This window comes from Myotis yumanensis, unplaced genomic scaffold (genome assembly GCF_028538775.1).
Source record: "Myotis yumanensis isolate MYYU_CA2020_CCGP unplaced genomic scaffold, mMyoYum1.0.hap1 SCAF_1, whole genome shotgun sequence".
In the NCBI taxonomy this organism is placed as follows: domain Eukaryota; kingdom Metazoa; phylum Chordata; class Mammalia; order Chiroptera; family Vespertilionidae; genus Myotis; species Myotis yumanensis.
Window position 1 is genome coordinate 112,996,263 of NW_027223752.1, and position 576,716 is coordinate 113,572,978.

General features: G+C 46.2%; 1 protein-coding gene and 9 pseudogenes across 8 annotated transcripts; 8 read left to right on the plus strand and 2 right to left on the minus strand.

Annotated features, from left to right (window-relative positions):
• The first annotated feature begins 115,188 nt into the window (after positions 1-115,188).
• On the plus strand, positions 115,189-115,834 carry LOC139005005 (succinate dehydrogenase [ubiquinone] cytochrome b small subunit, mitochondrial-like; annotated as a pseudogene).
• A 3,622-nt stretch (positions 115,835-119,456) lies between these two features.
• LOC139001495 (U2 spliceosomal RNA) lies at positions 119,457-119,664 on the minus strand (annotated as a pseudogene).
• A 2,315-nt stretch (positions 119,665-121,979) lies between these two features.
• LOC139005016 (nucleus accumbens-associated protein 1 pseudogene) lies at positions 121,980-123,501 on the plus strand (annotated as a pseudogene).
• Positions 123,502-149,073: 25,572 nt separating this feature from the next.
• LINGO1 (leucine rich repeat and Ig domain containing 1) lies at positions 149,074-424,274 on the minus strand. 8 transcript variants are annotated; one of them, XM_070429862.1, is made up of 3 exons: positions 423,923-424,274; positions 388,650-388,764; positions 149,074-151,824 (listed from the first exon to the last, which is right to left on the minus strand). In XM_070429862.1, the coding sequence occupies exons 2-3, from the start codon at positions 388,665-388,667 to the stop codon at positions 149,968-149,970; spliced, it is 1,875 nt and encodes a 624-aa protein (XP_070285963.1). In that variant the 5' UTR covers positions 388,668-388,764; positions 423,923-424,274; the 3' UTR covers positions 149,074-149,967. The 8 variants fall into 8 exon arrangements, with proteins under 8 accessions (XP_070285963.1, XP_070285972.1, XP_070286000.1 ...); XM_070429871.1 differs by lacking the exon at positions 423,923-424,274 and adding an exon at positions 423,600-423,683; XM_070429899.1 differs by lacking the exons at positions 388,650-388,764; positions 423,923-424,274 and adding an exon at positions 168,944-169,145.
• Positions 276,887-278,020, plus strand: LOC139005028 (ubiquitin recognition factor in ER-associated degradation protein 1-like; annotated as a pseudogene).
• On the plus strand, positions 317,213-321,232 carry LOC139005039 (tubulin polyglutamylase TTLL5 pseudogene; annotated as a pseudogene).
• A 35,385-nt stretch (positions 424,275-459,659) lies between the features above and the next one.
• LOC139005048 (ras-related protein Rab-2B pseudogene) lies at positions 459,660-460,255 on the plus strand (annotated as a pseudogene).
• An 87,027-nt stretch (positions 460,256-547,282) lies between these two features.
• Positions 547,283-548,371, plus strand: LOC139011933 (mitotic spindle assembly checkpoint protein MAD2A-like; annotated as a pseudogene).
• Positions 548,372-563,963: 15,592 nt separating this feature from the next.
• Positions 563,964-564,482, plus strand: LOC139005056 (peptidyl-prolyl cis-trans isomerase-like 3 pseudogene; annotated as a pseudogene).
• Positions 564,483-570,473: 5,991 nt separating this feature from the next.
• On the plus strand, positions 570,474-570,564 carry LOC139001501 (U2 spliceosomal RNA; annotated as a pseudogene).
• The last annotated feature ends 6,152 nt before the right edge of the window (positions 570,565-576,716 follow it).

Sequence of the window (576,716 nt, forward strand, 5' to 3'; positions counted from 1 at the left end):
TAATTTCTTCTTTGATGTCATCGGTAACCCAATCAATATTTAATAACATGCTATTCAGCTTCCAAGTGTTTGAGTATTTTGGGTTGTTTTTATTGTAGTTTATTTCTAACATTATGCCATCGTGGTCTGAGAAGATGCTTTTTATGATTTCAATCTTCTTGAATTTGTGGAGAGTTTGCTTGTGACCCAATATGTGGTCTATTTTTGAATATGTCCCATGAGCACCTGAGAGGAATGTATATTCCGCAGCTGTTGGGTGAAGTGTTCTGAAGATGTCAATTAAGTCCATCTGATCTAGTGAGTCATTTAGGATTGCTGTTTCTTTGCTGATTGTTTGTCTAGCGGATTTATCCAGTGATGTCAGTGGTGTATTAAAGTCCCCTACTATGATTGTATTATTGTCGATCTCTCCCCTGATATCTTCCAGAAGTTTTCTTATGTATGTGGGTGCTCCTGCATTGGGTGCATATATGTTTACCAGGGTTATATCTTCTTGTTGTATTGATCCCTTTAGTATTATGAAGTGTCCTTCCTTATCTCTGGTTATGGCCTTCACTTTGAGATGTATTTTGTCAGATATAAGTATTGCTACCCCAGCTTTCTTTTCCTTTCCATTTGCATGCAAGACATTTTTCCATCCCTTCACTTTCAGTCTGTGTGAATCCCTTCTAATGAGGTGGGTCTCTTGTAGACAGCAGATGTATGGGTCATGTTTTTTTATCCATTCAGCCACTCGATGTCTTTTGGTTGGAGCATTTAGTCCATTTACATTTAAAGTTATTATTGAAAGGTACTTGTTTGTAGCCATTTCTTTTTTTCTGTGTGTGTGGCTGTTTTCTTTCTGAGCTTGATATTTCTTCTTTTTACACCAGTCCCTTTAGCATTTCTTGCATTGCTGGCTTGGTGGTGATAAACTCCCTTAGCCCTTTTTTGTCTGTGAAGGTTCTTATTTCCCCTTCAATTTTGAATGATAGCCTTGCTGGATAGAGTATTCTTGGATTCAGTCCTTTGCTTTGCATCACTTTGTAGATTTCCGTCCATTCTTTTCTGGACTGATGTGTTTCTGTTGAGAAATCATTTGCTAATCTAATGGGAGCTCCCTTGTATGTTACTTTCCGTCTCTCTCTTGCAGCCTGTAAGATTCTCTCTTTATCCTGAACATTTGCCATGGTAATTATGATGTGTCTTGGTGTGGGTCTTTTCGGGTTCACCTTGTTTGGGACTCTCTGGGCTTGTGTGACTTTTTTCTTCCCCACCTCAGGGAAGTTTTCTGATATTATTTCTTCGAATAGGTTTTCTAATCCATGTTCATCTTTCTGTTGTTCTGGCACCCCTATTATTCGTATGTTGTTTCGTTTCATGTTGTCCCAAAGTTCCCTTAGGCTCTCCTCCTGTCTTTTAATTTTTTTCTCCATTTGCAGTACAGTTTGAGTGTGTTTTGCTTCCTTGTCTTCTAATTCACTAATTCGGTCCTCCGCTTCTCCCAGTCTACTGTTGATACTTTCAATGGTGTTTTTTATTGCAGTTATGTCGCTCTTCATTTCTTCTTGGGACTTACTTAAGTTGTTGATTTTTTCATCTGTTTCTTCTAGCTTCTTGCATAAGTAGTTGAGTTTTTCATCTGTTTCTTCTTAAACATCTGGTGCATGTACTCTAGGAACCTTATTCTGAATTCTTTTTCCGTCATGTTGCATATCTCTGTCTCACTTAGCTGCTTTTCTGGCAAGTCCTCCTTTTCTTTCCTTTGGGGGTTTCTTTTTCTACCCATGTTTGATCTCACTGACATGACTAGTTGTTGAGTCGTTCAGTGGCTGGACCCTGGGTGGCAGTGGCTGCTCCCTGGGTGGCAGTGGCTCCTCGGGCTGTGGTTGCTCCTTCGGCGGTTGTGGTAGCAGCGGCTCCTCTGTTGATAGCAGAGCCTCTGGTGGGTGCTGTTCACAGTTGTGGTGGCTCTTCTGGCTGGTGGAGGGAGGCTTCACACACAGCAACTGTTCCCCAGGCAGAGCGTGTGGTGATCAGGAGGCCGCTGTTGCTTGAATCTGCTGCGTTGATTTAAAGGCACAAAATACAACACAACAAGGCACAACGTACCAGGCACTGAACACTATTGTATTTACTATATTACTAACCCCAAATAAAGGTGGCCACCCGAGCTAATAGAGTTGGGAGATAAGGGGGAAAGAAGAGCAAAATGTAGAAGAGAAAAAAGAAAGAAAGAAAAAAAGGAGTACAAAAATGAAATTGGAAAAAGGGAGGGGAAAAAGAGGAGGGAAAAAAACAAAACAAAACAAAAAAAAAGTAAGAAAGGAGAATGAAGTATAAAAGGGGAAGAGACTATTTATATGAGGAGAAAACTCCTATAGGTCCGCCACTAATACCAACAAATTACAGCAACAGATTCCTGGAGATGAATACAAACTACAAACAACCAATAATATCAAGAGACGCAAGGGGAAACAGAAGCACAGAAATAACCGGGGGGGGGGGGGGGAGGGAGGGGCAGGAAAATAAAAAGAATAAGCAGTCTAACCTCTCAAACAATCCTAAAAAACAAAACAAAACAAAAACAAAACAAAACAAAAAACCCCAATATACTCGTCAATCAAGCAAACAACAATAAAACAATAGAGAGAGAAAAGAAGAAGAAGGAAAAAAAAATTGGATAGTGAAGGAAGATAAGGGAAAGGTGTATAAGGATTTAGAACAGGGGATTGGACGTAGGATATATAAGCAGGGTTAAATTTTGACAGGGGGTAAAAAGAATAGGGAAAATCAAAAGCTGGAGTAGGGTAAGAGAAACAGGACAGCAAAAGGGAAAAAGTGGGGAAGATTGTTTAGCACAGAGGCAAATTGAGGAAGAGAAAAATGTTGCTAAAGGAACGATGAAAATATAATGGAGAACATTAGTCCGAAAATAAAATAAAGACAAAATAAAATGACACTTTAAAAAATGATAAAATGGTAGCGGTAATAATACTAGTTAAAAATAAAAATGTAGTAGCTGAAGGGGCAAAATCAGGTGATGGAGAAAAAGAAAAAAGAAAAAAAAGAAAAAAAATGTTTTCTTAGTTAAAAGGAGAAAAAGTAATTTAAAAAAATAACAATAAAAATGTGGAGTAATGCAGGTGCTTCAGATCTTCTACTCTTCTTATTGGCATGCCCGGAATTCAGGAGAATGTTGAGTTTCCCTCTGATACACTGTTCCTCCGTGTTGTAAGCCACAGTCCTGTTTTTAAGGCCGGCTGTAAAGTCCCCTTATTGCCTTATCTGTATTTACAGAAGAGTCAGTTCGTGGCTCCGCCTCTGGGTGGCAGTGTGTCTGGATTGACCTCCGAGGCTATAAGTTCTCTCTGACCAGGAGTTTTCTATTGTACCTGAACCAGCTCCGCCCAGAGCAGGTTCCCCAGGCGACACTCCCAGCTCTGTTTCCCAGGCTCCCCAAAAACAATCTTCCCCTACAAGCTCTGCTAGTGACCCCAACTGGGCAATCACATGTACTGGGGTCAACAATTAAACTCACAGAAGTAAGAGGAAGTGTGCAAACAAGAGCCTGGGAAGCTGTTCGAACTCGCAGGGTTCCACCCTCCAGAGCTGCACGGAGTGTCTGCGCGGAGTGTCTGCGCGCGCTCAAGCCCCTGGCAACAAGTAGCCGGCTATCAGGGAAACTCTGAGGCAGCCCTTTTGCATCCAGTCCAACTATGGGCTCATTTATAGTGTTACCTTCTGGCAGCAGCCCTGCGGGAGCCCTCCCCACTTGCGAGTCATGCTGGCCTCTATGGGCGCGGATTTTGGAGTGCGTAGATTTCCCCCTGTGCCCGCGCACGCGTTCCTCGCTCCAACCTGAACTGCAAACCGCACCTTTGGGGTAAGTCTAACCTTTCCGTGGAGGGGTGCAGGTCTCCTCTGGCCTCTTGCAGTCGCGCTGCTTGCGAGTCGTTGCCTCCGGGTTAGTAGCCGATCTCTGGATGCCGGTAACCGCTTCCCAAGATGGCGCGGTCTCGCCGCTGCGCTGGTGCCCAGGGGGAAGTTTCAGCCTCAATCTCTAACCATCCACATTTTTTAGGAGTTCTCTGTCTTTCCTGGCTGCAGACTGTCTCTCAGCTGAACCTCCCCAGCTTGATCGGGCTGATTGTTACCCGTTTCAGCTGCTCGCCCCTATCTGCTCCGGGACAAAGCACCAACACGTCCGTCTAAGCCTCCGCCATTTTCCGAACTCCCCCCTGGGCTTTTGTTTGTTGGGAGTTTTATGATTATTGCTTCTATTTCATCAGTTGTTATTGGCCTATTCAGGTTTTTGGATTCTTCCTGATTCAGTTTTGGGAGACTGAATCAGGAAGATTCAGTCCTGATTTTTTAAAGAATTTTTCCATTTCATCCATGTTGTCCAGCTTGTTGGCATATAATTGTTCATAGTATTTTCTTACAATTCTTTGTATTTCTGTGGTGTCAGTGATGACTTCTCCACTTTCATTTCTGATTTTATTTATTTGGGTCCTCTCTCTTTATTTCTTGAATAGTCTGGCTAACAGATAATCATTCTTGTTTATCCTTTCAAAGAACCAGTTCTTGGTTTCACTGATTTTTTTTAGTCTCTTTGTCATTTCTTTCTGCTCTAATCTTTATTATTTCCTTCCTTCCACTTACTTTGGAATTTTCTAGTTTGTCCTCTTGCTAGTTCTTTAAATTGTATCATTAAAACATTTATTATTAATTTTTCTTGTTTTTTGAGGTTGGCCTGTAGTGCTATGAACTGCCCTCTCACGACTATTATTGCTGTGTCCCAGAGATTTGGGGTTCCTGTGTGTTCATTTTCATTTATATCCAGGAAGTTTTCCATTTCTTTCTTGATCTCGTTGGTAATCCATTTATCCTATATAATAAAGAGGTAATATGCAAATTAACCCTCACACCTCACAAGATGGCTGCCTATGACCAGGCCAGCAGGGGGATTAGTGAAGAACGACCAAATGACTGAACAGCAGGCTGCGTGGGGTGACCAGGCTGGAAGAGGGGGGCAGTTAGTGGCAATCAGGTCAACATGCAGAAGCAGTGAGGGATAATCAGGCAGGCAGCAATGGGGGGGCAGTTAAGGGCAACCAGGCAGGCAGGCAGGTGAGTGATTAGGAGCCAGTGGTCCAGGATTGTGAGAGGGATGTCCAACTGCTGGTTTAGGCCCAATCAAGACCCCTCAGGGGATGTCCCACTGCTGGTTTAGGCCCGATCAACAGTCCGAATCCCCTGAGGGGTCCTGGACTGGAGAGGGTGCAGGCTGGGCTGAGGGGAACCCTTCCCACTCCCATGCATGAATTTCATGCACTGGGCCTCTAGTTGTTTAATAACATGCCATTTAGCCTCCATGTGTTTGAATGATTTGGGTTTTTTTACTGTATTTGATTTCTAATTTCATGCCACTGTGATCGAGAAGATACTTGATATGATTTCAATCTTCCTGAACTTGTAAAGACTTGTTTTGTGTCCTAACATGTGGTCTATCTTTGTGAATGATCCATGTGCACTTGAGAAGAATGTATATTCTGAAGCTTTGGGTAAAATGTTCTATAAATGTCAATTAAAGCCATCTGATCCAGTGTGCCCTTTGGAGTCACTGTTCCTTGTTAATTTTTTGTCAGAAGATCTATCCAGTAAAGTCAGGGGGTATTAAAGTCCCCTACTATGAATGTATTATTGTTGATCTATCCCTTAAAGTCCTCTAGAAGTTTTTTTTTTTATATGTTTAGGTGCTCCTATGTTGGGTGCATATATGTTTACCAGGGTTATATCCTCTTGATGTATTGATCCCTTTAGTATTATGTAGTGACCTATGTGATACATCACATAAACAAACTGAAAGACAAAAATCACATAATCCACTCATCTGCTGATGGGCACCTAGGCTGTTTCCAAATCTTAGTTATGGTAAATTGTGCTGCTATGAACATAGGGGTGCATATATCCTTTCTGATTGGTGTTTCTGATTTCTTGGGATATAGTCCTAGAATTGAGATTACTGGGTCAAATGAGAGTTCCATTTTTAATTTTTTGAGAAAACTCCACACTAGTGGTTCTCAACCTTCCTAATGCCGTGACCCTTTAATATAGTTCCTCATGTTGTGATGACCCCCAACCATAAAATGATTTTTGTTGCTACTTCATAACTGTAATTTTGCTACTGTTATGAATCATAATGTAAATATCTGATATGTAAGATGTATTTTTATTGTTACAAATTGAACATAATTAAAGCATAGTGATTAATCACAAAAACAATATGTAATTATATATTGTGAAACATTTATTTCTAATTACAAATAAATGAATTTTGTCTTGAAACATGGTGTAGCATGGGTAACAGTCTTAATATTACAACAGTAAACTACATTGCTACATTTTGCGACAGTATCGTAAAAAGGCAACGTCAGTGCAAAGGTTGAGATTGCTTCTTTCTCACCAGATCAGAAATTCTCAGGGCAGTCTTTGCAAGAGCACAATGAAGATCATCTTCCACAAGTCTACTTCTGTATTTAGACTTGATAACCAACAAGCTGGAAAACACTGTTTCACATATATGTTGTTGGAAGTGGAAGAAGGCGCAACACAGTCTCAGACAGAACAGGATATGACTGCAAACACTTGATCCAGAATTTTGTAACTGGCATTGTAGAGAAATCAGTTCTTGCTGCATCGTTGTTAATAAGTTCAATGAACTCCTCTTGTGCTGTTTCAGGAACATCTTCAACTTTGACTGTGAATGGGCTTCTGGCAAGTGCAAATGGGGTGTCAGGTAGATTTGGAAAGTACGATGAAATTTCGTCTGCAAGCATGTGCAAGTGTTCTTTCACAGCAATTATCGTAATCCTTTTGTCTGGTTCAATGTCATGTTCCTCAAAGAAAGCAGATAAGGTAGGCAATATGTAAATTTTATTTTCATACAATTTATTTTTTTTTGCCAAAGCTGAAGTTTTATTTGGAATGATCGAATCTTTTCAGACAAATGGAGGCATGTTGCATTTGGTCCTTGCAGTGATAAATTTAACTCATTCACTATGGCAAAGGTGTAAACCAAGTAAGCTATTTTCTGCAGTTCACTTTTATCGCCTAAAAGTGCTTTTAACTGCGGTCTTGCTTTCTGATTAAAAAAAGTTTTGAGAAGGAATTGATTTAGGAGAGCCAAGATGGTGGCGGAATAGGCAGACGAGTCCCAGGGCTTGTCCTGGAGAAAATGGAGTGAGCAGCTGAAACTAATAACACCCACCACGAATTGGCAAAGTATACTCAGCTGGTGAGACAGTTTGCAGCCGGGAAGGGCAGAGTTCCCCTGGAAAGGTAAAAACTAGGGATCTGGGCAGGAAAGTTTGCCAGACCTCTGAGCCCAGAGGGTTAGAGGGAGACCGTGCGGGACACAGCCACTTCTCTTGGGACAGGCACAGCCTCTGACTGTGGAAAAGAGATCTGTGGGACTGTTGGCGACGGGGGATTTGAGATCCAGGTTCCTAATTATGGAGGACTGAGCCTAAAAGGGGCAGCCTGAAGCGCTGACCAGATCATGCAGTGCCGGTAAGAGAGGAGCTTACAGAGACTCAGCCTTGCCCGTTTCTGGGTCCGGCGTTTGTTTGTTTGTTTTCACTGAACCCTGTTCATAGGACAATTCGGATACAGACACTCACCTGTGCTGAAGAGCAGGAGAAGGTGCGGATGAGTGGAATCTGGGGAGAGGCTGGGGAGAGAATGGGGGCCAGGAGAAGTGGCAACAAATTGAGTGCTGAGTCACCTCTGAGCCCAGGACTTGGGCAGCCATTTTCTCCTGAGGCTAAACCCTCCCTCCAGGCCCCAGGCAAGGAATACAGCCACACCCAGATTCCACCCTGAATGAGATGAAGGATTAAAATAATCTGCTTAGTCCCTGGGAGTTAACAAGGTCTGGCCTATAGAGGGGCTTTCAGTCCGAGCAACAACAACAACAACAAAAAATCACAGACACTCCAGAAAACTGGGATCTTAAGCCAGCCAAAGGAATGACATTTCAATTTTTCATTTTTATTTTTTTATTATTATTTTGTTAGCTTTTTTCTTTGTTCTCCTTTTTTTGTTTGTTCCTTTATTTCCTACTTCTTTTCACATTATTTTTTCAACCACGTGAGCAGCAGACATGTGAGCGGCATGCTCTTGTCCAGGGAGCATCAGCCCCATGAGCAGCCTGCCTCGAGCATAAGAGCAGCAGCCTCATGTGGCCAGCCCCTGTCCAAGGAGCAGCAGCTGTGTGAGTGACCCGCTTCCCCGTCCGAGGAGCAGCAACAATGTGAGCAGTCCAACATGTCTGAGGAGCAGCAGCCGCACGAGCTGCTATGTCTGAGGAGCGGCAGCCCTGCACAGCCCGCCCACATCCAAAGAGCAGCAGCTGCGCACACCCTGCACTAGTCCGAGGAGCAGCAGCTGCACAAGCATCTTGCCCTCCTCCAAGCAGCAGGAGCCGCATGAGCAGCCTGCACCCATCCGAGGAGCAGCAGATCTGCGAGCCCCATTCAAGGAGCAGCAGCAGCCCACCTCGGTCTGAGGAGTAGCAACCACACAAACAGACCGCCCATGTCCGAGGAGCAGCAGCCCTGCACAGCACACACCGGCTCGAGGAGCAGAGCCACAACAGCCTGCACCTGTCCAACGAGCAGCAGCCGGATGAGTGGCACATCCCCGTCTGAGGAGGAGCAGCCACACGTGCAGCTCACTCCCATCCAAAGAGCAGCAGACTTGCAAGCAGCCCACCCCCATCTGCGGAGCAGACTTGCAATCAACCTGTCCAAGTCCTAGGAGCAGTAGCCCCACAGGCAGCCCACCACATCAGAGGAACAACAGCAGTGTGCAGCCAGCCTCCATCCAAGGATCAGCAGCCACGTGAGCAGTCCTCCCCAGTTCAAGGAGTAGCAGCTGTGTGTGTAGCCCACCCCCATCCAAGGAACAGCAGCTTCGTGATCAGCACACCCTCTATCTGAGGAACAGCAGCTGTGAGTGAAGCCTCCTCCCACCAGGCAGAGGAGCCACCACAGCTGTGAACAGCACCCACCAGAGGAGCTGCTACCAACTGAGGAGCAGCTGCTACCACAACCACCGGAGGAGCAACCACAGCCCGAGGAGCCACTGCCACCCAAGGAGCAGCCACTGAATGACTCAACATCTAGATATGTTGGTGAGATCAAACATGTGTAGACAAAGAAACCCCCAAAGGAAAAAAAAGGAGGACTTGGCAGAAAAGCAGCTAAGTGAAACAGAGGCATGCAGCATGACAGAAAAAGAATTCAGATTAAGGGTCCATGAATGCATAAACCAGATGGAGGAAAAAAATCACAACTTATTCAAGAATCAAGAAGAAACAGATGAAAAAATCAATAAATTATGTAAAAATCAAGAAGAAATAAAGAGTGATATAGCTGCAATAAAAAACACCATTGAAAGTTTCAACAGTAGACTAGGAGAAGCGGAGGATCAAATTAGCGAATTAGAAGACAGGGAAGCAAAACACACCCAAACTGAACTGCAATTGGAGAAAAAAAATAAAAGACAGGAGGAGAGCCTAAGGGAGCTATGGGACAACATGAAATGAAACAACATACAAATAATAGTGGTGCCAGAACAACAGAAAGAGGAACAAGGGTTAGAAAACCTATTTGAAGAAATAATATTAGAAAAAATTCCCTGAGGTGGGGAAGAAAAAAGTCACACAAGCACAGAGAGTCCCAAATAAGGTGAACCCAAAAAGACTCACACCAAGACACATCATAATTACCATGGCAAATGTTCAGGACAAAGAGAGAATCTTAAAGGCTTCAAGAGAGAGATGGAAAGTTACATACAAGGGATGTCCCATGAGATTATCAAATGATTTCTCAACAGAAACACATCAGGCCAGAAAAGAATGGATGGAAATTTACAAAGTGATGCAAAGCAAAGGACTGAATCCAAGAATACTCTATCCAGCAAGGCTATCATTCAAAATTGAAGGGGAAATAAGAAGCTTCACAGACAAAAAAGGCTAAGGGAGTTTATCACCACCAAGCCAGCAATGCAAGAAATGCTAAAGGGACTGGTGTAAAAAGAAGAAATAAAAAGCTCAGAGAGAAAACAACCACACAAAAAAAGAAATGGCTACAAACAAGTATCTTTCAATAATAACTTTAAATGTAAATGGTCTAAATGCTCCAATCAAAAGACATCGAGTGGCTGAATGGATAAAAAACCATGACCCATATATTTGCTGTCTACAAGAGACCCATCTCAGAATAAGGGACTCACACAGACTGAAAGTAAAGGGATGGAAAAATATCTTTCAGGCAAATGGAAATGAAAAGAAAGCTGGGGTAGCAATACTTATATCGGACAAAATAGACCTCAAAGTGAAGGCCATAACAAGAGATAAGGAAGGCCACTTAATAATACTAAAGGGATCAATACAAAAAGAGGATATAACCCTGATAAACATATATGCACCCAATGCAGGAACACCCAAATACATAAAAAAAAATCTCCTGGAAGAGAGAAGAAACCAAGATGGAGGCATAGGTAAACACCAGAAATTGCTGCCTCACACAACAAATTCAAAAATACAACTAAAAGACAAAACAGACATCATCAAGAACCACAGGAAGGCTGGCTGAGTGGAAATTCTACAACTAGAAGGAAAGAGAAAAGCACACTGAGACTCAGAGGAGGTGCAGAAGTGCAGAGGTACGGAGGTGCACGCGGCAAGAGCTGGCAACTAAGGACACGGCTGTCTTTTTTAATCGGGAGGGAGTCACAAGCCCCCGACTGCTCTGAACTCCAGTTCCGGGTAAGTCTCTGGGGACCCAGACTCATATGGGGAGGAAATGAACTGTCTGGCAGCGGGCAGAACTCGGAACTCGAGGGCAGCTTTCTCTCAAAGGTGGTTGCAGTGATTACCCGGACACTGAGACTCGGGGCCCCTTAGGGCACGGCTGAGGATCAGCCATAGCTGCTTGCTCCAACCTGTTGATTCCCTGAGACCCCGCCCCACCCAAGCTGTGGCAGAAGCTTTTGCATATGAATGGCCTGGCCCTTTGCAATCTGAAAATTATCTAACAAATTGCAGCTGGGCCAGACAGACCCAGAACTTCCAAGAGAAGGCCCAAGGCCCCACAGCAGCTTGCATTGCTTCACAGCTGAGCCTCATTTGGGCACCTCCAAACCCCAAACAAGGAAGGGGAATGTGCAGATCTCTTCGTAGCTCCTGCTGGTAGGCCTCAGGCAGAGGCTAAATTAGCACCTCCTTAGATCCAAGAGCCAGTGTACCCAGTGGTCACAGTGGGACCATCCAATTACAACTCCTAAGATCCATAAGGGATACACTCAGAGGGAAGACTCAGTGAGCACCAAAGCCCCACTGAAGCAAGTCTTGCCTCATAAGGGTGTCTTCAGCATAGAAGTTCTACCACCGTAGACACAGCTGACTCTCACAGCCAAATGGACTGGAGGTAAATTTGTCCCAGTGATACCTACAACAATCAAGGCTTAACTACAACAAGACTGTGCACAAAGCTCACAAAGAGGTGCACCAAGAGTGTCCACCTCAGGTAATTGGGGAGGCTGAGCCACTGGGCCCTATAGGACACCTAGCACACAAAGCCACTCTACCAACACAGGGAAGCATAAAAAATGTGGAGACAAAGAAACAGGTCACAAATGACAGAAATGGAGGAAAGCAAACGACTGGATATAGAGTTCAAAACAACACTTTTAAGGTTTTTCAAGAACTTCCTAGAAACCGCAGATAAATTTAGTAAGACCCTCAAGAAGTCTGGTGAGACCACCGATAAATATAGTGAGACCCTCAAGCAATCTAGTGAGGCCCTTGAGGTTATGAAAAGGGACCGACTAGAAATTAAGCATACACTGACTGAAATAAAGAACATTATGCAGAGTTCCAACAGCAGACTAGATGATCCCAAAAATCAAGTCAAAAATTTGAAATACGAAGAAGCAAAAAACACCCAACCGGAAAAGCAAAGTGAAAAAAGAATCCAAAAATACGAAGATAGTTTAAGAAGCCTATGGGACAGCTTCAAGTTGAATTATAGGGGTGCCAGAAGAAGAGAGAGAGCAAGATATTGAAAACCTATTTGAAGAAATAATGAGAGGAAACTTCCCCTACCTGGTGAAAGAAATAGACTTACATGTCCAGGAAACGCAGAGAACCCCAAACAAAAGGAATTCAAAGAGGACCACACCAAGACACATCATAATTAAAATGCCAAGAGCAAAAGACAAAGAGAGAATCTTAAAAGCAGCAAGAGAAAGACAGTCAGTTACCTACAAGGGAGTACCCATACGACTGTCAGCTGATTTCTCAACAGAAACTCTGCAGGCCAGAAGGGAGTGGCAAGAAATATTCAAAGTGATGAATGCCAAGAACATACAACCAAGATTACTTTATCCAGCAAAGCTATCGTTCAGAATTGAAGGTCAGATAAAGAGCTTCACAGATAAGGAAAAGCTAAAGGGGTTCATCACCACCAAACCAATATTATATGAAATGCTGAAAGGTATCCTTTAAGAAGAGGAAGAAGAAGAAAAAGGTAAAGATACAAATTATGAACAACAAATACACATCTATCAACAAGTGCATCTAAAAATCAAGTGAATAAATAATCTGATGAACAGAATAAACTGGTGAATATAATAGAATCATGGGCATAGAAAGGGAGTGGACTGACTATTCTAGGGGGATAACAGGGTGGTGGGGATGCGGGAAGAGACTGGAAAAAAATCGTGCACCTATGGATGAGGACAGTGGGGGGGGTGGGTGAGGGCGGAGGGTGGGGTGGGAACCGGGTGGAGGGGAGCTATGGGGGGAAAAAAGAGGAACAACTATAATAATCTGAACAATAAAGATTTAATTTAAAAAAATAACTCCTGGAAGATATCAAGGGAGAGATTGACAACAATACAATCATCGTAGGGGACTTTAATACACCACTGTCATCACTGGATAAGTCCTCTAGACAAAAAATCGGCAAAGAAACAGCAATCCTAAATGACTCACTAGGTCAGATGGTCTTAATTGACATCTTTAGAACATTTCACCCCAAAGCCACGGAATATATGTTCTTCTGAAGTGCTCATGGGACATTCTCAAAAATAGACCACATATTGGGTCACAAACAAAGTCTCCCCAAATTCAATAAGACTGAAATCATACCAAGCATCTTCTCAGACCACAATGGCATAATATTAGAAATAAACTACAAGAAAAACAACTCAAAATGCTCAAACACTTTGAAGCTGAATAGCATGTTATTAAATATTGATTGGGTTACCAATGAGATCAAAGAAGAAATTAAAAACATCCTGGAAACTAATGACAATGAAAACACAACCATCCAAAACCTATGGGACACAATGAAAGCATTTCTGAGAGGGAAGTTTATAGCTCTACAGGCCTATCTCAAAAACAAGAAAAAATGGTAGTAAATCATCTAACTCTACATCTCAAAGAACTAGAAAGAGAGCAACAAGATAAGCCCAGAGTGAGCAGAAGGAAGGAGATAATAAAAATTAGAGCAGAAATCAATGACATAGAGACCAAAAAAAACAATACAGAAAACCAATGAAACCACAAGCTGGTTCTTTGAAAGGATAAACAAGATTGATGAACCTCTAGCCAGGCTCACCAAGAAGCAAAAAGAGAGGATCCAAATAAACAAAGTCAGAAATGACAGAGGGGAAATAACAACAGACCCCACAGAAATACAAATGATTGTTAAAAAATACTATGGACAACTCTACTCCAACAAACTAGACAACCTGGAGGAATTGTACATATTCCTAGAAAAATACAACATTCCAAAACTCAATCAGGAAGAATCTAAAAATCTCAACAGGCCAATAACTATGGAAGAAATTGAAGCAGTCATCAAAAAGCTTCCAGCAAACAAAAACCCAGCACCAGACGGCTTCACAGGGGAGTTTTACCAAACATTCAAGGAAGAACTAAAACCTATCCTCCTCAGACTACTAAAAAAAATCCAAGAGGAAGGAACACTTCCAAGCTCATTCTATGAAGCCAGCATCACCCTAATACCAAAATCAGGTAAAGACAACACAATGAAAGAGAATTACAGGCCAATATCCCTCATGAACATAGATGCCAAAATGCTCAACAAAATCTTAGCAAATCGGATCCGGCAGTACATCAGAAAGATCATACACCATGACCAAGTAGGATTTATCCCAGGGATGCAAGGATGGTACAATATCTGCAAATCAATAAACGTGATACATCACATAAACAAATTGAAAGAAAAAAAACACATAGTCATATCAATTGATGCAGAAAAAGCATTCAACAAAATCCAACACCCATTTTTGATAAAAACTCTCAGCAAAGTGGGAATAGAAGGATCATACCTGAACATAATAAAAGCCATATATGACAGGCCCACAGCCAACATCATACTCAATGGACAAAAACTAACACCATTTCCCCTAAGAACAAGAACAAGACAGGGATGCCCACTCTCACCACTACTGTTCGGTATAGTACTGGAAGTATTAGGCATTGCAATTAGAGAAGAAGAAAAAATAAAAGGCACCAAATTGGAAAAGAACAAGTAAAACTGTCCTTATTTGCAGATGACATGATATTGTACATAAAAAACCCTAAAGACTCCATCAAAAAACTATTAGACCTAATAAATGAATTTGGCAATGTAGCAGAATACAAAATTAACGCCAAGAAATCTATGGCATTTCTATACACCAATAGTGAACTTACAGAAAGAGAGACTAAAAAAACAATCCCATTTACCATCACACCAAAAAAATTAAGATATCTAGGAATAAACTTAACTAAAGTCGTAAAAGAACTCTACTCAGAAAACTACAGTACGTTGAAAAATGAGATAGAGGAAGACATAAACAGATGGAAGAACATACCATGTTCTTGGATTGGTAGAATCAACATCATCAAAATGTCCATACTACCCAAAGCAATCTATAAATTCAACACACTTCCCATTAAAATATCAATGGCATATTTCACAGACCTAGAACAAACTCTCCAAAAATTCATCTGGAATAAAAAAAGACCCCGAATAGCTGCAGCAATCCTGAGAAAGAACAAAGTAGGTCGGATCTCAATACCAGATATCAAGCTGTATTACAAAGCCACTGTTCTCAAAACTTCCTGGTACTGGCACAAGAACAGACATATAGATCAATGGAATAGAATAGAGAGCCCAGAAATTGACCGGAACCAATATGCTCAATTAATATTTTGCCGGGAGCCGGTCCATCCTTGCTGCTTGACACAGTCGCTGCAGGAAAGAAACATCTGCACAGCATATGTTTCAATGGACCTGGCATATATAGCATACTGTTCTTAATATGTTTGCTCCCTTTAAGCGCCATGTGTTTTAACCAAGGTCACCTCTCCGAGAAAGGTTGTTTCCCCAGGTGGGGATCTTTCCCTGAGGTTAGGGAGGGGATACAACCCCTTAATTAAGTGCCAGGCGGGTAGTTAAGCTACATAATCTTTACTCCCTGGAATGGAGATAAGAAATGTATATGCCCTAACCTTTGTAATAGAAATTGACAGGATTAAAATCGGCTGGTATAAATACGGATGTAACAAGACAATAAACATCAGATCCCCATCAGATCCTCATCAGATCCTAACCAGAACCTAGCCAGAGAACATGGCAAAAGATCCTGTACAGAACCTGGCTACAGAACTTCACTGGAGAACCTAGCAAGAAAATGGCAAAAGAACCTGCATAAAACCTGGCTAAAGATCCTGGTGACAGAACCTGCCTGGAGAACCTAGACAGAACATGGCAGGAGAACCTGGAGAAGCTGGATGGAAAACCTAGCAAGAGAACATGGCTACAGAACTTGGCTGGAGATCCTGGCTAGAGAACCCAACTCTACTGATGAACTGAACACTGCCTTCATGTCATTCCTTCTTCGCCGACTCCGTCCACACCTTTGGGGACCCCTGGACCCACTGGGATTGGACCCCAGCAACTGGCGCCCGAACAGGCGCCCAACGTGGGGCACGAAGGTAAGTCCCCCCGTACTTGGGACGTACTTGGGATGGATAGGACTGCACCATAGGGTGCTGCAGACCCCTCCTATAGAGGATAAGTAGGGTAAGCGGGTAGTTAGTACAAAACTTAGATTGACAAGATGGGTCATACTGAGTCTAAAGAAAAAAGACTGTGTTAATCTTTTAATGCATCTGCTTGCTAGCAGAGGAGTTGAGATTACTCCCAGTCAGATAGAAAGTTTTATAGAATATGCATGTCAATGGGTTCCTGAGGATGGAACTGTTAATTTAACAACTTGGACTAAAATAGGAGAGCAATTTATGAATTATCACACCTTCCATCCGCAGGACCAGAAGGTCCCGGAAAATGCCTTTCCCCTCTGGAATTTAATTCGTGGCATCTTGGCACCAGAGGCAGAAACTATTGAACGTTCTCAAACTTTAAATAGTCCCTCGGATCCACCTAGAGAAGACACATCATTATTGTCTCCAGCTCAATCTAAGAGCAATTTAGCTATGCCTACTGATCGGAAGGAGAATAAATATTATAAACATGATCATTGTTCCTTTCCAGTCAGTAGAGAGGAGAGAGGCCCTCCCATTCAAAACAGGCTCCCTAAATTAGAAAGGAAGCCTAAACCAGGTCCTGCAGCTCCTAGGAGCTCCATGTCTAAATTTCAAAGGGTGATAAGAGAAGCTGAAGCTAATGGAGATCTTGAGTTCTCACTCTGCTTCCCAGTTGCATATGAGAATGAGTTTGATGAGGACGAAAGCCCCACCTGGGAGGCTATACCTTACAAAATACTTAAAGAATTAAAATTGGCCTGCTCTGAATATGGACCTCTAGCTCCTTACACACTAACCTTGGTAGAAACCCTAGCCAATAAATGGATGACTCCTTATGATTGGTCACAGTTTTGTAAATCCTGTCTCTCAGGAGACAATTACTTATTATGGAAAACTGAATATGATGATCTTGCTAAGAAAGCTGTAGCCACTAGCAAAAAATCCAGAGGAGGAGTAACCCTAGACATGATATTAGGAGAAGGTGATTTTAACACGGCTCAGGAGCAAATGTATATGCCCAAAGAGGCACTTATTAAAGTAACCAGTTGTGCAGTAAATGCCTGGAAATCCCTACCTTATACAGCAGGAAAAACAACCTCCCTTACAGAGATTAAACAGAAGGTCGAGGAACCATATCAGGATTTCCTTTCTCGCCTCATACAGGCAGTCAAGAGAGTAATCAATAATGAAGAGGCTGCCGATATCCTAATCAAACAACTGGCTTTTGAAAATGCTAATAATACCTGTCAGGCTTTATTAAGGCCAATTCGCAGAACGGGAACTATAAATGATTTTATAAAACAGTGTGCTGATGTAAGTCCAGCATTTATACAGGGTGTAGCTATAGCTGCAGCTCTCAAAGGGGAGACATACCCTCAATATGTACAGGGCATAGGACAAGCCAGCAATAATACAGGTAATAAAAGAAATATGAACTGCTACTCTTGTGGCTTATCTGGGCACTTTAGCAGAGAATGCCCAAATAGAAATAATAATACTCAAGCCAGATGGCAAGCTCCTCGACAGCCTGGAAATACATCAGGGAATAATATTAATCCTCCAAAAACCGTTTGTCCCCGATGTCAGAAAGGATTCCATTGGGCAAAGGAATGTAGATCGAAATACCATAAAAATGGTCGGCCTTTAAATTCTACAAATCGCTCCCAAGGAGGTTATATCCCATCACCTCAATTGGGAAACTTGAGAAGGGGCCGGCTCCAGGCCCCTGCAATAATAGGGGCATCGACCCTCAACCCCTCTGCTGCAAATTTCAATCCGTCAGTGACCTCTTCAGAGCAACCCCAGGCAGTGCAGGATTGGACCTCCATTCAACCACCCACGCAATACTAACCCCAGACTCGCCAGTAGCAGCCATTCCTACAGGAGTGTCTGGGCCGCTGCCTGAGGGAACTGTAGGATTAATATTAGGGCGGAGCTCCACTTCGTTACAGGGGATCTTCATCATCCCAGGAGTTGTTGATGCAGACTACACAGGAGAAATACAGATTTTACTTTCCCCACCCACCACAACTATATAGATTCAGCCCAACCAGAGAATTGCCCAATTACTCCTGTTACCAATACATAAAATAGGGACAGCTGTTACCCAGGAAGCCAGAGGGGCCGGAGGCTTTGGATCTAGTGATGCAGCATTTTGGATACAAGAAATCCATGCTACTAGACCTACAAAAATTTTACAAATTCAGGGAAAACCAATTGAAGGCATATTGGATACAGGAGCAGATGTTTCCTGCATAGCAGGGAAGGATTGGCCCTCTTCGTGGCCCACACACACCACCTCCACTTCCCTAGTAGGACTAGGCAAGGCATCTAATGTAAAAAAGAGTTCTCAGATTTTAACTTGGGCTGATGAAGATCAACATTCAGGAATATTCTGTCCCTATGTAATTACGACTATCCCCTTTACATTATGGGGAAGAGATATCTTGTCTCAAATGGGAGTTCTATTATATAGCCCCAGTGATAGAGTAACATCACAGATGCTAGACATGGGATTTAATCCAGAAAAGGGATTAGGAAAAGAAAGTAATACCTCACACTCCTCGACAGGATTTATAATTGGGGCCATTGCCCATAAGACTGCTGATCCCATAGTCTGGAAATCATCACAACCAGTATGGGTCGAGCAATGGCCCTTAACATCTGAGAAAATATCAGCAGCCCGACAATTAATTGATCAGCAATTAGCAGAGGGACATATAGAGCCATCAAATAGTCCCTGGAACACACCCATATTTGTAATAAGAAAGAAATCAGGCAAGTGGAGACTTTTGCAAGATCTAAGAGCCATAAATGACACCATGGAAGATATGGGCTCCTTACAACCTGGATTGCCCTCCCCTGTGGCAATTCCACAGGAGTATTGTGTTGTTGTTATTGACTTACAGGATTGTTTTTTTACTATACCTCTTCACCCAGCTGATTGTCAAAGATTTGCATTCAGCATACCATCAGAAAACTTTAAACAGCCTTATCAGAGATATCAATGGAAGGTTCTCCCACAAGGGATGAAAAATATTCCTACATTATGTCAAAAGTTTGTAGATCAGGCATTGCAAGTTATTAGAAATTTTCAGATCTATATCTTATTCATTATATGGATGATATTTTAATAGCTCATAAAGATCGGGCTACTTTACAGGAAATTCTTACTCAGACCGTCCTTGCTTTAGAAGAACATGGTCTAAAAATAGCCCCAGAAAAGATTCAGACTGAACCTTCTTTTTCCTACTTAGGCAGAATATTACATACCTCTACTATCACCCATCAGCCTTTACAATTAAGAAAAGATCATTTAAACACATTAAATGATTATCAGAAACTATTAGGTGATATCAACTGGGTCAGGTCATATCTAAAAATAACCACTCTTGACTTAAAACCTCTATTTGACATTTTAAAGGGAGATTCTAACCCTAAGTCTCCCCGACAATTAACTGTAGAAGGAGAAAAGGCTATAGCAAAAATAGAACAGGCCATCAATAAACAGCAACTACAGTATCTAGATTATTCCAAATCTTGGACCTTAATTATTCTAGCCACTAAATATACTCCTACAGGATGTTTATGGCAGGAAGGACCATTAGAATGGATACATTTACCTGTCACTCCTAGGAAGATTGTACCATCCTATCCCTCCCTAGTGGCCACTCTCATTATCAAAGGTAGACGACGCAGTATCGAACTCTTTGGAAGAGAAGTTACTGAGATAATAATACCTTATAAAAGAGAACAATTAGACACACTATTACAATTTGAAGAAGAGTGGCAAATAGCTATAGGTAACTTCCCAGGACAAATTTTACATCATTTGCCAAGATCACCTATATTGCAATTTCTCTCCCTACATCCGTTTATATTTCCTATTAAATGTTCAAAAGAGCCATTATCACCTCCTGCCTCCTTAGTATTCACAGATGGCTCCTCTAATGGTAAGGCAGTAACAATCATTGACTCAATAAGCCATGTTCAACAAACCCTAGAGACGTCAACCCAGAGAACAGAGCTTTTGGCAGTCATTTATGCCTTTGAACAATTTCAACAGGTTCCCTTTAACTTGTACACTGACTCTCAATATATAGTTAAATTATTTCCTCATATTGAGACCGCCTCTCTCCCACAAGGAAGAACAGCCATTTTCTCTTTGTTAACTCAGCTACAAACTTACATTCATAAACGAGAAAAGGCTTTCTATATTGGACATATTAGAGCTCATTCCTGTCTACCAGGACCCTTAAGCGAAGGAAGTTATCAGGCGGATCTACTAACTCACCCAATAGTTTGTACAGCTCTAGAAGAAGCCCGGCGGTCTCATGCCATTCATCATCAAAATGCTTCTGCTCTCCGTCTATATTATCGCATATCTAGAGAAGCTGCTCGAAGTATTGTGCGTGACTGCGGCCATTGTCCTACTCATTTTCCTAGCCCTGCTACTGGAGTTAATCCAAGAGGACTTAGACCCTGTGATTTATGGCAGATGGATATTACTCATGTCCCATCTTTTGGCAAACTTTGCTATGTGCATGTTTGTATTGATACCTTTTCTCATGTTATCCTTGCTTCTGCACGTACAGGAGAAGCCTTTAAAGATGTAAGTCAACATTTATTCCAATGTTTTTCCTACCTAGGAATACCAAGGGCACTTAAAACAGACAATGGGCCTGCCTATACCTCTAGAGCTTTTAAAAACTTATGCTCTACATTCGGCATCGCACATACTACAGGAATACCTTACAATCCTCAAGGCCAAGCAATAGTAGAAAGGGCTCACCAAACTTTAAAAACACAAATTAAAAAAGTACAAGAAAATGAGTTTAAATATTCCTCTCCTCATCATGTTCTACAACATGTGCCTCCTTTTTGTCTGTCCTTATGTTCCAGCTTTGCCCCACATCTCCTATCCTTTTTCTTTTTTTTTCTTAATCTGACTACTTGTTTGCTGGTTCTTTGGCCTTTCTCCTTCTCTCCTGAACACAGCCTTTTCTAGAATCTCCCTACCCTACTGTTCCAGGAAGGGCACCTCCCTTTTCTGCCGTGACTGGGGGTGTCTGGTATATGTCCCATACAGGAGTTGTCTTGTGCCAAGAGCCTGACATCCTGGGCTGAGAAAGCCCTGTCCCGGGACTCTCCTTTGTCCTATATTGGCCCCTCTTTCCCTTGTGTCAAGAGGGACCCTCTTCTCACAATCCAATTGCCCACAGCTGTTGCCTGAGTTCTCTGTTAATGCTGAGGTCACGGTGGCTGGTACCATGGATCTGTCTCTCGCCCAATGGAGTGATCTGGGTTCTCTCTGGAGAACGAATAGAGACTTGGCCCAGCTCAGATCGGGAACAGAAAGAGACTTGGTCCAGCTGAGATCAGTACCTAGATAAGAGACCTGGCTGACAGCAGCTGCCCTCTCACTGCAACAGGACTTGTTTCCCATTTCTACCTTGGACCACAGGGAAAGGGGCAGATGAAGGAAAGGGCTGTGTCAGGATGCTGCCTTCTTCCCTTTCTTCTCCTTCTTTTTTCTAAACATTTCCATGCCTTGTAGTTCTTTTGCTTTCTTTTCTTTTTCTCTCTACTACCCTCCATCCATAACAGCTGACCCAGAGCACACAGCTTACTCTTCCTTGGACACCGACACCACCATCAAGCACGGCCCTGATGGACCCTTTGATGCAGCCCTTCAACTCGCTGACACGTCGGGAAGCCCGTCGCCAGTGATGCTGCCCGCTAGCCAGACCAACAAGGACAACCAAACCAACAACTTGAGGACAGCTGAAATCTCTTGACTGAAGAGGCCGGCAACCTCCTAAGGAACGGGGCTCCTTGTGCGCTTCATCCACTATGTTTATAGCTATGCTTGTTGTCATTGCTTGCCAGTCTTCTTCCGAGTCTTAAACAGCACAATCTGAGAGGTGGCCGCTGATTTGCATGTGCTATCATTTAAAAAATAAAAAAGGGGGAATTTGCCGGGAGCCGGTCCATCCTTGCTGCTTGACACAGTCGCTGCAGGAAAGAAACATCTGCACAGCATATGTTTCAATGGACCTGGCATATATAGCATACTGTTCTTAATATGTTTGCTCCCTTTAGCGCCATGTGTTTTAACCAAGGTCACCTCTCCGAGAAAGGTTGTTTCCCCAGGTGGGGATCTTTCCCTGAGGTTAGGGAGGGGATACAACCCCTTAATTAAGTGCCAGGCGGGTAGTTAAGCTACATAATCTTTACTCCCTGGAATGGAGATAAGAAACGCCCTAACCTGTGTAATAGAAATTGACAGGATTAAAATCGGCTGGTATAAATACGGATGTAACGAGACAATAAACATCAGAACCTCATCAGTTCCTAACCAAAGCTCCGACCAGAACTTTGGCTGGAAATCCTGGCTATAGGTCCTGACTAGGCTGCTGATCAACTGAAGGCTGTCTTCTTGTCATTCCTTCTTCGCCGACTCCGTCCACACCTTTGGGGACCCCTGGACCCGCTGGGATTGGACCCCAGCAATATTTGACAAAGGAGGTAAGAACATACAATGGAGTCAAGATAGTCTCTTCAATAAATGGTGTTGGGAATATTGGACAGATACATGCAAAATGAAACTAGACCACCAACTTACACCATACACAAAAATAAACTCAATATGGATAAGGGACTTAAATGTATGACGGGAAACCATAAAAATACTAGAAGAATCCAAAGGCTACAAAATCTCAGACATATGCTGAAGCAATTTCTTCACCGATACAGCTCCTAGGGCTTTGGAAACTAAAGAGAAAATAAACAAATGGGACCACATCAAAATAAAAAGCTTCTGCACAGCAAAAGAAACCATCAACAAAACAACAAGAAAGCCCACTGCATGGGAGAACATATTTGCCAATGTTATCACCCATAAGGGTTTAATCTCCAACATTTATAGGGCACTCATACAACTTAACAAAAGGAAGATAAACAATCCAATCAAAAAATGCGCAAAATGCTCTAACTGGTTTGGCTCAGTGGATAGAGCATCGGCCTGGGGACTCAAGGGTCCCAGGTTCGATGCTGGTCAAGGGCTTGTACCTTCGTTGAGGGCACATCCCCAGTGGGGAGTGTGCAGGAGGCAGCTGATCGATGTTTCTCTCATTGATGTTTATAACTCTCTATCCCTCTCCCTTCCTCTCTGTAAAAAATCAATAAAATATATTTTTAAAAAATGGGCAAAGGACGTAAATAGACACTTTTCAAAAGAGGACATTCAGAAAGCCAAGAGACATATAAAAATATGCTCCAAGTCACTAATCATCTGAGAGATGCGAATCAAAACAACACTGAGGTACCATCTCACACCTGTCAGAGTGGCTATCATCAACAAATCAACAAATGACAAGTGCTGGAGAGGATGTAGAGAAAAAGGAACCCTCCTGTACTGCTGGTGGAATGCAGACTGGTGCAGCCACTATGGAAGACAGTATGGAGTTTCCTCAAAAAACTAAAAATGGAACTCCCATTTGACCCACTGATCCCACTGCTAAGAATATATCCCAAGAAACCAGAAACACCAATCAGAAAGGATATATGAATCCCTATGGTCATAACAGCACAATTTACCATAGCTAAGATTTGGAAACAACCTAAGTGCCCATCAATAGATGAATGGATTAGAAAACTGGTACATCTACACAATGGAATACTATGCTGCTGTAAAAAAGAAGGAATTCTTACCATTTGCAACAGCATGGATGGAACTGGAGAGCATTATGCTAAGTGAAATAAGCCAGTCGGAGAAAGATAAATATCACATGATCTCACTCATCTACACTAATAAAAGAGAAATATGGTAATTAGCGTACTACCGCTACCCTTTTCATTGGCTAATCAGTGAGTATATGCAAATTAACTCTCAGCCAAGATGGCGGCTGGCAGCCAGGCACTGAAGTGAGCATGAGGCTTGCTTGCTGTGGACTCCAACGTTCCCCGCCTCACTTGCTGGCCTCTGAGCTACAACTCTAAGCTACAACTCTATGTACTATGTTGCAAATAAGAAGCTAAACAAAACACCAGAAATCAGCCGGACTGAAATCCAGCCGGACCGAAATATTGTATCCATGTTTTCAGCAGCGAGGCCTCAGATCTAAAGCTGGCCCAGAATAAAAAAAAAAAAAAAAGAAAAGAAAAGAAGGAGTGGTTGGGAGCTTTAGCCACTCCCCAGCCGGAAAACAGCCCTCAGCCCCTCACCCAGACTGGCCAGGCACCCCAGTGGGGACCCCCACCCTGATCCAGGACACCCTTCAGGGCAAACCAGCTGGCCCCCACCCGTGCACCAGGCCGCTATCCTATATAGTAAAAGGGTAATATGCCTGCCTGCACCGGGATCAGCATGACAGGGGGCAGCGCCCAAACCCCCTGATCGCCCTCTGTGTGTGACAGGGGGCGGGGCCACAACCTCCCTATCCGCCCTGCTCTGTGCCTGATAGGGGAGAGCTCCCCAATCCCCTGATTGCCCTGCGACTCTGTGTTTGACAGGGTGCGGCGCCCCAACCCCCTGATCAGCCATGCTCTGTGTGTGACAGGGTGCGGTGCCCCACCCCCCTCCCCCCCATGGGCCCTGCTCTGTGTGTGACAGGGTAGAGCCATAACCTCTCCATCGGCCCTGCCCTGAGTGTGACAGTGGCGGTGCCCCAACCCCCTGATTGGCCCTGCTCTGTGGGTGATAGAGGGTGGCGCCCCAACCCCCTTCCATGGGCCTTGCTCTGTGTGTGACAGGGTAGAGCCATAACCTCCCCATTGGCCTTGCCCTGAGTGTGACAGGGTGCAGCGCCCCAACTCCCTGATCCACCCTGCTCTGTGTGTGACAGGGGGCGGTGCCCCAACTCCCCTATCGGCCCTACTCTGTGAGTGACAGGGGGGAGCTCCTCAACCCCCTGATCGACCCTGCTCTTTGCGTGACAGGGGGGAGCTCCCCAACCCCCCAATCGGCCCTACCCTGAGGGTGACTGAGAGTGGCATCGCAAACTCCCGATCCACCCTGCTCTGTGCATGACAGGGCGGCGCCCCAACTCCCCAATTGGCCCTGCTCTGAGCCTGACCAGGGGCTGCACCTAGGGATTGGGCCTGCCCTATGCCACCTGGGAGCAGGCCTAAGACAGCAGGTCGTTATCTCCTGAGGGGTCCCAGACTGCGAGAGGGCACAGGCCGGGCTGGGGGATCCCCCTCCCCCCCCCCCCCCCGAGTGCACAAATTTTTGTGCACCGGGCCTCTAGTTTATGTATAATAAAGACCATTATAAACTGATGAACAAAAATAGATTCAGAGGCAGAGCAGCATTAAACAGATTGTCAAACTACAGTAGGAAGGCTGGGGAGGCTTGGGGGGTGGGTAATAGATCAACTGAAGGACTTGTATGCATGCATATAAGCATAACCAATGGACACAAGACACTGGCGGGGGGGGGGTTGGTAGGGGAGGCTGGGTGAAGGTCAAAGGGAAAAAAAGACAAATGTACTACTCCTTGTAATATTTTAAGCAATAAAAAACATGTTAAAAAAATTTATACAAGAGTAGGCCTTCCTTACCCTGGCTGCCAGCACCAGCTTCCCTCTGGCACCGGGGACCCAGGCTTCCTTGCGGTTGCTAGCAGGCATCTGGGACCCGGGCTTCGCTTTGGCCCCTGCTTCGTCCAGAAGGACATCCTGAATGACATCCAGTCTAATTAGCATATTATCCTTTTATTATTATAGACTAGAAGCCTGGTGCACAAAAATTTGTGCACTCGGGGGGAAGGAGGGGTCCCTCAGCCCGGCCTGTGCCCTCTCGCAGTCTGGGACCCCTCAGGAGAAAATGACCTGCTGGCTTAGGCCTGCTCCCGGGTGGCAGAGGGCAGGCCCAATCCCTAGGTGCAGCCCCTGGTTGGGCTCAGAGCAGGGCCGATTGGGGATTTGGGGCACCGCCCCCTGTCATGCACAAAGCAGGGCGGATTGGGAGGTTGTGATGCCACCCTCAGTCACGCTCAGGGTAGGGCCGATTGGAGGGTTGGGCACCGCCCCCTGTCACACTCAAGGCAGGGTCGATAAGGAAGTTGCGGCGCCACCCCCTGTCACTCACAGAGCAGGGCCCATCAGGGGGGTTGGGGCGCCGCCACTCTCACACTCAGGGCAGGGCCGATGGGAAGGTTATGGCTCTACCCTGTAACACACAGAGCAGGGCTCGTGGGGAAGGGGGGGGAGGGTTGGGGCGCTCCATCCTGTCACACACAGAGCCGCAGGGCGATCAGGGGGTTGGGGAGCTCCCCCCTATCAGGCACAGAGCAGGGATGATCAGGGGGTTGGGGCGCCTTCCCCTGTCACGTACAAAGCAGGGCGGATTGGGAGGTTGTGATGCCACCCTCAGTCACGCTCAGGGTAGGGCCGATTGGAGGGTTGGGGCACCACCCCCTGTCACACTCAAGGCAGGGTCGATGGGGAAGTTGCGGCGCCACCCCCTGTCACTCACAGAGCAGGGCCAATCAGGGGGTTGGGGTGCTGCCCCCTGTCACGCACAGAGCAGGGTCCATCAGGGGGGTTGGGGCGCCGCCACTCTCATTCAGGGCAGGGCCGATGGGGAGGTTATGGCTCTACCCTGTCACACACAGAGCAGGGCTTGTGGGGAAGGGGGGGGGGAGGGTTGGGGCGCTGCATCCTGTCACACACAGAGTCGCAGGGCGATCAGGGGGTTGGGGAGCTCCCCCCTATCAGGCACAGAGCAGGGATGATCAGGGGGTTGGGGCGCCTTCCCCTGTCACGTACAAAGCAGGGCGGATAGGGAGGTTGTGGCCCCGCCCCCTGTCACACACAGAGCCGCAGGGCGATCACGGCGTTTGGGCGCTGCCCCCTGTCAAGCTGATCCCAGTGCCGGGAGGCCTTGTGGCTCCGTTGATCCCAGTTCTGGGAGGCATATTACCCTTTTACTATATAGGATAGAGGCCTGGTGCATGGGTAGGGGCTGGCTGGTTTGCCCTGAAGGGTGTCCTGGATCAGGATGGGGGTCCCCACTGGGGTGCCTGGCCAGCCTGGATGAGGGGATGATGGCTGTTTGCAGCTGGTCACACACCCTTCAGGGTGGGGCTCGCCACTGGGGTGCCTGGCCAGCCTGGGTGAGGGGCTGAGGGCTGTTTTCAGGCTGGTGGGTGACTGAAGCTCCCAACCGCTCCTTTTTTTCTTTTCTTTTTTTATTCTGGGCCAAGGCCTCTGCTGCTGAAAGCAGGTATCTGGTTTGTTTCCGTTCTATAATTGAAACACTGTATCATCTCCAGCTCTGAGATCCCGGCCAGCTGAAAGCTGGTTTCTGGGGTTTTGTTTAGCTTCTATATTTGTTACAATGTTTCAAACTGCCAGCTCAGAGGCCGGCAAGGCAGGCGGGGAACGTTGGAGTCCTCCTTCACTGAAGCAAGCAAGCCTCATGTTCGCTTCCAGCTGCCTGGCTGCTGGCCGCCATCTTGGCTGGCAGTTAATTTGCATATCGCCCTGATTAGCCAATGGGAAGGGTAGTGGTCGTACGCTAATTACCATGTTTCTCTTTTATTAGATAGGATTGGAAATAAGCAGAGTTAAAAAAAATAGTAAGGAATGCTGGTAAGGATGTGGAGAAAAGGGAACACTAGTTCACTGCTGGTGGGATTTTGGATTGATGCAACCACTGTGGAAAACAGTACGGATTTTCCTAAAAAAATTAAAAATGGAACTGCCATTTGACCCAATGATCCCACTTCTGGGAATATATCCTAAAATCCCCAAAACACCAATTAGAAAGAATGTATGGCCTTGACCAGTTTAGCCCAGTGGATAGAGCGTCGGCCTGTGGACTCAAGGGTCCTGGGTTCGATTCCGGTCAAGGGCATGTACCTTGGTTGTGGGCACATACCCAGTAGGGAGTGTGCAGGAGGCAGCTGATGGATGTTTCTCTCTCATCGATGTTTCTAACTCTCTACCCTTCTCCCTTCCTCTCTGTAAATATCAATAAAATATATTAGAAAAAAAAAAGAATGTATGCACCCCTATGTTCATAGCAGCACAATTTATAATAGCTAAGATCTGGAAACAGCCCAAGTGCCCATCAGTAGATGATTGGATAAAAAGGCTGTGGGACATTTACACTATGGAATACTATGCAGCAGTAAAAAAAAAAAAGAGAGAGTGACCTCTTACCCTTTGGAATAGCATGGATGGACCTGGAAAATATTATGCTAAGTGCAATATGCCAATCTGAGAAAGAAAAACATAATATGATCTCATTTATTTGTGGAATCTAATGAACAAAGTGAATTGACCAAAAATATAAGACCCACCCTAGCTGGTTTGGCTCAGTGGATAGAGCTTTGGCCTGAGGACTGAAGGTTCCTGGGATCAATTCCGGTCAAGGGCACATGCCCAGGTTTCAGGTTCAATCCCTAGTGGAGGGGCATGCAGGAGGCAGACACTCCATGATTCTCTCTCATCATTGATGTTTCTCTCTCTCTCTTTCTCTTCCTTCCTCTCTGAAATCAGTAAAAATATATATTTTTTAAAAATAAGACCTGAAGCAGGGAGGCATGGGACAGGCTGATATACCTCAATGTGAGGTTTGGGGGACGAGAAGCAATAAACCAAAGAGCTTATATACTTACTAGTGACCCAGTGCACGAATTCGTACCCCAGTAGGGTCCCTCAGCCTGGCCTGTAGGATCCAGCCGAAACCAGCTCTTCGACATCCACCAAAAGGTTCTGGATTACATGATCGGGGCTGGGGAGGGCCACGGGAGGTTGGCCAACCAGGGAGGGACCGCAGGAGGTCTCCAGGGCATGTCAGGCTCATCTTGCTCAGTCCCTATTGGCTGGACCCCAGCAGCAAGCTAACCTACTGGTTGGAGCATCTGCCCCCTGGTGGTCAGTGCATGTCATAGCGACTGGTCAACTATCTGCCCCCTGGTGGTCAGTGCATGTTATAGCAAGCAGTTGAGCAACCTTAGCATATCATTAGCATATTACGCTTTGATTGGTTGAACAGACAAACAGATGACTGGACACTTAGCATATTAGGCTTTTATTATACAGGAGGATATGCATAGCCCACCCGGGCAATACGATAGTGAAGACTTGGGGGAGGGAGTATGGGCTAGGAGGAGAGGGGTAAAGGGAAGAGAATGGGAGATACCTGTAATGCTATCAACAATAAAAAATATATTAAAAATATTAAGGAAATGGTTTGGGTTGCAGTGAATGGTGTTTTCAAGAGAAAATAAATCTAATCAGGTGTCACTTAAAAAAAATTAGCCTGCTATATTTGGTGAAACATTTAATTAACTCACCCCTAATGCCTTGGCAAGGCCTGACCAAATGATTTTGTGGGCCTTATACAGCCTTCGGGCCGGACGTTCCCCACCCCTGGTTTAGGCCATTATGGTTTTTGTCTTTGTTAGCAGCAGGCAAATGTAACTTCAAATTGATTCAAAATGTTACCCTGAAAAAGAGTATAGTCAAATAAGCTTGCCCTGGCTGGTTTGGCTCAGTGAATAGAGCGTCGGCCTGCAGACTGAAGGGTCCCAGGTTCGATTCTGGTCAAGGGCATGTACCTTGGTTGTGGGCACATCCCCAGTAGGGGTGTGCAGGAGGCAGCTGATCGATGTTTCTCTATCATCGATGTTTCTAACTCTCTATCCCTCTCCCTTCCTCTCTGTAAAAAATTAATTAAATACATTTTTTTAAAAAATAAGCTTGAGAAATATCAAGTTCAACAGAGTCTTTCTTGCAGGACTTTCCAGAGCCTTTGAATGCTAACCAATTTTGGGGAACTTTCAAGCAGGGGATGTAGTATGCCACATTTCCCAACCTTGTTTGTCACGGCACACTCTATGTGTGTTAGGTGGTAGAGGTTTGTGTATGTGTATGTATGAGTGTGAATGTATGCATAATGTGCTTGAGTATTGCTTGAGGTTGTGTGTGAACTATGTATGTGAGGTGTGTGGTATGTGTGTATCTGGTTTTAAGTACGTGAGTATATATGGGGGGCTGTGAGGTGTGTGTGGGGGGATATGTGGTTTGCCATATACTAGTATATGTGGTGTCTGAATGTGTGGGGAGTGTTCTTGTGGTGTGTGTGTGAGTGTGCGTGGTTCTCCTGCCATGGCCTGTATAACTTGTGGTCCAGCCATGTCAAACTTGCCACCTCCAGAGCCTATTACTCTTCTCTACTTGCCTGGAATGCTCTTCTCTGCCTCTTCACTCGAATTCTGCTCAGAAGTTACCTTCTTCAGGAAGTCTTCCCTGACTTCCTAGGTTGCAATGAGTGCTTCTGGTAGGCTCCCCTAGGCCCCGTCTATGGCTCTCTTCCTCCACTGAGTGATCACCATGTGTTTCTACATCTTCTCCTGAATGAACTCTTCAGGGGGAGGAACTCTGTACTAAGTGAGATGATCACTATAGCAACTCCCCTGTTTCTCGCTGGGGCTCAGTTTTTCCCATTTGTAACATGAGGGGCACAGGACAGTGGTCTTTGGGGATACTTTTCACTGGTAAGGGTGGCTAAATCTGGGCTGTTAGAAGGAGACCGAGGACAGTCTAGACCATCTTTGCCCACCCCAACCTCCTACCTCCCACCGCTCTGAGTTTCAGAGACCTGATTGTGAGGGCCAAGTACTCATTGTGTGGTCCTCAGTTCCTCATGTTAAATGGGGAGAATAACTGTTGTGACCTGACTATTCAGCCTGCCTATTCAGCCTTGGATGGCAGCCAGACCAGGCTTTTTCATCAGGAACATCAGAACTCAAGTTGGCTAAGGGAACAGCTTGGCTAGGCTGCTGCCCTGTGGGCTCAGGGGTCCCTGGGGTTCTGCTGCCCTCCAGTGGCCAGAGGCCTCTGGGCACTTACAACTTGTGAATTCTGGTTAATTCAACTGGCATCTGTCCCACCCTAGGATGGATGGAGATGCTGAAACCCAGAAAGTGAATGGGACTTGTGGGTTGTTGTGAAGCAAGTCAGGAGCAGTGCCTGGACCAAAACCTATGCCTCCTGGCTCCTGGCACTTCTAAGCTCAGGGTAGTGCTTGTCCTATTTCATCACTTCTTCTTCACCTGCTAGGCCTGCCTCACCTGGAGACCACCTGGGTAGTGAGCCACACCCTGCTGGCTACTCTCAGCATTGGCTTCCGCTGATCCTCTGGGAAATGTTCCCCTTGCCCGCCCAGGGGCCCTCTCTGATTGGGGGCTAGTAACAGGGGCTGGGAGGGGTGCCTAACCCCATCCTTTCTTAATTAAATACTTAAAATAGAGGCCCAGGTTATGATTGATGGACAGAGAAGAGCTAATTACCCTGGAGATTAAAGGGCTGTAAATAAGTTAATTATTTCCTTTGCTCACCTCTCTAACCTCGTTACACTTCTAAATGAATAGCAATATTGATCTTGGATCTGATTTTGGTATTACTCAGCCTGAGCAGGTTTAATTAGGGTTTGAAAATGCTGCAGTGCCTCTTCCTTTTAGCACAGGAAATTAGCTTTGGGTTTTACTTACATTTCACAGCCAAGTCCTCAACAGACAGAACTAGAACTTGGTGCAGCAATGCCTGATGCTCCCTAACTCCTGCCCTGCCCTGGCTCTCTCCCTGCCCACAGCAGTGCTAACCAACTCCTCACCTCTCATATCCCAGGAAGAGGTGGTAGGAAGGCCATCAGGGTCAGCTAGTTTAGCTTCCTCTGGTCACAACTGAGGGTTTGGGGGCTCAGATACAACATAGAAGGGCCCTGCATCATCTGGCAAGGTGGGGGCACGTCTGGGACCTGAAACTGTCCTTGATTCCCAGACCTTGATGGCTCCCTGTCTGAATAAATATGTCTTCTTCAGGTGCCCAAGGAGCCACCCCTACTTTCAGCTCCCTCCTGCCTCTCCTTTTCTTAGGGCCATATGGAACAAAGGCTGCCAGCCCAAGACGGGAGCAGGGACAGGACACCTAGAACTGGTCTGCCTATTTCTGAGCCCAAGCTTTTCTCCTCTGAACTTGACAATCTGTTTTATGTCATTCCTTGCCACCTCCCCCAGTATGAGTCATCAAGAGCAAGGAGTTATGGGGCTGGAGATGGGGTTCATGGATGAGGTAGCCTTGGCAGTATCAGGGGGTCTCCTTTGGGCAAACTCAGACATCTAAGCCAGCCTGACTTGGCCCAGCAACTGGGATTAGGAGGAGGGTAGACAATAAGAGTCCTGCGGGGGCTTGGTTTCCTGACCTCACCCCACCAGTTCTGAGAGGGGAAACTGGCATTCCCAGCCAGTTCCTGCCACCCATCCTGAGTGGGCTGCCTCTGGAAAACAAGTGGCAGTGCCTATCCTGCCAGTCCAGCTCCAGGATGGGAGTGGGGATGAGGCATGACTGCTTTCCTGCCCTTGTGACCCTTTGCTGAGAGGCAGCCGATCAAGCAGCTCCACCTGCTTCAGAAAAGGATTTGCGTTCACTGAGCACCTCCCACATACCAGCCTCAGGCACTTGAGGTATCTTACCTCCAAGAATCCTCCCAACAGTCTTATATGTCACCATTTCACAAATGAGAAAACAGGCTCAGAGAGGTTGAGCACCTTGCCCAAGGTCACACAGAGGAACTAACAAATCGAAACCAGGCTTTCCTGGTTCCAAAATGGAAGCCTCACACATACCAGGCCCAAGCCTTGTACTGGCTATAAGGGATCCTAGTAATTTGGAACTCAAAATCCATGTGAGGGACCCCATGGGATGTCATGTGGCTCCACCCAAGGGGGTCAGCAAGGAACCCAATAGGGAGTTTGTGTGACCTTTGGGAGAAATAGACAAGGTGTCAGTTTTCTTGCTCTCTCGTGCAGTGGCCCCAAGGTCAGGAGACCCCATCATTCCTTATTTAGAAGCAAGCACAGAGCCCCAGGACATGGAGGTTGCCCAGGTAATCCAGCCTGATTACCAGGCCTAGTGAAACTTCATTAGGATGCTAAAGGAGGCACTCTAGGAGTTAGGCCTGAATGTCATCAATGAATGCCTTTCATGACCTAGTGTAAGCCAGGCTGCCACCTCTGAGAAGGTTCCTGTTAACATGGAGAGGCATGAAGGGTCAGGGAGAATGCACCCACTCAGGATCAGAGCAGTTGAGGGAAGACTCCCCCTGCATTCCAGAAAGGGAACCTGACAAAACGATCCATTGCACCTGTCTTGGAGACCCTTAGTCTTGCCCCACCAGCAGAGCAGACATGTCTAAGAGTAAAGTGGAGGCTGGGGGTGCCCAGGGAGAAGATGGAGGGGCTGCTTGCACCTGGAGCACCCTTGATGGCAGGGCTTATTGCTCTGACCCTGGGTTTGGCCAGTGCTGGGTGAAGTCAGGCATTTGAAGCATGAGAAGGTCTCTCTGGGGCCATAAATCCCATTGCTCAGGAGAGCAAGCCCACAAAGCTGTTGTGACAGCAGTTACTAAATTAAGTGGCCATCAAGGAGCTAAGTGAGGCTGGCTTCATTAGGATTTATGGCCTCCCTGCCTCATTTACTTGCTCGGTCAGCATGGGCCTTCCCCAGTATCTGCCTGTATGAAGGAGGTCCATTCCTGGAGCCCAGGAACTTCTAACATGTGGGAGAGCCAACTGGTATAGCCATGTCTGGGTTTTCAGGAATTAGGGGCCTTTTGGGGTGGGGTCCTGGAGCCACACCACTGCTTGTCTTAGTGCTCAGAAGAGGAGGGCAAGGCCCAGAGAGGGCATGAGGTCATGTGAGGCCTGGCCCAGTCTCTGGTTCCCAGATGACACAGCCAGACTTCTTTCCTCATGATTCTGCTCTAACTGGTTGCCTCTGATACCCTCCTGGCCTGGGCTTAGCTTGTCTCCTTACTCCCACCACCTACCATGTTCCCTGGCCCTCTTGCAAGCTGTTTCTCCTAGGCCTTGATTTTCTCCTGGAGCCTAGTCAGTGGTGACAGAGAAGGAGGCAGGGGGTTGGCTTTGTCTTGCCTCATTCTCATATAAGTGTGCTCATAAACACACACACACACACACACACACACACACACACACACACACACAGTTGGGTAGCAACACACATGTGCCAAAATTTCAGGTCATTTTAGGGTGAGTCTATGCTTGGGGCATTTTATCTACAGAATCCACTAACCTGGACATTGTCAGTTGTTTACTTGGAACAAACAGAACATCAACGATGACAATGAAGAAGTAATACACATAACATAAAATGTGGGACTGGAGTCCTTTGACCAGCCTGTTCTGTGCAATGATCTGGTCTAGGACTCTAGGTTCACAGGAAATCTTAGCCAATAAAAGTCCAGAAAGTCTGACCCTCCCTACCTGGTTCCCCACCCTGGGTCCTCAACAGGTTCATGGCCAAGCCAGAGAGCAGGACCTGCCCCCTTCCCTGACGCTCCTTCCTGGAACCCTACTGGATCACATTAGCTCAAGGAAAAGTGAATTGTAGGTGGCTAGTGACTAATCCTCAAATAATAAAGTTATACCCAGCTCAAAGATGTCCTTCAGCAGAAGCATGTGTTGGCTCTGGAGCCTGCCAACTAACTCAGGTGAGTTGTTTGCATGGCCTCACCTAATGGTCAGTTTCTGGGCCCTAGATAGCACCTAGATCAACCCACCCCCATGCTACACCCTGCTACCTCTGCCTAACTTGGTTCTTTGAGGCCTTGAGGGCACAGTTTCACAGTAGATTCTCTTCTAAATCAAGGCTGTCAGGAAGGTCTCACCCTGATCCTGGTCCCTGCAGGCTGAAGTTCCAGCCAACTTTTCCAAACCCTTCTCTTTCTACTCCTCCATATGCACAAGATCAAGTGTTGCTGTTGTCATGTGTACCTTGTACTTATTCTCCTCCTACCTTCTGCTCAAGTTGGCTCCTCCTCCTGGAGGCACTGCCCCTCCAACTCCACCTCTGATCGTCACCATACCCAAGGCCCTGTCAGACGTGGCTTAACCATGTAGTTTCCCCCTGGAAGGGGTCTGGCCTATGTGATGCTAGATGTGGACATCCTAGGCTTTCCTTTTAGTTGAAAGAAGGTTGATGTGGGATGAATATGAACAAAAGGCCCATTTGCCCTGTTAGGTCCTTAATAACTTCATCAGTAAAATAGGGAGAGTTGCCCTGCCCCTGTCCTTGGTGATCCTCAGGCCTAGAAAAGAGGAGTCAGCATGGGAGAAGAGGGAAACCCAGTGCAGAGCATGTCTGGTGTACTAGTATAAGGATGGGATTGGGGGTGGGTGGGAATTCCTGAGCCAGGACCTGCTGGTGAGAAAACTGGAGGAGTTAGAGCAGAGAAGATAGGCTGTCTCTGTTCTAGGGCCTGTGAACAGTGAGGTTTATAAACAAAGGCAAGCAGGGGAGGCCCTGGGTCTGGGAGAGGACATAGGAGCTGTGTATGTGTGTGTGTGTGTGCTGTGTCTACGTGTGTGCATAGTGCACTTTGCTGCTGTTAAATGTGCCACAAGCAAATGTGAGCATACATGTGTGCCCATGTGTATTTGTATGTAAATGTGAATATACTAGTATATGTGTTTCTATGCCTGTGCATGTGATGTGTTTGTGTACCGAATGAGTATGCATATATGTGTGATGTGTGTATATGTGCAACAAGTATATGTGATTTGTATATATAGTGTGAAGGATGTGTGTATGAAGTGTGCATGTGTGTATGTGTGAGATGCATACCCCTGTGCCTGTGAGCATTGAGATTCCTTGCCTGGCACCCTTGGCCCTGGACCTGCCAGCTGGGCCCCCATAGTCCACAGTTGCCCATACATATGTAGACAGAGACCCTCACTGCCCCCTACATAGGCCACTTTTCACTTTTCTCCTGGGAGAGCACCCCAGCCCCTCTCAATGTCCCTCTCATCCAAGATGCTGGATGGGCCTAGAACAGTGATGGTGAACCTTTTGAGCTCAGCGTGTCAGCATTTTGAAAAACCCTAACTTAACTCTGGTGCCGTGTCACATATAGAAATTTTTTGATATTTGCAACCATAGTAAAACAAAGATGTATATTTTTGATATTTATTTTATATATTTAAATGTCATTTAACAAAGAAAAATCAACCAAAAAAATGAATTTGCATGTCACCTCTGACACGCATGTCATAGGTTCGCCATCACTGGCCTAGAACCTGGGGTCCATTGCATTTCCTCCTCTGGATGCCCCATTACTTTTAACAAAGACGGAAATCTCCAGAACACAGGTCCTTTCCCCACTTCTGTAACCAATTCCAGATTTTGCACAACCCTTTCACTCCAAACCCCTTGCTGGAGAGAGCCCTGATCCCATTGCCCAAAATGAAAAACAGAGACGGGGAGAGAAGTGTAGCAGAGAATTTGCAACCAGCAGCCGAGAAGTCTCCAGGGAGGTCCCCAACCCACTGACTCAGAGTGTAACATGTCCCAGAACCATCTTGGGGAGCTTGGGTCTGTTCCCCTTGGGCCCATGGCCCTTCAAGTGACTGCCTGTTTCCTATAGTCCCTTCATTACCTATGCTTCCCACCTCATGGGAAACATGATGGATGGGTGACAGAGAGAAAGTCAGCTTGCTCCCCCACCTCCTATCCTTGGGGGGCCAACTGCCTCCACTCCCAGGGGTGCCTTTGAGCCTGGACTGAGAAGCAGGGTGGCCACGGCCCTCTTATTTTTTTCCCCATCCCTAGGTCCCACTATGAATGTCCAGGAATTCCTCTAGGTCATAATATCCCCTTTCCTCCACCTGCTTCTCTAGGCTCTGAGACTGGTGAGGTTCTTCACCCATTATTTACTGATGCCTGGCTCTCACCACCCTGCAGAACTTGGGCACCTTTCTGAGGGGCAGAAGATGGAGGACTTAGGCCCTGGGACTTTGACGGTCTCCCTGTCCTGGAGGTAGGAGGCCAGCAGATATTACATACATACACACACACACACACACACACACACACACACACACACACACCAGTGAGATGATGGGGAAATGGGCCTGGTGGGGGTCTGAGGCAGTGGCAGATTCAACCTTGACAAGGGAGAGCACCAGAACAGAGCATGTGGGGAACGCCCATTCAGACTAAGGGACTAGGCAGAGGTGGAGGTCTGGCCCATCCTAAGCCAGTGCTAGTCCCAAGGGCTAGAGCTGAAGAGGGAGCAGACCTGGGCAGATGCTGAGAGAAGGGAGATGGAGAAGAGAGCCAGAGGAACAGTGTGTGTGGGAAAAAGCCTGCCAAGGGCAGCAGCAGCTTTGAGGAAGTGGTGAGGGGAAGGAGGGGCTGTTGGCCTGGCCAAGTGGGCTGAGCTGGATCTCAAAGCTCAGAATGTGTTCTGAGAATGCTGGTATCTCCCTCCCAGGGGTGTTAAAAAGAAAAGATGTTGTACATCAAGGGCAGGGTAGTGGGACAAAGTGAGCTGGTGTCTCCTCCCTGTGGCTACCTAGTGAATGGGAGAGACCATCACAAGTGTCACGTTCTTCATTTTCAATGGACTCTAAATCCATACCTACCACTGGAGTCTTCCTCTACCAAGGGAACAGAGAGCTGTCCTGGTTTCAGGGTCCAATTAGGGATTGACCATTGGCCAGTTCCTAGCACCTGAAATCCAGTGGCCCCACCATTTGGCTGCTGAGTCTTGCAGTGGTGGGACAACCATGTGCTGAGTAGGCTCTATGCCCACTGACAACTTCACACCTTCCAGCAGCCACCTCAGTTAGGTGTGTCACCTGTGCCAAAGTATGCACATGCACGTTTGTTAGTTCTAGGTGCATATGTGCTGTGTGTAGGACCTGCGCCTCCAGCCTCAGTAACCCTATCACTCCAGCAAAAGCTAGGCATGCTCTCCTTACAGTCCCTCAGCCTCTCTGACCCCACTCCTACCCCCACCCTTGGCTCACAATTTTCCTGCTAGCATGCCTTCTGAACCACCACAAAGCCACAAGATGCCTGTGTAAGAATTAGCAAAAGGCACACCTTCCTCCACATGGTCTTCTGCTGTCTGTTGGAAAGTTGGCACACTAAATACACATATCTATGATGAACTGCAGCTGTGAAATAAGGACCTTAACACTCTCCCTACCCCTTCTCTAGGTTTCCCCAATCCACCGTGTTCTTCCACAAAGTCCTATCTAATCACCCATCTCTGGGACCGCCACAGCCCCTTCTATGAAGTGACCAGATCTTGGTGAGAGCAGTGATAGCCTTGGTGTCTTGTCTAAAAGCCAGGTTGGAGGGTTGTGGAGTCCATTTTAATAGTGGGCTTGGCTTCCTCTGAGGCCAGCCTCTTGCAATCCCATCACACCCAGAGAGGGCACATTCTGGGGAACTCAGCCCCATCTCCTCCAGTACCTAAGAGGCATTGGGGGTCAGGCAGCAGCTGGGTCATGGGTAGGTTCATGAAGCCAGACTGTGCCAAAGACCCCTTGGCTGCCCTCCCACTTCCTCCTAGAAACCAGTGCTTATAGACCACAGTATCTACACCTGATTATCTAAAATACCCAGCCTCTCTGGGGTTAGACATCCTGCGTCAGAAATTCAGCAGAGCTCCCTACATATCTAAGGAAACTCCACTTGGGCCCAGGTGTCATCAGCAATCTGGTGGAGAAACTCGGTCAGCCCCAGTGGACTTGGCTCTGATCCCTTTGGAAGGAAAGTGGGAAATAAAACAGAGGTGAGGGACAGATGGGAAAATTAATTTCCCAACCCAGAATGTGAAGGTACCACCCCAGTAGCCACTGCCATCATGGAAAATAAAAGTTGCTGGCTTTGTTTTTCACCCTCTCTTTCTAAACAATTTGATGTTTTATTCTCTCATCATAAAACTCTCTATTCTCTGCTAATGGCAGAATAATAAAAATTATCATTTATAATGTGTGAGTGAGAGGCCAAGATAGTTGCCCAGGCGAGGAACAAAAGATCATTATAAAGGTGTCAGTCTTGTTTATGGTCCTTTATCAGTGAGGGAAAGAGGGGGAGAGAGATATACCACCAGCACACAGTTTAAAAACAGCCTACCAGTTTGGTTGGGGAGTGTAAATAATTTTACTTTTCAGCTGTTTTTAGATATTTCAAAATATACACCCTCCAGACCTGGAGAGTATCATGCTTAGAGAAATAAGCCAGCCAGAGAAAGACAAGTATCACATGATCTAACTCATATGTGGAATCTAATGAACAAAATAAATGGATGAATGGAGTGGAACCAGAGACATGGAAGCATAGAACAGAGTGTGGAATCTTGGAGGGAAGGCAGGAGAGAGTGGGTGGGAGGTGATCAACCAAATAACTTGTATAGGCCATGGACACAGACAATAGAATGGTGAAGGCGTGGGGTGGGGAGTGGGGGCTGGCTGGAGGGTGTCAATGGGGGAAAAAGGAGACATATATAATATTTTCAACAATAAAGATTCAAATATATAGTAGAGGCCTGGTGCACAGGATTTGTGCACTGGTGGGATAGCCTGTTGCAGGAAGATTCCTGCAAAAATAGGGCTTCCTCTGGCCTATTCCTGCAAGAATAGGGCTTCCTTCTCCCTTCTCTGCTGCCTCACTCCCTCCTGTCTCCGCTGCCTCAGCTCCACTCCTGTCTCCGCTGCCTGGGCTCCCTCCCTTCTCTGCCGCTTCACTCCCTTCTGCAGTGCTTGTCTTCCTTCTACACTATCTTCAGTCTTTGCTCCACACCTGCATATGCAAATTAACCACCATCTTTGTTGGGTTAATTTGCATATTCATCCTGATTGGCTGGTGGGAGTAGCGGAGTGACACCAATTTGCATGTTTCTCTTTTATTAGTGTACTAGAGGCCCCGTGCACAAAGATTTGTGCACTCGGGGGTCCCTCAGCCCATCCTGTGCCCTCTCGCAGTCTGGGACCCCTCCGGGGATGTCCACCTGCTGGCTTAGGCCTGCTCACTGGGGGATTGTGCCTAAGCTGGCAGTGATACATCCCTTGGGGGATGTCCACTTGCCAACGGGCCAAAGCTGCAGTTGAACATCCACAGAGCTGCTGAGGAGGCAGGAGAGGCTCCCACCATCGCCAATGTGATGCCTTCAGCCTGGCTTGTGGCTGAGCAGAGCTCCCCCTGTTGGAGTGCACTGACTACCAGGGGGCAGCTCCTGCATTGAGCTTCTGCCCCCTGGTGGTCAGTGTGTGTCATAGTGACCAGTCATTCCCAGTCGTTCTGCTGTTAGGGTCAATTTGCACATTACCGCCCTAACGGGTTTGGCTCAGTGGATAGAGCATCGGCCTGTGGACTGAAGGGTCTCAGGTTCGATTCTCGTCAAGGGCATGTACTCTGGTTGCGTACACATCCCCAGTAGGGGGTGTGCAGGAGGCAGCTGATCGAAGTTTCTCTCTCATCGATGTTTCTAACTCTCTATCCCTCTCCCTTCCTCTCTGTAAAAAATCAATAAAATATATTTGGGGAAAAAAATTGCATGTGCACATTACCCTTTTATTATATAGGATAGAAGCCTGGTGCACAGGTGGGAGCCAGCTGGTTTGCCCTGAAGGGTGTCCCAGATCAGGGTGGGCAGGGGACCCCCAGCTCCCTACGATCGCCCACGTCGCCCCTGCTCGCGATCGCTGGCTCTGCCCATGCTCACGCCTAACACCTCTGGCCAAGGCATTAGGCCTGGGCAAGAGACCCCCAGCTCCCCACCATCATCAACTCGGCCCCTGCTCCCTGCAATTGACTGCTCCGCCCTAATGCCTCTCACCCAGGCATTAGGCCTGGGCAGGGGGCCCACAGCTCTCCAAGGGACCTCCTGCTCCACCCCTTCCCAGGCCTAACGCCTGTGGCCAAGGCATTAGGCCTGGGCAGGGGACCCCAAGCTCCCACCATCAGCGACTGTGACCCTGCTCCCCATGATCACTGGCACTGCTCCTGCCCAGGCCTAATGCCTCTGGCCAAGGCATTAGGCCTGGGCAGGGGACCCCCGCAGCTGCAGCCTCCCAAGATCATGGGCTCCACCCCTACCCCGGCCTTGCGCTTCTGCGTTGGGCCCGGGCAGCGGGGACCCCCAGCTGCAGCTGCCCCTGCCCCGGCCTAACACCTCCTCTGGCTGAGGCGTTAGGCCTGGGCAAGGGACCCCCCCAGTTGCAGCCGCCTGCGATGTGGGCTCCACCCCTGCCTGGGCCTTACTCCTCTGGCTGAGGCGTGAGGCCCCGGCAGTGGGGACCCCCAGCAGCAGCTGCCCCTGCCCAGCCTAACGCCTCACTAACTCCTCTGGCCGAGGCTTTAGGCTGGGCTGGGGACCCCCCCCCCCCCGCAGCTGCAGCCGCCCCCCGATCGTGGGCTCCGCCCCTGTCCGGGCCTTACGCCTCTGGCTGAGGCGTGAGGCCCGGGCAGTGGGGACCCCCAGCTGCAGCTGCCCCTGCCCAGCCCAACGCCTCTGGCGGAGGCGTTAGGCCCGGGCAGTGGGGACCCCAGCTGCAGCCGCCCCTCCCGGGCCTTTTGCCTCTGGCGGAGGCGTTAGGCCGGGGCAGAGGATCCCCCAAGCTGCAGCCACCCCCTGATGGGCTCCGCCCCTGCCCGTGCCTAATGCCTCTGGCCGAGGCGTTAGGGCAGCGGGGACCCCCAGCTGCAGCCGCCCCCCCACCCAGCTGCAACCGCTCCCTGATCGTGGGCTCCGGGCAGCGGCTGCAGCCACCCGGAGATCCCTGGCTCCACCTCTGCCCAACTCCCATTGCTGGCTCCACCCCTACTTCCTGCTATCACTGGCCAGAGCGGCAAAGGCCAGGATTCTCCGATCATGGCTGGGGGGCAGATGATAAGCAAGAATAATAGAGAAGGGAGAACCAAGATGGCAGCATAAGGTATAAACTTGTATATGCTGCCCCCCACAACAACATTAAAACTACAACTATAAGACAAAGTTGCTATCATCCAGAACCACAGGAAAGCTGGCCGAGTGGAAGTTCTACAGCCAGAAGGAAAGAAAAAAGCTCATTGAGACTGGGTAGGAGGTGCAGAGGCGCCAAGAACAGAGGTACAAAGGTGCGTGCGAGGCGGCTGCACCTGGGTGAGTGTTTTTTTTCAATCGGAAGGGGATACAAGCTCTCGAATGCACTGAACTCATTTACGGCGAGACTCTGGGGTCCCAGACTCCTACAGGTAGAAACTGGACTGTCTTGCAGCGGGTCGGAACGTGAGGGTGGCTTTCTCACAGAGCTGCTTGCAGGGATCATTGGTGCTGTGGGGGCGCGGGACTCAGAGACGCAGAGGGACGGGACGCAGAGACGTGGAGTCGTGGTGACATGAGGAATTGTGGAGAGGCTGACGACGGCCATTGCTGTTTGCTCCGCCCTGGTGATTCTCTGAGACCTGCCCCACTCAATTTACATCCCCAACCAAGCTGTGAGCAGCAGCGCAAAGGAATCACCTGCACTTTTGCAGCCTAACCTAACAAACTGCAGCTGGGTCAGAGAGCTCCAAAACTTCCAAACCCCAAACAAAGAGGTGGAATCACACAGTGGTTGACTTGGAGATCCAGGAGCCAGGGCACCCCTGGTCAGATACCAAATTTCAACTCCTCACATCCATAAGGGACACACTCAAGAAGCAGAGTCGATGAGCAACAAAGCCCCACTGAAGCAAGTCCTACCCCACAAGTGTGTCTCCAGCACAGCAGTTCTTCCACTGTAGACACAGTGGGTCCTCTCAGTCAGCCAAAAATGTGGAGAAAAAGAAACATGTCACAAATGAAAGAAATGGAGGAAAGCAAACTAATGGAGGACATAGAGTTCAGAGCCACAGTTATAAGGTTACTCAAGAATCTTCTACGAACCTCCGAGGAACTTTGTGAGACTTTCAAGGATCTTAATGAGAATGCCAAAAATATGGAAAAGGACCAGTCAGAAATTAAACATACACTTGTTATGCCCAGATTCCAAGATCCCCAAAGACCACACTAGGAGCCAGCCAGCTAGAAGCAAAAGCAGAAGGTCCTTTTATTGGGGGCTAGTCAACCCAGCGACCAGAAGCAGAGTGCCCCCGCCTGGGAAAAACCGGGTTTTAATACGGGGGTGGAGCGAGGAGATTGTGGGCCCTGCCGATTGGCCAGGCGCAAGCCGGGTCTTGTTACACAGGATGTGGTCATATCTACGGCGTGCACTTCCCTTGATTGTCATTGGTTAGTTTAAAATCCTGGGCGTGGCCAGCAGAGGCCTGGGCTTCCGGGAAGAAGGCCACACGTGGCCCCAACATGGAGGATACAGGCAAGATGGAGGGCATAGCTCTCGCCCTTTCATTCCCCCCTTTGTCTTGGAACTTCCGGCTCAATCATGAGTCGGACTGCATTTCTATTCCACCATTGCTAGAGGCCTGTACTGGGCATATCTTAACAAATGGTCTGGTGGAGGGGAAAGAAACCATTTTAGCTTTAACAACTTCTATTGAAATAGGACTTTTCTTCTTAAAATTCCTCCATGGCTATTGAAAAGCCAAATCGAGATTAATTTATCTACTGTCCTGATGTTTGCATAAACACAACAAGAATGGTAGAAACTGGTCTTATTGAATTTATGCAAAGAGATGTATTGCCATGATTTATTTAGCATTGCCAGATTTTGGAGGAATTATATAAGGAGAAAAACATATTGATTTATTCTAAGATTTTCTGACTTTCTTTGCTAATTCCTTTTCATGGATTTAAAACAAAACAGCAACTGTTGGTATGAAACTTTCTTTTTATGCATAACCATGCCTTAGATTTTTATTCTAACCAGGCCTTTCCTAGCTTCACTACCCCTGACATGGGCATGGTCAAGCAGGCTGCCAACTGTCAACTGTCTCTCAACAGTGACCAAAACCTGATGGGCACCGTTCCCTGCTCAGTTGGGCACCTGCCCTCTTGGCAGCTAGGCACCCTTTACTTTTGGGGGTCACCCCACACAGTTCTCTTTCAGGATAACCAATATACATTCAAACCTGCAAGAGAATTAAAGGTCAATATAACATATCAATACAATGAAACATAATATTGGCATTATGGCCGCTTCAGGCAGCCAAATCTTCCGCTACTAAACATGTGATACTAAAGTCTATTCTTGATCTTCCTATAAATTGTCCCGGTCTCTTTGGAGCCATGTCCATGAAGATGCAGGCATCATCTAAGTCTATTGTGGGGGCTCCTGGCGACAGGAGTGATCGCGAGTCATGTTACCAGCATCAGGCAGGTGGAGCACGCCATAGCTTGAGCTTGAGCGGGTTGCGTTGATCTCGATCGACGCTCCATTTGGTGATGAAGTCTTTTTGGACCGTGGATGGGTCTGCTGACCGGACATGAGTGTGATGGATCCAGGTCGAGACGCCGTCTACCTTGAGAGCAGTGGGGGTCGTTAGCACCACAGTGTAGGGACCCTTCCAACGTGGCTCAAGAGTTTCTTGATGATGCCTTCTGACGTAGACCCAATCTCCTGGTCTGTGTCGATGAGAAGTTGGGGTTGGGCTGGTCTCATAGATGGCGCGGAGGTGTGGCCAAATGTCCTCGTGTGCCCTCTGGAGCCCTCTTAAGGAAAGAGATAGTTCTTGATTTTCAAATTCAGCGAGAAAGTCAGCTTTAAGGTTAGGAATGATAGGGGGTGGCCTGCCAAACATGATTTCATAGGGAGTAAAGCCCAGGGTGTAAGGGGAGTTCCTTACCCGGTAAAGGGCATACGGTAGGAGAGCCACCCAGTCCCCGTCAGTCTCCATGGTTAATTTGGTAAGGGCCTCTTTTAGAGTTCTGTTCATTCTCTCTACCTGACCTGAACTCTGGGGTCTATAAGCACAATGTAGTTTCCAATTTGCCCCAATAGCCCTGGTTACTACCTGCGTTACCTGTGAAATAAAGGCTGGCCCGTTGTCGGATCCTATCATAGCAGGAAAACCATACCTGGGTAAGATGTCTTCCAGCAGCTTCTTGGCCACTGTCTGAGCTGTTTCATGCTTGGTTGGGTATGCCTCTACCCATCCAGAGAAGGTGTCTATAAATACTAAAAGATATTTATAACCATACTTCCCTGGTTTAATTTCAGTGAAGTCGACCTCCCATTGTGCTCCAGGTTTGGTGCCTCTGAGCCTGGTCCCTCTTTTATTTGATCCAACCCTTGCGTTTGTGAGTTGACAGGTCTTGCAGGCAGACACAACCTGATATATCTTGATATTCTGCTGGTGAATTTTGATCCTGGCATGTTGGATTAAGTCCTTCATTTTCCGGGTTCCCAGGTGCATATGTTTTAATATCGTGTCCCCAAGCCAGTCCGGCAGTATAAGTTCTCCTTCTGGTGTATGCCACCATCCCTTTATTTCCTGGGCTTTGGGGAGCTTTTTGATACGTTGCAACTCCTCCTGGGAGTACTTGGGCTGGTCTGGTAGGACTGGGTCCCCTGGGTCTGGTAGTTGTAAGGCCATGGTAGGGACCAAGGTAAGGGCTACTGCCTTTGCAGCCTGGTCAGCTTTTTGGTTACCTTTCGCTACCAGGTCATCGGCTTTTTGGTGTCCCTGGCAGTGGATTATGGCTAACTTGGCAGGAAGCCATAAGGCCGAGAGCAGGTCGAGGATTTCCTGTTTATTTTTTATTGTCCGTCCCTCTGCTGTCAATAGCCCTCTCTCCTGGTAGATTGCCCCGTGAACATGAGCTGTAGCAAATGCATAACGGCTGTCTGTGTAAACGTTAAGCCGTTTTCCAGCCCCCAGTGTCAGTGCCTTGGTGAGTGCAATGAGTTCTGCTCGCTGAGCTGATGTCCCAGGGGGCAGAGCCTCCGCCCACACAGTGTTCGTGTTGGTAACCACCGCCGCACCCGCATACCTGCATCCATCTCGCACGAAGCTGCTTCCATCCGTGAACCAGGTGGCCTCTGCATCCGGGAGGGGCCGATCGGTCAAGTCCTTCCGAAGTCCATGTACCTGCTCCAGGATTCCCGCACAGTCATGTAGTGGGACATCTAGGTCAGGGTCAGGTAGCAGGGTAGCAGGGTTGAGGGCCGCACTGGGATGGAACCGCACTCTAGGGGGGTTGAGCAGCAAGCTTTGATAGTGGGTCATGCGAGCATTGCTCATCCACCTATCAGGAGGCTGTTTTAGGACCCCTTCAATGGCATGCGGGGTTGTGATCCAGATCTCCTGTCCCAGGGTCAGTTTGTCAGCATCCTTGACTAAGAGTGCGGTTGCTGCAATGATTCTTAGGCACGGTGGCCAGCCGGCGGCTACAGGATCCAGCTTTTTAGACAAATATGCTACTGGGCGACTCCAGGGGCCTAAAGCCTGGGTTAAAACCCCTTTTGCTATTCCTTTGCGCTCATCTACAAAGAGGCGAAAGGGTTTTGTAATGTCTGGTAGGCCCAGGGCTGGAGCAGCCAAAAGAGCTTTCTTTATCTGATTAAAGGCAATTTCTTCTGTCTCAGTCCATTTAAAGGCCTTCCCCTCCTTGGTGGCTTCATATAGGGGCCTGGCAATCTCAGCAAAACTTGGTATCCAGAGGTGGCAATAGCCAGCCGATCCTAGGAACTCCCTCACCTCCCTCCGGGAGGCGGGAGCAGGGATTTTCAAGACTGTCTCTTTTCTAGCATCTGACAACAGCCGCTGTCCGCCCTCCAGTATGTACCCCAGGTAACTCACCCTCTTTTGGCATATCTGAGCCTTCTTCGCAGAGGCCCGGTACCCTAAGGTCCCTAGGGTGGCCAGCAGATCTTTGGTCCCTTGCTCACAATCTTTGGTGGTATCGGCAGCAATCAGGATGTCATCTACGTACTGAAGGAGGGTGAGATTGGGGTGCTCTCTCCTGTACTCACCAAGGTCTTCATGCAGCGCCTCGTCGAAGATGGTGGGTGAATTCTTGAATCCTTGGGGCAATCGCGTCCAGCTTAATTGTCCACTGTAGCCTTCCTCTGGGTCGTGCCACTCGAAGACAAATAGGGGTTGGCTTTGAGGCGCTAGCGGCAGGCTGAAAAAGGCATCCTTCAAATCTAGTACAGTATACCAGACTCTAGAGGGTGCCAGAGAGCTTAGGAGAGTGTATGGGTTAGGAACGGTTGGGTGTATATCCAGGACTCTTTTATTTACTTCCCAGAGGTCCTGGACTGGTCGATAGTCATTCGTGTGGGGCTTTCTGACCGGCAGGAGGGGGGTGTTCCAGGCAGATTGGCATGGAACCAGTACCCCTAGGCTTCGCAGTCTCTGGATGTGAGGCTGGATTCCCTTCCGAGCCTCCAGGGACATAGGGTACTGTTTTACTCTTATCGGGCTTTCTCCTGGTTTTAGCTCTACCAGGGTTGGGGCCCTGTGGGCGGCCAGTCCTACTCCCCCCGTCTCTGCCCAGGCTGTGGGGAATTCTTGCAGCCACCTGTCCATATTGTTCTCTACTGGGGGCGCCCCCTGGTGTAGGTGATATTCATCCTCCAGTCTCAGAGTCAGAACCTGGATGGGGTGGCCTTCGCCATCGGTAACCTGAGGACCCCCTTGTCTGAAGGTTATTTGGGCTCCAATCTTGGTTAGCAAGTCCCGTCCTAAAAGGGGGTAGGGGCACTCCGGTATTACCATGAAGGAATGGGATACCCGGCCCGTTCCTAGATCTACTGTTCTTCGGGTAGTCCATGAATACTGGCTCATGCCAGTTGCCCCTTGCACCCAGGACTTTTTATTAGCTAGCTTCCCCTGAGGTGTGCGGAGAACCGAATGTTGTGCTCCAGTGTCGACAAGAAAGTCAACAGGGGTCCCCTCCACTCTAAGAGTTACCCTGGGCTCGGGGAGGGGGTCCGAACCCCGACTCCCCTAATCACTCAGTCCTCCCAGCTCCAAGACCTCCACCCGGTCCGTTTTGTTTCCCTTTTTACCGGCCTTCTTTGGGCATTCTCGGACCCAGTGCCCTATCTCTTTGCAGTAAGCACACTGGTTCCGTTGCAGCTTCTTTCTCCCACCCTGGGTGGTTTCCTTACCTCTTTCTTGGCAATCAGCAAGCTGGCAAAGGCGGCGGGTCTGCTCCTCAGGGGACTCCGTGGTGGTGGCTAGCAGAATCTTGGCCAGGTTTCGGGTCTGCTTGTCACTGGCAGCCACCATGGTGTGGGCTCGCCTATCCTCAGGGGACTCTCGGTTATTGAACACCTTCTCTGCCACTGCCAGTAAATCCTGAAAACTCTTTTCTCCTAATCTATCTATTCTCTGCAGTTTTTTTCTAATGTCCATGGCTGACTGGTTTATAAAACTCATGATTACAGCTGCCTTATTCTCAGGGGCTTCTGGATCCATGGGGGTGTAGGTGCGATATGCCTCCATGATCCGTTCTAGAAAGGCAGCTGGAGACTCATCTCTTTCCTGCTGTACATTCCCTACCTTGGTCAAATTGGTGGGGTTCCTAGCAGCCCTACGGAGACCCCCCATTAGAGTCTGGCGGTAAACCGAAAGCCTCTCCTTACCTTCTGCTGTGTTGAAATCCCATTCAGGCCTAGTTAAAGGGAAAGAGACGAGGAATCGAAGATGGCGGCTTAGGTAAACACCGGCTATGCCGCCGTAAACAACCACTTCAAAAATACAACTAAAAGACGGAACGGACATCAACCAGAACCACAGGAAGGCTGGCTGAGGAGAGACTCTTCAACTAGAAGGGAAAACAACAGCATTACGAGGCTCCGAGGAGGCGCAGTGTGGAAAATTTAAAGGTATGGTGGTGCGGCGGTGTGCATGCAAAGCGGGCTGGTGGTTGAGGACGTGGTTGTCGTTTTCAATCCGGAGGGAGTCTCAGACTCCGGGCTACAGATCCGGGCGAGTCTCTAGGGACCCAGACTCAAACGGGAGAAGTGGGACTGTCTGGCTACGGTCCCTCCGAGGTTTGCAGCGGTTGCGAGGACAGAGAGGCAGAGTCCCTGGGGACGGACTGAGAGCAGCCATAGCTGCTCCCTCCCCCCGCCCTGTTGAGCCCGCCCCACCCAAGCCCTGCGCAGAGCCATTTGCTGATCGCCTCAGGCAAAGGCTGGATTAGCGCCTCCCCAGAGGACTGAAGTTTTCCACACAGCTGATTCCTACAGTCAGTCGGCCTGGTGGTCAAATCCCTCTAGTGTTAACTACAACAATTAAGGCTTGGCTAGAACAAGACTGAGCACAAAGACCACAAGGGGGTGCACCAAGAAAGCATAAAAGATGCGGAGACAAAAAAACATGACAGAAATGGAGGATATGGAGCTAAAAATCGCAATTTTGAGGACTTGCTATAAATTTGAGCAGAGCCTCACGAAAACTAATGAGACCCTCAATGCTACGATAAAGAAATTAGAAAGTAAGCATACACGGACTGAAATAAAGAATATTATACCCAATAGCAGACCAGAGGAGCACAAGAATCAAACCAAAGATTTGACAAAAAACACCCAACTGGAAAAGCAAAATGAAAAAAGAATCCGAAAGTGTGAAGATAGTGTAAGGAGCCTCTGGGACAGTTTCAAGCGGTCTAATGTCAGAATAATTGGGGTGCCAGAAAATGAGAGACAGCAAGATATTGAAAACCTATTTCAAGAAATAATGGCAGAAAACTTCCCCCACCTGGTGAAAGAAATGGACTTACAGGTCCAAGAAGCACAGAGAACCCCAAACAAAAGGAATCCAAAGAGGACCACACCAAGACACATCATCATTAAAATGCCAAGAGCAAAAGACAAAGAGAGAATCTTAAAAGCAGCAAGAGAAAGAGACTCAATTACCTACAAGGGAATACCCATACGACTGTTAGCTGATTTCTCAACAGAAACTTTGCAGGCCAGAAGGGAATGGCAAGAAATATTCAAAGTGCTGAATACCAAGAACCTACAACCAAGATTACTTTATCCAGCAAAGCTATCATTCAGAATTGAAGGTCAGATAAAGAGCTTCACAGACAAGGAAAAGCTAAAGGAGTTCATCACTTCTAAACCAGTATTACACGAAATACTGAAAGGTATCCTTTAAGAAGAGGAAGAAGAAAAAGGTAAAGATACAAATTGTGAACAACAAACATGCATCTATCAACAAGTGAATCTAAGAATCAAGTGAATAAATAATCTGATGTACAGAATGAACTGGTGATTATAATGAATCAGGGACATAGAAAGGGAATGGACTGACTATTCTTGGGGGGGAAAGGGGAATGGGAGATTCGGGAAGAGACTGGACAAAAATCGTGCATCTATGGATGAGGACAGTGGGTGGGGAGTGAGGGCGGAGGGTGGGGCGGGAACTGGAAGGAGGGGAATTATGGTGGGGGGGGAAGAGGAACAAATGTAATCTGAACAATAAAAATTTAATAAAATAAAAAAAAAAGAAAAAGAAAGAGACATCTATCTGGGCCTGGTTTGTGGTTGGATTTCCATCTACACCAGGAACCATCTTCCGGGCCTCACTGAGGATCCTTTCTCTTTCTTCCGTTGTGAACAGAACCTGTAAAAGCTGCTGACAGTCTTCCCATGTGGGCTGATGGGTGAAAAGAACAGAATCTAGCAAGTCAATAAGTCTCCCCAGCTTTTCGGAGAACTTAGGGTTCTATGCCTTCCAGTTATACAAGTCGCTAGTTGCGAAAGGCCAATAGAAATGGGGCTGGTTGCCATCCGCATCCGGGGCTCCAGCGGCCCGTAAGGGCAGGGTCTTGATAGTGAAGTCGGGTGCTGTGACAGACAGTTCCCGCTGAGCTCTTTGCCGGGTGAGAGGCAGGCCTCCTACTGGAACCGGAACCGGGGCCACTCCTGGAACCCCGCCCCTAGGCACTCCCGGAACTCCGCCCCCAGGCACTCCCGGAACTCCGCCCCCAGGCACTCCCGGAACTGCGTCAGCTTCCCGCCACAGGGCAGGATCAAATCTCTCCGGCATCCTGTGGAAATGATATGGGGGAGGAAGAATTAACTCTTCTCCAGTTCCCCCCTGCAAAACCGGGTAGCGGGGAGCTGGAGCTGACGGCAGGGTGGTTTTTTTCTCCTTCCTCTTCTCTGCTTCCTGCAAGGCAAGAATGGGTTCTGGCTCCGGAGGGTGTGGTGGTAGGAAGGGCCTAAGCCAAAATGGTGGATTTTTTCACGAGGTCCTGCCGAGTAACAATGTAAGAGAGTTGACCAGGATGTCCCTCTTGGGCTGGGAGACGACGTCCCTAACCCGGCGGATGGTGGGGAGATCGAAAGTCCCCTCCAACGGCCACCCGACATTAAAAGTTGGCCACTCCCTGGAACAAAAAGTCTGCCACCGGTCCTTCCAAACCTCCGCACTGAGGTTGCTGGCCCTTCCCTCTACCTCTTTAAAATGATAGACCATAATGCTTAAAGGAGTAGGTTGAGTCTGTCTCATAATGTCTATCCAGTAAATCCACAAAATAAAACCAAAAAAACACAAACACAGACAACTAAGGGGCCCTAAAATACAGTATTCCAACTCCATGGAAGCGAAACCAAAATAATCTTCCAACTCCATGGAAGCAAAATCCGAAAACGATGGCTGTGCGCCAACCAGCGGGAGCCACCCGCCTGTCTCAGATTAAGGGGCTTCTACAGACCTTCCGACTCCACGGAAGCAAAGCTACTTCTACAGACCTTCCAACTCCGCGGAAGCAAAGCTACACCCCTTCAGATGGAGGGCCGGGGCGTCCCCTGACTCCTCCTGCCCTTGATCCTGGTGCGTCCACGATCAATGTGGGCAAATACAGATTTCAGAAGTGAGCTCACACAGCACAGAAACAAACAGATACAAACATAAACGACAAATACCACTGTCAGCCAAGTCCTCCGAGCTGGGGGTCCCTGAATGGGGTTTGAGGATAGCGGACGAGCCCCAAAATGTTATGCCCAGATTCCAAGATCCCCAAAGACCACACTAGGAGCCAGCCAGCTAGATGCAAAAGCAGAAGGTCCTTTTATTGGGGGCTAGCCAACCCGACTCCGCCTCAGGCCAGCCCAGCGACCAGAAGCAGAGTGCCCCTGCCTGGGAAAAACCAGGTTTTAATAGGGGGGTGGAGCAAGGGGATTGTGGGCCCTGCTGATTGGCCAGGCGCGAGCCGGGTCTTGTTACACAGGATGTGGTCATATCTACGGCGCGCACTTTCCTTGATTGTCATTGGTTAGTTTAAAATCCTGGGCGTGGCCAGCAGAGGCTTGGGCTTCCAGGAAGAAGGCTGCACGTGGCCCCAACATGGAGGATACAGGCAAGATGGAGGGCATAGCCCTCGCCCTTTCACACTGACTGAAATTAAAAATAATATACAGAGATCCAACTTCAGACTAGAGGATTGCAAGAATCAAGTCAAAGATTTGAAATAAGAAGAAGCAAAAAACACCCAACCAGACAAGCAAAAAGAAAAAAGAATCCAAAAATATGAAGATAGTGTAAGGAGCCTCTGGGACAACTTCAAATGTACCAACATCCAAATTATCAGGGTGCCAGAAGAAGAGAGAGAGCAAGATACTGAAAGCCTATTAGAAGAAATCATGACAGAAAACTTCCCCAACCTGAAGAAAGAAATAGACTTACAAGTCCAGGAAGCGAAGAGAACCCCAAATAAGAGGAATCCAAAGAGGACCACACCAAGACTCATCATAATTAAAATGCCAAGGGCTAAAGACAAAGAGAGAATCTTAAAAGCAGCAAGAGGAAAAACAGTTAGTTACCTACAAGGGTGTACCCATACGACTGTCAGCTGATTTCTCAACAGAAACCATGCAGGCCAGAAGGGAGTGGCAAGAAATATTCAAAGTGATGAATAGCAAGAACCTACAACCAAGATTACTCTACCAAGCAAAGCAATCATGTAGAATTGAAGGTCAGATAAAGAGCTTCACAGACAAGAAAAAGCTAAAGGAGTTCATCATCACCAAACCAGGATTAAATGAAATGCTGAAGGATATTCTTTAAGAAGAGGAAGAAGAAGAAAAAGGTAAAGATAAAAATTATGAACAACAAAGTAACAACAAATAAATATCTATCAAGTGAACCTAAAAATTAAGTCAGAATAAACTGGTGAATATAATAGAAGTAGGGGCACAGAAAGGGAGTGGACTGAGAATTCTTGTGGGGAAGGAGGTGTGGCGGGTGCGGGAAGAGACTGGACAAAAATCTTACACCTATGGATGAGGACAGTGGCAGGGGGTAAGGGCATGGGGTGGGGTGGGAACCAGGTGGAGGGGAGCTATGGGGGGAAAAAGAGGAACATTTGTAATAATCTGAACAATAAAGATTTATTAATTAAAAAAAAAGAATAATAGAGAAAAGAAAGCAAAATGCTCTGGTGCCATTAGCCTAAGAAGGAAAATATCACATAATTAGGCTGGTTTTTGTTTGCCTTTGTGGAGAGAAGGATGAGGGGGTTCTGGTTGGGGGGGGTGGGGACTGTGCCTAGAGGATGGGCCCATTTACCAGGGCAGGGGTAGGGGCCACTGAGATGAGGACTCAGAGTTGGGCCTCTGGGATCCTTGAGCCTCCCATGCCCCAGTCCCTGGGCCTCAAGTGACTTGGAAAGGGGGATTGGAGATTGGAATGGGAACAGGAAAGAAATGGGACTGAAACACAGAGCTCAGAGGTCTCCTTGCTAAACCTAATTTGCTACTGTTTGTTTATAGTTCCCTGTTTCTACTCAAGTCACAGAAACGCTCCTGTAATAGCTATAAAATTACACACTTGCAGCTAATTCGGGTATGACTCTTGGCAGAGCAACAATGTTTTGTTTTGTTTTTTTTTTAATACATTTTATTGATTTTTTACAGAGAAGAAGGGAGAGGGACAGAGAGCTAGAAACATCGATGAGAAAGAAAAATCGATCAGCTGCCTCCTGCACGCCCCCCAGTGGGAATGCGTCCGCAACCAAGGTACATGCCCTTGACCGGAATCGAACCCGGGACCCTTGAGTCCGCAGGCCGACGCTCTATCCACTGAGCCAAACCGGTTCGGCAGAGCAACAATGTTTTAAGGAAAAATAAACAAGGCCTGAAGTAATAGCCAGCAGGAATACAAATCAGCAGCAATTTGACTTACACCCCACTTCCCATGCAGCAACTCATGCACTCATCACTCTCTCCACCCATGTGCTAACTCACACAAGGCCCAGGACACAGGCCAGCCTTTCCCAGTCCTTACAGGGCCACTGGAGGGGCCTCTTACCACAGCTCTAATCTGGAAATGGGCCAGGTCCTTTTTTGTTCAGGCCCAGGCTACTACCCTATTCTGCCTCCTCTGTGGTACACCCATCTTCCTTTCTCCCTTAGCTAAGGAGGTTCAGACCACCAGATCATTCATTCATTCATTCATTCAACATATGTTCCTTTAGCACATACTTTGTGCCAGGGACTGTGCTCTAGTGGTGAGAAAATCAAGACATGGGTTCTCTCTTGTCTGGTGTAAGAGACTGACATTAGACAACAAAATGTGTAAATACATGTATAATAATAGCAAGCTAGGATCAGTGCTCTAAAGGAGAATAACAGTGTGAAGTGGGAGAGGAGGAAGGAGGACATGATTGGGGTGCAGGAAAGATCTCTGTTAGGGAAAGGAAAATCCTATTTGAGTTGAGACCTGGAAGTGGGAGTTTTCTAGGTGCAGAGTGGGGAGTAAAATAGTCCAGGTAGAGGGATCAGCATGGGCAAAGGCCCTGAGGCAGAAAGTCCAGTGTGCTAGTGAACAGGGAGCATGGAGTATAAGAGAGTGTGAGCATGTGAGCTATGCTGAAAGCAAGAATTCCAGGCCCCTACTCCTCCTCTCCCCTCTCCTCTTGAGAAATGGGGTAGAGGGTGACCTTGATCTGAGAGGCAGGAGGCCCTGGTTTGGCAGAGTCCCAGACTCTGCCTGGTACCCAGGCTCCCTTTCTGAGGACTCAATAACCCCATGAGGTGTTGCCTGGCCTGCCTGGCCATTTGGCTTACCTCCAGTATCTTTTAGCCCCAAGCTCCACTGTGCTCCATGGTTGTCCACCTATGTGTGGGGGAGACATGTTTGCTCATGTGCATCTATATTCTATGTTCCTGAGTGCAAATGAGTGCATAAAAAGTATGCACAAATGTGTACACTTGTGCGCATTGTGTTGCATGGGCTTGAATATGTGTGTGTACAGGTATAAGAGCATGAGGGGAGAGGCGACCTTAAGCTGCAATATAAATAGCACCCTCCTAAGGCCCAACTCAGTCTCTTCCCCAGCGAATTCCCATCCATCTCCCCCTTTCCCCATGGCAAGACTCTTCTGTCCTTGTGCTCCTGCAGCTGGAATTGCATCCACTGTCCTGGGGTTGGGCCACGGGCCTTCTCTGGGTGGCTCAGACTGACAACTAGCTATCCTGGAAGAGGTGGTGGCTGCCCCTTGTCTTTGTCAGGTTGGTGGGCTGTGCTGGGAGTAGAGACCCAAGAGTCCCAAGACTGCTTGTACTCTGAGGCAAGTGTCCACTCTGGCCTGCGGTTGCTGAGGGAGAAGTGTGCTCCAGCAACACCTAGATGGACCCTATGCACCCTGGACAAGGTCTGGCTTATGCTTCCTTATCTTTTGGCAAATCTCAGGGAAGGAGAGGATGCAAGTTAAGTGACCTCATAACCAAGGACATCTGGCTAAGGAAGGCCTTGTTATAGATTGTTGAAGGAAATTTGGCTTGTACACTACAAATTTTCTAGATTCCAGGTCTAACCTGTCACTGACAAGTCCTTTGATGCTGATCAGCACCTCCATTCAGGGCCTCAGTTTGCTCATCCATAAAACTGGGTAAGGGGGACTGGATGAACCCTGAGGGCCTGTCCTGCTCTAATGCTTTGTTGCATAACTGAGGCGGAGGAAAGTGGCCCTTGGTCACTGAAGACCAGAGCAGTGGCATGTGTAGGGGGCAGGAAATCCAGAAGCAGTCCCAAGACCCTACCCTCTACAAATGCACTTGCACATCCCTGCATTGCTCCACAGTTGCAGTGTGGAGAGCCTCTCCCTAAAACATCCACGGTCACAACAACTGTACTCTGTGCCTTCCCAAGTGTGCAGGCCTGGAGAGACAGGTGCTAAGCATCTCAAGCTGAGAGCTGTTAGAGAAGCTGATGTGGACAGCTGGCTCTCCCCACCCTGGCTGGCCATCCTCAAGCAGCGTCCACCTTTCCACCTTCCCAGCTTCTCTACTGCACCTAATAGGACTCAGGAGACCGTGGACTGAGGAGTAACCTCAGATTTTTATATATTACTAGTAGCCCATTGCACAATATTGCACAGTAGGCTGCCCACTGCTTCCACAGGAGCTGGCAGGAACCGCAGTGCACTGCCCGGAGCTGTGCTGCCTCCACCGGAGGCAGGAGGGAGCCGCACTTATTCCATGGGAGGTGGGAGGGAGTCACGCCACTTCTGCTGGAGCATGGAGGGACTCGTGCAGATTCCATGGGAGGGGGAAGGGACTGGCGCTGCTTCTGCAGGAGGCAGGCCTGCTGTCTCCTCTCAAGGCCTGCGCTCAGCTGTGGAGGCTGCAGGCCAGCCCCCTGTCCCTGTCCATGTCTGTTCTGGCTGGACTGCCTCCAAGCCTTCGCGGGCCCGGGGCGGGAGCTGCCTCCAAGCCTTTGCAATCAGGATCACAGGCCACAGGCAAAGCAGCTCCTGGGTCCAGGGGGTGCTGCCTTGCCTGCGGCCCGGCTTTCTGATCGCGATCACCAGCTGGGGGCAGGCAAAGGCACCCTGGTTCTCCAATCCAGGGCCGGGGGCAGGGCAAAGGCGGCCCCCAGGGCTGCCTTTGCCCTGCCCCCCAGCTCTTGCCTGCCACCTGGGTTTCCGATCTCTTCTGTCCTTCCCCTTTTGCCTCCCATCATTGAGCCTATGTATGCAAATCAACCGCCATCTTTGTTGGTGGTTAGCCGCCATCTTTCTTGGCAGTTAATTTGCATATCACCCTGATTAGCCAATGGGAAGCGTAGCGAAGGTATGGTCAATTACCCTGTTTGTCTTTTATTAGATAGGATTGTGAAAAGGTCATATCTTCCCACATTTCAATTATTTAAAAAATATAGCACAGTATAGAGCAAAAATCTGCCCTGCTACTCTCTGCTATGTGAGGCCTGCTTTTAGTTTCCTGTGTGCTCTTTCAGGCTTTCATCTGCACATACAAATGAGCAGGTTTTTAATGGATGACAAAATGATTCAGGGGCTTTCGAATCAATGTGGGCTGGGCTGTCTGTCCCTGCCCCACCTCAAGCCCAGAGCTGCAACCAACACACAATGATAATCAATAGGGCACTTTCAAATACTTATGAAACACTGATGGATTTTTCTCAGTTCAGAGTTGTAGCTTTCTTGGAATTAGGCTTGATTAGCCAGAAAGTTTTTCCTGGGCCATTATCATTCCTGTTGTGCCCAGGACCTGTGGGCCTGGCTGCTTCTGCCATGTTAGCAGGAGAGAGAGAGAGAGAGAGAGAGAGAGAGAGAGAGAGAGAAACATCTATGAGAGAGAAACATCAGAGAAACATCAACATTTATTGGCTGCCTCCTGCACGCCCCCTACTGAGGATGAGTCTACAACCCGAGCATGTGCCCTGACTGGGAATCAAACCGGTGACCTCTTGGTTCATGGGTCACCACTCAGCTACTGAGCCACACCAGCTGGGCCATGTCACCTTCTTGCTGGCAGCTCTCAGCTGCTCTGCCTTGAGGGCTGATGGAGGAGGGCACAGAGGCCATGCCTCAGATTAGGCAGGGACAGAGGACTCAGCAGATTTGCTGCGGGCTTGGGCAAGTCCACCCCTCCCCTAGCCTCACTTACCTGATTTGGAAAATGAGAACTTGGGCTAATTAATGAGTTCCATTTGTGCTCAGTGCTCAAGGGGACACTCCAAGGCTACCCAGACTGGAGCTCCTAAGTGCAGGCCAGGTCTTCTCTTCTTCCTTTATCGCTTTCCCCCCATTCCCGCCCCCCTCCCCTGCCCCCAGCCCTCTAGTATCCCCAGACACAGGAAAAAACTTGGGTTAGGTTTGGGCTCTTCTTCATATTATGACAGAATCAAGGCACTGTTATGCTGGAAATGGCTCTTTCCATGGGCCCAAGGGAGTCAGGACCTCTGGACCTCATCTGAACATACCACTGCTTGATGACGTCTTCATGGGAGGGCTGGGGGTAGCAGCTGTTACAAAGCTGCTGGGGTCCAAGTTGAGAACATGGCTGATGGGAAGTTGTGAAAACAGAGCTGATGTTTCTGCAACCCTGAGGTCAAAAACAAGGCAGCACAGAAAGCTAATGAGCTTGGCTGTGATGGGTGGGGTAAGGAGAGCTGGAGGCAGAGGGTGCGTGTGTTTGTGCAGCCAGGATGGAGCCAGGCAGGGGTTCGTTCACCTGGCTCAAGGGGGTCTTAGAGTGGAGTTTCCTGACCCCTGTCTAGCCTTTTGAAATGTGTGTGTGTGTGTGTGTGTGTGTGTGTGTGTATTTACTTTTATGGCCTTATAAACTTAAAAATATTTTAAAATATATTCAAGTAACATGAATACAGACTACATTTTTACCACAAAAACTTGAACAACATACCAGCATATCAAATGGGAGGTTTCCTTTCTCTACCCAGCACCTTCCACTGTTCAGCATCATTAAGTTTGATATGTAGCTTACAGACTCTCCCCCACATATTACATTTACACACAAAATATCTACATGTACACAGATGATACATACATAGGATCCTACTTGACATATCTTATTCTGGAAATTACTTTTCCCCATAAGCTTAGGGGGTCTTTTTGTCACCATACAAGTTTTGTGCCAGGAACTGGCCCTGCCTGGGCACAGTCCAAAACCATCAGTATCTTGACTTGCTTTGGAAAGAATTCAAGAACCAGATGGAGTAAGAGTGAAAGCACCTTTTATTCAGGTAGAGAAAGAAAGAGGCCAGGACGTGGGTTCCTGGAAACAGAATCAACAGAATCAGGGGTTGAGCCTCCTGCTGCTCCTCCCCTGGCTGCAAGTGTCACAGGGCACCACTGAGTGGACACAGTGGACACAAGTGGAGTGTGCACTGGGTCAGCCAGTTCTTGGGATTTTATGTGTTTTCAAGGGTCATTTTTTTCTGAACTTCGTGGCACCAAATTCAGTCTCTGTCTTCTGAGTGGGAAGGGCTTTGTTCCTATTATAGTCTGCTAGAGGCCCAGTGCATGAAATTCATGCACTGGGGGGGGGGGGGTTGTCCCTCAGCCCAGCCTGCACTCTCTCCAATCTGGGACCCCTTGGGGGATGTCCTGCAGTCGGACATCCCTTTCACAATCCAGGACTGCTGGCTCCCAACCGCTCACCTGCCTACCTGCCTGATTGCCCCTAATCGCTTCTGCCTGCCAGCCTGATCACCCCCTAACTGCTCCCCTGCCAGCCTGATCAATGCCTAACTGCTCCCCTGCCAGCCTGATTGCCCCTAACTGCCCTCCCCTGTCAGCCTGGTCACCCCTAACTGTCCACCCTGCCAGCCTGCTCAACCCTAACTGCCCTCCCCTGCCAGCCTGGTCGCCCCAACTGCCCTCTCCTGCTGGCCTGGTTGGCCCCAACTGCTCTCCCCTGCAGGCCTGGTCACCCCCAACTGCCCACCCCTGCTGGCCATCTTGTGGTGGCCATCTTTTGACCACATGGGGCAGCCAACTTGTGTGAGAGCATGATGGTCAATTTGCATATTGCCTCTTTATTATATAGGATTCTGGAAGTGTCATGGCATTCGCCCCACCCCATTCAGCCCCCCTCCATCTACTTGTGGCGTCGGTTTTCAAAATGGTGGTATAATGAGCTTTGGGGTGGGCCTCTGGTCAATTTTCCCTCCATCTTGGAATGATCTGGTTTTAGCCAGTCCATGCTGTTGACTTCTGTGACCCTGTAGGAGTTTTCTGCCATAAACTGTTTCTTTTTTATCATGCATTGAGGTGGGGGTTCTGATTAGAAGACCTGTGATGTATGCTTCTACTTCCACATTTCACATTCCACATTCTACTTCCCTAACTTCTTTCTATCCTGCCTCATTTTCATGTTGTTATATGTAGATCTACCTTACTCCTTTTAACTGCATCCAGGTATTTCTTACAAAGGTTGGGCCTTAGTGCTCTTAACAATCCCCTTCTTGATGGGCATTCAGCTTGTTTCCAGTTTTGCTGTTACAGTGATTCTGGAAACATGATCCTGCTCTCCTGGCCTAGCTCGGACCTCCCCTCAGTCCCCAGGTGCACAGGGCTCACCTGGCCAAAGGAAAATGTTTGATCTACAATGGCCCTTAGTAGGTGTGCTTTCTCCTGTGGGAGAAACAGAATGCTGATCCCAAGGGCTGACCCACATGTGGTGGCATTTCAGGCAGTGAGATGAGGTGGTGAAGTTAATAAAGCTGCCCCTCATCTCACATCATGTCTCCCACTACCTCCTCTCTCCAGAGAGAGAAACAGAGTCTCTGTGGGTGGAGCTGGGAGTGGATATGTCACTGACAGTTTCGAACCAGACTAGTCAGAGGGGAGCTTGGGGTTTGACTTGGACTTGATGAGTGCACTATTCGAGGTCACAAGCCAGAGTAAAGAGTTGGGTGCCTACTTTCTCTGAGTGCTTATGATGTGCCAGGTGCTGTGCTGGGGGATTTGGATACTATTTTGCTTCAATCCTGCATGGTAACAATTCTGTTACAGATACTGTAGCTCAGGTGAGATGTCTTGCCCCAGGTCACATAGCCACTCTGCCTGACTGTACAGCCCAAGTCCTTCCATCGTCCCTGGTTGTCTCCATTTGGCCTTTTGGCTCCCTGCTTGATGATGCCAGGTTTGGAGCCCCATAGCCACTTGCCACCATGGAACTGTCAGGTAAGGTGTCAATGGTGATTGCTGGACTATAAGCCTCACTCAGGAGAGCAGGGGTCACTATGGAGCTAGCCGGAGCTCATCCCATCCTAGAATTACCTGGTTAAGTGAGAAGCAGGCCCTGGAATTGGGACAGACATTGGGAGAGTCAGGCAGAGGCCAGGTATGCACAGATTAGTGGCACTGAAGTTAAAAGCATATGCTACCCCAGAAGAGGTTCCACATCTGTTAACTAAATCACAATATCCAGAGGGTTCCTGGTATAGGGGAAGAATGGTGGGGCCCTAGTTAGAATCTCTACCTGACTCAGCATCCAATCTGCTTGGGGGCTGGCCCTGAACCTCCCTAAGGCCTCTCAACACCTCCAGTTGGACAACACCTCCAGTTGGACTCCCCTTCCAGTCCCAGGAGAGAGCAAGGAATTCTGGGAGGCCCAGCTAGTGGTGCTCTCAGAGGGTCCCTGGGATCCAGAGGACAAAGAATAGGAGAGCTGGTTCCTACCTTAGGGAGCAGGAAGTGCTGAAAGAAGTGAAGTGCGATACAAAGATAAATCTATCTCTCTTTTTCCTCTAGTGGAACTTGGCAGTGAGGAAACATGTACCATGGAGAGCTGGGGCTCCATGTGTTGGGTGCTGAATGCTTCTGCTGCCCTGGTGATACAGGGGCCCAGCTCTGTGCTGGTCCACAATGGGGAAGATAAAGGAGCCCTTCCCTGTCCTTAGAGAGTTCTTGCCAGGCCAAGCCACAGGATTTGGACTCTGGGCTGCAAAAGTTCAGGGATGGAAGCAGCCCTGAAGCTTGGATCCATCAATGAATGAGGCCCTGACATTGGCAGATGGTTTTAGCATCACATAGACAGGGCAGCCATTCTGAAGGAGGGGGAGTGAAACTGCACTGAGCAGGTCTCCTTGCCCTGGTGCCAGTCACTCCTGGATACTCCCCCTCCCCCATCACTTACTGGATGTGGAACTATGAACAGCTGACTTTGCCTCTCCGTACCATAGTCCCCTTGCCTATGAAATCGGAATAATAATAGATTCTGACCCAGAGGGCTATTGTGAGAATTCCAATTGTTTATAATGGTGCCTGGCCCAAAGCAACTGCTATTGCAGTCACAGAGGAGGTTCCACTTCTCTGGGAACAGGAGTTCAGCATGGGTTTATAAACTGCTGGATTATCTAATTCCTGGGCTCCAGCATCCCCACCAAACTTTGACCAAACTTTGCAGGCTTTTAGCCCCAAATTCTTTGATAACTAACCCCATCACAGAGACCAGGTGGAATCTAGGTACAGTGATGATTAGGAGCAATATTTGGGGCCTGAGGGAAGGCAGGAAGTAAGTGAATGGTCACCTACTTTGAAGATGCAGAAGTTCAACCCTTTTGGGAGGTGGTGGGTGGGTAGGTCAGATGGAGTCAATCAATAGCTTCTCAAGGGATGGAGCAGGTCTATTTCCTGGTCTGGACCTTTATCTCCTCATATGTACAATGGGAAGGGGATGGCTGGGCCAGGTGACCAAAAAGGCCCAGCTGTCAGGGGTTGTCTCTGAGCTGGCAGTCCAGGGCAGAAGCCAGTTGTAGAAGGTTGATTAGAGGGTTGACCTTTGAGAGGGCACCGCAGAAGGAAGGGTGGCAAGAAGCTGGGATAAGGCAGACTTTGTCCTTCCCTTCTTGCTGCCCAGTGGGTGATAGCACCTCCATTCCCTGAAGGAGACTGAGGTTGACTGACAAGAAGGCTTCAGGGCCAGGCTGTCAGCAAGTGCCCCCCTGACACCTGTGTAGATAATTTGCATAAAATTTGCACAAATCTACATAGTTTAGGAAGCAGCCAGTGCTCATCTTGGGCAGTTCAATTTGCTGTGATTTTATGAGCTTTGAAGTAACACTTTCTTCTACTGCCCATTTCCCCTCCTGCTTTCCTTTTCTGAGTCTGACCTGTCAAATCCTGCTGCCTCTGCCTATCTTTCCAAGGCTGGAGGATAGGCCTCTCAGGCTTGCTTGGATCCCCAGAAAGGGCCCTTCAGCACCTGCTGAGTACAGTTGTTTGTGAGCTTGACATTGGTCTTGGTTCATCCATCCAACAGGCCTTCATAAAAGAGCTTTGAGGAGCCTGTGAAAGCTCTAGTTCAGCAGTTCTCAACCTGTGAGTTGCGACCCCTTTGGGGGGGTCGAACGACCCTTTCACAGGGGTCGCCTAAGACCATCGGAAAACACATATATAGTTACATATTGTTTTTGTGATTAATCACTATGCTTTAATTATGTGCAATTTGTAACAATGAAATTGGGGATCACCACAACATGAGGAACTGTATTAAAAAGCATCGCGGCATTAGGAAGGTTGAGAACCACTGCCTTAAGCCAACCTGGAAGGGACCTTATCCAGTTGTACTAACTTCCCCTTCAGCTCTAAAAGTTGCAGGACTGAACACTTGGATCCACCACTCCCGGGTGAAAGCAACTCACCAGCTGGACAATCAGCATCCAGAGTGGAAGGTAACCTCTGACCTGAACCACCCCCTGCAGATCATCTTCAAGAAGATGGCAGATCAGGCTGACCGACCTGACTTTGGTATTTCTGGATACCAGTATCGCTGGATCCCCAGACTGGTACTGGGAGGAGAACTTCTCTGCCCTTGCTACTCCGAACTATTATTACGACCCCCTTGGGGAAGATGATGAAGATCAGCATGCTATACCCCCCTTTTCATCGCCACCCTCCCACCTTCAGCAGGAAATAGCTAGAGCAGTTGGTGACCTTATCTCCAATTCCTGAGTCTTCTGTAATCCCAAGGCTAAGGCTAGCTTGTGGAACAAGAGCGGGGAATGAGAAGGAAAACAGGGGGGCAATTTGGAGGGCTTATTTCTTATTTCAGTATCTAGTTAAACAGTAATCTTACTTCCCCATTCTAACTGACTTGGACAGAGCTACAAAGCCCAACCCGAGGAGTTCTCTACAAGAAGATATATATATATACACATATCCCCACATTGGCAGTTCAGGCTTTGGATCAGAGTCCCCTGGACTAGCAGCGCTGCATAATAAAGGTAACTTTCCTGATTCCACTGGGTGCTGGCTGTCTTTAGCCTGGGCCATTTGACACAACAATAGGGAGCAGAGTCCAGCTCTGTCCAGTGTGAGCTCCAAACTCAGAACTTTCCACTGAAAGCCCATCAGGGCTATGTTTCTCTTAGTCTCTGTTTCCTCATCTGTAAAGTGGGTATGACATCAGTGCTACAGGGACCCTGGTGAGGAGGCAATGGTTAATGAAGCCCCTGGCAGGAACTCTGCAACCAAAAGGTGAGGTGGTCATATCCATTCTTCCACCAGCTGAACCCAGCTCTGACCCAAGCATGCTGTTTCCTGTGCAGCAGGAAGCCTTCTCCTATCCATGCCTTATAAGCCTCCTTCCTTCCACCCCTTCTAGCTAAAATACTCCACTGGTAGTTATGATCTGGCTCCCTCTGGCCTGGGCAGCTGCCCTCCACCCACCTTCACTATTCAGCTAAGGCCCATTCTCCTTGTGGATGAGAAAAAAAAAAAAGGCCACATGCTAACCTGATAAGCTCAGGGAAGACCTGCATGGCAGTCTTGCAAACTCAAAGACCTAAAGTAACCACAAAGGATGGTCTAAAATTAAAACTTTAACTAAAAGCAGTTTATAGTGGATAGTCATGTCCTAGGCCAGTATCTTCCCTGACAAAGGTCAATCTTTACCTTAACTGGCCTATTTTCTTTTTGCATCTAAGATAACATCCTTATGAAATGTCAGAGTAACTTATAACTTCCCTTTGTCCAGACCCCTCAGGGCACAAGCAAATGTGTCTGGATGCTAGGACTGAGACCATAAATTCCTTCATTGCTGTTATCATGTTAATTGTTGACTGTTAACTATCCTGTACACACCTAAGTAAAGGAAATATGTGTCTATCATTTTACTTTTTATCCATTCCCAGAAGTTCTCTTTCCCCAACCTCCTTTGCTTTCTCCAAGCTGTCTAATCTATCACCAATGTATTTCATGTAACCCATTTATGTCTTCTCCTTTGAATGTAATGTATAAAACAAGGTGGAAACTGCCATTCTCCAGAGCAGGGGTCCTCAAACTTTTTAAACAGGGGGCCAGTTCACTGTCCCTCAGACAGTTGGAGGGCTGGACTATAGTTTAAAAAAAAAAACTATGAACAAATTCCTATGCACACTGCACATATCTTATTTTGAAGTAAAAAACCAAAATGGGAACAAATACAGTATTTGTATTTGCATGTGGCCCCCGGGCCGTAGTTTGAGGACCCCTGCTCCAGAGCATTAACTCAATCCATTGAGATTCTGCTTCCTGCCAATTGTCAACAGTTTGGCTCAAATAAACTCACAAAAATTCTTTATAGGTTTGAATGTTTTTATGTTAACATCCTGAAGACCCACCTTCCTCCTCCATCTTCCTTCACACATTCAGTCCACCCAAGTCTGCTAGGGCTGCAGCCTCACCCTCCCATTCTCCCAGGCAGTGAGGATAGGACTCTGGTTTAGAGGACATTTTTCTCAAGCCCTAGCTTCTATAGTTTTATTTGATCCTCCCCATACTTACGGCAGCATGGGTGATATTCTGCCCATTGTACAGATGGTGGTACAGAGGTACAGAGAGAGGAAAGGACACAATACAATACAAAAACCCAGGTCTTCAAGGCTCAAATCCCACTGCTATGTGCTGTACCACCTTAAACTGCCAAGGGAGCCATGTAAGCCAACATCAAGTAAAGCAGAGCAGAGAGACAGTGTCCTCATGAGAGCATTTGAGCCTCTAGATCAGTGGTTCTCAACCTTCTGGCCCTTTAAATACAGTTCCTCATGTTGTGACCCAACCATAACATTATTTTCGTTGCTACTTCATAACTGTAATGTTGCTACTGTTATGAATCGTAATGTAAATATCTGATATGCAGGATGGTCTTAGGCGACCTCTGTGAAAGGGTTGTTCGACCGCCAAAGGGGTCGCGACCCACAGGTTGAGAACCGCTGCTCTAGATCCAACTGTGCTTAAAGGCACAATGGTTTAACTGCTCTGGGTCTCTGGACCCTCATTTGTAAAACAGAGAAGTTGATGATGATTGTATCTTTTCATGGGTCGTTGAGGATTCAATGAGTAAAAACACTTAGCCCATAGCTAGACTCATCATGAGTGTTTGGCAAGTGTTGGCCCTTCCTTAAGGCAGAGTCCCCATGAGGAGGAGGAGCCCTGGCTCTGCCAGACCCTGGCAAAATTGGCAGGATCTTCCCCACTGTGAAGCACAGAGTATGGGCAGGGCTGGGAGCTATAGGCCTGAACTACAGCCTTCATTCTGTCCTGGCCAGCACAGGGACCTGAATGAGTAGGAAGAGTACTGAGCATGGGAGGGAAGACTCAGCAGTCCTGGCCCAGGAGTGCAGTGGTGGGCTGCAGTTGATGAGGAAACATGTTAAACTGGAGGTTTCTCTATCTATAATTACTCCCTTCCTCTCAGCCTTCCTAGCTCTAAAGAGCCAGTGCTCATTCAGCATTTGTTAGAAGGAAATCCAGGGTCTTCCCTGCCTACCTCCTATCAAAGCTAAATTACAGTAACTGCCATTCCTTACCCAGGTGGCCACTGCAAGTCCTTTCTGCTCCACATCCACAGAGAGTGTTATATTGTAAATCAGAGAGCTGAACATAAGACACCTTAGTAAACCAAATTAGTTTGGAGTCTTTATTACGCTAGCAGTCTCAGAGGAGCTGTCTCTCAAAGTCTGAGCAAAATAGCATGGAGGAAATTTTCCCTTTATACCTTCCTAGCTTCTTTGTCTCTCAAATATGAAATGGGGCTTCTGGACCTTTAGCAGGCGTTGCAAAAAAAAACCCCCAAAAAACCAAAGCAACAACAAAAAAAACCCTATGTTCTGGGATGGGGCAGTGAGACTATATCTCAAGGCCTGGCCTGGCGCCAGTATTGATAATTCCATCTTGGGGTTGTATGGTTTATGGCCTTTACAAAATGGGAGGATGCTTAAGTAAACAGGTCTTGCAGGACCAGATAAGTGAGCTCATTTCCCCTATTATGAGAGCAAGTGTGTTTGCAGAAGCCAAGAATAGCAAAGTTAATTCACAGAACAAAGAAATTTTTTCAAACAGTATTTTTACAACATAGAGGTTACTGGAACAAGATGGCTTATGCTTTGCCCTAACTGGTTTGGCTCAGTGGATAGAGCATCGGCCTGAGGACTGAAGGGTCCCAGGTTCGATTCCAGTCAAGGGCATGTACCTTGATTGCATACACATCCCCAGTAGGGGGTGTGCAGGAGGCAACTGATAGATGTTTCTCTCTCATCGATGTTTCTAACTCTCTGTCCCTCTCCCTTCCTCTCTGTAAAAAATCAATAAAATATTTTTTTTTTTAAAAAAGATGGCTTATGCTTCAATAGCACTACTTGCCCAGCTGATGTTACCCTGCCAGTACCCTCACCTCCTTGTCTTTGCCCTCCCCCTTGTTGTAGGGCTGTCTCTTCCCCAGTCCCAGGTGGCATGTGCCCTGCACCTGGCCAATGAGATTCTTCTGACCACTGTGATTGGTTCAGCTTTGGGCACATGATCCAAGCTAAACCAGTAAGACTGCATTGTCAACCTAAGTGTGGAACTGATGGGAAGAAGCCCTAATTTTAGTTATTTTTTAATAGATTAAAAAAATCCTTTTTCCTTTCTTTATTTTTTTAAAATATATTTTTATTTATTTCAGAGAGAAAGAGAGAGAGAGAGAAACCTCAACCCCTCACTGGGGATCAAGCCTGTAACCCGAGAATGTGCCCTTGACTAGAATCGAACCTGAGATCCTTCCACCTACAGGCTGATGCTAGTCTATCCACTGAGCCAAACTGTCTAGGACCTTTATTCATTTTTAGAGAGAGTGGAAGGAAGAAGGATAGAGAGATAGAAACTGATGAGAGAGAAACATCATTGATTGGCTGCCTCCTGCATGCTCCCTATTGGGGATCAAGCCTACAACCCAGGCATGTGCCTTGACAGGGAATCAAACCAGTGACCTCTTGGTTCCTGGGTTGAAGCTCAACCACTGAGCCACACCAGCCAGGCAAGAAGCTCTAATTTTTCTGGACTTGGAACTGGTAGCATGTAACACTGGAGCTTTCAGGGGCCATGACAGCTAGGGAGCCAGTTTAAGCCAACACCAAGGAAAGCAGAGCAGAGAGACAGTGTCCTCATGATAGCATTTGAGCTTCTAGATCCAATTGTGCCTGAAGTCCATATATCCTTGGATTTCTCAGTTACATTAGCTAACTAATCCTCTCCCACTCTTTTTGCTTTTGCTTAAGTCAATTGGAGTTGAGTTAGTGTCATTTGTACCCAAAAGAAATTTGTCTAATCCAAGAATGAAAATGTTGAAAGGACAGGGAGGAGACCCTATGGCACAGTTGTAGGGACATCCATCTAGGCCAGTGGTTCTCAACCTTGGCTGCACATTAGAATCACCTGGGAATCTTTTTAAAATCCTGATTTCTGGGCCTCATCTTCCAGAAATTCTGTTTCTTTGTTATGGGGTGGGGCCACAACATTAGTAACAAAGAAACAGAATTTCCCGAGGATGAGGCCCAGAAATCAGGATTTTCAAAAGATTCCCAGGTGTTTCTAATGTGCAGCCAAGGTTGAGAACCACTGATCTAGACCAAGCATGTCAAACTCAAAGGCTAACACGGGACAAATAAACAAGGTTTAAGTTTATGTGGGCCACACAAAAAAACCAAAAGCTTCAATTTTCATAGAAATGTAGGTTTATTTCGATAGAGACATGCTGAATACAAAGAGCTAAAATAAATGAGTAATCGTTAACATAAAATAATAGAACATTTTAATAAAAATTAATATTTTTTTCTTGAACATTAACTTATCAAACACGGAATAACTTCACAAATTAATAAGTGTTACGTAAATAAATCTATTTTTCTTGTTCTCCGAAAGCAAAATATTTCCTCTTGCGCACACCAAACAAGTCAGTACAAAACTATTGAGGTGACAATCTGCTGCTAAAATATTTGCTGCTAATATTAGTGGAGAGAAATGGTGGCACGTAAGGGAAATGAATGCAACATGATTATAGTAATCAGTCATTAGCGAACATTGTAGTTCATTATTAATAATTATATATAACAGGATATTGTAAAAATTAAGTTACGAAATTTTTATTAAAACATTTCTTACATACCGTTATATTTGCTGGGCTGCAAAAAAATTCGCTGTGGGCCACATGCAGCCTGCTGGCAGTGAGTTTGACATGCTTGATCTAGACCAGTGGTTCTCAACCTTCCTAATGCCGTGACGCTTTAATACAGTTCCTCATGTTGTGGTGACCCCCAACCATAAAATTATTTTTCCTTGCTACTTCATAACTGTAACTTTGCTACTGTTATGAATCATAATGTAAACATCTGATATGCAGGATGTATTTTCATTGTTACAAATTGAACATAATTAAAGCATAGTGATTAATCACAAAAACTATATGTAATTATATATGTGTTTTCCGATGGTCTTAGGCGACCCCTGTGAAAGGGTTGTTCAACTCCCAAAGGGGTCACGACCCACAGGTTGAGAACCACTGCTCTAGATCTTCAAAGGGAGCCTGTCCACAATGCTGAATTCCTATGGGTCCTACAGGACCCTGCCTTGCATTGTTCTGTGCACAGAGGAGGCAGCGCTGAGAGGCTGAGGCGCATAAGGAGTGGAGATGGGCAATTAGATACTATGTGCTTAACAAGGCTTCTAGAGCCTTCTTCCCTAAATGGGTAAGTTCATGCTGCTGGAGAACTACTCTATGAGCTAACTGTTCTGGAACATAGACCCTATGATCTGGAAGTATCCACCAACCTTCCTTTGTCCTCTTATCTTCTTCTTACTGGGCCCATTCTTCTTTTTGAGGGGTGTATTTCAGAGGTTCAGGTAATTCAGGAGCCAGCATGATCTGCGATGGCACCGCCCACTCCTTAGCAGCTAGCCTTGTTGCTGTGTCTGCAGGACGGTTCCCTTCTGACACTGAATCTTTTTCCTGCTGATGTCCTTTACAATGGATGACTGCTACTTCCTTGGGCTCCCAGACTGCTTCTAGTAACTTCAAGATCTCATTCTGATTTTTTATTCCTTTTCCTCCAGCCATCAGGAGCCCCTTTTCCTTATATATGGCCCCACGGATATGCAAGGTAGTGAAGGCAATAGTGCGAGTCAGTGTAGTTCTAAGGCTCTGACTAAGGCCCAAAGTTCTGCCCTTTGTGCTGACCATCCTTTAGGCAGGGCCTGTGCCTCTATTATTTCAAAGTTTGATACCACTGCATACCCAGCTCTTCTTTTTCCTGCATCTAGGACTAAGTCCGAATTCTGTAGAGGCCTGTCTGTTAGACCTGGCCGGCTGGAGTAAACCTCCTCTAGGACTTCTCGGCAATCATGCTCAGGGGTTTCCTCTGGTTGAGTCATTCAGTCAGAGGAATCAGCCAATGTTGCCCCTTAGCTTCCATGATGGTGACAATAGCATGAGGCACTTTAACATATAAGTTCTGTCTTACCGTAGAGTGAGCTTATCTTCCTCTTTGACTAATAAGGCTGTGGCTGCAAGGTCCCTGAAGAAACCAGGTCAATCTGTTTGGAGAGGTAGGCTACTGGCCTCTGCCAGGGTCCCAACTCCTGAGTCAGAACTCCTAGGGCAGTGATGGCGAACCTTTTGAGCTCGGCATGTCAAAATTTTGAAAAACCCTAACTTAACTCTAGTGCCGTGTCACATATAGAAATATTCATAATTTTTTTTGACATTTGCAACCATAGTAAAAAAAAAGATTTATATTTTTGATATTTTATATATTTAAATGCCATTTAACAAAGAAAATCAACCAAAAATATGTATAAAATGAACAAAAACAAAAAACAATAATAAAAACAATGATAATCAAATGGTACGAAAACTAGAAATTAGTGACTTTTTTGGTGCTGAAGTTTGTCTGCTAATTCTTCGATTGCAGGTTCATACTTGGTGCACTTCAAGGCCAAGCAAGCGCCACTAACTTCATCTGTTAGCCGGTTTCTTTTGTTTGTTTTAATATTATTTAATGCTGAGAACAAAGTCTCACAAAAATATGTTGATGAAAAAATTGTTAGCAAAGCCATCACTAGATTTTTTATGTCGCTAAAAGTGTCAGGTACTCTGTTCCAAGCACTCAAAATTTCTTGTTCGTAGTTGCACTCTTCATTATTCAAACGATTTCATTCCAGATTTTCAAGTTTCGACCTTAAGTCGACAAACACATGAGTCCAAATGCTACCTTGAAAATCTGCAAGTTGCATCTCTAAATCGTCAATTTGCATCCATTGGAAATCCTTTAATTCCAAAGTACTGTAAACAACTCTACATCCGGATACTTAATTATTTTAATGGTCTGTTCTAGGCTTCTAAATTGGTTGAATCTTTCGCTGAACTGTTCAAATAACGAGTTTAATATATTCTGGCACATAAGTATGGACTCCATTACACTTGTTGTAGTGGCCTTCTCGAAATACTTTTTTATCTGAGGAAAATACTTATAAGTTTTAGTTTCAATATCTCGCTTGAAAATTTTAAGTTTACTTTCAAAAGATTTGATGTATCCAAACATAACGTCAATACTTTTGCCAAAACCTTGTAACTTAAAGTTCAGTTCATTCATATGAACAGAGAGATCTGTAAAAAACATCAAATTGCTGACCCACTTATGATCATTGATCTGAGGAAAGTTTGCCAGATCCTTATTCTCAATAAATACCGTAATTTCCTCAAAGCACTCCACAAATCGTGTAAGTACTTTACCTTGACTCAGCCATCTCACATTATTGAACAGCAGTAGTCCACTGTAGGTTGAATCAACTTCCTGTAAAAGTGCAGAAAATTCTCGCTTGTGAAGGAGTCAAGAAGCTATAAAATTCACAATTTTTGTTACAACTGACATTAAATCATTCAATTCTGAGAATCCCGATTTGGCACACAACACCTCCTGATGGATAATGCAATGAAAAGGTACAAGTGGATGTCTAATAGCTTCCATAAACAATTTCAGGAATTCCACATTTTCTCCCACCATATTTGGTGCCCTATCTGTCATGACTGACACAATTTTAGAGATATCAATGTTTAGGTCACTGAATGTTTTATAACAACCTTACATATTTCGTTTCCTGATTTACTTATTGGCACTGATTCTAACTTTATCAACTCTTCTCTCATTGTGAGACCATCAGAATATCTAGCAATAATGGCCAACCAAGCATTTGATGTAACATCAGTAGTTTCATCAAGAGAAATCAAAAAATATTTACAACTATTTACGTCTTTTTTTAATTGATGTACGTTTTTGTTAAGATCTATTATTCTGTCTTTGATAGTATTTCTATTGAGTGGTAACTCAGAAATTCTTTTAATAATATCATCTTTATTTTTCATATCGTGAAATAGAGCTGGCGCACATCTTAGAAATGTTTCCTTAATAAATTCTCCATCACTGAGGGTTTTCCCATGCTGAGCTATGGAGTGAGCCATACAGTAACTTGCTGATGTTAAATTTGTAGAGCATCTTAAAAATTTAATGATGGAATTTGATTGACTTTTATAGAGGTGTAGCTGCCTAGAAATGCATTCCTTCCTTTCATCGATACTTTTTTTCAAGAGCTGACAATGATTAGTTTCAAAATGTCTCTTTACATTCCTTGTTCTGCTTACTACCGTTTCATTACACAGTATGCACAATGATCTGTTGTTTCTGTCGACAATCCTGCACATCTCGGTCCATATGTCTTGAAAGGGTCGGCTACTGCTACTTCCACTTCCTTTATCATTCAATCTTGCTTTTTTATTTTTTTGATTCTCCATCACAAGGCTGCAAAAATAAATAAATATAAATCATGGCGTTTTTTATAAAAGGTTGATAGGTTTCTTACCTATTAACTTTTTGCAGTGTTGTTGCACTGACTCCTGCTGCAAACAATTCAAAGATAGTATGTATAACCAACAAATATAAGGTGTTGTAATCAATTATCCAACACGCAGAATGTCTCGTCGAGCACTGTTGCACTGTATATCTTTTTCTTCTAACCCTCCCACTCCTGTCTCCTAACGAACATGGAGATCAAGTGCGTCCGTTTGCCGAATGCACCCGAACGCACAGGAATCTTACCTGAGGCACATGTTGACAATAATGAGGCCGTTTCCAGAACTGGGCATTTTGTCACTCGAGTAAAAATAAAATGTCATGAGTAAAGATTAATCTCTTTATAGTGCAATTCTTAACCTTTTTATATTAATGTCAATATTGGAACAATGTATCTTGGATGTTTTCACTATGTATCTTTGCTACGCAACGCCAATGTACATGTTTACATCCGGTTTTAGAATTGCATTATTGATCATGAGTAACGTGAGTAATACTATTACTCGAGTGATGCCCAACTCTGGCCATTTTGAGAGACAAATATTTGAATTATGCAATTTTTTGTCTGTGTCGATGCGTGTCACCCAAAATGAGTTCATAGATTCGCCATCACTGTCCTAGGGCTACCCTGTTGTAGAGTCCCCAAGTCACATCTAGGAGCCCTAAGGCCAGTGCCTCAGTGAGCTTTGCCTCTATGGTTGTGAAGGCTTTTTCCTGCTCAGGACCTCAGTTAATGGGTGCCTGTGGGAAGCTGCCTATTGTCTTCTCTAGCAGAGAGTTGTGGGCAAGGAGCCCAGAATGCTGGTGACCCTTGAAGCCCTGGCAAAGGGCAGGGCTATGCACCCACTGTTTAGTCCAGACAACGGTAGCGGAAGAAACTTCCCCACCAGATAGTCATGTAATTCCTTACTGATAAGATTGTCTGTTACTGGAACTTGCCTGCCTAAGGCCTATAGGTGTATCCCAAACTGAATAAAAGGATGGCAAGGCCTGAGCACAAACGGAGCCCATCCGCTTGGGATGGGCTCTTGCCTGGCCCCCCAATTTCCAAATTATTATTTCTTGTCTCATCTCTTTCATTTGTGTGTGGCCCCTCTTCCAGAGCCCAAACCCTGAACCACATGGGACATGGGGGGACATTCACATCTGGTACCTCAACAGGAAATCTGGAAGAGAAGACTTCGCCTAGAGTGAAAAACGATGATTTTTTCAACCAATAGGTGGGGACACCGGATAGGTGTGGATATTCACTGCACGCAAAGCCCACGGATGTTAGGTCAAAGGGGAGCCCAGGAGCCCATACATGCCACCACAAAGCAGATGGTGGTGGAGATAATGGATCCCTCCCTGGAATCCATAATGACCCCCACACAGATACTGGCTCCTTCTTGGAATCCGCGATGACCCCCGCAGCGGGAACTTCCTCAGCTGTATACCGTGAGGAACCTCGTGGCGGGAACTTCCTCAGCTCATGCCCCTGCCCCTCACCAAACACCTGTATAAAAAAGAAATGCCTCCCTCCTTGTTGGCGCAAATCCACTGGCCCTGCCTTTGGGGCCCTCGGGTCTCGCCCTAGAACTAGGATTAAAACCTTCTCTTTTCCCTTTTTTGACAGGCTTGATTCTCTTTTGTTTCCTGCGTCACGAACCTAACAAGGCCTGCTGTAGAAATTGCAATCTGTAAGTAGAATGGGAACGTGTTTCTTCTTAGCCAGGCTAATGGGGCAGAATTCATCAAAAGGGGAGAAACTTTATTGTCGGCTTTTGGTCTGTATGCTTAAGGATAAAGGTATTAAAGTTTCAGAAGGTATTCTCTTACAGTTTTTGCATGATGTTATAGACCATAACCCTTGGTTTCCTGAAAAAAGTACATTAGATCCTGAGTGTTGGGAAAGAGTGAATCAAAATTTGAAAAAAGCTCAGCAGCAGGGAAAGAACTTGCCTCCAAACTGTTTCACCTTGTGAAACACGGTATTTCATTTGCTAGAGCCTTTAAGAGAGGCCAAGGAGGATATATCTCCTCCCCTTGCACCCTCCACTCCTAAAGAAGAGCAAAAAGAAAAGAAAAATTGGAGGAATGGCCTTCATGGCCCCCTCCACCTCCATGTCCTAATCCTGAAATGTTTAATTCGCCATTAATAGAATCACCTGTGAAAAGAGCTATCTGAGAGGGATTACAGGAGAAATTATGAATAATATTTCTGAAGCATTCTTAGCTCATTATGATTGGTATTCTCTGGCTCGTGCAACTCTGGATGGAGGAGATTATTTACTATGGAAGGGAGAATTTTTGGAAAAATGTCAGGAGCAAGCCCACACAAACCACGGACTGAATGCTCAAATAACTTATGAAAAGCAAGCAGTGTGTTTGGGGTACCTATGTTAATATTTTGCATGCAGAAATTAGAAAAATGCTGACTCTGAAATTAAACTGAGTGAGTATATGGGAAGCATATCTTGATTTGGAAATTAGAAGCTTCTAAGGAAAAGCATAGAAAATAAATTTCTTCCAATAAGATGGAAATTAAAAAAAATTTTTAGAGACTGTCTCAGAATTATTCTGAAGTTAATAAATGTCTACACCCCATTTTTCCCCATAGGAAGCATGCCTCTGATTTATCTTCATAGAAGATTCCACCAGACAAAGGGAGGTAGAGGCAACTAGAAAAGACCCCAGCCCATTTTTATGTTTATTTTTGAATAGTCCATTGGGGATATACTGAAATTCTAGAGAGGGGCAGTTCCTGAACCAGGGACAAATGACACTGCTTTGGTAATTTTTAATGCTGGACATTCTCTGGTGTAAACTTTTAGTGTGTTCTGTGCACCTGTATAAAAGTGTTGATGTTTTTTGTGTCTCTTTGTTGTTGTTCAATTTGTTTAAAGAAGAGGCAAGTGGGGTTCAAAGTGTGAGAGAGATTGCAAGAACGTCCCAGCAACTGCCGAGAATTCTTTATCTTGGGGGCTCTTCTTGCTCTCCCTCTCAGGGTTCAGCCACCAGAAACAGCTAGTGAGATTTCTGTTTGTCTGCAATATAATTTTGGCTGTCTATCTTTTAGGGAATTTGGTTTGCTCTTCCCTTGTTTATTGTGAGAATAAACAAATCATCTTTTCTGTCATAGAACAGTTTAGACAGCCACCATTTTAGACTGCCTGACTTGGCAGCCGCCATGTTGGCCACATCGCTTGCCACTCCCTTGGCTGCCACCATCTTGAAACAGCAAAGGCCAGCCCCTCCCTTTGAATTAGCCAATCAGGAAAGACCATGCACCTGAGCTCCAATCAAGAGCAAGGGACAGTTCACGTGCATTGTTAAGGCATCTGCTTCAGAAAGGAACTCGCAAAGATTCAGAGTCAAGTTCAAACAGGAAACTTTCAGGGTGGTAGCATGTGTCCAGTCAGGGACATCGGGCAAGCCAAGAGTCATAATCCCTTAATATATATAAATAAACCAAAGGGGGTACTCTTTAAAAATATAATTCTAAGCTTAATAAAAAGGAGAATTTTGAAAACTTTGAAATCTCTTCTGCTAATATTTACAGGGTAAACTAAAGATTGTTGTTAAAATACTAAATCTGACAATAATTACAGTCACCATAAATGAAAAATCACTTGAAATATATGGCTTTGCGGCAGTATTTGTTAAAATCTCAAAAAGCATCCATGTTTGTTACATTTATTGCTTGATGTAAAAAAGAAAGAAAAGTGTCTGGAAGGAAATAAAAAGAGGTTTCCTTCAAATGTCTAACTGTAATTAAATGTCAATATATTGGGCCTCATAAGCTAAAGTAAGTAATTTGTGTTTTTGCCTCCCTAAACAAAGTTTATGTAAAGTTACCCAAAGACTAATAGCAGAAATTTAATTAATGTCATTTACTGTCCATAACTTAAGACAAGTAAAGTTAAAAAATAAATCTTATTTCAGATTGATTTAAATTGGCTAATTAAAATGAATATTCATAAAAACTTTGTTGTACTGGGCAGGAAACTGTTCCTGAAGCATTAACTAATTTTTCACTAATAGTTCATCTCATAATAAACTTGCTTGACATGCAATGAATACAAAGCAGTCATATTTCTGTGCATAAAATTAAAAAGTGGTCAAGACTGCATAGCAAGATTTCCAAAAGCCTCTTAATATTATTTAAATAAAAAAAAGAAGGGGGATAGTAGGATAATCCCCTATGAGTAAATTACATCAAAAAAATTTTTACTTTAAAAATTATTTTTCACTTGTAATACTGAAAACAAGACACCCATGAAAACAGACATGGTGTCAAAATAAGCCAAAGAAAAATGGTTTGGGCACAATGAAAAGACAGGATCACAAGTCTAATTTATAGAAAAGATTTCTTTATTAACCTTTGGTCGAGAATATGTTTGTATATTTCCAGAAAACTCCTCTATGCCCGTTTGGATTCCTGCAACAATGAATCCTAGAGAGGAACTGACAACATGCTGAAGACAAGAAGAGAAACAGTTGAGAGATGGAGATGGTGAAGACGCCTTGCCATACTAGCAGTCAGCAGTATGGCAAGTGCATCTCTGCAGGTTGCCCAGGATCAAGCCAGAGAAGCTCGGACCTGCATTGCCACCATTTGCCCACCACCCAGAATAGCATATAATTACTGGCATGTACACATGAACTGTTGGACATTGAAATTGGGACTCAAAAAACTGTTGGCCTAGAAATAAACTTACTATAAACTGATTTCTTGGATGCCTGGCTGCAATTTAAAAAGGACGTGAAAGAATTTAACCCCTTCCACTGGACATGCTTGCATTTGCCTCTCAGCATAACCACTATTTCTTGTCTCATTTTTGTTCTCATATGTTTATTTCTACTCTGCAGATGCAGAATGAAGAGTCTTAAAAGGACTCAAGCCCTTCAGGCAGCATTCACCTTTCAAGATTTTTTAAGGAAAAGAAAAGGGGGAGATGTGGGAAGCCGCCTATTGTCTTCTCTACCAGAGAGGTGTGGACAAGGACCCAGAATGCTGGTGACCCTTGAAGCCCTGGCAAAGGTCAGGGCTATGCACCCACTGTTTAGTCCAGACAATGGTAGCGGAAGAAACTTCCCCACCAGATAGTCATGTAATTCCTTACTGATAAGATTGTCTGTTACTGGAACTTGCCTGCCTAAGGCCTATAGGTGTATCCCAAACTGAATAAAAGGATGACAAGGCCTGAGCACAAACGGAGCCCATCCGCTTGGGATGAGCTCTTGCCTGGTCCCCCAATTTCCAAATTATTATTTCTTGTCTAGTCTCTTTCATTTGTGTGTGGCCCCTCTTCCAGAGCCCAAAAGCTAAACCATGTGGGATGTGGGACATTCACAGGTGCCATTTCCTTTCCTTTAAAGGCTTCATAGAGTGGCTTAGCTAGATCTGAAAATCCTGGGATCCAAGTTGGACAGAACCCTGCTGCCCCTAGGAATTCCCCAATCTGTTGCAGGGTGCTGGGGACTGGTATGGCACATAAAGGGGCTTCCTTTTAGTGCCCAGTCTTCGTTTCCCTCGGGTGATTCAGAAACCTAGGTATTTGACTTCCTCTGACAGTTTTGAGCCTTCCTTTTGGACACCCGGTAACCTGTTTCAATTAAGAGTCTTAGAGGATCTCGTGTTCCTTCCCAACACTGAGTTCGAGTGGAACTAGCCAGTAGGAGATCGTCTACATATTGGAGTAGAATGCACCCCTAGTCTTTTCCTGGAAATTTGGACAAATCTGATGCTAGTGCTCCATAAAAGAATCGGGGAGGTTCTTGAATCCTTATAGCAGTCTGGTCCAGGTGCACTGTTCCTTAACCCCTGTGGTGGTGTTTTCCCACTCAAAGGCAAACAGGGGCTGACTGGAGGATGCCAGCTGAAGGCAGAAAAAGGCCGTCTGCCCAGACAAGTGGGAATTCCTTCTCCAATTCATGCTTTAATGGCTCTGTCCAATAGAGGGACTGGGAATTCTGGCAAATACAAGAATTTATGAACCACCTGGTGTCTGCCTAGCTGACATTGGTGAGGGTGGCAGAATGGTCTGCAGCTGTGGTTCCTGGTAGCTCTGATAATGGTGACCTCCCATCCTGAGAGGGGAGCTACTTTCTGAGTAACTACTGAGTGTTCTGCCCCTGTATCAACCATAAAGTTCACAGTCTGGCCCCCAATTTTCATTTTGACCATGGGCTCATGGGGGCCCAGTTAGAAAGAGCCCAGTCTGTCCTAGTCGGAGTCAGTTGCTGCTAATCTGATGAGGTCTGCCTCAGGTGGCTCTGGCTGATAGCAGCTGGATGGTTTGGATGGCCTTGCCTGCCTATTCTGGCAGCTCAGACATTCATTCTTCCAGTGTCCTAATCCTTTACAACAGGCACACTGGTCCCGTTTAAGATCCGTCCTTCCTTTTTCTAACCTGGTTCCTTGCTGTCTCCCTTTCTTTCCTGCCTGAGGGTTCTGGAAGTTAGTTTCTATGACAGCCACAGTGATCAGGATTGCTTGCAATCGACCCAGGTGGGCTTATGGGTCTGAAAAATTGGGCTTGTAGGAAGGTGGAAGGAGGTGGTGTATCTAAGCTTCCCTGACCAGGCAAAGGAGCACTGAGTGTCACTTGAGGCCCATATAGAGGTAGTAAAAGTGGTGGCACTTCCTCAGGGGGTTCCTGTAGAACAGAGGGCTGAGTTTCCTTCTGAGGGACCTGCTTCTGTTCTCCTACCACTAAAACCTTACTCTGTCCCTTCTTACACACAGAGTCGGATCCAAGGAGGCCTGTCCCAAGCTATTTCTAGCCATTGAGCTATGTAAGAAAACTGATCAGGATGACCAGGGTCACCCATGATGACCTCAAAGAGGGTCCTGACAGTTGGGACAATTAGGGTTCCCTCTGAGGGCCAACCCACACCATAGGCTGGCCATTCTAATTCACAGGCTTTTCTTAACTTCCAGGGAAGTAGATTCACACTATAATCCCCAGCAAATTATTTCTGTAATACCCAATATTCTACATATTATAACTAATAAATATTGGTTATAATTATATTTGACAAAGGTGCCTATGTACCTTCAGTATAAAATTTTCCTTCATGAAAGAGAAAATAAACATTTGAGGCATTTCAGAGCCTATTGGGATGATCTAAAGTGAATTCTAGGTCAAGAGAAGAGTTTCTTAAAATTTAAACTCTTGAAGGATTGTCAAACTTGATTTTACAAAAAGATTATATATCGAAGTGTATTAGACACAAACATTCTTATAACTTTCAGAAATAACCACCTTAAAAACTACCTTATTTCTTCTTCAAAATGCATTTTTATGCCTATGCTTTCTCTATTTCACCAAAGCCATACTTTCCTTCTAGTTAGAATTCATAACTTTAATTTTTAGGTGACATGGAAATAGTTAACATTCCTCAGATAAACAATACATTTATATTTTAGGAGAAATTTCAAATAAAATACAAGACTTATTTATTAACAGGTTTAACTTCATCCTCTAGATTCTCCAGAGAAGGTACACTCAGATTAATTAATGCTTCAGTATCATTTAACCCAGCAATGCTCCAAAGCCTTTAAGTTATCAAAGACATTAGAAAATTATGTATAGGCCTATATTTATAAACCAGTGAAGAGTAAACTGAAGTCTGTAAAATACATACAGACAGAAATCTCACTAGCATAAACTAGACTTTCTCCAAATGAATGCCCCAGAGGCTGCTCTTGTCAGCAGTGTCCCCAAAAGCCAGCGCAAATGACACTTCATGGTCAGGGAACCACAATGTTGTGGCTAATGACCCAGGAGAATGACAGCCAGCACCCAGAGGAATCAGGAAGGTAAACCTTTATTATGCAGCACTGCTAATCCAGGGGACTTTGATCCAAAGCCTGAACTGCCAATGTGGGGAGGTTTTGATATATATCTTCTTACGGTGGGCCTCTCCAGGTGGGCTTTGCAGCTCCACCCAAGTCAGTTAGAATGGGGAAGTAAGATTACTGTTTAACTAGATACTTAACTAGGCTATAAGCCCCCAAAGTTGCCCCCCCCCCCCACCATTTTCCTTCTCACTATGATTTGGGACACACAGATAGATGCCTGACTTTTGCACATTGTCATACTGTTTTCCAAGAGGTTGGGCATCGAGCCTTCCTTGGAGGTCTCAGGAGCTCCTGTTAGTGTAGGTAGCTAGTTAATATTAATAAAGGAAGGAAGCAAAGGGAATTAGACATTAAGCATAATAAACCAAGAAGCTGAATCAAACAATATCCTGCTTCACTAGGAAGTTGCAGCATTCATAGGCTCCCCAGGGGACCACTGTCTCCTCTACTTTTGGGACCTGGGACCTAATGCCCTAAGTGGTCAGGAAGGGTAATTTCTGGTCATGGATTACTAAGGGAGAGATAAAATAATAAAGGAGAAATTCCTCTGCTAAGGCATGCACAGTAGAAACCAAGATGGCAGTCATAAAGGGGAAGTGCCTAGCCTGGGAAAAGGATTGGATTGGATAAAGGACACAAAACCCTGGGAGTTCCAGGAAATGGATTGGTTATGAAGAGGGCCTAGAACAAGCCCACCAGGAATTGGGAAATTAATTGGTTAGTTTGAAAGAATGCCTCGTTTTTCCCAAGCCCAAGGTAATATAACCAAAGCTTAACAAAGCTCTTTCCCTCAGGTAACACAAGTTTGTTTGCTTGTTTATTTGAATGTTCTCTCTCCATAGCAGCCAGGTGGCCTGGCAGCTGCAAGAGCTCCAATAGTGAGTCTGGGTACTGGGTAGAGCAATGCAGCACTGGCTGAAGTGCACAGAATTTCTGTACCTGGCCTACATCTGGACTTGAGGAAGACAAGGCTGGACTTCTTCCACAGCAGGATTGATGGATATGAGACACTGGGAACCTGTGGATAGTCTTTTGTTTTTATTCCAATAAATCTTACCACTACATTTCATCCTCCCATACATGGGTCTCCAAAATGCTTTTCTTGCAACTCTGTGGAAGGAACCCATTTCAACTGACAACATTCCCAGAAAAGGAAGTGTTATGCCCAGATTTCAGGATCCCCAAGAAACCACATCAGGGAGCCAGCCAGTCCGATGCAAAAGCATAAGAGTCTTTATTCGAGCTAGCTCGGCTCCCCCACCTTGCCGACACAGCGACAGGAAGCAGAGAGAGATAACTCTGTGTGGAGACGGGTTATATAGGGGGAGTTGGAGGAAGAGGAGGAGAAAGGACTGTGCTCTGCCGATTGGCCAGGCACAAGTCTGTGTCTTGTTCCTGGGTGTGGCTAGCAGAGGCTTAGACTTCCGGGAAGAAGCTCCTTGCCAAGCACGTGGCCAAGGTAAGATGGAGCACTTACCCTGGGGCAAGGTGGAGGGCGTAGCCCTTACCCTGAGGCAAGGTGGAGGGCGTAGTCCTTACCCTGGGGCAAGGTGGAGGGCCTAGCCCTTACCCTGGGGCAAGGTGGAGGGCCTAGCCCTTACCCTGGGGCAAGGTGGAGGGCCTAGCCCTCGCCCTTTCAGGAAGAAAACCCACTTGGGATTGAAGAGAACCAAAGTTTTGCACCCTGAAGCAGCCTTTGGGGGAAATTGATTTTAAGGTATTTATTAAGAAATAAGACTCATGCCCTAACCGGTTTGGCTCAGTGGATAGAGCATCAGCCTGCGGACTGAAGGGTCCCAGGTTTGATTCCAGTCAAGGGCATGTACCTTGGTTACGGGCACAACCCCAGGAGGGGGTGTGCAAGAGGCAGCTTATCAATGTTTCTCTCTCATCGATGTTTCAAAATCTCTATCCCTCTCCCTTCCTCTCTGTAAAAAAATCAATAAAATATATATTTAAAAAAAAAAAGAAATAAGACTCAGAAAGAACACTGTGACCCTACCTCCTTCTCTGCCCAAGAGATTCAGGCAGAGAAACCTGCTTCAGGAAGGAAATCTTAGGGTGTTCACCTCAGCCTAATTTAAATTAAGTACGATAAATAGGAGGTATTCAGGCAGGTTCCTGTTAGATAGATATCCCATGTATCCCATTGTTTCTGAGTCACCTAACAAGAATTTGCCTGCCAAGTGTAGGGATGGGGAAAAAGGTCTTCCTTTTTCTTTGCTGTGGCCTTCCACAATTTATGAGAAACACCTGGTAATTAAACCCCAAGATTGTTGGCTCCTCTAATTCAAACAGCTCCTCTGTTCAAACTGTAAGACAAGATAAGTTACTCTCAAGGCTACATTCTTGCATACACCTCTTCCCTGCTGTTTTTACAACTCAGGGATAATTAGTAGAAAGTTCCCTTCCCACCTCCCCTTCAAACAAGCCTCGTTTGAACTCTTCCTAACTTTTGTTCTGACAATGTTTTACAGGCTTTGGAGAAATACTGATAAGACATCTCCATAGGACATCTGCCCGATTGTCTTCTGAAGAACTAACAAATTACAACCCCTCCCCCATGTCTGTTCAATTTCAACCCACTCAAAATCCCCCTCCCTTCCTTATCACTTAACACCAGCAGCCATTACCCTTTAAAATTCAGGCCATTGTTTACTTATTGCCTTTGTATTGATTACCAATGAACTGGCCCCTTTCCACTGGGGAAAGTAAAATAAACTTCCTCTCTGCATCTCTTTTTTTAGTTGTGAATTCTTTCATAGCCCATATCACTGGCCAAAGCCCTAACATCATATATGTTCTTCAATCATCCATTCTCACTTCTGAAATCTAATATCTCATTTCCTGCTTTTCTCCTTCATCCAAAAAATGTCTTATACACCCACTGTGTGCAATTTTCATGCCTATGTGAATTCAAAATGTGCATGTATTAAAAACTTGATTTTCTCCTGTTAAATTATCTCTGTTAATTTGATAATTAGCCTAGCCAGAAGAACTTAGAAGGTGGGAGAGAAAGTATTAATTTTTTTTAGCCCCCACAGGATTATCAACAGTCCCAGCCTTTCCCAGAAGAGCCATAATGAGGTTCAGGAATTTTCTACCAGTCACTTTAGTGTTCAGGTGACAAACTGCTTCTTAAGGTGGTGAGCTCCCTATTCTTCAGGGTGTGCAATCAAAGGCTGGATGCTATCTGGGTCTAGGCTATTGCAGTTAGGATTGCTGCCCTGCATTAAGGTGTCCTGCCCCCTTCCAGTGTACTTACCAATTCTGAGGAAATTCTTATCTTCCTAATGGTGAAATTGCTGGTGGGCCAGTTGACAGGAATGTGTGGGGGAGGAGGGTTGCATTCACCCAGAGCCCCTTCAACTTCACTGCATTGGGATTGCCTCTCTTTTTCTGTGTATGCCTGTTTCTGCCCCCAAGTTTTCTTTAGAAATAGTGTGGACAGATCCTCATAGAAATAGCCAATACACCCTGTGAGTACCCAGGATAGCTGCTTAGAGCAAGAGAGGAAGAAAGAGGCCAGGGTCTGCAGGCCTAGCCAGTCTCCCCAGCCATGCTGTACAACCTGAGCCACTGAGCTTGTTTGTGAGCTGCATGTGTCTCCCTGGGAAGCCACTAATCCAATTCAGGCATTCTGTCTCTTGGGGGCAGCTTCCAGAGGATCATCATACCCCACATAGGAAACATTTGGGGTACTTCTTGATTTCAACAATGGTTTCTGATTCCAGGCTCTGAGCAGCTGTCTGAATTTGCTTCCAAATCTTGGGTTCCATAGATACCAGTTTGCAGGGCCAACTAGTGGCTACCTTGTCAACACAGCAAATATTTGGGCCATCCAGGCTGGTCTATACCCCTCATCCTGGGTTTAGTGAGACCCTAAAAGGTATGCATCCCTGTGGGCTTTGCCTATTTTTAAAAATATGTGAGTGCGTAGTAAAAATAAATTTACTTGGCAAAGCCTTTCTGCTGCCCTTTCTCCAGGGTTTTCTATTTGGGAACTTGGGTAGGCAAGTGGGGTGTAGGCAAAGATATGGAGGAAATGGGTAGAAGGCAGCAGTGGAAAGAGGAAGCTAGAGCTTTGGTGTGTGGTGTGAGAAGGCCTGGATATAAACCTGGTTCCCTGACCTTTGGCAGTAGGAATGAGCAGACCACCCCACCTTAGATCTGCTGTGTCACTGAGAGTTTCCCCATATAGTCCCTGGCCTGAAGCATCCCCACCTGATCTGTCCAATTAAGCCTTGCTCCTCCCAATGCTTCTCATACCATGCCTCCAATCTGACCCTACTCGGTCACCCCATCTTTTTCCTGGATGCCTCACTGGTCCACTTGACCTCTCTAACTCAACCTCTGCACCAGAGCCAGAGACCTTGCACTAAAATGCAAATCCAATTCCCTCATAATATCCTGCTCCAAACCTGCTCCACAAGTTCCCTAGCTCCCCTGTTTTCTCTCCCCACTCCCCTGCAAGCCCCTCTCCTCAAGCCATTTGCCATTGTCTAAAACATCTTTCTTCTTGCCTCAAGGTCCTTGTCATGAGTGTTCCTTTGGATACCAACCCCCTACTCCTCCTCACCCTCCCAGTGTCCACATGACTACTTCCAGTGCCTTCTTGAGGATATTCAGTTTGGGCTAGCTCCTCTGGCATTCCTGGTATGACACTAAACTTTGAGCAGTGATATTTTTTGTTTTGTTTTTTGTTTATTAGTTTGTTTTGTTTTTACTGGTCTATCTCAACCAATCCCTGTGCCCATTCCACCCTGCCCTGGTTCTATCTATAGTGCATGGGGAGCACCTTGGTGTGTTATCAGAGAAACAGGGGTTATAAGCTTCCCCACTGGATGCTGGTGATGGGATATTTATGATATCTCAAGAAAAACTTTTCTTAGACTCACATGGGAGGATAAGCAATTTTTATTTGTGTGGAATTACATCCCTGAGTTTCCAAAGTCCCATTCAAGTCATAGAAGAAGTAGCTCTCTAGTGAGTCTAAAGCTTTACTTCCTGGTGAAGATTACCATATGACATGCCTATAATATTCAGCCTTACCTTTTCTCCTTTCCAGTTAATTATAATGGTATCTTCCCTCCCCTCTCCCCCCGAGAGAAAAGGAACCTCTTGTAATTTTACAAAGGAGAAATGAATGGCCTCCATCTTCATATAACTGTTTCCTACTGTCAAGGGGCATACTCCTGCCTATCCCAAGGCTGAGAGGTTTACTCTAACAGAGGAAGGAGGGAGCAAAAGGGAAGAGAAATTCTAAAAAATCTAGGTCAGTCCAGTGAGCCTTGGAGGTGACATAGGTGATGTCCAGGAGGATGGTGCTGCTGGACAAGCTGGCATCCTTGTTGTATTCTAGAAATGACAAACTTGACAAGAAAGTTAAAAGACAATTCAGAAGTCAGGAGATTTATAGCAACTAAAGGTCTAGTGAGAGGTAAAAACCCATATAAGGAGAAAGATTAACTTACAGTATCCTCGATTAGGTTGGAGGAGTGGCTTCCCTGGAGGGAGGTATGCTGTACCTGTCTGAAGCCCTTCTCTTCACCATACTTAACCCAAACTAAGCTAAGAGAAATATTTTAAGGTTCTCCCATGAGAAACTGTGGGCCTTTTTTGTTTGAACCATTTGGGCAGAAAAGGGAAAGCAGTTTCAAGTGGAACCAATAGACCATCCATGTTTCATTGACTCAACCATAAGTCCAAACTGTTGAGTTTCATTTTCAGGACAGATTAATGCAGATAGCTTCTACAATGAGGCTTATATTGTGTGTATAATTAGTCAGGTAAATAAGGACATAGGCATACATTCTATGAGAACAGAAGGAAACAAAACAGAGGTTAATGCAAACCAGTTGAGAAGATTTCCAGATGCAAGGCTTTCGCTGGAATGAAAGCAACCAGTGACAGTCTGATAGACTGTCTATAAGATCTCTGGTGATGTCATCAGGTGCTGAGTTCTGTATTGCATACTCAGCCTTAAAAACAACACTTTGAAGATAGTTAACTGTATTAGAGTCCAATATTCACAATTAGGCATTGTGGTTTTCACTGAAACACAACTTTACTCTCTAAGATTACCCTCATTTTCAAAGAGACTGCATTAAGTCCAGTTTTAGTTTGGCATGATTATTTGCATAAACACAAGGTTAGTAATTAATCAAATTGATCACATAGACTCTTTTATTTTTTTAAATATATATTTTAACTTTATTGAGGTACAATTTACATGCAGTTAGGTGTACAAATTTTAAGTGCATTAAGAGTTTGTTTCATTGCAGAGTAATATCAGCTGTGTAAACATGCTACATTGTGTTTATTCATATTTGATAGGTAATTGGGTTATTTCCAGTTTAGGACTATCATAAATAAAGACATTATGAACATTCTTTCATAGTCTTTTTATGGAATTTGAATTTATCTTTAATAAATAATTATTAATGGGTCTCTTTCTTATACTTGTATATGGCTGCATTCTCATGTCCTCACATAGTCACCTCTGGGTTGGTGTGCTGTCTGTGTCCAGATTTCTCCTTTTTATAAAGACACCTATTGTATTATATTATGGCCCACCCATATGACTTTATTTTACCTAATTACCTCTTTATTTTTTATTTTTTTTAAAATATATTTTATTGATTTTTTTACAGAGAGAAAGGGAGAGTGACAGAGAGTTAGAAACATTGATGAGAGAGAAACATCAATTTAGCTGCCTCCTGCACACTCCCCACTGGGGATGTGCCCACAACCAAGGTATATGCCCTTGACCGGAATCAAACCCGGGGCCCTTCAGTCTGCAGGCCAACGTTCCATCCACTGAGCCAAACCAGCTAGGGCACCTAATTACCTCTTTAAATGCTCTACACACAGACTCTTTTAAATTTGCTTTGCTGGAATCTTTCGTGAGAAATTTTTAGATTGACCTTTAGTGAGTAGTCAGCCCCTCAGGGTGGAGAAGCCAAGCCACAGCTGCCATCAGACTTTGCCTGCAATACCTGTAAGTTGGGTCAAGTCCTCAAATCCTTGAGGTCCCCAAAGGTGTCTTGAGGTTCCTTCCTTGCTATCTTTCAGGAGAGCAACCTTCATTCCTTCCCTGGAAAGACTGTCATGAACCACGTGACAAAGCAAGATATTAGGCCATTTCTGCAAATAGCTTTTGATTGGCCTCAGAAGACAATCTCAATTCCTTAAGGCTTTCTGGTAACTTCCAGAGTCAACCCATGTCTTCCTTAGACATGATATTCTAGTCAAAGTTGTGGTTAATAAGACCACACAGCTTGGAACTTATTAGATTTATACAAAGAAATATATTGCCATGACTCACTCATAAAAAATTGCCACATTCCGGTGGGATCAGGTAGGGAGAAAAAGCTAAAAGTAAATAATTAGCATTCCCTAGATTGGCAAACACATTCCATAACTTTTAGAAACATAGGTTTCTTTACTGGCAAACACGTTGACATTTTAAGAGACTTACTTCTATGGAAACAGGTATACAGCAAAATTTGCTGATTTAGCAATTCGTTGATTGGCTCAGATAGCTGAGGCTCAGGTAGCATCTACTCCTTAGAATCTGCATTCCAACAGATAGTTCAGATAAGAGTCCTTGGAGACCAGGTATTAGCATTTCAGAGGCAGATGGTCCTTTCTTTGAAAAACCCAGAATAAAATTCCTTGCCAGAGTAGGTAATGTACTCTTAAGGAATGGAGACTGTATAACTATTGATTTCTGGGAGAAGAACCTAAAAACCTTTTATCCTCTTTTATTCCTTTAAAAGAGAGAGATTTGATAGCTGAGAGAGGCATGAATGTCTTCTATGCTCCTTAGCTCTCTGTCATAGAGCAGAATCCAAGGGGCCGATGACACTTTAGCTGCTTTGGCATACCCAGCTGTCCTACATAAGGCAACTGGGGGATTGCATTCATTCACAGCCTGAAGCCTCTTCCCACACCTGGGACAGAGACCCTTCCTGAAATGATATAATTGTTCAGGTGTGAGGCCTTTAACTCCACATGGAACATTCTGAGGCTTCTGACCTTAATGGAGGTCTTCATCCCTATGTCTGTCTTCGATAGAAAAAGTCTGGCTCTTTTAACTTGCCTTTATTAGCTGGCTAGCAACCTGTTGCTGTCTCTTATATTTCTAACAGTCTTTGTCCCTTAAAAGGCTTGGCTGTGGGAGACAGCTTCCCTTAAGAGGGGAATGAGCATTCCCTGTTAATTTGGCTGGACAAAATTTAACATCCCTGGCCCTGGGTTTAAATTCTGTTTCCAGTCAGTTTTCAAGATTAGGTAATAAAAACCTTTCATTTCTCTGAGCATCTGTATATTTGAGGTTTTTTTCGTATTAGCTGTACCTGTGGAAAAACCATTACTAACAAGCATTAACATTTGTATGAATAAAAACATAAGTTATGCTTGCAGAAGAAACATAATATTAGCAACAAGCAGTAAGTTAAAAAGATTTGCAGCAGTTCAGTCCTGTTGCCTGGTTACAACTTTTATCCCAAGCAAGATGGCTGCCAGGGGTGGAACTTCCGCTCTCCAGCAAAATGGCTGTCATGGTGGTTTCAATGGTAATTTCCGCCTTTAAGCAACAGGTTGCGGCTGCGGTGGTTCCCGCCCCTTTGGGATGAGCAGAGAGGGTGGGGCCATGGCAGCGGGCAGTGCCTGCGGCAGCTTTCTCTGGGTTCAGTCTTCCTGTGCTGCCCCAAGGTCCAAGCCCGCACCCCCCACCCGCTCCTGCCACCGCACAGCCGGCAGACTGCTGGGGTGCGGGAAGAGGGGAAATCCCCTGGCAGCGGTGTGGGGAGGGGGCAGCAAGGTGTGAGCCGCCGCACACGCTGTGTCTGCGTGAAGGGGAAAGGCGGGGAGAGGCAGCGGGAACCAGGCTGCGACCGCGGCTTGAGAGACTCCTGCAAACCGCCCGGGCGGGGGCGGGGCGGCGGGGCCTCCCGGCTGGGGAACTTGCAGGGCGGGAGGCAGAATTCTGCCGGTGTCATTCCGCTCCCTCCCCAGCACCGCAGGCTGGAAATCCAGAGGGAAGACAGGAGTCAGGGCCTTAAGCCCCAGGCTGGGGGCACGGGTTTCAGGCGCCAGGGTAAATGTCAGAGCAGCAGCAAGTGGGTGCCGGCTTCCGGCATTTGGGCTGTGAGCGATTTCTAAGCCCTCTCCCCCACTCCCTAGCCTGGGGGCTCAGCACTTCCGATGCGTGGGCCGGGCTCCCGAGACCTTGCAAACCAGCTTTCCGGAGTGGAGGCGAGCAGTCCACAAAGGGGAACGAATCTGTGTGCCCCCCCCGCCCCCCGACCAGGCACAGAACCCCTGGAATTGGTGTTCAATGTGTGCGCATCTTTCTTTCGCCCGCAGGCCCGCCCAAGCATCCCACCTCCCACTCCGCCTCCAGCCCTCTCTGTGGCGCTGGCGGCGCTGGCGGCGCTGAGGGAGCATGAGCACTGTCGCCACCATTTCCTGGGGCAGGGGCAGCCACTGCGGCTGTCGCTGGGCACCGCACACCTACAAAACCAGTTTGGGATCTGGGTCTGAAACAGCAGCATCCCAGGCAGCGACAGGCAGAGAAAAGAAAGCAAATTGCCCATACAGGGATTAGAATAGGGGAGAGAGACGGAGATGAATTATAGAATTCCCAGAATAGGGAAGTTAAATTCTATTTCTCACCAGGGTCCCAGTCAGCCTCTATTTCTTCTGCTGTTTAGCCCTCCAAGTGCTGGTTTGGAGGCTGCAAGTGGGAGGGAACAGAGAAGAGATGCTTTCCACACTTTCCATACTTTAATCCTCTTATGAGGTCCCTTCATGGTCACCATTCTGTTATCAGAGAAATTGGGGTGTTCTCTTCCCCACTCAATGCTGGAATAGGGTCCTTATGCTATGTCAAGAAAAAGAATTTTCTGAGACATGGGAGGATGAGTGATTTTTATTTGCATGGAATTATACCCCTAGGTTTCCAAAGTCCCAATCCAAACATAGAAGTGCAGCTGGGGTTTCAGGAAAGCTAAAAGCAAAGCCAGTGTACAGAGGTGGTGTTCCATGTTGCAGCTGGGTCCAGTTCAGCATCAAGCTAATAACAGTCCATTAGTCCATTGTGTGTGGCCCCAAGCACACCCTGAGCAATAAGAGTCCCAAGAGCATAAGAGAAACCAAGAGCACAAGGGAGTGAGTTTCTTTGTTCAGGGGATCAAATATCCCAAATTTCATGCCCTTACAGTGACACTGCTCATTCTGGCCAATGACCTGTTCTCAGGTGTGACTGACAAGTACATTCCCAACATCACCCCAACTTTACTAGGCATGTGTTTACTTTCCCTGTCCAGTTCCTTCCCCCAGCGATCTGCAGGGAATAGAGCCATGGCTCCCTGAGGACTATAATGTTTTAGCTTTCTGGTGTTGCCCGAATGGCATGCTTATAATATTTGGCCTTCCCTTTGCTCCTTTCCTGTTATTAATGACTAGGTTAATTATAACGGTATCAGGTGCAGGGACTAAGGTAAGGCCACTGCTAGCCCATACAGTGCCTTTGTGCAGATTAGAAAGAGTCATATCTTCCTCAGTGTAGATGCAGTCCCACACCAGGATGCAGGGTTTGGCCAGTAGAGCAGGAGCTGCACGTGTGCCCTTCTTTTTCCCCCAGCTGGCACTGCGATTTTGGACTCAGTTGGTCATGACTGTGTCCCCAAGGATGGTGTTGCTCCTGGCTCAGCATGGGTGTTTAGAGGAAGCAGGTTGAGTTGAACTGGAAGGACCATGTCCCTCACAGGGGCTGTGTCTCCAGGCTCTGCCCTGGGCTGGTCCTGGATCTTAGGGGGTTGTTTCCTTCCTGGAGTTGGGTGTTTCCTGCTGCACTGGGGCTCTCAACTGGGTCTGTCCAGTTCTCTGTTCATCGTAGTAGGTGCTTATTCTCACAGATTGAGTTCATTTCATTCCTGTTGTTGAGATTGTCCAAACAGAAACCATGGTTGGAGTTGGCAGGCAGGGTGTCTGGGACATGGAGAGCATGGGGAATGTGAGACAGGAGGGGGCTAGAACCCAGGGAAGGAAGATGCAGTTTCTGGGACCAGCCACTGTGGCCCGAGGTGCTGGCTTGAGACAGAGGAGCCAGGGTCTGGGGTCCCGCTCAGCTTTCCCCAACCCCAACCTTCTCTGTCACAGGCTATAGCTGCCTCCAGGGGACTTTATGAGATGTCTAGATGACTCTGACCCATCTATCCTGTCTTGTGAGGGGAGCATGTGCCCAGCTCACTGGAGCAGAGAAAGAGATGGTAAACTGCCCACTCCTCGAGCATCTGTCGGGGAGAATGATGACCCTGCAATGGCTCCCATCACAGAGAAAAAAACCAAAGCCTTCACAATGGCCTACATGGTCTTCTTAGTTTGTCCCCATCCCCTCTAGGACCTCATGTTTTCCACTCTCCCCTCACTCCTCCTCCCCACTCAATTTGCTTCCACCAGACTGGACTCTGATGTCCCTCCTACATGCCAGGCATGCCCCATCTCAGGGCCTTTGCACTTGCTGTTCCCTCCATCCCAGATTCTTCTAGCTCAGGATGCACAGGACTCACTCTCTTACCCCTTTTATATCTATACTCAAGGGTCACCTTCTAAGTGAGGCCTTCCCTGACCATTTGTTTAAATTGCACCCCCTTCTCCTTAATTTTTTTTCCATAACAGCTATCACCATGTTAAATATAATTTATTTTACTTTCCTATTTTGTTTTGGTGTTGGTCTCCTAGAATGTAAGTTCCATGAGGTCAGGCACTTTTCACTGCTCTATCTCCAGTGCCTTGCAGAGGGTAGCTCAAATGAATGAAAGTTTATAGAAGGAAAAAAGAGTGAATAAATTACAAGAGTGATAAAGATGGCAGCTGCCATATGTGGGCTTCCACCTGGGCCAGCCCTTGGCATCAGTCATCTCCTCAAATCCTCCCAATACTCCTCTTCCTCACATACTAATGAGGCTCGAGAGGTAAAATGACCGCCCCAATGTAATTCAGTCAGCTGGTAACAAAGCCAAACTAGTTGGACCCCAAGTCTCACATGTACCTTTAGTGTAGCCACTACAGCAGGGAGGGGCTTCCCCAGGCCTGCCCTGGTATATTCCATCTGGAGGCTCACTTGGCTTTGGCCTTGGGTCCTGGCAGCAATGGGTCAGAGCCTTGGGCTCAGGAGCAAGGAGGGGATATGTGAGCACTGTATTCTGTTCCAGCAGCCTGTGGACCCATCTTTTCTGTCCCCTGTAAGGTCCCTGCATGGTCAGGCCATCTGACAATCCCCCCACCATGGTTGGCCCACATCAATGTCCCACTTGCAGCTTCCCAAGAGGTAACTTTAGAGACTCAACTTTACCTCTCCCTTCTTCTCCTTTGTCCCACCTGCCTGCCATTTCTGCAGCACATCAAATACTTTCTGACTCAACCAATTTCTAAATCCACTTGGCACTCTTTCTTCCTATATTAGCCCCCAGTCCCCCATTCCCCACTATCCTCTGCTATCACCTCCTCCAGCAGGGGCCCCAGAGAATGTTGTATATTAAATAATTTTGTGAAATCGAATAAAAATTTGACTCAGGGCAATGTCATTACAGGAAAAGGAAATGGTGGATCTTCCCCAGTGCAGAAAAAATGTGAAGAAGAAAAACCCACCAGCAACCCACCAGTGCCTACACTGTGTGCACCCACATCCCTGTGTGCATGCACCATCCCGATGCGTGAAATGTCCTACACTTGCACACACGCATGTATGTACACGGACTTTGTGTATATTATTGGCAAGTCCCTGGCATCCTCTAGGCCTCAATTCTGCCTTCTGTGTAGTGGGGCCTTGAGTGCTGAACTCAAAACCCTACCAGACAGGAGACTCCATAGCCTGGTGCCTGTTCACATCTGTGTCAGTAGTCATGTCACCTAGTGGAAGTGACTGCTTTGCTTCACAGAGCATAGAGAATTGAGTCTAATGCCCCAGCCCCCTCTGAGGCCCACCCCTAATATTTGTGGGTGTAAGAGGAAGCCCATGTACATACATCTAGGTATTTTAATTATAAATCAAACTAGCAAACAGTTAAATAAAACATGTCTTAGGCTCCTACCTTGACAAATATACCTTCACAGCAACCTGAAAGGTTGGGTTTAAAAACCTAGACTTGTTGGAAAGAGCTTGCCCTTAGATTCTAGTCCCAGATCCTGGCCTGCTCCTCCCCTGTCCCTCTGCCCCTGGCTCTGTTCCAACCTGAAAAGGCCCTTGCTCACAAACATGGGCACAGATACCCTGCCTGTAAGGCCACACTCTGTCCACACCCCATCCCCTGCATATAGCCTCTTGTACACTTCTCAGGCCTCTTAGAAGGGTTGGCCCAGGGAAGAAGCCTCTCATAACAGAGATTCCAAGGACAAGCAGAGCCTTCAAAGTGCAGAGCTCAGGACAGAAGCCTACCTTACCTGAGTTTAGGATGATGTCAACCATCTCCCCACTCTGGGTAAGAGTAGAAACAGGGGTCATTCCCTGGACCCTGACAAAGCCTCTGATTTTAGCTCAGCATCTGCCTTAGGCCCCTTTTCCCCCACACTGCCCTCCAGAGGCTCCCTCTGTGGCTGAGCACAGTATGTATGTTTTTATTTATTTACTTGAATTTATTGGGGTGACATTGATTAATAAAATTATGCAGGTTTCAGGTATAAGTTCTATAATACATCATCTGTATACTGTATTGTGTGTTCATCACCCTAGGTCAAGTCTCCTTCCATCACCATTCATCTACTTTTTACCTTCTTTCCTCCGCTCCTCCCCTCAGCAATCACCATACTGTTATCAGTGGGCACAGCATTTAAAGCAGTGATGGTGAACCTTTTGAGCTCGGCGTGTCAGCATTTTGAAAAACCCTAATTTAACTCTGGTGCTGTGTCACATAGAGAAATTTTTTGATATTTGCAACCATAGTAAAACAAAGACTTATATTTTTGATATTTATTTTATATATTTAAATGCCATTTAACAAAGAAAAATCAACCAAAAAAATGAGTTCGCGTGTCACCTCCGACACGCGTGTCATAGGTTTGCCATCACTGATTTAAAGGGTACATGCGAGGGAGACTCTGGGCACACAGACATGCCTTAAAGTGTGGGAAAGTTCTGCACACCTGCCTCATTCAGGGATGTGGGTGGAAGCTGGCCATGGGGACACAGATGGAGAGGGATATCCAGCTGGGCATTCACACTGGGGAGAGGCCAGGGCTTTCTGAACCAAAGGGTCAGAGCAGCTGTGTCTGTGGGAGGAGCTGTCACCACTCCAGTCCTCCAGTCGGTGTTTAGATTCTGCTCCAAGGATGTCCCAGGCTGCCAGAAAGCCTCAGTGTCAGTGGTCTGGAAGACCAATCCATTAACCCATTGGTGCCCACTGCACCACTGCAAGGAGGAGAATCCTGAATGCAACTGAGGGAAGATACAGCCTTGTTCTGATTCATTTCCACATCCACAAAATAGAGTAGTGACACTGGCCACTCTGAGGTTCTTGGAACAGTTACAGGGGCTGCATCTCTGATATGAATGGGGGGGCAGAATAGAGCCCCCCTTTCCCTCTCTTCTCCAGCCCTGTCCCCACTTCTGCCAGAATCGAGGAAGCTGTTTACCCCTCTGACATTTACATAAGCCTGTCCTTCCCCTCCTTCCAAAGGACATCTGAGCCTCCATCTGGACTGACAAGGTAGTCTTGAGGATAGGGCTGGGAAGCTGCCTAGCCTGACCCTCTCCTCAGGGTCCCAGGGCCAGCAGTCTAGAGTTCTTGCTCTCCCCCAGGCTAATGGGGAAAGAGAGACTAGGGAGGGAAGTAAAATATAGTCTCAAGGACTGTGGGTAGGCTCCCACTCCATGGAGCCTCTCCTCTCACTCACAGCCAGCTTCCCAGGGCGAGGAGGCACTGACGCTGCATAGATCCACCATAATCCCACCAGCTTCTTATGGAGTTAGGGCCCAGGATTGTTCAGTATCCTGCACACCCATCTCCCTCCTACTTGGCCTTCTGGGCCCTGACCCTGTGGTGTCCCTGTCCCAGGATCTGTGATGAGAAGGGGGCAGGGCCTGCTCTCTGTAATTCCCAAGCTCCTGGGCAGTGCCCTGAGGCCTGTCTGCCCATGTAGGTGCAAGGCTAATGGCAGAGAGGTGCAGGAGGGGCCACACCTCCTGTGGCTGTCAGCCCTGGTAATGTCCTTGATTGAGGCCAGATGGCCATCAGAGTGGCTTTGGCTTCCAGAAGAATAATCACTCTTGCCTCTGTTCATAGGCCTGGGGCTCGCATAGGGACTGTGTCTGAGGCTGTCATGAAGGACCCTACAGCTCAGAAATGGCCTTTGGACAATGAACAATGTTGCCAAAAAAAGAGAAGAAAATCTTTATTGAGTACCTTCTATGTGCTAAGCCCTGAGCTACTATTATCTCATTTAAAGTTCAAGGTAAACCTGTAGGGAGTTGGTATTGTGCTCATTTTGTAGGTGAGGAGATCAGAAGTTATATGATGTTCCAAAGTGCACTGTGTTCAGATGCCATGAGGCCTTGCCTTACCCCTTTCATCCCATGCATGCCTACCCCACAGCTTCCCATACAAATATTTCAAAGTCTGTGCTGAGAGCTCTCTTTGGCCCAGGAGCTAGTTTGGCCCACTGATGAGTTACCCCAGCAATGCCAGGAACTATCACCCCTGGGAGCACCTCAAACAAGGTACTGGAGTGGATAAATACTCCAGCTCCTTGCCATACCCTAGGACAAATCTAAGGTGTGCTCTATTTGGTCCCTCAGAGGTTTCCAAGAAGACTAGATCTCAGTTGCCCACAGCAGTCACCTATTGTGGCTTCCTTCCTTTCTCCATCTTGCTTCCCCCCTCCCCTCCCAGTACTTCCTGGGATCATTTTCCAAATAAACTATTCACACTCAGATCTTTGCCTCAGTGTCTGCTTCTGGGGGCACCCAGCCTGAGATAGTCTTGCATGCAGTGAGTGCCAATTAGAACTGGATCCCTGGGGGGAGAGAAGACATTTTATGACCCACAAAAGCAAAGCTTATGTGCCTATCTCATCCCTTCCTGCAGAGTTCTATATTTCCCTCAGGACCTCATTTTCATTCAGGGTGGGGTTCCTCTGGCTCCCACGGCAGAGAACTCACCAGGCTGAAGGTTCTCTCCTCTGTCCCCCAGTAGGCGGTGAGTCCTGGGAGGGTGGGGACTGGGACCTGGTACAAGTGTGGCACCCAGAAGATGCTCAGAACTGGCTTTTTGAGTGAATGAGGTTGGTGGCCATGCACTGGGGGCTCAGGATCAGGGTTTGGTCACTTCCAGGAAGGATCTGGCTGGGATGGGAGGGAATACCTTCCCATTACCAGCCCAGGGATGCTTTTCATGGCTAATCCTATCTAATTAGTTGTCACTCCATCACAAAGATGGCCACTCCCATAGCCACAAGATGGCGGTGCCCAGTCTCCTCAGCCCTGCCGCTGAAGTGTCCAGGCCTGTTGGCCAGGCAGGTGGCGCGGGAGGCACTGGGGGTCCCCTGCCCAGGCCAGAGGCCTCGGCCAGAGGCTGCAGTGGGGCAGGGGCAGGGGCAGAGCCAGCGATCACAGGGGTCTGGGGGTCCCCTGCCCAGGCCTGCAGCCTCAGAGGCTTCAGGCCTGGGCAGGGGTGGGGACTGGGATCGGAGGGGTCTGGAGGTCCCCTGCTCAGTCCTGCAGCCTCGGCCAGAGACTGCAGGCCTAGGCAGGGTCGGAGACCACGATCGGAGGGGCCTGGGCAGGGGCAGAGCCAGAGATCGGAGTGAACTACAGAGGAAACACCTTTTGTGACCGCTCATTGGCTAAGCTCCCTGTATGCCACTGGTAATATTCTTAGTAATTTGGGTAATAAGAATCCAAAAAGGTGATCTAGGGTTTTTCTACCACACTCCAAAAAAAAAAAAAAAAAAAAAAAAAAAAACAACAAAAAAAACAAAGGTCTGCTGCTGGAGGGCTAAGAAATGTCATATCCTGCAGGCTTCTCCCTGGCCGGGGCCCAGGTCAGGGCTCATGCAGGAGGCAACCAAAGTGTTCCTCTCACTTTGATGTTTCTCTCTGTCTTTCCCTTTCTCTTCCACATTCTCTAAAAATCAATGGAAACATATCCTCAGGTGAGGATTAAAAAAAAGAAAGAAAGAAATGTCATATCCTATGAAAGACATCGTGAAAATGCCTAAAGAAATTTGTCATTTTTTCATGGTGAAGGGACTGGAGTCCGTGTTGATGAAAACACCTTGGTGGCTGTGGTGACTGGCAGTGGCTGCAGCAGTGGGGTGATGGGGCTGGTGCCTTCCCCTCATCAACCTGGTTACCTCCCACAAAGGGAGGCCAGACTGTGGCGTAGGCCCACTCCCTGAGGAGAGCAGGGAGTGGGACTAAGCCATCAGTAGGACATCCCCTGAGGGCTCCCAGTATGTGAGAGGGGGCAGGCTGGGCTGAGGCCCCCCCCCCAGTACACAAATTTCGTGCACCAGGCCCCTAGTGAGGAAATAAGATTTCTGTTTCATTCAACAAAAACTTAGCACTTTCTAGGAATTGAGGACACAATAGTAAACAAAAGGAACAAAAGTCCATCATGCTGTCATGAAGTCTGGGATTTAGTGGAGACACAGTCAATAAACCAGATAAACAAATAAACTATATGTCTGTTAAATATTAACAATTGTTAAGGATCAAAATAGATCAGGGCAGGAGAATAGAAAGTGTCAGGAGTGGTGGTTATAGACCTACAATTTTTGGGTGGCCAGGAAGGGCTTCACTGAGGAGGTGATGTTTAAGTAAGATCTAGAGGAGGTGAGGAAAGAGGTGATGTAGGGAAAAGTAAATCAGGCAAGGGGAAACAACAACTGCTCTAGGGTGGTGATATGACTGAGGTGGAGGAGTAATGGGGCTCACATGGTCATAATAAGGACTGGTTTGTACTCTGAGTGAGGTGGAAGCCATGCAGGCTCTGGACAGAGAAGAGACAGGACCTGACTTGGGTTTTAACCAATCAGTCTGTCCCCTGGGGGGGGGGGGGGGCGGGCGGGGGAAGAGGCCAGGGTAGAAGCAGGCAGTTTCCTTGGTAAGGGCCACATATACTATGAGGAAGCACAGTAAAGATTGCTGGTAGGGAGATGATTTTATGTCACACATGGCCACACCATCATGTCACTTGGTAAGAATGTTACCTGATTTCAATTACTTTCAAAGGCTCCAGGAAACACTGAGAATGTCTCTGGTTGGTAGTGGTATGCCTTCAATGCCTCTAATTCTCAAAAACCTCCTTCCCTTGCACACCAAATGACAGACCTCAGACTCAAGGACTCCTAGCTTCTGTGCCAAGTTAATATTTTAGAATGTGGTTTTGTTTTTTTATTGTATTTGGTTTTACACTTACCTTCTATTTATGAATATGAGACTGAATTTCCTCTTAAGTTACTCATAGAAATGTTTCTTTTAAAATAAAATTATCTAACTAAAAAAGGTATGTTGGCTTAAAAATATTCAGAGAATAATATAGATAGTATAAAGGTTCAGCAAAAGTTGTGGGGTAGAATCTGAGTGAATGTAGTTTGGGAATCTCTGAGCTAAGGGGAGAGCTTGTTTTTAACTGGGCACTACCTGGCACCTCCCCAGATGTGCTAAGGCTCTATGGCTCTGAGTGATGCCTCCACTGACCAACCCTGCTCTCTTGACCTTCCTCCCATCCTGTTCTGGTGAGGGAAGGTGGACCAAGGGGTAAGAGCTGGGAGATGGGGTGCCATACAGGGCAGGGCTAAGTCAGAAAATGGGGCTGAATCCTCCCCTTGCCCCTTTGAAACAGATGCCTTTGGCATCTCTTCCAAGCTGAGAGTCGGGGAGAAGGCTTTGATATGAGGTTTGCAAAACCTGAGGGAGGAGGCTGAAGAGTACTTCAATAGCCATGATGATGGCCACCTCTCTTCCCCTCCCACAGCCAGCCTCCTGTCACATTTTCTTAGCCTTCTCTTTAATCTCAATTTGACCTTTCTCCACAGGTGGATGGTAGATCATCCTTAAAAGTTGGCACAAACTAGAAGGGAGGTAGGCACAGAGGGGATGTCTCTAGGAAAAATGTTTGTTTTTGCCCCAGTCTTGTGGTCTAATCAAGAAAGGTGGGCCTGGAGCCCTCTTGCCCTGCCCAGAACAAGTATGGTTCAGGCCAGGCCAGTTTAGCTGGGGCTCGTCATTTTGAGCAGGGTCACCGTCACAGCTGGGCTTCCATTCTCCTGCTCATGCACTTGCACTTGGTCCCTGTGACTTAAAGTTTAGGATTCAGAATGAGCATGCTCAGCACCTCCTATTCCCCAAGCAAGATTCTGATGCTTTCACAGATATCACCCTTTTTGAAAGACTCCTTCCAAGATTCCAAAGCTGTTTTGGCATCTCTAATGGAGTTTTGGCTAGAGAAGATCAATGTGGCCTTGCCAGACCACTGCTGCCTGCCTATCCTTGCTGTCTTGGTTTTTGTCCTTGGGCTTAGCCCTCTCCCTCATGGTCAGAGTCCCAGTGTGTTGTTCAGGCTCCTGGATCCCTTACTGGTCCCACCCAGGATGTCCACATCCAGGAAGGACCAGGAGGATGGAAAACATCCAGATTGTCCATCTCCCTTTACTTGGCACTTAGGCACCCAGTCTCCTGCTCAAGTGCATCCCTTTGGCTCCTATTCAGCTGTCTGAGTTTCCCCTACACATATGCCTCCAGCTAGAATATTCTAGCTCTGGCTCTTCCATCAGCTTACTACATCAAACAAGAGTGTAAGGAGTAGGGATGGACATTAGACAGATGCCCCAGCTGAAAAACTCCAGATTGGCTGGCCTGTCCTCACCCACCTTGTTCCTTCATCTGGACTCTTACAAAGCCTCAGCAGCTCAGCCTCTCCAAACCCTCCCCTGATGCCTCATGGTGTCTTCAACACCTGTTACTCAAGGCCTGGGGCCATCTCAGCTGGTTATTGAGGTCCCATATGGCTTCCCAGAGGGGCTTCCTATTCATATTTTTTTCAGATAGGTTGGAAAGAGGGTACTATTCCTTCATGGTCCCGGAATTTGACATATAAGTCTGGGTTGGGGTGATCAGAGAGGTTTTCCTGCCAGCTGTGCCCTCTTTTCTCTTGAAGAGATGGGTTCCTGGGTTAGCAGTTTCTTCTTGGAACTGACTGAAGGGCTTCACTGCTCTCAAGACCTCTACCTCTAGGATAGCTGGGAGACAGGATATCAAATTTCTAGAATGTTGTGGAGCAGCCCTGTCTGGGTATCTGGAATGACAAAGTGAAATCCCAGGAGCCTTCCTGACCCAAGGAATTGTAGCAAAGCAAGATTCAAGGCCAAAGGTCAAGAGGACGGCCAGTGGGTTACGGGGTGTGGGAGGGGAGAAAAAATAGCAAACCCAGGAAGGTAGTGTGGCAGCTGGGGTGTGAGCAGCTGCAGAGTTTTACCAGAACATTCCATATCACCAGGGTCAAGAATTTAGATATTCTACAAAAGTGAATGTCAAGGACATGCAAAGGAAATAGGTCCCAACTATGGTTCATCCAGGTGGAAAATCCTGGATAGCCCTGGGTTGGGGCAAATGAAATCAGACAAAGTTCTGCCCATAGCATGGACAGTGGAGGGGAAGAGATGCCAGGCAGCATATTAGTCCAACTCAATCAAGAGCTCTTCAAATGAGACACTTCTAAGGCACTGATGTTCTACACTTCAGTTTTAAGCAACTTTGTAACTAAAAGAACCTAAGATGTGACTATAATTCTAAAGAGTGAAAGATTCCAAGAACAGATTCCAAGAGTCCAAGATGGGAGGCTTTCCAACACTTGAGGTCCCAGACTCCCCACATAGCTGGTATATATCTGGGCAACCATCCTTCCTGGGATTGAGTCAGGGTATGAGGAGTCACCATAAGGTGTTTATGGTATGGCTCTGAACTTCCAATATTCTGAAGGCCAAGCACTGATTTGTTTGGACAACATGGCCTCAAGTTTTTTTAAGAGACAGGGTCATTCTCCTGCTGGAGAACCAGCCATGAGATTGTTCTCTCAAAGGCAGATGATGGCAGCAGCATGCTTGACATGAGGAATGAAGACTGGTCTGGCCTTCCAAGGGGGAAGGGGCAAGAAGTGAGATGGCCCTGGCTCTGGAGGCCACTTTCTCTCTGCTTACCTGGGTCTGAGGCTTTAAGGAGACAGAGTTTCCTCTTGTTTGGTTCTCTTTTCTTTTTTTTTCTTTTTTTATTAGTTAAGGTATTACAAATGTGTCCTCATTCCCCCCCATTAACCCCCAAACTCCCCCCACCCACACACTCATGCTCCCATCCCCTTGTTGTCCATGTCCATTGGTTTGGCTTATATGCGTGTATACAAGTCCTTCGGTTGATCTCTTCCCCTTACCCCCTCCCTCCCCGACTATCCTTCTGGGGATTGAGAGCCTGATTGGTGTTTCTCTGTCTTTGGATCTGTCCCTTTTCATCACTCTATGTTGTTCTCTATAATCCACAAATGAGTGAGATCATGTGGTATTTATCTTTCTCTGACTGGCTTATTACACTTAGCATAATGCTCTCCAGTTCCATCCATGCTGTTGCAAAAGGCAAGAGTTCCTTCTTTTTTACAGCAGCATAGTATTCCATTGTGTAGATGTACCACAGTTTTCTAATCCACTCACCTGCAGAAGGACACTTAGGCTGTTTCCAAATCTTAGCTATGGTGAATTGAGCTGCTATGAACATAGGGGTGCACATATCCTTTCTGATTGATGTTTCTGTTTCCTTGAGATATATTCCTAGAAGTGGGATCACTGGGTCAAATGGGAGTTCCATTTTTAGTTTTTTGAGGAAACTCCATACTGTTCTCCACAGTGGCTGCACCAGTCTGCATTCCCACCAGCAGTGCAGAAGGGTTCCTTTTCCTCCACATCCTCTCCAACACTTGTTGTTTGTTGATTTGTTGATGATAGCCATTCTGACAGGTGTGAGATGATAACGCATTGTCAGTTTGATTTGCATCTCTCATATAAATTAGTGACTTTGAGCATGTTTTCTTATGTCTTTTGGCCTTCTGTATGTCCTCTTTCGAAAAGTGTCTATCTAGGTCCGTTGCCCATTTTTTTATTGGATTGTTTATCTTCCTTTTGTTAAGTTTCATGAGATCCCTGTAAATGTTGGAGATTAAACCCTTATCGGTGGTATCATTGGCAAATATGTTCTCCCATGTAGTGGGTCTTCTTGTTGTTTTGTTGATGGTTTCCTTTGCTGTGAAAAAGCTTTTTATTTTGATGTAGTCCCATTTGTTTACTTTCTCTTTAGTTTCCATTGCCCTAGGAGCATTATCAGAGAAGAAACTCCTTTGGCATATGTTTGCGATTTCGCTGCCTGTGGATTCCTCTAGTATTTTTATGGTTTCCCATCTTACGTTTAAGTCTTTTATCCATTTTGAGCTTTTTTTGTGTATGGTGTGAGTTGGTGGTCTAGTTTCATCTTTTTGCATGTATCTGTCCAATTTTACCAACACCATTTATTGAAGAGACTGTCTTGACTCCATTGTATGCTCTTGCCTCCTTTGTTGAATATTAATTGGACATAGTGGTTTGGGTCGATTTCTGGGGTCTCTATTCTATTCCATTGATCTATATGTCTGTTCTTGTGCCAGTACCAAGCTGTTTTAAGAACAGTGGCTTTGTAATACAGTTTGATATCTAGTATTGAGATCCCACCTACTTTGTTCTTCTTTCTCAGGATTGCTGCAGCTATTCGAGGTCTTTTTTTATTCCAGATGAATTTTTGGAACGTTTGTTCTAGATTTGTGAAATATGCCGTTGCTATTTTAATGGGGATTGCATTGAATCTATAGATTGCTTTGGGTAGTATGGACATTTTGATGATGTTGATTCTACCAATCCATGAACACAGTATGTTCTTCCATCTGTTTATGTCTTCCTCTATCTCTTTTTTCAGTGTCCTGTAGTTTTTCGCATATGTCTTTTACCTCCTTAGTTAAGTTTATTCCTAGGTATCTTAATTTTTTTGGTGCGGTGGTAAATGGGATTGCTTTTTTAGTTTCACTTTCTGTAAGTTCACTATTGGTGTAAAGAAATGCCATGGATTTCCTGGCATTAATTTTGTATCCTGCTACATTGCTGAATTAATTTATTAAGTCTAATAATTTTTTGACGGAGTCTTCAGGGTTCTCTATGTACAGTATCATGTCATCTGCAAATAAGGACAGTTTTACTTCTTCTTTTCCAATCTGGATGCCTTTTATTTCTTCTTCTTGTCTGATTGCAACAGCTAGTACTTCCAGTACTATGTTGAACAGGAGTGGTGAGAGGGGGCATCCCTGTCTTGTTCCTGTTTTTAGGGGGAATGGTTTTAGTTTTTGCCCATTGATTATGATGTTGGCTGTGGGTTTGTCATATATGGCTTTTATTATGTTGAGGTATGATCCCTCAATTTCTATCTTGCTGAGAGTTTTTATCAAGAAAGGGTGTTGGATTTTGTCAAATGCCTTTTCCGCATCAATTGATATGACTATGTGGTTTTTTTCTCTCAATTTGTTTATGTGATGTATCACATTTATTGATTTGCAGATATTGTACCATCCTTGCATCCCTGGGATAAATCCTACTTGGTCATGGTGTATGATCTTTTTGATGTACTGCTGGATCCGATTTGCTAGGATTTTGTTGAGGATTTTAGCATCTATGTTAGGGGTGGGTAAACTTTTTGACTCGAGGGCCACAATGGGTTCTTAAACTGGAACGGAGGGCCGGAACAAAAGCATGGATGGAGTGTTTGTGTGAACTAATATAAATTCAAAGTAAACATCATTACATAAAAGGGTACGGTCTTTTTTTTTTAGTTTTATTCATTTCAAACGGGCCGGATCCGGCCCACGGGCCATAGTTTGCCCACGGCTGATCTATGTTCATGAGGGATATTGGCCTGTAATTCTCTTTCATTGTGTTGTCTTTACCTGGTTTTGGTATTAGGGTGATGCTGGCTTCATAGAATGAGCTGGGAAGTGTTCCTTCCTCTTGAATCTTTTGACATAGTCTGAGGAGGATAGGTTTTAGTTCTTCCTTGAATGTTTGGTAAAACTCCCCTGTGAAGCCGTCTGGCCCTGGGCTTTTGTTTGCTGGAAGCTTTTTGATGACTGCTTCGATTTCCTCCATAGTTATTGGCCTATTGAGATTTTTAGATTCTTACTGATTAAGTTTTGGAAGGTTGTATTTTTCTAGGAATATGTCCATTTCCTCCAGGTTGTCTAGTGTGTTGGAGTAGAGTTGTTCATAGTATTTTCTAACAATCCTTTGTATTTCTGTGGGGTCTATTGTTATTTCTCCTCTTTCATTTCTGATTTTGTTTATTTGGGTCCTCTCTCTTTGTTTCTTGGTAAGCCTGGCTAGGGGTTTATCAATCTTGTTTATCCTTTCAAAGAACCAGCTCTTGGTTTTGTTGATCTTTTGTATTTTTTTTTTTTTTTTTTTTTTTTTTGGTCTCTATGTCGTTTATCTCCGCTCTCATCTTTGTTATTTCCTTCCTTCTGCTTACACTGGGCTTTTCTTGTTGCTCTCTTTCTAACTCTTTGAGTGTAGAGTTAGGTCATTTATTCTCATTGTTTCTTTTTTCTTGCAGCAGGCTTGTAGAGCTATGAACTTCCCTCTCAAGACTGCTTTGGCTGTGTCCCATAAGTTTTGGATTGTTGTGTTTTCATTGTCATTTGTTGCCATGATGTTTTTTATTTCTCCTTTGATCTCTCTGGTAACCCAATCATTGTTTAATAGCATGCTATTTAGTCTCCATGTGCTTGATTTTTTTGGATTGTTTTTGTTGTAGTTGATTTCCAGTTTTATGCCTCTGTGATCTGAGAAGATGCTTGATATGATTTCAATTTTCTTGAATTTGAAGAGACTTTGTCTGTGACCCAATATATGGTCTATCTTTGAAGATGACCCATGTGCACTTGAGAAGAATGTATATTCTGTGGCTTTGGGGTAAAATGTTCTGAAGAGGTCAATTAATTCCATCTGATCTAGTGAGTCATTTAGGATTGATGTTTCTTTGCTGATTTTTTGTTTAGAGGATTTGTCCAGTGGTGATAATGGGGTGTTAAAGTCCCCTACTATGATTGTATTGCTATCAATCTCTCCCTTGATCTCCTCCAGAAGATTTCCTATGTATTTGGGTGCTCCTATATTGGGTGCATATATATATTTACCAGAGTTATTTCTTCTTGTTGGATTGCTCCCTTTAGTATTATGAAGTGGCCATCTTTATCACTTTTTATGTCCTTCACTTTGAGATCTAATTTTTCAGATATAAGTATTGCTACCCCGGCTTTTTTTTTTCACTTCCATTCGCCTGAAAAACCTTTTTCCATCCCTTCACCATCAGTCTGTGTGTGTCTTTTTTTCTGAAGTGGGTTTCCTGTAGACAGCAGATATATGGGTCATGTTTTTTTATCCACTCAGTTACCCTATGTCTTTTCATTGGGGCATTTAATCCATTTACATTTAAAGTTATTATTGATAGAAACTTGTTAGTTGCCATTTTTGTTCTTTACCGCTGTGTTTCTTCTTTATTTCCTTTTTTTTTTTTTTTTTTTTTTTTTTTTTTTTACAGCAGACCCTTTAGCATTTCTTGCATTGCTGGTTTGGTGGTAATAAACTCCCGTAGACCGTTTTTGTCTGTGAAGCTCCTGATTTCACCCTCAATTTTGATTGATAGCCTTGCTGGGTACAGTATTCTTGGATTCAGACCCTTCCTTTGCATGACTTTGTACATTTCATTCCATTCCCTTCTTGCCTGATGTGTTTCTGTTGATAAATCAGTCGCTAGTCTGATAGGGGATCCTTTGTAGGTAACTTTCTGTCTCTCTCTGGTCCCTTTTAAGATTCTAGCTTTGTCGTTGGTGTTTGCCAATTTAACTATAATGTGCCTTGGCGTCGGTCTTTTGGGGTTCATTCTGTTTGGGACTCTGTGAGCTTCTTGGATTTGTGTGAGTTTTTTCTTCTCTATATCAGGGAAATTTTCTGTTATTATTTTTTCAAACAGGTTTTCTATTCCTTGCTCAGTTTCCTCTCCTTCTGGCACCCCTATTATTCTGATGTTGTTTCATGTCGTGTTGTCCCAGAGTTCTCTTAGGCTCTCCTCCTGCTTTTTAATTTTATTTTCTAGAAGCTGTTCTGCTTGGGTATTTTTTCCTACCTTGTCTTCTAGCTTGCTGATGCGGTCCTCTGCTTCTTCTAGTCTACTGTTGATGCTTTCTATTGAGTTCTTTATAGCAGTGATGTCATTTTTCATTTCTTCTTGGTTTTTCTTCATTTCCTCTTGGTTCTAACACATATTGTTGAATTTGTCTTCCATTCTTTTCATCCACCTTATGGCCATTTCTCTGAATTCTTTCTCTGACAGGTTGCTTGCCTCCATTGCCTCCATTTCATTTACTTCCTTTTCTGATGATGCCTGTTTTTCTTTCATATGTGGGTTGGTTCATTGTTTCACCATGATCTCTCTTCTCCAGGTATTTGGTTATGTAGTTCTCTCTCTGCTTCATTGATTTAAAGGCACAAAATACAACACAACAAGGCACAACATACAAGGCACTGAACACAAATGTATTCACGATATTAATAACCCCAAATAAAGGTGACCACCCGAGCGAAGAGAATTAGGGGATAAGGAAGAAAAAAAGAGAAAAAGAAAAAGAAAAGGAGTGCAGAAATGAGATTGGGAAAAGGGAGAGAGAAAAAAAAGTAAGAGAGAGAATGAAATAGAAGTGGGGAAGAGACTATTTATATGGGGAGAAAACTCTAATAGAACTGCTACTAATCCCAACGAATTCCAGCAACAGATCCCAACGAATTCCAGCAACAGATCCCTGGAGATGAATGCAAACTACAAACAACCACTAATATCAAGCGAGGCAAGGGAAAACAGAAGCACAAAAATAACTGGAGAAAGAAAAAAAAAGAAAAACAGAAAAATGAAAATAAAAAACAAAACAATCTCACAAACAAGCATAAAAAAAACCAATATACTCAAAATTCAGCAAACAATAGCAAAACGACAGAGAGAGAGAGAAAAAAATTGGATAGTGAAGAAAGATAAGGGAGAGGTGTATATGGATTTAGAGCAGGGGATTGGAAATTAGATATATAAGTAGGGTGAAATTTATACAGGGGGTAAGAAGAAGGAATAGGGAAAATCTAAAGCAGGAATAGGGTAAGAGAAACAGGACAACAAAAGGGGAAAAGTGAGGAAGAGAGTTTTGGCTTAAAGGTAAAGTTGAGATAGAGAGAAATGATGCTAAAGGAATGATGAAAATAGAGTGTAGAACACTAATCCCAAAATAAAATAAAGAAAAAATAAAGTGACACTTTAAAAAATGGTAAAATGATAGTAATAATACTGGTTCAAAATAAAAATGTAGTAATTAAAAAGGTAAAATCAGGTGATGAAAAAAAATAAAAAAAAAAATAAAATAGGTTCTTAATTAAAAAGTGGAAAAAGAATTAAAAAATAAAATAAAATAAAAAATGTGCAATAGTGAAAGTGCTTCAGATCTACTCTTCCTTTTGGCACACCTTAGTCCTGCCATGTATTCAGGAGAGTGTTGAATTTCCCTGCGATACACTGTTCCTCCATATTGTAAACCACAGTCCTGATTTTATTTTATTTTTATTTTTTAAAATATATTTTATTGATTTTTTACAGAGAGGAAAGGAGAGAGATAGAGAGCTAGAAACATCGATGAGAGAGAAACATCGATCAGCTGCCTCCTGCACATCTCCTACTGGGGATGTGCCCGCAACCCAGGTACATGCCCTTGACCGAAATCGAACTTGGAACCTTTCAGCCTGCAGGCCGACGCTCTATCCACCGAGCCAAACCGGTTTGGGCACAGTCCTGATTTTAAGGCAGGCTGTATTTGTTTCCCAGACTGCCTTTATTTGTGTTTACAGGAGAGGCAGAGTCAGCTCGTGGCTCTGTCTCTGGGTGGCAGTGTGTCTGGATTGACCTCTGAGGCTATATGTCCTCTCTATCCAATAGTTGGGTTTATTTTCTCTATTGTACTTGAAACTGGTTTGGGAAAGTCCACTGCCCAGTGCTGGTTCCCCTATTGTCACTCCCGCTCTGTTTCCCAGGCTCCCCCAAAACAACCCTCCCCTACAGGCTCTGCGAGCGACCCCAACTGGGCAATCCCATGCACTGGGTTCAATAATGAAATGCACAGATCCAAGGGGAAGTGCAAAAACAAGAGCCTGGGAAGTTGTGCGAACTTGCAAGCCTCCACCTTCCAGGTCTGCGTGCAGTCTCCACGCCCTCTCGCCCCTGGCACCAAGTAGCCGGCAGACTGGCAAAATCTGAGGCTGCTTTTTTGCATCCAGTCCAGCTATGGGCTTATTTTTAGCATTCCCTTCTGCCAGCAGCCCTGCGGGAGCCCTTCCACACTCGCGGATCATGCTGGCCCCAACGGCCACGGACTTTGTGGGGTGCAGATTCCCCCCCCCCCCCCCCCCCCCCCGCCTTCCTCTCTCCAACCTGAATTGCAAACCGCACCTTTAGGGGAAGTCTAACCTTTCCGTGAGAAGAAGCAGTGCTCATCTGAGTTCACGTAGTCGCGCTGCTTGAGATCCGTTGTTTCTGGGTTAGTAGCCGATCTCTAGATGCCGGTAACAGCCACTCAAGATGGCACGGTCTCCGTGGCTGAGCCGGTGCTCCGGGAGAGATTTCAGCCGCAGTCTCCAACCATCCCCTTTTCCTGGGAGTTCTCTGTCTTTCCTGGCTGCAAACTGTCTCTCAGCTGAATATCCTCTGCTTATTCGGGCTGTATGTTACCCGTTTCAGCTGCTCACCCTTATCTGCTCCAGGACAAGGCACAGGACACGTCCATCTATACCTCCGCCATTTTCTTCCTCTGGTTCTCTTTTCTCCATTCCCAGAAGACCTCCAGTCTCAGAGTAGCAGCTTCTGGGGGTGGGGGGAGAGCAAAGGATGGCGTTCTGTTTGAATCTGGCTTCTCTTGTCTGGTAATTCTCCCCCATTCCCCTTACCTGTCTAGACCACCCAGGTCTAGCTTCCCAGGATCTGGCTCCTCTCCTCCCTCTCTTCAGATAACCCCTGAGGTGGGGAATGCACCTGTTACTATACATTCCTTTCTGAGATTTTCCTTCCACAGGTCCCATTGCTTGAGTGAGTTCAAGAGTGTCCTCAAAGCAGGAATCCCATCTTTTCCTTTCTCATAAAATCTTGACTGAATACAGGGTGTTACTGTCCAAGGCTTTACTGTCCAAAATGGGAGTCACTGACCACGTGTGGCCTGAGTTCTTGAGATGTGGCTTGTCTGAATTGAGATGAGCTATAAGTGAGAACTACACATTGGATTTCAGAGACTTAGAACAATAAAAGAATGTACAAATAGCTCAATAATATTTAATACTGAATACATGTTGAAATGGTAATATTTCAGATGCATTGAGTTAAATATATTTTAAAATTTATTTAACCTGTTTCTTTTTTTTAATGTGGTTACTAGAAATTTTAAATTTCATATGTATCTTGCATTTGTGGCTCAGTATATTTCTGTTGGCCAGTGTTGGTCTAAGGGCAGAGTTTCAGACATCCCTGAACAATGCTGTCTGTATAGGAAGACTGAAAACTCCAGGTGTTGATAATGTGAGCCCCAGAAGGAGTTTTAGCCTCCTGCCTAAGAGCTAGTTTTGTGTTTGTGAAGGGGCATGTGATGAGCTGTTGTGGCAGGCATGGGGTCTGCTCAGGAGGTGGCTGAGTGTTCTACCACCTCCTGGTAATGAGGGTCCTGGAATCCATGCCTTCCAAAGCAGCCTATAATAGCAAGATCTCAACACCAGAGCCTTTAGTGCTTAAGGGGTTTGGAGCAAGCACTGTTGTGTTCAAATCCTAGTTCTACCATTAACTAGCTGGTGACACTGGTTGCTCCTTGCCTTGGTTTTCTCATCTGGAATTAATATTAGTACTTCCCTCTAGCAGTTGTTTTGAAGATTAAATGGGTTAATGTGTGTAAAAGAGTCAGAATAGCATATGCACATAGTGAGCGTTCAGCACCCAGTGGTGTTGGTGCCCTGGTCTGGGCCAATCAAAGAAAGGAGGAGACAGGAGGTAAGCATATGGGGCAGGCCAGGCTTCAGTCCAGTTCTGCCATGGCCTCACTCTCCCCACTTTCCCTGGTCATTTGAGGGTAATCAGAACCCTGATGGCCCAGGGTGGTGTTCAAGGTCTAGTGAGCAGACTCTTTTCTCCTGATCCTCTTGCCCCACTGATGCCCTGTTAAGTGGAAAATGGGAGTCTCACTCTGGCCTGCATGGCTGGGGAAGGTAACCTTGAGGCCAGAGAGGGTGGGACAGTCCAGGATGGTGAGGGGCTGAGAGCTGGCAGATCCAGGAGCCTCTACTCTGCCTACCCCTCAGAAAACCTGGTCTCAACACCACTGGAAATTCTTAATCTGAGATTTTAATTTAATTGCATATTGATTAAATGAAACAAAGGCATGGGGGCCTCCAGGGAGCAGGCTCTGTGAGCACCTGATGGAATTTCAATCCTGCTTTTTCCCCCTGTCTCCCACTCTCTTAGAGGCTAGGAGCTCTCCCCAATAGCAGGCCAAGCTCTGCATATGCTTTGCAGTCATCACAGACCCTGTCTGCAAGAGAAGAGCAGCAGACCAGTCTTTAAAAGCACTTCCCTGCCAGATCTGCCAGCACTCCTCCCATCTACACACCACTCCAAAACCCTGGTCTGTCCCAGAAAATCCCATGACCTGCTCAAGGTCATACCCAAAGTCAGAGGCAGATCTGGACTTGAACCTGGGTTTCCTGACCTAGCATCTCTCTACTTTATGGAAGGTCTTTGGTGGCATAGGGACCCACTCTGTTCTGTCTGCCAGGCTCACCACAATTCCACATTGATAAGTGCCCAAAGATAATACTATTCAACAAGTGCCCAACTTCAGATCACACCACCCAATTAGCTGCACAAATAATACAGCCAAAGGATGGACTCAATAGGCAACAGAACCCCACTACAGTGAATCCACTCTGTGGAGTTAGCACCTGCACAACAGCTCATCTGCTGTAGTAACAGCCAATCCTCACATCCAGTGAGCCTGAGTGTCAATTCCATCCACTGGCATACCAATAACAATAAAGGCTCAACTACAACAGGAGGGCACACACAACCCACAAAGAGACAGTTCTCCAGCACCTGGCTCAGGTAACCAGGGAGTCTGCACCACTGGACTTCACAGGATAGCTACAACATAAGGCCACTCTGCCTAAACTGAAACATCTACCTAATACACAAAAACAAACACAAGAAGGCAGCCAAAATGAAGAAACCAAGAAACATATCTTAAATAAAGGGACAGGACAAAACTCCAGAAAAAAAAACTAAACAAAATGGAAGCAAGCAATTTACCAGATATAGACTTCAAAACACTGGTTATAAGGCTGTTCAATGAACATTAAAAATCTCAAAGAAAGAAAGGAAGAAAGAAAGAAAGAAAGAAAGAAAGACAGAAAGAAAGAAAGAAAGAAAGAAAGAAAGGAAGGAAGGAAGGAAGAAAATGAAGCAAACAATCTACCAGATATACAGTTCAAAACAATGATTATAAGGATGCTCAGTGAACTTAGTGAGAACCTCAACAGCATAAAAAATTACATAGAAACCATAAAAAAGGACTAGTCAGAAATGAAGAACATGCTACTGGGTGACATCAGAGAAATGGTGGTGTGAGAGAGTCCATTGTCCTCTACCCTTGAAATTTCAACATATTAGCCAATTATAATTCAACAAAGAAATTCCTGCTCAACCCAGATGCACATCTGAGAGATTGTGCATTGATATATCTAAAGGTGGGCAACAGGGAATAAGTGGGAAGGTGAGAAGGGAGGATAGCACAGACACCCCACAGATGCAACTCTGCAGCTGGGAGCTCATAGCTTAGCTGGTGGGGAAAGGGGAGATATCCAGTAGTAGCAGACACATCCTTTAGCTGGGAGGAACAGAGAGAGACCTGTGGGGGAAGGGGCAGGCAGCCCAGTAGGTTGAGCAGTGAGGGAGTGAACAGTGTCTGAGTCAGCAGATACCTGACAGAGCACAGGATTCTGCCATGTGGCTCTCCACTGTGGGGCCAGCTGTGGTGCTTCAGACAAAGAAATGGAACCACAGAGCACTGCTGCCACTTGGACTCCCAAAACTCACCTTTCATTTCCCTTGGAGTTGCTCCTTCCAGGAGAATATTATCTGTAAACCAAGAGCTATTGCACTAGAACCACTGTTTCCCTCTGTGACTGATCCTCAGGAGAGGTGCTTGGGGCAGAACCCCATGGAAGTCAGGGGTTGCCATTATGGTGAGGGCAAAACAAACCCCACACTCAAGCAGGGCGGCTGTACTGGCTTACTGAAGCTACAGAGGTTCAAGACTGGGAGATCACAGAAGTAAAAATTCTTGCAATTTAGCACCATCTACTGGAAAATAGTAGAAAGACCTCCTCAGAGATAAATGCATATACAAAGGAGAACAGTGAATACCATGAATAACCACAGTAACAAGGATGACTAGGGAAAAAATTTAAAAAAAATCTCCAGAAAGCAAGCTGGAACACATGGAGATATGGGATATAAATAACAGATTTCAAGATTTCAGTTTTCAAAATACTCAATGAGATGCAAGAAAATACAGACAATTCAATGCATTCAGAAAACAAATCAATGAACAAAACAAGTACTTTATCAAAGAGATTGAAACTTTAAAAAACAACCAATCAGAAATTCTGGACATGAAACATAAAATTAAGTAGATTAAGAGGAAACTACTGAGCACAGAAAACAGAGCCAAACAGTTGGAGGAAAGAATTAGTGATATCGAAGATAGGAATCAAGAAATGGTGCAGAGGGAAGAAGAGAGCACTGAGCATAAAGAAAAATGAAAGAGCTTTACCTGGCTCCATCAGAAAAAAACAATATTGGAATTATAGACATTGTGGAGGAGGAGGAGAGGGAGCATGGAACAGAGTCTATTCAAACAAATAGTGGATGAGAATTTCCCAAACCTATGGAAAGAACTAGATCCTCGAATCCAGGAAATAAACAGAACACATAGTTACCTCAATCCAAAGAGGCCTTCTCCAAGGCACTTAGTATGAAAGCTGTCAAAAGTTAATGATAAAAAAAATTCTCAAAATAGCCAGGGAGAAGAAGGAAGTGACCTACAAAGGAAAAATCATTATAATTTCATCTGACTTCTCAGCAGAAAGTCTACAAGCCAGGAGAGTGTGGAACCAAATATTTAAAAGTCTGATAGATAGAAATTACCAGCCACAAATAATATATCCAGCAAAATTATCCTTTAAACATGAAGGAAAAATAAAGAGGTCCCCAGACATACAGAAGCTGAAGGATTTTATCACCAGAAAATCTCCATTACAAGAAATACTCAAGGGAGTTATTCTACCTGAAACAAAGAACATAGGGTCACAACAATCTGACTAAGATCACCCAAAAACTTACAGCATAAAAAAGGGATAATTTATGCCCTAACTGGCTTGGCTCAGTGGATAGAGCGTCAGCCTGCGGACTGAAAGGTCCCAGGTTCAATTCCAGTCAAGGGCATGTACTTTGGTTGCCGGCACATCCCCAGTAGGAGGTGTGCAGGGGGCAGCTGATCGATGTTTCTAACTCTCTATCTCTCTCCCTTCCTCTCTATAAAAAAATTAATAAAAATTTTTTTAAAAAGGGATAATTTGTGACAACAAAAACTTTAAAGGGAAGGGGATAAAGGTCTGAACTGGCAAAGGAAGATGACGATTAGACACACTCAAAAGAGAAAAAAAGCTATGGTATATATGCAAGTACATTTTTTATAAACCTAATGGTAACCACACACAAAAATCCCCAAGCCAGGACATACAGCTTAAAAAAAAGAGGAAAGAAGTATACCACCAGGTAAAAACAACACACAGAAACACAAAGGAAAAGAATCAAGGGAGGCACACAGCTACCAGAAAACAAAAGACAAAATGGCTATAGAAAATCCTCATACATCAATAATTACCCTAAGTGTAAATGGTTTGAATTCACCAATAAAGAGGCACAGAGTAGCAGAGTGGATAAACAAACAAACAAAAAACACCAATCCTATGCTGCCTACAAGAGACATATCTAAACTGCAAAGACAAAGGTAAATTCAAAGTGAAAGGGTAGAAAATGATTCTCCACGCAAATAACATCCATAGAAAAGCAGGTGTAGCCATCTTATATCTGACAAAAATAGATTTCATAATAATAAAGATAACAAGAGACAAAGATGGACACTTTATAATGATAAAGGGGATGCTACATCAAGAAAACATAACACTTCTTAATATATTTGCATACAACCAGGGAACAACGAAAGCAGCTACTCACAGAATTAAAGGGAGAAACAGATCACAACACAATCATAGTTGGGGACCTTAATACTCCACTGACAGCTCTAGACAGATCAACCAAACAGAAAATCAATAAAGAAATATCAGCCTTGAGGAGCAAGATGGTGAGTGTGTGGAGGCTGAGTGTCCTCTGCAGTGCCCGAGGAGGCCAAGCTCTCTTCCTTCGAAACCCAGTGGTCAGACCTGCTCAAATCTCGGCATTTCTCCAGGACCAACCTATGCCAAGATGGTGTGGAATACAGCACATTCACCTGTCACCCAGCCGCCATTCTGGACTGGTGAGAGGGTTGTCAGTGTTTTGCTCCTGGGCCTACTTCCAGCTGTGTATTTGAATTCTTCCTCTGCAATGGACTACTCCCTGGCTGCGGTCCTCTCTCTATATAGTCATTGGGGCCTTGGACAAGTTGTTACTAACTATGTTCAAAAGGATGCATTGTAGAAAGCTGCCAAGGCAGGCCTCTTGGCACTCTTGGCTTTCAACTTGGCTGGCTTTATTATTTCAACCATCACAATGTGGGCATCTGCAAAGTTGTTGCCATGCTGTGGAAGCTCTGACCTTCTTGACTTAGTACCTTGAAAATTGATTGTACACCTCTTTGCTTCTGCTCTGTCATGCCATTCATCTCCCAATAAGGAGGAAATAACAGATAAGTCCACTGGTGAGATAAATCTCTTCTCCTAATCACCTGGCTAGTTTTAGAATTTAATCTGTGAGGAAAAGGTTTGAGAGGAATTGTATCCAAGAAATTGTGAAACAGAATTCCACATTCTGGTGAGTGAATGAGGTTGTCCTCCAGCTTCTCAAGACTCACAATGTAACTGAACAACTATATATGAGCTTTTGTATTTTAATTTACCAAACTCTTAAAGGGAATTCAGCTTTATTACTATCAATACCTAATCAAACTTCTATATTTGCTTTAGGAGTTATGAAGAAAGGAAAAGCTATTAATTCATAAGTGAAGACTGCAGAAACTTATGCAGTTCTTAATGTTTGAAAACTCCCCCCCCCCCCACCTTTGTTTAGTTGATACCAGTCACTGGTGGTTATATATCTTTGGGAAACTTTAAAGTTAGAAAATGCTGATATTTCACATTACTAATTTCTAAATCCTGGGGAAAAGAGCCTGGAAAACTTCTGAATATAGAGAAGTTCCATGCAGGGAAGAGGTACCCCTATAGAGGTATCAAAATATTACATGTTCTAAACTGAGACCTAACCCCGCATGCAAACAAATTAAACTGGATTACAGTTTGTCCCCATGTACAAAAATTAATTCAAAATGAATCTAAGACCTAAATATAAGACCCAAAACAATAAGTTACATAGAAGAAAATATAGGTACCAAACTTATTGATCTTGGTCATAGAGAACATTTTATGAACTTGACCCCGAAGGCGAGGGAAATAAAGTTAAAAGTAAACTATATCAAACTAAAAAGTTTCTGCACAGCAAAAGAAACTGACAACAAAACAAAGAAGCAGCCAACCAGATGAGAGATGACACTTGCAAACAGTAGCTCTGACAAAAGTTTAACTTCCAAAATATATAAAGAACTCATAAAACACAACACCGAACAAACTAACAACCCAATCAAAAAGAGGCAAAGGGCCTCAACAGACACCTTTCCCAAGAAGACATATGTTCAGTCAATAGATATATGAAATGTGTTCAACCTCACTGGCAATTAGGGAAATGCAAATCAAAACTACAATGATATACCACCTCATACCTGTTAGAGTGGCCATTATCAAATAGACAAGCAATAACAAGTGTTGGAAAGGCTTTGGAAAGCGGGAACCCACATCCACTACTGGTGGGAATGTAGACTGGTACAGCCACTTTTTATATGGAAAGCAGTGTGGTGATTCCTCAAAAAAATTGAAACTAGAACTACCATACAACCCAGCAATTCCTCTCCTGAGTATGTACCCAAAAAACTCGAAAACATGTATTCGCAAAGATATATGCACCCCTATGTTTATTGCAGCATCATTCATGATGGCCAAGATATGAAAACAACTAAAGTGTCCCTTGGTAGAGCACTGGAAAAAGAAGATGTGGTACATATACACAATGGAATACTACTCAGCCATAAGAAATAGCGCCATTTGCAACAACGTGGATAGACCTTGAAAACATTATGCTAAGTGAAGTAAGTCAGTCAAAAAAAACTAAGAACCATATGATTTCATTCATACTTATATCTATATCTATATCTATATCTATATCTATATCTATATCTATACCTTAATATGCAAATAGACTGAACAGCGGAACAACCGTACAACCGAACAACCAGTCACTATGACATGTGCTAACCACCAGGGAGCACACAATGAACATGGTGGGCATCAGCTATGGCAGGATGGTGAGTGGGGGTGCCAGACCAAGGCGGGGCACCAGTTGCTGTCATCAGGGTGAGCCTCTGGTGGTTACTGAAAATTCTTTGCTCCCACGTGTTGCATTCCTGCCAGGCGCCCACACCTGATCCTGCTCTGGCTCCACTCACACCCACTGCTGGTGCCAGGAGATGGCCCCGACTGATCAGCACCATCAGCAGGTATGTGCGGCGGCTGCCAGCCCCAATCGCCCCTCAGGGCTTCTCCACTTCCCCCTGCTCCTGAGGGGCAATTGGGGCCAGCAGCCACCTCTCACACCTGCTGCTGGCACTGGAGCTGCCAAACGCACCCACTGCTGGTGCTGGAGCCACCACTCGCACCTGCTGCTGGCTCCTGGCACTGGTCCTGATCGCTCAGCATCATCAGAGAGTGTGAGTGGAAGCTGCTGGCCTCTATCACCCTGAGGGCTTCTCCACTTCCCCTTGCTCCTGAGGGGTGATTGGAGCAGTAGCCACAGCTGCTGACTGCACCAGCCCTGTTTGCACCTGCTGCTAGTGCTGGCCCCAATTTCTCCATGCTGTCAGTAGGTGCGAGCAGGGCTGGCATCATCAGCGCTTGAGAGTGGCAACAGTGGGAGCAGGGCTGCCAGCAGAGAGGGGACCAGGGGCTGTGGCCAGAGGGGTCAGGCGGGGGCATGGAGGATGGGCCGAGACCGGCCCCTGTGCCCACCGCAGCCTCATAGCCCACGGTTCCTTTCAAGATGCACAAATTCATGCACTGGGCCCCTTGTGTGGGATATAAAACTGAAACTCATAAACACAAACAGCAATGTGGTGGTTGCCAGAAGGTAAGGGAAAAGGGAGAAGGAGGTCCTAATATATGGTGACAAGATAAGATTTGACTTTGGGTGGGGAGCACATGGTACAATATACAGATCTTGTAACATAGAAACCCACACCTGAAACCTGAGTGTTCATGTTGACCAATGCCACCCCAATAAATTTAATTTAAAAAAAGAAAAAGAAATGAAAAATACAATATCTGAAATGAAGTATACACTGGAGGGACTCAACAATAGATTAGATGAAGGAGAGGATTAAACCAGAGATTTGGAAGACAAGTTAGCAGAAAACACCCAATCAGAGCAGCAAAAAGAAAATAATTTTTTAAAATGAGGATAGTTTTAGGCACCTCTGGAACAACATCAAGTTTAATAGCATCTGTATCATAGGGGTACCAGAAGAAGAAGAGAGAGAGCAAGGAATTGAAAACCTATTTGAAGAAATGATGAAGGGATCCCAAGATGGCTGCAGAGTAGGTGGAAGCTATACTCACCTGCTCCCAGCCCCAACCAGATTTACAGCTATATTATAAAGCATTAAACATATTTATTCAGCTAGCCTTTAAACTAAAGGCTAGCTGAACTGAAATATTATAACCAAGGATTTACAGAAGAAGCCACATAGAGACTGTTAAGAAAGGCAGAGATGCAGAAATGACTAGCCCCCGAGTCCAGGTGTGGTGGCTAAGGAGCAGGAAGGATATCATGGCTACAAAACTCCCTTTCCCCAGAAGCATGAGGTCTCAACTCCATGCAAGGATCTCAACCCAAAATAACAGTGACAGGAAGAGGAGCCCACCTAGCACCGGCTAACGAAAATCAGTGGGGCTTCTGTCTGCTTGGGTGACCCAGATGCTACCTCCCAGGCACCAGTACTCCTATTGTTATAGCACCAGCCTGTGGAGTGCACTGTACAGTCCCCAACTCTGCTATATTTGGGTCCTGTGGAGGGATCTGCTGGCTGCACCCAGAAGTGACTTTTGGTGCCCTCCTTTTCTGGAGAAGCTCTTGGTGGAGACTCAGTGACTAAGTTGTGTGGTTTTAGAAGGAGGTCTGGTCGCCCACATCTCAAGTGCACATCTGGTGCCTTTCTCCCCACCTGTTGAACCACTTGAAAGGTCCCATCCTGCTGAGTTCAGCCAGCAGAGGCACAAGAGTGTTGCACAGAGCTGGGACTTTTATTTATTCTTGTGCACCATTTCCAGAGGTACTGCAATACCGGGTCAACGCATGGAGTGGACGGAGCAAGCTCCTGTTCCATCTCCCTGCTCCAAAAATTCATTTAATATATTAATATATTTAGTATATGTCCTCATATAGAAGACGTATCAGATATTAAAATGATAAGAATAGATACTACACTTGATCTTAGCCAAAAGGGCTGAGAAGCTATGAGAGCTGGAACTTTTAGAGAATGTCCCCCAGGAAGCTTTTATTCAGGAACCAGTGGGCACTGCTGAGGTGTATGGCTACATTGTGGGAGGAGGGACTTCTATCTCCCCAGCCATCTCAGCCAGGGCTACCCTGGGAAGGAAAAGAAGTACCCATCCCCTCCTACAGATTTGCAGACACCCCTACCCCCCAAAGGATATGGGAAGTCCTGGATATCCTGCCCCACTTGGCTCAGTTCCACAGGGTGAAGGGAAAATAGCTCAGAGCTGGGACATTCAAAGTGTGAGTCCCTTGCAGGCTATTGTCTGGGACTGTGATGAAGTACTTAGCCACCTCCTATGAGCTGGGCTAGCACCACCCCCAATGGGAGATTCTTTTGATTTGTCCCCCTGGGCTTGGGGCTGCTGAGCTTATTCCTGCAGAGTGGATGGTTGGCTGCACCCAACTAAAACTGCAGCACACCCCTCCTGGGGGAACTAGAGTTGGAGAATCTGGCAGAAACTCAGGGGTTTGGCTCTAGAGTAGGGGCTACTTTCCCCTCATTGAGAAATTAATTGAGTGACCCCCCAACTAGGGAACTCACTAGACTAGTGATGGTGAACCTATGACATGTGTGTCAGAGGTGACACGCGAACTCATTTTTTTGGTTGAATTTTCTTTGTTAAATGGCATTTAAATATATAAAATAAATATCAAAAATAGAAATCTTTGTTTTACTATGGTTGCAAATATCAAAAAATTTCTATATGTGACACAGCACCAGAGTTAAGTTAGGGTTTTTCAAAATGCTGACACGCCGAGCTCAAAAGGTTCGCCATCACTGCACTAGACCTATCCTCCTGACCCCAGTTGCCCCACCCTACTGAGCTTACAACCTGTGGAATGGTCTGTGGTTCACAATCAGCCTGGGTGCACTCTATAGTCTTCCTTCAGAAGGCTCTAGAGCAGCAGCTCTCAACCTGGGGGTCGCGACCCCTTTGGGGGTCAAACGACCCTTTCACAGGGGTCGCCTAAGACCATCAGAAAACACATATATAATTACATATTATTTACAGTAGCAAAATTACAGTTATGAAGTAGCAATGAAAATAATTTTATGGTTGGGGGTCACCACAACATGAGGAACTGTATTAAAGGGTTGCGGCATTAGGAAGGTTGAGAACCACTGCTCTAGAGGAAGACCAGGCAACCTCAGGGGGAGGCAGAGCAACTGGTTCACCTGGAGGCAGACCACAGGAAGCCTTGGTTCTTTTCCAGATATGACTGCAGTTCTAAGCTAGAGGAAGCCAATCCTTATACACAGACTGGCTCCTCCAACACACACGCAGGTCCAGTAGATGCAGCCACGGTGAACAGTGTAGTAGCTACAGACAGGTAGTCCAAGGCAGATTACATACAACTTCAGACATTGCCTTGTACCTAAATCCTGCCCAAGTTGATCCAGAACCAACACAACCAGTGGTGGGCTTCAGACCACACCAGGACTTGACCCAACTAGCCACACAAGTGGCATATCCAAAGGGGGATTCTAGCAGGCACCAGACCCCACTGGGAACAACTCTGCCTCAGGGGGAAGTTCCTGCACAGTGTCTCATACACAATGCTCAAGGTTTACTCTTATAGTCAGCCAGCCTGAAGGGTTAACTCAACCCATGAAAGGGCCAGCAGCATTAAAGATTCAACTACAATAGGAGAGTGCACATAACCCACAAGAAACATTTCTGGAGCGTGGAGCTTAGGTGACCTAAAAGATTGTGCCACAAGATCTCTTCACCATAAAGCCATCATAACAACTTTGGAAGTCATAGCAGATCTACCTAATACACAAAGACAAAATGGAGAAACAAAGAAATATGTCCCAAATGAAAGAACAAGAGAAATCCCCAGAAAAGAATTCAATAAGATGGAAACAACCAAACTATCAGATGGAGAGTTTAAAACAATGGTTATAGGGCTGCTGCGGCATGGTTTTCGCTGGTTATAGGCGCTCAGCTGTGGAGGGGGGGGGGGGGGCCGGGGGGGAAGGGGGGGCGGGGGGGGGGGTCAGGCCCACAATGAATGGCCTACAGTGGTTCTCAACCTTCTGGCCCTTTAAATACAGTTCCTCATGTTGTGACCCAACCATAAAATTATTTTCGTTGCTGCTTCATAACTGTAATGTTGCTACTGTTATGAATCATAATGTAAATATCTGATATGCGGGATGGTCTTAGGCGACCCCTGTGAAAGGGTCCTTCGACTGCCAAAGGGGTCGCGACCCACAGGTTGAGAACCACTGGTGCACGGCTGCCGCTGCTGCACAGTGCAGCTGCCACCATGGCCCAGACCCCGCAGATGGAGATCCTGAACTTCGGCAACAGCATTTGGAGTGTCTGAATGAGCAGCAGCTTCAGGGCCTGTACTGTGATGTGTCAGAGGTGGTCAAAGGCCATGCCTTCAAGGCCCACTGGGCCATACTGGCTGCTAGCAGCTCCTACTTCTGGGACCTGTTCAACAGCAGCCAGAGCGCTGTGGTAGAGCTGTCAGCGGCTGTGCAACCCAAGTCCTTCCAACAAATCCTCAGCTTCTGCTACATGGGCGGCTGAGCATGAATATGGGGGACCAGTTCTTGCTCATGTACACAACTGGCTTCCTGCAGATCCAGGAGATCATGGAGAAGGGCACTGAGTTCTTCCTCAAGGTGAGCTCTCCCAGCTGCGACTCCCAGGGCCTCCATGCCAAGGAGGCTCCGTCTTCCGAGCCCCAGAGCCCTGTGGCTCAGACATCGAGCTGGATGGCCTGCAGCACCCCGTTCCCCCTAGTCCCATGTCAAGATAGAACAGCAGGAGTCGGACTTCAGTGCAGAGCACACCCTTGGCCAAGCAGCTGTGGGACAGCAGCCAGAAGGAGGCCGGGGTTGGCCGCAGCAGTGGTGGCAATGGTAGCAGAAAGATGGCCAGGTTCTCCACATTGGACCTGGTCGCCAACCGGTCACTTCAGCAGGCCTTGGCTGCTGTGGTAGCAGCGGCAACAGGGGGCGTGGTGAGAGGGCCCAGCATGTCCAAGCGGACCAGCCCTGGTACCTCGAGCGCCTATACTAGCGACAGCCCAGGCTCCTATCACAATGAGGAGAAGGAGAAGGAGGATGATGGCGAGGAGGGCACAGATAAGCAATACCGGCAGATCTGTAACATGTACACCATGTATAGCATGATGAATGTCGGCCAAAGTGCCAAGAAGGTGGAGGCCCTTCCAGAGCAGGTGACCCCTGAATCCTGGAATCGTATCCTGGTGCGGCAAGACTTGGCGTCTCTCCCCGCCGCGCTTATCAACCAGATCGGTAACCGCTGCCACCCCAAGCTCTATGATGAAGGAGACCCCTCTGAGCAGCTAGAGCTGGTGACAGGTACCAATGTGTACATCACAAGCTCATGAACTGCCATGTCAGTGCAGGCACACGGCACAAGGTCCTGCTGTGGCGCCTCCTGGCCTCCTTCTTTGACCAGAACACACTGGCTAACAGCTGTGGCACTGGCATCTGCTCTTCCACCAATGACCCCAGACGCAAACTGCTGGACAGTTGCATCCTCCATGCTGTCAAGTACTACTGCCAGAACTTTGCTCCGAACTTCAAAGACAGCGAAATGAATGCCATTGCGGGCGACATGTGCACCAATATCCACCGTGTCCTGCGGAAGAGCTGGGTTCCCAAGGGGAAGCCGCCTGAGGGTGATACCTATGGTACACCACCTTCATCAGTGACACGGGAAAGCTGGAGCCGAACATGATGAGCATGGAGCACAGCTTTGAAACAGCCAGCCATGATGGCGAGGCTGGCCTCTCAGCCAAGGCCCTCTAGTAACCCCCACCAAGCCCTCCATGAGGCCGTCACACTCCCCCTCCTGTCACCCACCCAACTACCATCTTGGTCGCGAGCTACTGTCTGTCCCTCCCCAGGACCCGCAGGGTGTGCTGCATGCTCCAGCCCCTCGGCCTCCCTTCCCACCCCTGACCCCAATCCGAGTGGGCTGAAAGAGAGTGGCAGTGGTGCAAACTCTGCATGTCTCTCTCGCTCGCTCTCTCTCTCTCTCTCTGTCACACACACACACACACACACACACACACACACACACACACACGTGCACAGTCAGGGAGTACTTGCTCCCCCTCTCCTAACCCCTAGCAATTGTTTTCCTATTCTACTCAACCAGGCTGGGCAGGGGAGGGGCAGTCGAGGGGCCGTCCTCTTCTCTACCCTTCACTGCAGCCCCATGGGACTTGCAGGGGCCCCCTCCTGCCACCACCTCCCAGTGCTTCCACTTTCCCAAAAGTGCCTTCCGATCTCCTTCGTCTGTCCCTGCACCTGGGGCTGGGGTAGGCGAGGCTGTGGGGACTGCTCTTGTGACACCTGAGGAAACCTGAGGCTCAGAGAAATTACACGACTGACCTAAACTGACCTAAGGTGGCAGGTGGTGGTGCGCCCAGCGCCCTTCTCTCTCCCCGACCCTGTACTCAGCCTCTCTTGCCCCATCAGGCCCCTCAGACCTGAGTGGGACAGGTCCTGAGTGAGGGGCACAGACCCAGAGTTTCTGAGGATAGGAGGAGAGGTTTTGGAGGCTCACAGGTGTGTGTGCGTGTGAATGTGGAGAAGTTTTGCTTTAAAACAAATGAAGATAAGAGAGGCGGTGGAACCAGAGGAGCATGCTGGCAGGCTGCTGCTGCCCTTCCCTCCCTCCCCACCCCATCCCACGGCAGGGCTCCCAGCTCCACATCCCCTGTACATACTTTTTAAAACATTTTTTTAGCTAATGAAACATTGAAGTATAAGATTCCTTTTATTTTTCAAACCAATGGGACTGTATCTGATGTCCCCTTTGGTCCCTGGGGGCCATGGGAGGTAGGATGGGGTGAGGGGTGTGGGAGTAGACTGAATGTGTGCATGCCTAAAGAGCAGTGGTTCTCAACCTTGGCTACACATTAGAATCACCTGGGAATCTTTTTAAAATCCTGATTTCTGGGCCTCATCCTCTGGAAATTCTGTTTCTTTGTTATGGGGTGGGGCCACAACATTAGCAACAACGAAACAGAATTTCCGGAGGATGAGGCCCAGAAATCAGGATTTTAAAAAGATTCCCAGGTGATTCTAATGTGCAGCCAAGGTTGAGAACCACTGCTGTAGAGTATGGGTGCAGATCCCAAGGTGGAATCCCAAGCCCCAGCCATCGCCTGGGCTACATTTGAAGGGTATCTCTGGTCTTGATCTGTTGGCAGAGCCCAGCTCCTGGGAACAGGGCAGGACTCACTGCATTAGCAGTTGTTTGCTAAATTTTCTAAGCATTTCTCTCTTTTTAGCCTCATCCAGTGTGAGTGATTTTGAGTTTTACATGTGAACCAGAGGGTTCTTTTTTTTTCTTTTTTGCTCCCCATCTCCCTGTGCTGCTGGGTGTCACTTGACTCATTTGACATTTTTGTCTAGCTTTTTCCCTCACCTCTCTTCTCACTTCTAGTCTCCTCCCTGACAGCCCCGACAGCCCGACAGCCCATAGCTTTCAGAGGCAGGAGCTTGCTAGAGGTAGGTGGGGCTATCCCAATGGACCCTTGGAATCTGACTTGGAGGCCCCACCTCCCACCCTGTAGCCCCCACCAGCCTGCACACACTGTTTGTGGAGTTGGAGTGTCCGGTCTGGCTGTGATCCTGGCACTCCTCTTTCTGGCCTGAGTGTGTGTGTTGGGGGGCCGGGGGGAGGCTGGAGGCAAGTGTATGTGGGGGGGAGTTAACACCCCCCAGCTAAAGCACAAATACCTTAGTCGTACCTCCACTGCCCCTCATCTTGGCCTTGACACTCTATCCCAGCATCATCCCAAAACACAATATCCAGGTCACTTGGTGGGCTCCAGGGGTCACAGAAGGTTGGGCTGGGGTTCCAGCTGGCCCCCAAAAGGAGGTAGAAGTCCCCAGGTACTCCCCCTTCTAGGCCTTAGCTGGGGGCCAGCTCCTGGGACTGGTGTCTTCTCCCTCCCCACTCTTTTTTCTGGGAAGATCCCTGCCTAGCCCCCTCCCTGCCTTGTCCTCAGGCAGGGTTTGCCCTGTGCCTTCCTCCATACCCCTGCAGCACTGGGTTGGGTGGCAGAACCCCTTGTTTCAGGGACCCCAGGAGGTATCCCTGGCTCCAGGGGACTGTGTGTTGGTAGTGGGGGAGGGGTTGAAGGATAGGGTGAGGAAATTCCTCACCAGGAGAGCCAAAGATAGGGTTGTGCCTTACCCTAGGAGCCACCCCTGTGCCCATCTACCCTGCCCTTTCAGGTGGCCTGCTGCTTTTCCTCCCCTCCTGCTCCTCCCCGCCCCCGCTCAGCCCTGCTCTGAACTGCATGGTTCCCACCCTGACCTGGGCAGCCAGGAAGGAGCATGAATGGAGAATCACCAACCAATGCAAAAAAGACCAGAGGCCTCTGGTCACCCCTGTTCCCGTAGGACAGGCAAGCTGCTGTGTCCATGTGGAGTGCCAACACCTGCCCTTCTCTGGGCTGAGCTCCCCACCCCACCCCAGTCTGTAAGTGAGATTGCACATTAACTACTGTAAGGAAAGGAGTGCACTGAGAAATGTGAACATGAGAACATCAGTAACACTGATGAGAATAAACTAAATGCCTTTGAAAAAACAACAAAAATGGTCATAATGATGCTCAAGAACCTTGGGGGAAGAATGAATGATATCAGTGAGAACTTAAACAAAGATATTAAGCATTGAAAAGGACATAGAAGCCATAAAAAATAACCAGTCGAAAATGAATACAAGGGGAGACAAAATGGTGGCGGTATAGATGGACGTGTTGCGAGCCTTGTCCTGGAGCAGATAGGTGAGCAGCTGAAAGGAATAACATCCAGCCCAAATTGGCAAAGGAGACTCAGCTAGGAGACAGTTTGCAGCTGGGAAGGGCAGAGGACCCCTGGAGAAAGGTAAAATCAAGCCTCTGGGAAGGAGAATCTGCCAGCTGTCTGAGCCCCGAGGGTCAGAGGGGATCTGCACAGCACCGGCTTGAGCGCCGTCCCTTGGGACAGGCACAGTGTCTGGCTGTGTAAAGAAGGTCCGCAGAACTGCTGGATAGCAGGGGATTCTAGATCTGGGTCCACAGTCAGGAAAGGCTGAAGAGGAGTGCCGGCAGGAGAGGAGCACTCAGAGGCGCAGCTTTTGCCCCCTCTGTGACCTGTGCCTTTCTTCATTGAGCCTAGTGCATAGGACCTTTCGGATACAGACACTTACCCATGGCTGGAGAGCGGGAGAAGTTTCGGACTTGTGGAATCTGGGGAGAGAGGGGGTCCAGGAGAAGTGGCAGTGAGTTTGGCGCTGAGTCATGCCTGAGCCCAGAACCTGGGCAGCCATTTTGTCCTGAAGAGACAATTTGTGGGTGTGTACCCAGATTCCACCCTGAATGGTACAAAGGATTAAAAAAAAAATCTAAATAGTCCCTGAGAATCCAAAGGGACTGGCCTAGAGACCTTCAATCCCAGCAACAGGAACCTGAGAAACAGTACAGCACAGAAGACTGGGATCTTAAGCCAGCCAAAGGAACAACACATCACTTTTTCATTTTTATTTTTTTATTATTAACTAGTAGCCCGGTGCACGAAATTCGTGCACTGGGGTAGGGGGGTAAAGGGGCCCCTCAGTCTGGCCTTCACCCTCTCCAATCTGAGACCCCTCAGGAAATGTCCAACTACCTGTTTGTGCCCACACTTTTAACAGATAACAGCTCCATTGTTGTTTCTGTCTCATGCTTAAAACCATTGGAATTAGTAGGTATTCAAAGTGTGTATACATTTTGGGGGGACACCCTGTATATCTCTAGTCAGCGGTGAAAGAAACCAACAGCAGATTTGGAACCCCCAGACAGGGAACCTCGCTCACTCCCCACATGTCTCCCCACTTCACTTTCCACCTTCGTGGGCAGCAGGAGAATCGTTTTCTCTCATTAATTCGGAAAAGCATGTCCTGTCACCCGCTGCCCGGCAGGAGTGAGCTAGGCCCCAAGCAAGCGAGGCTCAGTCAGGGCAGCCTTCACTCATGGGTGCTGGCACCCAAAGTGCACATTCCTCCTCTACAGTCGCCCCGACTATCCCATTGTTTCACTGAGAGGACGGAATTCTTCTCTGCCTCTGGGTTCTTGATCTTGAACGCTGACCGAAGGCACCTCAGCGAGGGCCGCCCATGCCCACCAGGTGTGTCTATCTGCACCTGCTCCTGCCTCAGCACCTGCATTAACTCCCCAGAGGTGATCTCGTAGCTGCACTGGCCTCCTTGGGAACAGGGCATCACCACTCCGCCCTCTCACTGTCATCTCATAGGCGCCCACTCTCAGCACCCAGAACACCCAGACACTCTCCAAAGGACATGAGCGCATCAGAGGGGATGTGTGCACATCCTGTGGGGGTGTTAGGCATGCCGGGTTGATGGAAGTGCGGTGGAGAGGTGGGGGGAACTTGTGCACGCCTTGGTTTGCAACTGTTGCAGGCATGGGAGGGTGACAGTGTGCTGGGGGATGTTCGCATGCCAGGGGGGATGTGCACACCGGAGGCCTCTGGCTTTGCAGATCCGCAAACCCCCGTGGTGCAGCCAGGAGGATGTCAGTCTGGCCACCACGGTGGCTGTCCCTGCGATCCTGCACCTTCTGGGCCAGGAGGCGGATCTTGCGCAGCCACTCCTGGGCGCTGATGGCCTGCAGGCGCTACTTCAGCTCAGCCTGCAGGCTCCACTTGGCGTGCTCACAGCTGTCACCACTGCCATGTGGGGAGTACAGGCCGCCCTCCGCCGGCCTGCCTCCCCTGTCCAGAGGCTCTCTGCGCTGCTCACCTGCCCAGAGTGACTGGGGCTGGGCTGAAGCCAGGTGTCCTGCCCTGCCCAACCCCGGCCGACCCACCCCTGTGTGAGCTGCCGCCCCACCGGGAATGGTCACAGATCCAGGTCCCAGGACTGCAGACAGCCTCAAGCGCTGCCCCCCGCCCGGCAGGGTCACAGATTCAGGTCCCGGGACCACGGAAAGCGTCAAGCGCTGCCCACTGCCCGCCAGGTCACGGATCCGGGTCCCAGGACCACGGACAGCCTCAAGCGCTGCCCCCTGCCCCCAGGACACGGATCCGGGTCCCAGACTGCGACAGCCTCAAGCACTGCCCCCCGCCCGCCAGGTCATGGATCCGGGTCCTAGATGGCCGACAGCCTCAAGCGCTGCCCCCTGCCCGGCAGAGTCACAGATCCGGGTCCTGGGACAGCGGATAGCCTTGCCCACTGCCGCCCACCATCAGTATGCAAATTAGCCGCCATCTTGTTGCTTCAGGGTGGGGGTCCCCACTGGGGTGCCTGGCCAGTCTGGGTGAGGGGCTGAGGGCCGTTTTCAGGCTGGCGGGCGACTGAAGCTCCCAACCTCTCCTTTTTTTCTTTTTTCTTTTATTCTGGGATTTATTTACCTTCTATGGCTGTCACTGGAGCTGAGAGCCAGCTTTAGCTCTGAGGCTCGGCTGCAGCTCTGAGACCTCGGCTGCTGAAAGCAGGTACTGGGTTTGTTTGGGTTCTATAATTGAAACACTGTTGCGGTCCTGCTGGCTGAAGCCCTGCTGGCTGAAAGCAGGTTTCTGGAGTTTGTTTAGCTTCTATACTTGCAACATTGTTTCTTAGAATTGCAAGCTCAGAGGCCGGCAGCGGCAGGCAGGGAACCTTGGCTTCCTCCATCACTGGAGCAAGCAAGCCTCCTGTTCGCTTCAGCTGCCTGGCTGCTGGCCACCATCTTGGTTGGCAGTTAATTTGCATAAGGATATGCTGATTAGCCAATGGGAAGGGTGTCGGGGTTATGGTCAATTTGCATGTTTCTCTTTTATTAGATAGTATTTGTTATCTCTTTTTTTCTTTTTTTCTTCATTTTTCTGTTTTTGTTTGTTGCTTTATTTTCTATTTCTTTTCACATTATTTTTCCATCACTCTATTTTATTTTATTTTTATTTGCTATTTTTATACCATTTTTGAAATCAAGTTTTTTTGTAAATGTATTATTATTATTATTATTATTTTCTTCTCATTCTCTTTCCTCTTATCCACCCATCCCCTTTCTACTTCCTCTATACTGAACTGAGATCCTCCCCATATTCATCCAATTTTAAACCTTATTTTCTGTATATAAGCTCAGCCTCTACAGATTCTGCCCCCACCCTCTTTGCTGGGGGTTTGGTGTTTGTATTTTTGTTTTGTTTTGTTTTGTTTTGTTTATCTATCTGTTCTGTGAATATATATATATATATATATATATATATATATATCCTTTTTCTTCCTTTTTTCTTTTCTCTCTTATCATTTTTTCTCTCTTGGATATAATTTATGCTCTATTTTCTCTCCCCTAATTCTCTTTTCTCAGGTGGTCACTTATAGGGTCAAACTCAGCTAAGGGCATGTTTATAGGTGAGAGAGAACCTTGGTTGGCAGACATGAGGAGAATGAAACAGATATGCAGAGGAGCAAAGATGAGAGACATTCTAGCTCCTGATAGAGACAGACATTGACAGATGGTTTTAATTTTGGGACAGGAAAGCCTGGAAGTTCATTTTGCAATTGTGTTTCTTCAAGTTTTTCTGTAACTTGACATTAAAAGGATTTTTTTAAATGGCTGATATCCACTGACACTGGCCCTAACACAGAAACTGACCCCAGGACTGAGGTGACAAGAAATCGACCTTCAGATAAAGTATGGAATTAGTGCCCCTTGGGATATGGAGGCAAAGCTGCTCACTATGTTGTGCTCATAGTTGTTGGGACCCAGACCTGGGGCTTACCAAGATCCAGGCTCAGGGACCAGGAAGAAAAGCAGAATCAGGAACATTTACCATAGCTCACCTATGTCACTCCCTGCATCCTCTGCAAACTAGAAATTTGGCTCCTGGAAACTCCCAGGCTGACTTTTCCTGGCCCCAACAGCAAAGAAAAACAGATACTGATATTTTCTGGCTTCATGTTCAAACATACTAGGGAAGCGTTCTGATTAGCTGCACTTGGGCAAGTGCCAATTTCTTGTCCACTCACAGCAGCAAGAAGATGTGGGTATGGATTGGGTCAGGTGCCCTCCCCTAGAGCAGGCTACGTCTGGGGTGGTGGGTTCCATAAGAAAACAGCATCTCTAGTCATACCACATGGTTGGGGATGGGCATCACCTCACACAAGGCAAAAAGAGCACTGATGTCTACTCTGTTCTTCAAGCACAAAGATTGGAGTGTCAGAACTGTTCCTATTACCTACTTCTCTCCAAGGGGACTACTTGGCCTTTACTAATGACAGCTGTGCAGTGCTGGGCTGAAAGCTTATTTCTACTTCACCTTTTGTTACACAGAAGTGATATCAGCACATGGGCTGATTCCCCCATGATTATATGCTAGGTGCATGGATAATGGGAAAAATTGTCAGTTAGTCCAAAGGTCCCAGCTTTCTCAGTGATAAGGATCAGCAGAGCTCTTCCCCAAACATTCAGATTCAGTAGGGCTCGACCAGGCCTAGGAGTCAAGATTCTGACCTTATCTTATCTTGGAGCTGGCTTGGGAATCACCCCTTGGAGGGTGAACCTTTCACCTGGCCTGAAATAAGACCAACCTAGAGGGATGGATGACACCTGAGCATTTTTAGAGTGGTAGTGTGTACCTTGGCTTCATATTAAAATCACTTGGGGGACTCTTGAAACTCCCATTACCCAGGCAGCACCCCAGACTGTTGAAATCAGAATATCTGGGAGTGGGAGGTGGGTAGTTTTCAAAGCTCCCTGGTGATTCCAATGTGCAGTCAGGGTTGAGAGCCACTGACTGGTCTAGAGAAAGCCACCATTTCCACTCAACACACACTCCTACTTAGAGACTCCACCCCTCCCACATCTTGGAAGAGGCGGTCAGTGTGGACCCTTGACCTAATCCTGGCCCATCACAATTTCTCTTGGGAATTCAGAATTAGATTCTGAGACAAAGTTGCAGCAGGGAGTTGAAGCTGCCCTGGTAGCTGTACCCCTGATTGGGTAGCAAAGGAAGCCACTGGCTCTGCACAAACGTACAGGTGACCTGAGCAGCTGTGCAGCCAGAAGCTGAGCTAAGAGGAGAGGAAGCTTCTTGTGATAGGCTTCCCTGAGACTAAATCCTTTCAGAAACCCCTTGTTAGAGATTATCTTTAAATGAGCTTTTGTTCAGTTGTGGCAAATGGCCCGAGAGAATGACAGCCAGCACCCAGAGGAATCAGGAAAGTTACCTTTATTACACAGGGAACTTTGGTCCAAAGCCTGAACTGCCAACGTGGGGAGGTTTTGTATATATATATATATACAAAAAGATATATATGTATATATATCTTTTTGTGGAGGGCCCCTCAGGGTGGGCTTTGCAGCTCTGCCCAAGTCAGTTAGAATGGGGAAGTAAGATTACTGTTTAACTAAATACTGAACTATACTGTAAACCCTCAAAGTTGCTCCCCTATTTTCCTTCTCATTCCCTCCTCTTGTTCCACAAGCTAGCCTTAGCCTTGGGGATTAAAGAAGACTCAAGAATTGGAGATAAGGTCGCCGACCACTCTAGCTATTTCCTGCTGAAGGCGGGGAGGGAGCGATGAAAAAAGAGAGGTGTAGCATGCCAAGTCTTTATTATCTTCCCCAACGTGGTTGTAATAGTAATTTGGAGTAGCAAGGGCAGAGTTCTCCTCCCGATATCAGTCTGGGGGTTCCCACAACACTTGTATAAAAACAGAATAAAACTGTTAGAAAAATGAAAACTATAATTATTCAGAAATACCAAAGTCAGGTCGGTCAGCCGGATCTGCCATCTTCTTGAAGATGATCCGCAGGGGGTGGTTCAGGTCAGAGGTTACCTTCCACTCTGGATGCTGATTGTTCAGCTGGTGAGTTGCTTTCACCCGGGAGTGGTGGATCCAGGTGTTCAGTCCTGCAACTTTTAGAGCTGAAAGGGTAGTTAGTACAACCGGATAAGGTCTCTTACAGGTTGGCTTAAGGCAGTGGTTCTCAACCTTTGCTACACATTAGAATCACCTGGGAATCTTTTTAAAATCCTGATTTCTGGGCCTCACCCTCCAGATATTCTGTTTCTTTGTTATGGGGTGGGGCCACAACATTAGTAACAAAGAAACAGAATTTCTGGAGGATGAGGCCCAGAAATCAGGATTTTAAAAAGATTCCCAGGTGATTCTAAAGTGCAGCCAAAGTTGAGAACCACTGGCTTAAGGGGTTCCTTTTTCCAATCTTTTACCTAAACCTGGTCCCCACGCTTGTGAGGCTACACAGCTGTTCCTAGAGAGATGGGCAATGAATCAGTAACCCATCAGTGGACTTCAAGGATAGTTTTCCCAAGTCCTTGTAGCTGTTTCTGAATTTTTAACTTCCCTACTTCCCCCAAATCTCCCTTTGGCCGAATTAAGGGAGGGGGTCTGCCATATAGAATTTCAAATGGAGAGAACCCTACCCTGGCCCTTGGGGCACAGTGTACTCTCAGGAGCACAAGTGGTAAGATATCTGTCCAGGGTAAGTTTGTCTCCTCGCATAGCTTCGCCATAGTCTGTTTGAGAGTCCGGTTCATGCATTCTACTTTCCCTGAACTCTGGGGCCTGTAGGCTGTAAGTTACACTTAATTCCTAAGGCCTTAGCTACCTGCTGTACTACTTCAGCTACAAGGCTGAGCCATTATCTGACCCTACGGTTAATGGCATTCCAAACCACTGAATTATGTTGTCTTCTCCGTATGGGTAGGAAATGCCTTAACCCAGCCTGAGAAGGTGCCCTAATTCTGTAAAGTCTACCTCTAGATCTTCAAAGGGAGCCTGTGCACAGTGCTGAATTCCTATGGGTCCTACAGGACCCTGCCTTGCATTGTTCTGTGCACAGAGGAGGCAGCGCTGAGAGGCTGAGGCGCATAAGGAGTGGAGATGGGCAATTAGATACTATGTGCTTAACAAGGCTTCTAGAGCCTTCTTCCCTAAATGGGTAAGTTCATGCTGCTGGAGAACTACTCTATGAGCTAACTGTTCTGGAACATAGACCCTATGATCTGGAAGTATCCACCAACCTTCCTTTGTCCTCTTACCTTCTTCTTACTGGGCCCATTCTTCTTTTTGAGGGGTGTATTTCAGAGGTTCAGGTAATTCAGGAGCCAGCATGATCTGCGATGGCACCGCCCACTCCTTAGCAGCTAGCCTTGTCGCTGTGTCTGCAGGACGGTTCCCTTCTGACACTGAATCTTTTTCCTGCTGATGTCCTTTACAATGGATGACTGCTACTTCCTTGGGCTCCCAGACTGCTTCTAGTAACTTCAAGATCTCATTCTGATTTTTTATTCCTTTTCCTCCGGCCATCAGGAGCCCCTTTTCCTTATATATGGCCCCACGGATATGCAAGGTAGTAAAGGCAATAGTGCGAGTCAGTGTAGTTCTAAGGCTCTGACTAAGGCCCAAAGTTCTGCCCTTTGTGCTGACCATCCTTTAGGCAGGGCCTGTGCCTCTATTATTTCAAAGTTTGATACCACTGCATACCCAGCTCTTCTTTTTCCTGCATCTAGGACTAAGTCCGAATTCTGTAGAGGCCTGTCTGTTAGACCTGGCCGGCTGGAGTAAACCTCCTCTAGGACTTCTCGGCAATCATGCTCAGGGGTTTCCTCTGGTTGAGTGATTCAGTCAGAGGAATCAGCCAATGTTGCCCCTTAGCTTCCATGATGGTGACAATAGCATGAGGCACTTTAACATATAAGTTCTGTCTTACCGTAGAGTGAGCTTATCTTCCTCTTTGACTAATAAGGCTGTGGCTGCAAGGTCCCTGAAGAAACCAGGTCAATCTGTTTGGAGAGGTAGGCTACTGGCCTCTGCCAGGGTCCCAAGTCCTAAATCAGAACTCCTAGGGCTACCCTGTTGTAAAGTCCCCGAGTCACATCTAGGAGCCCTAGGGCTGGCGCCTCAGTGAGCTTTGCCTTTATGGTTGTGAAGGCTTTTTCCTGCTCAGGACCTCAGTTAATGGGTACCATTTCCTTTCCTTTTGAGGCTTCATAGAGTGGCTTAGCTAGATCTGAAAATCCTGGGATCCAAGTTGGACAGAACCCTGCTGCCCCTAGGAATTCCCCAATCTGTCGCCCGGTTCTGGGGACTGGTATGGCACATAAAGCAGCTTCCTTTCAGTGCCCAGTCTTCATTTCCCTCGGGTGATTCAGAAACCTAAGTATTTGACTTCTTCTGACAGATTTGAACCTTCCTTTTGGACACCCGGTAACCTGTTTCAATTAAGAGTTTTAGAAGACCTCGTGTTCCTTCCCAACACTGAGTTCGTGTGGAACTAGCCAGTAGGAGATCGTCTACATATTGGAGTAGAACACAGCCCTAGTCCTTTCCTGGAAATTTGGACAAATCTGATGCTAGTGCTCCACTAAAAGAGTCAGGGGGTTCTTGAATCCTTGTAGCAGTCTGGTCCAAATGAACTGTTCCTTAGCCCTTGTGGTTGGGTTTTCCCAGAAAAAGGCTGTCTGCTCAGACAAGTGGGAATTCCTTCTCTAATTCAGGCTTTAATGGCTCTGCCCATTAGACTAGAGCAGCCATCTACGGCCCGCCGGCCGGATCCGGCCCATTTGAAATGAATAAAACTAAAAAAAAAAAAAAAGACCATACCCTTTTATGTAATGATGTTTACTTTGAATTTATATTAGTTCACACAAACACTCCATCCATGCTTTTGTTCCGGCCCTCCGGTCCAGGTTAAGAACCCATTGTGGCTCTCGAGTCAAAAAGTTTGCCCACCCCTGGACTAGAGGGACTGGGCATTCTGACAAATACAGGAATATATGAACCACCTGGTGGCCACCTAGCGCACATCGGCGGGGGCAGCAGAATGGTCTGCAGCTGTGGTTCCTGGTAGCTCTGATAATGGTGACCTCCCGTTCTGAGAGGGGAGATACTTTCTGAGTAACTACTGAGTGCTCTGCCCCTGTATCAACCATTAAGTTCACAGTCTGGCCCCCAATTTTCATTTTGACCATGGGCTCATGGGGCCCCAGTTAGAAGCAACCCGGTCTGTCCTAGTCAGAGTCAGCTGCCACTAATCTGATGAGTTCTGCCTCAGGGGCTCTGGCTGATAGTGGCTGAGTGGTTTGGATGGCCTTGCCTGCCTATTCTGGCAGCTCAGACATTCATTCTTCCAGTGTCCTAATCCTTTACAGGCACACTGGTCCTGTTTAAGATCCATCCTTCTTTTTTCTGACTTGGTTCCTTGCTGTCTCCCTTTCTTTCCTGCCTGAGGGTTCTGGGAGTTAGTTTCTATGACAGCCACAGCGATCAGGGTTGCTTGCAATCGACCCAGATGGGCTTATGGGTCTGAAAAATTGACTCCAGGAGGTCAACCATGGCCTGAGATTTTTCAGAATAAGCGGTAGTGTGATGCTTCTAATTTAAGAGATCAGTCGTAGTGAAATACTGGAAGTAAAAGACTGATCCCCCTCTTGTAGGGTCCCACCTTCTCCCAAAACTGGGGGACCCTGAGTTTCTCAGAGGCATCTGGAAAGCTGGGGGTGGCCTGGGTCCCTGATCAGCTGAGCACAAACGTCGTCCAACTGGCTCTGGAGAGTCCAGTTGGGGGGAGACAGAAGGAGGTGGTGTATCTAAGCTTCCCTGACCAGGCAAAGGAGCACTGGGTGCCACTTGAGGCCCATATGGAGGTGGTAAAACTGGTGACACTTCCTCGGGGGGAGGGAGATTCTTATAGAACAGGGGGCTGAGCTTCCTTCTGAGGGACCTGCTTCTGTTCTCCTGCCACTAAAACCTTACTCTGTCCCTTCTTACACACACAGAGTCGGATCCAAGGAGGCCTGTCCCAAGCTATTTCTAGCCATTGAGCTATGTAAGAAAACTGATCAGGATGGCCATGGTCACCCGTGATGACCTCAAAGAGGGTCCTGACAGTTGGGACATCTAGGGTTCCCTCTGAGGGCCAACCCACACCATAGGCTGGCCATTCTAATTCACAGAATTTTCTTAACTTCTAAGGAACTAGTTTCACACTATAATCCCCTGCAAATTCTTTCTGAAAAACCCAATATTCTATATATTATAACTAATAACTATTGATTATAACTGTATTTGACAAAGGCCCCTATGTACCTTCAGTATAAAATTTTCTTTCATGAAAGAGAAAATAAACATTTGAGGCATTTTAGAGCCTATTGGGATGATCTAAAGTCAATTCTAGGTCAAGAGAAAAGTTTCTTAAAATTTAAACCCTTGAAGGATTGTCAAACTTGATTTTACAAAAAGATTATATATCAAAGTGTATTAAACACATTCTTATAACTTTCAGAAATAACCAGCTTTAAAAACTACCTTATTTCTTCTTCAAAATGCACTTTTATGCCTATGCTTTCTCTATTGCACCAAAGCCACAATTTCCTTCTAGTTAGAATTAATAACCTTAATTTTTAGGTGACATGTAAGTAATTAACATTCCTCAGATTAGCAATACATTTATATTTGAGGAGAGATTTTAAATAAATACAAGACTTATTTATTAACAGGTTTAACTTCATCCTCTAGATTCTCCAGAGAAGGTACACTCAGATTAATTAATGCTTCAGTATCATTTAACCCAGCAATGCTCCAAAGCCTTTAAGTTATCAAAGACATTGGAAAATTATGTATAGGCCTATATTTATAAACCAGGGAAGAGTAAACTGAAGTCTGTAAAATACATACAGACAGAAATCTCACTAGCATAAACTAGACTTTCTCATGGCTGAAACGCTGACAGGGAGAGTCCCCAAGAACAAGCATTCTGGCAGCTGCTGGGACTTTCCTGCAGTCTCTGTCATGTGTTCAGCCTTACTACACATAACTGGGTTTCCCAAAGCTAGACTTGCCCCATCTTCAAACAAATTAAACGAACAACAAAAAGACATACAATTTCAACAGAAACACTCTGTCTGGCCACTCTCCTGGAGAAGATGAAGTTGTCTCTTAGCTTTGGAGAATCCATATAAATCCCCGACCTGGATCGTCACCGCAAGGAGGGACTGGGTTGCCTCAGTTCCCCAGGTGATAACACCACCTTTAGCCATATGAGAGTCACCATTCACACTCTCATTCATACACCAGTCAGTCCAAGTTTTTACTTCCCTGAACGGAGGCAGTAAATACTGCCTAGGAGTTGCTCCTCTTCTGCCCCTAAAGGTAGGCCTGAACTTGGACTCTTATCCCAGTCTGAGTTTTGACTTCCACCCACAGAAAGTCCCTTAGGCAAATATTTGCCTAGGTCAGTGATGGCGAACCTATGGCACGCGAACTCATTTTTTTTGGTTGATTTTTTTTTGTTAAATGGCATTTAAATATATAATATAATATCAAAAATATAAGTCTTGGTTTTACCATGGTTGCAAATATCAAAAAAATTCTATATGTGACACGGCACCAGAGTTAAGTTAGGGTTTTTCAAAATGCTGGCACACCGAGCTCAAAAAGTTCGCCATCACTGGCCTAGGTGGTAATTAGCCAGCCTCTTCTGTCCTGAAAGACAGGCCTGAAACTCAGACTGTTCCCCAGGGAACACTTACCAGTCAGATGTAACCATGGGTCCAGAAAGGTGTTTCCTGCCTCAGTGAGTCTGCGGGAATGCAGAGTCGCAGCAGTCTCTTTGGCCCCAAGGAATCCAGGAACCGGTGAATGTGCGGGTGGTGCCCTCCCAGGGTCTCAGAGCCAGGAACGGGTGCCGGGAAGTCCGCTTTCCTCATTGGTGGCCCCAAAAGCCAGTGCAGCTGACGCTTAATGGTCAGGGAACCAAACATGTTGTGGCAAACGACCCAAGAGAACGACAGCCAGCACCCAGAGAAGTCAGGAAAGTTACCTTTATTACACAGCGCTGCTAGTCCAGGGGACTCTGATCCAAAGCCTGAACTGCCAATGTGGGGAGGTTTTGATATATATATCTTCTTGTGGCAGGCCCCTTGGGTGAGCTTTGCAGCTCCGCCCAAGTCAGTTAGAATGGGGAAGTAAGATTACTGTTTAACTAAATACTGAACTATGCTGTAAGCCCCCAAAGTTGCCCCCCACCCACTATTTTGCTTCTCAGTTCCTGGCCTTCAAATCATTTTGGATACAGACAACACTAAAAGCTACACCTTATCCCAGCCTAAGAGCCCCACACTCCTGTAGCCTCCATTGATCTGCCCTGGAGGGCCCAGTGAGGAATAGCACCTGGTACTTACAGGGCACATCCCACAAGCCAGGTGCTTTCTATGGCACTGTGTCCAAGCTTCCTCATAAACCTAGAAAGTTAGACTGCATGTCAGGGTTTTACAGAGATGTGCAGCTGTGCCCTAGGGCACCTGGCCAATTAGTGTGGAGCAGAGACAAAAACCAGGGTGTGTCAAATCCCCTCAGTGGATCTCCCGGGAAGTCAATAATGAAGATCAGGGCAGCGTGGAGGTCCTACTTCGATGAAGGGGTGGGGACTGCTGCTTGCTTTGCCCCCAAAATGGGGAGAGGGCATGAGAGGAGGGCGGCTGTCCCTCTGAAGACAGCTCCACTCTGACCTTTGTGGAGAACTGTGGTTAGTCTCCTCACCATCACTGCTTTTTATAAGGTACAGAATGCTCTGTGAACCACAGAGCCCACTCTACCCATTCCTTCAAGTTCTCAAAACACCTGCTACTTACCTCTCTGATCACAATTTTAAATGTGTATTATTTGAGTGATTGGCAGCTTGGAGTCTGTCTCCCTCACCAGATTCTAAACTCTGAGAGAGTAGGTACTTTTACTAGTCTTGTTTCTTGTAATCCCTGATGCCTGGCCCAGTGCCTGCTGAAAGTAGGTGCTCAGTGAATATGTGAGCAGGAGGGAACCAGGAAGGGAGGGAGTGCTCCAGAGCAAGAACCATTACTCCATTTTGTAGATGGGGACAGTGAAACCCAAGGAGGGGAAGCTGATTGGCCAGCACCAGAGAGTAACAGCTGAACTTGGCTAGACTCTGACCCAAAAGACAAAGCAAAAGTGAGATTTCAGAATGGCTGTAGGCATAAGTGATCCTAGAGAAATGTATAACCACTATTTGAGTATGGATGAGAGTAGCAAGAAGACCCTGAGCAAAGTCCCTTCCTGTTGCTGAGATCCCTCTGTCTGGCAGGGAACAACTTCCCCTTATAGCAGAAGCAGTTGAAATGAATGATGGTGGCTGTCTCCAAGGCTAAGAATCATAGGCCCCACCCAGAGTGGGCAATAGGTGGGCCATAAGCCAGAGAATTAGAAAGGCCTACAGAGCCTCACTACATGACCTGTTAGAAATCATGCTTGCTTTTAAGTTATTAAAAAGAGAGATAGATAGCTGTCCATTCAATAGAATAAGACCATTACAATTGGTTATCACCATAGACACTTAATTTCTACACCGCTGGAACAAGTCTACCTCTTGTATAGGGTACCTGGTATTGGAATGGGGCTGGCTGTGTCTTAGGGACAAATCCTCCATTGCTCACTACCTGTGAGTTGCCTGGTCCAGGGCCCAATCATTGTTCTGAGTGAAGGTTGGGGCATTATATGAGGAAGGTGGCATTATATGCATATAATGGAGAGTCCATAAGAATAATAATAGTAGAAGCAAACATTTATTGGTTACTTGCTCCATACCAGACACTGTTCAAAGTGCTTTGCAGGCATGATCTAATTTAACCCTCACACATGACATTGGAAACTTACCCAAAGTCACACAGCAGAGTCAGAATTTAGACCCCAGACATCTGGTTCCAGAGCCCATGCTCTTAAACTTCTTCCCTTAGTCCCTTTGACCAGCCTCACCTGTTGGCGTGCTTTTTGTTTCATTGTGATTTAAACACTTAAGGTATGGTATGGTCTTTCGTAGTAGTCCCATTGTTGGCAGGCCCTAAACCAGGGGATTGATTCAGAATGGGGGTGAGGGAAGGGGCAGTGGTAATGAGGAAAGGACTATTTGGAGGAGTGACCTATACCATGAGCTGAAGGTTGCCAGAAGAAAATAATTAAGCACGTGTGTATGAGTGTGAATGGTAGGGGGCATTCACAGAAGAGGGAAGAACATGTGGAGAGGCCTCGAGGGGAAGAATCCTCCATTTGAGGAAAAGAAAGGAGACCAATGCAAGCTCTTCAGAATCCTCTGGAGAAAGGATTGAGCCAGGTTCTCTCACAGACATGTGGGGTAGGCCATACAAGGCATCTTTGGTTGGGATGCTTACCTATCACCTCTGGGGCACACTTACCACTCCTGTCCTCAGTCTAGCTCTGCTTTCTAACCCTGTAAAGACTAAGGAAGGGCAAGGTGGGGGAAGGGGGAAGGCACAAGTGTGTGTGGGGGGCGGGGAGGGAAGGAAGGTCTTCATGGCCACTGCCCTCCTCAGCCTCTCCCAGCCCATAGCCTGGTAGATCCCCTAGTCTCCTAGGAGATATCACTGGGAGGCATACTCTCATTGGCTAGCCTGGGTGGGAGCAAGGCTGGGGGCTGTTGTCAGCGTGTTCATGTGTGCACGCGGGCTCACGTGTGTGTGCAGGGTGAGTGAGCACTGCGCATAGGGCCAGCCTAGTCATGCTGTAAACCCAGGAAGGAGGCTTCAGGATGGGAGTGGGGCATGGACCTCTGGGAGGACATATGGCGGGAACTTGTTTGCAGGGTGAGAGTGTCCTTATCTCTGTGTGCTGTGGAGGGTGGGGAGGGGTGGGGGGCTGTTCTTCGGGTCTGTGCTTTAGTGTACTTGCATGGGTGAGAGCATAGTGTACCAATATGAACAGCTGGGTATACACTGATGGTGTTTGCATACATGGGTACATGAAAAGTTTTGTGTATGACATGAATTGTTGCATGTAGGGGGGAGCATGTGTGAGACTGCACAAATGTGAGCTCTTTCATGTGCACATGGAGTGTGTCCACTGGAGTAGGTGTGTGTGTGTAAGCAGAGAGATGTGCATACTCAGCCTTTGCCTCCTCTGCTCCTACACCTCAAGTATTTCCTTCTTAGAGTCTGAGATGTGTCCCTCTTATGCTCGGGTGCTCACCATAGCTCCGCATTGCCTGGGTGGTGCTCTACAGAACACCTGACTCATCTTCCCCAGTTCCCCACATGTACATTAGTCTTTCCCCCCCACCACCCCCCTGCCACAGGAGCACTGAGAGCCAAAAAGAGGGGGAATTCTGTCCCTGGCACAGGGGAGATTTCAAGGGCAGGAATTCAAAGTAGATTTTCCTTACCCTAAGCCAGGGGAACTGGAGCTAAGGGCTGAGGACCCTTGAAAAGCTGGTACCTGCCTTTGATCTCCTCTCTCTTCATGAATGGTAACCTTCCCTTAGCCTCCAACTGCCTGTGGTACACTAGGCTCCACAGCTATGGGGTGTTTATCTGGTGTTGTTCCGTCGTGTACATCCACACACCATGCTCCCCTTCCTACCGTGTGTTTGGAAAACTCTTTTTCCTGGAGGTAGGCTGGAGGCCAGCTGGAGAGCCTAGCTGGGACCTGGGAACCTGGCCTCTCCAGCTCTTTGCCACACCACAGAACAATTCTCCCATTCACCCCACACTTTCAGCAGCCCCTGCTGCCTCTGTGTCCCTGTCCCTTCCAGTTGCCCTGCAGGGGAAAGGGAACAGCTGTTCTCTTGGCTCCTGGCCATCCAGGTGCTAGCCCATGTCAGGCAGTCCTGCTCTGAGCCTCCGGCTGCAGGGCTTTCCACTGGTCCTCTTGTGTCACACCATACTCCAGACTCACCACAGGGCAGTGGTTCTTGTTCCATTCTTCATGGACCATCTTGCCTAGCTGAGCTCTTGGAGCCAATGTGGTCCTACCCCAGCTGTACAGAGAGGAAAAGTAAAGCAGAGGGGCAGGGCTCATCCCAAATGGTAAAATATTGCCAGGTTCCCTGGGGAAGACATGGGGAGACTCCAGAAAGGGGAACTCCAATATGTGTGTGTGTGTGTGCGTGTGTGTGTTGTGGGGGGTGCTGCTCTGCTGGATGGGTCTCTAGGAGCTTTGGCTATCCTGGCTTTAGACTGAGCAGCACTTGAAGAAAGTTGAGGGGAATAGGCAAAAGGTGGTCTGAGGGGGTCAGGGCTGAGGGAAGATAGTTGGACCTCTGTGCCAGGTGACTGCACAGTCAGTGCCAAACATGGTGGAGGGCATTTATGGGCCCAGGCACAGGGCAGGTAGTAAATCTCATCTGCTGGAGAGGTCGTAACTCTGCTTCACTTTAGCAGCAGTGTGCAGGCAGGGAAGTGAGACAGAAGACACCAGTGAGGTCTGAGTGAACTCTGAAGCTGAGAGATCCAGTTGGTATAGCCTTCTCTCAAGCCCTTGGGAAGGGTCAGCCCAGAAATATTCAGGGACTGGTACAGGGTCACACAATGAAGTGTCCTCAGCTTCTGGGACTGGGATGCTGAACAGAGCCCAGCAAACACAGATACTTGGAAAGCTTCACCCAATCCCAGCTCTGGATATTGCCAAGGAGCTCCTATAACCCCTTCCCACCCAGGTCTGTTCTGTGCTCTTGGAATGTCCTGAAAGAGGCTCTGAGGCTGGCAGGCTTTACTGTGCCTGTGTCTCTCCTCTTTATGATGCCATATTTTTAAATGATCTATGTAAGTGTCTGCTAATGAGAGAGCAAAGTCAGGGCCTCCAGTAGGCCCCTCCTTTGGGCTGGAAAGGTTTTCTGAACCTCACAGTGGTCGCCTCCCTGTTGCTACCCCCCAGTTTAGCTGAGGCAAAGCTGGGGCTACCACTGACTCACTCATTTTGTGACCTCGGACCTGCCACTTCCCCTCTTTGAATCCCAGTTTCCCCATCTATAAAATGGGGCATATATTAACCATTCTGTGCTTTCCAAGGTGCTGCAACTCAGCTGTGCAACCTTGCACAGCCTCTCTGAGGCCGTGTTCTTCACCACTGAAACAGAGACCATTATGCTATGAACACTGGGAACTGAGAGGGGTAGATCAAGGGGAGGGCACACTGGTCTTTTCTCTTGCTCGCTTTCTCTTTCCTCAACTTGTTCTCCTTCTATTCCTCTGAACAATCTGCCATTCCATCCCCAGGATTTATGTCAGTGTGTCTCAGCCCAGACAGGAAGTAGGAATATGGGGGTGGAGCTGGTGGGAAGTACCAGGAGTGCCAGGCCCTGGTCGCCACTAGGGTCATGTCCAGGGCATAGGTTAGCATGAAGGCTGGGGTGTGAAGGAATTGGAAAAGGAGTGGGGCTGGGGTTGAGACCTTGAGGCATCCCTCAGTCACCACATCCTCCAAAGACCCCAGCCTAGCCTTTGCAGATACCGGCAGTCACAGGGCCTGGGCTGAGGGTATAGGTTGAGCCATAATAGGTTTATGGGGAAGCTGTAAATCCCTTTACAAGCTGAGCAATCATTTTCCTCAGGCAGTCACAACTAGGGCCACACTATGTAGCCACTGTTCTCAGATCCCTGCCCAGTAGTTCCCAGTTGCTCAGCAGGCACCAGGGCCAGATTGCCAGGTCCTCACAACAAGCAGCTCGGCCTTGTGTATCACTCCAATCCTAGGGCCCCACAGAGATGCCAGGTGGATTGGGAACTAGGGGCAGGGAATTGACTCATAAAAGCCTTGATCATGACCCTGACCTACCCTGACTCAAGAGCTTAGCCACTCCTGCCACAGCACACCCTCCACAACCAGCTCATTCCATCTCTCAAAGTAAGGAGGCTACAGGAGGTGATGGACTGTGCCCACTTTACAGATGGGAAATCTGAGTCTGCAGTAGCTTAGAGTAAGGGGACCAATCTGGGGCTTTTCTACCATGAAATACTGTTGTCCTGAGTATGAATCCTGACTTCATCACAACCTGGTGGTGAATGCCAGACAGTCACTTCTTTCCGAAATGGAGCATAGGAGAACCTCCTTGAAGTAGGATTGAGTAAGAAAACATAGGTAAAGTGTCTGGCTTCATGCCTAGCACAGCTCTTGAAAGGCAATAGCTATTACTATTTTTGCTATGTTACCCCTACCCCCCACCACGATCACCACCTCCTGCTTCTGCTCGAAAGGACACTGCACCAGGGGCAGCAAACTTGGGGTCAAGTCCTGGCTCTTTACTTGCCAGCTGTAGATCCATCCTTAGGCCAAGCACTGTCACTTTTTATGTCCCCTACTCCTGGGTAAACTATGGAGGCCCATGCACCAATGAGTGGCTCCTGAAAGTACCTGGCACCATAGGAGTCCCTGTGGAGGGTGGCTGCAATGGCCCTCACATCCTGCATGCCCTTTTACCCATGTGACTTTGTAGCTCCTCTCCCTAGGAGCTGGTCTGTCTTCTTCCTCTTGAATCTAGGGAGGCGACTATGACTTGCCTTGACCAATAGAATGTAGTGAATGTGAAGCTGTGCAACTTCCTGGCCTAGGCTTCTCGAGACATGGCAGCTTCTATTGTGCTATCTTGGAGTGCTGAGCCACCACAGAGAAGTCCAGGGAGCCTGCTGGAGAGACCATGTGGACAGAGAAGCCAGCTGGCCTCCAGCCCTTCCAGCCTCCCCAGCTGAGGTGACAGACATGGCCAGAAGCCACGTTGGATCTTTCAGCCCCAGTCAAGTCTTTCTGATCAACACCATGCAGAGCAGAAATGAGCTGTCCTTACCAAGCCCTGCTCAGATTGTAAAACTGAGAACAAATAAATGATCTTTGTTGTTTTAAACCACTAAATTTTGGGGTGGTTGTCATGCAGCACTAGATAACTGTTATAGTTTCTTTGTTCTTTCTGCCCCATCTTCACCCAAACTTGGCTTGGATAAGGTCTAGCTCCTTGGCCTCAGCTGATTGAACAAGGGAATGAGCAACTGTCTTTGAGACAACCAATATCCATTGACTGACAGTTGGCCAATCAGATTTGTTTTCCTTCTGAAGAATAGGAATGAAGAAATCAGAGATTTACAAGCCCAACTGTGAAGGAGGCTGGAGCTGGGCTTTTGAAATGGGAGCTGGGAGTGACTTTCAGCTAGCTGTCATGTCATCAGAGGACACCAAACTGGGGAATCAGGAAGTCAGATCATAGAACCAGCTTCCATGGGGGCCCCAATAAATCACTTAACTGTAGCTGGTCTGTGCTGTCCTGCTCCTTGTAACCCACGAGCACTGATTTCTGACCATAAAAGGCTCAAGTTCCCCTGGACTCCTAATATCATTGAAGGGCCTGCACTGCTCCTCACCCTTTTTCCCTTGCTACCCAGACCTCCAACCCTCCAAATGCACACAGGTTATGGCTTTGTTCTCCAGGGCACCAGGGTATGACCATCTTTCTGTCCTGGGCAGACAGGAGTGATGGCCTAGTCAGCTCCCATCTTCCCCTCAGCCTCAAGGCCTTTAGTGGCAAAACAGAGGGCATGGCCTGGTTTGGTTTCTACCCTAACCCCATTCCAGCTCTTTAGGATCATCTACTGTGTCCCCCATACAGTCCTTGCTTGTCCATAATAATGGCATGCTGATAGCAATGGTCATTATTACACACCAAACAGGTGCCACACTGAGATGGGATTTGAACCAAGTTCTGCCTGACTCCAAAGACTCTGCTGTGTAGCACTAGGCAGGCTATTTCCCTTCTCTGAGTCTCAGAGTCTTGCTTTTGAGGAGATAAACCTGGGGGCATGCTGGTGCTTGCTGCTCCCTTTACTACTCACTTTGCTGGGTGCCATCCTTAGCTGGGTCTACTTGCTTGTCCACTGTAGGATCCCAGCCTTATTACCTTTTCTTTGAAGGCAAGCTGTTTCATGGGAAAACTAGAGGCACGGTGCATGAAATTCATGCATGGGAGGGGGGTGTCCCTCAGCCCGGCCTGCACCCTCTCTAATACAGGACCCCTCGGGGGATGTCCGACTGATCAGGCCTAAACCGGCAGTTGGACATCCCTCTCACAATCTGGGACTGCTGGCTCCTAACCGCTCATCTGCCTGTCAGCCTGAGCCCCCTAACTGCTCTCCCCTGCCAGCCTAATCACCCCTGCCTCTGCCTTGGCCCCGCCACCATGGCTTTGTCTGGAAGGACATCTGGTCTAATTAGCATATTACACTTTTGTTAGTATAGATACAGGCCTGGTGGACAGGTGGAGGCTGGCTGGTCTGCCCTGAAGGGGGTCCCAGATCAGGGTGGGAGTCCTCTTGGGTGGAGGGGCCAGCCTGGGCAAGGGGCCTGGGGTGGTTTTCAGGCCGCCATGCCCCCATCGGGGTGGGGGTCCCCACTGGGGGTGGTGCCAGCCTGGGCGAGGGGCTGAGGACATTTTGCAGGCTGGTCACACCCCCATAGGGGTGGGGGTCCCCACTGGGGGGCGTGGCTGGCCCCGGTGAGGGACTGAGGGCCATTTGGGGGTGGTTTGCAGGCTGGCCAAGCCCCCAGCTTTGTCCAGAAGGATGTCCGGAAGGTCTCCAGAAGGTCTTCCATTCTAATTAGCATATTACTCTTTTATTAGTATAGATGGGCCTACAGGCTGCCTCTGGTGTTGGTCTCCTGGAAAGCAGGCTGAACTCTCAGGATTCAATATCTTGCCTTTCCCCCAATAACTTAGACCCATGCTGAAAGGTGAGCTGAGCATTAGCTCCCTAAAGAGCTTGAGGTGACAGGACATGCTGACTCCACAAACCCACTGGGTCTGAAGCTGACAGGGACCACTGGACTATGTGGAATATGAGTCTCCCAGGAAGGCTTTGCCTTCCCTTTCCCATAACTTCTGGGTTCAGACTCGTAGCTGTGTGTGTGCCAGGGCAGGGGGCAGGGGTGGGATGGTATCTGCTCCTCCTCTTTCCCCTTCAAAGGCCGTCAGGCAAAATAGTGTCAGGCAAAAAAGTAGCCTCTCCAGCCTGACTTTCCAGGCTCTTGCCCCCTAAATATATCTATATATCTGGCAGGGCTTTTAACAGTTGAGTTCATTACCTTCTGCTAGGAAAGGACAGTACTGAAATCCAGGCCACCTAGTCCAGGCTCTGCCCAGTCCCCAGGCTCCTTTGCTTGGGCCAACCCAGCCAGCCTGACCCTAGGCACTTATGTCCCCCTAACTGACTCTCCCCCATCTGAAAACAACCTCACAATTCTTGGTTCCAGAGTATCCCCAGGGGTCCAGTTTTCTCAGCAGGCAGAAATGATTTGGCCCCATAAATCACCTGTTCTTACCAGAACACTGTGAAGCCCCAGGGACCCAGGCATCCCAGAGGGCTAAGGAACAAACCAGGCTGCCTCTTGTGGGAAGACAGTGCTGACCAGGGTATCTAGTGCTAGGCAATGGAAAGACTGTGTTCTGGTCTCTAGAGGTGGACAGGCCTGTCAGGTTCTTGAACCTTGCATACCACTAGCTTCTTTACATACAAACCACCCCCATGCTCAAGGAATCCTCTCCTTGTCCCTGTGCTTCCCAAAGTGGTCTCCTGCCAGGTGGGGTTCCCCAGGCCTGGTTCTGAGAAGCCCCGAGCCAGGCTTAGAAGTCTACATCTCTTGGGATCTGGTACTCTCAGCCTCTGGTCCTGTCACTTAGTAGCTGTTTAACTGGATAAGCTCCTAGCTTCTCTGGTTCTGTCTTTGCATCTGTACCAGCAATCATCATCACCACCATTGGTCAAAGGCTTCGTGAATGCAAGGCACTCCAACAATCAACAAATATACCTATATTCCCTCTATTAACCTCCTAACAACCCAACGTAGCAAGACCAATATGTTACAGATGGGAAGATTGAGGTCCGAGAGGTTAAATAACAATTCCAAACAGCTAATAATTGTTAGAACAGGAAGTCACTCAGACCTGACCTCAAACCTCAGAGATGTATAATCACATGACAAGGTGACCTGTGTGTCTCTTTGCACTTCTGTCATCAAGGGCATCCCTTTTCAGGGTTGAGTTTGAAGGTTCTAGGTTTGGTATGAGTGGATGAGGCCACATCTGACCTTCCTGGTCAGCTCATGTACAAATTGATCCAAATCCAGAACACTTCACAACCCAGGGTAGTCTCAGAGTATGGCCTGGTGGAAGATGGGGCAAAGCTGGGGTGGTGACTTGGGTCTGGGCCGTCCAAAAGTGAGCCCCAGAACTGCCTCCTGCAGCCCCAAAGACTGGGCACTCTACATTGGAAGTGACATACAGCAGGCATTCTATAAATGCTTATAGCAAGAGCGGATATTCCCAATCCCTGGATAGGCCTAAGCCAAAGCAAAAGAGGTATTCTGCCTGGGAGACCCCAAAGCCATGATGCTCATAAGCCTCAGGATATCCCTGTGCGTCTAAAGCCTAGTCCATTCAGTTGATATTTTTGGCAACTGTCCTGGCAGGAGTTTCTGGAAGTCCCTGGGCATGAGCAAGCCCTCCCACAGCCCGCCCCCAACCTGATCCCATGGAGACCCCTTCAGGAGGCCCATCCCCCACCTTGAGATAATAATGACCATAATGAGAACAATCACCCATGTGTGTGCACAGCACTTTACAGGTTACAAAATGTTTCACATACAGTTCATCGATTCCTCACAACAGCCCTGTGAGGTAGGCAGGACAGGGAGTACCTCTTCCATCTGTATAGATGTAGAGACTGAGGCCCAGAAAGGGACAGTCACCTGTTTTTGGCCACAGGGCAAGTAAGTGGCACAGCTGGAACCAGAAGTTAGGCCTCGTCCCTGCCTCCAGCCCCCAGCTCTCTCGGCTGACTGTGCTGTCCTCCAGGGGGACCCCAGCCCTTGTCCACAGTATCAGCCACACCTGACCCTGGGGAACAGAGGTCAGACAGCCCTGCTCCTGTCTGGCAGCCCTGTCCCCACCACCTGCTCCCAGCAAACAGCCAGCTGGGAAGTAGGCTCACGCCCTCCACTCTGCCTGTTCTTTCAGGTTGACCTGGCAGGGTGGGCAGATGGGGCTAGAACCTCCTTTCCTGTTTTCCTGAGTGATCCCTCCCCACAGGGGAAGAGAAGAAAAAGGAGGAAGAGGAGAAGAAAAACAAGAAACTGAGTTGAAAGAGGGCCCTGAAGCAATCAGGATGTCAAAAGTTTGCATTCCAACTAACTATAGGAAATAGTTTTTTTCTCTTTTTATTATTTCAAGTTTTCATAAAAATCCATAATTATTGAAACCCAAGTTACAGAGGAAGTTTGTAACTTTTTAAATTGAATTATTGACTGCTGCATGTTCATCAGCTTCTGACTTCAGTCTGTCCGTATGTGCTGTGGGTTCCCCAGGCCCTACTTCTGAGGTCCTGGTAGAAAGAAGGGAGATGGTGAGGGCCAGTGGGGCAGTCGAACACAGGAGAAGGGGCAGGGATGGGTGGCACAGGATCAGGGAGGGAGGGAATCCCGACCCATGCTCATATCATCTTCATGTTGAATTTTCGGGGTGCATCAGTGGAGCTGATGCCTGCATCTGACTTGCGTGGCACGTACTCAATCTCAATGTTGTGTTTTGTGTTGCCTTTGCCCCGGCTCCAGAGGAACAGAAGCACCAGGCAGAAAAGTACAACGCCCAGGAAGGAGATGAAGCCCATGGTGGTGGCAATAATGAGGGTCTTGATGTCGAAGGGGAAAGGCACGGTGGCTCGGGTGCTATTGGCCTCTCCCTCACCCGGCTGGTTGGAGATGAAGGCGAAGGTCTTGTTGGGCTGATGGGGCCAATCAGGTGAGTAGCTGCGTACATGCAAGTGGGCGGGCATGGAGTCGTTGCCGCCCGCGTTGGCTGCAATGCACAGGTACGTGCCATTGTCCTGTACCTGGGCATAGCGTACCTCCAGTGTGCCATCAGGGAAGACTGTGAGCCGCCCATTGCTCTTGGCAGAGACCAAGTGCTTGCGGGGCGATAGCCAGAGGATGGCGGGAGGCGGGTCACCATCAGCGCGGCACACAAACTGCACCGTGTGGCCCTCATCCACAAATACCTGTTGGGCCTTGCGGTCCCGGATGCGGGCACGGCGGCAAGTGAAGTAGTTGGGAAGGAGCACATCGGGGAAGTCCTTGAACTCCTTGCCCTGGACAAACTCAGGCGTGGCACACATGGGCTGCTGCCGGTTGAAGTTGAGCCGCCAGCGGCGCCGGAATACCCACAGAAGCCGGCAGTCGCAGGCCAGTGGGTTGGAGTCCAGAATGAGCGTCTCCAGGTTGCCCACCGAGTGGAAGGCGGACTCCTCCAGTGTGGTCAGCTGGTTGCCAGAGACATTGAGCACACGCAGGTAGTTGAGGCCGCGAAAGGCATAGGGCTCCACCATAGCCAGCTGCCCACCTACCAGCTGGATCTCCTGCAGCCGTAGCAGCTCATGTAACATGGAGCCCTCAATGGTGCTGATGGGGTTGTAGGAGAGGTTGAGGAAGCGGAGATAGACCAGGTGGCGCACAGCCAGGTAGGGCACAGCAGTCAGATTGCAGTGTGTGATGGATAGGGATGTCAGATTGAGACCATAGAGGCAGTTGGGTGTCATGGTGTCCAGATACGGCCAGTGGGAGATCTCCAAGACCTTGAGCCGGTACAACCTCTTGAAGGAATAGTCCCGGATGGCATTGATGTTGAGGTGCCGGAGCCTCAGGATGATGAGACCGTGTAGGTGGGACAGTGCCTCAGTGGGGATGGAGGTCAGGTTGCATTTCTCCAATGTTAGCTGCTCCAGGCTGTTGAGGCCACTGAAGGCTCGATGGGATATGTAGACAAGGTCGTTGTCACCAACCTCTAGTGACTTTAGGTTGTACAGGTCCTGGAACATGTAGTCCAGCAGGATGACGATCTTGTTCTCGCTGATGTCCAGCTTGGTCAGGTTACTGAGGCCAGTGAAGACACCCAGGGGGATGAGCTTCAGACGGTTGCTGCGGAGCCCCAGCGTTCGGAGGCTGAAGAGGTTGTTGAAGGCGCCAGGCTCCACAGTGCTCACAATATTCTCATTGAGCTCCAGTGCCTCCAGGTGTGGGAAGCTGGCAAACTCATCCTGGTTGAGCGTTTTGATGCGGTTCTTGCCCAGGTCCAGCAGGCGAGTCTCGGTGGGGATGCCCTCGGGCACGGCCACAAAGCGTTTGCGGTGGCAGAGCACTGCTCGATCCTGGGCAGAGCACTCGCAGCGGGGTGGGCAGCCTGTGGCTGAGCCTGACAGGACCGAGCCCAGCACCAGCAGGAGGATGGGCTGCCAGCAGGCCAGGAGGGGGCTGGGCATGCTCTTCTCACCCCCTGACAGCATCCTCTTGCTTACCTACAGCCAGGAACAAACACAGGACAGAAGGAGCAGTTAGCAGTGGTTCTCAGCCTGTGGGTTGCGACCCCTTTGGTGGTTGAACGACCCTTTCACAGGGGTCGCCTAAGACCATCCTGCATATCAGATATTTACATTACAATTTATAACAGTAGCAACATTACAGTTATGAAGTAGCAATGAAAATAATTTTATGGTTGGGTCACAACATGAGGAACTGTATTTAAAGGGCCAGAAGGTTGAGAACCACTGAGTTAAAGGATAACATTTGGTTATAACCCACCCTCAGCCCTCCATGTGCCCTCTACCCTGTCGAAATGTCCCCGACACAGCCCTGGCCAGTGTCGCACAGTGGTTAGAGTGTCAGCCTGTGTGGGTTCGATTCCTGGTCAAGGGCATATACCTGGGTTACAGGTTCGATCCTCAACCCTGGTGGGAGGGCATGTGGGAGGCAACCAATCGATGTGTCTCTCACCTGTTTCTCTCTCTTTCCCCCTCCCTTCCACTCTCTAACAATCAATGGAAAGAATATCCTCAGGTGAAGATTAACAACAACAAAAAACAATTTTAAAAAAAGAAATAGAAAAAGAAAATCCCTGACACAGACAAAGGCAATGGGCTGAGTGGCATATGACACCTGCCTGGGTCCCCACAGTGAGGTCCAGATACCGGGTGGGGATGGGGGGCTCCTGCCACCCTATGCTGCTTCCTTCTTGTCTCTTACCTTGCCCAGAGCCCTCCTGAAGGACCTTTCCAGCATCTCTGGGATCAAGGGGGTTCATGGAAAGGAGAAAGCCACCTTAGAGGACCCTGGTATTGGCCCCCCAGGCTACATCCACCTCCTTTACATTTTAGAGGTAGTGTGACTCTAGGCGTGCACTGTGCAGCCCCCACCCCCTGCATCCTGAGCCACTGCTTTCACTGGTGCTCATCAGGATAAAGCCAGATCTGCTGAGTTGTCCTTGGGACCAAAGGGGCTCAAGGCTGAGGCCTCTGGGGTCAGTCTGCAGAGAAGCATATCTGGTCCCCAGCCTGTGGGCAAGGGCTTCTGAGGCTGCTAGGGACCCACCTCACAACCTGTAGACTGAACTGCCCCAGATGTAGATACCATGGCCCCCTTCTCATAGGACTGCAGCTGAGTCCACAGCCTGAATCCTGTGCAATCAGCAAACCCAGTCAGTGTTCACAAAGCTGCTCCCCAGTGGGGTTTCTAGATCAATGGAGGGCACTCCCACCCAGAAAGCCAGGACCGAGGCCAATGCCTCCCATAGTGTCTCTCCAACTCCCCCTTCCTGTGGGTCCCCACAGTGACCCATCTGAGTTCAGGAGTGCAGGATACAGGGAATGAGTTTTCATGGCTTTGGCTCCTGCAGTTCTGTCCTCCTGGAAAGCCATCCCCCTGCCTGTTTAAAACCTCATCTTCTGGGCCTAATTTCATGTCCACTGCTCTGAGAAGCTGTTTCTGATCCCAAGTAGGAAGTATGCTCCCTTCCAAAGACCCCTACAGCCTCCACCGCTCTGTTTCTTGGGATTCCAATCACCTTCATCCTAGTGCCAAGTTTTGGGCTGCTGCTAGTCTGAGGGAGGCAGTCAGACCCTGGAGGGGCCAGTCCACACTGCAGTTCTGAGGACATGAGGCTTATCATAGCTGGGCCCTGGGGACATGCAGGACTTAGGCGGTGGTGACAAGGGTGATAGTGCCAGGGCCCAGCTTGAGCACCGGCTGCAGGTGGAGTGAGTAAGGGGGTATGTAAAGCTAGCCCTCCATTACTGCCTTCCAGCCTGTATACAGAGGCTCTTGCTCACACTTGTACCCAGATGCTCTCCCCATCTCCTCCTTCCCTCCTCTGTTCTACCACATGAAAAACTGGCCCAGCAAGGCAAGAAGGGGACTGGGAGGGCTAGTCTGGGCTTCTCCAAACTCCAGGGGGTGGACAAGATGGCCTCTGGGAACCAAGCTGCAGCCCTCCCACACCAGTCTGGCACCTTGGAGCTCTGCTGCCTGTCCATATCCCCTCTCCTCCACATCATGGCCCGGAGGGGGAACTCACTACAGAAAAGGGAAGCCCAGGCTGGGAGGGCCCACCTCTCTGCCCCAGCTCAAGCCCTCTCCACCTCTTCCAGCTTCTCCCCACATCTGTGCACAACTTCCACTTTCAAGGCCACAGTTCTTTTCATCCACACTTCAACCCTTAAGGCAACTGGGGCTTGGGATGGGGAGAGGGGAGCTTGCAGCTGCCCAAGGATACCCAGCCTGTACAGGGGGGAGGATTTCAGATCGGAACCCTGGTTTGTCAAACTCCAATAGAGCCACACACTTTCCAATGCTACAGTCATCTCCAGGACTGACAGGTGCTTCCTGGTTGTAGATGGACTAAATGACTGATTAACCAGAAAGGGCTCTGGTTGTCACTAACATGTTATGGAATTGCAAGATTTTGTTATCCCCAGGGGCTTTGTCCACCTTCTTCCCCTTAGCTCCTCTCATTCTCTCTCTAGACCAGTGGTTCTCAACCTTCCTAATGCCGTGACCCTTTAATACAGTTCCTCATGTTGTGGTGACCCCCAACCATAAAATTATTTTCGTTGCTACTTCATAACTGTAATGTTGCTACTGTTATGAATCGTAATATAAATATCTGATATGCAGGATGTATTTTCATTGTTACAAATTGAACATAATTAAAGCATAGTGATTAATCACAAAAACAATATGTAGTTATATATGTGTTTTCTGATGGTCTTAGGCGACCCCTGTGAAAGGGTCGTTCGACCCCCAAAGGGGTCGCGACCCACAGGTTGAGAACCACTGCTCTAGACTCTTCTGTGGTTTGTCCTTCCCCACCCCACCTCCACCTGGCCATTTTACAGTCAAACATGCTCCAATGACCCACTGGAAAAGGAAATCCTGACAGGTGATCAATAATTGGGCTGACAGCTGAGGCCAGTGATAGTGTGAGGCTGGGGACCTGGAGAGGTAAAAAGAACTTTTAGCAGTAGGGGCTGGGTTGGTGGGTGGGATGGAGGGGCTAGAGAGGGGGCTGAGGAATAAGAGGGGATTAGCAAGGGCACAGGTCACCTGAGATATTGGTAAGCCCCTCACACAGGCAAGAATCTGGTATTTGAAGACTCTACCACCTTGCCTCAACTTACCCACCTACCTCCTTTCCCACCACTCTGCCCAATGAAGCCACCCTGGTATTTCAGCCTTGTTCTCACATCCCTGCCTTGAAGCTATCTTTGTTTGGAGAACTCTCCCAGCCTCCTGCCCCAGCAGCCTTTGTGACCTTCCACCTCATCTCCTCCTTGACCTACTCAGTCAGAAATCATCTCTTGCCTACAACACTGAAGCACCTTACATTTTATTAGTAGTGGTATTATGTAACTGATGTATAGTACACATCATTCTAAAAATGATTTGAGCCAATTAACAGAAAATTTATGCAATGATATGATAAAAAGATAAAATTAAAGAAGGCAAGCCAGTTAGGAAAGAATGTCACAAAATCCTGAATAATAACTAAAGGTGAGAGCTTCCTGGTGACGTGAGCAAAGAGGGACCTATGCTCCGAAGCCTCAGCACATGGCCTTTCATTTATTCTATATGTTTAATTCTGGGTCAAACAGTCATGGGTGTATCTCACCTGCGAGAGGTTGCGGTGTCTAAGGATCAGCGGTGTGGTGCAGCCACCTCAGACCCCAGCGAATGTTCTTGAAATGGAGGTGTGTGTACCTGAGTTTTATAAGGGTTGACGTTCCTCTGATGGGGCTGACTCTGGAGCAGGCAGCTGAACAATGAGAAATCTGGGGAATTCAAATATGCTGATAGAAAGCTGGTCAACATTGCCCTGTGTGGCTGCTACCCTCAGGCCTGGCAGTTAGACCCACAGAGCAATGGTCCATGCTCCACAGGACCAGGAAAGCTCCAGAAGGACACATTCTCTGGATTGCCTCACCCCTTATCTTTTGCATGTGGCTATCCTGAAAGGTGGAGAAACTGAGGCCTGAAGAGGCTAAGGTGCTTGCCTAAGCTGACACAGCAGGAGCACAGCATGCCCATAAGGTCCCTGTCACCTAGGGATGCTGGCAGGGTCATGTCTGAGGGGCCACCAAAACTGGCACCATTAATCCTACAGGTTATTCCTGCAATTCCCAAGGCAAAGTGTTTTACCACTTTAATCAGTGTTTTATTTTGGATCCTTGCCCCCTGAAGGGCTTCCCACAAGGGCAAGAGTTTAAAAATTGGACCAATAAATACAAAGGAAATAAACATTGAAAGCATACAGATAAGCATACAGATAGGCAGACAGAGGAGTCATGCTGGGACACAATGCTCAGACCCCACAGCAGCCTGAGTCCTTCCAGTCCCAGAGCATGAGGGCTGCCTATCACCCCCAAGAGACGTGTGCTGCCACCAACACACCCTCATTCATATCCTAGGGCAGATATGGCCCAGCTCAGCTGCTCCCCATGCCAACCACTCCCCTGTGTGACCAGGGGCATTGCCTGTGCCCTCTGGCCTATTTCCCGCACTGTGCAGTGAGAGGCTGGATTCCAGGGTCCCTGAGAAAGCCCACAATAGAAAATGTACTTTCTCCAACTGGAAAGTCAATATCCTAAGTACTGTTGGGGGATTAAAACAAGTGGGGTCTCAGGCCTTCAACTGCAGTTCCACTGGGGCTAGAAGGATCTGTTTGAGGGCACTCACGTTGTGGCTGTTTCCTCGGGTTCAGAGTGGGAAAGGGCAACTGGTGGAGACAAAAAGGGGCATGGAATCATTTGTGGGTGGACTTGGAGAATCACTGAGGAAGGTCAAGGGTGATTTTACCTCATTTGGCAGCCAATCATACACCTCCTCTTATAAAACAGCTTGGACTAACATTTGCAGAGCACATGCTACAGGCCAGGTTTGGGGCTTTATACACACTATCTCAGAAACCCTCACACCACCATTCAAAATAATTATTTCTTACCCACTTTACAGATGAGAATAACTGAGGCTTCCAAAAGGGAATTCATTTGCCTTAGGTCTAGGCCACAAAATTAGGAAGGCAGCATAGCTCTGCTCTTCCTGACCTGGTTGCCTGCCCCAAGAGCTGTCTGGTGTGAAGTGGAGATTATTTCAGATACACAGGCCAGACTGGATGGGGCAAGCATGTTAGGACAGCATGAGGGTAAGGCCCCCAGGGCTAAAGGAAGGCACTAGTCCTTAGGTAGCTGCAAGTAAGCACCCTGACTCCCCAACTATCCAAAAATGGTATGTTGAACACACTGAATTTTTTTAGTGTTTTCCCACCATATCATTCTCCCATGCCTGTAGTATTGTCTATGCTAGAATCTCATCTAATTTGGGGTCGGCTGCAGCACAGGTTGAAGATTTAGTTATTTTAGGTTTCCAGTATAAATATTTCATGGTGTTCCCACTCAGCATTACTCGGGGACCACAGAGATCCCCAGTGTACACAGGCATGAGATCACTGGCAGGGAGGCGTTGCTCCATCATTGGAACTTTGGGGATGCCAGGGCCTCTCAGTTATCAGCCTGGAAAATGAGGCAGGTATGCAAGATCTCATCTTGACGCAACACCCTAAGTTCCTATGGGTCCGCAGCAGGAAGTTGTAAAGATTGATGAAGAGGGATGGCAGACCTTGGAAGGGGGGCTCAAAGCTTCTAAAAGGGTCCTGCCCAGCTCTGCCACCAAGAAATGACCAGGAAAGCAGGAGAGGGGGAAGGTGATGGAAACAGAAAGACACACAGTGGGCAAACAGGTGAGAAAGGGAGAGTAAGAGAAAGCAGAGGAGAAAGATGGGTAGCTGGTGTGGGGCAGGAGTAGGGAAAAGACAGAGTGAGAGCTTGCCCTGCAGACTCTACTACCATTTTCTGAGCTCCTGCTCATGTTGCCTATCCAAGGCCTAGCCTGTTAACACATCCTGACCTGTCTTCACTACCGCCCCACAAAGCAGGGTTTATTACTCAGAAAGGTGAAAGGACTCATGATGGGTCACCAAAGAATGGAGTCAGAATCCTAGTGACTTGCCTGTCCCCAAGTCCCTGCCTGTCTGAAGTCCCTTTGCCTTCAGCACCACAGCACAAACCAGCTGAATCCATTTCATGAAATGATAAAGCATGTTAGTAGAGAGTACCCACTCATAGGCAGCCGTGGCCATGATGCCGGGAGTGGGGTGGAGGTAGGGTGGGGTGAGGTCAGTCTGAAAAGACCTCAATGGGCCTTTCTCCCACTGTAGTGGTCATGCCCATGCCTGGAGACCGACTGTCCACCTGGCCTTCAGGATCCAGCTCAGGGTCTCTTCCCCCATGCAGCTCTTCTCAAGCCCCTAGGAAGATGTTGCCTGCACCTCCCCTCTGCAAAGCATTGCTGGTGTATTTACCTCTCCCCGTTCCTCCTTTAGTTGGAGCTTCAGCAGCTCCCCCATTTTATGTTCCCCTGGGCAGGGCTGGGGCTTACACAGCTCAGCACTCCTAGGCCATCTTTATAGTCCATCAAACAACTGCTGAGACAGTTCCCAGAGCAGCTCTGACCCCAGCTGAGGCTCTTTACAGAGGCTTCATGAAGGAGGTGTCACGTGAGCTCACACTTAACTACAAACACATTTCCACAGGCCAAGTAAGGGGTAGCAAGAGAGCATTTTGACAGAGGGAACAGTGAGAACAAAGGAGTGTTGCGTGGACTGACTGAACTGGGCCATGTGAGAATAGTCAGAGATTCCTACTAGATCCCTTCCACCCCAAATCCTGAGAAGGCCAGGATACTCCATTCTGGCTTTCTACAGCTAACCCCTGCTGAGGTGTGAATGACTTATAATAGTCAAGGTATGAGCTGTTAGTTGGGGGAGCTCAGTACTGGGGAGGGGAACTGTGCACAGGGGACCCTGAAAGGAGGCGTCAGCACCCAGGCTGGGCTCCAGGAGAAAGGCAGCTGGTTGGCAGCCTCAGTTGTCTCTTGGTCTGCCTGCCTTTGCCATCCCTCTCTCTCCCTTCTCTTACTCCTCCAGCTGCTCCACAAGGAGAGAACCATCAATCTGAAAGAGAATTGAGATCATGTCCTTTGTCATATATAATTCTTTATTTTCCTCTTGCTCTAGGTTCTGGCAGAGTTGCTGCCCTCCCCCCACCCCCCAGGTGTGTGTGAGTGTGGCCAGTATGTGTGTGCCTGCTGCCCCTCCTCCTGATATTCCCACCCTCCCAGGCCCAGAGTCACCAGCCCCATCTCTTAGGTGCACTTGGAAAGTCCCAAAGGTGTTCATGTGACCTCCTAGCTGGGGCTGGGCTGGAGGGTGCTGGCTAGGCCATCAGACCCCCCTGGCTGCTGCAGCTGCTTCTGTTTGGCCCTGGGCATCATCTGGTCCCCTGCAGTTGAGGAAGGAATGCCCCTGCCTGCCCCATCCCACCAGAACACAGTCCATCTCAGGAGGTACCAACCTTCTGGCCAAGCCATGGCCTCAGGCCATTTGCAAGATAAATTATGAATTTTAATTGTCAAAGTATTTTAATGTTTAAAGGCTTTTATATATAGGCTCTGCCCTCCAGGAATGGTCGGCTTCATGGGGAGAAGCAGGAATGGGGCAAATTACAAGTCCCAAGCCTTGGCTCCAGCCAGTGCATCCCTGCCCTGCTGTGTAATCTTGAATAAGTTCTGGATCTCTCTGGACCCTGCCTACCCCTTCCCAGGGTGGTTCTCAGGTGAGAGAACAGTCAGGAAGCTGGGAGCTGGTAGGGGGAAGATAGGAGGGGCCATTGGTTCTGGGAAGCTTCCTTGCTGTCTGTGGAACCCACCTGAGTGAATGGCACCCCTACTTGGATTGGAGCTGTCCCAGAATTGAGGAGGGGTAGGCAAGGAAAACCCAAGTCCTGCACCCATTTATTTCCTTTCTTATCTCTCTCCAGGTCTGAAATACCAACCCAGGCTCTAAAGGGGCAGGAAAGTGCCCCTGAAGGCCTCTAGTCCCATCCCCTGCCCAGGTCAGTGACCCTTTGGGAGGTTCCTGGCAGAAATGCCTGCCCCATCTTCAATCATCCACTCATCCCCTTATACCAGGGGTCCTCAAACTTTTTAAACAGGGGGCCAGTTCACTGTCCCTCAGACCGTTGGAGGGCCGGACTATAGTTTAAAAAAAAAAACTGTGAACAAATTCCTATGCACACTGCACATATCTTATTTTGAAGTAAAAAAACAAAACGGGAACAAATACAATATTTGTATTTGCATGTGGCCTGCAGGCCGTAGTTTGAGGACCCCTGCCTTACACCTTCCTGGGGTCTCTGGGGCCCTCTCCAAGCTAGCCCGGCCTTCAGGGTTCCTTCACCTGGAAACAGCTCAGGCTTTGGAGTCCTGGAACTGCCAAGTCCACCTGGAAGGGCCACAGGCCTTGAACTTGGGAGAGAGGGGAGGTCATAGCCTCAGAGACCCAGCACAAAGTAGGGGGAGCTCAGGAAAGGGGGTAGCTGAAGGGAGTGGTGGAATTAGTGTGAGATTTGAAGGCCAGACACCTAATAAATATAGTAAAGATGATGATTAGAAAGCCCTGGTGTGCCAGACATCATTCTAAGTACTTTACATATAAAAATTCACTTAATCCAGCACAACCCATCGAGGTAGGTCCTGTTATTATCCCCACTTTGCAGATGGAAAAAATCAGAAGCACAAAATAGTTCTGTAACTTGCTTAAGGTCACACAGATAGCATGATATGAACTCAAACATGAACATGTTTAATCCTATTAGGTTGGTATACTATCGCCATTTTACAGATTAGAAAACTGAGGCACAGGTAATACAACTTGCCCCAAATCACAGTGATAATTGGCAGAGCTGGGATTAGGCCCGAGGCAGTTAGACCCAAGGTTGTCCTGACCACTCTTGCATACTGCCTCTTCCAGATTCAGGTTCAAGGGCCTGCTGAGCTGCATGATCATTAGCAAGTAGCCTTATATTTTGGGCCCTAAAATCCTCATTCAGAAGAGGGAGTGGCAGACTTCACACTGCCCTCACAGGCTGGGGGCAGAGAGTTCACGGAGAGGGGAGGGAAGAGGCATTTATATCGAACATACATACTTAGTGCTTTGTACAGTGACCCCACCAACCCTCACCACATACCCTGTGAGGAAGGTACCACTAACCCCATTTTACTGATAAGAAATCTGAGGCTCTGAGCTGTTAGCTCACCTGCCCAAGGTCACTGGGCTTTTCTGACTCAGAGGCATGATAACTCATACACAGGTGAGGAAATGAAGACCATCATCATACAGATGAGGAAATGGAGGACCACAAGCACCAGGGATCTGTCCAATGTCCCACAGCATCTCAGGGCTGGGGCCTTGGAAAAACCTCCACCTTCTGACTATAGCCACCTTTTCTCCCCAATGTCATGCCAGGGTAACATGGTGGGTCTTGCTCAGGAACAGGTGGAGAATTGAGTTATTTCTGCCTCAAAAAGGGGAAAAGATTTAAAAAACAACCCCCCAATAGATCACAAACCAAGATCCAGTGAGTTATTTATAACACAGACAGGCTAACTATAAAGAAAAACTCATGCCCTTCTTCTGGCCCTGCCTGTTCAAAGCCCTCTCTGTTCAACTGAATCTTGGCCAACACCTTGCCTAAGCCCATTTTTCCAACCTGATATACTGAGCTCAGTACACATATGGGTGCTGTGTTCTACTCAGGTAAATTAATGCCATCACCCAGCTACCTGTTCCTGAGAAACCCAGATTGCGGGGAGGGCATTGGCACATCTGCAGATCGCTAAGGAGTGCCCCAAGAGGATGCAAAGAGTCCAGTGCAGGCCAAAAGGGCAGAGCCAAGACCCATGAGCAGAGGCACAGAGGAGGCCCGTTAAGCTTGGTGTGAGGAATCAAATGGCAGATCAGATGGCTCAAGATGTCTTGGTAAATAGTGAGTGAGCAGCCTGTCATGAGCGGTCCAAGGATCAGAGACACTGAAGAAAGACTGTTCTGCTGGGATCCAGCCCTTCTTAGCTCTGAGATACCCTCATCTTGCATCAAAGTAAAGGGATTTGAGATGGCCAGCCCCTCAAGTGTACCTGCAGCCCTGTGCTGGGTCAGGCAGGGGAAGGCTGCTTGCCAGGCCCCACTCTTTCCTGTAGTTGCCAGCAGGTTCTCTGCAGAGGGAAGCAGAGGAGATGGCAGAGAGATTAACTCCCTGAAATGGGAAAAAACAAAAACACACACACTAATAACATGTAATAAGTGGTTGGAGATGAAGAACAATGCCCTGGTAATGTTACCTTGGTGGCAATCAATTTGGGTTTCACATGAAATAGGCATAATTATTCTACCAGCCCCGTTGCTCCTCTCCAATCAGATCCAGGGGCCCCTGTCCAGGCAGGGAAAGGCACCAGGCTGGCAGAGGGAGGCACTCCAAATTACCTTGCCAGCACTGGGCTTCTCAGCCCCTGTGAGTAGGCAGAGGGCTTGAAGGCCTCATGGAGGGCCTTGAAAATGCCCAGGAGCCAGCTTGCTCAACCACCCCTCAGTCACTCAATGGTAAGAACAATCAGGGAGGACTCCCTAAGGAGGTGGGAATGAAGGAAGAAGAAATATACATTCGTTCTATTCTGTTTGTTTCCCAAGTCACCAAACTCTTATTGAGTACTCATTAATGTGAAGCCCCACATCGTGCCAGGGTGTAGAGACCAGATTTTCAGGGTCCTGGGCATTATTGAAATAATGAAGCGCAGGCTTCCTCTATCTCTTAAGCTAGGACCACCCCTGCCCATCCTGGGGTGAACACAGAATCACTGGGGTTCCTTTGACTCTAAATTCACAGGGACTCAGGCTCTCCTTGCCCCTTTTCCATTTCCTCTTCGTCAGGGAGTCCTCCCTGACTGTTCTTGCCCATCTTTCAAAGCAGGGATTGTACAGACAGCATCCCTACAACTGGGGAAACTGAGGTGCAAAGGGGATGATCACTTAGTGAGCATGTGTTACACACTGGCTGCTGCCCATCTCAACCCATACACCAGAAACCTTGAATTCCAGAAATGCAAATCAAGACCATAATGTTTACCAATTTATAGTAACGATGGAGACACCTGAGCATAGGAGTGCTGGTAGGGTGCAGAGCAACAGGACATCACCTCCTGCTGGGGACACATAAAGGATTCAATCACTTGGGCATGTTTTCTAGTAAAGGTACCTGCAAACATGCCTCTAGCTCATAATTCCACTCCCAGCTCTGTGCTTCAGGAGACAGGACAAGTGGGTTCACAGCGGCACTGTTTGTAAGAGCAAAAAGGAAAACAACCTACTAACAGAAGAACAGAAAATACACTGTGTTGTGTCCAAATGACAGACCATTGTGCATCAGTGGAAATGAATGAACAGCATCTACTATTATTTGCAACAATAGAGATGAAGCTTACAAATATGATGTTGAATAAAAAAGCAAATTCCAAGGGACTGTGTATGGTTTCATGTTCTTTTTACAAAGTTCAAAAATAACTAAAACTGAACAATTTCTATGTATCAAAATATATGATTTTAAAAGGCAAGGAAATGCTAAATAGATAATTTAGGGTAGTAGTTGCCTAGAGAAAGAGGCCAATAGATAAGGTGGGAAGAAGCACATAGGAAGACATATTAAATGCTAGCATTCAGGGTGGAGAGTAGGGTCACAGTGTTCATTGTATTATTATTATTAATACTAAATACATTGGTTAGTTAATTAGCAGGCCACACCCAAAACAGTGAACAGAGCCCCAGAGCAAGGGCCAGGAGGAAGGCATTCTAGCCTGGGCCCCATGCTTGTTAGCAGAGACTTGAAGCAAGGCATTCCACCTCTGTGCCTTTGTTTTCTAGCTATAAAATCAAATCTCTGTAGCACTTGCAACAGTAAGACTGAGAGCACCCCACTGATAGGAACTATGAGAGCTTACTGTGTACCAGGTATTGCTCTAAATGCCTCACATATATTAACATACTTAATCCTCATGATGACCCTAGAGGTAAGCACTGCTGTTATCCTCATTTTATCGATAAGGAAACTGAAGCCCAGAGAGATGAAGTAACTTGCCCAAAGTCACAGAGCCAGGCAGTATGGAGCTGAGATTTAAACTTGGGCATCTGGCTCCAGGGTCCACCCTCAACAACTTCACTATAAAGTGACCTGGAAGGAACTGAACACACATGAGGAGACTGTTGTCAGCACAACTCTACCAGGCCCATAGCACCCGAGGACATTCATTCACTCATTTATTCAACATAGAAACAAAGGTCGGCATCAAGAATGGTTTGAATGCATTTGGAAATGAACTTGCCCTCCCTCACACATGTTCTCCAAAGAACTGTCCCGATTCTGGAATACCCTGCTTTCTGTGTGTCTCTTCAACGTCTGCTACTACCTCAGGACCCACTCAGTCTCTCTTCTTGGAGACCCCTGACTGTCTCAGCCCCCAGGAACAAATCCATCCTTCTATGAGTATCTGTTTGAGAGCACCCTGCCTTGGTTCTCCTCAACCTCAACCCCTGCCTGGGGCATCCTTGATGTTACCCAGCTCTGTCCATCAGTGCAGGCCAAGGACACTGTGTCCTCTCCAGGTAGTCCTTGCCCCCAGCCAACAGCTGCTCCCTTGTGCCTCCCAGTGTCTTGGGGACCAGGCAGGGAAGCTCAGGGGTTGGGCACAGGATTGCCCAGGATGCTCAAGGCTGTCCATGGGAGCCATGGGAGGGCCTAGCCTGGAGCCAAGCAGGCAGCTCAGCCAGGATGTATAGAATAAATGCATGAATGAATAGGCTGGTATGATACTATGTGCAATCCAATGGGATCCAACTAGTATGCTGTGGGTGCCTGGAGGAGGATCAGTGACTTGGAGCAGTCAGGGAGGCTTCCTAGAGGAGAGGCCAGGAGAAAGAAAGGAGAGGAGAGGGCCTCTGGGTAGGGATGCTGGATCAAGCCAGGTGATGGGGGAATATGTAGAGGGACTTACTGGTGGTAACAGAGCAGAGCCATCGGGAAGGGGGGAACCCTGGGCTGGAAGGCCATTATCCTTCCATAGACGTGCCACATGCAGGGAAGACAGACCAAGAGACCCTGGCCAGCAAACTAGCTCTGACTCTGAAACCACCACCTCCTCCTGCCTCCCCTTCCAGGCCCTTCCCTAGCCCCACACAATCCACTTACTCACCTTCCATCTGACACTGCCTCATGCCTCCATGGGGCCCCTGCACAAATCACCTACGGCTTCACTTCCCAACAGCTCCAATTGTCATCTTCCAGCCATTTGCTTGGGTAGGTGCCTGGAGTACAGCACCATCGCTGGTACCAGGGATTCTGTCTGACTTTATGGTGAACACTCATATGTGCGTGTGTCCCTCTAGAATACTGGGTTTTAGAAAACAGTATCTAATATAGGAAAAATGAATATTCAGAGGCAGGGGATAGAGGAGCTGAGCATGGATCAAAAAGGACTATTACAGAGGGTAAGAGTGGTCTCCCTAACCTCCCTGCAGTCACATAGGGGCCCTCAGCCCACAAGCCATTCATGATACCTGGGCCCCTTGGATTCAGGACCCACTCTAACTCCAGACTCTGGGAGCACTGCAGCCTTGACCAAGCCCACCTCACACTTAAATAGGCAGCGGGTGGGAAAATGGGCCAAAACAACAGGAGGGGCAGCTGGGTACTGCCTGAAATCCCCATCTGGATTCCAAGGAGTTTTTGGCCTATCCCTTCTGTCACCTCATTTTCTTTCTCCTGCCTCAGGCCATGGGGAGAAAGGAGGAAGTCCAAGCAAGCTGTCCCAGCAGACCAGGTGCTGGCATCTTCCCAGAGGTATGAGGTCTCTTGAGAGCCACCTAGCCCACACAAGAACAAAGAGTCTGGGACAGCTAACCCTTTCTTCCCTCATCAGCACGACTCACTGGATGAGGGGAAGCCCCAGGTTCGTTGCTCCCTGGGCAAGGAAGGCACTGGTGCTGAGCTGTTAGCATAATGACCAGTAGGGCTGAGCCCAGAGCCCAGGGGCAGTCTAGGTTGCATGCCCTATGGCAATCTAAGCCAAGCAGAGGAGAACTGAGGGAGGCTGGTCTGGCAGGGAAGGGGCTTGTTCCCCACTTCAGGGCCTCCTACCCTCCCACCCCACCAGGGCAGAGCTGTTCCCATCCTCTAACATATCCCTTCTTCCCCACCCCCACTCCAGGAGCTCTGAGAACAAAGAGGAAATGCTGCTGGCTGGATGGGGCTGGGCTGAGGGGCCCAAGGCAAGAACTGGGAGGGACTGCCCATTGGGCCTGGCCCCTCCACTCCTCACAGTAGGAGCCACCTGGACGGACACATCTCCTAGGGTCCCTTAGCCACCTGAGGGGTGGGGGAGCAACAAAGTCAGAGGCTCCATTCTTATCTCCTTCTTCTCAGCTGGTGTCCACCTCCCACCCACCCTGCCTCAGAATAAAAAGTGGGGCAGGAGGAGGTGAGAAGCTAGGGCTGAATACAGACAAAGGGGAGGCCCCTAATGGGTTCCTGGATTCTCCACAGACCCAACTCCCTCTCCTCCACTCCCCGTACCCGCCATTTCCCCTTTTCTCCACACCACTGGGGTTGCTTCCTGTAAGGGAAGGGAGCTGCCCCCCAGGCTGAAGCTTGTGGAGAAAACTGGCCCCTGACCTGCATGCACTGGTGCTGGCTCATGTGCATGGGGGCATCTGTGGTCTAAGGAGAAAGGCAGCAGCCACCCAGCCCTCTGAGCCGGGATGTACCCTTCAGGGTGAACAGTGCTCAAAATGGGAGGGGTGGAGGACCAGCAGGACTGGGACTCTGATGGGGGTTCCTCCACAGCTCCGGGTCCCAGCTAGCCAACTGGAATTTGTTAGAGTGGAGGAAAGGGGAAGGAAGAATCTTCATTTCTTAGGCTTGAAGAGGGTCAGATCTGTGACCCCCAAGGGGGGGGGGGGTCTGGGTCGCACTGTGGTGCCGCGCAGCTCCAGGTGGGGGGGGGGGGGGGGCGCGGCACGGCGGCCTCCAAGGGCGCTTGGCACGGGGCTGCCCGAGCTCACCTGCATCTCTGGTCCGCCTTCTGTGTGCTCGGCTCTGTCACCAATTGCATGTCTCCCCGGCCAAGCCACAGCCCCTGCCCAGCTCTCTCCTCAGTCTTCTTCTCCTTCTTCTCCTCCTCCTCCTCCTCCTCCCCCTCCTCCTCCTCTTCCTCCTCCGCCGTCACCTCAGCAGGTCTGTCCTGTGCCTTCGCAGAGCTGGCCCTCCGACTGTCCGCCCGACCCCCGGCAGGAGCCCAGCCGAAACCGGAGACGGGGCTGGGCCCTGGAGTGGGGAGGCAGGAGGCCGTGGATCCGGCGGACAGAGAGGCAGGCGCGCTCAGGACGTGCTATACGGGCTCCACGAACCTGGTTCTGCGTCCAGAGCCGGCCTGGCGACGCCGCTACCTCTGCCGCTGGGGCCGGGATGGAGGCCGCGAGCGCTCCGCAGCGGGGCTGGGGCCAGGGCTGAGGCCCTCGGGCAGCGGCCGCGCATGCTGCTCGGAGCCCCCCTTAGGAGAGGCACCGAAGCGGCGCGGGTGGGGACTCCGCACGCTCCGGGCCGGGACCCGCCGCCGCCTGCCTGCTCCCGCACCCACTCCCGCGCAGGCTCCGCCCGGGCCCGGGGCCGCTCTCTGCCGCGGCGTGGGGAGGGAACGCGAGGAGCGAGCTTGGGAGGGAGGGGGTCCAAGAGAGGGAGGCAGCCTGTGAGCGGCAGGAGCCAGGCGGGGGAGGAGAAGGCGCGGCCGCACCACCAAGGAAGGGGGAGGTGAGGTGGGGGCCTCGTCTCCTTTTCGCGAAGGGGGCGGGAGCGAGCAGCGCCCCAGCGCTGCTCTGCACCCATAGAACGGCGAAACTGGCCAGGGGCGCGCCCGCTTCTCATGGGAGCCGGCGCCCGGCTGTCCAGCCTTGCACATGGCGCGCCCCTCCGAGTCCGGGCTCAGGGCCAATCACTGGCCAACGTGACCCTCCCTCTTGTGTGCGCTCACCCTCTTGTGTGGCCGTGAACGTGTGCATGTGAACCTGAGTGACATGTAGAGTCACTGCACACTGCCGTGTGAACGGACACACGTACGTCAAGGGGCAAAGCTCCCCACCCGGTCAGGGTGGTTTGGTCCAGAATCTCTGTCCTGCGCCTTCCCCCCTCTTCTCGGAAATGTCTGCGAGTCGCTGGAAGGCCCACAGGCTGGTGTCCTAGGGGGTCAGGGGGAAGCCCCAGGGGACTGCGAGGAAGGCGCGCTGGCTTAGTGGCTTTAACCCAAACCAGATCTTGCTCCCTCCTCCCCTTTGCAGCCCATTCCCGCCCAGCCTGGTTTCCTGTCCAGCAGAGGGCAGCAGGCCACTATGTAAGACTCTGGCCACAGATACTGCACCCAGCGATTAGGAGAGGGCAGCATAGAGCTTCCATCTGGGCTTGGTGGGCCCCCTTCTCGTACCCTTGCAAAGATCCAGGAAGTCCTGGGCTGGGGCCACATACTCGGATGGGACCAAGGAATGGAACCTCTCCTCAGACATCCAGATCCTCCTTGACCAGCAGATACAGATAATTGGCTGGCAGGGGTGTCCTGGTAAATAGAGCATGCTTAGTGGGCTAAGACCCTTGGGACCTCACCTCCTTCCACTGTACATTCCCTTTCATCTCCTTAAAGCCAGCACTTTAACACTAAGCTAGTTTGATTAGGATAACTACTAATGCTGATGCTCGCCCCTTCTCCACAGTTGGGAGTGCATTCCTTTATCACACTAGTGCTCCTGACACCTTGGGCCCACAGGAGTAGGGGTTATGACAGGCAGAGAAGCTGAGGCTGGGTGGAGGAGACTGGCCCAAGGCCTCTCAGGCTTCAGACAGACCCCGAGATCCTGTTCCCAGTGCCTCTACCCACTCCCTCCCATGGAGCATGCCTGACATTCGTTGCAGATAACCTGGCTGGCACAGTGAGGCCACCAGTCTCGCCCCCATCCCCAGCACAATCTTGCTTCTCCACTGTTCAGCCTCACACACGCAGCCCAAAAGTGTTGCACAGACCTTTTGTTCCAGCTAAACAGATTCTGCATACCTCTCAGTCTCACTGCCACACCACAGCTAGGGATAGTCTTGCCTGGAGAACCATCACCTGTCTTCCATGTCTGTGTCCATCCTCATCCTAGGTTTGGCTGGAGCCCCCCTCCTAGCAGAAGCCGATGCTGTGCTGCTGTGCCCTCTGCATTCACCCTCCAACAATCCTGGGAGGAGATGCTGTTCCCCTGTGACAGAGTCAAGGAATCCCAAGCTCAGAGAGATTACTGACTTGCCTGTGGTCACACAGCTGGTAATACGCCTGGAAAGAGAATTTGAATCGCCTTCCGGGCTGAGAAAACCAGTAGGCGGCAGGCTTGGCTGAGGGAACTTATATGTGGGAGGGGAAGAGAACCGGTACAGGAGTCCTCCTCCCTTCAAGAGCCCAGCGAAGGCGGCTCCCTGGCCCCTCAACTCTGCTGCCTGAACCCCAACACAGGCTCTTGGCTCCCCCGTCCAGGCTATTTGTGAGTTACCCGTGTGCTCCCAACTCCCGCACCGCCTCCTCCCACCAGCCCAGCAAGAATAGACACGCTCATGCTCCAGCATGAAGGCCCCACTAGACGTGAGCGAGAGCAGACCTGCAGGGGCTGGGAGCAGGGAGGGAAGGCGACGGCGGGGGCTATTCCTGGTGTGGCGTTGGACTCTGGAACAGCACAGCCTTGGCCTGTCTCCACCCCTGACTCACCTGCTCCCTGCCTCATTATCTCGTCAGAGAAGTGGGAGCGTCTAATGTCCCCCAGCTAGCCCCCAGATGCTGCCCGAGGAAGTTGGCATCCGGGGTAGGGTTCTCTGGGGCCCAAAATGACCCTTTCAGGGGTGACAGCAGAGCTGTGTCTGGGAGGAATTGCCCTGCAGCCTTAGTTCTACATTGCTAACAGTATCCAAGCCATTTCCCTTCCCTGTTTCTTCAAAAGAAATGACCTGTACCAGTATCCCCGGTCTTATTTCACCAGTGGAAATAATGGGAAGGGGAAGGCTTTAGGGGGAAGAACTTGAAGAAAAGGCCTTTTTGAGGATCCAGCCTGGGCTTGGTGAGAGTGCAGGTTCCTGACCTTGTCATCAGAGACCCCATAAAAGGGAGGCCTGTTACTGGGCTCTCACCCAGTCAGAGCCTCTACATGAGCTGCAGAACAGTCTGGAGAGCAGCCCCCAACCTGTCAGGGGTCCTAGGGCCATGGGGACATATGGGAGTGGCCCAGTCTGGGTCTTCACTGACACAACCAGGGAAAAATACTCAGGAGCTACCATTGAAGGTTCACCCACACCTCCCAGCCTTTGTCCTCACTGGCCCACCTGTTTGGCATGCCCTCTCCCTGTCTCCACCTGTGCTTTGAGACCAAAACTAAGACTGTTCTATTCCTGTCTTCTCTCCCTGGACTGAAATGGCCTCAGAGACAAGGCTCCAGTCTCATCCCTCTCTGTCCTCAGACTAGAAGCTCCCAATGGTAGGCCCAAGACAACATGTTATATGGATGGGCACAGAGCAGATCCTGGCATTGGAGTGAAAACTCAACAACTCCCAGTCAATCAAGAGCTGATAGCTGTGAGAAAGAGCCAGCCTGCTGCAGTCTGAGCCCTCACAGCAGAGCAGAGAAGCTGGAATGGGTTTGCCAGGAAACTCTGGAGAGGGGACAGGGCCCTCTAACATTTATTCCTCCCCTATAGTAAGCCAGGCTCTGAACTATACTTTATGTACTTCTCACTTCAAGACTGGTACTTCTATCCCCATTGTACAGATGAAAAAAACTGAGGCTCCCAGGGGACTGTTGAGTTGCTCAAGTTCACTCTGTGTGCAAGACGGCCAGCTGGGTTTTGCCTCTGATGTCAGAGCCCAAGCCCTCTTCTCCCCGACTCTGGGGGAGCTGAGGATGTAAGATGAGGATGGGTCCCCCAAGAGCACAGGAAGGAATGGGTGGCACACAGGCCTGTCTGTATGCCTGCTCTGTGCTGGTCCTGCCTCTTGCATCCCAGCAGCTTGTGGGGTTTTATACTAATGATTATTTCTGAAGGCACTTGAAATTAATGACAGCTCTAAAATGGCTGGGGCAAGTGGAGTCACTGCTGAGACCTCTAATTAGCAAGAAAAACAAAGACCAGGAGTCCAGAAGGTGGGTGGGGGCTGGGCAAACAGCATGGGAGGGGGATGGAACAAGAATGGGGGAGTGGGTTGGAGCCAGCATCCAGCTGGAAGTGCCCATGTCCCACTTTATGCTGTAAATTTGATTCTGACCTCTTATTGATTTGCTGTGTGACCAGGAGAGGGTCATTGCCCATCCTGGGGAAAGTTCCCCCAGCTATGCAGTGAGGTGTTGGCTTGGGGGTCTCTAAGCACAGGTCTCTGTGGCCCTGTCTAGACACTGGGGAGAGTGGGATGAGGCCTCCCACAGGGGCTCCTTGAATGACCCTGAATGACATCTGTGGCTTCAGCCTCCTAGGAACTGGACTCTCACCCAGTCATTCCTGGGTCATTCCTGGACTCCTGGTCTTTGTTTTTCTTGCTAATAAGAGGTCTCAGCAGACTCCAATGCTCCAGCCATTTTAGAGAGGTGCCCAAGGACAAAAGGACAGCCCCCTTTTTCCAGAAGCCTGTTCTAAGCACCACAGTCTCCTGCTCTGAGCTGGCCTTTGTGTCCTTGGACACCTCTCCGAGTCTTGGTTTCCTCCTCAGTAAGATGGGAATATTGGTAAAACCCATTTCACAGGGTTAGTGTTAGGATCTCATTACTTAATATATATCCAGTACTTGATGCTGGGCCTGGCACATAGTAGGTTCTTGATAAATGCAGGTATTTTCGTGGTTATTATACTTACTGTTATGCTTGCTGTCTGCCTCTGAGCCTGTAGGCCCTCCTTATCCCACTTCTAGGAATATATCCCAAGAAACTAGAAACACCAATTAGAAAGGATATATGCACCCCTATGTTCATAGCAGCACAATTCACCATAGCTAAGATTTCAAAACAGCCTAAGTGCCCATCAGTAGATGAGTGGATTAAAAAACTGTGGTACATCTATACAATGGAATACTACACTGCAGTAAAAAAGAAGGAGTTCTTACCATTTGCAACAGCATGGATGGAACTGGAAAGCATTATGCTAAGTGAAATAAGCCAGTCAGAGAAAGATAAATATCACATGATCTCACTCTTTTATGGAATATAATGAACAACATAAACTGATGAACAAAAACAGATCCAGAGACAGAGAAGCATCGATCAGACCGTCAAACCTCAGAGGGTGGGAGTAAGGGGGAGAGATCAACCAAGGGGCTTGTATGCAAGCATATAGGCCTAACCAATGGACACAGACAACGGGGGGGGGGGGGGGGGGACAGGTGAGGGCATGAGTGGGGGGGATGGGGGTAATGTGGGGATAAGGACACATATGTAATAACTTAATCAATAAAAAATTAAAAATAAATAAATAAATAAAGGTCCTGGCAGCATTCCCACTAGGAAAGGCCTTGACCGAGTTCTTCATCCTTTGAGGATCAGGAACACCAGGAAGGCAGGGACTAATCTTGTGTTGCCTCCAGTTTCCACAGACAGCCCAGAGTCCTGATTCCAGAGGGTGTGATGTGTACAAATTAAAGTCGACTGAAATCCATTATTCAGAACAGACCAATGGGTTTCTCTGTGGAAGGGGCCAGGATGTGGGGGCCAGGAGTACTCTTAAATCCTCAACTCTCACGTCCCCTCATCTCAGGGTCTTGGTCACCCACACCTCCACTGGAAATATCCCAGTATCAGCAACATCTACTTATCTAGAAGCAACATAGGCAGCAGCCTCCACTACTTGGAATCACACTAAGAACCAGGGGAGTCAAAAGGCTCTGGGAGGCCCCAAGGCAGAAGCACTGTAGAGAGACAAGGTTCCAGGGCTGGCCCCTGCTCAACCTATTCACACACCCCTACTGAGCTGTGCACCTGGTTGCTGCATTCATAGTAGCTGAGAAGCAGGAAATTTGTCTGGGTCCAGGCAGGAAGGGGGCTTGTTAGCCCTTCCATCCAGAAGCCCATCTGGGAAATACCTGACGTTCCTGACTTTGCAGTTAGCTCTTCTTAGAACACAGGGAAGTGTACACTCCATTACACACACACACACACGCGCGCGCACACACACACACACACACACACCACTGAAATAATTAAATTGAGGGCAAAACAAAAAAGCAAACACAAAAGGCAGTTTGTGTGAAGGGACCACTCCCTGGTCTTTGGGAATCTGGGCTCCAGGCTTGGCAGAAAATCTTCTCCCAAAGGTGTGGGCTCAGCTATCCACATGGCTCATGTCAGGGGGTGCTTGCGCTAATGTGTGCAAACAGGCAGCATGATTAGCAAATCCATTTATTAAGTGCTTGTTGTGAGTTCTGTTGTGCAGGAAACTTGTTTATTAACTGAAGTTAGAACCTATCATTAATTTAAGTCAAAAGCGGTGTGGCAGCTCAGAAGGTCTCCAGCCTCAGGGCCAAGCAGTCTTGAGTTCCAGTCCTGGCTCTATATCTAACCTTGTGACCCTAGGCAAGTCACTTCACCTCTCTGAGCCCTGTAAGAGGCAGCCCCTAAGATGACCCCAGATAGTCCCTGCCTTCTGGTATCCTGCCCTCCCCACTACATGTGCAATCTCCTACCCTCAAGTGTGGCCTGGACTAATTGGCTTATTTATGGCAGAAGTAATACCACTTCTGATATGAGGTTACAAAAAGACTGCGGCTTCCATCTTTGGTGCCCTCATTCCGTTACATGCTTGTTCTCTATGACAGAGGCCAATTGCCATGTGAATAGCTGCTCTGTTGAGAAGCCTACATGGAAAGAAACTGATGTCTCTAACTAACACCTCACAAGGAACCGAGACCTGCCAATAGCCACACGTGCAGGCTTGGATGCAGACCTTCCCCAAGTCCAGCCCTGAGATGACTGATACTCTGGCTGACACCTTGACTGCACCTTTGTGAGAGGCCTTGAGCCAGACACACCCAGCTAAGCCTCACCTGACCCACAGAAACTCTAAGATAATAAATATTTGTTGTTTTAAGCCACTGAGTTTTGGGGTGATTTGTTACAAAGAAATTGATAACTAATACCTGCTCCATCTGTAAAATGAGCATAAAAATTCCTTTCTCCCAATAGGACTGGGCATTGAGACAATGCAAAGTACCTGCTGCCAGCCTGGGTGAGAAATGACAGAGCAACTAGATGCTTATCCAGTAGAGTTGAAAAGATACACAACTGTGACCCAACAACTCCCTCCTGGGTATATAACCTGGAGAGATACGCCTATGGAAACAAGTACAGGAACACTCACTGGGGTGCCATTGTTGGGAAAAGGCATGAACAGAATGTGTCACAATCACACAGTGGAGTATTATGTGACACTGAAAACAGATACGCTGGGGTTACCTGCATCAGTGTGGGTTACCCCACAAACACAATGTTGATGAAAACACCCAAGACATGTATAAGATAGTACCATTTACATAAGGTTTAAAAACAAACCCTAGACTGTGTATGGCCACCTACATATATAGGAAAAATATAAAAACATGCATGGGAATGATCAACACCAGTGTTGCCTCTGGGGAGAGAAGAAACAGAGGTAGTAGAGTTGGACCTATCCCAAACCCTACACTCTGAAGTGTTCACCATGAGCAGGCACAGTAGTTCTCACTCATTTAATTCTTTCAGCAACCACATGGGGTCCATTCAATTATTATATCTTCTTACAGAGGAAGAAATGGAGGCTCAGGGTCTCCAGGGAGATATTCCTGGGCTTTCAAGTCCAGTGGGAGGCCAGGGCTTGATTCCTCAATTTGCCACTAACTAGGAGAGGCCATATTATCTCCCTGGCCTTGGTCTATTCTTCTGTAGAACAGGAGAGACTTGCCCCCTTCTCCCTTCGTAGGTATAGAATGAGAATCTTGGAAAGTCTGTGTAAATCAATCTGAAATATTTTCAGAGGCCCCCATGAGCCAAGCCTGGAGCAAGCTACATAGTAGGGGAGACTAAAAACAAAAAGGTATAGACAAGAGAAGGTGTGAATTAGAAGATGATTCAATTCAACACAATTCAGTTCAATTTTACCTCGATTCAGTTCACAGACAGACAATGGTTAAGGTTAAGGAATATTGCTTGAGCACCCACAACATAATGGACCCTGTATTTGGTGCTTTTATCATTTATCTCACATAAGCCTCAACCACAACCCAGTAAAGTAGGAACTGTTATTATCCCCATATAACGAATGAGGAAAATAGGATCAGGGAAGGTAAGCTACTTCCCCAGGTCACACAGCAGAGCTGAGATAGTCTCTCCCTCCATCCTACCCTGCTCTCTGTTTTATGCTGGGGGCATAGATGGAGGGCTCAGGCCTTGCTGCACTCTGGGGGCCCCAGCCCAGAGCAAGAAGGTCTGGTGGAGTTGGGAGGAAAGGGAGATGTGTGTGGCTGCAGTAGTCAGGAAAGGTTTCCTGGAAGAGGGGGTGGGACCAGGGCTTCAGTGGGCTCACTAGTGGTGAAGCAGGTGGAGGCATCCCTCCATCTACATCTTTCCATTAATTCACTCAACAAACACTACAGCTTTCTCTGTGCCCCAGATAGGCCTGGTCTAGTAGGAAGGTTCAATGCAACATGATCCAGGCTGAGGTGAGGAAAGTGTTGGGAGTCATGCACACACAGGGCAGGCACTGGGGAGTCATGATAGATAACCAGGAGGTAGGAAAGGTGACAATGGCTGAGCTGAAATCCAAAGGGTGAGCAGGAGTCAACCAGCTGTACAGTGGGGCATGGTGCTCTGAGCAGAGAAAACAGCAGGTGCAAAGGCCTGACCCAGAATGGTGGGGAAAGGCAACTGGCCTGAGTGATTTCAGCTCAGCTGAGGAGGGGTGGGGCTGAGGCTGCCACCCTCTCCCTCTCAGGTAGAGTGTCTGCTTGCTGTGTTCTCTAGCCAGCTAGGTCCCCAGGCCAGCACAGCCCTGTTAGGCAGGCTGCGCTCTCTCCAAAGGGATCAAGAGCAGGGGAATTTGAACCATAATAGTGCATGTAATTATGTACAAAAATGAAGGAGAGCTCCTTAATAATTGATGGTGGGAGAAAGTAAATATCAGCAGAGGCTCCCAGCTGCATCACCCCATTCCATCTGGCTGGGACTGAGGGCAGCTGCCTGGTCACTAATATGCCTATAAATCATTGGAATTATAAGATGAACCATACACAACTTGTTAGACAAGTCTAACAAAGGGCAGTCAGTGCCTGGCATTGTATGGACTTGCCCACACCCTCCCAGATTGCAGAGGGAGATGGATGAGGGTTGGGTGTGGAGAGAGGCTGAAATCTGGCTGCCTCACTCCCTGCCTTCTCTTCTGACCCACTGTGGAGTCAGGGGGTGGTGGGAGAGAGAGGAGGTCCACAGACATAAAGAGCCAAACCGGCTGTGAGCTCCCCATCACTGTGGTGTGCAAGCAACTGCTGGACAGACCTGCCACAGAGGATGCTAGGGGGGCCTGAAGAACTCTGAGGTTCTGCGCAGCCTGATTTGCCGAGGCAGGTTGGGGTCCTGGAAAGAACTGGATACTAGAGCCAGACACATAGGTGCACATCCCAGGAAGCCTCTTGCTGGCTGTGTGACCTTGGGCATGTCACCTACCTCTGAGTCACTTTCCATTCACACTATCTGGGGAGTGTGGAGATGGTCCAGGAGCGAGCATACAGGTATGATATTCCTGGTGCACAGTAGGGCACTCCTTCTCCTTCTCTCATCCACCCCAATCTTACAGGGCTCCGAATTAGATCAGGCCTAATGAGGCTTCCCTCCACCAGGCCCTGTTTATACTTCATTAAAGCCTGAGTCCAGGCTATGAGTAAGAAGGGAGGAGCAGCTGAGGAAGGGAAGGTGTCTGCTGCCAGTGCTTGGCCCACTCTAGGCTCCACCACACACAGGGCACCCCCATCCCCAGGGAGCAGAGAAGAAAGATGAAGGCAGGGTTCTAGAGCCAGAGCTACCACCACAGAGAGGCTTTGGGGCGGGGGGGGGGGGGGGGGGGGAGTAGGAGTGGTGGCTGGAAATAATGTTATTTTGGCTCCTTGATGGTGGAGAGCTTGAACTCCACTATTTCTCAAATTTGGGGTCTGCAGTCTCTCAGATGCAGCCTGATTTGGGCACTTGGATGTCCCTGGTGTGCTCAGCTCTGGCAAGGGCATAGGGAAGGTGCCCTCACCGCAGCCTGGCCCTAGAAAAGCAGTCAGATCACCCTCCATAACCCTCCCAAGGGCACACAGGGAGCAGGGCTGGGCTTATCACTTGGGCTTTGGGCAGCAGATAGGCTCTTGTCCCCAGTCCCCAAATACCCTCAGGAGAGCATTAGTTCTCTCAGTAGTTTCCTTCTCCCAAAAGAAGGGAATCCTGGAAGTTCTTATCAGCTACACTTTGGGCTTGGGCTCTCCTCCAGGGGTTTTCTCTGCACCCCTTTATCTTATCTTGTGCAGCCTTGGTCTGTCCCACTATGGCCTGTTTTGCAGATACAGAGAGGCATTGCAACTGCCCAAGTCAGAGTTGAGGCCTGGAGCCTGGGCCTCCTACCTTTCCCCACACCAGCTGAACTCAGCCCCAGGAGGAGGTGGGGGAGATTATGGCATCACAATTGGTGCTCAGCATCATGTTGTGACAGCCACTGTGGTGTGGTGTTCCCAGGAGCTCTTTTGCTGCATGAGAACTCTCAGCCATTGGCACGTCCCTGTCTGGCACCTGCCCAGTGGGCTGGGGGCAGCTGGAAGCAGGTGCCTACAGTGATAGCCAGGTAGCCTGGTCTGAGAGGGATGGAGGCATCTTCAAGGGACAACTCCTGGGACTGGGTGCTCATTCTGAGCCCTAAGGACATCTTTGCCCAGGATCACATAGGTCATATGTGGGGAAGTTGAAAGGTGTCTGTCTGGTTTCAAAGTCTGCACCAAACTGAATGGGGGAGCATGCAGAATGTGCCCCCAGCTACTACAAAGAACTTGGCAGGGTGCTTACTTTTGGGGGTGGGCTGGTCAGGTCAGACCACAGCCCCTCATGGCTCTCACAGATCAGCATCAGCCCCACCCTGATAGCCTCTCTCTCTCTCTCTCTCTCTCTCTCTCTCTCTCTCTCACACACACACACACACACACACACACACACACTCCCCATCTCTCTGGCTGACTCTCCTCTCAGAGGATCAGGGGAGAGAAAGGCAGACCTGACTCTCAGCTAGTGACAGGTGAACCTGACCAGGTCCCCTGAGTGATGCTGAGGGCTGAGAAGGAATGGGGCACAGAAAGGCTACCTGGCTGAACCAGGTAGGAGAGCAGGCCCCTGGGGGTAGGACCGGAGGTTATGGCAATCCTCAAAGGCAAGGAAGGTGCCCTTTCCCCCTTATCTAGGTCAGGCCTTTATAAGGACTGCTGGAACCATCAACAATAGGTTGCACCGAGGGAAGAGAGGCTCGTGGGATGTGTGGAAGGTGGTACATAGGGAGGAAAGCCCTTGAGTATCTCCAGGGTCTCTTCTGGCTATGTGGCTCTAGATGCCCCATTCCTGCCATTCTTGGGTGTGCCACCCCACCAGTCATAGCCTGAGGGTCAGGGAAGAGGAGGTATAGAAGGTGGCCTTCCCCAAGCTCTATGGGATAGTGTTTACACCCAGAGAGGAGCCAGAACTCAGGCCCAGAGATAGTAAGCCAAGGGGAAATCTCAGGTAGGGATGCAAGAAACCAGGGCATCCTTCCTGAGAGTCTGTGCCAGCCCCCAGCAGAATGCTTGGGCTTTTTGCCCTCCTACCTCATCCCCCTCTACTATGGGATTGGATAGGGGGATGATATGTCTGCAAACAGGAAAATGGGTGGGTGTGATGAGTGGGAAAACCTTCTGGAATATGGACGCCTCTGAGCAGAGCACTTGGGCAAGTCCTTTCCCTAATCCAAAAAGTCATGAGGATTACATGACATAATCCATTCAGGGCCTTGGGCACTGAATGGTCAGCCCTCAAGAGAGTGACCACTGTGGTAGAGTCTAGTTGGTGCAGTAGTGTCTGCTTTGTGTATGTATTAGTTTGTTGTGTTAGTGATTATTAAAAATACTAGTGGCCTGTGCACAAATTCATACACATTGAAGGGAAATTAATTAGAAGAAATATTTTAATATCACTATTCACCCTTGCTCTATAATAAAAGTGTCAACCAAATTCACGATCGACAATGACAGATTGAAACACAGGCATGCAATTGGCACCAGCGAGAGCTTAATATGTATCGTGCACGTGCAAGTCAATGTTTAATTTTAAATTGCCAGTGTGCATCATAATTACCAGCTGGTCAGTCAGTCAGATGGTTGGATGGATGGACAGTCGGTCACTTTTATATATATAGAAAATATAATTGTGTTGTGTGTCAGATCTATGGTGAGTGTATCACTGTTAAACAGGAGGTGTCATCTCTGTTGTGTGTGTCAGAGTTAAGCTTCCTGAACAGGACTTTTCTGCGTCTCCCACATTCTCCAAGGCTTCTCGCCACAGTCAGAAAACCCAAGTCCCCTTTTAGGGCTTCCTGGCTGTGCTGGGGAAGAGCAGCACCTGTGGTCTGTATCTGGGCAGTGCCAGCTCTCTCTGTCCCTTCTCTGCCCACGTTATCCTGGAAGCCTGCAACTGGCTACCAGAAGCTGGAGACCAGGTGGATGAGGGGAAGCTCTGGTTCTGGGGGTCCCAAGGGCAGACCTGAGCATCTACCTGCTCCTTCTGGGCCTCCACCTGCTTGAGGCATTTCTGTTACCTGGGAAATGAGGGTGCTGTTGGTGGAAGTGTGAGTGACACCAGGAGGGCAAGAGAGAACCAGCACATGTACCTGAGATGACAGGAAATGAGCCCAGAGCCAGCCTGAGCTCAGGGAAGGCTAAGCTCTAACTGACTTCTCACTGGCCACTCCTAAAGCTGATGAACACAGCGCTGGGCTGGCTCCCTCAATCTCTCCAGCAACATGTGCAGAAGGGGCTGCTGTGCCCATTTCACAGATGAAAAACTAAAGCTCAGAAAAGGGAGATGACTTGTCCTAGTAAAGCCAGGACCAGTGGCCAGGTCTGGCCCTGGTGACATTCACCGAGTTTTAGGGTTGGATAGAGGACCCCTCTTCACTGGATAAAGGATGTGGCTCAGGCTGGCTGCCCACTGTGGAATGATCTGGAAAGTCTCAGATAATGGGAGGGCCCCCACACTCTCAAACCAAAACATGGGCACAATATACTCAGATGCAGTGTTCATATCACCTGCTGGGGCATGAAAACAAGCCATAAACTCCTGCACTGCCATAATGGCTCATAGGGCAAGTAGGGAGAGGGCCCTGGTGTGCCCTCCAGAAATGTCCTAGTGCACACCCAGACACTCCTCTTCCCAGGACTGGCCTGTCTGGGAGCCTTCATCCTTCCCCAAAGAGAACAGGGTCAAGACCACCCAGTCCCTCTCCAAATCAGGGGCAGAGTTTTCTGGGAGGAGGTGGCCCTGGCCAACCAGCTTGCAAAGACTTCATACATCACAGCTCATGATGCAGGGGTCAGGGAGGACCCCCAGGGTACACAATGGGTTGGGGAGAATGGGGAGCTGACCTTGAGGCATGCTCCTTCTCACCATCTCTCCCTAGAGCAGCCCAAGCAGCAGGCAGAGGGGTGGACCTCATCACCACTCATCCTTCCAGTGCCCAGCTCTCTCTCCACTCTAAGACTTGGCAGGGCCATTTTCACATTAGTTAACAAGCTAGGGGAGGGGGTTCTTGCACATCTCATGGCTAAGATAAATGCCAGCAATGTCTGAAGTGTGAGAAGCACCATGAACAAATGAAGGCAGGTTGCTCCCTGCAGGCCCTTAGTTATAGGCCTGCGCTCACTTTGTACCCACACATGTTTTACTGGTCCCACTGGAGAGCTGACTCCAGACCCACTTTAGAATGGCTGGCAGTCTTTCCTTAAGCCAGCAGTTAGCTCTGAACTGAAGAACAGAGAAGCAGTTAAACACCTTATTGATAATTCTCCCCTTGTGGTGGTCATTAGCCAGCCTCACTCAGGTGTGGAAGAGGAGACAGCCCAGGAGCATAAGATCCCAAGTGGTTCTCGGACACATACACTGCCTGGGGGTGCCAGGAAACCCCAGAAGAGCCTCAGCCTAGTTGGCAGTCAGGGTGAGTCCAGTGAATGAGTGAGTGTATGAGCTGCCTCAGTTTCCCTATCTACAAATTGGGACAGCACTGCCTATATTACCTGCTTCGTGCATGGGCCAGCAACATGAGAAGGGTGGTGAAGGGTCTTCTGCATGAGCCTGGTAGGGGTGTGATTGGGACAGGCATACCTATAGCCTCCATAGTTAACAAGCTGGGGGAAAGGGGTGACTGTATATCTCATGGCTAAGATAAATGCCAGCGATGTCTGAAGTGTGAGAAGCATCATGAACAAATGCTTGTTCCTACTTGTCAGGGGAGTGTGGCCCCACCCAAACACAGCTCCCCCCACACACCACCACACACCAGCCTGCAGGAAGACCTGGGCAGACACATGGATACACTGCCCACCATGGGCACGCATGCTAGCACACTCTGGTTCTGTCCCCAGAAGGAATCCTGCTTCCCAGCTCCCTGCTGTCATGGCAACCAAGAGAGCTGACTGGAGTGGGGGCGGAAAGTGGTGAGGGGACCAGGCTGTAGCTCATAATTCATCCAGAGGCCAAGTTTTCCTTTCCTCTTCTTTGTGCCCCAAATGTAGTCACAAATCTATGAGCAGGAGGGGCATGGCAGGAACCTGGGGTTTCTCCACTTCCAAGAGGGCCAGAGTAGAGGCTAACCAGCCCTCCCGCTTGGGAGTAGCGTGGCAGAGCATAAACACACATTCAGGGCCAGCCCCTGGCCCAGACTCTCCCCCAGCTGAGTCTGCGTGATATTATCCCAAATCCACTCTCACAGCCTGAAATTACAGCATGAGAGATTTCCTCCATGTGCCTCTGAGGCACCTCTGTCTCCATAAGTGACTGAGCTGGAACTAGCTGACAGCCAGGGAGGGCATGCTCATCTAAACTGGGCCCAGAAGAAGGCAGGCCCTGCCACAGACCCGGGGCGGGAAATGTAAATGTCTAACTCCAGGACCTCCTATAATCTAGGCGATAACTTGTTTCACACTCTCAACAACTCTATGAGGAAGGTTCTGTTAGCTTCCCCATTTTACAGATGACAAAACAGAGGCATGGAGAAGCACAGTACCTTACCCAAGATCGTAGAGAAGTAAGTGACAAAGCTGGAACCAGCACCCAGGGTACACTCTAGCTGAAGAGGGTAGAGGCCTGAAGAGGACTTCAGGCTGGGTGGCTATGTGGTCTGGGACTTAGAACTCATTGCTCTAACTGCCTACTTGATAGGCACTGATTCTGAAGCAGGGAGGGCAGTTTCCTTAGTGGCCTCCCTAGTGGGAGTTTAGAGGTAGGTGAGTGGCCTGCTGAGAACCCAAGGCCCCTAGAGGCTCTCAAACCTGGCTCTGCTATGGCACCAAGAGGTGTCCTGCCCCTGACCAAAGGCATGAGGAAGCCAGATCTTAAATGGCCCCAGCCCATTTGCCAGAGCACGTGCCAGGGAAAGGCAGGCCCACTATGATCAGAGCAGGAAGGGAGGAGAGACAAGCCCCGGAGGTTGGGAGGAAATCCCAGGGGTCTCTGTGGAGGAGGCAGTTTTGCAAGAATGGTAGGATCCTTCCATGGAGAGAGGGGGACAGACATTTTAGGAGGAAGGAACAGCAGGTGCGAAGGTGCAGAGGATGGACAAAATGGGGTCTGTATAGGCCCATGGAGTGGCCACAAGTGCCTATCTTGGGGACCAGAGTCAGAATACAGTCAGAGGCCAAACAGGAGCCTGGAAATTCCTTTCCAAGGTCTCCCTCCCTAGCTGAGATGCCACCATTTCTAAAAGGCCAAGGGCCCAAAGGCCTCCCTGATATTAAGCAGGAAGATTTACAGATACAACAGCAACTTTAAAGATCACAGATGACACTGCCTTTGAGCCCAGGTTCAAGTGGGCATGCAGTGGCTGGCAGCTCAGAGCAGGTCAAAGGTAGCCTTGCTGAATGCTGTTCCAGGTATCTAGAAAGGCCCTGACAAAACCTTGGCCCACTCTCTGCTGCCCTGCCCCATGCCTGCCTCTCTCTTCCCTGTCTATTTTGCTCTTCTCTTCCTCCCCTCTCTCCCTTCTTTCCTTGTGTCTTTCTATTATTGTTTCTTTATTTTATTTTCAGCCCTCAGCACTTTTCCTGAAAGAGAACAGCTGGGCTGCTGGAATCACAGAGGGATATTTTTTTGACTACTTCGCAGATTCCCCACCTCGATGAAAACTGATGCCACCTTTGCTAACAGATGGACGGACAGACGGTGAGATATTTATTTCCCTGCCTCCTTTTTTCCTCCCTGTTTCTAGGCTCTGTTCTGAGGTATCTAGGAAGACAGGGCAGTGGGATGGCAGAGGGGATGGTAAGTGGGAAGAACTTTGAGGTCCTCAGTAGCATTATAACCCCATTTTACAGAAGAGGAAACTGAGCCCCAAGATCACCCAGATATAATTATAGTTATGATATTAATATTAACCATACTGCTAGCATTTAAGGAGTATTTGGCTGCATGGTAGGCACTGGGCCAGACACTTTAATGCAATGAACCTATAGGCAGATGCATTATTGGCCCCATATTACTGAGGCTCAAAGAAGGGCAGTCACTAGCCTAAGGTTACACAGCTGATCAGGCAGAGTTGGAATGTCCATGCAACCATGCACATGGCCACTCTAGCAGCAGCCCCCTCCACACCCCAGTTCTCTGTACAGTGGGAGAACCAAGATTTGAATCCACATTTGTCCACATTCTCATTCTAAAACTGTTGATTGAAGTTCTAACATAGGATGACCTATCCTGAACCTAACCCCAATCTGATTTTGAGGCCAGTGGTTACAGAACTCCAGGCCAAGCCTAGCTCAGTCTCTGACCTGCCCTGTCTAGGCCTCAGAGACTCTGCTAAGAAAGGGAAAGATTAGACAGGCTGAGCCCTAAGTAGCAACAAATGAAGTGCCCCCTTCCCAAGGGTCACCCTTTGCTCACCCCATTCAACAGAGCTGGAGACTTCAGGAAGGCCCTTGCTCTTCTGGGACCCCAGTCTGCTCCCTAATGTCAGAGGTCCCGAGGTGGGAACAACAGAAACTCAAGCCTAGGCCTCAAACCTGCTGTTTCACATGCTAGTGGTCCCAGAAATCCTACAGACACACACCCCAGAGCACCCATGTAAGGCCAGGAGGCTCTGCATGTGTTATTGTGGGTCTTGATCTCTGTGCCCCCAAATTTAAACTTCAGTTAGTGCCTTTAAGACACATTCAAGGAATTAGCCTCAATAGCTGAGGGAGGTCAGCTGGATGGGATGTAGGTGCAGTACAGGACAGCCCTTGTAGTATCTGCAAACCCCGAACCCTCCTTGGCTGACAATGGAAAAATGTGTTTTAGTAGCAGCACAGGTTCAGGTCAGTGGGATGTTCCAGGCTAATTTGTAGCCTGTGTAAATGTTCATGAATTCAAAGTAAACATGGTGGGTGGTGATGCTTGTGTTGTGTTTGGTGACAGAGGACTTTATAAAAAATACTAGAGGCCCAGTGCATGAAATTCGTGCACTGGAGGAGGGGTCCTTGAACCTGGCCTGCCCCTTCTCACAATCTGGGAGCCCTCAGGGGATGTCCTACTGATAGCTTAGGACACCCGGGGAGCGGGCCTAAGCCACAGTCTGGCCTCCCTCTGCAGGAGGTGACCGGCTGATCAGGGGAAGGCACTGCCCCCATCACACCTCTACTGCTGCCACTGCCAGCCATGAGGCTGCCCGATCCTCAGCCATCGCAGCCACTGAGGCTTGCCTGATCCTCGCCCAGCCCTCATTGCCTGAGCCTTGGGCCCTTGCAGTGGCAGCAGCCATCAGGAGCACTCACAGCTGCTGCTGCCATGTGGGGAGTTGCCGGAAGCTGGTCCATCCTTGCTGCTTGACACAGTCGCTGCAGGGAAGATACATCTGCACAGCATATGTTTCAAGGGACCTGGCGTATATGGCATACTGTTCTTAGTATGTTTGCTTCCCTTCTTAGCGCTATGTGTTTTAACCAAGGTCACCTCTCTGAGAAAGGTTGTTTCCCCAAGTGGGGATTTTTCCCTGGAGTTAGGGATTAACAGGACTAAGGAAGGGAATAAAACCCCTTAACTAAGTGCCAGGCGGGTAATAAATCACTTTAACTATGAACAATCATGCTTAAGCTACATAATCTTTACTTAGGATAATCTCCTTCAGTTACTTCCTTGTAGCTTAACAGAACAATAGAGTAGTGACCTTAAATGGAGATAACAAATGCCCTAACCTTTGGAATAGAATAGATAGGATTAAAATCAAATGGTATAAATACAGATGTAACAAGAATAAAGAGAGAACCTGGCTAGAACCTGGCTAGAGAACCTGGCTATGCTGATCATCTGAACACTGCTGTCTCCGGGTCCTTCATTCTTCGCCAACTCCGTCCACACCTTTGGGAACCCCTGGACCCACCGGGACTGGACCCCAACAGGGAGTACAGGCCGCCCTCTGCCGGGCCCTGCCTCCCCCACCCCATCCCCGATGCTGCAAGTCCCCGCCCATGCCTGCTGCACACACAGCCTGCTGATCGGTTGTTACATGATGGTGTCCTGACCAATTTGCATATTACCCTATTATTATATAGATGAGATATCTGGTTGATGAAATGGATGTGTGTGGTCAGTGGCAATGCACATGTTTACTATAAATGTGAGGTCTGAGGCAAATACCCATGGGAATCTATAATATGGAATTGACCATCAGAAATTGAAGAAACCACAATGGAAAAAGAATAGGGCCAGTTCTACTCAGGCATAGGGAGAGCAAAGGACAAGGGACACATGTGGGAAGGAGAGAAAGATTGTGAATGGGGAGGAGAATATAGAAGACAGCTGGGGGAGGGAATTGTGGCTGCTGACCCATGGTAGAGAATCTGGTCAGCTGGGGAAGACCTCTAGCTGAAGGACAGAAAGGGACCCCTGAGGGCAATTAGAAGATTTGGGCATCTAGTGTGGCTAGCTGGACCCTCTTCCCTAGCTGGGCTCCCACAGGTTGTCCTCCTGAGTCAGCAGTTCCCAACACTGCTATGATAGGGCAAGTGATGCCCTAGTAAGGGGAGAATGGGGAGGAGGAACTCTATCATCTCAAGGGGTCAACCCTGGAAAAATAGAACTAGAGTCATGAAGCCTTAGTTCCAGCCCCAGCCACCAGGCAACACTGGTCAATGCACCTAAAATCCCAAGCCTCAGTCTTCTCATGTGAAAAATGGAAGGGGTGGTAATACCACATGTGGTTCCCACATGAGATCAGATGTCAAGGGGCTTTGCAAACTGTAAAGTGGGTGCAATGTGAGGAGGAGGAGGAGGACTGGTCCCTATCGCTTTGTTGTCCATTGACAAGCACCATGGAGGTCAATCTGATGTCTCCATGGTGTGTAAGCATGTGCATAGCATGTGCATGTATATGTTTTTAGACCTGAGTTTCTCAAGAGACTCTACTATGGAGGTTTGTATTAAGAGAAAAGAGGAGGAAGTGAAATTTCAGGATAATCTTAAAAGTGAAAAAAATTATTATATGTCAAAAGGAGAGGGGAGGCTTAAATGGCTCCCAGGTGGGACACAGCATAAAACAGTTTTGCTGTTATCTTTCAATAATCTCCATGCAGAGAAAACAGGCAGAGGGTCACCATACCAACCCTGGGCATCCAGCACAGGGCAGCCTAGACCCCAAAGTCTTGTCTGGGCTGAGCAGGATGTCACCCAGCAGACCCTAGAGGCCAGGGCTAGGTCCAGTCCAGTCTTCTTGTCCTGGGCATCCAGCTCCTCCTGTTCTGAAAGCCACCACAATGGGAAGAGGACAGATTGGAGCTGCTTAGTGGTGGGCCAGGCCACGTTGGATGAAGATGAAGTCTCAAGACAGGTTGGTGGTGACTAAATGGTGGTTTGAGGCTGCAAGGGAGTCCCACAGGGTGGTCACAGTGGGGAGGCCATGCATGGCTAACACAGGATTGGGAGATGGGGAAATGGTGGGAGGGTGTTGGAGTGAACAGGGCACATAGTATGGAAGCTGGTGGCTCTCCCAAGCCAACCCTGAGCCTGTGTTAATGGGGGGGCAAGTAGGTGTTTTAGAGGCTGAGTCAAAAGCAGGGGTCAGGCAGGAGAGGAATGTGGAAAAGGAAAAAACTAATTGGGAAAAAGTAGCCATGGCAGATTCATGCATCTGGGTATGTATACACTTTTGATGGAAAACTGAATTGGGGGGAAGAGAGAGTCCTCCACTTGTGGGAGGGGAGCTGGGAGTTCACTTCCTCCTTCATTGCATGTCCCTAGTGCCTGATATTCAAGAAATATATATATATTTAGTAAATGACAGACACCTGAGCCTGGCCAGCATGGCTCAGTGGTTGAGCATTGACCTATGAACCAGGAAGTCATGGTTTGATTCCCAGTCAGGGCACATGCCCAGGTTTCAGGCTTGATGTTCAGCAGAGGGTGTGCAGGAGGTAGCAGATCAATGAGTCTCTTTCATCATTGATGTTTCTACCTCTCTCCCTTCATCTCGGAAATCAATAAAAATATATTTAAAAAAATAAAATAAATAAGCAACAGAGGCCTGAATAAATGAAGCTCTAAGAAGGCAGCTGACACCTTCTCTCTGATAATTTGTAGGCTGTATTGAAAGAGTTAAGTACCTGAAGAAGCCAACACAACCTAAAATTGCTAATGAGAAAGTCACTGGCCTGGAGACAGGATTCTCAACATGTGCCCAGGGCACACTAAGAGCTTCTGGAAACCCAAATCTGGAAAAAGTAGTAATAGTTCTTTTTTTACATATAAATAGGTTTTTCAAAATTTACTTTATTGGGGTGACATCATATATATATAAGGCTAATATGCAAATTGTCCCCTCGGGAGTTTGACCAACCGGGAATTTGACCACTTGCTATTACATGCGCTGACCATCAGGGGGCGGCATGGAACAAAGGAAGGCCCCAGCCAGCAGCCAGCAGCCAGCAGCCAGGGGAAAAAAGGCCCTGATCTGTTGGGGTCCAACCCCAACGGGTGCAGGGATCCCCAAAGGTGTGGACGGAGTCGGCGAAGAATGAATGACATGGAAACTGGTTTCAGTTCATCAGCATAGCGAGGTTCTCCCTCCAGGATCTCCAGCGAAGTTCTGGTTAGGAACTCCAACCAAGTTCTGGTTTGGATCTCCAACCAAGTTCTGGTGCCATGTTCTCTCGCTAGGTTCTCCAGCCAGGTTCTCCAGGTTCTCCAGCCAGGTTCAGTCACCAGGTTCTTTAGCCAGGTTCTATCCAGGTTCTTTTGCCATGTTCTGTCTAGGTTCTCCAGTGAAGTTCTGTAGCCAGGTTCTGTCCAGGATCTTTTGCCATGTTCTCTGACTAGGTTCTGATTAGGATCTGATGAGGATCTGATGATTATTGTCTTGTTACATCCGTATTTATACCAGCCGATTTTAATCCTGTCAATTTCTATTACAAAGGTTAGGGCGTTTCTTATCTCCATTCCAGGGAGTAAAGATTATGTAGCTTAACTACCCACCTGACACTTAATTAAGGGGTTGTATCCCCTCCCTAACCTCAGGGAAAAATCCCTACCTGGGGAAACAACCTTTCTCAGAGAGGTGACCTTGGTTAAAACACATGGCACTAAGAAGAGCAAACATATTAAGAACAGTATGCTATATATGCCAGGTCCCTTGAAACACATGCTGTGCAGATGTTTCTTCTCTGCAGCGACTGTGTCAAGCAGCAAGGATGGACCGGCTCCCGGCACTGATCAGCCCTGATTGCTGGCCAGGCCTAGGGACCCTACCCATGCACAAATTTCATGTACTGGGCCTCTAGTTTGTTAATAAAATTATATAGGTGTCAGGTGTACAATTCTATAATACATCATCTGTACATTGTATTGTGTGATCATCACCCCAAGTGAAGTCTCCTTCCACAACCATTTATCCCCCCATTACCCTCTTCTACCCCCACTTACCTGCCTCCTTCCCCTCTGGTAATCACCATGCTGTTGTCTGTGTCTGAGTCTCTCTCTTTTTTTTTTTTTTGGCTTAATCCCTTTACCTTTTTCACTCAGCACTGCAAACTCCCTCTCCTCTGACAGCTGTCAGTCTGTTCTCTATGAGTCTGTTTCTATTTTGTCTGTTAGTTTATTTTGTTCATTAGATTCCACATATGACTGAACTCATATGATGTCTGTCTTTCTCTGACTGGCTTATTTTACTTAGCATAATATTCTCCAGGTCCATCCGTGCAGTAACAAAGGGTAAGAGTTCTTTCTTTCTTACTGCTGCATAATATTCCATTGTGTAAATGTACCACAGCTTTTGTATCCACTCCTCTACTGGTGGAAGCCTTGGACTGCTTCCACATATTGGCTATTGTAAATAATGCTCCAAATAACATAGGGGTGAATATATTCTTTTGAATTAGTGTTCCAGAAGTGGAATTGCTGGGTCATAAGGCAGTTCCATTTTTAATTTTTTGAGGTAACTCCATACTACTTTCTTTCCACAGTGGCTGCACCAATCTGCATTCTCACCAAGAGTGCACAAGGGTGGAGAAAAGGGAACCCTCATGCACTGTCTTGGTGGGAATAGTTCCTTTTTAAGGCCAATGACAAAAGCTCAAATTTGTATGTAGTAGTGACTGGTAACCATCCATTTTTACCAAGAAAGTACCACACTGTTCCTAGGTGTTTAGACTTCTTTACATCATGCTCTCATTTCATAAGCAAGTAAGTGAGCCTCACAGTTTCAAGTCATGGAAGTCACACTTTCCAGCTTCACCCAGCAAACTGGTGCTTCTGCCAGTCTTGTCTCAAGGGAAAGATGTTCTGCAGTATTTTGGGGCTCGGGAGCTTGGCCAGGCCCTCCGACACTCTGCGCTCAGCAAGATCTCTCAAACTCAAAAAGTCAAGGAAAGCCATAGAGTGGAAATCTAAAATCCATTTCCCGTCTATGCCAGAACCCTGCTCCATTTATGCACCAGGGAGATATCCCCTGATGAAGGCCCTTGTGACTCCTGAAAAGTAGGTACAAGTACATCATAGAGTCAAACAGTGTGAGCACATGTCACAGACCCACTGGCTTTGGGCAAATCTTTTGCCTTCCCTATGACTCAGGGAATTAATAGGACAGAGCACCACTCACAGGGCCATTGTGAGGACCAATAAAATGATGAATCCAAAGTGATCCATTAATGGTAAAGTGTCAAAAAGAGATGCTACGATTTTTGTTACTATTATCAATTTACTGGGTATAAGGGGATCCATTCCCACAGTCCTAGGGGACTTGGAGCCTCCCTGGCCTTCCAGCAGCATCCCTTCTCTACACTGTAAAAGATTGGTTGACAGCTCTTCTGTCTTCCTGAGAAACCCCAACATCTCTTGCCTGTGGCTGCAGCTGGGGAGAGTGAGGGTGGGGGGTGAAGGAGGGAAGGAGGAGGGAGAGAGAGAGATTTGCTAGAACACTGAAATCATGCTTCCTCTTGTCAATATGTATGTCCTTCAGGTGACAGCTGTCATTCAGTCCCATTCCAGAGGCATGCCACCTCCAAGTCATTGCTCCTGCTGTTCTCAACCTGGAAACCACTCCCCTTCCTTGCCCAGCTAAGTGATTCAGGGTCCAGCTCCAATTCTTCCTTCACCAGGGAATCCTGGATTTTTCCAGTCCAGTGGTGGTCAAAGGCAGGACTGGGGGGAGAGGGCAGGAAATTGGACTCAACCTATAGTCTGTCTGGTTTGTGCCATGCCTGGTAATCAAAGAGCCTCCTTGAAGGAAGTGTGTCTGTCACACCATTGAGTCTTTACTGGGTACCTGTCTGTCTCCTCTGACTGTGAGCTATTTTGGGGGAGGGCAGAGTCTGACTAGCTCAATGAGTGCACTGAGGGACAGGGTGGATAGATACAGTTCTCTCTCCCAGTCTAGCCACCTCACATTAGGTAAAAAAATGCTGGTTGGTAAAGAAGCTCTCAGAACCCTGATGTCAGAGACAGGGATGGGAAACCAGGCCCATCCCTTATCTGGGGGAGGCTGAGGGACAAAGAGGGAAAGGGACTTGCCCAAGGTGACACAGCCTTTTGTGGCTGTGAACTCGAGCCTAAGTTGCTTTCCCTGCCCGTTGCCCCCTCTCCCCACAGGCTTTGGTTACTCATCTTGGACTCATCTTAGACTTTAGGCAGACCTGTGGCCTCTAGCCAGGGAGCAAGGCATCTTCCTGAGGGATGAGGGAAGGTGCTGAGTGGGAGGAGGGTCCACAGCCTTGTGAGCCACCCAGACTACCCTGGGCCCTCTTGGTGCCCAATGGAACATTTGTGGAACAGAATTGTATTTCTTGGTTGATGGCAGGAGATGAAATTTTATCTGGGTATTATGAAGCCCTTAATAAAGTGAAGGCACTATTGGTCTCTAATGCTTTTTCCCCCATTTGTTAACAGAGGCACTGGGGGGGGGGGGGGATGCTCAGCTGGGAGTGAGGACGTCTGTCTGCTTGTTCTGGCTCTGCTGCCACCATGCTGTGTGCCTCTGAGGAAGACACCACCTTCAAGGTGAAGCTTGTCCATCAATCCTGATGGCCCATTGGGGGAGACAACCAGAAAGGAAAGGGAGGTTGGATCTCCTAAGAGTTGGGAGTAAAGGGGAAGAGAGCTAACTGGGTGCCTTCTGTATACCAGGGCCCCCATTTCCTTTAGCACAAGATATGCTTGTGGGCAGGTGCCTGGGGTCATCAATAAGAAATATTTGCTAAGATCCCAGTTTTCTTTCTTTCAGGCACATGGTGAGGAAATGCACTTCCCTTTCCCCTTTAAAGTTGGGCATGGCCATGTGACTTACTTTGGCCAATGAACTATTAGTGAAAGTTACCTGTGTCATTTACATGAGGGAGATTTACAAGCCGTAACCTTGGCCCTACTTCTTTCTGCTGTCATAGTATTATGGGTACACATTTGAGATGGGTGGCAGCTCCTTCAGCCTGGGGTCCTGAGTGACAATAAGAAACAGACCTTCATTTCTTACCTCTTTGCAATCGAGGCAAGAAATGCACTTAAGCTGTTTTAAATCTCTGAGATCTTTAAGATTGTTTGTTATTGCAGCAAAACCTATCTAGTCTGACTGATACAGGGCAACTCCATTGCCTGTTTTCTGAATTAGGAAATAGAGGCTCAGAGAGGTTCAGGCTGAGACCAGAGTGAGTAATCAGCAAAGTTCAAAGTCTCATTCCACCTCATTCCTAAGCTGGGATCCTGTGCCTCTGGGCCGGCTGGGTATGGGCCCACTGCAGCCAGTGGGGATTGGAACCTGGTGCTCAGCATCTATTTTTCCCTATTTTCTACTCTTTGCTGAGCACGGAGTCCCTGCAACCCCCCGCCCCCCCCCCCCCCCCCCAACAGCGAATTGGAGAGGCTGGACTGAGGCCTTCAGTCTGTGGGAGCTAGAGGAAGTCAGAGGAGAGAGGCCTAGAGGGGTCATGAAACAAAGTTCCAGAGCTAGGCAGACCTGTGTTCTAGTCCTACCTCTGTTCCTCTAGCTGGATGACCTTGGGCAAGTTACTCTCTTTCTCTAAGCCTCAGTCTTCTTGGGTATCAAGTGGAAATGATACTACTTCCCTAGTTATTGTAAGAGTGGAATGAGATATGAAGATCTGGCACATAGGAGGACTTGACACATGGGCTCCATTATCATTGGAGGCAACAACCAGAGTGTAAGAGCCCCACTCCCCACCCTCACCCTCACTGGAAATAGAGCCAGCCTTCCCTCCTATTTTCTCTAGACATGTGCTAAAGAAAGCTTACTCTACTGTCTCCTGGGGCCCTCCTCAGCCCTGGAGAAGGGAAGGACAGCAGTCTGAAACCCCATTTACAGGGAGAGGGCAGTCCAGAGAGAGGGCTCTCCCAGGATCACACGTCAGGATGTGCTGGTGGAGCTGGTGTCACAGCACCAATCTCCTTGCTTAGTAGCCCTGCTTTCCAAGAGTCTGGAGGGGATTTCCCAAGAAGTCTGCCCCAAACATAACAAGTGAGGCTCTCAGGAAGAGAAGCTGGGGACAGCCAGAGATTCAATGGAGGAGGCAGTTCTGCCTTAGAGCTGCTCACGTGGCCTGGGCCTGCCCAGAGCCTGGATGGGCCAGGACTTGTTCTGCCCCTAGACCCAAATGCCCCAGTTGTCACACTGCCTTCCTTCTGCCAACCCACTCTCCTTCCTGCCAGTATAGCTCCTCCCTACAATGCCGCTTACCCAGACATGGCTGTGCGGGGTCCCTCCACAACTTTGCTCAGGTGGGCACTCCAGGCTCAGGACACATAAACTCATCCCTATGTCTCCAGCTAATGCCAAGGACCATGTCCTGAAGAACACATCAGTGGCAGCTCTAGTTCCTCCACTGTGTGCACACCACAGGAAACGTGCAAGGGAGATGCTATCAACCCCATTTACAGAGGAAACCAGGATTCAAGGAGGCTCATTTGCCAGAAGTGCCAGAGATGAAGCTGGATGCACACCAGGCCTGTTCACCCCCAAAGCCTGTATTTTGGCATATCCACCCCTCACTTCCCTCCAAATGGATGGGTGAAAACAGTCCTTCCCTTTCAGCTCCCAATATCCTCCTAAGCTCACCTCCCACCTCCCACTGCTTCACTGTTCCCTGTTCTCACTCAGGGCAGTTTTCCACATCTGCCCCGGCCATTTGGAGGTCCACTGCCATGCTACTAAAGGACTCTGTGATGAACTCAGGTAGCATGGATACCTGCCCCTGACTAAGACCCTAGGAGCAGGTCCTGAGTCTTCTGCTCTCTCTGCCCCAGTGTCACTGTCCACAGAGTGGACACTGAGGGGATAGGGCTAAGGATGAGTAACCCAGAAAGGGGCTCAGGCAGGGTACTGGGTTGTGTGTTTTAAGGAAAAGATTTACCCAAGGTCTGGACAAGAGTAATAGGGGATGCCAGGCCCCTCTTTGGCCCTGGGATAAACTCTGGGGAACACGGGCCCCTGATCAACACTCAACAGTCCCAGAGAGCTCCCACTGCTCCTGCGGCTCAGTCTTTCTCTCCCTCCTTGCCTTTTCCCACCCCCTTCTTCTGTCCTTTTTCCTTTCCTAAAAAAACACAGAGAAATGGGATTCAGAAGCGTACACCACCTGTGAAGTATGGTTCAGCCTCCCCAAAAGAGGAAATGCCAGGATTTCAGTTCTCATGGCAACCCAGCTCCACCCACTCCCCTACCACAGCCACCCGGTACCCATATGGTAAGATTCGAATGGCACTGACTCAGCTGTGCTGGGGCCCTAGGCCCAGGCTGCAACAGGAGACATTGATTTATTTGGCTGCCCTGGCCAGAGCTCACCCTCCTGAGCTAATGAGACCACCTCTTGCATGGATTATTTGGTGGGGGCATGAAGGGGGGGGGAGCCCCAGCTGTCCTAAGTCCTACCCTGGGTGTAGGAGGTGGGGGTAATATTCAGGAGTTGCCTCAGCCTAGAATAAGAAACTTTCTGTGGTCAGCAGTAATCTAGTACTACTTTTGACTTGATTTCAGCTTCTGAAGGCAGAACTGAGTGAGCTGGTCAAATGGGAGAGGGGAACTCTTTCTGCCTACTCCTTTCCTCTGCCTTTGCCCCCCAATGCATGACCTGGACTTTGGGAGTTCTGTTAGGTATACAAGGAAGCAGGAAACAGAATGGGCCTGGGGCTGGTTACTTTGGCCCTGGCAGTAGAGCACTAACTACCTGCCCCCACTCCATCCCAAACCACAGCACTGGTGCCCAGCAGCCCTGGTCTCTGAGCTGTGGAATGAGAAAGCAAGGCTGGAGCCATTGCCACAGCTGAGCTGCCCCAGGGCACTGCCCCTTCATGCCTCTAATGCAGTGGTTCTCAACCTTCCTAATGCCGCGATCCTTTAATACAGTTCCTCATGTTGTGGTGACCCCCAACCATAAAATTATTTTCGTTGCTACTTCATAACTGTAATTTTGCTACTGTTATGAATCACAATGTAAATATCTGATATGCAGGATGTATTTTCATTGTTACAAATTGAACATAATTAAAGCATAGTGATTAATCACAAAAACAATATGTAATTATTTATGTGTTTTCCAATGGTCTTAGGCGACCCCTGTGAAAGGGTCATTCGACCCCCAGGGGTCGCGACCCACAGGTTGAGAACCGCTGCTCTAACGGCTCCCCATGCCCAGGGCAGCTCATACCAGCCTGTTATGTGGACTCGTGGTTTTCTTAGGCCAGTTGACATTTCTAAGACTAATGAAATGGAAGCTAGTGCCAAGCAGGCCTGGGGACAGCAGGTCTGGTGGCTGATAAGCAAATCTTCTGGGGCCTGGCACCCACTCTGCTTCCTCTTCCCAGGGCCCTGAAGGACTGACAAGCACAGCAGGGCAATGGAGAGACATCCAGGTGCCTGGTCCTGCCTGGCTCCTCCTCATCCCACTTAAACTCGGAGCAGCTGCCCCAGACATTAGCCAGCCCTGGATCACCTTCAAAGAACTACCCAGGGTAGGCTAGGTAGAGTGGGAGCTAAGGGGAATGAAGGTTGGGACCACTTAGTCTAGCTTCATGAATGTGGTTCTCTCTACCACCTTGGGGCCATTCTCCCTGAATGCTCTGAACCACAAACTTCCCTGTTTGATCCCTCCTGTATCCTCCCCATTTCTAATCACTCTTCCCAGACATTTCTATGAAAGTCAGGAAATTCCTAAGGTGTGGGCCTGACCCTCTAGGACAGCAGTTCTCAACTTGTGGGTCAAGACCCCTTTGGCAGTCGAACGACCCTTTCACAGGGGTCGCCTAAGACCATCCTGCATATCAGATATTTACATTACGATTCTTAACAGTAGCAACATTACAGTTATGAAGTAGCAACGAAAATAATTTTATGGTTGGGTCACAACATGAGGAACTGTATTTAAAGGGCCAGAAGGTTGAGAACCACTGCTCTAGGATAACATGGATGGGGCCCGGAGAGGTTCAGGAACTGCACAAGGTCACACGGAAAGTCTGGTGTCAAGCTAGACTCAGAAACAGGCCCCTTGCCTCCCTGACCAGGGTCTTCTTAGTCTTGAGCTGCTTCCTCTGATTCTTTCTCTCCCTCAGCTGACTAAAAGGAAGGATGGATGGGAAGAAGGATGGGTGGATGGATGGATGGGTGAATGGATGGATGGAGGGATGTGGAGGGGGGTGGGGAGCAAGGATTCAGGAACAGATGGACTTTGAGGTTCCTCCCAAGAGTCTTGGGGGATGGGGAGGAGGCCCAGAGAAACTGGAACTGTTACAAAGTTGCAAGTTAAAACATTCTTCACACTCCCGCCTCCTCTACTGTTCTGATGCACCAAGACGTGACAAAAATGTGTCAGATTTTTAAAAAACCACACACATACACAAATGCCAGTCCCCATCTCTACTGCCCGCCCAAGCTTGGGCCATCTGTTTCCGGGCGTGGGAGGGGAGTAGGGTTTGGCAGTTGGTGCCATCACTCTGAATACCCCCAACCCTGGGTCTGGCCCAGTAATGGTTGTCAGTTAATGGTTGAGTATCTAGGAAGGTGAGGGTTGTGACATTCCTACTGCCAGGCCACTTCACTGAGATGGGCACTGTTCCTCCTCCCCAACTTGCTGCATTTGGGGATACTGGGCCTGGGAGAGCCCTCCCTGGACACCTAGAACCCACCTCATGGTATAGATGGGAAACTGAGGCTAAAGAGGAGAGGCTTGCACAGGACTGAATCCCTGCCCCTCATTCACTCACTCAACACTGACTAAGTTCTGGTACCAGCACTGCCTCTGGGCACAAGGGATTCAGAGCTGCTCTCTGGCAGCTGAAGGCTGGCGATGGAGACAGCCAAGGAACAAGGGAAAACACAGACAAACTGGTTTTCCAATAGAGTGGTGAGGACAAGAAAACAGGCGGGCCTTGCTGCAGGGGCTGGGGGGAAATTAGGCTGACCAATTACCCTGATGTGTCTGGGATTGTCTTGGCTTGAGCACACTAATTTCTGCACCCTGGAAATGCCTTGGTCTTCAAGTTGGGTACATTTTTGCTGATTCCCAAACATGGAGACTCAATGCACAGGTCTTGGACCCTGAGAGAGAGACAGGTGGGCTCTGGGGGTAGGGGGGTGGCACGTCACATAGGGCCTAGTGGGTCCTGAAAAGGGAGTGGGAGTTTTATTTGGTCACAGAGTCAAATTTTGTTGTGGTCAAAGTCAAATTAGGGAGTATAGAGAATTTAGAAAATGCATCAAAGCCGGAGGCCTAGGGCAGGGCAGTGGTTTGGGTGCCCGGAGGTTGCAAGGACTAGATCTTGCCAGGCCTCCAAAGCTTCCCCAGGGAGTGGGTACTCTTGCCCAAGGGCATCAAAAAGCCACTGAAGGGTATAAGCAGGGGCTTGATGTAGTCAGGTGTGTAGGTACGAAACCCTAAGGCCCCCAGCTTGTCATGTCCCAATGTGGAGCCCCTTCTTGCCATTCTCAGAATGCCATCCACCACTGTCCTCACCCCCAAATGTGAGGAAGCCTGGTCATCCTGCAGGGCCCAGCACAAATGCCTCCTCCTCTGAGAAGTCTTCCCTGACTTGCTAAGAAAGGCAGGTACAATCATGCCCTACGCTAGGCTCTTCCACCCTGAGGACCCCCAAGCATGGGTCTCATAGGAGCCCTCATCACAGTGGCCATCCTGCCAGCTCCCACACTTTGTCACACTGGATCCTCAAGGCCCTCTGATTAGATCCACATTCTAGGTGTGGACACGGATGCTCAGAGAAGGGAAAGGATTTGCTTGAGACCACACAGTAACTGGTGGTGAGGTCAGTTCAGAACCATGTTACTTCTGAATTAGAGTCCCTGGGGTCCTGCTGGGGAGTGGGGGAAGAAATAGGGAGTGGCTAGCTCTCTTCCCAGGAGGGATGGATGAGTGGTCATTACTAGGATAGAGTGGACGGAACGGGCTGTGGGGCGTGGCGGCTGGTTGTATGGGAAAAGCTGGCCATAGTAAAGTCTCCTAGATCAATTACTGAGCTACCAGGCAGCCAACCTTGAAAGCTGGCAGATTAAGAGAGGCTGGGGTGGGAGGATGAGACCACCTAGGAGCAGCTGCTCAGCTTCCTCCAACAGGGAGTCTAGGGCAGTGATGGCGAACCTATGACACGCGTGTCAGAGGTGACACGCAAACTTATTTTTTTTGGTTGATTTTTCTTTGTTAAATGGCATTTAAATATATAAAATAAATATCAAAAATATAAGTCTTTGTTTTACTATGGTTGCAAATATCAAAAAATTACTATATGTGACACAGCACCAGATTAAGTTAGGGTTTTTCAAAATGCTGACACACCGAGCTCAAAAGGTTCGCCATCACTGCTCTAGGGCAACCAGAAGACTGCTGGGGGAGAGAGAAAGGGTGGGATCTGAAATGCCACCATTACTCACATTTGTCTGCTTAAAGTGGTGAGAGTTCCACTCAAGAAGCAATAAGCCCTTCCTTCACTTCAGGAGTTCACTAGGCTATCCTTCTAGATAGGAGGGTTCGGCACAGTTATTTTTCTCTTCTCTGAGCCTCTGTCTCCCACCTGCAGAATGGGGATCCTCATCCTAGCTCAACTCACCCTACAGGTTCATCTGAGATTCACATTAAATCAAACTCACAGACAGGTTCTGGGGCCTGTCTAGCCTACAGTAGAGTCAGGGGTATACAGGAGATTTAGACAGGTTCAGAGACCATGGAGGACACTGGTGTTGACTCCATAGAGGGCCTGTGTGATAACCCACCATACCGACAGACTTCCTAAAGGGTGCTCTGAGATCCTGTGGGGAGGCTGCCTAGCCGGGAGCAGCACCCTCCCAGGCATCTCATGGGAGACCTGGGAGCCCCAGGGAGAAGCAGAGCTTCCCTTGCCCTCCCCAGGTGACCTCAAGCAAATACTTGAGATGATTTGCAGTGCAAACAACTTGACTTTCTGTACCAAATGGGAGCTGGGAGGGATGTTTAGAGGAAGGAGGGAGAGGTTTGCCTCCTGCTCCCTCAATCTTCTTCAGCTTCTCAACATTCTTCCCTTATTTTCCTACCAATTACAAATTCATTTGGTGTAGCATATTAATTAAATGACTTAATATATGTACAGTGTAACAACAGTACCCGACACAGTAAAAAGTGAGGTAGTAATTATTATTGTTATTATTATTATTAATACTATTACTATAATGCCCCTCTGTTCAAATCCAAATATCATCGTCAGGATAAACTGTTACCAATCACTCACACTTTAGTATGAATTAGTTAAAAACCACCTTGCTTTCCTGGTCATCCTGATCTAAGGTAAGCTTCTCTTGAGATGAAGGTGAATTTGGAGCTTGTTGTGTGTGGGGCATGATAAGCAAGACCTGGGCCTCTGAGCATTGAATTTCAGGGTGATACCCAGGTCTTCCCAGCCTGGGTGGAGACGGTAGAAACTAAGGGGTGAAAAGCCTTCAAAGGCTTAAGAATCTACCCTAATTTTCAACCAAACCAGGTTTCTGGTTTGGGAGCAGGGAAACTCATAGAGGCAGGGATGAGACACCTGCCTGGAGCACAGACTCTTCCTAAGACAGACAGCAGGGAGGAAGGAAGGGATCTGAGCTGTCCCTGAGCCTGACTGCCTGCTCACCATCATGCTGAGTACTGCAGGGAGAGACTACAGAGATAGGGACAGGCTTGGAGCAGGGGGGGGGGGGGGGGGGCGGGGGGGGCGGGGGGGAGGGTATGGGCAAAGAGTGGAAAATAAAGCCCTTCAGATGACAATGTTGGGCAAGGTGAGCTAATTTTTAGACAGGCCTGGGTGGGTCAGGACAGACAGGACAGGCTGGACTCTCAGGGACTGGCCATGCAGCAGGGGTCAGTATCCAAGCCACCAGACCCACCAAGAACCAAAAAGCAGAAGGACAGAGGACAGATAGTGGGTGGGGAAGGAGAGTGGATTGACAGGATCCCACAAGAATGGTGGGTAAAGTTAAAGCATAAGGGACTATGGTCAGACTTACATACGAAATTCTTGGCCAGCACAGGGAACAAACAAGGAAGTCTGGAGTCCTAAAGCTAAGTGTCTGCCTCTCTCAGAGGGCCTAGTCCCAGCCCTGTCTCAAGGCAGCAAGCAGATTCCTTGCTGAGACTGTTCACTTGTAGTAGACCCCCCTCACCAGGAACAGGTTTCTGTCCCCTATAGGCAGACACCATCCCGCCCTATCCATATGCTTTGGAAAAGCCACCCTTTGGGGCTTGGTTTGTGCATCTATGAAATGGGCATAAGAGTGCCTACCTTGCCAGGCCACACGGGATTCCAAATGAGACACAGTCAATTCACCCCTGAGTCACTATCTCTGAGGGCAGGGCTGAAACAAGCTCTTCTCTGGCCCAGGGACTGAGACATCATTTGCTGGGTGAACAGTTGATCACATTCTCACACCACACCACCCTAGATCCCTCACCATTTGAACCACTGACTTCCCCACCTCTGCTCCCTTTTTCGTCCTGCCCTTCCCAGAGGAGGCTGTGCAAGCTGGGACAGGATGGCCTTCACCACACACAGCACAGGCCTCTATTTCACAGGACCTTAGGTTCCCTGTCTTCACAATGGCTATGCTGACCCAGAGGATCTTGCAGACCGTCCAAGGGCCAGCGGCTCTTGGTGGGGAGAGGCCGTCTCATATTCTGCCCTAATCTTTTTTTTTTAATCCTCATCCAAGGACATTTTCATTGATTTTTAGAGAAAGGGGAGAGGGACGGAGGGAGGGAAGAAGAAAGAGAGTGAGAGTAAGAGAGAGAGAGAGAGAGAGAGATTGATTGATGTGAGAGAGACACATCAATTGTTTGCCTCCTACATGTGCCCTGACTGAGGCCAGGGATTGAACCCATAGTCAGATATGTGCCCTGACTGGAATGGAACCTGTGACCTTTCAGTGTATGGGATGACACTCCTATCAGCTGAGCCACACTGGCCAGGGCCTGCCCCAATCTTCACGGTCCATTCCTACCCTCGACACTGCCCACAGTGCACCCTGCCCAGCTCTCCTTCCAGCCCAGGATCCTGCATGGCCCTCTGAATGGAGGCCAGAGAAGAAGGGTGGGGATGGAGGTGGGGGTGGGGGTGGGGTGAGCAAGCACCATCTCTAGCACAATAACTAATAACCAGCTGACAGAATGAATTGTATCTTTTCTAGTTCCTTGCCTACTGATCAAGGAGGATGCGTGAGTGTGCATGTGTTCCTAGCCCTTGGGGTCCCAAGGCTCCCGTGTGTGTGCTGAGTCAGTCAGGTTAGCAGAGGGATGGCATGCTGACAGCTCTGCTCCTCCCAGTGGGAGCCCCAGCTGCCCCAGGTTCTTCCCAAGGGGCCCAAGTATGGGGTTGCAGCTTCCTGGCTGGGGCTGCAGGGAGGGGGAGAAGGATGTACCAGGTGTGGTCAGAATGGAGGAGGACTGGGACTGGCTGGAAACCTTGAGGACAAAGAGGTAGGAAACTCCTTTCCACAGGTTGTCCAGGAAGAGACAGGTTGTCCAGGAGCTGATAATGCCACAAGAACCCCAGTCTGAGAAGGGAGACCCAGCCCAGCTCTGGAGCCCATCTGAGGAGACCATCACCCTGCCTCACATCCACCTCTCAAGCTCTAACACTCTCCACCCCGTCTCCAAGGCCTTCCCTGACTCTCCTTCATCCCTCTCACAGCCAGGCCTCAAGATCAAGGACCAGCTCCCCGCACCAGTTGCCCTGAACACTGGCCAGTCTCCACTCCATAAGTGGCCAGTTTAGCCACCCTCTCCATGGACTAAAAAAATCCCTCTATCCCCTTCTAAGTACTACAGGTATGTGCAAACACATACAAGTGACAGCAATATTTCAATAGCCAACCCCACACAGGACACACACACCCTTATGCTTGAAAAAAGACAGGCATCCCAGGGGGCTCTGGTCCTAGAGATTCTAGATCAGACCAAAACCCCTATAGGCAGGCAATAGTTCCTCCCCACACTTGGCGGGAAGGGTTGGCCTCTGGGGGAAGCTGGGATGCCTGGGGTAACCTCCTCCACGTGATAGCCCTTTTGAGGATCTCACCTCAAAGCATCAAGTCCTGAGGATAAGGCTTCCCCTGTGGCATCAGGAAGTCCTTCCTTATGTCTACCTTAAATCAAATCCATTTTCTATCCCTTCACTCAACAAACATTGAGGACCTGGGCCATGAAGGAAAGATTTGCTGGGTCACCAGAGAATTGTGTGCCAAGGGCAGTAAAAGAAAATGACTTTGGTGTCACCCTGGGTGGAGGTAGGGGGAGGCTTCTAGTATCTCTGAGTGACTTAAACCATGGTAATTCCCCCGTCTTTCCAGGAAACCCTACCGCCTCTCTCTGCCACACAGTCCAGTGAATGTCTCCCTGAGGAGTGGCTCCTGCCTTGGACTTTGGTCCTGTCTCAAAATTGAGTTAACCTAGCTGAGTCCCTATGCAAGCTCCATACTGAAATGGCAGTAATATCTTGAACTTTTTCTGTCTACCTTCTCTCAGAAACCCCTTCCCACTCCTAAGGCATCCTACCCAGACCCCAGACCCTGCCATCTTGCCTAAAATTCCACACTAGGAATCCGTCCTATGTATCTGCATTCTCTGCATGGGGTTGCTATTACATGGCCCCAGCTCCCCCAAAACTCCGTTCCTTATCCCCAAACCCCAGGGGCTTAAGCTGGAGGGTTCGATTGGAGATGGGAAACTTTTGCCATCTTTCATGCAATCAGCAGAGTATGACAAAAATGACCTGTGATTCCAGGGGCCTTGCCTGAAGTCATCTAGACAGGGAGGCCCAGGGAGGGACCAGATCCCACTACAGGGCAGACTGGGGCAGGACTGAGGCTGGCCTTGGTCTTCAGACCACAGCCCAAGTTTGCAACACTGAGCATCTGCAGGGAAGGTGAGACTGACCCAGATTTCTCTCCCTCTTTCTCAGCCACATAGGAGCAACCGAGTGTGTGTGTGTGTGTGTGTGTGTGTGTGTGTGTGTTTGTGTGTGTGTCCTCAGCACTGGCATGGAGGAGGCTTACTAAAAGTTCTGAAAATGAGAGAAATCCTCCCAAATTCCTTGCTGCTATCACTAATAACTGAAATACACTCTTGACAATAAGGTGAGACCTCCGGCCTGACCATGCTGCCAGGAGCTAAAGCCCTAGGCCTGGCTGTCTGGGGACAGTCCCAGGCCCTGAGTGTTCAGGGCTGAGCCTGGACCCCACTCTCTGCCTTCCTGACCTGTCCTTTCTGGGCAGTTTCCCACAGGTCTCCCTGCTGCTTCCCTGGGAGGCAGTGAGCTCCCCATCATGGGGGCTAGACAAACAGCAGAGAGAGCGTACCTACCTGTCAGGATCCCATTGCAGGCACGTAGGGATAGGTGGGGAGGAGATGAGCACAAAAAAGAGCTGGATGGTACCTCTTGACCTGAGCTGTCTGCTTGATGCCCACCTCCACCCATAGTGCCTGTCCTTAGGAGGCCAGACCTTAGGACTCAGGGGAGGGCTGTGTGAGGGGCAGGGCATAGCTGGGCCTAGGCTGGGCAGAGGCAAGTTTGGGAGTTTTCTGGCTCAGGTGGGAGGGTTCTATGGGGCTGCTGGAATGGCCAGCACACATATGAATGCAGAATTGTACTCCCAGGGACACACTCCTTCAGACACATGGACAAGCAGCTGGACACACAAAAAAGTATGAACAAAAGCAGACCTTAGCACATATGAGCATAAGCTTATGTACACAGGCAGACGTGCATGTGCATGCCTGTGTACACAGGAACATGGCTGGATAGTGCTTGGCTCCCTCATGGACTGCTCTGAGCCTCATGATGCAAATGGAATTTTATCCAGAGACCAGTCACGAGGTGCTCCAGTCAAATCCTAGAAAATCTTTCACACTAAGACTCCAGAGGGAAGCCTCCTCCTCTGCCAACATTCCAGGCCCATTGTCTGCCCTCTGCCTCCTGCACCACCTCCTCTCCAGGTAGGCCTTCACTGTCCACCCTGGCTCTATCTTGGACCCTGAGAGCTGGGGGTATTTTCCTTACGAAAGACCCCAACATTGGCTGAAGGGCAAGCAGAAACTTATTTCGTGTGTGACCTGGGCAGGGCTCGGCCACTGTCAGGCCTCAGTCTCTCTTCTGCCCACTAGAGGTATTGCTATGAAGGCTGGGAGCTCTGATGGGTGGGGGGTATGGCCCAGGTAAATGCAGCCACAGTCACAGGTGCCCTCCAGGCCAGTGCAGCCCAGGGCATCTAGTTCCTAAGTCCAAGGAGCCTCCCAATATAGTCAGGATATCTTTGTCCTCACACACTCCTTCACAGCTGGGGACCACCCCGCCTCCTCATAGACACTGACCTGCCCACACTTCACCCTACACTGGGCAGAAAAGAAGTGTGAGCCTTCCTGCCACTGTCTTGGACTGTGGCCATTTGTAGAAGCCCTAACCTTTAGGGATTGCCTCTCCAATGGTCCCCAGAATCTGTAGGAGGTGGGGCACCTACCCTTCTAAAAGCTCCCACAGCTGTCCTTACCCAATCTCTACAACTGAGCTTACCCACTTGGGTATTTTGTAATTGAACTCTGCCTCTTCCTGACTCCAACCTGCTCTCTCAGACTCGGAGCCATTGAACAGGCTGTTCCCTTTGCTTGTGGTGCCCTTTCCTCTCTGTCAGCCTAAAAATGCCTCCTCCTTAATGAAAATTCACATTTCCTCCTCTATGCCACCTTCCTCCCCCACCCACCCACACACATGCAATGCTCTGGTACTGCCTCCACTGGGCTCGTTTTATTCTGCATTGCTCAGGTCCGGTAACGCTGACAAGACTATGGGCTCTGCCAGGGCATGGCTGAGACCTAGAGGCTGGCACTGAGCACACAGCATCCAGCAAGTGTTTGTTAAATGAATGAACAAATGAATGAATGAAAAATGAATAAATGAGTGAATGAACAAATGATGTGAATATGTGAACATCCTTACACAAGTTTCAAAGGTCTCCTTGGAGGGGCAGCTCCGCAGGCAAGGCTGTGTCTCTCTGTCTCAGGAAGCCCTGCAGGCAGATGCTGTCCCCTTCTTCAGCAAATACCACCAGTGAGGCATACAGTGGGTGTCCCTCTCAGTTGAGGGTGTACAGTGCTCTGGAGGCAACAGGCACTTATCTGAGAGCCATAGGAGGGACCACCTGTGAGATGCAGAACTCAGACAGTGTGTGGCTGCCCCCACTCCCTCATTTCCTGCTTATGAGCACCCGCTGCGGTGCCAGCCTTGGGCTGGGGCTAGGGGACCCAGGAAAACATGGCCCCTGCCTGCCCTGGGAGTGCGTGGAGGAGAGAAGCAGGTGCAGTAAATGACCTGATGGACAGATTAGGGTGACAGCTCAGAGGAGCCACATGGCCTGGTTCACTCGGCCACCACTTAGCAGCCCTGTGACCTTGGGCAGCTAAGTTAATTTCCTTGCATCTCAGTTTTCCTCATCTATAAAATGAGGATAAGTGTATTTACCTTTTGGTGTTGTTATGAGGATCAAATGCTTGTAAGACCTTTTTAACAGAAGCTGGCTAAAATGACTAAAGAAACAAGAGCTGCCACTATTGTTTGTTTCATCAGGAGTTCAGAGAAGCCCTAGGCCAGGCATGCAGCAAGGGCTAGGTAACTCAGCCTCTCCAGATGACGGTTGACTTGGGTTCCTCTGCTCAAGGAACCAAAGATCTAAAGAGATCTGGGCAGAGGAACACCAGAGGCAAGCAATACAGTTGGAATGGAGGTGTGGAGATACAGACCCAAGAATTTCCTGGAGGGGAGGGAAGAGGGGAAGCCTAAAGCAGATGGATAAGGAGGTTCCTAGGGGTCTTAGCCCTTCTGTTTAAACCAGTACATGGCTGAGGGGACATGTGCAGTGACCTGTGAGGCCAGCATCAGCAGGGGTGTTCAGATCTGAATGTGCAGTGCTGGGGATGGGGGCATTCTTCCAGCTGGAGAAGAAGGGCAAAGGGCTGGAGAGCTTCTCTCCTACCTCTGGCTACCTGAGGGCCTTGGGCTAATGGCCAAGGTTTTCCAAGGGGTATGGAAGCCGCTCTTTAATCCAAGCCATCCTGGCAGAACAGGGAGGAGCAAGGGGCCGTGGGGTAAAGGAGGCAACCTGGGAAGTGAACTCCCTTAGGATATATGGGATAAGAGATAGTCAGTGGGCTGTGCTCAAGGGAAGCGAGTGCCTGGTAGAGGAGTGGAGAATGTGGACCTTCTGCCCAGCCCCCATCCCTGCTTCTCCTTCTCCCTACCTAAAGCCACCCCCCATCAGCCTTGTCAGTGTGACATTAATGGGCTGATATTAATAAGCTGGAGCTCCTCCATTTGACTGCCAGATCAGGCCACAGCTGTGGAAAAATTGCTAATTAGAGCCACAATAAGGAAATATCAATGATCAACATCAATATTACTGCCTCCTGTGGTTCCCTGACTGTGGCTCCTGTGGGGCCATCTCTCCAAGACAATACTGAATGACTACAGGGGAGAAAAGCTTCATTTGGAGAAGGCAGCTGGATTCATTCTTGAAACCAAGGCCTGTTCCCTCTGGGCAGGGGCTGAGCGCAAGGGGTCCATGCTCCGGGAGGGGAAGCTGGTGATCTTGTGGAAAGTCCAAGGGACTTTAAGCTTGTCTCTAGACTTTATCTGCCAAATGGGTATAATAATTCCAGTCCTGCCTACATTACACAATATGGAGGAGTGAATAAAGTGCAAAAGCAAGCTTTAGGAGGGTGAGCTCAGTGCAAAAGCAGGGGCTTTGTGGGCTGGAGGAGACAGGTGGGGCAGCTGAGGGGCTGGGCAGCACTGACAAAGCGACGGACATGTCCCAGCTCAATCAACTCTAATACCCTCCCCACCCTCCTGGCCCCCATCAAGCACTCAAAACTTGGTGGGAATCAAACAAACACTAAAGTCAGAGAGAAGAAAGGCAAAGCTTGGCACAAAGGTGCAGCTGCCATCTAGTGTCCCTGAGCCTCTGAGCTGTGAGGATTCAAGGCCTTCAACCCACACCCCAAATCCTGCATGCTGTGCCAGTCACAGGTGAAACTCAAACACAGGGTGGCCCTTTAGCCACTGTGGGATCTCATAGGCAACTCTCCAGAATCAGAGAAACAGAGCACAGTGGAGAAGCACCATCAAAGACAGCCCAGACAGACGTGTGAGCTGCACTGTGCCTGCCCTATATCTCAGCCACAGGCACATATAACAAATATACTCAGATCACACACTCAGCCAAGTTCAAAAATGAATGTGTACAGGCTGGAAACAGGCCATGCACACATGCACACACTTGCAGCATCTTAGGCCAAAAGCCAAGCACGGACCATGGAAACGTCTCCCTGTTGAGAAGAAACTAAAGAGCCCCATGTGGCCTCCCAGGCACAGGTGGCCTCTGAAGCCATAACTAAGCCAAGCAGCAGTGGTGAGTCTGGGAAGCAAAGCCCAGCAGGACCTGAATATTTCACAGGAGATTTTGCTTCACAGAAAATCCCTTCTTTGCCTGTATGCATGTCAGGGTGTAATTACCCATTAGATCAGGAGGCTATGTGTGCAGCTCCAGTTCTGGGTCCTCACTCTGGTGCAGGCCTGGTCCAACCTGGTGGGACCCATCTACCTCTTACCTGCCTGTGAAAGAGGGAAAATAGGATGCCATTTTGGGACACAGAGTGTCCTGGCTCAGGGTCACCTCTGTCCTAGATCCTCAGACTCTGCCCCCAGCTGAGGAAGGGTTAAAGTCTCCCACCCTTTTGTCCACTCACCTTGGGTTCTCTCTGCAGGGGCTTAAAGATCACTGGCAATCTCACTTTCTCATATTCCCCCTCTCCTCTCCAAATCATCAAGTTCTTTACAGTTCCCTAAGAAAACAACAGAGACCAAAAAGAGAGAAGGCAGAGAGAAGGCAAGCACCCAAGGAAGGAACAGAGGCCATCTCAGCTGGTCCTGGAGCCCCTCCCCTCACAGGGCTAGCCCACTAGGGTGGGGAAAGGGGAGCGGATTCACACATCCCTGTTTCGCCTACCAGGAGCACTCTCCATCACTCCTTTTGCCCTAGAAAATATCCACTGGGCATAAGTGAAGGTCAGGTGGTATCTCCTTCAGAAAGCCCTCCAGGACAACCTCTCTAGGTCAGGAGCCTTCTCTGGCTCTACAGCCCCTTATGCTTCCCTCCATCACTGTTCCACAATCAAGGCTGAAAACTTAGATGCCTATAGGGGCCAGAGAGGAAATGACAGTGAGTGAATGGGTGCAGGTAATGCAATCAAGAGTGAGCAGGACTTGAAAAGTGGAGAGCATATGCCCTAAGGTGTTAACACCAAGTCACTTTATGGCCCAGCAATCACGCTCCAGGGATAAACCCAACCCACAAAGACCATTACACAAATGTTCATAGCGGTATTATACAGTGAAATTTGTGCCCGGGGGGGGGAAGGGGTGGCCCTCAGCCCAGCCTGCATCCTCTCCAATCTGGGACCCCTTGGGGGATGTCCAACTGCCAGTTTAGGCCCGATCCCACCTAAACCGGCAGTCGGACATCCCTCTCACAATCTGGGACTGCTGGCTCCCAACTGCTCGACTGCCTGCCTGCCTGATTGCCCCTAACTGCTTCTGCCTACCAGCCTGATCACGCCCTAACCACTCCCCTGCCAGCCTGATCGACGCCTAACTGCTCCCCTCCTGGCTCGATCACCCCCAACTGCCCTTCCCTGCTGGCCTTGTTGCCCCCAACTGCCCTCCCCTGTAGGCCTGGTTGCCCCTAACTGCTCTCCCCTGCAGGCCTGGTCATCCCTAACTGCCCTCCCCTGCTGGCCTGATTGACCACAACTGCCCTCCCCTGCTGACCATCTTGTGGCGGCCATCTTGTGACAACATGGGTGCAGCCATCTTATGACCACATGGGGGCAGCCATCTTGTGTGAGGGTGTGATGGTTAATTTGCGTATTACCTCTTTTTTATATAGGATGCCAAAAAGTATAAACAGTCCACATGTTCCTGAATGAACAGATAAACAAATGTGGCATAGCAATAAAATGGAATATTATTGGGCCATGACAAAAAATGAAATACTGGAGAGAGAAAAAATGGTGGAGGTATAGACAGACATGTCCCGTGCCTTGTCCTGGAGCTGTTAGGGTGAGCAGCTGAAGCGGGTAACATACAGCCCAAATAAGGAGAGGATATTCAGCTGAGAGACAGTTTGCAGCCGGAAACGGTGGAGGAATCCTTGAGAAAGCAGATTGAAAGTTGGAGACTGCAGCTGAAATCTCTCCTGGATCGCTGGCTCAGTCGCGGAGACGGCGCCATCTTGAGTGGCTGTTTTTTGGAAATGTATACTGTACACGCAAAGACTCGGCATCCAGAGATCAGCTGCTAACCGGAGACACCGGATATGGGACAGCGCAACTACATGGAGTCCTGCTTCTCACGGAAAGGTCAGGTCTTGCCTGAAGGTGCGGTTGGCAATTCAGGTTGGGGAGAGGAGTGTGCGTGGGAAGGTCTGTGCCCCACAAAGACCGCGGCCTTTGGGCCAGCGTGTTCCGCGAGTGTGGAAGAGCTCCCACAGGGCTGCTGGCAGAAGGGAACGCTTAAAATTAGCCCATACCTGGACTGGATGCAAAAAGGCAACCTCAGATTTTGCCTGTGTGCAGGCTACTCAATGTAAGGAGAGAGAGGGCGCATGGAAGAGACTGTATGGGCTGGAAGGTGCAGGGTTGCGAATTTGCGCAACTCCGCAGGCTCTTGCTTTTTTTTTGTTTTTTTTTTTTTTCTTTTTCTTTTTTCTTTTTTCTTCTTTCTCTTCTCCTTAAATCTTTGCGTTTGATTATTAAACCCAGTGCATGGGATTTCCCAGTTGGGGACACTCGCAGAGACTGCAGGGGAAAGTTGTCTTTGTGGAATCTGGGAAACAGAGCGGGGTAATGATTAAAGAACCAGCTCTGGGCAGTGGATTTCCTCAAACCAGTTTTAAGTGCAATAGAGAAAATAAACCCAATCTTTTGGATAGAGAGGCCGTATAGCCTGGGAGGTCAATCCAGAAACACTGCCACCCAGAGGCTGAGCCACAAACTGACTCTTATATAAACAAAAATTAAGGCAGTCTGGGAACAAATACAGCCTGCTTTAAAATCAGGACTGTGGTTTACAACACAGAGGAACAGTGTATCGCAGGGAAATTCAACACTCTCCTGAATACCTGGCAGGACTAATGCGAGCCAGACTGAAGAGTAGAACTGAAGGACCTTCACTACAGCAAATATTTTTTTTCACCTTTTAACTAAGAAACCAATTTTTTTTCTTTTTCCATCACCTGATTTTACCCTTTTAATTGCTACATTTTTATTTTTAACCAGTATTATTACTGCTACCATTTTACCATTTTTTAAAGTGCCATTTTATTTTCTCTTTATTTTATTTTGGGATTAGTGTTCTCCATTCTATTTTCATCGTTCCTTTAGCATCATTTTTCTCTACCTGAATTTTACCTCTATGCTAAAACCCTCTTCCTCACTTTTCCCCTTTTGTTGTCCTGTTTCTCTTACCCTATTCCTGCTTTAGGTTTTCCCTATTCCTTCTTTTTACCCCCTGTCAAAATTTCACCCTACTTATATATCTTACTTCCAATCCACTGCTCTAAATCCTTATACACCTCTCCCTTATCTTTCTTCACTATCCAAATTTTTTTCTTCTTTTATCTTTTTACTCTTCTGTTGCTGTTTGCTTGATTGTTGAGTATATTGTTTTTCTGTTGTTTTTTTTTTAGGATTGGTTGTGAGGTTGTTTTTCTTTTTCTTTTTCTTTTTTTCTGCTGGTTCCCACCCCCCTGCCCCCCAGTTATTGTTGTGCTTCTGTTTTCCCTTGAGTCACTTGATATTATAGGTTGTTTGTAGTTTTCACTCATCTCCAGGGATCTGTTGCTGGTATTTGTTGGGATTAGTGGAGGTTCTATCGGAGTTTTCTCCTCAAATAAAGTCTCTTCCCCTCTTCTACTACATTCTCTCTTTTCGCTCTTTTTTTCTTTTTCTTTCCCCTCCTTTTTCCCAATTTCATTTTTGAACTCCTTTTATTTCTTATTTTTTTCTTTTCTTTTTTCTCTTTTATCTTTTTCTCTCCTTTCTTCTTTATTCCCTAACTCTCCTAACTCAGGTGGTCATCTTTATTTGGGGTTATTAATATCGTGAATACATTTGTGTTCAGTGCCTGGTACATTGTGCCTTGTTGTGTTGTATTTTGTGCCTTTAAATCAATGCAGCAGATCCAAGCAACAGCAGCCTCCTGATCACCACACCCTCTGTCTGAGGAACAGCAGCTGTACGTGAAGCCTCCCCGCACCAGCCAGAAGAGCCACCACAGCTGTAAACAACAACCGCCAGAGGAGCTGCTGCCAACTGAGAAGCAGCTGCTACTGCAACTGCCTGGGGAGCAACCATAGCTGGAGGAGCCACTGCCACCCAGGGAGCAGCCACTGAACGACTCATATTCTAGATATGTCAGTGAGATCAAACATGGGTAGACAAAGAAACCCCCAAAGGAAAGAAAAGGAGGACTCGCCAGAAAAGCAGCTAAGCGATACAGAGGCATGCAACATGACAGAAAAAGAATTCAGAATAAGGGTCCTAGAATGCATAAACCGGATGGAGGAAAAAATCAACAACTTATGCAAGAAGCAAGAAGAAACAGATGAAAAAAAAGAATAACTTATGTAAGACCCAAGAAGAAATAAAGAGCGATATAGCTGCAATAAAAAACACCATTGAAAGTATCAACAGTAGACTAGGAGAAGCGGAGGACCGAATTAGTGGATTAGAAGACAAGGAAGCAAAACACACCCAAACTGTACTTCAATTGGAGAAAACAATTAAAAGAGAGGAGGAGAGTCTAAGGGAGCTTTGGGACAACATGAAACAAAACAACATACGAATAATAGGGGTGCCAGAATAACAGAAAGAGAAACAAGGATTAGAAATCCGATTCGAAGAAATAATATCAGAAAACTTCCATGAGGTGGGGAAGAAAAAAGTCACACAAGCACAGAGAGTCCCAAATAAGGTGAACCCAAAAAGACCCACACCAAGACACATAATATCCATTGCAAATGTTCAGGACAAAGAGAGAATCTTACAGGCTGCAAGAGAGAGATGGAAAGTTACATACAAGGGATCGCCCATTAGATTATCAAATGATTTCTCAACAGAAGCACATCAGGCCAGAAAAGAATGGATGCAAATTTACAAAGTGATGCAAAGCAAAGGACTGAATCCAAGAATACTCTAACCAGCAAGGCTATCATTCAAAATTGAAGGGAAATAAGAAGCTTCAAAGACAAAAAAGGCTAAGGGAGTTAATCACCACCAAGCCAGCAATGCAAGAAATGCTAAAGGGACTGGTGTAAAAAGAAGAAATAAAAAGCTCAGAAAGAAAACAGGCACAAAAAATAGCAATGGCTACAAACAAGTACCTTTCAATAATAACTTTAAACGTAAATGGACTAAATGTTCCAACCAAAAGACATCGAGTGGCTGAATGGATAAAAAATCATGACCCATACATCTGCTGTCTACAAGAGACCCACCTCATTAGAAGGGACTCACACAGACTGAAAGTAAAAGGATGGAAAAATATCTTTCAGGCAAATGGAAATGAAAAAAAAGCTGGGGTAGCACTACTTATATCGGACAAAATAGACCTCAAAGTGAAGGCCATAACAAGAGATAAGGAAGGCCACTTCATAATACTAAAGGGATCAATACAACAAGAAGATATAACCCTGGTAAACATATATGCACCCAATGCAGGAGCACCCAAATACATAAAAAAAACTCCTGGAAGATAACAAAGGAGAGATCAACAACAATACAATCATAGTAAGGGACTTTAATACACTACTGACATCACTGCATAAATCCTCTAGACAAAAAATCGGCAAAGAAACAGCAATCCTAAATGACCCACTACATCAGATGGACTTAATTGATATCTTCACAACATTTCACCCCAAAGCCACAAAATATACATTCTACACAAGTGCTCCTAAGACACATTCAAAAATAGACCACATATTGGGTCACAAACAAAGTCTCCCCAAATTCAAGAAGATTGAAATCATACCAAGCATCTTCCCAGACCACGATGGCATAAAATTAGAAATAAACTACAATAAAAACAATCCAAAATACTCAAACACTTGGAAGCTGAATAGCATGTTATTAAATATTGATTGGGTTACCAATGAGATCAAAGAAGAAATTAAAAACATCCTGGAAACTAATGACAATGAAAACACAACAATCCAAAACCTCTGGGACACAATGAAAGGAGTTCTGAGAGGGAAGTTTATAGCTCTACAGGCCTACGTCAAAAAACAAGAAAACATGGTAGTAAATCATCTAAGTCTACAACACAAAGAATTAGAAAGAGAAAACCCCAGAGTGAGCAGAAGGAATGAGATAATAAAGATTAGAGCAGAAATAAATGACATAGAGACCAAAAAAAACAATACATAAAATCAATGAAACCAAGAGCTGGTTCTTTGAAAGAATAAACAAGATTGACAAACCTCTAGCCAGGCTCACCAAGAAGCAAAGAGAGAGGACCCAAATAAACAAAATCAGAAATCATAGAGGCGAAATAACAACAGACCCCACAGAAATACAAATGATTGTTAAAAAATACTATGGACAGCTCTACTCCAACAAACTAGACAACCTGGAGGAAATGGACAAATTCCTAGAAAAATACAACATTCCAAAACTCAATCAGGAAGAATCTAAAAATCTCAATAGGCCAATAACTATGGAAGAAATTAAAGCAGTCATCAAAAAGCTTCCAGCAAACAAAAGCCCAGGACCAGATGGCTTCACAGGGGAGTTTTACCAAACATTCAAGGAAGAACTAAAACCTATCCTCCTCAGACTACTACAAAAAATTCAAGAGGAAGGAACACTTCCAAGATCATTCTATGAAGCCAGCATCACCCTAATACAAAAACCAGGTAAAGACAACACAATGAAAGAGAATTACAGGCCAATATCCCTCATGAACATAGATGCCAAAATCCTCAACAAAATCTTAGCAAATCAGATCCAGCAGTACATCAGAAAGATCATACACCATGACCAAGTAGGATTTATCCCAGGGAGGCAAGGATGGTACAATATCCGCAAATCAATAAACGTGATACATCACATAAACAAATTGAAAGAAAAATACCACATAGTCTTATCAATTGATGCAGAAAAAGCATTTGACAAAATCCAACACCCATTTTTGATAAAAACTCTCAGCAAGGTGGGAATAGAAGGATCATACCTCAACATAATAAAAGCCATATATGACAGGCCCAGAGCCAACATCATACTCAATGGACAAAAACTAACACCATTTCCCCTAAGAACAGGAACAAGACAGGGATGCCCACTCTCACCACTCCTGTTCAACATAGTACTGGAAGTATTAGCCATTGCAATTAGACAAGAAGAAGAAATAAAAGGCATCCAAATTGGAAAAGAGGAAGTAAAACTGTCCTTATTTGCAGACGACATGATATTATACATACAAAACCCTAAAGACTCCATCAAAAAAATATTAGACTTAATAAATGAATTTGGCAATGTAGCAGGATACAAAATTAACCCCAAGAAATCTGAGGCATTTCTATACACCAATAGTGAACTTTCAGAAAGAGAGATTAAAAAAACAATCCCATTTACCATCGCACCAAAAAAATTAAGCTACCTCGGAATAAACTTAACTAAAGAGGTGAAAGACCTCTATTCAGAAAACTACAGGACGTTGAAAAATGAGATAGAGGAAGACATAAACAGAAGGAAGAACATACCGTGTTCGTGGATTGGTAGAATCAACATCATTAAAATGTCCATACTACCCAAAGCAATCTATAAATTCAACGCACTTCCCATTAAAATACCAACGGCATACTTCACAGACCTACAACGAAAGCTCCAAAAATTCATCTGGAATAAAAAAAGACCCCGAATAGCTGCAGCGATCCTGAGAAAGAACAAAGTAGGTGGGATCTCAATACCAGATATCAAGCTGTATTACAAAGCCACTGTTCTCAAAACTGCCTGGTACTGGCACAAGAATAGACATATAGATCAATGGAATAGAAATCGACCCGAATTAATCGAGCTCAATTAATATTTGACAAATGAGGCAAGAACATACAATGGAGCCAAGATAGCCTCTTCAATAAATGGTGTTGCGAAAATTGGACAGATACATGTAAGAAAATGAAACTAGACCACCAACTTACACCATACACAAAAATAAACTCAAAATGGATAAAGGACTTAAATGTATGCCGGGAAACCATAAAAATTCTAGAAGAATCCAAAGGTAACAAAATCTCATACATATGCCAAAGCAACTTCTTCACTGATACAGCTCCTAGGGCACTTGAAACTAAAGAGAAAATGAACAAATAGGACTACATCAAAATAAAAAGCTTCTGCACAGCAATAGAAACCATCAACAAAACAACAAGAAAGCCCACTGCATGGGAAAACATATTTGCCAATGTCATATCTGATAAGGGCCTAATCTCCAAAATTTATAGGGAACTTATACAACTCAACAAAAGAAAGGTAAACAATCCAATCAAAAAATGGGCAAAGTATCTAAATAGACACCTTTCAAAAGAGGACATTCAGAAAGCCAAGAGACATATGAAAACATGCTCAAAGTCACTTATCATCCGAGAAATGCAAATCAAAACAACAATGAGGTATCATCTCACACCTGTCAGGATGGCTATCATCAACAAATCAACAAACGACAAGTGCTGGAGAGGATGTGGAGAAAAAGGAACACTCATGCACTGCTGGTGGGAATGCAGACTGGTGCAGCCACTATGGAAGACAGTATGGGGTTTCCTCAAAAAACTAAAAATGGAACTCCCATTTGACCCAGTGATCCCACTTCTAGGAATATATCCCAAGAAAACAGAAACACCAATCAGAAAGGATATATGCACCCCTATGTTCATAGCAGCACAATTCACCATAGCTAAGATCTGGAAACAGCCTAAGTGCCCATCAGTAGATGAATGGATTAGAAAACTGTGGTACATCTACACAATGGAATACTATGCTGCTGTAAAAAAGGAGGAACTCTTACCATTTGCAACAGCATGGATGGAAATAGAGAGCATTATGCTAAGTGAAATAAGCCAGTCAATGAAGGAAAAATACCACATGATCTCACTCATTCATGGATAATAAAGACCACTATAAAGTTATGAACAATAATAGATACAGAGGCAGAGCTGCCTCAAACAGATTGTCAAACTGCAGTGGGAAGGCCGGGGAGAGTTGGGGGGAAGGAGGGAGGGGGGTAAGAGATCAATTGAAGGACTTGTATGCATGCATATAAGCATAACCAATGGACATAAGACACTGGGGGTAGGGGAGGCCAGGGGATTGTCAAGGGCAGAAAAAAAAAGGAGACATATGTAATACTTTTTCTGATACTTTAAGCAATAAAACAATAAAAAGAAAAAAAATCCTTAAAAAACAATTAAATACTGATCCATGGTACCACATAGGTAAATGTTGAAAATATTATGCTAAAGTAAAGAAAACAGACACAAAGGCCACATATTGTATGATTCCATTTACATAAACTATCCAGAAAGGCAAATCCATAGAGACAGGAAGATTAGTGATTGCCAGGGCTTGGGGGTTGGAGAGAGAGGACTACTAATAAGTATAGGGTTTCCTTTTGAGGTGATATAGTGCTCTGGATTTAGTGATGATGTTGTACAATCTTGTGAATATACTAAAAAAGACTGAATTGTACACTTTAAAATGGTGAGTTACATAGTATGTGAATTATATCTCAATTTACAAAAAAAAACCCACACAAATTGTTTAAAATGAAACAAAACACATTCACAAGCCACATCCCTGGTTGGAGCCCCCAATTTTCAACCTCTAGCTCATACATCTGTTACCCCCAAGAATGGAGAGTCAGCCCCACCTGGGGGCTCTCCATTGCCCTCAGAGCTGGCACCACAAGGTCAGGTACTTGACCCATAGCAGTGACAACTGCAGCATATTACCCCAGAATACATTTTGTGCTTTGCAAATCCTCCCTCAGATGGCTCTGGTCCAGAGTCACAGCCATGTCTCAAACAAGGCAACTGAGGCCCAGGTTCAAGGTTGCCTGTCCTAAAGTGACATGGCAAGCTGGAGGCAGAACTGAGAAGAGAGGCCAGGCCTCCTGACTCAGTGGCCAGCCTGTGGTGGGCAGAGGCAGGTGGACATAAAAGTACAGGCAACTCTGCTGCTGCTTCCTGCCTCAAGGCCCTTCAGGTCCCCTGGCAGGCTTCAGCATCAAATGTACCTGATGGATTCCTTTTGAGGCTCTGAAGGCAGCTCAGACATGGCAACAAGGCCTCTGCCCCTCACTCCTTCTTCAGCACCACCCCCGGGAGCTGCAGTGGCTTCCTACAATCCCCAGGCCTGGCCAGCACCATAACTTAAACACCCAGTTTCTCAGAGACCCAGAAGAGCTTGACTGGATGCTCTGCGTTGCCAGGGACACAGGCTTGTCAGAGAGCCTCAAGTGCAGAAAGACTTAGGTAGAGTGACCAATCATCCGGGAACGTAGAGCTGCTGAAACTGGGACAGTCCCGGGCAAGATGGGGCAGCTGGCCACCATGCCTCAGAGGACCTCATCCCCTTCCTCTGCCTTAGTGGGTGAGCCACGGGTTGGGGGAGGGTGACAGGCCCCACCCCAACACCACCAGAAACCCAGGCCTTTGCTCATGTAAGTCCCCTTCCTAGAGCACTCTCAGCTCCTCACCTCCCAGAAGTCTCACTTGGTCACTACCTGGCCCCTCCCTTACATTCCCTCCCCAGCTGAGCCCTGGCAGTACATTTGGGAGGATGTGCTGATTAGAAAGAAGGAAGCGCTGAAGGTTGTGCTTGACTGCAGGTTGCCCAGGACCTGGGCAGCCTCAAGCTGAAGGGGTGTCTGGGTGTCTCAGGGTCTGACTGCCAGCATTTGGGAGCAAGGCCAGGGCTGGCTGACAGGGGAAGGGATGGGAAAAGAGAAAGGGGGAGGGATAAGGAAAGGAAGATAGGGAAGAGGAGAGAAAAAGATAGGGAGGAAAAGGGGAGATGAGGGAAGAGCTGCTCTTAGCCCCAAGGTCCCAGAAAGGCTAAGACAGCGATGAGGTGATTGGGCAGCTGGTCACATGATATTCCCCAAAGACACCTATTAATCCCCCTGTGCAGACTGAAGGGGAAAGGAAGCCCCTCTAGGGAAAAATGTCTGTTTTAGACAAGCAGTCACATTTTTCTACTCCCCTGTCCTCATGCACCAGTGAGGTAGGAAGCAGCCTGATACTATCTTGGCCTCTTTCAATGTCTTCCTTTAGGCTAAGAAGTTCAGCCACCCTCTGGGTGACCTCTAGGATTAGACCCTTATGACCCTGGTTACAGATTGAGCCCTGACCCTTGTCCTATAGTGAGCCCTGATCCTATTCATACATTGAACCTTGAGCCTAGTCACACATTGAGCCCGACCCTGCTTACACGCTGACTCCTAATCCTGCTCACACACTGAGCCCTGCCCCTAACAGGGCATACCACCCCTCTAAGAACTAAAGGGCAATCCAGGGACCTTAGCCTCTCCTCCTCCTACTCCTCAGAGCAGATGACAGATCCAGTCTGTGAGTGTCAAGAGACCGATCCCAGCACTGAGTGCCTGCTGGCAGCTGTTCCAAGGTGGCTCAGGAGTGGCTGATATGACCTCAAGATCAAGACTGAGAATGTGATTAGCCTTCTCTGATACCAGGCCACAGCAGTGTCTATGAGCCCAGCCATTAGTTTCTACAGAGAAGATGCTTTCCCCCCAAGCACTCCCACTTCACCCCCACCCCGCCCCAACACCTCCCACAGGGATCCAGCTCCACCTCCTTCACTTCCTCACGTGTTCCAAAAAAGCTGTGAATTGCTGGAAACCTGCCCCTCCCCTTCACATCACACTGATTCCCATTCAGTGTTCTCAGCTGGTGTCAACTAATCCCTACAGAGGTGTTAACAGATAGTTAAGATGTCAGCTATAAACTTAAAGTGTGATTCCCCACTAGGAGCATTTTGGTTTTAACAGGTTGCTCTTAGAAATGGGAAAACCTTTAAGACCTAGTAATATGGCAGAGTGGGGTTTGGAGGTGTGTGGTGCCTGGAGCCCTTCAGGCCTTCCTGGAACCTTCTTTCCCTCCCCTTCACCCAGGGTCAACAGAATTCAGGCTCTGGAGCCCAGAGAGCTGCCTTTCAGTCTCAGCTCCACCTACCTCTCTGAACCTCAGATTCTTTGTCTGCAAATGGGTATATAGAATATCAACCTTGCAGAATTGTGACAAAGTCCTTCATACTTGAGAGCTCCCAAGGTCCCTAATCTCCCCTTGCCTGTCCCTCATTGAAGGTTACTGTGTCAGCTCTCCTGCCTCCCACCTCCTCACACTCTACTATCAATCAATCACCAAGTCTGCCCATTCTCTCCATTTCTTAAATCTCTCCCCAGGCAAAGATCAATGGAATCAATCACCAAGGCCTGGACAGATACAAGACAATGGGGACACTGAGCAGGTGATGGGAATGGAGCTTCAGAGAAGCAAGGAAAGAATGGCTTACTCAATAAATAGTATCAAAAAAGCTGGTCATTTGGGGGAAAAACACTTAGATCCCTACCTCAAACCACACACATTAAAACATTCTGGATGAGCAGAGATTTAAAGATTATTAAGTATCATAAACAACTAAAAAACAATATAAGACAAAATTTTCAAAACTTTGCAGTGGAAAAGAGTGACAGACTTGACCATAGAACAATTTAAAACTTTATAGGGGTTTTAAAAACCTCACAGACACCATAAACTTAAATCTAAACAAAATGAAATAATAGCCATAAAACTATGAAAAAACATTTGCAACATGTGACAGATAAAGGGTTAAATCCCTTACCCTCTTATAAATCAATTTACTCTTGCAAGTCAGTAAGATGCATTTCACATGCACACACTATTCCCCATCACTGAAACCAAGGCCGCCTGTGACCTCCTCGGGGTTAATGCATGATCAATGCTCAGTCTACATCTTACTTGACCTCACACTTGAAACACAGCTTGCCCTTGGCTTTCAGGACACCACACTTGCTTGGTTCTCCTCCACCTCGCTTGTTGCTCTTATTCAGTAAACTTTTCGATTTCTCCTCAGCTCCCCAACTTCTAGCTGAAGGAGGCCCTAGGGCTGGGTCTTTGGTCCTTCTTTTCTATCTATTTTCAATACCTTGATGCTCATTCAATTTCACGATTTTAAATACCATCTTTATACTAATGATCCCAAATTTGTATCTCTAGGCCAGGCCTATTCCCTAAATTCCACCCTCATTTATTCAACTGTCAACTCCACATTTATATGTCGATGTCTACTGGCACCTCAACTGTAAGTCCACAGCCAAAGCCTGCTCATCAGTGTGCCTTCTTGGCAGTCACACAGGGCTTCACAGTCAGGAGGGCTTCAGGTTTGGTTTAATGCTCTACAGTCACCACTTGGAAATTCTTTTTTGTTTTGTTTTGTTTTGTTTAAGCCTCACCCAGGAACATGATTTTATTGATTTTTAGAGACAAAGGAAGGGGGAGAGAAAGACAGAGAAACATAAATGTGAGAGAGAAACACCAACTAGTTGCCCCCTATGCTCACCCTGACAGGGGATGGAACCAGCAACCTTTTGGCGTACAGGATGACACTCCAACCAACCAAGTCACCTGGCCAGGGCAACACATGGAAACTTCTACTTGGGAATTTTCAATAATTTTTTTTTAAATAGAGGGCCACCCATTTTCATTTTGCTCTGGGCCCCACACATTATGTAGCTAATCCTGTCTACAGTGGAACTTCCCCACACCAAACCCACTACTCCCTATTCTCCACTCGATCTCTGTTGTTGGAAGCCCCATCCTTCTAGGTATTTGGGCCAAACCCATTAGAATCATTGTTATGGACTGAATATTTGTGTCTCCAATATTCATGTGTTGATGTCCTCACTTTAATATAATGGTATTTGGAGGTGAGGCCTTTGAGAGGTAATGGGTTAGAAGAAGAGATCCTGAGGCTTACTCAATAAATAGTATCAAAAAAGCTGGTCATTTGGGGGAAAAACACTTAGATCCCTACCTCAAACCACACACATTAAAACATTCTGGATGAGCAGAGATTTAAAGATTCATTCCTCATGATGGAATGAATGTCCTTATAAGGAGAAGGGAGATACCAGAGCTCTCTTTCCACCTGTACACAAAGAAGAGATCTTGTGAGCACAAGCAAGCCAAGCAGAGGGTCCTTGCCTAGAACTGAGTCTACTAGCATCTTGATCGTGGACTTCCTAGTCTCCAGAAGTGTAAGAAATAAGTGTACTGTTTAAGCCAATCTGCCTATGGTATTTGGTTATGGCAACCCAAGATGACTAAGATAGTAATCGGGCTTCCTCTCTCGCACACACACTCTCTCATCCAATCTGTTAGCTAATCCCATTGGCTCTACTATGAACATTCACCTAGAATCCATCCACGTCTCCCCACCTCCACTAAGACCCCCTAGTCCAACCCCCCACCATCCCTCCCCTGGATCATTGCAACAGACTGACTGATCTCCCTCCTTTACAGCAGCAAGAATGATCTGGTTAAAATGAAATTCAGATCATCATGTCACTAATCAGAAAATTCTATGGCTCCCTGCTTCATCCTAAGGAAAAGTCAGGTGCTTAGGGTGACCCACAAGGCCCTGAATACCTGACTTTTGATCCCTCCCCAGCTGTACCTACCATTCTCTCCTCACTCACCCTGTTTTAGCCACACTGGCCTTCTTACTGAGCACTGAACATACCAGGCCTGCTCCTCACTCAGGGTCTCTGACATCCACATGGCTCATTCTCTTGCTTCCTACAGGTCTTTCTTTCTTTTTATTTTATTTTTTATCTTCATTGGTGTGAGTATTACAATGTTTATCTCCCCCTATTGCCCCCTCCACCCAGTTCCTGCCCCACCCCAGGCCTTTGCCACCCTATTGCCTGCATCCATAGGTAATGCATATCTACACTAATAAAAGACAAACATGAAAATTGACCGTACCTTTGCTATGCCTTAAGCCACGCCCACCAGCCCATCAGAGCGACTATATGCAAATTAACCCAACCAAGATGGCGGCCGGCAGCCACGCAGCTGGAGCAAGCAGGAGGCTTGGTTGCTCCAATGATGGAGGAAGCCAACTTCCCGCCTGCCACGGCTGGCTCTGAGCTACACTCAAAGCAACAAAGTTTCAATTATAGAAGGTAAATAAATCCCAGAATGAAAAAAAGAAAAAAAGGAGAGGTTGGGAGCTTCCATCGCTGGGGGGGTTTGGCCAGCCTGAAAATGGCCCTCAGCCCCTCACTCAGACTGGCCAGGCACCCGCGTGGGGACCCCCACCCTTAAGGGGGTATGGCCAGCCTGAAAACAGCCATCAGCCCCTCACCCAGGCTGGCCAAACCTCCATGGGGTGAGGGTCCCCACTGGGGCGGGGGGCTTGACCAGCCTGCAAACAGCCATCAGCCCCTCACCCAGGCTGGCCAGGCATCCCAGTGGGGACCCCTACCCTGAAGGGGGTGTGACCAGCTGCAAACACCCATCAGCCCCTCACCCAGACTGTCCAGGCACCCCAGCGGGACCCCCACCCTGATCCGGGACACCCTTCAGGGCATACCAGCCGGCCCCCACCCGTGCACCAGGCCTCTATCCTATATAGTAAAAGGGTAATATGCAAACTGACCCTAACAGCAGAAAGACTGGGAATGACTGGTCACTATGACAAATACTGACCACCAGGGGGGCAGATGCTCAATGCAGGAGCTGCCCCCTGGTAGTCAGTGCGCTCCCACAGGGGGAGCTCTGCTCAGCCACAAGCCAGGCTGACGGCTGCCAGTATAGTGGTGGTGGTGGGAGCCTCTCCCGCCTCATCAGCAGCGCTAAGGATGTCCGACTGCAGCTTAGGCCTGCTCCCCACTGGCAAGTGGACATCCCCTGAGGGCTCCCAGGCTGCCAGAGGGATGTCTGATTGCCAGTTTAGGCCCAATCCCCTGGGGAGCCAGCCTAAGCTAGCAGGTGGTCATCCCCTGAGGGGTCCCAGACTGCGAGAGGGCACAGGCTGGGCTGAGAGACCCCCCCCCCAAGTGCACAAATTTTTGTGCACTGGGCCTCTAGTCTATATATATAAAACCCTAATATGAAAATAGACTGAACAGAGGGCCAACTGAAAAACCGAACAACCAGTCGCTATGATGTGTGCTGATCACTAGGGGGTGCATGCAGAAGATGGCGGGCATCGGTAGCAGGTGACAGAGCGTGGAACATGGTGGGCGTTGGCTGTGGCAGGATGGTAGAGCAAGTGACCAAGGTGGGGCACTGGTCGCTGTCATGGGGGTGAACCTCTGGTGGTTACTGAAAATTCTTTGCTCCCGTGCACCACAGTCCCACCTGGCACTTGCACTTGCTGCTGGCACCAGCCCCATTCGCACCCACTGCCTGAGCCCGGCACCAGTCCCGATTGCTTGGCACCATCAGCAGGTGTGAATGGTGGCTACTGGCCCTGATCACCCCTGAGGGCTTCTCCACCTCCCCCTGCTCTTGAGGGGCAATCAGGGCCGGCAGCTGCCACTTGCACCCGCTGATGGCGCTGGCCCCACTTGCACCTGCTACTGGCGCTAGCCCCAATCGCTCTACACCATCAGTGGATGCAAGCGGAGCTGGTGCCATCAGCGCATGAGAGCGACAGTGGTGGGAGCAGGGCTGCCAGCAGAGAGGGGACGAGGGGCTGCAGCAGAAGGGGCCAGGCAGAGGCGTCAAGGATGGGCCGAGACCCGCCCCTGTGCCCACCACAGCCTCATGGCCCACAGTTCCTTTCAAGGTGCACAAATCCATGCACTGGGCCCCTAGTATGCATGTAAGGTCTTTGATTAATTTCTTCCTACCCCGCTACTCCCTTTCCTCTGAGAATCGTCAGTTTGTTCCATTTCCATCTATCCCTCTGATTCTATTTTGTTCACTAGTTTATTTTGTTCATTAGATTTCTTATTTGTTGGTTTTGATTTTTAGATTCAATTGTTGATAGATATATATTTATTGCCATTTTATTGTTCATATTTTTTATTTTTCTTCTTCCTCTTCTTAAATAATACCCTTCAATATTTTATATAATACTGATTTGGTGATGATGGACTCCATTAGCTTTTTCATGTCCGGGAAGCTCTTTATCTGACCTTCAATTCTAAATGATAGCTTTGCTGGGTAGAGTAATCTTAGTTGTAGGTCCTTGTTATTTATCATTTTGAATATTTCTTGACACTGCCATCTGGCCTGCAAAGTTTCTGTTCAGAAATCAGCTGACAGCCATATGGACGCTCCCTTGTAGGTAACTCACTGCTTTTCTCTTGCTGCTTTTAAGATTCTCTCTTTGTCTTTAGCTCTTGGCATTTTAATTATGACGTGTCTTGGTGTGGGCCTATGGGTTCCTCTTGTTTGGGACTCTCTGAGCTTCCTGGACTTATAAGTCTATTTCTTTCACCAGATAGGGGAAGTTTTCTGTCATCATTTCTTCAAATAGGTTTTCAATATCTTGCGCTCTCTCTTCTCCTTCAGGCACCCCTATGATGTGAATGTTGGCACTCTTGAAGTTGTCCTAGAGGCTACTTACACTATCTTCATATTTTTAAATTCTTTTTTCTTTTTGCTCTTCTGATTGGGTGTTTTGTGCTTCCTCATATTTCAAATCATTGATTTGATTCTTGGGATCCTCTACTCTACTGTTGAATCCTTGTATATTATTCTTTATTTCAGTCAGTGTATGCTTAATTTCTGAGTGATCCTTTTCCATTTTTTTGACATTCTCACTAAGATCCTTGAAAGTCTCACTAAGTCCCTTGGAGGTCTCATAAAAATTCTTGAGTAACTTATAACCATGGTTTTAAACCCTATATCCAGGAGTTTGCTTTCTTCCATTTCTTTCATTTGTTTTATTTCCTTTTTAATTTTTGTTTTATTACTTAAAGTATTAGAAAGAGTATTACATATGTCTCCTTTTTTTCCCGCCCTTGACAATCCCCTGGCCTCCCCTACCCGCCAGTGTCTTATGTCCATTGGTTAAGCTTATATGCATGCATACAAGTCCTTTGGTTGATCTCTTACCCTCCCCTCCAACCCCCCAACCATCCCCGGCCTTCCCGCTGTAGTTTGACAGTCTGCTCGAGGCTGCTCTGCCTCTGTATTTATTTTTGTTCATAAGTTTACAATGGTCTTTATTATCCATAAATGAGTGAGATCATGTGGTATTTTTCCTTCATTGACTGGCTTATTTCACTTAGCATAATGCTCTCCAGTTCCATCCATGCTGTTGCAAATGGTAAGAGTTCCTTCTTTTTTACAGCAGCATAGTATTCCATCGTGTAGATGTACCACAGTTTTCTAATCCATTCATCTACTGATGGGCACTTAGGCTGTTTCCAGATCTTAGCTATGGTGAATTGTGCTGCTATGAACATAGGGGTGCATATATCCTTTCTGATTGGTGTTTCTGTTTTCTTGGGATATAATCCTAGAAGTGGGATCACTGGGTCAAATGGGAGTTCCATTTTTAGTTTTTTGAGGAAACTCCATACTGTCTTCCATAGTGGCTGCACCAGTCTGCATTCCCACCAGCAGTGCATGAGTGTTCCTTTTTCTCCACATCCTCTCCAGCACTTGTCGTTTGTTGATTTGTTAATGATAGCCATTCTGACAGGTGTAAGATGGTACCTCATTGTTGTTTTGATTTGCATTTCTCGGATGATTAGTGACTTTGAGCATGTTTTCATATGTCTCTTGGCTTTCTGAATGTCCTCTTTTGAAAGATGTCTATTTAGGTCTTTGCCCATTTTTTAATTGGATTGTTTATCTTCCTTTTGTTAAGTTTTATGAGTTCCCTATAAATTTTGGAGATTAAACCCTTATCAGTGATAACATTGGCAAATATGTTTTCCCATGCAGTGAGCTTTCTTGTTGTTTTGTTGATGGTTTCTATTGCTGTGCAGAAGCTTTTTATTTTGATGTAGTCCTATTTGTTTATTTTCTCTTTATTTTCCAATGCCCTAGGATCTGTATCAGTGAAGAAATTGCTTTCTCATATGTCTGAGATTTTGTTGCCGTTTGATTTCTTCTAGTATTTTTATGGTTTCCTGTCGTACATTTAAGTCCTTTATCCATTTTGAGTTTATTTTTGTGTATGTTGTAAGTTTGTGGTCTACTTTCATTTTTTTTGCATGTATCTGTCCAATTTTCGCATACAATGGAGTCATGATAGTCTCTTCAATAAATGGTATCATTTATTGAAGAGACTATCATGACTCCATTGTATGTTCATGCCTCCTTTGTCAAATATTAATTGAGCATATTGGTTCAGGCCGATTACTGGGCTCTCTATTCTATTCCATTGATCTATATGTCTATTCCTGTGCCAGTACCAGGCAGTTTTGAGAACAGTGGCTTTGTAATACAGCTTGATATCTGGTATTGAGATCCCACCTACTTTGTTCTTTCTCAGGATCGCTGCTGCTATTCGGGGTCTTTTTTTTATTCCAGATGAATTTTTGGAGAGTTCGTTCTAGGTCTGTGAAATATGCAATTAGTATTTTAATGGGAACTGCATTGAATTTATAGATTGCTTTGGGTAGTATGGACATTTTGATGGTGTTGATTCTACCAATCCAAGAACATGGTATGTTCTTCCATCTGTTTATGTCTTCCTCTATCTCTTTTTTCAACGTCCTGTAGTTTTCTGAGTAGAGGTCTTTTACCTCCTTAGTCAAGTTTATTCCTAGGTAACTTAATAATTTTTGGTGCAATGGTACATGGGATTGTTTTTTTAATCTCTCTTTCTGTAAGTTCACTATTGGTGTATAGAAGTGCCATAGATTTCTTGGTGTTAATTTTGTATCCTGCTACATTGCCAAATTCATTTATTGATGGAGTCTTTAGGGTTTTGTATGTATAATATGTCATCTGCAAATAAGGACAGTTTTACTTCCTCTTTTCCAATTTGGATGCATTTTATTTCTTCTTCTTGTCTAATTGCAATGACTAATACTTCCAGTACTATGTTGAACAGGAGTGGTGAGAGTGGGCATCCCTGTCTTGTTCCTGTTCTTAGGGGAAATGGTGTTAGTTTTTGTCCATTGAGTATGATGTTGGCTCTGGGCCTGTCATATATGGCTTTTATTATGTTGAGGTATGATCCTTCTATTCCCACCTTGCTGAGAGTTTTTATCAAAAATGGGTGTTGGATTTTGTCAAATCCTTTTTCTGCATCAAATGATATGACCATGTGGTTTTTTTCTTTCAATTTGTTTCTGTGATGTATCACATTTATTGATTTGCGGATATTGTACCATCCTTGCATCCCTGGGATAAATCCTACTTGGTCATGGTGTATGATCTTTCTGATGTACTGCTGGATCTGATTTGCTAAGATTTTGTTGAGGATTTTGGCATCTATGTTCATGAGGGATATTGGCCTGTAATTCTCTTTCATTGTGTTGTCTTTACCTGGTTTTGGTATTAGGGTAATGCTGGCTTCATAGAATGATCTTGGAAGTGTTCCTTCCTCTTGAATTTTTTGTAGTAGTCTGAGGAGGATAGGTTTTAGTTCTTCCTTGAATGTTTGGTAAAACTCCCCTGTGAAGCCGTCTGGTCCTGGGCTTTTGTTTGCTGGAAGCTTTTTGATGACTGCTTTAATTTCTTCCATAGTTATTGGCCTATTGAGATTTTTAGATTCTTCCTGATTGAGTTTTGGAATGTTGTATTTTTCTAGGAATTTGTCCATTTCCTCCAGGTTGTCTAGTTTGTTGGAGTAGAGTTGTCCATAGTATTTTTTAACAATCATTTGTATTTCTGTGGGGTCTGTTGTTATTTCGCCTCTATCATTTTTGATTTTGTTTATTTGGGTCCTCTCTCTTTGCTTCTTGGTGAGCCTGGCTAGAGGTTTGTCAATCTTGTTTATTCTTTCCAAGAACCAGCTCTTGGTTTCATTGATTTTATGTATTGTTTTTTTTGGTCTCTATGTCATTTATTTCTGCTCTAATCTTTATTATCTCATTCCTTCTGCTCACTCTGGGGTTTTCTTGTTGCTCTCTTTCTAATTCTTTGTGTTGTAGAGTTAGATGATTTACTACCATGTTTTCTTGTTTTTTGACGTAGGCCTGTAGAGCTATAAACTTCCCTCTCAGGACTACTTTCATTGTGTCCCATAGGTTTTGGATTGTTGTGTTTTCATTGTCATTAGTTTCCAGGATGTTTTTAATTTCTTCTTTGATCTCATTGGTAACCCAATCAATATTTAATAACATGCTATTCATCTTCCAAGTATTTGAGTATTTTGGGTTGTTTTTATTGTAGTTTATTTATAATATTACGCCTCTGTGGTCTGAGAAGATCCTTGGTATGATTTCAATCTTCTTGAATTTGGGAAGACTTTGTTTGTTACCCAATATGTGGTCTATTTTTGAGAATGTCCCATGAGCACTTGAGAAGAACGTATATTCCATGGCCTTGGGGTGAAATGTTCTGAAGGTGTCAATTAAGTCCATCTGATGTAGTGAGTCATTTAGGATTGCTGTTTCTTTGCCGATTTTTTGTCTAGAGGATTTATCCAGTGATGACAGTGGTGTATTAAAGTCCCCTACTACGATTGTATTGTTGTCGATCTCTCCCTTGATATCTTCCAGGAGTTTTTTTTATGTATTTGGGTACTCCTGCATTGGGTGCATATATGTTTATCAGGGTTATATCCTCTTGTTGTATTGATCCCTTTAGTATTATGAAGTGGCCTTCCTTATCTCTTGTTATGGCCTTCACTTTGAGGTCTATTTTGTCCGATATAAGTAGTGCTACCCCAGCTTTTTTTTCATTTCCATTTGCCTGAAAGATATTTTTCCATCCCTTCACTTTCAGTCTGTGTGAGTCCCTTCTTCTGAGGTGGGTCTCTTGTAGACAGCAAAATATGGGTCATGGTTTTTTATCCATTCAGCCACTCGATGTCTTTTGATTAGAGCATTTAGTCCATTTACATTTAAAGTTATCATCGAAAGGTACTTATTTGTAGCCATTTCTATTTTTTGTGCCTGTTTTCTTTCTTAGCTTTTTATTTCTTCCTTTTACACCAGTCCCTTTAGCATTTCTTGCATTGCTGGCTTGGTGGTGATTAACTCCCTTAGCCTTTTTTGTCTTTGAAGCTTCTTATTTCCTTTTCAATTTTGAATGAGAGCCTTGCTGGTTAGAGTATTCTTGGATTCAGTCCTTTGCTTTGCATCACTTCGTAAATTTCTGTCCATCCTTTTCTGGCCTGATGTGCTTCTGTTGAGAAATCATTTGATAATCTAATGGGAGATCCCTTGTATGTAACTTTCCATCTCTCTCTTGCAGCCTGTAAGATTCTCTCTTTGTCCTGAACATTTGCCATGGTAATTATGATGTGTCTTGGTGTGGGTCTTTTTGGGTTCACCTTGTTTGGGACTCTCTGTGCTTGTGTGACTTTTTTCTTACCCACCTCAGGGGAGTTTTCTGATATTATTTCTTCAAATAGGTTTTCTAAACCTTGTTCCTCTTTCTGTTGTTCTGGCACCCCTATTATTCGTATGTTGTTTCATTTCATGTTGTCCCATAGCTCCCTTAGGCTCTCCTCCTGTCTTTTAATTTTTTTCTCCAATTGCAGTTCAGTTTGGGTGTGTTTTGCTTCCCTGTCTTCTAATTTGCTAATTCGGTACTCCGCTTCTCCTCATCTACAGCTGAAACTTTCAATGGTGTTTTTTATTGCAGCTATATCAGTCTTCATTTCTTCTTGGTTCTTACATAATTTGTTGATTTTTTCATCCATTTCTTTTTGATTCTTACATAAGTTGTTGATTTTTTCATCCGTTTCTTCTTGATTCTTGCATTAGTTGTTGATTTTTTCCTCCATCCAGTTTATGCATTGTAGGACCCTTAATCTGAATTCTTTTTCTGTCCTGTTCCATGCCTCGGTTTCACTTAGCTACTTTTCTGTCAAGTCCACCTTTTCTTTCCTTTGGGGGTTTCTTTGTCTACCCATGTTTGATCTCACTGACATATCCAGATGTTGTGTCGTTCAGGGGCTGCTCCTTGGGTGGCAGTGGCTTCTTGGGCTGTGGTTGCTCCTCGGGCAGTTGTGGTAGCAGCTGCTCCTCAGTTGGCAGCAGCTCCTCTGGTGGGTGCTGTTCAAGGCTGTGGTGGCTCCTTTGGCTGGTGGGGGGAGGCTTCACGTACAGCTGTTGTTCCTCAGACAGAGGGTGTGCTGATCATGAGGCTGCTGTTCCTTGGATGGGGGTGGGCTACACACACAACTGCTATTCCTTGAACTGGGGCGGACTACTCACGTGGCTGCTGATCCTTGGATGGGGGCTGGCTGCACGCTGCTGTTGTTCCTCTGATGTGGTGGGCTGCTTGTGGGGCTACTGCTCCTAGGACTTGGACAGGTTGATTGCAAGTCTGTTGCTCCTCGGACTGGGGTGGGCTGCTTGCGAGGCTGCTGCTCTTTGGATGAGAGTGAGCTGCACGTGTGGCTGCTCCTTCTCGGACGGTGATGTGCCACTCACCCGGTTTTGCTCATCGGACAGGTGCAGGCTGTTGTGGCTCTGCTCCTCGTACCAGTGCATGCTGCACAGGGCTGATGCTCCTCAGACGTAGGAAGACTGCTTGTGCAGCTGCTGCTCCTCGGACAGGTCAGACTGCTCGCGTGGTTGCTCCTCCTCAGACAGGGAAGCGGGCTGCTCACACAGCTGCTGTTCCTTGGACAGGGGCAGGCCACATGAGGCTGCTGCTCTTTGGCTCGAGGCAGGCTGCTCACGGGGCTGATGCTCCCTGGACAAGAGCATGCCACTCACGTGGTTGAAAAAATAATGTGAAAAGAAGTAGGAAATTAAGGAACAAACACAAAAAAGGAGAACAACGAAAAAAGCAAAAAAAAAAAAACCTAACAAAATAATAATAAAAAATAAAAATGAAAAATTCCATTTCTTTCATTTGTGACATGTTTCTTTGTCTCTGCATTTTGGCTGCTTTCCTGTGTTTGTTTTGTATGTATTGGGCAGAGCTGCTATGTCTTCTTGAGTTGGTAGAATGGCCTTGTATAGTATGTGCTCTATAGGGTTCAGTGACTTAGCCTCCCCAGTCACCTGAGCTGGTCTCTCTATGTGGGCTGTGTGCACAGTCTTGTTGTAGTTGAGCCTTGATTGCTGTTGGTGTCACTGGGGGGAATTGACCTCCAGGCCAATTGACTGTGAGGACCAGCTGCAACTACAGTGGGAGAACTGCTATGCAGAAGACACCCTTATGATGCAGGACTTTCTTCAGTGGGGCTTTGGTGCTCACTGAGTCTGTGTCTTGAGTGTGTCGCTTATGGATGTGTAGAGTTGTAATCTGGTTTGGTCTGTTGCTGACCACTGGTGCACTGGCTCTTGGGTTTCCAGGGAGGTGCAAAGTCAGCCACTGCCTGGGGCCACCCAGCAGGAGCTACAGAGAGATCTGCAGATTCCCTCCATTTATCGGGTTTGGAAGTGCCCAGGAGAGGCCCGGCTGTGAAGAAAAGTAGGCTGGTGCTAGTGCTGAGTCTTAGACCTTTTATTGATAGGTTTGGGGTTCCCTGATCAAGCTTCAGCTTGTTTGAGAATTTTAGCAAAGTCTGAAGCACAAGCAAGGACAGGCCATTCATATGCAAAAGCCACTGAACACAGCTTGGGTGGGTCTGAAAATTGGATGGGGCAAGGTCTCAGGGAACCCCCCAGGGCTGTGCAAACAGTATGTTCCAAGCTGATAGAGACTCAGATATGGCTGCTAATCAGCCTGCAACCTGGGATGTCCCGGCACAGGGACAATGACCCCTGCCAGCACCTCCATCTGGGAGAAAGCTGCCCCTGAATTCCTGCCCTGATGCCAGATAGTTCAGCTCTTCCCCATATGTGTCTAGGTCCCCCAGAGCCTTACCCTGGCACTGGAGCTCAGAGGAAGTAGAACCTTGTAAGTTCAGTTCATACACCACCCCTTTAAAAAGGAACAGCTGGGCCTCCAGCAACCTCCTTGTCACTGAGCCCCAATCTCCACTAGTTTTTACAGCCTGTAGTTACTGGGACTTCTCTTCCCAGCTCTGGGAGCCTGGACTGGGAGTCTGGTGTGGGGCTGGGAACCCTTGTTCCTCATGGGGAGGGGCTCTGCAGAGATGATCTCCCTCCCAGTTTAAAAAGCAGCCCACATGGGTGTTGGACCAGCCTGTTCTGTGCCTCCACCCCTCCTACCAGTCTCAATGTGCTTTCTTCTTTACTTCTCTAGTTGTAGGACTTCCCTTCAGCCAGCTTTCTAATGGTTCTGGATGATGATTGTTCTGTATTTTAGTTGTAATTCTGATGTGGTTGTGGGAGGCAGCGAATACCAGCATTTACCTATGCCACCATTTTGGTTCTCCTCTACAGGTCTTTATTTCAATGCCACCTCCAATCTCTCCCCTGTGTTATTTTTTTTCTCCTTAGCATTTAAATAACATTCATATGCACACTATATTTCATTTATCTATTTTTTCTTGGCTGTCTCCCCTCCACTGCAGTATAAGTTCCGCGGAGCAGGTATTTTTTTGTCAGTTTTGTTCACTGTTAGGCCCCTAACCAAAACAGTGCCTAACATATAGTAGATGCTCAATAAATGCTTACTAAATGAGTGGACAGATGAATAGAAAAATAAGCTGAGGACAGGACATGAATTGGGAAAATTCACAAATAATGAAAGTGAAATGGCCAGCAAACACATACAAATATGCTCAAGCTCATTAGTAGTCAAAGAAATGGAAAATAATATCAGTTTACCTATCAAATTGGCAGGGATTTAAGTGATTGATAATGCCCATGGTTGTCAAGGGTGAGGGGAAGAGGCCTTTTGTGCATGATAAATCGGCACAGTCTTCTGGATGCTGATCTGGCCATACAGATTAAATCTTAAAATGTGCATGCCCTCTGACCGAGACAGTCCACTACCAGAAACATTCCTGGAGGACCCAGAACACAAGTGCACACATATGTATGAACTGGGAGATTCCCTGAGTTTTCTATATAGCCAAACACTGGAAACTATCTAAACAGCTACCAACAGGATTAATAATGGATACATAATTTAAAGACCATCCAATCTATGGGCATAAAAGGATAGTTAAGAACTCTGGAATGAGCTACACAATATTTGAAAGTAAAAAAAATCAAGTGACAGAGCAAGTATAAATAGCATGAGCCCATGTTTTTCCTTTTAAAATGTTTATAAGTGCATAGAATAAAGTCTAGAAGGGTATCTATTGAACTAGTTAGCAGTATTTATCCCTAGGAAGGAAGAGATTATGGAAGAGCTTGAAAAGCATGCTTGAAATATTCCCGGATTGTTAGATACGTAGATAGATAACATAAAGAAAGTATTACCTTAACAGTCAGAAATATAACTCGGCATACAGAGGAAACACTTCCCATGTCTCTCCAATGTTGAGGATGCAGAAATAGGACATTCCAAGCCCTCCATTATCTAACCCTATCTTAGCCCTGTTACTTCTAGCTCTACCTCCACACCCCTAAGCACTCTGGGAGATCAGTAAGCTTGGCCACCCCTGGCTCTAGGACACCTGTCATAGGCACTGGAGATCACTCATCTGAGGAGGTCAAGGTGGGCCCAGCAGGAAGGACTGACCAGAGAAGCAGGGGACTGGGACATCAGCCCTCACTAGGGTTGCCAGATTTAGCAAATAAAATTATGTTTCCCATGTAGTATTTGGGATATACTTGTACTAAAAAAATGATTTATCTGGCTGAATTTCCAGTTTCACTGGACATTCTGTATTTTTTCTAGCAAACCTAGCCCACAACCCGTCCCAGCCCTTGGGGCACTTGGCCCTAAGCAGAAAGCATCATCTGAAGTGTTCAGGAGCAGCAGAGAAATACCAGTGGAAAGGTGATCTGGGCTGTGCCTGGCATTGGGAAAAGTGCCCCTGCCCTGGGGGAGTCCTGTAGAGAGCAGGACCTTCCAGGGTCTGAGCCATCACTCATGGAAACATCCACACAAGCTGAGTACAGTGACTCTGGCAGAAAAAGCCAGAGTGATCACAAGGGGAGCCCCACAGATGCAACACCTCCGAGGCAAAGTACTTAGAAGGTGTATGTATGAAAGTTCTGAACAAACTGCCGATAATGAACATGTGATATCAAACAGGTGCTGGGGAAATTATGTGTCCCAGGGCTGGCCTCTCAGTGCCCTGGGTGGTGGCCTGGTGAGGATGGATAGCTACTGAGGTGGCCTACTTTCTCAGGGGTCCAGGAGCTCCTCTCCAGGAGACTTGGTTGTGCCCTACACACTACTGCCCCTGGCAAGGCCTCATTCCCAGGGCCCTCCGACTGGGCACACAGGCATGAGGCAGGTGAGTCCACCTCACTCTCCCCCTACCTGAGTCAGACGGTGCCCCGAGGCAAACAGACCAGCCTCTGGGGGCCCAGGGAGTGGCAGCCTGTCCATCGTTGTCCCAGCATGCACTGTGGGGAAGGAGCAGGAAGATTAGTGTGGGCAAAAATGAGGCTTCCACTACTCCAGGTGGGCTCACCTCAGCATGGGTTCTCCAGGACAGATCCCAGTCTCCCAGCCCAGCGGGGCTTCACACTGCCTCCCACATTTGGGATGGGCCTCGTGGCACCATCCTCCCTGCTCTCTCCCATCTCCCTTAAGTGACCTCTCTGGCCTGGCATTCAAGGCCCTGACCAAGCTCCCACTTCTCGCCATCTGGCACTGTCCTCCATAGATCAAGCCCATTTTGCAAGTTGTGTTCACAACATGTATACACATGCATACACACTGGGATGCACACATATATACATGTGCACACATAAACAGAGACACAAACACATAGGTGCACATACAAACATACACATGCATACACACCAACACACATGCACACATACACACCAATACACATGCATGCCTAAACATACATACACATATACATGCACACATGCACATGCATAAACATGTACACACCCACTTACATACATATATGCATAATCACACACACTAATGAGCAGCTCCACCCCACTCTCTCTGAGATTCCCACTGATTCCTACCAAGTCTGTCCCCTGTAAGCTTCACTTACATGTCCTCACCTCCAGCAATCCTCAACTCAGGATGTCTGGCTTATGCCTCACCATCACCAGCAATACTCTCAGCATGGTTCTGAAGCACCCCATCTGCCTGTGCCAGTCCTCCTACCCCAGCCTGCTGGGGCTCCCTGACCCACCCTCTCCTTGGGGCATCACACCCCTCCATCACTTCTATACATGGTCACAAGCTGTTGTTTTCTGTCCTCCTCTCCCGATCCCCTCTAGGGTATCTCACCCACATCAATGTTTCAGTGTTTCCTTTATATATGCCCAGAGAAGAGTCGAAGCCCCTGACCTGTCCTCCACCCTCTCTTCTTCCCCTACCCAGCTCTAGCCATGTGGGCCATCTTGCTGCCCTCTGCCTGACATCCTCCTCTGGATCCTTATAGGCCTGGCTCCTTCTCCTCACCCAGGCTTAGCTCAGAGCACCTCCTCAGAAAGCCTTCTCTGACTACTATACTGTGTGCAGGAGCCCCTTCTCACCTGTGCCACACACCCTAACTGACTGATTCATCATTTGGTTTTCCCTATTTCAACAATCCCACAGTGAGATTTCCCCCTCCGTCAGGTTAACTGAGGTATAATTTACCTACAGTAAAATTTACCCTTTTTAGTGCACAGTTCTATGAGTTTTGACAATTGTATACAGTCATATAACCACTATCATGATCAAGATATAGAACAATTCTATCACCCTAAAAATCTCCATGAGTTGTCCCTTTGTGGTCAACTCCCCCTACCCCCAGCCCCTAACAACCACTGACCTGTTTTCTCCCCTATGGTTTTGCCTTTTCTAGAATCCTATCTAATAATAGACAAACATGGTAATTAACCATACCTCCGCTATGCTTCCCATTGGCTAATCAGCAGGATATGCAAATTAACTGCCAACAAAGATGGTGGCCAGCAGCCACTCAGCTGAAGCGAACATGAGGCTTGCTTGCTCCAGTGATGGAAGAAGTCAAGGTTCCCCGCCTGCCGCGGCCCAGCTCTGAGCTCTGGAAGCAACAATATTTCAATTATAGAAGCTAAACAAACCCCAGATACCTGCTTTCAGCCAGCCGGGGCCTCAGAGCTTAGAGCACCAGTGATGGCAACAGAGTTTCAATTATAGAAGCCAAACAAACCCAGACACCTGCTTTCAGCCAGCCGGTGCCTCAGAGCTTAGAGCACCAGTGATCGCAACAGAGTTTCAATTATAGAAGCCAAACAAACCCAGACACCTGCTTTCAGCCAGCCACGGCCTCAGAGCTGGAGCCGGCTCTCAGCTCCAGTGACAGCTATAGAAGGTAAATAAATCCCAGAAAAAAAAAGAGGCTGGGAACTTCAGTCGCCCACCAGCCTGAAAACGGCCCTCAGCCCCTCACCCAGACTGGCCAGGCACCCCAGTGGGGACCCCCACCCTGAAGGGGGTGTGACTAGCTGCAAACAGCCATCAGCCCGTCATCCAGGCTGGCCAGGCACCCCAGCGGGACCCCCACCCTGATCCGGATCAACCTTCAGGGCAAACCAGCCGGCCCCCACCCGTGCACCAGGCCTCTATCCTATATAGTAAAAGGGTAATATGCAAACTGACCCTAACAGCAGAAAGACTGGGAATGACTGGTCACTATGACACATACTGACCACCAGGGGGCAGACGCTCAATGCAGGAGCTGCCCTCTGGTGGTCAGTGTGCTCTCACAGGGGGGAGCTCTGCTCAGCCACAAGCCAGGCTGATGGCTGCCAGTACAGAGGTGGTGGTGGGAGCCTCCCCTGCCTCCTCAGCAGCTCTCAGGATTTCTGACTGCAGCTTAGGCCTGCTCCCCACTGGCTAGTGGACATCCCCCGAGAGCTGCCGGGCTGCCAGAGGGATGTCTGATTGCCATCTTAGGCCCAATCCCCCGGGGAGCAGGCCTAAGCCAGCAAGTGGTCACCCCTGAGGGGTCCCAGACTGCGAGAGGGCATAGGCCGGGCTGAGGGATCCCCTACCCCTGAGTGCACAAATTTTTGTGCACCGGGCCTCTAGTGTGATATAAATGGAATCATCTATATATAGCTGTTTGATCTGGCTTTGTTTACTTAGCATATTATGCATTTGAGATTTATTTGTGTTGTTTATTATATAAAAATTTCATTTTTAAAAAATTGCTGAGTGGTATTCAATTGTTTATCCATTCACCAACTGAAGGACATGTGGGTTGTTTGTAGTTTGGGGTGGGTATGAATAAAGCCACCATAAATATTGAATATAGTTTTTTGTGTGAACATAACTTATTTCTCTTGGGGACCTAAGTAGGATTGCTGGGTTACATAAATAGTAAGCACATTTTTAACTATAAGAAACTGCCAAACTGTTTTCCAAAGTAGCTCTACCATTTTGTGTTCCCACCAGCAACATATGAGAGGTCCATTTGCTCTGTATCCTCACCAGCACTTGGTATTGTCAATTCTGTAAAAGTCTAATAGCTATGCAGTGGTATCCATTGTGGTATTAATTTGCATTTCCCTACTGACTAATGGATGAATGATTTTTCATGTGCCTGATTTATTGTTTTAACGCCATCACTATTTGAAATTATCTTTACTGAATTATTTATCTGTTTATTTTCCATTTCTCCCATCATATGTGAGAGCAGGGACCTTGACACCTAGAACAATATCTGGAATGGTGATGACGACAACGATGACAGCAGTGTTGCCGGTGAAAGCTAATATTATAGAGCCCTTACCATGTGCCCAGCATTATTCTGAGTGCTTTACAAATATTAACTCAATCTTCACAACTACCCTAAGAGACAGATGCTATCAATATTCCCATTTTAAAGGGGAGAAAACCAAGGCAGAAAGAAATAACTTGCTCAAGGTCACATAGCTAATAAAGGCCCAAGCCAAGCTTCAATCCCAGGTGTTCCTGAGTAAGACTCTGCAGTTGTAATCAGTACCATTATATGGTCCATAGTAGCCACATTTGCTGGGGAATGAAAGCATGGAAGAAAGCCAACAACTTTCAGCTCTTTTTCTCCTGGAGAGGGTGCTTTCCTGGGTTGAGGCTGTCATATTCAGCATGCCGCAGAGTGAATGTTTGTGTCCCCCCTCCAAATTCATATGTTGAAACGTAATCACCAATGTAGTAGTATTTGGAGGTGGGGCTTTGGGGAGGTGATTAGGACATGAGGCTCGAGCCCTCATGAATGGGATTAGTGACCTTATAAAAGAGACCCCAGAGAGAATGCTTAGCCCTTGCACCATGTGAGGTTATCATGAAAAGATGGTCATCTACAAACAGGGAAGTGGACCCTCACTAGACACTAAATCTTCCAGAACATTAATCTTGGACTTCCAGCCTCCAGAATTATAAGAAATAAACTTCTGTTGTTTATAATCCCAGTCTATGGGATTTTGTTATAGCGACTGAATGGAATAATCATAGTGATTTCTTGATGTCTCCTCTGGATTTCCTCCCTCAAAGCTGAACCCATTTTCACCCTCAATCCTGATTCTACTCCTGAGAAATTCAATTTATAGGGTGGTGTTGGAATTTAAAGAGATCAATGGGATAAGAGGGGAGAGGTTTAGTCAAACCTTGAGCCTGGTGGGTGGAGGACTTGGGTCTTCCATGGGCCTTGCTTCGCCACAGGGACTCTTCCTTAGAGCTTTTCCCACCAGGCCCTCCCAAGCAGTCTGGGCCTCTCTGGCCTCAGGCACCCCAGAAGGAGACAATGAACAAGAAGTCATGGCCTTTGCTCTTCTGAAACCCTTGCTCTGAGTTTCATCCCTTGTATGGAGGGGAATTTTATTGCTCATTAAACGTCTGGGCACATTTCCTCCACAACCTTCCTACCCAGCACAATGTCCCCACATTTCTTCAGCCACCTTACAGTTAATTGAGGCTGTATGACCAATGGGCTGCGAACAAAAATGATGTGTGTTATTGCTTGGCCAAAGCATTTAAGAGCCAGCTGTGTGACTTTACCATTTTTCTCTTCTTTGCAACAGTGACTAAAGGAGGCCACATGTTCCAGATTGGGCAGATACAGGATGACGAAGCTTCTGTCAATCCCTGCATGACTGTATGGACCAGAGCCTGCCACACTCCCCACTTCCCACATCGGATATGTAATGTGAGTTCATATGTTAAAGGAAGAAAGAAGAAGGGAAACTTTGTTGCTTTGAATCACTGAGAGTTCAGAGAGAACTCAGTGCAGCACAAACTTTCTACCCTACTACACACCTACTTGCCATATGACCTTGCTGTATCTGCCCTGAGAACATGTTCAAATGACTTTCTGGGTATGAGAACTAAGTTCCATTTGGGAGCTCCTAAATAACTAGGATTTCAAGAGGAGATGGGATAATCCAATCCACAAGTTGAAGAATTCACTGTTCAAAAAGAAGAAGGGAAGGTTCCAGGCCCTGCAGCAGGGCCCACTAGCAACATAATCCCCACCTGGAGAAGGGAGGTGTTAGCCAACGCAGGTGGGGGCATCTCCATGACAGTGGGGCCTTGGCCTATATTTAAGAGCTTAAACTTGACTTTAGAACAAAGGCTGGGGCATCTTCATAGCTTTATCTCTAAATTAGGTCTGGGACCAGTTCTTAGGAAGGCCCTGGGACCTCCCCAACTCATCTGACCTGGATGGACACCTGGAGGGGTCAGGGAGGAAAACTGGCAGACCTTTGGAGCTGCAAATGACCACAGGCTACAAGCTTAATTATGGGTTTATATTATGAAATTATTGGCACATTACATTGGCAATTATAACCTTGAATGTTGTGTGTTCCTGTGGGACAACACAGAAAACAGGGAGAAGAGGCAGTCCCTCAAGATAAGAACAGGTGCTGGCAGGCAGGCAGGCAACCCAAGGGGAAAGCTTTTCACATCTATAAATACTCCTGCCATTTCTCCCTTCATCCAAGATGTAAAGTTTGGCTACACTGTAATACACTCTTCCCCCTAAATCTAAAATGAGTAAAATGCAGCTTCTTTGAGGCCATTAGAAAAGCTCTTCTACTGTGAGGGCAAACTCGAGAAGTTCCTTGTATATGAGCATGTCAAAACTTCTATGTTTTGAATATTGGCCATGGTACCTGGAAACTATGGCACTGCTTGGCACCTCTCAGGGGTACTGGGTGTGCTGGGAGAGGGAAGTTGGGTTGGAGGGAGGGGTGGGAGTTGTTTAAAATAAAGAAGCCCCTAAGACAAAGGTGGGGACCAGGGAATTGGGGCTTCCAAAAGAGCAGTTATAAAGAATCCTCCTGCACCTCCCTGGGTAGGACTGAAGCAAGTTCTGCTATCCTTTTGGTTAAGAATAAAAGGGTGTGGAGAGGTAAAAATGGTGGCATAGTAAGTGAATGCTACATAGACATGCGCTCAGAACCAAACTGGAATAACAACTAAAATACAAGAAGAAACACATCCTGAATAATCAACTGAAGACTAGCTGGAGAGAACCCTAATAACCAAGGACAGAAAGTGTAGACCACACAGAGACTGTTAGGAAGGAAGGAGGCATGGAAAGGTTGGCAGGGTTCCCACAGACAGCAGCTGAAGTTCCAGAAAGATATCTTAGCTGTGGGGGGTTGCCATTGAAAACTCAGGTGTCTAAATCCCAAGCATGGCCCCCCAGCACAGAGCACCACAACTGAGAAGGGTACACACATAACATCTGGCTGTGAAAAGCAACAGCAGGGTTGCTGTCTGTGAGGGAGAGATGGCTGGAAATGCAGGCACCCTCTTAAAGGGCCAATGCACAACATTTCATGTGCAGCCACTCATCGTGTGCTGCTGCAGAGGGAGGGCAGAGTAGACGGGAGCTGTGTGATCAGAAGCCAGGATTTGGGGCTCTGAGGTTATACCTTGGAAGGCATACATCCCAGTTTCCTGTGCCGAGTCATTCCCTCATGCTGCAGAGGACATCCTTCTCAGGCAAACCTTTGCTATCCAGGCAGTTATTGCCTGGAGGGTAGGGGGAGACAGTTGCCCCACCTTATTGGAAAATGACTTGCCCCACCCTGTGGGGTTTCTGAGGCCCATTAAGAGAGTGAGAATAACAATTAGCCTCTAGGCAGAAGCAATTGCCCCACCCTGTTGGAAAATTTCTTGCCCTACTTGTGGACAATTGCGTGAGGCTACTCAAGACTGAATCCAATCAGTCCACAGGCAGAGGCAGGTCTATGGAGGATTTCAGTATTTGCCTGATCTAATTAGTCAGAAACAGGGTTTGACACTGTCCTGAACTAGAGATTGGGAGGCATAGTAGATCTACTTAATACATAGTCACAAACCCAAACAGGCAGCCAATATGAGGAGACAAAAACACAACCACCAAATGAAAACAAGAGAATTATCCAGAAGAAGAGCCAAATGAAATGGAGATAAGAAATTTATCAGACATAGAGTTCATAATAATGATGACAAAGATGCTCAACAGCATGAGAACAGATATAGTAACTATGAAGAATGACATAGCACTAATAAAGAACACAATTTAAGGAATACACAGCAGATTAGGGTGTTGGGAGCCATTATAAATCACATATACATCTCCAGCTTACAACAATAGGTTTCTGGCTCCTCCAAGCCAACTCCCGGTTTGGCCTGGAGTTAAAAGTTAACCTTGCGATTTAGCCTGGAGTTAAATAACATACCCTCACCCTAAGCACAAAGCAAGCTACATCTCCGCTGATAAGCTGCGACATTCCAAAGCCTGTTTCATCCTTAACGACTTCCTTTGCCCGCCCCCTCCTCTAGAAACAGTATAAATACCACTCACTGTAAAGAATAAAACTGAGGCTTGATCAGAACTTTGTCTTGCCTCCATTTCTTCGCGTCTCCTATCCTCTCATTCCTTTGCAGGATTTGGTGCGGTGTACCCACGAAGCGTGCCCTGCAGGTCGGGGCATAACTGGCGCCCAAATGTGATCTCCGCTCTCCAATCCTCCTCAGGAACATTCACTCTTGTCCGGCCGGACCTCCCTTTGGCGCCACTGGGATCGCCCTGTGAGTCAGCCTGCTTTTTTCCTGGTCGCTGCTCTGCTTACTCGCTCTGCGAGTCAGACCTGTTGCTTTGGTAAGTGAACGCATTCATTTTGGATAGGCATTCTCTTCCCTCATTGCCTCCCCCCTTGTCTCCTGCCTCTAGTCCACTTTGAGCACTCTCTTGTTGTTTCGGGGAAGAGTGAAAGGTACCCGATTTCGGCAGAGAGAACTCCGAATCACTTAGGCTTGTCCCTTGGTTTCGTTCCACATGGTTGACTCCTTCCAAAAACCCTGCGTTCACCTTGTCTTAGTGGTCTTTCTGAGACTCCAGCTGAGACTCTGAAGTAAGTGTTTTTGCCTACTTTAAAGCTTAAACCATCCACCCAAAATTAGAAGTAAACCAGTAAGAACTTGTGTCACTGTTACTCCGGGAAAACTCCTTGCCTACTTAAAAACGCAAGCCGTCCACCTTGTGAGCACTCATGGGGTGCCTGACTCCCGACTGGTGAATGCCTGAGGGTCCTAGCAGGTTACCTGCCTCACAAGGGTCCAAGTTGGCGGGTTCTGTTTACGTAGGAGGAGTGAGCTGCAAAAGCAGCTCCGAGGAAGGCACTTGACAACAGGTTTTGATCTGGGGAGCTCTGATCTAGGGGTCCGAGTTGGCGGATTATACCAACCGGTTGCTTACGTAGGAAAACACACCTGTGGCATAAACAGGACTGAAGTAGTCTCAGCAGAGAATTTCAACATCCAGACCTATGACATGTGGACAGGGGCCTCTCTTTTGAGGTGACGGTTGGCATCTTCCTCGCTGGTTCGTCTCCTTGTCGACTCCTGGGCTGACCTGGTACGGGGTTTATACGTCCCGGAGGCTTACATGGAAGAGGCTAAGACATGGGTCAGGCTTTGAGTTCTCATGACCTGTTTCTTAAAGGACTCAGGGAGTCCCTCAAGGTGTGAGGATTTAGGGTTAAAAAGAAAGATTTAAAAGGCTTCTTTACTTTAGAACATCTTATGACAACCAAACTTTGGCTAAGATAACCTTGGGTGCTAGCCATGACTTTAGAAAGCGAAATAGGAAAAAATTTAAAAAGTCTTTTTCTATTAAGCATAACTTTGGGGAAAAATACGCCATCTGAGTCATTTGCTAAAACTTCCCCCAAAGCAGGATATGTAGGGGAAAGGAAAAAGGAACACATGGCGATCCTATATGGACGCCTCCTCCCCAGTATTCAAATTTAAAATCTCCTTCTCGTAATTAAAAAAGTTTTACAAAATTTAGAAAATGCGTCTGGGATTTCTGTTCACGTGTAAAGAGAAAAACTGGCTTGGAACTAAAAGCGCGCATCATCCGATTTTGGACATTTAGATAGAGTTTTGAGCTAAAAATCTCTTTACAAATGTACAGAATAAAACCCAAGACTGATTATTTCCTAAGAAAAATGACATATTTGAGCCAGGAAAGAAATGCAGGCTGGTTCTAACAATAAGATTGGTATATTTCCATAATAAAGAGTGATTTTTGAAATGTTAATAAAGCCTGTTCCAAAGTTAATCTTAAAAGCCTCAAAGAAATTTAGTAAAATTGTCTGTTATAGAAAAGTTACCAAAATAACTGCCTTAAAATAATAATTTAGATTTGAATCTCAAGAATTATTGATCTATATTAATTATAAAAATTTAAGTAGCCCGGTAAAAAACCGGCCCTTTGTTAATTGAAAAGGCTGGCCAAAACATTTCTAATGAGAAAAGGGGCTAGTTGCTTCCCACATGTAGCAAATTCTTAAAGAATGTGGTCAATTTACTCTTCCAGGGAAAACAGCCCCCCCTTTCCTCCCCCAGGCCAATATTGAAACTTCCCACCGACTAGCAAGGGGCAGGAAGCAATGTATCTACAACCTTGTTTGTTGGCCTTCCCCAGAGGAAAAATTATGGTCGTTTTAAAATCAAAGGCTGGGGCCAGGCCTGCCTCGCCAGCCTCAAGTGTGGTTTTCCAAATCTGCTGTGAAATTTAAGACCTTGGAGTTTATACCTAGGTATCTTGAAGTGACATAATACTGAATTAAATAAGATCTAAGTGTACTTCATACAAAATCTAAAGAACAGAATTAAATCTGTTGGTTGATTATGTCCTGCATCTTTTGAAGTTTATTCCTAAAAATGTTACTGATTGAGAAATGCTAAATATTTGACTTGCCAGCTAAAAAGTTCTAGTTAAATCAAATTGGGAAAAATTATAATTGTGGTAACTAAATGCCTAATGTAGAGAAATTTATTTTTAAGAAAATCTTGTGCTTTCTCTGAAATAATTAGAATTCAAAATATGTTACTCATTGATCTGATTAAAAAAGAGGATAAATTCTGTGATCCCAACAGAAATTTTATATACAAAGATCAGTTTTAATTTAATTGATCTCTTAATAATTATAAAAGGTATATAATCTTTAAATCATATATATACATATATATTTGATGGTCTTTCAAGTTGGATTTCAAAACTATAACCAAGGAATGACTTTGAAATGTCCCTGAAATGTTTTCAAAACATGGGCCCTGAAATGTTTTCAAAAGTTTATTCTCTCTTCTTAAAGGTTTTTTAATAAAGCCAATTTAATATACTTGAAATCACATATTCAGGGGTTTGTCAAGGGCGGGGGGGAAAAAAGGACACTTATGTAATACCCTTTGTAATACTTTTAGCGAAAAATAAAAAAAAAAGAAAAAAAAAAAGAAATCACATAGAAAGCTTTATCAAATATAAATTAATAAATATATTTTAGGTTTTTGCCTCTGAGAAAGGGCAAAACAAGTAATTTTGTTTAATATTTCTTAAAATACAGCAGTGGAATTTTAAGATGTAATTTGAAATAACAAAAGCTCCTCGCCGCTGCATATTAAATTAGGCTGGAGGTGGGGCAGCATTTGTCCCTTGTGAATCAAAAGTTTACTAAATTTACTTGCTTCGCTTTGCCTTTTTAAAATAATCACTTGAAATATATAGCTTTGTGACAGTATTTGTTAAAATCTCAAAAGGCAACCATGTTTCTTACATTTGTTGCTTGTGTGAGAAAGAAAGGTGTCTGGAAGGAAATAAAAAGGTTTCCTTCAGATGCCTAACTAAAATTAAAAATCAATATATTGGGCCTCAAAAGCTAAATTAAACAATTTGTGTTTTGTCTCCTTAAACAAAGTTTATGTAAATTTACCCAAAAACTAATACCAGAAATTTAATTAAGGTCATTTACTGTCCATAACTTAGGACAAGTAAAGTTAAAAGAATAAATGCTATTTCAAACTGACTTAAAATTGGCAAATTGGGTTAAATGGATATTCAGGGGAACTTAGTTGTCACCTATTAAAAGATAAACTTTTACAATTTTTATATAAGACCTCCATCATTATACCAAAAAATACTACGCAGGAACCAATTCCTGGAGCTTTAACTGTTTTTACTGATGGGTCATCAAATGAGAAAGCTGCCTATCATACTATAAATTCTGACAGAGTCAGGGATGCCCTAGTTCAGAACCAAATTGAAGAATTCATTAGAAACATGTATCCTCCCCTCCACTATCACCCTTTAGCCTTACCTAAATCACGAGGAGTAGATCTAGACACCCAAATCTCTATATCTTAGAAGCCACACTCCATGCTTTAAATGCCTCCAATCCATCCCTTGCAGAAAACTGTTGGCTATGCATGACCCTAGGTACACCTATGCCCCTTGTCATTCCAGATGACATCAGTAACATCACTTCTAATAATAATTGTACCCTCAGTTTGCCCTTTAGAACTCAACCTGTTGCATTCAACTTTTCCTCATGTCTACAAAAACTCCCCCAGAATAATAGTTATGATCTAGATGTAGGCTTCGTTAGCTTTGTTAACTGCTCTCCCGTTCACAATCACAGTTCCTCCCTTTGCCCCGCTCCTGGACGAGTGTTTGTATGTGGAGGTAATATGGCCTATACAGCTCTACCTTTAAACTGGACAGGATTATGTGTTCAGGCTAGTATTCTCCCTGACATTGATATTATTCCAGGGGGAGAACCTGTCCCCCTACCCAGCCTTGATTACATTGCTGGACGCAGTAAGCGGGCTGTCCAATTTATTCCTTTACTTATAGGACTGGGAGTCTCTGGAGCTGTGGCCACTGGCACAGCTGGATTAGGAACCGCATTACATACCTATAATAAATTATCTAATCAGTTAATTGATGTTCAGGCTCTTTCAGCTACTATCAATGATCTCCAAGACCAAATTGACTCCCTAGCAGAAGTAGTTTTACAAAATAGAAGAGGATTAGATTTACTTATAGCAGAGCAGGGAGGAATATGTTTAGCCCTACAGGAACGCTGCTGTTTTTATGCCAACAAATCTGGAATCGTCTGAGACAAGATAAGAAAACTCCAGGAAGACCTGGTGAAAAGGCGAAGAAAGCTGTTCGAAAACCCCCTTTGGAGCGGACTCAATGGCCTACTCCCCTACCTGCTTCCTGCACTTGGCCCCCTTGTCAGCTTACTGTTAATTTTAACCTTTGGTCCATGGGCTTTTAAGAAACTGACAAGTTTTGTCAAACAGCAAATTGATAGCATCCTGGCTAAACCCATTCAGGTTCACTACCACCGTTTAGCTATTATAGACCGAGAATGTGATTATAATGATTGCCAGAGCTCCCTCCCCACGGGGACAGCATAAAGCCAGAGGAATGCTTACCTACACTCTATATAGAGGTATGGTATGGGCACCGTCTGGGTGCAGGGCAAAGCACTGCAAGGGAAGGTCAAAACAGAAAATCAAAATTTTCTCGACCGCCTCTGGATTTCTCTGTGAGCACACCTGGTTTGCACAGAGGTTGGTATCCATACATATATAATTGTTGGCTCTGCCTCTCCTCCCCAAAAGATACCAAGAGCCACCAGAGGTGAGATCTGCCGATCTCATGGGAGGAACCAGGTCACTACTCCCCCAGTCGGTTAATGCCTACCCTTAACTAAATGGTAAGGGAGGAATTGTTGGGAGCCATTATAAATCACATATACATATCCAGCTTACAACAATAGGTTTCTGGCTCCTCCAAGCCAACTCCCGGTTTGGCCTGGAGTTAAAAGTTAACCTTGCGATTTAGCCTGGAGTTAAATAACATACCCTCACCCTAAGCACAAAGCAAGCTACATCTCCGCTGATAAGCTGCGACATTCCAAAGCCTGTTTCATCCTTAACGACTTCCTTTGCCCGCCCCCCTCCTCTAGAAACAGTATAAATACCACTCACTGTAAAGAATAAAACTGAGGCTTGATCAGAACTTTGTCTTGCCTCCATTTCTTCGCGTCTCCTATCCTCTCATTCCTTTGCAGGATTTGGTGCGGTGTACCCACAAAGCGTGCCCTGCAGGTCGGGGCATTAGGGGAAGCTGAGGATCAGATCAATGAATTAGAAGACAAGGTAAAAAAATCATGCAATCAAAGAACCAAAAAGAAAAAACAATTAAAAAATAGGAGGACAGCTTGAGAGTTGTGGGACAACATGAAACATAACAATATTTGCATCATAGGTGTGCCAGAAGGGGAAGAAAAGGAGAATGGGATAAAGAACATGTTTGAAGAAATAATGGCAGGAAACTTCCCTAACCTGGTGAACTAAAAAATCACACAAGTCCAGGAGGCACAGAGAGTCCCAATCAAGAAGAACACAAACAGCCCATGCCTGACACCTCCTAATTAAAATGCCAAAAATTAAAGACAAAGAGAGAATCTTAAAGGCAGCAAGAGAAAAGCAATTTCTTACCTACCAAGGAGCTCCAATAAGGTTGTCAGCGGATTTATCATCAGAAACTCTACATGCCAGAAAAGAATGGCATGAAATTATAAGGGTAATGGAAAGCAAGGATCTGAAACCAAGATTACTATATCCAGCAAGGCTGTCAACCAAAATAGATGGTGAAATAAAGAGCTTCCCAGACCAAAAAAAAAAAAAAAGAATAAAGGAGTTTATCACCACCAAACCAGCACTATAAGAAATGATGTAATGAGAAGAAATAGAGAGAAACATAGGCATACAGAATTAAAATGAAACAAATAATTACCTATCCTATATAATAAAAGCCTAATATGCTAAGTGTCTGGTTGAGCAGTCGGCCGTTCAACCATTCAAAGTGTAATATGCTAATGATATGCTAAGACCACTCAACCGCTCGCTATGACATGCACTGACCACCAGGGGCAGACACTCAAACTGGTAGGTTAGCTTGCTGCTGGGGTCCGGCCAATCGGGACTGAACGAGATGGGCCGGACATGCCCTAGAGCCCTTCCGCAGTCCCTCCCCAGCTGGCCAACCTCCCATATTCCTCCCTAGCCCCCATCATGTACCAGTGGAGTCCCTCAGCCTGGCCTGCACCCTCTCACAATCCAGGACCCCTTGGGGAATATAGGAGAGCCAGTTTCAGTCTGATCCCACAGGCCAGGCCAAGGGACCCCACTGGTGCACAAATTCATGCACTGGGCCTCTAGTCAATAATAATGTTAAATGTAAATGGATTAAATGCTCCAATCAAAAGACATGATATCTCAATGGATTAAAAAAAACAACAACCACGATTTAATTATATGCTCTCTACAAAAGACCCACCTCAGAACAAAAGACTCACCCAGGATGAGAGTGAAGGGATGGAAAAAAATTTTCCATGCAAATGGAAAAGAAAAAAAAGCTGGGGTAGCAATACTCATATCTGACAAAATAGACTTCAAAATGAAGGCCATCACAAGAGACAACAAAGGTCACTACATAATACTAAACGGATCAATCCAACAAGAGGATATGACCCTGGTAAACATATATGCATACAATATAGGAGCACCTAAATATATAATAAAAACTTCTAGAGGACTTTAAGGGAGAGATTAACAGCACTAAAGTCATAGTAGGGGGCTTTACCACCCCCACTGACTTCAGTGGATAGATCTTCCAGACAAAAAATTAACAAGGAAACAGTGGCTCAAAATGATACACTAGGTCAGATAGATTTAATTGACATTTATAGAGCATTTCACCCCAAAACTGCAAACTATAAATTCTTCTTAAGTGCATATGGGTCATTCACAAAGATAGACCACATGTTAGGACAAAAACAAGTCTGTACAAGTTTAAGAAGATTGAAATCATATTAAGAATCTTCTCTGATCACAATGGAATGAAATTACAAATCAACTACAGTAAAAACACTCAAAAACCTTCAAACACATGAAGCCTAAATAGCATGTTATTGAATAATGAGTGGGTCACCAATGAGATAAATAAAGAAATAAAAAAACTTCCTGGAAACAAATGAAAATGAACACAAAACAACACAAAATCTCTGGGACACAACAAAATCAGTCCTGAGAGGGAAGTTCATAGCAATACAGGCTGACCTCAAAAAACACGAAAAATTAATAATAAACTATTTAATCCTACAACTTATATAATTAGAAATAGAACAAGAAAATCTGAGAGTAAGTAGAAGGAAGGAAATAATAAAGATCAGAACAGAAATAAATGACATAGAAACTAAAACAAAAATACAAAAAAATCAATGAAACCAAGAGCTAGTTCTTTGAAAGGATAAACAAGATTGAAGAATCGTTAGCCAGACTCATCAAGAAACAAAGAGAAAGGACCCAAATAAATAAAATTAGAAACAAAAGAGGAGAAATAACCACTGACACCACAGAAATAGAAAGGATTTTAAGAAAATACTATGAACAACTTTATGTCAACAAGCTGGACAATGTGGATGAAATAGAAAAATTCTTAGAAAAATACAATCTCCCAAAACTGAATTAAGATGAATCAGAAAATCTGAATAGGCCAATAACAACTAAGGAAATAGAAGCAGCAATAATAATTTAAAAAAAAAACTCGCAGCAAACAAAAGTCCAGGTCCAGATGGCTTCACAGACGAATTTTACCAAACATTTAAAGAAGAAATAACACCTATACTTCTCAAACTATTCCAAAAACTCTAAGAGGAAGGAACACTTCATAGTTCTTTTTAAGAGGGCAGAATTATCCTAATTCCAAAACCAGATAAAGACTCTGCAAATAAAGAGAAATGCAGGCCAATATCCCTGATGAATATAGATGCTAAAATTCTCAACAATATATTAGCAAATCGGATCCAGCAATATATTAAAAAGATCATACACCAAGAGCAAATGGGATTTATCCCAGGGATGCAAGGCTGGTACAATATTCGAAAATCAATAAACGTGATACATCACATAAAGGATATGAAAGACAAAAGTCACATGATCATATCAATAGACACAGAAAAAGCATTCGACAAAAATCCAACACCCATCTACATATATAAAAGCCTGAGCAACTGAACAACCAAATGACCAGAACAACTGATCACTATGAAGCACACTGACCACCAGGGGGCAGACGCTCAATGCAGGGGCTTTCCCCTGGTGGTCAGTATGCCCCCACAGTGGGAGCACCGCTCAGCTGACCAACCTGTCCCAGCGGCCCAACAGCCCAGCGGCAGCCACTCACTCCCTCAGTAGTCCTGCAGGTCCAATCTCTGGAGAACAGGCCAGGCACCTACCAACCAGTGCTGCCGCCGGCATCATCCTGACAGCGCTGCCAGCCTCCTGGAAGTCAACCTCAGGCACCACGGCTGTGTCCCCTCCCCGGACGCTCCACAAGGAAGAAACAATATAAAAGCGGTCACCAGGTGGCTCCCAACAACCAGCATGAATGTCAGTGAGGCGGATCTGGATCCCGGGCTGGCAAGGGCATCTCACTACCCACCTGGAGGCCCGATTGCATCCTGACCCCCGAAACCCCCTTGGGACCCCACCCATGCATGAATTCATGCACCAGGCCTCTAGTTTTTGATAAAAACTTTCAGCAAAGTGGGAATAGAGGCAGCATATCTCAACATGATAAAGGCCATATATGACAAATCTACAGCAAACATCATACTCAATGGAAAAAAACTAAAACCATTTCCCCTAAGAACAGGAAAAAGACACGGATGTCTGCTTTCACCACTCTTATTCAACACTAGAGGCCCGGTGCACGAAATTCGTGCACTGGGGGGGGGGGGGTTCCCTCAGCCCAGCCTGCCCCTCAGTCCGGGAGCCCTCAGCAGATGTCCTACTGATGGCCACAGTCTGGCAGCAGAGGCTCAGAGCAGGTGTCCCGTGTGTGTGTGTGTGTGTGTGTGTGTGTGTGTATGTGTCTGCTGGGGGCCTTCCCCCAGCTACACCATGGAGGCTTGGAGCAGGCACCCCTCTCTGTTGATCTCTCAGACTCCTGGCCTCCACTGCATGTTGTACTCTCCCTTGAGCTGTGGCCAGGTTGGGGCCACCCTTTCCTGCGGTGGGATTGCTGTGGCAACCCAGGGGCTGGCGCACAGGGGGGCTGGCTACAGGCCACCCTTTCCTGCTCTGGGATCACCATGGTGACCCAGGGGCAGGCACACAGGGGGGCTGGCTGCAGGCCACCCTTTCCTGCTGTGGGATTGCCGCAGCAACCCAGGGGCAGGCGCACAGGGGGGCTGGCTGCAAGCCACCCTTTCCAGCTGTGGGATCACGGCGGTGATCCAGCGGCAGGCACACATGGGGGCTTCTCCAGTCACCGATCCTGGGCAGGGGGCACCAGGGACGAGGCGGGAGCTGGCTCCCGCCTCGTCCCTGCCCCCCTCTGGCTTCTCCGATCACCGGCTGGGGGGCGGGCAAAGGTGACCTCAGTTCTCCGATCCAGGGCCAGGGGGGCAGGGCAAAGGCCTCCAGGGCCACCTCTGCCCTGCCTCCCGGCTCTTGCCTGCCACCTGGGTTTCTGATCACCGTCCTTCCCCTTTCGCCTCCCATCATTGTGCCTATGTATGCAAATTAACCGCCATCTTTCTTGGCAGTTAATTTGCATATCGCCCTGATTAGCCAATGGGAAGCGTAGCAAAGGTACGGTCAATTCCCCATTTTGTCTTTTATTAGATAGGATAATACTGGAAGTCCTAGCCACAGCAATCAGACAAGAAGAGATAAAAGGCATCCAAATTGAAAAGGAGGAAGTAAAACTCTCATTATTCGCAGATGACATGATATTATACATAGAAAACACTAAAGACTCCACCAAAAAATTATTAAATTTAATAAATGAATTCGGGAATGTAGCAAGATAAAAAATCAACACCCAAAAATTGGTGGCTTTTTTATACACCAATAATGAATTCTCAGAAAGAGAAACTAAACAAACAATCCTATTTACCATTGCAACAAAAAATTAAGATACTTAGGAATAAACTTAATCATGAAGGTAAAAGACTTGTACTCGCAAAACTAAATGATGTTAAAAAAAGAGATAGAGGAAGATATAAACAAGTAGAAGAATATACCATGCTCATGGAATGGTAGAATTAACATTAAAATATTCATACAAAGGGGAAATGGTGGCCGAATAGGCAGATGTGTTCCACACCTTGTCTTGGAGCAGATAGAAGGAGCAATTAAATCAAATAACATCCACGTGGAATTGGCAAATTAGACATAGCTGGTGAGACAATTTGTAGCCAGAAAGGGTTGAGGACGCCTGGAGAACTGAAGGATTGGGGATCTGGGCTGGAGAGAGACATGCAACCACTGGGCCGAGAGGGTCAGAAGGAAGCTGCACTGCACCAAGATCGCATGCCTTGGGAATAGTCATAACATCTGACTGTAGAAAGGAAGTCCACAGGGCTTCAGGCAGCTGGGGTATCTAGATCTAAGTCCACAGCCACAAGAGGTTGAGCCCAGAAAGGCAGCCTGAAGAACTACCTGAGCCATGTGGTGCTGGGGGGAGAGAAAGTTGCAGTAGTGTGGTTCTTTTGCCTCTGTTTTGTCTTTGCTTATATTCACTAAACCCAGTTCACAGGACCTTTCAATTACAAACATTCACCCAAGGCTGTGGTGCAGGTGGAGGTGCAGATTTGTGAAGTCTGGGGAGAGGCTGTGGAGGGGAACAAGACAGGGAGAAGTGACCAGGAATCCAACATTCGTTAACCTCCAAACCGAAGCAGCCATTTTTCTCCTGAAGAGCCAGCCTCTCCCAGCAGCCTCAAGGCAGCTAATACAGCCACACCCACGCTACACTTCGAGCTTTTCAAAGGAAACAAAGACTCTGAATAGCCCCAAAAAGCCTCAGGGACTGGGCTGAAAAAGGGCCATTCAGTCCCAGAAAGTAATACAACACCACCCCCACTGAAAGCCCTATCATTATTGAGTGATTAAGATTGACAGCAGGCAGACAGGCAAAGCAGGCAGATTGGTCCTACCTGCTTGCAGCCAAGGCTGTGGAGACAGAAAAGAGAGGAGCAGTGGATCACTTGGAACTTCAACATGGTGCTGACTACCTAACAGGAAACTGAGAAGTGGCAGACAGAACAGAAGAGAGGGGTCTTAAACCAGCCCCAATGGGGCATTAAATCTTGGCTAAAGTGAATGACTCTTCGCTTTTTATTTTTTCTCTTTTATTTTTTTAAAATTATTTTCTTTATTTTATTTTGCTTTATTATCTTTTAATTTTTTGCATTATTTTCTTCATTCTACTTTTATTTTTTATTGTTATTTTATGTTATCTTATTTTTTCTTTTTTTCCATCCTCTTCTTCCTCACTCCTCCCTTTTTCATCCTGTTTTCTCTTCTCCTGTCCCCACGTTAGTTTTTCTCTTTCCTTTCTTTTTACCCCATGTTAAAAAGTGACCTTCGTTATCTGCTTTACTGACATATCATTATTATTGTAGTCTCTGTTGGCTTACTCATATATCTAATTTCCTCTCCCCTGCTCCAAGTCCATGCACCCTTCTCTTCTTCTTTGCTAGTCAATTTTTTATGCTTTTGTTTTTCCTCTCCTCTCTCATTCTCTTCTTCTCTTAACTGTTTAATTAGTTTCACTCACTAAACTCAAGCTTATCTGCTCTCTTCTCTATTCTCCTTTTCCAAAATAAATGAATAGATGGATAGACAAATTTACAATTTTTTTGTTTTATCTTTTTATTTATTTTTATTTTTTTCTTCTTACCAACTCATTCTCTTTCTACCTCCTCTATACTGAACCGTGGTCCTTACCCTATTCATTCAATTCCTTAACCTTACTTTCTGTGTATAAGCTCTGCCTCTACATATTCTCTTCCCCCCTTTTCATGGGTGTTTGTTGTTTGTATTTTTTGGTTTGTTTGTGTTGTAGGGTTTTCTTCCAATTTATATTTTTTCCTCTTCTTTTTCTTTTTTCCTTAGCTTTTTCCCTTTTCTTAATATCATTTTTACTCTCTTTCTCTCTCCTAATTCTCTTGTCTTTCATGGTCACTTTTATTGGGGTTATTGGTGTCAAGAGTACATTCATATTTTGTTCCCTTTCTGTTGTGTCTTGTTGAGTTGTATTTTGTGCTTTCCCGTCAACATGGTAGTGAGAAAGCCACAAAGCCAGACACCCTGAGAGGAAACCGCATTCAGGAACGGGACAACACTCAATACTCAATTACACTAAGAGAACCCAAATATCCCAAGTAGGGGGCATCCCTAGAATACCCAGCCCAGAATACCTGAGAGACTGCACCACTGTGCCCCACAAAACATCTAGTATATAAGACAAACTAAAAACAAAACAAAACTGGGTGGCATAGAAGTTTAGTCTAACACATATAAACAATCACAAAGGAACAGCAAATATGGGGGGAAAAGAAACAACCCCCATATGAAAGAAAAGGGGGAATCACCAGAAAAGGAAATAAATGAAATGGAGGCAAGCAATTCGTCAGAGAAATAATTCAGAGCAATGGTTATAGGGACGCTGAAAAGGATTGAAGATAAATTCAACAATATGTGTAAGAATCAAGAGGAAATGAAGAATAACATAGCTGCAATAAATAACACAATGGAAAGTTTAAACTGTAGACTAGAAGAAGCTGAAAACTGCATTATATAAACAAATTGAGAGACAAAAATCACATAATCATATCAATTGATGCAGAAAAGGCATTTGACAAAATCCAACAACCTTTCTTGATAAAAACTCTCAGCAAAGTGGGAATAGAGGGATCATACCTCAACATAATAAAAGCCTTATGACAAACCTACAGCTAACATCATACTCAGTGGGCAAAAACAAAAATCTTTTCACCTGAGAACAGGGACAAGACAGGGATGCGCACTTTCACCACTCCTGTTCGATATAGTACTGGAAGTGCTAACCATAGTGATCAGACAAGAAGAAGAAATAAAAGGCATCCAAATTGGAAAATAAGTGAAACTGTCATTATTTGCAGATGACATGATATTGTACATGAAAAACCCTAAAGACTCCATCAAAAAACTACTAGACTTAATAAATGAATTTGGCAATGAAGCAGGATACAAAATTAACACCCAGAAATCCATGGCTTTTTTATACACCAATAATGAAATCACAGAGAGAAACTGAAAAAACAATCCCATTGCACTAAAAAAAAATAAGATTCCTAGGAATAAACTTAACTAAGAAGGTAAAAAACCTATACTTAGAAAACTACATGACGTTGAAAAAAGAGATAGAGGATGAAATAAACAAACGGAAGGATATACCATGTTCATGGATCATTAAAATGTGCATACTACCCAAAGCAATCTATGGACTCAATGCAATCCCCATTAAAATACCAGTGGCGTATTTCACAGACCTAGAACAAACTCTACAAAAATTCATATGGAAAAAAAATAGACCCCGAATAGCTACAGCAATCCCGAGAAAGAAGGACAAAGTTGGAGGGATCACAACACCAGATATCAAGCTATATTACAAAGCCACTGTTCTCAAAAATGCCTGGTACTGGCACAAGAACAGATATATAGACCAATGGAACAGACAGAGAACCCAGAAATCAATCCAAGCCATTATGCTCAATTGATATTTGACAAAGGAGGCAAAAGCATACAATGGAGTCAAGACAGTATCTTCAATAAATGGTGTTTGGAAAATAAAACTAGACCACCAATTTACACCATACATAAAAATAAACTCAAAATGGATAAAGGACTTAAATGTAAGTCAGGATACAATAAACATCTTAGAAGAATCCATAGGCAGCAAAATATCAGACATATGTCGTAACAATATCTTTACCACTACAGCTCCTAGGACAATGAAAATCTAAGGCGAAAATAAACAAATGGGACTACATAAAAATAAAAAGCTTCTGCACAGTAAAAGAACCCGTCAACAAAAAAACATGAAAGCCCACTGCATGGGAGAACATATTTGCCAATGTCATATCTGATAAGGACCTAATCTCCAAAATTTGTAGGGAAATCATACAACTTAACCAAAGGAAGATGAACAATCCAATAAAAAAATGGGCAAAGGACCTAAATAGACACTTTTTGAAAGAGGACATAGAGAAGGCCAACAGACATATGAAAACATGTTCAAAGTCACTAATCACTTGAGAGATGCAAATCAAAATAACAATGAGGTACCATCTCACACCTGTCAGAATGGCTATCATCAACAAATCAACAAACGACAAGTGTTAGCAAGGATGTGGAGAAAAGGGAACCCTAGAACACTGCTGGTGGGAATGTAGACTGTTTCAACTATTAAGCAAAACAGTATGGAATTTCCTTAAAAATTAAAAATGGAACTCCCATTTGACCCAGTAATCCCACTTCTAGGAATATATCCCAAGAAACCAGAAACACCAATCAGAAAGGATATATGCACCCCTATGTTCATAGCAGCACAATTTACAATAGCTAAGAGTTGGAAGCAGCCTAAGTGACCATCAGCAGATGAGTGGATTAAAAAACTGTGATACATCTACACAAGGAAATATGACGCTGCTGTAAAAAAGAAAGGGCTCTTCCCATTTTCAACAGCATGGATGGATCTGGAGAGCATTATGCTAAGTGTAATAAGCCAGTAGGAGAATGATAAATATCACATGATCTCATTCATTTGTGGAATATAGTGAACAACATAAACTGATGAATAAAAATACTAGTAGATCCACATAGAAGCATCAAATAGACTGTCCAACCTCAGAGGGAAAGCAGGGGAAACAGGGAGTAAGAGATCAACCAAAGGACTTATATGCATGCATATAAGCATAACCCATGGACACAGACATAGGGGGGTGAGGGCATGTGCTGTGGGGGATGGGAATGGCCTGGGAGTGGTCAATGGTGGCAGGGGGAAGGAGACATATGTAATACTTTAAACAATAAAAAATTTAAATAAAAATTAGTTTAAAAAATGTCCATACTACCCAAGGCAATCTATAGATCCAGTGCCATCCCTATTAAAATGTCAAGACCATATTTCACAGATCTAGAACAAATACTCCAAAAATTTATATGGAACCAAAAAAAGACTCCAAATAGCTACAGCAATCTTGAGAAAGAAGAACAATGTTGGAGGAATTACAATACCAGCTAAGTTATAATACAAAGCCACCATAATCAAAACAGCCTGGTACTGGCATTAGAACAAGCATACAAATCAATGGGACACAAGAGACCCCAGAAATTGACCAAAGCCATTATCAATTAATACTTGACAAAGGAGGCAAGAACATACCATGGAGTCAAGACAATCTCTTTAATAAACGGCGTTGGGAAAATTGGACAGGTACATACAAAAAAATGAAACTAGACCACCAACTTACATGATATACAAGAATAAACTCAAAATGGATAAAAGACTTAAATGTAAGTCAGGAAGCCATAAAAATCCTAGAAGAAACCATAGGCAGCAAAATCTCAGACATCTCTTGTAGCAATATATTTGTGGATACATCTCCTAGAGCAAAGGAAACTAAGGAGAAAATAAACAAATGGGACTACATTAAAATAAAAGGCTTCTGCACAGCAAAAGAAACCAACAACAGAGTGAATAGGGGACCCACTGTATGGAAGAACATAATTGCCAATGATACATCTGATAAAGGGTTGATCTCCAAAATATATAGGGAAACTCATATAACTTAACAAAAGGAAGGCAAACCATCCAATTAAAAAATGTGTAAAAGACCTAAATAGACACTTCTCCAAAGTGGACATACAGAAGGCCAAGAGACGTATGAAAAAATGCTCAAAGTCACTTATCATCAGAGAGATGCAAATTAAAACAACAATGAGGTATCATCTCACACCTGTCAGAATGGCTACCATTAACAAATCAACAAATGACAAGTGCTGGCGAGGATGTGGAGAACAAGGGAACCCTAGTACACTGCTGGTGGGAATACAGACTGGAGCAGCCATTATGGAAAACAGTATGGAGTTTCCTCAAAAAATTAAAAACGGAACTGCCATTTGACCCAGTCATCCCAATTCTACAATATACCCTAAGAAACCCTAAACACCAATCAGAAAAATGTATGCACCCCTACGTTCATAGCAGCGCAATTTGTAATAGCTAAGATCTGGAAACAATGCCCATCAGTAGATGAGTGGATAAAAAAGCTGTGGTACATTTATACCATGGAATACTATGCAGCTGTAAAAAAGGATCTCTTACCCTTTGAGACAGCATGGAGTGGGAGTATTATGCTAAGAGAAATAAGCCTGTCAGAGTAAGACTAGTACCACATGATCTCACTTATATGTGGAATCTAATGAACAAAATAAACTGATGAACAAATTAGATCCAGAGACACAGAAGCATAGAACAGCCTGCAGAATATCAGAGGGAAGGCAGGTGAGGGTGGGAGGTGGGAAGTGATCAAGCCAAGAACTGGTGTGCATATATGTATAAGCTATGGACACAGATAATAGGATGGTGAAGGCCGGGAGTAGAGGGTGGGGGCAGGCTAGAATGTGTCAATGGGGGAAAAAGGAGACATATGTAATACTTTCAACAATAAATATTTTTAACAACTAAAAAAGAGTGTGACTGATACAGTGCAACTGTAAACAAAATACTGCTAAGAAATGGGCAAAAACTGCTCCATTTTCCCCCCTAGGAGGACATATTTACTTGGCAATTTATTTTAATGATGAGGAATCCATATGGTGAGTGTGGTGATTTCCATGAAGGCTTTTTTTTTTCATAAGAGACAATTTAAATTGGGTACAAACCTGAAGCTTTAACCCAGTTTGGACACCTTCACCCATCCTCATGGCCAAAGGGTTTGGTTAGATGTGCTCATGGGAAAGAACTGTGCCCAGGATTTGCTGTGTTTCCTGCTTTTGCTTTCTATGGGCAATTTTCCATCTAGTGATGCTGAAAATTACCCTTCCTGGGGTCTGGGGTCTAGTGCTGGTTTATGGCTAAAGTACATTTGAGCATCTCCACTCAGGGTTTTAGATTTGAACATTATAGAACACTCAGGTTCTCAGACCTGAGCAATGTTGGGATGAACATGCTGGCTAATGGAAATGTCTGACTAGGAGTGCTTGGGGTTGGGGGGTGATTACTGAAAGCAACATGGATCATTTCCCCTGTATGGGTTTTGCTGACTGATTGAGCTTTAATTCACTGGGTTTGGGGGCTGAAAACAGAGGACATAGGTTCAAAGGCAAATGTTGAAAGAAGTTCCTGTGAGGAATTTAGGAACATAGGAGTGAAGTGACAAGTGGAAGGAGAATGGAGGAGGACAGGATAGGCAAAGAGGCACAGACAGGAGGTGAGGGTGAGTGCCATCACCATCGTGGTCATCATCACAATCATCACAGACACTTGGCCCTCACTGGGTAAGCACTTCACATGCACTAACACAATGAATTCCCAGCAAAGTCCTATGAGGTGGGTACTGTTATTATCTCCATTTTCAGGATGAAGAAACTGAGGCACTGGGTGGTGGATAACTTGCCTTGTAAGGGATGGGCTTCATTTCAAATCCAGGCAGTCTGGCTCTAGCACTCATCCAAAGAGTCCATGATGAAACTGGGTTGATCAGGTTAGAAATGCATGAAAGGCTCCTCAATGCCATAGGTAGGAATTCTGTCCAAGTTGGTGGAAAAAAAATTTATTTCTGTTATTTACTAGTTCGGTGACTTGAGCAAGTTATTTCACCTCTCTGAGTCTGGTTCCTTACCTGTAAAAAATACTTATGTGGTAGGAGAACTTGGAGGGCTTATGTGTGCAGGATCACATGTTGTGTCTGGTACAGTACTTGCTAGAGAGCAGAAACTCCACAAAACATAGACCCTCACCCACTGTGAAGCCACAGCACAGATGCATTAATCTCCAGAACTACTAAGCATGTACATGTGGGCATTCCTGTGTCCATGTGTACACATATCCCCAACAAGGTGAGCATTCATGTGCAACTCTATGCACTTCCCTCCTTAGTCCTGTCCCCAACCCAGTGTGGTGGTGGCATCAGCTATGCTGTCCCCATCCAAACACCCAGGCATCACTCCAGAGTCCTTTCTCTTTCCCTCTCTTACCTTCACCTCCCATCACCATGGGCAGCCAGTTCCTGAATATTTCTCAAATTTACCTTCTCCTAAATTTTCCCCAACCCACCCCAGCACAAAGTTCTCAGCTGCCTTCTTGTCCTCTGTCTTGCAGTCGCCCCCTCCTTTCACCCCCCACACAGTGGGAATCAGATTACCTTTTCCAGTCACAAATCTGACTTCATCCCCACTATGCTTAAAATCCTTCTAGGAAGCCTGGAAGATCAAGATGTGAAATTCAGAAGCCCCAAGCAGGAATCTGATGGATTTCACTGAATAAAGATCTAAAGCTTCTATATGGCAAAGATACCATAAGCATAGTTAAAAAGACAAATGGCAGACTAAGGAAAATATTTCCAACACAAAACAGACAGAAGTTTTAAAATTCCTGATATACTAAAAGCACCTTTATAACAATAAGAAAAAGGCAAGAGAAACCAAGATGGTGGCATAGGTAAACACCTGAAATTGCTGCCTCGCACAACCACTTCAAAACTACAACTAAAAGACAAAACGGACATCATCCAGAACCACAGGAAGGCTGGCTAAGTGGAAATTCTACAGCTAGAAGGAAAGAGAAAAGCACACTGAGACTCAGAGGAGGTGTGGAAGTAAAGTGCAGAGGTACGGAGTGCACAGAAAAGGCTGGCAACTGAGGATGCGGTTGTCTTTTTGAATCGGGAGGGAGTCACAAGCTCCCGACTGCTCTAAACTCCAGTTCATGGCGAGTCTCTGGGGACCCAGACTCATATGGGGAGAAACTGGACTGTTTGGCATCAGGCGGAACTCGAGGGTGGCTTTCTCTCAGAGGTGCCTGCAGCGATTACCGCAGGACACTGAGACCCAGGGCCTCTTAGGGCAGAGCTGAGGATCAGCCATAGCTGTTTGCTCCACCCTGTTGATTCCCTGAGACCCCACCCCACCCAAGCTGTGCGCAGAGGCTTTTGCATATAAATGGCCTGGCCCTTTGCAATCTAAAATTATCTAACAAACTGCAGCAGGGTCAGAGAGACCCAGAACATCCAAAAGAAGGCCCAAGACCCCACAGAAGCTTGCATTGCTTCACAGCTGGGCCTTATTTGGGCACCTCCAAACCCCAAACAAGGAAGAAGAATCTGCAGATCTCTCTGTAGCTCCTGCTGGGTAGCCTCAGGCAGAGGCTAAATTAGCACCTCCTTAGAGATCCAAGAGCCAGTGTACCCAGTGGTCAGAGTGGGACCATCCAGATTACAATTCCTCAGATCCATAAGGGACACACTCAGGGGGCAGACCCAGTGAGCACCAAAGCCCCACTGAAGCAAGTCTTGCCCCATAAGGGTGTCTCCAGCACAGAAGTTCTCTCACCATAGACACAGATGATTCTCACAGCCAATTGGCCTGGAGGTCAATTCCTCCCAGTGATACCAACAACAATCAAGGCTTAACTATAATAAGACTGTGCACAAAGCCCACAAAGGGATGCACCAAGAGTGTCCACCTCAGGTAATTGGGGAGGCTGAGCCACTGGGCCTTATAGGACACCTAGCACACAAAGCCACTCTATCAACACAGGGAAGCAGCCAAAATGCAGAGACAAAGAAACAGGTCACAAATGACAGAAATAGAGGAAAGCAAACTACTGGATATAGAGTTCAAAACCACAATTATAAGGTTTTTCAAGAATTTTCTAGAAACCGCTGATAAATTTAGTGAGACCCTCGAGGATATGAAAAAAGACCAACTAGAAATTAAGCATACACTCACTGAAATAAAGAATAATATACAGAGATCCAACAGCAGACTAGAGGATCGCAAGAATCAAGACAAAGATTTGAAATACGAAGAAGCAAAAAACACCCAACTGGAAAAGCAAAAAAGAAAAAAGAATCCAAAAATATGAAAATAGTGTAAGGAGCCTCTGGGACAACTTCAAGAGTACCAACATCCAAATTTTGGGGTGCCAGAAGAAGAGAGAGAGCAAGATATTGAAAACCTATTTGAAGAAATAATGACAGAAAACTTCCCCTACCTGATGAAAGAAATAGACTTACAAGTCCAGGAAGTGCAGAGAACCCCAAACAAAAGGAATCCAAAGAGAACCACACCAAAACACATCATAATTAAAATGCCAAGAGCAAAAGACAAAGAGAGAATCTTAAAAGCAGCAAGAGAAAAACAGTCAGTTACCTACAAGGGAGTACCCATACGACTGTCAGCTGATTTCTCAACAGAAACTATGCAGGCCAGAAGGGAGTGGCAAGAAATATTCAAAGTGATGAATAGCAAGGACCTACAACCAAGATTACTTTACCCAGCAAAGCTATCATTCAGAATTGAAGGTCAGATAAAGAGCTTCACAGATAAGAAAAAGCTAAAGGAGTTCATCACCACCAACCCAGTTTTATATGAAACTAGAGACCCGGTGCACAAAAATTTGTGCACTCGGGGGTGGGGAGGTCCCTCAGCCCGGCCTATGCCCTCTCGAAGTCTGGGACCCCTCGGGGGATGACCACCTGCTGGCTTAGGCTTGCTCCCCGGGGTATTGGGCCTAAGATGGCAATCAGACATCCCTTTGGCAGCCCGGCAACCCTTGGGGGATGTCCACTTGCCAGCGGGGAGCAGGCCTAAGCTGCAGTCGGACATCCTTAGAGCTACTGAGGAGGCAGGAGAGGCTCCCACCACCACTGCTGTACTGGCAGCCATCAGCCTGGCTTGTGGCTGAGCAGAGCTCCCCCATGTGGGAGCGCACTGACCACCAGAGGGCAGCTCCTGCATTGAGCGTCTGCCCCCTGGTGGTCAGTGTGTGTCATAGTGACCAGTCTTTCCCAGTCTTTCTGCTGTTAGGGTCAGTTTGCATATTACCCTTTTATTATATAGGATAGAGGCCTGGTGCATGGGTGGGGGCCAGCTGGTTTGCCCTGAAGGGTGTCCCAGATCAGGGTGGGGGTCCCACTGGGGTGCCTGGCCAGCCTGGATGAGGGGCTGATGGCCATTTTCAAGCTGGCCAGCGACTGAAGCTCCCAGCCTCTCCTTTTTTTCTTTTTTTTTTTTTATTCTGAGATTTATTTACCTTCTATAATTGAAACATTGTTGCTGTCACTGGCACTCCCAGCTCTGAGGCCACAGCCAGCTGAAAGCAGGTATCTGGGGTTTGTTTAGCTTCTATAATTGAAATATTGTTGCTTTCGAAGCTGTTGCTTTCAGAGCTTAGAGCAGGCCGTGGCAGGCCGCGAACCTTGGCTTCCTCCATCACTGGAGCAAGCAAGCCTCATGTTCACTTCAGCTGCGTGGCTGCCGGCCGCCATCTTTGCTGGCAGTTAATTTGCATATCGCCCTGATTAGCCAATGGGAAGCATAGCGAAGGTACGGTTGATTACCCGTTTTGTCTTTTATTAGATAGGATGCTGAAAGGTATTCTTTAAGAAGAGGAAGAAGAAAAAAAAGGTAAACATAAAAATTATGAACAACAAATACATATCTATCAACAAGTGAATCTAAAAATCAAGTGAATAAAAAATCTGATCAACAGGGTAAACTGGTGAATATAATAGAATCAGGGGCATAGAAAGGGAGTGGACTGACAATTCTCAGGGGGAAAGGGGTGTGGGGGGTGCGGGAAGAGACTGGACAAAAGTCATACACCTATGGATGAGGACAGGTGGGGGGGTAAGGGCAGAGGGTGGGGTGGGAACCGGGTGGAGGGGAGCTATGGGGGGGAAAAAGAGGAACAACTGTAATAATCTGAACAATAAAGATTTATTTTTTAAAAAGGCAAAAAGAAAAGAAAAAATGGACAAAAGCTATGAATAGTCAATTCACAGAGGAGGAAATACAATTGGCCAGTAACTGCATAAAAAAAAATGCTCAGCCTCGCTGGGGAGAAGGAAAATGAGGGTTGAAACCAATTACATGCTTTCCTGGATTGGCAAAAATTAAAAAGGGTGATAATGTTCACTGCAGGGTGGGGGCCTAAAATGTTCCAACCTTTTGGAAAAGCAATGTAGCATTACCTACCAAAATTTAATAAGCAAACCCTTGCCCTGGCAATCCCACATCTAAAAGTCTCTCCCACAGAAAGGCTTACACATGTCAGCAAGATATATATACAAGGCCATTCACTGAAGCATTATTGCAAAAGTGAAAAATAGAAGACAACCTAAATATCCACCAACCCAGGACTAGTTACATAAATTATGCTACGTGCAAACAATGGAATATTAGGCAACAATTATTTAAAAAGCACAGTAGATCTATATGCTGTGACACTGACAGATGCCCACAAATACAATGCCACGTGAAAAAATGGAAGTTGTGGGACAATGTGCATAACATGATTCTATTTCTTTGTTTTTTTAAATAAAAATACAATTAAATATGCTTCTAAAGGCAAAGAAAAAGTTCTGGAAGGAGGTACACCAGAACAACAACAGTGGGACCTTGACAAAATGAGATTTAAGGGCAAAGAGAACTTTCCTATTTAATAGGACACACTTCTATATATAATGCTCCAATATTTTCTCATGAGCAAATATTGCTTTTATGGTAAAAAAGAAAAAAGAAAAGAAAAAATAAACAATTCCATGGCCACTCACAGGCTGCAGGACCAAGTCCAAACTCTCCAGTGTGGCACTCAAGATCCCTCAGGACACAGCCCTGTGTTCCATCAGCCTATGGTAACCCCTCATCCCGTTCTTACCTAAGTCTAGACATGCCCAGTTCCCTTACCTGTCCCCCTAACTGCCCCTGGGCCTTTGTCTATGTGGTTGCATCTTCCGAGATGTCCTTTCCTATTTCCTATGTCTCGTATCTCAAGTTGTTGTTCATATGTCCTCACCTAGAAACTCTCCATGAACATCTCCCACACACTGCCTTCATACTTGCTCCTGTAGCCATGGTGACAGCCAACATTCAGGGAGCACCATGTGTGTTTATGTTTTGACTTGTTCAATCCTCATAGCAATCCTAAGAAGGTTTGTTATCACCTCATTTAATAGATGAGTAAACTGAGGCACAGAGAGGTTACATGATTTACTCAAAGTCACACAGCTAGGAATCTGCAGAGCCGTTAAGTGAAGTCAGGCAGAGTGCCCATGCAGCCCTCCCTCAGAGCTCAGCACACAGGGCTGGATTGCCCCAATACCCCTACTTGCCAAGCTTCAAGACCTGCCCGTAAGTCCCAAGGATGGTGTTTACCTTGTTCCTGCCCCTAGAACCTGGGCAGGTAGGGAACATGCGCAGGGAGCTCTGCTTCCATCAGAAGCCAGAGCTTACCTCTACCAGGCAAGGGTTAAAGTAAGCAGCTGGTGTCCTCAGGGGCTGGGGTGAGGGAAAGGGTAGGGTCAGCTGACTCAGGACTACTGAGGAAAGTAGTTTGTGGAGGTGTAGCCCCTCCAAAGGCAAGAATCCTAGAGACTTCCAACATACTTACTGTATGCTAGGCCCTAGGGTTAACTGGCCTGGAAATCAGAGGCCAGGAGACAACCCTGTCCTCCAGACAACTGAGGGTCAAAGGGAGGAGCCTTAGATGGGGACGGGCAAAGAGCTGTAGTATGGTGCTCAGGGGATGTGGGGCCTGGCTTCCAATAGGGGTGAGGGCAGACAGGATCTCCATAAAGGAGGTGGCATTTGACTGTTGGTAGGAATGCAAACTGATGCAACTACTATGGAAAACAGTATGGACGTTCCTACAAAATTAAAAATGAAATTCCTTATGACCCAGATATTCCATTTCTGGGAATATATTTTTAAAAATCTAAAACACTAATTCGAAAGAATAGATGCACCCTATGTGCACTGCAGTATTATTTACAACAACCAAGATATGCAAGCAGCCCAAGTGCCACTCAATAGATGAGTGGATAAAAAGCTGTGGTACATACTAGTATATACAATGGAATACTACTAGGCCATAAAAAAAGAATGAGTTCAGCTGGTTGTGGCTCAGTGGTTGAGCATCAACCCATGAACCAGGAGGTCACGGTTCAATTCCTGGTCAGGGCACATGCTTGGGTTGAGGCCTTAATCCCCAGTTGGGATGTGCAGGAGGCAGCCAATCAATGATTCTCTCTCATCATTGATGTTTCTCTCTCTCTCTCTCTCTCTCTCTCTCTCTCTCTCTCTCTCTCTCTTCTCTCTCTCTCTCCTTCTCCCTTCCTCTCTCTGAAATCAATAAAAACATTTCTTTTTAAAAAAGAATGAAATCTTATCTTTTGCAACAGCATAGATGGACCTAGGGGGTATTGTGCTAAGTGAAATAAAGCAGGCAGAGGAAGATTTCACTTATATATGGAATCTGAAGAACAAAAATTCTAAAATACAAAATAAGCCAACAAAATAGGAACAGACTCATAGATATAGAAAACAGACTGACAGTTGTCAGAGGGAAAGGGGATTGGGTAAAAAAGGTGGAAAGATTAAGAAGTACAAATTGGTAGTTACAGAATAGTCACAGAAATGTAAATTGCAGCATAAGGATATCACAATAACTACTAGTACGTATGGGGCCAGGTGGGTACTTGAAACCCTCTATGAAGTACATTCTTTTCTAACTACTGTGCTGTACGTCTTAAACTAATAGAGTAACACTGAATGTAAACTGTAACTGAAAAAAGGAAGTGGCATTTGGACCAGCCTAGAAAGATGAGGAGAATCTGAGCAGATGGAGTTGGGAAAGGGAGCTCCAGGGAGCTGGAACAGTTTGAGTAAGGGCCTGGAAGTGGGAACGTGTGGGGAGTATCGACGAGGAGTCATCGGTTTGGGCTGGAACACAAGGCAAGTAGGGAAGCATCAGTGGATTGGGGGAAGTTGCTGGAAGCCCTTGGAGGGGGAGCTGCTCACAGGCGAGGAGGAGACAATCCTGGCAATCTGAGCTTATCAGGCAGTCCCCCTAGCAGTTACTTAGCTGTGTGACTGTGGCCTAGTTCCTGACCTTGATTCCCTCACTTGCAAAAAAATAATGTGCCCTCCACAGTGGTTTGCAGCCCCTGGAACTCAGAGATGGGGGATGGAGACATCTGGGGGCATGGTGCCCAAGGAGACAGGGGTGGCTCCCTGAGGGCATCTGCCAGTACAGTGTAAGTTTGTGTGCACATGTCTCTACAAGACCTCTCCTACAATCCTTTTGTTTAAAGTGTACATTCAAGATAATGTGATTTTAGACTCTTCACCTTAAAGAGATAAGAGAGGAAGAGCCCCATGATCTTGAGTGGGTCCCTGCCTTTCTCAGGGCCTCAATTTCCCCACGTGGGTGGTTTCTCTAGGTCTGGTTATTCAGAAAGGGCTGGGCCATGGAAGGAAGGAAATGGAGCAGGGTAGTGGAAATCCAAAGGAGTGAGATCTGTGGAGGGGTGGGGAAGGGTGGGAATGAATGAAGCCAAAGACCCTTCTTCCTGGGGCTAGTCCCCTACCCAGTCAGAGCTCCCCACATCTCCCCTACTTCAAGGACCTCAGTTGGGGTTGGAAGCCCTGGATACCAGTCTGACTTTCCCCAAGCTCAAATCTCCCACCCCTCAGAGCCTAGGCTCTATTTACCAGATGGGGGGTGGAGAGTCAGAAGAAGAGGAGCTCTACCACCCAGGGCAAGTTCACTGGAGGGAACAGCAGTGTACAGGCCTGGAGGCTGCAAGACCTGGGAACACGCCCCACCAGGCTGCTACAGATGAGTAGGGTCAGGCAAGTCCCTCACATCTCCATTTCCTCTTCTGTGAAATGGAGAAAAAACACCTTTCTTATGAGGTAATGTTATCAGCCCGGTCCTGGCACACCATCAAACCCCACAGGTGAGTCCTTTGGTTTACCAGGAGCTGAGGGTGCCCTGGGGGAGTCACAACCAGTTCTGGGGAGGGGATCACTTACCCTAGCCTCCCCACCTCTCCATGGGTGCCATCTGCCTTATCTCTCACCTCATCAAGACCCAGAGACCTACTCTCAACCTCCTCACTGGACTGCCTCCAGCACCTCCCCACTCACCTGCTGCCAGAGGAATGCTCTAAGTGCAAGTCCACAGCCTCCCAGCCTCTGGGCCTCCTGCACCTCATCTCTGATCACTAGGCTGGCATTGCCTGTGTGCTTGTCACCTCCCCCACCAGTCCTGTGAGCAGGGACCATGTCTGATTCATCTCATCCATTCTAGAATTTGAGGCCTGGCACAGGAGTCTCGCCCACAGGCAGTAGAACTGGCAGTGGGGATGGAAAAACAGGGCCATTCACCCCTTCTACCCGGACACCTGTTTCTCTGTTGATATATCCATGACAATGGTAGACTCAATGTGGGGCTGGGATCAGGGCCAGTATGGGACCAGGAACAAGGTTCAGTCTGTCCAGAATCAGGGCTCAGTGTGGGGCTGGGGTCAGGGCTCAATGAGGGAAGTTTTCTGCTTCCCTTCCCCTCAAGGCTCAGGAATCTCCCCAGCCTTACCCATTGATTTGAAAACAATATATCCTGCTTCTGGGATGTCAGAGACTGTCTTTGAGTCCCCACTATTCTCACCCTCTACCCTGGTAAGGCCTATCCTGTGCTCCACTCCATACAGCTATGCTGGGATCCCCACAATCATTTTGTACCAGTCATATGACCTCAGCAGAGGTGGCTCAAGGTGGGAAGTGCATTCTTGTATACCTAGCTGGCCTTCAGAAACACAGCAAGGATGGCCAGCTTTTGTGTCATGGATGCATTCCCAAGCCAAGGAGAAGTAGTTTGTGGGTTACCTCAGGTTTTTCTATTATCCACCCCACTGCCCCCACTCCATTAGCCCAGGTAATCTAGTGTCAATGGAGGTAAACCCAAGTTTAGCTAACACACTGGTGAAGGTATCAGCTGGCACATGACAATGAGATATGCCAACCAAATGCCTACTCCTGTCACAGTGCCTGGAATCCTTCCTTAGTGCTCTTTGCTCTAAGCCACCCTTGATTACCCTGCTCTGAAACCTCCATCCTGGGTCTAGCCCAGACCTGGCACTCACAGGGCTCAGAAATGGGAGCTGAATCAGAGATTGGCCTGAGTAGACATCAGAGCTGGGCTTACTTCTGAAAGTGTCAATGCCAGGGAAAAAGGCTGCACTATGCCTCAGCCCCCGCCCATCCAGCCTCCCTCTGTCTCTGTCTGCTACTCTCAAGCAGAGGGTCAAGTTGGTTTGCTGGCAAGACACATGATTATCATTTTAATTAATTAAAGAAAAATCTAATCACTGCATTAAACTTCTCATTACTCCACTTGAATACCCATTAAATAAATTTAATTATCAGAGGACTAGGTTTCCCAGCCTCTTCCATTAGCTCCTGATAAAATGGGGAGAGGAGAGGGAAGCAGGTGGGAAGCAGAACAATGCCATTCCTGACTTATGGAGGGCAGGGTGGCCACTATCGTGGGGCCACCATGTTCAAGCTTTGGTGTCTCCCTGGGGAAAGGCTTGACTCTGGGCTTGACCCCATTCCTCCCCTGCCCCTAGGAAGGGGAAGGCCTAGCATTTGGCTATCGTTGGTGCTGAATGGTTTATTACAACCACTCTTGGTTATTTATACCCACCTCATTCTAAAAGAGTTTGATATTGCTGAGAACAGCACAAGCCAAAAAATAAGAAGAAAACAAACAGGGGAAAAAATAAGAGAGAAAAGGATAAAGACAGAGGCAAGATTATTGAGCAACTGCATATCATGGCATCCTGAGTACTAATTAGAAACGGGCCACAAGCCAGCTATGAGTTTCCTAGCAGCCAAGGCAAAGAAAGCAGCTCACTTTGGCACTGATGCAGTAACCAATAGAGTACTCATGAGAAAATACACACTGAGCTTTGGTCTTTCCGTCTGTAAAAAGGTAGATCTAGAAGATGGACTAAAGGAGATAACTACTGGCTGAAGTAGTCAGCAGAGGCTTCCTAGAGGAGAACCCTAAACCTAAACAGGGCCTTGAAAAAGAGCATGATGCAGACTGTCTATAATAATCATTGGTTATTTGCCTCCCCCAGTTGGAGGCATCTCCTTCCTGCCAGCAGGACCGTAAACTTCCTTTAGGAAACACCCTCCCCTCATTCCTGGTCACACAGTGGGGAAGGATAGACCCTGCCCCCCAACCCATCTATATTTCCAAGCCCTGTGGACCCAGTTAAAGGATTGAGATTATCCAAATCTTGCCAATAGGGCACAAGAGATCAACTTCAGGTTTAAATCTGGGGTTTCAGTGGAGACAAAATCAGGAAAGCAGATTTTATCTCTGCCCAATCCCAGATTTAAACCTGGAAGGAGGTTGACTCCGAAATTGCTGGCAGACATCTTGTGACCGTATCTTGTGAAAAGCCATTAGGAATAGAGCCATCACCAAGGAAGAGAAAGAGAAGAATACAGACAGATCTTGGTCACATTGTTTAAGCCACTGGATCAAACCCTGGCTGAAGTCCATCCTACCTCTGGACACTTTGGTTACATTTCATTTATTGAAATAAGTTTTTTGTTACTTGCAACCAAAGGGATCCTGACAGATAGTGTTCATAAAGGTATCCTTCCTATTCCAGGGACCAGGAAGGCTCAGGTATTCCTAGGAGCCAGGGAGTAGGCAGGGTGGGGATGCCACCTATCATGGCTGCTACTATGCCCCACTGAGTCCCAAAGCTTGAGGGGTCCCTTTGATCCAGGCTGGGGTACAGAGGAAGCTTGGAAGCTGGTCCAGGGGCTGGACAGGGCCAGCACGCTGGAATGCCAGTGGGAGGCTGAGTGGCCCCAAAGACTTAGGGCAGACAAGACATGGCCTTGGGAGCCCTAGAAAACAAAAGCAAGAGTGAGCATTTCCTCAAATCTTATTTTCCCCATTTACTGCCCTTTCTCACAGGCCCCTCCCCTCCCCCCCGGGAGAACCTCCAGGTTGCAGAAAAGCATCTGCCCCCTGAAGAAAAGAGAGGGTTGTGGAAAGGCGCAGCTGGAATCCATGTGCTGTTGCCAGAGCAGAGCGTGTGAGTTTGGTGGTGGGGAGGGGGTGGAGGAGCTTCACCCTCAAGTGTGGAGACTCATTTCTTACAGTTCCTCCCCCAGTGAGTGCCCAGAACTAAGCCTGGGGCAGCCAGAGTGGGACAAGGTGAGTAAGATAGCCATCTTCTTTAATCTATAGTCTAGACTTCCAAAACAATTCTAGAGAGGATATTGTTTACCCAAGGGAACAGATGGTGGTGTCTCAGGCATTGGCAGAGATACGTGTAGCCCCTCCAAGGGCTCTCCCGTCTGAGGAAACAGGAGATCACCTACTCTGCCTTCAAACCATCTTCTCTTGGGCACTATCCCTGGGTGGAGGCCACCCTAGCAGGGCTCACACTTTTCCCCAATCTCTCTCTGAGGCTAAGCTGGAAACTGGGCAGAGAAACAGGGGTAGCTTTTTCAGATTCAAAACACTCCCGGAGTCCTGGTCTTTATAAAGTCACTTAGCCTCTTTAGATACTTAATGAGTCCTCTGAGCTAAGGGCTGCTCACCTTACTCTTGGCCATTTCAATGCATGATGACAGAGATCACGAATCACAACACAGTAAGGCTGACTGGCTTTCTAGAAATGCCTCTAGACAGGCCCAGTCCAATAGAGTTTCTGCAATGATGGAATGTTCTATGCCTGTGCTGCTGAATGTGGTAGCCATTAGCTACAACTGGGTATTAAAATGTGGATAGCATGACTAAAAAATTAATTATTTTATTTTATTAATTTACTTTTAAATTGAAATAGCCACGTGTCTAGTGCAGTGATGGCGAACCTATGACACACGTGTCAGAGGTGACACGCGAACTCATTTTTTTGGTTGATTTTTCTTTGTTAAATGGCATTTAAATATATAAAATAAATATAAAAAATATAAGTCTTTGTTTAACTATGGTTGCAAATATCAAAAAATTGCTATATGTGACATGGCACCAGAGTTAAATTAGGGTTTTTCAAAATGCTGACACGCCGAGCTCAAAAGGTTCGCCATCATTGGTCTAGTGGCTACCATAATGGAAAACACAGCTCTGGACCAACTCTTGCCTAGTCCTGGCCACAGTATGTGGAGAAAACTGAGGTCCAGAGAGAGGGAGGAATTTGCCTAAGGTCATGCAGCAGTGAGGGCAAACCCAGAATCTAGTTCATCTACCTCCTAGTCCAAACTCTCCACAGCACCAACTCTGTGCTGCTCATGGTGGCCTCGTGTTCTCCCATCATGCTCAGCACTATCACACCAGATGCCCTGTTTTTCCCATCATGCTCAGCACTGTCCAACTAGATGCCTTGCTTTTCCTATCATGCTTAGAACTACATGTCTTGCTGCCCCCCTACCCATTCTGCTGCTTCTATGACAGTGTATCAGACCACCTCTGAAGGAACCTCTTTCTCCCAGTCACTGCTGCTGGCCTGTCCCCCAGTCCCCCAGCAAAGCAGCCTCAATGAATATTCCTGAGGTTGCCTAGGGAAATAATCCACTAGAGGGGAACTGCTCGGGGCACAGAGCTGCTCACTGCAGGGTTATTTATAACAGGAAGGTGCTGAAAACTGCCTAAACATCCCACAATAGAGATGGCAAAGTGTATCATGACACCTCTGCTTGATGGAATATTACACGGCCATGTTTACCTAACAATTGAAGTAGATGAGGGTGGGAGCTGGGTTGCCATGGTGTACATGGCTCTATGTTCACTGAGCCCATTCACATCCGTTACCCACAGCATTGCCAGGTTCAGATTATATAACCATTCTACAGATGGAGGAGCTGAGGCTTAGGGAAGCCACATACATATCCCTGGTTACATGGGGAGTAAGGACAGAGTGGGAGCTTGAACTCTTGTTTTCTGACTCTAAGGAGAGATCCCACAGCGGCCTCTTTGTGCTAGAATGAGAGCATTATGGGTGCCCTGTTCTTTCTAGTTATTTACTCATCTTATTTAACTGATACATACTAAGTTTCAGGCACCTTTCAAATAAGGGCTTTATAAATGTAGACTTGTAATCTATACAACTGAAAGAGGGAGCAATTATTAGATCTTTATTTTTTGGATAAGGAATCTGAGGCACAAGACATAAAGTAACTTGCCTGAGGTCCAGGGCCACTTGTACTTCCCACATGTGCTGCAGGGTTCTGGTATTGCCCTCACAAACAAAAATCAAGGTGTAGGAAGGGGATAGTTGTTGTCTTGGAGTGGTAGAAGCACAGATATGTGTGTTTTCCCTTTTCAATTTCATGGAAATTCTTTTTGTAGCAATTGAAAGAAAAAAGTTCAAGAAATGTACTAAAGTTTGTTTGTTTTTAAATACCAAGCACACACAAAAATAAAAACATCAAATTGAACCTGCAGATGCATCCAAGAGTCACCTACTACAATGGTAATCTACCTCCCAGGAGCAAAGCTCTTGTCTCCAGGCTTTTCTGCCAATTTCCTGCCCCCTACTCCTTCCTGCCTGAGTAAGATTCTCACCTCAGAAGGAAAGGGGGCAGTCCTGTGTAGAGGTGACTTCAGTAAACATCTCCCGCCTTCTTGAGCACAGCACATCAGGCTAGTTGCCTGCATACTCCTGCTACTGGCAAGGGCTTACCTCAAGAGGCCATGGCATCCAGGCCTCTGCCTCCAATCCAGGCCGCCTTGTTCCACAGGTGGAACAACTGAGGCCCTAAAGGTGAAAGACCTTACCAGAAGTCACACTGCAGTAAACAAGTGTGTATACACATGCATTGTGTGCATATGACCACACAATTGTGTCTCCCATGCATGCAGTGCTTCAGGCCCAGGTACCTGCAAGCCTATCATTAAAAAGGCAGATGATTTCCAGTACACACACACACACACACACACACACACACACTACATTATTAACTGCTACTATATCCACAATTGTATGATGCTATATTTCTCCTTTATATGTTTCTATGTTATTTTTCATTCTGTCATCAAATAATTAATGAGCACTTACTATATGCTAGGTGTATTATGGGTAATGGGGATTCAGTGGAGTACAAGACAGACACATGTGGTATTCTCATAAGGACAGGGATATAGATAATAAGCAAATGAATAACAAAGATAATTCCTGACAGTGATAAGTACAATTAAGGCTGTAAAAAAGAAAACTCTTACCTTTCGACAGCATGAATGGACCTGGAGAGTATTATGCTAAGCTAAATAAGCCAGTCAGAGCAAGACAAATACCATATGATCTCACTTATATGTGGAATTTAATGATCAAAACAAACTGATGAACAAAATAGAACCAGAGTCATGGACGCATGGAACAGAAATACAGATGTCAGAGGGGAGGGGATAGGGGGACTGGATAAAGGAAGGTGAAGGAATGCATAGCCCATAGACACTGACAATAGTGTGGTGAGGGGGTGCACTGGGTGGAGATGGGCAAATGGGGAACCTCTGCAATAGTGTCAACAATAAAAATTTTAAATTTAAAAAAAATCAAGTCTTAAAAAAAAAGATAATCAAACCTGGTAATGTGACACAGAGTGCCTAGACACAGTCTAGGGGGTAACTCTAGCTGGGAGATCAGGGAAGGGCTTTCTATACAGGTCACATCTGAATTGATACCTATATGGTAAGAAATTCACCATTCCTAGAGTAGGAGAAATGGGCAAAGAGCAGAAGTAGGAAGGAGCCGGTGTTTCTGAGGAACAGCAGGCAGGTCAGGTGCCTGGAATGAAGTGGGCAGAGATGGGAGCAACTGCAGAAAATGAGGCTACAGAGGGATGTTGGGCCCTGAGGGCAAAGGTAAGAGCTTTGGATTTCATTCCAGGTGTAATGAAGAGTCACGAGAGGGTTTTAACACAGACCTGCTATAATGTTTTCTTCATTGTGAAATTCCTTGGGGCTGCTGAGTAGAGCCTGGATTGAAGGGGAACTGGCTCGGGAGCAGGGAACTAGTGGGTTGGCTATTGTAGTTGCCCAAGGACAAGGAAACCAGGCTTGGCCAGGTGAGTGAGGACTAGCCAGATTTAGCATGTAAGTTGTAGCAGAAGTAATAGTTATCTGATGTGCTGGATATAAGGGGTGGGGTAAGAAAAAGGCATCAAGGGTGACTCCTAGATCTTCTACCACAGACATACACTGCTTTTATCACCAGACTCCCCAAATCAAACACAACTACTAAATATAACTACTATAATATCACAGCAAATGAGCCACGCATGAAAAATGTCAACCACCCCTAGAGTATCTCATCCCCTGAGGGGCGTATTTCTCCCCCCAACCCCTTGCTCCGTTCCTTGCCCCAGTGTGTGTGTGTGTGTGTGTGTGTGTGTGTGTGTGTGTGTGTGTTGTGGGGGGGGGGGGGGAGTAGGTAGGGAGAGAAGCATTCTATAATCTTATTATTAAATCTCAGTTTTTGCCTGTCTCTCTAGGTTGTGACTTTTACATGTATTTTTAAGCTTCCCTTCCCCCTTCTTTATTTTTTAAAATATGCTTTTTAATTGATTTTAGAGAGAGATAGAAACATCAACGGGAGAAAAACATAAATTGGCTGTCTCCTGCACACCCCCTATAGGAGGCTGAGCCCACAACCTGGGCACATGCCCTGACCACGAGTCAAATCAGTGACCTCTGGCTTCATGGGTCTACACTCAACCACTGAGCCACCAGGCCAGGGGGTGGTTTTAGGGAGGAGCAGAGATTGGGCACAACACTCAGGTTGACAGGAGACAAAGACTGTCCAAAAGACAGGAAAGGACAGGATGGGAGGGCTGCAGAGTGGCTGGCCCAGAGCATGGCCCCAACATATACCAGGTGAACCTGTGAGCAATTACAGGAGGAAGCATGGGGGCTGGGGTGAGAGGCAGCATCTGGGAAAAGCATGAGATTGAGGATAAGACCATCCAGAGTTTGAGTTCTGGCTCTGTCCCTTGCTAGCTCTGGGACACTGGGTAAGTTATTTCCCTTCCCAAGGCTCAGTGCCCTCATCTGTAGAATTTTAGTCACAATCCTCCCACACAAAGTTGTGATGAAGATCCAATGAAATTATATATGTGAAGAACTGGCATTTATAAATATTAGCATCATTCCCCTTTTGTTTGGGCTTAGACTAGTGAGTTTCATGTCCATTCTAATATAAATCCTAAAAGCGCCTACACAGAACACCAGGAAAGACAATAGGCAGTGTGAGGAGTTCACTACCAAAGAGTCATGCAAGATAACCACACCTCGTTCCTTGGCTACTCAAAATGGATGGCATGGGTTCCCGGGACCTAGTGGCATCTGTAAGGCAAAGGTGCCATCATGTTCTCTTTCAACATGTTTGACAACATTATTCCCTGGGTCTTCCAGAAATGCCTCTCCATGGAGTATAGATGCATCTCCATGCCCATGGACATGGGAACTAATGACAGGTCAAATGTGGAGAAAGGCAGGAAGATAATTATGCCATCCTTGGCCTTTGATCAACTCAGCTGACTCAACATTACCTATCACATGTTGTTTAAACTTACCAACAAGAACTTGGACTGCATGAAACACAGTGGTGTGCTGGAATTAGTGACTGAAGAGGGCATCTACTACCTCCCACAATAGATAATGCAGGATTTGTTGGTGAAAGAGGGTGCCTGGTTCAAGTGCAAAGTGTCAATCTTCAAATGGCCACGAACTCCAAATTTCAGCCTCAGAGACCTGACTTCCTGGACATCACCAACCCCAAAGCAGTATTAGAAAACACATTGAGAAACTTTGCCTGTCTGACTACTGGGGAAAGGCAAACTACAGCAAGATCTATGAGCTGTGGGTGATGGAGATCAAGCCTGACAAAGCCGTGTCCATCATCAAGTATGACATGAATGTAGACTTTGATGCTCTTCTAGGCTACAAAGAACCTTAAAGAAAAGTCCAGCATGAGGAATCAACTGAAAGCAAAGCTGACCACAGTGGCTATGCTGGAGAGCTGGGCTTCTGTGCCTTCCTCAGCTCTGGGAATAGACTGGAAGGGAAGAAGAAAGGTACAGGGCCCAGCCCCTCTCCCAATCAAGCCTGAAGACATTAAAAGAAGAATTTTTAATTATGAATTTAAACTTGGTAAGATCACTTTCATTATTATTTTAATCCTCACCAACTGATTTCAAGAGAGAGAGAGAGAGAGGTTGATATGAGAGAAACATTGACCAGTTGCCTTCCGTATGCACCACACAACCTGACCAGGGATGGAACTTGCAACCTAGGTATGTGCCCTGACTGGGAATTGAGCCTGCAACCTTTGATGTATGGGATGATGCTCTGACCGAGCCACCCAGCCAGGGCAATAAGATCACTTTAATCAGAAATTTACATCCACTGGTCCAAAAGGTTGAAGAGGATGAAGCTAGAGGCAGATTCATTGCTTTTTCTAGAGGACATTCATTGCATAAAAAGGGAAGAAAGCCTTAAGTTAGGACTGTTGGCTGACTGGAAAATAAAATCATCAAGTGCAAAAAAAGAAAAGAATGGCATGCACTCATGACATCCTTGTGGATGAGACAGAAAACTGGCTGGGTTCCTCAGTGGTTAGCTAAATAACCATGTCCAGGAATGCGCAGAGGGGTCAGACTGGCCCCCGGAGTGGATTCTCGCTGGCATTGATAGGGCTGGCCCTTGGGCCTGCTGGAACAACTTTTTTGGCAAAGATTAGGATGGAATCTTAAAAGTAGGTCCAGCCTGGGAGGGGTCAATTAAGGAGGCAGGGTCCTTCACTTGCCCTAGGAATGGGCCAAAGTGGACAAGAGAAAGTTAGTAAAGCATGGGTGAATCCTGAGAGTGGTGCCCAGAGCCAACTGCACAAAGTGGCTGGGGAGCCTGATGGCCAGGAGACCCTGGGGCTGGTGAGCCAGCCACTTCAGTTCTGGAGATGGTGTAACCACCTCCAGACAGCCATGCCCAGTCCTCAGTGTATCTGTGCAGAAGGTATTTGATAAAATGAGGTCTTCTCACAGGGGCTTGTCAAGAAGAGGTGGGCCTGGAACCCATGCCCCCTGGGACTTGAGGTCCCTGACAAAGATACTTGGCATTTATGGGCCCAGAAAATAGAGCTAGGCCCAGTAAGAAAAGATTTCAGGGAAACAAATCTTTCTTTAGCATTGAGAGTACTGAGCTCATGGGGGCATGCAAGCAGAGGTCTGGGGACCATGTATGCCATGTATGTTGGGTGGAGTTTGCACTAAATGGGAAGGGAAATTGCTTTCAGTTGTGAGTTTCTTCAATTTTATCAATATATGAATTAAAGCTAGACTGTGTGGATCAAAGTGGGTGTTATAAAGAGTGAATGGAAGGCAAGGTGATGCTCAGAATCATAGTTATTATTACAACATTATAGATCACAGGACACTCCCATCTATTCTCTAAATGGGTCTTCTGCCCAACCCATGAAGCAGATAGGACAGGATGATTAACCCCATTTAGCAGATGAGGAAACAGGACCAGAAGGAATGGGACCAGCCCAAGGTCCCACAGCACAACAGACCCAGATAATCTCTATGGCCTCATACCTAGGGACCTTCCCCTCCTGCACCTCCAATGGTCATCCTGCTATTCCCTGCCCTGAGTGGAGCAGGAATCTCCCCCATCTGTGAGGCAAAGGTGCCATCATGTTCTCTTTCAACATGTTTGACAACATTACTGGACATCACCAACCCCAAAGCAGAATTAGAAAACACATTGAGAAACTTTGCCTGTCTGACTACTTCCATCCAGCTTCCAAGACTCCCCATCCATGAAGGTTAGAGTCTCTCTTAACCCAATCTTCTGAAACTTGGGGGTAGAGCCCTAGCCTGGAAGGCTCCTTCTCTCAGGTTACACAGGCACTGCACCTCTACCCACTCTCCTTTTTCCCCTGGTAGTCTTGCCTCAACCCTTCAAAAGTTAGTTCCTTCAAGCCAGACCTGGTACCAGACACTAAGCTTTGCCCAAGAACTGAAGTCAAGGAGAAGGGTCCCTCCCACTCAACCTCATTCTTCCCCTCACACCTACACAGGCAGCTAGGCAGCTTGTGACCAGGGAGATCCAGAGCCCACCTTGCCAAACACCCCTCCTGACCACCTTTCCCTTTCCTGATGAGAGGGGCAGTGAAAGGGTATCTGGGCAAGAGAGGTCAGAGCATCAGAAGTGGAGTCTCCTCAGGGAAGACTGGGTTCACCAAGGAAGGGCAAGCTGCACCCACAGCACCACTCCTCACACATTACACCCTGAACCCTCAGAATATAGCATCTTACTTTACAGGTGAGGGAATGAAGGCTCAGAGAGATTAAGTAACTTGCCCAAATTCAAAATATTAAACTGAACAGAAACAGCTTATAAGTCCTGGAGTCAGGATTTGAACCCAGGACTGGCTGATTCAAAATATCCATTGCTTTCCCATGCACCCTGCTGCCTGCACAGGAGTGCAAGGTAGCTCAAATAGGCAGCCTGGTGAGCAGATTAAAGGTGGGGTGGTAAAGGGGGGCAGAGAAAGGGTTAAGAAGGCAAGACAAAGATAAGACAGGGCAGCAGAAACAGACAACTGACAAGTGGACCCTCCAGGGGCCCGAAGGAGGCAGCTCTAGATGCTGCTCTCTTGATCAATAAAAGGCTTTCAAGTGCTTCCTCTGCTGCCATCCATCCAGCTTCTGTCTGCCCATGCCAGGCTCAAGGGTCTAGCTGCTCAGATTGCCCACCAGGTGCAGCACACCACCAGGCTGTGTGGCTGAGAGAGTGTTTAGGGCCAACCAGGTGTTCCATTGCCTGCTGGCAGAGAGCACATGTCCCCAGGATTTAAGCAATAGCCTCTCAACTGAATATTTAAGAAGAAAAATACTTTTTTTTTTAAAGAAAAAGAGAGAAAAGGAGGGAGGAGGAGTCCACCAGGAAAGGGGGTGGGGGAATAAGGGAAGAGTAACCTACCCCATAGCTGAAGTCAAGGTCACAGAATGGGTACAGGGAGGACATAGGCAAGGTGCTGGCAAGGAGCCTTTAATCTGGGAGTTCAGGCCATGGAAACTAAATGCCTGAAGCTGGAGTACATTACTGCTCTGAATGATCTGTCAGCTTCTATTAGGCTAAATCTCTCTGTATAATGGGGAATTATTCTCTGAAAAGGCACCCAAGGAGGGGGCAAAGGATAGGAACCCCTCATTGTGAAGGCTCTCCCACAGGGGGAGGAAACAACAGAAAAGCCTTGGGGGGGGGGGGGGGCAAGAACAACTCAGAAAGCCACCCTTCATCTTCCCACACCCCTTCCCTGAAAGTCAATTAGCAGTTGTTTGATGCTTGGTTTGTGGCAGCCCTCCTCCCCAGACTCCCTTACTCTCTCCTCTTAGGAGCCTAAAAAGATGCCAGACCTGAGGTGGAGGCCCGCAATGCCTCCATGACAGTGGGTGAGCATGAGTGAGTCCCTGAGCCTCTTTGAACCTCCATTTCCATCTGTTAGATGGAGTTGATAACACCCACCCAAGTGCTATGCTGTGGAGGGAATGAAGCTGGCCCAGAGGCCAGCAGAGTGGGCACTACTCTGCCCTCTGATAAGGGGCTCCTCCTCTTCGTCCTCACTGACCTCCATAGGTCACCACCATCTCTGCCCGGAAACCCTCTCTGACCATCACCCATGGGTATCTCCTACAGCAGAACCCCACCTTCCAGGCTTTTCCAGTCTCTGGTGGTTGTGTGCAGATGGGTGCTTCAGGCTTAGGGGTTCCCTCTGATCAGGGCTGCATTTCCTTCCTCCCATCCTCCCCAAGCGTCTCCCACACTCAAGGCTGGTACACAGGACTCTGCCCAGATATTAAGGCTTGGAGGCAACGGCTGGTAGAAATCAGGAGCAGGTATGAGCTGCGTCCACTGAAGGGTGACACTCACGGGAAGATCATCAGCACCAGGGAAACTGGACCAGAAAGCCAGAAATCTCAGGACATGGGTCTGTGAGAGCAGGGTGGTACTATCTGCAGGACAGTCAGGGCACTAAGCAGGGTTGAGTTCAAGTCATAGAGTATAAAGGTGGACTCATTGCTGGGTTCCTGGCTCAGTGCTGAGGCACTGGAGGTGCTTAGGCCAGGCCAGGACAAAAGGGGTAGGATGGACATGTTGGGGGTAGCATGGGCCAAAAGGCTGTAGCTGGGTGGGGAACAGGGCTGACCAGGAATGGCCAGGTGGGGAGGTTCTGCAGACCCTAGTCTCTGCCCCTCTGGACTCCTGTACCACCCTCAGCCTGTAGTAAAGCCCTAGGACAGCTCCCACTGAAACTGCAAGGCACAAGCTGGGCAAGAAAGACTGTGCTGGGGGCAATTCTGGGATAGTGCCTACATTCTAGAGCAGTGATGGCAAACCTATGACACGCGTGTCAGAGGTGACACGCAAACTCATTTTTTTGGTTGATTTTTCTTTGTTAAATGGCATTTAAATATATAAAATAAATATCAAAAATATAAATCTTTGTTTTACTATGGTTGCAAATATCAAAAAATTTCTATATGTGACACAGCACCGGAGTTAAGTTAGGGTTTTTCAAAATGCTGACAAGCGGAGCTCAAAAGGTTCTCCATCACTGTTCTAGAGCAATGGTTCTCAACCTTGGCTGCACATTAGAATCACCTGGGAATCTTTTTAAAATCCTGATTTCTGGGTCCCATCCTCCGGAAATTGTTTCTTTGTTACTAATGTTGTGGCCCCACCCCATAACAAAGAAACAGAATTTCCGGAGGGTGAGGCCCAGAAATCAGAATTTTAAAAAGATTCCCAGGTGATTCTAATGTGCAGCCAAGGTTGAGAACCACTGTTCTAGAGGAACACTCAGAAAGGAAGGCCATGCAGGGCAGGTGAAGGCATGCTGTGCTGACCACTCCCCACTGTAGGTCCACAGGTTCAGCCCAGAGTCCCCACTACCCAGCAGGCCCCAAGAACTAGCAGGTGCCCCAATGCAGTGGCCTCTGGCTGCTGTTCACACTCTCACTGCTAAGAGCCACCTGGGCCAACTCTCCTCCACTGGCTCCCATATAGTAAGGTAGGCCTCAAGGCCAGAGGTCCACACCTACCATTCACCAGCAGGCTCCTCACTTCCCTGGACCCTACTCTTCCCATCAGCAAACTGGGAAGGCCCCCATCTTTCAGGAGCTCAGGTTGGGAAAGCACTACCAGTGCTTGACACACAGTAGGTACACACAGATGATTGTCCCTGCGCCTCCCTAGTGGCAGAGCCTCTTGGAGTCCCCAGTGCCTCGCATACACTTTTGTTCAATTAACTTTTACTGACCTAAGTTTAAATGCTAACCAGCTGGTAGCAATGTGAGGTGGTTAGAATTCTGCCCAGTGGACCCTGTGGGGAAGGGTCTACAAGGAAGGAGGACATGGCAGACACCCAGGGAGTAGGCATGAGGATGAAGCAGAGGCCAGTGTTGTCGGGGCAGGTGGCAGAGGCCCTGCTCACACCACACACATTAGCACTCCTCAATAATTTAGCAGACCAGCAGGGGAGCCAGTGGAGGGGAGTGAGGCCTGGGGGTGGGTTGCACCCATGTGGAGTATCCCTAGGCAGACAGGCCTCCCAAGGTCTCCTAATAGCACCCACAGTCATGTAAGCTGCCCCTCCAACCCACACCCACCGCACCTTAGAATTCACCATACTGTGTGTCTGGCCCTGACCAAGGTACAGCATTGGAGAGGCACTGAAATAAGTAAAAAAAAAAAAAGAAGAAGAAGAAGAAGGAAGAGCGACTCTGGGAGAAGAGGGAGATCCTGGAAGGCTTCATGAAGGTGGTGGCTTTTCAACTGCTCTGACTCTCATCTTACTGTACTGTAAAATAGAACTGCACTTCTCCTCCTCCTCCTCCTCCTTTTTCTCTTCTTCTGATGACCATCACCACTAACAATAATATCTAAAGCATTTGAGGCACTTGCTCTGTGGTAGGCTTTATTGGAGCTCTTTGTGCCAAGATAGACAGATAGAGTTCAGGCTAAGCCTGCCCTTTCCTAGACTCTCTTCTGCTAGACTGACTAGTGCAGGTTTGACTGGGATCTGGGCCTTGGGCCAACTACAGGCAGGGTGGTAGGGGAGATAGGTGTCACCAATGGCCAAGGTCTACAAGTAGTTTAGAGTTTTCAGTATCACTCCAAGTGGCCACTCCTGAGCCTGCATAAGTGGGGCTAGGGTGGGGTTGGATAAGGGAACCTTCTAGAGCCAGAACAGAGGCAGCAAAATAAGAGGTCACACAGTGGCTATAGTGGCAGTTCAGTTAGACCCACCTAGTGTTAAAAAAAAAACACTAATACTAACAGCTTCCCACTTCCTGCCTTTCAGAGGGCCACCTTCACCCACATGCAAGGCTCCAGACATCCTCGGAAATGAAGAAAAGAGGGAATGGAGGGAGAAGAGCAATAGTGGCCAATGCTATGTATGTCTCCCAGGGTGAAACTGCATAACACTGGGTGGCAGGTATTATTCCCAGTTGACTAGGAAATTGGCTCCAGGGGATTATGTCTCATACCCAAGGTCACAGATGGAAATGGCTGAGCTGAGACTCACACCTAGCACTATTTCTAATGGACAAGAAGAAGCCAAAGGCCGACAGGGCTCATGGGGCTGAAGTCAGAGGGCATTTCAAGTATAATCAGCAGGCCTTGGAAGGCCCTTGAGGGTGGACTTTTCCTAGCTCCCCACACAGTTGGTGCCAGTTGTCCCATGGCCAGGTCTTGGGGACAGATGGGGTTGGGGTCATGCAGTTTGAAAAGATAAGTGGCAGGGGAAGATGAGGGAGATCTCTCCTTTGGCTTTCAGCACCCCTCTGCCCCACCCCAACCCTAACTGAAAATATCCTTCCTGCCTGGTGAGATAGGCGCTTAGGAGGTCTGATGTTGCCAACTGGGTTTGAGAAAACCTCTACATGGGGTTGGGGTGGGGAGTAAAGTTAAAGAGAGATGAAAGCTCAGCTTAGAGCTAGGACAAGGCCATCTGTGGGTTGAGACTGATGGCAGGAGACTGATAGGGGACAGTCAAGAAAACCCAAGCGAACAGGTGTTGCAGTGCCTGGACTCTAACTATCAGAGCATCATTCCTTTAAGTCCTCTAAGGTGGCCCTAGCCAGTTTTGCTCAGTGGATAGAGCATCAGGAACTAAGGGTCCCGGGTTCGATGCCGATCAAGAGCATGTACCTCAGTTGCAGGCTCCTCTCCGGCCCGGACTCTGGTCAGGGCGTGTGCAGGAGGCAACCAATCAATGTGTTTCTCTCACATCAATATTTCTTTCTGTCTTTCCCTCTCTCTAAAAATCAATGGAAAAATCTTTGGGTGAAGATTAAAATTAATTAATTAATTAATTAATTAATTAAAAATAAGTCCCAGTGGTGTTTGGTATCCACAAACCTTCTGAGCCTGGGAGAGGGACAATCCTGGAATACTGGCATTGGGAGATAAGACCCTCATCTAACACTGTTTCTTGGCAACACTCTTCCCCTCACTTGTTACCAGTCACCTCATCTGTAACATAAATTGTGCAGGCCTAAAGGCTGGGGAATACCTAATGGCGCTGGAGATGCCCCAACAAATCACCCCTCCCACTGCCCCTGTTGACTGTATGCAGGCTGTGTGCTCAGCACGATCATCCATAGCCTTCCTTTATCCTCTCAGGTATCAGACTCCAATCTTCTAGATGAACAAACTGAGGCTCAGGGACAAGAAGGGGTACTCTAAGGTGTCCAGGAAGAGGGGCAGTCAAGCCCTGTGGGCACTGTTTTGTGCAGTATCCTGGTCAGCTTCAGGCTGCTGTCTTCTTGACAACCACCAGTCACCTCCCTCCCCAGCACACGCATACACCCTTTGCTATGCCTGCTTTTCCCAATCCCCTCCTCTTATCTAAACTTCACCAGCTCCTGTGACTGCTGCAGCTGCACACATCTTTCCTGAACTCAGGGCACAGCTGTGATCTGTGCATACAGCACTGAGACCTAATGGAGCACTGCCTCCCTTTTACTTCTGACTTAAATCTCATTCTCTCAGCAGCTCCTGAGAGCAGGGAATTCCACAGTCTGGGCACACAGAGGGGACTGGCAGATACACGCTGGCTTTAGATGTGGCAAGTGAGGGTGGAATTAAGCTGGAAAACTCTTGACCCATTTCTTTATCTCACTGAAGTTCAGATTTCCTAACTGGGACACAAGATGATCCTGTGCATCTCACAGAATGCAGATAAGCCTCGAAAGGGGCTACTGCCCCTCATCATGTCCCCTCCCTTCAAATTCTGTGCCACTCCTTCCCATGACATTTCCCAAACAACTAACAAATGGGCAGAAGAAACATATTATTGCCAAGAAACAACTGAGGCTAGTAGAGGGGCCAGGAAGGCCCAAGAAAACAGCTGGGACAGTGCTCAGAACCCCACTGTTAGAACATGATTCCTTTGTGTGCTCATGAGTCTTCAGTTTCCACAATAGTTTTGAGCCTGGGAGCTGGAACACCTAGTGATATTGGCAGTGGGAGGCAGGGCCCTCGGGTTCTGGTTCCTCTTCTCTACTAACATACTGTTTCTTAGCCCAATGTCTTCCCCTCTTTGGCCCTCAGTTGCCCCATTTGCAACATAAGGTGTCCAGGGAGGTAGTATGCCCTCTTCACACCACTTCCTGGAAGCAAAGAAGAAAAATTACTGTAGAAGTGATGTCAGGGATGGTGGGAAGGACCCTCCAAAAGGTCTCAAATCCAGGACCATGATGACCAAATGCCTCCACTGGAGCTGCCACATTCCTTCAACCCTCTAACAGAGGGCAAAGCCAATCTCTGGGATTTATGGGCCCCTGCAGATAAGTTCCACCTATTCCCAGACACTGTGAGGACAGGACCTGCCTGCATGCCTTGGGACTCTGGAAGAGGGTCTACTAGTCCGTCCTCAGGCCCAACTAGCCTACCTAGGGAGCTTCAGACTGAGGAAAGCTGAACTTATAGCCCCAATCTAGATGGAAAAGGGAATAAGATTCCTCAGGGGTACCTGGGCAGGAAGAGCTCTGCTGAGTGCTCTCTGCCCCAGGGAGGGATGCTGAGGGAGTGAGGTCCTTACCTCATCCTCATTCCCTCTTCTCCCAGGTAGATGGGGATCAGACAAGCCTCAATATGAGATGCCTGCAACACCCTTTCTGATGCTCCAGAAGAGAGAGAGGGAGGGAGGGAGGGAGGGAGAGAGAGAGAGAGAGAGAGAGAGAGAGAAGAAAAATCCTAGCTCACCCCTCTGATTGTGCCCATATCAATCCTGGGCTCTGGTAGGTTAGTCCTTTGTGGAGTACACCCCTGCAATAGGCCACAGTCAGGACAACTTGACCTCAGGAGTGGGGAGTGGCTGGAAAGGGCTGATTCTCACACACAGGGTTCATGGACTCAAATCTTGGAATTGAACCACTGTGACTTCTAGAAGTGCTACAGGGAGCCAGATGGCATCCATCCCCTGGCATTTGGGGTCCTCAGCATTTCCCAGCTTGACCCTCCCAACCTTCTCCCATATGGATCCCTCCCAAAAACCCAGATTCTTGTGTTCCTGACAGCAGGCCACAGACATCCAGTCATACCTTTATATCTCTGCCAAAGCTGTTTCCTCTGTTCCTCAACATCTCTATCCAAATTTCACCCTGATCTAGTCCCACTTCTTGTGGGAAGCATTTCCAGCCAATGTACCTCCTGCAGAAGCTACATTGTTTCCATCACAGTTTCCCCAGATGAAGGCCAGCACCCCTGGGACATAGGAAGGAGACTTGGTGAATGGAGTGCTGGTGGCAAACCATGGCATGTGTGTGGTGAGAGCCCAACACCTCTCACTTTTTACCCAGCCCATGCCTATCCCTTGTCAGGCCAGGGGGACAGGCTTTAGGGAGAAGGAGGAAGGAGGAGAGGATTCAGCTTCTGCCCTCCAATGAGCCTCAGTCTTCGAGGCAGCAGGGTCCCTGGCTCTAGGAGCCATGGTTGGTTGAAGGAGACCTTGCCATGAGGTCCAATCCTATCATTCAATCACTAAACAAATCTGTACCAGGCACTGCTTGGGCACTGGGAGCACCAGGGTGACAGAGCCCAACACAGTTCCCAGTGTGACTCCTGGGAGAGATGACCACACTTATAGAATTCCTTCCACCTCGCCTTCTTAGGTCCTGGACTGGGCATAGGTGAGAGGGAAGAGCACACAGTAGAGGCACCTAGACCAGATAGGGAGGGCTAAGGGATGCTTTAGACAGAGATCCCAGAGAAAGAGTGTCATGTTGAGATGTAGTGTGCTGACAAAGGCCACAGGAGAGGTATGGTGGCAGGGAAGGACTGGGGGATACTGGTATTAAACCTCAGGTGCCCTGTCCTGCCACTCTGCAGCTTCCTCACACAGACACCCTCAACGCCTAAGTTGGGAGAGAGGGAAGTGGTCTATCCACTTAGCTGTCCTATCACTGGCTCAGCAGCCCCATATCCTGGGGTAGCCACTTTGCCAGGCTCTGAGGATGTCATTGACATTTCCACATGCCATCATCCCCTGTGACCCACCTAACTAGCCAGTGGGGACCAAAGCGGTACTGGGAGCCCATCGGAATGCTGAAAACTGAAAAGGTCAGGATGGCATAAAAGTCCTATAGTGGGTATCTCCAGTAAGGGACACCCTGATAGGCTCTCTTCTCCTTCCACCACAGCTCCCCCATATGCTGGTGACCTCAGGGGAGGACAAGACTTGAGGAGTGGCCCCAGCTGTGCCCATGGCAGGGACAGGGACCAAAAACAGGGAAGCAGTCATCCCTGCCCCCACCCAACACATACACATACACAACCCCCAGGGCCCTGGGTGTGATGAGAGAAGCCACATTCTCTCAGGGCCACTGAGGGATATTGGGGAGCCATTCTTCATATCACCCAAGTGGCCATTTGGTCCAGCATTATGCAGAGAAGAGAGGGAAAGAAGCCCCCATGGCCAGCCACTCCTAAGGAAAGGGAAGCAGCACTCTCTCCTCAGGATGCACCCAAGGCCAGGCATCCCACACCTGTGGCCACAGCCCATACTCACCATGACCCTTGAAACAAAAATAATCCTGACCATTCTGCAGGTGAGAAAACTTAGCTCAGAAAGGTCACATGACCTGCCCAAGATTACACTGCCAGGAAAAGGGGAGCTTAAAATCAGGTCAGGCCTGGGGCAGCCAGGGTTTTTGCCACAGACAAAGGATACCTCCTGAAAGATTAGAGATTGATTCCAGGAAGCTTGGAACCTTGACTCCAGGAAGCTGGGATGGGGTCCCTTCTCAGGAGGCTGATGGGGAGAAGGACAGGGCAAGTGGCTAAGGGCAGGGGCTGGACCTATTGACCACCAGGGTCCCACCTAACTGTGATTTTTCTGGGACCCTGGGCAAGCTCCACCCACCTCCAGGAGGGCAGGCTTGGGTGGGGCAGCCCCTGAGCATGTTTGGGGGAGGCTCTGGCCATCAGAGCCCAGACGCTTAGCTGTTCTCCTCTCTCTGTGGAGGGTCTGATCTCTCCGGTCCAAATCCCAGAAAGAAAGGGGTCAGAGAGGATTAAATGGCCAAACCAGACAACAGTGAACCCTGTCCCAGTATTTTGAGAGTGCTGTGCAAGATAGAGCTCTCCCTGTGTAATGAGATGGTTTTTAAAAGCCATTCAAAAGAAATTTCCTACTATGGGTTTATAGTGTTCTATATCAAGATGGCTCGTAACTGGTAGGACCCAGGTTGAGTCCTGAGAAATGGGAATTCCATGTCTAAAGGGGAGAAGAGAAGGAGGAGGGATACCAAACTCCAGGAAGTAAGATAGATATTCTGCCAGAAAAGTTTCTGCAAAACCAGCAGGCATTCCCAAAAAGAACATGTGGGCAGGAGGGGGCTAGAATCCTTTGGGGCATCGGAGGCTGCCAGAGCTGGGACTGGGCAGGAGGACCGATGGGGATGAAGTCACAGGGTGGAAGTCTGGTCTCAGGAGAAGAAAAATGAATGTAGTGCATTGAACTGTGTCCCCAAAATCATGTCCATCTGGAAGCTCAGAATGTGATTTTACTTGGAAACAGGGTGATTAGTAATTACAGATGTAATTAGTTAGACTAATGTCATACTGGATTAGGATGGGTTTTAATCCAATGACTGGCGTCTTCATAAGAAAAGGGAAAATTGAACATAGACACACAAACATGGAAGAATGACCTGTGAAGATGAAGGTAGAGATTGGAGGGATACATACAAGGTAAGGAATGCCAAAAAATACCTAGAACCACCAGGATTGGGAAGAGGCAAAAAATTCTTCCCCTAGAACTTCAGAGAGAGCGCAGCTCTGCCAATACCTAGATTTGGCCTCTAAAACTATGATAAAACAAATTTCTGTTGTTTCATTCTGTCAGGTTTGTGGTAATTTGTTATGGAAACCTAGGAAATTAATACAATGACCATTCTAACAACTGCAACTATCCAGCAATAAAAAAACAGCAACCGCTAAAAGTGGTGAGCATCCCACCTACAGAGATATGCTAGCAAAGCCAGGAGTGGCCCCTTCGCTCCAGGACTCTGAACAGCTGCCGATGCAGGTTCATACTTAGTCCCCCACATGACCTGCCTGTATGCAGACCAGAGAGCTGGACAGGACAGAATTGTCATTCAGCAAAAGTCAGTGCCAGCAACAGCCCTGGAATCCTGGAATCCCAACCACCAGTCTGGGGCTCTTTCAGGCTCACTCCCCTGAGTCTTACTGTCTTCCCTGTCTCTAGACTCAACTACAGTTCAATGTCCTGGAAGACAGAACCCACAGTCCGTAGACCCAGCTATTCCAGACTGAAAGTGACATCACTGCCTAAACCTTCCCCAACTCTAACCTAAAAGCTTCCGAGCAGCATCAATGGCCTGTGATGTTTGTGTTCTGAGGCAGTCACCAGCCTCTCAGACAGCATTCAGCTAAGAGAGATAAATGCTATTGTGTGCAAAGCCCCTACCACAATGAGAAGTGATGATAAAAACCAGGGGAAGGCAGGACCCCTCATCTTCTCAGGGATTCAGAGTCCATGCAGATCAGACCACCAGTGAGACCCCAGATCAAGTATCACCTCTGGCTGGGCATCCTAGGCCCTATCCTGGGGCCCCCTTAGGAGCAGCTTGACCTGGAAGGAAAGGAAGGGATGAGAGAATGTGGCTGAGGGAGAGCAGTCATTCCTTTGCCTCCCCCAGCTCCTTCCAGGCCTCTGGGCCCAGAAGGCTGTCCCTCATCCCCGTCTGAGCCTGGCACTCAACTCCACCCATCTGCCCCAGGAACTGGAGAACTGTTTGGAGGCCCCAGGCAGGCAGCTGACCCTAAACACTGGTTAATTGGTACCATGAAGCCCAGGTATGAGAGAAGAACAGGCTTTGTCTTACCTGGTGTTATTTTTCGAGGGAAACAATGGGCCACCCAGCCTGTGGAGAGTCACTGCTCCTTCTAATTAGGTGCCACTTTGAACACAGAGGCATCAGATTAATGAGGTTTACAGCAGTCAGTTTCATGGCCTGGCGGGCTGCCTCGGCTCTCTGATTTCAGTTTTATGCCAAAACCTTGTTCTCTAAATCAAAGGTTCTCCCAAAACTCTGCTTTCTGATGCACCTTGGGTTTTTGCTGGGTATCTCTGCCAGGGAGCTACTCTTGTTTTGCTAAAGAAGACTGCACAGGGCTATGACACCTCACACAGCCCTGGGAGGGAGAATGGGGTGGCTGGGGTAGCTCCATTTTGCAGAGCTGGCTGGCTCAAGGTCACAGGTGAGCTGGTCAATTGCACCCTGCAGCCAATACCCTCACCTAACCTCGGCTTGCAGGCCCCTTTGCCTCAGCAATTGGTGGCTTGGACACACACGGGTCCACAGATAATCCACTGACCAATTTCCCATTGTTGACATCTGTTCACAAGCCTTAGGGGCATCTGGTTCACCTCTCCCAGAGAAGATTGAGACAACTCAGGAGCCAGCCTGCACACCTGGCCTTCCCACTTCTGTTGCTCTAGTGGATACCCACCCCAACCCCTCTCTGGGGCTTTGCTCACACAGCTCCCCTCCCCGCTTCTCCTGGAATGCCCCTTCTATAAATTCACACCATGCTTCAAAACACATCTCACCCTTGTTCCTCCTTCACCACCACAGTCACTGGACCTTTTCTTCCTTTCTTGAGATCTTCCAGGCCCAAATCTCTGTCGCCCTGAGCAATTGTTTCTTGACCTATATTCCATTGTTTAACGTTACCACCTTTGCTCATTATTTTGTCCTGTCTCCCCTATGAGACTGGTATAGGGACAGGAACAGCATCTGTGTCACCTATGTGTCCTCCATAGTAAAGGCTGCCTGATAGATGTTGACCTCCCTCGGTACTCTGGGAGACACTGGGAGAGCATCTCTTCCTGGCCACTTTCCCTGGTCCACATAAGGCTCGCATCTCCCTCTGCACATCAGCCCTTGACATCCTCTAGGTGACTTCACCATGCTACGGATGACCAGCACTGGTGCTCTCCATTCTCTGACCTCCTGACTCTAGTGACCTTTGATTTCCATTCCCTCTAGCCCAGGGGTGGGCAAACTTTTTGACTCGAGGGCCACAATGGTTCCGGAGGGCTGGAACAAAAGCATGGATGGAGTGTTTGTGTGAACTAATATAAATTCAAAGTAAACATCATTACATAAAAGGGTACGGTCTTCTTTTTTTTTTTTAGTTTTATTCAATTCTAAAGGGCCGGATCCGGCCCGCGGGCCGTAGTTTGCCCACAGCTGCTCTAGCCTCTATCACAGGCACACCCTGGCCCTCATCTCCGCCACAGCTCCTGGTCAGGCCTCCCAGCCCAGCCCAGCCCTCCAGTGCCTCCCTCAGTCCTCTTGCCACAATTCTTTCACCTAATTGAGAACTTCACACCTCTCTCTCCACATCCACTCTTCTCACTTTTCCTAGCTTGGGCTCCACAGTCCATCAATGTAATTAATCCCTCAAATGCCTTGACCCCCTCTCCCTTGGCAATACTTTCATGAAACTCCAACCTAGATGAACACAACCAGCACCCTCTTGGCAACCATCTGGAAAGTCAAATGTTGTTGGAGAAAAATGAGCCTGCCAGGAAAGCTGTGCCCTCCATGAGCTTAAGGCAAGAGCAGTCCCAGCTCATGTCACTGACCTACTCACTTTCTTGCTCTCCCAAGATGACAATGTCTCCCCTTGTCTGCTCTCCTCGTACCTCCCATTTCCATCTGAGTCATCACTCTCAATTGAGACCTCCCTCCATTCTCACTGAGGAATGTCAACCACCTCATCTGCCCCCTGCATATTCTAGAAGCCTATCTGCTCTGCCCATGTCCCCTCTTCCTCCCTAAGAAGGGGTCATACTACATGTCAAAGGTTAGGTGTGCCACTTGGACTCTGAACTCATCTCCTCTGGTCCAGGAGTCAGCTCCTATCACTTGCTGTTTTTCAGTATCACCCATCTTGCCCTCTCTACTGGATCCCTCAGCCTTCCCACCAGCAAACAATCATATCCTGGCATCTTCTGTCCTTTAAAAATCCCCTCCCTTAATTATGTTGCATTAAAAAATATTCAATCTCAAAAGGTTCTACACTATATGATACCACTTATATAACACTCACTAAATAACAAAACTACAGAGATACAGGACAAAGGAGTGGTAGCTGGAGGAAGGGCCACTGTGGGAGGAAGGGTATGTGGTAGCACAGGGAACCTCATGGTGATGGAACAGTTCTGTGCCTTGATTGTGGTGGTGGTTACACAAAGCTACATATGTGACACAATTACACAGAACTGCACAAGCACGTGCACACTCACACACACACACGTACACACACATGAGTGCATATACAACTGGGAAATCTGAATAAGGTCTGTGGATTGTATCAATGTGGATTGTGACCTGGTCTGATCTTCTCCTAGAGTTACACAGATATTCCCACTGAGGACAGCTGGGTAAGAGTCTGGGACATGCCTGTACATTCCTCAGAGATTTCCTGTGATTCTCCCCCTTCAGACACCACTTCATTTCTCTTCTCCTCTACACAAAATTTTTAAGGAGAGTCAATGACACCCTTTCTCTCTTTCTTCTCTTCAGCCCACTTTAAACTGGATTCTGTACACCCCTTCACAACAATTTCTCTCAGCCCAGCCCCCATGGCCTCCATGTTGTCAAATGCAATGGACATCTCCCCACTCCCTCACAGCAGTGACCATGGTAACTTGGCCCTTCCTTTTGGAACCCTCTCTCTGCTTCTGGGATGCCACATCATCCTGGCTCTCCTCGCTCTCTCTGAATGTGCCCTGTTAGCCTCTTATGCTGGCTTTTCTCTTCCATCAGCTCTCCATGTTGTTGAGCCCAGGGTCCAGGCCTTGGTCCTCTCTCTCCACCATCCATATATCCTCCTGGGCAATCTGCACGATGTCTATAAACACCACCTACAGCTGCTGGCTCCTGCATCTCCATCCCCTGCTCAGCCCTCTCCCTGAGTTCCAGGCTTGTAAGTCCACCTTACAACGGACATCTCTGCTCCAGGAGGCAGTCAAGAACAAACTCTGTCTGATCCAATCCTTAACCTCCACGGTCTTCCCATATCAATCAGGAAATGAATCGTCCTCCTTGCTTCCTTCACGTCCCACCCCGACCCACAGTTCAGCCTCCAAGGCAGGTCTGCAGTCATCTGCCTCTCTTCACCCTCATGGGTACCATTCTAGTCCAAGCTTCCATCACTTCTGCCTGTTTCCCCTCTTGGCCCCTCCTGCACCATCCAGAGAGATCTTTTAAAAACATAAATCAGATCAGACCCCTCCCTCTATTTAACCCATCAATAGCTCCTCACTGCCCCCTGGGAAACATCTCAGTGCCCCCACCATAGCCCATGCAAATGTCCTCACATGAGGCTTTCTCCCCTGTTACATAGCCTTCTCTTCCCCACACAGGTCTTCCCACAGGTGCTCCCTCACCTGAGAGAGGCCTGGGCCTCATCTCACAGGTGTCCCCATTCCTCCCCGTCACTGCATCATTAGCAATTTCAAATTCCCTATTAGCCTTTATTTTGTTAGTGTCTGCCTTACCTACCAATCAGCACCTGGTGCATAGTAGGCACTCAATAATGCTTGCTAAGTGAATGGACAAGCCCTCCCTCATCGACTCCCCAGGCAATGTGTTCTCTGCCACCTGACAAGGCTGGCTCATCTGTGTACGGCATGGGGGGGCGGGGGGAGGCGGGGGGATGGGGAGTACACATCAATAAACACACACACACCACTTTCCCCTAAACCAGCGGTTCTCAACCTGTGGATCGAGACTCCTTTGGCGGTCGAACGATCCTTTCACAGGGGTCACCTAAGACCATCCTGCATATCAGATATTTACATTACGATTCATAACAGTAGCAACATTACAGTTATGAAGTAGCAACGAAAATAATTTTATGGTTGGGTCACAACATGAGGAACTGTATTTAAAGGGCCATGAGGTTGAGAACCACTACCCTAAACAGTAACTGATATCCAGATGACTGGATGACATAATGGTTTTCCTACGTCTTACTGGGAGCTGCTTCCAGTGGGAAAAGTTTGCTGTTTTATGGCTCCAAGAAGACATCAGCCATAATGTGCTAAAATTATAACCTAGAAGAATCATCCATTTAAATACTCTGGAAATTGTCCTGGCCAGGTTGCTCAGTTGGTTGGAGCACTGTCACATACACCAAAATATTGTGGGTTCGATTCATGGTCAGGGCACATACACAGGTTTCGGATTCAACTCCCCACTGGGAAGCATACAGGAGGCAACCAATCAATGTTTCTCTCTCACAGTGATGTTTTTCTCTTTCTTCTTCCCTCCCTCTTTCTTCCTCTCTCTCCCTAAAAATCAATAAACATATCCTCAGGTGAGAATTAAAAAATAAATAAGTAAATAAATACTCTGGAAACCAAACTCTTGGGGCTGAACACTACTCCAGATTGCCCTGGATGCCAGTGAATGACCTGGCTGAAGGGATACTGCACTCCAGGGCTGGGCACTGGAGCTTGACCCAGCCTGTTCTACAGGGTGACCTTTTCACATGTGGGATGTGCTGTGCATCCAGCACACTGCAGGTGTTCAGTGTGAGGCACTTTCCATTCCTTTCATATGTCAGTGGAGCAGTGGGAGGAAATGGTGCAGCCTACCAGTGTGGGCCCAGCAGGAAGCCAGTGGGCCCACATGGACAGGGTGTGGCTGAGGGGTTATGGAGTGGATGAAGGGTGAGTTATGATAACTAGATTTGGGCCTACCCTGAATATCACTGTTAGAATGAGTGGAATCATAAAAAAATATCATGAACTGTCCTGAAAGGTAGTCAGCTTCATCACCAGAGGTGTCTGGGTAAAGTAGGGCATTGCAGGAAAGGGTTTGAACTGGCTGCCCTTCCCCAGTGCTGGAACTTGTGCCATGAGTAGAATAGAGCTTCAATGTCAAACACACACACACAGGCATTAGTTAACACATGCAGACTTATGCACACAAAGGAAAGAAGAGGCATCAAGATCACTACCAGTCCCAAGGCCTGAAAGTCTCATCTCTTCTCGCCCAAGTGATTATGGGCAGGGAGGAAGTGGGAAAACCTCAGGCACTTCCCACCTCTGCTGCCAAGTCTGTCCCAAATGTAAAAATCAAATCATGGTCTGCCCATGTGGTAAGACCCCTTTGCATAGGTGGTGACCTGGAGGCTCAGAGAGGATTGAACATTCTTCTTAAGTCACATAGCAAAGTCAGGGCAAAACTGGGCCAGCTCCCAGGCCTCGGAAGTTTCCAACAAACGCTTCTCACACTATCTCATGGTCCCTTCCACAACCCCTAATTCCAGACATCTTCTCTATTCCTACCAGCTTTGAGCAGGACCGAAATAAATGAAGATGAAGAGAAAACACGAAGAAAAAGAGGGAAACAAAGGCAAGTAGAAGAGGAACCCAGGAGAAGAGAGGAGAAAAGGAACAGGGAAAGTCTGTGCAGAGAGCGGCAGGGTCCCAGCTCAGCTACCAGCTCACTGGGCCCCCTCGTGGCCCCCGATGCCAGAGGAATGCAATGAGGCAGGGGTTAACTCTCTGCTGTGGAGCAGAAAATGAGTTTCCAGTTATTAGTTGATTTATTGCTCTGTCCTCAATCTGTGCTCAGGTCCTATAAGGAAATGTTCCACTCGAAAGCACTAAGTGTCTTAAAAGAGCATAGACATTAAAAATTGAAATCATAAAACAGGCACGTAAATATAGTAGAGGTGAGACGGGCAGCCCCCTAGGCAGGCTGAGGTGGGAGTGGCAGGCCCAACTCCCAGCCAGCCTATCTAGGAGCCAACTGTGTCTATTGAGGTGCAGGGGTGTTCCTGCCTCGAAGTGGTACTCAGCCATTAGCACTCCACATCTTAGCAGTTGGAATTGCCCTGTCTTTGAAAACTCTATTCTCTCCTGGCAGAGGGTCATAAGCTCAGCCCAAGAGTCTGTCAGATAACGGAGGAGAGGGTTAGGAGGGAAGGCACATGGTGGCTTAGCTGACTTCTACCTTAGCAGCTGTGTTGGTGGGAAGAGGGTGGGGCTGGCCTGGGATAGGGCCAGGGCAGCTCCTTCTGGGCAGGTCCAGGCTACTGCTTCACAGAGGAGGCAGGCCCAGCAGAAAGGCCCCAGTCCAAGGCCCTCCTCAGCATTGCTCAGACCCCACTACACATCTGGGATTTGGTTCTGCCACCTGAGGAAGGGCTTGCCCCCAACTGGGCCTTAGAGGGGAGTGGACGCAAGGAAGTCCCTGTCCTGTCCTTGGCACATCTGGAAACTGGAGTCACAGGCAGCTGATACAGCTCAAGCTCTCTCCATACAAGGGCACCTAGAGAGATGGTGCCATCCCTCCCAAGGGGGCCGGCTCCCAGCATAGGCCAGAGCTCACATCTCTGACTTGTCACCACCCACCTAGACAGCCACCCTGTTCCAGGTCTAAGGAGGGGCCTCGCAGGGTCCATCAGCAGCACACACAGACCTGCATGGGAAGACACACATGTGAACATGCAAGGGCAGGACTACTGGGGTACAGCACCCCAGACACATGTTACACAGCCACATGCACACACACACACACACACACACACACACAACCATACTAGGTGTACCAGGTAATAATGCGGATTTTTTTCAATACATGGAGTTACACATATGTTGATATATATGTGATTTGATATGTATGCTATTTTGTTGTATTGACAAGCTTCAAAACTTCACATGTCAAATTTTCTGAAGGTGTTAACATAGATATTTTTACACTTAAAAATGTCCAATTTTGTGACAAAAAAAAACAGCATTTATGGGAAGTTTTAACTCATTACTTTATTTTGTTGTTGTTTTTTTGTTTTTTTTTAAATATTTTATTGATTTTTTACAGAGAGGAAGGGAGAGGGACAGAGAGTTAGAAACATCGATGAAAGAGGAACATCGATCAGCTGCCTCCTGCACATCTCCTCCTGGGGATGTGCCCGCAACCCAGGTACATGCCCTTGACCGGAATCGAACCCGGGACCTTTCAGTCCGCAGGCCGACGCTCTATCCACTGAGCCAAACCGGTTTCGGCTCATTACTTTATTTTGAAGAAAAGTGCTGCTGAATACTTCGGGAAGCTTATGGTGAACATGCTCCGTCTCAAGATACTTGTGAATGCTGGTTTAAACGCTTTAAAAGTGATTATTTTGATGTGAAAGACAAAGAACGTCCAGGTCAACTGAAAACATTTGAAGACCAACAATTACAAGCATTATTGGATGAAGATGCATGTCAAACTCAAAAACAACTTGCAGAAAGATTAAATGTTGCTCAGCAAACAATTTCCGATCATTTACAAGCAATGGGAAACATTTTAAAGGAAGGAAAATGGGTGCTACATCAACTGAACGAAAGACAAATGAAAAACCAAAAAGTCATCAGTAAAGTGTTGCTTCAATGGCACGAAAGAAAGTCTTTTTTGCATCGAATTGTGACTGGCGGTGAAAAGTGGATTTATTTTGAGAATCCCAAATGCACAAAATCATGGGTTGATCCAGGTCAACCATCAACATCCACTGCAAGGCCAAATCGCTTCGGAAAGAAGACAATGTTCTGCCTTTGGTGGGATCAGGAAGGTGTGATGTAGTATGAGCTTCTAAAACCAGGTGAAACCGTTAATACTGATCGCTACTGACAACAAATAATCAATTTGAACCACGCTTTTATCATGAAATGACCAGAATGTGCCAGAAGACACGGCAAAGTAATTTTGCTTCACAATAATGCACAATCACACACTTCAAAACCAGTTAAAGACATGTTAAAAGATCTTGCCTGGGAAGTATTAACCCACCCGCTGTATTCGCCAGACCTTGCTCCTTCAGATTACCATTGTTCTGATCGATGGCACATGCACTTTCTGAGCAGCACTTCAAAACGTACGAAGAAGTAGGAAATTTGGTCTCTGAATGGTTTGCCTCAAAACAAGAAAAGTTCTATTGGGATGTATCCACAAATTACCTGAAAGATGGGGGAAATGTGTAGCTAGCGATGGACATTACTTTGAATAAAGCACTTTTGATGTTTCTCTTGAAATGATCGTGTTTTCTTTGATTACAAAATCTGCATTATTAACCGGTATACCTGGTACAGGAGCACTCCACACACACATGTATACATGTGCAACCACAGGGCTGCATATGCCCATGTGTGCATACAGGCATGTTTCACATGTACCGGCACATAGACATGTGTACAAATGTTTACACTTGTATATGTACACCTGATAACACATGTGTGTATACTTTCCCACACACATACATGTGTGAGTGCCCAGACCCATGTGCACAGGCAAGCCTCGGGACTCCAATATCAGGCCCCAAAGATGTGGGCCAGAAGTAGTGTGCTGAGTTCTCAAGAGAGGTCCAAGGGTCTAGAGAGCCTCTAGCATCTCTTCCTCTGGCCATGGGGACCCCTCAGCCTCAGTTCCTTGGCCTTGGCCACCCTCAGTCACCCCTGGGGTCAGGGGCCTGGGCTATGTCTCTTCCCCAGCGAATGGCTCCAGGCTGCATGACCTTGGACAAGCCCCTGCCCCTTTTGGTCCTCATGGTCTGTGGGCTATTGGGGCCTCCCTGACTACAACAGCCTCTTCTTCAACCAGGCGGCATATTAAAAAAAATCCCTCAGCTTACTTCCTCCTTTTAGGCAGCAAGAGATCCCAGGACTGGGCTGGGATTGGAGGAGAGCAAGAAGATAGACAAGGCCCCAAGCTGTGTTTGGTGGGCGGGACCTGGATTGGCATGAACAGAATTGGGGCCAAAGCCCTCATAAATGAGTAGTATGGCAGTGACAATGACTTGGGGAGGGATGTACAGCAGATTGCTGGGGTCTCAAGGAGGGGGTGGCAGTCAGCTCTCCATGCTAGGGCCTCACTGCTGTGACATCTCCTGTAACCCTGTCCTCACTGCTTCCTTGAGAGAGTCAGCCCCCAGCTTTGAACCCCTTTGGCTGTGACCATGACTGGGCAGAACAGCTCCTAGGACTGGGATGGCTGGGTATGAATGGAGTGAGGAAGCCCACAAAGTCTCCCTCCAGCACCTGGGACACTTGTACTTGAGGCCTCTGTGACTCCATCTACATTCAATCCTCTCAGCAGGAGGGCATGGCGGTCAGTTGAGATGTTCCCCCTTTTGGGGCCCCCTAAACACCCTTCTCCATACCATCCCCCCATCCTCACAGGCCTTAGCTGTCCACAGAGTCACCGAGCACCAGAACCCCATCAGTGCTTTCTGAGACCAGGACTTCACACCTTGAGGTCAGGCTGTAATGGAGATGGAGAAGGGAGGAGGCTCTGTAAGAGCAGCTACTGTTCTGCCTACCCAGGGCTTCTGACTTTTCAGAATACATCAGAAAGCCTGATTTTGAGGAAACACTCAATATTTCCAGATCTATGGGCAGATATTTTTACCACATTCTGTGGCTGGAATATACACTCTCACACACATACATGATCTACACTCTCACGCTTATACACATACACACTCATATTCACACTCACTTGCACACATAAATGTACAAATACACTCATATCACAGTTACATAAACACACTCACAAACACACAAACAGTCACATATACACTCTTACACATACAGGTATGCACACACACTTGCTCACATACTCCCTCTCACCCATATAGACACACACACACACACACACACACATGTCCATGGAGCAGATTCTGCCTCTGAGCCACCGTTTGGGATCTCTGGCCCAGGCAGAGATGGAGGAATCAAGGCTGAGACCATGAGGTTGTGTTGGTAATAAAGGGCATCAGGGGTGGAGGAACCAGGTCCAGGCTCAGATTCCCGCCATCAAGGCCCCACTCACTCCTCCCAGCTCAGCTTCCCTGGGAGTGAGAGAAAGGAATCACCCCTTCTTTACCTTCCTACCTGCGTTCCCCCACCCCAGTCCCTCCTGCACTCCATCTCTTATCCTGGAATATCAATAACCACCTCCACTTTATTAAGAACACCTCCTTTTTAGCCCCCAGCTACTCCCGCCTTCCGACTATCACCACCCAGCCCACCAAGGCCAGATTGGGGGAGTCCCCCAGTTTGCCCTTCACTCTAGAACCACGCTGGCCCTGGTGCCCCTTTCTCCCACATATAATTTCCTTAATTGGGAGCTCACTAATTATCCCCATGATTTTCAGAGGAAGTAAACAGCAACTCGAAAAACAGTGGTATTTTTATTCTCCAGAAGATTCCACAGCACTGGAGCACCCCATTTCTATCCCCACCCCTGATGGCCTGTCCAGCCTCCTGCTAGGTCCACTTGCCTGCCCCTCTCCCTGTATCTATCCCCACACATGTAAGCAAACTGCCTGCTACCAGGCCAACCGACAGCAGGTTGCCTCTTGGAATCTGCATGAAGAACCATAAATTGCTGAAAAAGGGCCTCCTTACCCATGTAACAGAGGTTAGAATGTTTAAAGAGAGCACTGAAACTGTTTTATTAATCAGAACTACTATAAAGGAAGCATTTTAATTAACATAATTATCTTGATTGAGAAAAGCAGTCCTTACTCCATAGATACCTTTCAGCTAAAGATGCAAGCTATCACCGTCAGTCATAATTAAGTAAAGCAAGCCATTTTTTTCCTCTTGCTCCTTCCCCTTGCAGGGCACTGGCTCCTCCCTGAGTTAGATCTCAGAGTGTGATAAGGTAAATGTCACACCCTCAGTGCTCATGTTCTCACACAACCCAGATGCCTCTTGAGTTGCATTTCAGAGAAGGAGTACCCATGCCTGGCTTCCTAGAGAAGGAAGGGCACCCATGTGAGAAAGGCACTCATCTCATCCCCTTAGCCCTCCACTTCCCACAGAATAATGAGTCCCAGAGCACTGTCCCTCCTGGACACCCGCAGATACTTTTCTGGGTCAGTAGGCCCAGGGGGAAATAAAGGTGGGCAGACAGCTAGCCAGCTGGCACTCAGATCAGCACCCTGGTCCAGGCCACCAGCCCTTCCCACCTGGATGCCCACCATTTACCCCTAACTACCACCCCACTCCATTCCTGACTGAACTTCAGGCCACCTTCCCACATAACAGCCAGAAATCTGTCCATACCACAAATCTAAGTATATGACCCTCCCCATCCCCACTTAAAGCCCTCATGGCCCCCACAGAGGCCTGGCCCAGGCCACTTAACCTCTTACTACACCTCCTAAGCATGCTCCACTCCAGCCACACTGACCTTTCCTCATCTCCTAAGCTCTTTCCACAGAGCCTTTGTACATGCCATTCCCTCTGCCTGCTGTCCCATCTCTTCAGCTACCACCTCACACACTCTCAGCTCATCTGTTTATCCTAGAGCGCACAGCGTGGGTGTCACCTGTTCAAGAAATCCTCCTCACCCTCCCTACCTGGTTGATCCCCTCTCAGGGAATGAATAGCACCAGGGCAGTATGTACACAGCAGCCTTACAGCATAGCTGTTTTCTTTATGAGTTTCAGGCTCCGCTAATCAACTGTAAGCTCCATGAAGCAGCCAGAGACTTCATTTTTGTTGGTTTGTTTGATCATTTGACTTGCACTTTCTGTTTGTTCACTGCTGTATTCCCCAGTGCCCATCACAGTGTCAGGCTGGAGGTAACCACTTAAGAAATATTTGTGTAAGGAAAGAAGGAAGGGAGGGAGGAGGGAGGCCCAGCCCTACACTCTCCAGGAGACTGCCATCGCCCGTGTGTGCTGGGGCCTTTCAAGGAGGAAGTGAAGGAACATCCAACACTGAAATGCTCCACTCCACTCCACCTGAGCATCATGACTCTCCCCACTAAGGCCCAGAAAGAGGCAGAAGGTGCCTAAGGATCCAGTGAACTAGCACAAATTCTGGGCCTGCCCAGGTCCTCACTACATCTGCTTCAAGGTAGAATGAGGAGGAAGGAGAGAAATACAGGAGTAGCCCCTTTGGGTACAGTGTCCCCTTGGGCTGCTGGGGACAGCTCTTGAGATGTGTGACCTTGGACCTTTCATTCCCCTTTCTGGGCCTCAGCTTCTCCATCTGCAAAATGGACAGCTTAGAGCAGATAACTACATGCCCTACTCCACCCAACCCTGACATCTAACACCCCCCAAAGCTTCAGACATCCCTCCTCTTTCCCCTGCAGGGCTTGAGATGCTAATCTGCTCACCAAATACCTGCTGCCATCAAGACTACCCGGGGAGGGTGAAGCTTGGCACTCTGCTCCCTCACCAGCCTTTTTAGGATGACACATGTGCATAGGTGACACTGTAGATGTATTTCACCCCAACATGCTATAGTTTAATCCCTGAGAAGGTGCTTATTTTTTAGTACTTAACTAGAACCCACAAAGTGTGCTGTCAGTGCTTTTTAAATGGCTTGTTAATGCTCATAAAGCTCAGCACTGGCCAGAGGAGAGAGCTCACTCCTGGGCCCACTGCAGTCTGTACTCCAAGCACACACTTGTGCTAAGCTTTGGGCTGGGACCCCAGACATTCTTCAATAAAATGTGCCCAGAGCCCTGCTGTGGCCATAAGACTTGGCAACCCTTAGGTAGTGGCAGAGGAAAAAGGGAAGTGGTACAGGTTCAAATCCCTTCATGGCCACTTATTAGCTGTGTGACCTCAGGCCAGTGACTATAAACTCTCTGGGCCTCCAGTTTCCTCATTTTTAAAATGGCAATGCTAACTCCCACCTGAGGTCTATTTTGAAGAGCGAATCAGGTGATAAATACCAAGTGCCAGGACCCTGATGAACATAGATGCTAAAATCCTCAACAAAATTTTAGCAAATCAGATCCAGCAATACATTAAAAAGATCATACATCATGACCAAGTGGGACTTATTCTGGGGATGCAAGGCTGGCACAATATTCACAAATCAATAAATGTGATACAGCAAATAAACAGATTGTAAGACAAAAATCGCATGATCATATCAATTATAGAGAAAAAGCATTTGACAAAATCCAACATCCTTTCATCAAAACTCTCAACAAAGTGGGAATAGAGGGATCAAATCAGCAATGCAAGAAATGCTAAAGGGTCTGCTGTAAAAGAAAGAAATAGGTGCCCTAACCAGTTTGGCTCAGTGGATAGAGCGTCGGCCTGCGGACCAAAGGGTCCCAGGTTTGATTCCGGTCAAGGGCATGTACCTTGGTTGCAGGCACATCCCCGGTGGGGGGTGTACAGGGGGCGGCTGATCGATGTTTCTCTCTCATCGATGTTTCTGACTCTCTGTCCCTCTCCCTTCCTCTCTGTAAAAAATCAATAAAATATATATTTTTTAAAAAAAGAAATAGGAAGGGAAGAAGAAACACAGGCATAAAGAATAAAAATGGCGACAAACAAGTACCTATCAATAATAACTTTAAATTTAAATGGGTTAAATGCCCCAATCAAAAGACATAGGGTAGCTGAATGGATAAGGAAACATGACCCATATATATTCTGTCTACAAGAGACCCACCTCAGAACAAAGGACTCACACAGACTGATGGTGAAGGGATGGAAAATTTTTTTCAGGCAAATGGAAATGAAAAAGAACTGGGGTAGCAATATTTATATCTGACAAATTAGACCTCAAAGTGAAGGCCATAACAAGAGATAAGGAAGGCCACTATATAATACTAAAGGGAGCAATTCAACAAGAGGATATAACTAGTAAACATATATGCACCCAATACAGGAGCACCTAAATACATTTAAAAAAAAAAACCTTCTGGAAGATATCAAGGGAGAGATTGACAGCAATACAGTCATAGTAGGGAACTTTAATACCCCATTGACACCACTGGATAAATCCTCGAAACAAACAAAAAAAAATCAGCAAAGAAACATCGATCCTAAATGACACACTAGATCACATGGAATTAATTGACATCTTCAGAACATTTCACCCCAAAGCCACAGAATATGCTTTCTTCTCAAGTGTACACGGGTCATTTTCAAAGATAGACCACATATTGGGGCACAGGCAAAGTCTCTTCAAATTCAAGAAGATAGAAATCATATCAAGCATCTTCTCAGATCACAATGGCATAAAATTAGAAATCAACTACAATATAAACAATGAAAAAAAAATCAAACACTTGAAGGCTAACTACCATGCTATTAAACAATGATTGGGTTACCAAAGAGATAAAAGAAGAAATAAAAAAGCATCCTGACAACAAACAACAATGAAAATGCAACAATCCAAAATCTATGGGACACAGTAAAAGCAGTCTTGAGAGGGAAGTTCATAGCTCTATAGGCCTACCTCAAAAAAAAACAAGAAAAAATGGTAATAAATAATCTAACCCTACAACTCAAAGAGTTAGAAAGAGAGCAACAATAAAATCTCAGCATAAGCAGCAGGAAGGAAATAATAAAGATCAGAGCAGAAATAAATGACATAGAGACAAAAAAAAAAAACACAATATAAAAGATCAACAAAAATCAAAAGCTGGTTCTTTGAAAGGCTAAACAAGATTGATGAACCTCTAGCCAGGCTCACCAAGAAACAAAGAGAGAGGACCCAAATAAACAAAATCATGAATGAAAGAGGTGAAGTAACAACTGATCCCACAGAAATACAAAGGATTATGAAAAAATACTATGAACAACTCTATTCCAACAAAATTGACAACCTAGACGAAATGGACATATTCTTGAAAAAATACAAGCTCCCAAAACTCAATCAGGAAGCATCAAAAAACCAAAATAGGCTGATAACCACCAAAGAAACTGAAGCAGAGATCAAAAGTCTTCCAGCAAAAAAAAAAAAAAAAAAAAAAAAATGCCCTGGTACAGACGGCTTTACAGGGGAGTTCTACCAAGCATTCAAAGAAGAACTAAAACCTATCCTCCTCAGACTATTCCAAAATATTCAAGAGAAAGGCACACTTCCAAGCTCTTTCTATGAAGCCAGCATTACCCTAATTCCAAAACCAGATAAAGACACCACAAAAAAAAGAACCACAGGCCAATATCCTTGATGAACATAGATGCTAAAATCCTCAACAAAATTCTAACAAATCAGATCCAGTATTACATTAGAAAGATCATACACCATGACCAAGTGGGATTTATTCCAGGGATGCAAGGATAGTACAATATCTGCGAATCAATAAATGTGATACATCACATAAACAAATTGGGAGAAATATAACATAATCATATCAATCAATACAGAAAAAGCATTTGACAAAATCCAACACTCTTTCTTGATAAAAACTCTCAGCAAAGTGGGAATAGAGGGATCATACCTCAACATAATAAAAGCCTTATATGACAAACCTACAGCCAACATCATACTCAATGGGCAAAAACTAAATCCATTTCCCCTAAGAACAGGAACAAGACAGGGATGCCCACTCTCACCACTCCTGTTTGAAGTAGTATTGGAAGTGCTAGCCATAGCAATCAGACAAGAAGAAGAAATAAAAGGCATCCAAATTGGAAAAGAAGTAAAACTGTCATTATTCAAAGATGATATGATACTGTAAATAGAAAACCCCAAAGACTCCATCAAAAAACTACTAGACCTAATAAATGAATTCGGCAATGGAGCAGGATACAAAATTAACACCCAGAAATCTATAGCTTTTTTATATACCAACAATGAACTCACAGAAAGAGAAAGTAAAAAAAAAAAATCCCATTTACTATTGAACCAAAAAAAATTAAGATACCTAGGAATAAATTTTACTAAGGAGGTAAAACACCTATACTCAGAAAACTATAGGACATTGAAAAAAGAGATAGAAGAAGACATAAACAAATGGAAGAACATACCATGTTCATGGATTGGTAGAATCAACATCATTAAAATGTCCATACTACTCAAAGCAATCTACAGATTCAATGCATTCCCCATTAAAATACCAATGGCATATTTCAAAGATCTAGAAAAAACTCTCCAAAAATTCATCTGGAAAAAAAAACCCAGCCATAACTGGTTTGACTCAGTGGATAGAGCGTCGGCCTGCGGACTGAAAGGTCCAGGGTTCGATTCCAGTCAAGGGCATGTGTCTTGGTTGTGAGCACATCTCCAGTGGGGAGTGTGCAGGAGGCAGCTGATCGATGTTTCTCTCTCATCAATGTTTCTAACTCTCTATCTCTCTCCCTTCCTCTCTGTAAAAAACCAATGAAATATATTTTTTAAAAAAAGACCCCGAATAGCCACAGCAATCCTGAGAAAGAAGAACAAAGTTAGAGAGATCACAATACCAGATATCAAGCTATATTACAAAGCCACAGTTCTCAAAATTGCCTGGTACTGGCACAAGAACAGACATATAGACCAGAGAACAGAACAGAGAACCCAGAAATCGACCTAAGCCATTATGCTCAATTAATATTTGACAAAGGAGGCAAAAGCATACAATGGAGTCAAGACAGTCTCTTCAATAAATGGTGTTGGGAAAATTGGACAGATACATGCAAAAAAATGAACTTACACCATACACACACAAAAAAACCTCAAAATGGCTAAAGGACTTAAGTGTAAGACAGGAAACCATAAAAATCCTACAAAATTCCATAGGCAGCAAAATAGCAGATATATGTTGTAGCAATATCTTTACCGACATGGCTACTAGGGCAATGTAGAGTAAGGAGAAAATAAACAAATGGGACTATGTCAAAATGAAAAGCTTCTGCACAGCAAAAGAACCCATCAACAAAACAACAAGAAAGCCCACTGCACACCAATGTTATTTCAGATAAGGGTTTAATCTCCAAAATTTACAGAGAACTCATACAACTTTATAAAAGGAAGATAAACAATCCAATCAAAAAATGGGCAAAGGACCTAAATGGACACTTTTTGAAAGAGGACATATAGAAGCCAAGAGACATGAAAACATGCTCAAAGTCATTAATCGTCTAAGAGATGCAAATCAAAATAATAATGAGGTACTATCTCACACCTGTCAAAATAGCTATCATCAACAAATCAACAAATGAGAAGTGCTGGCAAGGATGTGGAGAAAAAAGAACCCTTGTGCACTGCTGGTGGGAATGCAGACTGGTGCAGCCACTGTAGAAGATAGTATGGAGTTTCCTCAAAAAGTTAAAAATGGAAGTGTCATTTGACCCAGTAATCCCACTTCTAGGACTATATCCCCAAAAACCAGAAACACTAATCAGAAAGGATATACTAGTATGCACTCCTATGTTCATAACAGCACAATTTACAATAACTGAGATTTGGAAACAGCCTAAGTGCCCATCAGCAGATGAGTGGATTAAAAATCTGTGGTACATCTACACAATGGAATAGTATGCCACTATAAAAAAGAAAGAACTTTCACCATTTGCAACAGCATGGAGGGAATTGGAGAGCATTATGCTAAGTGAAATAAGCCAGTCAGAGAAAGACAAATATCACATGATCTCGACTCAAAATGGACAAAATACTTAAATATAAGATGTGTAACCATAAAAGTCCTGGAAGAAACTATAGGCACCAAAATCTCGGACATATCTCATAGCAATATGTTTACTGATATATCTCCTAGGACAATAGAAACTAAGGAGAAAATAAACAAATGGTTCCATAATAAAATAAATAGCTTCTGCACAGCAAAAGAAACAATCAACAAAATAACAAGAGAGCCCACTACATAGGATAACATATTTGTTACATCTGATAAGGGGTTAATCTCCAAAATATATAGGGAACTCATACAACTTAACAAAAAGAAGACAAACAATCCAATTAAAAAATGGGCAAAGGAGGAGAAGAACCAAGATGGCAGCACAGGTAAACACCTGAACTTGCTGCCACGTACAACCACATTAAAACTACAACTAAAAGATGAAATGAATATTATCCAGAACCACGGGAAGGCTGGCTGAGTGGAAATTCTACCACTAGAAGGAAAGAGAAAAGCGCATTGAGTCTGGCAGGAGGTGGAAGTGTGGAGTACAAAAGTGCACGTGAAAGGGGCTGGCAGCTGGGTACGCTGTTGTCTTTTTCAATCAGGAGGGAGATACAAGTTCCCGGCTGCTCTGAACTCCAGCTGCGGGCGAAAATTTGGGGACCCAGACTCATATAAAGAGAAACTGTACTGTCAGGCATCAGGCCAGAACATGAGGGCAGCTTCCTCGCAGAAGTGCTTGCAGCGTTCATTATTCCTGCACAGGGCCGAGGGACACAGACCCAAGGACCTCTCCAAGGCAAAGCAGACAGGCAGCCATTGCGGTTTGCTCCCTGGTGATTCCCTGAGACTCTGCCTCACCCAATTTACATCCCCACCCAAGCTGTGCAGCAGAGGCTTTTGCATATGAATGGCCTGGCCTTTCTCCACTTAAAAACCTGTCAAACTGTAGCTGGGTCAGAGAATCCCAGAGATTCTAAAAGAAGGCCTAAGTCTCCTCAGCAGCCTGCATTACTTCACAGCCGTGCCTCATCTGGGCAACCCAAACCCCAAACAAAGAGGAGGAATCTGCAGATCTCTCTGTAGCTGCTGCTGGGTGGCTTCATACAGTGGTTGACTTTGCACCTCCTTGGAGATCCAATAGCCAATCTACCCAGTGGTCAGAGGGAGACTATCCAGATTACAACTCTTCACATCCATAACAGACACACTCAGGGGGCAGACTCAGTGAGCGCCAAAGCCCCACTGAAGCAAGTCTTGCCCCATAAGGGTGTCTCCAGCACAGACGTCCTCCCATTGTAGACACAATTTGTCCTTATAGCCAATTGACCTGGAGGTCAATTCCTCCCAATGATACCAACAGCAATCAAAGCTTAACTACAACAAGACTGTGCACAAAGCCCACAAAGGGGTGCACCAAGAGTGTCCACCTCAGGTAATTGGGGAGGCTGAGCCACTGGGCCCTATAGGACACCTAGCACACAAAGCCACTCTATCAACACAGGGAAGCAGCCAAAATGCGGAGACAAAGAAACAGATCACAAATGACAGAAATAGAGGAAAGCAAACTACTGGATATAGAGTTCAAAACCATGGTTATAAGGTTACTCAAGAATCTTCTAGAGGAGGAAAAAATGGCGGAGGTTTAGACGGACGTGTTGGTGCTTTGTCCCGGAGCAGATAAGGGCGAGCAGCTGAAACGGGGAACATACAGCCAGAATAAGCAGAGGAGATTCAGCTGAGAGACAGTCTGCAGCCAGGAAAGACAGAGAACTCCTAGAAAAAGGGAACGGTTAGAGATTGAGGCTGAAACATCCTCCAGGGCACCGGCTCAGCCGTGAGACCGCGCCATCTTGAGTGGCTGTTACCGGCATCCAGAGATCGGCTACTAACCTGGAGGCAACGGCTCTCAAGCAGTGCGACTACATGAACTCAGACGAGCCCTGCTTCTCCCCACGGAAAGGTTAGACTTCCCCCAAAGATCCAAGCAACAGTGGCCTCCTGATCACCACACGCTCTGTCTGGGGAACAGTTACTGTGTGTGAAGCCTCCCTCCACCAGCCAGAAGAGCCACCACAGCTGTGAACAGCAACCAACAGAGGACCTGCTACCAACGGAGGAGCAGCGGCTACCACAACCACACAAGGAGCCACTGCCACCCAGGGAGCAGCCACTGAATGACTCAATGTCTACATATGTCAGTGAGATCAAACATGGGTAGACAAAGAAACCCCCAAAGGAAAGAAAATGAGGACTCGCCAGAAAAGCAGCTAAGTGAGATAGAGGTATGAAACATGACATAAAAAGAATTCAGAGTAAGGGTCCTAGAGTGCATAAACCGGATGGAGGAAAAAAATCAATAACATATGCAAGAAGCTAGAAGAAATGGATGAAAAAATCAACAACTTAAGTAAGACCCAAGAAGACATGAAGAGCGATATAGCTGCAATAAAAAACACCATTGAAAGTATCAACAGTAGACTAGGAGAAGCGAATTAGTGAATTTGAAGACAAGGAAGCAAAACACACCCAAACTGTACTGCAATTGGAGAAAAAAATTAAAAGACAGGAGGAGAGCCTAAGGGAGCTTTGGGACAACATGAAACGAAACAACATACGAATAATAGGGGTGCCAGAACAACAGAGAGATGAACAAGGATTAGAAAACCTATTCGAAGAAATAATATCAGAAAACTTCCCTGAGATGGGGAAGAAAAAAGTCACACAAGCCCAGAGAGTCCCAAACAAGGTGAACCCGAAAAGACCCACACCAAGACACATCATAATTACCATGGCAAATGTTCAGGACAAAGAGAGATCTTACAGGCTAAAAGAGAGAGACGAAAAGTTACATACAAGGGAACTCCCATTAGATTATCAAATGATTTCTCAACAGAAACACATCAGGCCAGAAAAGAATGGACGGAAATTTACAAAGTGATGCAAAGCAAAGGACTGAATCCAAGAATACTCTATCCAGCAAGGCTATCATTCAAAATTGAAGGGGAAATAAAAAGCTTCACAGACAAAAAAAGGCTAAGGGAGTTTATCACCACCAAGCCAGCCATGCAAGAAATGCTAAAGGGACTGGTGTAAAAAGAAGAAATAAAAATCTCAGAAAGAAAACAGCCACACACAAAAAAAGAATTGGCTACAAACAAGTACCTTTCAATAATAACTTTAAACGTACACGGACTAAATGCTCCAACCAAAAGACATCGAGTGGCTGAATGGATAAAAAACCATGACCCATACATCTGCTGTCTACAAAAGACCCACCTCATTAGACGCAAGCAGACTGAAAGTGAAGGGATGGAAAAATATCTTTCAGGCAAATGGAAATGAAAAAAAAGCTGGGGTAGCAATACTTATATCTGACAAAATAGACCTCAAAGTGAAGGCCATAACAAGAGATAAGGAAGGCCACTTCATAATACTAAAGGGATCAATACAACAAGAAGATATAACCCTGGTAAACATATATGCACCCAATGCAGGAGCACCCAAATTCATAAAAAAAACTCCTGGAAGGTATCAAAGGAGAGATCGACAACAATACAATCATAGTAGGGGACTTTAATACACCAAAGACATCACTGGATAAGTCCTCTAGACAAACAATCAGCAAAGAAACAACAATCCTAAATGACTCACTAGATCAGATGGACTTAATAGACATCTTCAGAACACTTCACCCCAAAGCCGCGGAATATACATTCTACTCAACTGCTCATGGTACAGATTCAAAAATAGAACACATATTGGGTCACAAGCAAAGTCTCCCCAAATTCAATAAGATTGAAATCATAAAAAGCATCTTCTCAGACCACAATGGCATAATATTAGAAATAAACTACAATAAAAACAACCCAAAATACTCAAATACTTGGAAGCTGAATAGCATGTTATTAAATATTGATTAGGTTACCAATGAGATCAAAGAAGAAATTAAAAACATCCTGGAAACTAATGACAATGAAAACACAACAATCCAAAACCTATGGGACACAATGAAAGGAGTTCTGAGAGGGAAGTTTATAGCTCTACAGGCCTATCTCAAAAAACAAGAAAAAATGGTAGTAAATCATCTAACTCTACATCTCAAAGAATTAGAAAGAGAGCAACAAGAAAAGCCCAGAGTGAGCAGAGGGACAGAGATAATAAAGATTAGAGCAGAAATAAATGACATAGAGACCAAAAAGACAATACAGAAAATCAATGAAACCAAGAACTGGTTCTCTGAAAGGATAAAGAAGATTGACAAACCTCTAGCCCAGGGTTGGGCAAACTTTTTGACTCGAGGGCCACAATGGGTTCTTAAACTGGACCAGATGGCCTGAACAAAAGCATGGACGGAGTGTTTGTGTGAACTAATATAAATTCAAAGTAAACATCATTACTTATAAGAGTACGGTCTTTTTTTTTTTAGTTTTATTCATTTCAAACGTGCCGGATCCGGCCCACGGGCTGTAGTTTGCCCATGGCTGCTCTAGCCAGACTCACCAAGAAGCAAAGAGAGAGGACCCAAATAAACAAAATCAGAAATCATAGAGGCGAAATAACAACAGACCCCACAGAAATACAAATGATTGTTAAAAAATACTATGGACAGCTCTATTCCAACAAACTAGACAACCTGGAGGAAATGGACAAATTCCTAGAAAAATATAACATTCCAAAACTCAATCAGGAAGAATCTAAAAATCTCAATAGGCCAATAACTATGGAAGAAATTGAAGCAGTCATCAAAAAGCTTCCAGCAAACAAAAGCCCAGGACCAGACGGCTTCACAGGGGAGTTTTACCAAACATTCAAGGAAGAACTAAAACCTATCCTCCTCAGACTACTACAAAAAATTCAAGAGGAAGGAACACTTCCAAGCTCATTCTATGAAGCCAGCATCACCCTAATACCAAAACCAGGTAAAGACAACACAGTGAAAGAGAATTACAGGCCAATATCCCTCATGAACATAGATGCCAAAATCCTCAACAAAATCTTAGCAAATCGGATCCAGCAGTACATCAGAAAGATCATACACCATGACCAAGTAGGATTTATCCCAGGGAGACAAGGATGGTACAATATCCGCAAATCAATAAATGTGATACATCACATAAACAAATTGAAAGAAAAAAACCACATGGTCATATCAATTGATGCAGAAAAAGCATTTGACAAAATCCAACACTCATTTTTGATAAAAACTCTCAGCAAGGTGGGAATAGAAGGATCATACCTCAACATAATAAAAGCCAAATATGACAGGCCCAGAGCCAACATCATACTCAATGGACAAAAACTAACACCATTTCCCCTAAGAAAAGGAACAAGACAGGGATGCCCACTCTCACCACTCCTGTTCAACATAGTACTGGAAGTATTAGCCATTGCAATTAGACAAGAAGAAGAAATAAAAGGCATCCAAATTGGAAAAGAGGAAGTAAAACTGTCCTTATTTGCAGACGACACGATATTATACATACAAAACCCTAGAGACTCCATCAAAAAGCTACTAGACTTAATACATGAATTTGGCAATGTAGCAGGATACCAAATTAACCCCAAGAAATCTGAGGCATTCCTATACACCAATAGTGAACTTTCAGAAAGAGAGATTATCAAAACAATCCCATTTACCATTGCACCAAAAAAATTAAGCTACCTAGGAATAAACTTAACTAAAGAGGTAAAAAACCTCTACTCAGAAAACTATAGGACATTGAAAAAAGAGATAGAGGAAGACATAAACAGATGGAAGAACATACCGTGTTCATGGATTGGTAGAATCAACATCATTAAAATGTCCATACTACCCAAAGCAATCTATAAATTCAATGCACTTCCCATTAAACTACCAACAGCATACTTCACAGATCTAGAACGACCTCTCCAAAAATTCATCTGGAATAAAAAAGACCCCAAATAGCTGCAGCAATCCTGAGAAAGAACAAAGTAGGTGGGATCTCAATACCAGATATCAAGATGTATTACAAAGCCACTGTTCTCAAAACTGCCTGGTACTGGCACAAGAACAGACATATAGATCAATGGAATAGAATAGAGAACCCAGAAATCGGACCAAACCAATATGCTCAATTAATATTTGATAAAGGAGGCAAGAACATACAATGGAGCCAAGATAGTCTCTTCAATAAATGGTGTTGGGAAAATTGGACAGATATATGCAAGAAAATGAAACAAGATCACCAACTTACACCATACACAAAAATAAACTCATAATGGATAAAGGACTTAAATATATGACAGGAAACCATAAAAATTCTAGAAGAATCCAAAGGCAACAAAATCTCAGACATATGCCGAAGCAATTTCTTCACTGATACAGCTCCTAGGGCACTTGAAACTAAAGAGAAAATGAACAAATGGGACTATATCAAAATAAAAAGCTTCTGCACAGCAAAAGAAACCATCAACAAAACAACGAAAAAACCCTCTGAGTGGGAAAACATATTTGCCAATGTCATATCTGATAAGGGCCTAATCTCCAAAATTTATAGGGAACTCATACAACTTAACAAAAGGAAGATAAACAATCCAATCAAAAAATGGGCAAAGGACCTAAATAGACACCTTTCAAAAAGAGGACATTCAGAAAGCCAAGAAACATGTGAAAACATGCTCAAAGTCACTAATCATCCGAGAGATGCAAATCAAAACAACAATGAGGTACCATCTCATACCTGTCAGGATGGCTATCATCAACAAATCAACAAACGACAAGTGCTGGAGAGGATGTGGAGAAAAAGGAACTCTTCTGCACTGCTGGTGGGAATGCAGACTGGTGCAGCCACTATGGAAGACTGTATGGAATTTCCTCAAAAAACTAAAAATGGAACTCCCATTTGACCCTGTGATCCCACTTCTAAGAATATATCCCAATAACCAGAAACACCAATCAGAAAGGATATATGCACCCCTATGTTCATAGCAGCACAATTCACCATAGCTAAGATCTGGAAACAGCCTAAGTGCCAGTAGATGAATGGATTAAAAAACTGTGGTACATCTACATGATGGAATACTATGCTGCTGTAAAAAAGAAGGAACTCTTACCATTTGCAACAGCATGGATGGAACTGGAGAGCATTATGCTAAGTGAAACAAGCCAGTCAATGAAGGAAAAATACCACATGATCTCACTCATTCATGGATAATAGAGATTTTTATAAACTTTTGAACAATAATAGATACAGAGGCAGAGCTGCCTCAAACAGGTTGTCAAACTGCAGCGTGAAGGCCGGGGAGGTTTGGGGGGCAGGAGGGAGGGGGGTAAGAGATCAACTGAAGGACTTGTATACATGCATATAAGCATAACCAATGGACATAAGACACTGGGGGCTAGGAGGCCAGGGGATTGTCAAGGGCAGGGAAACAAAAAAAAAGGACACGTATGCAATACCCTTTGTAATACTTTTAGCGATAAAAAAAATAAAAATAAAAAAATAAAATAAAATAAACATTAAAGAAAAAAAAGGATCTTCTAGAAACCTATGAGAAATATAGTGAGACCCTCAAGGATATGAAAAAGGACCAATTAGAAATTAAGCATACACTGACTGAAATAAAGAATAATATACAGAGATCCAACAGCAGACTAGGGGATTCCAAGAATCAAGTCAAAAATTGGAAATACGAAGAAGCAAAAAACACTCAACCAGAAAAGCAAAAGAAAAAAAGAATACAAAAATATGAAGATAGCGCAAGGAGCCTCTGGGACAACTTCAAGCGTACCAACATCCGAATTATAGGGATGCCAGAAGAAGAGACAGAGCAAGATATTGAAAACCTATTTGAAGAAATAATGACAGAAAACTTCCTCTACCTGATGAAAGAAATAGACTTACAGGTCAGGAAGCGCAGAGAACCCCAAACAAAAGGAATCCAAAGAGGACCACACCAAGACACATCATAATTACAATGCCAAGGGAAAAAGACAAAGAGAGAATATTAAAAGCAGCGAAAGAAAAACAGTTAGTTACCTACAAGGGAGTATCCATATGACTGTCAGCTGATTTCTCAACAGAAACTATGCAGGCCAGAAGGGAGTGGCAAGAAATATTCAAAGTGATGAATAGCAAGAACCTATAACCAAGATTACTCTACACAGCAAAGCTATCACTTAGAATTGAAGGTCAGATAAAGAGCTTCACAGACAAGAAAAAGCTAAAGGAGTTCCTCACCATCAAACCAGTATTATATGAAATGCTGAAGGGTATTCTTTAAGAAGAGGAAGAAGAAGAAAAAGGCAAAGGTAAAAATTATGAACAACAAAGTGACAACAAATACATATCTATCAACAAATGAATCTAAAAATCAAGTGAATAAAAAATCTGATGAACAGAATAAACTGGTGAATAGAATAGAAACAGGGGCAAGGAAAGGGAGTGGACTGACAATTCTCGGAGGGAAGGGAGTGTGGGGGGTGGGGGAAGAGACTGGACAAAAATCGTACACCTATGGACGAGGACAGTGGGCCGGGTAAGAGCAGGAGGTGGGGTGGGAACCGGGTGGAGGGGAGCTATGGGGGGGAAAAGAAGAACAACTGTAATAATTTGAACAATAAAGATTTATTTTAAAAAGTTAAAAAAGGCTGGTTGGTTGTTGAAGTAACCGGGGTAGCAGCCGTCCGTGGCTGCCGAGAGTAGGGCTGGGGAAGGAGGAGGGAGGTAGGCGCCGAGCGCGCTCCCCGCCAGCTCGCCCCGAGCCATGGGAAGATGAGACAGGTATCTGTGCCACCCAAATTGTTTGATCCAGTGACTCTGCAAAGAAAGGTCTCTGAGGCCCCCCGTCTGCTGACTGCATGACAAACCCTCAAGGACATGCCAATCTTGATGGCCCGGGACCTGGAGGAAACAGCATCATCCTCAGAGGATGAGGAGGTGGTAAGCCAAGAGGATCATCCATGTATCATGTGGACTGGAGGCTGCAGGAGAATTCCAATTTTGGTATTCCATGCCGAGGCAATTCTGACCAAGGACAACAATATTCGAGTAATTGGAGAACGTTACCATTTGTCTTACAAGATTGTGCGAACAGACAGTCGCCTGGTACGCAGCATTCTGACAGCCCATGGATTTCATGAAGTTCACCCAAGCAGCACTGACTATAACCTAATGTGGACAGGATCCCACCTGAAGCCCTTCTTATTTCACACCCTCTCTGAAGCACAAAAGGTTAACCATTTTCCCAGGTCATATGAACTAACCCGAAAGGACCGACTGTACAAAAACATCATTCGGATGCAGCATACGCATGGATTCAAGGCTTTCCACATCCTCCCTCAGACCTTCCTGCTGCCAGCTGAGTATGCAGAATTCTGTAACTGCTATTCAAAGGATCGGGGACCTTGGATAGTAAAACCAGTGGCCTCTTCTAGGGGGCGGGGCGTCTACTTGATCAACAATCCAAACCAGATTTCCCTGGAAGAGAACATCCTGGTCTCCCGTTACATTAACAACCCCCTGCTCATAGATGATTTCAAGTTGGATGTGCGCCTCTATGTGCTTGTGACTTCCTATGATCCTCTTGTCATCTATTTCTATGAAGAAGGATTGGCTAGGTTTGCAACTGTGCGATATGATCAAGGAGCCAAAAACATTCGGAACCAGTTCATGCACCTGACAAATTACAGTGTGAATAAGAAGAGTGGAGTCTATGTCAGTTGTGATGATCCAGAAGTGGAGGATTATGGGAACAAATGGAGCATGAGCGCTATGCTTAGGTATCTGAAACAAGAAGGCAGAGATACAACTGCGTTGATGGCCCATGTAGAAGACCTGATCATTAAGACTATAATCTCTGCTGAGCTAGCTATTGCTACAGCCTGTAAAACCTTTGTTCCTCATTGCAGCAGTTGTTTTGAACTCTATGGCTTTGACGTGCTCATAGATTCTACTCTGAAGCCATGGTTGTTGGAAGTGAATCTCTCTCCTTCTTTGGCTTGTGATGCCCCTCTGGACCTAAAGATTAAAGCCAGTATGATTTCAGATATGTTCACTGTTGTAGGATTTGTGTGCCAAGATCCTGCCCAGCGGGCATCAACCCGACCAATTTATCCCACCTTTGAGTCTTCCAGGCGAAACCCTTTCCAAAAATCTCAGCGTTCCCGTCCACTCTCTGCCAGTGATGCGGAGATGAAAAACCTTGTGGGCTCAGCCCGGGAGAAGGTGCCGGCGAAACTAGGTGGTTCTGTGCTTGTCTGTCAATGGAGGAGATCAGAGTTTTACGGAGGGTGAAGGAAGAGAATGATTGGAGAGGTGGATTTATTTGGATATTCCCTACATCAGAGACATAGGAAATATACGGGTCCCACCTTGAACACAAAACCTCCATGAACTATATGCTGGCAACACGTCTCTTCCCGGACAGGGGAAACCCAAGAAGAAGCTTATTGACAGGAAGAACACGAGTAACTACTGATGGACCACTGGAATTGAAGGTAGAGAGTATGAATTCAAAAGCCAGGCTGCATGCTGCTCTGTATGAGAGGAAGCTCCTGTCTTTGGAAGTGCGAAAACGTAGACAACGGAGTGGGAAAATAAGGACGAGGGCAAAATACCCAGTGATTACCCAACAAGCTGAAATGAATGTTAAAACTGAGACAGAGAGTGAAGAGGAGGGAGAAGTTGTATTAGAAAATGAAGATGAAGAACCAGAAGCTTCCCAGGAAGAGTTTGCAGGGTCCCTTGGAGAAAATCAAGCCAAATACACATCCTCATTGAGCACAACAGCAGAAAATTCACCCAAAGAAAATGCCATGAAAGTTTCAGAATGGAGTAATAAAGGTGAACAGTGCTACAAAATTGAGACTCAGGAACCAGACCCTAAATTTAACCTGATGCAGATTCTGCAAGAGAATGGCAATCTTAGCAAAGTGCAGGCCCGAATAGCATTCTCTGCCTATCTCCAGCATGTCCAAATCCGCCTGATGAAAGACAGCGGAGGTCAAACGTTCAGTGCCAGTTGGGCTGCCAAGGAAGATGAACAGATGGAGCTAGTGGTTCGTTTCCTCAAGCGAGCATCAGGTAACCTCCAGCACTCACTGAGGATGGTGTTACCCAGCCGACGATTGGCACTTCTGGAACGCAGGAGAATCCTGGCCCATCAGCTGGGTGACTTTATCATTGTGTACAACAAGGAAACAGACCAGACGGCTGAAAAGAAATCGAAGAAGAAACGTGAGGAAGAGGAGGAAGATGGGGTGAATGCGGAAAATTTTCAGGAGTTCATTAAACAAGCAAGTGAGGCTGAACTGGAGGAGGTGTTGACTTTTTATACCCAAAAAAACAAGTCTGCAAGCGTCTTCCTGGGGACTCACTCCAAAGGCTCTAAAAACAGCAACAGTTATTCTGATAGCGGAGCAAAGGGTGGACTTACCACTTCAGCAGAAAAAGAGACTAAATTAGTCTTTACCAATCCTTCCTCTGCTTCTTTTTCTGGTCCTGCTGCTAATCTTCTGCAGAAAGTTCCCAACAACCATTTGTCATCTATTATTACAACCTCTGACCTCGCACCAAGGCCTGGTCACCAAGCTTCTTTATCTCAGATTCCTCCAGCCATCCCCAGCATGCCTCACCAGCCAACAGTGTTGCTGAGCACAGTCCCTGACAGTGCTTCTCCCTCCATTCATCCTGGGACACAGAACGTACTAAGCCCTGCTGGCCAGCCACGCTGTCGATCAGGCAGTTACACCATTGGCCCCTTTTCCTCTTTCCAGAGTGCTGCACACATCTATAGCCAGAAACTGTCTCATCCCTCTTCAGCAAAGGCAGCAGGTTCAGGCCATGCAAATAAGCAGCATTCAGGAGTAGCCAAAATGCAAAAGGAGGGAGAAGATGTTCCTTCATATAGCAGGCGGTACAACCAAAGCATGGTTACAGCTGAACTTCAGCGGCTAGCCGAGAAGCAGGCGGCGAGGCAGTACTCGCCCTCCACTCACATCAGCCTCCTCACCCAGCAGGTATCAAACCTGAATTTGACGAGCGGCATCATAAACAGAAGCAGTGCTTCAACTCCCCCCACCCTTCGGCCTGTCATCAGTCCTAGCGGCCCGACATGGTCAGAACCCCAAGCTCCTGAGAGCCACCCCACCCCTCCTGGAAGCAGGCTACGTGTCAGCTTGGATGAGGAAGACACTGTGAGGGGCCTCCAAACAGGTGGCTTTGCCTGGGAGGGAGAGGTAGAGAACAACGCGTATAGCAAGGCTACAGGGGTAGTCCCCCAGCACAAGTATCACCCCACAGCTGGCAGTTACCAGCTCCATTTTGCCCTGCAGCAACTTGAACAACAAAAACTTCAGTCCCGGCAGCTTCTGGACCAGAGTCGAGCCCGTCACCAGGCGATCTTTGGCAGCCAGACACTACCTAACTCCAGTTTATGGACAATGAGTAATGGTGCAGCTTGCAGAATTTCCAGTGCCACAGCGGATGGCCAGAAGCCAGTCACTCTGCCACAGAAAGTGGTGCCACCTCCCAGCTCTTCCTCCTCCCTGGTCCCCAAACCCCCATCCAATCACAAACAAGTCCTCAGAAAGGCAACATCTCAGAGGGCTTCCAAAGGGTCCACCACAGAAGGGCAGCCGAACGGAGTCCAGAGCAGTCTTAACTCTGCTGCAGTCGTACCTATCGCCAACTCCTCAGGATCTTTGGAAGCTCCCCAAGTTATTTTCGCCAGATCCAAACCCTTGCCCACACAATCTGGAGCCCCTGCTACAATTATAGGACAGAGAAAATCAAAGTCGGTGAAGTCAGGGCCAATTTAAGGTAACAGTAAGAGCATATTTTTTTATTCTAACTTGCTGATTTTATGCTGCAGCAAGAGACTCGGTAGCTATCAAAAGAAGTTATAGTTTCTCAAAATGACAAGGAAATTGGGATTTTATAAAACCAAAGCTCAGAAGGACTCTAAAAACTGTGGGTCAAAGTAAAGCTACAACTATCTTGCTTCTGTAATGGCCCCCCAGTAGGTGGCGCTGTGGCAGTAATAAATTCCTTATTATTACAGAGGCTTTTGTTTAAAAATATGGGGGCAGCAAGACCAATCAAAGAAAGACACTAAAGCCATAATTGAATTACAAGTAAAATGTAACAGAATAAACCGAAAAACGTAATATTTGTAAAAAAAAAAAAAAAAAAAAAGTTAAAAAATAAAAATAAATGGGCAAAAGACCTAATTAGATACTTCTCCAACATGGACGTACAGATGGCCAAGAGACTTTTGAAAAAATGCTCAAAGTTACTAAATCATCCAAGAGATGCAGATCAAACTGACAATGAGATATCCCTCACACCTGTTAGAATGGCTACCATCAACAAATCAACAAAAGTCAAGTGCTGTCTAGATTGTGGAGAAAAGGGAACCCTTCTGCACTGCTGGTGGGAATGCAGACTGGTGCAGCCACTGTGGAGAACAGTATGGAGTTTCCTCAAAAAACTAAAAATGGAACTCCCATTTGACCCAGTGATCCCACTTCTAGGAATATATCCCAAGAAACCAGAAACACCAATCAGAAAGGATATATGCACCCCTATGTTCATAGCAGCACAATTCACCATAGCTAAGATTTCAAAACAGCCTAAGTGTCCATCAGCAGATGAGTGGATTAAAAAACTGTGGTATATCTACACAATGGAACACTACGCTGAGGTAAAAAAGAAGGAATTCTTACCCTTACCATATGCAACAGCATGGATGGAACTGGAAAGCATTATGCTAAGTGAAATAAGCCAGTCAGAGAAAGATAAATATCACATGATCTCACTCATTTATGGAATATAATGAACAACATAAACTGACGAACAAAAACAGATCCAGAGACAGAGAAGCATCTATCAGACTATCAATCCCCAGAGGGAAAGTAGGGAAGGGTGGGGGTAAGGGGAAGAGATCAACCAAAGGACTTATATGCAAGCATATAGGCCTAACCAATGGACACAGACAACAGGGGGGTGAGGGCATGAGTGGGGAGGATGGGGGGTAATGTGGGGATAAGGACACATATGTAATAACTTAATCAATAAAGAAATTTTTTAAAAAAAACAAGTGCCAGGTAACATTTGACTTTTAAGGTGTGGTAATGGCATTATGGTTATATTTTTTTAAAGGTTCTTACCTTTTACAGAAACATTTATGGATAAAATTACACAATGTCAAAATAACTCATTGGTATGGTGTGTGGGTGTGTATGGAGGAAAAGGAAACAAATGTGGTAATGAGTTAATGTTCACTGATGGAAATGTAGGCTTCAATAACTAGTCTCCCCACTTTGGTGTAGGGTGACATTGTCACACTGAACCATCACACAGGCCCAGGGGTGCACACTCCCAGTCTCGGAAGGCTTCAACCCCTCAGACCCCTTGTATGGTCAGGTTCAGACACAGGTGGCAGCAAGACATCAAAAAGCACATGAAGGAGCATGGGGGGATGGGAGGCTCAGCCTTCCCGGAGGGGCCTCAGTCCACAGGAGAGACAGGCAGATGAGGGGCCCCACAACCAGAGACTTGGGAATCCAGAGAATTCAGATAGCCTCTGTCGCAGGCCTGCCGTTCCAACTGTGTGACTCAGGGACCACGGCTTTCCCTCTCTGCTCTCCAGGATTCCAACGTTAAAGTGGGGTTGGCAAAAGCCCATCCCACTCTACCTGCCCGTAGAGTGGAAGCCTAGCCTGAGGCAGATGCTCACTCACCCTTAGACTGGACCTGCCTTCCTCAGCAAAACTGTCACCGCCTGAAGGCTGTGGTGGGCAGGCTGCCCTCATACTGTGCACCAGGATGCAGACCTGCCCTCAGGAAGCTTCCAAGGGAAAAGTCATCTTTTAAACAACACTGTACTGAGCAAAGCCTCAGAAAATGGGGCTTAGAGGTCCCTGGCCTCAGGAAAAGAGGGACTCACTGCCAGGACAAAGATGAAGAAAATAATAACAACAAAGGTGATAAGGGCTGACTTACTGAGTGCTTTTATTTTCTATTTTTTATTATTGATTTCAGAGAGGAAGGGAGAGGGAGAGAGAGATAGAAACATCAATGATGAGAGAGAATCATTGATCAGCTGCCTCCTGCACGCCCCCTACTGGGGATCGAGCCTGCAACCCGGGCATGTGCCCCAACAGAGAATGGAATCCTGACCTCCTGGTTCATTGGTCATGATCTACCACTGAGCCACTCGGGCTGGGCCCGAGTGCTTTTTAAGTGCCTGGCCCCATGTCTAGCTTTACCTGCATCTCTCCTTCCATTCTCATCACCACCTAATGGTTTCATTTAGCCCCTGTGTAGTTGAGAAACTGAGGTTCAGAGGGAAGATATTGCAGCAAGCGAATACAGAGCCAAGTCCTAAACCTGCCAGAGTCCAAGGCCCTATGGTGGGGAGGGGGGCGGGGGGGGGGCGCTCTGGGCATCCAGAGGGGCCATAGCAGAACCCTGGGAGCCTGTGGGCCCACCGAAGTGAGCCCTTTCCAGGCCTCAGTTTCCACCATGTGAAATGGGGACAGAAAGACCCCAAACTCACAGAAAGGGCACCAGGGGAAGGTTGCATGAGTGTGGGCGGAGGTAACATCCCTAAGGTTGCAAAAGGAGTGAAGGCGGCTGTGAGGTAAGTTCAGGGTGCAGGAGCAAAAGCAAGAAAATTAGATAGATCACTCTGGCTGAGGCTCAGGCTCTGGGAGATTTTTCCCCCGCTATATTTTTAGATGTTCTACTTTCTTTCCCCTCCCACGCCCTAGTAGGAGGAAGAACACAGAAATAGATGGGTGTGCATGTCTGAGTGGCTATATATAGTGGGCACAAACCAGTCACCTGGGCTCCTCCCCCTCCTTGCCCCAAGCTGAAAGAGGCAGGGGCCCTTCCTCTTGCCCAGTTGCCACAGTGTCTGCTCAGCTCTAGCAGCATCCTTCAGGCACCCCCTCACTCCAGCACACTTACACAGCCAGACACATGCTGCTGATGACTATCTACCCTGACCTGAGTCTCAGGGGTGTTTGAGGGATCCCAGAACAACCAACAAACCCTACCCAAAGAGGTAATAATAACAGCATGACTGATTCACAAGAAAGGGACTCACATCCATCATCTTGTTTAACTCTCAAAATTCCCTCACAAGATGGAAATAATGGTTATTTTACAGATGGAGAAACTTAGGCCCAGGGAGGGGACAAGGCCTTCCTGGGTCACACAGAAAGCAAGTGGCAAAGCCCGTTAATCCCCTGGCTTCACAGGCAGCCCCATCAGAGGTGGAGCCTGCATCCACCAGGCCTGGAAAAGACAGGGCACCTGAGATGCCTGTATTGAACAAGTGGCTCAAAAAATTCCTGAACATGTGCCAATGGGCTCAAGAGAGAGAAGCTCAGCACTGCCAGAGGGTGTGTGGCAGCAATTGCCCAGTCCTCATCCATGTGCCCATCCCATGGCCATTGAACTTTAGTGCCCAAGTGCAGACCTTCATTTTTCCAGCTCTAAAATTCCAGGTGGTTTGGTGGGTTTCAGCCAAGAAATTCCATTGGCTGTCCACCCAAGGTGAGAACTGCCTCTTGCTGGCAAATGTGGACTCTGCACCATCACCTAAGTCAACAGAAGAAAATTGGGACAGGATGAGGCCAGAGGCTTAGGGTGCCTCACTGATGACCTTTCTCCCACAGATCAATGACCAGTCTTGACATTGTCACACCAATTGTCTTTGGTCCTGCCCAAGTCCTACTCCATAGACTGACACTGGACAACCATGTCTATTCCATCACAGAGCTCCTGACCCAATCCAGAGGCTCTGGAGATGGGTGGGGCAGAAGCCTGCATCCCTGAAGTTCATAAGACCCCAGTGGGGATTCAGGCCCTGCCTTGGGGGCAGCAGCATCCAAAGCGGGGGAAGAAGATTCGGCACCAGGGCAACAGCCATCCTCTGGGAGGAAAGAATGTGGGTCCTGCTCTCAGTGGACCTGGATATATAGACATTACACAGGAAAGAATGAACTTACAGTTGCTACAGCCTATGTTCAGTTCCCGAATATCCATATGCAAACGAATGAAGCTGGACCCTTAACTTACACCACACAAAAACGTTAAAGACCCAAAACTGTAAAACTCCTAGAAGAAAACAGGAGGAGAATTTCATGACATTAGATTTGGCAATGAGTTCTTGGACATGACACCAAAAACACAGGCAACAAAAGCAAAAGAAAAGGACTATATCAAACTGAAAACTTCTGCACAGTAAAGGAAACAATTAACAGAGTGAAAAGGCAACTTATGGGATGGTAGAAAATATTTGCAAACCATATATCTGATAAAGGGTTAATATCCAGAATATATAAAGAATTCCTACAACTCAATTCCAAAAAACAAATAATTCAGTCAAAAAATGGGCAAAGGACTTGAATAAACATTTCTGCAAAGACATACAAATGGGGCAAAAAAATGAGACCCTTCAAACCAACCTTCTTCAGGTAGGACCCAGGTTGGGCTGTATCTCCTTCCTCAGACTGGGCTCCTACTCCAACCAACTGCCCACAGAGACAGCCGCTGGCTGCCTCCTCACCTCCCTGCCCAGCCAGACCACGTGGTGAGAGATCCTGCCCCAGTGCAGGCATTTCAGGCAGCTGCCTCTCTCAAAACCTGGCGGTGTGATTAATACTCAGCCTGCCAGGAGCCCATTTATCACAGCCATACCATGTGACCACCAGCGTAGGGCAGGTGCACTGCCCCAGGGCCTGCCTGAGTCCAGCCCCCAGAACTTGCCCAGTTCCTACAGAGGACTGGGTCCTGCATGATGGACACACCTGGAAGGGAGCTCTCACCATCTCACTCCTGTCCCTCCTCCAACCTCTAGGGCAGCTCCATCTTGGAGTCAGATGGAACTAACGGGAAGCCCACCTTGTCTACTTCCTCCCAGATGTGTGACTTGGGCAGGCCTCATCTTCTTTGAGCCCGTTTCTTCACCTGTAATATAAATGCCACACTACTCCCTCGCCAGCCCTTATGAGCAGCCAAGGGGACAGCACATGCCAAATGCTTGCACTATGATGGAAGCATAATAGATGGTGGGCCCCTTTCCTTTCTATTGAATCCAGACTGCCTGGCTTCCAATCTCCACTTGGCTACTTATGGACTGTGCTACTTTGGGCAAGTTAATTAACCTCTCTGCTTCAGTGTTTTCTTTTGTAGAACCACCTCATAGGCAGTGGCGAGGATTAAATAAACAAAGATCTGAAAATGCCTGAAACAACACCTGGCATGCAGGAGGTACTATGGAAGCATCAGCTGGGCTTGCTGTTGGTGTTATTGATGCTATTTTATGGGGCTGTTCTGAGGTCTGGACTTGGCAAGGTTCTGCAAACTGGAGACATATCCCCTGTGATTGCTGAATGTCCATTCTTTTACTCTCCTTCCCTGCAAGGCTTTATGGAGCCCCCACATCCCCAAGAGTTCAGCCAGCACTGGGACAGAGGGTCACTTTGTCCTACCCTAAGCAGTTCAGAAACCAGTGGGTTGGGGTGGGGAGGGCTAAGGTTGGTACCTGCAAAGTAAGATCATGAGAAGGGGTGCAGGGGAGCCCCAAGGGCTGAGCTAGGCTCTGGGTTGAGAGGTGGAAGGACGGGCACAGGGAACCGGAGCCATGGTCAGGCAGTGGGAAGACACTGAGAGTTCTTGAGGAGAGAAGCAGACTGGGCAGAGCTGACCTCAGACCCTGCCCTGCAGCTGTATGGGCCCAGCTGGACAAAAGAAACCAGAGCTGGAGGTGGGGGTGGGGGTGGGGCTGGGGAACTTGGGGCAGGGGCAAAAACATCAGGGTTTGTGGCCCAGGGCCCATCCCACACATGCTGGCCCAATAGTCCTTGTGCGGTGCCCCAGCATCACCCTGTGTAGGGAGAGAGGGTCTTCCTGCTTTAAGTTGGACAGCTTCCCTGACCCAGATCTGACCTCCATTCCCCAAATCCTGAGTTTCTGTGGCATGCAGGAATGGCTGGACAGATGCAGCTCCCACTTTAGCCAGTCAAGATGTCGACAGGAGGGAGCACCACATATCTCCCGTCTTCTGTAGCCAGACAGGCCTGGGTTCAAGCCTGGCTCCTCAGCTTCCCAGCCATGTGGCCCTGAGCACATTACTCAGCCCCAATGAGCTCTGCTTCCTCTTGCACACCCACAGGGCACAGTAAGGAAGAAGTGAGTGATGGCTTTAAAACACCTGGCACACAGTAGGTACTCAAATTCCCCTCTAGGCCTCAGTTTCCCCACCTGTAAAATGAAATGGTTGAGAGATGGTATATGAGGGGCCTTTGAACCAGACTCTACCTTTGGGGGGTGGTCCCAGCAGGATCAGCCCAGCTCTGGTGGTTCACCTCACTTGATCACTAAGCTCTGCCTCCCTGAGCTCAGGTGCCAAGTGAAAAGAATGGGATGATACTGCACCATCTGCAGGCTCCTCACCCAGTCTAACCAAGGACTCCAGGTTCTCTGTCCCCACTCCCAGGCTGCAATGTGAATCCAGTGAACCCACTGTCCTGACTGCCAGGGGGTGGCCAGGCAGGAGGGCAGGGGCTGCTTGGATCCAACCTGGCAAGTGTAAAAGCCTTCATATCACATTCCCCTAAGACCCCTCTTCCTGGGAAACCACTCCTGGGGCCCTATGCTGCTCTGTTCCTGAGGACAGTGTGAATCTCTAACTGATGTTTCCCTCTTCACTCTCACTACCAGGAAGCACAGGCCCAAATATTCAGCTCAACATCAGGCCCTGTGTGTCCATGGTCTAAGTTCCCTGAGCCTTTTCTTCCTATTGCATCCTATTTCCCAGCTCTGGATTAAGTCTTTCTCAGTATCACATGTATGCTTGAAACCCTCAAGAACACTTGAAGGAATAAGGTGGGTATAAATAGTTAACATGTAAAATGGAACAAAAATAAAGCCCAAAATAAAACCCACACACATATCTCCTCCCCAAGTAATGAAAAACTCAGGGCCTGAGGTTTGGAGAAGGGGAGTAGGGGCAGGGGTAGGTTGAGGAAGGTTACAACTCTATCCCCTCGTCTCTGGCTTCTAGTTGCACTCAGGAGCTGGGAGGATCTGCTCTCATCCTAGAACATTCCATAGTCCTGCTAATAGCAACCCTGGCAACTGTGACTAGAATATATCGAGTGCCTACTATGTGCCAGGCAACACTCCTGGTGCAGTACATGAGCATTCCAGTTAATCCTCTAACAGCACTGTGAGTAGGTTCTACTATCTTCTTCCTTTTCCAGGTGAGAAAACAGAGGCACAGAGAGCTTAAGTAATATGTCAAAGGTCACGAAGTTGATAAGTATATACTGGAGCTGGGATTCACACCAGGCTGTCTAATACCACTGCCCAGGTTCTTAACAACTACTCATACTGCCTCGGGTGGTGGAAAGGATCCAGGTGGGAAGGCTCAACCTGAAATGAGAGCCCAATCCCTACCCACCACCCATCTGGGGCTGATCCTGTCTCTGTTATTTGATGTCTGGACTGGCCCAGGACCTCCCCTCCCTCCAGCTGCATGATCAGGCATCAGGCCTGGGCGGGGGGGGGGGGGGGGGGGGGGGGGGGGGGGGGGCGCGGAACAGAGCTGGGTGCATTTACTCCCCAAGTAGCAATGGGGAGATGAGTGGGCAAAGGGAGTCACCAAACATTCTGAGGTGACATGGTGGGGGATAAAGGCCAGACTTTGGCACCAGGGTGGCCCAAGCCCCTTCTGAGCCTCGGCTTCCACCTCTATAACATGGGACAGTAAGAAATTGCCTAGCCCACAGAAGGGCTTAGGCAGGGCCCTGGCTCCTCAGCTCCTGAGGGACTCTTCTGGGATTGCTCACTAAGCAAACCAGAGCTGGGCCCATCAGCCCTCCACACCACCAGAGCCAGAATCCTGCCCTTCAGCTGCCTAACTGTGTGACCTTGAGGCAGATCACTACACTGCTCTGGCCTCAATTTCCTCAGCAGCAGAATGGGAGTAACAGAAGAATTGTCACTTACCCATGTTTGGCATACAATGTCTTATCCACTAATTATTTTTATTATCGTGGAGCACCTTTCAGCCCTGGGCACCACTCCTTCCTGGCAGGCATCTTGATGAGGGTCTGGGCAGAGCCATGAAAGGCATGTACAGGAGAGTAGGCTCCAGTGGGGGAGCTGCCCAGGTACCAGCACTGTAGGAGGTGGTAAAGAGCTGCTCCCCATCCTAGCTGCCCAAAGGGCTTTCTGCTGAAGTAGGGAGGGAGCATCCCACATGGACATGCACACATATCCTGAACCATGCATGACTAATGCCCCTAACAGCTAAAGCCCAGCACTAGAGCCCTATCTGTTCCTGGTGCCCTCCTTTGGCCACCCCGCCCCCTCCCCAGCAGGCTAGAGGACTCATGCATTCAATCCCAGCTCTGCCTCTTCTGTGACTTAGTTCAACTCACCTTTCCTATATTGGCCTCCATTTTTCATGTGGAAACAGAGCTAATAACATCCCTCTCCTGTACGAGAAACAAATTATGTTACCTGTGTGAAGAGCATGGAGCCCTGGTGTGACCTGAGGCGCCTCATTCTGGCCTCAGTGATGCTGTTGTTATAACTGGGGCTCTCATATTTGCATAATGCCTCCCCTGCCAAGTTCCCCAACCCCCAGCACACAAGGCTCTGATCCAGCACAGGTTTCTTCTATTTCTACTTTGTCCCATGAGTCATAAGTAATCAACAGCATCAGATGCTGCAGGCAGGTGTGTTGGGTGACATCCCTTCAGTCTGCTACAGCCAGCCTCATGGATTTGAACCTGCCCCTTCCCGGATCTGCCCTGGAACAGCTTCCCTGCTGCTAACTCCTGCCTCTGTGGGCCCCTGAGTTGTCTGCCCATCCTCTGGCCTGTTTCCAGGACCTCCCGAGTGCAGCAGACACCCCATACTTAGCCCAATAGGGTCTGGGACAGCAGCATCTGGAGCCGTTCCTCGCTGAAGCAGATGGGGCTGGGCCCATTTGGTCAACAAAGGGATGGTAGTAGGCTGGGGAGGACAGCTGAGGAGTAGCTTCTACAAGGGCAAAAACTCTGAGCAGAGGGGCTGTCAGTGTGCAGACAGGAAGAGAAGGAAATGGGTCACATCCAGAAGGATAGATGTGTCCCAGAGAGGGAACCCAACAGATTGGCCCAGTGGCTCCATCTCACAGCCCTGTGGCCTGGTCCAAACAGGCATCCCCACTGACTTGATGCAGCCTCCAGCTCCCACTCCACATACTATGGCTTCTTGGAGGGCAAACCCCAGTTCCTGGGTGCCTCGCCAGAGGACATGGTGACCAAGGGCATGGCCTCCAACTGTGTCCCTCCTAATGGGTGGCCCCAAACTGGGAAGCAACGTGCAGGGTAGTGGGAGTGATGGAAGACTGTGGGGCCTGGATAGGAGACCTGGGCAGAATCCTACCTCAGCCACCAGGGTCTGTCCCCATCTAAGGAAGAAAATAAACTGCTCCCTTTCATGAGTTGTTATTTAAATTAATGAGCTAATTAAACTGTGAAAAAAGGTTTCTTGTGCACATAAAAGAGATGACCGACCCCATCAAATTAATAATTATTAACACTCTTCCTCCGGTAGGCTACCTGGATTGAGTCTCCGGGGCAGCTCTCCTAGCTGGAACAGCAAGCAGGCTGTGCTGGGCTGTGCAAAGGCATCTGAGCTGCTGGGGGCAGCCCCTCCCTGTTCTAGAGTCTTGCAGACACTTCCCAGTAACCAGTCCCACCCCACACCTTCCCTGGGCTCTGCACATGCTGAACCCAGTCCATGCAGCAAAATGCACATTTTAACATTCATTGAGCAAATGTGTGCTGGGTCCATAGTAGGCCTTCTCCACACAACACCCAGAAGGATGCCCTCTGAGGAGCCCCTTTCACAAAGGAGATGCAGGCAAGTGGATCACACAGACAGGAGTGAAGCAAGAACTCCAACTCCATCTCAATTACTTCCTGCCCTGCAATGTGAGGGTGGAGAGGATAGCCCCATCCTCACCCCTCTTGCCAGCTCCTACTGAGAAAGGCTTGTGGGGGAACTTGCCACCTCCCCCATGTCACATGCCCATGCTCACTCAGCAGGCTGACTCAGTAGACACAGTTGAGCCCCCTGACACCAAATTAAAGCCAGAAGCCATCCCAGAAATCACTACTCAGCAAAGCTGCCTTGGAACTGATATCCGAGGAGACAAAGGAAGCTCAGGGAATGGAAAAGTGTCTGTTCCCAAGACTTGCTGTAGCCTATCCCTGCAGGCCCTTATGGAACCATGTTCTCATGCACAAGAATTATGTCCCCCAAATGTGTACTCATCACAGGGCACAACCAGGCCCCTGAGGCCGGAGCCTGATGGAGCCCAAAGCACCCACAGCCTCAACCATGTGCTGGCCTGCCCCCACATGTAGGCCCACCTTACCTAAGTGACCCACAGCTATGCCTTTGCTTAATGAGGGACCTCCAGGATTCCCAAGACTCACTCCTGGCTAGTGAGTAGACAGGTACCCCTGGGACTCAAACAGCCAGGGGCCCCTAGCACCCTGAGCCTGTCACAGTAAAAAGCTACTCTCCTCCTTTCTTCCAGAAAACTGTCCCCAAACCTTCTCACCCCCTTCTTCATCCTGCGACTCAATAGCACCTCTCCTCCCCTACACATACATACAGGCGCCTGGCTGATGGAAGGGAAAGGTGGGCTCCCTTCCTCTCTGTAAAAAATCAATAAAATATATTTTAAAAAAAGAAAGAGAAACTAAAAAAGCAATCCCATTTACCATTGCAACAACAACAACAACAAAATAAGATAGCTAGGAATAAACTTAACCAAGGAGGTAAAAGACCTATACTTGGAAAACAATAGGACATTGAAAAAAGAAATAGAGGAAGATACAAGCAAATGGAGACGTATACCATGTTCATGGATTGGAAAAATTAACACCATTAAAATGTCCATACTACCCAAAGCAATCTATAGTTTCAACACAATATCTATTAAAATACCAATGGCATACTTCACAGAGCTAGAACAAATACTCCAAAAATTTATATGGAGCCCAGTCGGGTGTAGCTCGCGGTTGAACGTCGACCCAGGAACCGAGAGGTCACCGGTTCGATTCCCGATCAGGGCATATGCCCAGGTTGCGGGCTTGATCCCCAGTGGGGGGCGTGCAGGAGGCTGCCGATCAGTGATTCTCTTTCATCATTGATGTTTCTATCTCTCTCTCCCTCTCTGAAATCAATAAAAATATATTTTAAAAAAATTTATATGGAACCATAAAAGACCTCAAATAGTTGCAGCAATCTTGAGAAAGAAGAATGAAGTAGGAGGGATCACAATACCAGATATCAAACTATATACTACAAAGCCACTGTATTCAAAACAGTCTGGTACTGGCACAAGAACAGGCATATAGACCAATGGATCAGAACAGAGACCCCAAAAATTGACTCACACCATTATGGTCAATTAATATTTGACAAAGGAGGCAAGAGCATACAATGGTGTCAAGACAGACTCTTCAACAAATGGTGCTGGGAAAACTGGATAATCACATGCAAAAAGATAAAACTAGACCTCCAATTTACACCACACACACAAATAAACTCAAAATAGATAAAAAGACTTAAATGTAAGATGTGAAACTATAAAAGTCCTAGAAACCATAAGCACCAAAATCTCAGGCATCTCTCATAGCAATATGTTTACCAATACATCTCCTAGGACAATGGAAAATAATGAGAAAATGAACAAATGGGACTACATTAAAATAAAAAGCTTCTGTACTGCAAAAGAAACCACCATCAAAATAACAAGAGAGCCCACTACAGGGGAGAACATATTTGCCAATGATCTATATATATAAAAGCCTAAACGACTGGATGACCAGCCAGTAGCTATGACATGCACTGACCACCAGGGGGACAGATGCTCAATACAAGAGCTGCCTCAGCCAGAAGCACTACCTGAGCGGCAGCAGTGGCAGGCTCAATGGAACCTGGATGAGCAAAAGCGGTGCCCAGCCCTGGCTCAGGCTCCTTCCCAGGCCACCTGCCACTTCCCACACTGCTACAACCCTCCGGGGATGTCAGACTGCCGGTTTCAGCTGATTCCCGCCGTATTGCGAAAGTGCTCAGGCCAGACTGAGGGACCCCACTGGTGCATGAACGCATGTACTGGGCCTCTACTATATCCAATAATGGGTTAATCTCCAAAATATATAGGGAACTCATACAACTTAACAAATGGAAGGCAAACAATCCAATTAAAAATGGGCAAAGGACCTAAATAGATACTTCTCCAAAGTGGACATGCAGAAAGCCAAGACACATGAAAAGATGCTCAAAGTCTCTAATCATCCAAGAGATGCAAATCAAAACAATGAGATATCACCTCACACCTGTCAGAATGTCATCAACAAATCAACCAATAACAAGTGTTGGTGAGGATGTGGAGAAAAGGGAACCCTAATACACTGATGGTAGGAATGCAGACTGGTGCAGCCTCTGTGGAAAACAGTATGGAGTTTCCTCAAAAAATTAAAAATGGAACTCCCATTTGACCCAGTCATCCCACTTCTAAGAATATATCCTAAGAAACCTGAAACAGTCATCAGAAAGAATATATGCATCCCTATGTTCATAGCAGTACAATTTACAATAGCTAAGACTTGGAAACAGCTTAAGGGTCCATCAGCAGATAAAAAAACTGTGGTACATTTACATAATGGAATACTACAGCAATAAAAAAGAAAGAACTCTTACCATTTGCAACAGCATGGATGGACCTGGAGAGAATTATGCAAAATAAGCCAGTCAGAGAAAGATATGTATCACATGATCTCACTCATATGTGGAATCGAATGAGCAAAATAAACTGATGATCAAAAATAGGCCCAGAGTCATAGAAGCATGAACAGACTATTGTACCTCAGAGGGAAGGTAGGGGAGGGTGGGTGGGAAAAGATCAACCAATGAACTTGTATGCATATATGCATAATCTGTGGACACAGACAATGGGGTGGTGAGGGCCTGGGAGGGGGTGACAGGAGCAGACTGGAAGAGGTTAATGGGGGGGAAGGAGGACCAATGTAATACTTTCAATAATAAGGATTTTCTTTTAAAATGCATATCAATTAGCCTCAATATTGTAGAGGGAGAGAAGAAGGGAGAGAGGGAAAGAGGGAAGGAGATTCCTCCATCCCACATGCCCTCCCATTTTTCTGCTCCTTTTTATAATAAAACTCAAGAGAGTAAGCATCTCAGTGTCCCCACCCTCACCTCCAGTTCTCTTGCACTCTCTCTCTCCAGTTGGGCTTTCATTCCCACCTGTCCACTGCACTTCTTTTATCAAGGTTCCCAGAAACCCCTGCTTTGCCAAACCCAGTTGGTCATTCTCTGACTTGCATTTTATCTCTGGGCTACCAGCATACACTTTCTCCTGGTTGTCCTCCCATGCCTTCCTCCCCTTTTACCCCACCTCCTCTAAACATCCAAGGCCCCAGGGCTCTCCGGCTCTTTTCTTTCCTGTCTGCACAGTCCTCGACTTGGTCTCCCAGCCAAGCCCCGGCCCAGCTCTCTCCTGAGCACCAACTGCTGTGCTCCGAGAGGCCTGTCATCTCCACTAGCTCATCTAACAGACCTTTCCAAAACAGAACTCTTCATTTCTACTCCAAAAATTATATTTTCCTTGGCCTTGACTCCTCTCTTTCACACCCCACACCTAAGCCACCAGCAAAATCTGACAGTTCTCCCAGCAACTCCCCCACAAAGCTTCTTCAATGCTGGCCTGATTTACTACAGTAGCAGCCTACTGCCTCACAGGCTCCCACCTGGCCCCAAACTACCACCACAGCCAGCTAGTGGTACAGATTGGGTCCTGTCACTACCCTGCCAGAAGCAAGGGGTTTCCATGCAGAGAGAATTAAGTCCAGACTACTCGAGCCTGCTCACTGCCCAGAAATCACCTTCTTTTTTTATTTTATTGCTTAAAGTATTACAAAGAGTAGCACATATGTCTCCTTTTTTTCCCCATTGACCTTCCCCGGTCTCCCCTACCCGCCAGTATCTTGCGTCCATTGGTTATGCTTAGATGCATGCATACAAGTCCTTCGGTTGATCTCTTACCTCACCCTCCTCAACCCTCTCCACTGTAGTTTGACAGTCTGTTTGATGCTGCTCTGCCTCTGTATCTATTTTTGTTCATCAGTTTATAATGGTCTTTATTAACCATAAATGAGTGAGATCATGTGGTATTCAGAAATCACCTTCTATCTCACACTGGCCAGTCTCAGGGTCTCTGTCCGTGCTGCTCCTTCTGCTCACAATGTTCTTCCCTAACTTTCCTATCATTTTGTTTAAATGGTCCTCCTTTATCTGCCCTGGTCATCCTAGGTGAAAAACCCCCATGCACCCCAATCTCCTCCATTTTTCATAGTATTTACCCCCACCTGACATTATCTTCTTATTTATTTTTGTCCTTTTTTCCTATGTGTCTCCTAACATAAACTCTACAAGGCAGTGAGGAACCATGTCCATCTCGTTGGCTCTATGTCCATCCATATACCATGTGCAGTGCTCAGCACATAGTAGATGCTCAGTAAATATTTGTTGAATGAGTGAATGCATGCATGAATAAATGTGTGTGTGTGAATGAATGGGTGGATGAATGAATGAATGAATGAATGAACGGGCAGAGCCATCTCTCTTTGGCTCCAAAGTGTTCCTGTTCCCTACACAAACCACCTCCCATATGAAGAAGTGGGAGGTAGCCAGAGGCACACCCAGCAGGGCAGGACCCTCTGAGCAAAGGCAGGGAGATGGGCACAAGGCTGAGACAAAGCCAGCTAAAGCACAAGCTGCACCTTGAAGTACAATGGGACACAAGGCCTCTTAGGATGCCAGGCCTGGCAGCCCTGCCTCAGGGGGGTGTGGAACTTTCGCACCTGCCAACTTGTCCCAATCAGGAGAAGACCTTGGGGGCAGCTGGCAACTGAGCATAACTGGCAGGGGACCAGGATGCCTGCCAACAGCTGGCACTGCTGCCAGGCAGCCAAGTAATCATGTTAGCCACAGAAATTGGTCCAAGGAGTTTTTTTTCCTTCGCCTCCCATTTTTTTCCTCTTTTTCTCCCTACTTGGAGCTGCAAGACCCAGAATATTGATCTTTGCCTGAAAAGGAGGAGATAACTTGATATAATAAACTCCACTGTCCCTCTTGCTGTTTGGAGCTTTTATTTATTTTTTATTTATTTTTTATTTTTTTTAATTAAATCTTTATTGTTCAGATTATTACATTTGTTCCTTTTATTTCCCCCATAACTCCCCTCCTTCCAGCTCCCACCCCACCCTCCGCCCTCACTCCCCACCCACTATGTTCATCCATAGGTGCACGATTTTTGTCCAGTCTCTTCCCGCATCTCCCACACCCCTTTTCCACCCAAGAATAGTCAGTCCATTCCCTTTCTATGTCCCTGATTCTATTATAATCACCAGTTCATTCTGTACATCAGGTTATTTATTCACTTGATTCTTAGATTCATTTGTTGATAGATGCATATTTGTTGTTCATAGTTTGTATCTTTACCTTTTTCTTCCTCTTCCTTTTCTTAAAGGATACCTTTCAGCATTTCATATAATACTGGTTTGGTGGTGATGAACTCCTTTAGCTTTTCCTTATCTGTGAAGCTCTTTATCTGACCTTCAATTCTGAATGATAGCTTTGCTGGATAAAGTAATCTTGGTTGTAGGTTCTTGCTATTCATCACTTTGAATATTTCTTACCACTCCCTTCTGGCCTGCAAAGTTTCTGTTGAGAAATCAGCTGACAGTCGTATGGGTATTCCCTTGTAAGAAACTGAGTTTCTTTCTCTTGCTGCTTTTAAGATTCTCTCTTTGTCTTTTGCTCTTGGCATTTTAATTATGATGTGTCTTGGTGTGGTCCTCTTTGGATTCCTTTTGTTTGGGGTTCTCTGCGCTTCCTGGACTTGGAAGTCCATTTCTTTCACCAGGTGGGGGAAGTTTTCTGTCATTATTTCTTCAAATATGTTTTCAATATCTTGCTCTCTCTCATCTTCTGGTACCCCTATAATTCTGATGTTGGTACGTTTGAAGCTGTCCCAGAGGCTCCTTACACTATCTTCGTATTTTGGGGTTCTTTTTTCATTTTGCTTTTCCGGTTGGGTGTTTCTCGCTTCTTCGCATTTCAAATCTTTGACTTGATTCTTGCGCTCCTCTGGTTTGCTGTTGGGAGTCTGTATAATATTCTTTATTTCAGTCAGTGTATGCTTACTTTCTAGATGGTCCTTTATCACACCATCGAGGGTCTCATTAGATTTCCTGTACATCTCATCAAGTTTATCGACAGACTCTAGAAGCCTCTTGAGAGACCTCAAAAGTGTGGTTCTGAACTCAATATCCTCCCTTGATAGTTTTGTCCTGTTTCTTTGTCTCCGCATTTTTTACGCTTTCTTGGTACACCCCCTAGTGGTCTTTGTGCGCAGTCTTGTTGTAGTTAAGCCTTGATTGTTATAGTTAACTAGAGGCCCAGTGCACAAAAATTTGTGCACTCGGGGGGGGGGGGGGTGGTCCCCCAGCCAGGCCTGTGCCCTCTCACAGTCTGGGACCCCTCGGGAGATAACGACCTGCCGGCTTAGGCCTGCTTCCGGGTGGCAGAGGGCAGGCCCAATCCCTAGGTGCAGCCCCTGGTCGGGCTCAGAGCAGGGCTGATTGGGGAGTTGGGGCGCCGCCCCATCATGCACAGAGCAGGGCAGATTGGGAGGTTGCGATGCCACCCTCAGTCACGCTCAGGGTAGGGCCGATTGGGGTGTTGGGGCGCCGCACCCTGTCACACTCAAGGCAGGGTCGATGGGGAGGTTGCGGCGCCACCTCCTGTCACGCACAGAGCAGGGCCCATCAGGGGGTTGAGGAGCTCCCCCCTGTCAGGCACAGAGCAAGGCCGATCAGGGGGTTGAGGAGCTCCCCCCTGTCACTCACAGAGCAGGGCCCATCAGGGGGTTGGGGAGCTCCCCCCTGTCACACAGAGTAGGGCCGATAGGGGAGTTGGGGCACTGCCCCCTGTCACACACAGAGCAGGGTCCATCAGGGGGGTTGGGGCACTGCCCCCTGTCACTCACAGAGCAGGGCCGATCAGGGGGTTGAGGAGCTCCCCCCTGTCACTCACAGAGTAGGGCCGATAGGGGAGTTGGGGCACTGCCCCCTGTCACACACAGAGCAGGGCGGATCAGGGGGTTGGGGCGCTGCACCCTGTCACACTCAGGGCAGGGCCAATGGGGAGGTTATGGCTCTACCCTGTCACACACAGAGCAAGGCCCGTGGAGGGGGGTTGGGGCACCGCCCTCTATCACCCACAGAGCAGGGCTGATCAGGGGGTTGGGGCGCCACCACTGTCACACTTGGGGCAGGGCCAATGGAGAGGTTATGGCTCTACCTTGTCACACACAGAGCAGGGCCCGTGGGGGGGGGGGGTTGGGGGTTGGGGCGCTGCACCCTGTCACCCACAGAGCTGGGCCGATCAGGGGGTTGGTGTGCTGCACCCTGTTAAACACAGAGCCGCAGGGCGATCAGGGGATTGGGGAGCTCCCCCCTATCAGGCACAGAGCAGGGCTGATCAGGGGGTTGGGGCGCCTTCCCCTGTCATGAACAGAGCAGGGTGGATGGGGAGGTTGTGGCCCCGCCCCCTGTCACTCACAGAGCCGCAGGGCGATCAGGGGGTTTGGGCGCTGTCCCCTGTTCGCTGATCCCGGTGCCGGGAGGCATATTACCTTTTTACTATATAGGATAGAGGCCTGGTGCATGGGTGGGGGCCGGCTGGTTTGCCCTGAAGGGTGTCCTGGATCAGGGTGGGGGTCCCCACTGGGGTGCCTGGCCAGTCTGGGTGAGGGGCTGAGGGCTGTTTTGCGGAAGCGAGTGACTAAAGCTTCCAACCGCTCCTTGTTTTCTTTTTTTTTTATTCTGGGCCAGCTTTAGCTCTGAGGCCTCGCTGCTGAAAACATCGATACAAAGTTTCGGTCTGCTGGCTTTCAGTCCAGCTGGTTTCTGGAGTTTTGTTTATCTTCTTATTTGCAACATAGTACATAGTTTCTTAGAGTTGTAGCTCAGAAGCAAGTGAGGCGGGGAACGTTGGAGTCTGCAGTCACTGCAGCAAGCAAACCTCATGTTCGCTTCCAGCTGCCTGGCTGCTGGCCGCCATCTTGGCTGACAGTTAATTTGCATATACTCACTGATTAGCCAATGAAAAGGGTAGCGGTCGTACGCCAATTACCATGTTTCTCTTTTATTAGTGTAGATACTAGAGGGATTTGACCTCCAGGCCGACTGGCTGTGATAATCAGCTGTGTTTGCAGTGGAAGAACTTGTGTCCTCTAGGGAGGTGCTAATCTAGCCTTTGCCTGAGGCTATCTGGCAAATGCCTCTGTGCAGGGCTTGGGCGGGGCGGGTCCCACAGGAACAACAAGGCGGAGGAGGGAGCAGTTATGGCTGCTCTCAGTCCGTCCCCAGGGGCTCTGCCTCTCTGTCCCAGCAACAGCTGCAAACCTCAGAGGGACTGTAGCCAGACAGTCCTGCTTCTCCCGTTTGAATCTGGGTCCCTAGAGACTCGCCCGGACCTGGAGCTCTGAGTCTGAGGCTCCCTCCGGATTGAAACAGACAACTGCGCCCTCAGCCACCAGCCCACGCCGGGCGCACTCCGCACCTTAGTATTTTACTTCAGCACTGAGTCTCCTCTGTTTCTCGGTTCCTCCTAGTTGTAGAACTTCCATTCAGCCAGCCTTCCTGTGGTTCTGGATGATGTCCGTTCTGTCTTTTAGTTGTATTTTTGAAGTGGTTGTTTGAGGCAGCAAACTCCGGCATTAACCTATGCCGCCATCTTGGTTTCTCTCCCTATTTTTCTTTGTTTGGAGCTTTTAAACAATTTAATAGGGTTGGGGACAAAAAAGCTTGTCCTCAGGGCTTTCTGAGGCTGCTCCCCTCCCCTGGAAGCCTCTGGCCCTGCAAATGTCCCTCTCTCAACTCTCCATTTGCCTCCTCTCCCTTCTTTTCCCCTTGGGATGCCTTGAGGGAACAAAGGTTAAAAATGCCCCCTTTCTCTTACAGGTTTTAAAAATAATTCCATTGAGGTCAGGGCTGGGTCCACCAATAGCCCTGCCTCCCATGGTCCCTGTGGCTGCTCCCACTCCCTAGAGCAGTGGTTCTCAACTTGTGGGTCGCGACCCCTTTGGGGGTCAAACGACCCTTTCTCAAGGGTCACCTAAATACATCCTGCATAATGTAAATATTTACATTATGATTCATAACAGTAGCAAAATTATAGTTATGAAGTAGCAACAAAAATAATTTTATGGTTGGGGGTCACCACAACATAAGGAACTGTATTAAAGGGTCGCGGCATTAGGAAGGTTGAGAACCACTGCTAGAGTTACCAGCCAGCCTGGGGGTGACAAGTTGGCTCAGTCCACCTGTTCTCAAAGCATTTCTGAAGGGAGCAAGTGAGGCAGCCTGCCCACTGAGGTGCTGCCAGAGATGGCTTTTGTTCCAGCAAACAAGCAGTTCTTTAAACAGCAGCCTAATGACACACAAAGGGAGCACAGCTCCGACTGGGACCCAAGCCTTGCTCTCACCTCACTGGAGGTCCATGCTCCCCAATTACTCCCCCTCCCCCAGCCTGGCAGCCCCTCCACTGGTGCTCATGGACTTATGCCCTGACATGCACACAGTCAGCATTATTAAGCACCTTCTCTGTGCCAGGAACTGAAGGGTACAACCAAACCCTTCTGATTCCTACCTCAGTGGCCTTAAAGCCTGATTGACATCAATGAGCACACTGGAGAAGGCAAACTGGGATGATAGCCAGGGTGCCTGAGAACATGGACAGTGGTCAGGGAGAGCTTCTCTGAGGAAGTGTCCTTGGAACAGAGATCAGAAGACAAACAGGAGACCACCAGGAATAAGGTATAGGTGGAAGTTTCCAGGCATTATGGAAAGGTCTGCACTCAGGATCATGCCACTCAATTAGGGGTCTTTGCCCAGGGCTTTCTGCCTGACAAGGGAGGCCAGACCTCATGGTTCCTTACTTGGCATTCAGGGCCCTTCCTAGCCTGGTCTCTGTCCCCAAGATCCCTTTATCCCCATCCTCTCCTACAGGGTGCAGCACAAATCTCTCATTGGCCCTGGGGCAGGAGGTGCTGCTCCCTCTGGGCTCCCACATTACTGTGTTCCTCCCTACCCCACCATGGACCACAGTGGCCTACTGCTGAGTATAACGGGTCTCCTGCCCACCAGGCCATGCCGAGTGGTCTCTGTAGCTGGAGCCCCACACAGAGCCAGGAGTATGTGCAAAGGAGAAGGAAGCAACTGGAGATACCATCAGAAGGTCTAGACTCAGCTCTGTGAGGATTAAGGCAGGCTTCCTGAAGAAGTAGGTCAAGACTCTGAATAAATAAGGATTTGAAGAAGTGGGGCAAGGGTAGCAGAGACAGAGGCTCAGAAAAGGCCTGAGGAGATGGGCACTCAAAGACTGAGGCCTGCCTAGATCAATCTCTAACCTGCAGCCCCCAAGAAGTTGAGTGGGAGACGGGGAAACTGAGGGTCACAGAGAACAAGTGCTTCCACTAGACTATGCAGCCAGGCCACAGTGGCAGGAGGGATGTGGTCCAAGGTGACAGCAGCCTCCCTCAGGCCCTTAAGCAGTTATTGTCCATCAGAACCCTCCATGCCCCCAAGAAAAGCTCAAGGACCAGAAATCAGGCAGCTACCAGACCATGTGACCATGGAGGGGATGGAGTTTGGAGCAGGAACAAAAACCTGGGCAAGGAGGCCTGAAGTGGTTCTCCAAGGAGAGGTTTGCTGGGCTAGGAAAAACAATCACCCAGGACAAATTCTGGGCAAGGCCCAGAACTATCTCCCCACATTTACTTCTGTGGCCCCAGGGCTTCTGACCTGAGCCTTGAAGGAGCCAACCCCTTCCCCACCCACTGCATTGCCCTGAGAGGTTGTGCTGGGAAATTTCTGGAACCTGCCCTGGCCAGTCTCAAGTTTTCAGTCCTCCACTTTGGGGCCCTGGGAACCCAACCCATCCCAGCCCCTTGGGTTAAGGACACAGCAGAGGCTAAGGGCTCTTGCCTAGGAAGGACCTCTGGGGGTCTTCAGCCTAGGTCCCAACAGCTCCCACCACAGACATGGGGCATGGCCACCAGGTTGGGCAGGCCACAGGCCCCACAGACTATGGCTAGCTGCTCTTCCCAGGTCCTACCATTGCCAACAAGAAACAGAAAGACCCAGCCTGACCAGGTGGTTCTGCAGGCAAGTGGCTTCCCACCTCAGCTTCCCCACTGAGCTGCGGGTTCTGTAATGTCAGGGCAGTTGCAGGCACAGAAAGCTCAGTGTAACCAGCCCTGTCCCACTACTGTGGGCCTAAGCCACAGTCCCCATACAGACCAGAGAAGCCTCACCCAGAATGTCCCAACATGAGGCTCCCCAAAGTCTTCTGCTGAACCAGAAAGGAGAGTTATGGGAAGAAACTGAGGATCAGAGAAAGAGAGAGTTTGCTAGAGTAAAGGAGCAGAAAGGAGCATGGGCTACACCCAGTGGGCAGTGCCTTGGATGTGAGGGAGAAGGAAATGTTGGACAGCACTCTCTGTGCCCAGGAGCTCATGGGCCAATCCAAGCACAGGAGTGGGGTCCTCAGCCAATTACTGGAAAAATAAGGGGCTGGGCAGAGGAGCTTCTCCAGGGGAGCTGACCCTTGTGCTAAGTCCCCAGCCCAGCTTAGACCGAGCTAGAGAAGCTGCCATGTGTGGAGCCTATGAGAATGAGAAGACACCTCTACCCCCATCCCAAACCATGCCAGCCCAGTCAGAGCTGCCCCAGCCTGTCAATGCACCTTCTCCCCAGGCCTCTGAGAGGGGGGCAGTCATGGCAGACAGGGTTTAGCTGAGCCACTACCTGGGTCTCTGAGAAGGTATCAGTGTCCCCCTTTACAGAAAGGATACTAAGACTTGGAAGAAGCCACAGAGATCATTGTTCCTGACCTAACAGTAATAAAGCCAGAAAATCTGCAAAATCATAACTTTTATTTAGCCCATCAGAGAGCTGAAGTCATGAGGCACCAATTAGGAGAACCAAATTCCAAAGGTGACAAGTTGCTTGGAGGTGACTGGACACACAGTTGATTTGCCTCTGGCAGATTGGAGGAAAGTTTTAATTCATTACTCTATTTTGAAGAAAAGTGCTGCTGAAAGTTATCATATACTTCGGGAAGCTTATGGCGAACATGCTTCATCTCAAGATATTTGTGAACGCTGGTTTAAACGCTTTAAAAGTGATGATTTCGATGTGAAAGACAAAGAACGTCCAGGTCAACTGAAAACGTTTGAAGACCAACAATTATAAGCATTATTGGATGAAGATGCATGTCAAACTCAAAAACAACTTGCAGAAAGATTAAACATTGCTCAGCAAACAATTTCTGATCATTTATAAGCAATGGGAAACATTTTAAAGGAAGGAAAATGGGTGCCACATCAACTGAACGAAAGACAAATGGAAAACTGAAAAATCATCAGTAAAATGTTGCTTCAATGGCACGAAAGAAAGTCTTTTTTGCATCGAATTGTGACTGGCGGTGAAAAGTGGATTTATTTTGAGAATCCCAAACGCACAGAATCATGGGTTGATCCAGGTCAACCATCAACATCCACTGCAAGGCCAAATAGCTTCGGAAAGAAGACAATGTTCTGCCTTTGGTGGGATCAGGAAGGTGTGATGTAGTATGAGCTTCTAAAACCAGGTGAAACCGTTAATACTGATTGCTACTAACAACAAATAATCAATTTGAACCACGCTTTGATCATGAAATGACCAAAATGTGCCAGAAGACACAGCAAAGTAATTTTGCTTCATGATAATGCACAATCACACACTTCAAAACCAGTTAAAGACATGTTAAAAGATCTTGCCTGGGAAGTATTAACCCACCCGCTATATTCGCCAGACCTTGCTCCTTCAGATTACCACTTGTTTCGATTGATGGTGCATGCACTTTCTGAGCAGCACTTCAAAACGTACGAAGAAGTGGAAAATTTGGTCTCTGAATGGTTTGCCTCAAAACAAGAAAAGTTCTATTGGGACGGTATCCACAAATTACCTGAAAGATGGGGGAAATGTGTAGCTAGCATGGACATTACTTTGAATAAAGCACTTTTGATGTTTCTCTTGAAATGATCGTGTTTTCTTTGATTACAAAATCCACATTATTAACCAGTACACCTAGTAGCAGATGGAGAGAGTGAGCCTCTCTGCAATTAAAGCACTGGCTTAACTTGGATTTGAACCTGGGTCTGCCTGAACTCAGGCTGAACTGTCTTCAGGTACTGCGTAACCACCAGCAGATGAACTTCCCTGTAGACAGAGCTGAGGTCGTTCCCAGATCCCCTTGGGACAGCTCTGCCAAGAGCATGCTCCTCACTGCCCTTAGGGTCAACAGCTGGCTTAGGCTGACCCCAGGTGGGAGGTACTTTTTGCTTCCTATGGGACTGTCTCTGTCTCCCCTCTCTCCATTCTCACTAGCAAGTGAGTGAGAAGAATAGAATTACAGTTTGGCTACACAATACACAGAATTAGCAGGATTAAATATAAAAAGCTATTAAAAGTTCTTTATAATTGAATTCATTTTCCAGTTATTTGTTTTACACACACACCCACACCCACATGTGTGCACACACACATGCTCTCATCCTCAGCTCCACACAGAGTAGGTGTCAGGGCCCTAGCTGCTAACCCGCCTCCTCCCAGCTGTCGCCTCTTCGGAGTTCCAGTACCTGCCCCTCTCCCACCTCTTCCATGACTCACTAGCCCAGCTTCCATTTCATCCATCCAGTCCTTCCCAGAAGAACAAAATCTGCTGCTGCTGCTATTGCTGCTGCTGCTGCTATTCCCATGTGAGTCATGGATACGAGATAACTTAGAAGAAGCCTCATAGAAATGGGAAGGATTAAAAAACCTGAAGTAATGGAGTGGGGGGATGCCTGGGAAGATCACAGTGAAAGTCTATGAGGAAGGGGCCACATAGGAAAGGAATACCTCCAGCACTGCTCCTGGAGGAGGGGGCAGTGCGTTGGGCCTCTCCACCCCAACTCCCTCTCTTTTGCTCACTTGATCTGATCTTCAGCCCCTTCCCATGGGGCCTTAGGAAGACCCTAGCCCCAGATCCAGGGATGGGGCCCAAAAGCTTTAGACTTTGACTCCAACCATTCAACTGGCCCTACTGCCTCCTGAACCCTGCGATAGGTGGAACAAAAAGACCCCATCTTTCTATGGATAAGATGGCCAGGAAGTAGTGCACATGTACCCGCGATGAACAAGGTCTGAGACAACACCAAGGTAAGAGAATGACCCCAAGTGGTGAATCTCTTGAGGCCACCAACATTTCCTAAATCCCTGTTGGGCATCAAGACTCTACTCCGTTATGTTGCTCAAGCTGCACTGCTACTCTCTCACATGCCAGATGTGACCATGCCCCATTCTTCAGAGGGGTGAAACCCAGAAAGGTCAGCAGCAACTTGCCCAAGGTCACAAGACCTGAATGTGGCAGAGCTGGGGACAGAACCCAAATCTATCTTATTCAAGGCGCTTCCTTGCCCCATGCTTCCCCTGCACCATGAAGGCCCTACTGCAGGGCACAGAGCCAAGGACACTCTTCCTGGAAAGGTTCCTCTGGAGGCCCTAACTGCCCAGTCCCTCTCATCCTCCCACTGCTGCCTTCAAGGTGGGCTGCCTATGACAGCCAGCCCAAGGTGTCCATCAGGAAAGTTTTTTGTCATCAAGGTAGGCAGCTAATTAGCAGGTACTTTACCCTTTCCTTAACAAGGACATTACTTTCATTATCTGAAGCCAAAAACAGCCCCGTGGTGTTTGGCAAACCAACTCAGGCAGCTACCAAAAGCAGCACAAATCAGTGGGCAACAAGAGACCTGCTCTAACCCAGTCTTACCACTGGGCTTTACATCTCTGTACCATCTTTCTGACAAATGCAAAGGAAGAGAAAGGAGCCATGTTGGATGGCACAAAAGACCCAGATACAACCCAAGCCTATTATCACTTTCAGATGAAATTGGCCAACCCCAGGCAAAGGAGGGAAGGCAAAAGATGTCGGGAGTGGGATCCTGGTAGCAGGCCAAGCTGCAGCACTGGAGAGCTAAGTGGAAATCCTGCCCTGTCCATGGTGATGGACAGGCTTCCCTTGTGATCTTCCCAAAGATCAATCCCTCAGCAGTACTGCCTACTTCCCAGACTCACTAGCTAACCTAAGCCTATTGGATAGGCTCATGCCAACATCCTCTTCAGTGATCATACTGTTTCCCCACCTTGCTGCCTCTCCAGGTTCCATGCCACCTCTTTCAAGGGGCCTTCCTGACCCATCCTGTAGGGACCTGCTCTGCCTCATGTCTCTGGAGCACTTCTCATAGGCCCCACAATATCAAGCATAGGGTTGTGTTGTGCCGAGCTCTGTTGTGGAAAGAACAGATATCTGGCTGCTTCCATCTCTTCTCTATCATTGAGTTTAATATAGAGACAGGCACACAGTAAGTGCTTAATAAATGTTGACTGAACATTAGGGAGTCCTTCTAAAGCCTTGTGTTATAATGGGCCTGGGGAGACCAGGGTTATAGTCAGCTCTAAAGCTAAGCTTGTGTATGCTCTTGGATAAGTCACTGGCATTCTCTTGGCCTTAGTGTCCCCATTTGTCAACACAGGGCTTGAGTCAATGACCTCTGAGGCTGTGTTCAGCTGGCAGGAAACAGTGTCAAAAGGCTGAGCTGGGCGCTATTCATGGTGCTGAACCTAGGAGTGACCCTTTCTGGGGCTGGTGGGCACAAAAAAAAATGAACAAAGCCATGGAGACAGAGGCCTGGAGGCTGGGGCAGGGAAGGAAGGTACATCTGAGAGAGGCAATTTATTTGAATTTCTGGTTCTGGGTACTGCCAGGGTCTGTCGGTGCGAGGCTATGTGCTCAGGCTGGTGGAGAAGATTCAGCCTCAGTCACTGGGGAACCAAGAGTCTGGCCAAAGACCCAGAGCTACGCTGAGAACATGGTCTGATGGAGGAGGGGATTGAAAGCACAGATACACCAAGTGTGCACACACAAGCACATATATTACAATGTTTATGTAAGCCAAGGGTGGGGAACCTTTTTTCTGCCAAGGGCCATTTGGATATGTATAACATCATTCCCAGACCATACAAAATTATCAACTTAAAAATTAACCTGCTATTTTTGGTCAAACATTTAATTAATCTACCCCTAATTCCTTGACAGAGCCAGACCAAATGATTTCATGGGCCTTATATGGACCTCTGTACGGGCGTTCCCCACCCCTGATATAAACAATGTATGCCCGAGCCTCACAGGCATTGAGTTTCCCAGCCCAGAGTGCCTCTCAGGCTTTGCTACACTTGATTCTCCCCACATCTGAGGAGGCACAGGAACCCTTTATAGACCCATTTAAAAGAGGAGGAAAATAAGACTCAGTTCCTGGGTCTCTCTCATTTTCAGAGTGTGAGAAACTACTGCCCAATCACCCCCTTCTTCAAACTGTGCCAGGTGCCTGTGTTCATGAGATGAAACAAAGAAGGCATTTGCTGTGGAAGTGTAGGCAACAAGCCCAGAGCTGGGAGAAAGAGTAGGAGCAGGGATGAATGGGGGAAGGGAGAAAGAGAAAGAGGGATGAAAGGGAGGAAAGAGAAAAAGAGGAAGGGAGGGAAGGAAGTTAGATTCCACTGCTATTGAGAAGCAGATCTTGGCAGGGCCCTATGCTGGCCCAGCCACCATTCACTTCTGAATAATTTCTCCAGCAGAAACTCCATAATTATGAGTAATAATAATCACTCTGATTTGCATGTATTGAGCATCTCTCAGCCTGAGATCTCCAAGTGCTTTGCCAACATTAGTTCATTAGGCACGCCCACCTCCCTAGGACAATGTTGCACAATTCTCTGCCCAGCACAGCATAGTTGGCTCCAGAGCACTTGAAGGGAGGCAGTCCCAGCATGGGCACCTGCTATGTGTCCTGGGAGAGAGGCTCTGAAGAGAAAGAGCCTGCAGAAGGGCCCCTTTGGCCCCAGACCCTGCCTCAGGCTGCCCTGCTAACGTCAGGACCGCCTTTTCAGGGCCTCTATTAGAGGACCAGTTCAAGGGCAGTCACATGCACAGAGACTCTGCCCTCAGTCACTGGGGACCTTGGGAAACTCTCAAGCTTCCATGGAACAGTCTCCAGCTCCCAAGGTGGTTGTGAAGCTTGAGGCAGGAGTATGGGTGAGAAGCATTCAGATCTGGCCAGGGCTGTGGGGAAGGGGACCAGATAGCCACAAACATATACAAACTCTCCCTCCTAGGACCATGTGTGGGCACTCAATCCCCTTCAGGAGCATGGGAACACATGTCTTTTGATCTGCCCCTATTTCCAACCCCAGGTCAGATCCCATGCTGGCCCTGGTGCCAGGGGTCCAAGGATCCTAAACGGGAAGGAGGTTTCCTGAAGTCCTGGCTCAGAATCAGGGCCAAGAGAGAACTCTGGGGTCAGCAGGCTCTAGCTCCAAAGCAAAGCACTCTTCAAACTCACAGAGACTGGCCAAATCTCCTCCAGGCCCTGACAGTGCAGATGGGGAAACTGAGGCACAGAAGTGGGTAGAGGAATACAGCTTTGAAGTCTAACCTGGAATCAAATCCTAGTATCATATTTATTTGTGCTGTCACCTTGAGCAAGTCACTACCGCCCTGAGCCTCCATTTCCTTATCTGGAAAGTAAAATAATAATACTCTTGGATAATGTAAACAGTAATATGCTTGGTTAACAGTGCTGCCTACACAGTAGATGCTCAACAAATGGAACGTTACCATTAACTATGCTATATCTCAGTGATGGTGAACCTATGACACGCGTGTCAGAGGTGACATGTGAACTCTTTTTTTTGGTTGGTTTTTCTTTGTTAAATGGCATTTAAATATATAAAATAAATATCAAAAATATAAGTCTTTGTTTTACTATGGATGCAAATATCAAAAAAATTTCTATATGTGACACAGCACCAGAGTTAAGTTAGGGTTTTTCAAAATGCTGACACGCCGAGCTCAAAAGGTTCACCATCACTGCTATAGCTAGACTTTCCATTTAATACTTTCCCCAAGGACACATAGATAACTCCATAACTGGACCCCCGTTTTCATGTCATAAATATTTCCTGAGCATCTACTATGTGCCAGGCATCTGCTACCTACCGTTCTAGCTCTTTTTTATAAGTACCCTGTGCCCAGCTGGCTGGCTTCCTCCCTATCTCCTCCACTGCATTCCTGCTTCTTTCCTGATGCAAAGCATTTTTGCCCTTGATGTTTTCTCCACCTAGACTGCCTCTTCCCTCCCCTCTGCAAAGTTAAATTCCCTTTCAATCTGCCAAGGCTTGAAAGCCTCCCTCCTCCAGGAAGCCTCCTCTGATTGTCACAATGTGGTTTAATACTTTATTGCTGCCAACTTCCTCATCCTGTCTACTGGGCGGGACCAGGGCCTCCTCCACATCTTGTTTCTACAGTGTGGCATCGCAAAGGCTGGCAGGGGGGTTTTGGAGCAGTCCAGACAAAGACTGGGAAGGCAGAGCCTCAACTACAAGGGGTCTGCAAGTCCATGTACACGAAGAAGGGCCAGGCAGGCCCAGGCAGACCCTGCCCAACTGGACCGACTTTCTTCCCTAAAGGGTCCTGATCTCTACATGGAAATCTCATGTGGTGACAGTGCTTTACAGCCATAGAGTCCACAGTGTCATGGGGAACACAGAGCCCAAAGGGCTCAGAAACTTTGACACTCACACTTGCAAAGACAGTCACACATATACAGCACTAACACAGACATGCATTTTCACAAACATAATATCATGAAATACATAGCAACACACACTCACACAGGGTTACACAATGACAACCACACATTCACAAACACACGCATGGCATGCCATGAAGGGAAGGCCACACAGAGGTGGTGGCCCAGGGTCAGCACCTGGTTGGTGACTATTTCACTCCATCTTGGCACCTAACTGTCCAGCTTTCTCCATATTCTTAAGAACATTTATGTCAAAACACATTCTTGAAAGACAGCTACAAAAGGGCCACTTTAAAGGAATGACCCTGCACTCTCCTATTCTAACCTATACATCCTCCCTATGGAGCATTGGATACCTCCATGTTTATGTAGCACACCCAGTACTCCACTGTTCACACATACTCATCATGCATATACACCCAGCCCTCAGGGACACCTTGGAGACCAGCTATGGGGAACAGCCCCCACTTATGCTGTGCCTGTTTTCCCTTTCATACCAGAGTCTCTACAGCCTGGGGAGGGGCCCCAAGCCTGAGGAGGAGCCATCCTTGGGCAAGGTTTGATGCTCAGGGCCCTGATGCCTTCCTCCTTGGCCTAGCCACCTCCCTTTCTTCCTCCCTCACAAGTGTCCCTGTCTTAGGGTCACCTCCTTCAGGATGTCTCCCTGATTCCCCGGAATCACCTTGGTTTGCTGTTTAAAACTGTCTTTGACAAGGGTCTTCTTGGGCAGTCCTTCTAATGGTCCTAACTGGTCTGACAGGACAGAAGGTTTGAGCCCCAGGTTATGAACCACTCTTGTGAGACAGTGGGACACCTTCCCAGGCTTCAGTTCTAGCCCCACTCTCCCAGGCTGGGAAGGGGGTTGAATATGCATGGGGATTGACTCCAGACCAAAACTGAGGTGGAGGTAGGAACATCACATAGGTGGAGGCTCAGCCCCATAGGCCTTATGGGGGTCACTCTACATCTTTGTGTCTCAATTTCCGCATCAGTCAATGGGGATACTGTGAAGACCAAGTAAAGATACTTTTGATCTAATAATGCCACGTAGGTATTAGGGACTCAAGGTGTTTTCCTAAAGAGTGACCTCAATGAGGTTTTCCCATGAGAACAAAGGGTCACTTCAAGTCCCCAGAGGAGAGGACAGAGGGTGTGAAGACAGTAAAGAGAGGCGGTGAGGAGCAGGAGGCTGCCCTAAGGGACAGAGGGAAGGGTGAAGAAGAAAGACAGCAATAGGCCTGCCATGAGCAAGGGCTGGCTAGAAATGCCCACAACCTGGGGCTCAGCCCCAACCCTGGCTCAAGCCCCCACGGGGCCCTTGGTAAGAAGCCCAACCTCTAGCATGTTAGCCAAGACCTACTCATTCATCACTGTGGGCAGCCTCTCCCTGCCCTGGTTGTGTCAGGCCACAATAACATATGAAGAATCTTCATTTGTCCACCAACTTCTTGCTCAGAAAAAGATACATGATGCTGTAGGAATAAATTTATCCTGATACCCAGCTTAGCTCAAAGTGAGGTTAATTTAAACATTCAAGTCAACAGCTTGCTGCTCCCCTTGACTCCTAATTTTTTTTTTTTAATGGTGGGAAGGTGAAGGGCAGAAGCAATAGAGAGGAAAAGGAATCTTGGCCAGGCTTCCTTATGGCCTCTCCCTCACCATCCATTCTGGTTGTGGCTCTAAAATAAAACCAGTGCAACAGGTAGGTGGAGAAGAGTGAGCACTGGACTAGAGAGCAGAGTCCTACATCGCAGCTAACTGCACCCCTGCCAAGCCCCTCCTGTCTCCAGCCTCCATTCCCTGGTCTGTAGAGCAGAGGCTTAAATGCTTCTCATCCATACTGACACTGTCCAGGTTCCACTAGCTCCCAGAGCTCGGTTCCTTTTCCTTTTCTGGGGTATCCTCACCACTGTGGTCCACCCATGTGGTCTGGGGAGACTGAGGAGAAGCAGGGCTGGGCCCTGATGCAGAGAGCCCTCAAGAATGGCCAAGACAGCACCTTTGAGGGAGAGACAGATATACCTGGGGGAAGTCAGAGCAGGCTGGGCAGTTAGGGTGTGCTTCGCAAAGGAGGCAAGACCTAAATTCAGGTCAGGGGAGCAGCCAAGCCTCAAGCTCTGTAAGAGCACAGTCTCTGGTGCTAGATGCCAGGACTCAAATCCCTGCTTCCCACTTGCTCTGTGGCCTCGGCAGGTTGCTGACCTTCTCTGCACCTCAGTTTCCTTGTCTGAAAAACAGTGATGAGAATACCTACCCAATAGGGCTCTTGGGAGGATCAGATGGGACCACTGACCACTTGGCACAGAAAAAGTACCCAGGCAATGGCACTGTGAGTGTCATCAGGGATGGCCAGGAGGAGGGGGTAGGAGTACCTGGGTGAGGCCAGTCTGATCTGAGGCTCCCCACTGCTCATCCCCATCTCACCCTAGGCCTGTCCAACGTGTCCCAATGTGGGGTATACTGTGCTCAGCCCATAGAGAACCCATGAGGCTCGGACCATGGCAGCAAGATTTCTCTTTGCCATAGACAGAGACCAAACCACTGTACCCTCCATGAGTAAGAAATAAAATCAGGGCGTTCTCTGAAGCAATGAAAAGCATATGACAGCAGGGCAGGTGAGTAAGTAGCGGACACCCCAGTGTGGGCATGTGACCTATGTAAATGAAACGCCGACACATATGCACACACCACATTTCCCACAGCTCCTCTCCCATCATGGGCCTGCCTCCGAACTGAAGTTACAAGCCCCCTGTTGCTCCCAGCACTCTTGGACCCAGAAGTAGGGTGATGTGGGGGTGAAGAACAGGCTGGAAGGGCCCCGCCCAAATTGAAGACTGGAGGGCAACTGGGAGGATGGACTGGGTCCTGTCAGAGCCTGGCTGGCAGAGCCAACTCAGTCCAGGTGGGCCTGGGCAGTGGCCAAGTTACTCTCAGATCTGAAGTTACACCAGCTTCAGTTCACATGGTGGTTGTAAAAATTGAGTGAGGCTATATATGGAAACACCAGCCCAGTGCCTGACATGAAGTAAGTGCTCAACAAGCATCCCTCGGTGCCCCTCCCCTAACTTCAGAGGCACTGGGAAGCTGAGAGCAGCTTTCGTCTAACACCAAACTAGAATAGGAGACCCCACTAAACAGTGATGGCTGAAGCCAGTGACTAGGATAAAAGGTGCCGACATATGAGGGGGCATCTGCATCTGTGTAAATCTTGCTCTAATTGAGTGTCCTATTAAAACACCTTGATTGGTAACTTTTGTCCTAGTCACTGGCTTCAGCCATCACTGTTTAGTGGGGTCTCCTATTCTAGTTTGGTGTTAGACGAAAGCTGCTCTCAGCTTCCCAGTGCCTCTGAAATTAGGGGAGGGGCACCGAGGGATGCTTGTTGAGCACTTACTTCATGTCAGGCACTGGGCTGGTGTTTCCATATATAGCCTCACTCAATTTTTACAACCACCATGTGAACTGAAGCTGGTGTAACTTCAGATCTGAGAGTAACTTGGCCACTGCCCAGGCCCACCTGGACTGAGTTGGCTCTGCCAGCCAGGCTCTGAGAGGACCCAACCTGCCAAGGCCATGGAGCAATGCCACAACCTGCCAAGGCCACATTTTATTAAAAAGTTCCTGTGTTATTTTTTAAAGTATAACTGAACAAATTCTCTCCCCTGGCCACACTATTGGGGAGGCTGGCATCCAAGGCATACTCCATAACCACGACTCCACTACTCACATGGTACCAGCTAATGCCCATCCCCAATGAGGCCTGGAGTACAGCCACACCCCAGAAAGTGACTGCCAAGTCTGAGGCCCCCTCCCTCCCCACGCGAGCCTGGGTTACAATTCTAAGGAGGTAGTTATTTTTCTTTCTCAAATGGGAGCTTGGCAGTGACTCACACCTGTTTCACTGTGACTCACACCTGCTTCCCTGTAACAGCCTGTTTCCATGCTGTCACTCAAGCACACTGATGACCCCCTCCCCATGGGGATGGAGGGCACACCTAGGGCAAGGGAAGAGAACAGTGAACAGCCTGGGCTGAATATGGAGAAGGTCAAGGAGGCAAATGAGCCCACCACAAAAGGGTGTCCCAGGCCCACCCTGTGACCCCACCCCCACTGGGCCTCAATGCCTGTCTGTAACAACAAAGAGTAAACCATACCCAGGGGTTGCAAAGTGGGCAACAGAATGTTTTGTTTGGTCTGCTCAGAGGTTTTTATTTTTTTTTTACCATTTTTTTTTAGGTTTTATTTATTTATTTTTTTATTGTTTTACTGCTTAAAGTATTACAAAGAGTATTACATATGTCTCCATTTTTTTCCCGCCCTTGACAATCCCCTGGCCTCCCCTACCCCCCAGTGTCTTATGTCCATTGGTTATGCTTATATGCATGCATACAATTCCTTCGGTTGATCTCTTACCCTCCCCTCATACCCCCCATCCATCCCCGGCCTTCCTGCTGTAGTTTGACAGTCTGTTCGAGGCTGCTCTGCCTCTGTATCTATTTTTGTTCATAAGTTTATAATGGTCTTTATTATCCATAAATGAGTGAGATCATGTGGTATTTTTCCTTCATTGACTGGCTTATTTCACTTAGCATAATGCTCTCCAGTTCCATCCATGCTGTTGCAAATGGTAAGAGTTCCTTCTTTTTAACAGCAGCATAGTATTCCATCGTGTAGATGTACCACAGTTTTCTAACCCATTCATCTACTGATGGGCACTTAGGCTGTTTCCAGATCTTAGCTATGGTGAATTGTGCTGCTATGAACATAGGGGTGCATATATCCTTTCTGATTGATGTTTCTGTTTTCTTGGGATATATTCCTAGAAGTGGGATCACTGGGTCAAATGGGAGTTCCATTTTTAGTTTTTTGAGGAAACTCCATACAGTCTTCCATAGTGGCTGCACCAGTCTGCATTCCCACCAGCAGTGCACAAGTGTTCCTTTTTCTCCACATCCTCTCCAGCACTTGTCGTTTGTTGATTTATTGATGATAGCCATCCTGACAGGTGTGAGATGGTACCTCATTGTTGTTTTCATGGCATTTCTTGGATGAATAGTGACTTTGAGCATGTTTTCATATGTCTCTTGGCTTTCTGAATGTCCTCTTTTAAAAAGTGTCTATTTAGGTCCTTTGCCCATTTTTTTGATTGGATTGTTTATCTTCCTTTTGTTAAGTTGTATGAGTTCCCTATAAATTTTGGAGACTAAACACTTACCGGTGATAACATTGGCAAATATGTTCTCCCACGCAGTGGGCTTTCTTGTTGTTTTGTTGATGGTTTCTTTTGCTGTGCAGAAGCTTTTTATTTTGATGTAGTCCCATTTGTTTATTTTCTCTTTCGTTTCCAGTGCCCTAGGAGCTGTATCGGTGAAGAAATTGCTTCGGCATATGTCTGAGATTTTGTAGCCTTTGGATTCTTCTAGTATTTTTATGGTTTCCCGTCTTACATTTAAGTCCTTTATCCATTTTGAGTTTATTTTTGTGTATGGTGTAAGATGGTGCTCTAGTTTCATTTTCTTGCATATATCTGTCCAATTTTCCAAACACTATTTATTGAAGAGACTGTCTCGACTCCACTGTACGTTCTTGCCTCCTTTGTCAAATATTAATTGAGCATATTGGTTCGGGTCGATTTCTGGGCTCTCTATTCTATTCCACTAATCTATATGTCTGTTCTTGTGCCAGTACCAGGCAGTTTTGAGAACAGCGGCTTTGTAATACAGCTGGATATCTGGTATTGAGATCCCACCTACCTTGTTCTTCTTTCTCAGGATCGCTGAAGCTATTCGGGGCCTTTTTTTATTCCAGATGAATTTTTGGAGAGTTCCTTTTAGGTCTGTGTAATATGTTGTTGGTATTTTAATGGGAAGTGTGTTGAATTTATAGATTGCTTTGGGTAGTATGGACATTTTAATAATGTTGATTCTACCAACCCAAGAACATGGTATGTTCTTCCATCTGTTTATGTCTTCCTCTATCTCTTTTTTCAACATCCTGTAATTTTCTGAGTAGAGGTCTTTTACCTCCTTAGTCAAGTTTATTCCTAGGTATCTTAATTTTTTTGGTGCGATGGTAAATGGGATTGTTTTTTTTAGTCTCTCTTTCTGTAAGTTCACTATTGGTGTATAGAAATGCCATAGATTTCTTGGGGTTAATTTTGTGTCCTGCTACATTGCCAAATTCATGTATTAAGTCTAATAGTTTTTTGATGGAGTTTTTAGGGTTTTTTATGTATAATATCATGTCATCTGCGAATAAAGACAGTTTTACTTCTTCTTTTCCAATTTTGATGCCTTTTATTTCTTCTTCTTGTGTAGTTGCAATGGCTAATACTTCCAGTACTATGTCAAACAGGAGTGGTGAGAGTAGGCATCCCTGTCTTGTTCCTGTTCCTAGGGGAAATGGTGTTAGTCTTTGTCCATTGAGTATGATGTTGGCTGTGGGCCTGTCATATATGGCTTTTATTATGTTGAGGTATGATCCTTCTATTCCCACCTTGCTGAGAGTTTTTATCAAAAATGAGTGTTGGATTTTGTCAAATGCTTTTTCTGCATCAATTGATATGACTATGTGGTTTTTTTCTTTCAATTTGTTTATGTGATGTATCACGTTTATTGATTTGGGAATATTGTACCATCCTTGCATCCCTGGGATAAATCCTACTTGGTCATGGTGTATGATCTTTCTGATGTTCTGCTGGATCCGATTTGCTAAGATTTTGTTGAGGATTTTGGCATCTATGTTCATGAAGGATATTGGCCTGTAATTCTCTTTCATTGTATTGTCTTTACCTGGTTTTGGTATTAGGGTGATGCTGGCTTCATAGAATGAGCTTGGAAGTGTTCCTTCCTCTTGAATTTTTTGTAGTAGTCTGAGGAGGATAGGTTTTAGTTCTTCCTTGAATGTTTGGTAAAACTCCCCTGTGAAGCCGTCTGGTCCTGGGCTTTTGTTTGCTGGAAGCTTTTTGATGACTGCTTCAATTTCTTCCATAGTTATTGGCCTATTGAGATTTTTAGATTCTTCCTGATTGAGTTTTAGAATGTTGTATTTTTCTAGGAATTTGTCCATTTCCTCCAGGTTGTCTAGTTTGTTGGAGTAGTGTTGTCCATAGTATTTTTTAACAATCATTTGTATTTCTGTGGGGTCTGTTGTTATTTCGCCTCTATGATTTCTGATTTTGTTTATTTGGGTCCTCCCTCTTTGCTTCTTGGTGAGCCTGGCTAGAGGTTTGTCAATCTTGTTTTTCCTTTCAAAGAACCAGCTCTTGGTTTCATTGATTTTATGTATTGTTTTTTTGGTCTCTATGTCATTTATTTCTGCTCTAATCTTTATTATCTCCTTCCTTCTGCTCACTCTGGGCTTTTCTTGTTGCTCTCTTTCTAGTTCTTTGAGATGTAGAGTTAGATGATTTACTACCATTTTTTCTCGTTTTTTGAGATAGGCCTTTAGAGCTATAAACTTCCATCTCAGGACTGATTTCATTGTGTCCCATAGGTTTTGGATTGTTGTGTTTTCATTGTCATTAGTTTCCAGGATGTTTTTAATTTCTTCTTTGATCTCATTGGTAACCCAATCAATATTTAATAACATGCTATTCAGCTTCCAAGTATTTGAGTATTTTGGGTTGTTTTTATTGTAGTTTATTTCTAATATTACGCCTCTGTGGTCTGAGAAGATCCTTGGTATGATTTCAATCTTATTGAATTTGGGGAGACTTTGTTTGTGACCCAATATGTGGTCTATTTTTGAGAATGTCCCATGAGCACTTCAGAAGAACATATATTCCGTGGCTTTGGGGTGAAATGTTCTGTAGATGTCAATTAAGTCCATCTGATCTTGTGAGTCATTTAGCATTGCTGTTTCTTTGCCGATTTTTTGTCTAGAGGATTTATCCAGTGATGTCAGTGGTGTATTAAAGTCCCCTACTATGATTTTATTGTTGTCGATCTCTCCCTTGATATCTTCCAGGAGTTTTTTTATGTATTTGGGTGCTCCTTCATTGGGTGCATATATGTGTATCAGGGTTATATCCTCTTGTTGTTTCAATCCCTTTAGTATTATGAAGTGGCCTTCCTTATCTCTTGTTATGGCCTTCACTTTGAGGTCTATTTTGTCCGATATAAGTAGTGCTACCCCAGCTTTTTTTTCATTTCCATTTGCCTGAAAGATATTTTTCCATCCCTTCACTTTCAGTCTGTGTGAGTCCCTTCTTCTGAGGTGGGTCTCTTGTAGATAGCAAATGTATGGGTCATGTTGTTTTTATCCATTCAGCCACTCGATGTCTTTTGGTTGGAGCATTTAGTCCGTGTACGTTTAAAGTTATTATTGAAAGGTACTTGTTTGTAGCCATTTCTATTTTTTGTGCCTGTTTTCTTTCTTAGGTTTTTATTTCTTCTTTTTACACCAGTCTCTTTAGCATTTCTTGCATTGCTGGCTTGGTGATGATTAACTCCCTTAGCCTTTTTTTGTCTGTGAAGCTTCTTATTTCCCCTTCAATTTTGAATGATAGCCTGGCTGGATAGAGTATTCTTGGATTCAGTCCTTTGCTTTGCATCACTTTGTAAATTTCCATCCATTCTTTCCTGGCCTGATGTGTTTCTGTTGAGAAATCATTTGATAATCTAATGGGAGATCGCTTGTATGTAACTTTCCGTCTCTCTCTTGCAGCCTTTAAGATTCTCTCTTTGTCCTGAACATTTTCCATGGTAATTATGATGTGTCTTGGTGTGGGTCTTTTCGGGTTCACCTTGTTTGGGACTCTCTGTGCTTGTGTGACTTTTTTCTTACCCACCTCAGGGGAGTTTTCTGATATTATTTCTTCAAATAGGTTTTCTAATCCTTGTTCCTCTTTCTGTTGTTCTGGCACCCCTATTATTCATATGTTGTTTCGTTTTATGTTGTCCCATAGCTCCCTTAGTCTCTCCTCCTGTCTTTTAATTTTTTTCTCCAATTGCAGTTCAGTTTGGGTGTCTTTTGCTTCCCTGTCTTCTAATTTGCTAATTCGTTCCTCCACTTCTCCTAGTCTACTGTTGAAACGTTCAATGGTGTTTTTTATTGCAGCTATATCACTCTTCACTTCTTCTTGGTTCATACATAATTTATTGATTTTTTCATCCGTTTCTTTTTGATTCTTACATAAGTTGTTGATTTTTTCATCCATTTCTTTTTGATTCTTACATAAGTTGTTGATTTTTTTCATCTGTTTCTTCTTGATTCTTGCATAAGTTGTTTATTTTTTCCTCCATCCAGTTTATGCATTCTAGGACCCTTAATCTGAATTCTTTTTCTGTCATGCTGCATGCCTCGGTTTCACTTAGCTGATTTTCTGGCAAGTCCTCCTTTTTTTTCCTTTGGGGGTTTCTTTGTCTACCCATGTTTGATCTCACTGACATATCTAGATGTTGAGTCGTTCAGGGGCTGCTCCTTGGGTGGCAGTGGCTCCTTGGGCTGTGGTTGCTCCTCGGGCAGTTGTGGTAGCAGCTGCTCCTCAGTTGGCAGCAGCTCCTCTCGGGGGTGCTGTTCACAGCTGTGGTGGTTCCTCTGGCTGTTGGGGGGAGGCTTCACAAACAGCTGCTGTTCCTCAGATAGAGGGTGTGCTGATCACGAAGCTGCTGTTCCTTGGATGGGGGTAGGCTACACACACAGCTGCTACTCCTTGAACTGGGACGGACTGCTCACGTGGCTGTTGATACTTGGATGGGGGCTGGCTGCACATTGCTGTTGTTCCTCTGATGTGGTGGGCTGCTTGTGGGGCTACTGCTCCTAGGACTTGGACAGGTTGATTGCAAGTCTGCTGCTCCTCAGATGGGGGTGGGCTGCTTGCGAGGCTGCTGCTCTTTGGATGGGAGTGAGCTGCACTCGTGGCTGCTCCTCCTCGGATGTGGACGTGCCACTCACCCGGCTGCTGCTCGTCAGACAGGTGCAGGCTGTTGTGCTTCTGCTCCTCGGACCGGTGTGTGCTGCGCAGGGCTGCTGCTCCTCGGACATGGGCGGTCTGCTTGTGTGGCTGCTTCTCCTTGGACTGGGGTCGGCTGCTGATGCTCCTCGAATGGTGCCGGGCCACTCGCAGAACTGCTGCTCCTTGGATGGGGTCGGGCTGCTCACACAGCTGCTGTTCCTCAGATTGGGCAAGCTGCTTGTGCAGCTGCTGCTGCTTGGACGAGGGCAAGATGCTTGTGCAGCTGCTGCTCCTCGGACTAGTGCAGGGTATGTGCAGCTGCTGCTCCTCGGATGGGGGCGGGCTGCTTAGGGCTGCCGCTCCTCAGACATAGGAAGACTGCTTGTGCGGCTGCTGCTCCTCGTACAGGTCGGACTGCTCGCGTGGTTGCTGCTCCTCGGATGGGGAAGCAGGCCACTCACACAGCTGCTGCTCCTTGGACAGGGGCAGGCCACATGAGACTGCTGCTCTTAGGCTCGAGGCAGGCTGCTCACAGGGCTGATGCTCCCTGGACAAGAGTGCACTGCTCACATGTCTGCTGCTCATGTGGTTGAAAAAATAATGTGAAAAGAAGTAGGAAAAAAAGGAACAAACAAACAAAAAAGGAGAACAAAGAAAAAAGCAAAAAAAAAAAGCTAACAAAATAATAATAAAAAAATAAAAATGAAAAAATGAAATGTCATTCCTTTGGCTGGCTTAAGATCCCAGTTTTCTGGAATGTCTGTGCTTTGTTGTTGTTGTTGTTGTTGTCGTTGCTGGGACTGCGCTCAGAGGTTTTTAAAAGATAAGAATCAGTTGCCAACTTTTACAAATCACAGAAATCTGGATTTCTGCTTTCTTTTTGAAAAATAGGACCTGGCCACACAGGGCCTGCATTTCCACATGATGATAATCAGCTGGGGCTGACAGTGGCCCTCCAGATCCTCATAGTCCCCACCCAGTCTGCTTCACTCATTTCCATTCCCAGCCTGGCCCCTGGGCATTTGAGTTTGAGACCCAAGGACCTCCAGTGCTGAGGTTCCAAATCTCTCAATCTGTATCCAGGCCCTTGTGCCCTGCCTGGAGCTGGGGAGAATGAAGCATAGGAAGACATGGGGGTAACAGGACTCACAGTTAGACCCATTTGGGGAATGCAATCCAGGGACATACAAACCACAGAATTTATTGTGGAAAAGGTTTCATTTTGTTGCTGTTATTAACAAGTACCCATTTTTACTTCACACTATCCTATTAAACCAAACATTTGCTCCAGTGCATGGGGTAGGACAGTGCTGGGACCTACCAACCAACTGTGAGGGACCAGGCCAGAAAAGACCAGTCCAAACACAACACCACACACAATCAAACACTGTCCTAGCATTCTTGCCAATAGTGCAGGAGCTGAGACAGACATTCTCTGTTATCATATTTGGGAATACAATAACCAGTTTGAAAGATTGAGTTGTAATTGTGCAAGTAGACATAATGAGCAAAAAGCTTTTCCACTACAATTGTGCTCTTTGCAGTTAAGATATCTAGACTCTAGAAATAACATTTATGTGGCCCAAGTCAGGTATAGGACAGTCCAGGTAAATAGTCTCCCACCACAACTAAGTGCTGGAAGGAGAGATTTTGACTGAAGGAGTTCTCGGAAGGAAGGGCACCAAGGGCTGGGGAAGCCTGGGAAATTTCCTGGCCCCAGAGGAATGGAATCAAGTCCCCTCACTAGCTACCTGTAGCCCCTATGCCAAAGAATTCCCCCCAGGGGAGTGGTGTCAAAGGAGGAAAAGGAGCTCACTGAGTCCCTGCTGCATGTCCAGTCCCTAGAGTTTCCATCCCTGGCACATGGCCTCTTTGAGCTTCAGGTTTTCCATCTACAAAGTGGTTGTGAGTGACGGAGTGAGACCTGGCTATGCACAGTTCAGGCAGCAAGCCTTTGCTTTCATTTCCCTTGTTCCCCTAAGAAAAGGCCCGCAGGTCACTTGAGACCCTGTCCTAGGCTGTGCTGTGCTACTAAATCCTGGCTGTGTGAACCCCAACCCTCACCATCCTTGGCCTCATGTCCCCCACCTATAAAATTGGGCTTTACACTCTCCTGGGTCTTTTGAACCCTAGAACTTGATGATCCAGCCTAAAAATCACCTGGGCAGGTTTGGCTATGGCCAGAACACACAGAGGCTTCTTAGTACTGGGGGTGGAAGAACTTAAGGAGAGGGCTGAGGTGGTGCTGGGTGGTCCTTGCTGGGTGAAGGCAGAGCAGGCAAAGGGGAGGTAGAGGGCAGTACATGAAGACAGTATATGAGGGCCAGTCTTTAAGGGGCCATGGCGCAAACCAACCAAGCACATCTTATGCCCAAGGCTCAAGTGCAAGGGCAAGAGATATTCTCATAACTCCAGAGGAGCATTCCTTGGGCAAGCCTTTTCCAGGAATCCTACCCTGAACATGTTCTTCTCTGGGTTAGGATCCTGCTCGCCACAGGCCCACATCAATTCCTGATCAGGCCCTCAGAATACAGATGGAGTGAGTGAGACCCTGAAAGAAGCAGATACCTGCTCAAGGTTCTCTGCACAGAGCCTCCCAGCCTCCCGTAGGTCTGGATTGGAGACTGGGAAAACAATACTAGAATGGGAGAGCACATGAGGGAAGCCACACAATGGACAAGGCTCCAACCACCAGGTCTTTGCCAAGCAGGTCCCTCCACCCAAAGTTGGGTCTCTTCTCTATCTCATGAACACCTTTTTACTTCTATCTCTCAGTCCATGGCCCCCTCCTCCAAGAAGCCTTCCCTGACCTACCACTCAAGAGATGCACCTATTCCTCTACTGGAACACTGGTCCTGCAAAGCAGCCCTGGACCCCTCTACCTCTGCCCCAGAGGACTTCACTGTAACTAATATCTAATCACAAAACTACCTCCTCACAGGGCTGGGAGCTCCCTGAGGGATGGACTGGATCTCACTGTTCTCTGTCATCCTAATATCAGCTTCAGCACCCTGCCTGGCACATATTAGGTACTCAACAGATGTCTAAGGAACAAATAGAGAACCAAAGGTGAGGAGGCATGGAAGAACACCCAGAAAGGGAGGTGCCACCCACCCCCAACTGCCAGGCAAGCCTCATTCCACCCCACTCTGGCCTCGTTGGCAAAAGCTACAGAATTAAGCACAAGTTATAATTAAGATAGGATGTTGGAAGAGAAACATAATCTCTGTTTCTGTGGGATACACAAGCACAACAGTAATTAACATCTCATTAACATTCACCTAATTAAGCAGTTTGTGAAAGTGCATGCATTTGCATACATCCATGCCAGCCTTGCTCAGATGGCAAATTAACCCCTCAGGCCCAGCCTGGCCAGGAGGTGGGAGGGGAAGGGCAGGTGACACGGATCAGCAGAGGCTGAAGGAGGGACGGTCCTCACCCTGCCCAATCCTTGTACCTCCCCCAGCCCCACCTTCACACCCACTCTCCAACCTGAGAATGGACAATTCACTCTTCCCCTTTCCCCTCTGCCCACTCACTGGGTGAAGGTTAGGGTTGCTCAACTAAGACCTTTAACAAGAAAATAAAGATCAAGGGTCCCAGCCCCACCTAACACCGCTGGCTTTTTCTGCCCCTCACTGATCAACCCTGAGTGTCTATCTGTGCAGCCCATGCATGGGCCATACTCCTGAGTGCTCACTCCCCTCTCCTGCTATGGCAGGAAACAGACCTTCCACCTAAGAAAACCTTTTCATCTTCAGGTACATTTTACCCACATCATCTCACTCATCTTCCCAGTTCCCTAAGGCAAGATTAGCATCATTCCCATTCTATCCTGGAGGAGAGAGGCTCAGGAAGGTCTAAACCAGGGGTGGGCAAACTTTTTGACTCGAGGGCCACAATGGGTTCTTAAACTGGACCGGAGGGCCGGAACAAAAGCATGGATGGAGTGTTTGCGTGAACTAATATAAATCCAAAGTAAACATCATTACATAAAAGGGTACGGTCTTTTTTATTTTTAGTTTTATTCATTTCAAACGGGCTGGATCCGGCCCGCGGGCCGTAGTTTGCCCACGGCTAGTCTAAACCCTGCTCAAGATCACAGAGCTGGCAAGCAACAAACCCCTGTTCAGTGATCTCAAGCACTTCCCACTACCTCAAGCAGCAAGCTTTTGGAGACACAAACACTCCACTGCCACTAACAACAACACAAGTGGCCCCCACCATGGGAAAAGGCAGCTTGCTCCTTCTCACTTCCCCTGGACACTACTTAGCCACCTCCTCAGGGCATTCTCAACCAACAACCCAGTAGCCATGGATGGGGGCTGAGCTGGAATTAGTCACCTGTGATGGCAGGAGACCTCCGTTCCCCAAAGGAGAGTAAAGAAAGGGGCCCTTTAGAATGGTGTCCTGATGAAGTATAGCATTTTCACCTAAAGCACTTTGAAGCCTTGAGCACTGTCCATATTTCAATTGCTCATTAATTGCCTTACTCCCTTACTTATCCCTGCTTCCACTGCAGGCATGCCCACCATTTGTGCACCTAGATGCCTGTCAACTCTCTGCCCATTCCAAGAGCAAATAAGGACAACTTTTCTCATTGAAAATTAAGATCCTTTAAAAATGCTCATTCCCGCCCTAGCCAGTTTGGCTCAGTGGATAGAGCGTCGGCCTGCAGACTCAAGGGTCCCAGGTTTGATTCCGGACAAGGGCATGTACCTTGGTTGCGGGCACATCCCCAGTAGGGAGTGTGCAGGAGGCAGCTGATCGATGTTTCTCTCTCATCGATGTTTTTAACTCTCTATCCCTCTCCCTTCCTCTCTGTAAAAAATCAATAAAATATAAAAAATAAAAAATAAAAATGCTCATTCCCAAAAAATTATGAAAAGCATCCGTCATAAAGGTGAAAAATTTGACTTTGTCTACAAAGAGTAAAAGGCAAAGAATAGGAACAGGCAACTGGCAGATGAAGAGTCCTGAAGAGCCACAAACACATAAGACTTGCCTCAGTGCAGAAGAGTTCTTGGATATACCAAGTAAAACAATGAGATACAATTCTGTGCCCATTAAGATAGTGGACACCTAAAAAGTCATCATGATAAGCATTGTTGGTGGAAGTAGAACTTGCCACAGCTTTTGGAGAAATAACTTGGCCTGTAAAGCTGAAGATACATGTACCCTACCACCACCATTCCACTCCAAGAGACCCTCTCCCCAGCAATACACACACACAAGGATGATGGACAATGCTGGCAGCAGCCTTGTTTGTAAGAGTGAAAGGGGAAACACTACAAGTATCTACCAGCAGGAGAATGGATCAACACAGATGGACAGAGTAACCACAGCAGACTGAATATGTGCACTCACCTTCACTCCTTTCCATAAATCCACAAAGGCAAAGGATGAAAAAAAGGAGACAGCAACATAATTTTGGAAGTTGGAAAGCAGATGGGTGAGTGGTAATTGATTTGGCAGAGCTGAGAAAGCAGAGTCCCAAGTCCAGGTGCTGTTACCTGGCAAAACCCACGAAAGGCTCAGTACCTGGTGGCACCAGGTAGCCCTGGACATAGGAATAAAGGTCTGGTTGGAAGGCTGTGTAAGAAGCAGATAGACCCCAAGGAACACCCATACCCAGCTATGCCCAGAGAAGACTAAAGTTTTATGGGGTTTCCTCTGGGGAGGATCAAGCAGCCTGGGAGACACCAGGCCTGATGGAGGGTGAGGACTATACTGAAGGCTGAAGGAGTAGGGGGAAGTTTATATGCTGAATGTGAGGTCTTGACACAGCCCTCCTTTCCCACTCAGCTCTAGAAGGCTCTGCCAGTGAACTCCCCAGTGGACCAGCCCAAACAGACCAGCCACAGGGAAGTTGAGGAGTTGAAGAGAGGTGACAGGGAGCCTGAGTAATGGAGGAGGCCATCCCTGCGAGCCTCCGGACACAGGCCTCTAAAGAAACCGAGCTGAGCGGGCCAGAGGCTCAGCGAGAGAGTTCTTCCAGAAGACCACAGAAGAGAAGTTCTTCCCTTGACAGAGGACTTTATGTGTTTACCTCTGTCCAGAGGAGATTCACCCAACAAGGCCCCTGCCTAGATTGAATTAGGGATAAGTATTTTTAAAAGTTAAATAAATAAAGCTAAGCCCCACCCCTTACCCCTGTCACACCCACTCACCAAGAAAAAGACAATTACTAAATCCAGGGAAAACAAAAGCTGTCAAGAAAGGAAAAGTAATCAGAGTATTCTACCAGGCTCAGCTGGGAGGCTCAGCCAAGGAAAAATGTGGTGAGTGGGGTGAACGAGGGAGATGGTGGTCAAATGGAGCTAAATCCTCAGCATCTATAGTAAAAGTTACTAGGTGATGCCTAAAACTAGAAAATCAAGTAGCAGCTATATAAGCCAGTTATCTGGAAGTAGAAAAGTAAACACAGAAGCAATCTACAAAAAAAGAGTTAAATGAGTTTGTTCCAAAGGAGTGGCAAATGGCCCAGGGAAGGACAGGGGACTATAGGGTTTATGACAAAGCAACACCAGTGCCTGCCCACCCCATCCCATCCCCACCCCAATGTGGCCATCTCTAGCCCTAAATACCGCCCTCCCCTGCCTTAATCCATAAATTTTCATTGGCCCATGCACCCCTACCCCACCAGCACCCCAGCCTGGCCAGCTCCTGCCTCCACCCCTGCTGGGTTTCCACAACTGTGCCCTCTCCCCTCCCTCAAGGGACAGAAGCAGATCCCCTGGGCACAGAGAGGCACTCAGCTTCCTCTTCCTCTTCTTCTGCTCCCTGGCTGGAGGTTTCCTGAGGGTGGGGGTCTGCCCAAGTCGCAGCCTACTGAGTTTTCTTTCTATCTTTAATTTCACAAATAGTTATTGAGTGCCTCCTCTGTCCTGGGCACTGGGGACAGGGCTGTGAACAAGGTAGCTGTACATTAAATACAAATTGCAGGAAGATGCCTGAGGGAAGGGAACCGGGTCTTTGGAAGCAGAGGTCTGATTTCTTCACAGGGACACTGAGGGGTGGGTGGGCTGGGACGCTGACAGTGACACAAGTGTCAGAATGTCTGGGTTTGGAGGAGGAAAGGACTAGCTGGTGGGGAAGGGGAGATTAAGGGTCTTTCCCTCTAGCTCTGTCCTGCCTCCCCTTCTTTGCTCCCCACCTATCACACCTGGGGCCAGGCTTGTCAGAGGACAGCAGAAGAGAGAAATTCACAGTCCAACCTTTAATGGACACTAGTGCCCATCTTATCAGGGTGATCTACACCCTCAACTCATTCCTCACTCAGATCAGCTGAGGTTGTGTAGCCATGAGAGGAAGGATGGAGCAACAGGGTATAAGTGCAGGGTCTCTCTGACAGGAATTTCTCTCTGCTTGCTGAAGCCTGCCACTGTCCTTCCTCCATAAACTCTGCTTTCATTCAGGTCTCCCCTTTTCAAGAGCCTTCCATTGCTCCCCTACTCTGAGGGACAATTTATGGGCCTTAGAATGCAGTCCTGGCTGAACCAGGAGCTGATAACCACTTAGCACCATCCTGGCTGGAACAGAAGAGGCTGCCATGGCAGGGAGAAACCCAGAGAGAAAAGCCCCCATCAGCTGCCACAAAGTCAGAAAAAACCTCCAGAAGGACCATGCTGAAGCTGAGATTTGGGGTGAGTGGAAATCTGCCAAGAGTTCATGGACAGGAGAAAATTCCACTTGGCCCATTCCCACTTCCAGGCCTTTACTCTTGTCGGGCCGCCTGCCTAGAGGATCCTTGCTTCTCCTACCCAATAACCCACTTGAAGTCCTCCTGTGGCTGCTCTTTCAAGGATCTTTCCGTGACCTCTCTCAATCTCACCCATGACTTGGGCCTCTCTCTTTCCTCCCCTAGCACACAGCGGGTGCTCTAGTAGATCTGTTTGTAGGCCACTAGTGTGGCCAGGGTCAGCAAGTGGGGAAAGGGGGAAAATTCCTACGAGAAGAATCTCTCCCACACCCTGCTATAACCCAGACTGGAGCAAGCCTATTAATTTCTCTTGACCTCCATAAATGGAGGCCAAATGCACTCCTTAAAAGAAAGGGATGTTGCCCTGACCGGTTTGGCTCAGTGGATAGAGCGTCTGCCTGCGGACTGAAAGGTCCCAGGTTCGATTCCGGTCAAGGGCATGTACCTTGGTTGCGGGCACATCCCCAGTCGGGGGTGTACAGGAGGCAGCTGATCGATGTTTCTTTCTCATCGATGTTTCTAACTCTCTATCCCTCTCCCTTCCTCTCTGTAAAAAATCAATAAAATATATTTTAAAAAAAGAAAAGAAAAAGAAAGGGATGCAGGCAAAACAGTGGGGCTGGTGGAGGATCTCTAACCAGGCTTCCCTGAGCAGCCCATTAGCCCCTAGATCCTCCCCACCTAACACCTCAGCTTCCACTTTCAATGCCCAAAATCTACAGACCAGGAGGGAAAATCTGTAGTTTAAAGTAAAGTGAGATTTGCTTCTCATTAAAATGAAGTTTATCACCTCTATCATAAATTGTCCTCCTCCCGCTGCAGAGAAGGACCCATTAACACATATTCTTTTTTCTCCAAATGAGGCGAGAGTAGATAGGTTTGAAAATCCCTATGGACAATTTAAAAAAAAAAAAACCTGAAAAGTACCCCCACCTCCAGCTGCCACCAGAAGCCAAAATTACTGTAATGCTGTGTCTAAGAGCAGACTGGGAAGAGCACCTTTGCCTGGCTCCTTCTGGTGCTAATTAGCAGGATCTAGACTTGGCTCTGGGGGTTGGAGACCAGGCAGTGGGCTCCAGTCTCTCCCTCCTACCATCCCCCAGTCTTTCACCTCCAAACATTTGCTCTCAGAGCCTAGGTCCCTGCAGTTGTGCTCTCCCTCAAGGCCTCAGCCTACACTCTGAGCCACGGAGCTGCCAGTGTGACTGCTGAGGACCCTGGAGCCCCGGATACCCTGTCCCTGGGAGGGGCAGGCTGGTGGAGGAAGGGGGTTGCCTGGAGCTCTGAGCACTTTCAATTCTCATATTATAACAATGGTGACCAACATTTAATGAGCACCTACTAAGCATAGGGCTTGACTGAACTGACTCAATCTTGGCACAGAGCCACACAAGGTCATCCCTCCTCATGTCCTTTACAGATGAGGAGGCTAATCACAGTAATGTTAAGTGGCAGCTAGTAGGTGAGATCTGAACAGAGACAGGCCAAACTAAGCCCCATCCCTGCTCACTTAAGACGCCCATGCAGCCCAGCCAGACTCCAGCCCCAGATCAGCGCAGGAAGAAACATGTGACTGTTCAGCCTTCAGGACCTTTTAGCACAGTGGCCCTATGACATGAGAGCTATTACTGTACAATGATACACAGAGATAAAGGCTCTTCCCTGGGGTCATACAGACCAGGAGAGGTAGGATTTTAAGAATATTGGCTCTTGGCCTCCCCTTCACAGCCCTGGAAACTCATTTGGGCACAGCCAGCCTCAAAGAGGCCCCATCTGGAGCAAAACTCTCCTCCAATGCCCTCACCCTAGGAACCTGCCCAGGAGCAGTGACCCTTCCCTGAATTCAGAGGCCCCCATCTGTCCTGCCAACTCAGGGATCTCTGCCTAACTCACCCCCTTCTAAATCTTGAGAGCATCCCTCAGGCTTCTGCCAGCCCTCACAAACCCTCTTCAATCCCGCACTTTCACGCTACAAAGGGGTCATGAGTTCTGGGAGGACTCCCCACCCTCCTGAGCCCTGACCACCAGAACAACAGTGGGAGTCTCGCCTTACCTGCCACCCTCGTAAGCTGCTCCCAAGGTGGGAGGGGAGGCTCACTCTCTGATCCCTGCCTGACCAGACCCTCTGGGGGTTGCAGGCCAGCCTGTTCTCTCTGGGGGGAATGGGTGAGTGGAGTTGGAGGCCACAGAGGGTCCGTCTAGGACAGTGGTTCTCAACCTTCCTAATGCTGCGACCCTTTAATACAGTTCCTCATGTTGTGGTGACCCCCAATTTCATTGTTACAAATTGAACATAATTAAAGCATAGTGATTAATCACAAAAACAATATGTAAGTATATATGTGTTTTCCGATGGTCTTAGGCGACCCCTGTGAAAGGGTCGATCGACCCCTAAAGGGGTTGCGACCCACAGGTTGAGAATCGCTGGTCTAGGGGGTGGTGAGAGTATACAGGGAGAGGGTTTCACTTTCCCATAAAGTTTTCTTGATTCCTCAAGTGAGCAGAGGAAGTGTGGGCCTTCACACACATGCAATGCTGATCTGATACTGACCGTGCCTAACAAGCCTTTATCTCATGCCCATGCCTACTCTGTTCCCAGCCAAGCCCTCTAGCCCCTTGCCCAGATCATTCAGGGCCCGTTGCCCCTCAAGTTCCTTCTATTTAGATTCTACCTCAGAATCAAGAAACAACCCCATCCAATTCCACCTACACACCACTGGATGCCAGAAGTTGTGGGGCATCCCTCAGGATCCCTGCTCCAATTCCCAACATTCAATACACATGCATCCACACAGATGCTCACACATGCAATCCAGGCATTCGGCATGTGTGAGCAAGGCTTGAGTGCCCACCACACACACAGTTCTCCTGCCACCTGATTCAGACCGGTGACATCAGCAATGACAGCAGCAGGCCAATATGTTACTGCCTGCCACTCACAGCAGAACAAAAGAAGTCTCCTGACCCCAGGCTGAGCCCTGACCCTGGCCACAGGGATCATCAATGGATGTTCCTAGATTTCTAGTCTCCCCCTTTACCTGGGTCCAACTGTCTGCAGAGGAAAGTGGTCAAGAGGAGCTGGAGTTGCCACCCAGCATCAGGCCCAAGGTTCTTCCACAGCAGCTCCCTGCCCACAACCACTGTTCCCTATTTCCACCTCAGAGAGGTCAAGGGCTCCAGCTGGAGTCACACAGCAAGTCAGGGCCAAGCTGGCACTAGAACCTAGGTCTCTCATCTGGACCTGAGGCTCAGGGGCAGTGCATGTTGTAAGAGGAGCAGAGCCACAGTGCTCATGTCATGGTCCGTCTTAGCTCCTAGAACTCAGGATGGCAGTACCTCGTGAAGGATAGGTCCCAAACCCACCCCTCTCCATCAGGTATTCCCTTTCCAGTCTCCTTGGTCATTGCCATCAAGCCCCTACTGCATACTTCTGATGACAGCAAACTCACCATAAAGCAGCCTCTCCATCTGTAGCTCTAATTGGGATCCCCCTTCCTAGACTTGGTTCTACCCCAGGGCAGTTAGTTCCCATTGTAGACCAGAGTTTGGGGGGAGGGAGGGCCTGACCCCTCCAAGGTTTCTGGACAACAAGGAAAGCCCCTGAGCCTGCCATTTTCCAGGTTGCAGGTCCCAGCTCCTCCTTGCCTTCCACTTCCCATTAGTGTCCCTGTGGACCTAGGTGGGGGCCAAGCTGGAGAACCAATTGGCTGGGTGGATCAAGGCTAGTTCCTCATGCCTCTGAAATGAGACAACTTAGGTAAAGCCCTGGCCCCAGAAGCTCTGACACTGTGGGCCCACCATACTCAGCACTGGACAAGGCCCTGCACACCAGGCATAACTAAGCCTCCCCAGTCATCTCCTCCTTCACACCAGATTTACTGTTCCTTGAGATATAGCCTCCGACAACCTGAGCCAAAACTCTGCAGCACTCTGCCTATGTCTGTGCCTCTCTAGGCCTGGATCAACACTGTGCAGGTAGGCCTCCAACTCTGAAAGTATCTCTCTGCCGGCTTGTTCTGACTCTGAAGTTGTCCCTGGGCCAGAGGCCAGAGGGTCTCCTCCAAACCCTGGCCAGCAACATGCCCAGTTCTAAGCCTTCATCACCCCATCAGCATTCTAGACATACCCTCATTAGCATAGCTGGCTGTTCCAAGTCCCAGACTATCTATCCCTCCCAATGTCCTCACTACAACCACCATGGGCCCATATTACAGTGTGCACATCTGTCAGCCTGTGGCTGCCATCACCACTGCTGTTCCAGGGAGACAGACTCATTTATGACATTATTAAAAAGTCCAGTTCCTCCCTCCCACTCCCCACACTTCCCTTTATAAAAACAGAGATTTGGGTTATAAATATCACCACGTCTTCCCTGTAGATTTCAACAGGCCTGAATAAATTGCTGCTGCCAAGGCCACCAAAACCACAGACCCACAGCCACAGCATGTTAATGGTGCCTTAAGGCTTCACTCTGATTGCCCTGGCTATCCTCCTTGGCATGCCTAGAGCCACTGGAGAGTCCCCAGCTAACCCCTCACCCACATACCTGCTGCTGCCCTGTGACCCCTAAAACAGAATCTACCCATAGTAGAGGCGCCTGGGGGATCATTCACCTACCTAGGGCTTTGATGGGAAGGAGAAAAGGGAGCTAACCCTGGCTGAACCCCCAACTTAGGCTCTACATATCAGCTACCAAATCCTACAAAAATCTAGCCTTTAAGATGGTACAGCTGGTCTGTGGGGGAGCTAGGATTCAAATCAAGAACCATGGACTGCAAAGCTCTTTCCACCACATTCTGGCCCCCCAAGGCCTGAGGGTTAAGAGCTGATGTATTCTAAGCATTTTACATGTAATAATTTAAACTTTGTGATGACTCCATGAAGACAGCACTACTAATATACCCACTTTATAGACAAGACCCTGAGGCATAGCCAGGGCCACACAGCTTGAAAGTGGAGGAGCCAGGTTCAAAGCCAAGCAGGCTGGCCCCAGAGCCCAGCTCTTAAGGACTCTGCTCAGAGCAGCCTTCTAGCCTGGCCAGATGAGACATTCCCACTGCCTTGAAAGACTCAGCCCCATGCAAAGACGGCCCTCATCACTGCGCTAACTAGAAGACAAAAGCCCAGGCGCTGGGCCTGATTCATTGTAGGTGTTCACCCCAGCCTTCCCCGACTGGCAGTCTTAATCTCAGGGGGATCACAAGGAGCAAACATTCTAGACTGAGTCAACTATCTAGTACCAGACAAGTGGGCATGGGGCATTGCTACTTCTGGTATTGCTATCATCATAGTGGAGGTTGATCCCATCATTGTGGGCAATCTTGACCTCACACCTCACAGGAGGGCACACACTCCCTTTCTCCATGGCCCAGGGACATTAAGGGTGTTTCACTCACTCTCTTACTAGGACTGTTCCAACTGTATTAGTTTCCTGTGGCCACCGTAACAAATTATCACAAACTTGGTGACTTAAAAGAACAGAAATTTATTCTCTCACTATTCTGGGGCCAGAGCTCTGAAACTGGTTTCACTGGGCCAAAATCAAGGCATGAGCAGCGCGGATTCCCTCTGGAAGCTCCAGGGTGCGCCTTCCTTGCCTCTTCCAGCCTCTGCCTCTCTGGTCACATCACCTTCTCCTTTCTGTAACTAAATCTCCCTCTGCCTCCTCCTTATAAGGACACTAGCAATGGCATTTGGGACCCACCCAGACCTCCAGAATAATCACCCCATCTCAAGATCCTTGACTTCATCGTATCTGCAAAGACATTTTCCAGGGAAGGTAACTTTCACAGGTTTCAGGGATTAGGACATGGACATCTTTGGGAGCCATTACTTAGCCTATCACAGTCACCAACTACCTCCTCCTGGACAACACAGCCACATCAAACTACTGTTCACAGCTGAGTGCCTCATTTTACCTCAAGTCTGACCCTGTTGGCTTCCCCATTTCAGGTGCTAGAACCCCCAACAGCCTAGCTGCCAAAAACTGTGGGATCAACTCTAACCTCTCTTTCTTACTCTCACAGTGGACCCACCATCAGCATGCCTTATTAGTTTAACCTTCAAAATCTCTCTGAAATCTGATCGTGTCTTGCCACCAGGTATGAAGTTGTCTCCTCATCCAGCCAGTGAACTCTTATTTACCCTGAAAAGCCCTCCTCAGCATGGCCTTCCCCAGCTCCTTGGGCTGAGTTGGTCCCTCCCTTCTTTGAACTTCAGTGGCACTCTGGGCTTCCCTGCCATAGTGCTTAACACCTGGATGGTCCTTGTCAGTGGCTGTTACCCTGACCAAGCTACTACCTTCTCTCCTAGATTACTGCAACAGCCTCCTCCCTGGATTTCCAGCTTCTGCCCCTATCCCCCAGTCTCCTCAACACCACAGCCAGAGGGACCCTTAAAACCCAAGTCACAGAGGTCACTCTGTCAAAACCCTGCGGTGACTCCTGCCTCACTCAGAGCAAAAGCTGAAGTCCTTACAATGGTCTGCAAGTTCTGGCCCCATTTACTCTCTGACATCAATTTCTACCCCCTCCCTCCCTCATCTCTTCCTGCCCTCTGGCCTCCCTGTTCCTCACCCAGGCAAGGCATGCTCCCACCTGAGTTGTCACCAGAACCCAACCATGCTGGCACCCCAACCTCTACATGTTCCCTCTGCCAGGATATCCAAGTGGCTTCCTCACCTCCTCCAGGACTTTACCTAAAAGTTACCTTCTCAGTAAGACACCCCTACCCCTCACAGTTCCTTTCCCACTTCCCTAATTTATTTTTCCTCCTTAACATTATCTAACACAATACATATTTTGCTTATGCATCTTGTTTAAGTCTGTCTCCTCTACTACAATGTAAGCTCCATAATAACAGCCTCCCAGGTCCAAATGTGTGCCTATATGTGGGTGCTCAATAAATATTCATGCATTCATTTATTCTACAGATAATTATGGAACCAGGCACTGAGGAGGTCCCCTGACAAAGACCATCCAGGGTGTTAAGCACTGTGGCAGGGAAGCCATTGGAATTCAAAGAAGGGAGGGACCAATTCAGCCCAAGGAGCTGGAGAAGGCCATGCTGAGGAGGGCTTTGCAGGATAGATAGGAGTTCACTGGCTGGATGAGGAGACAACTTCATACCTGGCAGAAGAAACAATAGGTTCAAAAAGAGGAAACAAAATAGTTAGACCTGTTCTTGGAACAATGGAGGGGGCAGGAAGTGATACTAAATGGGGTGAGCAAGGGCTAATTTGAAGGGCCTTAGAGAGCAGACCAAGGGGGTTGAACTTTTCCCCATGGGTAATGGTGGGCCACTGAAGGAGAGCATGTGGCAGGTGTATGTGTCTGGAGACTCCTCCACTTCAGACACCAACAGGCAAACTAGACCTAGGGAGAGGTTAGGGTATTCTGCCCACCTACCACATGAGAGGGGAAGGACTTAGAAATTCCCCCAAATTGTGGCCTCAGCCAGGAAGCAGTTTAAGCCAGAGTGTCATTTTAGAGCCTCCAGTATACCCAGGACTTTAATGAGAGGAGACCTGGGGGAAATTAAAGCCAACAGTTTGCAACAAATGCTAGAATGTGTGGCTATGTGCAGGTATGGCACTATGGACCAAACTATGTCCCCCAAAGTCCATATGTTGAAGCCCATTCCTCCAACATGATTGTATTTGAAGGAAATAATTAAGATTAGATGAAGTCATAATGGCGAAGTACTAATCTGATATGATTAGTGCCCTTATAAAAAGAGACACCATAAATATCTCTGTCATATGAGCACACAGCAAGAAGGTAGCCATCTGCAAGCCAGGAAGAGAGTTGTCACCAGAACCCAACCGTGCTGGCACCCCAACCTCAGACTTCCAGCTTCCAGAACTGCTGTTGATTAAGCCACCCAGTCTATGAGTTTTTGCTATGGCAGCCAAGTGAACTAAGAAAATGACAAAGTCAAGGAGAGCTTCCTGGAGGAGACAAGGTGTTGGGCAGTCCTAGGGCTGAAGTCAGGCCAGATCTTGGCTTGCTGGACCTGTGACCACACAGTGGGCCCCAGCCAAGATCCATCCTTAATGCAGTCTACAAAGCCTCAGTAGTTTCTTCCGGGTTGGACTCTCCTGAGAGGAGCAAGAGGCAGTTGCAGGGTTGATGGGACTTGAGATCTTTCACAAAGTACAGCAGACCCCTCCGACAGGGGAAAAGGCTGGAATTTTATGGCTCCTTAGCACCAGATCCCAGCTTCCCTCTTCTGTCTCCACTAAAGGTAATGACAGCCTGGCCCGAGCCAGCCAGAGTCAATGTGCAAAGGCCTCCCCTCAAACCAGGCTACCACCCCTAAGGGGCTGCCTGCAAGTGGAAACCTGGTCTCTGAATGACAGAAATGATCAGAATATGCAGAGAGAGAAAAGGTCTATAAATAAATATACATTTTAATGACATGTTTAATTAAAGTGAAGTTAAATTAATTTGCTGTAAGAAACTTAGATGTGCCCTAAAGGATTTAGAAGTAGGGCTATTGTCCCTGAGTCCAAAGGCTCCACAGAAAAGCCTGTGGTGAGATGAGGGAAGCATCCCATTCCCTGCATACAGTGTCCTCAGAAGGAGGTGGTCCACACTTACACAGCACTCTGTGTCGCACAAGGTGCATGGGATGGTATGCGTGTTTGTCAGGGGTAAACTAAAGGCTAGAAGGAGCAGTGACTAGCCCAAAGTCACACAGCATGTGTGTGGCAGCCTCCACAGGAGACCACAGGTCCTTTCTGTAAGCCCTGGGCATTTAATTCATGCTCAGCACACCAAAAGCTCCTTACCCTCTGTACCCCTGAGCTGCTGCCCCCCAGGGACCTCCCCCTTCTCTGGCTCCTCTGAGACCAAGCACAGGGAAGGCAACGGGAAGCAGCCTGGGGGTTGAGGACAGGAGGCAGAAAGAAAGGGAAAGGACCTGAAATCAACAAGCTTTCCAGAATTTCAAGCAGTTTTTGGAGGAGCATGTTCGGCTGTAGCAATTTGCTCCAGAGGAAAATCATGTTCCCGTGCTCTAATATACAGAGCAGAAGAAATATTTGGTGGGTTGAATACTTGTTAATTTATTTCTCTGTTTATTAATGTGCCTGGGTGTGGGGGGTCCACACACACACACCAGATATCAGCAGGAGATGGCACCCAAGCTCTCCAAGTTTTCCTATCAAGTGTCACTCAAATTCTTGCTCCCTCCTCTAGATGCCACAGGTCAGAGGAAGGCTGTGTGGGGTTCAGGGAACTTAGCAATGAGATAACCCAACATGTTAAGGCAAAGCTTTTGACCTTGGAGCCAGCATGACCAGATGTGAGAAGACATCTTGAGAGCATCTAGGTCCCGACTAGATGGCTCCTAGGCACCTCACACTGAGCAAGTCTACACAAGGACGGTCACACTTCTGCTTGGCCCAGAATCCCATTTCAGACAACAGTGCTATCATGTATCTTGTTGCTCAGGCCAAAATACCTTACCGACTTGACTCTCAGCCTTCCCACCCCAAAGCCAGTCTCCAACATCTCTCACCATCCCACAGCCTCCCCAGTCATGACCTCTCTTCTCTCCTCCAGACCCTGCACCCCCTCTCACCAGGCTCCCTGCTTTCCCCATTCTATCCAACTCTCTCCCCTTGGTTGCCTCTCCAAGAAATATAAAGCCTAGGAATGTTGCATATTTGGGTGTCTCTCTACTGAGCCACCCAGGGAGGTCTGTGAAGTCATCACCTTTAAAAACCACAATCCTGGGGAATAGTGTGGGGCTCCTGAAAAGGCAAGAAGTTTGGAGTCGGGTGTGGAATATGACCCACAGAGAGTGAATCATTAGCCTCTCTGAGCTTAATTTTCAACTCCTTAGGATGGGACTAAGTGCCACGCCCACTGGAGTGCTGTGCAAGCCGAGTTCACAGTGAGTCTAAGTCAGGGCCTGGCACAGTGGGTATTGGATAAGCATGAGTCTCCTGGCCTTTGCAATCCACCACAGACCCACCCCCTACTTGGCCCTTAAGAAGCTAGACCACCTGGTTCCTTAATCCAGGCTTAGAGACTATTCTCAGGCTGACTCCCAACTCTAGCCAGAGCCTCCCCACAGGCCTTTCCTGCCAGTTTGCACAGCTGCCACCAGCCTCCTCCCAGGCCTTCATACCTCCCACCTAAGGCCCCAGGGCCTAGGGAGTCCTGTCTGTGCATGGACCCTACACTAAACCTCCATCCCTCCTCACAGGCCCCATATCAGGCTCTGTGCTGGGATCCAGGCTGCATGTTTGCTGTCTCCCTGTCCTATGTCAGGACACAGCTGTTCACTCCCAACTCTTAGTCCCCCAACCCCACCAGGGCTCCAGGGCTGGGACCTCTCTGGGCTCTGACTGCACCTACTCTCCCACACCCAACACCCCCACTGCCTGTTCTCAGGAGCTCATACCCTACCCTGTGCTTGATCCTTCTGCCTGGTTTTTGGTCATACAATTCCCAACCAGGCTAGCCCTCTCAACACACCAAACTGTCCCATCCCCTCCCCCTGATCCTCCTAAACACTAAGGTCCAACCTTCTCCAGAAAGCACTCCCTAATTTCTCCGGCCCTTATATCCTTCCATTTTCTGGGGCTCACAGCATTTTTCCTTGGTCCCTCTAATTTCAGGCTGCTACTCAGAGGCAGGGACCACATCGCCTACTCATTTTATGGCCACCACGTGAGGTATTCAGGAAGAATAGGCTCATTAAATGATTCAGGGGAACGAACCCAGAGGCTTCCCACCGACCAAGTGCACACCTCGGTGAGACAGATATCATTATGCCCATTGTGCAGATGGGGACAAAGAGATTAAGAGAAGTGAAGCACTTGCCCAGTGGCAGTGCTGGGATGTGAACCAGCCCCACCAAATCCACAGTCTTCATACATGACCCACCAGCCCTACAGTCCACACACACTATTCCATGTGAGCACCTCAGCTCCACAGAAGTAAACTGAGGTCCACTTGCTCAAGGCCACACAGACAGTAAGTGGCAAGACTTGAACTTAAATACCAAGCCTCTCAGCTCCCAGCCTTGTCAGACACATGTTCAGGACACCTGCCTCACAGGATCTGCAGGACCCATCTTGCCTTCCCTGGTGGCCCACCCTCCACCTGGACAGCAGAGCCACCACCTGAACTGTGGCAAAGTCTCCTCAAATGACCTTGGCAATGCCTCAAGGTGGACCCTGTGGGACCTAGGGTAAAGGTATAGACGGCTCACTGAGGAGAGGACCTTGTCAATGTCCCCTTCAGCTCCTCTCTGCTAGGCTAACTGGAAGGTCTCAGGGGACAGGGGAAGAGACACACCTTTTAGCAAGAACCCTCTCTGTGTTGATTGGTCACCTCACTTCATTGCCCCCTCATCTGTAAGTGGGATTCAGGTAATAATTACTTGAATACACATTCTAGGCACTCAGCTACACTAGGCTGGATCTGAGGATGCACCTCTCTCAGGACACCCAATCCAAGCAGAAAAGATCTGGTCTCCCAGAAAAAGAGCTAGGCAGCAGTGAGTGGAGATACCAGGCTAACATGCAGGTGGACACCCTACCAAACAGCAACAATACCATACCCAGGATGTCACCTGGCCAGCTGGGTCAGAGCAGCAGCCATGGCATGGGTTCCAGGGAGCCTGGGGTCTCAGAAGGCAAGAGGATGCTACCCGCTTCCAGACTGGCTGCTCCTGAGCCCAAGGTCCAGTCTGACAGGCCAGCAGAGGACATTTGGCTCAGATGGACTAGAAAGTCCCAAATGAGAAAGTGGCCCCAGCCTCATTTTGTGGGACAGCCATCGGTCACTCTATCCAGCACAACAGGAGGCAGCCGCACGGAGGGCGAGACAGCAGGCCAACGATAACAACGGCTTACAGCCCACAGCCTCAATGGCCAGCACTAATCGGTCTGAAGGACAACGAGCTCCATCTAATCAGACTAGAACACCTACATCCCCCAGCCTCCTCCCTTTGTGGTTTTTGTGCATAAAATTCAACCCCAAGGACAGCGGACTGAGTCCTAACCTTCCTCGTTGGCTCCATCCCCCATTCCCTCTAATAAACTCCTCTCTTGCTCGCCGCATCCGCCTATTTCCTTGAACAACTCCAATCTTACACAGTCCACATCCACCATTACAAACTGTTTTCAGCATATTCAGCCTCCTCCCAACTCTGTCCTGGGCCTGAATGGAAGAGCAGAGGGTAGGCCGTGGAAGACAATGGGTCCCTGGTGAAGGGCACCCATATATGCAATTCAGTCTGGGGCCAAAAGAAACTAAGGGCTGTGCAGAAAGGGGAGTAGGGGTGAGAACCTTCATCTCTCTTTGCCCTCTGCATGCCAAACCCCACCCCCACCATCCCCACAACCCCTGCCACCCTCACCACCACCACCACCACCACCCCCACAACCCCCACCATCTCTACCACCCCCACCACCCAAATGCTGTGCAGAAAGGAGCTGCAGTTTTGCCCCATCCCCACCACACAGACATAGTTATCAAGGTCCTGGAGCATCTTCAGCAACACCTCCCCACTCCCTTTCATCTGCAACTCAGGTTCCAACTGGTCTCTCCAACCCAGCTCCAGCCCTTTTATGATTCAGAAGAGCCTCTTGAGGGAAAAGGCCTCTAAGGCATCTCACAAATAAGAATCCTTTAATTGGGAAGTTTTCAACTTCTCAAAGAGAAATTTTAATTTTGCTTCCCATCTCCTCTCCCCCAAAACCTGCCAACTAAACACAAAAGTTAACAAAGCCAAACACCTGACACCTGGGCATCCCTTTCCCAGGGGGCAGAGGCAGGAGTGGCCCCACCCAACCCCACCTGCACTGACCTCCAGATTTCTACCCATGACTGTGAGAAGGCCTCCAACCTCTCCCTTTGGGCCTGCCTGCTCCATATCTCCCTCACTATCCCACACCCAAAGTGCCCTTGGAGCAAAGTGTGGCAAATCATTAAAGGGTTAACAGGATGACAGGGCAGGGACCACACAGCCTACTTAACACTCAATGTACAGCTCCCCATTCTGCCCTCTATCATATTGTACTATAGCTGATGACTTAGAATTATATTTATTGAACATTTACTATGTGCCAGATACTGCTCCAAGCCTTTCACATAAACTAGCCTACTTAATCCACACAAGGTAGATTTTCATTCCCAATCCTATATAATAAAAAGCTAATATGCAAATAGACCGAACAGCAGAATAACCGAACAACCAAACAACCAGTTGCTAATATGTGCGCTGACCACCAGGGGGTGCGCACAGAACATGGTGGGCGTCGGCTGCAGCAGGATGGTGGAGCAGGTGAGTGGGGGCACCAGTCCAAGGCGGGGCACAGGTCGCTGTCATTGGGGCGAGCCTCTGGTGGTTACTGAAAATTCTTTGCTCCTGCGTGTGGCGGTCCTGCCCAGCACTCGCACCTGTTGCTGGCACCTGGCGCCTGGCGCTGTCCCTGATTGCTTGGTGCTGTCAGCAGGGACAAGCGCCATCAGCAGGGGCGAGCGGCAGCTGCCCGCCCCAATTGCCCCTGAGAGCTTCTCCACCTCCCCCTGCTCCTGAGGGACTATTGGGCAGCAGCTCGCCCCTGCTGCTGCTGCTGGTGCAGGCCCTAATCGCTTGGCACTGTCAGTGGGTATGAGTGGGGCTGGCGCCATCAATGTGTGGGAGCAACAGTGGCAGGGGGAGCAGGGCTGCTGGCAGACAGGGGACTGGGAGCCATGGCGGGAGGGGCTGGGTGGGGGCGTGGAGGATGGGCTGAGACCCACCCCTGTGCCCACGAGGCCCACAGTTCAAGGTGCACAAATTCGTACACTGGGCCCCTAGTTTATTGATAAAGAAACTGAGGCCTCAGGAGCTTAAATAAGTGGCCTAAATTCACATCACTAGCTAGAGGAAGAGCTAGAACTGGATCCAGGTAGTCTGGCTCCAGAGTGGGCATAACCTTAAGTGCCGCCTACATCAGGGCCCTGGCCAGTACATGCCTTGAGGGCCAGGGCCCTGAGTATCTATCTCCTTGGGGACAGCACAGGGCCCAGCAAACAGTCATACTGAATAAATGTCCGTAGGACAAATACATAAAAATGAACAAAAGCAAAGATCCTCCTATTCATTCTCTTACAGGCAGGCAGGATGGTCCCAAATTCACAGTTAGTTAGACTGAGGCCCAGAAGTGAAAGCAGTTGCCCCAGGTCACCCAGCTGGGGGTACAGAGCCCCAGAAATTCCTCCTTCCAGCCTGATCATATGTACCTGTCTACCACCAGAGTGTACAGAGATGAGGTTGCCCCTAGGCCCTGATTAAAATCCTGGCTGAAACAGACCTCTGAGAGCCCTCTGGCCCTGATGTAGTAATCCCCTCTAGGTCCCTGACAGATTATGCAGCCTCGCCTCCCCCTTGCATACCTTAAGGCATGAGATACTCCCTATCACCTGTGCACAGCTGCAGAAATCCAAGGTCTAGCCATGAGGAGTTGAACTGTGTGCCCCTCCACTCAAATTTTGTATGTTGAAATTCTAACCCCCATTGCCTCAGAGTGTGAGCTTATGTGGAAACTGGGCCATTGAAGACATAATTAGCTAATTAGGATGAGGTCAGACTGGTGTCTGAAGGTGGGCCCTTAATCCAATATGGCCTGTGTCCTTACAGAAGGACAGAGACATGCACACAGGGAGAACAGCTTGGGGGACACAGAGGATGATGGTAATCTACAAGCCAAGGAGAGAGGCCTGGCACAGATCTTCCCTCACTGCCTTCAGAAGGAAACAGCCCTGGGACACCTTGACCTCAGATTTCAAGCCTCTAGAACAGTGGTTCTCAACCTTCCTAATGCCGCGACCCTTTAATACAGTTCCTCATGTTGTGGTGACCCCCAACCATAAAATTATTTTCGTTGCTACTTCATAACTAATTTTGCTACTGTTATGAATCGTAATGTAAATATCTGATATGCAGGATGTATTTTCATTGTTACAAATTGAACATAATTAAAGCATAGTGATTAATCACAAAAACAATATGTAATTATATATGTGTTTTCCGATGGTCTTAGGCGACCCCTGTGAAAGGGTCGTTCGACCCCCAAAGGGGTCGCGACCCACAGGTTGAGAACCGCTGCTCTAGAACTTTGAGACAATAGGTTTCTGTTTAAGCCACCCAGTTTGTGATACTTTGTTACAGCAGGCCTAACAAACTAATATACCTGCAGACCTGGGTTTCAGTGCTGACTCAGGCCTTCAACAGTCCCATAATGCTGGACAAGGCCCCACTCCTCTCTAAACCTTAGGTTCGTTCCCATCATCTCTAGCACACTGCTTGGCACTCAATAAATGCTTTTGGGAAGAATGAACAGGACAACAGCATCCACCTTCCACATAGCTATGATAAGGATGAGGTGAGATGAAGGATGGGATATGCTCTAACAAGGCCAAAGCCCTTGACACACATGGTGATGCTGGATCGACAGACACACAGAGGGTTGGCTGATGTGGCCGCAGCCACATCCTCAGCATAGAGAGTTGCTCCAGGCAGGCAGAGGTGGAAGGAGCAAGTTCTCCACCCATCAAGCCACAGACATTGCCTCAGTTCTCATCACATGCCAGCCCACCCCCCCCCACCCCACCACCCCCCCCCCCCGCCCACACACACACACACACACACACACACACACTGGACCCTGGGAGTAGGAGAGGAGAGATCCTAAGTGCCAAGTAAGGCCCTGCCCCATGTGGAGCCAAGACCTCCATGGAGGTGGCAGGCAGGTTCAGCTCAGTCAGCACAGGAAGAGCTTTCTCCACATCAGAGCTACCTTCGGGCCTGGGCTGCCCTGGAGACAGTGAGGTCCTCATCCCTGCAGGAGTACAAGGATAGCTGCAGTCCCCAAATGTGAGTCTGGGTTGGACCAGCAGACCATCAGAAGTGACTGTGGAGCTTGTTAACCACCCAGATTCCTGGAACCCCACAGTGACTCTGAATCAGAATGTCCTGGTGGGGCCCTGAAGATCCTCTCTTTAATAACATCCCTGGGTGGTCCTGATCCAGAGTCAAGCTTGGGCACCCTGGACACAGAGCTCCATGGGTTGAGCAGAATTCCATTTGGAAGAGCTTTGACAACAGTGCATGGGGTTGAGGAGCAGGGGTGGACAGGAGACATGAGGGACAGAGGATGAGGAGGGCAAAGATGAAGACAAGTTGAAGATGATGACAGTAAAATGATAGGTAGCTCACCAGGTGAAAAGTACCAACAGCCATTGAAAGGGGCCATAGTGGGTGGGAGAGTCAGGGAAGATATCAAACAGGTGGGATTTGGCTGTGGTGAGAAAAGCCTTCTAGGTGGAGGTGATAGAAGGTGAGACTGAGCCTGGTGTGTATAGAGGATGGAGGAGGAGAGTCACCTGTTAGAAAGAAGTGGGGCAGGAAGAGTGGGCTTCAACCAGGGCGTGAAATGCCTTGAACAACCAGGAGGAGGAGCTTGAACTTCAACCTTAGGCAGCAAAGAGCAGCTGAAGGTTTTTGAGGAGGAACATGACATGAAGGCAGGCCTGTAGTAGTGACCATCAGCGGGGCTCAGAGGGGCTTGGGCTATTCCAGACTTACCAGATGAGGCTCCCTGTGGAGAGAGAAGGGTGAGATGACTGGGCCCAGTATCAGCACCCCATTGCCTGCTCACAGCAGCCCTGAAGAATGTTATAGAATGACAGTACCAACCATTAGGCCACTTGGAAGGAGGAGCTGAGAGGGTGAGCTGGCAGCAGTTTCTCTAGGCTGGCAAATCCAGAGGGCTTGTCTGCAAGGCTGGAATAACAGGCCTGCCCATGGGTAGGGAGCCCCAGGGGTGAGAGCCACCCCAAGCAGCGAGGCCCAGATCCCTCCTGTCCATGACCCTTTCCCAGCACGGAGGCTTTTAAACCCTCCCAATGCTGATGACTCCCTCCCTGGCATGCCCATGCCCCATTGGCCCTCAGCTGCAGCCTTACACCCAGGTCTGTACAGCCTCTCTACCTGCCTATGGACATCTCAAATGTAACACCTCCAAATAGGACTCTTCCTTCCCCTCCACACCCATCTTCGGCCCCCTGTTGCTCAGCTCAATCAAAGGCTTCACAACCCAGAAGTTCTTACATTCTGATCTCTCACAGCCCGTCTTTCACTACCTTTAGTTTCCTACACTCAAGTCCTCCTCCCTGCCATGACCAACCAACCACCATCACTGTCTACAAGGCAGTGAGGGAGAGCCTGTGAGCATGAATCACCTCTATTCACACCCTGCAGCCCTGTTTCCCAGCCCCTCTTCCCCCCAGGTGGCTCCCAGTTCAGAGCCTGTCCACAGGGTACCTCATTTGAGAGGCCTTTTCCTGTCCATCCTATAGAGAATGGTTCCCCCTGCACCTTTGCTCCCTTTTCCTGCCTTATTTTTCTCCACAGCACTTATTACTCGTTAACATTATATTATTAATTACTTATCTAGTATTTTTCTGTCTACGCTGTTTGAATTTAAGCTTTATGAGGGCAATGACCTGGTCTAACTTATTGACCCAGGGATGCTGGGCATGTAGAACAGGGCCTGGGATGTAGTAGGTGTTCAGTAAGTCTGTGTTGAATGAATGATGAATGAACCATTGAACTAATTAATACTTTAGTAAGAATTTGTGCAGCAGCTGGTGTATGCCCCAAGGGAACAAAGGAGCGAATCAGGCTAGGTCTGTCCTGACAGCCCACACCATCTATGGGGAGAAAAAGACCAACATCTATGGCTAATTCTATCCAGCCTATGAGTAGTGCTGGGTGAATGAATGTGAACAGGGAGGAGAACACTGGGGAGGGGCCACCAGCTGGGCCCAAAGGTCAGGAGACACCCCACCCCAGTTTCTCGCCCTGCCTCTCAGGGCCCTGGGCCACGTCCCACTCCCAACCAAGGGGATGAAGGAGGCCTGACTCACAGCCACACTGATTGAGGGGTCAGTGAATGTTCAGAGCTGACATGTATGTGCCTCTTGCAAGGAGTAGACTTGGGCAGGGCTGTCGGGGGGAGAGGGGTATAATTCCTCCAGTGAGAGGTCAAGGCCTTTAGCATCTGGGACCCCACCCTTGCATGCCCTTCCCCAACCCCACCATCCTGCCCCACCCCTTCCAATCACAGGAGCACTGCCCAGCTGGCATGGCTCAGTGGTTGAGGGTCGACCTTTGAACCAGAAGGTCACGGTTCATTTCACAGTCAGGGCACATTCCCAGGTTGTGGGCTCCATCCACAGTTGGGAGCGTGCAAAAAGCAGCCAATCAATTATTCTCTCTCATCATTGATGTTTCTCTCTCTTCCTCTTTCTATCTCTTTGAAATCAATAAAAAAATATTTTTTTTAAAAAAATCACAGGAGCACTAGGGAAAAACCTGGCCTTCCTCAGGCTTCAGAGCTTTGCTGAATTAAGTCTCAGCTCCTCAGCATGCCTCCAAGGCTGCCCATGACCAGCCCTGCCCCCTTGTGAGCACACCACTCCCAAACACTCCAAAGTTCCCTGTCTCTACAGTTCTGCTTAGGTTGGGCCCTCCCCTAACCCCCTCTGCCCATCATAGCCATATATATATAATCGTGTGCATCCAGGCAGTATTTATAATGATACCCCATTGGCAATAATAAAAATATACAACAGAGAATTGGTTAAACATGCTATGGCTCAGACAGGCTGATACATTACACTGCCATTTAAAAAATCACATTACAGCCCTATCTGGTTTGGCTCAGTGGATAGAGCATCGGCCTGCGGACTAAAGGGTCCCAGGTTCAATTCTGATCAAGGGCACATGCCCAGGTTGCAGACTTGATCCCCAGTAAGGGGCATGCAGGAGGCAGCCAATCAATGATTCTCTCTCATCATTGATGTTTCTATCTCTCCCTCTCCCTTCCTCTCTGAAATCAATAAAATTATATATTAAATATATACATATTTAAATATATATAGTTTTAAAAAATCACATTACAGAAGAGTATTTAATGATGGAAAAACTATCTTGCTATAGTATTAAGAGCAAAAGGCAGGTTAGAAAACAGTACAGTTTGATCCCAATTATGTCATAAAAACATATTTTGTAAAAGATTGATGGGATAAGCACTCAAGTGCTCACATTTTCTACACAGCACATGCATTTCTTTAATGATCCAAAAAACAGAACATTTTTAAAGAATCCTACAGCCTTTGAGTCTCAGCACAGGCATCCTCTCATCCAACACCCCAATTCCCAGCTGAGAACAGCCTCCTCTCTGAGTTAGCTTCTCTTCTTGCTCCCTGCCCGCTGAGCCTCCACAGTGCCAGCCACCTGGACAGTGGGGGAGGCTGCTGTGGCCCCTGCTGAGGGTGCGGGTAGGGCCCGGCCACCCTGCCTCCTTGCCTTCCCTGTCCCAGGTCCTACCATCACCCTGGCTACCTCAAAGACAACCCTGACTGCATCCTCTCTCCCCATCTCTCAGCGGCAATTACAGGTTAAACTGGAGGGGCTAATTAGCTGCTCATTACACCCTGGACTGATTAGCAGGAATATGTTGTTGGAGATAACTGGACTTCAAAGCACGGCCTAGTGCAGTGATGGCGAACCTTTTGAGCTCGGCGTGTCAGCATTTTGAAAAACCCTAACTTAACTCTGGCGCTGTGTCACATATAGAAATTTTTTTATATTTGCAACCATAGTAAAACAAAGACATATTTTTGATATTTATTTTATATATTTAAATGCCATTTAACAGAGAAAAATCAACCAAAAAAAAATGAGTTCACGTGTCACTTCTGACACGCGTGTCATAGGTTCGCCATCACTGGCCTAGTGCCTAGGAAGGAAACCCAGCTGTCAGCTCCCTGCCACACCCCCACCAGCTTCTTGGTTGAGAGGACAGTGTCAGTTGAGCCCTCAGTCACACCTACCAAAACTGCCAGCCCTTCTTGAGGAGAAGGGTTGGAGGCCTGCTGCCCTGCTGAACCACTCGGTCTTCTTTATATGGGGTTGTCCCAGATAAAGGTTAGAAGTCACTTGTCCAAGTTCACAAGCAAGCTGGGGGTCAAGCCAGGCATCAACCCAGTTCCCACTCCTTCCCCACTTCCCATCTCTTCGGGACTTACTGTAGTTTCTCCACATTCTCTCACATGGGACATGGAGTGGGAGGGCCTGTCACCTCCCACATTCTGGATGTCCTGCTCCTCGTGATACAGTCCAAGAGGCCATTTGCTCTGCTCACACAGAGCCAAGGTCACCTGGCTGCCAGTGCTTGCCACATATACATACATGGGGCTGTGCTTCATCCTGCCTGGACAGTGCCTGGACCTGCAAATCTCATTAACCCCACACAGCAAAGCCAGCCTCTTAACAGCCTCTTGGACCCTGATTGTCTCAGTCCACCTGTTCCCACTCTCTCCTAACCTGCAGTCATGCAAACATTTTGTCAACAATGTGACAGAACCAAGGGCAGACTCCTTCAGCTCACCATTAGAAACCTCCCCCCGACACAGTAACCCATTAGCTGGCAAGTCCATGAAACCTTGTTGCTCAGAAGAATGCCCCAGGCTTCTGAGCTGGCTTCCAGAGCCCTGGTATAGGAAGAGTTAGTGGGAAAGGGCACTACACCGTCAAGCCTCCTAGACTGGACTTTATGGGGGAAAGGAGGGAAGGACGTACTCCCAGAAAGACTATCCCCGAATGGCTCTCCCTTGGGGATCCCACTCTACCCAATGGCTCAGAATGATTTCTTACCTCAGGTCGGGCAGGCATTTGGGGAGTGCAACTGGGCTGGGTGTCAGCCTGGGCTTGACTCAGTTGCCCTCTTTGCCCATGGACACCAGAGCCTCAGAGCCGTGGGCACAGGAAGCTGTGAGAGAAAGAGGAGATGAGCTGTCAGCTGAAACAGGACAGCAGGGCGAAATTCTGGGGAGCAGTGGGGGGCTATGCATACAGTTGGTCTGATTCCACCTGGCTGGGCAATAAACACTCAGACATCTTTCACACACACACACACATACACACACACTAAACACTCAGACATCTTTCACACACACACAATAAACACACATATATCTTTCACACACAATAAACACTCATACATATCTCTCTCACACACACACAATAAATACATCTTTCACATACACACACACAATAAACACTCATACATCTTTCACACACACACAATAAACACACATATATCTTTCACACACACAATAAATACTCATACATCTCTCTCTCACACACACACACAATAAACACTCATACATCTTTCACACACACACATTCCCTCTTGCCGACACACTCACTGACACACACACACATACACACACACACTTTATGCCACCAGCTGGGACAAGTTGAGCCCTGGGAGTGCTGGGTTTCTGGACCCAGGCAGAGGGGGATCTGAATATGCTTCCTCACCCACTGGCTCTGTGACCTTGGGAAGATAAGTCTCAGAGCCTCACTTCTCTCATCCATAAAATGGGGATACCATTCTGCCTGCCATGGCTGCTAGGAAGATAAAAAGAGAGAAGGGACTTGTAACCTGGCACACAGTAGGTATCCGGCCACCACCAGGGCCTGCCTTCCTTCCCAGCTCTGCCTCAGGAAGCAGGCCCCTGGGGGCTGGCTCTTGAGGGGGAGCAGACAAAGCACCTGGGATGCCTCCCAGGTGCCTGAGCCTCCACCTTATGATTCCCCAGGATATCTGCAGCTCTCACCCTCCTAGCCCTCCCTTCCCCAGCATCTTCCAGTTTATGGTTTATTCCTTCACTACACATTCTCCAAGAGTAACTTGGGACCCACCCACCACCCCACCACCCCACCACCCACCTCCGTTGGGGGAGAGGACACTAGGGAGTCCTGTCTCATTGGCAACAGCCCAAGCTGAAAGGCCACAGACATCAGGCTGAACGTATGCTGGCTGTGCAGCCCTGGGCAAAACTTCCCCATCTGAGCTTCAGTTTCCCCAATCTCTCAAACAAAGACCCAAATCCCCTTCTGAGTTGTTGCCAAGAGGTTCCAATCTGATCAGCATTTCTCAAAGTGTGAGATGCATGCCAGTGGGAGTGCACAGGCAAATTTTTAGTTCCATAAGTATGTGTTTATTTTTCTGTGTATTAAAACAAATTGACAGGCACATCACAGCTGTGATTTCATGGATGTATGGCTTGGGGAGTACCCGGTAATGCACCTTCAAACGGGAGTCACTGCACAGACAAGGATTAGCAGATATGAGTGCAGGTGGTGCCCAGAGGTGGTGGTGAAAGGCAACCATGGAAAATTGGCATCTAGCCCAGGCCTGGCTCCCAGCAGCCCTCACAAGAATGAGCAGCTCACTCTCTCCATGGAAGACCAGGCCAGACCCTCTTTTCCCTCTTCATTCCCCACATGGCACATCAGCACAGACTCAGGTCCCCAGGGGGATTCACAGGGCCTTCCAGATGGGATGAATGGAGCTCAGAGACAGCTGCCATAATGAGAGCAGATGATGGCAAAGGCCTCTGACTCCCTTCCAAAACCAATATCCTATCAAGACTAAGGTGCAAATGGGTAGAATTTCTAGGCACATGGCAGGTGAAGATGGAGGGATTCTTTAGAGGCAAGGGTATCCTTGTTTCATGGGCACAATCTTCTCCTCTAAAAAGGATGTAGAGACATGGGCATTGAGCAGGTTCTAGGGCCTACCTTGGCCTTTCCGTTCTGACAACAGAGCCACAAAGGAGTGTGGACCCAGTAAGAGAGGGCCTGCCTAGTCCACAGTGCACCAGTCCCAAACTATTCCCCAGGGTTGCCTCCTAATAGCTGCTAATCCTGGAGGACAGGACAAGACTCAATGGTACCAACCTAAACAGAGGGATAGCCAGAGCCTGGGCAGTTCCTCAGGCCTGGGTCCTCCAGGCCAGGACTAGCTAGGCAGTGTCCTTGGTGATAGCCCAAACTGGCTCCTGGTAGACAGGCACAAGCTAACCAGGCCCAGGCCAATCAGGCAGCCCTCTCCTGGCAGGATTCCTGACCACCTGAGCTTAGTTCCACTTGAGCCAGCAGGGCAAGCCATCCCCACAGCACCACTCCAAGCCCCCAACTGCCATACTACAAGATAATGAATGGGCTTCCCAATCCCTTATCCCAGACTTTCCTGAAGCTCGCCCACTCTCCTCAACAGCATCCCAAGGAGTTGCTATGGGAATGGGACCTCAGGCAGAACATAATGATTTGGGGCAAGGGAGGAGACACAAATAGAGCCAGTAGCTCTCCCAGACAAGGCCTTCATGTGTGCCAAGTTCCAGGAAGGACATGAAATCCCACCTACAGGCCTCAGAGCCAAGGGGGTAAAGAAAATAATAGCCTGCCCTCCTGCCCTCCTGGCTCCTTCCCCCTGAGTGGAGTCCACAGAGGTCTGGAAAGCAGATGTCTGGGTGTTCAATGGCATTACCATGTGCCTTGGGGAGCATGGGACTTCCAGGGACACTGCTATCACATGATATTGCCAGAGTGGGTTCATATTGTGTGGGGCTGGCACCCAGTAGGTGCTCAGTGACACTGTGATCAAAGAGGATAGTGCTGGCATGTGTGTGTGTATATGTGTGTGTATGTGTGGTGTGTGTGTGTGTGTGTGTGTGTGTGTGTGTGAGAGAGAGAGAGAGAGAGAGAGAGAGAGAGAGAGAGAGAGAGAGGCATGTGCCTACTCTGGTCAACACAGTCACAGAATCACAGTGCTTGAGAGACCCACTCCCACTATACATTGGACCTGCTCAGTGCCCAATGAGGGCTGGGGACACCCCGCAAGTCAACCAAAAAGTCAAGCCCAGAACCCAGGTCTCCTCTTCCCCACACCTGAACTCTTGACCCAACCACCCCCCCAACTCTTCCTCCTCCCTTCTTCCTTCCTTCCTTCCTTCCTTCCTTCCTTCCTTCCTTCCTTCCTTCCTTCCTTCCTTTCTTCCTTCCTTCCTTCCTCCCTCCCTCCCTCCCTCCCTCCCTCCCTCCCTGCTTCCTTCCTTCCTTCCTTCCTTCCTGCTTTCCTTCCATTTTGTACTTGATGATTAGGATAAAAAGATGTAAAGGACATCACTCCTGCCTGCCTAAAGCTCAGAAAGAAGTAAGGCCATTGTGGTCAGAGGGAGGATGCTGGGACAGAAGTCCAGGGGGCTGCAGGAGCCCAGGGAAATTTCCTCCAAAAACTGTAGTTATGCATTTCTGAGCCACGCTTCAAAGAGTCCTCAGGATTTCCCTGACTTGTCTCCCAACTGCTCTATCAGCCCACACAAGGAGGCCTCACCTCCAGGAGGTAAAGGGGGGCGGGGGGAGTTCCCATTAGCAGTCCAGCCCCTAGAAATGAGGAACCATGAGGAAAGTGCCCTCGATTGCCCTCCCCTCCCCCAGGTTCAGCACCTTCCTACATTGTTCATTCTTTCCTCCTGTGAGTCAGACATTGTCCTTGACCTGGGGCAGGACAGAGAATGACTGAGCCCTAGTCATCAGTTTTCACCTATGGAACTCAGGTCCCCATCTCTTTGTCAGCTGCTTGCAAATCCTGTCCTGTAGTGTTTTTTCATCTGTTTCTTTTGGGATAGGGTTTAGTACTGAGAGGGAAAGAGGACACCTTCCAGAGGTTGGCTTGGAAGACCCGCCAGGCTCTCCTCTATCCCACATAGGCCATGACTCCTAGCAGCTGATACAGACTCTCAGGACCTATTTTGCACAGGTGGAAAACAAGACCCTGAGAGGTAGCCAGGTGGACCCCAGGTTGCTCAATGATGAGAAGGCAGGAGTGGGGGGGGAGGGCAGGAGGGAGTGAGGACCAAAGGGCAGGGTCAGGTCCAGGGCTGTGCAAGTGGTAGAAGAAGCTATCTGGAAAGACTTCCTGGTGGAGGAGGAACTTGGATTGGCTCAGATCCTGCTCTCTGACTCCTGGCAGAAAATATGTTTCTCTGAGAGAACTGGGCCAGGGCCTGCCCTGGCAGTTCATGTGATTTGGGGCTAGAGAGGCAGGTGGAAAGTGAGGGGCGGATGCTCCGTGACAACCACCATCCCATCCCAACCCACTGAGGGTTGCCACAGCTGCCACTTCACATCCTTAACTACCACTGCCCAGTGGGAAGCCAGCTGGGGATGGAAAACAGGAGAAACACAGAAAGGAGGGGCAAAACACAAAGGACAGACAGAGGCCCAAAGAAAGACAGAGCAACTGCAACCCCAAGCTAGCCAGAGGGGGAGATGCATAGATGAAAATGGATTATTAGCAGATGGGCCAGTCCACCTCCCCCAGTCAGTACTGCAGCTTCTAGGAGGAGCCTACAAACCTGGGCTTTGCAAAGATTTTTCAGCAATAAAATTCTTATTTGAAATGAAACTGTATGCAGTGGGAGAAGCCTTTCTATGCCAGACATTAAATCCAGAAGGTATATAGTGAGAACTTGATATATCAGACTACACAAACACATATAACATCTGTACAGCAAAAAGACACTATAAACAAAGTTAAGGGCAAGTGAGATACTGCCAGAACATACCACTAATATACAAAGAGCCCCTACAAATCAATAAGGAAAAAGACAAAAGAAAAGAAAAATTGGCGGTTAATTAGAAACCCACAGAAAAAGAACTAAATTGGCCAATAAGTATGTGAAAAGCTGGTTTACCTCTCTAGCAATCAGAGAAATATAATGAAAATTACACAATACCATTTTTTTCCCCATCAGATTCGGAAAAAATAAATTGATAAATAACAACCAGTGCTAACAAGGATATGGGGGGGATGAGGGCTCAGGAATTGGCTTTACCTTTGGAAAGGTAATTTGGCAATACTGAATAACATTTTAAACCCACACACCCTACAACCTAGTAACCTCACTTCTAGGAGCTCTCCTACAGAAATGACAGCACAGGCACTCACATATAAGCATTCAAGAATGCTCATAGCAGTATTACTGGTAATAGTAGAAAAGAAATCAGAAATGGCTTAAATGTTTTTCAGTAACAGACTGTTCAAATAAAATACAGTCTATCCATGCTATGGAACAGTCTGCAGCCACTTGATAGAGGGAGGCACCTCTATGTATAACAATATGATAAATAACAAGCTGGACAATATACTTCAGAATGAGCCCATCTTTATAAATAAGTTTGGTGGTATATGCCCCAAAAGGCAATATCGAGATGTTACAGTGAACACCTCCTAGAGGAAGACAAGAAGACTTTCATGGTCTCCATTATCCACAAATATGTTTTGGATTTTCTTTTGCAGCCAGAAATGCAAAATCAATAAAGAGTTGATGGAGTTTTTCCTTTAAATCCTGCCCGGACCCTAATATAAAATGCAGACCTAAGCAGCCCTGTTATGGTTGAAAGGGAAGAGGTCTGTCCAGGCTACTCTGAGGCCCCCTCAGGGACACCAGAGCTCTAACACCAGTTGAAGAACCTCCCTATGCTGGAGAATGTGAAGTCACACTGCTGCTCCTCCAAACCAAGGCCATGACAGGAAGTTGCCATGGTCACACAGGTGGTCCAGACTGGCTAAGGCTAAAGCTAGGGCCTCTGACTCCCCTGGACTGGGATGGAAGGTTTCCTTAGGCATCCAGAAAACACTGGGATATCACAGTCTTGGGAAACCCTAGGCTGAGGCTCAGGGAAGAGCCCCGGGGTGAGGGCAACAAGAGAGGGGGCTTTGGGGCTCAGCTCTGAACTCTTACAGGGCTCTGGTTCTAGGGAAGAAGAGGGAGAGAGAGGAGGAAAAAATAACAGAGAAGTTGGGGTGTGTTTCTCTCTGTGAAGACAAAGGGTAGGTGCCAGAAGAGGGGACTGGTGTATGCAGCTATTGGTGTTCACAGAGAGAGAGGGTTCATGTGGGTCTGCGGAGGTGAACTGTGGAGGTGGTGTGAGGAAGTGTGTCTGTATCCAGGGGAGAATGTGTGAGTGCATGTGCATGTGTGTTATCACTTCCAGGGATGACAGTAAAGAGGTAGTGTGTCGAGGGACAGGAGACCCAGGAGGTGTGTGTGTTAGGAAATATGGGCAGCCAGCAGACCCGAAGATAGGTCAGGAACAGGTGGTAAATTCCAGTGACCCATCCCCAACAGGCACTTAGCCTCATGCCTGACCCAGTGCTTCCCAATACTACCCTCCAGTTAGACCAGGCGCCTGTCCTCCTTGACAGAGAAAGGTCTCCAGCCTTTGCACTTGCGGTTCTCTCTATGAGGGTACCCTCCCTCCTTGACCAGGCTCCAGTGTCCTCCAAGTGGCTTCTTCTGACCCAACCCCACACTTCTCCTTTCAGGCTGGATCAGGAGCTCCTCTGCGATCCCCACTCTGTGTCACCTCTGTCCTGCCCTGACCCCGAAGCTCTGAGTGCTGATAGGTGAGGGGTAGGTCTTATACTTTTCTGCACTCAGAGCTTGGCACAGAGGAAGCATCGAAAACTAAAGGTTGTGGAAAGAATGAGTGGATTATCACAGCACTTAACCCCTAGCCAGGGACACAGTGGGACCTTCATAAGGCAACAGAGCCGGACAGAAAGACCATGGCCTGGGGCCTGAGATGCCTAGCTTCCTGTCCTAGGTCAGCACGACATGTAACATTAACCATGTCAACTGGAAAATGATTAAAGCAGGAGTTCCTACCAAGTCTCCAGTGAGGGGTACTTAGGAGGTCTGTGAGCACTGATGTAAACTTATGCACGTGGTGGGGAGGGGATGTAACTGTTTCAGATTCAGAACCCCGGAGCAGGAAAGAACAAGGCTATCCTCCAGGAGAGAATATTCAGGGGCCCACCTGTGCCTCCACATCAGGGGACTATTGGGAAGCATGGACCAGTACAGGTTCTGAGCCCCAAGCTCCAGCCAGGACCCCTGAGCATGGAAGAGCTGTCCAAGATGGTGCTGCCTTGTGGGGATGAGCAAGAGCACAGCTGGATGGGCCAGAGTCTGAGTGGCTGAGTGGCAGCCTTGAGTCTCACACTCGGACTCTCTGGGTTTCAGTTTCCCCAACTTACAGCCCAAGACTACACAAAGTGATCCCTGTGAATCCATCCTGAGTGTGTGAAAGGAAGCGCTGGGCCATGCAGGGGTGAGGCTCTAGGCACAGTCTTTACATTTTGGCAGTCCTCCCACCTGTCGCCCTCTCCGGGAATAGAGGACAGGCTGCCCTAGCTGCCCACACTGCTAACTGGGCCTGCTTCAGTGCTGCAGTCACCACCTCCCACATGATGGTGACTCCAGAGAACAAGGGAGCAAGAGGTTTCATTATGAGTCTGGACTGGGTCAAGGGAGTCCAGGAGCTGAACAGAAGCACTGAGCAGGGCTGGCAGGCAGACCAAGGCCACATGAGCTCCATGATTCCCCCAAAGTCTCAACCCCTTCAAAGCCTCTCCCAGTCTGACCCGGGGAAACCGAGGTACAGAGAGAGCCCTCTGTTGTGGGTCGCACAGGGAGTTAGTAGCAGATCTGGGCCAGGATCCCAGGCTTCCTGGCTGGGCTTATACTCTGGACACCAATGCACCTCACCCCCTCAGGTGATGCTGCATGCCTCAGCACCCCCTAATCCTTCCAGAAAGAGGTGGCTTGCACTGGGGTTCCAACAGACTAATTCAAGCACAGGCTGAATCTAGCCACCCTGAGCCTCAGTTTCCTCCTCTCTAAAAGAGAGGTACAACAACTGCCCTCCTATGCCTGTGTAGGGATTATAAGAGCACAGAAGTACAGTCTGCTTAGAGCAGAACAGAGGCCTCAGTTTTCCCATCTGTACATGAAAAGATTGCCCTGAGTATTCCCCAGGCCCCCAGAGCCTCTGATGCTTTACGGGAAGCCTGTTCGGTGCCCAGCCCATGCCCATCTCTTTGGGAGACAGGCTGCAGGACAAAGAACAGGGCCTGCTCTCGGGGAGCACCCTCTGGTCTGCAGATAGGAACGGTGGCCCTGGAGCAAAGGCTATTTAGCAGAGCTGGGAGTGAAAGTGCCTATGGCAGGGCTTCCAAAATGGTGCCCTGTGCCTCCACATTGCCAGACCCCACCACACCAAGTCTGCTCCACTCATTACCTGCCTGTCCCCTGTAGGTGATGGGTTTGTGACCCTGCTCCAGGGGGCACAAGAGGCTTAAAAATGGAAAACGCATTGTGAGCTGAGCAGTGATAAAGGAAGGCTTTCTGGAAGAGACAGGACAAAGAGGGTCAAGTTCATACAGGTGCCTGAATACCCAGTTGAGGAATTCAGGCCCTGAGAAGCAACTGGCAGTTTCATATGTGCCCCTTCCTCCTTGGGCAGGGATGCGTGACCCCACCCGGGAATGGCTCAGAGCTGTGTCTCCAGCAGAGGGCTTGAGGTGGAGGGGGACCTGGGCTTGAGGCCTTATTCACCCCTCCTCCCCAGCCAAGGACTGTGCCGCCATCCCAGAGAACTCAGTCCTGGCCAATAGTGCCCGGGTCTCATTGAAAACAGCTTTGCCACTGGTGAGTGCCATCTGCCCAGGGAGGGCTCCCCAACAGATTAAGAGCAGTGCCAGCCCAGAATCATTGGTATTCTGGTCTGGCTGCCGGCTTCAATATGGCTGGGAGACGCAAGGGCAGAGGCACCCCTCAGAGAACACCCAGCAATAATTCCTCTCCAAGTCCAATGTATTTTCTCTCATTAATGCTTCTGAAAAGCCGCACACTCTACAAATAGGGAAGGAGCACAGGGCTCCGAAAGAGAGGAGAAGGGAGGAGATGGCTGGGGGTGACAAAGACATAGTAAAGGTGATGTGGGCAGCTGGCTAGAGGCCCTGTGTCCTGGATTCAAATCCCACCCCATCTCCACCTGCCTGCAGGACCATGGGGCAAACTTGGCCTACACCTGTCAGTGGGGAATGGCTCCCTGCTGTGTCTGCTCTATCCACCTCAGGGGACTGTTTCCAAGATCTACTAAGGGTCATAGGTGAGCAGACTTTATACACTGTAAAGGAAAATACACCTTCAATTGACCCCCATCCCAGGGTCCAGGGAAGGCCTGGAGCCACAGAGCAAGGAGATGAGATAAGCACCAGGATTTGGATCATCCTCCCACTCCCATCTTGTCTGTCAAACTCACATCCTCCCTTCCCCACAAGCTCACCTGAGACCAGCCTCCCAGCCAGCATGCCCCCTCCAGCACCCGCTGCTATGGAGCCAGAGGGATCATCCCCACATGTCCTCTACTCAGAAAACTTCCATGGCTCCCCATTATCCTTGGAACCAACTCAGGCCCATCTGGGCAGCCTCACCTCCTCCCTGGCCTGACCCCACCCACAGCTCCTCTCACCTTTGCACATGCTATCTCCTACCTGGAATTCCCTCCTCCTTGACCCCGGCTCACCTGTCAATCTCCTACGCCCTCTTCATGATATAATCCAAGTTCTCCTCTACTGCAGCCTTTCTGACTCCCCTGGCTCTCCCTGCTCCTTCCTCCTAAGTACCAAGTACCCACCTATATTATGACTTAGTAACACAAAAAGCTATTTTAGGTTTTCCTGATGCTGCAGTTCCTGATTAATCCCCACAGCAAACAAAAGGAGAGATGATTAAATTAAAAGACAGACAATAGTGTGGTGAAGGCCTGTGGGGGGACAGGTGCAGGGTGGAGGGGTCAATGGGGGAAGGGAGGACATCTGTAATACTTTGAACAACAAAGATACATTTTTAAAAAGACAGATGCTTCCTGTTTCCAGCTGGAACCTCCAGCCTGAGCCAGAGGATCGGAGTCCTGCTCAACCACTTGCCCAGCTCCAGATCACTTATCCTTCCTATCCTATCTCTGCCAGGCCTGGGCTGACACCTGCAGCCCACCTCCTAGATCACAGGTCTCCTCCCGGAGCCCTCTGCTACGTGACCTTGGATAGGACAGGCCACCTCTCAAGCCTCAGTCTCCACATCTGTCATCATCCTCATCTCTCAAGGATAAAATGAAAGAAATATGTGACCACTTAAGGTTAGATAGACATTATCTCATTTTTTAGAGATGGATGCTGAAATATTTAGGAGTGAAATTCCATGATGTCCATAATGTACTTTCAAATAGCTCAGGAAAAAAAGATATAGCAAAATGTCAACAATTGCTAATTCTAGGTGAGGTCACCCTAGCCAGTTTGGCTCAGTGGAGACAGCATCAGCCCACAGACTGAAAGGTTGCAGGTTAGATTCTGGTCAAGGGCACATAACTCCGTGGCAGGCATAATCCCCAGCTCTGATGCAAGAGGCAGGCAATTGATGTGTCTCTCTCACATCAATATTTCTCTCTCCCCCTCCCTTCCACTCTCTCTAAAAATCAGTGGAGGAGAGAACCAAGATGGCGGTGTAGGTGAACGCCTGCACTTGCCGCCTCCCACAACCACATCAAAATTACAACTAAAATACAGAACAACCATCATTCAAAACCACCTGAAAGCTGGCTGAATGGAAGTCCTACAACTAGAGAAGTAAAGAAGGAAGTACATTGAGAAAGGTAGGAGAGGTAGAGGCACCGAATGGGCTGGTCCAACACCCACATGTGCTGTTCTTTAAATTGGGAGGGAGATCATCCCTGCAGAGGCCACCCGTGCAGAGCAAGGGTCCCAGCCCCACACCAGAACTGCATCCTATGGTTCCAGAGCTGGTAAGAAAAGTCCCCCTAACTACAGGCTGGTTTTCACAGCGGGGATTGTGGCTAAATGACATGGAGGCTGCTGGAGACCAGCACGCGAACTTACTTGGACTCTGAGCTCCAGCACAGGGCGGCTTTTGGAGACCCAGACACATACAGGGAGGAATTGGATTGTCTGGCATCTGGGAAGGAACTCAGAAGCAGCTTTTTCACAGACAGGGATGCTTGCAGGAGTCATTGTTCCTGTGCTGGGACCTCCCCTGTGCACAGCTGACTGGCAGGGCCATATCTGAGTCTCTATAAGCCTGGCACATACTGTTTGCTCCAACCTAGTGATTCCCTGAGACCATGCCCCATCCAATTTGCAGCCCCACCTAAGCTGTTTGCAGCAGCTTTTACATATGAATGGCCTGTCCTGGCTCAGGCTTCAGACTTTCCTAAAATCTCTCAAACAAGCTGCAGCTGGTGTCAGCAGCCCCCAAACCTTTAATAAAAGGCTGAAGACCTAGCACTAGCACCAGCCTGCCTTGCTTCACAGCTGAGCCTCACTTGGGCACCTCCAAGACCAATACAAATAGCAACCATCTGCAGATCTCTCTGTAGCTCCTGCCAGTTGGCTCCAGGCAGTGGCTGACTTTGCACCTCCCTGGAGGCCCTAGAGCCAGTGCACCCAGTAGACAGCTTCAGACTATACTAGATTACAACTCTACAAACCCATAAGTGACACACTCAAGACACAGACTCAGTGAGCACTAAAGCCCTACTGAAGCAAGTCCTGCTCCATAGGGGTATTTCCTGCACAGCAGCCCCACTGTAGCCACAGCTGCTCCTCAGAGCCAATTGGCCAGAAGGTCAATTCCTCCCAGTGATGCCAAGAGCACTCAAGGCTCAACTATAAGACTGTGCACACAGCCCACACAGGGGCACACCTAGAGTGCCCAGCTACACAAGGCCACTCTACCAATTCCAGGAGACATAGCAGGTCTACCTAATACATAGGAACAAACACAGGGACACAGCTAAAATACAGAGAAAAAGAAACATGTCACAAATGAAAGAATTGGAAGCAAGCAAATTACTGGATACAGAGTTCAAAACCATGGTTATAAACTTACTCAAGGACCTTCATGAGAACTTCACGGATCTTAGTTAGATTTCCTCCACCCCACACCCCACCACCACCACCATTTTTTCTGGGTGTTTTTTGTTTATGCTCTTTGGTTTATTTGTTTGTTTTATTGTGTTTTCTCTGTGTATTCTTTCTTTCTTTCTTTTTTATTTTCCTCTATCATTTTTTATTTCTTTTCTCTTTCCTAATTCTCTTTTTTCTGGTGGTCCCTTTTGTTGGAGTTATAGGTGTCTTGTACACATTTGTGTTCTGTTCCTTTTGTGTCATGTCTTGTCATGTTGTATTTTGTGCTTTTCAGTCAGCACCTCTACAATGGCTGGCACAATGTGGTAGAGAGCAAGCTACATAATCAGACACCATGAGAGGAGACTCCATCCAGGAACAGGACAATCCTATATAATAAAAGAGAAACATGTAAATTGTCCGTCCCTTTGCTACGCTCACCAGCCAATCAGGGTAAATATGCAAATTAACCCAACAAAGATGGTGAGTTAATTTGCATACACAGGCACCAGGCGGAGAGCAGAAGCGGGAGAGCTGGCAGCTTGGGAGGACATGGCTCCCTCGGTCGCTCCCTCGGTCGCTCCCTCGGTTGCTCCCTTGGGGGGACGTGGCTCCCTCAGTCACAGGGCAGAGAGCAGAGCAGGAGAGCCAGAGGCTTGGGGGGCCGTGGCTCCCTCAGTCGCTCCCAGTGCCAGGAGCACCAGGAATTCTGGGAAAAGTAGTTCTGATGGCAGCCCAGGACCAGAAGCGGAAGTCCAGAGCGCGGAGAGCACCAGGAATGCTGGGAATCATAGTTCTGGTGGCAGACGGATCTCCTAGACACTAGAGCAAAGTGAGCCTGGAGCAAGTTACTGTTGCAGTGGGGGATGGAGGGAAAGCAAAGGTGAGAGACATAAGTAAAATCAGAGTGTCTAGGAAAAATTAAAGGGAAGATATCCTAAAACTTCAAGGAAATCTCCACCAATGAAGCAAAGAAAAAAAATGCCTCTATTATTCTGTGAGCAACAAACCAAACTGGGTTGGGGGTCTCAGACAATTCGTTCATATGATTGCAAAGACAGACAGAAACTCCCGGATTGGAGAGGGCTCCCCTGAGGGCTCCCAGATTGAAGAAGGTGCAGGTCAGGCTGAGGGACTCCCCCCCCACCCACCCCCCATGCACGAATCTTTGTGCACTGGGCCCCTAGTAACATTCAATAAATCAGCAGAACCCAAATATCTCAAGTAGGGGGCCTCCCTAGAACACTCAGTACAGAAGACCTGAGAGACTGCACCATTTGGTCCCACAAAACATCTACTACATAAGACAAATCCAAAAAATCTGGGTGGCATAGCAGTTTAATCTATACATAGAAACAATGACAAAGGAACAGAAAAAATGGGGAGACAAAGAAACAACCCCCAAATGAAAGAAAAGGAGTAATCACCAGAAAAGGAACTAAATGAAATGGAGGCAAGCTATTTGTCAGAGAAAGAATGCAGAGTAATGGTTAAAAGGATGCTCAAACATCTGGATGGAAATTCGCCAACACATGTAAGAATCAAGAGTAAATTAAAAATGTCATAGCTTCAATAAAGAACACAATGGAAACTTTCAACAATAGACTAGAAGAATCTGAGGACCAAATCAGCAATTTAGAAGACAAGGTAGAAAAAAACATCCAAGCAGAGCAGCAACTGGAAAAAACTTAAAAAGCAAGAGGAGAGTTTAAGGGAGCTTTGGGACAACACAAAACAACATCCACATAACAGTGATGCCAGAAGGGGAAGCTGAGCAAGGAATAGAAAACCTGTTTGAAGAAATAATGACAGAATACATCCTTGATTTGGGGAAGAAAAATGTCATACAAATCCAAGAAGCACACAGAGTCCCAAACAAGATGAACCCAAAAGACTGACACCAAGACACATCTTAATTAAATTGACAAATGTAAAAGACATAGAGAATCTTAAAGGCTTCCAGAGAGAAACAGAAAGTTACCTACAAGGGGTCTACCATTAGACTAACAACTGATTTCTCAACAGAAACACATCAGGCCAGAAGAGAAGGGAATGAAGTACACAAAGTGATGCAAAGCAAGAGACTGAATCCAAGAATACTCAAAATTGAAGGTGAAATAAGGAGCTTTGCAGACAAACACAGACTCAGGGCATTTATTACCACCAAATCAGCAATGCAGGAAATGCTAAAGGGGCTATTTTAAAAAGAAGAAATAGAAATGGAAGAAGGAACACAGGCATAAAGAATAAAAATGGCAACAAACAAGTACTTATCAATAATAACCTTAAACATAAATGGATTAAATGCTCCAATCAAAAGATATAGGGTTGCTGAATGGATAAAAAAGAAATGACCCATATATCTTCTGTCTAAAGAGACCCACCTCAGAGAAAAGGACTCACACAGACTTAAAGTGAAGGGACAGAAAAAAAATTTTCAGGCAAATGGAAATGAAAAAAAAAAAAGCTGGGGTAGCAATAGTTATATCTGACAAAACTGACCTCAAAGTGAAGGCCATAACAAGAGATAAGGAAGGCCACTTCATAATACTAAAGGGATCAATTTAACAAGAGGATATAACTCTGGTAAATATATATGCACCCAATACAGGAACACCCAGCTACATTAAAAAAAAACTTCAGGAAGATATCAAGGAAGAGATCAGCAGCAATGCAATGATAGTAGGGGACTTTAATACCCCAGTGACAACTTTAGGTAAATCCTCTAGACCAGTGGTCGGCAAACTGCAGCTCGGCAAACCGCAGCTCGCGAGCCACATGCAGCTCTTTGGCCCCTTGAGTGTGGCTTTTCCACAAAATACCAGCTCTTCCACAAAATACCGACTTCTGCGCATGGGGCACAAAGTTTCAATCGCACTGTACGTGCGTGCCCGCACGTGGTATTTTGTGGAAGAGCCACACTCAAGGGGCCAAAGAGCCGCATGAGGCTCGCGAGCCGTGGTTTGCCAACCACGGCTCTAGACCAGTGGTTCTCAACCTTGACTGCACATTAGAATCACCTGGGAATTTTTTTAAAATCCTGATTTCTGGGCCTCATCCTCCGGAAATTCTGTTTCTTTGTTATGGGGTGGGGTTACAACATTAGTAACAAAGAAACAGAATTTCCAGAGGATGAGGCCCAGAAATCGGGATTTTAAAAAGATTCCCAGGTGATTCTAATGTGCAGCCAAGGTTGAGAACCACTGCTCTAGACCAAAAATCAACAAGGAAATAGCAATCCTAAATGACCCTCTAGAACAGATGGAACTAATTGACATCTTCAGAACATTCCACCCCAAAGCCACAGAATATACATTCTTCTCATGTGCACATAGGACATTTTCAAAAGTAGAACACATATTAGGACACAAGCTAAGTCTCTACAAATTCAAGAAGATTGAAATCATATCAAGTGTCTTCTCAGACCACAATGGCATGAAATTAGAAATCAGCTACAATAAAAATACTCAAATACAAGGAGGCTAAATAGCATGCTATTGAACAATGAATGGGTTACCAAAGAGATCAAAGAAGAAATTTTTAAAAATATCCTGTAAACAAATGAAAATGAACACACAACAATCCAAAATCTAAAGGACACAGTGAAAGCAGTTTTGAGACTTGAGAGGGACATTCACAGCACTACAGGCCTACCTAAAAAAAAAAAAAAAAGAAAAAAGAAAAAGAAAGAAAAACTAGTAATAAGTTATCTAACACTATCACTTAAAAATTTAGAAAGAGAACAACAAGAAAAGCCCAGAAGAAGCAGAAGGAAGGAAATAATAAAGTTCAGAGTAGAAATAAATGACTTAGAGACTGAAAAAAAAATACAAAAGATCAATAAATCTAAGAGGTGGTTCTTCAAAAGGATAAACAAGATTGATGAACCTCTAGCCAGCTCACCAGAAAACAAAAAGAGAGGATCCAAATGAACAAAATCAGAAGTGAAAGAGGTGAAGTAACAACTGACCCCACAGAAATGCAAAGGATCATAAAAAACTACTATGAACAACTTTACTCCAACAAACAGGAAAACCTGGCTGAGTGGACATATTCCTAGAAAAATACAACCTTCCAAAACTCAATCAAGAAGATTCAGAAAGTGCCCATCAGTAGATGAGTGGATTAAAAAACTGTGGTACATCTATACAATGGAATACTATGCTGCGGTAAAAAAGGAGTTCTTACCATTTGCAACAGCATGGATGGAACTGGAGAGCATTATGCTAAGTGAAATAAGCCAGTCAGAGAAAGATAAATACCACATGATCTCACTCATTTGTGGAATATAATGAACAACATAAACTGATGAACAAAAACAGGTCCAGAGACAGAGAAGCATCGATCAGACCGTAAAACCTCAGAGGGAAGGTAGGGGAGGGTGGGGGTAAGGGGAGAGATCAACCAAAGGACTTATATGCAAGAATATAGGCCTAACCAATGGACACAGACAACAGGGGGGTGAGGGCATGAGTGGGGGAGATAGAGGGTAATGTGGGGATAAGGACACATATGTAATAACTTAATCAATAAAAAAATTTAAAAAAATAAAATAAAATACTAATATTTTAGCCTCCCCGCCCCCCTGCCAAAAAAAAAATATTCAGAAAACCTGAATACGCCAATAACTACTAATGAAATTGAAGCAATAATAAAAGAACTCCCAGAAAACAAAATCCCTGGTCCAGATGGATTCAGAGGGGAGTTTTACTAAATATTCAAAGAAGAAATAACTCCTCTACTCCTCAGACTATTCCAAAAATTTAAGGGGGAAGGAACACTTCTAAACTCTTTCTATGAGGCCAGAATTACCCAATTCCAAAATCAGATAAAGACACGACAAAGTAAGAGAATTACAAACTAATATCCCTGATGAACATAGATGCTAAAATCCTCAACCAAATTTTGCAAATCGGATCCATCAATGTATTAAAAAGATCATATATAATGACCAAGTGGGATGTATTCTGTGGATGCAAGGCTGATACAATATTCATATATCAGTAAATGTGATACAGCACATAAACAAATAGCAAGACAAAAATCACATGATCATATCAACCGATGCAGAAAAAGCATTCAACAAAATCCAACACCAGTTTTTTATAAAAACTCTCAGCAAAGTGGGAATAGAGGGAACATACCTCAACATAATAAAGGCCATATATGACAAACCTATAGCCAATATCATACTCAAAGGGCAAAAACTAAAACCATTTCCCCTAAGAACAGAAACAAGACAGGGATGCCCTCCTTCACCACTCTTGTTCAACACAGGTCTGGAAGTCGTAGCCATAGCAATCAGACAAGAAGAAGAAATAAAAGGCATCCAAATTGGAAAAGAGGAAGTAAAACTCTCATTGTTTGCAGAAGTCATGATACTGTACAAAGAAAGCCCTAAAGACTCCATCAAAAAACTACTAGATTTATTAAATGAATTCAGAAACATAGCAGGATACAAAATTAATGCCCAAAAACCCATAGCATTTTTATACACTAACAGTGAACTCTCAGAAAGAGAAACAAAAAACAAAAACAAATAAAAAGAAATCCCATTTACCGTTGCCACAAAAAAAAAATAAGATACTTAGGAATAAAAACTCAAGAGGTAAAAGAGCTGTACTCTGAAGACTACAGGACATTGAAAAATGAGATAGAGGAAGATATGAAAAAGTGGAAGAATATACCACGTTCATGGATTGGTAGAATCAACATCATTAAAATGTCCATATTACCCAAAGCAATCTATAGATTCAATGCAATCCCTATCAAAATACCAACAGCATATTCCAGAGACCTAGAATTTCCAAACACTCCAAAAATTTATATAGAACCAAAAAAGACCCCAAATAGGTGCAGTAATCTTGAGAAAGAAGAACAAAGTTGGAGGAATCACAATACCAGATTTCAAGTTATACTACAAACCAACTATACTCAAAACAGCCTGGTACTGGCACAAGAACAGGCATATAGATCAATGGAACAGAACAGAGAACCCAGAAATTGACCAAAGCCACTATGATCAATTAATATTTGATAAAGTAGGTAAGAACATACATTGGAGCAGAGACGGACTCTTCAATAAATGGTGTTGGGAAAATTGGACAGGTACATGCAAAAGAATGAAATTAGACCACCAACTTCACCAGACACAAGAATAAACTCAGGGAGAGAAGATGGCGACTGGCAGGAAGGTAGGGAGGGAGAGAGTGTGAGAGCGCGAGGGAGTGATAGAGGAGTGTGTGGATGCATGTGGTGTGTGTGTGTGTATGAGCTAGGGACAGTTAGATTCTGCAGGTCTTCTAAGGGGCTGCTAAACTGGGCAGTCTCAGACGGCGGAGCCCCGCTCCCAGCCCGGACCCTCCTGGGCAGCCATCACGGGCACAGAGACCATGCCATCTTGAGAAACAGAGCTGCTTAAGACTAGGATCCTGGCCTCAGCACCACCCAGTCTGGTCTCAGACGCAAACCAGGACCCTGCAGCCACTGGGGACAGAGACCTGAGACCACAGCTACAGAGCCACGACACCAAGAATCCAGACATCCCCGAGACAGATCTCTGTGAGTGACAGAGCCCATCCCCCACCCCGCAGGCTGGAGGGCAGCACCATAGTAACTGATAGACCCACCCCTTGCCCGGACCTCAGTGCTGCTACAGGAAACAGCCTGGAAGCATGCAAACACCTGGAACTTGGCCCCAGCAGCACAGGCTACAGGAACCTTAGCCAGGGAACTAACATGCAAACACTGGGAACTTGTCCCCCGCAGCACGGGATACAGGAACCTTAGCCTGGGAGCTAACGCATGAACACTGGGAACTTGTTCCCCGCAGCACGGGCCCCGGGACCCCGATTCTCCAGGCAGGAGGCAGCAGCAAGCACCAGTGATTTGATTGTGTTTCTTATCACCTGCGCCTGGGATCCCTGATTCCCTGTGCATTCACACTAAGAGCCAGTGACTCCAATTCTTGGTGCATGTGCACACAGGGACCCTGATTCTCAATGCAAGGCCACGCGAAGCAACAGAGACTCTGATACTGGATTCTTGGGGAACTCTGACTCCTGGTGCACGCTAGGGGGCTCTGATTTTCAACACACTCCAGGGGGGGTCTCTGTTTCAGCATGATGCAGGCAGGGTCCCTGATTCTAAGTACCCACACAAGGCCACATTGAGCACTGGTAACCCTGACTCTGAGCAAGCCTAGTTCCCACCAACCCACCACAACCACACATCTTAGTGTCAGAGCTCTTCAGTGACACTAGGGTGGTGCGAAGCTCCCACTGCACATAGCCCAGGCCCACGCAACTCGACGTTTGAGCCATCTGGAGATAGTCAGAATGGGGAGACAACACAATCCCCAGAGGAAAGAAAATGAGGAGTCACCAAGAAAGGAAATTAATGAAACTGAAGCATGCAACATGACAGAAAAATAATTCAGAGTAATGGTTGTACAATTCATTCACCGGATGGATGAGAAAATCAACAACCTATGCAAGACTCAGGAAGAAATGAAAAGTGATATAGCAACAATCAAAAACACCATGGAAGGTTTCAACAGTAGACTAGAAGAAGCAGAGGACCGAATTAGTGAGTTAGAAGATAAGGTAGAGAAACAAGCTCAATCTGAACAGCAACTGGAGAAATAAATTAAAAAGCAGGAGGAGAGCCTAAGGGAGCTTTGGGACAACATGAAACGAAGTGACATACACATAACAGGGTTGCCAGAAGGACAAGAAGAGCAGCAAGGATTAGAAAATCTATTTGAAAAAATAATGACAGAAAACTTCCCAGATAAGGGGAAGAAAAAAGTTACACAAGTACAGAGAGTCCCAAGCAAGATGAACCCCAAAAGACCAACACCAAGACATGTCATAATAACGATGGCAAATGTACACGACAAAGAGAGAATCTTAAAGGCTGCAAGAGAGAGACAGAGTGTTATCTACAAAGGATCCCCCATCAGATTATCAAATGATTTCTCAACAGAAACACATCAAGCTAGAAGGGAATGGAAGGAGGTATACAAAGTGTTGCAAAGCAAAGGACTGAATCCAAGAATAATCTATCCAGCAAGACTATCAATCAAAATTGAAGGGGAAATCAGGAGCTTTGCAGACAAAAAAAAGGCTAAGGGAGTTTATCACTACCAAGCCAGCAATGCAAGAAATGCTAAAGGGGCTGGTGTAAAAAGAAGAAATAAAAAGGTAAGAAAGAACACAGGCACAAAAATAGAAATGACACAGCAAGTACCTTTCAATAATAACTTTAAACGTAAACGGAATAAATGCTCCAATCAAAAGACATCGAGTAGCTGAATGGATAAAAGGACATGACCCATATATATGCTGTCTACAAAAGACCCACGTCAGAACAAGGGACTCACACAGACTGAAAGTGAAGGGATGGAAAAATATCTTTCAGGCAAATGGAAATGAAAAAAAGCTGGGGTAGCAATACTTATATCTGACAAAATAGACCTCAAAGTGAAGGCCATAACAAGAGATAAGGAAGGCCACTTCATAATACTAAAGGAATCGATACAACAAGAGGATATAACCCTGATACACATATATACACCCAATGCAGGAGCACCCAAATACATAAAAAAAACCTCCTGGAAGATAACAAGAGAGAGATCAACAACACAATCATAGTAGGGGACTTAAACACACCACTGACATCACTGGATAAATCCTCCAGAAAAAAAATCAGCAAAGAAACAGCAATCCTAAATGACTCACTAGATCAGATGGACTTAATTGACATCTTCAGAACATTTCACCCCAAAGCCACGGAATATACGTTCTTCTGAGGCGCACATGGGACATTTTCAAAAATAGACCACATATTGGGTCACAAGCAAAGTCTCCCCAAATTCAAGAAGATTGAAATCATACCAAGCAACTTCTCAGACCACAATGGCATAATATTAGAAATAAACTACAACAAAAACCATCCAAAAAAACTCAAACACTTGGAAGCTGAATAGCATGCTACTAAATAATGATCGGGTTACCAATGAGATCAAAGAAGAAATTAAAAACACCCTGGAAACTAATGACAATGAAAACACAACAATCCAAAATCTATGGGACACAATGAAAGCAGTCCTGAGAGGGAAGTTTATAGCACTACAGGCCTACCTCAAAAAACAAGAGAAAATGGTAGTAAATCATATAACTCTACAACTCAAAGAATTAGAAAGTGAGCAACAAGAGTGAGCAGAAGGAAGGAGATAATAAAGATGAGAGCAGAAATAAATGACATAGAGACCAAAAAAACAATACAAAAGATCAATGAAACCAAGAGCTGGTTCTTTGAAAGGATAAACAAGATTGATGAGCCTCTAGCCAGGCTCAGCAAGAAGCAAAGAGAGAGGACTCAAATAAATAAAATCAGAAATGAAAGAGACAAAATAACAACAGACCCCACAGAAATTCAAAGAATTGTTTAAAAATACTATGAACAACTCTACTTTAACAAACTAGACAACCTGAAGGAAATGGACGTATTCCTAGAAAAATAAAATCTTCAAAAACTAAATCCAGAAGATTCTAAAAATCTCAATAGGCCAATAACTATGGAAGAAATTGAAGCAGTCATCAAAAAGCTCCCAGCACACAAAAGCCCGGGGCTAGACAGCTTCACAGTGGAGTTTTACCAAACATTCAAGGAAGAACTAAAACCTATCCTCCTCAGACTACTACAAAAAATTCAAGAGGAAGGAACACTTCCCAGCTCATTCTATGAAGCCAGCATCACCCTAATACCAAAACCAGATAAAGACAACACAATGAAAGAGAATTATAGGCCAATATCCCTCATGAACATAGATGCCAAAATACTCAACAAAATTCTAGCAAATTGGATCCAGCAATACATCAGAAAGATCATACACCATGACCAAGTAGGATTTATCCCGGGGATGCAAGAATGGTACAATATCCGCAAATCAATAAACGTGATACATCACATAAACAAATTGAGAGATAAAAATCACATAATCATATCAATTGATGCAGAAAAAGTGTTTGACAAAATCCAACACCCTTTCTTGATAAAAACTCTCAGCAAGGTAGGAATAGAAGGATCATACCTCCACATAATAAAAGCCATATATGACAGGCCCACAGCCAACATCATACTCAATGGACAAAAACTAACACCATTTCCCCTAGGAACAGGAACAAGACAGGGATGCCCCCTCTCACCACTCCTGTTCAACATAGTACTGGAAGTACTAGCCATTATGAACAGACAAGAAGAAGAAATAAAAGGCATCCAAGTTCAGAAAGAAGTAAAACTGTCCTAATTTGCAGATGACATGATACTGTACATAGAAAACCATAAAGACTCCAATAAAAAATTCTTAGACTTAATAAATGAATTCAGCAATGTAGCTGATACAAAATTAATGCCAAGAAATCTATGGCATTTCTTTACATCAATAGTGAACTTACAGAGAATGAGACTAAAAAAGCAATCCCATTTACCATCGCACCAAAAAAATTAAGATACCTAGGAATAAACTTAACTAAGGAGGCAAAAGACTTATATTTTGAAACTACAGGACACTGAAAAAAGAGATAGAGGAAGACATAAACAGATGGAAGAACATACCGTGTTCATGGATTGGTAGAATCAACATCATCAAAATGTCCATACTACCCAAAGCAATCTATAGATTCAATGCAATCCCCATTAAATTACCAACAGCATATTTCACAGATCTAGAACAAACGTTCCAAAAATTCATCTGGAATAAAAAAAGACCTCGAATAGCTACAGCAATCCTGAGAAAGAAGAACAAAGTAGGTGGGATCTCAATACCAGATATCAAGCTGTATTACAAAGCCACTGTTCTCAAAACAGCTTGTTACTGGCACAAGAACAGACATATAGATCAATGGAATAGAATAGAGACCCCAGAAATCGACCCAAACCACTATGTCCAATTAATATTCAACAAAGGAGGCAAGAGCATACAATGGAGTCAAGACAGTCTCTTCAATAAATGGTGTTGGGAAAATTGGACAGATACATGAAAAAAGATGAAGCTAGACCACCAACTCACAACATACACAAAAATAAACTCAAAATGGATAAAGGACTTAAAGGTATGACGGGAAACCATAAAAATACTAGAGGAATCCACAGGCAGCGAAATCGCAAACATATGCCAAAGGAATTTCTTCTCTGATACTGCTCCTAGGGCAATGGAAACTAAAGAGAAAATAAACAAATGGGACTACATCAAAATAAAAAGCTTTTGCACAGCAAAGGAAACCATCAACAAAACACCAAGAAAGCCCACTGCATGGGAGAACATATTTGCCAATGATATCACTGATAAGGGTTTAATCTCCAACATTTACAGGGAACTCATGCAACTTAACAAAAGGAAGACAAACAATCCAATCAAAAAATGGGCAATGGACCTAAATAGACACTTTTCGAAAGAGGACATACAGAAGGCCGAAAGACATACGAAAACATGCTCAAAGTCACTAATTATACGAGAGATGCAAATCAAAACGACAATGCGGTATCATCTCACACCTGTCAGACTGGCTATCATCAACAAATCAACAAACAACAAGTGTTGGAGAGGATGTGGAGAAAAAGGAACCCTTCTGCACTGCTGGTGGGAATGCAGACTGGTGCACCCACTGTGGAGAACAGTATGGAGTTTCCTCAGAAAACTAAAAATGGAACTCACATTTGACCCAGTGATCCCACTACTAGGAATATACCCCAAGAAGCCAGAAACACCAATCAGAAAGGATATATGCACCCCTATGTTCATAGCAGCACAATTCACCATAGCTAAGATTTGGAAACAGCCTAAATGCCCATCAGCAGATGAATGGATTAAAAAACTGTGGTACATCTACACAATGGAATACTACGCTGCTGTAAAAAAGAAGGAATTCTTGCCATTTGCAACAGCATGGATGGAACTGGAGAGCATTATGCTAAGTGAAATAAGCCAGTCAGAGAAAGATAAATACCACATGATCTCACTCATTTGTGGAATATAGAGAACAACATAGACTGATGAACAGGGACAGATTCAAAGACAGAGAAACAGCGATCAGACTATCAATCCCCAGAGGGAAAGGAGGGGAGGGTGGGGGTAAGGGGAAGAGATCAACCAAAGGACTTGTATGCATGCATATAAGCCAAACCATTGGACACGGACAACAGGAGGATGAGAGCATGAGAGGGAGGGGGGAGGTTGGGGGTTAATGGGGGAATGAGGACACATTTGTAATACCTTAACCAATAAAGAAATTAAAGATAAAAAAAGACACACACAAAAAAAGAATAAACTCATACTGAATAAAAGACTTAAATGTAAGGCATGAAACTATGAAAGTCCTAGAAGAAACTATAGGCACCAAAATCTCAGACATCTCTCATAGCATATCTTTACCAATACATCTCCTAGGACAGTGGTCGGCAAACTGAAGCTTGAGAGCCACATGCGGCTCTTTGTCCCCTTCAGTGTGGCTCTTCCTAAGCCTTACGAGTACCCTAATTAAGTTAATAACAATGTACCTACCTATATAGTTTAAGTTTAAAAAATTTGGCTCTCAAAAGAAATTTCAATCGTTGTACTGTTGATATTTGGCTCTGTTGACTAATGAGTTTGCTGACCACTGTCCTAGGACAATGGAAACTAAGGAGAAAATAAACAAATGGGACTACATGAAAATAAAAAGCTTCTGCACAGCAAAAGAAACAATCAACAAAATAACAAGAGAGCCCACTACATGGGAGAACATATTTGCCAATGATACATCTGATAAGGGGTTAATCTTCAAAATATATAGGGAATTCATACAACTCAACAAAAGGAAGACAAACAATCCAATTAAAAAATTGGCAACGGACCTAATTAGACACTTCTCCAATGTGGACATACAGAAGGCCAAGAGACATGAAAAAATGCTCAAAGTTACTAATCATCCAACAGATGCAAATCAAAATGACAATGAGATGTCACCTCAAACCTGTCAGAATGGTTATCATCAACAAATCAACAAACGACAAGTGTTGGCGAGGATGTGGAAAAAAGGGAACCCTAGTTTACTGCTGGTAGGAATGCAGACTGGTGCAGCCACTGTGGAAAACAGTATGGAGTTTCCTCAAAAAATTAAAAATGGAACTCCCATTTGACCCAGTCATCCCATTTCTAGGAATATATCCTAAGAAACTGAAACACTCATCAGAAAGAATATATGCACCCCTATGTTCATAGCAGAGCAATTTATAGTAGCTAAGATTTGGTAACATCCTAAACGCCCATCAGCAGATAAGTGGATAAAAAAACCATGGTACATCTACACAATGGAATACTACACCGCAATAAAAAAAAGAAAGAACTCTTACCATTTGCAACAGCATGAATGAACCTGGAAAGTATTATGCTGAGTAAAATAAGCCAGCCAGAGAAAAATAGCAGTAAGTATCACATGATCTCACTCACATGTGGAATCTAATGAACAAAATACACTGATGATCAAAAATAGACCCAGAGTCATAGAAGCATGAACAGACAGTTGAACCTCAGAGGGAAGGCAGGGAAGGGTAGGTGGGAAGAGAGCAACAATGAACCTGTATGCATATATACATAACCCATAGACACAGACAATGGTGTGGTGAGGGCCTTGGTGGGGGTGTGACGGGAGCAGGCTGGAAGAGGTTAATGAGGGGAAAAGGAAGACCTATGTAAAAAACTATGGTACATTTACACATGTAATAGTTTCAACAATAAAGAATTTTTTAAAAATAACCAACAAAATAAGGAAAAAAGATTAAAAATATGAACAATATAATGGCAATAAATACATATCTATCAACAATTGAATCTAAAAATCAAAATAAATGAACAAGAAATCTAATGAACAAAATAAACTGGTGAATAAAATAGAATGAGAGGCATGAAAACATGGAACAGACTGATGAATCTCAGAGGGAATGGGGGCACAGGGGGGTGGGAGGGGAAACAGGGGGCTATTAACCTAAGGTCCTCCCTACAGACACAGACAGTAGGATGATGAGGGCCTGGGGTGGGGCAGGGAAGGAACCAGGTAGAAGGGGGCAATGGGAGGGGGAAAGAGGGGGACATCTGTAATAGTCTCAACACTAAAGATTTAAATAATGATTTTTTAAAACAAATAAAATCTAATCTAATAAAAGAGAAACATGCAGATTGACCACACCTCCGCTACACCCCAAGCCACGCCCACCAGCCACTCAGAGTGACTATATGCAAATTAACCCAACCAAGATGGCAGCCGGCAGCCACAGAGCTGGAGCAAGCAGGAGGCTTGGTTGCCCCGGCAATGGAGGAAGCCAAGTTTCCCACCTGCCCTGGTTGGCTGTGGCCTCCGCTCAAGGCAACAAAGTTTCAATTATAGAAGATAAACAAATCCCAGATACCTGCTTCTAGCCAGCCTCCACTGGGAGCTTGGGTGGCTGGGGGCCATGGCCAGCCTGCAAACAGCCATCAGCCCCTCACCCAGGATGGCCACACCCTCATGGGGTGAGGGTCCCAACTGGGGGGCTTGGCCAGCCTACAAACAGCCATAAGCCCCTCACCCAGACTGGCCAGGCACCCCAGCAGGACCCCCCACCCTGAAGGTGCTGTGGCCAGCCTGAAAATGGCCCTCAGCCCCTCACCCAGGCTGGCCAGGCACCCCAGTGGGAACCCCCACCCTGAAGGGGCTGTGGCCAGCCTGAAAACAGCCATCAGCCCCTCACCCAGGCTGACCAGGCACTCCAGCGGGGACCCCCACCCTGAAGGAGGTGTGGCCAGCCTGAAAACAGCCCTCAGCCCTCACCCAGGCTGGCCAGGCACCCCAGCAGGACCCCCACCCTGATCCGGGACACTCTTCAGGGCAAACCAGCTGGCCCCCACCCATGCACCAGGCCTCTATCCTCTATAATAAAAAGGTAATATGCAAATTGACCCTAACAGCAGAATGACTGGGAATGACTGGTCACTATGACACACACTGACCACCAGGGGGCAGACACTCAATGCAGGAGCTGCCCCCTGGTGGTCAGTGCACTCCCACAGGGGGAGCTCTGCTCAGCCACAAGCCAGGCTGATGGCTGCCAGTACAGCGGTAGTGGTGGGAGCCTCTCCCACCTCCTCAGCAGTGCTAAGGATGTCCAACTGCAGCTTAGGCCTGCTCCCCGCTGGCAAGTGGACATCCCCCGAGGGCTCCCGGGCTGCCAGAGGGATGTCTGACTGCCAGCTTAGGCCCAGTCCCCCGGGGAGTGGGCCTAAGCCAGCAGGTGGACATCCCCTGAGGGGTCCCAGACTGCAAGAGGGCACAGGCCGGGCTGAAGGACACCCCCCCCCAGTGCACAAATTTTTGTGCACTGGGCCTCTAGTAAATAAATAAAATAAAATATTATGGACCAGAAAAAATATTCAGTGGAAAAATATCCACAGGTAAGGATTAACAACAAAAATCTAGGGATAAATATGGGACTTTCTTATACTATTCTCTCTACCTTCCTGTATGTTCAAAAATTTTCCTAACAAAAAGAAATATTTTTAATAAACCAGCATTGATGTGAGCCAGGAGTCCCACAAACAGTGCCCCATGCTCCTGGTGGGCCTGAAAGGCAGCTGTGTCTCTTAAATAGGTTAAACATCCCCCCTGCCATCTCTTTTATGTGTTTCCCTAGAAATCACTTTATCACAGGCTCCACTGAGTCCTAGCTCCACATTTAGAAGCCTTAGCACATTTAGAAGCCAGACAAGGCACTTTAGTGAGGCAACTATTGTCTTCTGATTGACCACCCGCCCATTTGCCCACCATCTCTCTGTTCTGCAGAGCAGCCCTCGTTTGCAATGCTGGCTCCCTCCTCATGTGGCCACCACCCACTCTGAGCCTCAGAATGCCCCCACCTGTTAAGCAGAAATTATGACAAGTCAGTGACTGCCTGGATATCTCATTCAAAAGCAGTTACCCCACAAAGAGACCAAAATCCCCATTTAACAAATGGGAAGGCTGAGACCCAGGACCAAGAGAGACTGGAAGCAGAACAGAGAAGGTAGGAACAGAGGAAGGTGACAGTGAGCAAAAGCTCCCTGCCTGCCCCAATTCCCCCTCCTCCCGTCCTTCAATCCCAACCCTGGCAGTATGTCTGAAGAGAGGGTAAACTGCACCTCCTTTCCTCTGGCTTCTGTTTATTGAGCTTTCTGGTCAGGAATAAACAGCCAAGATTACAATGACCCAACCAGGTCTAGCTGACCCACGCAAACACTGGCTGGCCCACTTCTGCTGGTTGATAATGGAAGAATTATCAGTACCACCAAGTAATTGGCCGCTAACTGCTAAATGTCATGCAGTTCATAAGGAAGAGTTGTGTGTGGTCAGAGACTGGGCCCTGCCCTGGACTGATGGAGCCTCCAGAGGTGGGCACCTCAGTGCAAAAGCCTGAGATGTCCTGGGTATAGCCCACAGTCCTGGCCCAAGGGGGAAGAGGAAGTGGCGTAGCCACAAAGGCCCTTAGGACACATCACAGGCTCCTGCTCAGTCCGTTTGGCCCAGGTCCATGAACAGACCAAGTACCCAAGATGAATAAGCCTGGTCCCTGCCACAAAATATTCCGAGGCCTTATGTCACAAGCCTAGCAAACAGTAGGACTGACACACAGTAGATGCACAGCAAATGTTGGCTAAATGTAAAGCAGATACACTGCTCTCAGAGTTCTAAGGAAGGAACAGCTACTTCCAGGTAGGAATACAGGAAACGGGTGTTTAAATATGGCATTTGGACTGAGTGTTGCAAAGTGTTGAAAGGATCAGGTGAAGGGAACAGCACAGCCTAGCCCTGGAGGGTGAGAGCCACAGAATGTGTGAAGGGGAGGGTAAGTGGTATTTGGCTGAAGCCTGGGGGCACACAGGAGCATGGTGGGAGCTTGCTGGGGCAGAGGGTCAGATGGTGAGACTGTGCAAGGCACTGAGGGGTCCAGATGCCAGCCTGCATGCAACAGAGAGCCCTTGAAGTGTTTTGAGCAGGAGTGTGATGACCAGTTAAAAGCTATAGAGTCCACAGTTACTGCCAGGTTGCACTTCCCAAAAGGGTAGGGGCTGGTCTTACTCATCTCTGTCCAGCACAGCCAGCACAGCTGGCCCAGAGGAAGTGCCCAACAAGTGAATCACTGAATGATTATAGGATCATCAGATGGACGACTGGGGACTCCTGGACTCAGAGCTGTAGAATATCATGTTTGTATAAAAATATATGTTTAGCCCTGGCCAGTTTGCTCAATAGTTAGAGTGTCAGCCCACAGACCAAAAAGTTGTGGGTTCTATTCCCAGTCAAGGGCACATAACTCAATTGCAGGTTCCCTATTCCTAGAAGGGGCACATGTGAGAGGCAACCAATCAATGTTTCTCTCATGTCGTTATTTCTCTCTCTCTCTCTCTTCCTCCCTCCCTCCCTCCCTCCTCCCTCCCTTCCACTCTCTCTAGAAAATCAATGAAAGAAATATCCTTAAGTGAGGATTAAAAATAATCTTCCCCTTGGGGCAGCCTTAGGAGGTAGGCAGGGAGATAATTATCTCAAATTTACAAAGAGGGAAACTAAGGCTCAAAGAGGGACAGTGACCTGGCCAAGGTCACCCAGCTACTTAGCAGTGAAGACCAGTGCTCTCCCCAGAAGGCTAAGCCCTGCTTGCCTTGGCATGGCCCAGGGCTGCCCAGGAGGTAAAGGCCCACCCCTCCATACTCCCTGGTACCACCCCCTCCACCTCTACCCAGTGCTGAATAGGCAGAAAAATGCAGCAAATGCTGCTTCATTGAGTGTTCTCCATACCACCCCAGCTGGGATCGGCTGCTTGTCACTAAGACAGCCTGTCCCTGCACCTATGACGGAGACAGAGCTGTTCACGGAATCTCTAGAATCCCCATGCTTGGTCTAGACCGGCCTCCACCCCCGAAGTTTGGGAAGCATACCTATAAAGCAAGAGTCCTGCACTAGGAGTCCAGACACAGGGTCAAACCCAACTCACTCTGCAACTCTGAAGAGTCACAACCCAGTTTTAGCATCTGTTAAATGGAATGGTGGCTCTCTGCCTATTTTATAGAATTACCGTGAGGACTACATGAGGGAAGGAGTGGAAAGGAGTGTAAAAACATATGAAAAATTATAAAACAAATTTTGTCCTGGAAAATAATAATAATAAGCCTTCTCTCTACTTCAACCTGGACACTATACTCCAGCAGGACTCACCTCCCCCTCCTAGCAAAGATCAAACCAAGCTAACATTTACTGAGACTCTTCAAGGCATCAGGTTAGGGCATGCTTCCCATGTATTATTTCAAAGCCTTCTAATAACACCTGTTTAAGATAGGTACCATTCTTCCAGAAACAGAGGAGGAGACTGGGGCTCCAAAAACTGAAATTACTTGCCCAAGCTCACCTAGCTTAGAAGTAGCTGAGTCAGGATTCAAACCCAGTTCCAGATGCATCTAAGTTCAGACTCCCTTTTTTTTTTAACAACTTCACTCAATTAGCTCACTTCCCTCAGTCTGAAAAGCGGGGTTCCAGGCATGCCAGACACCAGGTCACCCACACCTTCCCAGCCAACAGCCCCCTTCCCTGCCCCGCTGCCTTCAATGCCCTCCTCCTCTTCCTCCTCCTCCTCTTCCTCCTCCTCCTCTTCCTCCTCCTCCTCCTCTTCCTCCTCCTCCTCCTCTTCCTCCTCCTCCTCCTTCTAAGTTCAGGCCCTTTTGCTCACAGCAGGCTGATTCAAGGGGCCCATTTCCATAGCCCCAAATCTCAGACATACATAATCAGTGCTCAGGGTGAGGCTGCATGTCACATACACATACTCCCAGGACCCTGACATCAGATATGCTGTGCCACCCCAAGGCTTTTGGACCAGCAGGGCCATAAGAGCTGGGTGAGGGATGGGAGGGTGGCTGGCACAGCTGGTCTTGAGCTAACTGGATCAGTCCTGGGCATGGAGCCACTTGCCTGGCTGCCCTGGCAGATGGGTGCTGGAACTAGGCCACCTGCCAAGGTTCAACCTCCATGTCCAAACCAACCTGGACACTGAGGTTCCATTTTGGCTTCCTCACACCCTGACCCTGATGGCTAATAGTGCCTACATAGAACCAGAAGGCCAGGGATTCTCTTTCAGTGGCTTGCGCCTCCCCTGATGTGACCATATGGCCCCATATGCTCCCTGACAGCTGGACTGCCAAGGCAACTGCCTGAGGATGTCCTCTGCAGAGGCCCCAGCCACTGCCCATCCCTACCCAGAAGGCTAGTCTCAGCCAGGAAAATCCCAGGCTGGAATCCCCTGCCCCCAATTTAAGACTATATGAGACCCCTCACTGGTCTCAAACTCTTCCCCTGTCAAACAGCAGTAGTGACCCTCTACCCTTTCCCTTTGTATCCCACTTCTGAGGTCCCAAACTTCCACCCAAAGTCAGTCCAGGTCTCCAGAGAAACAAATAAACTTATCCTTTTTACAGGCATAGAAACTGAGGCCACAGGGACTTGCTCAAGTGTACCACTGGGAGGCCCATACTAAAAGCCCATATTTTTTATTTTTTAAAATATATTTTTATTAATTTCAGAAAGGAAGGGAGAGGAAGAGAGAGATAGAAACATCAATGATGAAAGGGAATCATTGATCAGCTGCCTCCTGCACACCCCACAATGGGGATCGAGCCTGCAACCCAGCATTTGCCATGACCAGGAATCAAACTGTGACCTCCTGGTTCATAGGTTGATACTCAACCACTAAGCCATGCTGGCTGGGCTAAAGGCCCATATTTATGACTCCAGGACACCTGCAACATATACCCAGGTGGTAGGAATAGTGATGTCCCAGGCCCTATTCAACTCTCATGGCTTACATTGCCCCACCTGGTTTCCCACCCAGGCCAAATCTCTGCATCCTCCATTGCATGGGGAACCATGAATGGCCCCTTAGCCATCCTGGTGAAGGCAGGCAAGGAGCCTGTCCAGCTGTTGCCCTCACTACCAACCAACCTGAATTCCCATAGCTGCCTCAGGATCCACCTCCCTGCCTCTGGCTCTCCTAGCCAACCAACCCCTTCCATGACCACCAGAGGGAGCAGTTTAAATTGCAAATCTGATGGAATCCCTCACTCTACAACCCCTGAAGAGGGAATCAACCCACACTCCTCAACCAGGCACTCAGGGTCCTCCTCCGTCTTGTGCCAACTTGCTCTGTGCCTGCTGTGCCCCTGCATGAACTACTCACTTGCAAACACGTTTCACTCATGCCTGCTGTTTCCCTCCTCTGTGCCTTTGCTAATGTTGTAAAGCCCTCATTCATTCATAGTCTCCATTCATTCATTTACTCAATATATTTACTGAGCATCTCCCAAGTGCCAGAAACATCTGAGGAGGTCAAAATGCACCAGCCCTTCCAATTCATCTGAAATAGCTCCTTGCTCACTCCCCTCCCCCAAGGCGTGGTGCTTGGGAGCAGATGTCTGGGCCCTAGAAGCCCACAGAAGAGACTGTGAGTGGTCAGGGTAGCCTGTCCCCATTTCCCTCAAAAGGAGGCTTGAGTGATCAGAGGTACCTTTCCTCCCTCAAGTCAACCTAAAGCCCAGCCTACCCAATAACTTCTTATCATTGAATTTGTTAGAATGCACTATTGTTATCATTTAAAACATAAAGATGACAGGGTCAGGGCCTGGTTGGAGACAGAAATTAAAGGGGCTACCCCTTACCGGTCAGAAGGTTTGAGGGGCAAGTGGCTGTCTTTCTAAAGGGACAGCCAGTGGGGGCTCGGAGCACCTAGCTAGGATTTTTAACCTTTACAGCAGAGACCATGGACCAAAGAGGTACCCTGCTCTCTCCCTCCCCAAGGCTTAAGGCCCCAAACAGAGTGCTTATCCTGCTAGACTCAATTTGGGTGGGGGGAGGACAGAAGAACTAGGGCAGGGGGTTCAAACAGGCCTAGATGGCAGGAGTACAGCCAAACAGGCATCTGGCCATGCTCTAGCCACCTGGTTGTCAACCAGAGCATTGGTCAACACTCAGGAGGCTCAGGAACCCACAGGGGATTGGGGGAGAGTGGGGGGCGGGTAAGAGGAGAGAGAGAGAGAGAGAGAGAGAGAGAGAGAGAGAGAGAACAGCTAAGAAAGACTGAGTCAGCAAGAGGGTGCCTGAGAATGAAGCTAGCAGAGGTTGAGGGAGCCACCACAAGGTTCAGTAGGCCTACCACTCCCCTCCTCAAGGCTTCCAATGGCCTAAGTGGCCCTGGGGATGAGTCTGGGTGCCATCAGGACTGGAGAGTCACAAAGGCCTGCCTGAGGCTGAAAGCTACTCTTGCCTTCTGTGCCTCAGGTGGGCCACCAGAGAAGGAAGCATCTTAATAGACACCAGGCCCCCGCCCCCCATGTACATTTAGACCTCCCTGTGGAAACTATTCCCTTGAGGATGAGCTCTATAGCTCCAGGATGGAGATTTCAGGAGAGTGGGAAGGGTTCCGGGTCCTAAACAGGATGATAATGCCAGGGCCCAGCCTAGAGGGGCAGGCTGGGGATGATACAACATCCCAGTGCTGAGGATAAGCAAACCATTATGCAAAGCCCTGGCAGACTCTGGTCCCAAATCTAGGAAAGTTAATGAGGGTGGGATCAAAAAGTACAAGAAGTTAAGCCAGGGAGAATCAGGCTGGGAGTGGCTGTGCCCATCTCCTTGTCCATCAGGGGAGGATGTTAGTCACAAGCACAGAATAGCTGCCCTGGGGAGACACTTCAGAGCCCTGATGCTAAGTCAGTAAAGAGGGCCAGGTGCCTTCCCTGCACCCGCCCCCCCTCACCAAAGACCAGGGATAAAGAAAAACTTCACTAGAAGGCTGTCCTGAAACTGGAGTTCTCCTAATTCCATCTCTGCCTCAAAATCCTCCTCAGTGAAATGGAGAGGAAGTGTGCCCATGGACCCCCACATTCTCACAAGGTGGCTGAAAGATTCCAGAGGGAAAATGGAAGTGGAAGTAAGGCTTAAGCCTGAAATCTGGTCACACAACATATTACCAGACCCCAGAGACCCAAGTGATACTGACTGGTCAAGCATCACACCCCTCCAGCCAGCATCTAGGCTGAGAACAAGACTTCTGACCCCACAGGCTCATACACTAAGTGCCAGGAAAGAGGTCATATGGACAAGGGCTGCTGGGGAAACCAACTGCTCCAATCCAGAAGCCAAGCTATACTGAAGGATCCAGGAGCAATCAAAGAAGGCTTCCTAGAGGAGGAGGAACCTGCCCTGAAAGCAGGGAGGATTTGGTAAAGGGGGAAGGAAGGGTTTGAGGGGTCTGATCTCTTGTCCTTCCTTGGGCTTCTCATTCCTGGGGACACACAGGTTCCCTCCCTTTCAGGGGCTCCATCCTGGACCACATCTTCCCATCCCATCTTCTACTGCAGGGACACGGGCTGGCATTTGTAGGGGAAGGGGCTAGGAAGTTCCCCGAGGCAGCCAGCACAGGACAGGAGTGTGGGAGGAGACTGGAGGATGGCGGTCTGGGGACACAGCACAACCACAACCTCATCACACAGAGTGAGACACACAGGAGCATGGCTCCAAGCAAATCAGGGATGGCGGGGAACCAGGCTAGAGGGCCTAGAGGTGTACACACACACACACACACACACACACACACACACACTGGGCAATCTCCCCCTACCCCCACCACAAGCCCCGTGACCTTAGCCTGGCAGGAAAGACCTGGAAGCTGTAGTCTCGCAGTCCTGCCGACCCAGGCAGGGTCACAAGAGTCCAGCGACCAGAGCGGCTCCAGCTCGGCACCTCGGGGCTGGATGGATGTCCCCAAAAGCCAGCCACTGTGCAGACTGGGTGGTAGAGACGCACCTCTTTGCCCATCAGGCAGCATAGCCCGCGCCCCGCCCCATTCATCCCTCGCGTTCTCTCCTCCGGAAAGAAAGGTTTGAGTACTACCATTAAAGCGTCTCCATCCTCTCTCCGCACACACAAAGTTGTTCCAAGTCGCCAGGGTTCAGGTTACAGGCGAGGGTTAGGCGGGGCCGCGCAGTGGGAGGGTGCGCAGTCTGGAACTGAAGTGCAGTGGGTACCCCATTCCCGCTCCGCGCGTGCACGCACCCATGGCGCGCGCCCAACACCCAGTCCCCACCCAGTGCCCCAAGGCTCCGGCCCAATCAGAGGCCGCGCACGCAGCACCGCCGGAGGGCAGACACCCCAACTCCTACCCTGTGCCCCGCGATCCCGACCTCCCCTCAGTGTCCCTGCTTGGCCATACTCACTCTCCTGGGGCCGCATCCCCGCCTGGCCTCCGCTCCGCTTCCCACTCTGGCTCGGTTCCCCCTCCGCACGATTCGGCTCCGGGATTGTGGCAAAAGCAACCAGCGAGCAGAGAAGGCGTGTGCGCGCGCGCGCGCGGCCTGTGTGTACGCGAGAGGGCCCTGCGCTCCCCTGCGCGCCGGCTCCTGCCTCCCGCTCTCCACACTACGATGCCAGTAGAATCCCTAACGCGCGCTCCCTCCCGCCCCGGCGCTCACATTCGCGTGCGCGCACCCTGCCGCCGCACCCAAAGGCCTGGAACCCAGGCCCTCTGGATCTCCGAAGGGCGGCCCTTGGCCCCCTCCGAGCGAACCTCCGTCCCCTTCCCGGCAGACCCCGCCTCAGGTCCCCTGCCGCTCCCAGAAGCTGGCGTCCCAGCTTCTGCACCATGCCCCGCCAGGCCGCGGCTGCACCATGTCCCAGCCAGGGCGCCCAATCGGGCCGCCGGTGCTCGCACCCAGAGGCTCCAGCTCCTTCCTACTAGCCCGCGCCTCCGCCTGCAGCCGGGTGCTCTCCCGCTCCTTCTCTCCCCCTTTTCGGTCACTGCCCCTTCTTTACCTCCTCTCCTTTCTCCTACTCGTCGTCCCCCTCCACCACTCCCCCCCCGCCGCCCCCCCCACACACAACTTCCCGATCCAGGTCCACTCTCTCCCGCTATCTACCTTGCCACCGCCCTCTCCAGCGTCCCCTGCTCCCCGCCGCCCTACTCCTCTCACAGTCTCCGCATTACATTGGGTACCGCCCGCCGCTCGCTGGGCCCAGGGTTCGAGCACACAGTGGGCGGCGAGGGGACCTCAAGGCGCCGGATCCAGGTGCCCCGGGCCGCCGCCCCTTCTGCTCTCCGCTTCCTCTGACCCTTCTACCTCTGGCCTGTCCGGCGGCGTCGGCCTCTGCTAGCCTCAGCTATCTCTAACAACCCCCATCTCGCTCGGGTTTAAAGGGATAGCGCACCGGGTTAGACTTGCCCCACCCCGGGCATCCAGAAGAGCGGCCTGGCCGCCGCACGGACGGTCCTGGAAGGTGGTGCAGCCTGGGCCGTGGTGCGCCGAGGTTGAGCCCGGTCTTCCCCACCTGGAGGTGAGTCAGGACAGGGGTGGTCTGAAGTTTCTCAGACTAGTACACCATCCAGGGTGCATTCAGTGCTTGTTGGCGGCTAAGCCTAGGAGCAGGCTGGTGGTGTGGAAGAAGTGCAGGATGGGCGCTGGGACTGCGCGGCCAGGAGAGGAAGGATCAGGGAAGCAGATGTCTGAATCTGAGACCAGGATGAAGACACCTGTCATGCTGGGAGGACAGAGCTCATAAGGTGACTTCCCACTCCTGCTGCCTGCCTCTCTCTGAGCCTCAGTTCTGGGGCCATGCCCCGCCCCCCCATATGGTATTAGATCCCATAGGAGAGGGAGACCCAAGGCAGGTCTTCAGTCCCCAGAATTCTGCTTCTGAGAGCTGGGGCCACCATCACCCCACCCTCACCAGGCCTGGTCTTCCCTCTCCCTCATTCTATAACCTTCTTTCTCTATTCTCCTCTTCAATGGAGCAAGGCAAAGAGATACAGGGACCTACTAGGGATAGCGCACTACAGTTTGTAGAGCTCTTTCACACCCTAGATCTCCCTGGACCTTCATGACACCACCTAAGAACTAAAGTATACCCCTAGACTCCTGGTCAGTCTGATCCTGGGCAGGGCTGGTGCATGAGCACTTCATCTTCTTCCTCTCACCACCCCAGACAGACCCTTGCTCCCCAACCACCACGGAGGGATACATTTTGCTCATTTGTTTACTGCGCATCTATTATGTGCCCCACCCTGTGCTAGGTACTGGGGACACATTCCTACCCTCAAAAAAAATGAGACAGCAGGAGGTATGATGGAACTTTTGGGAATGGAGGAGGTCCAGGAGAGCTCCTGCAGGAGATGACATTGAAGCTAGGAATTGAAGGATGAGTGGGAGTTGACCAGGCAGAAAGGAACATAAAGGGTATCCATGCCAAGAGAAGAGCATGTGCAAAGAACTGGAAGTGGGAAATAAGAAAGGATGGGTGTATGGGGGGGGGGGGGTGGTGGAGCTATAAGAGCCTTGAATTGAGGAGTTTCAACTTTGTTCTGGGGCAGCAGTGGGACTACCCTTAGCAAATCTAGGCAGAAGCTCTCCCCATCTTTCAGCCATTACAGAGGTATAGCTAAGGGCTTCCCAAATCCCGGAGCTTTTGAAAGAGGCCTCCTCTTCTCTCTGTATGCCCAGTCCCAACCTCTGCTCCCCATCTCTGCAGCCCGATGCAGTATAGCCTCCCCCTGCTGGTCAGAGTTAGAAGTGGGCGAAACCTAGGCTCCACTGTGATCAGGATACTAGTACGAGTCCAAAGAGGGCCAGACTTGGGCACCACATATCAAGGTGCTCTGTAAAGACCCCAGACTTTGGTATCAGGCATACCCCGTGCCAGTTCTAGCTTTAGTGTCCTCCTCTGTACAGTGGAAATAAAAATACTCAGCCACCTAGGGGGTTGGCACAGGAATGACCCTGCACACAGTAGATATTCAGCAAATGACCTTTTTCTTCCCCACATCTGAGTTTGGTTTTGTGGCCCATCCCAAAGTCCCTTATTGTGTTCCTTGCTTGCCTGGCCATTTTCCTTCTGCCTTCTTACCAGACTTCCTGGGACCTCTAGGGACATGAGCTCATGGCTGTTGCCTACTCTGGCTCAACACACCCCCTGCGGAGTCTTCCCAGGGCTCCCATGGGCCCTAGGGAAGCCAAACAGAGACAAACAGCCTTTCCCTAGAGTCCTTGACATCCAAGCTGTCACATTCCCAGTCTACATCCCCATCCATTTCTCCCACTCTCCTGTTCTGGGAGCCGCACAGACTTTGTGTCTGTGCTTGAGAATTTATGCCCCCAGCTTTGCTCTGCAGCCGCAGGTATGTAGCATGCCCTCTCTGAACTTCAAGTTCCTCCCCAAGTATGGGAGCAAGCTTGTGTGCCACATAGGGGCAATGAACATAAGTCTAACATTTATTTCCCCTCAGTAGGCCCAGGCCTTGGCCTTCTAGCCAGCAGTTCTGCACAGAGCCAGGCAGGTACAGAGGTACCATCTGTAGCCCCTATGTCCTGCCCTGTGCTAGTGGCCAGTAGCTATTGCCACCTGTGCCACCCAGTAGGCTTTACAGCGAGGCAAGACATGAATAATGAGCAGGCCCGCTTGGAGGAACCACTCACTGCTGCCAGAGCAGCATCAGCTGGGGGCCTGGGGCAGAAGTAAAACCAGTGTGGCAGCTCCGGGAAGGAGCCACTTCACTATAGCTGGGAGCTTGCTATTTCCTGCCACAAGGACTAGGTCAATGCCTCTGCAGATGCACACCCAGGGCCCCTGTGCTATTTTCAGCTATCTCCACAGGCCAATAGGGGAGATCTGGCAGTATCCCAGACCTAGTCACCAAGCCAGATCCACCCCAGGATGATTGCCCACCGGGAGTCTCAGGAGACAGTGGACATGTCCTTGCCTGCCTTCACAGCAAACCCCTGGCTTCCTGGGTCAGGCTGAAAAGTAAATAGGGTGACCAAGGTTCAAAGAAATTTCCCACCCAGCCAGGCTATCTGCTTGCTGTCTCTCATCCTTTCTCCCCACGTCCAAGTCTTTCTCTATCTCCACCACCACTTGGCTTCCACACAATCCATTCACTTCTAAAATCCTTTCATCCTTAAAAAGCCTTCCTTGGCTACCCTCTGCCTTACTCCAATCTCCCTCCTTCTCTCTACTCTTAACCAACTATGTGTCAGGAATTTTCATTCATTGGATCATCCTCATACTAATCTGGTATTATCATTCCCATTTCAGAGAGGGAAAACCAAGCTTCAATGTGGAGTTCCAGGATTTGAACTAAGAGCCATTGTTCTTTATTCTTTCCACAAAAATTATTGAAGGCAATGAAACTAGACCACCAACTTACACCATACACAAAAATAAACTCAAAATGGATAAAGGACTTAAACATAAGACGGGAAAACAGAAAAATCTTACAAGACTCCATAGGCAGCAAAATATCAGACATGTGTCATAGCAATATCTTTACCAATACAGCTCCTAGGGCGGTGATGGTGAACCTATGACACGCGTGTCAGAGGTGACACGCAAACTCATTTTTGTGGTTGATTTTTCTTTGTTAAATGGCATTTAAATATATAAAATAAATATCAAAAATATAAGTCTTTGTTTTACTATGGTTGCAAATATCAAAAAATTTCTATATGTGACACGGTACCAGAGTTAAGTTAGGGTTTTTCAAAATGCTGACACACCGAGCTCAAAAGGTTCACCATCACTGTCCTAGGGCATTGGAAACTAAGGAGAAAATAAACAAATGGGACTACATCAAAATAAAAAGCTTCTGCACAGCAAAAGAAACCACCAAAAAAACAACAAGAAAGCCCACTGCATGGGAGAACATATTTGCCAATGTTACATCCAATAAGGGCCTAATCTCCAAAATTTATAGGGAACTCATACAACTGAACAAAAGGAAGATAAACAATCCAATTTAAAAAAAATGGGCAAAGGACTTAAATAGACACTTTTCGAAAGAGGACATACAGAAGGCCAAGAGACATGTGAAAACATGCTCAAAGTCACTAATCATTCAAGAGATGCAAATCAAAACAACAGTGAGGTACCATTTCACACCTGTCAGAATGCCTATCATCAATAAATCAACAAACGACAAGTGCTGGAGAGGATATGGAGAAAAAGGAACCCTGGTGCACTGCTGGTGGGAATGCAGACTGTTGCAGCCACTGTGGAAAATAGTATGGAGATTCCTCAAAAAATTAAAAATGGAACTCACATTCGAACCAGTAATTCCACTTCTGGGAATGTATCCCAAGAAACGAGAAACACCGATCAGAAAGGGCTGCTATGTTCATAGCAGCACAATTTATAATAGCTAAGATTTGGAAACAGCCTAAGTGCCCTTCAGCAGATGAGTGGATTAAAAACTGTGGTACATCTACACAATGGAATACTATGCTGCTGTAAAAAAGAAGGATCTTTTACCATTTGAGACAGCATGGATGGATCTGGAGGGCATTATGCTAAGTGAAATAAGCCAGTTGGAGAAAGATAAAAATCACATGATCTCACTCATATCTATAATAATAAAAGCATAATATGCTAATTAGACTGGACGTCCTTCCAGACAACCTTCCAGACAAAGCTGGAGCTGCAAGGTAAGCCCGGGTCCCGGGTGCCTGCCAGCAGCTGGAGGGAAGCCCAGGTCCCAGGTGCCAGAGGGAAGCTGGTGCCAGCAGACTGGGGAAGGAATGCCTATTCTTGCATGAATTTTATGCATCGGGCCTCTATTGTGGGATATAATGAACAACATAAACTGATGAAAAAAAATAGATCCAGAGACAGTTTCCTCAAAAAACTAAAAATGGAACTCCCATTTGACCCAATGATCCCACTTCTAGGAATATATCCCAAGAATCTAGAAACACCAATCAGAAAGGACATATGCACCCCTATGTTCATAGCAGCACAATTTACAATAGCTAAGATTTGGAAACAGCCTAAGTGTCCATCAGCAGATGAGTGGATTAAAAACCTGTGGTACAACTACACAATGGAATACTATGCTGCAGTAAAAAAAAGGAGTTCTTACCATTTGCAACAGCATGGATGAACCTAGAGAGCATTATGCTAAGTGAAATAAGCCAGTCAGAGAAAGGTAAATATCACATGATCTCACTCATTTATGGAATATAATGAACATAAACTGATGAACAAAAACAGATTCAGAGACAGAGAAACATCGATCAGACCATCAAACCTTAGAGGGAAAGTAGGGGAGGGTGGGGGTAACGGGGAGAGATCAACCAAAAGACGTGTATGCATGCATATAAGCCTAACCAATGGACACAGACAACAGGGGGGTGAGGGCATGAGTAGGGAGGGATGGGGGGGGTGGTAATGGGGGGATAAGGACACATATGTAATACCTTAATCAATAAATAAATTTTAAAAATATAGATCCAAAGACTAAGAAACACTGAACAGACAGTCCAACCTCAGAGAGAAGGCAGGTGAGGGGCGGGGTTAAGAGATCAACCAAAGGACTTGTATGCATGCATAACCAATGGACACAGACACTGGGGCGGTGGGGGCTTGTCCTGGGGGGAGAAAATGGTGGGGGGGGGGGGGTCAATCGGGGAAAAGGAGACATATGTAATACTTTAAACAAACAAAATTATTGAGGAGCTACTTCATGCCAGGCAGTGTGCCAGGTGAGGGGAATACACATCAGAGGTCTTAGAGTCTAGAGAAAGAAACAGACAGAAATCAAACCATCATGCAAAGAAATATAAAATTACAACTGTGATAAGTACTATGAAGAGCTGTGAGGCTGTTAGGTCAAGGTCTGGTCTGTTCTTGGGAAAGGCTTCCTACAGAATGTGACATTTGACCTAGGATCAAAAAATTGGGTAGATATTAACTTGGAGAAGTAGGGGGCTCCAGAGAGAAGGACTAACACATGCAAAGGACTTGTGGTGAGAAGAGGGAGAGAAAGGGAATTGGAGATGCGGCTGCAGATGGCATGGGGCCAGAATAGCAGGTCCTTGTGGGTACCACAAGGAGTTAGGGATTTAGTTTGGTAACTCTGAGCTGACCCTGGAGGTTTAAAGCAGAAGACAGTGGCCCACTGTTCCTCTAACTGCTTCCCAGGCCACCACACGGCATCCTACACCCAGAGAGCACTTCTACCCCCTTCTTCTGATGCCCATGTCCTCACACAAGGTAGAGCATGCTGGAGATTCAGACTTCGCAGCTGGGCTGGCAGCACGGGGTCAGGAGACATTGGTTCAGCTTCCATGCAAACTCTTGCTGAGAAACTTTGGGCTGTGTCTGCCCCCTCATCCCCCTACACCCCACCCTGTTCCCCATAACTGTAAGCTAAGGTGGGCTAATCCTCCCTGCCATCTCCTGGCTGATCCAGGACCAGAGTCTGTAACAAGGGATGGAGAAAATTCAACAGTCAAAAAGGTACCCACTCCCCAGCTGGATTCCAGAGCCTAAAGCCCTGCAGGTGGGGAGAGGGGCTGCTTGGGGCCTACTACATACCTAGTGCCTTCCCATCCCTCCTCCACTCCTGAGTTTACTTCCCCAGACCTCCCCACACCCACCCCAACCTAGCCTCTGCCCTCACTCACTGCTCCCCACATCAGATGTCTGGGGATCCCTGCTGGTCTATAAGAGCTATATTGGATCCTTGGGCCTTTGGTTTCCAATCTGCAAAGAAGAATAAGTATTTGCTCCTCCCATCTCCCTGGTCAGAAGAAAGGATGAAGGAAACTGGAATTCTAGGTATAACCTCGAGCTACTCTATCAGGGGCACTGCTCCCTCCCCAAATCAACATAACTGGGGAAAATAGACATGCCAGCTGACCTTATAAAACATCCCCTTGAAAAATCTTAGCCAGCTTCCCCTCCCCAAGGACACAGCACACCTCCCCAATAGGACGGTGTCACCTTCACAGGTGCCCCAGGCAGAGACAGCCATATGGGTCCTGTTTACAGGCTGGAAACAGGCTCCAGAGAGAAGAGGCTGGATGGAGGCACAACAAGCCCCCATCTTAGTTCATCCCAGGCTGCCTGGGGGAGTCCGGGAAGAGAAACTATGTGGGGTGTCACTTCCCCTCCACTCCAGGGCTCCCTAGTGGGCCCAATGGACAGGAGGTGGGGCTGCTACAGAGCTCATTCACTCCCTGGCAGCACTGGACTCTTGTTCTTGGAGGCTTTCTTATGTTTTTATTGATGAGGGAGAGAGAGAGAGAGAGAGAGAGAGGAGAGAGGAGAGAGGAGAGAGGAGAGAGGAGAGAGGAGAGAGGAGAGAGGAGAGAGGAGAGAGGAGAGAGGAGAGAGGAGAAAAGAGGAGAGAGGAGAGAGAGAAACATCGATCAGTTGCCTCCAGTTGAACCCACAACCTGGGTATGTGCCCTGACCGGGAATTGAACTGGCGACCTTTCAGTGCATGGGACAATGCTCAACCAACTGAGCCACACTGGCCAGGGCTTGCCTTATCTTTTTAAGGGCCTATCCTAAGAATACTGGATGACCCTGAAGGAGCTGTCCCCAGATTAGCTGGGAGCCTTCAGCTAATGGAGCAGGGGCCAGGTCAACTTTTTGAGAGGGCCTGGGTCAGTCCACATCAGCTTTTTCTACAGTAATACTTGCCTGTAACATGGGGTAGTGCTTTCCTGTCCACACACCTATCACATGTACCTTCTCAGTGAAGCCTCGCTATAGCCCAGGGAAGTAGGAACAAGGATGATCTTCATTTACAGATAAGGAAATTGAGGCACAGGCTTATGGCCAGTATGGACATTAGGGATCTGCAGAGTCACACAACAGAAGCTCAGGAAGTGATAGTGCCAGAGCAGCAGAAGTGGTGAATGTTGGGGTTTAGGCAGAGAGGTGACCCTGCCTATTACTGAGAGGAGGGATTGGACTAGCAGTTTGGGAGGCCAGTGGGACAAGGGGAGTTTGGGGACCTGGAAGTGTGTACATCTCAGGGGAAAGACCTGCCATTCAGCTCCCATTCACAGAGAGTGGGCCCTGTGCCAGGCTCCATGGGGGACTCACAGGGTGTGAGCACACAGGCACATGGTCAGATCCATAGAGAAATGCCAAGATTCCAGGTTCTAGAGTGGGTACTGTGTCAGGGTTGAGGGATGGAGGCTGGCAGGGTCACAGAACTGATTGTCAGTAGCTCAGGGAGCCTGGCCCTGGTCTCAGAGGAGAGGAGGGGGCCTACTGCAGTCACTTGGGCTGACATCAGCCAGATATGGGTCTCCCAAAAAGGTGATGGAATGGCTGCTACCCTTAAAGGATGTGTAGGAATTCACTGGGCAGGTGAGTGGGGCCTAGGGAGTGGGGAGTGTACTGGTAGGGGCACAGTTGGGTCTGGGTCACCTCTGGTTCCTCAGCACCTACCAGCCCAGGCCTGGCCATGGCAGGGATTCAGGGAGTATGTGCTTATCACATGGATGATGTTTGAATGTAAGAGGGAAGGAAAAGAGGGGAAGGGAGGGAAAAGAAGAGAGAAGAGGAGGGGAAGGGAGGGGAGGGGAGGGGAGGGGAGGGGAGGGGAGGGAGGAAGGAAGGAAGGAAGGAAGGAAGGAAGGAAGGAAGGAAGGGAGGAAGGAAGGAGAGAAGGGGAAGGGGAACTTTTTGTCTGAGCACAGACAAAAAAAATAACAAAGCACCTACACTCTTGAGGGTATAGCTGGATGGTAAGCAGGGTGCACTGGGAACAGGTGGCAGGGCAGGGTGGCAGGGCTAAGTCAGCAAGATCCTTGAATGCCATGGAGGATGATTGGACTTTGAAGGTGTTTAAGAGGATGCCGAAACCGGTTTGGCTCAGTGGATAGAGTGTCGGCCTGCGGACTGAGGGGTCCCGGGTTCGATTCTGGTCAAGGGCATGTACCTGGGTTGCGGGCACATCCCCAGTGGGAGATGTGCAGGAGGCAGCTGATCGATGTTTCTCTCTCATCAATGTTTTTAACTCTCTATCTCTCTCCCTTCCTCTCTGTAAAAAATCAATAAAATATATTTTTTTAAAAAAAGAGGAGGTAGATGGTCAGATCCGAATTCGTGGACACTCCCTCTGACTTTTGTGAAGAGGATGGATTGAAGCGGGTGAGACTAGGGGTGGAGCCTGGAGGGAAGGCTGTTGGGGTCATCCAGGTAAGGGAATGCAGTGGGTGGAGAGGTCCAAAGTTAGATACTTAAGAATTAAGAGGCAAAACTTCAGGAGTCTGGGCATGAAAGTAGGGAAGAAGATGTCCCCAAAGCCTTCCAACAGAGTAACTGCTGTTTGCTGGGAGCTGACCTTGTTCCAAGGAACCCTTACACCAGCATCCCTCAGTTGCAGTATGTAGAGGGCACCATGGCACACTGCACAGGCCCCTTCAGGGTGAGACATGCCTCCCTTTGCTGGACATGTTGAGACTGGCAGACCACGGGTGAGTACCTTCCCTCCCGAAGAGAGGTGTACCTTGCCCAAGGCCTTGCCCTTTCAGCGACTTGTCAAAGCAGGGGATAAAGACCCAACCTTCTTGCCCCAACTCAGGACAACCCTGCAAAGAACACTTAAGTCCCAACCCATTGGAGTCCACCTTCTCCCTTGCCCTATGTTGCTTCTCCCTCTGTCCCTTTCCCCATGGCTATTGATCCCAGTAAACCTCTTGCATACTAATCTCCCTCCATGCACTGGTATTATCATATCCATCTTACCCATAAGGAAATTGAGGCTCAGAGATGTTAAGTGTCTTGCCCACCCCTGTTGCACAGCTGATGAATGGCAGGTCAGGGTCCCTGGCTGGCTGGGGGAAGGGTGGAGGGTAGAGTTTGTGGTTAGACCACAGAGAAGGCCAGTGTAGCCCATAGGCCAGTGCTAGAACCAGCAGGGACTTGTTCCATCTGCCTCTCTCTCTCCCCATTCCACAGATGGGGAAATTGAGCTCAGAATGTCATTTAATGATGGTCCCAGGTGTATTCCCTAGGGTTATGCCTCCCAGCTCAGCACTTTGAACCAGAGTGATGTCTCTTCCTGCCTGCCCCCTTCACAGCACTGAGTCTCGGGCTCAGAGACCTGACTGGATCAACCCTTCCCAATTTCCCAAGGATGAAATGAGGCACCTGTCGCTCCCCTGGCCGGTCACAGAGACCTGTGCAGCAGGCTGAGTTGCCCAGCCCTGGCATGAATCTGATGTATTGGGCTAGGTGAGGAGGCAGGCATTTGATTGGCACAGTAGAGCAAACAGACTGGAAGGAAATCTATTTGAGTGTTTGGTTGATTTTATTTTTTTAAATCCTCACCCAAGGACATGTTCATTGATTTTGAGAGAGAGAGAGAGAGAGAGAGAGAGAGAGAGAGAAACATTGATGTGAGAGAAAAACATCAATTGGTGGCCTCCTGTATGCGCTCCAACCAAGGATTGAATCCACAACCTAGGTATGTGCCCTGACCAGGAATAGAACCCATGACCTTTTGATGTATGGGATGATACTCCAACCAACTGAGCCACACTGGCCAGGACAATTAATTTTAATTAATTTTTAATTTGCATGGAGAGTAATGCACCCCATTTGACATTGCACAATCACTGCACTGCTGGCATTCGTCACTGCTGCTGCTGCTGCTGCTGCTGCTGCTGCTGCTTGGTGTGCCCAGTGGCTCCCCGCCCTTCTATCAGATGAGCCAGACACTCACATAGCAGACTGGCCCTTTGCAAAACCTGGGAAAGAGTCCCCTCCAAGGGTTTTGCCCCTTCTGTCCAGGAGTAGAGCATCTGGTGAGTCTCCTCTGTGTGGAATGCTCCCTCCTGGGAGGGCCCAGTTGGGCCATATCTGTTCCAAAGTTTGGACTCAGGTGAGGTCACAGATCATTTGGGGGAACAAGGGAGATTTTGGATGCACCTGAGCTCATAGGTGCTCAGTAGTAACCCAGGCCACCTATATGCAAGGGCAATCCTATACCTAAAGTCAGATCTATCTTAAAAAAGCATAATCCCAGTTGTCGTGATCTACAACTTCGAGGTCAAAGCTCTGCTGTCTCTGTTGATTTGGAATTTGACCACATATGGGGTGGGGAAAGTTTATCTGAATTGGGAGAGACTAAGTCCATCACACTCTGTAGCTCCTGGCCCACCCCTCTCCCCACACCAGGCCTCATGCCCTTTGATCATCATCCTGTGGGGTAGAGAACAGAGACTGTGAAGTGAGGCAGACTTGGTTATAATCCTAGTTCTGCTACTTATGAGCTGTGTGACCTTGGATAAGTCACATAATCTTTTTTTTAATATAGTTTATTGATTTTTTACAGAGAGGAAGGGAGAGGGATAGAGAGTTAGAAACATCAATGAGAGAGAAGCATCGATTAGCTGCCTCCTGCACACCCCCTACTGGGGATGTGCCTGCAACCAAGGTACATGCCCTTGACCAGAATCGAACCTGGGACCCTTTAGTCCCCAGGCCGACGCTCTATCCAGTGAACCAAACCGGCTAGGGCAAGTCACATAATCTTACTGAACATGGCCTTTAAGGACCCTTTTGACTGTGTTTCTTTCTTGTTCCCCTTCAGACCTCACCCTCTACAGAGATATCTACAGAACATAACATTCAATAGCCTCCTCCAGGAAGCCCTCCCTGATTAAGCTTTCTTTTATCCCTACCACTGCTATTCCCAGGTGCTGGCCCTGCCCTGAACACAAGCCCTCTCTGACCCTTCCTGCACCCTCTATATTTCAACTGTGTACTACACACTCTGCACAGGCTAGTGGACTACAGAGAACAGGGCCTTTAATGCAGACATCCCTGGTTCAATTCAAGCTCAGCTCTATGCTGGTGCTTAGGCCCATCCCTTGAGCACCTAAAATTCGAGTAATCCAAATTGAGCTCATCTTCCCTCCCCTCACCAACTCTTGCTTCTTTTTCTTTCCTAACTCAGTAAACAACACCCAATCAACCAACTGCTCAAGCCAGAGAGCTAGGAACCACTGGGACTACACCTTCTGCCTCATCCCCCACATACAACTCTGCACCAGGTCTTCTGTCCCCACCCTCAACTACATACCCTCTAATGGAGCTGGCAGAGGGGAGGAGAAAGGTTTCTGTGGTATTTACTCCAGTTCCTGGCAGGGCTGGAAGAGTCTTCAGAGACTAGCCAGTCCTATCCTCCCATTTTACAGATGAGGACACTGAAGCCCAAAGAGGGACAGAGGCTGCCTTGAACCCACAGGTGAACTGCCCATAGCAGTGCCACACTGAGAAGCCAGGTCTCCGCTATGGCCCAGGTGGGAATCTCAGAGAGGTCATGTTTAAGGCCAGGCCCTGTGGTAGTTGCAGAATTAAACCTGAAGTCCCAGCCCACTTCCACCTACACCCCAGGCCCAGAAGGGCTACCGGGAAGGATTGAGGGGTTGGGGCTGTGTTCAAGTTCCCAGGCAGGAAGAATAATCCACTGATGGGAGCTCATGAAAACCAGACATCACTTCATAACAATGCCACAGCCTGGCCCCAGGAGTCCCTCTTGGATGTGGCCATAAGAGCAAAGAGGAAGGGGCTTTAGCCATGATTAGAGCTAGTGGTCATTCTCTATGGGCCCCCCTCATAGTGTCTGCTCAAATGAAAATTAATGCATTCCAAAGATAGATAAATACCACATGATCTCACTCATTTGTGGAATATAAAGAACACAATAAACTATTAAACAAAAATAGATAGAGGCAAAGAAGCACCGAACAGACTGTCAAACTACAGCGGGAAGGTAGGGGAGGGTTTGGGGGGGGTGGTAAGAGATCAACCGAAGGACTTGTATGCATGCATATAAGCACAACCAACAGATGCAAGACACCAGGGGGTGGGGGGCAGTGAGGGCAAGTACCAGGGGGAAGGGGAAGCCTGGGGGAAGGTCAATGGGGGGGGGGGGGAGGGAGACATATGTACTACTATTTATAATACCTTAAACAATAATAAATAAATAAATAAATAATAAAAAATAAAATTAATGCATTCCCAACCATCAGAAGAATTGGTAGGAGAGAGGCCATGAAGGGGAGTCCTCCCAGTTAGAGGTCCCAGGGAGGGAACCCAGGGTGGACAGGGCTACTACCTTTTACTGAGCACCTTTTATTGAGCACCTTTTGCATGCTGGGCACAGTGCTAAGGGTTTGACAAGCTTCTACCCTGTGGCTATAAGGCCACCTCCATATGACCCAAGCATCACTCTAACCCTCCAGGCCTCAGTTTCCTCTCATGTAAAATAAAATTAGTAATAATAACTACCTCTAGAGGCTGTTAGGTGATTAAATAAGAAAAGGTTGTATAAAGTATCTCCTACAGAGAGAGACAAAATGGCAACGGTATGGACGTGTCCTGAGCCTTGTCCCAGAGCAGATAGGGTGAGCAGCTGAAACGAGTAACATCCAGCCCGAATTGGCAAAGGAGACTCAGCTGGGAGATGGTTTGCAGCTGGAAAGGGCAGAGGATCCCTGGAGAAAGGTAAAATCAAGGCTCTGGGAAGGATAATCTGCCAGACCTCTGAGCCCTGAGGATCAGAGGGGATCCACACGGCACCAACTTGAGCTGCGTCCCTTGGGACAGTTACAGTGTCTGACTGTGGAAAGAAGGTCTGCAGAACTGCTAGGCTGCAGGGGACTCTAGATCTGGGTCCACAGTCAGGAAAAGCTGAAGAGGAGTGCTGGCAGAAGAGGAGCGCTCAGAGGTGCAGCCTCTCCCCGCCTCTGTGGCCTGTGCCTTTCTTCATTGAGCCTAGTGCATAGGACCTTTTGGATACAGACACTTACCTCTAGCTGGAGTGTGGGAGAAGTTGCGAACTTGTGGAATCTGGGGAAAGAGGGGGGTCCAGGAGAAGTGGCAGCGAGTTTGGCGCTGAGTCATGCCTGAGCCCAGAACCTGGGCAGCCATTTTGTCCTGAAGAGATAGCCCCTCCCTCCAGTATCCAGGCAACCAATACAGCCACACCAGATTCCACCCTGAATGGTACAAAAGATCTAAAAAAAAAATCTAAATAGTCCCTGAGAGTCCAAAGGGACTGTCCTAAAGAGAGACCTTTAGTCCAAGCAACGGGAACCTGAGAAACAGTACAGTACAGAAGACTGGGATCTTAAGCCAGCCAAAGGAAGACTTAACTTTTTCATTTTTATTTTTATTTTTTTATTATTATTATTTTGTTATCTCTTTTTTCTTCTTGTTTCTTTGTTTTCCTGTTTTTGTTTATTGCTTTATTTTATATTTCTTTTCGCATTATTCTTCCATCACTCTATTTTATTTTATTTTTGTTTGCTATTTTTATATGATTTTGAAATCAATTTTTTGTAAATTTATTATTATTATTATTATCATTATTTTCTTCTCATTCTCTTTCCTCTTATCCACCCATCCCCTTTCTACCTACTTCCTCTATACTGAACTGAGATCCTCCCCATATTCATCCAATTCTTAACTTTATTTTCTGTATATAAGCTCAGCCTTAACAGATTCTGCCCCCACCCTCTTTGCTGGGGTTTGGTGTTTGTATTCTTTTTGTTTGTTTGTTTGTTTGTCTATCTATTGATTCTGTGGTGTTTTCCATATATCCTATCTAATAATAGACAAACATGGTAATTGACCGTACCTTCGCTACTCCTCCCATTGGCTAATCAGCGTGATATGCAAATTAACCGCCAACAAATATGGCAGCTAATTTGCATACTGCAGGCAGGGTGGGTCAGCGCCATCCCGCCTGCCCTGCCGCCATCCGGGACTGCTATCTGCGATCCTGGGCGGGGGGGGGAGGGTCCCGTGTGTAACCGGACCTGGGGCAGCCAGGCGGGGCAGCAGCAATCCACCGGCCCACCTGGGTGTCCTGTGTGTGACCCGGGGCAGGGCCCCAACCCCCGAATCCGCCCTGCCCTGTGCGCGACCAGGGGCAGCGCCCCAACACCCTGATCGGCCCTGCCAAGTACGTGACCAGGGATGGTGCCCCAACCCCCTGATTGGCCCTGCCCAGTGCAGGATGGGGGCGGCACCCCAACCCCCCAATCAGCCCTGCCTAGTGCGGGACCAGGGGTGGCACCCCAACCCCCTGATCGGCCCTGCCCTGTGCATGACCAGGGGCAGCGACCCAACCACCTGATCGGCCCTGCCCTGTGCACGACCCGGGGAGGCAGAGCAGGCACCTAGGGATCAGACCTGCCATCTGCCACCCGGGGAGCGGGCCTAAGCCAGCAGGTGGTTATCTCCTGAGGGGTCCCAGACTGTGAGAGGGCACAAGTGGGGCTGAGGCACCCCCCCAAACCCTCCCCCGCCAGTGCACAAATTTTTGTGCACCAGGTCCCTAGTATATATATATTCTCCCTTTGTCTTCCTTTTTCTTTTCTCTCTTATCTTTTTCTCTCTCTTCAATATCATTTATGCTTTCTTTTCTCTCCCCTAGTTCTCTTTTCTTAGGTGGTCACTTATAGTGGGGTTATTGTCATGAGTACATTCGTGCTTTGTTCCCTTTGTGCTGTGTCTTGTCGAGGTGAATTGTATCCTGTCTGGCCAGGTGCTAGACAGCGAGCCTCATAACCAGACACCTGGAGAGGAAACTCCATCCACAAATGGTTCAATAACACCCCAGACCCAACTACAGAGGCAGGAAGAAGGCGGCAGTGAGGGAGAGAGCATGAGTGAGTGAGGGAACAAAAGAGCAGTGTGTGGTCATGTGGGATGTGTGTGTGTGTATGTGAGTGAGGCACAGTTAGATCCTGCAGGACCTTCAGGGGCAGGCTAACTGGGCTCGCCTAACTAGGCAGCCTCTGGACCATAGTAAAAAGTACCAGGAAGCCGGCTCGTCCTCAGAGGCCTAGCCTTTTGAAGGGGAGAGTTGCTGTGACTTGGATCCCAGCCTCACCACCACCCAGGGTGCCCTCAGATAACACCTGGGACTCTACAGCCACCCCATCTAGGGACCTGCTACCTCGGCTATGGTCCCATGGTCAACAAGTCTCCAGCCACCATGGGTGCAGGCTCCTGTGAGTTCTGAAGCATGTTCCGCCCTTACCAGTCAATGCCTTAGCCCAGGGCACTGCAACCACATGAGCAGCAGACACATGAGCAGCCCACTCCTTTCCAAGGAGCAGCCTGCCCCAAGCCTAAGAACAGAAGCCTCATGTGGTCTGCCCCTTTCTTGGAGCAGCAGCTGTGTGAGTGGCCCGCTCCCCTGTCCAAGGAGTAGCAACCACGTGAGCAGCCTGCCCTGTCCGAGGACCAGCAGCCGCACGAGCAGCCTGCCCACGATTGAGGAGCAGCATCCCCGTGCAGCCCACCCCCGTCCGAGGAGAAGCAGCTTCACAGCCCGCACCCTGCACCTGTCTGAGGAGCAGCAGCTGTGCGAGCAACCTGCCCCCATCCGAGGAGCAGCAGCTGTGTGAGCATCCCACACCTGTACCAGGAACAGCAGCACTGCAAGCAGCCCACCCCGATTCAAGGAGCAGTAGCTGCCTGAGCAGCCAGCCCCAGTCCAAGGAGCAGCAGCCACATGAGCAGACTGCCCACGTCTGAGGAGCGGCAGCCCTGCACAGTCCATACTGGTCCAAGGAGCAGCAGCCACACACAGCCTGCACCTGTCCAACAAGCAACAGCTGGGTGAGCGGCCTGACCCCATCCAAGGAGCAGCAGTTGCACAAGCAGCCCATTACCCTGTCCAAGGAGCAGCAGCCACGCAAGCAGACCGCCCCGATATGAAGAGCAGCAGCTGCGTGAGCAGCCCACACCCATATGAGAAGCAGTATCCATGTAAGCAACCTGTCCCTGTCCAAGAAGTGGCAGCCTCATGAGCAGCCAGCCCCATCTGAGGAACAGCAGCAGCGTGCACCCAGCCCTGATCCAAGGAGCAGCAGCCACGTGAGCAGGCCGCCCTGTCCAAGGAGCAGAAGCCACATGAACAGCCTGCCCCTGTCCAAGGAACAGCAGCCACGCTCAGCCTGCCGCCATCTGAGGAGCAGCAGCCTCGTGATCAGCCCACCCCTGTCCAAGGAACAGCAGCTTAGCGAGCAGCCTCCCCCACCAGCCAGAGGTGACACCACTGCTGCCAACAGCACCCACCAGAGGAGCCATTGTCAACTGAGGAGCAGCCACTTCCGCGACCACCTGAGGAGTAACCACAGCCCAAGGAGCCACTGCCACCAAAGGAGATGTCCCTGCAAGACTCGACATCTAGATCAGTAGGTGAGACCCAAAATGGGTAGACAAAGAAACCTCCAAAGGAAAAAAAAGGAGGACTCGCCAGAAAAGGAGCTAAGTGAAACAGAGGCATGCAACATCTCAGAAAAAGAATTCAGAATACGGGTCCTACAGTTCATAAACCAGATGGAGGAAAAAATCAACATCTCATGTAAGAATCAATGAAGAGTGATATCGCTGCAATAAAAAACACCATGGAAAGTTTCAACAGTAGATTGGAGAAGCGGAGGGCTGAATTAGCGAATTAGAAGACAGGGAAGCAAAACACACCCAAACAGAACTGCAATTGGACAAAAAAATTAAAAGACAGGAGGAGAGCCTAGGGAACTCTGGGAAACATGAAATTAAGAAAAATATGAATAATAGGGGTGCCAGAACAATAGGAAGAGGAACAAGGGTTAGAAAACCTATTTGAAGAGATAATGTCAGAAAACTTCCCTGAGGTGGGGAAGAAAGAAGTCAAATAAGCAAAGAGAGTTCCAAACAAGATGAACCTGAAAAGACCCACACCAAGACACATCATAATTATGATGGCAAATGTTCAGGACAAAGAGAGAATCTTAAAGGCTGCAAGGGAGAGACAAAAAGTTACATACAAGGGATCTCCCATTAGATTATCAAATGATTTCTCAACAGAAACACATCAGGCCAGAAAAGAATGGAAGGAAATTTACAAAGTGATGCAAAGCAAGGGACTGAATCCAAGAATACTCTATCCAGCAAGGCTCTCATTCAAAATTTAAAAGGAAATAAGAAGCTTCACAGACAAAAAAAAAAAAGGCTAAGGGAGTTTATCACCACCAAGCCAGCAATGCAAGAAATGTTAAAGGCACAAAAAATAATAATGGCTACAAACAAGTAGGTTTCAATAATAACTTTAAAAGTAAATGGACTAAATGCTCCAATCAAAACACATTGAGTGGGTGAATGGATAAAAAAACATGACCCATATGTATATATGCTATCTACAAGAGACCCACCTCAGAAGAAGGGACTCACACAGACTGAAAGTGAAGGGATGGGAAAATACATTTCAGGCAAATAGAAATGAAAAAAAAGCTGGAGTAGCAATACTTATATCTGACAAAATAGACCTCAAAGTGAAGGCCATAACAAAAGATAAGGAAGGCCACTTCTTAATACTAAAGGGATCGATACAACAAGAGGATATAACCCTGATACACATATATGCACCCAATGCAGGAGCACCCAAATACATAAAAAAACTCCTGGAAGATATCAAGGGAGAGATCGACAACAATACAATCATAGTAGGGGACTTTAATACACCACTGACATCACTGGATAAATCCTCTAGACAAACAATCAGCAAAGAAACAGCAACCCTAAATGACTCACTTGATCAGATGAACTTAATTGACATCTTCAGAACACTTCACCCCAAAGCCACGGAATATACATTCTACTCAAGGGCTCATAAGACACATTAAAAAATAGACCACATATTGGGTCACAACAAAGTCTACCCAAATTCAAGAAGATTGAAATCATACCAAGCATCTTCTCAGATCACGATGGCATAACATTAGAAATGAACTACAAAAATAACAACCCAAAATACTCAAACACTTGGAAGCTGAATAGCATGTTATTAAATATTGATTGGGTTACCAATGAGATCAAAGAAGAAATTAAAAGCATCCCGGAAACTAATGACAATGAAAACACAACAATCCAAAACCTATGGGACGCAATGAAAGCAGTCCTGAGAGGGAAGTTTATAGCTCTACAGGCCTATCTCAAAAAGCAAGAAAAAATGGTAGTAAATCATCTAACTCTACAACTCAAAGAATTAGAAAGAGAGCAACAAGAAAACCCCAGAGTGAGCAGAAGGAAGGAGATAATAAAGATTAGAGCAGAAATAAATGACATAGAGACCAAAAAGATAATACAGAAAATAAAGGAAACTAAGAGCTGGTTCTTTGAAAGGATAAACAAGATTGACAAACCCCTAGCCAGGCTCACCAAGAAGCAAAGAGAGAGGACCCAAATAAACAAAATCAGAAATCATAGAGGCGAAATAACAACAGACCCCACAGAAATACAAATGATTGTTAAAAAATACTATGGACAGCTCTACTCCAACAAACTAGACAACCTGGAGGAAATGGACAAATTCCTAGAAAAATACAACATTCCAAAACTCAATCAGGAAGAATCTAAAAATCTCAATAGGCCAATAACTATGGAAGAAATTGAAGCAGTTATCAAAAAGCTTCCAGCAAACAAAAGCCCAGGGCCAGACGGCTTCACAGGGGAGTTTTACCAAACATTCAAGGAAGAACTAAAACCTATCCTCCTCAGACTACTACAAAAAATTCAAGAGGAAGGAACACTTCCAAGCTCATTCTATGAAGCCAGCATCACCCTAATACCAAAACCAGGTAAAGATAACACAATGAAAGAGAATTACAGGCCAATATCCCTCATGAACATAGATGCCAAAATCCTCAACAAAATCTTAGCAAATCGGATCCGGCAGTACATCAGAAAGATCATACACCATGACCAAGTAGGATTTATCTGTGAAGCTTCTTATTTCCCCTTCAAATTTGAATGATAGCCTTGCTGGATAGAGTATTCTTGGATTCAGTCCTTTGCTTTGCATCACTTTGTAGATTTCCATCCATTCTTTTCTGCCCTGATGTGTTTCTGTTGAGAAATCATTTGATAATCTAATGGGAGATCCCTTGTATGTAACTTTCCATCTCTCTCTTGCAGCCTTTAAGATTCTCTCTTTGTCCTGAACACTTGCCATGGTAATTATGATGTGTCTTGGTGTGGGTCTTTTCGGGTTCACCTTGTTTGGGACTCTCTGTGCTTGTGTGACTTTTTCCTTCCCCACCTCAGGGAAGTTTTCTGATATTATTTCTTCGAATAGGTTTTCTAATCCTTGTTCCTCTTTCTGTTTTTCTGGCACCCCTATTATTCGTATGTTGTTTCGCTTCATGTTGTCCCAAAGCTCCCTTAGGCTCTCCTCCTGTCTTTTAATTTTTTTCTCCAATTGCAGTACAGTTTGGGAGTGTTTTGCTTCCTTGACTTCTAATTCACTAATTCGGTCCTCCGCTTCTCCTCGTCTACTGTTGATGCTTTCAATGGTGTTTTTTATTGTAGCTATATCGCTCTTCATTTCTTCTTGGGTCTTGCATAAGTTATTGATTTTTTCATCTGTTTCTTCTTGCTTCTTGCATAAGTAGTTGATTTTTTCCTCCATCCGGTTTATGCATGCTAGGACCCTTATTCTGAATTCTATTTCTGTCATGTTGCATGCCTCTGTCTCACTTAGCTGCTTTTCTGGCGAGTCCTCCTTTTCTTTCCTTTGGGGGTTTCTTTGCCTACCCATGTTTGATCTCGCTGACATATGTAGATGTTGAGATGTTCAGTGGCTGCCCCCTGGGTGGCAGGGGCTCCTTGGGTTGTGGTTGCTGCTCAGACGGTTGCGGTAGCAGCTGCTTTCCAGTTGGCAGCAGCTCCTCTGGTGGGTGTTGTTCACAGCTGTGTTGGCTCTTCTGGCTGGTGGGGGGAGGCTTCACGTACAACTGCTGTTCCACAGACAGAGGTTGTGGTGATCAGGAGGCTGCGGTGATCAGGGGGCTGCTGTTGCTTGGATCTGCTGTGTTGATTTAAAGGCACAAAATACAACAGAGCAAGGCACAATGTGCCAGGCACTGAACACAGGTATATTCACAATATTAATAACCCCAAATAAAGGTGACCACCCGAATTAAGAGAATTAGGGGATAAGGAAGAAAGAAGAGAAGAAGATAAAAGAGAGAGCAGAAAAGAAAAATAAGAAAAAAACAAACAAAAAAGGGGTGCAAAAATAGAATTGGGAAAAAAGAGGGGCGAAAAAAGAGAATGAAGTAGAAGCGGGGAAGAGACTATTTGTATGAGGAGCAAACTCCAATAGAATTGCCACTAATCTCAACAAATTCCAGCAACAGATCCCTGGAGATGAATGCAAACTACAAACCACCAATAATATCAAGAGGGGAAAGGGAAAACAGAAGCACAAAAATAACCGGGGTGGGGTGGGGGAGGGAAGGGAAAAACCAGCAGAAAAAAAAAAGAAAAAGAAAAAGAAAAAGAACCTCACAACCAGTACTAAAAAAGAAGAAGAAAAAACACAAAACAAAACAAACAAACAAACAAATAAAAAAAAACAAAGCCCAATATATTCAACAATCAAGAAAACAATAGAAAGATAAGAGAAAAAAAAATGTTTGGAAAGTGAAGAAGGATAAAGAATAGGTGTATAAGGATTTAGAGCAGTAGATTGGAAATAGAATATATAAGTAGGGTGGAATTAGACAGGGGGTAAAAAGAAGGAATTGGGAAAATCTGAAGCAGGAATAGGGTAAGAGAAACAGGACACCAAAAGGGGAAAAGTAAGGAAGAGGGTTTTAGCAAAGAGGTGAAATTGAGATAGGGAAAATTAATGCTAAAGGAATGATGAAAATAGAATGGAGAACACTAATCCCAAAAGAAAATAAAGAGAAAATAAAATGGCACTTTAAAAAAATGGTAAAATGGTAGCAGTAATAATACTGGTTAAAAATAAAAATGTGGTCATTGAAAGGGTAAAATCAGGTGATGGAAAAAGAAGAAAAAGAAAAAAAATTGGTTTCTTAGTAAAAAGGCAAAAAAAAAAAAAAGAAAAAGAAAAAATTTGCAGTAGTGATGGTCTTTCGGTTCTTCTACTCTTCAGCCTGGTTCGCCTTAGTCCTGCCAGGTATTTAGGAGAGTGTTGAATTTCCCTGCATTACACTGTTCCTCCGTGTTGTAAATCACACGACAAGTAGGATTTATCCCAGGGATGCAAGGATAGTACAATATTCCCAAATCAATAAACGTAATACATCACATAAACAAATTGAAAGAAAAAAACCACATGGTCATATCAATTGATGCAGAAAAAGCATTCGATAAAATCCAACACCCATTTTTGATAAAAACTCTCAGCATGGTGGGAGTAGAAGGATCATACCTCAACATAATAAAAGCCATATATGACAGGCCCACAGCCAACATCATACTCAATGGACAAAAACTAACACCATTTCCCCTAAGAATAGGAACAAGACAAGGATGCCCACTCTCACCACTCCTGTTCAACATAGTCCTGGAAGTATTAGCCATTGCAATTAGACAAGAAGAAGAAATAAAAGGCATCCAAATTGGAAAAGAGGAAGTAAAACTGTCCTTATTTGCAGACAACATGATATTATACATACAAAACCCTAGAGACTCCGTCAAAAAACTACTAGACTTAATACATGAATTTGGCAAAGTAGCAGGATACAAAATTAATGCCAAGAAATCTGAGGCATTTCTATACACCAATAGTGAACTTTCAGAAAGAGAGATTATAAAAACAATCCCATTTACCATCGCACCAAAAAAATTAAGCTACCTAGGAATAAACTTAACTAAAGAGGTAAAAGACCTCTACTCAGAAAACTACAGGACGTTGAAAAAAGAGATAGAGGAAGACATAAACAGATGGAAGAACATACCGTGTTCATGGATTGGTAGAATCAACATCATTAAAATGTCCATACTACCCAAAGCAATCTATAAATTCAACGCACTTCCCATTAAAATACCAACGGCATACTTCACAGATCTAGAACGAACTCTCCAAAAATTCATCTGGAATAAAAAAAGACCCTGAATAGCTGCAGCAATCCTGAGAAAGAACAAAGTAGGTGGGATCTCAATACCAGATATCAAGCTGTATTACAAAGCCACTGTTCTCAAAACTGCCTGGTACTGGCACATGAATAGACATATAGATCAATGGAATAGAATAGAGACCCCAGAAATCGGCCCGAACCAATATGCTCAATTAATATTTGACAAAGGAGGCAAGAACATACAATGGAGCCAAGATAGTCTCTTCAATAAATGGTGTTGGGAAAATTGGACAGATATATGCAAGAAAATGAAACTAGATCACCAACTTACACCATACACAAAAATAAACTCAAAATGGATAAAGGACTTAAATGTACGGCAGGAAACCATAAAAATTCTAGAAGAATACAAGGGCAACAAAATTTCAGACATATGCCAAAGCAATTTCTTCACTGATACAGCTCCTAGAGCAGTTGAAACTAAAGAGAAAATGAACAAATGGGACTACATCAAAATAAAAAGCTTCTGCACAGCAAAAGAAACCATCAACAAAACAACAAGAAAACCCACCTCGTGGGAAAACATATTTGCCAATGTCATATCTGATAAGGGCCTAATCTCCAAAATTTATAGGGAACTCTTACAACTTAAGAAAAAGAAGATAAACAATCCAATCAAAAAATGGGCAAAGGATCTAAATAGACACCTTTCAAAAGAGGACATTCAGAAAGCCAAGAGACATATGAAAACATGCTCAAAGTCACTAATCATCTGAGAAATGCAAATCAAAACAACAATGAGGTACCATCTCACACCTGTCAGAATGGCTATCATCAACAAATCAACAAACAACAAGTGCTGGAGAGAATGTGGAGAAAAAGGAACACTTGTGCACTGCTGGTGGGAATGTAGACTGGTGCAGCCACTATGGAAGACAGTATGGAGTTTCCTCAAAAAACTGTAAATGGAACTCCCATTTGACCCTGTGAAACCACTTCTAGGAATTTATCCCAAGAAACCAGAAACACCAATCAGAAAGGATATATGCACCTATATGTTCATAGCAGCACAATTCACCATAGCTAAGATCTGGAAACAGCCTAAATGCCCATCAGTAGATGAATGGATTAGAAAACTGTGGTACATCTACACGATGGAATACTATGCTGCTGTAAGAAAGAAGGTACTCTTACCATTTGCAACAGCATGGATGGAGCTGGGGAGCATTATGCTAAGTGAAATAAGCCAGTCAATGAAGGAAAAATACCACATGATCTCACTCATTCATGGATAATAGAGACCATTATAAACTTTTGAACAATAATAGATACAGAGGCAGAGCTGCCTCACACAGATTGTCAAACTGCAGCGGGAAGGCCGGGGAGGGTTGGGGGGCAGGAGGGAGGGGGTTAAGAGATCAACTGAAGGGCTTGTATGCATGCATATGAGCATAACCAATGGACATAAGACACTGGGGGGTAGGGGAAGCCAGGGTATTGTCAAGGGCGGGGGGGAAAAAAAGGACACATATGTAATACCCTTTGTAATGCTTTAAGCAATAAAAAAAAAAAAGAAAAGAAAAAAAGCTGGAGTAGCAATACTTATATCTGACAAAATAGACCTCAAAGTGAAGGCCATAACAAAAGATAAGGAAGGCCACTTCTTAATACTAAAGGGATCGATATAACAAGAGGATATAACCCTGATACACATATATGCACCCAATGCAGGAGCACCCAAATACATAAAAAAACTCCTGGAAGATATCAAGGGAGAGATCGACAACAATACAATCATAGTAGGGGACTTTAATACACCACTGACATCACTGGATAAATCCTCTAGACCAGTGGTCGGCAAACTCATTAGTCAACAGAGCCAAATGTCAACAGTACCACGATTGAAATTTCTTTTGAGAGCCAAATCTTTTAAACTATATAGGTAGGTACATTGTTATTAACTTAATTAGGGTACTCTTAAGGCTTAGGAAGAGCCACACTCAAGGGGCCAAAGAGCCGCAAGTGACTCGCAAGCCGCAATTTGCCAACCACTGCTCTAGACAAAAAATCAGAACAGAAACAACAATCCTAAATGACTCACTAGATCAAATGGACTTAATTGATATCTTCAGAACATGTCACACCAAAGCCACGGAATATACATTCTTCTCAAGTGTGCATGGGACATTTTCAAAAATAGACCATATATTGGGTCACAGCAAAGTCTTCCCAAATTAAAGAGGATTGAAATCATATCAAGCATTTTCTCAGACCACAATGGCATAATATTAGAAATAAACTACAATAAAAATAATCCAAAAAATTCAAACACTTGAAACTGAAAAGCATGCTATTAAACAATGATTGGGATACCACAGAGATCAAAGAAGAAATTAAAAACATCCTGGAAAATAAAGACAATAAAAACACAACAATCCAAAAATCTATGAGACACAATAAAAGCAGTCCTAGGAGGGAAGTTTATAGCTCTACAGGCCTACTTCAAAAACAAGAAAAAAAAATGGTAATAAATCATCTAACTCTACAACTCAAAGAATTAGAAAGAGTGCAACAAGAAAAGCCTACAGTATCCACAAGGAAGGGGATAATAAAGATCAGAGCAGAAATGAATGACATAGAGACCAAAAAAACAATACAGAATATCAATGAAATGAAGAGCTAGATCTTTGAAAGGATAAACAAGATTGATAAACCTCTAGCCAGGCTCACCAAGAAGCAAAGAGAGAGGACCCAAATAAACAAAATCAGAAATGAAAGAGGTGAAATAACAACAGACCCCACAGAAATACAAAGGATTGTTAAAAAATACTATGGACAACTCTATTCTAACAAACTAGACAACCTGGAGGAAATGGACATATTTCTAGAAAAATACAACCTTCCAAAACTCATTCAGGAAGATTCTAAAAGTCTCAATAGGCTGATAACTATGGAAGAAATTGAAGCAGTCATCAAAAAGCTCCCAGCACACAAAAGCCCAGGGCCAGACAGCTTCACAGGGAAGTTTTACCAAACATTCAAGGGAGAAATAAAACCGGTCCTCCTCAGACTATTCCAGAAAATTCAAGAGGAAGGAACACTTCCAAGCACATTCTATGAAGACAGCATCACTCTAATACCAAAACCAGATAAAGACAACACAATGAAAGAGAATTACAGGCCAATATCCCTCATGAACATAGATGCCAAAATACTGAACAAAATTCTAGCAAATCGGATCCAGCAGTACATCAGAAAGATCATACACCATAACCAAGTAGGATTTATCCCAGGATGCAAGAATGGTACAATATCCGCAAACCAATAAACGTGATACACCAGATAAACAAATTGAGAGATAAATTCACATAGTCATATCAATTGACGCAGAAAAAGCATTTGACAAAATCCAACACCATTTCTTTATAAAAAATCCCAGCAAGGTGGGAATAGAAGGATCATACCTGAACATAATAAAAGCCATATATGACAAACCCACAGCCAACATCATAATCAATGGGCAAAAACTAAAACCATTTCCTCTAAGAACAGGAACAAGACAGGGATGCCCACTCTCACCACTCCTGTTCGATATAGTACTGGAAGTATTAGCCATTGCGATTAGACAAGAAGAAGACATAAAAGGCATCCAAATTGGAAAAGAAGAAGCAAAACTGTCCTTATTTGCAGATGGCATGGTATTGTACATAAAAAACCCGAAAGACTCCATCAAAAAACTATTAGACTTAATAAATGAATTCAGCAATGTAGCAGGATATAAAATTAACACCAAGAAATCTATGGCACTTCTATACACCAATAGTGAACTTACAGAAAGAGAGACTAAAAAAGCAATCCCATTTACCATCGCACCAAAAAAATTAAGATACCTAGTAATAAACTTAACTAAAGAGGTAAAAGACCTCTACTCAGAAAACTACAGGACACTGGAAAAAGAGATAGAGGAAGACATAAACAGATGGAAGAACATACCATGTTCATGGATTGGTAGAATCAACATCATTAAAATGTCCACACTACCCAAAGCAACCTATAAATTCAATGCACTCCCCATTAAAATACCAATAGCATATTTTACAGACCTAGAACGAACTGTCCAAAAATTCATCTGGAATAAAAAAAGGCCCCGAATAGCTGCAGCGATCCTGAGAAAGAAGAACAAAGTAGGTGGGATCTCAATACCAGGTATCAAACTGTATTACAAAGCCACTGTTCTCAAAACTGCCTGGTACTGGTACAAGAACAGACATATAGATCAATGGAATAGGATAGAGAACCCAGAAATCGACCCAAACCAATATGCTCAATTAATGTTTGACAAAGGAGGCAAGAACATACAATGGAGTCAAGACAGTCTCTTCAATAAATGGTGTTGGGGTAATTGGACAGATACATGCAAAAAAAAATGAAACTAGATCACCAACTTACACCATACACAAAAATAAACTCAAAATGGATAAAGGACTTAAACATAAGATGGGAAAACAGAAAAATACTAGAGGAATGTAAAGGCAACAAAATCTCAGACATATGCCAAAGTAATTTCTTACTGATACTGCTCCTAGGGCAATGGAAACTAAAGAGAAAATAAACAAATGGGACTACATCAAAATAAAGAGCTTCTGCATAGCAAAGGAAACCATCAACAAAACACCAAGAAAGCCCACTGCATGGGAGAACATATTTGCCAATGTTATCACCGATAAGGGTTTAATCTCCAACATTTACAGTGAACTCATACAACTTAACAAAAGGAAGATAAACAACCCAATCAAAAAATGGTCAATGGACCTTAATAGATACTTTTCGAAAAAAGACAGAAGAAAGGCCAAAAGACATATGAAAACATGCTCAAAGTCACTAATCATCTGAGAGATGAAAATCAAAATAACAATGCGGTACCATCTCACACCTGTCAGAATGGCTATCATCAACAAATCAACAAACGACAAGTGCTGGCGAGGATGTGGAGAAAAAGAAACCCTCATGCACTGCTGGTGGGAATGCAGACTGGTGCAGCCACTGTGGAGAACAGTATGGAGTTTCCTCAAAAAACTAAAATGGAACTCCCATTTGACCCAGTGATCCCACTTCTAGGAATATATCCCAAGAATCTAGAAACAGAATTAGAAAGGATATATTGCACCCCTATGTTCATAGCAGCACAATTCACCATAGCTAAGATTTGGAAACAGCCTAAGTGTCCATCAGGAGATGAGTGGATTAAAAAACTGTGGTACATCTGCACAATGGAATACTACACTGCGATAAAAAAGAAGGAACTCTTACCATTTGCAACAGCATGGATAGAACTGGAGAGCATTATGCTAAGTGAAATAGCCAGTCAGAGAAAGATAAATATCACATGATCTCACTCATTTGTGGAATATAATGAACAACATAAACTGATGAACAAAAACAGATCCAGAGACAGAGAAGCATCGATCAGACCATCAAACCTCATAGGGAAGGTAGGGGAGGGTGGGGGTAAGGGGGAGAGATCAACCAAAGGACTTATATGCAAAAATATAGGCCTAACCAATGGACACAGACAACAGGGGGGTGATGGCATGAGTGGGGGGCGATAGGGGGTAACGTGGGGTTAAGGACACATATTTAATAACTTAATCAATAAAAAAATAAGAAAAATTCAAAAGAAGAATGACTACAAATGCTTATGTTCTAGAACTGGATTTCACCAAGGATTGTTATGGGTACCAATATTAATGAAACAATGTAAGATTAAAGGATAGAATTTTAAAAAATAAAATAAAAAATAAAGTATCTCCTACAGTGCCAGATATGAAGTAGATGCTTATGGAATGCTAATCTATAATAATAAAAGCATTATATGCTAATTAGACCGGATGTCCTTCCAGACATCCTTCCATATGAGCCAGGGCTGCAAGGAAAGCCTGGGTCCCAGGTGCCAGAGGGAAGCTTGTGCTGGCAGCCAGGGGAAGGAAGGCCTATTCTTGCACAAATTTTGTGCATCAGGCCTCTAGTTACAAATAAGACAACTCGTGTGATAAGGCCTAGAACCCCACCCTGCCAAGGCTGACCAGCAGACCCTGGGCAACAGATGAATGATTATTCTGACACACATTTCTGTGAAAGAGAGGGTTAAGGGACTGCGTGGCTATATGAACCAGACCACCTCATTCATCTGATTCTTCAGGCTTTTATTGTAACAGCAGTTTTGGGATAAAATTTATCTTTTACAATCAATAGGGTAAGTAATCTTAGGAGGACACATGTGTCTGCAGTGTCCTTTAAGCAAGGACACCTAAAGATTAAGCACAAAGATTCCAGTAAACACCCGAGGGTTTGCACATACACAGACTTGTTTGGAAAGGTCAAGGAACAATTAGTGGTGGCCGCCTTCGGCCAACTTCTCTTTTTGGAATTTCCTTCTTACAAACTTTCCAACCAAGTCTCCCATGCCCTACATTTCCCCCTTTTTTTGTTTTGCTTAATGTAGAAGACAGAGGATTGCAGTGAACTTGTTGCCTGCGAATTCTGGGTTCTACGAAGTGTGTTCACTGATTGAGTTCTGATTTTACAGACTATAAGAAAAACAAAAAAAGCAATGGTTAGTTATCTGGAGTGTGTGGAGTGTGAGTATGCTCCAATAATTGCTCAGCCTCTGCCATCAGCTTCTTCATTATTCCCCGGGTTATTCCAGGAGCCATCTGGGTCTGGGAAAGGCACAATGTTCGGAGTACGGAGTCCCCAGGACCAAATTCTTCATTTCTGGAAGAGGATTGGTCTCGTGCCATGCCATGGCAGGGTTTAATCCAGGGAACTGGAACCCACATACTAATGTTGTGGGGGTAGAAATACATGCATATCTTCTCCCCTGTGTTAATAATTCGCTGGGTCCCATCCAGTTATTAGTGTCCACATCTCGCCACAAGACTTGTGGTTTCTGAGATGGGGTTATTGAGGTAAAGTGCCGTTCTACAGAGGATTGAAAACAACCATTCAGATTCAAAAATTTAAGAATAAAGAGTGCTTTAGATAGTATTATAGTGGGGTCCTTGAGTCCCATATTCCCCCTTTTTTGTTTTACTAGCATACTCTTCAGTGTAGCATGGACATGTTCAATGATGGCCTGTCCTTGTGGATTGTAAGGGATTCCCATGCAATGCTGGATAGACCAAGTTCTGCAAAAGGCGGCGAAGCCATGGCTGCTATAAGCAGGCCCATTATCAGTTTTATCTTGGTTAATATAGCTAAAATTGAAAATAGGTCTTATTGAATTCATGCAAAGAAACGTAATGCCACTTATTAAGAACTGCCAAATTCTGGAGGGACAGGTAGTGAGAAAAATATATAATTTACCAAATTGCTTTAAAAATGCTTCCTTATATCTGAAAAACAAAAAGTTTAAGAATGAGTTGCCAAAACCGGTTTGGCTCTGTGGATAGAGCGTCGGCCTGCGGACTGAAAGGTCCCAGGTTCGATTCCAGTCAAGGGCATGTACCTGGGTTGCGGGCACATCCCCAGTGGGGAGTGTGCAGGAGGCAGCTGATTGATGTTTCTCACTCATCGATGTTTCTAACTCTCTATCTCTCTCCCTTCCTCTCTGTAAAAAATCAATAAAATATATTTTTTTTAAAAAAGAATTAGTAATACTTTCAACAAAAGTTACAAAAACTATATAATTATTTTCCATTCATTCAGCCCTATAATAAAATTTTTGTTTCTCCTGATTTTTCCTGCCAGTACATCTATAAATCCAGATACTTTATAGAGTAATGCAAATGACATAGAATCTTGTCCTTTCTGCAAAACACAATATTTCAGAATAACAATTAGAGCTATAAATGAAAGCATAACATATTTATTATTATTTGGCAAAGCTTCCCGTGTACCTTAAGCAGAAAATTTTCATTTATGAGAGAGAATACAAATCCCTGAAGCATCCCAGGGCCTATTGGAATGACCTAAAGCCAGTTCTAGGTCAAGAAAAAGTTTCTTAAAATTTAAACCCTGGAAGGATTGTCAAACTTCTTTTACCAAAAGATCATATATCAAAGTGTATTAGACACAAACATAGGCTAGTAAACTTCAGTTCCCACAATTAAAAGGTGGGTTGTTGTTTTTAAAAAAAATACCGGATTAATATAACATATAACCATTTTAATAATTTATAGAATTTTTGCTTCCTGGGTAGAAAAACAGGAAAGATCATTTCCCTTTTAACATACTAGAAAAGGACTAACCAAAATGAGGTTTATACTCTAACTTCATTTATTCTTGGTTGTGGTCAGCAAATAACACTAATTGGATTTCTGCTATCTGTCTCTCTGAGTAGGTTGATATAAGCTATTTACCCTTTGGTAAGGGAGGCAAAATGCAAATCATTTATTCTTAAGTGTCCTTGGTTTAGGGAAGATAGGATTTACTAGAGGCTCCAAATTGCTGTTTAACCATCTCAGTTTCCCTGTTCTGCTACTCCTGGCTTACTGGCCTGTGTCATTTACACAATTTCCTTTTGACATTTCTCTTTACAAATATTCTACAACTTTCACGAACTTTTTACAGCTTTCAGAAACTTTTCTTCAGAAATCTTACAACTTCTGGAAATAACCAGCTTTAGAACCCACTTTCTTTTCTCTTCAAAATGCATCTCCATGCCTCATGCCTCCTATTACACCAAAACCATAATCTCTTTCCCATTAGTTAGAATTCTTAACCCTTGGAAATCTTTTTTTTTTTTTAAATATATTTTATTGATTTTTTACAGAGAGGAAGGGAGAGAGATAGAGAGTTAGAAACATCGATGAGAGAAACATCGATCAGCTGCCTCCTGCACATCTCCTACTGGGATGTGCCCGCAACCCAGGTACATGCCCTTGACCAGAATCGAACCCGTGACCCTTCAGTCCGCAGGCCGACGCTCTATCCACTGAGCCAAACCGGTTTCAGCAACCCTTGGAAATCTTAATTTTCAGGTGACATGTAAGTAATGAATATTCCTCAGACTAGCAATACATTCACATTTTAAGAGATTTCAAATAAAATACAAGACTTATTCATTAACAGATTCAACTCCATCCTCTAGATCCGTGGTCGGCAAACCGCGGCTCGCGAGCCACATGAGGCTCTTTGGCCCCTTGAGAGTGGCTCTTCTACAAAATACCACGTGCAGGCGCGCACGTACAGTGCAATTGAAACTTCGTGGCCTATGCGCAGAAGTCGGTATTTTGTGGAAGAGCCACACTCAAGGGGTCAAAGAGCCGCATGTGGCTCACGAGCCTCGGTTTGCCGAGCCGCAGTTTGCCAACCACTGCTCTAGATCAAGCATGTCAAACTCACAGCCCACCGCCGGCCATGAGTTTGACATGCTTGCTCTAGATTCTCCATACAAGGCAAGCTCAAATTAAATAATATTTCAGTATCCTGTTATTTCAAAATACCTAGATATTTGATCATTTTGATTATTTATATTCAGCAAACTCCAAAGTTTTAAGTTACTAAAGACTTTGGAAAACTATGTTTAGGCATATATAATTACCACCAAAAAAGCTTTATCATATACCCTTAGTTTTAGTTATATGTATTTATTTTGCCCTAGCAACTTTGAGATTTTAAAGCCAATTATTATTACCCAAGGCATTTTCTTGGCAAATTTTGTAACAGGGATAATTCACTGACCTTCAGTGGCTTTAATGTGAAAGTGCTATTTTATTTTATTTTTCCTTGCAAAATTGGAGTGGCCCCCACTGCTACTTCTGCAGCCTGCTGAAGAGCACTTCAGCAGATCTGATCCTCCTAGGAAAAAGACTTGGAGGGGTTAGAAGATTTTATTTCCCATATTTTTTTCTTTCTGAGAAGACTAACAATATGAAATCTTGCATATAAGAAGAGACCTCAAAAATAGAAACAACAAAAAAAACCTACAATAAACGAATGAGTACTCACAAAAGGGTGGACTGGGACATTAGCCTTAGAATCTTATCTCACACTACCCAGCATAGCAAATGGGTTCTGAGTGGCACAAAGCCCAAACAGCAGAGACAGAGGATTCCCTATGTTCATAAAACAGTGAACAGCAAACTAAAGTCCCCCAAAGATAAAAAAGCAAGCAAAGAACATCAGTAACCAAGTTACATTACAGACAGACAAGAACTCTCATTAGAAACCAAAAAACAAAGAGACATAAAACAACAATCAACAGGCATGCATAACCCACAGATAAGACTCAATAAATCAGAGTCCTTTTCATGGATCTTTCAGAAGATGTCTTACAGTGCCTGGGACTTACAGCCAGAATGCAGCCCAGAGGGCTCCCAGGTAGGGTCGCCAGTGAATACCCACAAACAGCCTGTTGTTCATAGACCTCACCCTATATAATAAAAGGGTAATATGCAAATTGACCGAACAGTGAAACGACGGGACTCTATGATGCGTAGTGACCACCAGGGGGCAGACGCTCAACACAGGAGCTGCCCCCTGGTGGTCAGTGCGCTCCCACATGGGGAGTGCTGCTCAGCCAGAAGCCAGGCTCAGGGCTAGCGAGCACAGTGGCTGTGGCAGGAGTGCTAAGGATGTCTGAGGAGCAGGCCTAAGCCAGCAGTCGGACATCCCCCAAGGGCCCCAGGACTGTGAGAGGGTGCAGGCCGGGCTGAGGGATGCCCCTCCCCACCACCAAGTGCATTAATTTCCTGTATCAGGCCTCTTGTCCATAATAAATATTGACTGGTGTCTAAAGTCGTTTTAGCCAAAATCTGCCGGTCCCAAGGCATCGTATGGTAATTTTCAGACAAGGCATTAAGGAGTCCTTTTGTAAACAGACTGTTAGCCCCATTTTCTCTAATACTTTTCCTTATTTCTTTAAAGGTATTAAAGGAGAGTGGTTCATGTATCTGATTACCTTACTAATCGTGCATAAACTGGGCAAGCCAAAAGCTCTCCTTCTAACATAGCTTACATGACACATGATCCCATAACTGAGGATCTAGTTGATGAGCCTTCCCGCACCAGAGGGGAAGGATCTGGAAATATTTCCTCCAATGGTGGGGCTTTAGGTACTACAGGCTCTACTTCAGGAGGAGGGAGTGGTGGCGTTCTGTAGGCTTTTGATCCTCAATATGAAGTGGGCATAGTGCAGCTCAAACAAGAGCTCACATAGTTAATGATGACAAGGGCACTCATTTTCTTGGGCCTGATTTCTCTTTAAATTCCTACCTACTTGCACCCAGAGATCTAGGTCTAATGTTCCAGCATCAAGGAACCAAGGATTATAAATTATAACAGTCTGCAACAGGCCCTTTAATTGTTCTTCTGTAACCAAGGCACCATTTGCTTTTAATAACTTGTCAGACAGCTGCTGTCCCATTGTGAACCTTGCCTGAGAAACAATCCCCTCGAACTTGGAAATCCCAAGCAGGCTCCAATGACTTACTGCACAGTCTTCCTTTTCTTACTCTTCCTTTTCGAGGTTTCTGCTGCATCTCATTGTGTTCCTCAGTCCTCACACTGGGAACCAATTGCCAGGGCTGACCAGCAGACCCTGAGCAACAGATGAATGACTACTCTGACACACATTTCTGTGAAAGAGAGGGCTAAGGGACTATCTGGCTATAGGAACCAGACAGCCTCATTCACCTGTCTCTTCAGGCTTTTATTGTAACAGCAGTTTTGGATAAAGTTTATCTTTTAGATACAATCAGTAGGGTAAGTAATCTTGGGAGGACACATGTGTCTACAGTGTCCTTTAAGCAAGGATACCTAAAGATTAAGCATAAAGGTTCCAGTAAACACCCGAGGTTCACAGACTTGTTTGGAAAAGTCAAGGAACAACTAGGGGCAGCCGCCATCGGTCAACTCCCCTAAGTCAGAATTCCGAGAAACAGGGGCAGCCACCTTCAGCCAACTTCCCTTTTCAGAATTCCCTCCTTACAAATTTTCCAACCAAGTCTCCTATGCTTCCCTATACCACCTCACACCAATTTATGCTTGACAAATCTGATCTATTAATAAAATAAATAGTTCACCATTTATTACTGGGATGAGGCAAAGCTGGGGGTGGAGAGGGGTGTCTACCAGGGCTATAGGACAAAGGCATTGTCTAGAAATTCAGAGCATTAATGCTAAGACAGAGCACAGGGAAGGGGTGAGGCCACAAGAAATGGACCACTGCAGGCCAGAACCTGTTCTTATCTGTTAAAAGCCTCTCTGGACTGCTCCCCAGCCATGTGAAGGCTAGAATGTGCATCCTCCTCTTTGAGGTGTGGGGAAGTCATGTCTCCTCCTGCCGTTTACAGACAAGCAGTTCCAGCCTGTCCACAACCTCACCATAGGTGTGGAGTTTGGGGCCCGTATGGTCAACATTGATGGAAAACAAATCAAACTGCAAATTTGGAATATGCCTGGGTAAGAATCCTTCCATTCTATCACCTGTTCCTACTACAGGAGAACAGCTGGAGCACTGCTTGTGTATGACATTACAAGCGTGAAACCTTCAACCACTGGACCCCTTGGTTAGAGGATACCCGGCAGCACTCTAGTTCCAATATGGTTATCATGCTGATTGGGAATAAGAGTGACTTAGAGTCCCGCAGAGAAGTGAAGAAAAAAGAAGGGAAGGCCTTTGCTCGGGAGCATGGACTTATATTCATGGAAACTTCAGCCAAAACAGCTTGCAATGTTGAAGAGCCTTTCATTAACACAGCCAAAGAAATATATAGGAAGATCCAGCAGGGTTTATTTCATGTCCACAATGAGGCAAATGGCATCAAGATGGGTCCTCAACAGTGTATTTCAACATCAGTGGCACCCATCGCCTCCCAGTAGAACTCTGGTGACATAGAGTCCAACTCTGGCTGCTGCTGAAAGTCTGATCTGGACTCTTTTTTTTTCCTTCCTGGAACAGCTTCAGATCAATAGGCTTACAGAGGTCTTATTAACTTTTGCTGAGAAAAGCCTCTTTTCAAGGTGTGATGTTTTTCCTTTCCATTTAAAGACTGGGGAAAATTTGGGCCCTTACTGACCTGTCCCTTCTTCAGGGACGTGAGCATTCCTTATAGATCAGGGCTCTTCTTATACTCCTATTTTAATTTCTAAAATGTTAGTATCAAAGTTGATTGTCATGGCAATTAGAAAATAAATTATTTTAGAAGTATACATAATCTGCTCCCCACCAGGAACCAGTAACATGGGTCGAGCACAGTGATAGTGAACCTTTTGAGCTCAGCGTGTCAGCATTTTGAAAAACCCTAACTTAACTCTGGTGCCTTGTCACATATAGAAATTTTTTGATATTTGCAACCATAGTAAAACAAAGATTTATATTTTTGATATTTATTTTATATATTTAAATGCCATTTAACAAAGAAAAATCAACCAAAAAATGAGTTTGCGTGTCACCTCTGACACGCGTGTCATAGGTTCGCCATCACTGGTCTAGGACATTCTGCTTGAGCGCTTGAGATAACCGGGATCTGGCTAGTCTTTGGATGATAGATCCTCAGTCTTTGAATTTCATTGATTTCCCAACTGTCACTTCATAAGAGTTCTTGCAGAAGGCTGCAAGAGTTCTTGAACTGCTGAAGAATGCTGAGTACTCCTCTACCATCTTATTACTAGTCTTAGAGTAACTACAAAACTTTTGAGAGCAGTGGAATTGCTCCTGGACCTGTGGCCACTTATTACCTAAAGAAAACATCTTTCCCTATTTGTTTGTTTTCAAGACCAGACCTAACATTGCAGTATCTCTCACCAAATAGACCCCTACTATTTCATCATCCTTCTTAAGGAGACCTATTGAGACTTTTTACTCTAACTAAGCTATTCTGCTTACTTATTGAACATGACATATTTACTTCCACTTCTATGCCTTTGCATATGCCCTACATTCCACTAACATTATACTCAAAGTCCAAAACTTTTTCCTTCAGAAAGTCTTATTTGACTGACCTAGGGACTTCTAATCAATTATTGACCCAGTACCCCTTAGCTTTTATATGTTGTTTATTCATATGTATATTTATTTCTATTTATGTTGCTTTGTAAATATGTTTTATAGTTGTTTTGTGCATGGAATCTGTCTCCCCACATAGGATGTAAACTCCTTGAGAGCAGGGACCACGTTATCCCTATACATTGTGAAGCATTCCCTCCACCATTTCTTCACAGTGCCTAGTGCTATTTATGTGATCATTGAATTTAACTGACATACTTACAGGCTCAGAACAGGTCTATTTTAGAGTTCAGAGGAAACAAAAGGCCTTAGAGTCATCTCTTTGTAACTCTATCTCAATCTCTTCCATCTGCTTACCCTGGGTTCTATATTGCTCTTCTCCCTCTCCTCTATTTCCCTTCTTCGCTCTTTGCCTCCCTCACACGCAGCATACAATAAGGTTGCCTGTTTCTAAGCAGTCAAATAAGTGGGTATTTCTGCAGTCATTGTCCTTTTCTTTTTTTCCATCCTCCTTTTTAAGAGCATATAATACTATCCTAGCCAAATTTGCCTTTGTTTCCCTCTTCATTCAGTTTTCTGGGTCAGTTGCTGTATCTTTTTGCCTTGCTGTCTCATACTATTCCACAGCACTGAGGTCTCATGAATTTTTCTAATTTTTGTAATTGGTGGTGGTGAATGGCTTCATTATTCAATATATGCATGTATCAAAAAAAAGCCTCTCTGTTTAAGGTTTGGCCTGGATGGGTGGACTCTGAAGGTCTCTAGTCCCCTGGATTGGACCAAGTTGGGAAGTCAAGGAGACAGAGAGACTAGGAAAACAGCCATGTGACAGCCACCACTACAAAGCCCTTACAGCATGTGTGCTTGGCTTCTGCCTACATTTTATCCTCTCATCCTCTTGAACAACCACATCACAGGTATTGTTATGCCCTTACATAGATGAGGCTCCACGGGTTAATAATGACTTGCCAAGGTCATTGCCTGTGAGCCTCAGAGCAAGATGTGAGCTTGGAGCCATGATGAAGAAGGAGCAGGGAGGGAGCAGGTGCCAGGGTCCAGCCTCTTCTCAGGGTTCCAGATTCACTAGCCCAGTGCAGTGGGGCCTCCCAGTTCCCAAACCAATGTTTACTCAGACAACCCTGCAGGCACTGCAACAGTTTACAAGGCCAGGAAATGCCGCTTCTTCCCAGTCTGAATCTGACAGCAATACTGGAAGTACCATGGAAAGAACCTGGTCATGCATCAGATGGAGCTGGAGCAGAAATTCTTAAGATTAAAAAATAACATGTTACTGCACTAATTACATGCCAAGCACTGTTAAGTGCTTTATATGTTGTTTAATTCTCACAACATCCTATAAAGTAGGTGCTTTATCATCCCCACTTTCAGATGAGGAAACTGAAGCATAAAGTAATGCACTCAAGTTCACATAGCCTGGAAGAAGCAGAGCCAAGACTCAATTTTAGGCAATGAGGTTGCAGAGTCTGCAACTGCAAACATTCCTCACTTTGCCTATCAAAACAGCCAACTACTGCCTCAAGCCAGAGCCACCCATGATGTTTTTGGGGGTCAGGTTCGACTGACAGCATTTCTACTTGCACATACTTTGTAGAGTACAGAAAGTGAGACATTTGTCTTTGCAGACTCAGAACAGAGGAGCAAGATGTGCTGCCCCTGCTTTTGCCTCTGTTCCAGAAGACAGTCCCAGACAGGTAGGCCATGTGGAAACATGAGGCCACTAACCTGATGAATGATTTTAGAGATCATGTTCCCTGTATGATTTCCTGAGATGAACCAGTCTGAAAAGCCCAACTCCTCATTCCACCCACCTCTGGAGTGTTTGGGGGTACTCTCCAGGATCCTGAAACATCTCTCCTGGATGTAGGCTGGAAGTCTGGACTCACCAAAACTGACTTGGTTCTCTGGATATGTTCTTTTAAACCGGACAAGTAAATCAACATTTGGTCATGGACTATTATCCTAAGCACACATGGGGAGCTAATTCTTAGATTTACCACCACCACAGAGAATCTTTCTCAGTTCATTAATTAATGCACCTCTCTCTCCTCCCTGTGGGTGGCTCCATTCCCACTTGAAACTAGCAGGGGTTGGGAACCTCTGGCCACGGGCCTTATAGACCAAATCATTTGGTCTGGCCTTGCCAAGGCATTAGGGGTGAGTTAATTAAATGTTTGACCAAATATAGCAGGCTAATTTTTAAGTTGATAATTTTGTATGGCCTGCAAATAATGTTATAAATATCCAAATGGCCCTTGGCAGAAAAAAAGGTTCGCCACCCCTGATTTAAGTTATGCAACTCAATGAGATGGGCTGTAGCCTGGAATTCTGGTGAGCGCAGCAGGAATTGTTTAGCCCAGGTACTCAGGAAATGTCATCAGCTGCCATCATCACCACCTTAGCCTCTTCTTCCCTGGGCAGCCCCCTTCACTGGGACAGCAACCACACCCAGGTGTGCACCCCCACCTTGTGGCTCCAGAAAGCACATCCAGGAAGAAAGCAGTGGTCTCATTATTGTGTTCAAAGGATGGCCAGAAGACAGCATTTAGTGGAAGAAAGTGAAGTGTCCTCTCAGAATTCTCTTTGTCCTAAAACTACTCCCTTGGGGGGACCTGGAATATCCTTGTCCTATCTGTGCTTTCAAGTTAAAACTGGGTAAGAGGCCCAGCTTGTGTGGCTCAGTGGATTGAACATTGTCTCATGCACCAAGAGGTCATTGGCTTGATTCCAGGCCAGGGCACATGCCCAGCCAGGTTGCAAGCTTGATCCACAGTAAGGGATGTGCAGGAGGCAGCCAACTGATGTTTCTATGCCCCTCTCCCTCTCCCTTTTTCTCTCTCTCTAAAATCAATTTTTAAAAATTTTAAAAAATTAGTAAGAGTCTAAGAGGGTCTCCCTCAGTCCCCACACCCACCATTCACAAGTCCTGAGGAGGGGTGGATCAGGAGCTCCAGATTTCACCTTTCCATTCTGATGAAAGTGGCTTTCCCAGCCATGTTCCACATGTGATCCCATGGAGCTGGCCACAACACAAACTGTCTCCTAAGTACAAGGGAGCCTCCCTGAAGGATGTGGGGGAAAGGAGTGTCTGACCTAGCTTATACCAACTCTGGGAGAATCTGCCCAGCTGGCTCCCTGGATCTCGGAAGGACACATATTATATGGGCAAGAGTAAAGGTGGTGGAGGAGGAATAGCAGTCACTTCCAGGGCACAGCTCTTTCTTGCCTCTTTCCTGGCAGGCAGTCAGGCACCCAGAGCACTGCTGGGGTTGCAGCATGGGGAACAGATAGAGGCAAGTAAATCAACATTTGGTCATGGACTATTATCCTAAGCACACATGGGGAGCTAATTCTTAGATTTACCACCACCACAGAGAATCTTTCTCAGTTCATTAATTAATGCACCTCTCTTTGTACATACTTTGCACACTGAGGAGACCAGGAGGCAGCTGTACCCTCCTCCACCTGAATACAGGCCAGTCACTTGTATGAGCATGTGGAGAAGATTCCTTTTGAAATTCCAACATTTTCTAAAAGGGTGAGGGGTCAAGTGACTGAAAATGGGCCTGCTGAGTTAGGGTCAGGGGAGCACAGGTTCTGCATAAAAGCTCCTGCTGATTTTTCAAGTGAAGCCAAAAGCCAGACTTCCCTCAGAAACTGCCCATTTTTTACATATTGTCCACTTATTCAATTTTTAAAATAATTACCTATGGGTCAAACATATGCCATCTCTGGCTAATAACCTTAGACGCTGCCACTGACCAAAGGCCCCAGTGGATACCAGCACAGTATAGATCAGCAGTTCACAGTTCACAGGGCCCCTGCACACATATCCTCATCTGAGCCTCAGGGATCATGGTCCCTTTTTTACAGATGTAGAAACTAAGGCTCAGAGTAGGCAGAATCCTTGGCAAGGCTCCCGCCCAAGCCTCTTCCTGCTGCCCTATGTCAGTAAAATGACCCCTTATTGCAGCCAAGGGAACACAGGAAAGCCCTTCAATAGGAGGAAAGCTGGGCTCCACCCAGATTGAACCAGCCTGAGATAGATGACACCAGGGTGCTGTAAGGAGCAAAACCCAGGAGCCTGTGGAAGAGGGGGCAATGATTTTATTCACCTCTCCATCCTCAGTGGGCCCTTTTAATTGATGTTCTGTGTGTGAGGAGGTCCTCAAGGCCCAGAAGAGGTAAAACTGGGTGGCGGATGGGGTGCCAGTGGCCAGGTAGTTGGGAATGGATAATAGATTAGGTTGAATTTTTTTCCATTTGGAGGTGATGCACAGTCCACTGTGTGCTTAGTCTCATTGATATTTTTATCATATAGGATGGGGTGAGGGCCGAGTGGGAACAAAGCTCAGGGGCCTAGGTACACAGGGAGCTAGAGTCCAGGACCCAAGGCACCAAGCTTCTCATGGGGAAACCACAGGGAGGTGAGAAAACCCAAAAGTCCAAGACAAAGAGGCACTGATGTTCTTTCCAGTGTTTTATCCACATGCATATGTATGCCCAAGGCATGTCATGTGAATGGAAGCACCAACATGTGCACACATACATGTATATGGGCAGATATGATAGGGGCAGAAATAGAATGTTTGAAATTATAAGAAAATTGAATTGTAAGAAAAATTAATCATGCTCTGTTAATTGTGATTGTTTTGTTCTTATTAAAGAAGGCACATTCTAACCTAGCTGGGAGTTACACACTGGAGCTGGGAGCTCACTTGGAGATGCAGCCCATCCTCCTCATCAGGGAGCTGCCTATTATTGTGGAAAGATCAACAACCTGCTGCAGAAACCAGAATCGCCAGCCCTTTGAAGACCCCAGGCCTTGCTTACCTGTTAACCACCCATTTGGCATACCCTTTGGCTACTTCCCCATGTAATCTTTGCCCTTCTACCCAATATAAGCAGTTGGTTTATGGTGGGGTGCAGAGCAGATTTTTGTGGATGACCTGCTGCTTTCCCATGCTACCAGCAGTATTGGAATAAATGCACATTTATGATTCAGCCCTCTTTGTTTAATTGGCTCGAGTAGTGACAGACAGCACGGACCATAGTTTGTCCAGTTACAGATATACTCCCACACACATCACCCAGCCTTTGATCACACAATGCTCCCCACCTAGGACACCTTTTCCTTCTCTCTGACTCCTCCCATGGCATCTCTTGGGTCTCTCCCATTCCCAGCCCCTGGAGCAAAAGAGGGATGTCTGGACCATGACTCAGCCCTGGAGTACTACAAATACCCATATACATGGAAGGAGGGAGAGGGGCCTAGAGCAAGGTGGAGCCCAGGGACCAGGAAAGTACCAGGGGTGGCAGAGGGACAGGAAGGTGTCCCAGTGCTGCCAGGATGGGAGTGCTGAGGTTGCCAGCAGGAGTCTGAGAAGGGCCTGTTGTCTGGAGAAAAGGGCACCAAGATTGGGCCTGAAAAAATCCTTCATCCACACCTCTTTCAGGAAATCCTCCAAGATTTCCCAAGGCTGAATGCTCTCTCCTTCCCCTGAGTTCCAGCAGTCCTGATGGTAGACAGAATCCACTGGACACTGTGCTCAGGAAATCTTAAATTCATCTTCCTGAAACATACAAAGTCCTGCATCAGCAAGATGAGGATTGGACTTTTAAAACCCACCCTTTTGCAGTGGGGAAGTTACCTTCAGCACCTAACAACAGGAAAAAAAAACAGGCCAAGTATGATTGGTCAGTTCCAGCTCACAGAAAGGAAGACATGAGCTGATTGGCTCCCTTATAAAATGGAGAAGCCAGAAACCTGAAAAAAGCAAGTGGTGCAAAGGGAGATGGTAGGGGTTGGCTGTCCTCCTGGAGGCTGGAGGGAACACATTCCACAGCTCAGAATTCTCCCTCATGACCAGCAGGCCAGAATGGAGCACTCCCAGGGGAGGTGTCCAGTTTCAGCCATACTCCCAACAGATCACAACCTTGGCATTCCCAGGAAGATGGGCCCAAACTCAGTCAGCTCTTGGAGGCAAAATTATTGGCAAATGTTTCTGGCACTCAGATGAGTATTAACTATAACAAACCCATAAATATTCCCCAGAGGATCCCAGTGCCTGTGTTCCCAAACAAGTTTTTGGAAGGCCAAGAGTTTCCCAGCAGGAAAGGCTTTGGGAATGGTGTAGCCCAGTTCCTATTGCGTAAATGAGGAAACTGAGGCCCAGAGGAAGTGGTAGAGAGGGATTTATTCTGGATCACACAGGTTCTTAGAAGCAGAGTTGGGACTGGGTCTAGGTCTCCTGACTCCTGATTTGTTTAGCTCTTTCATCTGCCCCACACAAGCCCCACCCTATCCTCCACCCTTCAGTTTTCAAGTCAAGAATCACCTCATCTAGGAAGTCTTCTCCGGTGCCCCCTCTGTTCATCCTTATGCAACTATGGTTTCCTGCAGGCCATCCATCATAGCTTTGTCACATTGTACTCTTACTGTCTGTTAATATGTCTGTCCCCCCACAAAGCTGTGACCCCTCAATGGCAGGATCAATCTGCTCCATCCTCATGTCTCCACCCAGCAGGACCCAGGGCTCAGCTGAAGGCTGAGAAGTAAATGTCTCTTCAATAGAGAAATGGAAGACTTTGGTATTTTAATCTCACAATTTGCCTCCATGTCCCCAGCCTTGTGCTTGGTAGAAGAGAGGGGAAAGGCAGAGGCTCAAGTCGTGCCCCTGAAAGCTCCCAGACTGGAGCTAGGCAGAAGATGTACTAAGTCAGGAGTTCAGACATGGTCGGCTCGGGGTTATTCCTTAGAGGCCTAGGTGCCAATAGCGGGACTAGCACTAGACAGGGTAGGACAAGCTTTGGTGCTCATGCAGCAGGCAGATGCAGGAAGGGGCTGTCCACCGCTCCAGATCTTTCCAGCAGTTGTAGAACTGTGAGACTGCTAATGTGAAGAGCTCTCAAGCCTCGATGGCACACCTCCGAGGGCATTATTCATGTTGTTTTGTACATCAGCAGCATCCCCCAAAGCCCAGCTATAATGTGAATGGTGCCCCAGGAGCTGGCTAATAAAGTGACTCAGCACTCAGAGCTACAGAGTTGATGGTGGGACTCCTTAGTCTCACCTTTGCAGTATCCCTAGTGGGGATCATGGGTGGAAACTGATTAATGATTGCTAGCTCCAATGCACCTGCCCAGGAGAGTCTGGACACTCCCAGCTTTGAGCCTTTCTTCCTAGCCCCTGCCCCCAGCCTCCCACTCAGCAGCCAGCAGCCATCTACCTGCACAAAGTCTGTGATAGCATATCTGCAGCACCCTGGATGGAGCAAGGCATTGTTAATCACAAGACACCCACCTACTGTAGCACAATATATTTTCCAATAACAGGAAATGAGGTAGCTAATATAACAAAAATGGGGGCATAAGGGCTGCTCCATATACTAGTGGAACCATTAAAGTAGTATCCCAGTGTGCCACATACCATGTAGCATTTCTAATTCTCACAAAAAATTTGGGAAATCTGAGAAGATTGAAGATGGTGGCCAAGCAGGATGGCAGTGAGGAAGAGAGTGTGAGTGAGTGAGGGAGTGAAAGGGGAGTGCATGGACATGTGGGGCATGTGTGTGTGTATGAGTGAGTGAAGGACAGTTATTCCGCAGGACAGTTGGGGGCTGGCGGACCAGGCTCCCCTAGCTGGGCAGCCTCTGCTACCACTGAAATCTCTCCCAGGGTGGCTGGCTCTGCCACAGAGGCCATGCCATCTTGAAGGGGAGAGTGGCTGTGACTAGAAGACCAGCCTCACCTCCACCCGGGGTGCCCTCGGACTCCACCCAGGACCCTACAGCCACACTGGCCAGGGACCTGCTGCCTCGGCTACAAATCCACAAACACTGAGACTCCAGCCTCCCCAGCTGTAGACTCCTAAAAAATTTGTCCGGGAGGAGACAAAATGGCGGGCAAATAGGTGGAAATGTCCTGCACCTTCTCACAGAGCAGATAGAAGAAACAACCAAATCAAATAACATCCACCTGGAATTGGTAAATTAAACACAGCTGGTGAGACAATCCATGGCCAGAAAGGACAAAGGATGCCTGAAGAACAGTAGGATCAGGGATTTGGGCTGGAGAGAGAGAAACACCCGACTACTGGGACAGGGAGGTCAGAAGGAAACTGCGCTGCACCAAGTCCATGTCCCTTGGGGACACATGTAATACTCGACTGTGGAAGGGGTCCACAGGGCTGCTGGCAGCCGGGGACTCTAGATCTAAGTCCACAGCTGTAGGAAGCTGGGCCCAGAAAGGCAGCCTGAAGTTCTGCACTGGCTGCACAGTGCAGGGGGGAGAGAAACGTGCAGTGGTGCTGTTGCTCTGCCTTTATATTTTCCTTGCTTTTACTTGCTAAACCCAGTACATAGGATCTTCTGATTACAAACACTCACAGAGGCGGCAGTTCAGGGTGGAGGTGCAGTTTTGTGGATGCTGGGGAGGAGCACAGGGATAGGCGACCAGGAATCCAGCATTGGAACATTCTGGTGCCTCTAGCCCTAAACAGCCATTTTTCTCCTGAAAAGCCAGCCCCCCCCCCCGCCCCCCCTCCAGCAGCACCCACAGGGGAACTAGTACAGCCACACCCAGGGAAACAAGAAATCTGAATACCCTAAGGGAGCCCTCGAGGATTGGGTTGAGGGGCCATTTGGACCCAGAAACTAATGCAGCAATACCCCCACCTACAGCCTGTGTCACAAATAGACACTTGTGTAAATGCGACTGAAAGCAGGCAGACAAAGCAGGCACATTGGTCCCACCTGCCTGAAACCGAGGCTGTGGAGACAGACACAGAGGAGTTGTGGATCGCTGGAAACTTCAACAGGGTGCTGACTACCTAACAGGAAACTGAGAAGTGGCAGACAGAGCAGTACAGGGGGTCTTAAACCAGCCCCCCATGAGACATTAAAACTCAACTGAAGCAAATGACACTTCACTACTTCACTTTTTTATTTTCTATCTTTTACTTAAGAAAGAAAAACAAAATTTTTTTCTTTATTTTATTTTATTAATTTTACTTTTTTAACCTTTTATTGTTTTGGATTAGTGTTCTATATGATTTTTTTAATTGTTTATCATTATTTTACTTTATCATATTTTTTCTTTTTTGCCAACCTTTTCCCTTTTTCATCCTGTTTCTCTTCTCCTGTTCCTGCTTTAGTTTCTCTCTCTCCTTTCTTTTTCCCCTTGTTTAAAATTGAACTTCTGTATCTGCTTTATTGATGTGTTACTATTATAGTAGTCTCTGTTGGATTATTCATATATCTAATTTCCTCTCCCCTGCTCCAAGTCCCTGCATCCTTCTCTCTTCTCTTTCTTCCCTAGCCAATATTTTTTTATGGTTTTGTTTTTTCTATCCTCGCTTGCTCTCATCTTCTCCTACTTGCTTATTCAGTTCCACTCACCAAACTCAAACCTATTTGCTCTCTACTCTATTCTCTTTTTCCAAAAATAGATAAGTTAGATAGATGGATGGATAGATAGATAAAAGAAAGGGGAAATATGTTTGTTTGTTTTGTCTCTTTCATTATTTTATTTTTTTATTTAATGACTAGAGGCCCGGTGCACAAAAATTTGTGCACTCGGCTGGGGGGAGGGGGTCCCCCAGCCCGGCCTGTGCCCTCTCACAGTCTGGGACCCCTCGGGAGATAACGACCTGCTGGCTTAGGCCTGCTCCCGGGTGGCAGAGGGCAGGCCCAATCCCTAAGTGCAGCCCCTGGTCAGGCTCAGAGCAGGGCCGATTGGGGAGTTGGGGCGCTGCCCCATCATGCACAGAACAGGGCGGATCGGGAGGTTGCAATGCCACCCTCAGTCACGCTCAGGGTAGACTGATTGGGGGGTTGGGGCACCTCCCCCTGTTATATTCAAGGCAGGGTCAATGGGGAGGTTTCGGTGCCATCCCCTGTCATGCACAGAGCAGGGCCGATCAGGGGGTTGGGGCGCTGCCCCCTGTCACTCACAGAGCAGGGCCAATCAGGGGGTTGGGGCACTGCCCCCTGTCACTCACAGAGCAGGGTCCATCAGGGGGGTTGGGGCGCTGCCCCCTGTCACACACAGAGCAGGGCCCATCAGGGGGTTGGGGCGCTGCCCCCTGTCACTCACAGAGCAGGGCCAATCAAGGGGTTGGGGCGCTGCCCCCTGTCACTCACAGAGCAGGGTCCATCAGGGGGTTGAGGAGCTCCCCCCTATCACTCACAGAGTAGGGCCGATAGGGGAGTTGGGGCACCGCCCCCTGTCACACACAGAGCAAGGTGGATCAAGGGTTGGAGTGCTGTACCCTGTCACACTCAGGGTAGAGCCAAAGGGGAGGTTATGGCTCTACCCTGTCACACACAGAGCAAGGCCCGTGGAGGAGGGTTGGGGCGCCACCCTCTATCACCCACAGAGCAGGGCCGATCAGGGGGTTGGGGCGCCACCACTGTCACACTCAGGGCAGGGCCAATGGAGAGGTTATGGTTCTACCCTGTCACACACAGAGCAGGGCTAATCAGGGGGTTGGTGTGCTGCACCCTGTCACACACAGAGCTGCAGGGCAATCGGGGGATTGGGGAGCTCCCCCCCCCATCAGGCACAGAGCAGGGCTGATCAGGGGGTTTGGGCGCTGCCCCCTGTCACGCTGATCCCAGTGCCGGGAGCCTCATTGCTCCGCTGATCCCGGTGCCGGGAGGCATATTACCCTTTTACTATATAGAATAGAGGCCTGGTGCATGGGTAGGGGCCGGCTGGTTTGCCCTGAAGGGTGTCCTGGATCAGGGTGGGGGTCCCCACTGGGGTGCCTGGCCAGGCTGGCTGAGGGGCTGAGGGCTGTTTTCCCGCTGGCAGTTGACTAAAAGCTCCCAACCGCTCCTTGTTTTCTTTCCTTTTTTTTTATTCTGGGCCAGCTTTAGCTCTGAGGCCTCACTGCTGAAAACATGGATACAATGTTGCGGTCCCGGGCTGACTGACAGCCATTTTGTTTAGCTTCTTATTTGCAACATAGTAATAGCTGCTTAGAGTTGCAGTTGAGAGGCCGGCAAGTGAGGCGGGGAACGTTGGAGTCTGCAGTTCCTGGAGGAAGCAAGCCTCCCTGCTCGCTTCAGTGCCTGGCTGCCGGCCGCCATCTTGGCTGACAGTTAATTTGCATAAGGATACGCTGATTAGCCAATGGGAAGGGTAGCGGTCGTACGCCAATTACCATGTTTCTCTTTTATTAGTGTAGATAATTTTGGTTTTTACTTTTCTTTTTATCCACCCATTCTCTTTCTACCTCCTCTATACTGAATTATTGCCATTCCCCCATTCACTCAATTCCTTTACCTTACTTTCTGGAAATAAGCTCTGTCTCTTCAGATTCAGTCCCCGCCCTTTTTGTTTCTGGGTGTTTGTTGTTTGCATTTTTAGTTTATTTGTTTTGTGGAGGTTTCTCCCCATATATGTATATTTTCCCATTCTATTTTCTTTTTTTCTTTCCTCTCTTACATTTTTTCCTTTTCTTAATATCATTTTTGCTCTCTTTTCTTTATCCTAATTCTCTTTTCTCTGGTGGTCACCTTTATTGGGGTTATCGGTGTCATGGATACATTCGTCTTTTGTTCCCTCTGTGTTGTGTGTTGTTGAGTTGTATTTTGTGCCTTTCAGCCAACGTGGTAGAGAGTGAGTCACAAACCAGACACCCTCAGAGGAGACAAAGAAACAGCCCCCATCCATAAAAGGGGGGGAATCGCCAGATAAGGAAGTAAACAAAATGGAGGCAAGCAATTTGTCACAGAAAGAATTCAGAGCAATGGTCATAAGGATGCTAAAAAGGATGAAAGACAAATTCAACAACATGTGTAAGAATCAAGAGGAGCCGAAACCGGTTTGGCTCAGTGGATAGAGCGTCGGCCTGCAGACTGAAAGGTCCCAGGTTCAATTCTGGTCAAGGGCATGTACCTGGGTTGCGGGCACATCCCCAGTGGGAGATGTGCAGGAGGCGGCTGATCGATGTTTCTCTCCCATCGATGTTTCTAACTATCTATCTATCTCCCTTCCTCTCTGTAAAAAAATCAATAAACTATATTTTAAAAAAAAAAGAATCAAGAGGAAATGAAGAAGGACCAGGAGGAAATGATGAAAGACATAGCTGCAATAAAGAATACAATGGAAAGTATCAACAGTTGACTAGAAAAAGCTGAGGACTGCATCAGAGAACTAGAAGACAAGGTAGGAAAAAACACCCAAGCAGAGCAGCAACTGGGAAAATAACTTGAAAAGCAGGAGGAGAGTCTAAGGGATCTTTGGGACAACATGAAATGAAACAACATCTGCATAACACGGGTGCCAGAGAAAAGGAACTGAGCAAGGAATAGAAAACCTGTTTGAAGAAATAATGACAGAAAACTTCCCTGATAGTGGGAAGGAAAAATTCACACAAGTTCAAGAAGCACACAGAGTCCCAAACAAGATGAACCCAAAACAACCAACACCAAGGCACATCATAATTAAATTGGCAAACACCATCAACAAAGTAAGAATCTTAAAGGCTGACAGAGAGAGACAGAAAGTTACGTATAAGGGATCTCCCATTAGACTATCAACTGATTTCTCAACAGAAACACATCAGGCCAGAATGGAATGAAATGAAATATACAAAGTGATACAAAGAAAGGAACTGAATACAAGAATACTATACCCAACAAGGCTATCATTCAAAATTGAAGGTGAAATCAGGAGCTTCACAGACAAAAAAAAGGCTAAGGGAGTTCATCACCACCAATGCAAGAAATGCTAAAGGACTGCTGTAAAAAAGAAGAAATTGGAAGGGAAGAAGGAACACAGGCATAAAGAGTAAAAATGAGGACAAACAAGTGCCTATCAATAATAACCTTAAACGTAAATGAATTGAATGCTCCAATCAAAAGACATAGGGTAGCTGAATGGATAAGAAAACATGACCCATATATCTGCTGTCTACAAGAGACCCACCTCAGAACAAAGGACTCACACAGACTTAAAGTGAATGAATGGGGAAAAAATTTTCAGGCAAATGGAAATTTAAAAAACAACAACAACTGGGGTAGCAATACTTATATCTGACAAAACTGACCTCAAAGTGAAGGCCATAACAAGAGATAAGGAAGGCCACCTCATAATACTAATGGGAGCAATTCAACAGGAGGATATAACTCTGGTAAACATATAGGCATCCAATATAGGAGCAAAAAACACATAAAAAAACTTCTGGAAGATATCAACAGCAATACAAACATAGTAGGGGCCTTTAACACCTTATTGACACCACTGGATAAATCCTCTAAACAAAAAATCAGCACTGAAACATCAATCCTAAATGACTTACTAGATCAGTGATGGCGAACCTTTTGAGCTCGGCGTGTCAGAATTTTGAAAAACCCTAACTTAACTCTGGTGCCGTGTCACATATACAAATTTTTTGATATTTGCAACCATAGTAAAACAAAGATTTATATTTTTGATATTTATTTTATATATTTAAATGCCATTTAACAAAGAAAAATCAACCAAAAAAAAATGAGTTTGCATGTCACCTCTGACAGGCATGTCATAGGTTCGCCATCACTGCACTAGGTCATATGGAATAATTGACATCTTCAGAACATTTCACACCAAAGCTACAGAATATACATTCTTCTCAAGAGCACACAGGACATTTTCAAAGATAAACCGCATATAGAAACAGGCAAAGTCTCTTCAAATTCAAGAAGATAGAAATCATATCAAGCATCTTCTCATATCACAATGTCATAAAATTAGAAATCAACTACAATAAAAACAATGAAAAAATCAAACACTTGGAGACTAAATAGCATGCTATTAAACAATGATTGGGTTGCCAAAGAGATCAAAATCAAAATAAAAAGAATCCTGGTAACAGAAGACAATGAAAACACAACAATCCATATGGGACACATGAAAGCAGTCCTGAGAAGTGAGTTCATAGCTCTACAGGCCTACCTCAAAAGACAAAAAACAAAAAAGTGGTAATAAATTATCTAACCCTACAATTTAAAGAATTAGAAAGAGAGCAACAAGAAAAGTCCAGAGTAAGCACAGGAAGGAAATAATAAAGATCAGAGCAGACATCAACAACATAGAGACAAAAAAAAATACAAAAGATCAATAAAACCAAGAGCTGGTTCTTGAAAGTATAAACAAGATTGATGAACCTCTAGCCAGGCTCACCAAGAAGCAAAGAGAGAGGACCCAAATAAACAAAATCAGAAATGAAAGACGTGAAGTAACAACAGACCCCACAGAAATATAAAAGATTGTAAAAAAAAAAAAAAATACTACAAACAACTCTACTCCAACAAACTGGACAACCTAGATGAAATGGACATATTCTTAGAAAAATACAATCTTCCAAAACCTGAATAGGCCAATAACTACCCATGAAATTGAAACAGTAATTAAAAATCTTCCAGCAAACAAAAGCCCTGGTCTGGACAGCTTCATAGGAGAGTTTAACCAGACATTCAAAGAAGAACTAAAACCTATCCTCCTCATACTATTCTCAAAAATTCAAGGGGAAGGCACACTTCCAAGCTCTATGAAGCCAGCATTACCCTAATTCCAAAACCATATAAAGACACCACAAAAAAAAAGAGAACTACAGACCAATATCCCTGATTAACACAGATGCTAAAATCCTCACAAAATTCTAGCAAATTGGATGCAGCATTACATTAGAAAGATCATACACCATGACCAAGTGGGATTTATTCCAGGGATGCAAGAATGGTACAATATCCACAATTCAATAAATGTGATACATCACATAAACAAATTGAGAGACTAAAATCACATAATCATATCAATCGATGCAGAAAAAGCATTTGACAAAATCCAACACCCTTTCTTGATAAAAACTCTCAGCAAAGTGGGAATAGAGGGATCATACCTCAACATAATAAAAGCCTTATATGACAAATCTACAGCCAACATCATACTCAAAGGGAAAAAAACTAAAACCACTTTCCTAAGAACAAAAACAGGACAGGGATGCCCACTTTCACCACTCCTGTTCGACATAGTGCTGGAAGAACTGGCCATAGCGATCAGACAAGAAGAATCAATAAAAGGCATCCAAATTGGAAAAAAAGAAGTAAAACTGTCATTATTCACAGATGACATGATATTGTACATAGAAAACCCTAAAGACTCCATCAAAAAAACTACTAGACTTAATAAAAGGACTTGGTAATGTAGCAGGATACAAAATTAACACCCAGAAATCTATGGCTTTTTTATACACCAACTAGAGGCCCAGTGCACAAAAATTTGTGCACTCGGGGGGGAGGTCTCTGTGCCCTCTCGCAGTCTGGGACACCTCAGGGTATGACCATTTGCTGGCTTAGGCCTGCTCCCCGGGGTATTGGGCCTAAGATGGCAATCAGACATCCCTCTGGTAGCCCGGCACCCCCGGGGGATGTCCACTTGCCAGCGGGGAGCAGACCTAAGCTGCAGTCAGACATCCATAGCGCTGCTGAGGAGGCAGGAGAGGCTCCCACCACCACAGCTGTACTGGCAGCCATCAGCCTGGCTTGTGGCTGAGCAGAGTTCCCCCCTGTGAGAGCGCACTGACCACCAGGGGGCAGCTCCTGCATTGAGCGTCTGCCCCCTGGTGGTCAGTGTGTGTCATAGTGACCAGCCATTCCCAGTCTTTCTGCTGTTAGGGTCAGTTTGCATGTTACCCTTTTACTATATAGGATAGAGGCCTGGTGTACGGGTGAGGGCCGGCTGGTTTGCCCTGAAGGGTGTCCCAGATCAGGGTGGGGGTCCCACTTGGGTGCCTGGCCAGCCTGGATGAGGGGATGATGGCTGTTTGCAGCTGGTCACACACCCTTCAGGGTGGGGGTCCCCACTGGGGTGCCTGGCCAGTCTGGGTGAGGGGCTGAGGGCCGTGTTCAGGCTGGCAGGCGACTGAAGCTCCCAACCTCTCCTTTTTTTTTTTTTTATTCTGGGATTTATTTACCTTCTATGGCTGTCAGTGGAGCTGAGAGCCGGCTTTAGCTCTGAGACCGGCTCCAGCTTGAGGCCTCGGCTGCTGAAAGCAGGTATCTGGGGTTTGTTTGGCTTCTATAATTGAACACTGTTGCAGCTCCAGCTCTGAGGCCTCCGCTGCTGAAAGCAGGTATCTGGGGTTTGTTTAGCTTCTATAATTGCGACATTGTTTCTTAGAGTGCAGCTCAGAGCCCGGCCACGGCAGGCTGGGAATGTTGGCTTCCTCCATCACTGGAGCAAGCAAGCCTCCTGTTCGCTTCAGCTGCCTGGCTGCCGGCCGCCATCTTGGTTGGCAGTTAATTTGCATATCGCCCTGATTAGCCAATGGGAAGCATGCCGGAGGTACGGTTAATTACCCTATTTGTCTTTTATTAGATTAGATAATGAACACACAGAAAGAGAATCTTTAAAAAAAATGCCATTTACCATTGCAACAAAAGATCCCTAGGAATAAACTTAACTAAAGAAGTAAAATACCTGTATTTAGAAAACAACAGGACATTGAAAAAAGAGATAGAGGAAGACATAAACAAATGGAAGAATACACTGTGTTCATGGATTAGTAGAATCAACATCATTAAAATGTCCATACTACCAAATGCAATCTATAGATTCAGTGAAATCCCCATTAAAATACCAATGGCATATTTCAAAGATCTGATTCTAGAATAAGCTCCCCAAAAATTCATCTGGAATAAAAAAGACCCCGAATAGCCACAGCAATCCTGAGAAAGGAGAACAAAGTTGGAGGGATCACAATACCAGATATCAAGCTATATTACCAAGCCACTGTTCTCAAACTGCCTGGTACTGACACAAGAATAGACATATAGACCAATGGAACAGAACAGAGAACCCAGAAATCGATCCAAGCCATTATGCTCAATTAATATTTGACAAAGGAGGCAAGAGTATACAATGGAGTCAAGACAGTCTCTTCAATAAATTGGAAAATTGGTCAGATACATGCAAAAAAAATGAAACTAGATCACCATACACAAAAATAAACTCAAAATGGATAAAGGACTTAAACATAAGATGGGAAAACAGAAAAATCTTAGAAGACTCCATAGGCAGCAAAATATCAGACATGTGTCATAGCAATATCTTTACCAATAGAGCTCCTAGGGCAATGGAAATTAAGGAGAAAATAAACAAATGGAACTACATCAAAATACAAAGCTTCTGCACAGCAAAAGGAACCATCAAAAACACAACAAGAAAGCCCACTGCATGGGAGAACATATTTGTCAATGTTATTTCAGATAAAGGTTTAATCTCCAAAATTTACAGAGAACTCATACATTTTTACAAAAGGAAGATAAACAATCCAATCAAAAAATGGACAAAGGACCTAAATACACGCTTTTCAAAAGAGGACATACAGAAGGCCAAGAGTCATATGAAAACATGCTCAAAGTCACTAATTATCTGAGAGATGCAATTCAAAACAACAATGAGGTACCATCTCACACCTGTCAGAATACCTATCATCAACAAATCAACAGACTCCTAGAAAATGGGGATGGTTAGAGATTGAGGCTGAAACCTCCCCCTGGGCGCCAGCTCAGCTGCGGCGAGACCGCGCCATCTTGAGTAGCTGTTATCCCCATCCAGAGATCCGCTACTAACCTGGAGGCAACAGCTCTCAAGCAGCGCAACTACATGAACTCAGAGGAGACCTGCTTCCCCCCACGGAAAGCAGATTCAAGCAAAAGTGGCCTCCTGATCACCACACGCTCTGTCTGGGGAACAGTTACTGTGTGTGAAGCCTCCCTCCACCAACCAGAAGAGCCACCACAGCTGTGAACAGCACCCACCAGAGGCCCTGCTACCAACAGAGGAGCAGCTGCTACCACAACCGCCCAAGGAGCAACCACAGCCCGAGGAGCCACTGCCACCCAGGGAGCAGCCACTGAACGACTCAACAACTAGTCATGTCAGTGAGATCAAACATGGGTAGACAAAGAAACCCCCAAAGAAAAGAAAAAGAGGACTCACCAGAAAAGCAGCTGAGTGAGACAGAGGAATGCAACATGACGGAAAAAGAATTCAGAATAAGGGTCCTAGAGTACATGCACCGGACGGAGGAAAAAATCAATACCATATGCAAGAAGCAAGAAGAAACAGACGAAAAAAATCAATAACTTATGTAAGACCCATGGAAGAAACGAAGAGTGATATAGCTGCAATAAAAAAAACACCATTGAAAGTATCAACAGTAGACTAGGAGAAGCGGAGGACCGAATTAGTGAATTCGAAGACAAGGAAGCAAAACACACCAAAACTGTACTGAAATTGGAGAAAAAAATTAAAAGACAGGAGGAGAGCCTAAGGGAGCTGATACAGCTCCTAGGGCAGTTGAAACTAAAGAGAAAATGAACAAATGGGACTACATCAAAATAAAAAGCTTCTGCACAGCAAAAGAAACCATCAACAAAACAACAAGAAAACCCACTGCATGGGAAAACATATTTGCCAACGTCATATCTGATAAGGGCCTAATCTCCAAAATTTATAGGGAACTCATACAACTTAACAAAAAGAAGATAAACAATCCAATCAAAAAATGGGCAAAGGATCTAAATAGACACCTTTCAAAAGAGGACATTCAGAAAGCCAAGAGACATGTGAAAACATGCTCAAAGTCACTAATCATCAGAGAGATGCAAATCAAAACAACAATGTTACCATCTCACACCTGTCAGAATGGCTATCATCAACAAATCAACAAACGACAAGTGCTGGAGAGGATATGGAGAAAAAGGAACACTTGTGCACTGCTGGTGGGAATGCAGACTGGTGCAGCCACTATGGAAGACAGTATGGAGTTTCCTCAAAAAACTGGAAATGGAACTCCCATTTGACCCTGTGATCCCACTTCTAGGAATATATCCCAAGAAACCAGAAACACCAATCAGAAAGGATATATGCACCCCGATGTTCATAGCAGCACAATTCACTATAGCTAAGATCTGGAAACAGCCTAAGTGCCCATCAGTAGATGAATGGATTAGAAAACTGTGGTACATCTACACGATGGAATATTATGCTGCTGTAAAAAAGAAGGAACTCTTACCATTTGCAACAGCATGGATGGAACTAGAGAGCATTATGCTAAGTGAAACAAGCCAGTCAATGAAGGAAAAATACCACATGATCTCACTCATTCATGGATAATAAAGACCATTACAAACTTTTTAACAATAATAGATACAGAGGCAGAGCTGCCTCAAACTGCAGTGGGAAGGCCAAGGAGGGTTGGGGGGCAGGAGGGAGGGGGGTAAGAGATCAACTGAAGGACTTGTATGCATGCATATAAGCATAACTAATGGACATAAGACACTGGGGGGTAAGGGAGGGTAGGGGATTGTCAAGGGTCGGGGGGAAAAAAGACACATATGTAATACCCTTTGTAATACTTTTAGCAAAAAAATAAGTAAAAATTAATTAAAAAGAAAACAAACAAATCAACAAATTACAAGTGCTGGAAAGGATTTGGAGAGAAAGGAGCCCTCATGCACTGTTGGTGGGAATTCAGACTGGTGCAGCCACTGTGGAAAACAGTATGGAGATTTCTCCAAAAATTAAAAATGGAAGTCCCAGGAGATTAAAAATGGGGGCAGAGTAGGAGGATCTTGCAGGGACATGCTCCCAGGAACAAGCTGGAATTGCAACTGAAGTATGGAAAGGCTTCCTGAATAATCAATGGAAAACTCACAGGAGAGAACCCTGAACCCAATGACCCAAGGTGGAGACTGCATAGAGACTGGTAGGAGGCAGAGGCATGAAAGGGCTAGCTGGGCACCCTCAGATAGCAGCTGAAGTCCCAGAGATATATCTCAGCTGGGCGGGGGGGGGGGGGGGGGGGGCGGGGTGCCACTGAGAATGAAGCCCAAAGCTAGGCTCCCCAGCAGAGAACACCAAACTGAGGAGGGTACCCACATAACATCTAGCTGTGAAAAGCAGTGGAGTGCTATCTGCCAGGGAGTGGCAGCTGAAAGTTTAGGCACCCTCTTAAAGGCCCAATGGACAAATATTCCCTGTGGAGCCACCCACCTTGTGCTTTGTCAGAGGGAGGGTGAAGTGGACTGGAGCTGTGAGGACAGATGCAGGACTGGGGACTCAGGGGATAGAACTCAGAAAGCAGACACCCTAAGTTTCCTGGGCTGAGTCATTCCCTCACACAGCAGGGGACATCTTTCCCACATAGACATCTGCCTTGCCTGGGTGGAAGACAGTCGACACACCCTATTGGAAAACAGCCTCCAGACAGAAGATTGCCTGGGGGCAATTCAAGTGGGAATCCTATTAGTCTGTAGACAGAGGCAATCTCTGGAGGCTTTGAGTCTTTGCCTGATCCAATTAGTCAGAAACAGCCTTTAACTCTGACCTGCACTAGATATTGAGAGGTGTAGGGGATCTACCTAATACATAGTCACAAACTCAAACAGACAACCAAAATGAGGAAACAAAGAAACAACCTCCAAATGAAAGAGCTAGTAAATTCTCCAGAAGAAGAGACAAATGAAGCAGAGATAAGGAGTTTATCTGAAACAAAGTTCAGAGTAATGTTGTTAAAAATGCTCAACAATATGAAAAAAGATATAGTAACTATGGAAAAAAGAACAGTCTGAGATAAAGAATGACATAACACAAATAAAGAACACATTGGAATGAATACACAGCAGATTAGGGGAAGCTGAGGATCAAATCAGTGAATTAGAAGACAGAGTTGAAAATATCACTCAGTTAGAGAACCAAAAAGAAAAAACAATTAAAAAACAGGAGGTCAGCTTAAATTGTATGCAGGAAATGTATTTATATGTTCTACCAGTGTAGTAGAGCGCGGGACACATATTAATATGTTTTTTATAGACTAGCAGTAGAATGCGGGTAACGTATAAATACATAAACTAAAGTTATCGTAATTTTACTGAACGTTGCCATTTGCGCAAGAAATTAGCAAAAATGGCCTGCGCCACCTGTCATCGCACGAAAAAAACTACCCGCAAACAATGTGTTAAGGGAGCTGTGGGACAATGTGAAACATAACAATATTAGAATAGTAGGTGTGACAGAAGAGGTAGAAAGGTAGAAAGAAATAGAGAAGGTGTTTGAAGAAATAATGGTAGAAAACTTCCCTAACCTAGTGAAGGAAAAAGTCACACAAGTTCAGGAGGCACAGAGAACCCCAAACAAGAAAAATTCATGTTCTGTGTCTGTACCATTAACTCTCCACTTTTCTGCAAACCTATAACCATGGCAGAAAGTTTTAAAAGAAAAAAAAGACAGGTTGAGTGTTGACCCATGAACCAAGAGGTCACTAGTTCAATTCCTGATCAGGGCACATGCCTGGGTTTCTGGCTCTATCCCCAGTGCAGGAGGCAGCCAATTGATGATGTTTCTCTCTCATCGATGTTTCTATCTATCCCTCTCTCTTTAAAAATCAATAAATACATATTTTAAAAATTAAAAAAAGAAGAAGACAGTGTAGCCTAAGGAGTCCAGAGAAAGCTGGCCCAGCAAAGCCACGTGCTGGTTCAGGGACTAGATTTGCAATAGTTACAAAATCATCAAGGGATCAGAGCCCTAAGGTTATAAAAAAAAGGGGGGGGGGACCAAAATTTTAGACAATAATTAAAAAAATAAGCTTAAGACCTGGTTTTGCACTTGGGACTTTAGGGAATTTAAGTGAGCAACTGCAAAACCAATAGTTGTAGGGACAAAATGACAGAGGAAAACTTCCCCCTCAAGATAAGCTTACAGAGCAAAATTTCAAAACATGCAATGAAAATTGATGCTAGAGCAAAATCAACAGTTAGAAGATGATTGAAGACAAAATAAATATAGCATAATGTTTTTTTAATATATTTTATTGATTTTTTACAGAGAAGAAGGGAGAGGGATAGAGAGTTAGAAACATCGATGAGAGAGAAACACCAATCAGCTGCCTCCTGCACACTCCCTACTGGTACGTGCCCACAACCAAGGTACATGCCCTTGACCAGAATCGAACCTGGGACCCTTGAGTCCGCAGGCTGACCTCTATCTACTGAGCCAAACCGGTTAGGGCAGGGGTGGGCAAACTTTTTGACTCGAGGGCCACAATGGGTTCTTAAACTGGACCGGAGGGCCAGAACAAAAGCATGGATGGAGTGTTTGTGTGAACTAATATAAATTCAAAGTAAACATCATTACATAAAAGGGTACGGTCTTTTTTTTTTAGTTTTATTCATTTCAAACGGGCCGGATCCAGCCTGCGGGCCGTAGTTTGCCCACGGCTGGTATAAGGGCTGGTCAAATGGGTAGATAGACCTGCAATGAGAAAATTTGTGCAAAGTTGTTAGTGTTTGCCCTAAACGTTGTACACATTGTTTGATTTTTTAATTCATGTTCTAAATGTAAAGGGGGTGTTTCTAAAACATACACTTGGAAGGGTCTCCCATAAACTATTTCAAAAGGGTGCTTCCCTAATCCAAAGCAAAGCCATGGGGAGTGCCTGGTTCCTGGTTCCATTTCATGTGTTTCCTGGCATATTTTCACCAGGGCCTTCCTTATTGTGTAGTTCATTTTCTCCGTCTTCCCCATAGATCAGGGTCTCCAAGATGCACATAGTTTCCATGCATGTAGTGCCTGTCCCATCTTCTGAGAGATTTCTGAAGTGAACAATGATCATCAGAGGCCTTTTGAGTGGCAAAATAGGGGTGTTATAGGGAGACCGGTATAGCCAAATTAATCCTGATCTTAAGAATTTCTGCAATACTGGTTGAATTTCCTCTAAAGCTTCCTTTTTAAGGGGTATTGTTTTCTTTGTGGGATCTGCGTCCCTTCATCTAGGTTAATTTTTATGGGCTGGATGTTAACCACCCTACCCAGGGTTTCATCAGCCCAAACAGCTCAATCAACCTGTTTGTAGATCTCAGGTGGGAAGAGTTCACCTCCAGGCTCTTCAGAGCAAGTCAGGAGCACCTGGAGCTGGAGAGCATGTTCCGGCGGGGCTCCTGAGCATAGCTGCTGCTTCTCAGGGTAAGAGGTTATTTGTGAATGTCATTTACAAAGTATATCTCAGGCCAACAATGGAATGGGGCAGTCTGACACGTAGAGAAAACTATGCGTAAATTTTTGATCTCTAAGCTGGTATTCTAGAGGTTGAAGGAACGCCTATTTTTTGTAATTTTCCAGTCACTCCAGTAACCAAAAGTTCACTGCAGCTGAACTTTTCTTGGTAGTTTTATATTTAGCGCTGAATGTGTAGCTCCCATATACACGAGGAAGTCAATTAACTTGTTTTCCACTGTCAGTTGTATCCAGGGTTCCTGTGGGGAAATAGTAATAGGTCGGGAGGTATCTAGGGCCTCCTCGTTTGTAATCAGATTCATCATTCCTTTCTAACATTTCTTGGTGAGAGTTTCTATCATTTCTTTTTTATTTCTGGGTTTCAGGCAGTCCTTTCTCCAATGGCCTTCCTCTTTGCAATAGGCACATCGATTGAAGGAATCCTGCCTCTCCTTCTGGTTTCCCCACAGTTTCTAAGAAAATGGCAGCCTGCTTTAATTTTCTTGTTTCCCGGCATGGTAAACCTTCAAGGCTATGTCCACCAGCTGGGAGGGATTCATTCCCAACAGCCCATCTAAACCTTGAAGCTTCGGGGGTGGACATTTCAACTCTTTAGGTGTTTGTTCACAGACTCCCAGGCTTCAGGGCGCTGGTCGTGAGGAAGAGGAGGCCTGGGAGGCAGCGCGCCTGCCGTGTGGGGTGTGTCTGAGGCTCCTTGAGCCCAACAGCCTGAGATTGAGGTCCCCGTGCCTCCCGGACTCCTCTCTGCTCACAGCGTCCCCGCAGCCTGACCCCTTTTACCCCTCCAGCCTTGGGGACCGGCCTCTCAGGTCCCGCCGCCCAGGTCCCAGCGCTCAGAATGCAGATTCAAGCAACAGCGGCCTCCTGATCACCACACGCTCTGCCTGGGGAACAGCTGCTGTGTGTGAAGCCTCCCTCCACCAGCCAGAAGAGCCATTACAACTGTGAACAGCACCCACCAGAGGCTCTGCTATCAACAGAGGAGACGCTGCTACCACAACCGCCCAAGGGGCAACCACAGCCCGAGGAGCCACGGCCACCCAGGGAGCAGCCACTGCCACCCAGGGTCCAGCCACTGAACGACTCAACAACTAGTCATGTCAGTGAGATCAAACATGGGTAGACAAAGAAACCCCCAAAGGAAAGAAAAGGAGGACTTGCCAGAAAAGCAGCTAAGTGAGACAGAGATATGCAACATGACAGAAAAAGAATTCAGAATAAGGTTCCTAGAGTACATGCACCAGATGTTCAAGAAGCAAGAAGAAACAGATGAAAAACTCAACTACTTATGCAAGAAGCTAGAAGAAACAGATGAAAAAATCAACAACTTAAGTAAGTCCCAAGAAGAAATGAAGAGCGACATAGCTGCAATAAAAAACACCATTGAAAGTATCAACAGTAGACTGGGAGAAGCGGAGGACTGAATTAGTGAATTAGAAGACAAAGAAGCAAAACACACTCAAACTGTACTGCAAATGGAGAAAAAAATTAAAAGACAGGAGGAGAGCCTAAGGGAACTTTGGGACAACATGAAACGAAACAACATACGAATAATAGGGGTGCCAGAACAACAGAAAGATGAACAAGGATTAGAAAACCTATTCGAAGAAATAATATCAGAAAACTTCCCTGAGGTGGGGAAGAAAAAAGTCACACAAGCCCAGAGAGTCCCAAACAAGGTGAACCCGAAAAGACCCACACCAAGACACATCATAATTACCATGGCAAATGTTCAGGATAAAGAGAGAATCTTACAGGCTGCAAGAGAGAGACGGAAAGTAACATACAAGGGATCTCCCATTAGATTAGCAAATGATTTCTCAACAGAAACACATTAGGCCAGAAAAGAATGGACGGAAATCTACAAAGTGATGCAAAGCAAAGGACTGAATCCAAGAATACTCTATCCAGCAAGGTTATCATTCAAAATTGAAGGGGAAATAAGAAGCTTCACAGACAAAAAAGGGCTAACGGAGTTTATCACCACCAAGCCAGCCATGCAAGAAATGCTAAAGGGGCTGGTGTAAAAAGAAGAAATATCAAGCTCAGAAAGAAAACAGCCACACACACACAAAAAAAGAAATGGCTACAAACAAGTACCTTTCAATAATAACTTTAAATGTAAATGGACTAAATGCTCCAACCAAAAGACATCGAGTGGCTGAATGGATAAAAAAACATGACCCATACATCTGCTGTCTACAAGAGACCCACCTCATTAGAAGGGACTCACACAGACTGAAAGTGAAGGGATGGAAAAATATCTTTCACGCAAATGGAAAGGAAAAGAAAGCTGGGGTAGCAATACTTATATCTGACAAAATACATCTCAAAGTGAAGGCCATAACCAGAGATAAGGAAGGCCACTTCATAATACTAAAGGGATCAATACAACAAGAAGATATAACCCTGGTAAACATATATGCACCCAATGCAGGGGCACCCACATACATAAGAAAACTTCTGGAAGATATCAGGGGAGAGATCGACAATAATACAATCATAGTAGGGGACTTTAATACACCACTGACATCACTGGATAAATCCGCTAGACAAACAATCAGCAAAGAAACAGCAATCCTAAATGACTCACTAGATCAGATGGACTTAATTGACATCTTCAGAACACTACACCCCACAGCTGCGGAATATACATTCCTCTCAGGTGCTCATGGGACATATTCAAAAATAGACCACATATTGGGTCACAAGCAAAGTCTCCACAAATTCAAGAAGATTGAAATCATAAAAAGCATCTTCTCAGACCACAATGGCATAATGTTAGAAATAAACTACAATAAAAACAACCCAAAATACTCAAACACTTGGAAGCTGAATAGCATGTTATTAAATATTGATTGGGTTACCGATGACATCAAAGAAGAAATTAAAAACATCCTGGACACTAATGACAATGAAAACACAACAATCCAAAACCTCTGGGACACAATGAAAGCAGTCCTGAGAGGGAAGTTTATAGCTCTACAGGCCTATCTCAAAAAACAAGAAAAAATGGTAGTTAGCCATCTAACTCTACAACTCAAAGAATTAGAAAGAGAGCAACAAGAAAACCCCAGAGTGAGCAGAAGGAAGGAGATAATAAAGATTAGAGCAGAAATCAATGACATAGAGACCAAAAAAACAATACAGAAAATCAATGAAACCAAGAGCTGGTTCTTTGAAAGGATAAACAAGATTGACAAACCCCTAGCCAGGCTCACCAAGAAGCAAAGAGAGAGGTCCCAAATAAACCAAATCAGAAATGATAGAGGCGAAATAACAACAGACCCCACAGAAATACAAATGATTGTTAAACAATACTACGGGCAACTCTACTCCAACAAACTAGACAACCTGGAGGAAATGGACAAATTCCTAGAAAAATACAACATTCCAAAACTCAATCAGGAAGAATCTAAAAATCTCAATAGGCCAATAACTATGGAAGAAATTGAAGCAGTCATCAGAAAGCTTCCAGCAAACAAAAGCCCAGGGCCAGACGGCTTCACAGGGGAGTTCTACCAAACATTCAAGGAAGAACTAAAACCTACCCTCCTCAGACTACTACAAAAAATTCAAGAGGAAGGAACACTTCCAAGCTCATTCTATGAAGCCAGCATCACCCTAATACCAAAACCAGGTAAAGACATCACAATGAAAGAGAATTACAGGCCAATATCCCTCATGAACATAGATGCCAAAATCCTCAACAAAATCTTAGCAAATCGGATCCAGCAGTACATCAGAAGGATCATACACCATGACCAAGTAGGATTTATCCCAGAGATGCAAGGATGGTACAACATCCGTAAATCAATAAATGTGATACATCACATAAACAAATTGAAAGAAAAAAAACCACATGGTCATTTCAATTGATGCAGAAAAAGCATTCGACAAAATCCAACACCCATTTTTGATAAAAACTCTCAGAAAGGTGGGAATAGAAGGATCATACCTCAACATAATAAAAGCCATATATGACAGGCCCACAGCCAACATCATACTCAATGGTCAAAAACTAACACCATTTCCCCTAAGAACAGGAACAAGACAGGGATGCCCACTCTCACCACTCCTGTTCAACATAGTACTGGAAGTATTAGCCATTGCAATTAGGCAAGAAGAAGAAATAAAAGGCATCCAAATTGGAAAAGAGGAAGTAAAACTGTCCTTATTTGCAGACGACATGATATTATACATACAAAACCCTAGAGACTCCATCAAAAAGCTACTAGACTTAATACATGAATTTGGCAATGTAGCAGGATACAAAATTAACCCCAAGAAATCTGAGGCATTTCTATACACCAATAGTGATCTTTCAGAAAGAGAGATTAGAAAAACAATCCCATTTACCATCGCACAAAAAAAATTAAGATACCTAGGAATAAACTTAACTAAAGAGGTTAAAGACCTCTACTCAGAAAACTACAGGACGTTGAAAAAAGAGATAGAGGAAGACATAAACAGATGGAAGAACATACCATGTTCTTGGATTGGTAGAATCAACATCATTAAAATGTCCATACTACCGAAAGCAATCTATAAATTCAACGCACTTCCCATTAAAATACCAATGGCCTTCTTCAAAGATCTAGAACGAACTCTCCAAAAATTCATCTGGAATAAAAAAAGACCCCGAATAGCTGCAGCGATCCTGAGAAAGAACAAAGTAGGTGGGATCTCAATGCCGGATATCAAGCTGTATTACAAAGCCACTGTTCTCAAAACTGCCTGGTACTGGCACAAGAACAGACATATAGATCAGTGGAATAGAATAGAGAGTCCAGAAATTAGCCCGAACCAATATGCTCAATTAATTTTTGACAAAGGAGGCATGAACATACAATGGAGCCAAGATAGTCTCTTCAATAAATGGTGTTGGGAAAATTGGACAGATATATGCAAGAAAATGAAACTAGACCACCAACTTACACCATACACAAGAATAAACTCAAAATGGATAAAGGACTTAAATGTACGACAGGAAACCATAAAAATTCTAGAAGAATACAAAGGCAACAAAATCTCAGACTTATGCCAAAACAATTTCTTCACTGATACAGCTCCTAGGGCAGTTGAAACTAAAGAGAAAATGAACAAATGGGACTACATCAAAATAAAATCTTCTGCACAGCAAAAGAAACCATCAACAAAACAACAAGAAAACCCACCTCATGGGAAAACATATTTGCCAACGTCATATCTGATAAGGGCTTAATCTCCAAAATTTATAGGGAACTCATACAACTTAACAAAAAGAAGATAAACAATCCAATCAAAAAATGGGCAAAGGATCTAAATAGACACCTTTCAAAAGAGGACATTCAGAAAGCCAAGAGACATGTGAAAACATGCTCAAAGTCACTAATCATCAGAGAGATGCAAATCAAAACAACAATGAGGTACCATCTCACACCTGTCAGAATGGCCATCATCAACAAATCAACAAACGACAATTGCTGGAGAGGATGTGGAGAAAAAGGAACAGTTGTGCACTGCTGGTGGGAATGCAGACTGGTGCAGCCACTATGGAAGGCAGTATGGAGGTTCCTCAAAAAATTGGAAATGGAACTCCCATTTGACCCTGTGATCCCACTTCTAGGAATATATCCCAAGAAACCAGAAACACCAATCAGAAAGGATATATGCACCCCGATGTTCATAGCAGCACAATTCACCATAGCTAAGATCTGGAAACAGCCTAAGTGCCCATCAGTAGATGAATGGATTAGAAAACTGTGGTACATCTACACGATGGAATACTATGCTGCTGTTAAAAAGAAGGAACTCTTACCATTTGCAACAGCATGGATGGAACTGGAGAGCATTATGCTAAGTGAAACAAGCCAGTCAATGAAGGAAAAATACCACATGATTTCACTCATTCATGGATAATTAAGACCATTACAAACTTTTGAACAATAATAAATACAGTGGCAGAGCTGCCTCAAACTGATTGTCGGACTGCAGTGGGAAGGCCAGGGAGGGTTGGGGGACAGGAGGGAGGGGAGTAAGAGATCAACCGAAGGACTTGTATGCACCCATATAACCATAACTAATGGACATAAGACACTGGGGGGTAAGGGAGGACAGGGGCTTGTCAAGGGCGGGGGGGAAAAAGGGACACTTATGTAATACCCTTTGTAATACTTTAAGCGAAAAATAAAAAAAATAAAATAAAAATAAAAAAATAAACCTTGAAGCTTCCTTCTGATATTTGTGGCACTTTGCCCAATAAAAGTCATGTTTACCATCCATACATTTTGTGGTGCCTGTGGGTCAGCATCAGTGTGTTTTTGATAGGCCTGATAGATCCTTTCTAAAAATTTAGAAGGATCTTCATTTGGTTTTTGTTGAATGGCCTGTATCATATTCAGGCTCTTTTTTTATCCACCCTTTCCTAAATCCTTCCAATATGCACCTTCTAGGAAGGCTATGTCTTCCACTATTCAGGTCCAAATTGGGCTCTATCAAGGGAATTACCCTGGTGCGTTGGTAGTCCCATTGGGATTCTCTTGATGGAGGCAGTGACCCTCTTCATTAGCCTTATCTATAACTAGCTGTCTTTCATCTGCCCCATTAGCAGGATGTTAAGGAGAGCCTATATGTCTGCCCAATTTGGATGGTGAGTGGCAAAAATGGAGGTGATAAGATCTGCCATTTCTAAGGATCCTCCTGATATGAGGAGTTGGAATTCTTCCAATTTAGTAAATCTCAAGTGGCAAATGGAGTATATGCCCAATAGTAACCAGCGGGCTGGCCTTCCTAGTTTATTCCACCTATAGGGTATTGCCTCAAAGGGAATTGTCCTGTTCTGGATAGGGATGCTCCCTGACCAAATTGAATGCTCTGCTGGGTCTTGAAGGGGGAGACCATTCCTTCATCATATGGGGTGGTGTTGTCCCCACTCTGGCCCTATCTCAGGGATATCTAGCAGTGGAGGTAGTGGTGGGGGAAATCTTCCTGCTGTTAATCCTGGGTTCCCTGGGTTCAGGGCATTAAAGAGACTCATTTCCTCATTTTCTTTTTTTTTTCCTGTGTCTTACTATCAGGGAGGGGTTTTGAAGCCAGTTCCCTTCTCTGCGTCATTAATTGTTCCCTTTGTTTGCAGAATCTTTATTTTGTAAAGACATAAAGGCTTGGACATAAGGGATTTTGTCCCATTTCCCCGACTGTTGGCAAAATAATTTCAATTGTATAATGGTGTAGTAATTTAGGGATCCAGTTAGGGGTCATTTTCCCACATAGTCTAAAGTATACACAGGCCAAGCAGTGTTACAATAGAAAACCAATACCTGAGGTACTGGGAAAAAATGGCAGCCCAATAGGCAGACGTGTCTTGCACCCTATCCTAGAGCAGATAGAAGGAACAACTAAATCAAATAACTTCCAGTGGGAATTGGAAAATTAGTCACAGCTGGTGAGACAATTCACAGCCAGAAAGGGCAGAAGATGCCTAGAGAACTGTAGGATCAAGGATCTGGACTGGAGAGAGATGTGCAACCACCGGGCCAAGAGGTTCTGAAGGAATCCGCACTGCACCAAATCCATGACCCTTGGGGACAGGTGTAACATCCAACTGTGGAAAGAAAGTCCACAGGGCTGATGGAGGCTGGGGAATCTAGATCTAAGTCCACAGCCACACAAGGCTGCACCCAGAAAGGCAGCCTGAAGAGCTGCCTGAGCCATGTGGTGCTGGGGGGGAGGGATAAACTCACAGTCACGTGCTTGTTTTGTCTCTGTTTTGTCTTTGCTTTTATTTACTAAACCCAATTCATAGACCCTTCCAATTACAAACACTCACCAGAGGCTGTGGTGCAGGTAGAGGTGCAGATTTGTGGAGTCTGGGGAGAGGCTGTGGAGGAAAGTGGGTCAGGGAGAGGTGACCAGGAATTCAGCACTGAGATTTTCATATCCCTCCAAATCTAAGCAGCCATTTTTCTCCTGAAGGGACAGCCTCTAATACAGCCATACCCAGCTAATACAGCCACACCTAGCCTACATCTTGAGCTTTACAAAGGAAACAAAGACTCTGAATAGCCCCAAAGAGCCCCCAGAAAATGATACAGCACCACCCCCACCTAAAGCCCTATCAGAAACAGATGCTTGAGTGATTAAGATTGACAGCAGGCAGATAGCCAAAGCAGGCAGATTGGTCCCACCTGCTTGCAGCCAAGGCTGTGAAGACAGACACAGAGGAGCTGTGGATCACTTGGAACTTCAACACAGTGCTGACCACCTAACAGGAAACTAAGAAGTGGCAGACAGAACAGAAGAGTGGAGTCTTAAACCAGCCCCAGGGGGGCATTAATATTCCACTGAAGCAAATGACGCTTTACTTTTTTATTTTTTATCTTTTATTTAAAACATTTTTTCTTTTTGTTTTTATCTTTTTTCTTCATTCAATTTTTATTTTTATTTTATTTTATCTTAAGTTTTCTTTTTTTCCATCCCTTTGTTCCTCACTTTTCCCTTTTTCATGCTGTTTTCTCTTCTCCTGTCCCCGCTTTAGTTTTTCTCTTTCCTTTCTTTTTACCCCATGTTAAAAAGTGATCTTTGCTATCTGCTTTATTGATGTGTTATTATTATAGTAGTCTCTGTTGGCTTACTCACATATCTAATTTCCTCTCCCCTGCTCCACGTCCATGCACCCTTCTCTTTCTTTGCTAGTCAATTTTTTATGCTTTCGTTTTTTCTCTCCTTTCTTGCTCTCTTCTTCTCCTAGTTCAGTGGTTCCCAAACTTATTTGGCCTACCGCCCCCCTTTCCAGAAAAAATATTACTCAGCGCCCCCTGGAAATTAATTTTTTTTTAATTTTAATAGCAATTAAACAGAAAGATATATGTATTAATGTTTCTACCTTTTTCATAAAATATAGTAAAGAAAGGTGTAAATTAGAAACATTGAAGTTTGAAATTATGAAACTATTTATTGCACTCAGAATAGAAAGGTAATACAAAAAAAGTTAAAACAAATGCACCTGTGGCCATCACCGCCCCCCCTGGATCGCTGCAGCACCCACCAGGGGGCAGTAGCGCCCACTTTGGGAATCACTGTCCTAGTTGTTTAATTAATTGCATTCACTAAACTCAAGCCTATCTGATCTCTCCTCTATTCTCCTTTTCCAAAAATAAATGAATAAATAGATAAATTTTTTAAAAATTGTTTTATCTTTTTATTATTTTTTTTTTTTTGCTTCTTACCCACTCATTCTCTTTCTGCCTCCTCTATACTTAACTATGATCCTTTCCCTATTCACTCAATTCCTTAACCTTACTTTCTGTATATAAGCTCTGCCTCTACAGATTCTGTCCCCCCACCCTTTTTTCTGGGTGTATGTTGTTTGCATTTTTTGGTTTATTTGTTTGTTTAGTGGTGTTTTCTCCCCATATATTTTTCTTCATCTTCTTTTTCTTCTTATTCTTTTTCTCTCTTACTTTTTTCTTTCCTTGATATTACTTTTGCTCTCTTTCCTCTTTCCTAATTCTCTTTTCCCTGGTGGTTACTTTCATTGGGATTATCAGTGTCATGAGTACAGTCTTGTTTTGCTCCCTTTGTGTCATGTCTTGTCGAGTTGTATTTTGTGCTGTTCAATCAAAATGGTAGAGAGTGAACCACATAACCAGACACCCTGAGAGGAGACTCCATCCATGAAAGGGACAATAACACTCAAGACCCAACTACACCAAGAGAATCCAAATATCCCAAGTAGGGGGCATCCCTAGAATACCCAGCCCAGAAGACCTGAGGGATTGCACTACTGGGCCCCACAAAACATCTACTATATAGGGCAAACTAAAAAAATCTGGCTGGCATAGCAGTTTGAGTTAATACATAGAAACAATTACAAAGGAACAGCAAAAATGGGGACACAAAGAAACAACCCCCATACGAAAGAAAAGGAGAAATAACCAGAAAAGGGAAAAAATGAAATGGAGGCAAGCAATTTGTCAGATAAATAATTCAGATCAATGGTTATAAGGATGCTAAAAAGAATAAAGACAGTAGGAGTAACCAAGATGGTGGCATAGGTAAACACCTGAAATTGCTGCCTCCCACAACAAATTAAAAAATACACTAAAAGACAAAACGGACATCATCCAGAACCACAGGGAGGCTGGCTGAGTGGAAATTCTACAACTAGAAGGAAAGAGAAAAGCACACTGAGACTCAGAGGAGGTGCGGAAGTGCAGAGGTACGGAGGTGCACGCGGCAAGGGCTGGAAACTGAGGACGCAGCTGTCTTTTTGAATTGGGAGGGAGTCACAAGCCCCCGACTGCTCTGAACTCCAGTTCTGGGTGAGTCTCTGGGGAACCAGACTCATACAGGGGGAAACTGGACTGTCTGGCAGCGGGCAGAACTCGGAACTCGAGGGCGGCTTTCTCTCAAAGGTGCTTGCAGCGATTACCAGGACACTGAGATTCGGGGCCCCTTAGGGCAGGGCTGAGGATCAGCCATGGCCGCTTGCTCCGCCCTGTTGATTCCCTGAGAACCCGCCCCACCCAAGCTGCGGCAGAGGCTTTTGCATATGAATGCCCTGGCCCTTTGCAATCTGAAAATTACCTAACAAACTGCAGCTGGGCCAGACAGACACAGAACTTCCAAGAGAAGGCCCAAGGCCCCACAGCAGCTTGCATTGCTTCACAGCTGGTCCTCATTTGGGCACCTCCAAACCCCAAACAAGGAAGGGGAATCTGCAGATCTCTTTGTAGCTCCTGCTGGGTAGCCTCAGGCAGAGGCTAAATTAGCACCTCCTTAGATCCAAGAGCCAGTGTACCCAGTGGTCACAGTGGGACCATCCAATTACAACTCCTCAGATCCATAAGGGACACACTCAGGGGGCAGACTCAGTGAGCACCAAAGCCCCACTAAAGCAAGTCTTGCCTCATAAGGGTGTCTTCAGCACAGAAGTTCTCCCATCATATACACAGCTGACTCTCACAGCCAATTGGCCTGGAGGTCAATTCCTCCCAGTGATACCTACAACAATCAAGGCTTAACTACAACAAGACTGTGCACAAAGCCCACAAAGGGGTGCACCAAGAGTGTCCACCTCAGGTATTTGGGGAGGCTGAGCCACTGGGCCCTATAGGACACCTAGCACAGAAAGCCAACACAGGGAAGCATAAAAAATGTGGAGACAAAGAAACAGGTCACAAATGACAGAAATGGAGGAAAGCAAACAACTGGATATAAAATTCAAAACCACACTTTTAAGGTTTTTCAAGAACTTTCTAGAAACTGCTGATAAATTTAGTAAGATCCTCAAAAAGTCTGGTGAGACCACCAATAAATATAGTGAGACCCTCAAGAAATCTAGTGAGACCCTGAGGTTATGAAAAAGGACCAACTAGAAATTAAGCAAACACTGACTGAAATAAAGGATATTATACAGAGTTCCAACAGCAGACTAGAGGATCGCAAGAATCAAGTCAAAGATTTGAAATACGAAGAAGCAAAAAACACCCAACCAGAAAAGCAAAATGAAAAAAGAATCCAAAAATACGAAGATATTGTAAGGAGCCTCGGGGACAGCTTCAAACGTACCAACATCCGAATTATAGGGGTGCCAGAAGATGAGAGACAGCAAGATATTGAAAACCTATTTAAAGAAATAATGACAGAAAACTTTCCCTACCTGGTGAAAGAAATAGAGTTACAAGTCCAGGAAGCGCAGAGAACCCCAAACAAAAGGAATCCAAAGAGGACCACACCAAGACACATCATAATTAAAATGCCAAGAGCAAAAGACAAAGAGAGAATCTTAAAAGCAGCAAGAGAAAGACAGTCAGTTACCTACAATGGAGTACCCATACGACTGTCAGCTGATTTCTCAACAGAAACTATGCAGGCCAGAAGGGAGTGGCAAGAAATATTCAAAGTGATGAATGCCAAGTGTAGAGAACCTACAACCAAGATTACTCTACCCAGCAAACGTATCATTCAGAATTGAAGGTCAGATAAAGAGCTTCACAGGTAAGGAAAAGCTAAAGGAGTTCATCACCACCAAACCAGTATTATATGAACTTCTGAAAGGTATCCTTTAAGAAGAGGAAGAAGAAGAAAAAGGTAAAGATACAAATTATGAACAACAAATACACATCTATCAACAAGTGAATCTAAAAATCAAGTGAATAAATAATCTGATGAACAGAATAAACTGGTGATTATAATAGAATCAGGGGTATAGAAAGGGAGTAGACTGACGATTCTTGGGGGGGAAAGGGGTGTGAGGGGTGAGGAAAGAGACTGGAAAAAAATCGTGCACCTATGGATGAGGACAGTGGAGGGGGGGCAGAGGGTGGGAGGGGGGCCACCGGGTGGAGGGGAGCTATGGGGGGGAAAAAGAGGTACAACTGTAATAATCTGAACAATAAAGATCTAATAAAATAAAAAAAGAATAAAGACAAATTCAACAACATGTATAAGAATCAAGTGGAAATGAAGAAGAATCAAGAGGAAATGAAGAATGACATATCTCCAATAAAGAACACAATGGAAAGTTTCAACTGTAGACTAAAAGAAGCTGAGGACATCAGCAAGGTAGAAGACAGGGTAGAAAAAAAAACCCAAGCACAGCAGCAACTGGAAAAAAAAACTTAAAAAGCAGGAGGAGAGCCTAAGGAAGCTTTGTTACAACACTAAACAACATCAACATAATAGGGGTGCCAGAAGGAGAGGAAGCTGAGCAAGGAATAGAAAACCTGTTTGAAGAAATAATGATAGAAAACTTCCCTGATTTGGGGAAGAAAAATGTCACACATACAAGAAGCACACAGAGTCCCAAACAAGATGAACCCCAAAAGACCAACACCAAGGCTCATCATAATTAAATTGGCAAACATCAACGACAAAGTAAGAATCTTGAAGTCTGCCAGAGAGAGACAGAAAGTTACCTACAAGAGATCTCCAATTAGATCATCAACTGATTTCTCAACAGAAACACATCAGGCCAGAATGGAATGAAATGAAATATACAAAGTGATGCAAAGCAAGGAACTGAATCCAAGAATACTATACCCAGCAAGGCTATCATTCAAAATTGAAGGTGAAATCAGGAGCTTCACAGACAAAAAAGGCTAAGGGAGTTTATTACCACCAAGCCAGCAATGCAAAAAATGCTAAAGGGACTGTTGTGAAAATAAGAAATAGAAAGAGAAGGAGGAACACAGGCATAAAGAGTAAAAATGGGGAAAACAAGTGCCTATCAATGACCTTAAATGTAAATGGATTAACTGCTCCAATCAAAAGACATAGGGCCCTTACTGGTTTGTCTCAATGGATAGAGTGTCAGCCTGCGGACTCAAGGGTCCCAGGTTCGATTCCGGTCAAGAACATGTACCTTGGTTGCAGGCACATACCCTATAGGGAGTCTGCAGGAGGCAGCTGATTGCTGTTTCTCTCTCATTGATGTTTCTAACTCTCTATCCCTCTCCCTTCCTCTCTGTAAGAAATCAATAAAATATATTTTTTTAAAAAGACATAAGGTAACTGAATGGATGAGAAAACATGACCCATATATTTGCAGCCTGCAAGAGACCCACCTCAAAATAAAGGACTCACATAGACTGATAGTGAAGGGATGGAAATTTTTTTTTCAGGCAAATGGAAATGAAAAAAAAAAACTGGGGTAGCAATATTTATATTTGACAAAACTGACCTCAAAGTGAAGGTCATAACAAGATATGGAGGGCCATTTGATAATACTAAAGGGAGCAATTCAACAAGAGGATATAATTCTCGTAAACATATATGCATCCAATTCAGGAGCACCCAAATATATTTTTTAAAAGCTTCTGGAACATATCAAGAAAGAGATAAACAGCAATAGAATCATAGTTGGGGACTTTAATACCCCATTGACACTACTGGATAAGTCCTCAAAACAAAAAAAATAAGCAAAGAAACAGCAATCCTAAATGACTCACTAGATCACATGGAATTAATTGACATCTTCAGAACATTTTACCCCAAAGCTACAGAATATACATTCTTCTCAAGTGCACATGGGACATTTTCAATGATAGACCACATATTGGGACACAGGCAAAGTCTCTTCAAATTCAAGAAGATAGAAATCATATCAAGCATCTTCTCAGATCACTATGGCATAAAAATAGAAATCAAATACAATAAAGACAATAAAAAAATTGAGCACTTATAGGCTAAACAGCATGCTATTAAACAATGATTGGGTTACCAAATAAAAAATAAAAAGCATCCTGGAAAAAAACAATTCAAAATCTATGGGACACAGTGAAAGCAGTCCTAAGAGGGAAGTTCATAGTACTACAGCCCTTCTTCAAAAAAAAAAGAAAAGAAAGAAAGAAAGAAAGAAAGAAAGAAAGAAAGAAAGAAAGGAGAAAAGGGAGAAAGAAAGAAAGAAAGAAAGAAAGAAAGAAAGAAAGAAAGAAAGAAAGAAAGAAAGAAAGAAAGAAAGGAAGGAAGGAAGGAAGGAAGGAAGGAAGGAAGGAAGGAAGGAAGGAAGGAAGAAAGAAAGATAATAAATTTTCTAATCCTACAACTTAAAGAATTAGAAAGAGAGCAACAAGAAAAGCCCAGAGTAAGCAGAAGGAAGAAAATAATAAGGAAAATAAACGCCATAGAGACAAAAAATAATAATACAAAAGATCAATAAAACCAAGAGCTGATTCTTTGAAAGAATAAACAAGACTGATGGACCTCTAGCCAGGCTCACCAGGAAACAAAGAGAGGAGACCCAAACAAACAAAATCAAAAATGAAAGACGTGAAGTAACAACCGACCCCACAGAAATACAAAATATTGTTGAAAAAAAATACTATGAACAACTATTCCAACAAACTGGACAACCTAGACAAAAAGGACATATTCCTAGAAAAATACAATCTTCCAAAACTCAATCAGGAAGAATCATAACACTTGAATAGGCTGATAACTACCAATAAAATTGAAGCAGTAATAAAAAAAAAACTTCCAGCAAACAAGAGCCCTGATCCAGATGGCTTCACAAGGGTGTTTTACCAAACATTCAAAGAAGAACTAAAACTTATCCTCCTCAGACTATTCCAAAAAATTGAAAAGGAAAGCAAACTTCCAAGCTCTTTCTATGAAGCCAGCATCACCCTAATCCCAAAACCAGATAAAGATGATACAAAGAAAAAGAATTACAGGCCAATATCCCTATGAACATAGATGCTAAAATCTCCAACAAAATTTTAGCAAATTGGATCCAGCATTACATTAGAAAGATCATACACCATGACCAAGTAGGATTTATTCCAGGGATGCAAGGATGGTACAATATCTCAAGTGAATAAATGTTATACATCACATAAACAAATTGAGAGACAAAAATCACATAATCATATCAGTTGGTGCAGAAAAAGTATTCAACAAAATTATATACCCTTTCTTGATAAAAACTCTCAGCAAAGTAGGAGTAGAGGGATCAACATAATAAAAGTCATATATGACAAACCCACAGCCAACATCATGTTCAATGGGCAAAAACTAAAATCTTTTGTCCTAAGAATAGGAACAAGACAGGGATGCCCACTTTCACCACACCTGTTTGACATAGTACTGGAAGTACTAACCATAGCGATCACACAAGAAGAAATAAAAGGCATCCAAATTGGAAAAAAAGAAGTAAAACTGTCATTACTCACAGATGACATGATATTGCACATAGAAAACCCTAAAGACTCCATCAAAAAACTACTAGACTTAATAAATAAATTTGGCAATGTGACAGGCTGCAAAACTAACACCTAGTCAGAAATCTATGGCTTTTTTATACATCAATAATGAACTCGAAACAATTCAGGTGGAAGAAGATGGCGACCGGCAGGAAGTCAGGGAGGGAGAGAGTGTGAAAGCGCCAGGGAGTGATAGAGGAGTGTGTGGACGTGTGTGGTGTGTGTGTGTGTATGACCTCGGGACAGTTAGATTCTGCAGGTCTTCTAAGGGGCTGCTAAACCAGACAGTCTTAGATGGCGGAGCCCTGCTCCCAGCGCGGACACTCCTGGGCGGCCAGCACGGGAACAGAGACTATGCCATCTTGAGAAACAGAGCTGCTTGATCCTGGCCTCAGCATCACCCAGTCTGGTCTCAGACCCAAACCAGGACCCTGCAGCCACTGGGGACAGAGACCTGAGACCACAGATACAGAGCCACGGACAACAACAGTCCAGAAATCCTCGCGGCAGATCCATGAGTAACAGAGCCCATCCCCCTCCCCGCAGGCTCCCGGGCAGTGCCATAGTAACTGATAGACCCACCCCTTGCCCAGGCCTCAGTCCTGCTACAGGGACCTTAGCCTGGAAGTGCGCGGAACACCGGGAACTTGTCTAGCGCAGCGCAGGCTAGGGGAGCTTTGGCCTGGGAGCTAACGTGTGAAAACTGGGAACTTGTTCCTCACAGCATGGGCACCAGGACCCAGATTCTCTGGGCAGGAGGCAACACCAAGCACCAGTGACTTGATTGTGTTTCTTATCACCTGCGCCTGGGATCCCTGATTCCCTGTGCATTCACACTAAGAGCCAGTGACTCCAATTCTTGGTGAATGTGCACACAGGGACCCTGATTCTCAATGCAAGGCCACGCGAAGCAACAGAGACTCTGATACTGGATTCTTGGGAAACTCTGACTCCTGGTGCACGCTAGGGGGCTCTGATTTTCAACACACTCCAGGGGGGGTCTCTGTTTCAACATGATGCAGGCGGGGTCCCTGATTCTAAGTACCCACACAAGGCCACATTGAGCACTGGTAACCCTGACTCTGAGCAAGCCTAGTTCCCACCAACCCACCACAACCACACATCTTAGTGTCAGAGCTCTTCAGTGACACTAGGGTGGTGCGAAGCTCCCACTGCACATAGCCCAGGCCCACGCAACTCGATGTTTGAGCCATCTGGAGATAGTCAGAATGGGGAGACAACACAATCCCCAGAGGAAAAAAAATGAGGAGTCACCAAGAAAGGAAATTAATGAAACTGAAGCATGCAACATGACAGAAAAATAATTCAGAGTAATGGTTGTACAATTCATTCACTGGATTGATGAGAAAATCAACAACCTATGCAAGAATCGGGAAGAGCAGAAACCGGTTTGGCTCAGTGGATAGAGCGTCGGCCTGCGGACTGAAGGGTCCCGGGTTCGATTCCGGTAAAGGGCATGTACCTGGGTTGCGGGCACATCCCCAGTAGGAGATGTGCAGGAGGCAGCTGATCGATGTTTCTCTCTCATCGATGTTTCTAACTCTCTATCTCTCTCCCTTCCTCTCTGTGGAAAATCAATAAAATATATTAAAAAAAAAAAAAAGAATCGGGAAGAAATGAAAAGTGATATAGCTACAATCAAAAACACCATGGAAGGTTTCAACAGTAGACTAGAAGAAGCAGAAGACCGAATTAGTGAGTTAGAAGATAAGGTAGAGAAACAAGCTCAATCTGAACAGCAACTGGAGAAATAAATTAAAAAGCAGGAGGAGAGCCTAAGGGAGCTTTGGGACAACATGAAACAAAGTAACTTACGCATAATAGGGCTGCCAGAAGGACAAGAAGAGCAGCAAGGATTAGAAAATCTATTTGAAGAAATAATGACAGAAAATTTCCCAGATAAGGGGAAGAAAACAGTTACACAAGTACAGAGAGTCCCAAGCAAGATGAATCACAAAAGACCCACACCAAGACACGTCATAATAACGATGGCAAATGTTCATGACAAAGAGAGAATCTTAAAGGCTGCAAGAGAGAGACGGAGAGTTACCTACAAAGGATCCCCCATCAGATTATCAAATGATTTCTCAACAGAAACACATCAAGCTAGAAGGGAATGGAAGGAGGTGTACAAAGTGTTGCAAAGCAAAGGACTGAATCCAAGAATACTCTATCCAGCAAGACTATCAATCAAAATTGAAGGGGAAATCAGGAGCTTTGCAGACAAAAAAAGGCTAAGGGAGTTTATCACTACCAAGCCAGCAATGCAAGAAATGCTAAAGGGACTGGTGTAAAAAGAAGAAATAAAAAGGTAAGAAAGAACACAGGCACAAAAATAGAAATGACTACAAGCAAGTACCTTTCAATAATAACTTTAAACATAAATGGACTAAATGCTCCAATCAAAAGACATCGAGTGGCTGAATGGATAAAAAGACATGACCCATATATATGCTGTCTACAAGAGACCCACCTCAGAACAAGGGACTCACACAGACTGAAAGTGAAGGGATGGAAAAATATCTTTCAGGCAAATGGAAATGAAAAAAAGCTGGGGTAGCAATACTTATATCAGACAAAATAGACCTCAAAGTGAAGGCCATAACAAGAGATAAGGAAGGCCACTTCATAATACTAAAGGGATCGATACAACAAGAGGATATAACCCTGATAAACATATATGCACCCAATGCAGGAGCACCCAAATACATAAAAAAAACTCCTGGAAAATAACAAGGGAGAGATCAACAACAACACAATCATAGTAGGGGACTTAAACACACCACTGACATCACTAGATAAATCCTCTAGAAAAAAAAATCAGCAAAGAAACAGCAATCCTAAATGACTCACTAGATCAAATGGACTTAATTAACATCTTCAGAACATTTCACCCCAAAACCTCAGATTATACGTTCTTCTCAAGTGCACATGGGACATTTTCAAAAATAGTCCACATATTGGGTCACAAGCAAAATCTCCCCAAATTCAAGAAGATTGAAATCATACCAAGAATCTTCTCAGACCACAATGGCATAATATTAGAAATAAACTATAATAAAAACAATCCAAAAAAACTCAAAGACTTGGAAGCTGAATAGCATGCTACTAAATTATGATTGGGTTACCAATGAGATCAAAGAAGAAATTAAAAACATCCTGGAAACTAATGACAATAACAGCACAACAATCCAAAATCTATGGGACACAATGAAAGCAGTCCTGAGAGGGAAGTTTATAGCACTACAGGCCTACATCAAAAAACAAGAAAAAATGATAGTAAATCATCTAAATCTACAGCTCAAAGAATTAGAAAGAGAACAACAAGAAAAGCCCAGAGTGGGCAGAAAGAAAGAGATAATAAAGATCAGAGCAGAAATAAATGACATAGAGACCAAAAAAACAATACAAAAGATCGAAGAAACCAAGAGCTGGTTCTTTGAAAGGATAAACAAGATTGACAAACCTCTAGCCAGGCTCACCAAGAAGCAAAGAGAGAGGACCCAAATAAACAAAATCAGGAATGATAGAGGCGAAATAACAACAGACCCCACAGAAATACAAATGACTGTTAAAAAAGAAAAAATACTATGAACAACTCTAACAAACTAGACAACCTGGAGGAAACGGATATATTCCTAGAAAAATACAATCTTCCAAAACTCAATCCAGAAGAATCTAAAAATCTCAATAGGCTAATAACTATGGAAGAAATTGAAGCAGTCATCAAAAAGCTCCCAGCAAACAAAAACCCGGGGCCCGACGGCTTCACAGGGGAATTTTACCAAACATTCAAGGAAGAACTAAAACCTATCCTCCTCAGACTATTCCAAAAAATTCAAGAGGAAGGAACACTTCCAAGCTCATTCTATGAAGCCAGCATCACCGTAATACCAAAACCAGATAGAGACAACACAATGAAAGAGAATTATAGGCCAATATCCATCATGAACATAGATGCCAAAATACTGAACAAAATTCTAGCAAATCGAATCCAGCAATACATCAGAAAGATCATACACCATGACCAAGTAGGATTTATCCCGGGGATGCAAGGATGGTACAATATCCACAAATCAATAAACGTGATACATCAAATAAACAAATTGAGAGAAAAAAATCACATAGTCATATCAATTGATGCAGAAAAAGCATTTGACAAAATTCAGCACCCTTTCTTGATAAAAACTCTCAGCAAGGTGGGAATAGAAGGATCATACCTCAACATAATAAAAGCCATATATGACAAACCCACAGCCAACATCATAATCAATGGGCAAAAACTAAAACCATTTCCCCTAAGAACAGGAACAAGACAGGGATTCCCACTCTCACCACTCCTGTTCAACATAGTACTGGAAGTACTAGCCATTGTGAACAGACAAGAAGAAGAAATAAAATGCATCCAAATTCAGAAAGAAGTTAAAACTGTCCTAATTTGCAGATGACATGATACTGTACATAGAAAACCCTAAAGACTCCATCAAAAAATTATTAGACTTAATAAATGAATTCAGCAATGTAGCAGGATACAAAATTAATGCCAAGAAATCTATGGCATTTCTTTACATCAATAGTGAACTTACAGAAAGTGAGACTAAAAAAGCAATCCCATTTACCATCGCACCAAAAAAATTAAGATACCTAGGAATAAACTTAACTAATGAGGCAAAAGACTTATATTTTAAAACTACAGGACACTGAAAAAAGAGATAGAGGAAGACATGAACAGATGGAAGAACATACCGTGTTCATGGATTGGTAGAATCAACATCATCAAAATGTCCATACTACCCAAAGCAATCTATAGATTCAATGCAATCCCCATTAAATTACCAACAGCATATTTCACAGATCTAGAACGAACGTTCCAAAAATTCATCTGGAATAAAAAAAGACCTCGAATAGCTGCAGCAATCCTGAGAAAGAAGAACAAAGTAGGTGAGATCTCAATACCAGATATCAAACTGTATTACAAAGCCACTGTTCTTAAAACAGCTTGGTACTGGCACAAGAACAGACATATAGATCAATGGAATAGAATAGAGAACCCAGAAATCGACCCAAACCACTATGCCCAATTAATATTCGACAAAGGAGGCAAGAGCATACAATGGAATCAAGACAGTCTCTTCAATAAATGGTGTTGGGAAAATTGGACAGATACATGAAAAAAGATGAAACTAGACCACCAACTCACACCATACACAAAAATAAACTCAAAATGGATAAAGGACTTAAATGTAAGACAGGAAACCATAAAAATACTAGAGGAATCCACAGGCAATGAAATCGCAAACATATGCCAAAGGAATTTCTTCTCTGCTCCTAGGGCAATGGAAACTAAAGAGAAAATAAACAAATGGACTACATCAAAATAAAAAGCTTTTGCACAGCAAAGGAAAGCATCAACAAAACACCAAGAAAGCCCACTGCATGGGAGAACATATTTGCCAATGTTATCACCAATAAGGGTTTAATCTCCAACATTTATAGGGAACTCATGCAACTTAACAAAAGGAAGATAAACAATCCAATAAAAAAATGGGCAACGGACTTAAATAGACACTTTTCAAAAGAGGATATACAGAAGGCTGAAAGACATATGAAAACATGCTCAAAGTCACTAATTATATGAGAGATGCAAATCAAAACGACAATGCGGTATCATCTCACACCTGTCAGAATGGCTATCATCAACAAATCAACAAACAAGTATTGGAGAGGATGTGGAGAAAAAGGAACCCTTCTGCACTGCTGGTGGGAATGCAGACTGGTGCAGCCACTGTGGAGAACAGTATGGAGTTTCCTCAAAAAACTAAAAATGGAACTCCCATTTGACCCAGTGATTCCACTTCTATGAATATATCCCAAGAAGCCAGAAACACCCATCAGAAAGGATATATTGCACCCCTATGTTCATAGCAGCACAATTCACCATAGCTAACATTTGGAAATAGCCTAAGTGTCCATCAGCAGATAAGTGGATTAAAAAACTGTGGTACATCTACACAATGGAATACTACGCTGCGGTAAAAAATAAGGAATTCTTGCCATTTGCAACAGCATGGATGAAACTGGAGAGCATTATGCTAAGTGAAATAAGCCAGTCAGAGAAAGATAAATACCACATGATCTCACTCATTTGTGGAATATAGAGAACAACATAGACTGATGAACAGGGACAGATTCAAAGACAGAGAAACAGTGATCAGACTATCAATCCCCAGAGGGAAAGTAGGGGAGGGAGGGGGTAAGGGGGAGAGATCAACCAAAGGACTTGTATGCATGCATATAAGCCAAACCAATGGACACGGACAACAGGGGGATGAGACCATGAGTGGCAGTGGCGGGGGGGGGGGGGGGGGGGGGGGGGCAGGTTCGGGATTAATGGGAAATGAGGACACATTTGTAATACCTTAACCAATAAAGAAATTAAAAAGAAAAACAATTCAAAAAAATAATGAACTCACAGAAAGAGAAACTAAAAAAAAAAAAAATTCCATTTACCATTGCACCAAAAAAATTAAGATACCTAGGAGTAAACTTAACTAAGGAATTAAAAGACCTGAACTCGGAAAACAACAGGACATTTTAAAAAAAGAGATAGAGGAAGACATAAACAAATGGAAGAATACACCGTGTCCATGGATTAGTAGAATCATCATCATTACAATGTCCTTACTACCCAAAGCAATTTATAGATTCAATGCAATCCGCCTTTAAATACCAACAGCATATTTCACAGACCTAGAACGAACGTTCCAAAAATTCATCTGGAATAAAAAAAAGACCCCAAATAGTCACAGCAATCCTGAGAAAGAAGAACAAAGTTGGAGGGGTCACAATACCAGATGTCAAGCTATATTACAAAACCACTGTTCTCAAAACTACCTGGTACTGGCACAAGAACAGACATAGACCAATGGAACAGAACAGAGAACCCAGAAATCGATTCAAGCCATTATGCTCAATTAATATTTGACAAAGAAGACAAGAGCAAACAATGGAGTCAAGACCATCTTTTCAATAAATGGTGTTGGGGTGCCGTAACCGGTTTGGCTCAGTGGATTGAGCGTCAGCCTATGGACTGAAAGGTCCCAGGTTCGATTCCGGTCAAGGGGATGTACCTTGGTTGCGGGCACATCCCCAGGAGGGGGCGTGCAGGAGGCAGCTGATTGATGTCTCTCTCTCATCGATGTTTCTAACTCTCTATCCCTCTCCCTTACTCTCTGTAAATAATAACAATAATAATAATAATAAAATATATTTTAAAAATAAAAATAAATAAATGGTGTTGGGAAAATTGAACAGATACATATAAAAAGAATGAAACTAGACCACCAACTTACACCATACACAAAAATAAACTCAAAATGGTTAAAGGACTTAAACGTAAGATGGGAAACCATAAAAATCTTAGAAGAATCCAGTGGGAGCAAAATATCAGATATAGTAGTAAAAGTATCTTTACCGATACAGCTCCTAGGACAATGAAAACTAAGGAGAAAATAAACAAATGGGACTATATCAAAATAAAAAGCTTCTGCAGAGCAAAAGAAACCATCAACAACATAACAAGAAAGCCCACTGCGTGGGAGATCATATTTTCCAATGTTATATCCAATAAGGGTTAAACAATCCAAACAATCAAAGAAAATAAATAATCCAATCAAAAATGGGCAAAGGACCTAAATAGACACCTTTCAAAAGAGGACCTACAGAAAGCCAAGAGACATATGAAAACATGTTCAAAGTCACTAATTACCTGAGAGATGCAAATCAAAACAACAATGAGATACCATCTCACACCTGTCAGAATGGCTATCATCAACAAATCAACAAACGACAAGTGCTGGCGAGGATGTGGAGAAAAAGGAACCCTCGTGCACTACTGGTGGGAATGCAGACTAGTGCAGCCTCTGTGGAAAACAGTATGGAGTTTCCTCAAAAAATTAAAAATGGAACTCCCATTTGACCCAGTAATCCCACCTCTAGGAATATATCCCAAGAAATTAGAAACACCAATCAGAAAGGATATATGCACCCCTATGTTCATAGTAGCACAATTTACAATAGCTAAGATTTGGAAACAGCCTTAGTGCCCATCAGCAGATGAGTGAATTAAAAAACTGTGGTGTATCTTCATAATGAAATACTACACTGCAGTAAAAAAGAAGGAACTCTTACCATTTGCTACAGCATGGATGGACCTGGAGAGCATTATACTAAGCAAAATAAACCAATTTGAGAAAGATAAGTATCACATGATCTCACTTTTGTTCAACATAAAGTGATGAACAAAAATAGATACAGAGACACAGAAGCATCAAATAGACCATCCAACCTCAGAAGGAAGGCAGGGGAGGGGTGGGGGGTTAAGAGATCAACCAAAGGACTTGTATGCATGCATATGAGCATAACCTATGGACACAGACAGTAGGGGTGTGAGGGAATGTGCTGGGAGGTGGGAACAGCCAGAGAGAGTTCAGTGGGGGTAAAAGGAGACAAACGTAATACTTTAAGCAATAAAGAATTTAATTTTTTTAAAAAGAATACCAATTCCTTCTTAATCCATAACTGTATATGGACCAATCTGCTAAAATCTGGCCCAGTCGACCCCCTCAAGAGTCAAAACAGAACAACTCCCAATGGCATGAAAGTATAAACCCAAAGCCATAACCATAGCAAGATTCCCAGACAAAGTGGGAACATATGAACAAAACTTGGATCCATAATTCCATTAGTCCAAATTAGCACTCATAAGCAACTCCTAGTGTTTTATTTCCAAGCAGTCCTAACCAGACCCAAATGACACAAGCCCAAGTAGCATGAAGCCCAAGTGATAGGGCTAGAGGACCCGCAGTATGCACACCAGTTGAACTTACCCATTTTCTTTCACCAGCCAAGCATTTCAAGTGCTGATGCCTTAAGAAGGAGTGCAAGGAAACTCCCACAGAAAAGCTCTCAGCAGCTGCTGGGAAATCCCCACAGTCCCACTCAGGTGTTGGCCAGCCCAGGCCCTCTGGAACTTACCAAGGTCCACACTATTCCATCTGGGTCTCCAAAAACTGTAACTGAAAAACACAGGTTCGGCTATCTGATACAACAAAAGCCAAACTCACAAGGCAGGTGCTGGTGCAAAAAGGAAGAGGTTTTATTCAGGTGCCACTTGACCTGAGAGAATGAGGGATTCCTGTTTCAAAGACCATCTCCCCTTCCTGCTCAAGCCTGCAGTTATTATAGGGATAGGGAGGGAAGGCTTTTCTTTTCTATCCAATTATCTTGCTACCTTGCACTCTGGCCCTGTCCATTCATTTTTCTTGCTTTTGGCATGTTTGGTGTAAGAACCTCCCTCTGCACCATCTTGGCCAATGGGGAGACTCCCAGGTGCTCCCTTACTGTCTATGGTAGTGGAGAAGAGGTGCTACAGGACTCACCATCAGGAAGTCTGGAGAATCCACAGCTCTTAGTCTGCCTCCCAACGCTGGACACAGCACACACACATCCAGGGAGCCGGTTGGAGTCTGTGGGGCACTCCTGGATCCCAGCATGACCACGTCCTCTGAGCGGCCGACCCCTCCAAAGTGGCCAGCCAGGCCTGCACTTGGCTGATAGCTGCCTACAGTAACATTAGGAAATAAAACACAATAGTGAGGTGTAGCGGTCCAGTTATTTTATCTATTACATCTACTCTGCAGAACCACGTCTTTACATGCTATAAAAACTTCCTTCTAACTTTGTCTATTTTTGAAAGTTGTAACTTATATATCTGATTTTTTCCCCCCAGGAAGTTTGATGATGGACTTTGGGTATAAGTTTAAATGTTTTGACCAGGGGGTGGGTGTAGAAATCCAAGCCAAATACTTTAGAATTCCTACTTCATTTGTATCCTTTCAACACCAGTGTAGTGAGAATGTGGGGCTATCACTTGAGGGACAGAGAGGCAGAGACTTGTCTACAGTTGTACAATGGTTAGTGACACAACTAGAAATAGATCCCATGTTTCTTTCCCTCATCAATCCAGTTTTCCTCATGCCTCCCCAGCCCATCCTCCCAAATTGTAAGGGATTATGAAGTATCTTTCCTTGAAGTCTCCTTCCTGGAGCCAATTCAGATCACTCTTGTGTATGTGACCTCATTGAGATGCCAGAGGTGAGAGAACCCCAGTATTCCTGGGGCCACTGCGGAGCAGTCCAGGCTCCCCTCCCCCTTCCTTGGATAGTGTGATAGATCTTCAAACTAGGAGAGCTGTGCATTGGCCAGAGCGATGTCTCCACCACCTGATATTTGAGGCTCACAGTCACAGACAGACAGCAAGGAGGAGCTGAAGACAGCATTTTCCAGGTGGACAGAAAAAAGTTGTGAAGAAAATCATTGTTCTTTGGATCTGCTTAAAATGAGGCCCATGTGTTCTCTAGTTAATATCTTCACTGACTTGGAAGAAAGGTAAATCACTGACAACTTCTCAATAGAATGACTTGGCCCAATCTATAATAATAAAAGAGTAATATGCTAATTAGACCAGATGTCTTTGCGGATGTCCTTCCTTCCAGACAAAGCCACAGCAGGTGGGGGGCCGTGGCAGAGGCGGCAGAGGCCCCTGGCTGTGGCAGCAGGTGGGGGCTGGAGCCAAGGCCTTTGCACAAATTTCGTGCATCGGGCCTCTAGTCCTATATAATAAAAGCCTAAGATTTGTAGTTTCTCCAGCGGCCAGTCAGTCGGTGTTTGGTTGAGGCAGCAGTGCATCCTGGGACTTATAGTTTCTCACGCTGGCTCTTAAGATTTGGGCAATTTTAGAGCTTGTCCCTGTCTCTCATTTGGGGGTACGCCTGGAGGCCGGAGACTGCAGAGGAAAGATCAAAAGGTGGGAGTGTGGTTTCGAAGCTAACAAGATCATGTTCTTTATGAAGCAACATCTGTCCTTTGTGTCCTTTGTGAGAAGTTGCAGTGCGTTGAAGAGCATCTCAACTGCTCGCACAATCGACAGGCCTCATTTCCTCTCTTCCCAGTACGGTTCAATGTTTTCCGAAAAGTAAGCACATTCCCCCGCCTTCCACCCCATCCCCACCCAGCCCCGGGGTTGCTCAGCGTTTCTAGATTCTGAGATCATTTACCGAAATTCCAGGCAGACGGCCTGCCGCCAGTACTCAATTCTGAGATCTTTGTCACTCCACGCCCCCTCTGCCTCCGCACCCTCTCTTGCTCTCTGGTTCACTAGCTCTCTCTGGACACGACTATCCTTTTTATTTGCTTCCTGTGGTCAACATCAGGCAACCTTCCAGGAAGGCTGAAACAGCTAAATATTCACCCTCTGTGTACAGGACCATGGCACGTAGGGCCAAGCAGCTCACCATTGCAAGTTGCTCAACTAGGCGCTATTGTGTAACAATGTCCACAAACGGAAAGAGACGATCCAAAGTTTGTTGACCTAATTAATGACTTCTGCGGGAAGACATTTTTAGTTAATTTGGCAGATAACCTGTATTGCTTTTTACAGAAAGACTGCCCTGGGTTAACTTATCAAACAAAGCCTTTGCAAACATTGTTAAAGTTCTTTGGCTGTAATGGTATTCAGAGTTTGGTGGAGAGGAGGCGCAATGGGATGAGAAGAGGAGGCTGTGGGCCCATTTTCAATCAGATCTTCCATCCTTTTCCTTCTGAAGTGTCCTTTTCTCTCCTACCTTGCCTTTTCCCCTCACTGCATTATGGAATGATAGAATTTTCCAGGTGAGGATACTGAAGCTAGCTAAAGCCAGATTTAAAGCTAGAATCTAGCCCAGGACTTTTTTCTTCTTTTGTGCAAAATTAAATTTAAAATTTTTATTTATGTAGTCAATATAATACATGCTTATTATAAAAAATGCAGAAATTGCAGATATTTTGTTTTTTCCATGAGCTTTTACATAGATCATGCACTTGATTTTTTCTGAGGTGTAGCTTATATTGTTGATAGGAACCACTGTCAGGATAGAATAAAGAGAGACAGAATGGTTTCCTGTAGGCAAAGGTGTCAGACATGGGTGCGTTTGGTCTCCCTATGAGTTTAATTTGTATGCAGAACATATACAAAAAAGTTAGACTCAGAGGAAGGAAGAGTGAGAATTGGTAAAAGGAATATCAATAACAAAATATGTATGTGACACCATCTTACTGGCAGAAAGTAGCAAAGATTTGAAATGATTTTTGATAAAAGTGAAAGAAGAAAGTGCCAAAGCTGGACTGCATTTGAACATCAAGAAGGCAAAAATCATAACTACAGAAGAAATACAAAACTTTCACATAGACATTGAAATTGTTTAACATTTTGTTTACCCCGGTTCTCTCATCAATTCAAATAGAGACTGCAACCAAGAAATCAAGACAAGGCTGAAACTTGGAAGGGCAGCAATGGAAGAATTTGGAAAGACCACCAATAGCAAAGATGTGTCATTAGAGACCAAGCCTAAGATCATCCACACCCTCGTATTCCCAATTCCTATGTATGGATGTGAATATGACTGATAGGAAAAAGATTGATTTGAAATATGGTGTTGGAGGAGAGCTTGATGGATACCATGAATTGCCAGAAAGATGAACAAGTGGATCCTAGAGCAAATTAAGCCTGAAACATTGCTGGAGGAAAATGACAAAACTGAACCTGTCCTATTTTGGGTACATCATGAGAAGGCAGGGTTCTTTGAAAAAGATAATAATGCTGGGAAAAATAGAAGGCTGCAGGAAAAGAGGAAGACCAAATATGAGATGGATTGATTCCATAAAAGAAGCCATAGGCTGACTCTACAGGAGGTGAGCAGGGCTGTTGAGGACAGGACATCGTGGATGTCACTTTCATGGGATAGCCAGGAGCCAGAGCTGCCTCAACGGCATATGGGGTTCTGTATACTACTTCCTTTCTAACTTAACAAATCTCAAAAACTCAAACATCTGTAACCAAAACCTCCACAGCATCATTTAAAATGTCTGTATAGAATTACACTGCATAAATGCACCATGATTCACTTAATTATTTCCTTAATATTGGCTATTTACCTTACTTACATTTTAATTGAACACAGAATCTCTGCAGAAAAAAAAAAGCCTAATATGCTAAGTGTCCAGTTGTCCAGTCATCCGTTCAATCAATCAAAGCGTAATATGCTAATGATATGCTAAGGCCGCTCAACCGCTCACTATGACGTGCACTGACCACCAGGGGGCAGAGGCTTCTACTGGTAGGTGAGCTTGCTGCTGGGGTCCGGCTGATCAGGACTGAGCAAGATGGGCCGGACATGCCCTGGAGCCCTCCCACAGTCCCTCCCCGGCCCCGATCATGCACCAGTGGGGTCCTTCGACCTGGCCTATGCCCTCTCGCAATCTGGGACCCCTTGGGGGATGTCGGAGAGCCAGTTTTGGCCCAATCCCACAGGCCAGGCCGAGGGACCCCCCAGTGGTGCACGAATTCATGCACCAGGCCTCTAGTATTGATTATAAAACCCTAGATATAAATTCCCTCATTTGTAAAATGCTCTTCTCCAAAGAGCTTCTAGAGCACAGCAATCTGAGATGGGCTAGAGATAATGACTAGGTTCTCTGCTATGGTATCTTTCTCCCATGTGAGGAAGCTTATTGAATCAAGATGTCATCTGATTGCCCCACAGCTATGATCTAATGGGTTGGACTCTTATGCAGTCTCAAGGAGAGTCACCAGTCCACTGACCTGGGGATAGCCACATGCTTCGCTGGAAGAGAAGGAAAGATACCCTCATTGCATGGGGTTTCAGCAAGCTGGGGTTGCCACCCCCTCTCGCTCCAGTTCCTTCACACTGTCATGATCTTGGAAGAAAATGCTATGCAATTTGCTTTGTGATCTTAAAAAAATAAGTCACAGAGCAATCAGGGCAGAAAGAAAACTCAAAGCACAAGTGCTACAGCCCTTATTTTCGGAGAACACTGAAGATGAAGCAGTCCTGGTCTACAGCCCCTGCAATCAGCATCAGCTGTCTGCAACTCATACCCCAAGGCCCTCTGGGTGATGGGGACCCAATCTCTGCTGCCAGGAGGGGAAGCCTCAGGAACTGGAGAGAAAGAGGCTTGGGAGAACAGAGGCAGGAGGCAGGAAGTAGTAGAAATTTGCTCAGCCAATTTTAGCTTGATCAATTGCAAGCAGGTGTGTGACGGTGGGAGCGGCTGCTGCAACTACAGCTCCCCCAAGCCCCATCACTCAGCAATACAGTAATAAAGTAGCCAGGGCTGGAAAAATGCTATGAGACTCCAGGGAGCTCAGTCTCATCCCACTGGATTATAACCCTATTATTGACACCCCTGGGGCTTGTTCTGTCTCCTTCAACCCCCAACTCTGTAGATAAGTCCTGCCAGGGGCATTAGGATGTGGGGATATAGACTGGAGGGATGCAGCCTGACCCAGCCCAAGGACTGACAGAGAGGGGAGGCAGGATAGGAGAAACTGACTCTCCAGGACACCTGCCATTGATGCCTGAGGGTGACTCTTTTCCCTAAGCCCCAACTCCTGTGTCCACTGCAGCTTTGGCCATGCACTGGCTATGCCATGGGGATCAGAAGGAGAAGAAACTGGGAGCCAGGCCTAAAGGTCCTGGGAGTGCTTGGGTCACAGTCCTCACTTGTCAAAATGTTAACTGGACAACGGAGATTGTGCAGTTCAGCTGTGGATACTCAGAAGGCAGAAAGGGTCCTGAGGGGTTCAAAGGGAAAGAAAAGCTTCTGGGAGAGGGGAGGCTGCACCAGCTGAAAGAGTTGGAATCCCATTGCTGAAGCAGTGCTGCAGGTCTCCTGCAGCCCCCATTCTCCTCCCTCACATGGATCAGAGAGCATGCAAAGCAACAGGTGCCCGCTGTCATTGTATGTGACACTCTCCCCAGCATGCCAGTGCTTCCAGGGAAAAGTCAAAGTCCCATCACATGATAATACTATTCAGTAATAAACAGAAATGAAATTCTCATATGTGCTATAATATGGGTGAAACTTGAAATCATTATGCTATGTGAAATAAGCCTGACACAATATTGTATGATTCCACCTATATGCAGTACTTAGAATAGGCAAATTCATAAAGACAGAAAGCAGAATGGTGGTTGCCAGCGGTTGGGGGCATGGGGATCATGGGAGAAGGGGAGTTATTAATGGGAAAGAGTTCCTGCTTGAGAAGATGAAAAAATTATTGAAATAGATAGTGGTGATGGTTACATAGCATTGTGAATGTATTTAGTGCCATTGAATGTATACTTAAAAATGATTAAAATTGTAAAATTCATGATATATATATTTTACTACAGTGAAAAAAATCCATCATGTGCTGCCATGCAAGACCCCACCACCTTCCCGACCTTCAGAATAGTGTGGACCTAGCATGAAGGGAAAACCAGAAGTCTTGCCAAGTGCAGGCAATACCACCACAAGCATATATCTCGTTCCCTGAATGGACCTCTGTCCTAGCCACTGAAAACTGCTTTCTGTCTCTTGTAGGCACCATGTCCTGTCATGTCCCTGTTCCTTTGTACATGCTGTTCCTTTGGCCTGAAATCCCAGCTTCCCCTTCTCTTCCTGGCTAAACACCAGCTGGTTCTTCAATACTCTGCTGTTGTGCCATTCTCCCAATAAATTCTCCCCCACCATGCTCCCTACAGAGCAAGAGTTAGATCCACCCTCCTCTGGACATCATGCCTGCATGGAGGCACCCATGTTGACATGTGCTGGAATTGGGGTGCATAAGATAATGCCACCCTCTTGAAGAGGGGCTAAATGGGGAAGCCCAAGACATCACAGAAAATACTCCAGTGTCACTTCCTGTAGGCATTCTTAGTTAAAGCAACAACAACGAGCACTTTATTGGTCAGAGATAGAATGTGGGCAACTTCCTCAGCATTTTCTACGTGAATGTAAACCATGGCTCTAAAACAGTGCGGGTATTGCTATAACATTAGGGTCAAGCTCAATATTAACTTCTCAGGAGAATGCAGTGATATTTTGGTTCACCAGCAACAGAGAAAAAAAGGAGAAGATAAGGGACTTGGAGAAAATCAGAAGAGCAACTAAAAGCCGTATCGACCCCGTCTCTCTCGGAAAACTCTTAAGTGGCCACAAGTAGAGGAATTGAACACAGAATATTAGCTTAGGAACTTTATGATCTATGAAAATGATAACCCACCAATTAAGATCTGGTTTTCAATTCTATCCCAGGAGAGAGGATGCTGAATTTACATAAATTAAATCACATTTTATAGATACATACATACATACATATATAAAGAGATAGACATAGACAATATGACTAAAGATACTTAGATTTTTCAAGTCCTTGTAAAAGTACAAAGAGATTTGCACACCTGCACACCTATACTTCAGCAAATACAGTACTGCATCTAAGTCCCTGTTTCCCCATCTAGGCCGTGAGTGCCTTGACGGCAGGTCCCTTTGTTTGTGGTCCCAGCCCAACAGAATGTGCACAGATAAAGTAAATAACTGTCTACTTTGTAATTTATCGAGTTATTCGTGGTTTAACAGACAGCCGAATTGTAGTACACATTGGAAAGAAAGAAAAGACCTAACCACTGACAGGCTATCCTCAACCGTAAAATGGCCCTGTCTCCTGTTGTAAACACTTAGAGAAGCAGAAGCTACACACAGGAGAGCTATGTCCTTGCTCATTAGTCCACCAGTGCCAGGGAGTGGAGGGAAGAGTGGGGAAGGGGGGTGTCAGTGGGAGGAAGGTCTGCATTGCTGAGAAGCCTGGGCTTTGGGGTGGTGAATGCTAAGGCAAGAGCTGCACAGAACTCTCTGAGCCCGGAGTAGCTCAAAGTCTGCAGTTTGGGGTGATGAAATCCAAGTGACATTTCAAGGAGAGATTGTTCACAGTGGCAGTGTTCATAATGCCAAAAAAAACAGACAATTGAAATGCCCTATGAAAGGAAAATGGGTACATGGGGTAGAGGCATTCTGTGGATGACTGGATGGCAAAGAGACAGGAGAAACTACAGCTCCATACAACAGTGTGGAAGAATCTTAGCAACATAATGGGAAGTGAAAAAATTAATCTCAAAGGATCACTTATAACACGATGCTCTGTCTATAAAGTTCACCAACAACTAAAGTCAAAAACACTGTTTAGGCCTCTCCAGATACATGGTTGTGGTAACATCACCTGAGCTCAGTAAGACCTCTAGCTCCTCATTCTTTCTAGGTACACTCCTGAAATCAGGGAAAGCCTGGGCTAATGAAATGTCACCAAAGTGCTCAATGTCAGTTTGGGGCAGGAACACCTACCTATCTGGTGTTTAAGTTTTTCTTCTCCTCCCCTGTGAAAGCAAATCCCAGATCTCAGTGTTGAATAGCTGCACCATAGGATGGCCGCTGCACCCTGTTCATGTCTGCAGTGGACAGAGGCTGCTGACCTGCACTGGTCATGTAGCAAGAGAGATAAATAAACCTGTGTTGGGCTGAGCCACTGAAGTTAGTAATAAAAGTTTATTTTAAAAGGCAAAGGAATAAGAAACACAAAATTCAGTAATTACCTCTGAGGAGGAGTTAGAGGATATCATAAGGGAGAAGCATAAGATGGGTGAAAATATTGTTAAGGCTCTAGATCTTGGGTTGAGTTCTGATGTATTTACCATGTCATTGTAAACAAACAAACAAAAATCATTGTACACAAATTTATTAATTAAAGTGGCCATACAGGGGCCAAAAATGAGAGTGTGTCCTTAAATAAGGCTTATGATTTACCCAGTTCTGTGTACCTGAAGTCCATTTAAAACTATTTGCATATATCAATTTGATCCCAAAATTTCAACAACAACAAAAAAGCATGTCGGAATCAGAATACCTCACTCATGTCTTCTTAAACAGGTGAGCTTCAGGGAGTTGATAACCACAAAAACTGAGCACTGAGATGGGTATGTGAGTGAAGAATTCTTATGAAAAGAGATCTAAAAGTTTTATTGAACCCTAGCTGGTTTGGCTCAGTGAGTAGAGTGTTGACCTGTGAACTGAAGGGTCCTGGGTTCGATTCCAGTCAAGGGCATATGCCCAGGTTGTGGGCTCAATCCCCAGTAGTGCGTGTGCAGGAGGCAGCCAATCAATGGTTCTCTCTCATCACTGATGTTTCTCTCTCTCTCTCCCTTTCCCTTCTTCTCTGAAATCAATAAAAATATATTTTATAAATAAATAAATAAACAAACAAATAAATAAAACAAATAAATAAAGTTTTATTGAATTCTCAAAAGAACCTGGAACCTAGTAATAATTAATATTTATATAACACTACAGTTCAGGCTCCACACTAATTTAATTCTCATTTAATTATATCACATACACTCATTTAATCCTCAAAACAACCCTATGAGAGACATTCTATTGTCACCCCTATTTTATAGATGTAGCAACTAAAGCACAGGGAGGTTAAGTAAGTGGCTGAAACTTACTCATCTAGTGAGATTTGAGTCCCCAGAGTGTCAACTACTAACCTGGACCTGGTCAGGTCCAAGACTAAATTTGCCCAGAGAGGTAAGTGGGTCCCCCCTCAGGCACCAAAGTCTTCATCCACCCCAGGTTTTACAGACAGACAATGCTGTTCAGTGGACCTCCATGCTCCCAGCTCTTCTCATGCCCCTCACCTCAACAGTAATAGGAAATCTGCTCCCTCCCTCCACCCAGGGCAGAGAAGGCAGTTTTGTGTCAGGGACATCTCAGAAGCAATCATGGGGCAGGGAAGCCTTCCCACCCACCAGCACCTACCTTCCTCAACCACCAGGCCTTATTGTCTCCCTGGCCAGGCTGGAGACCATCCCAAGGGAAAAGTGCCAAAGCAGGACTCTAAAGAGGAGGCAGGGAAAGAGGTTACCAGCAGGGCAGGGCTGCCTCAGGAGGCAGTGAGGGCATGTGAGCAGAGGCTTGATCCCCAGTCATTTGAGAGAGACCTGTACGAGAATCATGCCCAGGTCTCAGATTCTCCCCAGCTAGGATTCTGTGTGGGGCCTGGTGATGCTTACAAGACATCACAGTAGGGTGTGCTAAGAATTCTAGCCAGCTCTAGACCTTGATTTCATGGAGGCCCAGAGAGGGACAAAGCTGCAATAGGGGAAGGGAAGTCCCAGGGCCTGGGTATCTTGGGAAAGTGATGGGCTTGGAGGAGAGTCTGGTACTTTGAGCAGAAGGATCAGAGGGTCTTCCTGGAGGACAGAAGACATACATGAGAGATCCTCAAGGTAGGGAGGGTTTGTGGGGTTTTTTAAATCTTTATTGTTGAGAGTATTACAGATGTTCCCCTTTTCCCCTCCATTGTCCCCCTCCAACCAGTTCCCGCCCCACCCCAGGCCTTCATTCCTACTGTCTGTGTCCATAGGTAAGATCTTTGGTTAATCTCTTCTTGCCCCTCCTCCTCTGAGATTCATCAGTCTTTCCCCATGCTTCCATGCCTCTGATTCTATTTTATTTACCAGTTTACTTTGTTCATTAGATTTCTCATTTGTTTATTTTGGTTTTTAGATTCAATGTTGATAGATGTGAGAATAAACAAATAATCTTTTCTGTCAAAGAATGGAGTTTAGGCACCTGCCATTTGGGCTTGCATGACTTGGCAACCACCATTTTGAAATGGCAAAGGTCAACCCCTCCCTTTTTCCTTTGAATTAGCCAATCACACAAGAATGTGAGCCTAAAGCTCTGACCAATCAAGAGTGAGGGACAGGTGGCATGTGTCAGCAATAAAGCCCAAAGTGGACCGCCCACTTGGTGTGTATGTGATCCCAGACTCTGTGTTGGAGTAAAGATATTTGCCTTGCTGTCTAGCTCCCAAGTATCTTTTGTGTTCTGCCAGGACGCCTAGTTTTGGTGCTCACCTTATTTCTAACAATTTTGGGGGGCTCATCTGGGATTCTGTTGGTCACTATCGGGGGGGCACCTTTGGACCCCTCTCCTGAAGAGGCATGCCCCTCTGCCAAGTTGTGGCAGCCTCAGTGAGGAGAGATGGTCATTACCCCCTGGGCTGACTACAAGCTCGGGATCAAGAGTCAGCCAGCAATGCAGGAAAAGCTCAATCAACATCCACAGCAATCAGATAACCTCATGAATGAGCCAAGGTGGGGAATTGACTTTAGTACTACCTTGGTGGTTGGGTATCCTCGGAGATCAAGGGTGTGTGACTGAGACGTGCTTTGGACATGAAGTGAGTGTGGAGTTCTGATCTGTGGTTCCATTCTCCCATGAGGGAAGCAGCCAGAGAGGGAAAAGCAGATCTCATGGAGTGTGAGAAATCTCCAGTATGGGGGATTGAGCACAATGCAAGAAATCTTCAGTATGGGAAGTTGAGCACATATTCACAAGGAGCTCTTGGAATGTGCGAGAAATCTCCAATATGGGGGATTGAGCACACAGTCACAAGGGACTTTCTGAGGATGAGAAACAAAAATTCTAAGCCTGGGAAGACATTCTCCCGGATAGTCTATTGGGGAGAATGCTGAGGTTCTGGGGGCACCAGTCCCCGAACCAGGGACAGGAGACATTGCTCTGCTTGGTGGTTTTTTTAATGCAGGGCATTCTGTGGTGTTTGTAGCTGGACAGACAAGGAGCATCGTGTAAAGCTTTATCTGTGGATTGTGTGCACATGTATAAGAGTGTTTTTGTTGATGTTTTGTGTCTCTTTGTTGTTTGGTTTAATTTGTTTAAAGGTGGGGCATGTCCTGCTTCGGGGGAGCCCATCTATTTGTCGTGGTAGAGATTGCAGGAACGTCCCAGCAGCTGCCAAGAATTTTTAATCTTGAGGACTCTTCCTGCTTTCCCTCTCAGGATGTCAGCCACCAGAAACTCTTAGCTAATGAGATTTTTTTGTCTGTGCCTGTGATGTAATTTTGGTTACTCATTAACTTTGCTTGCTTTCTATCTTTTGGGGACTTAGTTTGTTCTTTACTGGTTTATGGACATAGGGACAAAGATTACATGGGCAAGTAGGGATTACAGGCATGGGGAAATAAGTAATGTGGGCTGAGGTGGGACTCCATGGTTTGGACAACAAGGTTATTGTTTCCATGATGGTGGGCAGTTCTTGAAAGAGAATGGATTACATTCCAAGGTTGACTCCCAGGTCCCAGGGGCATACAATTCCCAGCCAATTTGGTATGTCCTTTCTTTAACCAACACAGGTCAGTCATAGTTAACACAGAATCATTGATATTTCTCATAACTGTAGGTAGTCCCCAATGTTCTATTTTTGCTCCTAACACTGGGAGGAGCAGATCTGTAGAAGTACACTCCAGTAAATTGCAGAAGTATCAGTGTGTGTGTGGTGGTGGTGCGGGGGGGGGGGGGGGGGGGGGGGGTGCCACTCGTGTTTTTATAAAGAAAATAGTACATTCACATTAAAGCCACTGAAGTCCAGTGAGTTATCCCTGTTACAAAATTGCCAATAAGATGCCTTGGGTAATAATGATTAGCTTTAAAATCTCCAAGTTGTTGTAACTTAAAACTTTGAGTTTGCTGGGTTAAAATGGTAAAAATTATTAAATATCTAGGTATTTTGAAATAATAGGATCTGAAATATTAATCTGAGTTTTCCTTGTATAGATCATCAGAGGATGGATTTGAATCTGTTCTTGTATTTTATTTTAAATATCTCTTAAAAATGTGAATGTATTGCTAAGTGTCATCTAAAAATTAAGGGTTAAGAATTCTAATTGGAAAGAAATTATAGTTTTGGTGTCAATTTGAAAGAAAAATAAAGTGGATTAAGGAGAAATGTTGAAAGGAAGTTATATAAATGACATAGGCCAGTAAGCCTGGACAAGTAGAATAGGGAAACTGAGATGGTTAAACAGCAATTTGGAGCCATCTAGTAAATCCTATCTTCCCTAAACCAAAGAACACTTAAGAGCAGGGGTCCTCAAACTACGGCCCGTGGGCCACATGCAGCCCGCCGAAAACATTTGTTTTTTTACTTCAAAATAAGATATGTGCAGTGTGCATAGGAATTTGTTCATAGTTTTTTTTTTAACTATAGTCTGGCCCTCCAACGGTCTGAGGGACAGTGAACTGGCCCCCTGTTTAAAAAGTTTGAGGACCCCTGCTTAAGAGTAAATGATTTGCATTTTTCATCCCTAACCAGAGGGCAAATAGCTTATATCAATATACTCAGGGAGACAGATAGCAGAAATTTAATTAGTGTCATTTGCTGACCACACCCAAGGACAAATGAAGTTAAATTTTTTCTTCATCTAGAATTGGCTTTAGGTCATTCCAATAGGCCCTGGAATGCCTCAAGATCTTCCTACAATAGAGACTAAGGACTAACTTCTTAAGAACTGTGTAGTTGGTATCTCTTCTACTTTAATCTTTCTCAGGTTAGAAGGCCTCCTGACCCAAGGCCCTCCTCTTGAGTTCCGGCTCATCACCATCAACTGGGAAACTACATTCTGGTCAAGACCTAGAGGGAAAACAAGTTGAAACTTTCTTGGGAAGGGCCCTACCTTGTCTTGCTTACCACTGAGACCACTGTTCAGACTTCAGAAGGAGGTTGGACCCATCACACAAAGGTTAAGGGTGGACCACCAGCTTCTCCAGGTGGAGACACTTCAACTTGGGTGGCCATACCAGGACATAGCCCCTTGAAATTAATGCTAAAGAAACTGTAAGCTGTCTACTTGCTTTAGAGATCTGGCAAATTGCAGGGACTTACAATGTGGGCTGGGGAATTGTGTACAATCCAGATCATGCTTACCCAGTTAAGTTATTGATTATAGATAATTTGAATGACTTGGATATTTTAGACTTTAGGCCAAAAGACTGGCTAGGACTAGATTTAGGAGTAGATGTCACAGGACAAGATCCCCTAAACCAGTGGTCAGCAAATTCACTAGTCAACAGAGCCAAATATCAACAGTACAACGATTGAAATTTCTCTTGAGAGCCAAATTTTTTAAACTTACACTATACAGGTAGGTACATTGTTATTAACTTAATAGGGTACTCCTAAGGATCCGGAAGAGCCACACTCAAGGGGCCAAAGAGCTGCATGTGGCTCACGAGCCGAAGTTTGCAGACCACGGCCCTAAGCCATTGCCACCACCATGCAAATAGAAATAGGATATAAGGAAACAAATGCCTGATTGAAATGGATTCAATATTCTGTACAGGCCCTAAATAAAAGTGACTGTTATGCTTGGGTGGCAGGACAACTAGAGGCCCAAGTGGTCCCATTTCCATTTGGATGGACCTCAGACACTAATAGGATGGAATGTATGCTTGCCCTGTATCAGGAGAAAACCACCTGGGGAAACGCTTCCAGTAAGACTCCCTGTTGTTCCCATCCAACAGAGGTAAAGAGCAAGGATCCCAAAAAATGAACCAGCCCCCATCTTCTGACATAAACTATACCTACTGCCTCTCAAGGTGGAGTCGGGGACAGAACTCAGAGTTTATGGGAAATTTATCGGGAGGCATAAATGGCTGAGTACCCTCAGAAGCCAATCATTCTGCACTGTCGATACCCCATGCTGATGTCTGATGGTATTTTGGGGGACCATTACTTGCAACCTTGCCCACAGTTGGAGCAGAACTTGCTCTCTGATACAATTGACTATCCCTTTCACTTTGGCATATTGTAAACCTTTTACAATGGACAGACAGACTAGGAAGAAGAGAGAGAGTCCATGGGGCTCCTTTGGTCCCCATATGTACACAGATTCCATTGGGTTCCAGAAGGAATGTCAAAGAAGTTTAAGGCTAGAAATCAGATTGCTGCAGGATTTGAATCTGTCCTGTTCTGGTGGCCCACTATAAACAAGAATGTGGATTGGATTAATTATCTATATATATAAAAAGCCAGCAACCAGAACACCATAACAACCAGAACGACTGGTTGCTATGACGCCCACTGCGGCTATGGAACCAGTCAATCAAGGGATGGGGCCAGCGGCCAACCTCCCACGGCCCCTCCTAGTTGGCTTCACCCCCAATAGGCCTCTTCCGACCCTGATCGAGGGTGGGGCAGCCAGCCAACCCCCCACGGCCCTCTCCCCCAGCCAGCCCCACCCCCAATCAGCTGGCCCTGCCCCTGATTGCCCTCCACCCCAATAGGGGGTGGGGCCAGCCGGCCAACCTCCTGCAGCCCCTCCCCCCAGCTGGCGCTGCCCCAAATGGGCCCCAACGACCCCGATGGGCCCATGACCCCTCCCCCCAGCCAACTACGCCCCCAATTGGCCCCCCACACCAATCGGAGGAGGGGCTGGCCAGCCAACCTCCCACTGCCCCTTCCCCGGCTGCTGACCCCTGATCAGCCCCTTCACCCCATTTGGGGGTCGGCTGGCTGGCCCACCACCCACAGCCCCTCCCCACAGCTGGCCCTGCTCCCAAAAGGCCCCCCCACCCCCAATCAGAGGTGTGGTCCACCAGCCAATAACCTGTGGCCCCTCCCCCTAGCTGGCCCGGCCCTGATCGGCCCGATCAGGGCGGGCTGGCCAGCCAACCTCCCTCCATCTCCTCCTCCCAACAGGCCCAACTCTGTTTTTTTTTTTGGTTTTTTTTTTATTTTTCGCTTAAAGTATTACAAAGGGTATTACATAAGTGTCCTTTCCCCCCCCCCCGCCCCCCCCCCGCCCCCCCCCCCCCCGCCCTTGACAAGCCCCTGCCCTCCCTTACCCCCCAGTGTCTTATGTCCATTAGTTATGGTTATATGGGTGCATACAAGTCCTTCGGTTGATCTCTTACTCCCCTCCCTCCTGTCCCCCAACCCTCCCTGGCCTTCCCACTGCAGTCCGACAATCAGTTTGAGGCAGCTCTGCCACTGTATTTATTATTGTTCAAAAGCTTGTAGTGGTCTTAATTATCCATGAATGAGTGAGATCATGTGGTATTTTTCCTTCATTGACTGGCTTGTTTCACTTAGCATAATGCTCTCCAGTTCCATCCATGCTGTTGCAAATGGTAGGAGTTCCTTCTTTTTAACAGCAGCATAGTATTCCATCGTGTAGATGTACCACCGTTTTCTAATCCATTCATCTACTGATGGGCACTTAGGCTGTTTCCAGATCTTAGCTATGGTGAATTGTGCTGCTATGAACATCTGGGTACATATATCCTTTCTGATTGGTGTTTCTGGTTTCTTGGGATATATTCCTAGAAGTGGGATCACAGGGTCAAATGGGAGTTCCATTTCCAATTTTTTGAGGAACCTCCATACTGAACAGGCCCAACTCTGATCTGCTGATTGGGGCTGGGCCAGCTGGACCCCACCTGTGCATGAATTCGTGCACTGGACCTCTAGTATTTACTATAATTAACCCGCAAAGGATATTAACTATAGTCAAGATGCAGTTAAAGGTATAGCTGAACAACTAGATGCCACCAGCAGGCTGACGTGGAAGAACGGGTTGGCCTTGGATATGATTCTGGCAGAAAAAGGAGGAGTTTGTATAATCTTGAGGGCCACTGTTGTACTTTCATCCCTGACAACACAGCTCCAGATGGAACCATCACTAAGGCCCTACAGGGATGAACAACTTTATCTAATGAGTTAGCTGAGAATCCTGGAATTGAGAATCCTTTCTCCAGTTTACTAGAACAATGGTTCAGAAAGTGGAAGGTAATGATGGTATCCATATTCACCTCTATGATAATCGGGTTAGGAGTTACAGTCATGGGATGTTATATCATCCCATATATAAGAAAGGAGTAATCTCCTAGATACTGCAGAGCATAAAAGTCAACGAATGTTAGCTGAGTTTGAAGGAAAGAGTTAAATAAGAAAAAGGGAGGATTGTGAGAATAAACAAGTAATCTTTTCTGTCAAAGAAGGAAGTTTAGGCAACCGCCATTTTGGCTCCGTGATTGCAGCTCCTCTGGGGGTCACCATTTTGAAATGGCAAAGGTCAACTCCTCCCCTTTTCCTTTGAATTAGCCAATCACACAAGAATGTGAGCCTAAGCTCTGACCAATCAAGAGTAAGGGACAGATGATCTGTGTCAGAAATAAAGCCCTGCGGCCCTGGTGAGGCTCAGACGGCCCTGGTGAGGTTGAGACTACTCCAGTGAGGTTGGGACAAATAAAGGGGACCAGTATGGACTGATGAACAGGGGTAGATACAGAAGCAGAGCAACATTGAACAGAATGTTAAACTACAGTGGGAAGCCTGGGGAGGGTTGGGCGGGGGGGGGGGGGGGGGGGGGGGGGATTAAGAGACCAACTGAAGGACTTATATGCATGCATATAAGATTAACCAATGGACACAAGACACAGGGCGGGGGGGGCGGGGGGGTAGGGGCCGGGGGAATGTCAAGGGGGGGAAAAAAGGAGACATATGTAATACTCTTTGTAATACTTTAAGAAATAAAAATTAAAAAAAAAAAAAAAAGAAATAAAGCCCTGAATGGACCACCCTCATGTGCCTGCTGCCAGACCCTGCTTTGGTACACACCCTTCTACAGAAGTAAAGATATTTTCCTTGCTGTCTGGCTCCTGAGTATCTTTTGTGTTCTGCCAAGACTCCTAGTTTGGGGGCTTGCCTTATTTCTAACAATAAATATATATTTGTTGCCATTTTATTGTTCATATTTTTTTCCCTTCTTATTCTTCCTCTTCTTAAAGAATACCCTTCAACATTACATGTAATACTGGTTTGGTAGTGATGAAGCCCTTTAGCTTTTTCTTTGTGAAGCTCTTGATCTGACCTTCAATTCTAAATGAGAGCTTTGCTGGGTTGTAGGTCCTTGCTGTTCATTGCTCATTTAGTGAGATTTGAGTCCCCAGAGTGTCAACTATTAACCTGGACCTGATTAGTAGTTGAATATTTCTTGCCTCTCCCTTCTGGCCTGCAAAGTTTTTGTTGAGAAATCAGCTGACAGTTGTATGGGCCCTCCCTTGTCAGTAAGTAACTGCTTTTCTCTTGCTGCTTTTAAGATTCTCTCTTTGTCATTAACCCTTGGCATTTTAATTATGATGTGCCTTCATGTGGGCCTCTTTGGATTCCTCTTGTTTGGGACCCTCTGTGCTTCCTGCACTTATAAATCTATTTATTTCACCGGGTAGGGGAAGTTTCTGTCATTATTTCTTCAAATAGGTTTTCAGTATCTTGCTCTCTCTCATCTCTTTCTGACACCCCTATAATGTGAGTGTTGGTATGCTTGAAGGTGTCCCAGAGGCTCCTTACACTATCTTCATATTTTTGGATTCTTTTTTCTTTTTGCTCTTCTGAGTGGGTGTTTTTTGCTTCTTCATATTCCACATCGTTTATTTGATTCTCAGAATCCTCTACTCTACTGTTGATTCCCTGTAAATTATTCTTTATTTCAGTTAGTGTATGCTTAATTTCTGACTGGTTCTTTTTCCTGTCTTTGACATCCTCACTAAGATCCTTAAAGTCTCATGAAGATCCTTGATAACTTTATAACCATGGTTTTGAACTCTGTATCCAAAAGTTTTCTTGCTTTCATTCCTGTTATTTGTGACATGTCTCCCCATTTTGGCTGCTTCCTTATGTTTTTCCTATGTATTAGGTAGAGCTGTTATGTCTCCTGGAATTGGTAGAGTGGCCTTGTGTAGTAGGTGTCCTGTAGGGCCCAATGGCTCAGCCTCTCCAGTCACCTGAGCTGGGCACTATAGGTGCAGCCTGTGTGGGCTGTGTGCACAGTCTTGTAGTTGAGCTTTGATTGCTATTGGCATCACTGGGAGGAACTGAACTTCAGGCCAATTGGCTGTGAGGACCAGCTTCAACTATAGTGGGAGAGCTGCTTTGTAAGAAACACCCCTATGGGCAGAACTTGCTTCAGTGGGGCTTTGGTGCTCACCGAGTCTGCCCCTTGAGTGTGTCACTTATGGATGTGTAGAGTTGTAATCTGCTATGGTCTGAAGCTGTCCACCAGGTGCACTGGCTCTAGGGCCTCCAGGGAGGTACAAAGTCAGCCACTGCCTGGGGCCACCCTGAAGGAACTATTTTTATTGGGTGTGGAGGTGCCCAGGCAAGGCCCAGCTGTGAAGCAAGACAGGCTCATGCTAGTATTTTGTCTTGGGCCTCTTATTGATAGGTTTGGGGCATGCTGAGCCAGCTGCAGTTTGTTGAGAGATTTTAGCAAAGTCTGAAGCCTGAGTCAGGATAGGCCATTCATATGCAAAATCATTGCAAACAGGTTGGGTGGGGCTGCAAATTGGATGGGATTGGGTCAGGGAATCACCAGGGCAGAGCAAACAGATATGGCTGCCAGTCAGCCCTATGACCTGGGAGGTCCCAGCACAGGAACAATGACCCTTGCAAGCACCTCCATCTGGTAGAAAGCCACCCTGAGTTCCTGCCCCACTTCCAGACAATCCAGTTCCTCCCATATATGTCTGGGTCCCCCAACACCTCCTTGCACTGGAGCTCAGAGGAAGTGAATCTGAGTAAGTTAGTGCTCAGCCCTTTAAGAGGGACACCTGGGTCTCCAGCATCCTCACTGTCACTGAACCCCAATCCTTGCTAGTTTTTACAGCCTGTAGTTACAGGGACTTCTCTTCCTAGCTCTGGAGCCCTGGGCTGTGGGGCTGAGACCCCTTGCTTTTCATGGGCAACCTCTGCAGAGATTATCTCCCTCCCAATTAAAAAAGCAGCACAATTGGTTGTCAGACGAGCCCATTCTGGGCCTCCACCCCTCTGCTAGTCTCAATGTGCTTTATTCTTTACTTCTCTAGTTGTAGGACTTACATTCAGCCAAATTTCAGGCAGTTCTGAATGATGGTTATTCTGTATTTTAGTTGTAATTTTGATGGGGTTGTAGGAGACAGTGAGTACAGGTGTTTACTTATGCCACCATTTTGGTTCTTCTATACCATGAAAGGGAGGGTTTGAATAGGTTGAGAAGGGGATGAGCCAAGAACAAGGACATGTTCAGGCAAAGCAGGAGATGGCTGGAGTCAGGCATCCTGATGGAGGGCCTTGTGGGGACTTTGGACCAGAGTCCAGAGAACTGAAATGTCATGTTGAGCAGAAGAGGCCCCTGTGGACCTTCCTCAGACCACCTAGGACAGAAACATGTCCTGGTGCCCTGTCTCAGCCTAACAGGGGCAGTTCCTCAGTTATCGTAACAGCGTGGGAGTAGGGGGAGGCAGGTCTGAGACTCCCCCACGGACCCGCCCTCAGACTGGGGCCCTCAAGTCAGAGCTCTATCTCCCCCATAGTCTTTTCAGGGCAGGGCCATGCCCCTCACCAGCCCCCATTCCACCTTTGTGCCCCAGCCAGCAGCACCCAGACAGGAGGGGTTTTTCTGGCTGCCCCCAAGCCAGAATTTCCCAGTACAGAGCAAGAGCAAAGTGGAATTTTTGGACACTTTTTGACAGTCCAATATGGAGTCACTGTCAGCCATGCCAATGTGTCAAGTACTGTGTCAAGACAGCTAATGGGGTGTAACAGGAACACCCTTAAGAGGGGTCCAGAATGCCCAAAATCACGAGTATGGACACTTGAATAAGGATTCTATCTAGAGTGGGACCTCCACCGCTTATGGGCTATAAGAACCCAGAGCTCCAACCACCCAATGCTCAAGCTTGGCTGTACCACACGTCACTGTCAGAGCCCTGCCAGATTTCCACTCCACTGGATGGGTGCCCCCACTGGAGCCACCTGGCTTAAGACCAACACCCACCGCTCTAGCCTGCTAAGGCTGCCAGTGATGGGGACTTCCCACCCAATTCTCACTCTGCTCGCTTATGTCACCTAAGATCCCGCTCTCTGTGTAACCTGCATGTGACTCTGTTGACCTTGGGGGGGTCTCCCCTAATAAACCTGGCATTGTGGACAGACACAAACTTGTGTGAGTGACTTCTTTAGGGGATGTTCCCTTGCTCACCACAATTGGAGTGACTCCATATTGTATTCTCAAAAGTATCCAAAAAGTCCACTCTGCTCTCGCTTTATACACCCAGGTTCCAGTGTCATCCCAGAATCAGACTATTTTTAGCAGGCTTCCCACAGCAGCATACTGACTAAGAAATGCCAGTGTGGTTGGCCCCACACTGTCCTCAGCTTTTCGTTCTTACAGGGAGTGATTCTCACACCTAGCATGTTTCAATTACCAGGGTGACCTGAGCAGCTGCCTCAAGTCTTCTGATCTGCTGAGACCACTGGTGGGTGAGATGAGAGGAGGCATGGGCAGGCCTTCCCCAACCTCTCTGCAGCCCTACTGCCTCATTCTTCAAGAGAACCTGTGGGCAAAGGGTGGGGTGTACTAGTCGGCTTTCTTGACTTGATTTGCACAATGTACCTGGTGCTTCATCCGTTGTGAGGAACATTCTGGAAGCACCACCTACCTCAGCCCTTAGCAAAAATTAACAGCCTGGAGAGCGGTGGGTCAGGTATAGGTCACCCAGTGAAGAGGAACTCCGTTGAGAAGAGCCGCACACTCCCCTTTACAGGGGTCAGAAATGCAAATGTTTTCAGGGGGTTCAGTAGGCACCAGGAGTATAGTGATCTGCCTTACATGTAAATGGTTCATGCTGTTCTTCAATTCTACAGAGGGATATATGTATGCTATGTGTTGATAGGGCTTTTAGTTTTATAGAGTACTTCAAAATTCAAAAATCTGTGTGAAATCTCCCAGATTTTAAATGTTCGCATCCAGGTAAAATTTTAAAAGAATGTGTGTAGTGTCAACAAACACATGCAGGAACCATGCTTGATCCAGTACATGAGAGTGAACCTTAACAGTGGGGCCCAGCTTTCCAATGCCTTATCTGCCACATACAAAGATGTGTCCCCATGGGAGAGCCTTCTGGGGTAGGGGGAGTGGGCCTTAGGATCCCAGATCCCAGAATTCAGGGCACTACACCTTAGGACCCATCCAGCATTTTCCATAGGGTGGTCCAGGGAAACTAGTTGCTAGAGCTGTTCATAGATGTCCTTATTTATGGGCAAACACTCTGGGAATCTCTGGGCTAAATAAAGCAATATAGACTTCTTTACTACAGGACTCCTCCCAGCCTTTGCCATGTAACAAAGTGTCTTGTGAATTTCCAGGAGGTGGAGCATATGCAGTGCTTCTCTAAAGAGTTCCACATGGAACCCATTTTCAGGGCATACCCATTACTGCTGGAGAGACATTACTACTGCTCCACTGGAATGTGGTTCTGGAAGTGTGGCTCATCACACTAACCTACCCATTCCACAGGCTCAACATCCCAGGGTGGCTGGAGTACAAGTGAGGGTAGGAGAGGGGTGAAGGAGAGTCTGGGACCTGCAGGCACTGGTCAGGAGCATGGCTTTGTTCAGAGGGCAGTGGGAGCACTAAAGAGTTTTAGGCCAGAAGGGATATGGGGCAAATAGCTCACTGCATGGAGAGCAGACTGAAGGCGGGGGACGAGGCCAGAGTTAGGGAGGCTGGTGCAGAGTAGAATGGGAAGTGGAAGGAATGATCAAGACTAGATGGCTGGAAGGATGTGGGCCTGCTAGGGAGAAAGTGAAAATGAGACAAGGCAATGGGCTATATGAAAAAGGGAAAAGTCATGAACCCAGGCTGGAGATCATGTTCCCTGCCCCACTACCCATCTTGTCAGGGAGCTGGGTTCAGGCAAACTTTAGCCACCTGGGGTTCTAATGGCAACTGTGGAGCAATGTAGTGGAGCACCTGGGCAAACAGGAAAAGATGAAGATGATTGGGGAGGGGGCTGCTGGCCTGATTAATGCACTATGGGCTCTAGGGGTTCAGAACCTAGCCAACCCTTTCCCAAGGCATCTGGCAGTGACAAAGGGGTGCCCAGGAGAGAGAGAGCCAAGGTTTCTGCCCCACCCCCAGGCTTCTGCTCTCAGAGCCAAGTTGTGAAGGTGGTCAAAAGAACCCCAACTCTACTCTGGATCCAGGTCTGTGTCATCATCTTTCAGCAGCCCTTGTCACTACCGCTGAGAGGAAAGGCTGGGGCAATTTTCATGGATATCTCTCCTGCTGCCCCCACAGCCAAAGGCTAATATTTTGCCCTGACATCAAACTGCAATCAGGGGTGTTGGGTTGAATAGGGCTGTATATCTGGCCAGCTCTAAATGCAGGTGGGGAGCCCAACAGGAGTGTCAGGGGGCTAGATGCCTCTACCCCCAGACAAACAGAGCAGCTCAGCCAAACAGGTCCTTCTGACACTGCACCCCCACTTCCCACCTCCTTCTGGGCCTTTCTGCTCTCAACTGGACTCCCCTCCCTGCTCAGTATCCATCCTCTTAGGGATCCCACTTTCTACCAAACAAGAAGCAGACCCTTGCTCAGCCAGAGTGTCTCAGTTGGTTGAGCATCATCTTGTGCACCACAAGGTTGCCATTTGATTCCTGGTCAGGGTACATACCTGGGTTGCGGGTTTTATCCCTGATCAGGGTATATGGAAAGCAACCTATCGATATTTCTCACATCAATGCCCCCCTTCTCTCTTCCTTTGTCTAAGCATGTACTCAGATGAAGATTAAGAAGAAAAAGAAGTAAACCCTTAGCCAGACACTTACCCTCCAGGAGCTGGCCCTGCCCCCCTTTCTGTTAACTCCCACTACTCTGGGCTCTTTCACCAACCAAGGCAGGTGGGTTAGTAGTCAGCTCCTTCTCCCCCATGCAGAGTCACTGTTCCTTTTGTACCATTTATATCTACACAGAGGAGATGTTTCCAGCAACCCAGAGCCACATGCTCAAATCATACCTCATGGCTCAGACCAAATATCACTCCTTCTATGAAGCACTGTTAACTCCTCAGTCAGAGATAAATTCTCCCTCTTCTGTGCATCCCTAGCTTCTGATACCCTTGTATTTCCCATGTATGGACACACTGTCACCCACATGGAACTCTAATCCCCTGAGAGCAAGGACTCAGTCTTATTCATCTTGCTTCCCACCCTATGCCCAACATGGTGCTTGGTATACAGTAGGCACTGCTGGGGCCAAGGTCGAGAGGATGGGATGAGTGCCGCCTCTTGGCCACTAGTGGCTCCCTGCCCCAATTCACGCCATACTTTAAAGAAAACAATCCTCATGGAAGAGAGTTCTGGTCAAAATGGTAAAGTAGGTAAATGCCATGCTAACCTCCTCCCATGACTACATCAAAATTACAACTAAATTATAGAACAAGCGCCAGAACCGGTTTGGCTCAGTAGATAGAGCGTCGGCCTGCGGACTCAAGGATCCCGGGTTCGATTCCGGTCAAGGGCATGTACCTTGGTTGCGGGCACATCCCCAGTTGGGGCGTGCAGGAGGCAGCTGATCAATGTTTCTCTCTCATTGATGTTTCTGGCTCTCTATCCCTCTCCCTTCCTCTCTGTAAAAAATCAATAAAATATATTTTAAAAAATAAATAAATAAATTATAGAACAACCAACCTGGATAATCATCTGAAGACTCACTAAACTGAAGTCTTATAAGTAAAGCTATAAAAAAGAAGCCACCTCAATACTGGTAGAGGGGCAGAGATGCAAAGCAAGCTGGTCCTACACCCACATATAGCAGTTGAGAATCAGAGGGATATCTCAGCTTTGGAGGATCATCAAGATCCCCAGCCCAGAGCACCAGTGCCAGGAAGAGGATCCCTCACAACATGTAGTTATTGAAAATCAGATGGATTCTGTTCATCCTGGTGAGACACAGGGCGACTGGAGTTCCAAGCATCCTCTTAAAGGCCTGCACACAGATTCACTCACTCAGAGGCATTCACCCTGGGCTCTTGCAGAGGGATAGCAGCTTGGAGGTGCCAGAGACATACAGGGAGAAACTGAGTTGTGTGGCTTCTGAGCAAGGCTCAAGGAAAGCTGCCTGTGTTGAGCCCTTCTGCACAGCCAGGAGGTGAGTGCCATATTTCCTGTGTTGTGCCTCCCGCCCACACGGAATCTGCATTACCCCGGTAAATAGCACTTGCACCACCCTGGTGACTCCCTGAGACTGCTTCACACACTCAGTATACCACCCGAAGCTCTTTCAGCAGCTGAAGCTTACAGGCAGTTGGCAGGCCAAGGCAGGTCTCAGGGGCCCTGAGCCTTTTGCTAAGCATCCCCAGGCCCTGTACTGGTAGCAGCTGACCTTGGTTCACAGCAGTGTGGCTGCTGCCACATGCCTCCAGGCCCAGTATAGGCAGGTATCAACGGCAGATCACTTTGTAGCTCCTATCAGGAAGCACCAGCCAATCACAGGCAGTGGCTGACCATGGCCTGCACCAGAGCCCCTCACAACAGGCCCCAGAACCAATACACACAGTGGCCAGCTTCAGAGCACAACAGAGCACCATCTAATTAGTTCCCCAAAGGGTGGTCTCAGCAGGCACCAGAGCCTTGTTAGGGCAAATTTCACTCCAGGGGGTCAGCCCACATACACTGTGGTCATAGTCAATACTCATAGCCTGAGGACCAACCCCACCCACTGATGTGCCAATAGCAATTAAGGCTCAACTACAACAAAAGTGCACACACAAAGAGCACTCTGGAGCACCTGGCTCAGATGATCAAGGAAACTGCAGCACTGGGTCCCTCAAGACACCTGCAAGACTGGGAGAGATAGCAGCTCTATCTAATATATATAAGCAAAGACAGAGAGATAACCATAATGAGGAGATAAACATGTCCCAAAGGAAAGAACAGGAAAATTCTCCAAAAACAGAACTAATTGAAATGGAGGCAGGCAATCTATCAGATACAGAGTTCAAAACACAGGGTATAAGGATGCTCAAGGAACTTAGTAAGAACTTCAACAAAGAGATAATAACATAAAAAAGGACGTAGAAATTATTTTTTTAAAAGAACCAATTAGGGGGTTCCAGTAAAGATGGCAGCATAGGTAAATGCCATACTTGGAACCTACCACAACTACATCAAAATTACAACTAACCTACAGAACCACCATCATTCAGAACTGCCTGAATTCTAGTTGAACAGAAGTCCTACAACTAAGGATATAAAGATGAAGCCACATCAACACTGGTGGGGGGGGGGGGGGGGTGGTAGAGATGTGGAATAGGCCAGTCCAACACACACATGTGGCAGATAAAAATCAAGAGGGATATTTTGGCTGTGGAGGTCACCCCTGAGGAGCCAGGGGTCCCAGACCCATAACAAGACCTAAGCCCAGGATTCCAGTGCTGGAAGACAAGGCCCCATAACTTTTGGCTGTAAATCCCAGTGGAGATTGTGACTGAGTGAGATGGAGGGCAGCTGGAGTACCAGCGTTCCCCTTAAAGGGCCTGTGCATGAACCTAACTTGGATTCACTTGCTCTAAGCTCCAACACTGGGACAGCAATTCAACAGGCACCAGGAATATACGATAATGAGGAATTGAGTTGTCTGGCATTGAGGTGAGAGCTGGAGAGGCAGCTTTCCCCAAAACAGAAGTGCTGGCAGAGGTCACTGTTTCTCTTTCTTCCTCCCTTTCTCCCTTTCTTCCTTCCTCCCTTTCTCCCTTCCTTCCTTCCTTCCTTCCTTTCTTTCTTTCTTTCTTTCTTTCTTTCTTTCTTTCTTTCTTTCTTTCTTCCTTCTTTCTTTCTTTCTTTTTTTCTTCCTTTGTTTCTTTTAATCCCAATCTGAGGATATTTTTTCCATTGATTTTTAGAGCGAGTAGAAGGAGGGTTGGGAAAGAGAAACATTGATGAAAGAGACATCAATTGGTTGCCTCCTGCACAGACCCTGACCAGGGCTGAGGATGGAACCTGCAACCCAGGTATATGCCTTTGACTGCAAATCAAACCTGTGACCCTTTGGTATGTGGGCTGATGCTCTAACCACTGAGCACAACGGCCAGGACTCTGTTCCTTTTCTGAACCCTCCCAACACAGAACTGGCAAGCAGGCACCATATTTGAGTCTCCATCAACCTGACTAATCCTTTTTGCTCCATGCTGGTGATTCCCTGAGACCCCACCCCACCCAACTTATAGGCCTACCCAAGCCATCTCCAGTGGCCTTTCCATACAAATAACCTCTCATGCCTCATGCTTTGGAATTTCCAAAACCTCTCAAATAATCTGGCCATGTGTACCCCGTATCTCTTGCATAGTGCAACAGGCCCAGCACTAGGGGCAGCCTGCCTTGGTTCCTGGGCACCTCCAAGCCTAGCACAAGTAGCAGCCATCTGCATATCACTCTGTAGTGTGTGCCAGGTGGCCCAAAGGAAGGCATAGGTGGTGGCTGACTTTATATCTCCTCAGAGGCCCAGACCCAGTGCACCTGATGGACAGCTACAGACCACATCAGATTAAAATTCTACCACCTCCATGAGTGAAGAGATGAACTCAATGAGCACCAAAGTCCACTGAAGCAAGTCTTGTTTCATAGGTTCAGCTGCACAGCAGCTTCTCTACTATAGTCACATCTGGTCCTCACAGCTGATCAGCCTGAGGATCAATCCTTCCCTCTGACACCAATAGCAATCAAGGCTCAACTACAACTAGACAGTGCATACAGCCCACACAGGGGTGTACCTGGAGCACCCAGCTTGGGTGACTAGAGAGGCTGTGCCACTGGGCCCTGCAGGACACCTGTTGGGGTGTTAGCCAGCATCTAGAAGGGTTCAGGAATCTAGAGAAGGGCTGTGTGTAAATTAATAAAGAGACTAGATATGAAATATAAATTTGGAAGGCATTTTGGGGAGCCAGAGGAGACCTAGCTTCAGTAACCAAGTTCCCTGAATCTCTGGACCCCTCGCTCTTTATTAACACAAATTGCCCTAAGGCAAAACAGATATACATATCAAAGGTTAAGGTTTGGTATACAGTAGGCATTGTCAGATTGGGGGAACTGCCTTCGGCTGTCAGGTAGCAGGCAATAATACATGCAAATCTTTAGGTTTGGGGAAATGCTTTCAGCTATTTCAGCAGGCAATAACATGTATTCAACCCTGCTGAATATAGAAGCCCATCAACCTTTTGATGAAACTTCTTGCATTTATGACATGCTGAAATTAGCTCCTGGCAGACACCTACTATAAAAGGCCACTCTACCAATTCCAGGAGACATAGCAGCTCTACTTAATACATAGAAAAAAACATAGGGAAGCAGCCAAAATGCAGAGACAGGTCCCAAATGAAAGAAGAGAAGAAATCTCCAGAAGAAGAACTAAATGAAATGGAAGCAAGCAAATTACCAGATATAGAGCTCAAAACAATGGTTATGAGGATGCTCAAGGAACTTAGTAAGAATTTCAAGGAACTTAGTGAGAACTTTGGCAGCATGAAAAAAGACAGAGAAACTATATAAAAGAATCATTCAGAAATGAAGGTTACACTAAATGAAATGAAGAATAAATTGCAGGGAAACAACAGTAGAGTAGATGAAGCAGAGAATCAAATCAGTGATTTGGAATATAAGAAGAATACACCCAATCAGAAGAGCAAAAAAATAAAAAGAATCCAAAAAATTAGCACTTCTGAGAAAACTCAAAACATACTAACATTGACATCATGGGAATACTAGAAGGAGAAGATATAGAGCAAGAAATTGAAAACCTAATTGAAAAAATAATGATGGAAAAATTCCCTAACTTGGAAAAGGAAATAAAAGTACAAGACCAGGAAGCACAGAGTGTCCCAAATACATTGAACCTGAGGAGGTTCACACCAAGACACATAATTCATATGCCACAGATTAGAGACAAAAAGAGAATCTTTTTTATCCTCACCAAGGATATGTTTTTATTGATTTTTTTATCTTTATTGTTGAGCGTATTACAGATGACCCGCTTTTCCCCCCATTGCTCCCGCTCCACCCAGTTCCTGCCCTGCCGGACCCCAGGCCTTCACCACCCTATTGTCTATGTCGCCAGGTAAGATCTTTAGTTAATCTCTTCTCACCTTCCCAACTCCTCCCTTCCCTCTAAAATTCGTCAGTGTGTTCTGTGTTTCCATGCCTGTGGTTCTATGTTATTCACCAGTCTATTTTGTTCATTAAATTTCTTATTTGTTTACTTTGATTTTTATATTCAATTGTTGATAGATACATATCTATTGCCATTTTATTGTTCATGTTTCTTCTTCTTCTTCTTCTTCTTCTTCTTCTTCTTCTTCTTCTTCTTCCTCTTCCTCTTCCTCCTCCTCCTCCTCCTCTTCCTCTTCTTAAAGAATACCCTTCAACAGTTCATGTAATACTGGTTTGGTGGTGGTGAACTCTTAACTTATTCTTGTCTGTGAAGCTCTTTTTCTGACCATTAATTCTAAATAAGAGCTTTGCTGAGTAGAGTAATCTTGATTGTAGGTCCCTGCTGTTCATCACTTTGAGTATTTCTTGCCACTCCCTTCTGGCCTGCAAAGTTTCTGTTGAGAAATCATCTCACAGTCATATGGGCGCTCCCTTGTAGGAAACTAACTGTTTTTCTCTTGCTGCTTTTAATATGCTTTGTCCTTAACATTTGGCATTTTAATTATGATGTGACTTGGTGTGGGCCTCTTTGGGTTCCTCTTATTTGAAACTCTCTGTGCTTCCTGGACTTGTAAGTCTATTTCTTTCACCAGGTAGGGGAAGTTTTCTGTTATTATTCTATCAAATAGGTTTTCAATTTCTTGCTCTCTCTCTTCTTCTGGCACCTCCATGATGCAAATGTGGGGTGTCCCAGAGGCTCCTTACACTATCTTCATACTTTTTTTGCTCTTCTAAGTGAGTGTTTTATGCTTCCTCATATTCCAAATCATTGATTTGATTCTCAGAATCCCCTACTCTACTGTTGAAACCCTGTAAATTATTCTTTATTTCAGTTAGTGTATGCTTAATTTCTAACTGGTCCTTTTTAATGTCTTTGACATTCTTACTAAAATCCTTGGAAGTCTGACTAAGTCCCTTGAACCTCTCATGAAGGTCCTTGAGTAATCTTATAACCATGGTTCTGTATCCAGTGGTTTGCTTGCTTCTATTTCTTTCATTTGTGACATGTTTTTGTCTCCCAATTTTTGCTGCTTCCCTGTGTTTGTTTACATGTATTAGGTAGAGCTGCTATGACTCCTGGAATTGGTAGAATTCCCTGTGTAGTAGGTGTCCTGTAGAGCCTAGTGGTTCAGCCTCACCAGTCACCTGAGCTGGGCACTATAGGTGCGTCCCTGTGTGGGCTGTGTGCACAGTCTTGTAGTTAAGCCTTGATTGCTATTGACATCACTAGGAAGAATTGACCTCCAGGCCAATTGGCTGTGAGGACCAGCTGCAGCTACAATGGGAGAGCTGCTGTGCAGGAACCACCCCTATGGGCAGGACTTGCTTCAATCGGGCTTTGTTGCTCACTGAGTCTGCCTCTTGAGTGTATTGCCTGTGGATGTGTAGAGTTGTAATCTGCTATGGTCTGAAGCTATCCACTGGGTGCACTGGCTCTAGGGTCTCCAGGGAGGTGCAAAGTCAGCCACTGCCTGGGGCCAACTGGCAGGAACTACAGAGAGATATGCAGATGGCTGCTATTTGTATTGGGCTTGGAGGTACCCAGGTGAGATCCAGATGTGAAGCAATGCAGGCTGGTGCTAGTTCCAGGTCTTGGGCCTTTTAATGATAGGTTTGAGGCATGCTGATACCAGCTGCAGCTTGTTTGAGAGATTTTAGGAAATTCTAAAGCCTGAGCCAGGGTAGGCTATTCATATGGAAAAACTGCTACAAACAGGTTGGGTGGGGCTGCAAATTGGTTGGGATGGGTCTCAGGGAATCACCAGGGTGGAGCCAACTGTGTGCTTCAGGGTGATGGAAACTCAGATATGGCCCCTGCCAGTCAGTTCTGGGACAGGGAGATCCCAGCACAGGAGCAATGACCCCTGTGCGCATCCCCGTCTGGGAGAAAGCCACCCCTGATATCCTTCCCAGATGCCAGACAATCCAGTTCCGCCCCATACGTGTCTGGTTCCCCCAAAGTCACCCGGTGCTGGAGCTCAGAGGGATTGAGTCTGAGTAAGTTCACGTGCTGGCCCTTTAAAAGAAATTCCTTGGTCTCTAGCAGCTTCCATGTCACTGAGCCACAATACCTTTTGGTTTTTACAGCCCATAGTTATGGGGGGACTTCTCTTTCCAACTCTGAAACCCTGGGCTGCAGGTCTTTTGTGGGATTGGGACCCCTTGCTTTTCACAAGCAACCTCCCCAGAGAAATTTACCTCCCGATTAAAAGACAGCACACGTGGTGTCAGACCAGTCCATTCTGCACCTCTGCCCCTCCTACTAGTCTTAATGTGATTTCTTCTTTACTTCTCTAGTTGTAGGACTTCCATTCAACCAGCTTTCAGGTGGTTCTGAATGATGATTGTTCTATATTTTCGTTGTTACTTTGATGTGATTGTGGGAGACGGCGTGTACAGGCATTTCTCTATGTCGCCATCTTGCTTTCCCTTTACAGACTGTTTTTATTGATTTTAGGGAGAGGGGGAGGGAGAGTGTGATAGAGAAACATCAATTGGTTGCCTCCTGTATGCACCCCAAATGGAGATTGAACCTGCAACCTGGGCATGTGCCCTAACCAGGAATCGAACGTGTGACCAGGAATCAAACCCATGACCTTTTTGTGTATGGGACAATGCTCCAACCAACTGAGCCACACTGGCCAGAGCAAAGAGAAAATCTTAAAAGCAGCAAGAGAAAAGCATATTGTCAGCTGATTCCTCAACACAAACTTTGTAGGCCAGAATGGAGTAGCAAGAAATATTCAAAGTAATATAAAGCAAGGACCTACAACTGAGATTACTCTACCCAGCAAAACTATCCTATCTAATAATAGACAAACATGGTAATTGACCATACTTTTGCTACACCTTCCATTGGCTAATCAGCATGATATGCAAATTTACCGCCCACAAAGATGGCAGCTAATTTGCATACTGAAGGCAGGGTGGGACAGCGTGAGCCACCAGCACAAGCCACCATCCAGGTCCCCATGTGAGACCCCAGAAGCCGCCTGCCTGCCATCCGTGATCGGATCCGATCCCGGGCGGCAGGCCAGCCCCAGAAGCCCCAGAAGCCACCTAATATGGCAGTAACTCTATCAGTAATCACTCTGAAAGTCAGTGGCATAAATGCACCAATTAAAAGACAGATTATGAGGGTGAATCAAAAACAAAACCCACTTTAAATATAAAGACACATATAGATTAAAAGTAAATGAATTAATCTGCAGCCTGTTTTTCTCAGTGGATAGAGCATTAGCCCATGGACTGAAGGGTCCCAGGTTCAATTCCAGTCAAGGGCATGTACCTCAGTTGCTGGCTTGATCCCCAGTCGTTATCAGAGCATGTGCAGGAGACAACCAATCAATGTGTCTCTCCCTTTCCCTTCACTCTCTCTAAAATTCAATGGGAAAATATCCTTGGGTGAAGATTAACAAAAACAAAGTAAATGGATTAAGTAACATTAAAGAGATTATAAGAAAAATATATTCCAAATTTTGTTAGTTGTATAATGATTATGTTTAAATTATTAACACCTAAGAAATTGGGTGAAGGGTACATATAACATGCTGTAGTATTTTACAGATTTTTTTTACATGTATGAGATTATTTCAAATTAAAATATTAAAAATTTAAAAATTAATAAAATATTAATTGAAATGTATCTGCATTACATGAAAAATCTCCTAATTGCTTCTAGCATAATTTATTAAATTGTGTTATAATTTACAGGGGTTCAATTAAAAAATATCTTAATTCTAAATAATATAATACAAAATATATAATAGTGCAGTTATAAGCACTTATCTGAAAATAAAAATTTAAAGAAGTGAATTTAAAGAAGGGATTAGCCAAAGAAAATATATGCACAACCCATGGACACAGACAACAGTATGGTGATGGCCAGAGAGAAGTGGGGGGGCAAGAGCTGGGTAGAGGGGGCAAAAGGGGGGAAATAGGGACATCCTATATAATAATAATAAAAGGCTAATATGCACATTGACTGAACAGCAGAATGACCAGTTGCTATGATGCACACTGGCCACCAGGGGGCAGACGCTCAATGCAGGAGCTGCCCTCTGGTGGTCAGTGCACTTCCATATGGGGAGTGCCACTCAGCCAGAAGCTGGCTCATGGCTGGCCAGCGCAGAGGTGGTGGCAGGAGCCTCTCCCACCTCCGTGGCAGCACTAAGAATGTCCAACTAACGGTTTAGACCCCATCCTTGGGGGCCTAAGCCTTTAGTCGGACATCCCCCGAGGGCTCCCTGGCTGCCAGAAGGATGTCTGACTGCAAGCTTAGGCCTGATCCCCAGGGGAGTGGGCCTAAGTCGACAGGTGGATATCCCCCAAGGGGTCCTGGACTGCAAATGGGCACAGGCCGGGCTGAGGGACAACCCCCATCGAGTGCACAAATTTTTGTGCACCAGGCCTCTAGTCATTTATAATCATGGAGCATATAAAGGGCTTCCCAGAGAAGGGAAAGTTAAAGGAGTTTATCACCCCATACTAGTATTATAATAAATGTTAAATGGTCTTTTTTAATAAGAAAGAATAAGATAGAAAGCAAACAAAGGACTTCATGCATGCATATTAGCATAACCAATGGACACAGACACTGGGGCAGTAGGGGCTTTCTTGGGGTGGGAATGGCTGGGGAGGGTATCAAGCAGGGGAAAAGGAGACATATGTAAAACTTTAGACAATAAAAAAAGAAAGAATAAGAATAGAAATAAGAATAAGGAGAAAGAGGAGAGAAGATTAAAAATATGAATAATAAACAGCCATAAAAAAAGAATAAAATCTTACCATTTGCAATAACATGGATGGACCTAGAGAGTACTATGCTAAGTGAAATCAGTCAGGCAGAGAAAGACAAATACCATATGATTTTACTTATATGAGGAATCAAAATAACAATATAAATGAAACAACAAACAGAAACAGACTCATAGATACAGGAAACAGACTGATGATTAGCAGATGGAAGGGGGGTGGGGAAAGGGTAAAAAAAGTGAAGGGATTGAGAAGTACATGTTGGTAGTTACAAAATTCTTATGGAGGGAAAGAGCAGCAAGATGGTGGCATAGGTAAACACCGGAGACTGCTGCCGCAAACAACCACTTCAAAAATACAACTAAAAGACAGAACAGACATCACCCAGAACCACAGGAAGGCTGGCTGAGGAGAGACTCTTCAACTAGAAGGAAAGACAGCAGTGTCCCAAGGCTCAGAGGAGGCGCAGTGTGGAAAATACAAAGGTACAGAGGTGCGCGCCCAAAGCGGGCTTGTGGCTGAGGGCGCAGTTGTCGTTTTTGGTCGGGAGTGAGTCTCAGACTCTGGGCTCCAGATCCGGGCAAGTCTCTAGGGACTCAGACTCAGACGGGAGAAGCAGGATTGTCCGGCATCAGTTGGAACGTGAGGGCAGCTTTCTCTCCGAGGTTTGTAGCGGTTGCCGGGGTTCTGAGAAGCAGAGCCTCTGGGAACGGGACTGAGAGCAGCCATAACTGCTCCCTCCGCCCACCCTGTTGATCCTGCCCCGCCCAAGCCCTGCGCAGACCCATTTGCCGGATCGCCTCAGGCAAAGGCTAGATTAGCACCTCTCCGGAGGACAGAAGTTTTCCCACTGCAGACACAGCTGATTCTCATAGCCAGTCAGCCTGGAGGTCAAATCCCTCTAGTATTAACTACAACAATCAAGGCTTAACTACAACAAGACTGCGCACAAAGACCACAAGGAGGTGCACCAAGAAAGCATAAAAAATTCGAAGACAAAAAAACATGACAGAAATGGAGGATATAGAGCTAAAAAACGCAATTTTGAGGGCTTGCAATAATGTGCTACAAGCTGCCAATAAACTTGATGAGAGCCTCACGAAAACTAATGAGACCCCCGATGCTATGATAAAGAAACAACTAGAAATTAAGCATACACGGACTGAAATAAAGAATATTATACCCAATAGCAGACCAGAGGAGCACAAGAATCAAGCCAAAGATTTGAAATTCGAAGAAGCAAAAAACACCCAACCGGAAAAGCGAAATGAAAAAAGAATACGAAGATAGTGTAAGGAGCCTCTGGGACAGCTTCAAGCGCACTAATATCAGAATTATTGGGGTGCCAGAAGATGAGAGACAGCAAGATATTGAAAACCTATTTGAAGAAATAATGGCAGAAAACTTCTCCCACCTGGTGAAAGAAATGGACTTACAAGTCCAGGAAGTGCAGAGAACCCCAAACAAAAGGAATCCAAAGAGGACCACACCAAGACACATCATAATTAAAATGCCAAGAGCAAAAGACAAAGAGAGAATCTTAAAAGCAGCAAGAGAAAGAGACTCAATTACCTACAAGGGAATACCCATATGACTGTCAGCTGATTTCTCAACAGAAACTTTGCAGGCCAGAAGGGAGTGGCAAGAAATATTCAAAGTGCTGAATACCAAGAACCTACAACCAAGAGTACTTTATCCAGCAAAGCTATCATTCAGAATTGAAGGTCAGATAAAGAGCTTCACAGATAAGGAAAAGCTAAAGGAGTTCATCACCACTAAACCAGTATTATACGAAATGCTGAAAGGTATCCTTTAAGAAGAGGAAGAAAAAAAGGTAAAGATACAAATTGTGAACAACAAACATGCATCTATCAACAAATGAATCTAAGAATCAAGTGAATAAATAATCTGATGTACAGAATGAACTGGTGATTATAATGAATCAGGCACATAGAAAGGGAATGGACTGACTATTCTTGGGGGGGGAAAGGGGAATGGGAGATGCGGGAAGAGACTGGACAAAAATCGTGCACCTATGGATGAGGACAGTGGGTGGGGAGTGAGGGCAGAGGGTGGGGCGGGAACTGGGAGGAGGGGAGTTATGGGGGGGAACAAAAGAGGAACAAATGTAATCTGAACAATAAAGATTTAAGTAAAAAATACTTATGGAGATATAAAGTACAGCATAGGAAATATACTCAGTAATAGTGTAATAACTATGTATGATGCTAGTTGGGTACTGAAAATATCAGGGAGAATACTTTATAAAGTATATGATTATCTAACCACTAAGCTGTACACCTAAAACTAATACAAAATAATATTGAATGTAAACTATAACTGAAAAAAAATATTTTTTTAATTTTTTTAAAGAATCAGTAGAAAATTAATATAATACCAGGAATGAAGAATACACTAGAAGAAATCAACAGCAGATTAGATGAAACAGAAGATCAAATCAGCAATTTGAAAGACAAGAAAGTAGAAAACATCCAATCAAAACAGGGGGGAAAAAATTTTTTTAAAAATCTGAGGATGATTTAAGGGACCTCTGGGACAACATCAAGTGTACCAACATTTGTATCATAGAGGAACAAAAAGAAATATTTTAAGAAATAATGATTGAGAACTTCCCTAAACTGACTAAGGAAATAGACATACAAGTTCAGGAAGTTGCAGATATACCCACACAAAATGAACCCAAAGAAGCCCACACCAAGACACATCATAATAAAAATGCCAAAGGTTAAAGACAAAGAAGGAATCTTAAAATCAGCAAGAGAAAACAAGTTACCTACAAAGGAGCTCTCATAAGACTGTGAGCTGGTGAGCTGATTTCACAATAGAAACTTTGCAGGCCAGAAGATATTGGCATGAAATATTCAAAGTGATGAAAAGCAAGTACCTACATCTATGACTACTCTACCCAGAAAGGCTATCATTTAAAATTGAAGGAAAGATAAAGAGCTCCCCAGACAAGAAAAGGCTAGAGTTCATCACCACCAAACCAGTATTACAAGAAATGTTAAAGGAACTTTTTTAAGAATAAAGAAAAGAGTCCATAGTCCATTTTGCCCAGTGGATAGAGTGTCGGCCTGTGGACTGAGGGGTCCTGGGTTCAATTTCGGTCAAGGACATGCACCTTGGTTGCAGGCTTGACCCCAGCCCTGGTCAGGGCATGTGAGGGAAGCAACCAATCAATGTGTCTCTCTCACATTGATGTTCTCTCACTGTGTCTCTTCCCTACCATTCCACTCTCACTAAAAATTAATGGAAAAATATACTAGGATGAGGAATAACAACAACAAAAAGAATAAAGTAAAGAGGAGCATAAGTATGTATAATAAAATGGCAATCACTATATAGCTATTAATAGTCACTTTATATGTAAATGGATGAAATGCTCCAATCAAAAGACATAAAGTGGCTAAATGGATTAAGAAAACAAGACTCATACATATGCTGTCTAAAAAAGACTCAAACTTCAGATCAAAACACACATATACACAGTTTGAAAGTGAAGGAATGGAAAAAGGTATTTCATTCAAATGCAAATGTAAAAAAAAACTTGGGTAGCAATATTGATATCAAACAAAATAGACTATAAAACAAAGGCTATAATAAGAGACAAAGAAGGACATTTCATAATGATAAAGGAATCAATCCAACAAGAGGCTATAACCCTTGTAAACATTTTATGCACCCAACATAGGAGCACCTAAATATATAAAGCAGATATTGATGAACATAAAGGGAGAGATTGACAGTAATACAGTTATAGTAGGGGGCTTTAACACCCCATTGTCATAAATGGATAGATATTCCAGACAGAAAATTAATAAGGAAACAGTGGCCTTAAATGACACATTAGACCAGATGTATTTAATTTATATTTTTTGAGCATTTCACCCCAAAGCAGCAGAATATATATTCTTTTCAAATGCACATGGAACATTTTCCAGGATAGACTACATGGTAGGCCACAAAACAAGTCTCAATAAATTTCAGAATATTCAAATCAACAAGCATCTTCTTCAACCACAATAGTAGTATGCAGCCCTAGCTGGTTTGGCTCAGTGGATAGAGCGTCAGCCTATGGACTGAAAGGTCCTGGGTTTGATTCCGGTCAAGGGCACATGCCTGGGTTGTGGGTTCAATCCCCACAACCAATCAATGGTTCTCTCTCATCATTGATGCTTCTATCTCTCTCTCCCTCTCCCTTTCTCTCTGAAATCAAAAAAAAAAACAATAGTAGTATGCAACTAGAAACCAATTATAAGGGAAAAAAACCTGTAAAATACACAAATACATGGAGGCTAAATAAAATGCTACTAAACAATGAATGGGTTAACAATGAGACCAAGGGAAAAAAATTAAAACAGAATGGACCCTAAATCTATGGGACACAGAAAAAGGATTCCTAAGAAGGAAATTAATAGCAATACAGGCCTACCTCAAGAAACAAGAAAAATTTTGGTTGTTACTTATGAAACCAGTGACAGAAAGCTGCTGCAGGGCCGTGCAATCACTGTCTGCAGTGGGCATGCACCATGTCTGTGGGACTGGCTATGGTGTGGCAGCTCTCCTGGGAGCAAGGCATCACCCTGCACGGGAGCACTGAAATCATAGCATCAACAGCATTTTAGCCCTGCATGGTTTGTTTGTTCAGTGGTTAGAGTCAGCCTGCTGACTGAAGGGTCGTGGGTTCGATTCCTAGTCAAGGACATGCACCTGGGTTGCAGTTGCCCAGCCCTGGTAGGAATGCATTCAGGAGGCAACCAATCAATGTGTCTCTCTCACGTCCATGTTTCTCTCTTTCTCTCTTCCCCTCATCCCTCCCTTCCACTCTTTCTAGAAATCAGTAGGAAAAGTATCCTCAGGTGATGATTTTTTTTAAAAAAAGCATTGTATATCAGTGTGGCATACATCCTTCTGACACCTTTATTTGAGTGCAGAAATATGGGCTCACCTTGCTTATAACTACTGATTCTGAACTCATGAAATACCTAAATAATGTTGTGGAACAATTAAAAGAATATACAAGTGTTCCGTTCAGAAACTGGTGGTAGTTATTTCAAATATTAAAAGTGGTGAAGTCCTGACCTGCCGGCATGGCTCAGTGCCATCGACCTATGAACCAGGAGGTCACGGTTCGATTCCTGGTCAGGGCACATGCCTGGGTTGTGGGCTCGATCCCCAGGTGGGGTGTGCAGGGGGCAGCCAATCAATGATTCTCTCATCATTTATGTTTCTATCTCTCTCTCCCTCTCCCATCTCCTCAGAAATCAATAAAAATATTTTTTTAAAGAAAGAAAGTGGTGAAGTCCTTGAAAGATGGCAATTGGATATTGAGTGAGATGGGACTGCCAGAGATGACAGTACACTCAGAAAACAGTCTCAGAAAACTATCTAAGGTGAAATCCGTTTAGTGTTCAGACAGATCACAGCTACAGTGACATTTCTGCCACTGTTGGAAGTTTCTTGTTCATTTGATCTACTGATTTATACAGACAACGCTATGGTTGTACCTGAAAAGTTGTAAGAGTCTGGAACCACAGTTCATTAACAATTCTGAGTAAGTCCCTCTACATTCCTTTATTACTAAAATCTGCAATGTAAACAGCATGATAGTCTACAAAATCCCTGTCCATCACTAAAAATAAAACAAGGACAATAATGTAATTCTCAATGTGTGTTTCCTGAAACCAAGTTAGTTATAATTCATATTTCATTTTGTTGATTAATTTTTAAATGAGGAAAAGTTAACATTATACCTCACTGAATTGTGTATAATTGTGCTATTTTGGGTACCTGTTTGGCTTTCCATAGAGCTGACATAATTTTTTGCACACTGTTCAAAAGGGACCCAGCAGATTACATCAGCACTGTGATGTCAATTCCTTTGAAGGTGGTAATTGTAGGTGGAAAAACATTTGCTATAAAGTTAAATGCCTTCCTAAACCAGAACTTTTGGTCAAGTAGCTTGACTCAGAATACAAGTATATATGAAACAGAGCAAAAGAAGTCTGAATATTCAGAATTTTTGTTTAGGTCCTAAAGTAACTGATAGTCCACAATAACAAAATATTGCTACTAGGTCCTTTTGTCATTTACTTCATTTGTATAGTTTTCATATTTTAAAAATCTAGGTAGAATCAAGATGGCAGCATAAATAAATGCAGTACTCACATCCTCTCACAACCTTATCAAAATTACAACTAAAATACAGAACAATCATCATTCAGAACCACCTGAAAGCTGGCTGAATGGAAGTTCTACAACTAGCGAATTAAAGAAGAAAGCAGTGCTCTCCCTCCAGGGAGCACGTCCGTGCCTTTCCCTTTCCCCTTCCCTTCCTGGCCCCAGGCATGTTACCATTGGCTTCTTTACTTCCAAACTCCAAGGGCCCTTCCTTTATATTTATAACTTGTTTGCTAAGCCCATTTCTTGTAGAAATTACTTTTACCTCTGTAGTTTGCCCAATAAATGTTCTTTTACAAAAAAATAAAGAAGAAAATACATGGAAACTGGTAGAAAGAGAAGAGATGAGGAACAGGCTGGTCCAACACCCACATAAGGTATTCTTTTCATCAGTAAGGATATCTTGGCTGCAGAGGCCTCCCAAGAGGAGCAAGGGGTACTGGAAAGAGAAATCCCCATAATTTCAGACTATAAAAAACAGTGGGGGCCCTAGCCAGTTTGGGTCATTGGACAGAGCATTGGCCTGTGGAATGAAGGGTTCTGGGTTCAGTTCTGGTCAAGGACATCTACCTTGGTTGCAAGCTTGCTCCCAGCCCTGAATGGAGCACATGCAGGAGGCAACCAATAGATGTGTCTCTCTCACATCAAAGTTTCTCTCTGTGTGTCTTTCCCCCTCCTTTTCATTATCTCTAAAAATCAATAGAAAAATGTCATCAGCGTTTTGGGAGGAAAATGGCGGCCAAATGGGCAGACGTGTCGTGCATCTCGTCCCAGGGCCAGGCTGGTTTGCAACTAAATCAGAAAACATACACCCAAAATTAACAAATTAGTCACAGCTGAGGAGAAAATTTACAAGGAAGGGCAAAGGACATTAAAAGGACAAAGCAGAAACGAACTCTCCTCCACTTTATCTTGTAGGGCTGGGCCCTCAGCCTAAACCTCCTCCCCTTTCTGAGAGTGACCACAGGAATGCCAGTAATATCCTAACTCCCCCAGCCACCACCTGAGTGGACCAATGAAGCTCCAGGAACGCAGCTAAGGTCCTAATAAAGCTATAGTGGGAGACGGCTCAAACCTCAGAATGTGTTGGTCACTTCCTGACCTTTGTGCTGTAAAACCCTGACCAGAGTGACCAATCTCTGTAACTCACGTCACTTACCGAAGCCCACCCAAATGACTAGCCCTATATAACCTTTGTTCTCTTGGGACTCGGGGCTCTCTCTCGCATCCAGTAATGGAGGCGAGCGGGGGGGGGGGTGGGCCAAGCTAGCTTGAATAAAAGACTCTCTGCTTTTGCATCGGATTTGGCGCTCCCTGGTGGATCTTTGGGGGGTCTTGAAATCTGGGCATAACAGACATCTTGAGAGCAGTAGGAACAGGGATCTGGGCTGGAGAGGGTCACCCAGCCACCAGGCCAAGAGGGTGAGGAAGAAGCTGCATTGCACCAAAGCCACATTGCTTGGTGACAGGCATAACTGTGAAAAGGAACCCAACTGTGAAAAGGAAAAGCCACAGGGCTGCTGGTGGCTGGAGGATCTAGACCAGTGGTTCTCAACCTTCTGGCCCTTTAAATACAGTTCCTCATGTTGTGACCCAACCATAAAATTATTTTCGTTGCTACTTCATAACTGTAATGTTGCTACTGTTATGAATCATAATGTAAATATCTGCTATGCAGGATGGTCTTAGGTGACCCCTGTGAAAGGGTCGTTGGACCACCAAAGGGGTCGCAACCCACAGGTTGAGAACCGCTGATCTAGACCTAAGTCCACAGCCATGAAAGCCTGGGCCCCAAAAGGTGGCCTAAAAGCGGCCCAAGCAGTGTGTTGCGGGGGGGGGGGGGGGGGGGGGGGGGGGGGGGGGGGCGGGGGGGGGGGCGCACGGGTTGGGAGGAGAGAAACCCGAAGTCTGGTGGTTGTTTTGCTTTTGTTTTGTCTTTGCTTTTATTCACTAAACCCAGAACATAGGGCTTTTCAATTGCAATCACTCACCCAGCGCAGGGAAAGGCACAGACTTGAGGTACCTGAGGAAATGCTGGGGAGGGAAGTAAGGCAGAGAAATGTGCCAGGACTCCTGCATAGGGACATTTGTGGCCTTTCAAACCTAAGTGGCCATTTCTCTCCTGAAGAGCCAGCCCCTCCCAGTGGCCTCAGGCAGGAAATACAGCCTACCACACCCTGCCTGCATTCTGAGCTATACAAAGGAAACAAAGGCTCTGAAGAGCCCTCAGTGGCTGGGTTGGAAGAGGGGCCAGTCCACCCCACTATTCTGGGACCGGACTTATAAAAACTCCAGGTTGCCAGCCAACCCCACTGGTCTCCATAAAATGATTTCTGACCAACCAAGGACAGAGTAATATTTTGGGCCACTCGCAGAGGAGTAGCTCTGGGTCAGGGGAAAAACACCCATCTGATTTCCGGAAAGCAAAACAGCACCACCCCCATCTAAAGCCCTGTCAGAAATAGACTCTTGAGTGATTAAGATTGACAGCTGGCAGACAGGCAAAGTGGGCAGATTGGTCCCACCTGCTTGCAGTCAAGGCCTGTGGAGACAGACACAAGCAGAGGAGCGGTGGATCAGTTGGAGCTTCAACACAGTGCTAAAAGCCAAAGACATTGCCTGACAGTGGTCAGCACCTAACTACCTAACAGGAAGCCCAGAATTGGCAAACAGAACAAGAAGAGTGGGGTCCTAAACCAGCTCCCATGGGGCTTAAAAATGCAGCTGAAGTGAATGACACTTCCCTTTTCATTTTTTTTTTAAAGTTTAGTATTATTTTTTACTAGAGTTCCAGTGCACAGATTCATGCACATTGAAAGTAAATTAATTAATTGGCTGGTGGGGCAGGACTGGGCAAGATGGGCCAGACATGCCCTGGAGCCAACCTCCCGCAGTCCCTCCCAGGCCGGCTGCACCTGGAGCGGCACCAGAGCTCAAAGGGTGTCTGTGGAGTGAGCGGGGTCCCTCTGGCAGGTGGGGTCCCTCAGACTAGTCTGTGGGAATCAGGCTGAAACCAGCAGTCCAATATCCCCTGAGGGATCCCAGAGTACAAGAGGGAACTCTACAAAGTTGCTGTCACTTGGCAGTTACTGCATTGAGTGTCTGCCCCCTGGTGGTCATTGCATATCATAGCTACTGGCCGGTCACTTAGACTTTTATATATATAGATTGTATTTTTATTTCCTTATTGTTATTTCGTTTTTTTCACCATTTTCTTCCTTGCTTCTCCCTGTTTTTCTTCTCCTTTCCCTGCTTTAGTTTTTCTCTTTCCTTTCTTTTTAAACTTTTAAAAAATTGATCTTCTTTATCTGTTTTATTGATGTGTTATGATTATTGTAGGCTCTGTTAGCCTATTCATATATCTAATTTTCTCTTCCCTGCTCCTACTCCATTTCCTCTTCTCTTTTATCTTTCCTTGCTACTCAATTCTTTTTTTTCCTGTCCTCTCTTGCTCTCTTCTTATCCTAATTTTTAAACTTAGTTTCACTTCCTAAATTCAGGCCTATCTGCTCTCTCCTCTATTCTCCTTTTCAAAAAAAGTTAATAAGTAAATAATTTATATATATATATATATATATATATATATATATATATATATATTTCTCTTATCCACTCATTCTCTACCTCCATCCTCTATACTAAACCATGGTATTTACCCTGTTCATCCAATTCCTTAACCTTATTTTCTGTATGTAAGCTCTCTACCTATACAAATTCTGCTTCCCCTATTTCTGGGTGTTTTTTGTTTGGGCTTGTTGGTTTATTTGTTTGTTCTGTTGTGTTTTCTCCCCATATTCTTTTTTGTTGTTGTTCTTTTTTTTTCTTTTCTGCTTATCATTTTGGCTCTCTTTTCTTTCTAAATTCTCTTTTCTCTGGTGGTCACTTTTATTGGGTTATAGGTGTCTTGTATACATTCATATTCAGTTCGTTTTGTGTCATGTCTTGTTGTGTTGTATTCTGTGCTATTTGGTCAGCAACTTCACAAAGTTGGCACAACATGGTAGAGAGCAAGCCACATAACCAGACACCTTGAGAGGAGACTGTATCCATGAAGGGACAATAATATTCAAGACAAAACTACATCAAGAGAACCCAAATATCTCAAGTAAGGGGCATCCATAGAATATCCGCTTAGAAGACCTGAGAGACTGCACCACTGGGTCCCACAAAATATCTACTACATAAGAACAACCCAAAAATTCTGGGTGGCATAGTAGTTTGATCTAATACAAAAACAATCACAAAGGAAAATCAAATATGAGGAGATAAAGACACAACCCCTATATGACAGAAAAGGAGGATTCACCATAAAAGGAACTAAATAAAATGGAGGTAAGAAATTTTTCAGAGAAAGAACTGAGAGTAATGGTTATAAGGATGCTCAAATGGCTAGAAAAGAAATTCACATGTGTAATAATCAAGAGGAAATGAAGAATGACATAGAAGCAACAAGAAACACAATGAAAGGATTCAACAATAGACTAGAAGCTGAGGACCAAAACAGTGAGTTAGAAGACAAGGTAGAAAAAAACACTGAAGCAAAGCAGTAACTGGAAAAAAAATTAAAAAGTAGGAGGAGAGTCTAAGGGAGCTCTGGGACAACTTGAAACAAAACAAATCAGCATAATAGGGGTGCCAGAAAGAGAGGAAGCTGAGCAAGGAATAGAAAACTTGTTTGAAAAAATAATGACAGAAAAGTTCCCTAACTTTGGGAAGAAAAGCCACACAAGTTCAAGAAGCACACAGAGTCCCAAACCACATGAACCCAAAAAGACTGACACCAAGACACATCATAATTAAATTGGCAAATGTCAACAACAAAGTAAGAATCTTGAAGGCTGCCAGAAAGAGACAGAAAGTTACCTACAAGTAATATCCCATTAGACCAGGGGTGAGCAAACTTTTTAACTCAAGGGCCACAATGGGTTCTTAAACTGGACCAGAGGGCTGGAACAAAAGCATGGATGGAGTGTTTGTGTGAACTAATATAAATTCAAAGTAAACATCATTACATAAAAGGGTACAGTCTTTTTTTTTTAGTTTTATTCATTTCAAAGGGGCCGGATCCGGCCCGCAAGCCGTAGTTTGCCCACGGCTGCATTAGACTATCAACTGATTTCTCAACAGAAACACATCAGGCCAGAAGGGAATGGAATGAAGTATTCAAAGTAATGCAAAGCAAGGAACTGAATCCAAGAATACTCTATCCAGCAAGGCTATCATTCAAAATTGAAGGTGAAATCAGGAGCTTCACAGACAAAAAAGGACTAAGAGAGTTTATTACCACCAAGCCAGCAATGCAAGAAATGCTAAAGGGATGTCTGTTAAAAAGAAATAGGAAGGGAAGAGGGAACACAGGCATAAAGAATAAAAATGGCAACAAACAAGTACCTATTAATAATAACTTTAAACATAAATGAATTAAATGCTCCAATCAAAAGACATAGGGTACCTGAATGGATAAGAAAACATGACTCATATATATATGCTGTCTACAACAGATCCACTTCAGAACAAAGGACTCACAGAGACTGATAGTGAAGGGATGGGAAAAAAAATTTTCAGGCAAATGGAAATGAAAAAAAATGGGGGTAGCAATACTTATATCTGACAAAATAGACCTCAAAGTGAAGGCCATAACAAGAGATAAGGAGGGCCACTTCATAATATTAATGGGAGCAATTCAACAAGAGGATATAACTCTGGTAAACATATATACATCCAAATACATAAAAAAACTTCTTGAAGATATCAAGGAAAAGATCGGCAGCAATACAATTGTAATAGGGAACTTTAACACCCCAGTGAGACCACTGGATAAATGCTCTAGACAAAAAATTGTCAAAGAAACAGCAATCCTAAATGACTCAGTATATCAGATGGAATTGACATCTTCAGAACATTTTAGCCCAAAGCTATGAAATATAGATTCTTCTCAAGTGCACATGGGATATTTCAAAGATAGACCACAATTAGGACACAAGCTAAGTCTCTACAAATTCAAGAAGATTTAAATCATATCAAGCATCTTCTCATATTACAATGGCATAAAATTATAAATTAACTACAGGAATCCAAGATGACAGCCAATAGACGGCACACTGCAAGAGTGTATAAGAGTGAGAGATCTAAATGAGAGTGTGTGGACGTACAGGGAGTGTCTGTGAGTGAGGGACAGTTATATTCCACAGGACTGTTGGGTACTGGCAGACCAAGCTCCCCTGGCTGGGTAGCCTCTACTACCACTGAAATCTTTCCCAGAGTGGCCGGCTCTGCTGCAGAGACGACACCATATTAAAGGGGAGAGCAGCTGTGATCAGAAGCCCATCCTTACCTTCACCCGGGGAGATCTCGGATAACTCTCAGGAACCTACAACCAAAATGCCCAGGGACCAGCTGCCTCAGCTGTGAACCCACGAACACCAAGACTCCAGCCACCCCGGCCACAGACATCTAAAAAGCTTGTCCAGGGGGAGACAAGGTGGTGGCCAAATATGCGGACGGGTCCTGCGACTTCTCACAGGGCAGATAGAAGAAACAGCTGAATCAAATAACACCCAGAATTGGCAAATCAAACACAGCTGGTGAGGCAATCTGTGGATGGAAAGGGCAGAGATCACCTGGAGAGAGGTGGGATCTGGGATCCAGGCTGGAGGGAGAAACGCACACAACAGGGATTAGAGTCTCAGAGGGAGACTTCACCCCACCAAATCTGCAGCCCTCGGGGTCAGTGTAGCCCTCAGACGTGGAAGGGGGTCCACGGGACTGCTGGCAGAGGGGGACTCTAGATCTAAGCCCACAGCCATGCGAAACTGTGCCCAGAAAGGCAGCCTGAAGTTCTATACCAGCCACGCAGGGTGTGTGTTGGGGGGAAGAGAGGATGAGAGAAAGACATGAGGCAGTGCGGTTGCTTTGTCTTTATAACTTCCTTGCTTTTACTTGCAAAACCCAGTGCATAGGATCTTTCAATTAAAAACACTCACTGAGACTGCAGGGGAAAGTTGTTTTTGTGGAAACTGGGGATCAGAATAAAGAGAGATGAGCAAGAAACCAGCTCTGGATCAGTCCATCCCTCCAACCCAGTATTAAGTGTGGTAGGGAAAGAAGAATCTAAACACTGGGTTGAGGAGCCATTTGATCCCAGAAACTAATACAAAAATACCACCACCCAGGGGTTTTGTCATTAATTTTACACTTATGAAAACACAACTGGAGGCAGACAGAGAAACAAAGTGAGCAGAGAGATCCCACCTGCTTGAAAACAAGGTTGTGGCTTATGACACAGAGGAGCTGTGTATCGCAGGAAACTTCAACACTGTGCAGACTACCTGACAGGAAACAGAAGTGCAAGGCAGAACAGTAGAGAGAGATCTTAAACCAGCCCCCATAGGTCTTTGAAGCTCCACTGAAGTGAACGACTTTCACTACTTCACTTTTTTATTTTTTATCTTTTACTTAAGAAACTATAATTTTTTCTCACTTGATTTTGCTTTTTTATTATTATATTTTTATTTTTAATTATTATTATTACTATTATTTTACTTTTTTAAATTTTATTTTATTTTAGGTTTTCTTTATTTTATTTTTCAATTAGTGTTCTACATTCTATTGTTATTTTTAATTTAACATTATTTTACTCTATCTCAATTTTTCCTTTATGCCAACACTCTCTTCCTCACTTCCCCCTTTTGTGTACTGTTTCTCTTACACTGTTCCTGCTTCAGTTTTTCTCAATCCTTTCTTTTTACTCCCTGTTAAAAATTGATCTTACTCATATATCTAATTTCCTCTCCCCTGCTCCAAGTCCATGCACACGTCTCTCTTCTATTTCTTCACTAGCCAAATTTTTTTTTCTTTTTCTTTTCCTTTTTTTTCCCTTTTTCTTTTTCTGTCTTATTGTTGTTGTTTGGTTGTTTGTTCATTTGTTTGTCTTTCTGATCTTTTTGGCTTCTGTTTTTCCTCTCCTCACTTGTTTTCTTCTTCTACTAATAGCTTAGTTAGTTTAAATCACCAACTCAGGCCTACCTATTCTCTATAAATTTTTTTTTACATATATATTTTATAATATGTATTTTTTTTCTCTTTTTTAAAAATTTTGTTTTTTACTTTTCTTCTTATACACTTATTCTCTTTCTACCTCCTCTAGACTGAATTGTGGCCATTTCCCCATTCATTCAATTCCTTGACCTTACCGTCTGGAAATAAACTCTGCCTCTTCAGATTCATCTGGGTGTTTGTTGTTTGCATTTTTTGGATTAGTCGTTGTTTGCATTCTTCTCTGGATGTTTGTTGTTTTCATTTTTTGGATTAGTTGTTGGTTTTTTGGAGTTTTCTCCCCATATAAATATATTTTTCACCCTTCTTTTTTTTCTTTCTTTTCTCTCTTGCATTTTTTCCTTTTCTCAATACCATTTTTGCACTCTTTTCTCTCCCCTAATTCTCTTTTCTCTGATGGTCACCTTTATTTGGGGTTATTGGTATCATGAATACATTTGTGTTTGGTGCCCTGTGTATTGTGTCTTGTCAGTTGTATTTTGTGCCTTTAAGTCAACACAGGAGAGACAGAGCTACATAACCAGACACTCTGAGAGGAGCGAACATGGGGAGACAAAGAAACAGCCCCCATATGAAAAAAAAAAAGGAGGAATCACCAGAAAAGGTAGTAAAAAAAATGGAGGCAAGCAATATGGAAGAGAAAGAATTCAGAACAACGGTCATAAGAATGCTGAAAAGGATGGAAGACAAATTGAACAATATGTGTAAGAACCAAGAGGAAATGAAGAACCAAGAAGAAATGAAGAATGACATTGCTGCAATAAAGAACACAATAGAAAGCATCAACAGTAGACTAGAAAAAGTGGAGAACCACATCAGTGAGCTAGAAGATAAGGTAGAAAAAATACCCAAGCAGAGCAGCAACTGGACAAAAGATTAAAAAAAAACAGGGGGAGAGTCTAAGGGAACTTTGGGACAACATGAAATGAAACAACATCCACATAATAGGAGTGCCAGAAAGAGAGGAAACTTAGCAAGAATTAGAAAACCTGTTTGAAGAAATGCTGACAGAAAACTTCTCTGATCTTGGGAAGAAAAAACTCACAGAAGTGCTAGAAGCTCATAGAGTCCCAAACAAGATGAACCCAAAAAATCTGACACCAAGACAGATCATAATTAAATTGGCAAACACCAACAACAAAGCAAGAATCTTAAAGGCAGCCAGAGAGAGATAGAATGTTACCTACCAGGGATCTCCCATAAGACTATTGACTTATTTCTCAACAAAAACACATCAGGCCAGAAGGGAGTGGAATGAAATACACAAAGTCATGCAAAGCCAGGGTCTGAATCCAAGAATACTGCACCAAGCAAGGGTATCAGTCAAAGTTGAGGGTGAAATCAGAAGCTTCACAGACAAAAAAAGACTAAGGGAATTTATTACCACCAAACCAACAATGCAAGAAATGCTAAAGGGACTGGTGTAAAAAAGAAAAAAGAAAAAGCTCAGAAAGAAAACAGGCATAAAGAATAAAAATGGTGACAAACAAGTATCTATCAATAATAACTTTAAACGTAAATGGACTAAATGCTCCAATCAAAAGACATCAAGTGGATGAATGGATTAAAAAACATGACCCTTATATCTGCTGTCTATAAGAGACCCACCTCAGAACAAGGGACTCACACAGACTAATAGTGAAGAGATGGGAAAATAACTTTTTGGCAAATGGAAATGAAAAAACAGCTGGAGTAGCAATACTTATATCTGAATAAACAGACATCATAGTGAAGTCCATAACAAGAGATAAGGAAGGCCACTTCATAATACTAAAGGGATCAATACAACAAGAGGATATAACCCTGATACACATATATGCACCCAATGCAGGAGCACCCAAATACATTAAAAAAAACTCCTGGAAGATATCAAGGGAGAGATCAACAACAATACAATCATAGTAGGGGACTTTAATACACCACTGACATCACTGGATAAATCCTCTAGACCAAAAATCAGCAAAGAAACAGCAATCCTAAATGACTCACTAGATCAGATGGATTTAATGGACATCTTCAGAACATGTCACCCCAAAGCCACAGAATATATGTTCTTCTCAAGTGCACATGGGACATTTTCAAAGATAGACCACAAATTGGGTCAAAAGCAAAGTCTCTCCAAATTCAGTAAGATTGAAATCATATCAAGCATCTTCTCAGACCACAATGGCATAATATTAGACATAAACTACAATAAAAACAATGGAAAATTCAAACACTTGGAAGCTGAATAGCATGCTATTAAACAATGATTGGGTTACCAAAAAGATCAAAGAAGGAATTAAAAACATCCTGGAAATGAATGAAAATAAAAACTCAACAATCCAAAATCTAGAGGACACAGTGAAAGCCATCCTGAGAGGGAAGTTTATAGATCTACAGGACTACCTTTAAAAAAATAGTAATAAATTATCTAACTCTATAACTTAAAGAATTAGAAAGAGAGCAAGAAAATCCCAGAGTGAGCAGAAGGAAGAAGATAATAAAGATCAGAGCAGAAATAAATTACATAGTGATCAAAAAAAAGATACAAAAATCAATGAAATCAGGAGATGGTTCTTTGAAAGGATAAACAAGATTGATGAACTTCTAGCCAGGCTCACCAAGAAGCAAAGAGAGAGGACCCAAATAAACAAAGTCAGAAATGAAAGAGGTGAAATAACAACAGACCCCACAGAAATACAAAGTATTGTAAAAAAAAAAAAAATACTATGAACAAATTCTATTCCAACAAACTAGACAACCTAGAGGAAATGGACAAATTCCTAGAAAAATACAACATTCCAAAACTCAATCAGGAAGAATCTAAAAATCTCAATAGGCTGATAACTATGGAAAAAAATTGAAGCAGTCATCAAAAACCTTTCAGCAAACAAAAGCCTAGGGCCAGATGGCTTTACAGGGGAGCTTTACAAAACATTCAATGAAGAACTAAAACCTATCCTCCTCAGACTAGTCCAAAAAATTGAAGAGGAAGGCACACATCCAAGCTCTTTCTATGAAGCCAGCATTATCCTAATTCTAAAACCAGATAAAGACAACACAAAGAAAGAGAACTACAGGCCAATATCCTTGATAAACATAGATGTTAATCCTTAACAAAATTCTAGCAAATAAAATGCAGTATTACATTAGAAAGATCATACACCATGACCAACTGGGATTTAATATTGGGATGTAAGGATGGTACGATATCCGCAATTCAATAAATGTGATACATCCCATAAACAAATTGAGAGACAAATATCACATAATCATATCAATCAATGCAGAAAAAGCATTTGACAAAATCCAACACCCTTTCTTGATAAAAACTGTCAGCAAAGAGGGAAGAGAGGGATCATACCTCAACATAATAAGAGCCTTACATGACAAACCTACAGCCAACATCATGCTCAATGGGCAAAAACTAAAAACATTTCCCCTAAGAACAGGAACAAGACATGGATGCCCACTTTCACCACTCCTGTTTGATATAGTACTGGAAGTGCTAGCCATAGCAATCAGACAAGAGTAAGAATAAAAGTCATCCAAATTGGAAAAGAAGAAGTAAAACTGTCATTATTCGCAGATGACATGATACTGTACATAGGAAACCCTAAAGACTCCATCAAAAAACTACTAGAACTAATAAATGAATTTGGCAATGTAGCAGGATACAAAATTAACACCCAGAATCTATGGCCTTTTTATACACCAATAATGAACTCACAGAAAGAGAAACTAAAAAAACACTCCCATTTACCATTACACCAAAAAAAATTAAGATATCTAGGAATAAACTTAACTAAAGAGGTAGTAGACTTATACTCGGAAAACAACAGGACATCTAAAAAAAGAGGTAAAACAGTGGTTCTCAACCTTCCTAATGCTGCGACCCTTTAATACAGTTACTCATGTTGTGATGAGCCCCAACCATAAAATTATTTTCTTTGCTACTTCATAACTGTAATTTTGCTACTGTTATGAATCATAATGTAAATATCTGATATGCAGGATGTATTTAGGCAACCCCTGTGAAAGGGTCGTTCGACCCCCAAAGGGGTCATGACCCACAGGTTGAGAACCGCTGAGGTAGAGGAAGACATAAACAAATGGAAGAACATACCATGTTCTTGGATTGGTAGAATAAACATCATTAAAATGTCCATACTACCCAAAGCAATTTATAGATTTAATGCAATCCCCATTAAAATACCAATAGCATATTTCACAGACCTAGAACTAACTCTTCAAAAATTCATCTGGAATAGAAAAAGACCCCAAATAGCCACAGCTATCTTGAGAAAGAAGACCAAAGTTGGAGGGATCACAATACCAGATATCAAGCTATACTACAAAGCCACAGTTCTCAAAACTGCCTGGTACTAGCACAAGAACAGACATATAGACCAATGGAACAGAACAGAGAACCCAGAAATCGACGCAAGCCATTATGCTCAATTAATATTTGACAAAGGAGGCAAGAGCATACAATGGAGACAAGACAGTTTCTTCAATAAATGGTGCTGGGAAAATTGGTCAGTTACATGCAAATGATGCAAAAAAACGAAACTAGATCACCAACTTACACTATACACAAAAACAAACTCAAAATGGTTAGAGGACTTAAATGTAAGATGGGAAACCATACAAGTCTTAGAAGACTTCATAGGCAGCAAAAATATCAGACATCTGTCGTAGCAATATCTTTACTGATACAGCTCCTAGGGCAATGGAAACTAAGGAGAAAATAAACAAACGAGACTACAACAAAATAAAAAGCTTCTGCATAGCAAAAGAAACCATCAACAAAACAACAAGAAAGCCCACTGCATTGGAGATCATATTTGCCAATGCTATTTCAGATAAGAGTTTAATCTCCAAAATTTACAGAGAACTCATACAACTTAACAAAAGGAAGATAAACAATCCAATCAAAAACTAGGCAAAGGACCTAAGTAGACACTTTTCAAAAGAGGACATATAGAAACCTGAGAGACATATGAAAACATGGTCAAAGTCACTAATCATCCAAGAGATGCAAATCAAAACAACAATGTGGTACCATCTCAAGCCTGTCAGAATGGCTATCATCAACAAATCAACCAACCACAAGTGCTGGTGAAGAAGACGTGGAGAAAAAGGAACCCTCATGCACTGCTGGTGGGAATGCAGACTGGTGCAGCCACTGTGGAAGACAGTATGGAGTTTCCTCAAAAAACTAAAAATGGAACTCACATTTGACCCCATGATCCCACTTCTAGGAATATATCCCAAGAAACCAGAAACATCAATCAGAAAGGATATATGCACCCCTATGTTCATAGCAGCACAATTCACCATAGCTAAGATCTGGAAACAGCCTAAGTGCCCATCAGCAGATGAGTGGATTAGAAAACTGTGGTACATCTACACAATGGAATACTATGCCACTATAAAAAAGAAGGAACTTTTACCATTTGCAACGGCATGGATGGAACTGGAGAGCATTATGCTAAGTGGAATAAGCCAGTTGGAGAAAGATAAATATCACGTGATCTCACTCATATATGAGATATAATGATCAACATAATTTGATGAGCAAAAATAGATCCAGAGACAAATGGCAGGGGAGGTGGGGGAGTTAGAGACCAACCAAAGGACTTGTATGCATGCATATTAGCATAACCAATGGACACAGACACTGGGATGGTGGGGGCTTGCCGGAGGTGGGACTGTCTGGCGGGCAGGGGTGAGGGGGGAGGCAGTCAATTGGGGAAAAGAGAGACATATGTAAAACTTTAGACAATAAAAAAAAAAAAAAAGAGGAAAGCCCTAAGTGGTTTGGCTCAGTAGATAGAGCGTCAGCCTGCGGACTGAAGGGTCCCAGGTTCGATTCTGGTCAAGGGCATGTACCTTGGTTGCAGGCACATCCCCAGTAGTGGGTGTGCAGGAGGCAGCTGATCGATGTTTCTCTCTCATCGATGTTTCTAACTCTCTATCCCTCTCCCTTCCTCTCTGTAAAATATCAATAAAATATATATTTTTTTCAAAAAGAAGAAAAAAATCTAAAAAAAATAAGAAAGAACTCTTACCATTTGCAACAGCATGGGTGGACCTGGAGAGCATTATGCTAAGTGAAATAAATCAGAGAACAATAAATACCACATGATCTCACTCATTTGTGGAATATAATGAACAACATAAACTGATGAACAAAAATATATCCAGAGGCATAGAAGCATCAAACCTCAGAGGGAAGGTGGGGGGGAGAGGGGGATAAGAGATCAACCAAAGGACTTGTATGCATGTGTATATGCATAACCAATGGACACAGACAGTAGGGTAGTGGGGGCCAGACCTAGGGGGCAGGAGTGAGCTGGAAAAGGTCATTGGGCGAAAAAGGAGACATATGTAATACTTTCAATGATAAAAAACTTAAATATATCCTATATAATAAAAGCCTAATATGCTAAGTGTCCAGTTGTCTGGTGACCAAGTTGACTATTCAACCAATCAAAGCATAATATGTTAATGATATGCTAAGGTTGCTCACTCGCTATGACATGCACTGACCACCAGGGGGCAGACAGTCAACTGGTCAACCACTCGCTATGATGTGCACTAACCACCAGGGGGCAAATGTTCCAACCAGTATGTTAGCTTGCTGCTGGGGGTCGGCCTATCGAGACTGAGTGAGATGGGCCGGACATGTCCTGGAGCCCTCCCATGGTCCCTCCCTGTCAAGTGTTCCTGGTGGGCATAAATTACACTGTCTCCCTAGTTCTAGTCGTTTTGGTTTGTGATAGGGAGGTGGGCAGAGGAGGCAAGCCCTCGAGGGGCGTCCTCTCAAATGGGTCCTGTGCTCGGCTTCCCGTGGGCTCACGAAACGAATTTCGAATCTTCAGACCTGTAGGAGCACCTGCAATCGCATCTTTTCTGTCTTAGCAATGGCTGTGCTCGCCGAAGTGATTAATTTTTGAACTTTTCTCGATAAGACAGAAATTAAGTAGCAGTACCATCAAGAAGAAAAATGTCGGTGACACTGAATACAGATGTAGGTGATATTAAAATAGAAATCTTCTGTGAAAGGACACCCAAAGCATGTGAAAATTTCTTGGCTCTTTGTGCCAGTAATTACTACAATGGCTGTATATTTCATAGAAATATCAAGGGTTTCATGGTTCAAACAGGAGACCCCTCAGGTACCAGAAGAGGAGGTAACAGTATCTGGGGCAAGAAGTTTGAGGATGAATACAGGGAATATCTTAAGCACAACGTTAGAGGTGTTGTATCCATGGCTAATAATGGCCCAAATACCAATGGATCTGTTTTTCATCACCTATGGCAAGCAGCCACATTTGGACATGAAATACACAGTATTTGGAAAGGTAATAGATGGTCTGGAGACTCTAGATGAATTGGAGAAGTTACCAGTAAATGAGAAGACATACCGACCTCTTAATGATGTACACATTAAGGATATAGCTATTCATGCCAACCCATTTGCTCAATAGTTATAATAGGCATGGACAAATACTTGGCAGGGTATTTGAGGAACACACCTATTGTGGTTTACCCAGCTTTAATTATGTCAGAGATTGTATCATCCTGCTTGTTTACAACTGAGATCTTCTGAGTCCTTGGTACCAAGGGGAACCAAACAACTTATACTCCTGTGATTGAGCATATTCTTTTTTTATTTATTTTTTGTTTTATTGCTTAAAGTATTACAAAGAGTATTACATATGTCTCCTTTTTTTCCCCGCCCTTGACAATCCCCTGGCCTCCCCTACCCCCCAGTGTCTTATGTCCATTCGTTATGCTTATATGCATGCATACAAGTCCTTCGTTTGATCTCTTACCCGCCTCTCCTGCCCCCCAACCGTCCCCGACCTTCCCACTGTAGTTTGACAGTTTGTACGAGGCAGCTCTGTCTCTGTATCTATTTTTGTTCATAACTTTATAATGGTCTTTATTATCCATAAATGAGTGAGATCATGTGGTATTTTTCCTTCATTGACTGGCTAATTTCACTTAGCATAATGCTCTCCAGTTCCATCCATGCTGTTGCAAATGGTAAGAGTTCCTTCTTTTTTACAGCAGCATAGTATTCCATCATGTAGATGTACCACAGTTTTCTAATCCATTCATCTACTGGTGGGCACTTAGGCTGTTTCCAGATCTTAGCTATGGTGAATTGTGCTGCTATGAACATAGGGGTGCATATATACTTTCTGATTGGTGTTTCTGGTTTCTTGGGATATATTCCTAGAAGTGGGATCATGGGGTCAAATGTGAGTTCCATTTTTAGTTTTTTGAGGAAACTCCATACTGTCTTCCACAGTGGCTGCACCAGTCTGCATTCCCACCAGCAGTGCACGAGTGTTCCTTTTTCTCCACATCCTCTCCAGCACTTGTGGTTGGTTAATTTGTTGATGATAGCCATTCTCACAGGCTTGAGATGGTACCTCATTGTTTTGATTTGCATCTCTCTGATGATTAGTGACTTTGAGCATGTTTTCATATGTCTCTTGGCTTTCTGAATGTCCTCTTTTGAAAGGTGTCTATTTAGGTCCTTTTCCCATTTTTTGATTGGATTGTTTATCTTCCTTTTGTTAAGTTGTATGAGTTCCCTATAACTTTTGGAGATTAAACCCTTATTAGTGATAACATTGGCAAATATGTTCCCCCATGCAGTGGGCTTTCTTGTTGTTTTGATGATGGTTTCTTTTGCTGTGCAGAAGATTTTTATTTTGATGTAGTCCCATTTGTTTATTTTCTCTTTAGTTTCCAAAGTCCTAGGAGCTGTATCAGTGAAGAAATTGCTTTGGCATATGTCTGAGATTTTGTTGCCTTTGGATTCTTCTAGTATTTTTATGGTTTCCTGCCATATATTTAAGTCCTTTATCCATTTTGAGTTTATTTTTGTGTATGGCGTAAGTTGGTGGTCTAGTTTCATTTTCTTGCATATATCTGTCCAATTTTTCCAACACCATTTATTGAAGAGACTATCTTAACTCCATTGTATGCTCTTGCCTCCTTTGTCAAATATTAATTGAGCATATTGGTTCGGGCCAATTTCTGGGCTCTCTATTCTATTCCACTGATCTATATGTCTGTTCTTGTGCCAGTACCAGGCAGTTTTGAGAACAGTGGCTTTGTAATACAGTTTGATATCTGGTATTGAGATCCCACCTACTTTGTTCTTCTTTCTCAGGATCGCTGCAGCTATTCGGGGTCTTTTTTTATTCCAGATGAATTTTTGGAGAGTTCGTTCTAGGTTTGTAAAATATTCCGTTGGTATTTTAATGGGAAGTGCGTTGAATTTATAGATTGCTTTGGTTAGTATGGACATTTTAATGATGTTTATTCTACTAATCCAAGAACATGGTATGTTCTTCCATCTGTTTATGTCTTCCTCTATCTCTTTTTTCAACTTCCTGTAGTTTTCTGAGTAGATGTCTTGTACCTCTTTAGTTAAGTTTATTCCTAGGTATCTTAATTTTTTTGGTGCGATGGTAAATGGGATTTTTTTTTTAGTCTCTCTTTCTGTAAGTTCACTATTGGTGTATAGAAATGCCTTAGATTTCTTCGGGTTAATTTTGTATCCTGCTGCATTGCCGAATTCATTTATTAAGTCTAAGAGTTTTTTGATAGAGTCTTTAGGGTTTTTTATGTATAATATCATGTCATCTGCGAATAAAGACAGTTTTACTTCTTCTTTTCCAATTTTGATGCCTTTTATTTCTTCTTCTTGTGTAGTTGCAATGGCTAATACCTCCAGTACTATGTCAAACAGGAGTGGTGAGAGTAGGCATCCCTGTCTTGTTCCTGTTCTTAGGGGAAATGGTGTTAGGTTTTGTCCATTGAGTATGATGTTGGCTGTGGGTTTGTCATATATGGCTTTTATTATGTTGAGGTATGATCCTTCTATTCCCACCTTGCTGAGAGTTTTTATCAAAAATGGGTGTTGAATTTTGTCAAAAACTTTTTCTGCATCAATTGATATGACTATGTGGTTTTTTTCTTTCAATTTGTTTATGTGATGTATCACGTTTATTGATTTACGGATATTGTACCATCCTTGCATCCCTGGGATAAATCCTACTTGGTCATGGTGTATGATCTCTCTGATGTACTGCTGGATCCGATTTGCTAAGATTTTGTTGAGGATTTTGGCATCTATGTTCATGAGGGATATTGGCCTGTAATTCTCTTTCACTGTGTTGTCTTTACCTGGTTTTGGTATTAGGGTGATGCTGGCTTCATAGAATGAGCTTGGAAGTGTTCCTTCCTCTTGAATTTTTTGTAGTAGTCTGAGGAGGATAGGTTTTAGTTCTTCCTTGAATGTTTGGTAAAACTCCCCTGTGAAGCCATCTGGTCCTGGGCTTTTGTTTGCTGGAAGCTTTTTGATGACTGCTTCAATTTCTTCCATAGTTATTGGCCTGTTGAGATTTTTAGATTCTTCCTGATTGAGTTTCGGAATGTTGTATTTTTCTAGGAATATGTCCATTTCCTCCAGGTTGTCTAGTTTGTTGGAGTAGAGTTGTCCATAGTATTTTTTAACAATCATTTGTATTTCTGTGGGGTCTGTTGTTATTTCGCCTCTATGATTTCTGATTTTGTTTATTTGGGTCCTCCCTCTTTGCTTCTTGGTGAGCCTGGCGAGGGGGTTGTCAATCTTGTTTTTCCTTTCAAAGAACCAGCTCTTGGTTTCATTGATTTTCTGTATTGTTTTTTTGGTCTCTATGTCATTGATTTCTGCTCTAATCTTTATTATCTCCTTCCTTCTGCTCACTCTGGGGTTTTCTTGTTGCTCGCTTTCTAATTCTTTGAGTTGTAGAGTTAGATGATTAACTACCATTTTTTCTTGTTTTTTGAGATAGGCCTGTAGAGCTATAAACTTCCCTCTCAGGACTGCTTTCATTGTGTCCCAGAGGTTTTGGATTGTTGTGTTTTCATTGTCATTAGTGTCCAGGATGTTTTTAATTTCTTCTTTGATGTCATCAGTAACCCAATCAATATTTAATAACATGCTATTCAGCTTCCAAGTGTTTGAGTATTTTGGGTTGTTTTTATTGTAGTTTATTTCTAACATTATGCCATCGTGGTCTGAGAAGATGCTTTTTATGATTTCAATCTTCTTGAATTTGTGGAGACTTTGCTTGTGACCCAATATGTGGTCTATTTTTGAATATGTCCCATGAGCACCTGAGAGGAATGTATATTCCGCAGCTGTGGGGTGTAGTGTTCTGAAGATGTCAATTAAGTCCATCTGATCTAGTGAGTCATTTAGGATTGCTGTTTCTTTGCTGATTGTTTGCCTAGCGGATTTATCCAGTGATGTCAGTGGTGTATTAAAGTCCCCTACTATGATTGTGTTATTGTCGATATCTCCCCTGATATCTACCAGAAGTTTTCTTATGTATGTGGGTGCTCCTGCATTGGGTGCATATATGTTTACCAGGGTTATATCTTCTTGTTGTATTGATCCCTTTAGTATTATGAAGTGGCCTTCCTTATCTCTGGTTATGGCCTTCACTTTGAGATGTATTTTGTCAGATATAAGTATTGCTACCCCAGCTTTCTTTTCCTTTCCATTTGCGTGAAAGATATTTTTCCATCCCTTCACTTTCAGTCTGTGTGAGTCCTTTCCAATGAGGTGGGTCTCTTGTAGACAGCAGATGTATGGGTCATGTTTTTTTATCCATTCAGCCACTCGATGTCTTTTATTTGGAGCATTTAGTCCATTTACATTTAAAGTTATTATTGAAAGGTACTTGTTTGTAGCCATTTCTTTTCTTGTGTGTGTGTGGCTGTTTTCTTTCTGAGCTTGATATTTCTTCTTTTACACCAGTCCCTTTAGCATTTCTTGCATGGCTGGCTTGGTGGTGATAAACTCCCTTAGCCCTTTTTTGTCTGTGAAGCTTCTTATTTCCCCTTCAATTTTGAATGATAACCTTGCTGGATAGAGTATTCTTGGATTCAGTCCTTTGCTTTGCATCACTTTGTAGATTTCCGTCCATTCTTTTCTGGCCTGATGTGTTTCTGTTGAGAAATCATTTGATAATCTAATGGGAGATCCCTTGTATGTTACTTTCCGTCTCTCTCTTGCAGCCTGTAAGATTCTCTCTTTATCCTGAACATTTGCCATGGTAATTATGATGTGTCTTGGTGTGGGTCTTTTCGGGTTCACCTTGTTTGGGACTCTCTGGGCTTGTGTGACTTTTTTCTTCCCCACCTCAGGGAAGTTTTCTGATATTATTTCTTCGAATAGGTTTTCTAATCCATGTTCATCTTTCTGTTGTTCTGGCACCCCTATTATTCGTATGTTGCTTCGTTTCATGTTGTCCCAAAGTTCCCTTAGGCTCTCCTCCTGTCTTTTAATTTTTTTCTCCATTTGCAGTACAGTTTGAGTGTGTTTTGCTTCCTTGTCTTCTAATTCACTGTTTCGGTCCTCCGCTTCTCCCAGTCTACTGTTGATACTTTCAATGGTGTTTTTTATTGCAGCTATGTCGCTCTTCATTTCTTCTTGGGACTTACTTAAGTTGTTGATTTTTTCATCTGTTTCTTCTAGCTTCTTGCATACGTAGTTGAGTTTTTCATCTGTTTCTTCTTGCTTCTTGAACATCCGGTGCATGTACTCTAGGAACCTTATTCTGAATTCTTTTTCCGTTATGTTGCATATCTCTGTCTCACTTAGCTGCTTTTCTGGTGAGTCCTCCTTTTCTTTCCTTTGGGGGTTTCTTTGTCTACCCATGTTTGATCTCACTGACATTACTAGTTGTTGAATTGTTCAGTGGCTGGACCCTGGGTGGCAGTGGCTGCTCCTGGGTGGCAGTGGCTCCTCGGTCTGTGGTTGCTCCTTGGGCGGTTGTGGTAGCAGTGGCTCCTCTGTTGATAGCAGGGCCTCTGATGGGTGCTGTTCACAGTTGTGGTGGCTCTTCTGGCTGGTGGAGGGAGGCTTCAGACGCAGCAACTGTTCCCCAGGCAGAGCGTGTGGTGATCAGGAGGCTGCTGTTGCTTGAATCTTTCCGTGGAGGGGTGCAGGTCTCCCCTTGGCTCTTGCAGTCACGCTGTTTGCGAATCGTTGCCTCTGGGTTAGTAGCCGCCGGGTTAGTAGCCGATCTCTGGATGCCGGTAAACGCTGCCTGAGATAGCGAGGTCTCGCCGCTGTGCTGGCGCCCAGAGGGAGGTTTCAGCCTCAATCTCTAACCGGCGTTTGTTTGTTTTCACTGAACCCTGTTCATAGGACATTTCAGATACAGACACTCACCCGTGCTGAAGAGGGGGAGAAGGTGTGGACGAGTGGAATCTGGGGAGAGGCTGGGGAGAGAAGGGGGGCCAGGAGAGGTGGCAGCAAATTGAGTGCTGAGTCACCCCTGAGCCCAGAACTTGGGCAGCCTTTTTTTCTCCTGAGGCTGAGTCTCTGTAAGCTCCTCTCTTACCTGCACTGCATGGTCTGGTCAGCGCTTCAGGCTGCCCCTTTTAGGCTCAGTCGTCCGTAATTATATTCATTCATTATAATTTGTACCATATATCGCTTCTCGGCCTTTTGGCTAAGATCAAGTGTAGTATCTGTTCTTATCAGTTTAATAATTTGTACCATACCTTTATTTATTTATTTATTTATTTATTTATTTTATTGCTTAAAGTATTACAAAGAGTATTACATATGTTTCCTTCCCCCCACCCCCCATTGACATTCCCCCGGCCTCCCCTACCCCCCCCCCCCCCCCGGTGTCTTGTGTCCATTGGTCATGCTTATAGGCATGCATACAAGTCCTTCAGTTGTTCTCTTACACCCCCTCCCACCCTCCAACCCTCCCCGGCCTTCTGCTGTAGTTTGACAGTCTGTTCGATGCTGCTCTGCCTCTGTATACAGGCTGTAGTTTCAAGGACTTCTCTTCCAAGCTCTGGAACCCTGGGCTGGGGTCTGGTGTGGAGCTGGGACTCATTGCTCCTCATGGGCAGCCTCCACAGAGATGATCTCACTCCCGATTAATAAAACTGCACACCTGGGTGTCAGACCAGTCTGTTCTGCACTTCTGCCCCTCCTACCAGTCTCAATGTGGTTTCTTCTTTACTTCTCTAGTTGTAGGATTTACATTCAGCCAGCTTTCAGGCAGTTTATGAATGATGGTTGTTCTGTATTCTAGTCGTAATTTTGAGGTGGTTGTGGGAGGCAGCGAGTACCCATGTTTACCTATGCGGCCATCTTGGTACTATCTATCTGTCAATGCCTGTTTTCAATCACAAACATTAAGAATCATTTCATTTGGTATTTGTGTACCCTCAATTCGTCAACTGTTGCTGGTTTTGAACTGTAAATTTTACCTTTTATGTATCCCCATAAAAAATGTCTAGTGGATAAATTTTTTTTGTTCAAAGCTTAGTCTGGCTTCACCCATTATTTCAAATCAGTTAAACCTGAAAATTAAGTGACTTATCAGCTCTTAAAGTGTGTGTACATTTTAAGGGGACACCATCCCCCAAAAAATGTACACACACACTTAGATAATTACAAAGGCAGTGTTTGTATTTCAACTGCATTTTCAAACTTCCAGTAGCATTTTATGATGAATTTCCTTTGTTCAAAGCTTAGTCTGGCTGAAAAAGAAACATCAATTGAGCTATCAGCTGTTAAATTGTATGTACAGCCCAGCTGGCATGGCTCACTGGTTGAGCATTGACCTATGAACCAAGAGGTCACAGTTCTATTCCTGGTCAGGGCACATGCCCAGATTGCAGGCTCAATCCCTAGTGTGCAGAAGGCAACTGATCAATGTTTCTCTCATCATTGGTGTTTCTATATCTCTCTCTTCCTCTCCCTTCCTCTCTGAAATCAATAAAAAATGTATGTAAAAGTGTATATACATGTTTTGGGACACCTTGTATGTATGTTTTACATAAAACACTTATGATAAAAACTCACAGCAAAGTGGGCATAGAGGAAACATAACTCAACATAATAAAGACCATATATGACAAACCCACAGCTAACACCATTCTCAATGGGAAAAAGCTAAAAGCATTTTCCCCAAGATCAGGAACAAGACAAGGATACCTACTTTTATTCAACATAGTACTGGAAGTCCTAGTCACAGCAACTAAACAAGAAGAAATAAAAGGCACCCAAATTAAAAAGAAGATGTAAAACTGTCTTTATTTGTAGATGCATGATATAGAGAGAACCCTAAAAATTCCACCAGAAAATTATTAGAACTGATCAATGAATTCATTAAAGTTACAAGATACAAAATTAATATTCAGAAATTAGTTGCAATTTTACAAACTATCAGAAAGAGAATTAAGAAAACAATCCCATTTACAATTGCATCCAAAAAATAAAAACCTAGGAATAAATTTAACCAAGAAGGTAAAAGACCTGCACTCAGAAATTTTGAGACATTGAAGAAAGAAATTGAAGAAGATACAAGTAAATGGAAGCATGCTTATGGATAGAAAGAATTAAATAGTTGAAATGTCCATACTACCTAAGCAGCCTATAGATTTAATGCAGTTCTTATCAAAATACCAATGGCATTTTTCACAGAACTAGAACAAATAATTCTAAAATTTATGTGGAACCACAAAAGACCCCAAATAGCCACAGAAATCCTGAGAAGGAACAAAGGTGGAAATATCACCTTTGATATGCTACCTTATATCAAACTATACTACGAGGTTATAGTAATCAAAACAGCATGGTACTAGTATAAAAAAAAAAGACACATAGGTCAATGGAACAGAATAGAAAGCACAAAAATACACCCACCTCTAAGTGGTCAATTGATGTAAGACAAAGGAGGCAAGAAAAAAAAATGAAACTAGATGACCTTCTTACACCATATATAAGAATAAACTCAAAATGGATTAATTAAAGACCTATGTAAAACCTGAAACCCTAAAACTCCTGAAAGGAAGCATAGGCAATAAACTCTCTGACATAGTTCTTAGTAATATCTTTTCTGATGTATTTCCTTGGGCAAGGCAAACAAAATAAAAAATAAACAAATTGAACTATAATCAAATTAAAAAGGTTTTGCAAAGTAGAAGAAACCATCAACAAAATGAAAAGACAATCTACTGAATGGGAAAACATATTTGCCAATGATACATCCAGTAAGGGGTAAATACCCAAACTTTATAAAGCACTCATATAACTTAACACCAAAAATCAAACAATCTAATTTAAAAATGGGCAGAAGACCTAAATAGACACCTCCAAATAGGACACACAGATGGCCAATAGATATGAATAGATGCTCAACATCACTAATCATCAGAGAAATGCAAATCAAAACCACAATGAGCTGTCACCTCTCACCTATCAGAATGGCTATCATCAATAATTTTTAAAAAAAAAAACAAATGTTGGCAAGAATGTGGAGAACAGGGAACCCTCATGAACTGTTGGTGAGATTACAAATTGGTGTGGCCACTATGGAAACAGTATGGAGGTTCCTCAAAAAATTAAAACAAGAGGAAAAAAAATGGCGGAGGCTTAGACGGACGTGTTGGTCCTTCGTCCCGGAGCAGATAGGGGCGAGCAGCTGAAACGGGTAACAACCAGCCCGATCAAGCTGGGGAGGTTCAGCTGAGAGACAGTCTGCAGCCAGGAAAGACAGAGAACTCCTGAAAAATGCGGATGGTTAGAGATTGAGGCTGAAACTTCCCCCTGGGCGCCAGCGCAGCGGCGAGACCGCGCCATCTTGGGAGGCGGTTATCGGCATCCAGAGATCGGCTACTAACCCAGCGGCTACTAACCCGGAGGCGGCGACTTGCGGGCGGCGCGACTGCGGGAGCCCAGAGGAGGCCTGCGCCCCTCCACGGAGGGGCGGACACTCCTGGGCGGCCAGCAGAGGCACAGCGACCACGCCATCTTGGGAAAGAGAGCTGCTTGAGACTAGGATCCTGGCCTCAGCACCACCCAGTCTGATCTCAGACGCATACCAGGACCCTGCAGCCACTGGGGACAGAGACCTGTGACCACAGCTACAGACCTGCAGACACGGAAAGTTCGGAGATCCCTGCTGCAGATCCGTGAGTAGCGGAGCCCATCCCCCCTTCCCCCAGGATCGCGGGCAGTGCCAGAGTAACTAACTGATAGACCTACCCCTTGCCGGGGCCTCAGCGCTGCAGAAACTTTGGCCTGAAAGTGCGCGAGCACCTTAGAACTGATCCTATGCGCACTTCGGGCTTCAGAGCCCTGGGCTGGGAGCAAAAACGCGCACAGCACCAGGAACTAATCCTGTGCGCACTGCTGGCATCAGAGCCCTGGGCTGGGAGCAAAAACGCGCACAGCACCAGGAACTAATCCTGTGCGCACTGCTGGCATCAGAGCCCTGGGCTGGGAGCAAAAACGCGCACAGCACCAGGAACTAATCCTGTGCGCACTGCTGGCATCAGAGCCCTGGGCTGGGAGCAAAAACGCGCAAAGCACCAGGAACTAATCCTGCGCGCACTGCTGGCATCAGAGCCCTGGGCTGGGTGCAATCGCGCGAACGGGAGTTTGTCCGCCTAGCACAGGCCCAGAAACCCCGTTTCTCAGGGCAGGAGGCAGCACCAAGCACCAGTGACTTGACTGTGTTTCTTATCACCTGCGCTTGAGATCCTGATTTCCTGTGCATTCATACTAAGAGCCAGTGAATCCAATTCCTGGTGCAAGGGCACACAGGGACCCTGATTCTCAAGGTGAGGTTGCGCGAAGCAACAGAGACTCTGATACTGAACTCTTGGGGAACTCTGACTCCTGGCGCAAGCTAGGGGGCTCTGCTCTGGTGCTAAACACGCGTCAGGGGGGCCTCTATTTCAGCACAGTGCAGGCAGGGTCCCTAATTCTAAGGGCACGCGCGAGGCCACATTGAGTGTTGGCAACACTGACACAGAGCGAGCCTGGTTCCCACCAACCAACAACAACCACACATCTTAGTGTCAGAGCTCTTCAGTGACACTAGGGTGGTGGGAGCCTCCCACTGCGCACGGCCCAGGCCCACGCAACTCAACCTTTGAACCATCAGGAGATAATCAGAATGAAGAGACGACACAATACCCAGAGGAAAGACAATGAAGAATCACCAAGAAAGGAAATTAATGAAGCTGAAGCGTGCAACATGACAGAAAAAGAATTCAGAATGATGGTTGTACAATTCATTCACCGGATGGATGAGAAAATCAACAACCTATGCAAGAATCAGGAAGAAATGAAAAGTGATATAGCTACAATCAAAAACACCATGGAAAGTTTCAACAGCAGACTAGAAGAAGCAGAAGACCGAATTAGTGAGTTAGAAGATAAGGCAGAGAAACAAGCTCAATCTGAACAGCAACTGGAGAAAAGAATTAAAAAACAGGAGGAGAGCCTAAGGGAGCTTCAGGACAACATGAAACGAAGTAACATACGCATAATAGGGCTGCAAGAAGGACAAGAAGAGCAGCAAGGATTAGAAAATCTATTTGAAGAAATAATGACAGAAAACTTCCCAGATATGGGGAAGAAAAAAGTTACACAAATACAGAGAGTCCCAGGCAAGATGAACCCCAAAAGACCGACACCAAGACACGTCATAATAACGATGGCAAATGTACAAGACAAAGAGAGAATCTTAAAGGCTGCAAGAGAGAAACAGAGAGTTACCTACAAAGGGTCCCCCATCAGATTATCAAACGATTTCTCAACAGAAACACATCAGGCCAGAAAAGAATGGACGGAAATCTACAAAGTGATGCAAAGCAAAGGACTGAATCCAAGAATACTCTATCCAGCAAGGCTATCATTCAAAATTGAAGGGGAAATAAGAAGCTTCACAGACAAAAAAAGGCTAAGGGAGTTCATCACCACCAAGCCAGCAATGCAAGAAATGCTAAAGGGACTGGTGTAAAAAGAAGAAATAAAAAGCCCAGAAAGAAAGCAGCCACAAAAAAATAGAAATGGCTACAAACAAGTACCTTTCAATAATAACTTTAAATGTAAATGGACTAAATGGTCCAATCAAAAGATATCGAGTGGCTGAATGGATAAAAAAACATGACCCATACATTTGCTGTCTACAAGAGACCCACCTCATTAGAAGGGACTCACACAGACTGAAAGTGAAGGGATGGAAAAATATCTTTCAGGCAAATGGAAATGAAAAAAAAGCTGGGGTAGCAATACTTATATCCGACAAAATAGACCTCAAAGTGAAGGCCATAACCAGAGATAAGGAAGGCCACTTCATAATACTAATCAATACAACAAGAGGATATAACCCGGATAAACATATATGCACCCAATGCAGGAGCACCCACATACATAAGAAAACTCCTGGAAGGTATCAGGGGAGAGATCGACAACAATACAATCATAGTAGGGGACTTTAATACACCACTAACATCACTGGATAAATCCGCTAGACAAAAACTCAGCAAAGAAACAGCAATCCTAAATGACTCACTAGATCAGATGGACTTAATTGACATCTTCAGAACACTTCACCCCACAGCTGCGGAATATACATTCCTCTCAGGTGCTCATGGGACATATTCAAAAATAGACCACATATTGGGTCACAAGCAAAGTCTCCACAAATTCAAGAAGATTGAAATCATAAAAAGCATCTTCTCAGACCACGATGGCATAATGTTAGAAATAAACCACAATAAAAACAACCCAAAATACTCAAACACTTGGAAGCTGAATAGCATGTTATTAAATATTGATTGGGTTACCGATGACATCAAAGAAGAAATTAAAAACATCCTGGACACTAATGACAATGAAAACACAACAATCCAAAA